General features: G+C 42.3%; 7 protein-coding genes and 2 long non-coding RNA genes across 22 annotated transcripts; 5 read left to right on the forward strand and 4 right to left on the reverse strand.

Annotated features, from left to right (window-relative positions):
• The first annotated feature begins 28,988 nt into the window (after window positions 1-28,988).
• Window positions 28,989-77,236, forward strand: STUM (stum, mechanosensory transduction mediator homolog). Of its 2 annotated transcripts, none has more exons than XM_021536999.3 (4): window positions 28,989-29,217; window positions 61,989-62,168; window positions 70,588-71,578; window positions 75,181-77,236. In XM_021536999.3, exons 1-3 carry the CDS (start codon window positions 29,028-29,030, stop codon window positions 70,620-70,622), a joined length of 405 nt encoding a protein of 134 aa, XP_021392674.1. In that variant the 5' UTR covers window positions 28,989-29,027; the 3' UTR covers window positions 70,623-71,578; window positions 75,181-77,236. The 2 variants fall into 2 exon arrangements, with proteins under 2 accessions (XP_021392674.1, XP_021392672.1); XM_021536997.3 differs by having other exon boundaries at window positions 70,769-71,578.
• Window positions 77,237-84,003: 6,767 nt separating this feature from the next.
• Window positions 84,004-149,201, reverse strand: ITPKB (inositol-trisphosphate 3-kinase B). Its single transcript, XM_021537000.3, has 7 exons — window positions 148,142-149,201; window positions 99,455-99,554; window positions 98,643-98,856; window positions 95,521-95,725; window positions 90,419-90,520; window positions 88,932-89,003; window positions 84,004-86,374 (listed from the first exon to the last, which is right to left on the reverse strand). Exons 1-7 carry the CDS (start codon window positions 149,048-149,050, stop codon window positions 86,159-86,161), a joined length of 1,818 nt encoding a protein of 605 aa, XP_021392675.2. The 5' UTR covers window positions 149,051-149,201; the 3' UTR covers window positions 84,004-86,158.
• A 3,711-nt stretch (window positions 149,202-152,912) lies between these two features.
• Window positions 152,913-205,918, reverse strand: LOC116183457 (uncharacterized). Of its 3 annotated transcripts, XR_004148091.2 has the most exons (6): window positions 205,862-205,918; window positions 205,266-205,344; window positions 195,633-195,688; window positions 171,299-171,360; window positions 154,094-154,190; window positions 152,913-153,073 (listed from the first exon to the last, which is right to left on the reverse strand). It is a non-coding gene; the product is annotated as an uncharacterized LOC116183457 (long non-coding RNA). The 3 variants fall into 3 exon arrangements; XR_013339653.1 differs by lacking the exons at window positions 152,913-153,073; window positions 154,094-154,190; window positions 171,299-171,360 and adding an exon at window positions 187,264-187,516; XR_013339654.1 differs by lacking the exons at window positions 152,913-153,073; window positions 154,094-154,190; window positions 171,299-171,360 and adding an exon at window positions 188,749-189,039.
• On the forward strand, window positions 175,263-194,251 carry PSEN2 (presenilin 2). 2 transcript variants are annotated; one of them, XM_021537001.3, is made up of 11 exons: window positions 175,263-175,351; window positions 180,373-180,568; window positions 181,291-181,520; window positions 182,372-182,513; window positions 183,374-183,441; window positions 184,188-184,408; window positions 185,213-185,311; window positions 186,985-187,062; window positions 188,635-188,754; window positions 189,238-189,356; window positions 191,825-194,251. In XM_021537001.3, exons 2-11 carry the CDS (start codon window positions 180,425-180,427, stop codon window positions 191,978-191,980), a joined length of 1,377 nt encoding a protein of 458 aa, XP_021392676.2. In that variant the 5' UTR covers window positions 175,263-175,351; window positions 180,373-180,424; the 3' UTR covers window positions 191,981-194,251. The 2 variants fall into 2 exon arrangements, with proteins under 2 accessions (XP_021392676.2, XP_021392677.2); XM_021537002.2 differs by having other exon boundaries at window positions 189,238-189,360; window positions 191,825-191,975.
• A 124-nt stretch (window positions 205,919-206,042) lies between the features above and the next one.
• On the forward strand, window positions 206,043-248,803 carry COQ8A (coenzyme Q8A). 2 transcript variants are annotated; one of them, XM_077781917.1, is made up of 16 exons: window positions 206,075-206,150; window positions 207,119-207,189; window positions 217,395-217,589; window positions 219,799-220,206; window positions 221,148-221,214; window positions 229,051-229,125; window positions 235,297-235,419; window positions 239,014-239,099; window positions 240,158-240,298; window positions 241,389-241,470; window positions 242,806-242,899; window positions 243,681-243,822; window positions 245,253-245,360; window positions 246,075-246,140; window positions 246,869-246,955; window positions 247,451-248,803. In XM_077781917.1, the coding sequence occupies exons 3-16, from the start codon at window positions 217,413-217,415 to the stop codon at window positions 247,742-247,744; spliced, it is 1,950 nt and encodes a 649-aa protein (XP_077638043.1). In that variant the 5' UTR covers window positions 206,075-206,150; window positions 207,119-207,189; window positions 217,395-217,412; the 3' UTR covers window positions 247,745-248,803. The 2 variants fall into 2 exon arrangements, with proteins under 2 accessions (XP_021392679.1, XP_077638043.1); XM_021537004.3 differs by lacking the exon at window positions 207,119-207,189 and having other exon boundaries at window positions 206,043-206,150.
• Window positions 248,804-251,662: 2,859 nt separating this feature from the next.
• Window positions 251,663-433,470, reverse strand: CDC42BPA (CDC42 binding protein kinase alpha). 8 transcript variants are annotated; one of them, XM_031504271.2, is made up of 41 exons: window positions 432,961-433,470; window positions 432,019-432,243; window positions 375,223-375,314; window positions 368,998-369,081; window positions 364,551-364,646; window positions 359,972-360,120; window positions 330,257-330,350; window positions 329,305-329,505; window positions 328,474-328,722; window positions 324,712-324,791; window positions 323,514-323,680; window positions 322,941-323,063; window positions 318,561-318,694; window positions 316,704-316,946; window positions 316,347-316,457; window positions 312,260-312,507; window positions 307,341-307,446; window positions 305,464-305,588; window positions 298,448-298,553; window positions 297,714-297,862; window positions 296,481-296,572; window positions 293,864-293,940; window positions 292,664-292,711; window positions 288,743-288,781; window positions 285,470-285,589; window positions 284,685-284,765; window positions 282,559-282,664; window positions 281,665-281,801; window positions 280,895-281,034; window positions 279,934-280,015; window positions 278,550-278,766; window positions 277,624-277,686; window positions 276,156-276,749; window positions 274,153-274,250; window positions 272,675-272,759; window positions 271,101-271,224; window positions 269,666-269,783; window positions 263,440-263,625; window positions 258,620-258,737; window positions 257,748-257,905; window positions 251,663-256,529 (listed from the first exon to the last, which is right to left on the reverse strand). In XM_031504271.2, exons 2-41 carry the CDS (start codon window positions 432,212-432,214, stop codon window positions 256,398-256,400), a joined length of 5,568 nt encoding a protein of 1,855 aa, XP_031360131.1. In that variant the 5' UTR covers window positions 432,215-432,243; window positions 432,961-433,470; the 3' UTR covers window positions 251,663-256,397. The 8 variants fall into 8 exon arrangements, with proteins under 8 accessions (XP_031360131.1, XP_021392681.1, XP_021392682.1 ...); XM_021537006.3 differs by lacking the exons at window positions 263,440-263,625; window positions 288,743-288,781 and having other exon boundaries at window positions 432,961-433,467; XM_021537007.3 differs by lacking the exons at window positions 263,440-263,625; window positions 292,664-292,711 and having other exon boundaries at window positions 432,961-433,466.
• Window positions 433,214-454,428, forward strand: LOC110473975 (uncharacterized). The gene is made up of 3 exons (XR_002466012.3): window positions 433,214-433,319; window positions 434,255-435,758; window positions 454,385-454,428. It is a non-coding gene; the product is annotated as an uncharacterized LOC110473975 (long non-coding RNA).
• Window positions 454,429-484,182: 29,754 nt separating this feature from the next.
• XDH (xanthine dehydrogenase) lies at window positions 484,183-541,534 on the forward strand. Of its 2 annotated transcripts, none has more exons than XM_021537016.2 (37): window positions 484,183-484,245; window positions 500,091-500,148; window positions 502,413-502,509; window positions 503,636-503,744; window positions 504,801-504,927; window positions 505,715-505,776; window positions 507,560-507,628; window positions 508,442-508,510; window positions 508,965-509,051; window positions 511,747-511,888; window positions 512,443-512,535; window positions 513,485-513,636; window positions 514,466-514,559; window positions 515,334-515,443; window positions 518,185-518,369; window positions 519,137-519,305; window positions 519,758-519,847; window positions 520,536-520,705; window positions 523,099-523,222; window positions 523,610-523,729; window positions 525,328-525,424; window positions 526,426-526,550; window positions 527,232-527,365; window positions 528,772-528,859; window positions 529,492-529,578; window positions 530,842-531,033; window positions 531,516-531,661; window positions 532,246-532,327; window positions 532,906-533,001; window positions 533,722-533,850; window positions 534,829-534,903; window positions 535,729-535,781; window positions 536,879-536,993; window positions 537,604-537,669; window positions 539,218-539,406; window positions 539,844-540,011; window positions 540,760-541,534. In XM_021537016.2, the coding sequence occupies exons 1-37, from the start codon at window positions 484,198-484,200 to the stop codon at window positions 540,808-540,810; spliced, it is 4,068 nt and encodes a 1,355-aa protein (XP_021392691.2). In that variant the 5' UTR covers window positions 484,183-484,197; the 3' UTR covers window positions 540,811-541,534. The 2 variants fall into 2 exon arrangements, with proteins under 2 accessions (XP_021392691.2, XP_021392690.2); XM_021537015.2 differs by lacking the exon at window positions 484,183-484,245 and adding an exon at window positions 492,827-493,212.
• Window positions 541,535-545,018: 3,484 nt separating this feature from the next.
• LOC110473961 (carbohydrate sulfotransferase 8-like) lies at window positions 545,019-547,671 on the reverse strand. Its single transcript, XM_021536988.2, has 2 exons — window positions 547,463-547,671; window positions 545,019-546,026 (listed from the first exon to the last, which is right to left on the reverse strand). Exons 1-2 carry the CDS (start codon window positions 547,560-547,562, stop codon window positions 545,212-545,214), a joined length of 915 nt encoding a protein of 304 aa, XP_021392663.2. The 5' UTR covers window positions 547,563-547,671; the 3' UTR covers window positions 545,019-545,211.
• Between the last annotated feature and the right edge of the window lie 7,825 nt (window positions 547,672-555,496).

Genomic DNA, 555,496 nt, shown 5'->3' on the forward strand with positions numbered 1-555,496 from the left:
AGGCTATCAAGGGTCTCATACCTTCTGCCTCAGAACTCAACCACATAGAGCTGGCTAACCTGAGGAGGCCTGACTATGCCACCAGCTGTAGGTGGTGGGAAACCCATATTCAGGGTTTAATCGAGCCCAGTGAATTCCTGTAACCTTGTTTAACAAATAAGGGGGAGTTGTTACAGTGAGCTCATGGGCACTCTATTTCCCCTGTCCCCGGGACCCTGTGACTCTGATCAGATAACCCTGGACCCTCCTTCCTGCCCCAGCGGGGTTGGGGGAGAGCCAGGGAAGCCCACCCTGTCCAAAGTCCATATAGACCCCTGACATTTCCTGTTTGTCCTCTTTTGCCCCGCTCTCCACATGGACACCACAGAATAAAGAGAGACGGACCAACATATCTGGGGTAAGAGCCTCTTTTGGAAATCTTTGCCATCTCCTGATATTCCTCCCCTCACAGCCTTGGACCTCTGGGCTAGCCTGATATTCAGGGGGCTGTGCGAGGGGGGGAACGTCACCCTGTACCTGAAAAAACCTGCCCTTGTCGTCTATTTTCCACCACTTGTCAATAGATAAATGACAGATCTTCCTTCCCCCTCAGGGTTCTCTCACAGCTGCTAGCTGCTCTTTTTCCTGGATGAATCCTGAATTTACCCACTGCTGCTCACAGGTGTGACAGGAGTTTATCAAGTCCCATCAGGGCTGAAGCAACCTCAGAGAATTCAGCTCCTGTTTCTCACCTCTTCCCTCTCTCCCATCCTTGTTAAGAAAAGCTTTCTTTGACAGTGGCATGGAGAACATAACACTAAATCTGAGCCCAAGGGGATGAGCAAGAGGAAAATGGGGGCCAGAACTGTCATTGCTGGAGCCTGAGGCTCAAAGGTGGCACCACTGGAAAAATTGGAGAACTGCTAATTAAAGGATTTCTGGACACAGGGATTTTAGACTAATGCTGTAATCAAGGTTAGCATTTAATAATTTATCACAAGGGAAAGAAAAAGCCCTTTGAGGGTTCAGTTTCTGTCCCCTCCACCTTTATGTTTCCCTTGAGAATCAGTATTTATGGTTTTTTGTAGCTCATTGCACTGGCCCTGTCTAATTTTGCAGTGAGCTGGGAAGGTTTTCTTAGCTCCTTGCACATGGGGATGGTCATTTGTGGAGGGTGAAAAGACATTTACTGTCTGTGATGGATAACCCCCCCATGGAGACAGCAGTAACAGCACTCTCCTAATTGTTAAAGCAGCCATCTGATACCAGCTGGCTTTCCCAGGCACAAACCAGCCACCTCTGCAAATGACTGAGCAAATAAAACAGTTTCATATGGTTGGTCCCCAGAGAGTGACAAATCTGCCCCTCTGTGCCATCACACAGCAGGAGGAGTTGGAAGTTCCAAACATGTAGGTGGTTTCCACCCATGCCAAGAGAGAAGGGGAAATGCCAGTCTGTCCCTGGAGTGATTAATCCTGCAAATGAACCAGCATTTGCTTCTAACAGGGATGAGTTTCCTTTAATTACCATTGATTTCCATTAAAGCTGATGGCTCAGATTAAACCTGAGAGCTCATTCACCAACTCCCCTGTCTCTGTGGAAGGGACTAGGTGGAACATTTGTGCCACTCCGCAGGACTTAAGAGGCCTCAAAGATCTGCAAAGGGCTGGCACATGGAATAAGGGCTGCATAAATTGTTTCTGCACAGAATTTTAGGTGCTTGCCTGACTAAAGTCTTCCTGTGAACTTCACAGCAGCTACTAAAGTCTTCCCAGGCAGCTGAGCTTTGAGAATCACAAAGCTGTCAAGCCTTTCAGTCTGGATCCAGCTCAGTGTTTTTATAGTGCCCTATCACGTCACTGATGCAGGTGTGACCAAACACATCTGCCTCAAGGGAAGTGCTTTCATCCAGCCTCCTTTGGTCCCAAATCCTGTAACTGCTCTTGGACCCCAGGGGCTACCCCAGGACTAGCCATAAAACACAGAAACAAATCAGAAGTGACTGGAGAGGAATTGAGGAGATGGAAGGAGGTGTGTATGCATAGGGAAAAAAAAAAGCAGTGGGAGTTGCAATAGGTAAAGAAAGACCTACATTTGATTAGCAGGCACAGTCCCAGTGAAGTGATTGGGAATTAATCTGGGCCATTGCACATCCTCACCCTTGATTTTGCAAAAGAGAAGGAGAATGAAGTTTGAATTGAAAGAAAAAAAAGCCACCACAAAAAAACCCTGCACCAGCATTTGAACACACTTTGGACGCTTGATGAAAACATTTCCTTCTGAATTGTCAAAACAAGAGCACAGAGCAGCAACAAATAATCACAAAATGGAATGAGACTGAAGATTTGAGTGGTGTCTCTGGGAGGCAACGTTGTCATCTGGCCAAGCCACTGTACCCCAGCTCAGTGACAGAGTTTAACCAAATGCTGCAAGAGAACGCCTTGTCAGGGCAGAACACCTTGTTTTAGTAGAAAATGTGGTCTTTACGAAGTATGAGGAAAAGAAAGCACAGGATTTGAGGTGGAGTTTTAGATGTCTCATCTTACAGAATACTGGGCATGCAGAAGCCTCTGCTGCACAGTGACAGGCTCCATCTTTGCTCCATCATGTGTTCATGGGGACAAATATCTTTAGGGCAGTAAATGACCCTGATATCTTTCTGGGTGTCTGTTTACTGGAGCTTGTCTAACAAACCAATATCTGAGTGAGAAAGCACTAGATTCAACATAGAGGAAAACCAACAGGAATTAATATGAAAAAGTCTTTGTCTTTCTTGCTAAATAACATATACATAAAAAAAAAAGCATCAAACTTTACTTCAGCAGCCTGTTGCTGTGGTAGCATTTCTGTCACTTTCTACTGACAAATTATATTCCAGTGTAATACACAGAATAGTAAAGTTCTTTCAAATGATTCATGTAGCTAGGAGTGATGAGAAAAAAGGAAGCTATATTTTGATATCTGTCTCAGGCAACTGCCACCAATTAACTTAGTCCCTTCATGACTTAATTCCCTTAATCTCACAACTTCTCAGTGAGGGCAGACTGTACTGCTCTGCATCCCAAGAGTCCCCGAGGAGCCATGGCACAGAGAAACAAGGGGCTCATTGCATTTCCCATTATGATTCTCACCCAGTTAAAGTCATGGCAAAGTAGTATTCAGAACTGAAAAAAAAAAAACCACCAAGCCAAAACAAACAAAAACAAGCAACAAAAACAAAGCAAACAAACAACTCTCATCCCTGTAAGGAAAGAAAACAGCAGGGTCCAGTCTGCATTCTACTGTGATAGCTCAGTGTTGAACTCCCCTGCTCTCCAAGTCAGTGGCTTTGTGCTGCCTTGTTTAACCAAGCCAGGTCCAAGGTCGGGGTCACATGTGAATCCAAATACAGAATTTCAGGCCTGCTTTGGTTTATTTGAACTGGCTGATCTATTTCAGTGTTTCAGAAAGAGCTGGCCCTCTCAGTTCTGGTAGGAAAGGAAAGAGCTCCCAAATGTTTCCTCTCTTTATGTAAATAAGCTGCAGCTGCTGATGGAAGCAGCATGATTGCAACTCTGTGTAATTTCAGTACATGTAATATGTGTTCTTGTTGGTTTTTCAGAGCATATATAGTGCTCTATGCACCTGTCAGAGTAAGAACAGAATCTATGATTTTTAGTCCCCAGATATGTGCTCAGTTCAGTCATTTGCCCAACTATATTACCTGGGTATTTTCTTGAATGAGGAAGTGAATGGCTTTGGCTTTGTTCTTTCATTCTTCATTCACTTCTCGGTGTTCAAGCAAATTAAATCCTTGGTATATGCTTGCATAGGCACAATAGGTTTTAAATTAACTCATCTAAGAGAATCAGACCCAGGCCAAATATGCAGATTCCATTATCAACAAAAATGGAATAAAATTATCCCTGTATTCAGCACTGGTGAGGCCACACCTAGAATATTTGGCTCATTTTTGGACCCCTCACTACAAGAAAGACATTGAGACATTGGAGCATGTCCAGAGAAGGGCAACAAAGCTGATGAAAGAGAACAAGTCTTAAGAGGAGTGTCTGAGGGAGCTGAGGTTGTTTAGCCTGGAGAAAAGGAGGCTCAGGGAAGACCTTATCACTCTTCACAGCTGCCTGAAAGGAGACTGTAACCAGGTGGTGTCAGGCTTTTCTCTCAAGAAACAAGTGACAGGATGAGTGGACATGGCCTCAAATTGTGCCAGGGAACTATTAGGAAAATTTTTTTTCAGAAATCATTGAAAGAGGCTACCCAGAGAAGCAGTGGAGTTCACCATCTTTGGAAGTGTTCAAAAAAATGTGTGGCTGTGGCACTTGAGAAAATGATTTGGTGGTAAACATGATGGTGGTGCTGGGTAAATAGCTGGGACTTGATGATCCTAGAGGTCTTGTCCAACATTTACAATTCTATGATTCTGCCCTTGGACCACCATGTCCTATCTGCTCTGGCCCTCTGAAATTCAGAGCTGACAAATCACCTGGTGTCTAAGAATCATACTAGGAGACTATCCACACACATAATATATACCAATAATAAATTAATAAACTCCATCAATCAATCATAGGCAGGAAGAAAAAGCTAGTCTTATGTAGAAGGTGAGATTTGCCTTAAGAAACCAATTGTATAATTACACCAAACTACATAATGAAGTCTTTCCTGATTTGTACAGCTTTTACCTATACTTCTTAGAAGTTAATAACTCTTTCCAGAAATGTGTGTTACCATTGCATTGAAGTGCAGTTTGTATTATTTATTTTAATTATATATCCAATTTTTAAAAAAGTAAATGAATGTCTCATTTCACTTGCCCACAGAGCATCTATGAAGAGGGTGAACTTTACCATATTTATGTCTCCATTTTCTTTTCCCAGCTTGTCCTTAGCTGATTCAGGAGGCTTAGACTCACTTTGCCAAAGCCACCCTGAGGTCTCAGAAGATGAAGGGTTACAGTGGCTGCTGTCCAAGCTGCCAGTCAGTCAGCAAGAGAACTTGGGTTCAATTCCCAGTCACATATAACAGTTGCTTTAATTAGGTTCTCCCCTTTCCCTAAGAATTGTCCTGCTCATCCAGAAAAGGCCATTTTGCTTGTGATAACCTCTTGCAAATAATCTCAGCTTCCACAGCATCATTTCTCCCTCCCTCCTGGGAAAGGGTCAGGGTAGGAAATACAACAGGAAAACTGTTCCCAGCACATTCCCACTGCTGGGTCTCTGAGTTTCATAGTCCATGCTAACTGACTTCTCCTGTGCTGAGTAATTGTTTGGAGATGTCACTGCAACAATGATCTACACCTTAAGGCATGGCTTGCTGCAGACATGATTTATTCTTTCAGAATCACCTTGTTATTATTGCAATTAAATTGTTCCTTCCCTACAAACACAGTGGTAGTTGAAGATTTTCTGCAAGCATTTCTGTAGGCAATCTTAGCATAACAAAAGGACATTCATTCAAGAGCTGCATGTTTCCATCAGGCTTTAATCTCCTGAAAACAAAATTTCAAAGCATATTTCCAGCACAGTTCTCTTTAACTAGGGAGTTGCTAGGAGAAGTAAAAGGCCTTCACAGGTAAGTCAGAAGTTATTCACAGGACCTGACATTCACTTCTGTTACAGGAAAGTGACTCTTTGAGTCACATAAAGTATTTTGGATTAGAAAAAGAAATTAAGAAAAAAAAAAACCTCCAAAAGCAAAATAAAGTAAAATCCAAAGAAAACCTATGGGGAACTGAAATCACAGCCTCTCTCATCACAGCTGGTCTCTGCTCAGAGCCAGCCATGCTCCATTCCTTTTCCCAGCCTGTTGCCACTGCGAATCAGTGAAAATCTCTTCCTCCTTTTCCATGGTGCTGTTCTCTGCCAGCTCTGCTACCTGAACTTAATTTCTCTGTGGCCAAATAAATGCCACAGCTAGTAAAAGGAAAGCCAGAGGACCATGCAGGGGCTGAGGGAAGAACATTCCCTACCTGGCAGCTGTTAGATCATTCATGGGAAGCTGCACTCCGAGGTGCTCTCCACATGTTCCCACCCTTCTCTCTCTCTCTCCAGGGCTGTACTCAACTGCCTTAGCCAGGAACTGGGCTCAGCTGGCTCCAAGCAGCTCGCCAGCTGAAAGAATCAGTTACCTGTACAGGTCTTTAGTGATGCTCTTCCAAGTCCATCTCCCTGTGTTCCTTATGTTCTCAGCCCTAATCGTGAATTTATACCCTTGTGCCTCATGACCTTTTTGGGTTTTTTTGTTAATATTAAAAGGCCACTTGTTTGTGGATATTTCCTAACATGACATTGGCCATATTCTAGTGTCTGACAGAAATAATGCAGTGTTTCCACAGCAAGTTCTTCTGCAGGAGCAGCCAATAGCCTGACTTACCTGCCAGGCTCCTCATCCAGAGGCCAGGCACCCATTCCTTGTTTCAGGGCCACCTTCACAGGCAGGGAACAGCCAGAGCCTACCAGGGCTGCCCTGCACAGTGACACTGCCATAGGTGCGTGTGGCAGGCACATTCTTCTCTCTTTCAGGATTTTTCATAGAAGAGCACAGAGAAAGAGAAAACAATTTCTATTTTTGCTCTTTGTTTTTCCCATGTGGAATGTGTTTAGAGAATTATTTACCTGAAGTAATTGCTTAATTGGATGCTGGTGAGGATTGTTTGAGCCTGATGGCCAATCCAATCCACCTGTGTCTGGACTCTGGTGAGAGGATCATGAATTGTGGGTTAGATATAGGAGTTAGAAAAAGTAAGTATGTAGTTTTAGGTTTTAGCATCTCCTTTAAATAGTATATTAATGTATTACAGTATAGTTATAATAAAGAAATCATTCAGCCTTCTGAACTAGAGTCAGACATCATCATTCCTTCCCACCGGGTTCACCTGCATTTACAATAGGCGCAAGGCTGGGGTCTGCAGCAACCCACAAACAGGAGCCCAGAACTGCCTGGCTCCTCCTTTTCTTGGGAAGGGGAATTTCCAAGCAATGGCTCTTTGTTCTCTGTGGTGGTTATGGGATGTAGGTGGAGTAAGAACCACACTTGTTGCAGAGCTGCTCTTATAGGGACCTTTCTATCCATTTTCCCTACTTGAGTAATCGAGTTACAAAGGAGTCCTAACCTTTGCCAGATGGACAAATGTCACCAAGGCTCCAGGGCCACAGGCAGTTCTTTGCTGCTTTCTGAATATATGATCTCTTCCTTGGAAGTCTGATGCAGCTCTATAAAACAGAGGAATTGGTGCTATATTTCGACAGCACAAGAGGTTAATTAATGTTTACGAGGTGCTTTGAGACTAAACGTGATGTATGTGTAAATTTGATAATTTTAATAGACCTTCCCACAGTACTTCACATTGCTATTTACTAGCATTCTTTTTCCAAGGCTGTTTTGAGCAGCATTTTCCATATGTAACTTGAATTTATTCTCCCTTTGCCTATTTAAATTATTTCTACAGAAAAGGCTGAGGGCTTAATAAGAGATTTCAATGGTTCCCGTGTATTTTATCTCAGGTGGCAGATCTGACACCTCTAAATTAGTGCAGTGCTTTTTATTACAGTCTGCTAGTGAGGGCTGTGAGGTCTTGTCAGATCTCATAAAACCAAACAAGGTGGATCCTTGAATGGAAACCTTAGAAGAACACCCACATACCACATGAAATAATATTTCACCTTCTGAATCATCAGTTTTGCCCCTGAGTCATTTCTAGAGCAGGAGTTCAGCTAGGTGGCTGAGGTGCTTTGCTGAGAATTATAGTTATTACCATTCAAAATACATTCAGAGAGAGTCCTCACCATCCGTGGTCATTAAAGAGCTCAGAATTATTACCCCACAAAGAACAAAACTATGTATATAGGTATTTTTCACAGGTAGCAGGCAGTACTTTATCTTAGAAAATCCTGCCAGCAATTTCACTTGGATTCAGTAATTTTGTCCTTTTGTTTGCCTGTAACAATACCAAACTTACAAGGTTTGATTTTTCCTAGGCACTTGGGAATAAACACTATTACAAGAGATCTAAATGCTGACCCATGCAGCAGCCTCCTGGAATTTCTAGAGAACGTGGAAGGGAGCTGCAGGTGCTTGATACACCTCTGAATCTGGCCCCAAAGGAGTGTGAGTTCTGGAAGCAGCTGAGCACTGCAGAACACTCGGAGCTCCTCCTCCCACTCTGAGAGCAATTAAGAGCAGGAGAATGTGGCTGCAGAAAGAAATCCACACTTGCACACCTAAAGGGGTTCTGATGCATCCAGTGCTCAGTCTCTCTGCACACACTCCTGGTATTGATGCATTCTGAAAATGGGCTGAGTCCTTGGGGCCCCTGCTCTTAGCACAGAAGTGTGCTTGAGCTGCCAAATTACAACACGTACAATTTCAAATCTGCATCTCAAAAACACCCACACGACACCCTTTTGCACCTGGAACCTGGGTTTAAGCATAATTTTTATTTTCCCATAGTATTAGCTCAAATCCTACTTGCCTTTGTTGCTTTGCAAAAGTAATGCAAAATTCAGCAACAAATATTAATTTTTATTGCTTTAGAACAACAAATGGTAGCCTTCTCCAAGTGTTTCTATAAGTCGTAAGAAACATGTTCTCCCCAGTCCATTCAATACTTTGATGGGAAGAATTACATTCCCCTGTACAGAGCCATTTATAATTTATTTTTCATTTGTATGTATGGTGCAGTTTTGTCTGGAGATCTTGCTACTGCAGCTCATGTAATTTAATATTTCAGGAGCATTAGGATAAAAATGGCTTGTAGAAACTCTATGACAGCGTCATTACTTAGTTCTCTTTCTAACCATGACAGTTAACCCAGGCTTCTTGTTTCCCTCCCATAGGTACAATGGTTTTTTTGGTTTGTTTTTGATTCCATAAGGGATCTTCCCTCATTGATTTGTTACTTCCCTCAGTGACACCTATGTGACCCTTTTCAGGTGTGAGAGTGTATCAGCGTAGATGTAAAACATAAAATATTTCTTCAGGAAAAATTGGTGATCAAAGCCACGCTGGGAACAGTGACTGCTTATTTATCATATTTTCCCTGAAGAGCCTCAAAGTGTTATCAGTGAAAAGCCTGAGAAAGCTGTGTTGTCAAAAAACTTGTGAGACTGAGAAATCATAATTGCTTCGTTATGTAAGAGTGGTTTGTTGTAGCTTCTGTTGCCTTGCTGTCTAACAGAGACAATGCTTGTGGTTTTAGGTTCTCAGCTCAGCCTTGGCACTAGGAATTGTTCACCAAAATATTTTTATTTACTTTTGTACCCATCTGACTTGAATGGTGTTGTCAGATGAATGCTTGATATCACTCTAAGGGGTTTAAAAGTAACCGAGCCCAAGCCAGAGATCCCCACAGCATTGCAACAAAGGGTAACCAGCTGCAGGCACACACTTACTCGGTCCCAACATGACAGAAAATGAGAACATGCAAAGCACTTCCAGCAGGTCACTACAAAAATCAGGAGTCTGTCATGAGCAGTTATTGCCAGAAAAAGCTGGGAGCAGGGATAGTAACTTTTCATCCACGTGGTCCCACCCGAATGACTCCCCTTTCAGCCAAACATGGGATTGGCACAAAGGAAATTTAGATATATATTGCAGGTTTATGCAAAAATTAGTTCCATGCTGACCTAAACTGTTTGGGAACTATTACTATCCTCTATCCTGTCTATGTACTTAGAATGAGGCACCCAAATCTCAACGGTTCCCTAGAAATTAATAGGATAATAATAATGTTTTGACTTCTAAAGATCTGTTGGTCCCAAGCTGAGAAAAAGAAGTTGCCAGCTCACATCTCTCCATGAGTCTGGAACGGAAAATAACAAGGGATGATGGCTCACCATCTGTTCAGCAGCTGATATGGAGAGGTTGGAGGATCTCAGGCCAGTTCTTAGCAGATGTCTATCGGCAGCATCCCTGCCCACTGAGGATGTGCTCACTGTGTGCTCTCAGCTGTGAGGAGCAGCAAGGCTCAACACCAGCCCTGCCTACACATTGCTGTTGCACATGCACATCCAAGTCCCTCCTTGGAGGGGCAAATTCAGCTTCAAACTGCCTGAACTCCCATGTCCTGCTGACACAAGGAAGAGCATGACAGTAGTTTGGATCAAACTCGAGCCACACAGCAGATTGCTCCAGGCTCCCACTGATGTGTGTCACACCCCTTTAATTATGCCCATGACAAAGCACTAACAGGGAAAACTCTCTAATACATTATTCCCATTATAACAACCTATTAACACCACAGCTGAGAATTTTTCTGCTGGCTGCATTCTCTCACTCCACTTATATGTTCCTTTGCTGCAATCTGTAAACTGTATCAACTTCTGAAACATTTCAATTTCACTTTAGAAAGACAGTGCACCTGCAAATCTTAGATCATACAGGGGTCTGCATTCAGAGCTTCACCAGTCTGCTGTCTACAGCAAATTGAAAAAAAGGCTGTTAATTTAACACTACAGGATATGCCTTCCTGATGAGTTACTTCATATTTGAATGAGTTCTTGCTTTCCTCACCTACAAGGTTTTGATTGCCACTAATCTTGCTGGATGTAGTGTCCTGGATCAAACTTCAGCACAGACTTTATGGAGTTGAAGGCTTGACAGGGAAATTCTGTGCTGGGAGGTGTGCTCACAAACACTGGTACTTTTCCCTGGACTAATTTAATGGGCAGATGAAGCTCCCAGCTTCAGTCTTCCAGCCTTGGGGAGATCAGCAGGCCTGTGCAGAGGTCCCTGGGGAACCTGCTCCTGTTCTTGCTGGAAATACTGTGATGAGAGCTGGCTTTATCCTCCCTTGTCACATATTACAGCCAGCCTAGAGGTGTGTGCAGTGGGGAAATGGCTCATTTTTGCCTGGTGATTGAACAGGGGAGAGCCAAGGGAAGGTGAGGGGAAAATAGAAAAAATTGCCAATATATCCTGTTTCTGAACAGAGAGACAGCTCATATATGACCAGAAAACCGTGGGAAGAGATAAGCTGGAGAAGGAATGGGAACCACTGCTGTCCCTGAGTCACACAGACTGGCTGGGCAACACAAGCAGCTCCTCTTCTTTGAGCACTAACAACAGACATGTCTCAGGATCTCCAAAATCCACTCTTTCCTTTCCCCTCAGATGCAAAATTGGATTCTGTTAGTCTTGAAATATGCACTGAGAAAAACTGGAAGTTCACGAGTCACTGGCAGCTCATGGCTGGAGACACATCCTGAAGAATCACTATTGATTTTCTGTGTTCTCATACTCACCCCTAGGCATAATTTCTTGGCCAGTACCCAGGGACATGATGCTGAGCCAGATGGACCTTTACTCTGAGCAAATGTGGCCTTTCTGATGTTCCCGTGTAAAGCATGACAAGCTGGTACTTACAAAAAGCAGTAAAATTTTTAATTTACTGCTGACAAAAACATCAGTTTAATATCTATTATCTCCACACTTAAAAGTCCTGGTACATGCTTCTTGTTTTGTAATGAAAACTATACTCAATAAAGCCAAAAATACTCAGAGACAGGCTATTTGCTATCTCCTTCATCAGCTGTTGCTTCTAAATTTTTGGATTCTCTTCTAGTTTTGACACTAAAGCCACAAGGAAAGGTAAACTGATATAGCAATGAAGAGCCACCAGAAGAACAATCCCTGGACACCTCTGTGAAAACTTTGGAGAGCAGTCTGGTCAGCTGCTTTCCTTGCACACTGTACAATCATTGTACAGATTTGGGAACACAAATATTTTGTCTTCCTCTGAGAACTCCATGAGGATATCAAACCACAGAGAAGTATGTCTGCAATGGTTGAACAATATTGGTAAACACTTTTTTCCTAGAACAGCCCTGTGCAATTAAAAACTGCCCCTTGAACACTGGTAGTTTCAATATTGATGACATATTTAGCAATATTTTTTGTGGTTTTAAGTTCTTTTTTTTTTTTGAGGAAAAACATCCAAAGTTACATTCTCATTAGTGCTTTGAAAGGAAATAAATAATGAATGATAGGAACCTCACAAGGACAACTACTCAAGTTTAGAACAGACTAAGAATCTCCTGCTTGGGCATGTGATGGCTCACAGCACAGGAAAATACAGAGCAGACAGAAGGCTGCCCACTTCAAGGAACAGTAAAATTATGTGCTCCCTCTCATCCCTGGGTTCATAGATTTCATAAGCAGGTGGGACAACATTTACTTACAGCTCCAGTATTGGCACTTGCTAAAGTGAACACAAAGGCTGTGGGGCACTGAGCTCCCACTCAGTGACACCAAATGGATCTTCTGTGGTGACACTGAGAACAAGCACAGAAGGAAGCTTGCTTTGAAAGCCACAGCAGTGATTGGGTGGCAAAACTTTGGTGCTGGCACTCAGCTGCATGCAATGCACCACTGCTCTGCCCTTGCAGCTGAAAATGCATCACATTTCTTGCAGTGAATTATTCAATAGCTGCTGGTCCCTTGGGCTTAGATCAGGCTGGAGCTCACTGAGTGAGCTGCTGGAGCTGTGTGCTGAGATTGCTCAAAGAACACCTTATCTCAGGGATAAATGACAAATTTGTGTTTGTGTGTCCTTTAAGGAGAACTGGTTGCATGACCTTTGATTGAAATGCCTCCTTACATTTGATGCCTTACAACTTGGACACTTTTCAGTGACATGGACCCATCCTTCCTATGTTGGCCAAGTTTGGATTAGTTTTGAAGGCTTGTCCAAAATGGAAGGCTATTAAATAAATAAATAAACAAATATTTAGTCCAAATTACTGGATCTTTCTTTTGCCTCTGAAAAGTTCTTGCACATGCCTGTACCTCTTAAAAAGAATACTGGATTCACTGCAGCAAGAACAAACCCATCATTAGCTCCAAAGAGAGTAACATTTCATTGTCCAAGTAACATGTATTGTTTTATAATACTGCAGTTTTGTTTTCCTTAACAAAGATGCAGGTACTAAATTATTTTATTCAGCTCTGCTTTTTTCACCTAAACACAGATACTCCTCAAGATTTCCTCAGGACTGTGCAGTAGAGTTCATGAATGAAAAACAAAATTTAAAGCTTCTTACAGCATTGTAACTTGGAGGAGGCTTTTGTAAAGATACTTTTAGGAAAATCATTTGATTTTATAACTCCAAAATATAAGCTAATAATGATAATTTTTAAAATGAAACCCAGTTGATAGTGTTAAAAATGAGCCATTGCCACACTTTTCCAAAGCAATTCTTGATAACATGAAAATGGCACAAAGGCAGTTTTCATTTTGAAGCTGTTCAATTTCTTCTTTGCTTTAAAACTGACTAATTTTTAAGTCAGAAGCATATTTTTATGTAATAATTTTATTATGCTTCTGTGTAAGATCCTCCCCACAGAAAGCCACATCATTTCCCAAGTTTACCCAGAGGAAGTTTTGAGCAGAGCTTTTTTTCCTTCCATTAAGGGGAGCAAACCTGATCCTGCAAAATCAAGCATAATCCTCTCTGCATTACTACTAACTGCACTTTAGAGTACTTGTAAAAACACATTCTCCTAGCCAGGCAGTCACATTAGAAACAGCTGTGGGTCATGCCAAGTACTGCTAGAGGGATAAATTAATCTTCTCTTGTGAAATTTCTCAAAAGACAACCACAAGCCCCAATTAAAAAAAAAATTAGCACTTTTGGCTTTGGGGACTGAGCCAATTAATATTTAAAAAACAGATGGGTCTCAGCTTGGTCCTTTTAATGTAACTTGGATGTACTCTGCTGAGCAATTGCCTACAAAATTTGTGGGTGTTTGCTTAGAAATGGCATTTAGTTTAAACACTGGTTCAGTATCTGTACTTTAAAGGGTCAAGTGCAGCTGCTGAATTTGAAAGAGAAGGAAATTCAAATGCTTCAGTTGGTCATTTATAAAAGGTGGAACTTTGAGTAGTAAATAAAACTCAGGAGCATGGCAGAGACAGCATAACTTGTGCACTGATGCAAAGGAAGAGGCACTTGATGTGCAAAGGATTGCTCACACTTCTGAGTCATGCTAGAATGAGACCTGCTGGCTCCTGAGTTGTCTGTAAGGACAAGGTGGAGAGCATTTCACAGAATCAGTTGGGTTAGAAAATCCTCCGAGGTTGAGTCCAGCCTATGACCAGACATCACCTGGTCACCTAGACCATTGCCCTGAGTCCTTTCCTTACAGGCCTCAGGGACAGTGGTTGCAGCACCTGTGCTGCTGAAGAAATCCTCTCCTGAACTGGTACCTGTGAAGTTCACCTTGTGCCATTAAATAATTCCTCTGCCCTAGAGGAGGTTCCTGGATGGAGAGGTCAAATTCAGCCTTTAGGTGCACATATCCACGATCCAGAGTTCCAGCTCATCCCCAGACCTAGTTTAGATCACAGTGGGCAAAACCCTTCAATTGTTTCAGAGCATCCAAGTGAGAAAACCAAAGCCCTGACAGTGATGCAGCCTTGCTCAGTCAGAAGTGGGTCAATGCACAGAGGCCTTGCACAGAGACCCTGGTGCTCCTTACAGTGAACTTCCTTTACACTGCCCAGGGATTTCTGGCTGAGTACAGATTTCAGAAGGCCACTTTATCTCGAAAGAAAGGAGAGGATAATTTCCACCTTGGTACAAATACCATCTGCAAGTCAGAGCTCCCTCCCTTAGATCAGCCCCACTGAGAGATTCAGTGATGATGCTGCAGCTCCCCTTTGCTCATGACAACGCAGTGGAAATCACTGGCCTCACCTCCACATTGCCTGAGCAATAAACACAAACACAGAATGTTTTGACAGCATCTCCTCTGGAACTCTGGAAGCAGAGTTTGCTGGAAACACCTTAAAAAGCAAGTTGGAATTCTGAGTTTACAGAAGGGATTCTTACTCAGTTTATCTGTTCTACGTGCTTTTGTAAATCTTATCTTTCACTAATGAAGCAGCAAGCACAGGGGAATGGGCTGGGTTTTGTCCTGTCTCTGGCACTACCAGCAGAACTGTCAGCTCAGCACTATTTGTAGATTTTCTCTTGCTTGGCTGATGTGAGAGACAGAACACGTTTCTCGGGCAGAGGATGAGTCTGTGGGTCAGATTCTCTGCTGCAACACAGACTCAGACTTTCAAAGCCAATGTTATGGCACAGTTATGCCACTTCAGAAGCAATGGTGAACTTCTACACTCTTTCAAGTCAATGTTTTTCAGAGCAAGTCCTCAATTTTTCAATCTTAAAAGACAAATGCCACGGCTATGGAGCCAAATTTCTCACTAATGTATGTTGAAGCAGCATCAATTTATAGATACTACAGGAGATCAATCTCTTTAAAAAGAGTCCTGCTGATTTTTATATATTATTTTCTTTTAGGCTTCTTACAGAATTATTTTTAGCTAGCATTTAAACAGAATGTCCTGCTGTCTGGAGGAAACTCCAGCCTGACAAAAGGCTGTCAGGATCCCACCTAGCACCTTTCAGCATGGGAATAAAGCTGGCTGCCTTTTGGAAGTGGTTACTGATTTTATTAAAGAAACTTGTGGAGCCCTAGCAGGTCTGCCTGTTGACTACATGCTTTCAGATGTTTTTGACAAATAGTTTGATTTTTAGTTCCTTTACCAGATTTTCCCATTATCTCCCTTGACAATCAACTTCTTACCACCCACAGATCACAGATTAGGAGCTTTTCTTTTGGAGGTTCATACACATACATCTCTTCACTCCCTTCCAGTACATTCAATTTTGTTCATTTCTCCTTTTAACCCTGATGGGAAAATGGCACCAGCTCTGCTTTTTCACTCTCTCACTGCCTGATTCACAGCACAGTCAGACAGCAACATAACACAGGAGAATTTACATCCAGTATTGGAACAGATACTACAGTAACTTGCAGCATAAGGAGAACTGTAAAAGACCTCTCACCTGTAGCTATTACACAGATCAACTTACACAGGAACACACCCTGAAGCCAAGCATAGGACAGTCTAAATTAGAGATGCCAAGGGTCAGGCCTCTTCACAATTCAGTGCACCCTCAGTGACATCTGGAATCAGTGGTAGCTGCAGATGTGCTGTAGATGCATAAGTCTCCCTCAAGAGAAATCAGATATGGAAGACAGTCTCTCAAGCTGCCAGCAATGAAGAATTTCCCCTTACAAAATAGTACCAATCATCTTAAAAACTTACATTTTGGGGATATTTTGGAAGGAGAGTGGAGGCAGATACACCTTCTGCAGTCATCGGTAAATGTCAGCATGTTGAACAGGAGATCTGAGGTTTGTCACAGTGCTCAGAGCTGATTCTGGATCAGTTTTGGAGAGAATTCAGGGTCTGTGTTTGCAGAGAAGCTGAGGTTGAACTATAAGAGCCAGTGCCAGGATAAACAGCTGAGTCTACAACTCTGACTTTCAGTTCTGATTTTGCCTTATGGAATACTTAGCATGTCATCATTCCCACTGCCATTAACAGCCACAAAGAGAGGGTTTACAGCAAAAGAGAGAATCCTTTTTCCTTTTCTGTTTTATGTGCTAATGTGGCATTAAAAAAGAAAAAACAAGAAAGATGTAAAGGTAAGAAAGAAATAATACTGCCATTCTGAAGACACTTTAATTCAGCATCAACCTGTCAGCTATGAAAAAGAGAGTCTTTGGAAGCTGCCATTATGCTGCCACCACCACCTATAATGTTTCATAGTGGATTTAACACAATGCTTCTCCAGGTATAAAGAAGCAAATTGCACCATTCCCGAGGAAAAAACACATTGCTATTTTTTCAGAAGGAGAAAGAAGGTTAAGCAGAACATTGGTATTCATATCCCATTCTCCTTTCTTCATCTCTCCCTTCCCATGATGACTTAGGGTATTTTATATACAAAAAGCCCACTGTTTACATTAAGGGAAAAAAACACAGCCTACCTGCTAGATAGCAAACATACCCCATATTCCAGAAGAGCAATGACTGATCATGTGTGATTCAGTCTTGTGTTCCAATATGCAGATTGGCATCACCACAATCATCGCTTCAGGGAACACAGCAGAGAGGAGCACAGATTTAGCTGCAGAACACAACTTTTAGGCACAGCGCTGCACTCTGAACTGCCCAGGCCCAAGAAGCACACTGGGACAGACCCTCAGAAACCAGCTCTGCAGGAGTTTATAGAGCAAAGGGGGAATCCGAGTGGCAGAGGCGGCGAAGCTCAGCGCTGGCCTGTGCTGCTGCTCTGTGTGCTGCAGAGCAGGATGGCTGAGGAGGGGACCTGGGGCCACCCTGCTGTGCTGCAGAGCAGGATGGCTGAGGAGGGGACCTGGGGCCACCCTCCTGTGCTGCAGGCAGGCTCAGGGAAGGCAGGCATGAGCTGGGGGCAGGCAAAGGCAGCAGGGGAGCTGCACAGCTCAGACATTCCCTAATGACTCCTACCCGTGCCAAAAGCCCCTGTGGGGAGCACTGAGGGGAAGGGAATGAAATAAATGATGGCCAAGGCTGCACACACCTCGCTTTGTGAGAGCCTAGGGCACTTTATTCCCACTGCCATCCCATTGCTGCAAAAAGAATGAGCTGCTCACTGATGGCTGTTGTCAGGTGAGCTGCCTTTCATTGTTTCTCCCCCAGGGTTCATGCTCTTACTTCCTCCCCTCCTTTCCCCATCTCCTGTGTGCTGAAGTTCTGCTCTTCTCTGACAAGGGGACTGCACACCCCAGCAAGCAGTGCCAGACCCTGCTGGGCCTGCTGTTGCTAAGAGACTAAGGGAGAGAGAGAGATCCCACCCACTCAAATTCCCCTACAAATCCCAGTGTTCCTCCTCTTGCTACTCCCCAGCCCTGCTGAGATGCCATTGATGCAACCTTGGTGTCCAACAGATCCGTATGGGTTTTATGGGACGTTCTCTCCCACTGACCAGCACTACTGAGGAAGTCCCAAAATGTGATACTACAGTAGAATTAGCACAGATACAGATGCAATCTACTCTTGTGGGAAGCCACCAAGGCCACAGGAGGTCAGAGATCTTGCCTAGATCTAAAAGATCAAGGTCTTGTCTAGATCTTGTAGGTCAAGACAGGTTAGCAAAAATATCCTTGGCAAGCCAAGCTAAAAGTGGGCCATTAGAGGTGACAGCAACTGGCACAGCATAGGACTGGACTGCTCTACTGCATAAAGCCCCTCAAACTTACTAATTATGATTTCATTTCAGTGTTCAGATTGGTTTTCCCCCTCCCCCCTAGAATGCAGGGGAGTTTACTCTGGAAACACTTCTGGCAGGAGTCTCTCTCAAGCTTACAGGAAGGCTAGCAAGCAGCAAATAATAGCAAATATTATTGACAAGGGAAAAATATGGAGTAAGTTTTTAAAGCTCTCCTGAAGTATTGTCATGTTGCTAGGCTGATAGAGTTATCAAATCACTTCAGTCCCTGACAGTAGTGACAGACTTTTGCAGACTTAGAATAGTTCACAATTTCAAGGCCTGTTTGCTGCCTTTGTCTTTGCACACCACCTGCAACTTGCTGGATTTTTAATTCTCCATTTAATTGCAGACACCCATGAGTATGCCTGGAGAGAGTTCAACCATCACACCAAAGCCATGGAAATATGCCAGTGGGTGATGTCATGATACCTTTGTATGTGCACAGAAATCACTTGGGTTGGAAAACTCTCCCAGCTGAGCAGGAGGCATAAGGACAACAGATTATGGAAGCAGAGAGAAGACTATCTCTATATCTCAAAAGAAAGAAAGAAAAAAATGATTCAAGGTTATGAACTGGCCAAAGAGCTCCAGATCAATTTTACAGAGAGAGTAGAGCTTGGGGTACAGCAGCAAACAATTTCAAAAATACCCATGGAAATGCTGCTAATTAATGAAGGGACCAGTCTGTAGGAAACTGGGGCTTCTGTTCCACCTCTGCAAGTTTAACTTTCCATTCATAAGCAAGACAGACAGAGAGACATCAAAGAGGTCACCCTAAGAAATGTCCAGATGGCAAACTAGCCATCTGCTTGTGCCTCTGTCAGCAGGGCAGAAAACCTTACCCACTCTCAGATCACCTCTCTTATATAGATATTTATGCAAAGTGATCAAGTCGTCTGTTGATCTTCCCATGGAGGCATGTTTTCTACACTTAGATAACTTGAAAGCTCTTTGAAGGATTTCTAGTATTAAATAAATCTGGTTTGGAAATAAAGAACAACTCAAAGTTTACAATAACAAATATTCCTTTTCTGAGTGCTGCAAGGCAGTTTGGGATGAAAATCCCATGCAGAGTACCTGAGGTGAACAGAAACCTCTGAAGAGAGACAAAAATCAGAAGTGTACAGGAAGCTGATGGGCAAAGCAGCAGCTGGAGGCTGACAGAACTACTGCTCCCTCTGACTAAGAAGAATTACAGATAGCTGAGAACGTGGCATGTTTGAGAGGACAGCTCTTCTGCAGAGTAGAAAGGCAAATTATACACAGAAGACATAGATAAAGCAAGTTTTCTGTGCAACATTTATAAGGAATGGTGAATGTGGAGAAGATGCCAAGAACAGCCATACATTTTTGGGAAGAAAGCAGAAATAGTCAGAAATTGAGATAATGCCAGAAATAGTCATAAAATTTTTTAGAATGTCACAAGGCTGACAAAACATCAGGGCCAGATGGGATCTGTCCCAGAAAAATCAAGCCATTAACCAAAAAAAAAAAAAAAGGGGGGAAATACAAAAAAACACAGCAGCATATGAATCAAAGGAGTGAGGTCCATCATGTTTCACCCCTGCCACTTTCACATGGAAAACTGAGTGAAATAAGCCCTGCCTGAGCTCAGTAAAAGCCATGTTGAATGTGCCACAGGAAGGTTGAACTCCTAAGGATACAGCTTCTTACAGGGAAAAAATTCACAGAGTTGCAGCCCTTTGCAGCCACTTGCAAAGTGTCCATCTCCAAAGACAGCCAACACCTTTGGGGAAAGTTGTTGTCCACAGCACTTTGTGTTATTGCTGAATAACAGGGATGTGGAGACTTTCTGGGATGAGAGTGTTGAAAAAACAACCAGAGAGACCAGAAGTGATCAGGACCTGGTGGGCTGGGGAGGTGTTGGTGCATATTAAGGTATGTGAGGGATCCAAAAACCAGGAAAAACCCCACAGCTTCACTTGTACAACAAGGGGGTGGACACAGAACAGAGGTGTTAATTAAGGACACACAGGAACGACTCAGGAAATTGACTTCACCAACAAAAATGACTAAATGGAGAATCATACTTAAATCTGTTGAACATGGATTTTCCAGTTTAATTGGACATTAGAAATGGTCTTTTTGAAATCTAACAGAGAAGTCTGTTCAATGCAGAAGCAGACTGGGGCAAAGTTTCCCAAGCAACCAGAGTAAGGGTTTCACAAGAGGAACATGCACTGGCCTTGCAGATAAGGCACTAGAATGCTTAGGGTGAGATCATGGAATTGAAGCTCAGCCTCTGGTAGAGCTCCCTACAGCCATATCAATAATAAGTATTCCAGCTGCCTCAGCCTATAGAGCCCAGGAGAATCAGACAGTGAAATTTTTGCCAGCTGTTTGTGACACAGAGCCCAGTGCAGATTTCCTCAATGACGAGCCCTAAGTCTCCTCTAGCACAGAAAATCATCATTTTTGGGATGGAAAGCACCACTGAAAACTCCAATTTCCCTGAAATAAAGTGGTTCAGAATGAATTAGGCACTTTTATTCAAGGGTAGAAAAGTGCAGGCTGTCCTCTGTCCCTCAGCCTTCAAAAACCAAAAGCAGTTATGATAATCCTTCCCTGAGCTCACCATCGTCCTCTACCCAGCATCTATCTAGTTGTTACCTCTTTTTGCCTAAGAAATCCATAAATGGAACAATTTCCACCATAAACACCCCTTTCAGGGTTTTGGGAATACTTCCTGGCCAGTCCCCATTGCACTTGACTTATCTCTTTAATACCGTACCAGGTATAGGCTTCCTGTGGGCAAGAATAACTCAGTATCAGCAAATGCAACATTAATCCCATTGTAGATTAAAAGGAATTTAAGCAGGTGTTCTTCTATGCCAAAAAGCAATTTAAAGTAATCTTCCAGCTTTGGCAGGAGAAATAAAAAATTAGATGGATATCAGGAAGAAAAGAAATATAGCTTAGCAGGCAGTGGTTTAGACTGATAGTGCATTGATAGCACCAGGAGTCTTTTGCAGCTGGATGAATTGCTAAAACAAATGACCCAGCCTTCCTTCCCACGTGTCCTTGCTTGAGTCCACTTACAACAGGACTCTCAGTCCCCAGGCACACTGCTAATGTCAGCTCCCAGAGCCTGAGCAGCAGCTTCTGTCATTACTGCCTTCCTGACTATGGCAACCTTCACTTCTACATTCATAACTCTTGCCAACATTAGTTGGGTGCATTAAGCTTCGAGTGAAGATTTGCAATTTATTCTTTTGCTGAACAAGCTTAAAAATATCATTTTTCTCCTATTTTAATTCCTAATAGCTACAGAACATTGCTACAATCTGTTGTATGTCAGTGCAGCATTTGCAAAACGAGCGAGTACAGTCTCAGAAAATTAAGTCTCCTACTTGCTCATAAGGGAGAGAAAGAATTGGCAGCAGAGAAAGTTCACATTGCAGTGAATACTTGACAGTGCATATCTAAAACTTCTCCCTCTTGAACATAACAAGAGGCTTCCCCTTTGGATCACAGGATGCCCTGTCTCCGAGTCCCATCCCCACTGGAAAGCTTGAAGTCCAGTGAGTGATATCATAAAACCCCCTGAAATTCTTACACATCATTGACCACCAATGACCTCACGAAAGCATTCCTCAGGCAAAACCCTTCATCTGTTCTCAGCAAGTCTGCTTGAAACTATTAAACTCCTGCTGAGGATATCTACACCTTGAAACAGGCCAGAGACCTACTGCTGTCCCACAAGGGGCTGGGCAAAACCTTCAGCGTGGACCAGAGCCCCGGCAGCCGTGCTTAAGAGAACATAAAACATCTTCTATTCCATGCATAACATTCCCCATCCTGCTGGAAACCCCTGAGCTATCCAGCAGTGCTTATGGCTTACACCTCATCTGATGTGACCTGTGTCACAAGAGCTGCTGATTTCCATCCAGCTGAGAATACAGAGTAATGGGCAGCTGCAGCAGAGACAAAGACTGAATGACTCACTCTTTGGATCTTTAACTAATTTTTATTATTGGTCCCTCCAGATAAGAGTTAGAACAGTACAAGGCAGAGAACTCTTTTCCAGTATTCCTGTGTTGGTAAATTTGATTCCTCACAGCTGTCAAATAGATGGGTACCTTTCTCCAGGATCAAAATTTACTTGTGTTGGTAAACCAGCCTCTATCACCACCACGATTCAAGCAAATCCCAAGAAAGGGGAGCTGCATATGCTTTTCTGTTTCTCAGCTTTCTGAAAGGGCTGTCTTGCAATACATAACATTTATGAACCTGTCTGAACCAGCTTTTATTGAGAAGTGAAAAGTACCATGTAAGAGGCAAAAGATTTGATCTAAGGAGCAATTTCATTTAAGGCAGAGCATGACAGCTTTGCAGTAGTTTACCTGATAGACTGCTGTGCTTCTCAAGCTACAGGAGATCATTTGCCTCCCTCAGACTCAATCTGAGAGAAACGGACTGTGTGCAAAAAGCTCCTATCTCATCTCACTCCTACTAGAAAACACGTCCAAGAATGACCTTAATGGGGCCAATCCAAGTGTAAAATGAAGGGAATCTCATCTGTCCAAACACTGACTTAAGTTGTAACTCAGACATGCTAAAGCCACTAAATCCTTTCAGTAATCCATTCCCACTTACCTTTCAGGATTGTTTAATCTTTCAGGTGCCTGAATTTAAAGGTGCTCCATTACACAGACAAATTATTTCCCTGTCACATAATTTCAGGTGCCTCCTGCTGCTCATTAGTGCTCCTCTATGAACAGTGGTATTTCTCTATCACCTGCAGTTCTGCTGTAATTTACTTTAGGCTTTTGAATCCTTCCTATGTCCTTCAGAGTAGCCCTGACCAGAGCACGATGGTAACAGCACTCAGCTTTTAAATTATAGTCTCTGGCAAAATATACTCACTCAGAAACCAAGCACACAGATGCTTGGTTCTACTTTGCACAAAGTGTTCTAAACCATTAGATGCTTGTCCTCCAAAGAGAGAAAAGCAGAAAGGATGCCAAGTGGATGAAGATACCTAATTTTCCCTACAGGTTTCACCTAAACTTAACCATAGAAACAAATGCTCAACTTAAGCAGATTTGATCATTCCTGGAAGATTGAAGAATCTGCCTCTCTACCAGCTGCAGGACAGAACTTACAAAGCTGTGTAAGGAAACTGGATTTTTTGGGCAAGGCTAAAACTTCTTGAAGGAACAGGGTCTCCTTTTGGCCTTCAGCAGCAATTTGGCTGTGTTGGAATAAGACTGGTACTGGGAGCTACAGGACAAGGCTGAAAGAGAAAAATGGATCATCATGTGGAGACGCTGGGTTTGGCAAGATTTTCCTCCACAGAAAAGAAGTTGGGGGGGGGGGGGGGGGGGGAAGGACACTGTATTTTGTGAGGTGTAGGAATAAACCTGCAAAACACAAGCATTTTAAGCCAGAAAGCCTTGGGCATTTCCAGGCATGGTAACTGATCTACTGAAACACGGTATGAGAGGACTGAATAATCTAAAGTTCTAAACGAGCTAACACCTAGAAACTTTGTACCGCCCACACTTACAAAAGTGAATGCCCAGGAGCATCCCATATTGCCTGTGATCAATAATGGATCATGTTGGGGAGGATTACTCTAATCAAAGAGCACGATGGAAGTGCACAGAATGCTAAATCAGTAACAAATTGTTATGCCATGTTGCAAGGTAGAAAGTTTCACAGAGAAAGGTGCTGTACAAGGGGGTAATGAGGTTACAGCAAGAAAAAGAAGAAAAGGGAACTTGTAAATAGCATAAGAGAGTCTCCGTAAGCTCAAATGGGGAGAGAGATATTCAAGACTCTTAAAAAATAATCTGCAGCAAAATAAATAGCCAGTGCCACAAGTGACACTGGCAGCTGGTGTTTTTAGTGTTCTTGCTGTGTTTATAGCCTTCCTGATGTTCTCCATAAGTATCTTTGTTCCAATGGCAGAAGGGAAATAAGAGGGAAAATACAGGTAGCATAGAATTAATAGAGCAAGGGCCTCCTTTCCTTTCTTATAGATTTTAGTGAGTGTTTGAAAATAAATTAAGATCTGCCTCTAAGTTTTGTAATTTTTGTCCATTCCCGCCCAAAAGACTTAATGACAGGGAAGAACAAACAAAAGATTAAGACAAAGAATATTATTTCAGTGGCATAAAATTATCAACAGGATACAATTCAGAGCAAAGACTTCCATTGGACAAACACTTGATGTCAGTGGACAAGCAGGGTAGAAATTGATTCTAGTCAGGTTGCTTTCTTTATCTTACATGATGCAGCTGTCTGACACTATTGATGGTTTTAGTAAGGGTTAACATCTTTGTTAACCCATAAGAGTCAGAGGTAAATTCCAGAATAAATCTCTGAATCTCTAGAGATCATTCTAGAGGTGTTGCCAAATCATCTGCACAAATGAAGACTGACATTAAGCCTAAGTCATATGAGTTAAAACAGCAACCACAACTGAACTGCAGAAAAATCCAAAGCTGTGGTGCAATAATCAATAGATTGAGCTCCAGATTTTTGTCCATATCTCACATTTCCTGGGAAACTCTGAATGCAGGAAGACAGACCAGGGGCTAGGGTATCTGCTCTATTTTCAGGACAAGCATGAATGACTCAGAAAGGGGCAAAGGAATGTTTGTGCTTGCAGAATAGCTTTGGGCCTGTCCAGAATGTTTCTCTAGTGCCTGTCCTCTTTTCTCACCTACCTTGTCACTGGTATAATAATTACACATTTTTCTGACTATTTTCCCTGTTTCTCTGTTGGGAGAATTTACTTACTATGGATTTTCCCTCTCTGAGCAACACAGCTCACACAGGGTGAATTTAGGAGATGTTACAGAGCCTGGCACAGACACAAGGGGCAACATGGAACAGTCCAAAGCTGTTTGGAGGAAGAACAACAGCATGAAAACTGAACTGAGAAGAAAGAATAGTGGCTACAGGCATTAAAACATGAAGACTCTTGTGATGAGATCCTCACATTGCCCAGAAATTACTGCAATTAATTTTGCACAGACTGTAAGGATGAAGGAATGCTTTAACTGAAGCCTGGAGAAGAAGGCAAGAGCCTGGGGAACAGATTTGTTCCAGGATCCTAAGCATTTCTTGGTGACCTTGGTACCATATCATGTTTTCAAGACATAGCAGGACACAGCCATAAATGCCAGTATTAAAAGTCTTAAGCTAATAGAAATTTATGGAAACTAGAATTTCCTGTTGTTTTGATGCTCATGGAACAGAAGAATAATTAATAAATATGAAGCTACTATTTTTCCCAGTGTAATCAATGCAGAATTTCCACCAGATTGGACAAAAAGAATCCTTTTTTTTTTTTTTTTTTTTTTAAAACTAGTGAGAAGTCTTGTGTGTGCAGGATATACCCATGTACTATGTCAGCAATGGGTGTAGCTCTCATTTGCACCAGGAAAAGCTCACTGAGTCACAAACCCAGCCCCATGTGACTGTCTGACATTTGTCCATGGACCACAAGTGGCACTTAAATAAATCATTCCTCTGCACAGAGCTGCATTTGTCTCTGTGAGGACACAGGGCTGTGCCAGCCCAAATTTCAGCTGGTACAAGGGATTTTCTAGTGGCGGACACAACTCAAACCTCCTGCACATGAATGAAGTTAATTGATCCTTTCTGTTAGGAGAGTGCTGTACTCCTTGAGCCAAACTCTGCTTGCAGTGACAGCGTGTGGAGCCACGCTGGGTTTACTCTGGTGCTCTGGAGTGCAGACTGCAGGGCTCCTCCTGTCCCTCAGGGATTGTTAGTGAGCAGCAGCTCTGCTTGGCTCCTTATTGTCTTTGTTAATAACACTTCTAATGATTTGTGTTTGCATCTATTTTTGTATCTCCTAACATACTTGTAAGATACTCAAGGCTGCCTTGGAAAGAGCCCAAGTTCAGGAGTGGGGTGTATTTAAAACAGATGAGCCCCTGGTTGCTGTAGATATGTCATTGGTATTCATTCAGTTTGCAGGAGGTTTGTTTCCCTTTCCAAAGTCAGAGGCAGCCTGTGGTGTGCCCAGTCCTCAAAGCACTGTAACAGAGAGGCACCATCCCTTCGTTTTGCAGAGTCTCCAATTCTCCACTGAACAACTTGCTCTCCACAAGAATATCACATATACTACGGCAAGCAGGGAAAGAAGAAAAGGTCATTCCACAGCTGCAGGGTAAACTAAAACAACTACCTGATCTTATGTTCCCTTTGGCCTCACAACACTTCCCTCATCATTTAGTGTACAACTCAAAATGTCCATACCTGCAAAATGTTTGAGATGCAGCTTATTTAGACTCTGTGGAAAACAAAGGGGAAAAACTCCCATCATAAAATCTCCTGTGACAACTCCTTGAAAGTCAGCTAGTGACCATAACAATTCCTTTCTCCCGCTCTCTGCTAGGATATTTTTCTCCTCTGACTGGGTGTTTGGTCACCATGAGCCCCACACCGGAGTCCCTCAGGCCTGGTGGATTTGGAATTCTCAGGATACTGTGTGTCAACATCATGTCACATCAAGAGCCCTGTGTGTCAACATACTGGTGCTATACTGGTGTGCCAGGGGAGTTCCATGGTCTGAAACACCACTTTGAATTCAGGTTGGGTTTGTATGTAGGTTTTTTTAAAATAATTTTTTGTCTTAACTGCAGAAAAATAATGTCTTATCTATCTATCTACATAGCAATGAATATTTTAAAAGATCAGATCTGAGGAAATCTGAGTACTCTTAGTACACACAAATATCACCGCTTTTTATGAACCATAACCTTATTTTAATAAAAAAAAAAAAATAAATTCAGCCCTGGGCTGCATTTCCTTGCTGAGGTGCCAGCACACCTTTCCATGGATGCCTGCCTTTCCAGGCTGGAGCTCTCCCTGTCTCCTGCAGCTCGCGGGTGCTCAGCACTCGGGGAGCAAGAGCAGCCTCAGCAGAGTAATGCTGCCACCAATCCCCTTGTTTAGAAAAGCCTGGGAATGTCACAACTTGTTACACCATGGCATCTTTAAAACCCTCGGGAGGCAGTCATAACTTCTGCCTGAGGCGCCCGAGAGCTTCCACGAGCACAAAATTAACGATGCAGCTCAGTCGGGGAGTGGTGGCATTTTAATCGTGGGTAGAGGAAGCCTTGCACACTGCCAGCTAATCTTGGAGGAGTAAATGAACTAACTCACATTTGTCACAGGCTTTGAGATATTCCAAGGAAATGTTCCATAAAAGACAACTTGTTATTAAGTATTTCTGACAAAATATTGTTTTAATTAATCTCTGTCTTTGATTTTCTATTTGGGCTACTCTCACAAAGGCCTTTTCCCTTTGCCTTTTTACTGTAGGTAATGTGGGCTCACCCACACACAATTCCCAGAACCTGTGGAAAATTATATCACTGCAAGTTATTGATTGTGTTCCAACTTGGATTCTGCTTTGTACAGACTCTAATTAATCCATATTCATACCATAAGGATTTCTCATCTGGCTGTGGTCTGATCAACCAGCAGAGAAACAGAGAGTCCATTTCACTTACATCGGATCTTTCCAAGAGAAAGTGCAGCTCTCCAATAGCTTTGTGTCTAGGCAATACAGAGTCTAGGCTGTCATGAACTATTTAGGTGGAAATAAATGTCACCATTTAAAAAAACAACCAAACAAACAAAATAAAAACCCAAACCAAAAAACCCAAACCAAACAAAAAAACTCCAACAAAACCCCAAAAACCCTCCCCACAAAGCCAGATAATATATTTCTGAAACATGTTTACATTTTGTGCTTAATCAAAAGAAAAAGTCAGAAGATTTTTTGGATGAAATGCATTCAGAAGACAAGCCAAAAGATAAGCAAAGAAAATAAAGAGATAAGAAGATAAGCCAAGAAAACCTGTTAAAAATGAGAGAATTTACATGTGTTGTCTATTTTTTGTGGTTTCAAGCCCAGTTAGTAGAAAAATAAAATTATGTAACCTAGGAAGAGGATTTTGCATTTCCCTCATTTAGTTTACCCAACATTTTTTTTTGTGCTGATTTGTACTTTAATAAATAAAAGTGTTGAATAACGCATTTGTCAGGTGGTATTCAAGTGGCATAAATAAAGTAGTTCAAGGTTTTTCTTAGAATCTAAATTCCTGCAAGGAATGTTTTGGGCAAAACCACAGCTTCAAAACACACAGTAAGACACAGACTATCCCCTATCTCTTGGAAAGATCCTGTACACATGTCACACTTATATTTTGTATCAGGATTAATGCCTTTAATATTTTCCCCGTTTGCTGAATCCCATCTACAGGGACAATTATTGTGAGTTTTGTTTGGTTGGTTTTTGGTTTTTTTTCTACCTAGACACGCTCAAGTTTTGTTGCCATTTCACCCACTGAATTCTGTGCTGAACAGTAATTACCAGCCCTACAAAGCCATGTTTCGTCTCTTGGCACCGAGGAATGAAGACGTATTTCCACACCAAGCCGCGATTAGCTCTCCAGGGACAGAGTTTTTTTTGCCTTCCAATTCTTGCGGCTCTCTCCCTTTTCCTCCTTACCGCAGCGATTTTCAAACAATAAACGCGTGTGGGTTTAATTTACACCTTTCCTTACACCTTCTGTTTTTAAGGGCGCACGGGGCACGCTCTTCCACCTCTTCTGCGCTCCCTCCTATGGAGTTCTGTCCCCCATTCCTGCGGGGAACGGGACTGCGCCTCGCCCAGGCGGGACCACGCGGGGGGCGCGGGGCTCGGGGCTCCGGCTGCCGAGGGATACGGCGGGATACGGCGGGATGCGGGCTGGGTACGGCGGGATACGGCGGGATGCGGGCTGGGTACGGCGGGATGCGGGCGGGATGCGGCGCCGCGAGGGGCGGGCGGAGGGCGGGGAGGGGTCGGCGCGGGGGGCGCGCAGGCGGGGCCGCGCCCGGCGGCGGGAGCGCGCTCGGCGGCGGGAGCTGCGGTCCCGCCGGGGCACGGCCATGGAGCCCTCGCCCAAAGACGGCGAGAGCGCGGCGGCCGCCGAGCCCGGCCGGGGCGGCACGGCCCCGTCCAGCGGGGTGGTGGTGCAGGTCCGGGAGAAGAAGGGCCCCCTGCGCGCCGCCATCCCCTACATGCCCTTCCCCGTGGCCGTCATCTGCCTCTTCCTCAACACCTTCGTGCCGGGGCTGGGTAAGGATGCTGCGGGAGGGAGCGAGGGAAGGCGGCCGGGGCTCGGGGTCCCTCTCCCACCTGCGGCTGCTTCGCCCCGGCGGGGCCGCCCGGGCTGTCGGACCCCGCCGCGGCGGCAACTTTCCCCGACGGCACCGCGGGGAGGGATGGAGGAACGGAGGGAGGGATGGAGTGCGGCAGGAGCCCCTGCGCCAAGTTTCGGTCGGGGGCCGGGGCAGCGCCCTGCGGGGTGCCCGGGGATCCCACCGAGCGGAGCGGGCGAGGTCGCGTTTCCCTCGGCGGGCAGCGGGGCTGGGGCAGCCGCCTGACCCCGCTCCGCCGCTCCGCGGGGCACGGACGGTCCCGGCCCCGGGACGGACCCGGCACATCCCCCGCGACCCCTCCGTCTTCGCCGGGCGGGTAGAAGGGATTCAGCTGTTCGGGCTCTCGCGGACTGTGACTGCAGGCAGAGGACCAAAGCTCACGGTAGACACATCACTCGCTAGCTAGAGAAGAGCTTTCAGAGCCCACCGTGCCGCGTTTTCTAAGGAGACCCCTGGAAAATGTTAGAACCGTTGTTCAGAAAAAGTGGAGATTCACAGCGTAAAGTCTCTAGTGTGCTCAGGTCCCTAAGATGTGGCTGCATCCTTTCTCTATTTCCTTTTCCTCCACTTGAATTAGGAATTGCTTACTGCAAGAGGAGCTTAGAGTTTGAACACTACAAAAACCCCTGGAATACAAGGCTAAATACAGACATTGGAGATGAAAGCAAAACAACCACATTAATAAAAAACCAAAAACAAACCAAACCCAAACAAAATAATCAATGACTCATTAAACCATACCTCAAGTCTCTAATAGTCCATTTCTTGTTGCTGTTTCTGCTACAGTAGCCACCACAGGAACCTTACTTGTGATATGGGAGTATCCTCTACCTAGCTCTGCTTTAAAGTGCTACTGACTGCCTTTAATTGCTTCATGTGCTTCAGGTGGCTTAATTCTTTAACAAATCTGAAATTCTTAAGTTCTGGTTAAAGTACTACCCATGTGTGGGTGGGATAGTGTGTGAAACACATAGAAGCCATTGCTACTCCAGCGTGCTTGCTCTGTGGATGTATTCCAGAGGAAAACTTGCACCTTTTGCAATACCTCTGAGTTTTCCTGTGGCAGGACTGGTGTGTGTGTGTGCCTCCAGATGCAATCCACTGTGCACTGTGTTGTTTACATAGCCCTTGTGTGCAGCCACCTGAAGAACCTTGACTGATGAATCAAAGACAAATTCTGGAGTTGAGTTCTCTCATAGGGCTTTAGGTTTCCTGGGGCTTTTTTTTCCCACTCCGGAGAGAGAAGTTCAAAACCAGAGTTTTCAAAGCAAGTGTTGCTTTCTGTTGGCATTGAAGACACCACATCTTCGCTGTAGACATACAGGAAAAAAGCCTGACTTACCACTCCTCTGTCCTTATCCAAATGGTCTGACACTTCCAAAGCACACTAGAAAACCCTCAGTGCTCTCCCTTCATCTCAGAAGGTCAGGTCCTCATGAGCCATCCTTATGCTGAAATTGGCTTGAAGTGTGGTTCTCTGCCTGGAGTTCTTCTCTGGGTGCTGCTGGGGGTCTGCTGGGTTATGCCTTGCCTCATAAGAAGGTGCCTAAACAAGAACAGCAGACAGCCCTCCCTTCCTGAAGGTGAGTGTTCAGGGCTCCCAGTCAGTGCTGCTTGAAAGCCTGGGAGTTTAATCTGGACTATGTAACTGTGTTGGCTGTGTAACCACTGACAGGCTGGACCAGCACAAAATGGTTTTTAATTTTATTTTTAATTCCATTTGGGTTTTTTTTTAACAGGTGGAGGGTTTTTTGTTGTTGTTTTTTGGTGGTTTTTTTTTTTTTTTTTTTTTTAATTTGTTTGCCCTTTAATGCGGTGATTTCAGCCGTATGGTCTGGCTGGCTGTGCCACTCTTTCTCCTGGTGCCCTGTTGCAAAAGTAGCAAACCAAACAAACTACAGATGAAAAGGAATCCTTCCCTGTAACATCTCCACAGCCTGGCAAAATGCAGTGTTTTGGAGATGCATCCCAAGCTCAGTATGCAAAGCATGGCATTTAGTTTGTACATAAATGAACCGTTCTGTTAATGAAGCTGCTAATATCACATGCATTTTGAGAGAAATCTTAGTCTGAGATATCACACCTGACTAGAACACAGCTATTTACAATCTCAGCCATATCCTGTCATGTATCACATAGCCCACACAGGAGGGGAAACAGGAGGATCATGAATCTACTGGCAGGCATGTTCAAGGTAAAAAGAGATTTTCTGTCATTGTTGCACTTCAGCCATCTCAATGAGCTGAGCAACGCTTGTAAAATAGGTAAGATTTGCAGTGGTGTGAAGTATTCACATCAAGGATGTGAGCCTGTTCCCTGTGAAGTAAATGGCAAAATTCCCATAAGTTCTTGTAGTACAGATTTGTAACATGTTAAAATGATGTTTCACAGGCTCGCCATGTATTTCTGCCTGCTTAGCTGGAGTGTGTGACTGTGTTTAGGTGTTAATGGAAGTCCTCTGTTTCTCAGTCCCTAAATTCACCCATCATCTGTTTTGCACATAGTTGTCATTTGTGTGTAGACTCTGCAGTGCAATTGCAAAGAAGGGTCAGAGACCACCAGAGTAAACAAGAAAATGGGCAACATTGAATAAATCAAGTTTTCCAATGCTTGGAGATTGGTGCATTTGAGGTTTTCATTAGTGCCCCATGCCTCAGAACAGTGATATCCAAATAGTAATTGCACTCTGATGCAGACTTCCAAATCCTTGGGCATTCTCTCACCATATGAAAGTCTCTTTTTTTTCAGTTAAATTATCTTTCCTCTCTTACAGAAGTCACCTTTAAGGGTGACATCTGAAAATTTTAAATATCTGGTTTATTTTTCCTTTGGGCTATTTATGTTTTGAAGTAGTACTCTATTTGGACAGGAGAAGTAACACTTCCTCTTTGTTTACAGTCAGTTTATTATCTTCAGTTGGTTAATTTTCAGAGTTTAACGTAAAAACCCAGAACTGCAGGTTTTAAGGTGCATTGTAAACTGGGTTTTAACTACTCATTCCATACATGCTACACAAGATGTAGTTCACAGGAATTTTTTCATACATAGAGGATGTGTTAACTTTTCCCTTGCCAAAACTTAAAATTCAGACCAAATGCAGCGTAAAAAAAATGTTGATTAGCTCATCTACTTGTAACCCATTTTGCCAAATAGCCTTGAAATCACACATTCCTTCCAGCTGCTGTGATGGGCCACTTGGAAATGTTCTGGATCAGTTTTCCATGGCCCAGTGCAGTGTTTCTCACCTGTGTCTAACAGGGCTATGGGGCTGAGCTGCACTGAAGGTGTCCCAAGCTGAGGTTCACAACAAGAGTGGGTAGGCAGAAGAGGGGGGAGCCCGCGGGCGCTGTGGCAAAAGCCATCGTGCCTTGGCTACCAGCGCTGCAGCTCTGCCACGGGCATTGCAACCTCTGGTCTGGCTTTGTGTTTCTGGAGAGGCTCTGAGGCATCAGGGCCAGATGATGCAGTGACGAGCTCTGGAGAATGGGAGGTGCAGCTGCCAGCAGAGCTGGAGGGCACCCAGTGCTGCCATTCCCGCAGGATTGGGCGCTGAGCGGATGGCAAACGGGAGCAGGCTGGCCGTGCCCTTCGGCTGGCAGACTGTGTTCCCGTGTGCCAGTCAGCGTGGGAGGAGATCTGGCTCCTTGTCATTCCTGGAGCTGAGACATGGCAATCTTGCCCTCCTTCCTCTCTGCTCTTCCTTCTCTCGACATCACGTGTGTGGGAGGGGGTAAACCAAGGAGGGGAACTTGAGGGAAATGTGAGAAGTGAGTGAAATTATCTGAAAGTCGGAGGTATTCTCCAGGATTAATCCCTCCTGTCAGGAAGGGGGTGGACTTTTGGATCACAGCCTGTGTTGTATGTGTACACTATTTTTATGCAGAGAGTAATTGAAATACGTGGCATAAAACTATGCTAGCGCGGGATAGGAGAGCAGCCACCCATGTGCCATGAAATAGTCCGTGCAGGAACTCAGGAGTGCCAGCCTCTCACAGCAGCTACAGAAGGAAGGGCTGATCCCCAGCCCACTCAACTTTTTGCTTCCAGGGTTCCACAGTGCAGATCTCCCGTTCCCAGGTGTGGCAGCTCCATATCACGAGTCTTCTGCCATCTGTTTATTCACTCTTGAGAGAGTTCATGCACTGCACCTTCATCTGTGGGAATGTGGCTTTGCCATTGGATTCATAGAAGCCAAACACCTTCTCGTTAGAAACCAAGTCTCTCCTGAGCAGAATGAGCTCTCCAAAGAGCTGAATAGAAAGCTGATGGGAAAAGATCTGCATAAAATTACCAGTACCCAATTTATTTTTGTGGTTGGAATGGTAAATATATGCCTCAAGCAAACATCCATTGCCTTCATTATTGAAGGAAAGAATTTCAAGGAAAAAACACATTTTCTTGTCTATGGTAGAGCAAACAGTGCAATAATGAAATTTGGGCTTTCAGACATACGTACATAAAAATCTCAGATTCCCTTTGGTATTTAAGATCCTTTAATTTTTTTTTCTTTCAAACATACAAACCAATGAATCTGTGTAATTTACAAGCTCATTTTTGGAAAACAAAGTATTTCTCGAGTGTCTATATGAATTTGTGTTTGTGAACTTTACCGCTGCAGTTTTTTAGCTAACGTGGGAGCATAATTAAACAAAGCAAACCTATTGCCAGTAGATTTCACTCTGTCAGGTTTTGTATTTTCCACTGAAAAGGTCAAGAAGTTATTTATGGTGATTTGTGCAAGGTGGGAAATGAGACCTGTAATAAAATGTGTGCATTCAGGTTTTACTACTCCATTACTGGTACAGTGGTATCAACTGTAGATTATCCTCACAGTGAGGTAAAGTTGGACTCAAGAATAACCGAATCTGAGTTTGCTGCACTGTAGGTCTTTGTTCTTTTCAGCTGTAGAAGGCCATTAAATTCCTATTTTATTTTATTTTATTTTATTTTATTTTATTTTATTTTATTTTATTTTATTTTATTTTATTTTATTTTATTTTATTTTATTTTGTCTTATTTTGTCTTATTTTGTCTCATTTTATTTTTTTTAACAGAGATTTAAGGGAGAAATCTAAATGTATCATATAACTTACCTGGCAGATGGTATTGAACAGCCATTCCACAATCACCACTGGGTAGTCTGGAATATTTTTGTTCTGGACCACCTAGAATGACAATCAATCCTGGGAAACTCAAAGGGGTTCACTGGTAATTAGTTATCTGAATAAATGCCAACGTGTTTCAACTTTGTAGCTCTTGATTGAGACAGCTCCACCTAGTGTAACTGACCAGAAAAAAAAAAGAAAAAAAGCTATTTTATCTGCTGAGGGACCTGATGTGGCCCCTCAGTTTAATGCAGTGTTGGACAGCACACTTTGCTGTATTTTAGGCAGAAAGCTGCTTTCTGCTTTGCCCATACTCGCCTAAATATTTAATATATTCCTCTTCATCCCCTTCCTGTGTGTAACACCGGGTTCCTTCTCTGAGCTTGCATCCCAGCCACGAAGGTCACACGTGTACGTGCTGTCATACCCCCCGTGCCCTCCTGTGCATGTGCAGTTATGGGCACACACTGCAGAACTCTCCCGTGCCTGGTTCATGACCACAGCCTCAAGCCACAGTCCAAATATTTACAACTGTTTCTGTCTTTTGGTTAGTTTTTGCTCTTCCCTTGCTGCAGCTGGTAGCAGTCAGCTGTTAAGCTACATTTAAAATGACTTTTTGGTTGATTTTGCTGTCAAGCTGTGCACTAACCCGGTGCTGCAGCCTTTGAATTGCTGTCCATGCCAGAGGAGCTAAAATGCAAACAGGTTTCTCTGCCTCCCTCATGCCTTCTGCTTCCACCAAAACAGAAGACAAAAGAAATGGCCAGGGACGTTTTTGTTCAGTGGTTTCTGTTCACTGCTGTTGTTGAAGCAGCTCTGTGGAGATATTAATTTCTTAATGAACACATAAGGAGACAAGGCTTGCTCAGCATCTTGTAATCTTGTTTGTCATTTAATGCAGTTTGGACAGATGTACTTGAAGATTAAAACTGAAGGTGGGAGCAGACAGCAGAGAAGAGCTGTTAAATGGCCAAGTAAAGCAGCTGAATTTTAAGGTGGATTCAAGGCTGTTCCAGACAAAGGGTGTGACGTGGAGAGAAACAGAGAATCAAGTCCAGAAGGAGAAAAGTACATTTGCAGAGATTCAGTGAGAAGGCAAAAGAACTGAAACTTCTTGCAGCAAGGGAGAAAATGAAAGGATTTGAAGATAAAAGTACCTTGGATGAGGAGAGTGCTTTTGATAGGTGAATTTTTCCTAGTCTGGAGAGCAGGAAGGAAGTGTATTTTCTCCTGACTGAAACAGTGGGTGTTGGAGAGATTTACAAAGCCGGATAAAGCACCATTACCTGCAGCAGCTCACTGCCATTTAATCTCTCCACCATGAAAAGAACTTTGAGAGTTTCTGAATTGTTCAGGATCATAAAGAGAGGAGCAGGAAGCAGAAACCAGGCTCCTCAGGCTCTTCCTTACCATGAAACTGCGTGGAGAAGCCTGAACACAAATATACCCACAGCTGGCAGTGTCTGGCACAAAGGTGAATTTTAGAACCTGTGCCCAGTTTTGAATTGTGTGGAGAAACAAGTGATTGGATGGTAAAGGGATTCTAAAATAGTCCTAAGGTTTGTAATAAGATCAAGTCAGTCTGGCACATGACATCCTTTCTCCTGTCTTAGGACTTGTTTTGGTTGCAGAGCTTCACAAATGTAAAGCGCCACAGTGGAGGAGCACAGACTTGGTGGTAGCACTGAGCAGAGGTGCTGGTCAAAGACAAAACAGAACAGATTCTTTCATTTGGAAGGGACCTACAATTGTCACCTTGTCCAGCTGCCCACCCAGGTCAGGCCTGACCCATATTAATGTTATTTAAGGCCATTGTCCAAATGGCTTTTAAACACTGACAGGCTTAGGGCCCAGCCTCACCTGAGAAAGAGAAGTTTGTGTCATTGGCCTTGCTTTAGAGATTGCAGGAAGGAGAAACCTGAGTCTTCCTGCTTCTGCTGAAGATAAGGAGTTTTTTCATTAAGGGAAGAAGTTAATCCCTCTTCCCCTTCCCAGGGTTTTTGAACATTTATGTTATCTAGGTAAGGCCAAAGTGAAAATAGTGTAAGAACTTAAGAAAATAATCACATATCATTCTGTCTAGTTATATTTCATTTGTTGATTTCTGATATTATAAACTTAGGTTTCATTCTGTGTAGAGTCAAGGGGAAAAATTAAAATTTAATATTTTATTTAAAAACCTAATTTCCACAATTTGTTCTTTCTCCATCTTACCACTTAGAAGCTGCTCTCGACCCTCTTTCCTTCAGCAATGCAGACCTTGTAATAAAGGCAGTTCAAACTCAGTGTTTCCATTCCAAAGGAGTTACAGACCAAACAATTTCTCTCTAACTACTTGACAGCTCCTCAAAAGGCCTATCAAAGCAACCCCAACTCACACAATATTTCCCCTGAGGCTCTTGATTAGATGAGAGTCTTTGCTTTCAGGAAAAGAAAAAAATGTAACTCTTATGGCTGTGGAGCAGGATTTGAAGATAATGATCCTGTCTCAAATGAAAAAAAAAAAAAAGGAGGCCGTGGGAAGAAAGAATGAATTGCCTTTTTTTCTTTTTCAATTCTCAGTTTTGGAGAATCTGAGTCATGATTTTTCAGCACTGGAAATGGCAATATTATACTGAGCTTTTAAATTTTAAAAAGAGGATACATTACTAACTAATTTACAGTTCTGCCATAGTAGACAAATCATGGACATCCATGTCTTTGAGCACAGCATCATGAAATAGAGTAAATATAAATTAGGTGGTCGATGAAAACTGATGGGCAATACACTAACTTAAATTAAAAATCCCAGTATAAACATACCCAAAGGATATGCCTGGAGTAGATCATGGTCAAATCTTGTTAGAGGAAATGGTGAATACAATCAGTAGAGGAACTCTTGGGAACATAATCATATTTTCTGCAGGGGTTCATCCTGTACAACATTTCCAACTTCAGAAATAATTCTTATACAAGGAATTGTGCAGGGGGACCAAGGGCATCTTTGGGAATGTGAATTTAAATGTGACAGATCCTTATCCAGCCTCTCACCAGGTTGTTGTTTATCTGGGTTGAACTCTCAGCTGGCCTCAAGCATTGCTGAATATCCACACAAAATTTAAAAAATGCTTTGAGATTGTGGATAATAATTTTGTTTTAGTTAAAACACAAACATGTTTGTAAAGAATGCAAAAGGGCTAAATGGTCAAATTAATCTTGTGATTGTGTTGGGTAAAAAAATTCAATTGGACCAAATAAGAATGCTGTTTTAAAAAAGTGTTTGTATATTTTTACTAAGTGTTAGTATTAATAAGCCTTTGAAGAACTGAGATTTATTGTAGACTAAAAAATAGATTATAATGACCCACAAGTTCACTATGTTAAAAAGTTCAGTAATTTCATGATTCATGATGGTTTTGTGAAAATATTTTACCTGAAATAAGCTAAATGATCACATTAGTATGGCACTGTCCATTGGAAATAGTTTTGCTGGTTTAAGTTTAAAATATGTATTTTTTTGCATGCATCTCTATTACATATGCCATTATGGTGAAATGAGATCATGGCATTAAAGGAAAGTCTCCTGTAGGCAGAAAACCATTTGTTGTATCTGTTTAAGAGCATTCATAACAAAATGGATTTTAGACTTCATAAATTGGTTTTGTTAATCTGCTATTTTTAAAATACTTGCAAGACCTCTTCTGTTGCCATGACAATTTGATTTCCATAAACATGATATTTTGGATATGACTGTCCAAAAGTGTGTTTGCTGTGCTGTGTGGGGAAAGGAGATGGCAACTTGGCACCACAGAAATTACAATGTAGAGAGCTCCTCAGAGTCAGACCTCTCACTGAGAGTGGTCAGAACAAGTTCATTATAGTAAGAAAAAATATCAAGTTATTGAAAAATATCAAGTATATATTTATCAAGTTAAAATATCAAGGATCAAGTTATATGTATTTATATTCCCTGTAAATTACTTTTTTTTTCCTTCATATCTTCTTGTGAACACTGTTTTGGAGTGAGGAAACTTCAAGTTTCCAATGAGAATTGGTTCCAAGAATGTGAAGACTAAATTCTGGCTAAAAGTACAGCTGGACCTTTTTGGATCTACACACACAAAACAGCTGTAAGGACACAAAACTCTCATTGCCCTGCAACACACTCTGGATTTGCTGTCTTAGTGGAAGGGGTTCACAAAGGATTTAGGATGATGAAAAGTAATGGTCAAGAAATTAGGTATTTGTGAGGTTAGCCAGAGGAAAATCCTACCCTGGCTGAGGGATCAGCATGATTTCCCCATACTCTCCTTCTGTGGTTTTGAAATTATTGCAGCAAATCAGACCCCTTTCAAAACTCATTTGCACCAGATTAGTTATTGGGTAATCCACTGAAAGACTTGGAACATTTTTTACAATGTAGTTAGGCAATTTTATGAGTGTGGATTCTCTGGATTTGGCCATTAAATTACCTCTCTTGATCCGTTTAATTGTTGAAAGCATTGCCAAATCTTCCTGTCTGTAGTGCAAATCTGACAATGCTTTTTTTTGCTGCATGTCTTTCTGCTTTGGCTCTGCATCCGACAAATTGATCAATGCCAGGGAAGGTTTAGCAAGTTTTTTACAAAACAAAACCTAAGCTTGTTAAAAACAATATTTTAGACTCAGCATCATGGGATTTTTTTTCCTCCTACTGAAATTTCATTGTGGCTGCAGAGAGCTGGTGGGATGGTTTCTTGTCTTGTGTAAAAGAGCAAAAAGAGCACAGGGACTACAATCATGGTCAGTTGAGAGCCTCTTGTTTTCTCTTTTACAAGTCAGAATGTAATTTTAAACACTGACTTGCATCTGAGTACTTATTTCACTCAGTCCCCCACACATCCCACAAAAACAATGTGGAAGTGGAATCCCTGACCGCCCTTTGGAGCTGACTCCCTGGGGTGACCTGACTTGGTTCCTGTTTGCTTGGTCAGCTGGAGGTGGGGAGCTGATTTTTGTGCCCGGAGAGCCAACCCCTTCCACGGGCATTGCTGCAGGGCATCGTGTGGCTTTACACCCCCGCTGCAGAGGTGTGGACAGCTGCACAGGGCAGAGCTTGTACCAAGCCAAGGGTGGGCAGAGCACAATGGGGGCACTCTGGGCTCAGCCAGTCCTTGGCACCAGCCCATCCCACCCAAATAAATGCCCAGCCCATCCCACCCAAATAACACCTTGCACGCAGCGGCGCCAATGAGCGAACGCTCATTCCTGCCACAGCTAAGCCTCAGCATTTCCACTTTGGATGGCAGATTCAAGGCAGTGCAGTTAAAAGTAGGATCTGTCTCCTTGTGCTGGGTGCAGCTGACACTTAGAAGAAACCTGTGGTGGAGCTGGGAATGAATTTTAAACCAAGCATGTGTTCCTGGGAACCACTCCTGCTCAGCAATTACAGAGGGAACCCTTCTTTTACTGAGGCTGTGATGATTAAATGGCAACAGTTCACCCTTAGTTGCACTGATACAAAGAATAAAATATTTTTGTTCTGTGTATTAACAAAAATATGGTAATTTTGCTACAATACACGTGTGTCTGTGTTCTGGTCTCACATCAGTGCTTTCAATCCTCCAGATGTTCTTTCAGTGCTCATTCTGCCAAGGCAGAACTGCACAGAGGTGGTGTCCCCTTCCCAGTTGCTCAGTAAATTCCAGGTCACACTGCTTGGAGCACCAGCCCATCATATGAACCAGTGCAGAACAGATACAAAATGTTCCCACTGCAAGCTCAACTGCTTTGTCAGAACTGAGAACCCACAACTTACAGAGCAATGTGGTGTTAAGCCCCTGGAACTATTTTGTCTCACCCTTGCTTGCCTTTTGGCTCTACTAACATTGAGCTGGCCCCTTGAGGTTGCTCCTGTGAATAGGTATTATTTACTGTAAAGAAAAATTGCAGAGCTGAGCTCTTTGTCCTTTCAACCAGGGAAAACTCTTCCCAAGTTGCAGTACCAAGCTGGACACTCACTGAGAATTGTATTTCCCAAATTAGCCAGCAGCCAAAGCTAAAAATCTGGTTTATGCTGCATCATAAAACTTAATCTGCTTTCTCCCTTACAAATGTGGGTTTGTTTTAAATATTTATGACACTTCATCACACACTAGTAAATGTTCTTCAGTACATTTTGTAAAAGGAATTATACCTAAATGACATGATAGCTTACTCCAGGGACTGTGATTTAAGTCTTTCCTGAGAAGTTTACTATTTACTGGTGTGAGAAGTGCCAAGCAGGCAGTCAAGCAGTGTTTTCATAGAATCATAGCATCATTTAGGCTGAAAAAGACCTTTAAGATCATTGAGTCCAATCATTAACCCATCACAGTCAGCCATAAACAACATCCCCAAGTGCCACATACACACGGCATCATTATGTCAGTACACTGTGAGGTGCAGACTACACTCAAGCCCTGTAATGATCCAGAATAGAATGTTTTATGAAGGAGGAGTACATTTCATACACTTAAGACTATCTGTAATCTGAGTGGAGAATTCAGGGGAAATATCCAGATTGTCCAGGAAGTTAGTGGCAAAACTGCTGAGAGAATTTACATGGACTTCTTGCAATTTGGCACCCCAAATAATGCAGCCACACTTTAGTTCCACTAATCTCTTGCAGGAAAGCTGTTATAAATTAATTACTTCCATCACTCTTGGACTGTGTGTTCATTGAGAAGAGAGTTGTTGTCTGTGCCATGCATTAATGAAAACACAGTAAATAGGTAGGGTGGGCAAAGCAAATTTTAGTTTGGATGTGCTGGTTACTTCCTCACATGTTTCCATGATCTGCTTTATGCCTGTGAGAGACAAACTCTCTTGCACACACATGAGGGGCTTCAGCATGTTTTAGTTAGTATATGGCAAAAAAGAAAACCCACACCAAACCCAAAGCCAGGCAAGCACAGATGCAGCCCAGGTTCGTCATTTGCCAAGACACTGATTTATATTGTGCTTTGTGGTTTAGTATTAACCAATATTTGCAGTAAGTAGGCTCTGTATTCCTTCTTATTTGGACCATAGTTGTGCACAAAATGGGGCCTTACTGTAACCTTTAAATAATACAATAATTTTAAAATATATTATTTATGCAACTATGTAGGTGACCATGGCACTGTACAGAAAATGGAAAAAGAAAAGGTCCTCTCCCAGAAGACTGTGATAGAAATGCAACCTCAAGAGTCAGATCCAAGTTAAAAGAAGTCCTAGTAAAAACACACAATACAGTGTAATGAAAAGAAAAACATTTCCTTGAGTTGTATGTTTAAAGACAGAGTTTTAAAGGCACAGTTGGGACTTGTTTCTTAGCAACAGGGCTCATCTGAGCACTGCAAACACTGTCATGTTGGAAAAAGATACCCTCCAGAAGATAAGCAATATGAAAAGAGCTAGAAACATCAAATTGAGATGTCTTCCTGCTGTTGCAGGAGCATTTCATTAGCATTGTAAAGCCTTCAGGCAACAACAAGGTCATTTTGATAAACTGTAATGATCAGAACAAAGAACTCCTTTTTGCTTCTCTTTATCAACAGGGACAAGCAGTAAAAATATTATTCAAAAATAGGCACATTGGTATTACCATAAAGCACAGTTTAGGTTCTGCCATCCTCCTGTATCCATAGAAACAGGGCTGTTTTCTGCACTGAGGGCACAGGAGTCCTGCAGAACAAAGTCCTGGCTCTGTTGTGCCTCACTCTGTCAGTACCAGAAGTTTCAGAGGAAGATCTGTAACGCACAGAGTAAAATCCTACTGGCCTGTAGGAAGAGCTCCTCCTAAAGGAGTTGATTAGCTGGCTGATACACCAAAGCAAGGGGAGTTTTATAAGTATCATTTAATCAAAATAGATTAATGGCAAACGTATTTATTGGGCAGATTAGATGGGGTTCATGTAACCTGTGCACCTGAGTTGGTTGCCTTTATAATGTGAGAGGAGGAATTAAGTGCTACCAGCATGTGACTCATCGCTTTAAACTGGGTTAAGTGAATCACACCCTCTGGGGGCTTCCATCTCTTTTTTTTTTTTTTTTTTTTTTTTTTTTTTTTTTTTTTTTGCCTCCAAAGGGTAAGTGGCTCAGATCAAGACACCTCCCTTGCAGATATCAGAAGTTAGGTCAGATGAAAGCTACCCATTATCTGGTTTGCAAAATAAGGCATTTGCTTCAATAGTTTCAAAACATTTCAGGCATTGCAAATCTTTCTGGATTTCATCTTGTCCTTAGAAGAACTGAAATAGTTCTGACCTCCGTGCTGTCTCCTAATGCATTCACATCTGCTGTGTCTTTTGGAATTTGTGCATTTTTGAAACTCAGACCTCCTCTCTTTCTTATGAGTGCTCAACATAAAACCCTATAATTTCTGTAATTTCCATCATTACAGAGTGCAGCTCTTTGGCAGCCCTTTCCCAAAGCATGTGGTATAGAGAGGGAGGGAGAGAGGGAGGGAAGGGGTCACATCTGTGAGAATATCCCAGAGAGACGTGCATGGAGAGGGGAACTTCCAAGAACTGACCACAAATCCTCTGTCACTCCCCATCCATCCTGCACTGTTCAGAGTGGGGCAGAGGAAGAGAAATCAGGAATGAAAGAGTGAAGTGAAAGGTGAAGAAGAACTCCACCTGGGAGTGGAGGGGAAAATAAAGGGGCAAGGGTCATGTTTTGTTTCTCACTATCCAAACCTATTTTAATCGGCAATAAATTGGTTTTCCCCAAGTCCAGTCTGTTTCACCTTTGATGATAATTGGCACATGATCCTGCTGTTCTTTACCTTGACCCACAAACCTTTTTAGTCTTCTTTTTTCCCTCTGCTCTTTGGAAAAGAAGGGGAGTGAGAGGGTGACTGGGTGGGTGTGTGGCAGCCAGCCATGGGCAGCTGACCACAGCACATCACCAATTTCTGTCCTGCTCTTCCATAGCCTCCCTCCTTAGCCCAGTCCCGAGGGCTTTGCTGACCCTGGGACACCTTGAGCATGTGTTCTCTCAGCACTGCTCACGGTGATATTTAGATCCCTTCCTTGAGGGGTGTGCTAGGTGTTCACAATGTTTCTTTCCTTCAGGCATTATCTAAGGGATAGAAAACATGAGAGAGGTCCTTGCATGCTCTGTATCAGTAGCATTGAGAGCTGCTCAGGTTACCAGTGGGGCTGAGAGATGATCCTTGCCTAGTGCCCCTCCTCACTTCACCCCAGCCAGCCAGGATGGTGCCTGGCTGTAATTCCTGTGTGTGATGACTGGTGAAGAAAGGTTTCCCTTCTCACTCTTCTGACTTCTGGGTCACTGACATATCCATCAGAGACTTGATTGTGGCAATTCTACAAACACTGTCTGTCCCTTGATCTTGGCTGGACATGACAGCACCTCATTGTGGCAGCAGTTCTCTGGCCACAGAGAGAAACAACTTTCCCAGGCATTGTCCTGGGGAAAAGTCTGTGAGAATATCAGAGAAAAGAATGAGAAATAATTCTTAGCTTGCTGTACCTGTTATTGTAAACATGTGGAATCTGTTATGGAGATTTGTTTACCAAAGGGTGGTTTCTTAATTGGCCAATGGTGATGGTGTTTGGATTGGGGGACCAGTTAGGTCCACCTGTATTGTACCTGTCTATAAAAGCAATGGGTTTCTTAATGATGATAATATAATAAAGAGATTGATCAGTCTTCTGTGAATCATGGAGTCAATGCTAGTTATTACCCAGCCAGGGACTTGCAACAGCACCTCACATCAATAAAAAGCACAGAAAACCATCTACCAAAAACTCAGTGCAAAGCCACAGTTAAAGCCAAGTTTAAGTTTAGGACACCTCTGGAAAGACTTTGCACTGAACCTGCTGTGACACAGATAAGTGTTCCCTTCTATGGACTCTGATACAGGTTTATTACCTATACTAAGAAGAGATTAATTGGGTGTCCACTGCTCCTCTTCAGCCTATGAAGTTCTAATACAGCTGCACAGCATAAATGCTTGATAGGAATCTATTGGATCAGTTCTGCTCTCCTCAAGTCATCAAAATCCTCATAAGATGTCATTAGCATTGCTAAAGCAGGAAGAAATATGACAGCATGGGAAAGACATTTCAGATGAACATTCCTTAATATCCTGTAATGCTTCTTTTCTGGTCCATACTTGTAATCTTAATCTATATATTACATTGTAGCCAAAACCCATGGAGGGCAGCAAGGCTTAACTAGGAAATTCAGAATTTGAGCAACCTGATGGTTCTTTCACTATGGCCTGAGGCATGATTTAGTCTGGAATTCCTTGATTTCAGTAGGAATTTGGTGCCAAAGTGTTTTCAAATGCCCATGCTCTAGTTTCTCTGCCTTCCTTCTATCATTCTTCAACAGTAGGAAGAGAACATTGCCATGTGTAATTACACAGACATAAACTGGGGTATCATTAGTACTTATGAGATGCTAAAATAAAGGGAGCTAGATGAAGTGTTGCTCTTGGTCAGTATGGACATTCTGAGAGAAGAGACAGTAAGTTTAAAACAAAATAAGTGGAAAAATAGGTGCAGTTACTTGTGTATGTAATTTTTTTTTTTTTTTTTAAGGATTATAAATAGTTTAGGGCCAGACATTTGAGAAGGGTAAGAATGATGTTTGTGTTCTCCCCCTGCTGAACAGTTTGGCTCAGCTGTTAATTTTCACTAACAGGAAAATAAAAAGCACTTTTCAGATAGACTTGTATTGCCTTAAAGCCAGATCTAGAAATGGGATGATTCACATGGGTTCCATGGATTGTGCACACTGTGCCTGCCTTGTACAATTTGTCCCTTATCTGGGAATGATGAGGCTGAACTTGCCCACAGCACCACACAGCTTCTGCTTTGTGCAGCCAGCCAACATGCCAGCAAATGCACCTGCACCTCCTCCAGGTACTCCTTTCTTCCTCAAGGTATTCTAAGATTCAGGGATTTTCCTACCCTGTGAGTGGCACTTGCACCCATGTATTGTTCTTCTCTCTGATCTTTCTTCTGCATGTATTTTGATCAGTATTAGTTCAAAGAGTACTAAGGGGAATTAATCACCATTTTCACTCCATCCAGTCCTCTTCCCACCCTGAATCTGGTCGTGCTTTCTGTCAGATGTGATGGTTGAGAAGAACACAGAGCAAATTGCAAAGGTGAATGCCAGGATTTCTAAAAGTCCTGGGGCTGCCTCTAGTTTCTTTCAGGGGAGCACAGGAGGAACTTGCAGGGGAGCACTGCAGCCTTGAGCTCCCTGTGGTTTCATGAATGACACATTTAGGCTGGTTTGTTCCACCTGCACTCCAGGCCCACCCATGACCACAGTTCTGCCCAGTCACAAGCACCCAGTGCTTTTGCTATGTGCTGAAGTTCCTCTTGTAAGTGAGGAGCATTTGCTGGGTGAGAGCTAATGGGATCTGCACAACCCTTTGCGACTTCTCATTCAGGAGTTTGATCTGTGCATTTTGAACTTCTGCTTCCCTTCTCCCCTGCTTCTCTGTGAACCAGATTGTTACAGATCTCCTGACAAGGAGCTGCCATAGAACAGTGGTTCCATTTGCAGTGCAGTGTAAGGATCATTAAGGATGTGAGATCCTACAGTAAACCCTTCTTGCTTAGGGTATTGCACTGTCTTAATTCCTTCCCTGTGTCTGAGATGGAGAGGTGTGGTTTGCTGTGGATGGCTGATGTCCCAGACCAGTGGTGCTGCTGTTCCAAAGGTGGAGCTGCTCTATGATGTGGTCTTAGTGGATCAGTGTCTTCGGATTTGTCATGGAACAGACACTTTTCTCTCAAAAATTGTAAAATTTAAGATAATTTTTCATGAGTGCATCTAGTTAAACAAATGGTTCTTTAAATGACAATAACAGGCCTCTGCTATCAGATTGTTCTGTGCAGCACAGCTAAAAATACATGCTTATTTTTTTTTTTTTCATTTCAGACAAGGCACAATAAAAGATGGCAGAATAGTTCTGATGTGTCGGATTGCTGCTTTTGTACAGTGCTGTACTAGAAATCTTGTTTTGTAAAATGTGAGAGAAGAAAAAGTGCTATGCTTTTAATTACTAAAATTAAAAGAAAAAGGAATTATTTTAGCTAGAAACGCAGGGTAATTTAATGCTTAAGTGTAGGAAGTTATAATGACTGTAGAAGTATGCTTCAGACACCTGCAGGGATTAGCAGAAAAGAGTAAGGAATCCCTAAGTAGGAGGAGAACATTAAGGTGTACAGCAGCACATCAGTGGTCTGTGCTTTCAGAGCACACAGGAGCCCATCCTTTGGGGAGGGGTGTGGGAAGGAGCTCTATTATTGAATTTTGGGCAGGAGAAAGCATTACTGCCTGTCTTTTTGGTAGTCAGAACTGCAGGTGCCTACATGTGCAAGAAAAGCATCTGACCTATAAATAAAAATACAATGACACAACAGTGGTTTAACTGATGCAGCCTTTCTAGATTCCTAATACACACCGGGACATCCATTATCTAGGGAAATATGTTGTTACAGCAAGTTACCTTGTGTCACACAGGATCTAGAACAAATCCCTACTTCAAGGTTGGGCATTTGTGTTGCAGGATGTCTGTAAACAGAAACAGTAACAGGATTTCACCAGCTCTGAAAGCCAAGTCTTAGAGGGAAAAGCATTCGATGTGGCATGTGAAAGGGAACTCTGGCTGGAGAGTAGGTGAATATAAGGAAGGGGAAAATGTTTCATTTTATGAGAGAGAGGAAAAAGAAATAGAAGTTGGAGCAACCCGACTGCATGGGGAAAGGAGAGGGAGGAATAAAATACATAATTATCCTCCTTTTCTATTTCCTTGAAAGCCAGATTGTTGGAAAGGTGGTTGGTGGTGTCATCAGTAAGAAACATTCACTGTGCAAAGAAATGGAGTTTGACTTTGCTATCTTCATTAAGAGGAGAGGATGTCCAAGCAGAAAGACCACAAGGAGTGGGCAGGATATGGGAGAGGTGTCCTAAAGAGATGCAGGAGTTGAGTCACTGACAAAGAAATGGAGATGGCACACCAAGGCTTGTGTGCAGGTGAAGTTTAAAGAGGGCATAGTATGGAGAGAGCGGAGAATGGGGAAGGGAATTGCAGAGGCTGAGTCAGTGCCTCTGTGAAACAGGAAGGGAAGGATGGCAACAAGGAGTGAGAGATGCTGAGGGCAGGGTCAGAGACAGAAGGGAGGCAGAAGGCAAGATGTCAGAGAGCCCTGGTGCAGGCCAGAGCTAGGAACCAGAAACCTAGAGCACAGGTCCTGACACTCATCCTGTCTCTTTGCAGACCTTGGTGAGAACTGTTTCAGCAGAGGGGACAGAAACCTCATTTGTGAAAGAAGGCAAATTTAGGTAATGTTGCAACATTTCCAAGAAAAAGCAAGGGAGGAAAGAAGTTGGTTAGGGGACCTGGAGAGACAAGTGAAGCTGCATGACCGACACAATTCTGCTGAGGTAGAATATCCAAGAGACCTTCTTCTGCAGTGGGGTAAAGTGTAGACCTCCCCTTAATTTCAGCTGTGCAGTCCCATATACTGAATTCATGTTGTAGTGTGAATGCAGATACAGTGAATCCAGGTGGGATAAGGAGCTTAAGCCACAGCTGCCATTAGAAGCTGGAGAGTCACAGGAGCTGGATAATGAGTCTCACAGCTGTACAGCTGCTGGGCTCAAGGCAGGCCCAAAGAACCAGCCATGATCCCCAGGTGCCTGCTGGGCCTGCTCAGCTGAGGAGCAAGGAGAGCAACACCATCTGCTGAGCAGAGCCTGCTCCTCACACAGCTTAACAGACTTGCTAGAAAGTTAGGAAAGTACATGTATGCAGATAAAATCAGTTTTCTACAATTTCAATTCTGCTTAAGGATGTATCCATGCTATCCATGTTTGAATTTATCAACCTCATGCCAAGCAGCAGGTGTATGCTGCTTGCCATGGCCTGTGACTATTATTTAAAAGTACTGTCTTTCTGCAGTTTGCACTGCAGAATTGCTGCCAAGATCAGGTTAGCCCTGGCGAGCCAAATTAATCCCTGGTGTGACTCTGGCAGTCAGTGGATTTATGTCAGGGATGAATCTGGGTCCAATATAGATGTATTTTTTGGCAGAAGGAAAAGTAAAACAATGGAGGAATGAATAAAGGTTAGAGGAATGGTCCCTCAGCTGTGCCTGGCCTTCTTGAAAGAAGTGTTTTCCTCCTATGCCCACTCCTTATTTCCAAGGAAATGCATTCCTCTGGTTCAGAGTCCTGAACTGAGGGAGCCATGCAAGGTGCAAAAGTCCTCGGTGAGTGGGAGGTGATGAAGATTTTTGAGCTACTCCAGGGAGCCACAGGCTCTTGAGAGACACAGGACCCAGTTCCCAAGAAAATATGGGAGGAGCAGCTTTGGAAACAGTCAAGAACTGCAGAAAGAGCTCTTTGGCCCAGGGAGTCTTGTGTGATGCAAACACTTCTTACCACTTGAAGCCTGGCCCTGGCTGGCACACAAGTGGCAAATGTGAATTCCCTTTCCTCTGCAGGACTGGCACTCCTCAAAAATCAGCCTTGCTTAGAAGACACGATGGAAAATTGACCCTAGTGAATTCCAGTTAGCCAAACTGGAGGATGTACAGAAGCAGAGAATCAACATCTTTATTTAGCAGAGAATTGCATTGCATTGCAATGTCAGTGTCAGGTGTTATGGTTGCTCTGCTGCCCCCAGTGTGACTTCTGGAAAGGACATTTAAAAGGCTGAATCTCAGCTGCACCGCTTGACAGTGAGATGAGTGCTTCCAGCAGTCCTGCATAGGAGTGTTGAACCACGTCACCATTGTGCCCAACCTCATTGTAACCTGTTGCAGATCAGAATTTAAAAAAACAAAGAGGTGGAATGAAACCATGATAATTTCAAGTTTCTCTGCATAACCCTTTTTCCTGGGACACCTCATTCCATATAAATCTCCTCTAGCCTCCAAAAAATGAGGTCCTTGAGTCATTGTACATATGTACATAGAGGTATGTGAAAGTATTTTATACCAAAATACTCTTGGTGTTTTACTCAGAATCATTATGTGCTCTATTGCGATGTTGTGAGCTCAGTTCTTTGTGACATCTACCAAAAAAAAAAAAAAAAAAAAAAAAAAAGCATTAATTTTTGTCTAGTTGGCAGATATTGAGATATTGGAAAGTATTTGGTAAAGGGAAAAATCAGTCCTTGGACAGAAATACATGTAAATCAAGTGCTTTTTGCTGCAAACTGGAACACAAGAAATCCAAGTGGTGGAAGGAAGAGGGAATTCAGATGAAAAGACCACATATAAAATCTCACAAGCACATCTACACGGCTGTGGCTCTGCAGGCCTTGCTGGACACATCCAGATGGCCAAGAAGAATTAACTGTGGATAACCTGGCATTTGAACACAAACACTCATCTATGCTTGTGACCTGCTTAACTAAGCTGTGGTATTTCCTTTGGCTTTGCTCTCAGAAGAGGACTAGCCCCAGCAGAAATGACGATTTTATCCAAGTAAATATTTCTCCTAAAGAAGGCCCATACTTGTGCACAAAGCAGTTTCCCTTCAGTACAAAGGCATCTCCCCTCAGAGCCTGCCCGAGCTTTTTGACAGGGCCCTGCACAGCTCAGGGGAGGCACTTGAGGTTCATCTGTTTTGGTGTGATCAGCAGCTCACAAGCAAATTTTCTGATTGCTGTGAGAGTAATTGCACTTGACATTTTAGAGCTAGAGCAGCTTTTCAAAAATAAATGGAGAAATCATGAAGAGGCCTGCATTCAAGGGCTGTGGTGGCAGAAGGACACAGCCCTGGGAAACAAAACCAGGGAGATCAGCTAAGCTTTGTATGGAGTCATTAAAGTTACTGAAATACCATAGAATAGCTGGGACTGGAAGAGGCTTCTGGGGGTCACTTAGTCCTTCCAGCGACTGGGTTAAAGTAGAGCAATTTGCTCAGGTCCTTCTCCACAGCATCACAGGATCCCTGCTGGTACTGACACATGCACTAGCCTCCATAATATCCATATTTTCTCCATCCTCATCAGAAATCCTCCTTTTAGAAAACTGTTCTGTTGGGGCTGGATTCATTTGTCTTGGCTGGTGCTCATAACCACAGAATCTGTAAAGTCAGGGGTCACTCCAGCCTGCACTATTTATGGAGCCTGGGCTGGGGTGATGTCAGGCACGAGGTACCACAGCTCATTTCTCTGCTGCCAGAAGAGATTTGCTTTTGTTGGCCTGCATGGGGCCTTTCCAAGGGGAGCCAAAATGGCTGTGGAAGACTCCAGAGCTTGTCCACAGGAGCAAGACAGGTTACGTGTAGAGGCTCACTCTGGCTTGGTGCTCCACCTCTAGAATTACAGCACCCTCACCAAGGAGGCCGTGGGGTGCTGCAGCTCAGCCTGAGTGGATCCTTGTCCTCCTCATCCCACACTGCTCTTCTGCAGAGCCCTTCATGTTTGAATCTGCTGGCCAGGAATGCTGAGGTGGGAAGTTCCAGTTAAAAGGGATACAAAAGCTGCATGTACTGTTGAAAATGCTCCATAATGGTTTTGCTGAATAGGATAAAACATCTTGATATCCTCAGTCAAGTAAACAACCATGAAATGAGATTTTTGTTTGTAAAGTGCCTGAATGACCTGAAGGTACCAAAGCCAAACTTAGAGTGCAAAGCACCATCTCCTAAATATATTGGATGCTATGTACATCAGCAAAACAGCAATGGCTTTAGTAGATAAAGTGCTTTACCTTTCATCTAGGAGTAGAGGTTTTATGAAAAGTGTCCTTTAAAATCAAGACCTGGTCACTATTTGACTAATGGTAGCACTGAACAGAACAACAAGGATATAGCTCCGTCAGGCTAGACAGTAAATTTCCTGACAGACTTTCTAAATTAACACCTTAATAAAGTTACTTCAGCATTATAAGAATCAAGTTATAGCATCAGAAATACTTAGCAAGCAGCTGTAAATCCAGGATGGAGTTCTGGTCTCACAAATCATATTCCAGACTCCTGGGTACAGCACCACATCACTTAGCTACAGAGTGCAATTCTCTTATGTCCTGTTTGTCCCTGCTTGAGACACTTTGGCTCATAAAATGTGCGCACTGAGTTTTCTGGATTAAGAGAAAAAGATGAAATGCTGTTTTTGTTAGCCTCCTGCATGCTTATCACTGCAGATCTCTGAACATTTATGTCAATTTTGTTTTACATTCCTTTAGTCCTTAAAAGATAACTTGTACTTTGAGGTGATTTTGGAGGCTGATGCAATTTATTACACTGCCATTTCAGCTGCCTTGTTCAGTAGAATAACCTCTAATTGCTCTGCATCCCCATCTAACTTTCTAATAAGATTAATTCTGTCTTGTGCCCTGGTAGTCTCTAATTAACATGATTTGTCTTCACAGTTAAGGGTTCCAGGGTATCACAGCAAGCTCAGAGTCACTGCTCAGTGAAACTTAGACGTAGTTAATCCATCCCTCCATGAGCAGAGCAGACCCTCCTAGGGAGCTTCAAAGGGCTAAATTCATCTCAAGGCATTGATGAGAGAGACATGATGAGAGCAGCTGCAGACCTCACCTGGAGCTGTGGCTGCCGGGCTGGGGGGAGAGAGCCTGCACTGCCCCTGGCCTGCTGCTTTCCTCTGCCCTGGCAGAGCTCCCCAGGATGGGCTGGTGGCACTGGAACCCATGCGAGGGCAGAGGAGGAGTGAGCATTTGATGTGGCCTCACCCAGCAGCCCTTAAACTCACGTGGCAGCTGGAGAACCCTGTGTGCCCTCCTCCGGCTCTGTGCCTGATGAGAAAGAGCTTTCTGTGGCACAGACAATTAAGAATAAACTTCAGTTCATCACTGTATAATTGACAAGAGCCTGTGTGAAAGCTCATAAAAGTCCACAGGCTTTTCCTCATTATGCTTCTGCTGTTACACAGCTTTTACTTCCAGCATCCTTTAGAAACTGGAGGGACCAGAAAGCTTTTCTTGCAGGAGGTTTCATGGCCTCTCTGAAATGAGGAGAGGCTCTCCCCAGACATTCTACTGTTGAAGCTTCCAGGTTGGTCAAGTTTGGGTGAAAAGCCAGATTCAAATTATTTCTGTATCACCAGCACAAAACAGAATGGCTTGAGGTTTGTTTCTGGATGTACATCAAAGAAACAGAAAAATAATTTCTGTGAATAGGATCAGAGTCTTAAAGAGAGTCTTAAACATAAGAGATGGTTTAGTGGATGATTATTTTTGGCTCCTTGGTTCCTCTCTCATGCAAGTCCCAGGCTCCTGCAGTAGGTGGGTGCAGAGCAGCCCAGGACTAAGAGAGCCATGGCAGAGCATCCACACCACTGCTCCTGGCAGGAGGAGAAGGGAACACAAGGTGGGGTAAGTACCTGGTTGCATAGTAGACAATATAATACAGAAAGTTCTGCATGGCAGGAGACAGTAGAGAGAAGCCAGCAGCAGAGCTGATTCCACAAAAAAGAGCTTTTAAATTGCTGATAGTTACAGAGCAGCAGGAATGAGTCCACCTGGGTCAGATGAGCTCTCAGCAAAGTGCCCTGTGCTGTAAACAGCAGTCATGCCTTTTGTTCTCCCTTATGTTTGTTATAATTGGAAGCCAATTGCATTATTACTCTGAATGCTGGCATACTTAATAAGGATGCAAATTAATTAAAAATCTTCCCTCCATTCCATTAGTAAAGAAGAAAAGCAAGCACTGAGCAGGAGCGAGGCTGCAGTGCCTCAGTTGTTTTCACAGCGGTGCAGCAGAAGCAGAGGCAGGTCACTCAGCCTCCCTGGCTCCCATCCACTCCTGATGTACTTCCACGAGCTTATCTCCAGCAATTCCTATTCCTTGACTGTAGGTGTTACTTGTTGCAGCTTGCCCATTTCCTATGTCTATTTCCTGTCCATGTAGCAATTTTCCCCCATCACTTCTGGGACATTACATGTTCTCTACAGTGGCTCATACTGCTGTAAAGCATGATGCAAAATGTCCTTGGTGGTTCTGGGACCACATCATTTATCCAAAAGGAGAGAAAAAAAAACCATCTGGGAATCAAGCAGGTGCAATTTACAAAGATAATTCAGCAAATCTCGGCAGAATTCTGAGGTCTGTTCCACTGCCATGGATTATCTGGGGCCTTGCATTTGCTGTTCAGCAGAAATTCTCCAGTCTCAAATACTTCAAGCACACCCTTAATTTTATGCATCAAGTCAACAGAATTAAACCATAGAACTGGACTGGAAAACTTCACCCAAGGATTGTGGAATGTCTGGCAGTGGAACAAGCTGTACTTCAATCTCACTATTTATGGGTGGCTGCTTTTAAGTGTTCAAAACATTGCAGTGCTGCAGAGTAAAAATAATTTTGATGGGTCCGTGTATAATTAAAGCTTTAGTAAGTCACCTCCATGAAGCTCCCCCCCACCCCCCAATGTAATTTAAGATTTTGCTGTGTATTTTTAGCCTTGGAAGTCTGTGAAAGTTTGTTGCAGTCAAAGTTTTGAAGTTTTACTTTAAAAAACTCCGCATTTCTAGAAGAGTTAACTTTTTCTAGAGCATAAAATATGAGAAAAATCTCATTTTTGATGCAAAGGCACTGCTGTCTTATTTGCACGTGGGCTGTCTTCTGTAGAAGCTACACAAACACTGTCAAGTGTGCTCTGACCACATGACACAAAGTTCCTGATAACAAACAGATGCAGAGCTCAGTGCTGGAGCCACAGCCAGGTGCTGGGAAAGCTGGGGTCAGCTACGGGCACACAGAGCTTTGGGATGTGCAGGTCATTTTCCACATGTGTAGGGAAAGCAGAGAGTTAATCCCATACACAGCCTGCCTTCTGCAGGCTCAGGACTTGGAACAAACCCTGTGCAGACAAGGATTGCAGGTGCCAGCTCTCTCTTGTCAAGTGACTGTATATTTTTGTCCACGGCAAGGCCAAAGGGAATGGAGAGAGCCAAAATTCCCCCTAAATGTCCTTTGGATATGGAAGGGGGAAATAAAAACAATGTGCTGGCAGAAGATAAACAAAACATTTTTAATAGCAGGCCACAGAAGAAAAATTCATGAGCTACTCTCCATGGCAACATCTAGGTTCTGTCACGTTTGCTGCCTCCACTCTCTCCTCCTTCCCTTTCTCCTCTCCTGCTCCTACCCTTGGGCTCCTGCTGTTCCTGCCCCAGCCCTGCCCACGCAGCTGTCCACAGGAGCTGGCATCTGCACCAAGGTGTCATCCATGTCCCCTCCTGGCAGATCTGAATCTGAGGGATTCAGGTTGTTAATTCTAAGAGGGACCAAGGAATCCTCCTGTCTCCTAAGCTGTCCACTGCTCCTGCTCTTCTTACCCCTCAAATCGTTAGAGCCACCTACCCCCTCTGGCCCCCTTGCACTGTATTTGCAGGGGTAGACTTCAGTCTGTATGGATACTGGATGGGGGGAAAAGCTTGCCCATGGCTGTTTGATTAAGCTTTAACCTAAAACCTGAGCTTTTAAATGTTAGTCTAAAACTTGCTTATTTCTAGGAAAAAAGACCCCAAACCAGGTAATTGCAGTCAGTGCTGACTTACTTCTGTGACTGAAATGAACTGCAAGGGGAAGGATGCAGGAGATGCCCCTGACAGGTTGCATGTGGGGGACACTTGAGCCTCGCTGGTGCTGCAGACTCTGTTGCAGTCTTGCCACCTCTACTTTCTTCATATCTCATAATATCACAGAATCATCAAGGCTGGAAAAGACCTTTAAGGTCATTGAGTCCAACCAAGAGAAACAAGTCCAGCAGCCAGTGAGGAATTGCAGCCTCCATCCCTGCACTAGGCTCTGGCCCAGCCCTCAGGAGCAGCCCCACGAGTTCCTCAGTGCTCCCAGACTGCTCACTGGGAGAAGGCATAGACTGTGCAGCTGGATGCTGTGCTCCAGGAGTGTAGCTGTAACCCTGTGGACAGATTTTCATCTATTTCTATGAATGGCAAGTGGTTTGGTGTTCCTCTGAGGAAACTGGGTAGGAATTTGCCCCCTGGCAAAGGAGCACAGGTGGCCACAGAGCCAGGTACTCAATAAAGGTCAGTTCCTCAACAGGCCACCCTGCAGCCTCCATAACTCTACTTTTCCTCTGCAACAACCACAGAGGATGACACAGAGGTACCTCAGATATTTTCCTGAATCAGCCTTTTCTGTTCAGAGATCTGCAATAAGCTTGGAAAGAAAGCACTCTGATCTCAGGGTGACACACCTGCACTAGCAGCCCAAGCCCAGGGAGATCCAGCCAGGTGGAGACTGGGGACACTGGTGAGGATTCACACTGGCCAGAATGCTTCCAGGGCTTTTGACTTTGCAGCTGTTTCCTCAGGCAATGACACAAACTATTGTCTGCTTTAGGAAATTTCATCATCCTGGGTATTAATGTTTTGCAACTCCATTTTATCACCTTGTTAATAGTGTCCTTTCCACAGCCCAGCTCTACCCAGCTAAGCAGAGGAGGGAATGGTGCTGAGCATCAGTACATCATGCCTTACTCCTTCCTTAAGCAAGGGTTAGTGGTTTCCCTCATCATAACCCAAAAGGCTACAGCTGGCACTGGGTTGATGCCAAGGAATGAGAGGCCTCCACTCCTGAAATGACTCTTTACAGCTCTAACTAGAGTATAAAAACAAGTTCATGGCACTGGGGAGCCAAGGATGTCTTGACTAATAGATACCATATCCACTTTTATACCGAGGCAAGGAGTGCAGTCCTTATAACCATCCTTGAACAGCTTTTTCTGACTCGCACAAGCAAGAGCCTGCGCATCTCATGAATCTTCAGCACATCCACAACATCTGCCTCACATACCTGCCAGCACTGTTTAATGACAGCTAATCATCATTTTACTTAAGAAGATTCAAAGGCACGCAGCAGACGTGTCCCCACACAGAGCGCTCCCCTGACACAATACACGGTACAGCTCATCCCCACAAAGCACACACTGTTAATTACATCTCCCTGTGATGATCCAACAGCCCTGCTTCCCACAGACACCTCCAGTTTTGTTCCCATCTTTGCCTGTACTTGCCTCCAGCTGTGTGCTTCCTGCAGCTTTACTCCAGCTCCTGAGTCATGATGTGGCCCTGGTTTTCCTCTCTGGGAACAGGAAAGGAAGCACCATAACACTGCCTTATTTACTCCCAGCACTACAGGAGAATGTCTTAAATGAGCCCCAGCCTTTCAGGAAGAGGAAGAAACACTCCCCCTCCCCTCCCTGGCTCCCAGGCTTTTGTAGGGTAGAAAATCATCATCATCATCATAGAATCACCATCATCAGCTCCACATGTGGCCCCTGATTGCAGTAATTTAGTTTCTGCTGTTCCTCCACCTGTACCAGCTCATCAGATGTGATTTCCTTGCAGCAGGGATGCTTCTGGGAAGTCTCAGGTACCTGGCAGTGACTGGGAAGCCCACTAAACTGTCTGTATGCTCAAGTTATTGCACTTCCACTGTGGTCATCGGTGTCCCACCTCCCTGTGGCTCCAACCAGGCTCCCACTTCTGATGTTCCTGGGAAGGTGCCATCACAGCTGGTCCTCCACATGAAATATGCCAAGCTCTGTGTCTGACTAAGCTCTTGCAGGAGTGCCCAGGATAGGCTTTCTTGTAAAAACAGGAGAGGAAAAACTTCTCTCCTGCAGCTTAAGGTATTCCATAACACTTCTGCACTCAGATAACACAGAGGAGACTGTTCAGGACAGGCCATGGTCTTGACCTCATGCCTTTCTCCACCCTGGATGAGTGACTCAAACAATAGGAAACCAGGGAATCCCTTTCCAAGGTGTGAGGTTTTGCTCTAAAACAAAAACCCCCTGAACTATCACTCTCATACAAGTTTGTATACTGTATTCTGTGAGGCCAGGAACCAGCAGGTGATGCTCTTGGGAAGGCCGTGGCTGCCAAGGTAGCAGCAGACACCAGAGAGGGGACTTTATCCTGCATGACAGGAGAGAAAGGGCAAAACCCCCTCCTTTGCCCCTTCATTTAATTGTGTTGCTCTGAGATAACACATCCCCTTCGTGTTCAATGGGTCAAACTGCTGGAAACAAGCATCTTTCTGTATTTACTTTTGTAATCTAAAAATACCCTAATTGTGCTGGCAGCCAAAGCAAGCAGAGGCTCCCAGGGACTCTTTTTCTATCCCAGTACCATGTGGATGCCCCAGCTGGCTGACACTGCCCCAAGTGAGTGGGATCTGTGTGACACCCCCGACAGCCTCGCTGCCTTCACCCTCTGCCTCCCAGCTGCTCCAGAAGAGCAATCCTCAGCTCCCATCCCTCCCTGTGCCCAGCCCCTGGTACTTGCTGGCTTAGGGTGCAGCAGGGGCTGTACAGTTCAGCCAGGTGATTGCAAGGGGCCAAACAGACTCATTAAAAACAGGACAGGACATCTTCATCACCTCCCCTGTGTCCTCAAAGAGCCTGTATTAATTAATGATTTAGAATAATCCCAGATTTTGTTGCAGTTTGGGTGTTTTCCATTGGGAAGCTAGAAGAAATGCTTACTATAATTTATGCTTATGTTATACTGGCATAACAGCATGGGTGTTCAGTTTATATCTGCTTGTGGAGCCACTGGTTTGTGTTTGTTGTTTGTACTCACAACCTGAGACCTTTTTGGACTGATGATTTATTTGGCCATATGCAACTGGCATTCCAGGTTTAGGATTTCCAGGCTGTAGGGATTCAAGTGTCTGAATGCCTGGTCAGGAAGGAAAATGGTTTAGTGCCTCAGCTCTGAGGAAGCCAGATAGAGCTTGCTTGCCTTCCTTCTCCTCCTCCTCCTTCTCCTCTCCACCATTTGCATTTCCAGATGCAAATAATTCCAGATCTGGCAGTGTGTAACCATGATGGCTTCTAAGGGGGAAACATCTACTTTGGCAAAAGCATTTAAGACTCTTATTCCTGCTTCGCATTCTCAACCATGTGTGGGGTAGAGGAAAAATGCTTCCATCCTATGCCTGCTGGTACAGCTAAAATCCTGTATTCAAGAATGCCAGGAAGCTCCCAAAGATTGGCTCATCATAAGTAATAAAAAAAATGCACTGACATTGGAAGAATGAATTGGCTCCCTTGAGTAGGAAAGTGGCCTGAAGAGGAATCAGAAGTCAAGGTTCATGAGATTTTAATCCCAGTTTCTGTATCTATTCCCAGTCCAGAGGAGGACACTTAATTGCTTTGTTAGCTTTATTCCTTTCTGAATGGGACTAGACTTTAGCTTAGTCACTTAGACTTTAGCTTGGGGTATTTAGGACATTGACTGACTAATTCAGCACCTTGCTCTAATGATGTAAATATCTTAAAAGCTTCACTGGAAGGATTTGAAGCTGTAGTTTAAGAATTATTGCTGATTTTTGACCTTTCTTTGTAACACATCTTGGAAGAGTTAAAGGTTAGGCAAGAGGGAAAGATTTTCATTTTAAAAAGAGACAGGCATTTTCATTTGGCAAGATTTAGCATCCTGATGGTAAAACATAAACACCCAGTCTCTGATCTTGTCTCAATCCATATTTAATCTCAGAGAGTGCTGTGGTGTAGTTTTGAAAACAACACTTTCAGGAAGCATGAGGGAAATATTCCAGGCTTCCTTCTGCTTTGATAAACTATAAAGGAAAAAAAGAGTGGGTGAAGCAGGGCAGAGATGTCACATAATCCCACACGGGGGACACAAGAGACGTGGAAGACAAAGCCAGAGAGCAAAAGACAGCTATGGGGAGACTTCCACAACATCCTTTGGGATTATAATGACTTCCCCTTTCCTCTCTGCAGACCCTTTTGGTTTTGTGGATAAGGGGATAAAACCCCGCCTGTGAAAGCCCAAGGAGGAAGCCCAGGGATGTTTCTCATGCAGAAGATGCTGCCCTTGTGATGCTGTGCTGTAGGGCTGTGTTCCTCTGCCCCAGCAGTACTCACTCATTCCCCTCCATGCCTGTTCCATGCCCAGCTCTGGCAGGTGCCACAGGGAGGGGGTGGGAATAAGACATTGGATCCAGCCAGCAGCGGGAAAACAAGCAGGGTTTTAGGACTGGTGGAGTGTTAGGAAGTTGCTGGAACTGAAGCTTGCAGAGGGTGGCAGGATCAAAAATAGGCTGTAGATGGCCTTCCCCAGCATTTTGGCATCTCAGCTGCCTGTTATCCTTGTGACCCACTGAGGAAGAGGCAGCAAAGAAAGAGATTCTTTCTTCCACCTCCCTAGCAGTGCAGGACAAAGTGGTATTTTGCTTCTAACCAGATGGTTCTGCTCTCTTGGTCTGATGAGATTTACTACAAGAGTGTAAACTGAGTGTTTTGTCCCTGTCTTCAGTCCAATCAAGGGACTCCCACCTTCCCCTGAGTTCAACAAGATACATGCACTGAAGATGTGCTCATTCATTCACATCTTACAGGCTGTTTGCAGGCTTCCATCTTTAAGAAGAAAAAAGGCAGTTTTTGTAGAAACCAACATTTTAATTCAAGATGAAAGAAGGCATTTCACAGGACTGTGTTATCCAATGCAATCAACATTGCACTTTGGTACTTACCTTAGCAATGCTGTATTTGTTTTAGAAAAACACAAAGACAATTCATAATGCTAAGAGGTGTTGAAATCCATACTTAGAAAAGGTGCCTGAACCTCCTGGCCACCAGCTCATATTTTAGAGGAGCCAGGAACTGCTTCTTCTGCTCCTTAGATATAGTGTGTGTTTCTTCATGTTGGTTGTGGGACAGATAAGTCTTCCCTGAGCGGTGAGCTTCAGCCAGCCATGAGCACAACATATCAGCTAAAAGTAAAAAATCTGCCTTGTCCAAGAGTGTAAATTTAGGAGAAATCTTTGTGAAAGGCTGCTGAGGTGTAGGTTTTTGGGTTTTTCCCCAGCTTTAATTCTCATACATCAATAAGGTCCTTCATATGAAACGTTTTAGGAAGTTTGAAGTGTGGTTGCAAGATTTGTAAGTTGGTCTCAAGCAGAGCCAAGGACTGCCACACCAGGTCCCCTGGCTCCAGCACTTTAAGAAGTTCAGCTACTTCTGAGGGGTTAAAACATGCCATCAGGTAGCAGCTTGTGACTGGGGAGAGCATTGTGCAAAAATGCAGTGCCACTCCTTTTTTGGTTTTTTTGTGTCTGCTCCTTTTAGAGGAGTATTTGTGCATATTAATAGACTGCCAGCCCATTAGGGATTCCTAGAGCCAGTCCTCCCCTAGCTCTGGGTTCAGTTTTCCTTTATAGATCTGCTGTGTAGTAAGTGTTTCTCCCCAGGAGAAGTCACCAGGCAGAACAAAGGTATTTCCACAGATACACAGCACTCCCTTGCAGTGCAGAAGTGGTTTCTGTTGGGTGTGAGACAGAGTGAAAGTTTAACAGGGTAGAAATCCATTTGGATTTAGGTGAAATGTGCTGCTTTGAGTTTGCTAACATAGGTAAAATATGCTGTTTGGTCTGGTAACTGCAACACTAGTAAAAGTGCCCCAGCTAAGGAGAAAGAATGCAAATTTCCAAGCTAAAAATATAAGAGATAAGAAAGACTCCTCGAACCTTGAAACAGACAGGGCAGAGTGACCCAGGAGTTCTTACTGTACTTTCTGACAAAAAACTGAGTACAAGTGTAACTAGCTGTAAGTGTAACAAGAAATCAGCAGAATGAATATGCATGAACCTATTGTGAAATGCTATGTATATGGAAATTATTAAGGAGTAATAAAAAAGGATTGGGAGTCCTCAGGGGCACGCATGTCCTTTGAAGGGGAAAGATCCCTCACACACGTCCAGCGCTGTGATAAACATACCGTCCCTACAAATCTTTATTGGAATTATGGGGTTTTGAATTTTTGTCCACGTTCAGGTGGGGTGGGGTGGAAGGAGCCAAAACCCAAGGAGTGATTTTTCCACCCTGGTCTTCAAGTACAGGAAGCGAGGCTTAGTCCAAGAGTGTAAATTTTGGAGGTCACGAGGGGAGCAGGCCTGAGGGCAGTGGTATAAATGAAAAATTTTCCCGCCAAATTAAAATGAAAAAATAAAATATTTATTTTGCAATCAAATTCCATCTAGCCAGCCACGAGGAAAGAACAGAGCTGAGCCCGGGGTCAGCCCTGGGTGTGCAACAAAGAAGTCAGCCTCAGCAGAGGTTTTTCCCTATGCCCACACACCTCCATCCTGGCACAAGTGGTTTTTATAGGGAAAATTCCGCCTGAGGCCAAGATTTCGGCAGTCAGTCTTTTCTTTCATTCAGAGTCCATAGTTAATAAGATTTTCTTTTGAACAATTCAGTTCCGGATTTGTTGAATCCCTCGATGAAGTTTATGGGAACGCTGCATTCACATGTATCTTCCTGAGGATTTCCATTATATCCATCTTGGGTCGTTCATGATCAGCGCCTGGGGTCCCCGTATCTCTCCAGACATGGCCCATCCCCATCTCCTGGCTGAACCACTTGTAAATCGGGTTCTAATATACACTAGGTCTCGCCTTTGAGGGTGGGGGGGACTCCTAATACAAACATATATACTCCAGCAAATATTCAATATCACATACATCATACTAGAAATGGTGTGAATTGTATCTACTACACATAACAGCAGCGAGTGTCAGGAGGTGCTGCTGTGGCTCTCACAGGCGTGTGCTGCTCCTGTGTCCCCAGGAACGTTCGTGTCGGCGTTCACCGTGCTCTGCGGGGCCCGCACCGACCTCCCGGACCGGCACATGTGCTGCGTCTTCTGGCTGAACATCGCCGCCGCCCTCATCCAGATCCTGACGGCCATCGTCATGGTGGGCTGGATCATGAGCATCTTCTGGGGCATGGACATGGTCATTCTTGCAAGTAAGTACAGTGCACTCACCCTGCTGACTTCTCCTCCCCTGGCAAAGGCGCTGGGTCCCAGATAATGTCCCTGCAGGCTGCTGAGCTGCACTCTAGGGAGAAAGAGACACAGGATGGGCTCTGCAAGTCCATGAGAAACACGGTAGGCAGAGATATTGCTAGGGGGCAGTGGGAATGGGCCTTGTGACATATCTGTGACAGTCTCCCATCCCACCACGTGGGTCAGGAGCTTCCCTGGATGAAATGAAATGCACAGGAAGGGAGAGCATTGTGAACTCTGCTGTCTGGAGCCCCTTCTGCCCTGGTCACATCCATTTGAACAAGAAAACCCTTTGTCCCTTGCGAGTCTGGCTGCAAATCTGTAGTTAGTGAGACCTTCTTGCTAGGCCACTTCTGCTCCCAGGGCCAGCTGTCCCCAGAAAAGCCCTGGGGACTCTCCTGGACCCTCCCCTTCCTCCCCAGGATATATTTACCCATTGTTTTGGAGTATTTTTTCATGTTTCATACCAAGTTCTTAGGCTGAGCCAGAAATGTTTTGCTGCTCCTAGAACAACATCCCATAGACCCTTTGAGTTGACTAAAACATTAGTTTAAGGAAAGAAGAATCCTTTTTTAAATGTACATAATTTAAGTCACCAGTTAGTAGATATTACCATACCAGAACACAGGCTCTGTAACTTTCATCTGGTAGAGGCTTTTACTGGGGTGAAAGTTGTGTCATATCTCCTGTATCCTGGTGTATAGGATGGAGGTGACATCTCACTTTGAAAGCCAGAAGAAACACAGCTCAGGGTGCTGGTGGCATCTGCAAGACCCTACTCCCTTCCAGAGGCCGATGAGCAAGCCCTCAAACCAAACAGGTCTGAGACCTGTCAGGCTGATAGGATGGGCAGTTCCCAAAGCAAGCCCTTCTCCCAGAGACCATTTGCCAGCAGCTTTTGCCTTTTGGTTTGAAGAGGCTCCACTTTGTCATCTCTGCTGACAACATCTGTGGCTGCACGACAGAGGGGGAGAGAGGATCTCAGGAAGCTGCCAGGAATCCCCCTAAAGACAAAATGCATGAAATTGGGAAAAAAAGGCAGGAAACCAGTGCACATTTTCAGCTGCTAAACCCAGGGGTTAAAGCCTCTCACCAAACCACATTGATAATTTCTGAGCCAGCTTCAGTTAAGGCAGTCCCCATGCAGAACAAATGATGGGTATTAAAAACCTGAATATATGCAAAGCAAAAACTTTCCTCAGGACAAAGGCAATACTGCTCTTTGCTTTACCCTGCAAACCACCTACCACATTTCCTTCCAGATGTACCTCCAGAGCAGGTTATTTCTGAGGCTAAATTGTGAATTGCTGTCCACATGTGATGTGTCTTCAAGAATCTGCCAGATTTGTGTGCAATGCCATAAGTGAATGTTCATAACCATAAACTCTTCTGCTCTTCCTCTGTGGGGCAGTCTCCGTGTGCGGGTCGCTGTCTGGCAGGACCCCACTCTGCAGGTGTGGGGAGAGTCAGGAAAGCATCTGTCCTGACAAAGAACCACCACTGAAACGGACTTGCTTTGCTCCAAAGCCCTGCTCTCCACCTGAGAGGGGTTGGTGCTTAGGAGGGTCTCACTGGGAGGGTCTTCTCCAGTTTCACTGTTGGGGAAAATCATACAGCTTAGAAGTATCCCCAGAACACTCTTCCCCACATCTGGCTGGATTCCAGCAGTTTGGGAGGCAGAGAATGGATGAGCAGCATGTGGTGGGAATGTTCAGGTCAAGTGGTCCCCAAGCACAGCAGCAGTATTTCATCCCTCTGGTGGTAGTAGAAAATGGCAAGAGGAGTCAATGTGTCTTATGTTTCACCAGCAGCATCTGACAAGCTGCAGCCCTTGGCAATTTCTTGCCATCTCATTAAATAGCTGCTTTTAAGTTTACTTGCCATGCAGAGAAAGTAGTGGCTAAATGCAGCAGCTCTTGGTTGATGGAGAAGAAAAGAAAATAAAAAACTTAATCGACACAAAGAATGAAGTGATTGCTTGCTCTTACCTCAATCAAACAGCCCTGTCAAACCCAAACTGGTTGGTTTTTGTTATCATATTTTAAAAAATAATAATAACTTAAGAAGGAAACCAGTTTTCTAATGTAAGAAATAGGACATTTCATTTAAGAACACTGCCCATTTGCTTTGGCTGGGTTTTGTTTGTGTGCAAACCATTAGATGCACTGGACAGGAACTGTACACCACTGCAACTTGAATCTGGGTGCACATGGGAAATAGTTTAAAAAGTGTGAAACCACTGCCCACCTCTAGTCCCCTTGCCTTGAAATGGTCAATCCCATGTGTCCCTGTGAGGGTGCCAGGCTATTTGAATGGGCTAGAGGCAGGACACAGCAGGTCCTGTCTGAGCTAGTGAGGGCTAGCAGTGAAGGGGAGGGTGGGAAGCAGCTGAGGGTCAGGAACTCTGCTCAGGCTTTCCCTAAGGGATAATCACCTCACTCCCTGTACCTGGGCCTGCCTCTGTTAGCTGGTAGAGAGTTGGGAGGGAGTTAGAACCACAGAATCATAAAATCACTGAGGTTGGAAAATACCTCCAAAATCACTGAGTCCAAGCCATCACCATCTTGTCCACCACTGAACTGTGTTCCCCAAGTGCCACCTCCATATGCCTTTTGAACAGGAGACTCCTTCCAGCTTTTCATCTTCTAGTGCTATTTCCCAGGCATGGAAAGGGGGAATCTGGTCTGAGGATAATGGCAAACTGTCCTTAATGAGGGAAAAGGGAGAAGAATTACAGGCCAATCAGGTATGCTTCAGTTCCTGGAAGAAGTAATCAAGTAAGTGACTCGCATGCATTTAGAAAATAAAAAACGCCCCCACAAAGTCACCGTGGCTCTGTCCAGAGTGAGCTGTGTCAGACTGGCTTGATTCCCTTTGATGGCAGAGGAATTAATTTCATGAGAGGTGGCAGCAGTCAGCCATCCCTGCTAACCTTCAGATGCTGACCCCGTCTCACACAGCGTTCCTGCCAGCAAGCCAGGGGGACGTGGCCTGCGTGAAAATGCACTTGAAAACTTTCTTCTAAATGGATTTTCCTAACCTGCAAAGAAATAAAGAGAGGTGTGTGGAAAGGTCCCTCCTGAGCAACTCTGCTCAGTATTTTCATTTGTGGTTTGAGGACGGGCTGGAGGAGAGGCTCCCCAGCCACACACCAGCGCTGGCTGCGAGCGCGGCAGGCACAGCAAGGGCAGTGCCTGGATCCATGCAGCCAGAGAAATGGTCTGGAAACAGAAAGTGCTACTCTGTAGGGACAAGCCCAGGACTCTACAGAAAGACTAATCAACTGCATAAATACACACTAGGGAACAACTTGTTTTTCAGGGAAGGATGTGATGGCTGCAGTGAGTCACAAGTGGCACAGGGGGAACGTTGCTACAGAGGGAATGAACACCACACAGGCAGGTGGGAGCAGAGCTTGTAGGGCTTTCGCTGATCCCATCACCTTTCTTTGCATGCATAAAGCTGTGGTGAGGCTTTTGGCCAGCTTTGGAGGCAGTACTTCAAGTGGAAAACCTGGAGAGAGTCCAGAGAACCACAAGACAGTAGCATGCTGATGATGAAAGTGTTCAGAGGGCTAGTAAATGTGAGAGGGCAGCAGTTCAGCCTAAGACAGACTTGAGTAACACCAGGAAGGACCTGTGTGGAAATTAGATGATGTTTTTCCTCCAATAAGGTCAAAATGCTGCAGAGGTAGTATGGCAGGATTTGCTCTCTCTGTCCCTGGAAGACTCCAAGAGTGGGTAGATCCATGTCTGTCAGGGACAAGGTGGGACTTGAGACTGACTGACCTGAGGGTCCTGTCCACCCCTCATCTCCTCTGGGTGTCCTTTATCAGGATAATATCCCAGAAGGAAGATAAATTGAATGCAGTTTTGCTGTCACACTTAATTACTTTTGGCAGCACCACAGCACAGGGTATTTTCTCTGCTAATTTAAACAAACTGCCAGCTGGCCCCACTGGACACCAGAGATATCTTCTTTAAGCAGCTAGATGGCTTTGGGAACTGTCCTCTGCTGTACCTGCTGTCTGAAGGCAAAGGTAGAATTAGGGAGCACTTAATTCTCCTGCCAAAATATGGCTGGGCAGTGCTGCTGCAGTGTGCTCTCCTGGAGCCCCTTGCCAGCTCTGCAGGGATGATGCACAGAGCTGAGGCAAACCACAGCTAATTAGCTGGCCAAAACCAACTGGAAAACAAGCCTCCTAAGGCTTTCCAGGCAAAGCTCCCTCAGCTACAGGCACACCTTGTCCCCAGCCCACATCTTCATCCGCCCACTGTGCGGAATGAACTTTCCAGGAAGTCCCTGCCTGCTCAGAGCCTGGTATAAAAGACTGTGTGCCATTTCTTGACAAAAATGCCAGAGAAATAACATAGTAAGGTCACACTGATGTGGCACAGGGGACACAAATGAGGGACTGTTTGTCCAGGCATTGTTTTGCCTCTGCTGAATGCAGCCAAGAAATCAAGTTTGGTTTCTGAAGGAAGCCCTCCCTCATTTTTGGCCTCTGAATGAACGATGTGCTTGGCTGCACCATCGCTTCAGGTTCACTGGATGGAGACTTCGGCCAACTCTCAGAGCTCATTGCCAGCCAGTAGTGAGAACTCACCTGCAATCATGCCAGCCTCGTCACTCCTTTGCTAATTACTCTGTTCAGACCCTGCCAAAAGCAGCAGCAGATGATTGCACAGTTGCTGTATGCTCAGGCTCCGAGGGAAAGCATCACTGAGCCTCTCTGCTCTGCAGGGCCCCTGCTGAGGCAGGTAACACTGCTGTCCTGGAAAGGAAAGGGGAGCAGGAGGCCCAAACCAACCAGTAACCCTTCATGAGATGAAGAAAATTCCAAAGACAAATTGCCTGCCTGGACTTACTACATTTTAAAAAAGATCTAAAAAGAGCTGTTCCACAAACTAGGCCTGAGGAAAGTAGTTAAAATACCTTTTTTTGCAGTTTCCCACCAATTGCAGCGGTGGGGCAAGTTCTTAAAACGTTGTAGGAATGTTAAATAGCACCAGTGTTTGCAGCACCACAGGCATGCTGTGGTTGTGAGTTACCTGTGGGCATAAGCAGACTGAGCAGGGAAGCTGCCAAAAACTCTTCAGGTGTAATTGTCCCAGCTCTGGGACTGTGAATGGTATGCCATGAGCCCTTTGGTACACTGTGATGTCTTGTTTGATGCCTTCCTTCAGTGGCTCCCCTTCAGTCAAACCCACAAAATGCCAATGGCACAGAGGAGAGAGTTTCTGGGAGCATTGCTCAGAGGTGTTAGCCTATCCAGACTGTCCTGCCTGGGGCTGGAAAAGCAGATAAGGATTCCCCTGTCATCTTTAAACAAGAGTCTCAAATGAAATGATCCACTTCAAGTACAAAAATTTTAAGAAATGTTTAGCCCTGGTGTGAATGTCTGATGGTAGAGCAGCTGTTCTCTGTTTACTCTGCAGCCTCAGTTTGTTCATTCTCTTCTGGTTCTCCATGTGTTTCAGATATATCATCTACAGTTACATTTCTCCCTCTCTCTTTCTTTCATGTTCCTTTGCCTCCTTTTGTTCACCATCAAAGTCTCACAAGGTAAGTTTGTTTCTGTTCTTCCTCCTCTTCCTCTTCATGCTCTGAGGCAGTTTCCCATGGAGAGCAGCAAGCATCGGTCGGGGCAGGACATCTGGAATTCACTTTGGCCAGCACTGCCTACTCCCAGCCCAAGTCCAGCCACGTGCCTTTACATGTGTGTGTCTGACTGTCTCTGTGTCTGTCCTGTGGCTGCACAGCCCCAGGGGTGCTGAAAACCTTCACACAGCATTGAAATGCCCCTGAGGATACCCCAAGGGCACCCTTGGAACAGAGCAGGAACCCATTTCAGCACTGAGGGCATCCTGAAGCCAACCTCAGCATGAACAGTCCCAGAAGGACAGCCTGTGCACAACCTGTGTTCTCTTCTTCTCAATCTTACATGCAGTGGTTTACAGGAGAAGTGCAATTTCAAGTAAACTCGATTAAATCAATGACTTTGTGCACAGGCCCATTTAATCCTGAACCCAGAGCTCTCTGTTCTACAGAATTGCACCTCACTTTTATTGCAGACATATTAACATAAAGCTGCTTCATACAGAGCAGCTATTCCTATGCAAGAAATGCAATACTCTTTTCACGTATAAACTACTTGATAAATTAAGTCTGAAGTATTGTACTAAAAAAGTTCAGCATAGGACAGGTCATTTTTTGGCTTATGGTCATGTAAAGAGACAGACTTGGCCACTGTAACTTCTTTCCATCCAGTTTCAACAGCAACAGCCAGACTCAAAGAATTTCCCAATCTTAATTTTCTTATATCTCAATAAATCATGGCTGTACAAGTAAGGTACTCTTACTTTAACTAAGGATTGAAGGCAGGTCCCACCTTTCTGGTCCATAAGGTTCTTTGTTTGTTTTTTTAACTCTGTTCCCTAAACAAATTAAACCAATGCCATAGACAAGTCCAAATTACAAGTTTCCAGCCAGCTCACCTTGCCTAGAGAGCTGACTCACACTTAAAACATAAATGCATGTGAAATCATCATTTTGCCCTCTAGAAAAAGCTGTGTGAAAGAGATGAGAGTCTTTCTGTACAGCTGCACACAATAGGCAGAAATTCAGTTAAGTGTCATTATTCTGTCCCTTGTGCTTGTTTAACAGTGGGGGTCCAGGATGCCAAACCTGGGCGAATGTGTGGATTTTTTCCAAAGTACAGCAAAGTTCACTCACTGGAGTCAATTCGTAGTTGAACAAAATGCCCTTAGAGATAGGGGTTCTGGCACCTGCTGGTATTTTGTGTTCAGTTTCTGTAAGGGACTTAGAGAAGCCTAACACAAAGGTTAGAAAAAAACATTACAAAGCATAAATGGAAATTGTTTGAAAAGTTAAGCATTCTTCTGAGATATGAAATTTCAGACTTCTTTGAAATTCAAAATATAAAAATGACAGGTTACTTATGTTACTTAAGCTAAGAAAAAAAGCCATTCCAGATTTTAAAAAGTTTTTTTTAGTTGAAAGATCTTCACTGTGGCGGGCACTGCAAGTAAGGGTAGTTTGCTTCTTTAATAAAGAGATTTTTTTGCATTGATACAGTCAGAATAACAAGCTTCTCTTGAAAGGAAAGTGGGGAAAGCTTCTGGAGCAGTCATTGCAGCCACTTAGGAAAGCGTTAAGAAATCCATTATTTTTCTCATCATCCTGTACTAGCACAGGAGCTGTAGGTGCTCTCCTATTGCCCTTCCCTGCCCTAGCCCCATCAGGGGATGAAGCTATCCCCTGTGGGATTTGCAGCCTGCCCTCCACCACAGTGTGCAGGACAGTAAATAATCTGGGACCTCAAGGAGCTGTGACAAGCAGCAGGACAGGCTGCTTGAGCCCTTGCAACATCCATGTGGCTGCCACACAGTGGGACCCCAAGGGCTTCACTTTCTTGCCTGGGAAGTGCATCAAACCTCATGGCCACAAGAAGAGGAAAGGGTATGAAGAAACAGGGATCCTGGCAGTTTCCTTGGTTTTGCTGCTGAAAAAATCGGTTTCCTCCTGCTGAAAAAATCTGTTTCCTCCAGGCCCACTGGATGGCTGCTGTGCCCTGAGAAAAGCTGTAATTCTGCTGGGCTGGAGCAAAGCAAGTGCAGAACCAGGCAGTGAGAATATCATTAGAGCATCCCAAGATCTGTGTTTGACACTTCAACCTGTGATTCAAGGCATTCCCCTTCTCCTCCCAGAGGTGCTTGCTCAGCTGTGCAAACCGCAGCGCAAATTGGTTGCTGCTGGGGAGCACCATCAGCAAAACCCAGCATGGGAACAAAAAGATGGAGAGAGAAAACCAAACTCCTCCTACCTGGCAGTGCTCTGGGAGGACAAGGTGCAAACACAAGTAGATCCCAAGGAGAGATGTATCTCAAGATCAGATGCCCGACCCACCAGGGCAGTGCTTGGGAGCAGCCACGTCTCTGGAACAGGATACAAGGGCATCCATTTCCCCTGCACTGCAGGAAAACACACTCCATAAAAACTTCAGGTTACTGGGCTGAAATTGGTGACCACTGGTATCTGCTCTGCTCTTACAATCTCTTCAAGCAGAGGTGCCCGTGCCAGCCTGGTGGCAGGTGGGTGCCAGAGCAGCAGGGCTGGCTGCCAGCATCCACATGGCTGTGCCCAGGAAGGAGGCAGCACCAGGCAGCTGTTGGCTAAAGCAGGGCAGGGGGCTGCCCTGGGCAGCCTGGCCACGAGGGAGAATGTGGCAGCCCTCCTGTTTTCCCACGTGGTTTTTGCCACTCCTGGTAAACCAGGTTCGTGGCTTGCTTGAGCCTCATCGAGGGTCCTCATTTGGAATTAACTCTAATCATGTTCCCTTCCCCTCCCTCCTCACAGGCTACAAGGAACAGGGGATCCCACAGCAGCTGTAGTGGCTGGGACAAATATGGTCAGAGAAACACGGCGAGAGATTTCCTTTGGCAGCCGTGGGCCACGGACCTTTTCATTACCCTTTGTCTCTCTTCTTGTCCCCTTTGTTTTGTCTCCTTGTGTCTGCCCGGTTCACCTGCCCGTCCAGCGGAGCGGAGATGCAGAGCAGCCGGCGCAGACTTGCACTGATGCCCCTGAGCAGCGGAGATGAGGCAAGCGCGGCTTGGCTTGGACTGGTCCCGGCCAGCACGCAGGGGAAGGCCAATGAGGAGGATGAGGGTGCCAGGACAAGGAAACACCCTTGGCAAAGGTGGCACCTAGGCAGGCAGCTGAACCAAGGGAGAGGGAGATCCTGCCTTCCTTCTGCTCCCAGGAGGAGGTCGCTGAAGATGTTTTGCCTCCTTTTTATGCTTGCTGTTAAAGGACGCTGGCTGTGAACATCAAATGCCAAGGAGCTATTCGTAGATGTATGTACAGGATGTAAAAGCAAACCAGTGGTACTTTTTTCCCCACCCTGAGATTCCATCCGTGACTGCTTTGCAGTAGTGGAGGGTCCAACCCAGCCTCCTCTACTGTCTGTGTATATATGATGTTCACTGAAGCTCTGTTCCCACAGATGTCTTGAGAAACGTGCTTGCTGTAAATCATATTGTACCGCTGATGTGACCGGGGCCATCCCCTGCTTCCATCCGCTGCCACCATGCAAAGACCAGAGCTCCCACCAGCCCAGGGAACACTTTTCCTAGCACAGGACTGATGTCCTGCAGCACCTCGCCTATAGAGCAGCAAATACTGCCAAAAGCCTCTCATCTAAAACAATACTGGGGAGCCAAAGAATGAGACTTTTCCTGCCCCTGAAAGGGACTTGTTAGCAGTGTCTCCATGCTTTGAAAATGGATCCCCTTAGAGCACAATGAGTGCTCCTGGCTGAAGCAGCATCCCAGCTCTGCTTCCCCAGGTAAGTATCCAAAATTCCAGGATCACTACCTGGTACTAGACAGGTGCTTGGGAGTTGTTGTGGTTGCAAGGCCCGTGGCCAAATGGGATGGGGCTGTGATTTAATGGTTTGAACATGATGTGCAGAGTTGCAGTGGCTACAGGTGGAGTGATCCCTCTGATTGCAGTAGGTTAAGAGGATCTCAGCTTGGTGTCAGCACCTGGATGCTTTTTCTCTCCAAAAAGATAGCAGGGGGAGCCCTGATGAAAGAGGGTAAAGCCAGGCTGCTGACATGCAAGGACAGCCCTTCCAGACAGAGGAGTTTCACACAAACCCTCTGCCAAAACCAGGAGCCACCCAAGCACAGCAGCTGAGACCTACTCCCAGCCCACTGCTCCTGCCAGGAGTCAGATGGTGAGAAAGCAATGGCAGCAAACACCACTGCCCTGCAAGTGTCCAGCCTCTCCTGGTAAGATGGTCTGCTTTTAACAAGGTTTTTATTTTTCATGCAGAACAGGTCCGGTCAGCTATCACACCCCCTGTTGTAAAGAGACTTGGGGTGTCAAAAAGTAGCAAGTGCCCTGAGCTGCCCACCAAGGGTGGAGGAGAGCCCTGTGCTGGGCAGGGCACCTGTCAAGTGATCCCACTGAGACCTGCTGGGAAGTTCATTTAGTGTTTTGGTTTAGCAAACCTCTGGCTTAGCCTTCCCACAACCCCTGCTGTTCTCCTGATGCAGGGACACTGTCTGTATTTAATGCAACACCTCTCTTCCCAGCAAGTTTCCTCCCTGCTCAATGCCCGCACCGCGCTGTGAGCCCACAGCCTGTGGGAAGCAGACATCAATACCTCTTTGCCCTCCCAGCTCAGGAGGTCCTTCTTCGGGGCTGAGGACAAAGCAGCATTCACAGTCCCAACTAACTTGTGATGGGACAGGACCCCTCTAAACTATGCCCATTTATCCAATGTAGGCATCAGAAGGAATGACAGACTTTTTCCACTTGACCCTTTTGTGGCTGGGCACTATAAAAAGCTTTGGGCTGCCTGAACAGGAGAAAAGAGGCAGAGAGTTAGGAGCCTTGGGAGCACCAGCTTTCATTGTGAAGATGCTGGCTCAAGTATTTCCTCTGATCTCAGCAGTATTAATTGGAAAAAAAAAATATATATATATATATATATAGTCAAGGAGGCAAATTTGTAACACAAACAATTAATTGTACATTTTACCAAGCCAGACTTGAGGCAGGGCAGTGTATTTGTACAGTTCACAGTATACAGTAAGGAAAAAGGACAGGTCTCCTAAGCAAACCTATGGTATAATTCAGGCTGCATTTCTCTTGCCTCACACCCTAAACTGCTGTTTGTTCTGCCATGCTGGACAGGCAGAAACAGGTATTTAGTCACTGCCCTGTATCCAAACAGGGATGATGAGCTCCACTTTTTGGGCTACTGCATAAAAAGTGAAGATCATGACATGGTGCAGACAGGAAGACTTTGCATTTGTCATTTTAGAGGAAAAGAGATTGAAAACCCATCAGTTTTTAGAGCGACACAAGCCACACAACACAGGCAGCAGAGGAGCAAAGGTTTCCTTGGAAAGCAAGTACCAGTTGGTGCTTTTTGTTAGGCCAGGGCTGGAAGTGCTTCAGAGGAAAAGCAGCACAGTTAAACTGCCAGAATGCCAGGCTGCAGTGAGCCACAGTTACATTGCTTGGCCAGGCAGAGGCTTGGAGGAGAGCAGCAGCTGGAGAAAACCAATCAAGCAGGTCAGTGGTGGAAAACCCAAGAGTCATCTGGGATCTGCACTAAAGCCAAGGGATGAGCTCCTCAAGAGTACCACTGCCACAGCGATGACCAGAAGGATTTCTGCTCACAACATTCACTATTTCAAGTGTCTTTGTCCATTTTTACCAAAGGGACTGGTTCAGGGAGTGGCCTGTGCTGTGGCATCTGCAGCTCTGTGGCTTGCTGGGCTGTACACGTATTACAGAACTGAGCTTCAGCGTGTTCTATGAGACAGACCATCTCTGCTCCTCCATTTCCCACCTGGGAAAATAAGGGGTAAATAGGATCCTAACCAATAGCAAACAGGGAATCTGTAGCACGTCTGGAAAACACCTTCACAAGCTGCTGCTGTCATCAGTGACAATTCTTTTTCTGAGGTCTATAACTGGCTCTGAAGTCACCCAAACCACTTGCCCACTCAGCTGTAGCATGTACAATGACAAAGAGCAATGGTCACCCCTCACCTTTACCAAACCAGAATGGCTGGGTCGAGTGCAAACACCAAACACTGCCTGAGCATCAAATCAGTTGTGCTGTGGTGTCAGCACAGGTGTGCAGGAGCAGACATGGATAACAGGCCATAGATAAAAGGAACCAGGCAACACCTTTGAAATAGGAGCAGCAAGTGTGGCTTAAGAACAACTTCTTCTGTGTTCTTCTGCCTGTGAAGTTGGGTTCACTTTTAGAAGGTGGATTTAAATGTGTAGTGGACAGGCAGCACATAAAGCTTCAGGCTGGGGAGGAATAAACAAGCTGATATTTTCACTGGGCCTAAACTGCCAAAAGTCATATCTCCTGTGGCATCAGATGCCACACCTGCAGCAGATGCCCCATCCCAGAGGCCTAGCACCTGCACAGAAGGTCCCCTGGGAACAAAAAGGGACAGAATAAGCACCTCATCAGCACCACCAGGGTTTTGCTGACCTTTTGGACCACATTTGGTGCTGTCCGTCTCTGTGCTCTAGTTAGGATGGAAGAATTTGTTTGGCTGGGAAAGGATCGAATGGAAATGCTGCCCTCCCTGGGATGGCTGCAGGTCTCTGAGAGCATCACTTTGGTTAGGTCTGGGTGCTGTCTGCATTTATTGCATGAGGGAGTCAGAGCACTGTACAGATGAAGTGTGGGATTTATAATTTACTTTCAGGTTTTGCTCTGTAAAATTTTCTCTTATCTTTCACCTTCTTATTGAATTGGTGAAGCCAAGAAAACACTCAATGCACCACTTCAGAGGCTCTGAAATCTGTCAAATGACACCCAGGACAAAAAGCCTTATTTTTGCCTACTGTGGTGATTTGCTTAATTGATTTTAATTAGCAGCAGACAGTTTCCCACTCTCAGCTTTAGGACAGGAGCCACTTTATAGATTGGCCTTGCTACCAGGCAGCAAGCATCAAATTGCATTTTCTCCAAGGCTGTCCTGTGGTAGTAATAAAAATTATAAATCCCTTTGCTTTTTCCAATAGCCCTGAATAAAACCGACACTGCCAAGCTCCCCCCAGCCCACATGTGAGCAGCAGCCTGCTCTCAGGCCGTGGTGAGCCCCTCACCCTGGCTTCAGGTCTCCCCGTGGCAAGCAGTGGGGAGCTCAGAGACTGAGCCCAGGGCAGGGCTGTGGTCACCAGCAGGTTCTGCTCTTCCCCTCTTTAGTACAACACCCTGCACTACGACTTGGCTTTCCTACTCTCACAAGAGGTCAGAGTTCTGTGGGCAGCTGGCAGCATCTGGAGGGGTGTGTCTGGTGCTCACAATCCAGGCACTGACAAGAGCCACGCTGTGAAGACACAGGTAGGAGTGAAAATCTGGAGCTTTCCCCTATCAACAATTACTTTCTTTCTCTTTAGGGTAAAATTAACGACCCAGTGCTTTCACACCTCCTTCCGAAGCATTGCAGAGGGGACAACACCTCCACCGGGGCTGGATAACTCCGTTCCCTCCTGTGGGAGCTGTGCCTGTGACCAGCTGCAAACCAGCACAGCCAGAGGGCACAGCCCGAGCCCTTCCTGTGGTCCCAAGTGCATGGCCCCCAGCTATCCCAGCACCATCACCTGCTTTGTAAATGTAGATGTTTGACATGCGAGTTTTACAGCTAAAGAGTGATGTGGGTAATGAAGAATAAATGCAGTTGCTTCACCCCCATCTGCCAGCAACACAGAATTTTCTGCTGCTCCTTTCTAATTGTGAAAACCAGGTTTCTCAAAACCAAACCAAACCAAAACAACAACCAAAACAAAAAAAGGGCTTTAATGAAATAGCTTCTTGGTACTTGAACACAGCTGGGCTGAACAACTACTCATTGGAAAGCAATTCTAGGTAGGAACCAACTCAGTGAAAAACCAGCTTTATCCTGGGTCAGCCCCCATTGCAACACAGGGCACAGGACCATTTTCCCAAGTTCATTGGTGTTGCCAAATCCATATTTACCATGGAGAAGATGCTTTGGCGGGTGACTCCCACCCTCCCAGCCTTTTGCCTGGTCGGCCATACTGCTCCTCTCAGCTGCGCCAGTCACAGCAGGGAAGGTCACTGGGGCTTTGTGCTGGGAGCAGCTCTGGCACACAGAGCCATGGGGTCAGGAGAGTTAGATGTGAGAGGGGACTCCACCTTCCCAAGACACAAAGCTGCATGTCCCTCCCCCTGTGCACTGACTTTCAGACATTTTATTAAAGACCTTCCAGTTGTGCTGGAAATTGCCCATTAAGTCTTGCTGTGAGTGCTGTGCTGAGCTCTGTGGACAGGAAGCTGAAGCTCACAGACCCAGTATTCTTCAGAGGGCTGTTTTATTCCTTGCCTCCTGCTTGTTCTAGGCTGACTTTGCAGTTCACAGACATGCATACACTCCAGCCAGGGTGCATTTTATTGCTGCTCAGCCCAAACTGCATCCACTGCAAGACACCACCAAGAATTCCTTGACATCTAAACCCCAGGTACAAGGAGACCCTGGCTAGATCTGGCACTCCTCCCAGGTAAAAGCAATGTCTTCTCCCACACACTTGTTAACCATGGTGTGGCAACACAGCCCTGTATTTTCCAGCTGACTTTGCTTCACGCTCACACACACTATGCACTTTGAAGCAGTGCTGCAATTTATTTCCCAAACTGGCCCTCAGCATTCCCATCCCCCTGTGGGAGCAGCATGGTGCAAAACCCCAGGTCACAGTGGCACCATCTGAACCAGGGCTAATTACAGTGAATCCCACCAGAGTTCATGCTACCCACAACCCATCCTTCCTCCTCTTGTCATCTGTACGAATACCTAAGCCAGGCTAAAAGTCAAGTCCTGCTTCTCTTGCACCCACCCAACTGACCAGAGGGAAGCAACAACATCCTGTCCCCACTGGTGGAATGGTGCAGTGGGAAGTGAAGGTTTTGTTCAGGCCCTAAGAATGGCAAAGGCCAGAGTAGCTCAATCCATCTTCCAGCTCTGAGAATGCTTTCAACAGGCAGGTGAAAGGGAATGGCACATTTTGGCTTGGGATCAAAATGGGCTCACCTCTACCAGCACTGCTGGAGGTGATGGCAGTGCTCCCCCAGACACCCAGCAAGAGATCCCACCTGGCCCATACCCCTCCTTCAGCCACTACACACCGGCACAGGTTGTTCCCAAGGCTGGGAGGGGGATTTCTGGCTCAAGTCTGTGTTCTCCTTGGCTTTGGCCATGCATGGGTACCTCAGATTTTCCACTTTAGGAAGGAGGGAGCTGGCGCCTGCCCACCTGTGTTGTTTGCACCTTGCTGGTAAGCCCACCTTTCATTTTCATACTGGAGGCCAAACTGAGGGGTTGCAGAGGACCATTTGTATGCCTATTTACATCACTGAGTATTGGATTGTGACTTCTTGTGTTTTGATACTGTGGATATATTTTTTTTTAAGTTAAATATATTCTATTGCTGAACAGCTGGAACGAAATGTAGAGTCTCTTTATGTCACCTGAAGAAACCACGTCATCCCTGATTCCAAACGGGTTCTTGTTCTCCTCCCACCAGCGAGGTGATGGAGAGCATCCAGCAGACACCAGCCCACATCCACATCCGCTGAGGAGAGGAGGCAGGGGCCAGGGCATGACTTCCTTAAGGAATTTGCAACCAGAACCTTCCAGAGGAGCAGGAGGCTGGTGAGGAGTCTCACCTGAACCTCTGGAATGGAGACAAGGGAGGGGGAAAAGACACCCTGTGTTCCCTTGTGCACATGCCTGCAAGCAATCCTTCTTGACTGAGTTTCGTTTGCAATTTTAACACTTTAATATGACTCCAGGTGCATTATCCCTGCTCCCTGTGAAAGAACAGCCTACGTGCTGTCAGGAGCATGGCCACAGACATCTGAGCAGAGCTGAGCAGGTGGCAGAGCCTTCCCATGAAAGCCAGCTCTGCTGCAAGGACCAGCAACTTGTTAAAGCAGCTGCACATTTCAGCCATCCATACTCCATGCTCCTCCTGTGATGTACAATGCCACAAAACACCACTGCTCTGCTCCCTCCCCAGAGCCACTGTGGGCAGAGAAACACATGGGAGATCCCAACTGGATCAGGGGGCCAAACTCAGAGTTGGTGCAAGACCAGCAAGAAGGGTCTTCTCACACCCCATGGCTTTGAGGTGTCTGGGAGGGGAGGCAGAAGTTCCTTTCACTTGCTGTATGTTGCTGTTCAGGCTTCAGCCCTCAGCAGGGGAAGCACCTTGGGCTGAGCACTGGTATGTAGCAGTATGATACCATTAATACAGCCATGCAGACACACCAGCATGTGGCAAAGCCTCTAGAGAGATCTGGGATAATTATCTCAGAGAGATTTCTTTAGCACCCTGCTAATGGAACCATTTCAGAAGGGGAGGAGGAAAATTAGCAATAAACCACACGAAAGCAAAGTCAAAAACTGGAGCTTAGTGATGACAGATGAGACACAGGGAAAACCTCCATGCCACCTTTCTGACACCCCCCTGCCCAGCCACCCACACCGTGGCCCAAGGAAGGCCCACAGCCACCACACACCTCACCCTGGCTTCAGGGGTGAACTGGCTCACCCCCCAGCACAAGAGCAGAGCCAGCCCAGGTGCCCTCAGAGCACAGCCCAACCCTGTCGCTCCTCTCTGCAGCTGCTCCGTGCAGCACACAGTGGTGGGTCCAAGGAAACTCCCTTTCCAGCAACCACCAGCAACAGGGACAATTCCCTCCCTCTCCATCTGCAGCCTCCCCACACCAACTCACCTCCTTACAGCTGCCATACACCTCTGGGATGCATCCAGTCCTGCAGCAGCTCTTGCTGGGAGCCCCACAGGGCCACAGCCACAGCACCAACACCACTCCCAGGGTGGTGGGGAGCAGCTGTGACCTCCTGCATGATCCAGAGCAATCAGTGTAACCAGGTGTGCTTTGCATGAGGCCATCTGGGAGAGTTTGGGCTGTTGGCTGCTGTTACACTGGTGGGGCAAAAGCAACTTGTGCAGGAGGGCTGGAGTCAGTCCTGGCTTGCAGCTCACCCCAAAAGGGAGCCAGGGTCTGCCCGCCAGCAGCTCTCATTGCTGGCCATGCAGAGACACAGAAATGCACCACCTGGATATTGGATCATTTGGAGATACACATTTAGAAAAGCATCTCAACTGTATTCTGTTCAAAGTCACCTGAGCAACCATTTACAAAAGTAGTGTCCATGCAGAGGAGGGTTATTACAAGGTATGCATGTACTATCTCTAAATCTCAAAGTCATGCAGTCCAAATACACATTCAGATCCACATGCAGCTATGAGAAGGTAGCACCTGATCCTAGGAGGTAATATTAGAATTACAGGCTATTCCAGAGCTTGTTTCTACAGGAAAACTGCAGCCCTATGGAAAAGGATGTGAGCTGTGAGACTGGCAGGAGTGTATGCTTATGTCTAGGGCACACTAAGCATTGAACAGCCAGAGATGTGAAAGGAGGTTGTGGGTTTTTAAGGGACAGGCCTTGGTTTCAAGCCAGCCAGATAAATGCCAAATTCCAGGCTTCAATTCTGTTTATTCAGAGGCCCACATGCTGCTGAACAGCCTGGGCAGCACAGGCATTAGGAGCCTCTGTTCCTGCAGAGACAGTGTGTGAGTGCCCTGGCACGCTCAGAATGCTGCAACCTGCCCCACTGGAACCTCTGCCCACCAAAGCAGCCACTGTCACTGCCTGCCCCACCAAAGCAGCCACTGTCACTGCCTGCCCCACCCATGGCCAAAGGATACAACGGGTTCAAAGGATAGGATGGCACCAACCTGCCCTGGGGATGCTCCCTGGGCAGCAGCACTGTGGGCTGCACCATGCTGGCACACAAGTGCTCAAGAGACCTCCTCTGATCCTTAATGATCCCCCTGGGAACCACAGGGTCTGTGAGCCTTCCTGCAAAGCCATTTCCTATGGGAAAAGCAGCTGCAGGGCACGTGCAGAACGTGGCAGTCTCATCAGGGCACGCTTGAAGCGCCTGCTTGGGGCTGATGAATGGTGGGAGGAAGCACGTGGCACCCCGCAGAGCCCACCCACGGGTCCTGCCATCTCCCCTCACTGTTCTGGAGGCATAAAAAGAAATGAAACATGAATCTAGCACTAGAAAAAGATACCACGCTGCTAGTGGGAAATGCTTTTTTAGCCACAGATCTTTTGCAAGGGGAGAAACATATCTGTAGCATCTCTATCTTGCTACTACAGACTCCTGCTGCTTTTTCTTTTCACATTCCCTTCTCTGAGCCAACCCCCCTGCTACAAGAGAAGCAGATCTCTGTGTGTGTGTTCCTGCAGAAGTCCTGGGGTTCCTGCCATGGAAAGCAGCATGTAAACCATCCTGGAGCAAAATCCCCTTCTGACACAGAGGTCAGTCACTAGAAATTAAAAGTATTTGGTTTTGCTTCCCGGCTCTGGTCAGGTGTTTGAGTAAATAATTTTGTGCCTCTATTTTTGTGTTCCTTTTGTCCTGGTGGTTTCAAGTCTTAGGTTTCTACACTAGGGAAAGTGTGTTTGAACACCCTGGCACCAGGCAATGTGGAGAGGGGGGAGTTGGCCCCAGGTCTTGCAGGTTAATACACACCAAATGAATGGTAGGCACACAGGCACAAACTCCCAACAAGCCATCCCCAAGCAGGCAGTGCAGCAGTGCCAGAAGTGGGATGAGCTGCTGGGACCCCAAAATTTCTCAATTTCCTCCACAGCTATCCCAGATGGGATTCACTCAGCAGCCTCCTCCTTGGGCTTTCTCTTCTAAGTGGCACTAGCAGCTCTCCTGTGCTCTCTGGCTGTTCCAAGGTGGAAGCACTGGAGAGCATCCTGGAGAGCATCCTGGAGAGCAGCAGGAACTGCTAAGACAGGTCCCTAAGCAGGACAGAGAACACCTGACTGTATAAAAGCAACAACAGCCCCCGGGACACCCCCCAGAGTAATAAATCCCCATATAAAGCATTCCTTGCAGGATATGGCAGAGCTGTGTCCACAGCCCCACTCTGGGGTGAAATGTGGGCATAGGCATGGCAGGACATCCCTGGGACCCTCAGGACTGCAGGAGCAGAGTAGGGCCACTTCATGGACTTTAAACCACGTGGCAAAAGAGAAACCAAACCAGCTGACACCACAGCAGGGCTCTGCCCACTTCTCCCATTTCTCAGGGGTTTCTAATTTATTTTTTTTTTTCCACACCGAACAAATTTGTGCTTTTTTAAGGGCAGGGAGGTGAACAAAACGCAAACGAGAGTGTGAGTGGGAAAACTGTCCCACAGGGGCTGGGGCTGCCGGGGGGCTCCAACCCTGCAATGGCACAGGGAGGACAGACGTGCTGCCGCCAGCCTTTCACTCCCAGAACCACCCAGAAAGGAGATGTGGGCAGCACGGATCCTTCATCCCCTGCCCTGCTCAGGCTGGCTCCGGGATGGAGCCGGAGAAAGGGCAAGGTGCATTAATTTTAACCACCTCCCCACTCGCAGTGGGAAAGCCACACCCCAGGAGTGCCGGGGTGGAGAAAAGGCCCGAGAGCAGCGGCGGCCGGGGCGCTGTGCCCCGGGGCGGCGCGGGGCCTGCCCGCGGGAGGCGCGGCCGGCCCGCCGCCGGCGGCACAGCGCCCTCTCCCGCCCGGCCCCGGGAGCCCGCCCGAGCCCGGCTCCACCCCGCGCGGCGCGGCGCAGCGGCGCTCGGCCGGGGTCGGGTCTGGTGCTTAAGGTACGGCAGAAAGGCGAGCATAGCCCTTGTGGGGTGAGACCATACTCGCCCCACTGAAGCCCGAAGGGTGCCCCGGCAGCATCCCCGCCCAAAACACGGCCAAGCCAGCGGGACTCCGGAGGGGTCGGGATCAGCTCCACCACAAAGCGGCATCCCCAAAGCACCTTCCACACCCAGATGCTGCTGGGCCATCCTGTCACTGCCGTGGTGTCCCCATGCTGCCCCGGCCGTGCATCCCCTGCAGCAGCACAGGGCAGGAGCGTTTCCACTCCAGCAACCTCCTCATTGCTGCCCGCCCCTGCCACACTGGGCAGGAGGAGAGGGAGCCTGGGGCTGTTGCCAAGCTTCGGGCTGGGGGTTGCTCTGCATCATCCATGGCAGGGGTAAAATCCTTCCTAGGTGTTTCCCAGAGACCACCAAAACCCCACCAGCTTGTGCTGGGAACAAAGCTGTGCACACCGTGTGACCCCTGTTAACCACCACACCCAAGTCCTGCATCTTCACAGGCTGGAATGCCCAGCTGGCCCCAGCACCCCCTGATTCATGGGGGGCTCATTCTGTCAAGTAGTACCCGATAAGACAATGCTGAAGGAAAGGATCTGCCCCTCCCTCCCTACAGCCTGAGCAGACCACCTTACAGCCCCTAGCACTGCCGGGGGTGTTGTGAGGCTCGGTTCTGTAAGAGTGGAGACCTCAGCAAGGTGTAAAGCTCTCTTTGTTGCATTAATGTAAGTCCTGGCCCCTCGTCTCTATATTGAGTTTATGAATCAATTAGTTTATTAATGCATAAGGTGGCAGGGAGCTCTGGGCTTTGCTCTGGGGTTGCAGTAAAGCCAAGCAGCGGGGCCAAGGCAGGCTCTTGCTGTGGCATGTGCCAATGGGGGCCTGCCCTATCCCAACCCTCTGCATAAGCCCTGGGGTCAGCAGATGCCAGCACTCAGCCACAAGGGGTTGCTTTTCCTGACTTACTCCCTTTTCCTCTTGAAAAGAATAGGATGCATGTCTTTACAGACCATGTAAATCTGCTTGTAGATAGAACAAGGGACTTCAAGATAGGGAAGTAATGGGAGAAACTATCAGTTCTAGAAAATGTTACCAATTGCTGCTGAGCCAAGGCTGTGTTAAATTCCTGAACTTACAGAAGAACAAAGACTGAATGGAGTTATGAATATTGTTTTGTTATATATAAAAAAAAAGGAGGGATGAGCATATTAGAGGCAGACATTCAGTAGGCCTATTGGGAAGTCTGTACCTTCCAAGTACCTCAGCCAGTGGGGAAAGGCAGAGGGTGTTGTGGCCAGGAAATCAGGATAAGAAGGAGGCTGTATCCTCCAGTAATTTGATAGACCCCAGGGGAAATGCCCCATGGCCTTTCCCTTTACTCAAATAAAGTTACAAGACTCCTCTGTCTTCTTTCTGGATATAAGCCTCTGGGCATTGTGAATTTCTCTGCACACTCTCCACCACAATGTCATGGCGTTTCCTCAATTCTCAAGAGAGGTTTTCACAGAACAGGGTTCTTCACCCTCTGGTTTTGCATTTGGATGGGTGGGTAAGTTTTGGAGGCTTTTGCTTTCCTCTGAAGGTAAGGAGTCACAGACCAGAGAGACTCCAAAAACTGGACCTATAAGTAAATCAGGGGCTGTCAGTGCTGCTGAAGTGAGCTCAGCAGCCAGACAGGAAACATGTTTGCTTTCCCACAGCCCAGGAGAGACCGCTAATGCACAGGCATCAGCCTCACATCCAGTGTCCTGCCAGCTCTGCCTCCAACCAAGAGGCTTCTAGTCTTCAAATTCCACACTGCAGGGTTTCTCCTGCAGTTTGTTTTAGAGGACCCGTGGTGAGCCAGGTCTGGTTCCCAGGCGAGGCTGCTCCTGAGGGTCTGGGCACTAAATCTGGCTTTGGTCACATCTGTGCCAGAACAGCTCCTGCTGTCCTGTGCTTGCACAACCAGCCAGGAGGGAATGGAGCTGCCTTCAGGCTCTATAGCCTGATTCCTCCTTCACTGCAGAAACAATCTGGGGGTTTTTGTGGCCTTTGGTCCAAAGTGCTCCCTCCGGCCCTGCCCACAGCGCAGCGGAGAGGGAGAGGAGCCAGGGGAGTGTTTGGCTGTGCCAAGCAGCTCTGATTCTCCTGGGTGCTTTGGTATTCTCCAGTGCAGAAATCACAGGGTGGCACTCAGAAACCACCAGTGGGAGCCAAAAACATAAAAAAAAAATTGGATCAGCCTTCAGTGGCCTTCCCTGCAGAAGGGGGATGGAGAAATTCAGGCCTCTCTGGGTAGCTGCCACTGATCCTGGGCCTCCCACAGCCTCAGTTCTGCTCTCCCCCTGCCTTGCTCCCTGCAGAGCCAGTTCCTGTTTGTCGAGATCTGTTCCCAGTGAAGGGTCCTCCCCTACTCTTGGTTTTATGCAACACTGCTGGAGCCTGATTCACCCCCTATCCATGGACATGAAAGGCTGTTCCAAGGCTGCCACAACTGCACAGGGCAGACACTGACTGCACACCAGGGGAATACTTCCCATACGCCTTTATTTGCAATGTTACTGGACTTTTTTACAGGCACTGTGCGTTGGTGTTCCAGACCGGTTTGGATTTTTTTTTCTGTATTACCCAATGACCGAGAAGTGTGGTGGGAGCAGGGAAAATCCCTCACAGCAACCATTCCAGCCTCCAGGAAAGCATAAGACATCTGAGAGAAATAATCTGCTTCTTCTGAAGCCACAAAGCGAGGGATCTGGTTTATAAACAGGCTTAAAAAATAGCATACATATATGAGAGCAGCTCGAAGCTAAAGTACAGCAGTAAGTGGTACATAGCTACGCGGTATCTGTTCACACCCTTTCTCCAAAGCTGGAAAAGGCATGGCTTAAAAACTAAAAACACAGTTAAAAAAAAAAAAAAAAGATTCCATGCATTAAATTTTAGTGTTTTGTGCAATTAAAATGGGATGAAAATAAATATAACTTAAAAAACCCCAACCTTTTTTCCATGACACTAATGGAACAGAGGCAAAGTCTATAAGGCACTTCTACATGGGCTAGTCTAGAAAGCTTGGCAAGGAGCTAAAACAGTGCAACCATTTACAATGGCATCTGATGAGCAAAAGACACCTGTCTGATGAGCTATGAACTGAGAAAAACCTTAGGAAACTTCAGTCCTTGGGAAAGACGCTTGGCAGCAGTGGCCAACTCCTCCTCCTTATTGCTGCAAGGGAGGTCTCCCCTCAAGGGTGCTGGACCCACCAAACTATGGCAGAGGGGCTCTGGAGCCCTGCTTCTGGGGACTGAGACAGGACAGTGGGTTTAGGATGGATGGAGCAGGTGAGGGACTCGTGGCTGCCAGGCTCCTGCACCACCTCCTGAGCTGCACGTTCCTTGACGCGAGGCTCCTGCAGCCTCCCCTCCCTGCCAGCCTCTCCAGGAATGACCTTTAGCGCACCAGCCCTGCTGCTGCTCGCTTCAAATGTTCCAGGAAGTTAAAAAATAGCCTCCACCCTAAACAGGGAACTGGGTGTTTTCACAGGAGCGGGAGCACAGGGGCCATCACACAGCCACAGCCCGCTGGGGAGCGGTGCAGCCACAGGCAGCTCTGGGAAAAGGGGAAGGCATGGGGATGCCTGATCCCAGCTCTGCTTTGCCAAAGGTGTCTAACCCGGGTGATGCCTTGCTGCTGTGACCCTTCACCTGATGCAGATGGAAATTACAGACATGCTCCAGGCAGGATGGTGGCCTGGGCTAGGTGTGAGCATTGGTGGCACTACAAATGTGCTCAGCTGCTGACAAAAAAGACTGATCGACCTGGATGGCTACTTTAGGTCTCATAGTAGTCCTTTATGAGCTATTTTGCCCAGCTAGGGAGGATTGGAGACCCCAGATAAGTTAGGCTGGAAGCAGTTCCTAATGGGGGAGCTGGCACTCTAGAGAGGAGCCCAAAGTTTTGCTCACCAGGGCACCCAGCATGGGGGATGTGGGTGGGAAGCACCTGGCCATGGCAAATACCTGTGCCTGACTACGTAGCTCTGCAGCAGGAGGGAAACCTTCATCCTCCAGTGCCACTCAAAAATAACTGAGCAACTTCTACAAGATGTCTTGAACACAAATTAAACCCCAAATCTGCCCTTCTAGCAGCTCTGAAGGACTTCGCACAGCCAGCTCCCTGGGCTGAAAGGTGCTGGCAGAGACAACTAAAGGGTTCCCACTACAGTGTCCTTCACCATCTCCACACCTCGCTCACACTCTCTGACTGCCAGAGGGTCCTGGGCACGGTCACTGTGTGTTTTCAGGATGATCCTGGTGCAGGAAGAGGCTCCTTCCTCCACCAGCCCTCTTAACACCAGGCTGAGCAAGAGACAAAAGCAGGATAGGCAAAGCATGCACTTGCCTAAGCAACCCCACCGGGGGGCTGCCCCGGGCCACCTACTCCCATTGACTCTGCAAAGCCAAGGTTTCAAGTTCAGCTTTTGTTGTGGCAGGTTAGCTCTCTATTTACAAGGAGGGGTGGGGGGAAACAACCAAGACAACCTAAAAAAACCACAACAAAAACACATTAAATAGGGAGAGAATAGCTTTCAAATGGGGAGGGCAACGGCTGGAAAGTGTCTTGTAGTGCAGTTCAGAAGAGTCAGTCGGGGGCAGGTTGGGAGTAGTGGCAGAGTCGGATGTGTGGCTTTAATGCAAGTCTTCGCTCTGGGACAACTCTGTCAGGATCTGAATGAGGTTGTCCAGCCCCCAGAGGTAGCCATCCTCTCTGTTCCCTTCCACCCAGGGCACGTTGTGCTGGAGAACTTGTCCCTCTGGCAGTGGGGTGGTTTTCCCAAAGTCAATCATCCAGACTTTGGCTTGTTCCTGCTTGTCGTGAATGAAGAGGAGAGAGCTCCCAATTACCTGTGGAGAGGTGAGACCAATTAGTGGTGCTGCTGTTGCTCATTTTCAGCCCTCTTTGGGGCTTTCAGACACCTTATCTTAGGCTTCATTTCCAAGAGATGCTGCTGAAATTTTGCATGAGGTAAAGCAATCTCTGGGTGTTGCTGGTTGTGTTTGCACAGGCAAATGGGGCATTTGGACAAGCTGATTTACTCATACAAATCCCAGGTCTTGGCAGAAGGAGAGGATCAGAAAAACATGGGCATGAAAGATAAAGATGTCATTTTGGAAAATGAGTTAAGGTCCCTTAGCAAGGAGTGAGAGGAATTGTCTCAGACTTCAGATGGGGGATTTTTTTCAAGGCTGGTTCTTTGTGATCAGCCTGTGCTCTTTGCACTCACCAGTCCTGCAGACACCACTGCAGGGATGGGGACACTCCAAGTACAAGTAACTTGCAACCTGTTGCCTCCTGCCTCAAACACCATCCAATTACATCCAGACTGCCCCTAGAATATCCTCCTGGCACTCACAGCACTCTGGGGGTGCAAGGTATAGAGCTGCATGCTCATGAATTTCCTTTTCCCTGAGTTTACTCAGCTGCATCTGCTTTGAAGGGCTTTTTCATATCCTGAACAGCCTTTGGGGAAATCCTGCAGCAAGAAGTGGCCTGGGCAAGACCAGCGAAGCCAACAGGTGGATTTGAGCTCTGACAACAAGAGTCTTAAGGCCTGTTGCAGTGGGATGAGACCCCCCAAGCCCAATAGTCACCACACACAAAGCAGAGAGATGCTCAGCAGCTCTGCTGTGGCTTCCCAGAGCTTAGGAAACATGTATCAGTATCAAGCCAGTCACCATTGTGCTCTTCTGCTTAATCTCTTCCTCCAGTCAGAAGATTTTAGCGGGGGCTTCTACAGAAAAGCACCAATGGGTGCATTTCAGAGCTGTCCCAAATGAAAACTGCTTTCCAAATACTCTCTGATATGAGTGAATTGGTGAATTATGAACTCACTTGCCCCTGTGTCACCAATAGGGACCTTGGTGACTGGAGTGCAAGGGCTGTAGCAGAGGTGATGCAGAGCACTGAGAGTCATGAGTGGCCCATATGATGTGTAGGTACATGGAAGAGAATCCAGCTGGTGTCAGCCCTCCAGAACAGCAGCACTACATGTTACTGGGGACTCCCACATCCGTGCTATCAGCAGGGCTTAGCCTGAGGTTTGCCTTTAGACAAGGGTTTTGAACAGGATGCATGTACTGTTTGCAAAAGCTGTTATGAATTTACATTTTTCAGGAGACTTTTTCCTCCAGTGTTTTGGGAAACCATCCAAGGTCCAGAGATGTGTATTATTTCCAAGACATGCTTATCTTTAGCTCTCCTTCTGCTAACCTCTTACAGTCCTCTCTTGTCCAGGACATTCTAATTTTAAGGAAAAGCCTTTTGCTGACATTCTTCATTTGTGTGTCCTGGATTGCCCAATTCCCCTGCAGCTCCTTGGAGGAGCCCTGCTCAGCAAGGGCCCCACAGAGGGACACAGAGCTTGGCAGACCTTCTGCTGTGCTTCATCTCAAAGCAGGATGGAAAGTCAAAGCTCCTGCTTTTTAATTTTTAAGGAGTGGAAACTCCTTTCAAACCCTATTTGAAAGGCTGCTTTGTTTCTGTGTTTTCAAATGAAACCCTGGCACTCGGTTTCAGGGAGAATTTTGTTTCCTGTGTTGAACTACCCTGAAACCTTCAGTTTTGACATTTCCCTTCCAACTGCCTTCCAAGCACTGCCACCAGGAGGCACAGCCCCATCTGCCTTTGGCTCCTGGCAGGACCTTCTGTGTCTGGCTGGTGCTGAGGTGGCTCATGTGCCTCTGGATGAGGGACAGTGGGCTGTGGCTCTGAGCCCCGGGAGGCAGAGGTTCCTATGAGGCTCTTTATTTCCCACACATCACATGAGAAGGACATGCACTCTCATGTTTTGTTAAGTAGACGTAATAGCAAAATTATTGTATTAAATTGTGGAGCATTTCAGTTCCTGAAATGGCCAAAAAAGATAGTGTTCCCTCCTTGTTTTCCCATCAGCACTGAGTCTTCACTATAGAAAATGTTGGTATCATGGACACTCGTTTCTGTATGAAATTTCTTCAAAAGACAGAGTTTGTACTCTGGTGCCCCAACCAGCTCAGGAAAGGCACATTTGGGGTATCTGCAATTTATGGCTGTGTTGAAGCCTTGCTTGATCATGTGGAGCAACTGTCAGCCAAATGATACCTGACATGCATTCAAACAGACATTTCTCCTGAGAAAACCCCTGTGCTTTCACACTAGGGAATTGTCCCTGTCATAAACAGCCTGAGTTTCTCCTAGATCTCCTAGTTCACTGTTTGAACATTGGCTTTCAGGAGATTTGAGCCCGTGTCAGATGCACAAACATTCTATGCTATCATCTATATTTGCACATAAGTATCACATACGCATATGAAAATACAGATATAAGAATAAACCAGGCCCTGACTTTGACTTCTCTCCTTGGACAAGCTGGGATTAAACAGTTTGCCTCTCCAGGCAGATCTATCTAAACAGCAGTATTACCTCATGGCACTTGAAGAACGGGGATGTCTCCAGGGTAGCACGGATACCCTTCAACCGGTTAAGGTAACTGTTCTGGAATTACAAAAAAAAAAAAAACAAAACAAAACCCCAAATCCAAGCCATTAGTTTTGCAGGAAACCTACATAAAACCCACAGCATTGGGGCAGACAGGAAAGTCACCCCCACACCCGGCTTCCTCCCACAGACCTTTCCCTTTGGAGAGTGTTCCCTCTTTTTTATGACCCACTTTTCCTTTTGGCTTCTAGAGCACCCTGTGAGCTCCTGTGGCTTTCAAAACTTAGTGAAAGCATCTTCTTTTGCTGAACTGGTGCTTTCTGCAGAGTACCCCTGCTGCATCCATGCTGGGAACACCTAATTCAGCAGCTGCTACTTTTTCTTCTCCCTTGCACTCTCTTAACAGATCAACTCTTCACTTCATCTGTCTTTTTAGCACTCAGTCAGTCACAGATCATGAGACACTCCTGCAACTCCATTATCAGCACTTTTGCACAGCTGGTCTCATAGGCAGAAGGGTTTTCACAGTGACCAGCACATAGGTCAAGACCCACAAGCCTGTTAGAGCATCCCTGCAAATTGCTGGAAGGCACTAAACATTCTCAGGGGGCTCCACTGATTTCGGGGTTTATATAGAAAAATCAAGCACAGGAACACACACACAGCAAGTATCTGGGCACTATAACACACTTGCAAGGGGAGATGGGGATCGCTGTATAAAAATGAAGTGTCCAAGGAGCCCCATCCAGAGCCACAGCATGATGTGTGCTCCAAGTTCTTTGGGGATAAAATGCAGCCAGGCAACTTCATCTTCAGATCTAGGAAAACCCCTGGGTAACTCTTGTGAAAGCAAGCATGCCAGTTTGAAGGACACAGTACCAAGGGCCACTCCAACTGGAGCCTTGCATTTGGAGTCTTTATACAGTGCAGCTTAAAATGGAAGTGCTTTGTCAAATAGGTTATTTGACACAGTTGGTGTAAATTGTTTACAGCCAGATCTCTTATTCTCCTGGCAACTTAGGGAAGCTTGGAAAATGCTGCCTGTGGCTTGCCCCTGTGAAGTGTGCCTGGCACAGGATCACTCTTCTGCAAGACTGGGTACAGGCAACCCCCCCGGCAGGATGGGAGCCCCCACCACTCATACTGGGGCACAGAAAGGGCTCGGGGTGACCAGCCCAGGGATGAGGGACAGAGCATGGCTGTGACTACACAGTGGGTTTTGGGGGCCAATCCTGGAGATCCTCAGCAGATTCAGACTCGGGTCAAGCAGTGCTGCTACAGCCAAGTCCCCTCCCAGCTCTCCACTGCTTTCCCCTCACCCTGCACCAAGATGGTGTTTCTCTTTGACATTTCTCATGCTTTTTAACAGACATTGCTCAGGCTTCAGCCTTCAGGCCAGGGACCTGATGAGCTGAGGTCAGGCTCCACAGAAATGCCCTCTCCAAGCAGTGCCCCCAACATCCCCCACTCACCAAAACATTCCTGTTTCCTCTGGTGAACTCACGGAAAGCCTCCATGACTTGTTCCTTTGTCCGTGTCTTCTTGAAGTCCCGGTTCACAGTGCCGTCCTCTTTCTTGAAAAGAAGGGACAGGGGTGAGTTGGATGGGGAGGAAGGAAGCTCGGGCAGGAGTAGCGTTTCTGCAGCCATGCATGTTGCCAAGTAGGATGTAGACCAGCGTTTTTGGCAGCTGAAGGATGTGTCTGTGGAGCAGGGGTGAGCAGAGGCAGCAGGTCTCTGCTTGCACATCCCAAGTTATCCCACAGCCCCCCATGCATTGATGTCTACTGCAAATGGAACTCTCCATCGTCAAATACTTGCCAAGGTCACTGGCAATGTGGACTAATTCTCTTCACAGACCTGGTGCTTGCTGTTAACAGAGGCTGGAGACTACCTGTTTCTGGTGTTTCTGTACCCAAATGGTTTCCCATGGCTGCTGTGGCTGAGAATGGCACTGACACCAGCCCTGGAGCCTGGCTCCCTGGGCTGTCTCTCTGGCTTGTGGAGGACAGCAGAGCATGATCATGATGGGACAGAACCAAGTGTGGATGGAAACAACATCTCAGAAGCAGGAACAAAACGGGTCCATAAGAAATCCTCCATGGACCATTGCAGCAAGGAGCAAGCCCATGGCTGTCTGGTCTCACAGGTCCTTTGATAGTCCATGAATCACAAACCCTTCAAGGCAGCAGCCTGGCACCGAGATGCAGCAAGCAGCCTTGTGCTCTCCTCTGCCTTTTCCCCAGTGGCACATCCATCATTGGCCTGCCATGGCATGGCTTGTCCATTGCAGAGACCATACTCAGCCCTGGCTCAGAGGCTCCCATCTGACCCTCTGGGCAGCTTTGTAGGTCTCTCCCCATTTCCCTGGTCCTTCTGGGGCTCTGATTTTTACATCAACTCCTTTCATTGTCCAGAGGGGCCATGGGACAGGCAGGCAGATCTCACTTCCTGGATACAGGGGCTATTTTAAACCACATTTGCTTGTGCTCACAGCTCCATTACAGGGCTCCATCCCACTGCCCTAGACAGCTCGTTTGCACACAATACAGCAATGGGACAGGGGCCAAAAGACATCCTGTGGGCTGGGGAAGATGAAGGATGAAGAAGCAGAGCAGAGGCTGGGGAGGAAGAAGGCACAATGAAATCACCTGCCCTGGAGATTAGAGACCCGTCCAGGGAAGTGCCCCAGCACAGGGCAATGTGCATCCCCCTCAAGAGGGGGCTTTCTGTGGGCATGGTAGCCCACCCTGGGGGAATACTGAGTGCCCAAAGTGAGCCTGCCACCAAATCAGCACCTGAAGTGCAGTTTGGGATGAATCACACAGCACACTTCAGCTTCCAGCTTGTGTAAGCATTAACAAAGGCTGTAACAAAAGAAATGTACAAAAGAAAAACTCCAGGAAAAATTTTGTGCCAATTGCAACGACTGGACCCAGCTTCAAATCACCCTGACTGTTGTGCTGCCACAGGGTTCAAAAGCAATGCTCAGGGCTGGCAGAGTGTGTATTGGTAGGGGTCAGGGACAACCTTTTCACTGGAGCCTCTGTGCTGCTGATGACCCATGCAGAGCTGGGATCTCTGCTCTCAGCTGTGACCTTGCTGAGGATGCTCTAGTGGCACGTGTGTGATGTACAGGGGAAGGGCACTTTGCAGCTACATGTCCCTCATGTAAGCCCTGACGTGGCAGCTCAGAAATGAACCCACCCGCTCCCAGGAGGATGATCAAGATCAACCTGGAGAAGGGCCACAGCACTAATTTCATGTGTAAAGAGCACAACTTTCCACAAAGCATCCAAGAAACGAGATGGACTTCTGAGTGCTCCTAAAAATAAATGAAAATCACAGATGGCCTTTCCGATAAGGCAGTCTCAGCTTCAGGAAAGCCAAGCAGCCTATCCCTAGTGCTGCTCCCAGCATTACCCGCCTCCTGCAGTTTCCTTGCCCAGCCAGAGGTTGCTGCTGAGGCTGACAACTGCCATGACATTCACAGGTGTCTGAGCCCCGAGGGGGCTGCCTTCCACGCAGAAGAAATGTGAGGGGGGCTGATAAGGACTATCACAACCTCCACCCCAGCAGCGATTCCAGCTCATGCTGGCCTCACTGGCGCACGGCTCAGCTCAGCCAGATCTCCTTCCAGCACTGCCTCCAGCCTCAGATGGGGCTTGGAGCTGCCTGGCTTGGCAAAGTTAGGTGGAGGCTTTCCAGGCTGGCTTTGGGACCCTGCAAACATTCCAGCCCTGGGGAATGCCATCACACTGTGGCCTTGCTGCAGGCAATGGTGAGTAACACTCAGACCAGAGCAGCAGCTCAGGAGTGTCATTTCTTACAGTGAGCCCAGCAAGTTTCAACTGGGCCACCAGGGATCATTTGTGTTACTTTCAGCATGGAAATTTTATTAATAGCTACTGTTTCCAACAGGTTCTAGCTATTCCAGAAAATCAGATGAATATCATTATCTCCTTTTGCAAAGGAAAATTTCCATTTTAAAGAGGAAGAACTGGATCCTCAAGGCCACCTGGGAAAGGGAGAGCTCAGTCAGGAAAGGGTTGCTATCCTCATGCCCAACCCTGAACTGCCTGTTTACCTTACCTGACTGTGCTATCTAAAAGGCTTCCACTGCTCCTCTCCTTCCTATGACCCCTTCCCACACGTCCAGGGTCAAATCCTGTCCTTCCCTTGCACTTCTCAGAACTCTCCTCTAGCAGCCCCCATCCATGAGCGAGGGGCAGGGCAGATTCATTGCTGCTCTTCACAGGGAAGCATCTACAGCAAGAAATAAAACCTGGGAAGCCAGCCAGGGTACCAAAGGCACTTTCCCTAACACAGAAACTCAATCCCAGAATAGAGAACAGGGATACAGCACAGCATGACCAGCCCTGTTGGAAAAACAGCCAGCCATGAAACAGCATGAACTGCTAATGCTTTAGCTTAGGGGAAAATAACCCAGAAGCTGAGGGATTTAAGGAGAATTACAGTAATTAGAGCCTTGATCAAATTAGTCAGCCCCCTAGCAGCAGCAGGAATACTGCTGGAGGCCAGAACTTCTCAACATTTTTCAATTAAAGGGCTGCTTCACCTCTTTGAAAAAAATCCACTGCTCAGATCAGGCAGCAACTCATTTATGGTTGGCTAAACAAAGGTGCAAATCTCATAACGGCTTCATGGCCTTTATTTCCCTCCACAATGTTTTTGGCCTCCCTGGGAATATTATTTGTTTGGATTTTTTTTTTTTTTTTCATTTTTTAATTTCAAGTCCTTCATATATAATCTGCCCCCTAAACATGCCCAGACTGAGAAGAACCACTGGAGGCTAAGGATCTATCATGCTGGACTATAAATAGACAGATATTTCTGATTACACCAAGAAAGCAGGAAGAAGAAGCAGTTCATGAGAGCTTTAGTCCCAGCTTGTCCCCCTTTTTTATATAGCCTCAGTTTTATAAAAAGCAAAACAGCAGCAATGGGAACTAGGCATGGGGTTGTCCCAAGCTGGAGGAGCTCACAGTGTGCTTATGGGCATCCACAGCAGGAAAGGGTCTTTGGGAGACCTGGAGAGATCAGGGAAGAGCTGCATGAGCAAGAAGGTGCCCTGACCCAATGTAGGCACTGCAGGAAGCTGCTGTGGGGAGCATGGATCATCAGCATCCTAGGCAGAGACAGGGAATGGGCAGGGGTGCCTTGCATTGTCTGCCAGGAAACCTTTGAAGGTGCTCAGCCCAAGAGCTGCTCCTGGGGCTTCTGAGAGTGTTTGAGTTAGAGGTAAATGCATTATATCCTGCTGGCCATGAAACAGCTGAAGGAAGAAGGTGCAACATGCACAGAGCAAGAGACAACTCCCTTCTGTGAGTGGTTAGAAGCAGCAGCTCAGAGTGACCCACTCCTGCTGACCTTTTAAACCCATGGTCTGACACCTGCATTTCTTTGTTGGTGAGGTGAAGGGAAATGCTACCAGGGCAGTCTAACAAAATCTGGTGTGAGGGCTTTATCAGAGAACAGCCTAATTTGTTTTTAATTCTATCATTTTAATACCACTATCTTCAGGCAGGAGGTTAGGCTACAGAGACCCAGATAGGCACGCTGGGGGAATTCTGTCCAACTCAGAGAGCAGAAAAATAATCTGTGATCAAGAGAAAGAAACTCCTCCAATCAAGACACATGCACATATTGAGCCATCGTTTCCACAAAGAACAAGTTGCTGCTCTGAGCTATTGCCTGGGCCCTCAGCAGCTACCCAAGCCTGAATTACTGCAAACACAACTTGACAGAGCTCCCCATGGCTGCCAAGCCAACATCATGCTCAGACATGCAATGAAACCCTTGGCTCAAGTGTGATATTACATTTAAATCACACTGGCTGGCTATCAAAAGGCATAGGCCATTGCTAGTGCTCATGCAAGCAGTATCACTAATACTCTGTGGTTACAGACCTACTGTTCAAGTGCCAGACATCTTTCTTGCCCCCTTGGAGAAAAATCTCCTGGACTGGCTCATCTACTGGGGACACAGAAGCATCCCAGCTGGTGTCTCCAGAAATGTGAGTGCTGCTCTGAGCAAGAGCAGTCAGCAGGTTACATGTGCATGAAGGTGCTGAAAGTAAGTGTAGCTGTGTGTGTTGTCCCATTTCATAGGGCTCAGCTGCTGAATCTTCCTGGACAGGCTTGTAAACACCTCCTCTTTACTGACTGTGGCTAAGCTCACAGCTCCAACCACAGATGGGCACACGTTCAAGCTGGGATTTGGATTAATGGCTCAGCCCAGTGGCAGAGCAGAATTGAAAGCAAACAACTAATTTGGATCTTCAAGTTGGAGGATGGCACTTTGTATTTTGCAGGGAATGAGAAATCAACCAAATAGCTGATGTAATGAGATTATGTCTAAAACCATCCTCAGGATGCCCTGAGCTCAGCTGCATTCTCAGAAGAGCAGCAGTGCCCTGGGTGAGATGCCTGTGTGCTGGTTTGGCTGCAGGGGCCTGCTGTCACCACCAGCCTGCTGCATGTGTACCTCTGTGAGTTTGGCTAGTGAGCACTCCCAGCAGCTGATCCCCTGCTAACACAGCTGGCCAGACTCACCTTTATCCCCTCGATCCTGAAGCCCAGTGTGGCGGTGGAGCTGATGGTCTCCCTCCACTGCATGTAGCGGGGCTTGGTCACTGCCCGCAGCACGTTCTCCTCCTCAGTGGGGGCGTCGGGGTCCACCTCAATCATCTTCTGGTACATGTCCTTCCTCAGGCTCGGCTTCTTCCGGGCCTTTATCAGCTCCTCCTCCAGGTATGTTCTGCAGGGAGTGTGGGGGTGTATGAACAGGGCCACCACACAAGGTGCCATATACCCACAGACAGCCCTCGCCCCAGAAATCAGGCTGATGAAGGACAGCTGATCCCCAAGGAGTAGTGCAGCATAGGAAATAATGGAGCAAGCCTCATTGATCCTGATTTAATTATCAATCCATCATCAACACCCGATATCTTTTCAGTTCATCAAGGAACCACAACCACTCTGGCAATAAAAAGGAATGTTATTTCTCACAGGTGCTCATGGCTGTGCTGCTGCCACTCCAGCAGCCTCTTCATGCCATCCCTTATCCTGGAGGGCCCATACTCCAAAGTTCAGGAAACCTGAGCTCTCACTTGAGCTAAACATGGCTTTCAAGATATGCCCAGGAAACTGTGCACATGCTCTGGGAGCCAGCTGAATTGAAGGCAAGAGGGATGTTCCAGTGTCCCATCCTTCAGCATCAGCTGCTGCTCCCTTTCAGGATCAGCCAAAGCTGCTCCCATGCCTCTCTTGTGCTCTTCCATCCCCCCACTCTGCGCACCATGAGGGCTCTGCCTCACCAGATGCTAAACAGGGTGTTTTCACACAGAGCTGTTCCATTGATGATGATGATTTTGCCCAGTATAGGTCTGCTTCAAGTGGACTTCTTAGCAACAGCTTTCTCTACAAGATGAAGCACAGAAAGGGATGCAACCTTGGCCAGATGCTTACCAGCACCCCAGGTCCACAGAGTGTAGCCAGGATGGGGGAATGGGGGAAGGAGGATGGAAGGTGCAGAGGAGTGTGCAAAGACCTTGATTTTATCCATACTTCAGAGAAACACCCCTCTGTGTCAGAGCACAGTAGTGGAAAAGTTCTGCATTCTGGCATGCATAAAACCATCATCCACAAAGTAATACTTCCTACAGCAATAATAAACCACCATGGAATTCCTCTCACAGTTCCCAAATCAACCCTGGCTCAGGCTGGAAGATGTCCAGGCTCTCCTCAAACAACCCACCAAGTTGGGTGAAATGTCCCAGCAAAACAACCCAGGAATGACCCTATCTGTCACTGTTCTACACCTCCCACTAGTCATGCCCAGCTCTGCAGAGAGACAGTGCCCTCTGCCCATGTCCCTTGTGCCAAAATCCCAGCACTGAGTATGTGCTTCACCTCCAGAATAAAGCAAAACAAACTGAGAGGGTGCTGAGAAGACTCTGTGGGACAATTTTCCTGTGTCCCACAAGGCAAACTGGTGCCTTTGCTTAGGGCAGACACCCCCAGGCCACCAGCCCCTTTGAAAAATACTGCAGGTAAGAGCAATGAAAGTCTTTGGCTGAGATCACCAAACCCATTCTTTTGGTGCAGATGGAATAAAACAGCAGAATAAAGCAGCAGCATGCTAGAAGTGCTGCTCACACTGCTCAGAGAGCTAGAATTTCTTATAAGAATGACAGATCATCAGTGTCTGTGGCTTGGTCCTCTCCATCGCCTCAGGCTTGTGCCATCACCAAGGCTTAAGAAAGACAAAGCCTTGTTTAGGAACGACTGGAGTAGGCTGCCACATCCCAAAGCCAGGTTGGCATGAAAAAAACCAACCTGTATCTGCCTGGCAGCAAGCTGCTGGCTCAGAGGACAGGTTTAATACTCCTGAGGTTTAGATTATTTGCTCAGCCATGGGGATACCCCATTCCACAGCATTAACTCCATTCATCCTCTCTCACCGGCTCCTCCCACAGCACCATCTTATTTCAGGATGATGATGCCCTTTGCCTGAGCTCCAAAACCCCAGGTGCATAAATCACCTGACATGTGATCTGTGCATGAGAAGCTTTCTTCTTCCCAGAGACAGCCACAGGAGCATCTGGGCAGCACGTCCAGCAGCTCTTCTTCTGGTGGCTGCTGTCTGGGTCCAGAGCGAGTCCTGTTTCCTTCCCACAGCAGCATGTGTGTGCCAGCTGGGGCCACATGGCTGTGCCGGGCCCTCTGCCCTTCCCTCCACCCCTCCGGTGGAAAGTATTTCCCGCCTCTTCCCTGCCGACAGCCGGGCACGCCAGTTCAGTTTCACATCGGGATTCAGAAGGGGAAAAAAGAATTCCTCCCTCCCACAGAAACCATCAGCTTTTCCAGCAGCGCGTCTCCACCATGTCTGGCTGCACCTTTGCCAGCGAGGGGGGTCTCAACTCTTCCTGCCACCAGCCTGCAGCACACCCAGGGCTGAGGGGTGGCCTGAGACTGCTCCAGAACTGGCAGCCACCTGGGGTCACCAGCCCTGCTCACATCTGCTCTGGGACACCCTTGTCAGCTGTGGCACAGCTCACTCAAAAACTGCTGCTGTCCAAGTGGCTGTAGCCTGGGATCCTGGTGGATCTGGACAGATGGTCCTCAAGGAGGACATGGGTAATGTTGCTCATCTGTTAGGAAATATTTCAAGAGCTTTGCATGAAAGGCACTGAACTACTTAGCACACGTATTTTATCCCACCAGTGCGCATCGGAGCAAAGGCTGAGCAGAGGGAAATTTCTCGCTCACTGAAATTGTGCGTTTCAAGTGTCTTTATTGCATCCATCTGGCACCCTGGGCAGGATCTCCTACACCCCATCCCTTGGCTGTGTCCTCATGTGGCAGAGAGGACATCTGAACAGCTACTGTGCCATTGCTGTGTACCCAAACCCAAGCAGAGTTTTGTCCCCTCCACCACACCAAACCTTTCCCAGCATGCAGGACAGTCAGTAAGCAGAGAAGGAAGGAGCCTGGTGTATCCTTTCTATACCCAGATTTCACCATGGCTCTCTCATGGTATTGGCTGAGCTTTATCTAAAGACAGGTGAGCCTGGTATTCTTAATTGTGTGCTTCAGGCAATTTTACCTAGGTGATGCATTTACTTTTGAGTATCCCATCTTAAAACTCAGAAAACATCCCCAATGCCACTCACCTGACCCCCATTTTGCAGTCCATAACACAAGGGGAGTCAAACTCAGCCAGCAGATCTTCCATCTGGTTGTATCGCTCGCCATCCTTGACCACATCTCCGTGGTAGGCAGGGACATAGGGCTTCAGGACATCATTCATGAGGCGGTCGAGGCACCGCTGCTCCGATTCACAGTGCTTCTTCAGTATCCTGCCATTGGCTGCCGCCTTGAAACTACCTGGTGGAGGGTGACAAGGGACAATGTGGCACTTGCTTTGGATGCCGCGGGGACAGGAAGGGCAGCCCAACACCTTGGAAGCACCTCCATTTACACCTGCACCCAAGGAGTCACTACAGGCAGGGACTGAAAAAGCTCAGGTTGCCAGAGGTTTCTGACCAGCACTGTCACACCCCAAAGAGGGCAGAGAGCTGTCCTGCAGCATGCAACACAGTTGCTGCACATCCTCTGTGCACTTCTCTGTAGGTTCACATCTTTGTGTCTATGCTCATGTGTGGGGCACCTTTGTGCTGGGCAGCACCACCTGCTTTGCAGTGGGTCAGGAGGTGGGCCTGGCTCTCACCCAAAGCACCCAGCTTTCTGCTGCCTGAGGAAAAAGCAGCAGTAATTCCTGCTGGCCCTGGGAGACTGAAAGCCCAGAGCACCTTCAAACCAACCTCCACTAGCATTTAGATAAGTCACTCTCTTTTGCTAGAGGCTGGGAGCTGCAAGCTGGGACACTCATGCAGCAGCCTAAAGCAATTCAAGCCAACAAAGCTCATTAATCTGCGATAATGAAGGGCCCTGCCACCATTCTGTCCCTCCCCATGCTCTGTACCTGCGTGTCCTGCTAGCTGAATCCAAGGGTACTTCTTCTTGAAAGACATCACAAACGGGGACCAGTGCACCATATTCTTGATCTTCCTCCATGACTTGCTCTAAGGGGAAAAAAAATAATGAAGGTGAATGCAATGTTTTAAGCTTTTACTGTCTGTAAAGTCACTTCAGGCAGCATGCAGCTGTTTTGGACAGGGAAAGAGGAACCACAGCCAGCGCAGAATGGAAGCAAACAGAAAATCTGCTCTTTTCCCACTGTGCTGTGCCAAGCCACTGGGCCTCAACTCTACATTCAAAAATCACGAGTAACTTCACTAAATTGGATGGCGTTACAGTGTTGTTCCAGTTGGCTGCTGCTGCTGCAGAGCGCCCAGCCATCCGCACTGCCTCGTCCAGCTCCCTGCATCCCTCTGCGGGAGCAGCAGGGACATTAACCCATCCCTGAGCACTGCATTAGGTTGCAGCAGATGGAGCGGAAAGGCAACTCAGGACTGCCATCCAGCCACAAAAGTGAGCTGTAGGTCCTGAGGGGAGCAAGAGCACAGGCACACAGAGGCTCCCTGCCTGGCTTTTGTTCCCCCTGAAAGGCAGCTGCTGTGTCCATTAAGCTGGCAACCCACGTGTGCTGATCTGCCTGCTCTGGCCCATCTGTAACTACAGTTCAGAGAACAATTCCCTCCTGACATGTTGTGTTTCTCACCAGATAGATTGCTCAAAACTATTTACATGACTCTAACGAAGGCTGCACTGGACGTACGAAAGCCTCCCTCAATGGCTCCTTCCTGCGAGTTTTTCCCTGGATTGTTCTAGGGAACACACCACCAGTAAAAGGCAGGGGATGACCTCTTATCTTGGCCCCAGAAGGTGACGGCACAAACAAATTATGTGAACGATATACAACGGCAACAATGGAAAAATGCCTTCTTGCAGGAGCTGGGACAAACAGTGTAGTCCTTGGCTGCTCCAAGCTTCTGGGTTCAGCTGGAAGCCAGCAGATAAATTATCCTCATTTGCTCCGCTGTGAAGGCATGGGAGGGAGCCTTCCAGAAAGCCCAAGTAATCTCTTCCTCGTGTTTGGAGAACTGGCCCCTGTTCCAGTAATGCTTCACAGACAGGCAGGGAAGAGCCAGCAGCCCCAACTTGCAGTTTGGATGCTTGCTGGGGGTGAACTCACAGCACAGGAATCTGTGCTGGGAACTGCTGACATGTTTAAATGGCAAGCAAGAAGCCAGACAAAGATGTTAGTGTCTAAAGTGTGGAAATTACACCGGGTTATCCCTGCGCCGTGCACCAGCCCGCTGGGGAGCAGGGAGATGCAGGGGCTGCCCAAGTGGTGGGCAGGACAGGAGTGGGCAAGGGGAAGAATAAAGGTCTTTCCCCACCTCGCAGCCTGGGAGGAGCAGGGCAGCCCTTCCCTGGAAGGCTGCCCGCAGTCAGGAGCGTCCCAGCGCAGCCTGGCACTGGTACAGCCTTGCAGGAGTTTGGCAGGAGCTGCCCAAGCACAGGGTGACACCAGGCATCCCCTTCTCCCGAGCTCCTCCGCGCTGTGGGCTCACTCTGCCTGGCTTGCTTGCTTTGGCAGGGGGGTCAGGCAGTTCCCTACCTGACATGAGGATGAATGTTTTTATTTCCACACAGAGTGCCAGAAGTTGTGTGTTTTAGCTGTTCTTTGTTCTCCTTTTGGCAGAGGGCAAAGGGGAAGCGGGGGGGTGTCCCCTCCTTTTGTTTTTAAAATAGTAACATCAAGTCCTGGTTGATGTCATGAAAAAAGGGGAAAGAAAAGTCTCTAGGGGAGTTTGGACTCTAAATGAGTGTGACCCACCTCCTCTAAAAGAAGGAGTCCTCCCTTCATTTGCAGCACAGCATCATAAGTCACTCAGTCCCAGGAAACATGCCAAGGCAATGTGCCTTCCCAAGCCAAGATTTTGGTTCATGGTGGTTAGAGCTTTATAATTAAAATCTTTAGGTACTTCAAGGTACAGGCAGAATTGAGGCAAACAGTCCCTAAAGCAGGGCAAGCCACACTGGCTTCCCCCTGCCAGGGCTTTCCCAGGAGTGATGCTCTCCATTCCAGCACTGCTGCCAGGGCAGGGTAATGACCCTGAGTCCCCTGGAGACACAAAACACAACAACAACCTTTCTGCTGATCTGAACGGGTCAGAGAGCCAATCACTCAACACAGCCACCCATGGAACACGTAGCACATCCTCACCCTCTTTACGCCAGAGGGAAACATTTTCATCCAGGCCTCACCCGGTTTCAGGCACACCTTTAGTCAGGTATTTCCAACCCAAGTTTTAAGGACACGTGTAACAACTTCTTTTATGGCAAAGCTTGAGGCAGCTTCATCCATTTCAAGCCGCTCCCAACCAGCTGGATATCAACTGCAGAGTCAGTTGTCACTGCTGCAGGGATGACCCACAATTCTGATCCACAGAGCCCCTTTCTCCCAACTTCTCACAGAGGCAACCACTAGACACTAATAGGGGAAAAGAGGGACTGTTGTCTTTCCGATTCCTTCAAGAGCCACTGGATTTTTGTTTTACACCTGAGCTCCCTCCCAGTGTAATAATGAAAAGTTTGCTTCATCAAAAGAATGTTGCTCTGCTGTGGGAGTGCTCAAAAGGCTGAGTTTTGCAAGGCACAGCTCCCCTACTAAATCAGCAGCTGTATGGCTACATCTGATCTCTGGGACAGGCTGCAGAGGGGGATCATGGAGGAGCAACACAGGGATCCTGCCACTCCCTTTGTAGATAGCAAAATTCTCCCTAGGTAGAGTGTTGCTCCAGAAAGTCAGACTTTGTACTTTCCCTTGAGCCCCAAGAGAGATGGGAGGTGGCTTTTGACCATCTGCAGGGTCCTTCACCCTGGCAAGAGGTCGCTGTTTATTCAGACACTGATGAGTATTCAGAGATCTCAAAGCCCATGGTTTGGGACCCTGGCCATGCCAACCCTCATGTCAGGCTCTACAGCCAGCCACAGAAAACCAGAGCCACGAGGGTCACACCACTCCAGTCTCATTCAACAACCACATGCAGGAAACAGCCCCTCTGCTGCCTCCTGCCCTGCCTAGTGCTATTAATAGACAAAGGGAGTATTAAGGCTATTTACAGTAAAGAAATCTTCTTTAACACGACCTGTTGGGAACCACAAAGTCATCACCTCCGGGCTTGTCCGTAACTTTTGGTTTACATTTCTAGGAGTTATTTGCTCACACATCCAGGAGCACAGGCACAGCTGTAGGTGCATGGAGGTGTTAGCTGTGGCAACTCCCTGGACTCAAAGGATGTTTTACCATACTGGAAGAAATAGCTCTGCAGGTGACATTACCAAGTGATGCAGGTGAAAGGCAGATGCGTGCTCTTCTCATTTGCCTGCAAGGAGATGAACTTGCAGGTGGTCATTTCAAAAGGTGAGCACATTTCCAAGCCTTTTGCATGATCAAAGCTTGCACCTGATGTGGCACCCTGGCTCCCAGCTCTCCCCCAAACCCAGCCCTTTGCCTCCCAGAAAACTCAGGAAGCTGTGTGGACTGACTGCACTCTTACACAGGCAGTGAGAGCATGGAGCCTGCATAAGCAGGGAATATGCACGAGGTGTCTGATGCAATTTGACACTTTTTATTTAAAACCTGGTTCAGCATCAGCAAATGCCAACTGATTAGCTGTTAAGTAAATTATTTAGTGACTCTGGAAATATATTTAGCAAAGAGCGGCACCGTTTTCCCTAATAGTCTGCCACATGGAAAAGAGGCTCAGCAACTGCAGAACCAACTCTAAAAAAGAACTTGTCAGGATTTCTGCAGCACTCTGCTTCTGCCTCTGCCCTCTTACAGCTTTTGCTTACTTCACAGAGCAGTATCCCAAGCCAGGAGTGGGATACAGGCCAGAGGAGTTAATCCCTCCCAGTGAGGACCCACAATTGGTCAGGGGGAGAGGAGTGCTGGCAAAACAATTTTATCTGCTGTATGTTTAACTTTACTTATCTGAAGCTTAAAGCAAACTCTAGGCTTTCCCCATCTGTCAATAGAGCTTCGTATGGAAAGAACAACACAGGAGAATTTAGTGCCAGCGCAGAAGGTCAGAGGATATATTGTGTTTAATTAGATTAAACAAAAAGTGACTGATGAGCTCAGTGCTCGCTGTACATTTTCTCTGTTGCATATTTATTCCTTTAATGTCTGCTCAAAGGAGACGTGCCTTTCTCGGACTGCCTGTTGCCTCCCTTTCCCAGCATGGACACTGGTGGAATTTGACTTTGACACCATGCATGGTGTTATTCCCCATGCATGGAGCCAGCAGGGTGCTCTTCCCTTTCCACGCATTCAGCCAGAGAGATAGGCAGTAACTGATTTAATTTGCTGAAATTATGCTTTCCTATGGTTTTATGGAACCAAACGTTCCTGGAAATAGCAGGAGCTGGACCTGTATTTCAGTGCTTTTTATTAACTAGAGCATGCATGGTTAGAGGCAAGATTACACAGCTGGGCCAGGGGATGGAAAAGAGTGGGAGCAGCATTAAATTAATGATTTTCCCAATTGTGAAAAGAATTTCCTTTCTCCCAGGAAAATAATGAAATATCCTAGGATCAGAAGAGGTAGAGGAGAACTATGAGGAGACAGTAGTGTCACCAATGCTCACTGCTTCCCCACGCTTCACTGGAGTTGTTGCAGCCCAGGGATTTGCATAAGTGACACCCTGGCTTTCCCTTCCCTTTGGAGAAAGCCCTATTCCTGGGGACTTCACTTGCAGCTCTTCTAGGAAGTGACATGAAGCTGTGCTGTTGCAGGCTCCAAGATGTTTCACTCACAAGTAGGAGGGTTGGATGGCCAGAGCCTTTCTGGTTTAAAAAACCAAGGCAGAAAGGGCTGAGAAGGGCAGACTTTGCTTCACAGAGCCCTCCTCTTCAATAACTAAATGAGTGGGGGAACTTTTGCCTGCAGAGTTCTCTCCGTGCCAACCCGCTCCATGGCCATGCACATACAGCCAAGGAAAAAGAGGCCATTTAGTTTTCCATGTTTAAAAGAATGAATGTGTTTTCTTTTGCTCTTCAAAAAGTTGTTAAGGTTTCCCTAGTGATGATTGTTTCCCTTGACTGGGAAAAACCTTGTCACTGCAGCCTCGGCAGGGAGGCCAGCTTTGTTCATTGTGCTGGACGCTGGGTGCGCAGGGCGGCGGGGAGAGCTGGCAGGTACCACGGAATGCCTCCTCCTGCTGTGTCCTGGCCTGGGGGTGACCAAAGTGCAGGATACCTGGTGAAAAACCTGTGATGTGATGTGATGTGGTGTGATGGTGCAGGGCTGGGGCTATGCTCTGCTTGGCTTTGCCATCTCACAGCCCCTGGCTGCCTCTGTCCTGGCAACAAGAAGAAAGAGCCCAGTGACCACTTCAGCATGCACCAGGCTGTGACCACAGACCCTGATGCTGGCAGCAAGTGACAGCCCATATTCTGAATTGTCGTCCTCCTACACAAACCCCATTCACCCTTGCCGATGCTTCTGTACTGCACGGCAGATAAATAGCCTTGTTTTGGCCAGAGTAGCAGCTGGCAATGGAGGAGGGGGGCTTTGGATCAGTGGGCATTTCCTGATTTAGTCACAAAAGGCATAATACAAGAGTTTCAGCAGCTGCCCAAAACCTGGCAGAAGCAATGCCAGTTCCATGTCTTACAGATACCACTGAGCAAAGATAAAGTGAGGTCCAACATCAGGCTTCACTTAAGTTAATACAAGGAAATACAGTGTGATGACTGACAGGCATTTCTGGGTGCCTAGAAATTTTAGAGCAAAGCCCCAAGCCTCATTAGATAAATTATTTTGATGACTGTGGTATAGATGCTCCTGTTGGGGTGTAGTTACTTCTTCTGCGGTGTAGCAGCTTCTGCTACTCTCCAAGGTCTCCATCTCATTTAGAGTGAGAAAAAATCCTAAGACATGCACTCTTTTACTTCAAACACTTTGTTTTTCAGAATAGCCAGGAAGGATTTTGCCATTCACAAGAGAGAAACCACTCCCCTCTGGTTTTGTGAGGAATGCCCTTTTCTCCAGTGGGATCAGGGAGCTCTCCCACCAAGACCAAAGATCTGGGGCAGAGGGTCCTAGAGATAAAGCTACTGTTTCTCTGCTGTCTGCAGAGATCAGCATGCGTGGTAGGGGAGCCTCAGTAAAAATGCATGAAAGCCAGGAACATCTGCTCAGATCATGGAAAAAATATTCCAGTGTATTGGAAAAAACCAGGAGCTTGTTGCAGGCTCCCTCTTCCTGCTTGTGATGAAGGCAAAGAGAATTAGAAAGAGCAGAGGCAGATGAGCGAGCAGCAGTCCTTCAGCTTGACCTCCCTGATGACAATGGAAGGAAACAGAGCGGCTGGGAGCCGGGAGCACAGCAGTCACCCATCGCCTGGAAGGACATTTGGAACCTCCTCACCCACAAAGCATGAGCAGAGCAGAGCAGCAGAGGAGGAGCCATGTCAACACTACACTCAGGGGAAATGGCTACAGAGAGGACAGGTGGTGTTACACCTCTCTGGCCAGTTCAGCAAAGAAGGAAAGATTACAAAAAAGCCTAAGTGAGAGCGAAGGAAAAGACTGCATTGGAGCTCAGAGTAGCTGAGCCTCAGAACTACTGTTGTCTCCATGAGGCATTTCTTCTGTGGAGAGACTTCACTGAAGCAAAGCTGAACACCTCCTAATGCAGATCAGCCACAAATGACCCTCCCATAAAGCCAGCAGAATTATTAATTGCCAGCATCAGATACATTCAGCCTACTTTCCTGAGTGGGAACTGATCCAGATCTCTGCAAATGTATTTGTTACTCATTATGTACACACCAATAAGATTTGTTAAGCAATTTTCAGCTTGGAAAAGGTGAGTGATTCAGAAACAGCAAATCACTTTTGGTGGACTGCTACTTAAGCTGTACAGTGCTTCTTCCCCAGAAAGCAGCTAGCCTTTAAAAGTCAGCAGACTATAAAAATCCTTGCTGGTAGCCAAAAGTGGGCCTTGGTGAACTGATTTGTGAGAAGAGTCCCAGAGCACTGCAGCTCATTGGTGCAACACACTGGTGCAGCCAGACCAGGCATCCAGCTAAGAAACGGGATGTGCTGCCCAAAGATCTGACCCTGCATCCCTTTATCAAGGAACTTGTCATCAGCTTTGATGGAAACTGCTCTGTTTCCATCTGGAGACTTGTGTTTGATCCCTTTCCCAGTTCCAGGGTATTCACCACCATCTTTCTGGTTCCAAGCACCGTTTCAGCTCATCAGCTCCACAGCAGCACAGCACACGCTGGGGACATGGGCTCCTGTACCAGTGCTGTCTCTAGCACTTCTCACTCTCATGCTGCCGGCAGGGAAGAATCCCTGCAGCCTTCCCAACCCTACCACTGTGAATCCCAAACTGCTTCTAGTTCCCACATGCTGAGACCAGGAGCTGTGCCCTTCTTGACAGTAAGTAACTGCATCAGTCTCTGGTTACTTGATTGAAGTCCAGCTCAGGTCCCTACAGGCCAGAGCTGCAACTAAGGATACAGAAGAGACTCAGGTCTAAAAGTCACAACAGAGTGTCTCGGAGGGCAGTGATTTGGTAAGGCACAGCCTTCCTGCAAGAAACAACCTGAATACAAAACCCGTGCTTGTACATGTCAGGGATCTGGGATATATAGCTTTGCCATATCCTCCCAAGGGATGAGCCAAACCCTGCAGTCCTTTGGGAAAAAGGAGTGTCAGCACAGGGCATGTTGGGAACACGGGTAACCAAACCAGCAGGAGATTAAATAAAGTGCCAGTTATTTCCAATCTGGCTGATTTAGACTGGCAGATAGAATTAATCATACGACAGGGGCTGCCAAATGCTCTGTTCTACAATTTGAAGGTAAGTTTTCAGAGATTTAAATGAGGATTACACATTTACAGCCTGCCTGGAGGTACTTGGGTCAGAGACACAAATGCAGGAGCAACCCCAATAACTGGAACAAAGCAATACTTTGTTCTTAATATCTGCGGTTTTTGAGTCTGATTTCTTTCTGTCAGCTTCAGGAGGTGACCCAGAAATCTTGGTGCTGGACTAGTGTGCTCTCTGACAAGGGCCATGACATGACCTGAAATTTCCAGAGCTCATGTCTCCAGAGAAGAGGGGTGGACAGGGATCTCCTCCCTGCACAAGGCTCAGAGCAGGCACATGCTATGGTGTGATAATATCACATCACTTATCCTTTCATTCTGGCATTACCTAGCAGGGTGGACACGGGCCAGACAGGGCTGCCACTGACTTCCAGTGCTGCTGTAGCCATGTGAAGTATCTCCTCTGGCATAGCACAGAGGGCATTGATACAGATGCTGAACATACAACATGCTGGGAGCATAATGCCCATAAGAACTGATGATACACAAGCAAGGTTAGGCAGGCCAAGTCATGCCATGTCAATGAAGCAATCTGCAGGAGAAAGACCTGGCTTGTAGACTTGAGTTTTACTGTTGCTGAAACCCCCAGACCTTCACACTGGTTTTGGACACAGAAAACATTTCCATTGCTGCTCCCTGGCTCTGTCCATTCATGGAGTTAGATCCCTGCTCTTCTGCTGTTTAACCACAAATTCACTTTGTGGAGTGTGTGCATGAGAAATGCATCTCTACCATGAACACTTCCAAGGGAAATGTTCAGATGCTTTTAAAGTGCCTTCTGTGAAGTGGGAAGGCAGAGCTGGAAATGGAAAGGAAGAAAAGGACCAAGCTCTGGCTACAGAAATTTGTTTAGAACAGAATTTTTTTTTAATTAATCATTAGTGCTGAACATCCTCACATTTACTGGGTATAGGAGTGTAAAAAAGTGATTTAGAAGAGCAGTTATAAGTTTCATAAACATGACTAAACTCTAAAGCTAAATGTTCAACATGCGTGACCTTTTAATTCCCCTTTAAATCAGTTTAGCACTTTAATTTGTGTTTGGAGTCCCTCATGTTTGGATAGCACTTTGGTGATTTAAAGTACTATTTAGGAGTTTTATTGTCTCTCCTGCTTTGGAGCTGGGACCACAAATCCTCTGCTAAGTGGCTGGAGGAGTTTCTGCTTGCACAGGAGCTGCTGGGAGCACCAGCCTTGGCCATGGCTCCCCAGCACTCTCAACACATCACCATGGTATGGCTCCCTTTTTCTAGGCAGCTCCTAAATGTAATCAGCAATCAGCAGAAGCTCCTCCAGGAATGGAAGTGCACTTTGAGCCTCCTTGGTCTCAGATCCTTACAGGAGGAGCACAGTAGAAAGATGATAGCTTTGGGAAATGTCTTTGCCCAAAAAGGCATTGCAAGCAGCCAGGAAGCCACAGGCACATGCCACACAGTGCCTCCCTCACAGCTGCAGACCTGCTGTATATGAACCACACAGGGCTCAAAGTATCTTCCCATGAGACAGCACAGCATCTCAGAGCATTTGGTCTTTGAAGAGCACTAAGAGCTATTTGGAAAGTGGCCTAAGTCTGAAGGCAAAGAGAGATTTGTTACAGGCATAAGCACCCACAGAGCAGTCTCCCCGTGTGCTGCAGGTAAGGGCAGTGCAGCTCAGCCTTTCAGCTCTGCATTACTCCTGGAACCAGCGTTTGTGGGCATACATGAAACTTCTCTCCCTCAGAATGAGACAGACACAAGCTTGTTCACCATAGTCTGCTTCCAAGCTCATCTTGTGGGTGCCCTGAGACTTCCTCCACCAGCTTTCCAGCCACACTGCCCTGAAGGGATATGGGAAGCACAAACCATGTACTTTAGAAGCAGCTGTATGTGAGAACTCCTTTCTCACTGGACACATCAACCACAGGCTGTGCTGGAGCCAGAGGCTCCCAGGAGCATGGCAAGACCAAGCTAATTACAGGGCTTCAAACATTGACCATCTCACATGCTCAGCTCTCATTCCAAATTCTCCACACAGTAGAGTCAGGCTGAGAACAGGGACTCTATCCACATTTACTTCAGTTAGATTACCCCATTCACTATCCATGCAGATGCAGACCCAGCTGCACTCATGCTCTGCCAGGCAGGGTGCTGCTCACTGCCACACCCAGGAGCTGGCTCACCCAGCCTGGCAAGGACAGAGGGTGGCACCAGCTCGGCAGAGCCAGAGCACCGGCTGTGAACAGCCTGTAAGCCATGTGGGACCCTGGAGAGCAGGATGGAGGGAGGAATTCATATAAACAGCATACCTCAGCTGCCCCCCAGCCCACTGCAGCAGAAGGGCTGGCAGTGAGCAGACCTCACACAGAACCAGCAGTAATTTTATCCTCGGCTTCATTTTTGGAGTCAGAACCCTACACGCACCCCTTCACCATTTTAGTTATGAGTCATGGAAAGATGTCAGCTGCAGGTACACAGCTCGACTCCTGCAGGGCCAGGTACATACCTCTGCTCCCAAAGCCAATGTCCTGCCACGCCTGCCTGCTGGGAGGGCATCCGAGGCTCTGGCTGGGCAGCGCTGTGCCAGGGGAAGGCCAGCAGCGCTGGGGGAAGAAGCTGTCACAGGAGCAGGCAAGGAGGGTTCTTCCCACACCGCTTCTTCCACGCTGCCTCTGACGCTTGTGCGCAGAGCTGGCAAGCCCTGCTGCACCCCGGCACTCCCCTGAGCCCTTAGGGAAAGGAACGGGATCCTCAGAGACACAGAGAGGGTTACCCAACCCTACATCCTGGTGCGGCACGCAGGCTTGGATTTTCCAACCTAACCATGCGCTGACACGCAGGGGTGGGGCGGGGGAAGAAAATGAGGATTTCAGCTGTTAACTTCTAAGAAATTGAGGAAAAACTTATCACTCCTGTGTAACTGGCCCCAATCTCCTGAGAGCTGGTACATGTCATGCTGCAGGGGTGCCAGCTGCGGGAACACCAGGGTTTTGGTAGAAATAGGAATGCATAGGCCAGCAAAGAAATTTGCTGCTTTGGTACAGCCTTACACAGGGTGCTGGGGAGGAAAATGTTTCTCTAACTCAAAAGGGAAATGCTCATCTGAAACAGGAAAGTGGAACTTTCTTTTGAGTGTTAATAGCAGAAAATCTCCTCTGCAATGGCTGTGTGATAAACCCCTGGGTGTGCAGCAGGGAGAGGATGCCTGGGGAAAAACACCCTGTCCCTGCTAAGGGGGCTCACTCAGGACCCCAGGAAAGCCCTGGGGACTGCTGCTGGCACAGGCACAAACGTGCTGAGGTTTTGGGGGGAAACACTGCTCAGACAGGCCAATAGCAGAGTTGGCAAGTGCCCTACGTGGGAGTCCCGGATGTGGGAACAGGGTCTAAGTTCTACAGCAATGCTGACAACACACTGACCACAAACAGCATCACCCAAGGCAATGCAGGTTCGTAAAGACAGATCCAGAGATCTGATCGCTTTTTTGGGGGAAAAAAAGTGAAATTCCTTCTAAACTAAATATTTTTATTGAAAGAGACTATTTTAAAGTGGGTGGAATGACACAGTGTGACATCCTTTAAAGAGGTAGAGATCATGGGTTTCATATTAAAACTCAGATAGTTTTTCTTGGAACAGCATGCTATGGTTTAAGAGAATTCCCGTGAATTTTCTGGTCCAAAAAAGGAGACAAAGATGAAGGGTAGTTATCTCTAGCCCTAAAATAGTGAGGGCACTTGCAATACAATGAACAGAAGCAATACAATGAACACATTATAAACATGGGTGTAGCACAGGCAGAGTTTAGCTCATCGTGTCCTAGAGTTTCTAAATATATTTTGGCTTGAGGGAAGAGCAAGGGAGAAGAGAAATGAATATAGGGAGGATGCCCAGTCTTCTGAATGACTGAGTTTTCCATCAAGGCACAAGCCCACGATCTCTGAGGCTGCATCTGTGGGTAGCAGCCGGCTGCTGAAGTCCTCCTGCTGCAGGCAACTATGTTTAGCTTCTCTTACAAGGTAAAGGAAGCAGAAGAGGAGGAAAAAAACTTAGTCATCTTCTCCCCTCAGATATTTTGCTGTTCATTTACTTCAGCAGCACATGAAGCACTTAGTCACTCTGTCTCCAACAGGCTTTTTCTATTTTTATTTTTCCAAATCAAAATAAAAAGAGAAAAGGAGGTTCCTTCCCAAATAAGCAGCTAGTGGAGGAGGCTGGGGGTGTGAACAGCAAGTGACCAGAACTTCACCCTGCAGCTCAGTGGCTGCTGCAGACACCCAAAGAGTGTTTGCAGCGTGCAGGAGGAGAGAGGGCAGGCACTGCCACTTCCTCTCGCTCAGTGACAGCTCGATGAGCTGCTTCAGCAAGCCAAAGTGCCAAGCATCCTCTGGAGCTGAGATCTGCTTCGTGCCCCTACAGGCAGTTGGTACCTGCCCTCACAGTAAAATCAGTGTTCTAACACACCACTCATGCTCCAGGTGTTTTCCAGTAGCAAGGACTATCTTGCAACCTAAGCTCCACATTCAGCTTGGATGTCTTCCATTCTCCAACTCAGAAATACAGTGTCAGAGCAGCACTTCCTTTGGGGTTGATTTTATTAAACCAGCCACCACAGCTCCTGCGTTAGAGTCCTTAGGGATAGAAGCTTTTGTCAAAACTGACTTTGTCCAGCGGTGTTGTAGAACACCAGAAAACTGCTGCCCTTCCTGACTCCTCTCATCCTCAGGAGGGCACAGGGGGTGCTTGACACTGTCCCTTCCATCAGTGAGCCTTTTGACTATGAAATGCAGGCACCATCACCAAGGTGCACGCTGGTGCTGAGATGCAGCCTCAAAAGGAAGAGCTTGAACAGCAGCAAGAAACAAAGCATCTCTGAATGCAAGTGCAATGTAGAGCTGGGCATTTGGTTTCTCTCCTGTGCACAGTACCCTCAGGGGTCCGAGGACAGGGAGGCAATCCCACAAACTGCCATCATTTCTCCCCCATCAGAAGCAAACCCACTGGCATGGCAGTGACCCAGTGCTTTACAACTGACTCAGGATGGGGTTTTTGGAGGGCTCAGAAGGCACCCAGATGGCTCACAGCTTCCTGTTGCTTCAGCTTTACAATAAAGCAACATAAATAGATCTTCCTTCTTTGTTGACATTTGATGCTGTAAAGCAAAACAGGCATTGTTAACCTAAAAATAGGAAACGCTGTGGCAGCTTTGAAGAAATTCAGTGTTTTTCCTGTACTGATGCAAACCCGGTGGCCGAGTGCCAGATGCCTCTGTCCTGCTTTGAAGAACGATGAAATTCTTTGCAGCGCTCATAAATCACTGCTTTGTTAGCACCCGGCAAGCTCCAGTGACACAAGTAAACCCTGGTATTTCCTTCTTCTCCCTCATAAGGGAGGGGGAGATGCTTAATGCTACATTTCTTCCCTGGCGGAGATGGACAGCCCCGCGCGCCTATTGCCGAGCAGAGCGCAGGCGGAGGTTGCCACGGCAGCCGCTGACGCACAGCCGGGCCCCACTTCTACATTTTTCCATTACACGGTGTTGAAGCTTGCAGAGCAGGAGGTAGCTTTCCTGAGTGAGCAACTGAGAGATCAGCGAGATGGCAGGGCTCTGCAGGGCTCTGCAGGGCACGCTACTTACACCACGTTTAAAAGAAGGAGTGCGCTGTGCGGCCAGAAAGCTGCCTTGCTCGGAACAAATGAGTGCACTTTTTCAGAACTGGCTTGAAAAAAGGGCACACCTACCACTACACCTCTCAGAGTGTGGGTATAGAAAAGTCAAGGCTCCAAGCAGAGCGTGGTGTGGGTGGAGAACCAAAAATTCCTGGTGGCTTTCCCTGTGGAGCAGAGGGGTGACTCCTAGGGGAGGATGGGCTGACAGAGTCCTCACTCCAGTGTGTTACACAGGTACCTGGGCGTGCTGGGACCAGGGCAGTGTGGCTGTACTAGCACAGGCACTGCTGCCAGTCCCTTCACTGGGTCTCACCCACAGGGATGCCCATTTCACTGTTGTGCCATCATCTGCAGAGGGATTTAAGGGGGCTGAGCCAGCCCTGCTCACTCTTGAGAAGGGCCTCTGCCTTGCAGCATGGATGGAGAGCAGCAGCACAGCCTAACCAGCCACAAGAGCAGCTCTTGCCATACACACGGTCTCTCTCAGCTCCACGCTTTGGTGGCTCTCAGGGCCAGGTCTCTCCAGATGTTCATCTTACTTCATGGACTGATTTCAACCCTCCCTCCCACTGCTGGGTGCCAACAACCACAGGGATGGTCCTTCAATCAGCAACTCAGGGCAGCAGCCTGCCCAGCTTCTGCACAAAGCCTGAGCTATGTAACATCTCTGGTCACGGCTTATCTACCTCCCACGCAGCTGGAAGTTGCAGGCCAGGCTTGTGAGGTATCAAATACCACCAAACACAACAACCTGTGCAGTTTTTAACCACCTCAGAGCCTCAGAGATGGGCAATTGGGGAACATCAAGCCATTTTTGGGCACAACTCAAACATTTTGGGGGATGGAGTGTGTTTGCTGGAAGTTCAGTAACTGTTATGGTGTAATTTCATCATGACAAATCAGGATCAACATTTTAGGGTCACCGTTTCCTCTTTGGTTCAATTATTTTCCCATATTCACAAATCTGTTTGTCCTTCCCTGGTGTGGGCAGAAGTAGCAATCTCTGCATTCCTTGCAGGGATCTCCTGCCCTTCAGGGTTAATTCCCCCAACCACTCTGGGGCACTCTGCAAGTACTGGGAGGCTGCAGCTGCCTCACAAATCCACCTCTCTTAGCAGTGTGCTGGCTCATAGTGTGGTAATCCCACTAGTGGAGTCAGGGACCTACAGAAAGGTGTAAAACTAAAGTGTTAGTTCAGTGGTACTGTATCATGGCATGAGAAATGTTCCCTGTTAGAAGGAAGAAAAAAAAAAAAAAAAAAAAAAAAAAAGGAGAAAAACCCTGTGTGTTTCCAAGCTCTTGAATTGCTCCTGTTTTTGATTAGGGATTGAAGGAAGCTACAGACAGGCAGTCTCACCTACAGGGTGATCACTAGAAGTTCCCCATATTCCCCTTGGAGATTTTCTATATGAAAAACAAGTCCAGCTCTCTACAGAGAAGCACTGAGATCTTCACAGACTCGGAGCAAAGGGTACCATGATCAACTCAAAATCAGAAGTTACCTTTTGGAGCTTGTTGCTTTTTGGTAACTTTGCTGAGCTGCACTGCTTGGCTCCACTGTTTGGACTGTGAGGAACAAAACCTTATTTTTCACTGCTAAGTTACAACTCTGTGCAATAGCTGCCAGGGATGTAACTGGCCTCACAGGATCCCTGGCCTTACATGGAATGAGGAGGAGAGATTTGGAGAAAATGAGCTATACTGCTTTGCAAATGTACTATCCCTGGCACATGACAATCTACTAATAAAAGCAGTATTTGCATTTTTTGCATAAAACCAATTTGGATTCACTGTTCCTTCACCTGTGCAAGCACCAAGACTCTGCATGAAAAACAAGTTAGGAAGCTACTGATGAAAAAGTGGCATTTGTAATGCTACCACTTCAGGATCTACTGAAAATGTTTCATGTGCTCCGTCTCAGAGCAGACAAAATGCTTCAAACCATGGCCACCACGAGACATTTGAGTCCCAGTGACAGCCTCATCACTGAGGAAGGCTCACACCTCCTCACCAGTGTACACTGGTACTACATGCCTAGAATGACACAGCTAGCTAGGGACATCACCAGGGAGAAGGATCCATTTCTCCTGAGCTGCCATCTGTGAAATGTCCAGGAAAACTGCTGCCAGCACTCTTCCTGCACGTGGGCTCTGGGCCAAGGGCATGATTGCAACCCTGGGGTTCAGTATTGACCATATGCCAGCACTTGCACAGCCCTGCACAGGAGCTATGCAAATGTTGTGGCTAAATTTTCTCCATTCCTAATCACAAATGCAATTGTCTATGCAAAGCTGGTGCACCCAGGTAGTGACTGCCTGGGTCCCCTGCCTCAGCCCACTCACCCCTGCATAAGGGCAAGGCAGGGACCCCCAACACCCCTGCTCCAGCTCATGAGGGTAGATGTAAAAAACTCACAAGACCTAAATCTGTTACTGGTGTTGTCCAGGCAGCAGAGCACCTCTGTGGGTGCAGAGAAAGAATAAAAAAATCCATAAATAAAAGTATTTTGTCTTGGCTAATGCATGCCTATGGCAACAGCAGCACAGGTCTGTCCCTCTTACGTAGTCACTGACACAATTAGACATGGCACAAGCAGAGGGAAGGTGTCCTATTTTACTTAGGTTATAAACAACTGTAAGCTTTTAGGGCATTACAGTTAGTGGTTCTGTAATGGAAAAGTTTATATGCTGGAAATAGTGTCTTGTTAATGAGCTAGGGTATTTTTAGTATTTTTAATAGCCAGAGGGTGTTTGAGATATTAACAAAAAACGTGTTGATGAGGTGACTATTTGTGACACCTACTGATGTGCCAGACAAGAACAAAGTATTCTCAAGTCAATGACTGGCACATCTCAGAGAGTGGCTGGATGAGGGGAGGGTAGAAGAGGAGATTTTTGTTTTCTGTATAGAGAGGTAGTTAAAAAAATGATCATTGAAATAATTTGGAAAGTTTTAGCTGTGGCAAGCAACTAACAGAGACTCTTTTGGAAGATGCAGGTCCCATTAAGGGGTTGTTAATTTGAGTTTAAGCAGCTCCAAAGGAAAGGAACAGAAACACTCACAGAACAGAAGGTTCCGGACAAAATCAGGAGGGGAGCTGCAGCTGTGTTTCAGCTGCACAGCAACTAGTGCTGGGATTTGGGACTGGCAGCAGAACTCACTGTGAGGGCTCTTAGTTTCAAGTAGAAAGCTTCAGATGTAGGTGGATGGGTAATGTTCATGTGGGGCACCATCTTTCGCCCCACACCACCACTGCTTCCTTGGATGAGAAAGAAGACAATATAAAAAATTATATACTCCAAGAGTCTGGTCTCAAGAGGTGGATTTTGTGAGTCAGGCTCAGTCTTGTTGAGCCTCCCAGTCCCACTGGAAATTATGAAATAAAACCCACCCTTCTCTTCAGACAAGCCTGCCCTTTGAGAGCTGGAGATCCTGTTCCAGTGGCGTGGGGCCTTTTGCCACTCCTGTGCTGCTTTGGGCATGACGGGAAGGCTCTGATTTGGGGGAACCACCCTGTCCCAGCTGGGCACAGGAGAGCAGCTCCTGGATTGAAGGCATGTGATAAATTCACCCTGGATGAGTTTCCCTTTACAGAGCCCTGTTTGAGCAACTTTCTGGAGCCAACTTTTAAAGCACCCATGAGCATTGCCTGGCTGTAATTTAACCTTGTGATAATTTCAACCCATGTAAATGAAAGCCATGGGGGCAACTTGAGCCTTTCAGCCCTGTGAGAGAGCAGCCAGCCAGCCAAGCATCCCATGTCAGCTGAGCATCCCATGCTCGGGAGTCATTAACACCTGAGTCAGGGGAAGGAGGACAGAAAGAAATGGAATACAAAGCCTGAACTCAGGGCTGGAGCTTTGCCCCTTGAGTAGCTGCATGCCTTGAGAAAGCTGAGAGCAGTACACAGTGATTGAGAGTTGATACCAGAGCTGTGATTACTCAAATTAAGATAGCACTTCAAACATGAGGATTGGTCCCATCATGCACGATGCTACCTCATCTGGGCATATGTGGCCAAAGATATTTTCCTTCCTGACCCATTCCTGTGCCACATAGACACTTCTTGCTTCTCCCCCTCCTCAGTTCTGCTGGACAGACAAAAGAAACTCGACCAGCACCTCACTGTGGCCATCTCTTGCAATGGAGAGAGCCAAGGAAGGGCCAGATGCTCACTGTATCCTGGAGCCCCATGCCCCAGGGCAGCCCTACACAGCCAGGGTGTGATGCTGATGGAGTGCCTGGCAGCCAGCTCCATCCCTGCTCCACCAGCAGCCAGAATTCACTGTACTATCACTTTGGCACACTCCTTCCTTCCTCGGCAAGACAGACCAGGACTAAACTTTTCCATTGAGACGGGCAAACAAAGACTTTGCTTTTTCCCCCCATAACAAAGTTTAGCCCAGGAAGTTACATGAGTGCAGCTGCATCCAGCAATGTATATCCAAAATGGCTCGAGCTGCTGGCAGAGTATGGATGTACAAAACCTGATACAGGACAAAGCTCTGCCCTGGAAATGCCCTTCCACCAACGCATGGAATTGCAGCAGAAATATCCTGTCCTTCCACACTAAGGCCAAATCTGACCCTTGGCTGGAGTGGATTCCTCTGCCACACACCATGTGTCAGGGAGGACACATTGTCACTGAGACTGTCAGAGCCAGCTCTGTTTCCTGGCTCTCCCCCTAACTCCCCACAGCCCCCAGAACCTCCCCCTGAATTGTTGTCATGTGTTGTCCCAGTGCTCAAAAGGCACCCTTGGCAGGACACTGAAATGCAAGTACAGGAATTTTGTTGGAGGAGCGTGGCTGCCCCAACCAGCCTGGGGACAGAGGCTGGAAAACTACCCTGCAAAATATCTGTGCTCTGGAGTATGGAGAAACTATGAACAGTTTGCCTTAGTGGCAGCAAAAACACAGGGATTTGCTGATGGTCATTTTCTGCTATTAGAGCAATAAATCCATTCAACTGTCAGCCAAAATGCCAGAGAAAAAGAATGTGAGCTTAGGGAAAACAGGAAAATAAAAAAAGTGTTATTAGTTGAAAATATTTTCCTGCAACTTTTAGAGGCAGTTCTGAGCCCGGCACCAATCAGTCAGAAAACCTGCTACCTCTGAACCCATGCCAGGCCACCCCTGTGGCTACTGTGCTTCTCCTGGCCTTCCTCACCCTGCACAGAGGTTCACAAACACCAAAACACTGGGAATTTCATCTGAAGCCCTTGCAGAATATAGCAAATACAGGCTGTGCCCTTTCCCCTTCCCAGGGAGGAAGGCAGGCTAGGAGGTTCAAGGGCAGCACGAGGTGTTGATAGTCTGCAAAACTGGAGTTGTCCCAAGCCTGCTTTTTTTTTGCTGAAAAATCATTTCAATTGATGCCATTTTACTGCATCCCCCCCTTGTGCCCCTGCTCTTACCTCTTTTCCCTCTTTGGTGAGATTTTTTGTATGTTTTCTGAAAGAGGACATTGTCCTAGTAACCTCGAACTGACTGGTGGGGAAAATGCAAGGCAAATGGGCCAGGTGAGTAGATATGTGGTGGCTCAGCTTCTCTTAAAGCTGAATCCCTCCTGCCACCTCCAAAGGTGCCTTCAGCATGGGCAACTGACAACAGACAGGATCCAACATCTTGTGATCCTTTTGCTGCTCAGCAGGACATTTCCAACTTCTATACTGGGGCTGCCCATCTGCAGACAAGAAGCTCTGCCTCTGTATTGTTCCCAGTAAAAGCATAGACATGGAGGTGCTTGGCTGGAAACTGTTAGTAATCCCATTTCCCAGGAATGTGGGGGCTGTTGCCTCAGCTGGAGTCCCCTACCTCGTGTTGCAATATGCCATGGCTGCCTGGTGGCAGCCAGTGACAGCCAATTGCAGCATTCCCACTCAATGCCTTGCCCCCTGTGGAAATGAGCTGTCAGGCCTGCACAACTGGGATGACAGCTTCCAGTTGCGCTGTGCTGTCAGCTTGCAGCTCATTCCCAGTGGATGGGCAGGATCCTCAGCCCAGGTACTTTGCCCTGTTCTGTTCTGATCCCTCCAGCTGATCTTGGCAGCTGTGGACAGAGCAGGTCGCTCAGTGGGTCAGTGCTTGCTCTCAGTGGCCAGGAAAGATGGATTAGCACAGAGCAGGGCTATCAAACTGCTCCTTCATGCCAAGCACTCCCAGCTCGTGCTCAGAGACATGGAGGTCCCACACTGAAGTGCTGCCAGACCAGCAGAGTATCACTAGAAGGGCAGTGGCCCGTCTCCCTGTGGAGGAGAGCGACTTTCCAGGACCAGCAGGATGTCCCTGACTGGGGCTGAGCAGAAACTCAGGTGCAACAGTGAGACTGAGAGGCAGGAGGAGGGCAAGAGCCAGGGCCCTGGCAATGGTGCCCAGAACATGAGGTTGCTGTGGGACAGACAGTCCCACAGCAACTGGGCAGTTGCTGGAGCACAGGGCTTACCCCAGGGCTCACCTTCAAGAAGATGATGTAGAGCCAAATGTTTTGCAGGACAGACCAAAGATGAGTTTCTTGACATGGGACTGGGTTGGACTACCATGATCCATCGCTGCTTTCTGAATTCAAGGCCAGGCTGTGCTATCTGACCACATTCATACTGGGGTAGGGTGGAAACTGAAATCCATGGTGATGACCCAGCTGAGGGGAAAGGAGGAATCAGCTCAGCGTGTGTGATTTCCGCTCAGCCCTGTTGATTCCTGCACTTACTGAAGTAGCACTGTTTGTTGATGTAACAGGGACTGACTCAGTGGGAATAAACCCCGAGGGAAAGGTCCTTCTGAAATATTTGTTCCTATTATTTATTCTGTGGCTTAATCAGACATCTCTACAGAAAAATCAGCAATAACCTTGCCTTTTAATTTACTGAAAATGAGGTCACTGGCCCTGATTCACTTAAAAGGGGCTTTGTAAGAACAAAAATGCTACAACAGAAGAAAGTGAGCCCACATATTCCACATCCCAGGACTGCCACAACCTAAAGCACGTGTTTTGAGCCCCTGAGTCTGAAAACACGTTTGTTTTCTTGTCCTGGGACACACCTTTCCCAGTTGCATATGGCAAATAGGGAGATATGAGAACGTGCATTTTTGCTACAACTGCATTAAAAGCCAGGTGGTGATGAATTGCATATCCATGGTCTATCAAAAATGAAGCTCTGACAAGGAAATGACAAGATTTGGCTTCATCCTTCCACTTTGATGCAAAGCTTCATTTGAACTTTAAGCTTATCTTTGCAATGTTGAGCATGAACATCTGCAATTTCTATGGGATCTAGAGGAAAAACCTCACAAGAGAAATCTAGCAGACAGCCATTTAGCATAACCACATTTCTAAACTACAGGGCGACCATATTAAATTAGGTTCCTTTCAATGCACACAGAGAAGAAGAACAGGAAAGGCAGAGGCCCCAACAGCTCTAGTCTGAGACTCGTGTTTCACGCAAGTGACATTTTTCCAAAACATAAGCAGGAGGTAAAAAGCCTACCCCTAGACTGATTCAACTCTACCATTACTTTAAAAAAGCAGTACAAAATAACCCACCCTCAAATTGGTCATGAGCAAGTAGAAGGTCACTGGGTTGCTTGGAAAATCCTTGTCTGGCACTCCCAGTGCCTCAGTGCCACCCACCCAATTACTGAATGCAGACTTGCCAGGGTCTGGCAATAAAGCATGTTTTCATGGAAAGTGGTTGGGTTGACAGCTGAGATACTAGCAGATAAATGCACAGAAAAGAAAGTTACAGCTTTCCAGAGGAGCAGCTCTTTAACGCCATTCCCACCTGATGAGTTTCCCCTATTATGAAGCTTCCTTGAGGTTTGTCTTAGATTTATTGATAAGATAATGGGAGTTTACATACTAAGGAATTGTCATCCCTGAGAAGAGTAACACACGAGCATTAAAGACTTTGAATCAGGTTTTTCAGATGCACACAAGTACTTCTCTACACAGTTCATTACACAAAGTGAGTAACTTCACAAGTTTAGGTGCCTACACCTGAGTGCCTTCATGCTGCTACAATGGCACTGTGTACATACCTAAACTCATTGAGTGTCCACTGATCCTCTCTGGCCTGTGGGACACAAATCACAGCTGCAGGGACCTATAGGAACCCAAACCTCCACCCCTGGCCCCTAGGTGTAGGGGAGGGCACATGGATAAAACTGTGAGCCAGCCAGAAGTGCTGCAGCCCATGTGGAAGGAGACAATCCTGATTTGCCAGGTGCCTGCTGATCCCTGCTGCCTCCCTCTGCCCCATTTTTCTCTGGCAGAGCAGCCCACACACAGAATTCCTTCACAGCTGAGACAGCTGCTACAGCTGGCACAGAGACCCCAGGCCTAAGGGGTGGAGATGTGCAGGGCCACTCATCCAACGAAACCCAGAGGTGGATTTTTAATCTGTGTTTCTGGGTGGTGCCCCACAAGAAACAGGGAAGGTGTTGCAAAGTCATTTTAATCTGGTAAACCTTGCCCCTACCTGATCTCATTAATCAATTCCTCTCAGAGAGAGGCAGTAATTTCAATGGTATGCAGCCAAACTCCCTCCTCCTCCACTCCTAGAGTGATCCAAAGGTGCTTTACATACCACAGCACCTGTGCCTGGATCAACAGGCAGAGCATCTGCCTTCTGTTCTCCACTCTCCTCCACCAGTAAATCCGGTATTTCACACTCTACACTCACATTTGTAGGTCCAAGCAGCAAACTTTTCCATTTTAGCTTGATTCATTCTTTCTGCATCACTTCTCCCCAGACATGCCCATTAAAGCTGAGGCCCCTTGTGCAACAGGGCACAGAGCTGCATCTCCAGCAACAGCCCCTCCATTTCACAGGCTATGGCAGCCATGCCTCCCAGCAAGTTACTCTGTTTTCCTAAGAAATGTGGTAAGCGCTAATCCCTTTGTTTCCCTATTACTTCTGAAGATTGCACCCAGCATTTGTCACCACCAGATCTCCCTGATGACGTGGGACATTAATTTCTTCATCCCCATGGGACGCAGAGTCCCATGGACTCTGGAGGGGTGGGCAGGGAGAACAACCACCACCCAGAGAACACAGTTCTCTGCCCTTCCCAGCGAGCAGTGGCATCAGCTTGTGAAACGTGCCAGGGTGTTTCTGATGGGCTGCCCTGCACAGCAGACACCGACCTCTTGGGAGTTGAGTGGTGAGATGAGGCAAACTTCCCTCCTCACTGCCAGCACTTGTGGAGGTGGCCATGACATGCCAGACAGGCAGCGCCAGGTACCAGGAAAGCACAAGCAACAAAGGGCCTGTGTGCTCCAGCACAGAGTGGTGAGGGATGAGGGAAAGAGGTGGGATGTGAGGAAGAGGAAAAGGGAAGGCAGAGTAGCCCTTGCCTGCTGGGCTGCAAAGCTGAGCGCTGCCCTGCTTCTTCCCCACCACTTGACCCCAAAAATCCTTCTACTGCCAAAACAGCTTCTTACAACATTGCTTCAGTAAATCTCAGCTGTCCTTGAGAACAAAAAAATTGCTGCAGCTCAAGCCAGTAAAATCTAAGTTGTGGAGTGGTGGGGCTGTGGGACACCACTCTGAAGATGCAAGTGGGTTAGGCAAAAAGAACCCCAAATTGAAAGTCTAATAGCATTTCACAGAGACACCACAGCTCACATTCAGAGACTGCTCAAATATTCCCTGTTATGATGGAAAAGGAAAACTTTTTACGATAAATCAAATCAAGTAAATTACTTATCCTCCTTATTCATTAAAACATTTTCTGCACCACCTATAGCCAGGGGCCCATAATTTGCCTGACACAAAACACTGCACTGCCACAGGAATAAGCATCCTCAAGTCCCTCATTACCAGAGACTGCAGGCACCTGACAGCCCTGAAACCAGACCTCTGTCCTCCCCCTTTACCCTGCTATGCAGCCACTTCATCCACACCAACCTCCCCCATTTCCATATCTCTGCCACCGAAAATCAGCTGCGCCTCAAACTTTCCAAGCAGCTGTCACTCCTCCCTGTCTGCCCCCACAGCCCCACCTGGGACAGGAATTCCCACAGCAGTCCATCATCGCTGGCTGGCCGCGGGCACCCCTGCATGGCAATCCCACAGGAAAGGCTCTTCCGCGCACACGGCGCAGCCCGAGACTCGGAGAGCTCCGGGAGAGGCAGTGCCCCAAGCACTACGTGTGCTCCTGCCTCATGTTTCTCTCCTCAGGCTCTGACGACAGGTCTCTGCTGCACCCAGGAGCCTTTATAATTCACACATGGTGATTCCCTGAGCTAGAGGCAGTTTTCCCAGAGGTTTCCCGGATCTCCTGTGCAAGGCTATTGCTATAAATCAGTTGGATTGCTTAGTCACCTCTGTTTGTCCAGTCAGTGCCAAGGCAGACCTGCTATTTCACAGCATGTACTGTACTGTAAGGAGCCAGTTCCTGTAAATTAGATGCACCACTGCAAACTGAATCACATATTGTTTTCTACATTGACTTGTTTTCTGCTGGCCTGGAAGAAACATACTTTACAGCCATAAATATGGCAGAGAACAAAAATAGAGTTACAGAGTCATGTTAAAGGTTGCCTGACAGAGGGCCATGTGTGCCTGGGAGACTGCAGTGTGACTCTGAGGGCTGAGGAGTGAGGAAAAGGGAGGTCTGAGAAGTGCTCTGCGCTCTAGCAGGCACTGGATGTGCTCACTCAAGCCAGAGTTTTTCCCTGAGGGCCACTGAAGTGTGGAGGGCCAAGACCCTTTATGCAGTGTTTACGAGCACGAAGCACTGTCTGAACCAAAAGCTGCGCTTCAGCCTCGCCAGCCTCAAAATGGGCTCTAAACCAGAGGTATCCAAGTAAGTGGGTGCTTAAGGTAAGGCTGACCTCTCTGCCAGGCCTTCTTCATTTCTAAAATGGAGCACTCAAGGATGCCTGTGACATCATTATTCCCACACAGATGTGAGCCCTGGAAGCAAGACAGCATTTGCTGTCCTCAGCCAGGGGGATGCACCCCACAAATCCTAACAAAGAGCTCCCATGCCTGCCTCTGGCACAGCCACAAATGTGCTCACAAAACCAAAGGTGGAAAGCCTGGTGGGTGACATTTCAACAAAAGTACAGAGAGGCCCAATTCAGCTGGCAGAAGTTGCTGGAAAGCTCTGCTTTCATCGGCCCTCACTCTGTTCCTCCACAAGGGCTCCCAAAAAGGAGGGGAGCTTCTCCAGTGCTTGCAGTCACCATGGGGCCATACCCACCTCTTCACTTACCTGGACAAAAAAATTGTGTCCAGCTCTTTTCTGTTGGAAATGTTTGTAATTCTGTTCTCCTTATCATATTGATTATAAAATCCAACTTGTGTGATGTATTAAATACAAAATATTTAAAAATCTGGAAAGACTATTGCAGAGGAGAAGAAATAATCAGGAAAGCCTGTGTACTAATGCTGAGATAATGCTTAAAGTAAACAGGAATCGGGGTCTATTTGTGGTACATCCTGTGCAATAAAAAGAGATGAAAAGATGATGCATATTACTACCAAGACCTTATAGTATAATGTGCAACTTCTAATAAAACTTTCTGCATTTCAGAGGCAGATTGTCTAAATCCTGAGAGAGGCAAGTCACTGATGATGGCTGCAGGCAGAAGTGACTGACAAAAGCAGCCAAATTGCTTCCACCAAAGGAGTTTCATAAGAAGGTTGTAGAGTCCTCAGGAGCCTGCCCAGAAAGTCAATGCTGCCAGTTTTCTTCTGGATTTGGTGCCTGGATTTAATGGCATTCACTTGCCAGGAAAAGAGGGCAATGAGAGTAATTAAGGAAAAACAGAGAAGGGAAAAACATAACAAGAATTAGTGCATTGCTCAGGGAAAAAAATCCAGATCCAGAGAAGAAATGCTAGGTCCCTGGTAGTAGCAACCATACTCAGCAGCCAAGACCCAACACATCCATCCCTGGGACAATTTCTTTTTCTTTGACATTATGATGAAGTAGGGGCACTGGGAGGCTGGCATGCCCATCCCTTCTGGTGACAGTGCAGCAGCTGTAGCCAGACCAGATCAGATTCATGCAGTGGCTCTGCTTAGCAGAGCCCCAGTTCCACCACAAATGCTGCCTGCCTGCTGCTGTCCCCAGCTGCCAACACAGGGTTGTGTCCCAGCCATGTCCCTTGCACACCCAGCAGGGCCCAAAGGTGACAGCCAGGCTGCCACAACTGCTGCTGAAGCTGCCACAGGAACAGGGACAACAGCACAGAGGCTATGGAAATTGAGATCTGACACATCCTCCAAAGGATGAAGCTGCTCCCACCCCAGGCTGCCTTCAATGCACAGCTTCTGGCTTCTCCTACCCAGATGCTTGACGAAAACTTGATGAAAATCTCATCAGGTTGTAATGCTACCTTTCGGAACAAAGTGTCCAGAAAACCTAGGCAGAGACTTCTTGCTGGTAACAGAGAAACCTGAGGGGTTGATGCTCATGGTGCAGGATGTCCCTTGCTAAGGGAGGTACTGTAGGTCCAACCTAGCAGCCTGAACTTCCCCAGATACGTGCCTGCAACAGAGCACCCGTGTGAGCCCAGCATGCCATCCCTCCCCAGGCTGTGGTGAGACATGAAGCAGAAGTGGGCACTGGCCTGACATGAAGTGACAGGCAGGACACACTGCCTCGCTCCGGGGTTTGTAACAAATGCCTCTGCTCGTGACCACCCCTCTCAATGAGCAGGCTCTTTGGGACAGATTTTACTGGTGAGAGTCACAGAGGGGCCATGGTTTTAAAGATTCACCAGCTCTTTCTCATTCCCCACGCCACATAAATAGCATGTTTCTATTTGGACTTCAACCGTTATTACAGCAACTAAGGATGTTTGTGATTTCTGTGAAACTTAAAGTAAAGCCTACTTTCATATTGGACAAACTTGTGAAGGACTTCTCTTTAAATGTCCTTTTTATTGAAAAAACTCTACTTAAATATCAGTGAGAGCATTGCTTTCCAGTAAGAATGAAGGCAAAATTGAAAGAAGTTTTGAAGTTGGGTCCACAGGGTGTAAATACGACTGAGGCACTTGTCAGTGCATGGGTGGAAGCACTCACACCCCAGAGCAGGAGCAGAGAGGGGAGGATGTCACTTCTGGTCGCTCAGATCCAAGAGCTCCTGTTCCCATCCATACCCTTCACCACAGCACAAAGGACATGTAAACCCCTCCTCAAATCATGTTCTTCTCCCCAGACAAAAAGTTCACATCTTTAGCTCTGAAGATCCAAGTGCTGGCAGTGACAGTGGCCATTGCACATGCAGATGTGCTGCCTGTGTGTGCATGTATGCTGTGCCATATGTGTTGGCAAGTTATTCCTGCCACCCCTGTGGCCAAAGCACACTGAACAAGGGCATGGCAAAAGCAACACCATGCTAAGAAATACCATAACAGAATGTGAGGTCTTCTGAGTTCTGGGTGTATATCCCTGGGTGTGCACACTCATGCCCCTTCTCCTCCTCAAGCCACTCACAAGTAACCTCCCAAGATCTCTTCCACCTGCATATTACTGCACCTCAGGCCAGCTGAAAGGGGTTGCAAGAGAAGTGCAAATCTGAAGAGGAAACCCAAAGGCCCTCGTTTGAGGGCAGAAAAGAGAGATGTTTTTATCGGTGCTAACCTGCTCATCTTGGCAACCTGCCATCAGAAGAAGGAAACATACTCTTCTTTTAGGAGAGGTTAAGGACTCCCCTCAGCATGAGGCCATGTACATCTCTGTGGTCATGCACCCCTGTAGCATCTGCTTTTATGTCTGACCTCACATGTCTGCCCCTTCAGCAGTTACTTTGGGAGGTGGCCCATGAAAAAGACACAGCACTAACCAAATTGTGGATTATTAACATTCAGAGGGCTAATCATTGAAAGGAGTTGCACATACCTCTGACTGAAAGGGATGAAACTCCCACAGATTAGATATGCTGCTGCTTTGCAAAGCAGAGCCTGGGAGTGCCTAACCCAGCAGCATACAGCCAGGCATTGGAGACAATCTCTGCTGTCCTGTGCTGGCTGTGTGGGATGGTGAAAAGAGCCAGTCCCACCACTTGGAGGAGAAAAACCAGTGCAGGAGGAATGGGAAATTTCTGTGGAAATTCTGCCACAGACTGAAACTGCAAGGCTGTCAATTGGCAGAGTCAGAGGGTCCACCTGTAGGAACATGTTTTGCTGGACCAAGGAAGAAAAAGACAACCACTTGCCTGAACAGAGGAGAGGCAGAGAAGAGCATCCCTTCCCAGGGGGCCATACAGCCTAATGGGACACCTGCCTGGATTACCCAAATCTACAAAACATGGTAATGAGCAACAGTGAACACAAAGGTCTCAGGAGGCAGGTGGTGCAGTCCCAGTAAAGCCTTCCCCTGGTAAATAATGAATCATGTTGGTCCCCAAGATGCCTTGGGACTGCAAGCTGGCTGCTGTCTCCAGCTCATCAGCTCCTTGTTGTGGTGCTGGTGCATCAATTTCTCCATTCAAAGTGTCTCAAGCACCAACACGTGCCAATCACCCAGCTGTACCTGCAAATCCTGCTTTTTCCAGGCCCAACACATGAACCACACAGGCTGTGAATGAGAAGTGGGGAAACAGCTCCAGCATTTCAACTGCACAGCTCCTGTATGAGGGAATATGATGGACCAGCTACTGCCTGAAAGCCCTGCTGATGTGCCTCAAATCCCAAACAACATCCTCTTCTCAGTCCTGAGACCTTCCTGGCAGTCAGGTCCAACTGAATTTCATAAAAACACACAGCAATCCCTGTGTCTGCTGGTGATGCTCCAGCACAGTTTCCCTCCGGACACAGAGCAGGACTGAAGTCTCTGTGCTGAAAGGGCAAACGCAGCCCTACACAAACCACTTGTGGGCCAGAGCTGCCCACTCTCTAAGCAATGCTCATGTAGTATGCAGAAACCTGGGGGAGCCCCATGGTCCTCAACACTTCACTCCTTGCTTAAACAAATATAATCTAAAACTATCTACTGAAGAACATGTACCTTTTCCCCCTTCCTAGATAAAAAAATCGGCAGCATACCTTAAACCAAGTATCCTACTGCTGCATTTTTCCACATTTCTCTTCATTTTCTGTTACAATAAGTCATCCTAAGCAGCATTACCCCTCAGACTAAAACTGCAGGAAAAGGGTGGGGCTTTGTAACAGAGCTCAAACTGTTCGTAACCCTTTGAGGTGGCAGCCAGATCCTCAGCTGGTGTAAAAGTGAGAGCTGGGCTAAAGCTAAGACAGCTTGGAGACTTCGCAGCAGGGGAAGATGCTGCCTACCAAGTCCATCAGTGCAAGATGCTCAGAGACACCCTGCTGATATCATCCTCCAAGGAATACTTGGGATCACTGCAAGCTTTGCATGGTGTATGCTGGGAGTTCACACCAACTTTGCGCCCTTTTGGGTCTGGCTCCTGAAGTGCCTGAGACTGACACTGGGCTAGAACAATTCTGTGTGATGGACCTGGGGCTCATCATTTGTCATGTGAGGTCTAAGGAGCCACAAAACTTAAGACTTTCACTGTCTCAATAATAAGAAACTGGGCAAATGCTGTTACTTGGAGTTCCAGCTATGAGGGCAGCAGAGCCTCCCTGGCCCAGACCACAGCAAGTGCATTCTGGGTGTCTGCTCTTAGCTGTGCCCCTGTTCCATAGGAAGATGAATCCAGGAAGAATGAGGAGTTGCCCTCTCGTTCAGAGCACAGCCTTTCACCACTTCAGAAAGCTGTGGGCCTTTGCCAGGGGCCAGGCAGTGCCTCTGCAGCCCCCTCTCCATTGCAGATAGCCCCACCCATGGAGCCATGGAGGCTGCAGTGCAAAAATCCCATCCTGTTCCTTCCAGTGTTCAACTTATGGTCACTGCTGGTCCCACATGTGGCTGCCTATCCCAGCCTGCAAAGCTGCAAGCAGATGGCTGGGGTGCTCCCCAGCCCTTTGTCTCCTTGGCACAGGTGGGCTCAGAGCATCCCATAGCAGGGAGTTCCCCAGGGTGGCTCTACATGGCACCCACTAATTTCTTCTCCAAGTCTGTGTGCACACCCTCACAATTTCATCTCACAAAGTGTATGATGATTTACCAGACAGGATAGAGTAGAAAGCAATGAATGAAAGAGTTTTCATAATGGTCTTAAATATTTCACTCAAAACCCATTAGTTTGCAGGCTAAATAATTCCATATATAAACTTTGTTGATCTCGTTACTCAGATTTCTTCACCAAGACCTTTTCATTTTCAGCCTGAGGGGTGACAGAGGAAGGCAAGAAGTAATGTTTCACACAGGCTTCTTAAAAAAATAATCTGGAAACTATTACAGTAATGTGAAACAGGCTTATTGTGTTTCTATGGATCCCCTCTGAACAGGTTTAAAGAATTACTGGGGTGAGACAACATGTTTCAACAGCTAACATGAATGTGGAAATAGAAATGTGCTGCTCCTCTGGGCATTAGCAGCAGGTGATCTCAAGGCACATACCTGCCCTTAGAAACCTTTGTGTTCGGACACCCCATGACATAGAAGAAAATTAAAGGAAGGAGCTTTTACAAAATTAATTGCACAAAAATAAGACTTTCTAACCCACCTGCTGCCTAAGAATGAACTCTGCATCTTGCTAGAATTGGTTCTAACAAAAACGTGTCTTTTCTTGACTTGTAAGATTAAGAGCTTCCCTGGAAAACTGCTCAGGGGGCATAAATATTGAGAATATGTGACTTGGGGATCCAAGCTGCTCTAAGTGCTTTTGCAGGCAGAGGAAATGCGCAACACAAGAATGAGCAGCGTTCAGTAAAGGACTAAGTGAAAGAGGAGTTCAATTACAACTAATCAGACCCAAGCACTACAAGTGTTTGCCCAATATCACTGTCATTAAATTAAAACTCTGTTCTTCTCCACAGTGGAGACTGTTAAATGAGCTCAGGTCATACCAGAGACTCATGACCTCCATGAGCATGCTGCCACTTTTTGGTGCAGAGAGAGACATTTCCAGCTTTTCCTACAAACAACCTTGAGCTACTAAGTCAAACTGTGCCATCCTCTTGTTGCCCATTCTTTGGGGACATTTTCTGCCAAGGATGTGCCTGTGCATGTTAATTGCACAGAGAGTTTTAAAGATGAGGCAGGGGACCTGCAGACCTAATTTTGGAGATGAGGGCATGCACAGGGACTGGAACAAGGAAGGAGAGTAGGGCTGCAGGGAGCTGGCTGGGGCAGCCAGAGGATGCCTCCAATAGAGATGGGTTCCAGACCCGTCCCTGAGGGATCCCATTAAACAACTGCATCTGCCTGTGCTTCTCTTGGCACATCCCATGAGCATCCCCACAGAGATGTGGTTATTCTTTTCCAACCAGTCCTCTCACCAGGGGAAAAAAATTGTCCCTCCTTCAGAACAGTTGGCAAGGTGGCCTGGGGCAAATGGCACCACTTGGGGACTGGGACTTTTCTTCCCCGTCACACTGGTGCCTCCCGGTATGAGTTAAAGCAAAGTAACCCCCACACCTCTGGTAGAGGCAGCCAGGAGAGCTGGGACAAAACCAGGCAGTCCCAGAGTGAAGGAGAGAGTGATGAGATCAGCAGCATCACTCCCTGAAAATGCAGCACATCTCCCTGCTCTTCCTTGAGGCTCTTAGGAATGATTTACAATAAAAACTGCAGACACCTGAGGAACTACAGCCTGCTCCAGCATCACAGCTCCATTTTTCAGCTTTTGAGGTGCAATGGACTTTTGCACAGAAGATGTGAGACATGAACATTGCAGCCAGGTTTGTGCTGGTGTCCACACGTGCACCTGATGTGCACAAGCCCTGAAACTGGGCACACACCTCCTGCGTGCACATGCATGGAGGAGACATGAACAAATCCAACTAGATACCATGAGATTGTTTGTATTCATTTACTGTAACATTTTGTCCTCTGGACTGAAATTCATCTTACCTATTTTTAGACATGTTCAATGTAGATGACTGCATCTATCTTAGTTAACTCCTTTTACAGTCACAGGGCTGCTCAGCCTCAGCTCCTCTCATGCTGTGCAGGCAGGTCACATACACTGCGTTCTGCAGGGGCCCGTTTCTCCCCACAAAAAGGAAGGCTGGCTCAGATCTAGCTATTTGCCACAGATCCCACCCCAGCCATCCATTACTGAGTACTTTTAAAGTCTTATTACTCAAGCTCACCTCTCTTCCCCCTGCCTTTCCATGTCAGCCTTGCATGATGCTTTCTTCCACTACTTTTTCACAATGCAACTTTTCACTTTATTTTCCCCTCCACTCCTTTTTCATCTTAGCAGACTTTGCACTCAGTTTCTCCCAAACTTCCCATTCTACCTCCACCCCATAGCACCCACCTCTCCTCCCGCTCTTCGGCCATCACCCAGAACCCGACACAGGTGGACACAACTCCAAGTAAAAGCAGCTCCATGGGGCCCTCATCCTCATGGGACACTGCTCCACCACAGCTCCGCCGCCCCTGCACCCCACCTTGGATACCCACACACTTCCCCTCACCCCACGCCCACCAGCACTGTGCCCCGGGGCTGTCCCCACGTGCCCCCACTCACCCCGCAGGCTCACCCCACACAGCTCCACGCCGCCATCCCGGCTGTGCCCGGCCTCCCCGGGCGCTGCTTCGCTCTGCGCGCAGTGCGACGCCCCAGGGACGCGTACGATTTACACGTGGCTAGAGCAGATTCCCAGATGGCTTCATAGCTTCCCTTGTATTCTCTTTAGTCTTCCTGGCCCCCAAGGTCATTTCCCTTTTCCACCTGCCTGTCCCCTTCCTGCCCGCCTTATCTCTCTCTCCTGGCCCTGCTCTCCCACGCCGCGCCGCTCCTGCCCCACAGCCGCCCCATCCCGCTGGCCACAGCCCCCGGCACCCCTTGCTCCTGCACTCACGGCATGGTCTCCACTCTGCAGCTCGCCCCGGCCTTTGCCTGCCTGCAACGTGAGTGTCGCAAGAGGAGGACAGCTGAAAAGGCAATCAGCGAAAAACCAGGGAGAGTCTGTAGCTCAGCCTGACAGAATCCTGGAGAAAATAGTGTCAGAAAGGAATCGTGCTCTAGTTCCAGCTGGAGCATGTGATGGGACCATAAACCCTTTGTATGCCTCTGTGAGATCAACAAAAGGCATAAAAAAGTGATGTGAGGAGAGGAGAGAGGTGAAATGTAGGACTAAGGGGAGCAAAGAGAAAAAAAGAAAAAAGTAAACAGGAAAAAACAGGTAGATTCTTAGAGCCATTTCATATGTTTTTTTGAAAGTTGCACTTCCTTTGAATTATCTGTGTTGGAGATATTTTCAACGCAGCTCCACTTCCCTTGAAAGATTCATTTGGCATGCATACAGTTCTCAGATGAACTTGTAAAACATGAAAGAAGCTGCAAGTGTCACAAAAATGTAGGATCAGCCTCCATTCTGAGACTGACAACTATACATCTTCCTCCTTGATAGCAAAATGCTCTCTCTTATCCTCTCCTTCACTCCTCATCTACTCTGACCTCTTCATGCCCAACTCCCCATAAAAGCAAGTTTACTTTTCCTCCAAGTAGCATGGTAGACATCTCAAAATTACGTAGGATCTTTATCAAATTATCTCTTAACTCCTCTGGAATCTGATCCAAGGACACTGAGGGAAAGCTTTCTGCTTCACCCCTGGGTGCACATTATGTACATCATCAAAAAGAAATGTTCTGTTTGCTTACAAAAAGAGCAGTAGTAACTTAAGTCTCCTTGGCATGAACAACAGCCCTGACCTAGGAAGAGAAGCTGCAGTAATTTCAAAATTGTTGACTGCACTTTCACAGAGTGTACTCAAACCGCTTTTTCCATTGATCTGACGACCCTGGTTACTCAAACAGCTCCTCAGCCTACTTCCTGTTCTGCTGGAGAGCTCAGCAGCCCTGCTAAGAAACAGAAGGAAAAAAACCCAAAATCTAACTTTATTCTTAGATCATCAGAAATAGTTGTGGTAGATGGTTCCTATTTTTGTTCCAAAAATGTATTTATAACTTTACTGCCATCAGAGGGCACAGCAACGTGACCTGTCCTGCTCCCTGAGAGGCCAGTTCAGCACAGTGGGTGAGCTGAGCCCATGTACCACTGCCAACAGGTCCACATCTCTGAGCACAGGGGCACTTGGTCTTTGTGCCACATTTTGTTGCTGATCTCCCCTTGCTGTGATTTCAGATGCCTTGAAGAAGCCAGATGGGAGGGGGATTTTGCAATGCAGGCAGCTTTCCATGGTCCAGCCATGAATACAAACAATGCACTTAACCCAGCTATCTGTGGTTCCTGTTATTCTTACTCTGGCTCACATTTATCCATTGTGCAAGCCCACCAGACTCAATAGAGATACAGAGTGGATTTGGCCCAACCTGGTTCCATGCTAAAATGAAGCAACATTCTAGAGTGCTGAATCTTCTCCATAAAGGTGACAGGGAAATGCAGTTCAACTTTGCTGGCCCTGGTTCCTGCAGTAGCAAAAGAAGACAGCAAGGGACCAGCAGACAGCAGCAAATCAACTCGTTCCAGTGAGATCAGCTGGAGCTGCCACTGCAAAATCCACCACTGAACCTGCACCTGGAGTCTCCCATGCTTTTCCAAAAACCACAGGATATTTTTTAGATGAGTGGTGAAATCTGTAGCTTATCATCACCCAGTACAAACATTAAATTGTCTTAGGGGTTTAAAGGGATTAGTATGTATTTTCCAAAGTATTCTGTCTTTGGAGAATTTATTCCCCAAAATTCTTACACTTTCTGAGACATTAAGTGCCATCACATTGTTAGTGTTTCCCATGCCAGAGCTTGTTTCTCAAATCCCCACTAGCTTCAATAAACACTGACACCAAGTAATAACATTCAGCATGTGTGTTGCAATGTGTGCTATGTTACAGCTGGCCATGCTGTCTAAAACTACTTGCAATTTAATTCCCAAGCAAGGAACTTCATTGCACAGTATACGGAAAATGTTGCTGTAATGCAAACCTCTGTTTTCTGACAATAGCCAGTAAAGCCACTTTCCTCCCTCAATTTTGTATCCTGGAAATATTCTAATTCTGTTTGTTACGCCATCAGTAGTTCTAGCTAGTTTTCCAAAGGCAACTGCTCTCCACAAGACCATCAGCATGTTGTACGCAACCTTCAGAACTGCCCTCCTGATGTGATTTCACTGAAGTGTTTCCTGCAGATGGAGCGCCTGGGAACAGCCCACCAGCTGGAATGCAACTCACACAACATCCTGGCCTTTGCTCTGAGGATTAATTCCCTTTAAACATATAATATCTCTAAGGGTATGCTAAAAAGAAGAATATACTTGCTTTCCTCCTCGTGGGGGAGCAAGGACACATACCCATCAGCTGGAAAGGGGAAAAATGAACACTGCAGAATCTTAATTCAAGAGGCAAACTGGGGAATATGTCAGCATATCAGATGAGAGTAAATTGAAATCCAAATACCATTAGAGCTGCTAGAGAATGCTTGGCATCACTTCACACAGCGCCTCCGCACCATTCAATGCCAAGGTGGTTTGGGATGGCTCAACAACCCTGCCTGGTATTTTCTGGGACCTATCACAGCCTAAGATTCCTTGCTGAAAGATGTATACAACCTTCCACAGGTCGTCCAAATGCAGTCGCTCACTTCAAAAGTTGCTGCCTTCTCACTTTAATATAATCAAAGCTGTACTCCCATCTCCTGGCAGCTGCTTGAGTCAAAGACCTGTGAATCACTTCTATAAGTAGAAAAAGTAATTAGTTTTAAAGTGTGTTTTGTATGAACTATTGACAGGGAAGGAGTGTGGGCCCTCTTGTGCAGTTTGTACGGTCCTTGCTCTTCCGTGACTGCCTGTATCTCTTCCTGCACCCCTGCCTCTGGATTCAGCTGGGAGAGAGGGGACTTCGAGTTTTGGTGGGGACACAAGAGTCAAGCACCACCTGCTCCCCCAGGCCTCATGACACGCATACAAACAGGAAGGCAGATTTTGCTTTAGTTGTGTATGGGCTTTTTGTTTCAGCTGGGGCAGGGAGGGAGCACTGGTGTTCTCCGATTGTTCCAGGCAAGCTGAATCGGCTTACACACTCTGCCCTCCTGGCCTTTCTTTCCATTCAGCCCCATTCTCGAGCCAGAGAAGCAGCTCTTTCAACAGGCCCTTTGCCCTCTCCTGCAGTTTTCACGTGAGCTCTGCCTTGTTCTCACAGCCCCCAGCTCTTGCAGTCTTCAGGTGGCTGAGACTCTGAGTTTTCATTTTTTTAAAAAAGTTCATTTCTAGGCTTCTGCCTTGCAGAGAACAGATTGAAAATTTGTCCCGAGTGTGACTTATAGTCATAGAAACCAGGAAAATAATCAAATAAGCCCAGCATTTCCAAAAACCCTGAAACTTTTGGTAGTTTTTAAGGCAATCCTCGTTGTTTTCTGGGAGAGTTTGAGTTGGCAACATTTGAACAGTAAATGCATGATCGAGGGAATTGCATCGCTGATGTACTCACTGGCCTTGACTCCTCATCCTGCTACAGGTCTTGATCCCTGCCCTCTCTACTGCTGGGGGACCCTGAGCCACCACAGAAAGTATCAGAGTGATCCCATCAGGGAGCACAGCCTGCTCTGATGTTCAGCCACTGCCAACCCCTCTCCTCTATCATAAAAACATCCATATCCTGTCCACACTATGAGATCCATCTTTCAGTAACACTCAGATTACAGCAGGTCACAGAAATGCTTACAGATCTATCTGTTTCAGGTGAAACCCAGGATTCTCCCATGAATGGAAAAGATCTTTCCTATGGCCCCTGCCCCAAAGGGGCTGATGTTAAGAAGTTTGCCATCCCACACTGTAGCATCTATTCTCTTCCTCTTTTGTGCCCAAACCCTCCCAAGGCACGGAGAAGAGGGGCTCAGGAGACAATGAAGGTAAATCTCAGCAAAGGAGGTTCCACTCAGTCACCAAGGGATGAGGAAATGGCACAAGGTGTCTCAGCCAGCCAGAAAACACAGCAGGGAACAGTTAACTCGACTATGGCTCATCGTACAGCAAACACGTGTGTTCCTTCCCCTCTGCCTGGGGAAACTCTGTGGCACGTTCTGGCTACAGCAAAGTGATTACCAGCTATTTGCTCATTTTCCTTTAATGAATCAGTTGAATGAGACTAGTGTGAGTGTCAGGGGAGTGAAAGTCTGTCATTCAGCTGTCTGCAAACTCCGGCTTCTCTGAAGATTTCTAGATCAGATTTCAGGGCCTCAGGAGTTTGAGTTATTTTTCTAAATGAGGTTCAACACTGCATTTCCGAGGAAGATGCCAGTTATCTACAAAACCTACAGCTCTTATTAATTTGATACCACAGGTTTCAGTCTGAATCACAGCAATGTGTGGTTGACCTCAGAATAAACTAAAGTACTTGCTCCATGGCATTCAACTTAAAGGTTGGCCAGCATGGGAGCTGGATTTATTTTTTAACATCAGAGCTCAATCAAAAAACATGGGGAGAGGAGATGTTCAGGTTAGGCTGGACACAGCTATGATCATGGGGCTGTGAAAGGAAAACTCCACAATGTCTCATCTGGAGCCAAAGCAAAAGGAGTTGTTTCATTTTGGGTTATGAAATCCTAAAAAACCTTTTCTCTTCTCTTCTTTCAATGTGTTTTAGTGGTGAGGTCAACTTTTAAGTGAAAAGTGCCATTTTGAATCAAATCTGCATTTCAAATACTTGCAAAACATAAACAAACCATCCCCAGAATGAAACAGTTCATTCTGAAAGTGTCAGAATGACATGCACTTCTATTTTTAACATCTCTCCTTCTTCCCCCACCTCTGTATTTTTTTCTAGGCCAGAACTATTCAGAAAATGTGTTTGAATTTGTGAACCATTTTGACTCCCCCTCTCCCCTGACATTTGCTGGAAAATCTATTCTTTGCCAAAAAACTGTTCTTACAGATCCAGCCAGCTCCTACAATCTCCTGTCCTGCCAGAGTTTGTCTGGATGCATCTGAGGCTCTGACTGCCCTTGGGACACAGCATGGATGGTTCAGAGGAAGAGCAGGCCAGGAGGGCAAACCTCAGCCTCTGTCCAGGCAGTGATGGGCTCTGAAAGAGCTCTGAGCCTCCCTCTCTTGAGGCTGAACACAGAGTAGGGCTCCAACAGAGGCCACCACACAGAAGGAGTTCCTCATCAGGCTATGGCTTCTGGGTATGAGGGGAGAGCTTGGAGTTTTGGCTCTGTTGGAAAAATCCTGCATTCAAAAACCAGGTCCCTGAAGGTTAAGTGGATGTGTCATAAAGGATTGGAGCTGTCTCCTACCAAGGTTACAGAAAATTTAGCTTTGGATTCAGTCAAGACACTAAAGCTCTGAGCCTTGCAATGTCATGTAGAAGTTTGATTCTTCATAGCCTGGCCATTCACAGAACAATTTATGTCTTTACAGTGTAAGTGTAAATGCTACTGCTCCTATTTGTGAATGTTTTGCTGCTACCCTGAAACTTTTAGTGAGTGGAAAACTTGGATCTCTTTCAGTCTTCACATCCAACCTATCTGTAAGTCTTGCAGATTTTTTCAGGAATAGCATCCCTAAAAGAGTCTTTCCAGCCTATCCACCCAAATAAAGTCCACTTTCTGGGCTTACCACATCATATCACCATTTCAAAAGCCTTTGCTCTGCAAAGATCCATCAAACTCATTGCTGAAAGATCGCTTTTTGAATCTGTCATTTGGCCCTTCTCCCTATCTTGATTTCTTCTCCTGAGGTGCATCTCTAAGCTCCTTGGCTTTTCTTTCAAGACTGTGATTTATTCTATTCCCATCACTTCTTATTTCAGCACTGAAAGGTCAACTCCTGCATATGCTCAAGCATGAGATCAGCCTATATTAAAGAGGCTCCTCTGAGCTTTCTCCCTTCTGGGAAGGGTTCCCATCCAAAGGAACAAACCTGGAATCTGGAACTGCCTCCTGAGCCGCCCAAATGCTCAAAAACCAAATACCAGAGTTGTCTGGGATGTATGATATGGGGTAGATGATAAAAGACGAGGTGGCATCATGCTACCTCTGCATTTCCCTCTCATTGCCAGCCCAGCATCTGGTCAATGTTTTGGTCACTTGTGACCACCTGGACTTCTCTGTTGCTTTCCTTGGCTCAGAAAAGCCATTCCAGCAACACAGGGTAACATGAAAAAACAGACACCTGAGGAGAGAGGCCAAGTCTTTTCTCCTCAAGATGAGACATAGATGAGGGGCTGCTAATAGAGGAGCTGAGCTACAGTCCAGGCTTCAGACCATTTGTTTTAACCTGCTGAGCAAGGTGGCTCCCATGAGAGCCAGACAACATCAGTTGCTCCCTCCTCTGAGAGAGTCTGGCTCAGTTTGGAGATGCTTTTCTAAAAGCTCATCTTGAATATGAGTTTTACACAATTTTTTTTGTCAGCAATTGTACATCTTGCTCAAAAGCTGTGACACGCACTGTTTGTGTGTGAAGGTGGGAATGTGACATCCAGCTTCTGTTTGCTTTGCAAAAAGATCAAGGTTAGTTCCCACTCCACTAAAAGCACGGAAGGGAAACACAGGATTTGTCAAGCAGAGATAAACTGAATTGAGAACGTTTTATACACAAATTCCTAGGAGAAGGTTAAAACAATGGAGCTGGGAGAGTACACTTGTCAAGGCTTTTTCAAACAATCCTTTTTCCCATATTCTTTTAAAATACAACAGTAATTCAGGTGGATAGAGATAAGCCACAGTTCTAAAATCTCTTTCCTTTGTTTCCTTTCTGGCAGCCTTGGTCCCCACCCCAGCAAGACATTCCTCCCAGGAACCCCAGGGTGGAGGGCTGTCAGCTCTAAGTAAATATGGCTCCAAGGAGAGATAATAATTAACTCCCTCTTTCTGAAGCTGCTTTGGCAATTACAGTTCCAAGTGCCTCCTACTCCTGTGACCACATGCCTTGCTTCCAAGGTGTATCTATTAATGGCAGCCCAAGACTATTTAGAATTGCTGCCCAGGGGTGCAGGCCCGGAAAGGGCACAATGAGATGCTGGGACTGAAAGGCCAATGCAGTGATGCTCATGTCTTCCCCTCCCACTTGGAGGAACTGCCCATCCCTTCTTCTGCTGCCATAACAAACACCTACCTGGGCTGTGCACACTGGCTGTTATCCCACACTCCATCTGCAACAGCACCCAGAAGTAGGAATACCACCCTGGGGCTGTTCATGGTCATTTTGTGTGGGTACCCAGGGCAGTAAGAGGTACGAGGTGATGCTGAACTGGCCTCAGTGCAGCTAAGATGATGCTGAACAGGCATGGATAAAAAAAAAATATATATATTTTGGCTCCATTTCAGAGTTCAAAGAAATATTTGAGCCTATGGGCACTGATTCAGGCTCATCTCTAATTATGTCCCTAGTTCAGCCTTTAAAACCAGTTCTTTAGTCCTCAGTAAGGGTCACTTCACAGTTGTTATTACAGTTTCTTGCCAATCTGTTGCTGGATTTTCCACTTGACATTATTAAGGGATTAAATTGTTTGTCTCATCATCTTTTATCTGTCCTGTTCAGTTTCCTAAAAACAGACTTTAGCCAGACCAGAAAAGATAGGAGGGAAAAAAAAGCCCAGCATTTTCAAGATATAATCATGGTCTTGGATTTGCCATTATTATTGTTTAAATTTATTACTTTGGATTTGTAAACTTTGCTGACTCCTTTAATCTGAAATGTATTAAAGAAAGCACTAAACATTACAACAAGTCATTGGATTACACTGCACCGATTCAGCTACAGCTGTGGAAGAAATATATAACAGGAGATCCCGTGGAGTTATACATTTCTGACTGAGTTCATCAATTGCCATAGAGAAGACAAAAACAAATGTAGCTGAGCCTGGAAAGAATGTTGCTAAAATTGGAGAAACATTTAATGTGAGTAGCCTAGGGGTGCAATAACTTTGCCTGTAATTTAACAAAACCCACCCACATAAAACATACCAAGAGAGATTACAGATTGGACTCTTTGATCTGCAGTCTGCCAAGAAAGCAAACCTGACTTTTTTCCCCTTCCTGCAGATGCAGGTTTAAACGGTCCCTGCAGAGTGTTAAATATATATTACCCATAATAGCAACCATATTACATTTGGACACGTTGCTAACTCCCCAACTGGCTGCTCTATACCTTGCCTGCAGTGGGAGGACACCCCTGGATAACTAATGGAGTTTGTAGCTGCCAGCAAAGCAATTCCTATGGTCCACATGCTGAGAAGGAGCCTGCTCACCTCCTCCTCACTCCCACCCCTTCTTGGAGCCCTGGTCTCTTCTCTTTTGAGAGGTACACCTGGGCTTGTACTTAAGTACCCCTTTAATGAAAATGTTTTGAATGTGTTTAGCTCAATGGGATAAAACTATTCCTACGCCTTCCCAAAATGCAGGTCTGCAACCAGCTCAGTGGTGAGCTGAAGGCCAGCCTTGGCTCCTGCCCTTCTCCCAAGTGGTAGGGATCAGATTGTTTAGCAAGAAATGAGAGAAAAACACCCAACCCTAAAATGCAGTTCCCAAAAAGCCTCCCTGCAGAACTTTCCATTTATAAACCTCCTGTCTCCAAAGGCTCTGAGGTACCGTACCTGTGAACGAGCAAACCCCCCTAGAGGGACTGCATCTCTGTTTCATTAATTCAGCCTAAGGTTGGATTTACCACAAGATGTAACTGGATACATGCAGGACTGAGCACTTCGAAAAACAATCAAGGACCAAACCTGCAGCATGCTCCCGCTGGCTTCAGCGGAGCTACAACAGCTTTTATCAGCGTTTTATCTGACCCTAACAAAAGGAGCCAATTGTTTAGCAAAGGAAGAGGGCTCTTTGATTCTATCTTGCTGCAGATGAATTGCCCAAGCAAGGGCAAAGGGACAGGAAGCAAAGGGGGAGGAGAAGGAGCTGATGCTGAAGGTAGGTGCTGCCATTGCTTAGCCCTTGCTAAACAGCCCCTTCTGCAAATGCTGATGGGGCGGGAGGAAAGAGATGCATCATCTCCTTGCCATTGCCATTCGACCAAAATGTTGTGCTGATTATTCCTGGTGTAGATATACTGGTTCTAATTCTGGCTGCAGGGAGTTTTGTGACAGCAAAGACTGCAGGCCCCGTGAGACCTCCCTCTGCTTTGCAAAGTACAGGAACCCTATTGTCCAAAATCCCAAGTACAAGACTTAAAAGTCAAGGATACAACCCTGGGAAAAACTCACATCGATTAAGTGAGGTCCATGCCACAGCAACCTCAGGTGCTGACATCTCTGCAAATCAAGTGTGTGAAGCTAACAGTGAAGAGACAACCTGATTCTGTTCTTTGAATTTAACTCATTAAAATGTCTGCAGGCATGTCCCTCCTGAGAACATCTATGTCTTTCACAGAGACGAGGGATGCTTTACTATTACTTAAAACCACAACAGTGCAGAATGCTAATGAAGTTCCTGTTGTGTAGCACTGATCAGATACTACACTGTACTGCTTACAAGAAGTAGTTGTAAGTGCTAAGCACTTGTTGTTTTACCCCCTACTTCTCCCCCCAAAAGCAATCCTTGTGTTTTGACCAGCAATAAATCTTATATCTAAAAGAAGAATTGAATTCCTTCTACTGGCTTGTCCCTTTTCCCATGTCATTAATGAAAAGAACTTTCTTTACTATAAAAAAAAGAAAAATCACTTCTTTCTTTTCACGGCTGAAATGTATGAAAAGACTGAAATAAATATCAAGAGAGGGAAGAGTCTAACATGGGTCTCAGCAGCCTACAGCAGCTCCTAATTCCAATATTACCGTCTCCGGGAAATTAAGGTCACAAACCACTCTGAAAATGCAACCCATGGCTGACAGCAGCGATGAGGATCTCTACAGGCACACAGCTGTGACAGCAGCTCTGGGCTGAACTCCCACCGTGCCTGGGAAAGAAGGAACTACAGCCTGCATTTTCCAAAGGCTTCCACCAATTCCCAGTGCGTTCACAGTGCACACACCCAGACTGAAACTTGCAGCTGGAGACCCTGAACTTCTGAATGTACCTGCACCAATTCATGTTGAAAAGCACTGCTGGATGATCATCCTGCTACAGAGCAAGCTGAATTTTGCTGCCTAAACACTGACTTAAAAGCCAATCATGGGCACTTGCTTTTGAGGCTGGTAGACCTCAGACTGAATCAGCGTTCTGAACTACTTGGAGCCATTGTGCAGGCTATGCATGACCTGGGTTTTTTTAGGAATAAAAGTGAAATTCCAATAAATTTTCTAGAAGAGATTCAGAAACAGATTCCTCTGTCTTAAAGCAAACTCTTTGGCTAGTTTTCAAGATCCCATTAGAGTAAGAGACAAGAAATCTACTTTAGGAGAACCTTAGGATGCCTGAGGAGACACCCAGCAAGGCTAAGCAAGATGAATGCCATAAAAGGGCCATTTCAAGTGACACAGCAAGTGTGGAAGCCAGCATTTCCCAAAAAGTCACATTTAAGAAAAGGGATTAGGCTGCAAAATTACTCAGTGATTTGAAAATGTTAACATTTAGTTTTCACTGTCTGTTAAATATTAACATATCTTTCTTAGAAAGCTTGGCTGGGCTTCACTGGAAGAAAGCAGGTCAAATTTACTGCACAGATTTACCTACCGGTATAAACAAAATAATCTCTAACCATTACAGAAGACTAATCGTAGCTGAAGCAACATTTAATGTCATACATAGATGCCATCATTTCTGTAGTGAGCTAGAACAGAATTACATGTAAAGAAAACATTAGCTCAGCAGTGGCTTTCAGCCATCACATGGCACATGAGAACTCAGTGCTGCACTAATATTTTCTTCACATGCAAATCTGTCCTAACACATTATAGAGATAATATGGAAAACATGAGACAGGTGCTGACTACAGTTTGAGTTTTGTCATTGCAAGTCTCTAAAAAGGTGGAGACAAAACTCTGAAGTTTCCACTGATCCATGAAATTCACTCTGCGGACATTCAGTTTTCCATCCAAAGGATTCAAACAGGCAAGCTCCTGACATCCTGCAATTCCCACCAGAAGAGGTGGAAGTCTGGCTCTTTCCAGAGCTGGAGACCCTAAGGATGATGGGCCTAAATGTTTGTTCTTCCTGCACCTCAGAAATATGGGGGGTGATTTATTTCACCACTTTAATGGATGCTTTCAGCATGAAATTTTTTGAGAAACAAAATATGCAAGACAGCAGCTGTGCTAGCAAGTAAGTCCCTCTATGAAAAGGATCTGCTTTGTGCCATGTAATTCCTGCCCTGTCAATCACAGAGAATGTGCACAGAGAAGAAACCCTTCCCAACGACCTTAAAAGTGCTGATGAAAACAGACTTGAAGTAGCACCATATGTCTCTCATTGGGTTATGGCAGCATCTTCACTTAGCCTCTGTGGGTGGAAGCCCATAAAAAAGCTGTTTATTCCCTGAGCAGGTCACGTGAGTAGGTAGAGGACTAGCTATGGAATAGGGAGTGATGCTTTGTGAAGTCCCTGGAGTCCACAGCCTCCATCCATAAAGAGCCTGAAGCTCTGCCCAGCCCGCAGATGAGGGTGTCCTCATCTCATCCCAGCAGGTAGAACACGCCGTGCTGCCAGGTATGCAGAGCATGGTGTTCTGAAAGGGGAAACACAGAGATGCCCACCTCATTCCCCTCTCTCCCCTAGTCTTCCTGCAGCAGGGAGACGCCATCCTTTGGCAGCTTACCAGGTGTGCCAAGCATCTTCCCTTTCAAGGACGTGGATTACTAAAAGAACAGTTGCTCTTCTGAGTAAGCCACCAGGGCCCTAATGCACCAGACATTATATTGATACTAAATCAGAGATACCACTCATAAGCTTAGGAGCTTTTAAGACAAACACAGTGGGAGTAAAGAGTGAAACATAAAAACACAGTTGGCATAAAGATATATATTCACAGGGCTTGCATGTATCACCATAGCCATGTGGTCATGGTTTCTGTTACACGGAGACTTCCTGATCACAGCGACAGCTTGGAAAGAGAATGAAAGCATATTTAATTTGATTGATTTTTATAGGAACAAATCAGGACTCCTGTTGTCAGCTTATGCCTTGGAACATCCCAAAGAGAAATAAGCAAAGGTCCCAGAGGCCCTTGGCTGACACTAGCCCTATCTAAACTTGGCTCCTTTCAAGACTGCATTAACAGCCATTGTGAGTCAAACAAATAAATCAATTAAAAGAATGCCTGTCATCAGCACTGCCATTAGCTTTTTCCAAAAGTTCTTGCCATTTCGCACAGGTTAATGGAAGTCTCTTATTCTGAGAAGTCTACTCGGCCTGCTGAAAGAAGCAGAAGTTTCACAGAGTACCAAGTCCCTTGATTACTATTCTGCTGTACATCCTTGCATTTCCACAGCGGCTGTGGGAAAGCCAGGAAGAGGAACACTGCAGTGTCTTGCACTGTTTTTCCAGGAAGGGGTTGCTTTCCCCCCCGACATGTCATTTTTCTATAGTACGTGCTTGCTTGCACAGTTTCTGCCTTTCCTCCCACTTGTCTGTTGCTTTGTCTCCAGCTGCAGAGAAGCTGACAAACTAGGGAGTCTTTAGGTCAATGACAAGGACTCGCTAATGACCAGCTTTGGAATATCTTTTGCTTACGGGGAGCAGCCAGTTTCCAAGAGTGGGACAAGTCTCCTGTTGCAGAGTACATCCTGGTTATCAGCCGTCCTTTGGGAAAAGCCAACAGAGCCTCCAGAATGGACAAACTCATACACTGCTCTTTTTCCAGTCAAGAAGTCAGTGGGAGCCACAACTAGAACATATCTTATTTTAGGTGTGAAATCTCCTCAAGAGACTGGGCTGCCATTTCAGGCTACCTGTGCCACTCAGAACCTGGGACAAAGGAGCACCTTCTCACTTCCCTACACACCCAACCTGCGTGATCAGCCAGGAGGGGAGAAGTTCTCCCCCCCAGCATAAGACAGCGGTGGAGGCAGGTGCCTCCCAACAGTCCTCCAACATCCTCCTGCCTCAGATGGTTGGTGAGCACAGGCCTCAGACCAGTCCTTCCCCAAAGTGCCCGTGTTGGTGACAGGGGGTGTGCACAGAGTGCTCCCCTGCGGCATTTCCAAACCACAGTGTCCCCATCCCAGCATGCTGCCTGGACAGCCCGTCCCTCCCACACAACCTGAAAAGTGCAATCGCTCTGAGAGTCTCTAAAACCTCGGGAGCATCAATAAACAAGTGTGGGGTTTCTCCGGCAACAGCCCACAGCCCGGGGAAAGCCACAGCTGCAAAAGCCCTTACGTGGAAGTTTACTCAGACCTTAAGTGGGTTTGCAATTAAACAGCAAAACACATTGCTCTTACTGTCACTGCACTTCACAAGTCTGCAACCACCATGGCAGGGTCACTGTTCCCCGCTTCTGTGCAGCCACTGAGCACCAGAGTGCTCCAGGGACAGGGAAAGCACTGAGCAAACTGTTCCAACAGACATAGAGCCCGTTTCACTCACAGAGCTGCTCCAGGTCACAGTGTCCAAAAATGTGGCCACAATACCTCCTTCCCTTTCACTTGGCAACATAATTTTCTTACTGGCCAATTTTCAGGCCTGAACACAAACAAAGTTTCCTACCTGAAGTACAAATGGAGGACGAGTCCATGCCAGCCGGAGGGATCTGCCTGTTTCCCCGGGATGTCAGGAGGAACTACAATAGACCGCCGGACATCCCTAACAGATTTGCTAAACCAGACAGCCTCCAAAAAGGAAGGGCAGGAGCAGGCTAGCTGTTTATCAAATCTGTAAACATGCTATGTGAGATGTGCAGCACAGACTGTATCTGCAGCAGGAGCTGCTTTCCTGCCACTCCTCATTACCTCTCCTCTAGGTAGAACAGCCTCCCCTGCGCCAGCAGTGCCCAGTGCACACAGGCAGGGCTCTCTGCCTGCCCTGCATTTATCTACTCAACCCACAGGCACCCAGAGGCACCTTGCTGGTTTCTCTCAGCCAAGGTCTCCCAGGATTTGACTAAAAGCACAAGTTGTGGAGAGAGCTTCTCACACATTCCCTCTCATTACACAACTCATTTCCAGACCATGTGCGTTGTTGAAAGGAAATAATGAGTTCATGAAAACAAATGAGTGTGCAACCTGACACTGCTTCAGTAGCTGCCTTCTGCTGTCCTTACGGATTTACAAGATACTGCCAACCAGTACACAAAGCTGGGTGTTATTTATAAGAAATCAATTTTGAATTACTGGGCATTTGCACATGATCCTGCTGAGAAGTTCACTATAACCTGCCAAAGTCAGTGATCAGCCCTGCATGGGACCTGTGGAGCCCAGTGGAAAGTATCATTGTAAATTAGCCTCGCTGCTCCTGCTGAGTCTCCAGCGCTGAAACACAAAATCAAGTGCACTTCCTTAGGCTGCCTGACACATTTTGGACCAGATCTTCATCTCGTTTAGCCTGAGTAGTCCCGTGGAGCCCAGCAGTTACTCTTATCTTAGACCTGATCTGAGCTCACTCTCATCCAGACCTTTTAGCAATACAAATGAGCCTTGCCTGTTCACTGCTGAGCCACCGGCCTGGCTGAGCTCACTGGAGGCCATAGGAGGTTGTGCAGTGTCAGCTTGAGGCTCCAGGAAGCTTTCCACAGGAACATCAGGCATGCTTTTGCCCATCAATGAACTGTTTTCAGCAGCAAATCAGTGGGATCTGGCACTAGGAACAGTCATTAGCACAGAGAATGGAGCAGAGATTACTACAGCTCATGCACATAGAACCAGCAGAATTTAATCAGCAGAGGGATTGTAGCAGCTCCCAAAGGGAACAAGCTGATTCATCAGTTCAGAGCCCCAAAATACAAAACTGTCTGCAAACATGATGAACTACAGACTCATAACTTCTTTAACTGCTTTTACTCAGCTGCTGCTCCATCCTGAGCAGAACTGAACCTAGATTATTGGAATAGGACAAAAGGAATACGAAAGAAAAGACACTTATTTCAGCCTGCTGAGTGTTTTACAAACCACAGTCTCAGTTCTTCCAAGTTTGATGCCTTCACTTAGATGTTTCTCTGCACTAGTTTTCCTTGAGTCATTGAGCTCAACAGGAGTTTCACTACCATGTGTCTACAGGAAACTAAACATAGTGAAATACATCATTGAAAGTTCATGAGCCCTTATTAAACTCTTTAAACTAAGGAGCCACTGGGTTGTCCTGCATGTTCCAACGTTTGCCATTGGGAAGCTCCGGTGCTGGGCTCAAATCATTGTAATGTCTCAGATCTGGATGATAACAGAGACCATGTGCTGGTTGGAGAACCTTGTGATGGGTGCCCTGCACTGGGTTAAAGTGGTTCAAAGCCCTCTGGACAACTGGTGTGAGAGCTCAGAGCAAAGCACGCTCTGTGTGATGCACTCACACATGCAATGAACTACCCTAGCAACACAAAAAATCCCATGACTGTCTCATGCCTTTGGAGAATGCCACAGAGCTCTCCTCTCTGAGGATAACTTTTTTCTCTAAGGGTAACACAACACTGATGATTTCTCTTGCCTTAAGCCTCACAACCAGCTCCACAACAAAGATCCCAAAACAAATGAACTTAATATAAATACCTAATAAAAATATGCTTACCTAAAATATAAAAATGTGCTTTTTACCACAAGCCAAAAGTTTTATTCAAAAGGGGAATTACCAGAAATTCTAGAGCATTTTGCTTCTGTGTGAAAGACACAGAGACATTGTGGTGATGGGCATCACTATAAACCTGAACAGACAGTTGGCCCACACAGTTTCAACTCCAGGGAGGGAATAAATTCTCCCTCAGGCTCATGTAAACCATGGGAAACCTCCAGCACCCAGGAAAGCTGTGCTGAAGAAAAACTGAAGCTCACAACCACATGTCAGCTGAAGGCTGCAGTCCATGGATGTATTTTAAGCATGCTGGCAGGCAGCTTTGCAGCACCAGGGAAGCTCTGCAAGGACTGTGCACAATGAAACAGGTACCACTACTCTCTCATGAGAGTATTTTCCAGCTAGGAACCTCTTACCCCTCTTCCAAGTCTGAAAGCTTTTCATGTGAGGGAAAGCAAGCACCAATGAGCAAGAGTAAAGTTTCTCTGCAGAACTCTGCTGCAAGAGACCTCTGCCCACCTGCTGCAGCTGTGCCTCAGAGCAGGGATGCTGCCACCCTTCATCCCACCTCCCGAGGGCTGGTGCAAGACTCACCACTCGGGGCTTCTGCTGGTCCAGGGTCTGCAGGAAGGCCGGGGTCTGGTCCAGGGTGCGCTCAGGGTCACTGGAGATGTCCTCCTCAGACTCCTCCCAGGACGAGGAGAAGCCAGTGGAAGATGCTGAGGATGATGAGAGCTTCCGGACGGGCAGGCTGCCAGGGGGCACGGCACCCACCTCCTCCTCTGGGCCCCCCAGGTCTGTGACAATGACGGCAGGGATGCTGCCACCGATGGCTGGGTGCTGGCCCTTAAGTCCTGTGGGGACCACCACCACCTCCTCTTGCCGTGGTGCAGGCCCTGACTGCTCCAGGGGGCTGCTGCTCTCTGCCAGCTCCACCATCATCACTGGCCTCCTGCAGGGCTCTGCAGTGCCCAGACAAACTTGCACCCCACCAGCATCAGGGGCCTCGCTCTCTCCAAGGGCTCGTGGCCGGGGTCCAGTTCCAAGTCCCACCACTGGTGCCGTGGGGCTGGCCGGACGGGACCGGGCCAGCCGGGGGCTCCGGGGTGGCTGGGAGGCAGAGCTGTGTGCCTGGATGTGTGCCTCGAAGAGCCCCACTTTCTGGTTCACCTGCACATTGTGCAGCTCCCGTTGAAGCTGCCGTGCCATGGGGGGTTCTGGCTGTCCCTCTTCACCTCGGCTGCCCCGCCGCCCCCCGGGGCTGCCTGGCTGCCGCAGGGGCTCCTCAGGTGGTGGGAAGAGGAAAGCGGGGCCACAGCGTGGGGAGCGGGGCGGCACCGGGGCCGGGCTGAAGACAGGGAGCGAGCCGCAGCTGCCGGGCGTCTCCGGACCCCTGGGCAGCACTTGTCCGGGAGGAGGCGGCGTCTTGCTCCGGCCGCTTGTCACCTCGCTGTTGCTATTCATCATCACCAAGCTATTGAGCGCATAGCAGTACACGGCCATAGTAGTCAGCCGGGGAGCACAGGGGGGCCGTCGCCACTGCCACCTCGGCACTCAGGCTCTGCGGGGCTGCCCTGGGTCTCTCCACGACGGGACCAGCAGCATCGCCAGCAGGAAAAGGGGGAGCTGGGCTGGCCCCGGCCCGCAGCTTCATAAAACGGGACAGCTGAGGAGAGAGAAGCAGTTAGAGTAGTTCTGTGCCCTCCCTCAGCTCACCATCCAGCTGGGCACAGAGCGTGCCAGACTCTTCCCCTCCTGTGTGCCCCTCCCACCTGTATGCATCCCCAGTGTGTCACCCGTGGGGACACGAGCCAGTCTGGTCATCAGAAGGATCTGAGTGAAGGGGAAGTCAGGTTTGGGGCTGTTTTCCGTCTTCCCTGCCTTCCCTGCCCCCTCTCCAGGTTGCCTGTCGACACAGCTGCAGCAGCAGTGTCTGACAGGACACACAGCCAGCAACCATTCCCAAAACAGAATAAGAGAATTATGGTTAACTGGTGTGAACCAAAAGTTGGCAGCTTTTAAGTGTTCGCCCCAAAACCTGACATTTTCTAAAGATAAAAACTCCAAACAACTTAAATTTGTCACCCTCCAGTCTGTTACCTGAGACAAGTCTCAGGAATGGATTTATGTTGTACGATGCATAGTACAACTTCCTGCTTGCACTGTTTTGTATGGTACAGGGTCACATCTCAAGTTACTCCCCTAACTTACCATGTGCAACAACACGGCTTGGCACACCTTCGAGTGCCCTGGCTAAATGTGCTTTGCCTGTGCACATCTGCTGTCCGGGACATCCCAGGCTGCAACTGCCTCCAAGTCACAGCCTGGACCCTACATGCAGAGATGTGCAGTAGTGTTTGTTCTGGCGAGTGTGTGACTGTGTACATGTGTAAGAGAGGCTCTGCTTTCGGAGGTGGCTCTCTGTGCCCCTGTGCAGTCAGTGTGCTTTCCGTCATCTTCTGTTTGCTCCATGTACCCTGGACTTGCAGTCCCCATGCCGGGGCACGGGAACTCCTGAGAATTGCACAAACACACTGCCCACATCAGAGTACAAACTTGTTTACACACAGCGCGTTAACTCTGGCTATGGGTGTACATGCCTCGTGTGCGATGCTATCAGCGGTATTCCTGTGCGTCCCCCTGTGAGGCTCCTCGCAGCTAAATGCCCACAAGTCCAAGCGCAGTCCAACCTGACGGTGTGGCCAAAAGGCTTCCCATCCCTCCAGGCACTGCTTGGAGGCAGTGCGAGGCTCAACAGAGCCCAGGCAGCGCGGACAGCCACTCTTTACAGGGATCCCCGGCACAGCAACTCTCCCAGCGCTCCGGCTCGGCTACGAAAGCGAGCATCGGCACAAGGTGCTCGGCGAGACTTCGAATGCGGGACAGCCCGCTCGGCCCCGGGGCAGCACCCTGCCCCTCCGCCCGCCCCCAGCTCGCCCCTTCCTCCCCGCGGGGCCCGGCTGCCCCCCGCACCGCTCCCGACACGGCTGCCGGGGATCCCCCGGCGCAGGGGCGACCGCGACACTCCCCCCGCGCCGCTGCTTACCTGGGGTCGGGATCCGCGCCCGCCCTCAGTGCGCGCCGCCCGGCAGCGCCCGCCGGCGGCCGCGGGGCGCTGCCGAAACCATCGCCGCGGGGCTGCCGGGACTCCCGCTCCCTCCGCGGCTCCGAGCGCCTCTCCTCGCCCCGGGGCGGGCCGGCCGCGCCGGGTCTGCCCGTCCGCGCCTGGGCGAACAAGGCTGCGCGGGCGGCTCCGCGCTCCGGGCAGCTCCGAGCTCCGGGCAGCTCCGCGCCGCGGCCCCGGCGCCCGCTCCCGGTGCGGCTGGAAAGGCGGAGAGCAAGAGCAGGAGCAGGAGCAGGAGCAGGAGGAGGAGGAGGAGGAGAGGGAGAGGAGCAGCGAGGAGGAGGAGAGCGGAGGGAGGGGGTAGGAGAGCAGGAAGGAAGTTGTGAGCCTGTCTGGGGTTGAACTCAGCGGAACAAGTTTTTTTTTTTTTTCTTCTCGCTCGGCTCAGGCTGGAGGGAAATACGGAAAAAAAAAAGTTTCCATTGTTAACTAAGAAAAAAAAAACCAACACTGTCGCCGTGCTTTGGTGGCTGGGCTGTGGGTTCAAGATACACGAGGCATTTTCCACCCGCGGCCGCAGCGTGCCGTGCGGGCCCGGCAGAGCCCCCGGTCATCCCCGGCACCGCCCGCTCGGGGGGGCATCCCCCGCCTCGCCTCCGCATCCCGGCCTCCCAGCGCTGCCGGCCGCTCGAGTCCTCTCCGGGGCGCAGCGGTCAAGGCAAAGGGTGGTACCGGCAGCGCCAGCAACGCGCAGCCTAAGGCCACCCACCTCCCCAGGCAGCCGGCTCGAAGGCACGGGCTAACACAGCCATTTCCCCCGAAATCCCCTTCCCCAGGCAGCACGGCTCAGTCCTGCTGCTTCTCAGCGTGTTGGTCATTCACACGAGCCCAAGGTTGGCGCAAAGCCCTCCCTGCCAGGTTGCGTGGCTTTGGGTGAGCACATCCCAAGGGAGGTAAGATGACCCCCATATCTCTCTAGAGGGTCGATGGCACTTTGACTTGCTATGATGTTGCCTGCCCCACGTTTAGGCAGGGCTGCAGTGTCCTCCTTCGGGACACTGTCCATCCTTTTTCATCCATGGAAGGACACAGCACTTTCTCAGCTCCTGCAGCCCCCAGGCTTGGGTCCTGCTTGGCAGGAGAAGCAGGCTCTTGGCTGTGATACAGCCTGAGTTCTGTATCAAGATAACTCATTGGAAATAGTTGTCTGTACGTCAGCACTTTAGGAGAGCAGGCTCTCCGACTCACTCTCAAAGCAGTAGTCAAGGTCAAACCGAGATGGCAATTTTGGGGTTGATCTGGACTGGCCAAAGGAAAAAATTAAAAAAAAAAAAAAAAAAAAAAAAGAAAAAGAAAAAAGAACAGCAATTTGGCTCTGCTAGGATTTCACAGCTAGGAATTTCCCCTAGAGAGGGAAATTGATGTCACAGCAGACCAGCTTTTTTGTAATTAAGACGTAACCTATAGAGCATAAACGGGGGCAGAGAGGTCTCCGAATTGGCAGAAGGTGTGGACTACCAATCCATCCCACGGGCAGGCAGACAGAGACACCCAAAATGACCTTGTTTGTTTTTCCAGTAAGAGAAACGCTATTTTGAATTCAGCGCAGGAAAAGAAATTTATAGACTCTTTCCACTCCACTTTGTTTCCTCGCAGTCTGGGCTTAGTCAGGAACTAGTCTTCATGAAATGAAGTATGAGATCAATCTTTCTGAGAAAAGGGATCTTGCTCAGTATAATGGCACTATTCATGGCATAAACTTACCCCCGTGTGCAAATACCTGCAGATTCTGGTCATCTGTTGCTCACATTCCCTTATGTCTGCATATACATGTCAGAAAGTAGGAACATTTGAAAGAAAGAATAAATCCAGGAATTCAGGCAGATAAACAGGTAAGTTCTTTTTTTAAACAGCTGCACTATGCTATTCTGATAACATCTGCAAATACTTGGAGGCATTACTGCACATCTCTGTGTGGATGTTTTGACCATTCTTTGGGGTTGTTGAAGAATATTTACACCACTGTAACCATAATGTGTGCTTAAAGTCCCACCCTTTCTTAACGTCTCACAAATTCAAACACCATCAAAAATTCATCCTATCCAAACAGACAAAGGTGTGGTGAATTTGCTATAGCACATTTACAGATACAAAACTCCCTCAAGCAACCCAGCCTTAAAATGTGGCAGCAATTTTGTCAAGTAACAGAGCTGGAGCTGTTCTGTGGGCATTACATATAATGACAGGTTGTATTTATAAAGGAAAGGGCTAATAAAAGTGCAAAAATGAAAAGAAAGTCTAGGGATAAGTCTTTGACTGTTCAGAACCAGGAGGTACATGAGGGAAATAATTGTTTCCAGACAGGAGCCAGGCAGCAGTCCACATTGTGTAGTGAAGAACGAGCAGACAGCCTTCAGCACACTTGTTTCCAATCAAGGGGAAACCAAATGTTTGAGGTTAGCCTAAATGGAAAACACAAATGATACAGGTTGCTAGTCCAATCCAGGCACAAGGATGGAAGCAAGAAAAGAGAAAAGTTTCTTTCACAGACACAGACTCCGGGCACTAGTTGCTGAGGAGCCTTCTCTGTGACTTTGGCAGTGTTGCCTTAGGTGCTGTACAAAGAGAACAAAAAGATCGTTCCACTCTGACTCTCTCAGTGCACATTCTTCAAGTAAAACTCCAGTGCTGGGTGTTAAAAGATCTTGCTTCTCCTTAAGCTATGTTCTTAATTTAAATTTATACTTCCTGCTTCCAAAGAAAATCATTACAGCGCTTAAGGATACTGAAACAGGCTGCGTTAGGGCAAACAGTTGATCCAGCCAACTTTTGTCTTGTCCTTATTCAAGGGAGTGGAGCCATTAAAATGAACAGGATCTTCCACTTAGGAAGGGCACATATCCACTGCAGAATGTATTTAGTCTGAAATAAAGTGAGGACAGACACTTAGAGAAGGGCATGGAGCTGTCCTAACTGGGACATCTCCAACTGACACACTGGCTAAGAGGCATTTAGAGAAAGAAATACCATAGTTGTCAAAGTTAATGGCCTCCCAGCACCTCTGTGTACTTGGATGGAAACATGTTAATTACCATGTTTCTTGGAAAATTAGTTGTCCTGAATGTGCTCACTGTGCCCCATGAGCGGCATGGGTGGCTCAGCTGTGCTACAGCTGCTGCACCCCCAGGCCTGGGGCTGCTGATCACTGTGGGATGGTGGCTTTTTGTAGGAATGATGGGGCGGCCCTGCCCAGTGGCATCCAGTGGGAGAAACAGGAGACCAATATGGTGCTGGTGACCCTCTCAAGGACAGATAGAGCTGTCATTTGCTATTTTATACACCCTCTTCCTGTGGAGTTGAGGTCCTGGTCTGCATGTACTGAATTGAAGAAGAACCTCTTCCTCAATCTAAACCAAAGTAACAGGCAAAAAAACCCAAATCCAAAACACCTACTGAAACAAGATCCTGTACTGCAGAAATACCTTCTTCTGTGGAGAGGGGAGAACACTTGCATGGTCATTGTAATTACTTGAATCCTTGAAGACACAGAATTGAGATGGTGTAGGCTGCATTATAAAGCTAGAACAGGAGAGGATAGACCTCAATCTGCTTAGCATCAATCCAGTTGTAAAAACAAAACAGAAAAAATAATAACAATTTAATCAAAAAACAACTACAATCCTCAAGTACCCTCCTCAATACATTCTTTCTTTTTTAGAAGATTAATTTTTTGTATTATTACTCCCCATCATGTTTTGGACTGGTTGGGCAAGACAGACTTCCCTATGTTTCAAAGATGAGTTGTCTAAACTGTCACTATTCATCCCATCCAGCATCAGGACCGTCAGCACCCTTGCAGTGAAAGTCAGTATCTGACAGCATTTCCTCACCAGTGAGCTGAATCTTAGGCTTATGTAAAATATAGAAATTAATGGAAAAATGCAGATTAATTAATTCTACAGTCAACAGATTGACTTTGTGTGCATGACAGCATGACAGACAGAGAATAAATCTGGCTAATATTTTACAAGAAAAATACTCACAGAGGACACAAGTGAAAACACAACACTGAATTATGTGCTGAGAATTGTCTCTGTTCAGGCAGGTGGCTGTCACAGGCATGACAGTCATCTGCCCTGTTTGGGCTGGCAGAGGAAACAGTAGCCTGAGAAAAGGCCTCTGGATGCTTATCTTGCACCAGCCCTTTTGCCTCCCTTCAGTGGTAAAAGAGGTCAGAAAGAAGCTGATTTTCTCAGCTCTCAGTGACCTCTGAACTGGCTATCCAGTCATTTTCTCCCTTCCCTCTATCCCACAAGAACACACATAATGGTAGAATTAAGCAGTGACTGGTTAATATTCCCTGTGCCGCTCCTGTTCAGGGAGCAAGAACACAGGGCTCTGCAAAGACACCTGTAGCAAGTCACTGTGATTTAGGGCAGTTCTTGTACTGCACCTACATCTGCCTGAGCTTGTACGTCCTCCCAGAGCACAAAGGAACCAGTTTTGTTCCCTGGGAGCCTCCTCCATGCATTCCTGGCTGAACCTCGCCCTGTGCTGCAGCAAGACCTAGTGCTCGGCACAGCCAGGAAAGGCAGCCAAAGATCTCGGTGATCTGTTCCGGGCTCTGCCCCTGCTGTGCTGTGGGGCCTGAGCAATGAGGTGACTGCCCACCTGCAGAACAGGCAGGATGGACAGAGACATCCTGTGTCTCATTTCTGCAGACTTTGTGTCTGTGACCTGTCTGAAGGCTAGTACACATCTGGGGGCCTTGAGGGAAGGGATATGTACATACCATGTATCCATGCCCAGCACACATATACACAGCTTTAGTGCTGAGCTAGGAACATCAAGTTGCCTCACAGGCTTCAGGATTTGCAGCTGGACTTTGGAGAACTGTTACAGAGCTCAAAAAAATGGAGATGCATGTATGAAGAATATTATGCATAGTGCATTACTCTAACAAGGAATTATGTATGTACAGTATAGGCAAGAATGTTTAGGAACTCTTGAACAAGCACAGGATATGACATTTCCTCTTGATGCAATGCATATATGGCTGTGGTACCTTTCCCTCAGCTGGTAAAGTCCCCAGGGTAAGGATGTAAAGGTCTGATGTGAAAGCTTGGTTTTATGTCTGGGTATGGCCAACAGTTTCAGTGCCACCCTTCCTGTTTTTTTCTGGATTCCAGGGAAGAGCCCAGCTTTGCAGCTTTGCAGTTGGTGTGTGCCACAGCTGTGGTCCTCTGTGCTGCAGCAGGATTTTACATAGGCACTTTGGCTCACAGTTGCTATTTTCAGATAATAGGAATATAAATATATGCATGTTTGGGGACTAACTCATGATTCGGCATAAATGTTTACATTTTTTGTACAGACCAAACTACAGACAGTAGCAGCACATCAAGTAAGTATTGTCAAGTTTTACTGACATTCAGTAAAACTAAAACCATAAAGAGGAATCCTTCCCCATTGGGGTTTGAGGCTACTAAAAGTTGTACCCAGGTCTATAGCTGAGGGAATAAAACAATTAGAACTCAAATACTGCTTTGTTATCTGAAGAAGTTTTTCCTATTCATGGGCCACAGTTATTCCACTAGACTGTAACCACACAGCCATAATTGAGCAGTTTTGCATTTATTTGAGATAGCTATGATCACAGCAGGAAAAAGACAAGCTGTTTTCCAAGTGAACAGTGTGTGTCACATAGACTTTTTTGGAATCAGTAGTATATGAAAGGGCTGTGAGATTCAACTGCACCTTTTAGGGATGAGATGAACATGGAGTCACAAGAAATGCTGTCCAAGTTTCCACTCTGTAATGAGTGATAGCTGTGTTTTGAAGAACTGGGAGAGAGAAGGCACTGAAGAAGACATGATTAATAATTTTAACATTCATACTGAGCTGTAGCCATTTAATTTTAAATAAAGCAATTTTATTTTCTCCAGGAATCTATTTTTGCTTGCAGTATAATTATTTTAAAGATTTGCCATAATATTGCTATGATGGACAGATGTTTATCTTTGTTCCTATGCCTTTGAAAGGAGAAAAAGCTGAACTTTGAATGAGTGCAGCACAGTTAAATAAACTAGCAGGTCTAGGTCAATTCTTCATAACTTTAAATATCTAAAGCAATAGAGTTATGAAAATATTCCTAAATGATGTTGCCAGACAGAAGAGTATTATCTGTGCTGTTTTCAGTATGCAGCACTGTTCATTGCTATGCAACAAATTGCAGAGGTCAGCAGACCCTGACCCTGCAAAGCAGCTGTGTTATAGCAGTCACTGGAAAACACCAGTCCTTGCACATAAAATTGCTTCAAGCAAGAACATCTTTCCCAGAAAGACTGAGATCTGCATGCTGGGTCATGCTTTTCCTCTGAACAGATAGAGGTAAGTAAAGCTCTTATGGAAAGAACAGCATACATGTCCACCTAGGATATTTTCAGAACTGTCACAAGTTTCTATACATACGTCCATACACACAAATATGCCCAGGCATAATAAGGGGGCATTTTAATAGCACCAAGAGCAGCTTCTTCAGCTGCAGCTAGCACTAGTCAGAGCCTTATCTCCCTGCTGCTCCTTGCCCCAGCTCTGGAGATAGCCAGTCTTGGAGCACTCTGGAGACATCCAATCCTGGAGCTGTGAACTGCTCTCTGAGCTGCCTCCCAGCTCTGGATTTGAGCAACAAATTGAGCAATGAAGCAAACTGAGCCACCTCCTCTGGCTGGTCTGCCCAGGACAAGCCTCCCTCTTGTGCTGTTCTTCCTCTTCCCTCAGGTATTTCCAGGTTGCTCCTGGATCAGCAGAGTTATTTATCACTGAGAGGGCACTTGTCTAAGAGTTTTAAGCCACCACTGTGGAGTTTCAGGTCACTGGCATTTCCCACTCCACTGCCATGAGCTCTCTAATAACAGGCAACACTACAGCTTGAGTTTTCACCTCTGTGTAATCAAATTGAAGAATTTAAACTCTCAGGCATGCTTAAATGCCTGAGTTTGAAGACAAACATCAAGAGCTGGGATGTTTCTTCACATCACCATGAAGTTTGCCACTCTTCACAACTCTCTGTGCTCCAAGGGAGGGGTTCCAAATCTTTCTTATCCTTTGCAAAACGTGAAAGATATTTCATGGTCTGGCTGCTTGAAATTAGGACACAAAAGACACAGCTGGGGAAGATGAAGGACTGGCCCAGAGGGGAGATATTAACCACCCATTTCCTATCTTGCTGAATGGGGGCTGATGAGCTAGACCGCAGCATTAATGGTTCCTAAATGTTACTTATTTTCTCCCCACTTCCTGCTGGATGGGGACTGATACCACAGAGTTCCAGCTGGCTGATCTTTTCTTCCCAGGAGAATTCACGTATTTGCTTAAGTAACTTAATGAGATGCAAAAGCAAGTAGAGAAAAGGAGAGATGTAGGGCTTGCAGGTCCTCAGCAGAAATGTTGTGTTTATTTCCCACTTGTTCTTCACTCCTTTTCAATTCTTTGCTCTCCTCCTTTCTGGGCACACCTATAGGGACTGTAGCCCTTGATGTCTGAACCAGATTCTCCCATAGTGCTTGACAGCAGCATTCCAGACTGGATTAGGTAGGACTTCAGGCTGGCCTGAGCCAGGCAGAGCTGACAGAAGATGGAGCTGCAGAGGAGCATGGCAGAAGGCTCAACTCCTCCCTGGTGGGGAGCTCCCATGGCTCCCTCCAGCTGGGCCTGCACACTCTGGCCACTCTGCCCACAGGCTTCTGCTGTTGGAGAAAAGCAGAACTTGTCTGGTGAGTGGGACAGAGAGACACCCTGCCTGGACAGAAAGAGCATGGAAATGGGAGCACCAGGAGAGCTGGGGAGGCTGTGCTGGCTCCAGTGCCAACTTTGCCCTCAGAGATGGTGGCTTCTTTGATGCCTCTTCACCCTCTATGGACACAGCCTGCACCCCAAGCTGGAGGCACTGGAAAAGCTGGCAGCTGTTGTGATCTTCTCTCCACTGGGAACAGACTGAAACTGGTTTTCTTCATGGCTGTTTTATGAGGAACAGGAAGAGAGCACCCGGACAGAGCACTAGGATTAACTTTACAAATATGTCTCCCTTTGACAAAATGTTTGAGCTTTGCCAGTTCCTTTACATTCTCTCCCACTGGCTGAGGACAGCCTTGTCCTGAATAGGAAAACGGGAACAGTGCAAGAGCACAGATGTCTGACATCTTCCTGTCTTCTGGCTCAGAGAGAGGGAGATTAATAAAAGCTGCCAGAAAAATGCCTTGAAATAACCCTTTCTGGTTGGAGACACAGTATCCTGGAAACACCCATCATTTGGCAGAGACACTCACTTCATTCCGTAGCTACACAAGCAAATTTCTTTAACTCTTCTCAGTATCATTTCTGGACTGGATTGAAAGTGTTTTCTGTTAAAACAAAAACAAACAAACAAACAAAAATGCAACAAAAAAAACCAATGACTTTGTTTCTTTCTGTTTTACATATGTGGCATTTCCTAAAAGGAGAAAAATGTTGAAACAATGAAATATTTTTCTTTTTTACAGCCCTATCTTTCATTAAGAGACAGTTTGCCTAACATCTCTTCTTCCCTGTTAAAATGATAGATGGGGCTGAACAAGACTTACAGGATCCAGAGGGGTGCCATTTGCGTCACCAGCAACAGCGGTCATCAGGGAATGATCTACCATTTCAATTGCTTCAAAGAGAGATGAAGAGGAAAATGGAGCAGGCTAAGATTTATTACAGTGAATGGAACAGACTTTGAAGTTAGACAAATGGAAATTTGGATTATTTGCAGGAATACATCCTATGTGAGGCTGTTGAGTTAGGCAAGGCTCCGGTTTTGGAGGAAACATCACATGAATGTACTCAGACTTGAAAGCTCCAAGAACAACAGCTGGAGGCTGCCTTAGCAATCCAGAAAGTGGTGCATCAGTGATGAACCAGAGAATGGAGCTCATCATCACTACCCTGCTCAACAAGTTGGGCCCATCTCTCTCTTGGATGTCATTCCATTATAGCTGCTGGAGGGACACGGGAAGGGACTTCAGAATAACAGGTGAAACTCCAGTCTTCTACAATCAGCTTCCATTTTGCTGCAGAAGGCTTTTCTTTGCACGCTTGAGACCACCAGAGAGGAGGAGATGAACTCTAACAACTGAGAAAAGGCCAGCCATCACATTTAGTGCCTAAACAGTGATCTCACCTGCAGATATTTTTACATGGCCTCTTACACTTTCCCACTCCTAACCTGCAAGCCCTGAAGTACCTGCACTGTCACATTCCCATCCTCTCCCAAGGAAATCAACCTGGATGGAAAGTGACAAGTATACACAAGTTCTGTGAACTCTTAGGAACACTTCTGAAAGCTGAGCTAAGGAGAATGAGAGACAAAATGCCCATGTTACTGGATGTGGTAAGTGCCCTAGGTAAGTGCCCTCCCTAAAATTCTTGAGACACACATTGCCAACTCTTCCTCTGCTCATCCTCACTGAAACTTCTAAATTGTCCATATTTTGATGTCCCTCCATGCCATTTTCTCACCTCCAGTCCATCAAGCTCATGGACAGTTCTGCTCATGGAGAAACCTGTAGTAATTCCATGGAACAAAAAGACTGAATCTGATAGGAGTACAATCAGACTGTGAGGATTTAGTAGCAAATTTTACAGGGAAAGAGAATTGGGGATTGGAGCTATTCTAAAATAAATTGTTTGACCAAACACTTGGTAAGTTCTTTCCTCCTCATTCCTTTCTGAACACAGTTATTTGTCCCAGATTCACACTCTTTCATGTCCAAACTAATTTCTTTCACAAGATTAATCAGCAGCTGGAGGCAGGTGATATCATAGACTTTGACATTAGATTGTCAACAAATATTACATTTCTCTCTCTCTCTTTTTTTTTTTTTTTAACTAAACAGCTGCAGTGATGGCTTTCTGGATGCTGGCCAGCTGAGTCTCTTCACACAAATGTAACACTCATTGCCTCAGTTTTCCCATATTCCCAGCTTGTTTGGTCTCTGATGGAAAACTTGACTTCCATGGCAAGATACTTAGCACCTACAGTTGCAATGCATGCAAGAAAAATATTCTCCAAGGACCAGGAGAGTCCTGACAGCCCTGACAAAACAAGGGTTCATCCCTTTTCCTTTGGAGGGAAAATAGGGCATCTTCTGTGTCCTAAGGTAATTGAACAAATAGATTTTTATTTCAAATGGAAGATGGATGGAAGGAGCCGTCAATATGAACACACATTTTCAATTGCATTTACAAGGAAATAAAATCAGCTTTTGGACATCCAGAAAAAGAATGATGATCCTTGCAGAAAGAGTGCAGGATAATGTTCTGTTGATTAAATTTTCCAGGCAGTTGTTAAAAGATGTCATTTACCAGGTTTACCAGAGATAGATAATGTCTGGAGTCAGTACTGCACTTCATTCTCTGTTAAAAATCTGATTGATGACACTCATCTTTTTCTCCCTCAAAACTATACTCTCCCACTCTTAATGCTTAAATGATTCTCAGAGGGGTCTTTTTTTTCCCTCAAGCTTGAGGTGAATGGTACCATTTGCCTGGTACAATAAGTTGTAAAAAGGGAAGGTTGGGCCTTGAGTTATCTAAAAGCTTCACGGGCTTTGTCAAGATCTGTCTCAAACAAAGTACTGATCCACACCTGGTCTAACCTGCCCTCAATGATAAATTCTGTCTTTGGGAAGGTAGTCTTGAGAGGTTGGTTTTGAATTAATTTTCATTTTAATTTTCAAAGTGTGCATAACACTAGTGAGCATAAATGTTGATGAGTTTTGGTTGATTTAGTTTAATTGAGACATTAACTGTATTGCAGGTAAATGGATCTGGAATAGCTGCAGGAGCACTCAGTTTTCCAAATCATTACAGAAGGATGAGATTACAGTCAAATATTTTATGTTAATATGCTTAAGCACTTAAAATTATGGAAGCTTTTTCATCAATAAGTGCAAAATTATTGCAGCAATTCTGAGTATCAGCAGGGTTTGAAAGCCTTTAATTAATTTTATTTACATTTGAAATAATCAGAATAATTTCAGAATAATAAACTAGATCAATCCCTGGGAAGACTCACACAAAGTGGATTACATCCCACCTGAAATAAGTTTTGGCTGTGTCACTTAGATAATCCATTAAAAATCCCCAAAAGGCTAACAGCTGTAGCTGGAAACACAAATTATAGTCTGCATATGTTAATCTGTTGTGTCCAAAGAAAAATACGCACTGATTTGAATAGGCTATAGATTAGGTCTTATACTGTGCACCTAAATTGGAAATTCATCTGTCTCTGGGACAGAAACTTATCAAGTTCTCTCTTCCATAATTCAGTTCAGAATCCCTTCTGTTTCTGAGGAAGTAACATTTTCCACATTTCCTATTTTCACTTGTACTATTCAAAGATTGAAAGCAAGGATTAACATACAAGGTGCTAAATAATCTGCTGAATTCAAATCAGTTTCCACTGGGTAGGTATAATTTTTTCCATTCACATTTAAGTTAAGCACACTGGACCAGCCTTTCTTTCAACAAGCTGATGCAATGTAAACAGGATGAATGAATAGGTAACTCCCTGCAGATGGAAGAGCTCTGAGCATTTGGCAGTGAGGATCCAGTCCTGCCCATGGCACAAGTCAGAAAACAGAGGGCAAGAGCAGTGAGAGTGATGTCCAACACAGTGCAGGGAAGCAGCAGTAGAGAAAGCAATAAGGCCAAGCCAGGATCACCCTGGGATCCCGGGACTGCATTGATGGCCTTGGCCCTTGTATTTAGAGAGAAGGACAGAGGTAAATAGCTAAAAATAGCTAAAGCCTTTTTCCTCATTCCTATTTTCTCATGGCTACTTTTGCATTATGAACTTCAGTGAAGTAAACACACTGGGTGGGTTACTTGTACTTGTCCTGTGAGTGGCTGTTCTTTGACACAGATTCTGTCTGAGCTCTTGTAATAATTTATCTGAAGCTGCCTCAGCTCAGCTCGACCCTGCCACAGTTTTTCATCCTGTATGGAGAGCCTTTGTTTTCCATCATATCCTCTCCCTGCAGTTGAACAGCAAAGTGCAGACAATTTGCTCTGTGTGTCTGTCTGGGCCAGGCTTCCCATGGTGCTCAGGCAGCTCAAGGAGCTTCTTGCTCTGCCCAGGCTACCAGCTTCTTTTAGCTCTGTCCATAATATTCCAGTACTTCTTGGGCTCACATTCATTGTCCTCACACTGCAGTTAGTGTTTCATAAAACTCATGGAGTCAGACCCAAATGCTGAAGGGAAGAGAATCACTGACTCCTACAGGCATTGAATCAAATTTTTCCTTTACTGAAAGACATGCAGTCTTGTAGAGAGGGAGAATCTAAAAGCTCAGTGGACCATAATTGGTTTTGATGTTTGGGTTCCTGAAGAGTAAATATCAAATAAAAGCATATGAAGCCAACCCAAGAAAGGGCTGAAATGAGTAGGTTCTCTCTATTTCATTTTGAAAATGTACTTAGGCAACCTTTTATTTACAGTTAATCCTGTGGAGCAGCCACTGAGACACTGCTGAAATTTAAGAGCATCACCTCTGTACCTGAAGCAGTGCTAATAAAACCACAGAGCTGAGTTACTCTACAGAAGAAACGGAGAGACACAGAAAACAGATTTCCATTTTATTTTAGCTGGAGAACCCACAGGTAAATAGAGGAGCCAGGAGGTGCCAGTCAGGGTGCCACATGGAGAAGGGGAAGCTATGCCTAGAGGAAAAACAGCCCCACCAAGCACAGCAGTGGAACAGTGGCTGTAGCCCCAGCCCTGCTGCTCAAAGCTCTGCCCAGGCAGTGAAGCAGGAGCTTCAACTCAAGAACAAGTGTACAAACATTTATGCATGGGTGAAAGGTGCCCAGCTGAAAAGGCTCAAGTTTGGCGCACTGCTACTTCTAACACTTTCCCTCTTCCCCCTGGGACACCAAATCCCAAAGGCAATTGGATGCAGCACTGACCTTTCAGGACTTACGAAATGCAAACACAGCTTTATTTACTTCCTGACCCTTGGCTCAAAAACATCTGCAGCTTTATAAATGAAAAGCAATCGCTGTGATTTAGCAACTTCTTTGCCTCTGCTTCATTTTGCCAAAAGACAGAGGCCACGCTGTGATACGGTCACCGGTGTTGTGGTGACACTTGAGAACTATCAGCTGGGCTCCCCAGGTAGCTGGCACCACTGCTTTTCATTTTGCATCTTGTCTAGTAGGACAAGGCCTGGCTGGTCAGGTAAAGGGCCACAGCTGGAGATTTCAGTCAAATTGAGAAAATACATTGAAAATGAAGCCTTCTTCCTCAGAAATATCTCGAATTTCTGCTCCAGACACAACAGTTGAGTTGGCAGTCTGAACTTTTCTTGTCTTTCCAGTATGGGACAGAAAAGCTGCTGCTGCTGCTGCTTCTGCTCCTTTTGCACCTGCTGATCAAGTTTTGACAGATCAACCCTGGGCCATGAGCATAGGTACTAATTTTTTTGAGGAGAACTCTTGGTAAAGCTTTTCATCCCTTTTCTTCCTGAAAAAACTCTGGAAATTTGTTGGAAGCAATTGGTTTCAGTCGGTTTTGTGAGCTGATGCTTGAAACTGCATAGTGGTTGCTGCAGGATTCTTCAAAAATAAAGGACTTCTGCAAATATTTGAAACTGAGTCCATGCAAATGTTCATTTGTCAACTTAATCTTCATGGTTTCAGCAAAATGGAAAGGGATTCTCCAGTATCTGCCTCATCTGACAAGCCTCAAGCACTAGCAGCAGCAGGTTGTTCTTTTGGCAAGGTAAATCAGTTCCTTTGCACATGAAAGAACTCTGAGGATGTCTGGTAGAACAGATGTAGGTACATATACAGTAAGCCTTTACAAGGTAGCAGATGAGGATGGTAGAGAATGTCTTGATTTTGTTTCTCAGGTTCGTCTCAGCAAATCTTGATGCAGTATTTCTTAGCAGCAGAAATACTGATAAAACAGGTTTTGGTTATTTCTGATTACTTTAAGACCAGGAAGTGGAAAGATAATGTCATCATATTGTGCTTTTTTTGTACTTGATCCATATCTTGCTGTACCAAAAATTTATATTTTCTTGTGGCATCTGCTGAATGCTGACAAGATAGATATTAGCACCATGTTAGTACCTACAAATCCATCCCACACTGAAGTGGCTGAAAACAACTAATATTTGTGTTTCTACATCAATTTTGATGCTTTGGAAAATTCTACACTTCTCTGCTCCTAAGTGGCAAAAGCACAAGGAGGGTTATGACTTAACAGAACTCTATTGTAACATTTTATTCAGCCTCAACTTTGGGATTAAAATGCTCCTATGAGGCCTTTTTGATTTCCACCTTTGTCTTTTTTGGAATAAAATTGTTAGTTATCCTAGCTTTGTCTTTCTTGGTTTGGAAATGATGACAACTAACTTGTGTCCTTTGCATTTTTTTGGCACTCTTCTATTATGACCCTTATTTCAAGAGAGATGACATCACTTGCCACAAACCTGTAAGTTTTGTAAAAAACAGCTCTTGATGCACTCTCACCAGACCCAAGTTTGAAGGTAGACTGCCTGCGGAGAAGTCCAGACATGCAGCCTGTGATAAGAGCAGCTTCTGCAGAGGAGAATGATCCCTTATCAACATGACTCCACAGACACACTCTGGTTGGTCTCAAACTCCATCTGATACTTCACCACACAATAATAACTCTTTTCTAGTTGGCTTGTCCTGTCTCTCCAGTCTCTACACCCTGAAGGGCTGCTTTCAGGGAGATGAGCTGGTTTGTCCCAGCCAAGGAAGCCAAAAGCCCCAGGCACTAGCAGTGTGCTCAGCAAAACCCAGAAAAAGGGCAGCCAGTGGCTAACGCAGGAGCTGCACCAGCAGCAAAGGCCATTCCCATAAAATGCATCACTCATATTTCCTGGTGAGCCAACCCTCCTTCCTCCCCTCAGGTCAGACTAAGGGAGAGTGCAAGGCACAGGTTTGGGGTTTTCCTGTCCATCCTACATTACGTGGGGATGTAATGACAGCATTGCAGCTGGCAAAGCTGCACAGCTGTCCTACAGGAGTCACACACCTTCCTTCCTGTCTCTGTGGTGAGTGGATGCTTTTATGGCACACTGGAAATGACACAGTCCAGTGCTCAGTGACTGCTGAATGCTCAACAATGACATCAATCAGGGACTCTGGAATTTGCCAGAACAAGTGATGTTCAGGAAGCAATTCCCTTTCCACTCCATCCCTCCCTTTGCTCCCCTTAACCCTTCTTCTTGCCTTTCTCCCCATATTTCCTTCTCTCCTTTCTTCTTTCCTTATCTCCCTCCTCTTTCTCTCCCTCCTTCTGGAGAACAGCTCATACTATTGTTTATCACCATATAGTATTGCTGGCCACGAGGAAACTTTGGAAACCAAGGAAAACAGAGACCTTGTGACAAAACTCAAGTGAACAATGGCTTCAAGGGCACTCAGCTCTTGGCAGCATGAGCACAATGGTGAGCTCAGCATCTGGCAGGATGGACCCTGAATTAGGATGACAAGAGGACAAGGAAGCACAAAAGAACGTCAAGAAAAGATGAAGAAAGATGCATTGGTTTCTGGAATGAGATGGGCAATGCAATCCTGGAGGTATTTGTTTAGAATTCTATGTTGCACCCTGATCCATATGAAAAAGTTTAATGTGCTTTCTCAGAAAACATAAAAACTCTGGCATAAATTGGACTGCAGAGTTCCAATAAGTATTAGTTTAGAAGGCAGCAGAGTTAAAAGTTTCTGTATTGTTGATTCTTTGTCCCATCTGCCGTTCTTTCTTTCTTTCTCTTTTTAGCTCTTCTTTGTCCAGTGGTGAGGATTGGTCAGCTCATACAGTGGTTAGAGTCAATTTGATAATTTGCAGACACTAATGGAGTGTTTGGGTTTATTGCTGTGTATGTTTGAGTAGCTGCTCTTTATGATTCAATTTTTCTTCCATGAGTCAATTTATGCTTGTTTCAGACTTCACAAGAACTATTTTTCAGCAAAAAGCCTCTTATCACTGTATATCCTTCTGTAAAGGTACACAGGAAGCTGATATCATTTGTATGCTGTTTCCACTCCTTATAGATTTCAATGGGACAGTATATCCCATCTGTAGAAATCAATTGAATAGTTCTAATAAACCACATACTAAGAGATGCTGACAACTAAGGCACATGTTTAGAGTGATTAGCTGTCCATCAACTTTGCAATATAGCTTGGCTGAACCAAAAATTATGTTACTAACATAGAAAGGAACTATTTCAGCATGTCAGAAATGTATTGACTTTACAACAAGCTCAAAATAGATCACAATATCAGACAGAGTTCCTCCCTTTGACTAAATCTGGTGGATGTAAAATAACTTTGAGAAGATGCTTCTGTGAGAAATGAGAGATGTGGGTCACATCCTTTCAGATGTGGGTTTTACACTGCCTACACAATGGCTTGTGTTTGCAGAAAAGGTGGCCACTACCATCAGCTATTTTATAATGTTAATCTACTATTTAACTTCCCTTTTTTTCACGGTAAGAAGGAAGGATTTCATTTTGGGTTGAGTAAAGTATGTTCCACAAACCAGAGCAACATTTTACAGTTTTTCTTTTAAATGCAAATACAACCCATATATCTCTACTATGGATCAGTTCAAACTGATTTCAGTTTGAAATTTCAGCCCAATTCTGATTTACTTGGCTCAGCTACCCAGTTCAAAATTTATTCAAATTACCCTTTGAGTCAGAACCTCATAAACATAAGGGAAAGGCACGTGTATATAACATGCAGGAATCTGTATGCCAAAGAGTTTACTCTCCAAGTCAGGCGTCAGGTTCTCATCTCTATGAATATTTAGTAAGTCTGTGCAGGAATTGGGAAGCCAGCTTGGAACCATGAGTATTCTAAATCAGTGGCCAAGCCAGAAGCTCTTGTTTCCTTCCTGCCCAAATTTCCAACTTCCACTCCCTTTCTACAGCAAAGGTACTCTGGTTATAGTGGTTCAAAGCTCTTAGAAGGGCCTTAGTGAGCACAAGATAGCTGCTCAGAAATCATCAGACATATTAGCTCAGCACTGGGATTAGAGTCAAACAGAGGCTCTGTGTTCAGACAGAACCTCTATAGCAGGAACAAGTTCATCTTTTCAAGGTCTAGGAACACTCCTCTGCCATACCTACCAAGTGTCTCTGCTGTGGCACTGGCTGTTTTAACTTGGGATCTGAGGGCTAGACTTGATTCAGCACTCACAAGGAATCTTCCCTGAATAAGCAGAGTAGGTGTTGAGTTTATAAGAAGTGTCACAGTGGCTGTCTGAGACAAGAAATTACTTTAAGAGGTGAAATATTTTAACAGGTTTCTAATATAGCTGCGCTGGGTGGAAAAAGTAAATGAATCTCAAGTTGTTATGGAACCTCCTGTATACATGTTGCAATAAACAGAGGTGTGAAAAGCTCTGAGAAAGACACAGAAGACAGAAATGCAAATTAGGGAGGAAAGCAGAGGTGGGTGAGAAATGATCTAAGCGCTGGCATTGTGTGCAGTACAGTGGGCATTGCTCATCTCCATGAACAGCATAGCACTTTGCTGCCCTTCCCTCCCTGGTGGGGCTGCCTCGAGACATTTCTCACTTGTGGGATTATCATCTTTCCCATGCAGATGGGAAAAACAAGGCAGGGAAAGGTAATTTTAAAAACTGATTTTCGGTGGCTTGATTTCTGCATGTCTAAAAGGAAACCAGTCTTGTTTCATTAATGAAGCCATGACTTTCATGAACCTCATGACCTTCATGAACCTCATGACATGCACAAGCGTGGACTATTCTCTGCTCAGCACATACAAAAACAAGGTCCAAGGAGTCTCAGATTCAGCATTTGAGATGAGTACATGGAATTGTTGGTCTCTTAAATGCTACTGTAGCTCATACAGAAAGTTACCAATATTAGTTTCCTTTTCTAATATAGTGAAGGAATCTTCTTTTTAAATCATATATCTTATTTGGATGTTACTTATCACAGCTTTTGTATTCTCATTGTAATACAAGCTGTCCACAAATAACATCAATGGTATCTATGGAGTTGCATTTGCTTTTTTCTGACATTTGTATGAGTAAACTCATCTGACTTCATGGGGTAGATGAGGAAACTGCATCTTCCCTATGTGCCATGAAGAACTGTAATTTTTTTTTTTCTTTTGGATAGGGGTATTGCAGCTCCCTTGACAGCACTACACCCACCCTCTGCCTTACTAAGTTTTACACTGCCTTCAGTGACAGCACAGATGCTGGTGACTGTCAGGCAACATGGCCACAGAATGGTGGCATTCTTTTAGCAAGGATTTCAAGCATGGAAAAGCTCCTGACTGAACTTAGAGGAAGCCAAGCTGACTGCCTGACACAGGTCTAGATTTTCTCAGGGCAACTTTGCAGTGGGGAATGTCAGGGAATTCAGACTGCATCAGTGAGCACCAATCCAAATTCTGGTGTCACACCTCTCTTTGCTCAGGTGCTCATTTTGGCTCTACCACAGTGCATTCTCTTTTCTGCTATTTTCCCAGCTTCCGTATATTAGGCCCACACTGTTTCTATTTGTGCAATATCCAATTCCTCATATGGCTTTAGGAAAAATCCAGCACATCTCCACAAATACCATAGACATTTTGGAAAACCTGTAGCTTGCATTCACATTAAGCATTGTTGTTTTTATTTATTTGTAATGTCCTCTCCTCTGTAACTATCTATTGAATACTGACTTTTGGACAGGCTAACTTCACCTTGACAATGTCAGATCTCTGTGTTGTTCTTTCATTTCTCTCTCCTCGACTATTCTATGTCATTTTGTGAGCTGTTAAATAGCATCTATACATATATATACATATAATGATCTCCAGGCTCTACACAGGTTTAGGAGACAAACACAGGCAGGAGCAGATAAAAGTGTTTATCCTGCCCCAACAATCAACTGTGGCTGTTTGTGAAAGCTGCAGCATGACTGTGTTTCATGAAGACAGTTTTTGACCAAGGATGAGTGTCTCCCATAGTGCCTGCAAAGTTTTGTTGCCCTGGAAACATGTATTATTGTTATATGGAAACATCTGTGAGATGTATGGAAATACCAAGGTGATTTGGATGAAATATGACAATAGAATAGCAATAAAGGTGTGCTTAACTGTGCTTACAAAAAGTTACAGATGAGAAGTATTATTCATCAGCAAAGTACAATACTGTGCAAAATTTTAAAATAATACCCTTCTGAAGTTTTTCTTTAAGCAAATTGATGCTTGTCAGATGTAGAAAAGAGGAGGGAAGTTATAAAGAAGATGAGAAGGTACTAGTTACAGCTATTTCCTTAATTTGAGATCTATGCTTGAATGCCTTTGATATATAAAATAAATACATTGCTTTTTCTTCAATTTACAGTTTCATTGTACAAGAGGGAAAAAAAAGTCTCAAGGTTTTGAAAAGCCACAGTTTAACTGTGGTTTAACTATGGATTTTCCTTTAACCTGCTTTATTTCATCAGTAGAAAACCCCTGTATAAACTCTTTAATTTAATTTATCTTAGTATGTTATAAACTCTTCAGTTACTGAATAATTGAGAATCAAACTAGCTTGATCCAGTTTAACTAGGTCCATTCGAAACCTAATTTAGGGCTTGATTAAATGGTACTAATGTGAAGTTAAATAAACTAAGTGCCAGTAAAAGCTATTTTAGGAATTGCCACTCCTGCTGAAGAGTAAGGAGTTTAAAACAAACTCATTTTATTTACTTTAAAAGTTACTAAGATAAACTATTCTAAGTGCTTCTGTGCAGAAAAACTTGCAGAGCTATGACAATGGACTTGGCTGGAAAACTGCTGCTTAAAATGAGCTCATGAGTGAAGCACAGAAACAGAAAGTAACTAAACCTTGCACCTTTTATAAACAAAAATCAAAATACAGCACTTTCCCCCTTTCCCCTTAGGGGAGGGAAAAATACAATTTTGCCAACATTTTCTCAGTTTCCTTGCCATTGCTGCCACAGTTGTGGCTCTAGCAGTGGGAGCACTGGTCATGATACAACTGTGCCAGCAGAAACAAGCTGGGCTCAGTCTGAGTCCGACGAGCGAGGCGGAATCCAGCAAATAACGTGGCTTTAAATCAATCATTTTTGTAGCGTCAGGAGTTTCGCAGCACGAGCCATTTCACGGATACATTCTCCGTAAAGGGTTATATGAGCAGAGAATGTATTTTGCAGGGATCTGATTACACTAAAAATTCCCTGAAAGGCTTGTCCCAGAGAGTCCCCGGGCTGGAGCTGCAGATGTCGGAGCCCATCCCAGTCCCGAGGAGAGGGATGTACGCGGCAGAGCTCTGTCCCCTAGTGGGCGAGCGAGACGCTCCTTCACAGCTCGTATGGGGAATCCCCTTCCAGTGGAACAGGGAAGGATTTATTTGAATATGAATGTATAATTCACATTCCCCACTCATGCCCCCCTCACTAACAATTTTACAGTTCATTTGAGTAGGTATGGGGAATTTAATGAGTAATTTTTATTCCCTTTTTAGTTTTTTTTTTTTCTTTTCCACATGCATTTTGAAAAGATGTTAGACATTTGCTTTCCTTTTTCCCAGGACAGACCTCATTTCAGTTAAAGTCATTGTATTCAAAGAGAGCAGAGTAGTGTGAACTCACAGATTTCCAAGTCACGTGAAGAGGTCTGCTGATTGCTCGGAGCCTGGGACTGTCTGAAGGATCTGAAAAGCCAAAGAGATACCGACAACCTTAAAGGCATAGTGCTGCTTGTCAGACTGGTGCATTTGTCTCCTTTAGCAAAACTGTACAGAACTTGTACATGAGGAGGCAGGAGAAGCTGTCTGAGAAAGACAGTGGTCCAGAGGATACCATGGCAGCAGGAGCTCTGCTCCTAGGCAGGCACAGGGCACTTCCACTGGACTCCTGCTTGATGGGCCTCCCAAGGACCTGTGCCTAAAAGCATGATTTTGATGGCATTCCATTGACTTGGATACATCACTGACTGCTTTGTGACTGCACACTACTAGATTTAATTCCTGTTCCCTTCCCACCACTTTGGCCTTGTCTCTTTTGAGAGAATCTCATATTTAGCACAGTTCTATATCCTTTAGAAAGAAGCCATCTACACAGCTCCTGGGATGCTGTAGACCTGGAAGGAATGGACCACGAGGTGATCTCAGGTCTGTGCAACACCATGGGGGATTTGTGTTGAGTGAACATTCATGACACATCTTATGAGTATCCCCTTGCACAAAGTTGAGCTTCCAAGGGTCAGGCCCACAGCCTACAGTCTAGGGGACTTTGGATCTTTACTTAGCTCTGTTTTAGATACAAGAATACACCACTCTTCAGTATTGGGGTTAAAATCTGATCTGGCTGGTTACACGGAGGCATCAGGGATACACCAGTGTGGGAACACTCTTCAAAAATCCACACAGGAGTGTGACACCAATACATGATTCCTGTCCACAGGTGGCACTCAGTCATGAGCCCTGGCTGCTTGCTAAACCCTCTCATGAATGAGATCTCATTCAGTTAGGAGAAAAATGTCAGCTTTGGTACTCAGTAATGACCTTTCCTTGAGGGACTGCAGATCTATGGAGTGGAATAAACTGAGCAAGACTCCTGGAAAGCACTGTCTATTCCAGAACAAATCTCCAGTGTGCTGGCCTGAACTTATTCATATCTTCTGTGCAAGCACAAGAGGTTTTAATGTTATTTTGACAGGTGGTGTCATGTCTGTTTCCATTCAAAAGCCAAGGGAGCATCTCTGTTTGGATTTGTGTCAGTAGTCCTATTTCCGGGTATTATTTACATCTCCTGAAATAAAACAGTCACAATGCCTTGGATATATTTGAAGGACTGCAACAGTTTATGACCAAAACCTCCCTGAGATTTCCTGCCATAAATATCTCAGGACCAAAATGGAACACATGAGGGCAATCCCAGAGAATGTCCCTGTGTACTTCAGAACAACCACCAGCCTGGTGAGAGACACTGACCTCCCAAGTCATAAAGCTGTGATGCAGCTGGGCATCTGATTTTCCTGGCAATAAGCACACTCTGCATTATCTGTGAGAGATCTTTTAAGGAAATGACTGTGCAGATCTGTTAAAAAAAAAAAAAAAAAAAGAGAAAAAACCAGAAATACATTGACATCCATAACATGCAGTGAAAGGCTTTACTCAAAGAGCCTGTTAACTTGCTCTCAGGTCAGATGCTTCTCATGTGATGCAGCTAGGAAAAAACATGTGAAAAAGTCATTCTGACTGAATGCTGCAAGGAAGGAACACTCATGGATGGAGAGACCAAAACAACTCTTTGTCTTCCTATTACCCACTTTAGGCTACATAAAGGAACACTGAGCTAAGATAGATTTTTGCCTCATGCTACAAAGGAGGCAGGCAGGATATGCACTATGAGAAAGACAGTTGGGTTTTACATATCCATGTTATTGTGCTTCCATGAAGGAAGTACATGAATTTTTTTCCTAAAACCCTTTGCCAGGTTGCACAAGACCTACACCTCTTTGCATTTGTCCATCAGGGTGAGAGCAAAAAGGGAGGATCTAGTGAGAATGTGTAAAGAAGCAAGGAATTTGTCTCTAAATTTTAGTCCAAAGTAGGCACCTGTGAACCCTTCATACAGCAGAGCAGCACTTTTGAGAGAGACAAAAAGCTGCAAGTTTAGCTTTTAAAGTTGCTGATAAAGGGCAACTGGGCTTGTAAAACTAGTTCCCATCCCTTCAGCCCCTAGAAAAAGGAGCCTAAGAACAATTTCCCTATCTCCTGCACAGATCTATGGCAGGCTCACTGGACTGACAGCTGCCAGTGAGGTGAAGAGCAGCACAGTTCAGACTGTCAATGCTTTGGCTTTGAAGCTGCAAAATGTTTTAAAACAGATGATTAATATTTTTACTATTATCCCAAATTTGTGTCAGATACTTATGCTCCATGTAAAAGTAAAGGGGAATAAAATTATTGTCAGTTGTGGAAAATCTGAGTGGAACCAAAATTATTCCTTCCCCTAATGTTAACAAAGCAGCTGAGCATAAAATGTGTGAACGATTCAATACATCAGAAAAGTTGCCATATAAAAAACATCTCCAGCTGGATCAAGTGTCCAGTGAAAAGAAACTCAAGACTCAGCCAGAGACACAGCCTTTGAGGGAAACCTGTTAGAAAGAGCTCTGATAGTGAAGAGCTTTTGGACAGTGAAGAACACAGCCAAGCACAGAGTTTATCAGTTCTTCCAGACTGAGTTTACCTTAGCAAAGCCCAGCTGGCCATGCTGGGATAGGCAGCTCTCTGGGCCTCTGAAGAATTTTCCATGTAGCTTAGTTCTATGTGCAGTGTTCAAAATAAGAATTACAGGTACAAAGAAGGTGTATCACTTATCACTGATGTTGTGCAAGGAATATGGGAAAAAGAATGTGATATGGAATCTGCAGAAGATTCCATTTTGTCCAATGATTTATAGAGGGAGTTCATGTATTTGTACCTCGTGTCTCCTTCATTACCGTCTTACTCTTCATTCCTTCCGTATACAGAATCATCATGGGTGCCACGGAGCAAAGAGGAGTGTGAATGTCCCTGTGTCTGTGCCTGAGGTTTTTCCTGAAATGACAACAGCAGCAGAGGGAAATTGCCATGACTCCCGCTCATGTCTCTGCCCCCACAGATGATGAGCAAGTGCTACAGAGCTGCCAGATTCTTAACTTCCCTTGGCTGCTGCTTCATGAAGCAATGGGAACAGAGACACAAGTGGTTTTCTTCCGACTGATGAGCAATTTCAACTATCAACTGGATTATCTTGCTTACAATCATGCCTTTTTTTCTTCTTTTAATTTTTAAACAAAACCACTTACAGTCTGAAAACACAGACTCCCCACAGCCATTGCAAACAGGGCAAAATTGTAATTTTCCTTATTCACCCCTCTGATCTCTAAACTGAGCAGGGGTCAGACAATGCCAGCAGAACTATTATTTGGCCATTTCCTCTGGTTTCTCTGTTTACTCCTCCACACGTCTCTCTTATTAGTCCTTTTATTTCCATCAGGATCTGCATGTTTGCATATAATTTTATTTACTGAAGGGATAAATTGATACACATTAAGCCTTCCAATACTTGAAAGGGTTCTACAAGGACAGAAATGGACTTTTTACAAGGGGATTTAGTGACAAGGGGGAATGGATTCAGACTGCCAGAGAGCAGGTTTCGATTATGTATTATATATCGGGGGACGTTCCGTACTGTGAGGGTGGTGAGGCGCTGGCACAGGTTGCCCAGAGCAGCTGTGGATGTGCCATCCCTGGAAGGTGCTCAGGAACATGTTGGACAGGCCTTCAGCAACGTGGTTTGGTGGAAGGCTCCAAGCCATGCCAAGGGTTGGCCCTGGATGACCTTCACGGCCACTTCCAACTCCCGCCATCCCGAGACTCCGCCCCATCCAGGGCCGGGGCACGGCCCGCACCCGCCCCGCCATGGCGGCGCCGCCGCCTCACAGGCGGCCCCGGGCGGGCGGGGACAGCCGCCTTCCTATTGGCCGAGCCTCTCCCATTCCTCTCTTCTATTGGAGAAGAGCGGCCCGTAGGCGGGGACAGCCGCTGAACGACGGCTGGGGCGGCGAATGGGCGGGCGCGGCCGTCCTCGCGGCCGGCGCCGGGGCGGGAGCCAATGGGAGCGGCGGGGGGCGCGCGGCGCCGGGAGCAGGTAAACAGCGGGGCCGGCGGGGCGCGGGCCGGCGTGGGGTGCGGGGCCGGGATCGAATGGGGATCTTCGGCCGGGGGGATGCTGCGGGCTGCGGGCGGGGCGGGGCAGGCCTGGCCCCCCCCGTCTGGGGGTCGCCGCGCTGCCAGAGCTTCCTGTATCTCTGTGTGAATATACGTACATATGTATGTTCTCATATAGGTGCGTGTTATATAAAAAAAAATGTACATATTTCCATGTCTGTTGGTGTATGTACGTGTGTTAAAATGTCTGTATACCTATTTCTCCTGGGCGCTGGCGGCGTATCCCGGCTTTCATTTGGAAGCGCCTCCGGCGCGCCTTCAGAGGCAGCCAGATTTTTTAATCTGCGTTCAAAAGGGCACCTGGGAAACAAGAGCATCTGAGCATCTGCATGGGAGCTCCTCTGGCCTCCTGCAAAATCTCTGCCTGGCGGGGTGGGGCTTGTCTTGGGGTTTTTCTCCGCTTTTCTTTAATTGTTGTCGGTGTCTCGGCCCAGGGGAGCAGCCCAGCCCCGCGGTGCCCCGTGTCCCACTGGCCAGGACACGAACTCAGCCCCGGCGCAGGTGTCCCTGGGTGTCCCCCAAGTGTCACCTCCAGCCCGTGCTGGCTCTGACGCCCTCAGCAGTATTGGGACCAATGTGAGCTGCTGCTCCCGCATGAGGAGCGGGAGCCGGGCTTTGCGGTGTTACTTGTGTGAGCAGTTCTGCAGGGCTGTGACAAGCAGCTGGCTGATGGAGTATTTGGGCTCCGTGCTGGCAGAATAATCCTTCTGACCCTCTCCGATTTCAGCTCTGCCAACAGAACCGCCTTTTGGGGCTACATCTTATGCCTTTCTCTTGTGGGACAAGAGAAAGTAGTGCTAGTTCAGCCACAATGTATAAAAAAAGATACAAATCTTTACAACTTCCCATAGCATCTTTTTTTCTTATTTTTGTGTCTGGGGGCTGAAAGGGAGTGGTACTTGCACTCCTGATATGCTGTGTTCCAAGTCCCCTGTCATTTTAGCAACATGCCCATTCTGACTTTATTTATCAGCAAGAGCATGGAAATCTTTCCTCCTAATTTTGGCCCCACCACTTCTGATTTCTAAAAAGTTTATTTTCTTCTCTTCATATTTATCAATAGCAGTAGTTGCTGCAGCCAAAACTTAAGAGAACATCAGGCTGTCAGTATCATCCCAAAGCTTTTCTCTTGATCTAAATATAGCAAAGAAAATACATTTTTCTTAATCTAATTGCCATCTAAAAGATCAATATGGATAAGAAGGAATTTTAACTCTCAAGTGGATAATTAAATATTCTGCCAGGCTATAGCAGCTATTCTGTGCTGTATATTGTAGTGGTATTATTTGTGATGGATGAAATACAAAGCAAAGGATTTAGATTGTTTGCAGCATGAAAATAAAAGGCAAACTGAGGCTAGATCTTAATGTTAGTGAACTGGCCTAGTTTAATCAAAATCCATAAACCTGCTTTTTCACAGCTGAGGAAGGAGGTCTCCTGCATGAAGGACATCTGGAAAGAGAATCGGTGATTCCCTTCAGGATTCGCAAGACTGCTGTAAAGCAGGAGCAATCACATTTCCACCTCAGCTCCTCTAAGAAGCACTTACTACTGGCCTAGTTTTTGTCCCCTTTCATTTTTGCCATATAGTTTTGAGACCTGGGTCATTTTGCTCTTAAGCGTTGTATGATTTTTTTGAGTGGGACCTGATGGTCTGAGAGGCAGAGAGGAGAACCTTGCCTGATACAACTTAGTGCTTCAGTTTGATAATGGACTGGCATGTTGTTTAAAGTATTTGGTAGATCATGCTCTAAAGCTTTCTGTGAATACACATACAGCTTACATTTATCTCAGTGTTCCATGTTTTCCATTCCTGAGCTGTCCTTCCTCCTTTTTCAGCTCAGCCTAGAAAAACAGTCAATATGCACAGACGTGTTTGCTGTCATGACCACGAGTGGAAGAGAAGGCTCCCTTGCTTTCCATTGTGGTGTATGCAGCATCCTTTGGCAGGCAGAAATCATTTCCGTGAGGCCCTTTTGCTTAGTTTAAGTAGTGAAATGAGATCAGGGCTTTGTAACACCCGTGTCTTAGCTGCCTAGTGCTGTGTGGCTCCCTCCTTGTTTGTCAAGCAAGTCCCTGGCTTTCAGTTCTTTCCCTCTGCTCATCCCAAAGGGTGCTGTGGTGCTGGGCATGTGTGTGAGAGTGACCAGGCTGGTCCTTCCTCCCCTGGAGGACAGATTGCTCAAATCACAGCTCTCTCAGGCAGCCAGCACAGTCTTGGTGCTATTTCAAAGTGCACCTCTGATGAATAAATAGTGGCATTAGACAAAATCCCTGCTGTCTGTGGTGAGGCAGAGGGGCAGAGCCAGTGTTCCTGCCCCTATAAACCATACATTCAAGGCCTCTGCCTAGGTAAAAGCCACAAAGCCACATTGCCAAGGGTTCTGCAGACCTGAGGTGAGGGTGGGCTGTTTGTCTGGCAGCGAGCAGAGGGCTTGTCACCTTAAAGCTCAATCCTGCTGGAAGGGGAATGCACAGTGCTCTGTATTCCTGGTGTGGGCAGTGCCACTGGGGCTGTTCTCATATCCACTCCCAAGGCCAGCCTTGCTGGGACCTGGCTTTGTGACAGCAAAGGGAAACTGGTACCTCACTGTGTTTTCAAAAGCAGGACAGAGCTGATGAGCACCTGGTGTTGACACCAGAGAGTTGGAGGGTGGTGAGCCAGCCCCTTTGGCAAGACAGTTTAGATCCATCTAAGGCAGCTGGGACTTCTGTGTCTGCCTGTAAACACACCTTGGGGTGTGTTTGTGTCAACCCTCATTGGAACCATGGCTGTATAAACAAGGGACAGTGAAGCTGTGTTCAAGTCTGAATCTGCTTGCTGACCAGAAGTATCATGACACCTTTGCATGTCCATATCCTTGTTGGGGCAGCATAAGAGAAAATGTGCTTAAAATTGGCTGTATTTCAACATGAGCTTATTTCTTCCCATGTAACTGTGAAGGTTAGTAATTGGCACAGTGGTTTTGCTATTGGTTTAACTCCTCCAGTGGGCATAACTAGGGTATTGAAAGTAGGCTAACTGGCTGTCCCTTCAAAGTCCTCTGCAGAATTGCTCTCTTTATGTAGCAAAAAAGATTTCTTAAATAATGTGAGAAAAAGGTCTTCAGTATTTTGATTGGGTTGTTGAAACCTAAATATTTTTTCCAAACTATCAGTGAATAAAGCTTTATTTATTTTCTTCCTGGTCTCTGGCATGAGCAGAAGGTTTTGAGAGTTATTTAAATCCTATAGGTCACAGATCCTGTGGCATGCATAATTTATCCTGTTCCTCATCCAGAATATGTCATGATTGAATGATTGTGGGTCTGACTTCTTTAAATACCTAAATCCTAGAACTGGAGCAGATTCTAGTGTCCTGGGTGTAAATTGTGAGCCTTCAGGTGCTTAGTCAAAAGAGTGTGTTAAGCATCCAGAGAGATCTTGGTCTCTGAGAAGTGAGCACCCAAGTGTTAAGCAGCTCACTCGGTAAGAGCATGGGATTACTATGAAGCTGACAGGCCTGGTGTGAGGGTTAGCCCTGCTTCTGTTTCCAATAACTGTACCACTTTTATCACCAAAGGAGGAACAAAAGGATATGAAAAAGCAAGAGAAGCCAGGGGAGGAGCAGATGTCTGAAAAATGTTTCACTTGGGTGGATTGAGGTGACATTCTAAAATTTCTTGAAGGTCCAGATGTGTTGAGGAGGCTGTGAAAGAAGTGGGGGTAGTTCTTCTTCTCCCTCTTTCCTTCCTCTAAAGTGAATTTCAGTTTCTTTAGTGAGAAGAAAGAATATCTCACAGATCTTCAAAGTGTATACTCTGATGTCAGGATGTTCTGGTTGGGCTGTGAATGTATGATTCAGATTTAAGTGACTGTGTCCAAATCACGTGGCTTCTTCAGCTTCCTCTTCTATTTCTTGAGACACAGGAGCTTGGGTAAGGTTCTGTTGAGGAGAGTTGTTGTGATAGATATAACTGCTGATGATGCATTAGATGTATGGTTTTGCTTGTGGACAAATGGCTGAGTATCAGAAAGTAATTAATTACTTGCTTTGTTAAAGTGACTTTATAAATGTTAAAAGGAATTTTCCTATTAGTTGCATTTATAACTTCCTGAAATCCCAATTTTAAGGCTGTTCTGCAGTATTCAGGGCAGTGCACCTTCTCTCTCTGGTGTCTAGAAAGAAGAGCTGTTCCTTTCCTTTCTGCACTCTGTCACTGCTATGCTTATTTCTGATTAGCAGTAGGTGAAAAGAGGCCAAGCATTTCTAGCCCCCATATTTATTCTGTGTTTTTGCCCATCCAAGTAGTTTTGCTTTTAATCACAAGACAACATAAGGAAAAACCCACAAGTGGCTCTCCTGAGGATATAGGTGTTTCCCTTGCTATGCAAACCTCTTAATCAGCAAAGAGAAGCACTGCTAATAAAATTCATCTGGTTAATAAACAGTCATAAGACAGCATGTAGCTCCTGATTAGTGCCTCGTGTAAAGCTGAGGCTCCAGGTTACTGAGAAACTCCTGCTCCTTGCTGATGCTCACAGGAGCGTTGTGTAAGAGGTGAGCTCTCTGACAGGCAGCCAGTGTGTGAGGTGAAGCTGTGTCTGGCCCCTGCCAAACAAACACTGAGCAGTGAGAAACCTCCTTTGTGGAAGGTAAGGTGTGCTGATGGGAGAGGGGAAATACGAGGCAGAAAGTGTGAAAGCTGTGGTAAAGACAAAGTAAGTTTCTTTAGTGCTGCATTTTGCTGATACCCATGCCTGCAGCAGTCCCAGTGACTTTAACTGAACAGATTGTCATGCCTGGGTGAGGGCAGGATAAATCTGCTGTTCAGAGGAGATGGAGCTGCATGGTGTGCTGGAGCCTCCCTGCTGAAATCTGCTGAATCCTCTTCAGACTTCCAGTTATTTGCAGTGTGGTGTTCACTGTTTTCTTCTCCTCTGCTCTGCTTGTCCCCACAGTCTTGAGTAGTGCTTGTCTGTGCCCTCCTGAGTGCTCCCTTGGGAAGCGGCGATGATCACGTTCATGAACAATTCAGACAGTGAGGAGGAGCCCTGCAATGAGAGAACATCCCTGATGTCTGCAGAGAGCCCTCCAGTACCCTCCTACCAGGATGGCCTGCAAGCCTCGGAAGCAGGGGAAGCACAGGCACACAGGGTAGGTGTGTGTCCCTCATGGGGAGGGAGGACATGGGGTGTGGTGGCAGAAGTAGTCCTGCTGCCCCTCAATCCCTCCTACCAGACTGTATTCTAGGATTGGCTTTGGTGTTGTTTTCCTGGTGTCAAGCTCAGCCAGGAGCAGCACTGCCTGTTGCCACTTCGTCTGCTCAGAATTTTTCCCCGTTTTTATCTCCATATATACTCCTCCCTTTTCCTTCTTTTGGTAACGAAACTGGCTTTTAATCAGGACCTGATGCACATATGACTGTTGCAGGATATCCTTTTTAGCCTTCTTGTTTTGCCAAATACCCTTTGTCTGCTCTGGTCAGATGCAGCTAATGTTAGAACACAATCTAGTCCAGCTGCCAGCAGGATAAAGCAAGCACAGCATTGCTGAGAGAGGAGGAACATGTCAAGCTTTTGTTACCTCAGATGACATTTTTTCCTAGTCTAGTTCTGGGCATCTTGCCCTTCATGTTCACGTGTCTGTCTATATATGTGCATTTGAAGAGGTCCTTAGATACTCATGGAATTGGTTTAAAAACTCTATTGTAATCTGTTTGCAATAGAATTTAATGGAATTTTTAATTGTATTGTTCAGTTGGTACCTTTCTATTAGGACTCAGCTGCTATGCTGTGGTGGCCTACAGCAGCCTTGTGAGACATGATTGAACACAAAGAAAAGAAGCATCTTGCACATTTGCAAATATGTCTTTTTAGAAGAGGCGAGCAGGCAGCAGCCGTGGCCCGAACAATATCGCTGGTGGAGAAATGTCTGGCTCGGGTGTTCCAGTGAGAGAAAGAGCCCTGGAAAATGAAGAGGAGGAGCTGACTCTGAAATATGGAGCAAAGCATGTAATCATGCTCTTTGTGCCTGTCACCCTTTGTATGATTGTTGTCGTCGCCACCATAAAGTCAGTGCGCTTCTATACGGAGAAAAACGGGCAGCTGTAAGTGGGGTCTGCAAACAGCCTGAGCATGTGGGACCCCCTGCTCCACACACACACTCTGTGCATGCAGAGTGCTCCCTTGGCAGGCTGGGAGAACCTTTACACAGGTAAAGGTGGCTGTAGAAACATACAGAGAGCTTACTGAAGCATGCTATGTTCACCTGTGTAAGTTTTTCCCATACCTGCATTACACTAATCTGTTAGCACTGTCATTTTGGGTGCCCTGAGTGAGGCCTGTGAGCAGCATAATAATGAAGCTGCTTCATTCTGCAGCAGAAAAGGCCCAGGCTGAACTCCTAGACTGTTCACTCACTAGCTGGCAGCAATCAGGGAATAGCATGTTCATTTGAATGAGTGTCTCATTTCCTGGTGATATTTCTGGTTCCTAAAGACTCATGGTGTGGGTACGTAATTCCATCCAGCTCCTGCTGACAGTGCCTGGCTCCTGGGGCTTGTGTTCTGGGGCTGTAACTGTACTTCACATATGGGGTGGAGAAAGAGGAACTGTGGTCCCTTGAACTGAATCAAAGGAACCAAATGGGGAAGGGTGTAGTAGGGTGGTGAGTAGGGATAAAAGTGTCCAAGACTCTCCTACCAAGTGTGGAAAGAAAGGGTGTCCCCATTTCAGAACAGCACTTGGGAATCCAGCTGCTCTGTAAGAACGTGCTTTTGATAGAGACCACTAATCTTTAGTTGATAATTAACTTAAGCCCAACCTACATCTCATGTTTGCTGTCCTTGGGAGTCCTACCTCCCTTTCTTTCCCACACACAAAGAGGTCTGGTTTTATCTGGGACAGATAGTTGGAAGAGAATATCTATACTTTATATGACTTTTGCTTTATCCTGCAGGATCTACACCCCTTTTAGTGAAGACACCCCATCTGTGGGCCAGCGTCTCTTGAACTCGGTGTTGAACACCATCGTAATGATCAGTGTCATCATTGTAATGACTGTGTTCCTAGTGCTGCTCTATAAATATCGCTGCTACAAGGTAAAGTACTCATGGCACAGCCTTTTCCACTTCTGTGCTGTGAGCCTGGGCTCAAATGGGCCTTGCATGGCAGTGAGAAACACAGGCACTGCACTGGCTCATCCTCATCTTGGGCACAGCAGGAATCATACTGTGCAGAAGTCTTTGTCAGTAGTGATGGAACTGTGGCTCTGAATAGGCTTTGCTATTATTTTGTTACTAATGGCAGGACCTTAAAAACAAGATCTGCTACTTCGTGTTAGTCAGGTCTGAGTCTTCTGCATCTGATCCAAATATTTTGCCATTTGTACTTTTGGACAAAGTTGTACTATTTACTGTGAATACATTCTATTAAGACATTTCACACAAGCTTTGTGGGAACTGGTGTTATTTCTGCCTGTGGAAGCTCTGGTAGAAGAGCACAAGGCTTGAAGGGAAAGGCACATTCAAGATCTCTGTTCTCTGGTGCTCAGGGAGTTCTCATGTGTGGTGCCAGCCCAGCATTTGAGCTCTGTCCATTCCTTGTTTTTAAACTTATCCCTAAGACAGAGTTTATTTTACAGCCTTGGGCAAACCCTTCCTCTTTCCTAGCAAACAAAAAGAATGTGTTCACTTGTATGAGCTAGCAACCAGTCTGAATACCCATGAAAATGCTTAGGCCAGAGACTGAAATAAACCCAAACCAGCTAAAATTCTAAGAGACAGAATACAAAATGAGAGTGGGAGAACTGAGAGGAACGGTTGTCCCTCCTCCTTCACTGACCATGGGGAATGCAGAGTCTTTGGACACTGGAAGAGGAGTGCAGAAGGAGACTATTCAGTTGCAGTTCTGTGCAAGGGTAACAGCCCCTACAATCACTGTCTCTTCTTGCCCTTGATAGTTCATCCATGGCTGGCTGATCCTGTCCTCCTTGATGCTGCTCTTCCTCTTTACCTATATATACCTCGGGTAAGTGGGAATGGTGCAGGTAACCTGGCAGTTCAGGGCTCCTTCATCTCAGCCAGGTCTTTCACCCACTTTGAACAAGAAAAGGAATCTCTCCTCTTCTCCAAATGGACATTTAAATGCTGTTAGAAGAAGATTGCTTTCTTTTTTAAAAAGTGGAAAAGAAGATCCTTAATAGTCAATGGTCACTGGGAAGTGATACCATGAGCATGAAATGAACAGGCTGAATCTTGTGGTACAGAGGCCCTGGATTGAGAAGCATGAGGAAAGGTGCTCTGATTTGTCTTTTTTCTTAGACAACATTGTTTCAAGCTCATTCCCTTAGCTCCCTGCTTAGGTGAAAGGAAACTTTTAACTTGTGAGTGACATTTTCATTTTTAACTGTGAGCAAATTGCACCTGGTGGGATGACACTGACAGGATTTCTGTAGACAGTAGATATGTCATGTAGCCACAGGCCTATGCTTATTTAAGACTTGAAATCCTGCTTGCTCAAGCCCTTGGAATTGCTGTTGAACTGAGGACTAAGCCAGTGTGGTGCTGGTCTGTAACACAGCACATCCATCTCATGCAGGAGGAACAGAGCTCAGAGCAGCAAGTAGCCAAAGGGCGGGTTCCCCTTTCATGATGAGAGCTGCTTCCTCCTGGTGTATCAGGGAGCTTTTTTGTTTAACTAAAGCCCTACTTTTTGTTTAACTTTGCATGTCACTTGCTTTCACTGCTTAGCTAAATTTTCTTGTGGTATTTCAGTGAAGTATTGAAGACGTACAACGTGGCCATGGATTATCCCACTCTATTCATAGTCATCTGGAATTTTGGAGCTGTTGGAATGATTTGCATCCACTGGAAAGGTCCCTTGCAGCTCCAGCAAGCTTATCTCATTATGATCAGTGCTCTAATGGCATTGGTGTTCATTAAATATCTACCTGAGTGGTCAGCATGGGTGATTCTAGGTGCAATCTCCATCTATGGTAAGTCTGGGACTCTCAAGGTGTGGCTCCTGGAGAGGATACTCTGTGGCAATCTCAGGACTCTATGTCCTTCAAAAAAACAACTTTATGGTGCTAAAAGCTTTAGAAAGTGCCAGATGAGCATTTAATTTGACTCCCTGCCTTGTCTCTTGCTAATTGTCCATGTAGGTAGTGTACCTCAGGTAGGTCTGTCAAAGTGGATCACCAAGTCAGGGAAGGACTGAACCTCACCTAACTGCATGGTAGGGGTGGCTGGATTTTTATCAGTAGCAGACCTGAGAGTCTTTCGGGTTTTGTTTATTGCTATCAAGAGACCATGGATTTTGGTATAAGTTTCAAGAGAACTGGCAGAGCAAGAGGGAGGAGATCCGATGGAGGAGGGAGGGTAGGCAGAGAGGTACTGGAGTGAAGGCCTTCCTTCATGTGAAACAGAGCCAGTGTACGTAGCGATGGATTGTGGAATGTGAACAAAACACCCCCACTCCTCTTCTAATTAAATTTAACATCTCAGTGAAATGCTGCCATCAGCTTTCAAAGAACTCATGTGGTATTCTCAAGGGGCTTTTTATAGGATTAGCACAGTGAAAACTCTTATTATTACATCAAGGCTTGAAGATGGTATTTTAAGTGAACAACACTTTTGGGGACTAGAACAGCTAGAGTTATGCAAAGTGGTGGAAAGAGCCATTCAGGAAATCATCTGGTTTATATGGATAGATGTAAATTTGAGGGGAAGATATCTTCTTAAAGAACATAAAATATGCATGACAGTTCAAGATGAGATTGGTCCTTTTCTTTCTGCAGATCTGATGGCTGTTCTCTGTCCCAAGGGGCCACTGAGAATGCTGGTAGAAACTGCACAGGAGAGAAATGAGCCCATTTTCCCTGCATTAATATATTCCTGTGAGTAAGATTACAATGTTAATGTTTTTAGCCAGATGAAACTCTATAAAACTATGTCTGTGTCAAAGCAAAGAGCACTTAGCTACTTTCTTGCCTTTAGAATGGTGCCAAATTAAGTTCTGGAATTTGTAGCAGGCCTTGTTTATCAGTTACAATGTTGGTAACTGTAATTAGCCAAGGGAGCCTACCTTTACCTTGCAAAGCTGGATATTCAGAAACAGATTTATCCTTTCATTAATATAGCTCTTTTTTTTCTACACACAAAACCCTGTGTGAGTTTTTGCCAAGTTCTGTGATGAGGTGATGCTCACTCAATACATCTATTCATGCCCTCTATACTGTACAGATGGCAGTGCTTACAATCTATTTCCTTTATCGTTCACTATTTGGCTCCTCACTTTGCAAAGGGCTCCTGGAAAGTACTGCTCTGCAAACAGCATCAGTCATCTCTCCCCTGGCTTTCTTGGGCTGTTTAACTACCATGGTGTCTGGTGCCCTAGTCCAGAAGTATCCACGTGCCTAAGATAAGATTGTTGGAAGGCAGAAGACTCAACACTCATGGGACCTGAACTCAAGTGGACCTTCATGGATGGACCTCAGTGACTTTTTCATTGCATCACTTGGAAGATGAAGGGTTATTCCCAAATGTTTGGTACTAAGCTGAGGATGCCTACAGCCTGACTGATTCTTTTTTTTCTTCAAGCATTTAATGTTATGTAAATGCTTTTATGTGTTCCAGGTAGAGTCTCTGTTCACCTCAGGTGCCTTCCCTTTTACAGGCGATTCTGTTACACTGACCTGAGACAATCTAGGTGAAGTCTCTCACATGCTTTTGTTAACAAACAAGAGCTTCCTTAAAGGATAATGCAGTTCAGTAAGTAATAAATACTGAACAAAAAGTTGTTGTGCAGAATATCAGTGTCTCCATTGCAAGACTACATTCTGTGGCTCCCTCTAAATGCAAAAACATCATCTAGGCTGAGCTCATCATGGAAAAGCAGGCACTGTGTTTGGCTTGGCTTCTTTTGTTTAGGTTAGCTTATATAAAATCAGAGAGACTAATGCACACTTAAATAAAAAGCTGATTTTAGTTCCCTTCTGCTGATTTCGGAATGGTTTGTATTCCTTTTCAGTTAAGGGATCCCAAGAATAAACCTCCAAACATCAGTTACTATTGGAACCAAAACAGAAATGTGCAATATTTTGACAGGGTGAAGCCACAACAGGCAGAGAGAAAACTTGCATTCTGACAACTCCTGTAATCCCTCACTTGTGTGCTGTACCTTTAGCAGAACATGAGTAAACTGTGTTAGTTAACCTCTGGTTACCTTTTGTATTACCATCATTCCCTGGGAAATTGTTTTCTTTCAAGAGAAGAGCCAGAAATCAGGAAGAAACCAAAGGAGTTGAGGGCCCTGGTTCTGGAATTACTTTCCTTAATCCACAGAGAAGATTATATTGACTCTTAGCTCCTTGTGCTCTGGGACTTTTTAAAAACTGAATGGATGCAATGCCTTGGCTTTCTCCCACCTTGCCGTCTTAGTGTCTAGGGAAACCAACTGAGTGTTTTAGAAGCGTTTACAGGGGCAATGGTTTGTATTTTTCTAAATACTTATTTCCTCTGAGCTATAGTGGCCAATGTTTTATGCAGCTGATTACTTTCTTTCTTCCAGCTGCTATGATGTGGACAGTTGGAATGGCAAAACCAGACACAGCAGCTAGAGGACCAAGTCAGCAGACATGGGATGCAGGTTTGTTTGCACGTCTCTCTCATGCAGAGCACTGTCCTACAGAAATAATGAATATGTTTGAGACTGAGTGTAAACATAAACCCCCAAATCCTGATGGATGAATTTTTTTCAGTGTTGTTTCTAGCAGAACTCAGTAATGTTCATAAACCTGTTGGTAGGACTGGCAACAAAAATGAGCAGACAGTGTAGGAAGCTCCAGTATTCAAGCCACTTTTATTTAAAAAAAACCCAAACAGACAACAAATCAAACAGAAGTGTTGTTCAACTCACAACTTCAGTGTACTGAAATCAAAGCTGAAAGTGTACTAGTGGGTGGTTATAGTTTTCCATACTGGGGATGAAAAAGTACAACATAGGCTCCTAAATATAATACTGATGAGCTGGTGAACTTCAGTGTTGCATTCAGACCAGTGCCATGGAGCACCTTTCTGTAAGTGCAATATGGCTCACCCTGCTAAAGAAAATATATGTTTTTACCCTTGGGTAAAGCCTTGTGTTAAGACAGTTACCCACCAGTAGCTTTTGTGATTCAAGTTTACATTGTAGCTGGTTTGCAGTAATTTGTGTGCCATTGCTTTTATCTTCTTGAGATGCAAATTAAACTGCAGTTTTAAGGTGATTGAATAAAGTCTTACATGTGGTTTTGGGAGGATTTCCCATCTAGCCCTTTTGCACTTCAGAGATGACAGCACTTTTGAATGTTAATGCAATAAATGTATGCAAAGGCTGGATAACTAAACATGCTGCTTATTTCAAGATGAAGCAGCTGACATAGCAAAGAATGGCAGGGACACAATCCTGCTGGGCAGGAAACAGGGCACAGAGCAGGCACAGACTACATGCTGAGGGGTACAGAATGCTCTGTGGAAGCTCTTGTGTCCCAGATCAGTCTGCTTGCACCTGCAGTAGCAGCAACCTGTCAAACTGACATGGACTGAAGAGTTTGTAGGAGCTTCTGAAAAATAGGAATTGTCAGATAAAGTCATATATCACAGACTGTCTGCTTCCAAAAGTACTGCCAAAGGCTCTGTCAGATGTGCTTTAACAGAGGGGGGAAAAAAGTTAAATTTGTGGACAATGAAATGTGTCTGCTTTCTACATGTGCACAGTCTCCAAGAATGTCAGTGTGATTCAGGACTTCTCTCACAAATGGCAGTCCTCTTAGTCATCCATTTTGGTTATATGACTGGTTAGGGAATACCTGAGCACCTCAATCCCAAATGTATAACACTGTGGGAATGCACATTAGCTTCAGTGGGTTTGCCTTGTCATTCTGGCCTGTGCAGAGCAATGTTAGGTCTGTGTACGTGCTCACTTGTTAAAGCCATTGAGCTTCTGGGTGGCTGCCAGAGAAGCTGTTCCAAACGGTAACACACAGGTTTCCCTCAAAGCCCTAAATGTCTCTGCCTAGCTGCTCTTGATGTGGAGGAGACAAAGGGCAGACTCACAGGAGTATGGAATTCATGAGCTAAAACATGTTATAAATGTAGCTGTCTCTTGTGTTCTTTTTTTTTTTTTTTTTTTTTTTTTTTTTTTTGTAATCCATTCTTGGCCTGTTTTTGTGGAACCAAGCTGAGGATGGGAGAGAACACCTCAGGAGCCCTTCACAGGCAGAGTCTCAGATATCAGAGATGAGGAGTCCTGTTCCAACCCGCCCCGCCACTTCTTTAGAGGAGCTTGAGGAGGAAGAAAGTAAGAGAAGCTTTATACCTTGTTTTCAGTGTAGTCAGAGCCTGACATTTTTACTCTTTGTGGCTAATGCTGTTTCCTAGTTTGGTCTAATCACAGTTAATTTGAATAGTTGCTTGCTGAGCAATGAAGGTCTCGATTCTGACTTGCTGCTGCAGAATCTGTTCTGGGATTGTGATTCCAGTGACATGTACAATTTAAACAGTTCCTTCTTCCCCTTGACTCCTGTCCTTCTCTGTCCTTGTGCTTCCTCAGTTGATTCATTTGTAAAGCAGCCCAGGGAAGCACCTCAGAGAATGAGGGAGAACAAAGCAATTAGTGGGAAGAGGGGCTGGAAGTCTCAACCTCCTCAGGAATGTGTGGGTCCAAGTTGGTAGCCAGGACTAGGAACATTTACCTGCTCCCCACGGGACAAGAATTTGTTCAGGAGGAAGCAAAACAGGAGGCTGAGAATTAACACTTGTTTTCTTTTTCCACTTCTTTCAGGGGGTGTGAAGCTGGGCCTTGGAGACTTCATATTTTACAGCGTGCTTGTTGGGAAAGCAGCTGCCACAGCTAGTGGAGACTGGAATACCACACTGGCCTGCTTTGTAGCCATTCTCATAGTAAGTGAGCAGCTTTGAAAGCTCTGTCACACCCTGCTCAGCACAGAATTGTTGCCAGAAGTACTGCTGAATAAGTCCAGGTAATCTGCTAGGTATTTAGGAATACTCTGTCTCTAGGCTTTAGACAGCCACTGCAGCAGAATGATCCAGGCTAATCAGAGCAGAGCCAAGCATGGATATGATGGGGGTGAAACAGCCCCAGAGAACTGCTGGTGTGTTTGCTTCAGCCACAGGAGTCAATATTAGGACCTCAACACTGATTAGCAAGTGTAGTTGAAAAGGTTAACTCTGTTATGCTAAGGGGTGCTGATAGATAAGAGGGTGAGAACCTATCTTATTCTACTATTTGAACTGGAAAAAAATGAGAAGGAAGACTTAGATCCATGGAAATTATCAGTAAGGGCAGAAGACTAACATACTGTAGCTGCTAAAGAGCTGGTCCTGCCAGGTCTAATGAAGATACACTGTTAAGCTTCTACCTGATATCGGAATCTGAGGTATTGATGATTCCAAGATTATAGAAAGTCTCTTGTCTTTTTGCCCCATTGCCAAAAAAAAAGCCATAATTTGTCTGTGCTTGTTTCAAGGTTGTTTATTCTGTTTATCTCTAACATGTTCTGCTGCCCTGCCGCAGGTCTGTCCTGCAGGGCAGCGTGTGGGGCTCTGCCCTCAGTGGGATGTTACAAACATTAAATACCAGAAACTCCCTGGGCTGGATTTACAATAACGTGCCAATATTTGTCACCTACGTTGAACAGTGTGTCCCCAGCCTAAACCAACAGAAAAATGCCAACACCACAGTGAAACGGAGGGAATGAAGAAGGAGAAAAAGGACAAGACACACCCAATTTCCTCCATCTTGTCCCCTTTAAACCCCTAATCTAAAATTCTAAAATTTTACTTTTGCACCTGTGCCACACTTGATTATTACTTATATCAAACACTCAGAGTTTGTAATTCATCCTGTAAGATTGAAAACTCTTTTCCATGGACAGAGATCAGAGACAGTGTCTCTCGGGGCTCTGTACAGGGGGATTCCTGACCCCTTGCCAGGGTCCCAGGCCTTCCAAGGCAGCCACAGGGAAGCCCTGGATTCCCACAACCTGAGTGGAAAATAAGTACTATGCACTTGTTGTTTACCTCAAGGTCCTCATGGAAATTAGCCAGAAAGACAACAGCAGGATTTTTAGAATGTAAAAGAAAATCGATTACTGTGTCCTTCTTGGGCCTCTATTTTCCTACTTATTTCCCAAGGACAGTGCAAGTGACTGTCACTTGTGAAGATTGCACATCAAAAAGCATGAGAACTAGAAATTAGCTGCCTTCACTGGAGTCTGTTCAGTGTAGCTTTCTGAACCCACAGGTCAGAGAAACCCACAGGATCACCAAACTCCATATGCTGCAGTCCAGCATGGGGGGGATCCCTTTCCTGGGGGAAATGTTCTTGGTCATCTGTCTTGTGAGGCCAAATGCCCCATCCTGTGTCCTTTTTGGTGCTGTTAAAGCTTGTTCCATCTCCTGCAGTTTCATAATCTTGCTGGTTCTCAAAAATGTCCCCCCAGTTTCCCAGCAGTAAGCACATCTTAAAAGGGAGATGAGATTTAAAAAGCAGGTGCAGGCCAGATATGGTCCCCGTGAGAATAAGAACAGAACTACAGGCTCAGGTAGATTGTGAACAAGTTTGCAATCTAGAAACACTGATTTAAAAAAAAAAAAAAAAAGAATTTAAAAATTCCTGTCTGCTGATCTTTAGCTAGTGGATATTTTTGGAGCCCAGTGTCTTTGACGTTTTGTCATCATGGAAGAATTAAAAAGGGCTCTAATGAGAGAAGGAATCTAGAGGTACTTAGCCACAGTATCTATCCAGAATATAAAATATCTTCCTCACATGCTCCAAAAAGCAGATCTGAGCCTACAATGCAGGTAAAACCAGAACTCATCCACTGTAATAAGCAATCCAGCCAAAAGAACAGCAGTGGATATTTGATTTGGTTTTGGGTTGGGGTTTTTTTGTTTTTCTTTCTTTTTTTACCTAAGGGACCTTGTAAACTGGGAATGTGCTGTAAGTATTAGAGACCTTCGGTGAAACTTCTATATTTGCAGGTCACCAGGATTTAAGTGCTTTTGTCTGCTGGATCAGTACTTCATTAATAATGACACAGAACAAGGAGTAAAATAATGTGTAAAGAAGTTAAACTCTCAGGGTCAGCTATACCTCTGCATTTGCTGTTTATACCACTTTCTCAGCAGAGAGCTGTGCTCAAAATTGCTGAGGAAAAACGTGGCCAACTTGTGTGAAAGATGAAGCTGTGGGCACCTACATATTCTGCTGCTGGTAGCTCAGGCAGTCTGCAGTGCTCTACAGTGCATTTAGATAATTATCTGTATGTTGGCTTGTTGGTGACAGATGTATTTCTGGTTGTTTTACTAATATCTCCTTGTGTTTTTTATTCTGTTATCTCTGACAGGGTTTATGCCTAACACTTTTACTCCTGGCTGTTTTTAAGAAAGCACTGCCTGCTCTTCCAATCTCCATCACCTTTGGCTTGATCTTCTACTTCTCGACAGACAACCTTGTGCGACCATTCATGGACACCCTGGCCTCCCACCAGCTGTATATTTAGAAGAAGTGGGAGTTAGAGGATTCTTTTTCAAGCTTTGCTGTGAAGTATGGTACAATGTTTGGAATAGGTCATAAAGTTTTTACACTTAGTGCCATATATTTGTAAGGAAAACACTAATTCCTTGATCTGCCGTGTACTAAAAATCTAATAGTTACGTGTTGAACTGAGATTTTTCACAGGACTCTTGGTGAAAGCCTGGCTCCTTGCTGATGTCAGAGTGTTACTTTTATTTTATTTGGTGTGCACAGTGGCTGTTGTGAGCACAGAAACCTGTATGTGGCATGGAACACTGGAGAGGTGAGGGGTCTGATCTTTCAGGAGCTAAGTGTAAGGTGTTTTAGCCCTGGAACTGCAGTCATCTTCTACCATACTCTAGAATTTCTAAGTCTTCACATGTTTGAAGTGTGCAAACGTGAGGTGCAAGTGATTGGAACAGCACAGCTGGCAGCATGCACAGACCAGTGTGTGAGCCATTAGAGAAGTGAGGCTGAACTTCCTATGCTGGCTGCTGTGCACACAGCATCTGTTGCAATTGCCCCAAAGGCCCATTTATTCTGACCCTAGTTAGACATGGTGAGCCATGAAGGATCCAGACAGAATGTCATGGTTGGAACATCAGGCTCCTGGCTCTAAGCACATCCACCAAGGCAGCAAGCAGCTGATGGAGACAGGGCTGCCCCTTCCAGCACACCAGATTCTCAGCGTGTGGAAAAGGATACTGCTGTCTCCTCCCAACATTTTATTGTTTAGGAAATATTCTTCTGGGTCATTTCTACAATCCTGAAGTGACCCTAAGGTGGAAATGACTGAACAACTCCAGTAAATTAGACCTGTAACTTACTACGTGTGTTTCTGGTCTCATTTCTGTGCATTGTTGTAACTACTCCAAAGGAGGATTTACCTTCCCTTTATTAAGAGGTCCTCTCTTACACTGACTGAGACTTGGTTTACCTAGGTTTTTGTACCGTTTAAAGATTATTTTTTTAATTACAAATATTAAAATAGCTATTTAGTGTCAAAGGGACTGTTTTGGAAATATCCAGTCATAGTTTGTATCAAAATATTGGGGTGCAAACTTCAGTGTGTTGTTACATTACTTGTAGGAATAGCTATACACCCTCAAGTGAGTTCATGAAGAAAATCACAGTGCTTGACATCAGTAAAAAATACATAGGGCAGACTGAACCTTTATATTTTGTCCACCATTGAAAATAATTGTGTTTCTACTCTTTGAGTTAGCTTTTCAATAGTTGCCGAAGTTCTGTGATTTTATTTTTTATTTTCTTTTTACTCGTGTCTGTTACTCAAACAAGCTCAGTTTTCTTTTGACAGTTGATCAGTGTCAGTAAATGTAACATTGTGTGAGAATTTGTGAATAATGCAATGTTATTGAGAGACATAGACCTTAATTTCTGGTAATACTTTTTAGCTAAGGCTTTGAATTACACATTTTTTATGTAGTGCTTTTTCCAGTAGACCTGTTCAAGCTCATCTGCTTTGATATTTAACAAGAACATCACAGATGATTCAGACTAATTTTTAAAAAGTGCATAAGGGTTTTTACAAGGGGTGTGGGTGTGTGTGTATGTGTCTCTCAATCTGGACAAGTCAGTAACTCTTGCTCTTTATTAGTTTTCTGTGCTCATTTCTCACATCTGCAATATTTGGACTTAATAACTGTAGTCAGAGTTAACTATTACTAAAAGGTATTTCCTTTGGAAATGTAAATCAGTAGAGCTTTGTTTGCTGATTTTTAAGGTTTATGTGAGAGTTGCTTTTTCTATTTCTTTGTGTTTGTTCTTTTTAACAAAAGCAGTTATGGGGCCAAATTGGATTAAAATCACTGGGAGACATGGTTTTACTTTTTGCATTGCATGGTGTAGAGAGGATATGAATTATCTGTATATACTGAAAGAAAAATCCTGCTTGGCTTATCAGGGTTGTATTTCTATGAAAGCAGAGTTGATACCTGAAGGAAACTGGGAGGGGATCCTTCACATACTGAAGGATCCCCACTGGTTTTCTGCAGATGCTTGCCAAAGACTGGTCTTCCACTGACCAATTCTGCAGAACTTACAAGAATTTTAATTTAAAAGGTAACTGAGCAAGAGATTCTGGCAGTGCAACAGAATATATTGTCCTGGTGAGTGAAAGGAGTATACCGTGGATATATTGGAGTGGTTATAATTGTATAAAAGTTCATATGTATTTACCACAAATATATATTTGTGTTTGTGTGTGCATATACACACAGACATGCAAATTTTAAAATTACATGGAGTGATTTCTCATCTCTCTGGATGTTTTCACCTGTGCATAAAATGAAGTTCTGTTTGTGATGCTAACATTGTGCAGCATGGCTTAAGATGTGAAATGCAGAGGGCAGGATGCACCCTACTCATAGCTGGCTGCAACGACATACTGACTCAGTGACCTGGCAACTTGAATTAGCAAAGCATTTGTCTGCTAATGTGTTCATGCACCAGTGTCAACTTGCTGCATGCTCTGAAACAGCACAGCTGCCAGGTACACTGAGGTGACACCGTTCTTGATGCTGGTGTCACTCAACATCTGAAGTCTTGTAGGAGGTGCCATGTGTTGGCATTTTCCTGTGTGATCCTGCTCACACTCACCCTTCCGCTCCAGTCTGAAATGTGTGTTTCATTGCATCTAGTCTCAAATGTAGCTTAGGCATACATCAGTCTTAAAGGTCTAAGACTGAAGCCAAGTCCATGAACAAAAATGTAGTGGTTAGCCTGCCTAATGCAACCCCCCCCACAGTGAAACTTCTGGTGGGAGGTCTGGGGTTGTTTTGTTCAAGTGTCTGCTGTGTGTCAAAGACTGGAGATGAGCCCTGTCCTCAGAGGATGCACAAGAAGCATCAGAGTCATAATGAAAAAAACAGAAATAGGATAGTTCTTGCAGAAGCACACAGCTTTAATTTGATACTCATGGTCTCATTCATCAAACCTGACTTCAGGCTCTTTGTTCTTGCCTTCATAGGTACTTCTAGTTAACCCCACTGTGTTTACTTTCCTCTTCCTTGTAACACAAACTGGGTTTTGGTTTAAATTGAATATAGAGTTATTTTTCTTTATTGTTTCCCTCACTCCCTGATTTCAGTTTCTGCTTTAGAGATGCTCTTTGGCAGCCACGGGAGGGCAGTAGGTCTATGTGGAGAAGTACCAGCCATTTTAAAGTACTCTGCTGTGTGCCATGTGCCCCTTGTGTTTCAGAGAGGCTGAAGGCCCTGGAATCTCCTTCGTGGCAGGAAAAAAAAAAAAAAAAAAAAAAAAAAAAAAAAAAAAAAAGGTAGGCACCCCACACCCCAGCACAGCTGTAATTTTGGCCCAGCATGGGAGAGACTGTCAGTGAGAACAAGCTCATACTGAACCAGAATTCATTAAAACCAGCTGTTTTCAGTGTGATGCCACGTTCAGCACTGCAGTCCTGGGTGAGATGCTGCTGTTACACTCCCATTTTGTTTGTATTGTCTCCCCCTTTTTTTAATAAATCATCTAGTCCTACTTTCATTCCTCAAAGCCCCAAGCATAAGCCAGGGGCTCCTCCAGGCATTGCTAAATTCAATTTATTACATAAACAAAGGTTTCTTTTGAGCATCTTCAAGAAGGAAAGGAACAATTATACTTACTGATTTGTCATTCTTCCTCTCACTTCCAGTCTCCTATCCCAGTAGGTCTTGTTAATCTGGAAGGAAAAAGGAGCACACAGCTGTCCTTCCAGCTCTTGGCACTGAGAAATCTAGGGACAGGCTAGATAATGTTGGATGGGGTTTTGGAAGGTGTCCCTGCCCATAGCCTGGGGGTTGATACTAAATGGTTTTTAAGGTCCTTCCAACCCAAACTGTTCTATGATTGTCTGTTGTCTGTGTCCTCAGAGGACCAGGGGGTATCTTATTTTCTTGAACTTGGTTGTTTTGTAAGAAAGCAGTCTGGAGAGATGTAGTATCTTTGTCAGAAGTTCTCATACAAATAGTTCGCTATTTGTATGCCCCTAAAACACATTGTATTTCTCATTGAATTTGTCCTTTCTTCCTCTGCCCTCAGTCAGATAAAATTAGCTGTTCTCATTCTACAAGTGGGAAACAAAGCAAGAGAGTAAATAATGGAATCATAGAACAGTTTGGGTGGGAGGGGACCTTAAAATCATCTAGTTCCAACCCCCTCATATGGTTAGGGACACCTTCTACTAGAACAGGTTGCTTTATCCATCCTGGCCTGGAACACTTCCAGGGATGGGCATCCACAACCTGTCTGGGCAGCCTGTGCCAGCATCTCACCACTATCACAGTAAATAATTTCTTCCTAATACTTAACTTAGTGTCTTTCAGTTTGAGGCAATTCCCCCTTGTCCTATCACTACGTGCCCTTGTAAAAAGTACCTCTTCCTCTTTCTTTTGGGCTCCCCTCAGGTATTGGCAAGCCACATGACAATGCTGGGTTTGAGCGTGGATACATAAAGAAGATCTGTCCACATCAGATCATGGCATCAAACACCATCACACAAGTTATTGTTACTTCTTCTTTACATATTGCTTTGCTGCAGGTTTGCCATTACCACCTTTTACTGCTCTAAATGAAAGATGTTTGCCCTGAGCACTGAAGGAGTTAAACAAGTATGAACTGCTATCTTCTTTGTGCAATACATTTGACAGGTGCCCAAGAGCACAATTTGGGAGGTGTAAGTGCTCAGCACTATTTGTGCCTCACTATTAAAAAGAGAAATAAACAGAGACTTTGAATTGGAACTAGCTAAACTCCTGGATATAGAACCCTGAGACAGGTACAGGGCCAAGTAGGTGGAGTGGAAGTTCCCCGTTTGAACCCTATCAAATGCAGCCTGAGGTAAGTGACAGCTCCCACAGCCAACTCGGGATTAGACCTGTGCTGAAATAAATGCCAGGAAGCCTGGCACTCCTGAACCTGCCTTGCAGAAAGGGGTGGAATAGGAAAAGCATTAGGCCTATTTTCTCCTACATCACTAGTTTCTATGATTTGCTCACCCTGGTATAAAATATGAGTGTCTCCACAGCTAACTTGAATTTAAGCAGATCAGGAACAATGCATAAAGTGAAAGTGTGGAAAACTGATTCAGGCTATTTAACTTATGTCATGCCATCTTCAACCTTTACAAAGCTTAAGCTACAAGCATTTAAAATTCTCCCTGACTTCACTGAGCTGTATCTGTGTATGAAAGAATATGAGCCTTCTTTCAAAACTGGTGTAAGACAAGCAAGATCCCTAGAGCTGAAGGTAGGATTATTTTAAAAGCTACCTATCCTATGTACCAACACTTAGTAGCAATAAAATGCCAGTAGCATTAACAGAATTGTTCTAAACAGGAATATCATTCCTTCATCAAGCCAGAAAAGAAATGCCCTTTCCTTAAGGCCCTACTGAATACAGTCTTTGTGATATTCTGGGAAGTTCAGATTTGAGCTATTTTTGTTCTCAGCTATTGTGCTAATAGTCTTCCTGAGTATTGTGTGAGTTTCAAGGGGAAGAAAACTGTTTAACTTTCTTCTTTAATATGGAAAAGAATTGACCTGATTTCTGCCCCTGTGCAATTTGGGTGGGCAAGCAAGAATGAAATGGCAAATGCACCAAACCAGGACTTAAATACGATGGGGAAATGAGGGCATTTAGCATGTAAAGGATTAAGGTACCTTCTCTGCTAATCTTGTATGCACATGCTGTGTACCACTGTCATGAAATAGGAGTGCTGCTGCAGAACAGTGAGAACATCTGTATTACAGGAGATGAATAACATTTCCTATGCTGGGAATGCAGACCACCAGCTAAACTGAAGCCAAAGTTGCTACAGTGCATTGAGTGGATGGTGCAGAGTGTAGTCACTGTCCAGGCTGCATCCTTAGATACTGTGTCTGGTGGGACTGCTGAAGGGTCATCTTTGTGCTCACACCTTGGGCTCCTCTGGGCTAGAAATCTCACAAATGTCTGGGAGTTGATGGGAGAGTGAACCTGCAGTGCTGGCTCGCAGCACTGCTATGCCTGAAAGCAAACCCTTTTCCCTGCAGACTGGCCCAGAGTAGGTTGAAATTACTCTGCTGTGCTTCCACTGATGCTTTCCAAACACTTCTTTAGGCATCAGGAGCATGACAGAGCAGAAGAATGCCTTTAACCTTATTTTACAGATAGGAGTTGAATCATTTGCTCAGGGTCAAATGAAGGGCTTAACCTGGATGTCTGTAGCATCTCTCAATCAGTCACTCCTACCAGAGGCTTGTTAATTGCTGGTGTCTCTTAGTTGCACTCTGGTACGTGTCAGTCAGGATGTTCTGCCACCAGTTGGTCTCTCTCTGTCCAGGTATGCAGACATAGATGTAGATAGCAGAGATTAGATTATGCACTCCTGCTCAATTGGCCTCTGGAATTGGATGGATGGCCACAGCAAAGCAGGAAAAGGGTCAATCAGCATCCAAAGCAACAATCCTGCTTTCCCATACTGGTTTTGGCTTTTGCTTTTTGAAGCCACAGCATCCCTGCACACTGACTGCTAGAAGTAAACTGTCAGGACTATTTGTGAATCATTGTCTGGCAAGTAGATGGAGGTTGTGAGTTTGTCCATTTGCCATACAGGCACTCAGGAACACCCTGCAGCTTTCCATGCCTCTGTCCCACACCTTGCTGTGTTTGGAACAGTGAGGCAGGAAGCCAGGAAGCCAGAACAAGCACTGGCTTTCAGGGCAGTGAAAGAAAACATGGTGTCTTGGGGATGATTTCAGGCTAGGGCAAGTAGGGCAAGGTGGCTCATTGCTCTCCAGCTCTGTGAGACGTGGCAATGCTGTGCCAAAAGCTGGGGCAGTGGCTGAGTTTGGCAGCACACTTTGCCATTAACCAGCAGAACTATGATGACTAGTGTTAATTCTTAGTTCCAGTAAAGTGTTCAGAAATAAGTGTTTCTCCCATGTTCTCTGGCTCCAACCTGCCTTCCCATCTAGAACTCTGCCCAAACTGTTCAGATAATGCTTCTGTCCTTGGCAAAAGGCTTTTCAGAGTGGCTAAATGCAGGCAAACAACTTGTTTCTGTTTACCTAGCTTCAAAATTAATTTGCCATGTTTGCCCAGGGGGTGAATGGCTTTGCCATTTATCATCTGTAAAGTGAATCCTGGCTGGAAGCTACAAACTGAGCATTTCCACCTTGTCCGTGCAGGATCGATTGAGGTAGATGTAAACAATCAGGTGCCAAGGGGAGAGAGCAAAACACCAAACTATGCAAGCAAATGCTATTTACAATGAGCAGAAACAACTGATCTGCCTAGTCCAGACAAAGAATTAGAGACTGAATAATGTTTAACTGAGTCCACCAGAGAAACAGAAATGCCATGCTCTTGAGGCACACAGCTGCAAATCAGGCTACTGCACTCTTCATCTCATTCAAAATGGCTTTGCTCAACACACATGAAAAAGCACTGTTGTGCAACACAATTTGAACTGGCAAGAATAATATTGTGAATGTTTTACTATATAAATTCCTAAGGTGGCAGGGACAATGGTGCCTGTCCTTGTCCTGCACTGTCCCACACACTAACCCAAAGACCAAGGACTGGTATCCCTTTCTTCCATTTAGTGCTTGTATCTGCACCTCTTCACCTGGCACTGTCCTTCTCTTAACATACTCCACTCCCACGGGCTTGTCTCCAATTTCTAAAGCACCCAGGACCCACTTGGCACCCACATGGTGAAATTTGGAGGAGAGCTGGGTGGTGTGAGGCACAGCCACGCCTGGCATGATGGTGTTTCCAGTGTGCTGCACAGCCCTTTCTGGCAGCCTCCTGTCACTGAGGAACACAGCATAGCTTGGGCTTGTTGTGGCTTGTTAGCACCTCACCCTGCCAGTAGCACCTAGTTTTGTTTTCTTTCCTCACCCTTCCTTCCCAAAGCAGCTCCTTTCTGGGTGGTATGGAAAGGAGGGAGGGCAAGGCAAAACACAGGGGGCAAAGGGAAGGTTTTTGTGTCTTCTTCACCCTCCCTTTTTTCAATTATGGGACAAGACAACCCTTCAGCAATCCCCTCCTCCACAGAACCTGACAGCCACCTCTGCTCACCTCCTCCCAGCCAGGGGTCCTGGAGCCACCTCCAGTGGCCCCACTGGCATTCCCTGCCCACTCCAGCTGTGCAGAGCAAGGCTGCTCATGTCAGGGGAGGTTTAGGTTAGATGTTAGGAAAAAGTTCTTCAGCCAGAGGGTGGTTGGGCACTGGAACAGGCTCCCCAGGGAAGTGGTCACAGCACCAAGCCTGACAGAATCCAAGAGGTGTTTGTCAATGCAGTCAGGCACATGGTGTGAATCTTGTGGTGTCCTCTGCAGGCCCAGAAGTTTGACTTAATGATTCTTGTGGGTCCCTTCCAACTCGGCATATTCTGTGATTCTAGGAAATACCTGTCCTGCTCCCTGCACTATGTCTTCCTCTTGGATAGAAAATATTCATCTTGAGAACTGCCACATCACCCCCTTCAGTCAGCACTAAATCATCTTAAAATTTAAGTGCTAACTGAAATGGCATCTTGTCACTCTCCCTTTGCAATGAGTGGAGAGAGAAAAAGGAAGGACAAGTGCAATGAATGCCAGAACGCTTTGGGATGAAAATACACAGTTCAGAAACCAGAGCAGTACTAAGCTTAACAAAAATAGCTCATCATTTGGATCCTATGATGATACTGGATGTGCATCTAGCATTGACTGAGTCAGTGTAATGCCATTTCTCTGAGAGCTCTTGCTCTCATTCTTGACTATAAAGCCATATAAATAACATATGGTACAAACACCATCACTGACACCTGCCAAAGTTTTGAAATACCCACAAACTAACTACTAAAACCAAGCCACCTGTCCAGTGACTTCCACTTGAGTTGTTCCACTTCATCATCCCTATATTATTATGTTGATGGGACGCCATAAATCTACATAGTCAGAGAAGACATTCCATCTGCCCTGAATAAATTACCCTCTAGAGAAAATGAGTGAACTCAAGGCAAAACCCCTCAAGAGGTAGCTCATCTAAGCCTCAGAAGTTACTTGAAGAAAGAGGACTGAGGGAAACACTTCCAGAGCAGCTTTTGCTCTGTGGTTAGTTGTATGAACATGAGAGAAGGATGGTGATGTGTATAAGAGATTCCTAGAATCATTAAGGTTGGAAAAGACCTCCAAGTTCTTTGAGTTCAACCCTACATATTGTGGCTGGAGGAACAGCTTGGGCCTGTCCTATGCAAGAGAATTTCTGAGTGTTCTCTGAACAGCCTGGATACTTGTCAACCTAATTACATGACCAACTGCTGTTTAATTGAAGTCCCATTAACTTTTTTTTCTGCAGGTTAGTAGTCTGCCTGGTAATTTTCTGTTGCAATTGAGGCCTTCTTACTGCAGGGCCCAAAGATCCTTCCAGGCTCTGGTTCTCTAACATTTTCTGTTTGTAGAAGTTTAGCCCTTCTGGCTCATTCCTTTCTGGGAACATGTCCCAGTTTGTACAAGGCTTTGAGGAAGTCAGCTTTCACCAGGTGCTCCAGTCAGCATCAGCACTGACAGAGGTTTACTTGGATGTTCCTTGGGACCCAGTAAATGGTGAACTGATCTCTGGTGAGCAGACTCCTCTCAGAACTAACAGTGAACAGAAGCAGGAAGAAGATCCCACCCAAGGGACCCTGACGGAAGACACAGCCAGGGAGCCTTGGGCTGGCCCTTCCCAGTGCCCCTCTTGCTGCTCCTACCCCAGGCCAGCAGCAGAGCTCTTTATGCACCCCATGAAATTGCACCACTGAGCCCTTCATTACACAAAGATCAACAAGCAACATGGGATGGGGATAAGATGGCACAGCTCAAGCATCTGCTGTGGAGTCAGGACTTCCAGCTGCTACACGAGGCTTTCCCACTGACCTGCAAAATTAGGATATTTTGAGAATTAAATGATCCTGAATGCACCATTTTAACATTAGTAGGGAGAAGCCTCTGGAGGAGTATGACTACAACACTAGTTAAATTTCAACTATTAGTTATAATTTAAATTTAGAATAATTTTGCTTATATTTATATATATTATGAGGATAGATCATTGTAGTATTTATAGCTTTATAATAACTAATATTACTATAATAAAATCATAATGATTTTATTATACTTTAATAAAAGACTGATTTATATACTCCTCATAGTTGTAAGTTTCCTCCTAGAAATGCTCACAGAAATGTTTCTAGATAAGGCAGTATGTTGAAATTTGACTGAATAGAACACTACCAAGCAAGCTACAAGGAGGAAATGACAGATGTATTGCCAAAAATGTGTTTTAGCTGATTTATTAATAATGTTCACTCCTTTTTCTTATAGCTAATCAAGAGACTCCTCAAAGTCTAGGAATTTGCTTTTACACAGGACTGCTTTGGCTTGCTCTGAAAATTCATCTCTGCACTGCACACACCTCCAAAGGAGTGCAGGTATATAGCACAAAAATTACATGAGATTTAGACACTGATGCAAAACCTTTTAACCCGCAACAACCTCATTCTGCTGTCACAGCCCACTGGAGCCACTAAAGCATGAATGGATATCAATGTTTAGGTATTTACAAAGAAGTTTCATAGAATCATGGAATAGTTTGAGTTGGAAGGGACCTTAAAAGTCTGACTAGTTCCAGCTCTCTGGTATAGGCAGGGACACCTTCCACCAGACCAGGTTGTTCAGAGCCCCATCCAACCTGGCCTTGAACACTTCCAGGGATGGGGCATCCACAATTTCTCTGGGCAACCTGTGCCAGTGCCTCATCACCCTCACAATAAGGACTTCCTTTTTAATATCTATCCTAAGTCTGCTCTCTTTTAGTCTGAATCCATTTTTCCTTGTCCTGTCCCTACAGGCCCTCGTAAAAAGGACGTCTCTATAGGGACTGGATTTCTTCCCTCTACCCTACTTGGAAGGAGTTTATGTGTTAATGTTTGCATAGCACATACAGCAGGTCAGTTTCTACACAAAGCCTGGCCAGATCCAGTGCCTGGATGAAGCTGCTGTTTCACCTACACTGCTTTGGTGGAGGGCACAAAGCCAGAATGGGGCAGCCTGGGCTTATCCCCACAGGACTCCTGTCCGTGTCTCCTGCCGCTGGACAAGTCACAGTTTGCAAAAGGTTTGACTGCATATTGGTCTGGGATTTGGATGGGATTGGAGGAGTGCTCCATTCTCATTTCCTCTTGCTGAACTTTCCCATTAAATAATATGATGAAGGCTGAAGAGAGAAGACAAGAGTATGCATAATGATTAGGGTCTCAGTGTGTGGGTGGGGTGCTGTTAAGTCTTCACAAGCAGAGAAGGGAACCTGAATTTGAACACCCCAAAGCCCAGAGGAACAGCCAACAAGGCTGTTACATAAACCCCTTATCTCTTCCTGAAGAAAACTATGACACCCTGGTCTATTTTCCAAGTATAACACTTTGCCCTTCCTTTTTTCAGGATCAAAGGCCATCAATCTCATAATTGGTAGCACTAAACCAATCCAAATTACCGACAATATTTTTTATCTATTACCATTTTTCTCAGTTTACAGGGAGATTTGCCATGGAACAGCTCTCCCAGCACTTCACATGCATCATGTTCAACCTTTTAGTCAGGCTTGTGGACAAAGTAGGCAACTGTCTTCATAAAAATTAGCCTCTGGATTCTGGATTGAGCCCTGGGTGTCCTGTCGTTATTCCCCCTAAGAACTAAAAAGTAACTAAGAGGGACATACACTACTTTTTCCCAGCAGCTTCAGTCCTACTTCTTTGCACTCCAGCTTAGGTGGGAATACAGACACTTCTCTCTTCTTTATGTACAGAAAGAGCTCAAGTTCAATGAGTCTTTTAAGGCAGCAGAAAGTCTGGCAGGAGAAGGTGTGATGCAAATTGAACAGCAGTGGCAGAAATATCCAATGGTTTACCACGTGTGAATAAAGGGAGCCAGCCAGGCCTGTCTTTAAGAGACGGGGAGAGCTTCAGCCTGTGCTTGTTCTGCCTCCATCTCAAATTATGGCAGCCTGCTCATGCAGAAACCTTCCAGTTCTCCATGCTCAGCACCGTGAGTAAGATGTTTCTCAATTAATGCCGAGCTGATGCAAGCAAAATGATGTTACACAGAAATTGAGCACTGACATCCAAATTCAGCACAGGAATAGATAAAGGGGTGTCGTTAGAAAAGACACCTAAAACTTATCTCTTTCCAGATGAGGGCATATATGATCCTTCCTTTATTAGAAATAGTATGAACCTAACCACAAATAGAACTATTAATTTGTGTGAATTTCCACAGGTGTGAGTACTGAAATGAAGAAAACTAAGCATTTCTTTGACAAAACTTTTCAAGGCTGGTATCTTATTACAGTCATGTTTTTGCTTCACTTGCATATTGAGTCTCCATCCCCTTATCAAACATCAAAGTATTGTGTTTGCCCTTTCCATTTCAGATATATTTTGTTTACACACAGCCTATGAGCATTTAATTCAATAATGTGCCTTTCCCAGGGAACTATTTCTTTTTTCACCTTTCAAATTCAAATCCAGCCTTTCTAGTCCTGACTGGGGCTGGCTTCTAATTCAATAATGTTTGGGTGATAAATTTTGCTAAATTTATTTGTAGCTGTCTGTTCAGTGCCTTATAGAGACCTTCTCAGGGTTTACATGGGAAGCTGAGAGGGGCTTGGGGAAGATGCAAATATATTTTGTTTTTTTTTTTTTTTATTATGAAGGAATATGTGTAATACTTGAACAAAATTTGGTAAATACCAGCCAAACAATCTTTGGTCTGAGCAGCTGGAGATAATAATTGTCTCCCTCTAGAGAGGAGGGCAACTTTGGCAATAGCAGATTGGCAGTAATATTCACGGGTTTTGTACAGTTAAACCCCTCTACACACTTAGAGCAGACCATTTATCCATTTTCCTTCTTCACAATCCACAGCATGCACAACTCCTACTGGCTTAGATACAGGTCCTCTGGTGTGGATTTAAGTGCTCAATTCAAGCTACTAGTTAGCTGAAAAGGTTGGCCAAAGCAAGCAATTGATAATGGTGAAATTAAAGCTTGGGGCTGTTTGTTGGTCACTTCTGCTAGTTATCCTAGAGAAGGATCATGATTCCTGTTTGGTTTAGGAAGGAATGAACGATTTAATCTCCAAACGTCATCCAAATTTACTCCTGCACTGATGCGGCCATGTGGTAAATGCACCAGAACGACTGTATTGTTATTTTTCAGACGGGAAAGTTGCTGACGGAGGCAGGCGCTCACCAGAGCATCCAGACAAGCACGGAGCTGTTGCTGTGAGCCCCTCGCAGCCTCTGTGAGACGCCTCATCACAGGGATCGACCTGCGGGGAACAAGGCACTGCATTTGTTTCCAACGTGCATACGAGCATTTCCCGACAACGTGAATAGTTCCCAGTGCTTGCACGAGGCGATGCTTTGAAAAACCACAGGCAGCCACAAACAAAGGTTTTCCGGACACGGAGTGCCACGGACTGGGAGTTGGTCCCTTCGCCTGGCATCTCCCTGGAGCTCCCGTCCATCTCCTCATGCACATTTATGGGGAATGTGGGACACCCCGGCCTCCCGAGCCCACCTCAGCCGTGGGGTGCGAGCACTGCCCACCCCATCCTTTCCCACCGCGGGACCACCCTCCCCCGCCCCGCCAGCCGGGACCGCGGCCAGACGCCGCCACCTCCGACCGACACCGCGAGCGGGCGGTCCCCGCTCGCTACAGAAGCCCAGCCCGGGGGCAGCCAGCCCAGCGCCGACAGACGGCGGCTGTCGCCGCCCCGCTCGCAGCACACGCTCCTCACGCCTCACCCGGCTCCCCGCGCCCCCCCCGCCCGCCGCCGCACGGACCTCACGGGCCTCACGTCCCGCTGCAGCCGCCGCGCGCGCCGCGCCGGGCCCGCCCCGCGCCGGCGGGAGCCCCGCCCGAGCCCGCCGCCCATTGGCGGAGGCGCGGGGCGCACCGGCTGCGCCAATGGGAGCGCGGCGGGGGCGGGGCGCGCGGCCCGGCCGCGGCCGGGGGCGGCGGTAAACTGGCGCGCGGGCCCGGGCCGCGGCCGCCGAGCCCAGCGGAGCGGAGCCGAGCCGAGCCGAGCCGGTGGCCGCTGGGCTGTGCCGTGCCGTGCCGTGCCGTGCCAGGGTATGGGAAGCGACCGCGGCAGTGGAGAGGCCGGGCCAGGCCGGGCTGGCCTGTGCCGGGCTGTGCTGGCGGGGGTGGGGGCAGCGGAGCACCGGGCAGTGGCGGTGCCCCCGGCAGTGGCGGTGCCCCCGGCAGTGGCGGTGCCCCGCTGTGGGAGTGGGTCCGTTGCGCTGCGGGGAGCGGTGCGGGACGGGATGCGGCTGATGGCGGCGCTGCCGCGGCGAGGACGCCCGTGCCCGGCACGGCGCTTCGGGCCGGGGGTCACTGCCCCGGGGCGCGTTCCCGGCGGGGGGACGTGTGCGGGGTCCAGCGGCCGATGGCGGCCCCGGGGCAGCGCCCGGGCAGGGGCTGCCGAGGCTGCGGCCTTGCCGTGCCCTTGGCCGCGTCCCGTCGGGGTGAGAGCGGGGCCGGCCCGGTCCCGCCTCCCGCCGCGCTCGGCAGCGCCGGGCCGGGAGCGGCGCAGCCGGGCAGACACGTGGGCTGAGCGCGGAGTGCGGCCCAAGCGGGATCAGGAAAAGGGTGGAATCCGCTGTTCCGCACCTTAGGGAATGCGCCTTGCCCAAGGGAAGCACGCGAGCCTGGTGCCGTGCTGCTTTCCGGGCTGCTCCGGCTCGGAGCCTCGCTCCTCTCTGTCGCTGGGACCGATCCGCGCGTCTGCTTGGAGATGGATGTAAAATAAAGCTGTTGGCTGTTTTTTAAAGCTTTGGTGGTGGCTGAAATGGGGGTAAAAATACCCCTGTGAGCCCCCTGCCTCTGGTAAAGTGCTTGAGGAAATAATATTTCTTTCTATAGGCAAACAGGCTTGTAAAGTCTTTGTAACAATGTGAACAAGAACTGATGGGGCAATACTTAGTTTTAAACAGAAGCCGACCAAGCTACCTATAAATAACCACAAGTATGAAAGTCTGGTTTCAAACAACATTCTATAATGTTGTTTTCATGGTTACTGACCATTTTGATTTCTGCAGGACTGTATCATAAGAAGTACCACTATTTCTCATAGCTCAACAAGGTTATGTGCCACCCGGCAGGAATGTAGGTAGGTTCTTTGTATTCCCCTCCATGCAATAAAAATCCAAATTTTGTGGTCAATGTTAGGAAAGGAAATTAAAGCTTTTTTTTCAATAACTGAAAGTATCATTTTCCTAAAAGGAATTGACCTAACAATTTATGGGTTTTTTTCTGAGTTGCTTGTCTTTAAATTATATTGTTTTACTACACTCATCTGTATTAATTGAGAATATGCAAAATAAGTCTTAGCACTGGGTGTAGGAGGATAGTGGCCAAAGTCAATAGTAGCTCAATAAAAGACAATAAAAGAAGGTATTAAGAAATTGTTCTTTATACAGACTGAATGCAGATTGGTGTGTAAGGGTATATCGGTAGTTGTGCAGTTCTCTGTCATGTATGTAAGAACATACATCTATTATCAGAAGGAGTTTAGTTCCCAGGAGCTGCAGCTAGCAAGAGCAAGCAGGAACCTTCTTGCTCTTAGACCAGAAGAGTTCTTTTTGTATTTTGTAAATGTTTATTTCATTGCTGTTAATTAGCAATGGTTTTGGTAACCTTGAATAAAGTATGCTTAGAATAAACAATTTTATATTGTCCAGTCTTACTGGAGACAAAAAGGCAAGTGGTGATCTGTTGTTTCACACCCTGTTTGTCAGGTTGTATTATTTTTTCTGGAAACGGAGGGGGAACAAGGGACAGCAACTGAATTCCTGCTTAATTTTTTATGTTAAAATTAATTGATTGCTTATGGACATGGGATTTTTTAGGTAGAAGTGGCTTTTTTCTGTCTGCATGTGTTTTTTCTTCATTGTTTTAACCAAGGTGCAAGGGATGACGTGTGTCTCATGGTCTGTCATCTTGTGTGTCAGTGTGTGTGGGATAAATTGTTTGATCCAGATGCCTTGCCAAATGCATCTCAGGACTTAGCTCGGTGCATGAATAAGCATTTCTCATTTTCCTTAAATCTGTCCTGCTGGGTGAGCAGTCCAGCCTAGGATGGAGGCAGTGAGTCTGAAGCGGTGTTTAGGAATCACATCTCCGGTGTGATGTAGGTCTTCTTGTCTTCTCCCTCTAAAACTGCAAAAGAAAGAAGTCTGGAAGAGGAGGCTTTTTGCCTTAAGGAGCTGTATATTCTGGAACAGAGCAGCTTTAGGAGAAGGTAGCTTCTCTTTCAGCTTGTTTTATAAAAGTGCTGCCTTGTGGTACGAGTGCCTGCTTTCCTTCAGAATCTGAAGAGGAATATCGGTTATTTGCATGTGGAGTTAAAATGCAAGCTGGCAGTGAAAAAGAGTAGTTTGAGGGCAAGGGTTCAATCAATGTCTGCTTTCTCACCCACCAGTGAAAGCTTGTTTTATAGGCACATTCCTATCTTCTCATTCAATTTTTTTTCTTTAGCTTCTAAGTTTTTTAGATGCCACTTGTTTTGTTCCTCTCACCTCCCCTTCCCCCGTATAGTAATGGCAAAATTAAATCAATCTGAGCTGGTGACAAAGACCCAAGAAATAACTGCATACACGAGTTTTGCCCTTTCTTTGCACAGTTGTGTTTCTGCAAAGTGTAACCTTTTATAAATACTGCTTTATTTTAATGGAATTTTAATGGCTTTTGTGTTTTGTCAGTCAGTAGAGGTGTGGAGCTAAATAAAGCATTCAGCTCCCAGCTATCGAGTCTCTGAAATGTTCTGTGTGTTTCTCACAGAATAGAAAATGACATTACTTGCTCTGAAAAGCTTGGCTGTCAGTCTGTGGAGCTGGCTTTTAGAAGCTTTACTAGACTTTATATGTCTACTTAAACAAGTCTGCATGTGTATCCACAGTTTAAAAACAGGTGGTTTTTTTCTGGAAGCTGCATAAGACTTTGTCTTTTTCTTAAAGACTGTAGATTCTGTATGTGGAGACACCGGGAATGGTGATCTGCTTGTTCTCTGTATGGTCCTGGAGCTGTTTTGTGATGTGCAGGTGACAACTTCCACTTATAAAGTTCTCCTACTGTGTTTTGTCTCTGTAGTTTGTCCTGGTTTTTGGTGTAGATTAGATCTTTTCTGTGGCCCCTTTCATTGCCATCCATGCCTCCTTTTTATCCAGTTGCATGCCTTAGGTTATTTTCTGGGTCTACTGAACAAATGAACTGTAAAAGGGCTTGAGGCATTTTACTGAAATGTCACAGCTCTCCTGCTATCTGGATTGTGCCCTTTGGAAGGATTAAATCCTCATCGTAATTCGATATGGTCAAAGTGCTCCTCAAGAGAGTGCTTGGGATTAGGGAAGAGATGGAAGGGAGAATGACTGGGAAATAAACTGCAAGTGGATTGAGTGTTTCCTTTAGAGAACCCTTCTGAAATCAGTAAGCCTGTTGCAATTTTACATTGCACAGCAAAGTTTTGTGGAGCATGGCCTTTCAGAATTCACTTTGGGAGTTTGGGGATTTTTATTTTTTTAAACTGTATAAACTGCAAAAAGCTTTGGTTTTTCTACTTTTGAAAGACAATATATTTATATTATGCAAATGTCATTTCATAAAGTCTACACATAGAGAGCATAAACAATTGTGGATTACAGATTCTGTATCAGGTGTGAGAGCTTGCAGGTTAGGCTTAGCTATAAGAGAAATACAGAGCTCATTTTTCTCATTTACCCTAGTGTCACAAGTACCTATGTGTGGGGAGCAGGAGCAAACAGAAATAACTTGTCTGGCAGAGCTGCCATGCAGGAGCTGTAGATTCTGATAGAACATGTTTCCCTGCAACACAGAGATCATCTTGTGTTATCTTGAGGTAGTCTTTTTTTTGCCTATGGTCCTTTTCTTGCCGGGAGGATTTGGCATAGCCAGAAAAATGGGAGCTCCCAAGCCAGGGCACTGGTATGTCAGGGGGCTATGAATAGACTAGGATGTGTTGCTAAACTGGAACTTAACCCCAGTTTCCAGGGCAAGGTTGGAAGCCACGAGATCTATACAGACATGAATGCCTGCAGGATCAATAGTGGGATCAGTGGCTGTGGTGTTTGCCTGCTGCTTGCAGTGGTGGCAGAGGGACGGCTCTCAGCACAGGGGGTGTGTTTGCCACCCAGAGAGACCTGTGGGGATGCCACTTACAGACTTGGCAACAGCGACTCGAAGTGTGCAAGGGTGTGTCCTGGTGTACACAAAGGATGATAAGCAAAGCTTATTCCTGAGGAAGAGCAGGTGTACAGCTCAGTTACCAGCTGTGTCTAGTTCTTAGAAAGGTTCTGACTAGGAGCCATTGCTTCTAGTGTGGTATTGAATGGTGGCTGTTGGCAAATAAATATAAATATATTGTTTAGGTGGTCAGCAAACCAGCTCTAAATCCTTGCTTGTCTTTGATGCATAGAGGTGGGTGTTTAGAGGTCTCTTTGGGATAGGCTGTGATCAGTGTACTATAGCGAACTTTGAGATTCTGTTCTGACCCCATGCCTGACAAGCAGTGTAAGTGTGGGTAGATCACCTGTTCTTCCCCCTCTAAAGTAATAACTGTGGTATCAGTCCCCTTTCCTGAGCTTTTTGAGAGTTATAAGTGAAGAGGGGTGTGTGTTTAAATGCAAGAGGAAGAGCTGCTATTTTTCTCAAGGCTTTTGCTTTAAGTAGTGGTGTATTTGACTGTAAAGGAATCTGCACTTTGTGAGATTTGTGTTTGTGAGGCATAGCACTTTATTGGTTTCTAGTTCCTAAATTAACATTGGTGTGCTTTTGGAAAGTCAAAACTTCCAATAAAAACAATTGTAGCATAACAATGTATATAAAAAAAAATGAGCTGCAAGTTGTTAACCTCCTTCATTTATTCTTTATATTCTAAGTCAGATTACAAGACCAGTGGGGAGCTCTGTTGATTACTGTGCAGAACTGTGCATCAGAGGGAGCTGAGCTTTGGTGGTCTCTGAGTGCTGAAGTGACTGAGAGAACAGAGCTGCTCTGCAGACTTGAGGAAGATGTTGGTAGTGTTCAGATTTTGTTTGAAGCTCGGTGTTTGGGTTTGATCAGTGAAGAGCTTTAGTGTAACCTTTTATAAATACTGCTAGATAGAGTTATTCCATATGGATGTGAAGGATTTATCTTTTCAAGTAATGCTGTATGTTACCATTGATGGGGTGACTTGGAGCTAGTGAACTGTGCCTTCCTGTAAACTTGCCATAAACCTAAATAAAGGTTTCATCTTGTAGTTATGTTTCTTAAGTACATGCTTCAAGTATTGTATCTGCCAGAATCTCATATTAATCTGTGTGCTTGGAGGTCATGCTCCATTTAGATTTTAATATACTGTTGTCCTTGTTGCTGAGCGAATGATCTATGTGCACGGGAAGTAACACTAATCCAGAGTTCATCAGAATTATTCATGTCATTAAAGTTACACTTAAGGCTTTTGAGCTTTGCAGAGATGCAATGCAATGCACTTATAAGCACAGCCCACTGCATAAACAGAAGAGAAACCCCTTTTTTTCCCTTGTCCTCTTATTTCTCCTTTTCCTCTTGGTAGCAAAGGTAATACAAAGATTGTGTGTTGGGTGTAAATACAACTCCAGATTGAAATAAGTCCACATGGTGCAAAACTTTTGACTTGCAAATAAGATAAATGGATTTTTTAAAATTATTCTTTTGGGCCCCCAATTGCAAAGACTTAATTCTCAGGAGCAGATAGAGATCACATTCTTGGGGAAAAGTGAACCTTAAAATCACAGCAACTGTGTTGGATCTACCTCAGTGTAACAGCAAACAGCATGTGCCCACGACAGGATTTATTAGTGTACTGTGTTAAGGCATATCAGAAATGACCTGTAATGAGTCCTTTGCTCTCTTAATTGTGGTGAATCTTAATCGTGGCTAAATTATTTCTAGATCTGTGTAGATTATTTCCATCTGTGGGTAGAAGGATACTGTGTTAATTCCAGGCATGTGGGCTGTAATTATGCTATTGCATTCCCCAGACATTGTCCTGAAAGAAGTAAACAGGACTGTTGGTCCAGAGCATTCAGGGGTGTATCTGTGCCTGAAATAAAGCAGGCTGTGCTAAAGTGTCCAAGCATTCTTTTCACTCTTATGTGTGTCAAGCCATTTATGGGGGAAATAGGGTTTTGAACTAACTGTCATTTGCCAAAAATGAGTGCTAAGCCTTCTGAATTTTTTTGGAAAGAGGCATTTGTCTGCCAAGCGGCCCATTTTTATCAGTGTGTGTACTGCTATTGCAGTGATTAGGGAGCAAACCAGTTCTGCTTGCCCTTCAAAGGTGTTTGTTTTAAATGCCATTGGCAAAGTGCTTTGTGGAAGGGTGGTTGTAAAGCAGCTTTTAGAGACTTGATGAATTCAGCTTAAGGGGGCTTGAGTGCAAGCCATGGGGCAGGATCAAATATAGGGGTCCTTACTTTTGTTACAGGTCATATCTTTAAAGACACTTCTTTTGGAGCTGCAATGTGTAGGAGTTATGGGGAAGGGAAGAATGAAGGATAAGTAAGGTGGATTTTCAGTTTGATTTGAAGGATGATGGCAACTTCTTCCTTTTACAGTGCTGGTTTTGTGCCCTGCATGGTTAAAATTTGGGTCAGCTGCAACCCAAGGAATCCAGCTAATGAAAATACATCTAGGCAGGGACCTGGCAATCTAGTATCAAAGGAGCTGGTGGGGAGGTGTGTGATGGAACTGAAAAAGGCCATGAATGAAAGGATCACATAAAAGGGTTGGTATGGCAACAAACATAAAAAGAATTGGAAAAAATCTGTAAAAGAACAGTTACAGAGCAGCTTAATGAATAATAGTTATATTGAACTTAGTCTACTGTTGTTTCATGGCCATGGAACAATGTCCTGAGTATCTGGCCTTCTGCATCTTGTTTGTGTGTTTATTATTTTTATTTCATTATACTCCTGCCACACTTGCTGTGATGATATGGGTGGTTATAATACTGAAGCCAGGATTTTAGTCCTTGTTTAGATGCACCTAAGATAACAGGGATTGTAATAAAGGATAATGGAGAGAGGGCTGTTTTCCTGATATGTGATATCTAATGATCTGCCTTACTACCTGTCCAAGCGAATATTATTTTATTATTTATTTTCATTTATTTAGAGTAAAAGTTGAAGATAAAGAAGGCAGCTAAAACTTCAGACCTGATGGGGGAATATTGGCGGCTGTAAAACTGCTCTGGTTTTGTTTGGGAGATTTTTCGATGTTTTTTCTTTGGCCAGTTACTTTGTGTTATGTTGTTTTGTTATTCAAAACAACACTGTTTTGAATACATTATTCAACATTATCCAACAGTGCTTGGGTGTTTAGGAAAGTGTTGATAGCAGAAGTAGTTCCCATAAACTGGAAAAGGTTGTGTCGCCATGCACAGAAAACTTTCAGATATATTTCTGTTATTTGTATAATTAGAAATCTTGTGTTTAAATCTTGTCTTGGTCCATCCTATATATATATATATATATATATATATATATATATATATATATATATATATGTGTGTGTGTGTATATATATATGTATGTATATATATATGTATGTATATGTATACACACATACACACGTGTGTTTGTATGCAGGTGCATATGTATATCTGAGTAAGTCTTCACTGTACAAGTGAAGAAAGCTGATGGAGTCTCAAGCAGATCTGTGTGTATGTAGGAACAGATATTAGCACATGGAAAATAAAGGGAATGAATGGAAGAATGTGTTTTTAAAGTGGGACAGATACATGATTCCTTGTGTTGCTTGTAGCGAGGCTCTTGGTTTCTGTTATTAGCCTCTGATAAGCTGAGTGATAAGCAAACTGCACTTGCTTATACCTTCAGTCCAATAGTCTGGAATGTTGGAGAGGGAACGCTTGGCAGTCATTGACTCTAGAGAATGGTGGGTTGTGAGGCTGAAGATTCCTGCACACAGGAGGATCCCAGGCATTGGTTGAGTTTTGCTGTTACAACAGGGCTCTGAATCAGGTGGCATCTAATCTGTAGGAGCCCCTCTGCCCACTGTGTGGACCTTGCCTGGTGTCCAAGGATGGCTTGGCTTGAGCTTCCCCATGCTGGAAGGCATGGGCGTTTTCCAGGAGTTCATTTAACTGTGAGAAGCTTACTAAACCAAATCTGTGACCCTGCCTATTTTTGGAAGAGGGCTCACAATCAAGACTTGGCAGTCTTCTTCAGGCCAGGTTAGAGGCACTCTGACAGCTTTTGCAGACACCACTGACTTGTCCATGCTCTGTGCTACCAGTGCCCCACTTTGCTAGTGCTAGATAAAGAATCCTCAGGGAGCAGGTCAAGTGTGATACAGACTTGGTACACTTAGACCAATTCCATTTGGAACCACTGCCTAAATCTTCTTCTGACAGAGCTTGCTTATACTGTATTTATTGATTTAGTAGGGTATGAATAGAACTCATCTTATGAGGAAAAAATGCTTTGCCTGTTGTCTGTGTGGGGTATTAACACAAGTAGTTGTTTAGTACAGTACCAGCCTTCTCAAAAGTATGTGTCAGTTTTTGTGTCTCTTGTCCTTGATTGTGCTTACTGCATTGAAAAAAAAAAAAGGTAATTTTCCTAATGCTTGAATATTTTTTTGTGTGTAGTGTTTTACCTTCTTGATTATGCAGAATATATTTTATTTAGAATAGCCTGTCTTTTGGCAGCACTGCATAGAAGCATGTTGCTGATGCTTCTGAGCTAACAAACCACTTACCTGGTACCTAGGTGGTTACAGCTGCTGTGCAGAGCAAGTGGGGCTGGTAAAATGGAAGTTAGGGAGAGATTGGTAAGAATTTGCCCTGTGCAGTGTCTTGTAGCCAAGTCTGTATAGGGCAATAGGTCCTCTTTGCATGTTGATATATTTAGCAGTGGAGGGTTGAATGAGTGTTGCACAATTCATATTTTCTACTTCTGGCTGCATTAACTTCCCTGAAATTTTGTTTGGAGATTTATTTATATTAAAAACCACACATTTAGCATATCATAACTGTCGCTTTATGACAAAGTCTTTGGCTGGTTTTGGGTGAAAGAAGTGTATCATTTTACTACTGTTGATTAGTAGGAATACAAGTTAAAAGTGGATTTTTTTTGTGTGTGTTGTCCAAGTCTGTATTGGCTTACTTTTTGTTGTCCTTCTTGGGATTCTTGGGATTTTGTTGCCCTTCACTGGGAGGAAATGAACTTTTTTTGCACTCAAGCTTTCCTTGTGGCTAATACTTGTCATCACAAAAGCACTTATTTCTTAATAGTGGCAATCTTTGAATGGTCTCATTTCAGCTGGGACAGTATTGGGTTGTTGGCTGATTTCTTTGCCTGGCTCTGAATTGCAGGGACAGCCTGCAAATAAATGCTTTGGGTGAGATCCATGTGGAAATTTCCAGTGTGAAGATGTAGGGGTAGAAAAACACTTCCTGTTGACAGAGTAGCTTTCCTTACCTGACAGGCAACTTTTGAGTTTAAAAGTGCATTATACAAAGTTAAAACAAATCACAGTGCTTAAACTCAGAGAGATGCAGGAGTAACACTTTAGAAGTCTGGACATATAGATAGGTCTTATAATGAGAACCACATTAAAATTACCTAGGTGGGCTTGATTTTTATTTTTGCAGCTAACCTGTTATGCCCAGATTCATTGTAAACACTTGACTGTCCTTTTAAGAGTGAACGTACAACATGTCAGTGTAATACTTCCTGTCTCCAGTGCTTGTTCCCAATTTTGATCACTGATAAAGCAGTGGTTGAATGAATATCCCAGTAACTGGGCTTTATCCTGAATTTGCATAATAATGCCTCTCTGAAGTTCAGCTGTAGTAATCTGTGTAGTTCCTGTGTGATTGCAGCAAAATTGTGTATTTAGACAGAAATTTAGCTTTAGCAGTCCATTCTTCTCCTTCCTGACAGGTGCAGCAGATATGCTTGAGACAGGGCTTGTGTTTCCTGAAAAGATAACTGGATCCAGTTGCTTGTGGTCTGCAGCTGGATGTAATGCCTTGTGTGCTGTTGACTCAGGACCACTTGTACCACATCAGTATATTAACATTTATGGTTGAATACGTGTGCATGTTGACAGGTTATCATCTCAAAATTAAATGATACCTGTATACCTACCTAGAAAATAACTTAAATATGTGGCCTTAGACTAGTGCTCTGTGCCTACTGCAGTCAGAACATTTTTTTCTCTCCAAATCATTACAGAAACTGCTGTATGGGCAAGGTTGGACCTTAGTCAGCATCTTGTTCCAACTGCATGCCTCTGTTGTCTATGTCAATAAAGATGGTAACATGTGCAACTGAGCCAGTCTGGAGCCTGACCCTGTCTGTGCTTTAAAGGTGTAGCAGATGAGTGAAATAGGCAGGTGAAAATCTCCCCTGCAAAATGGTTTTGCACCCCAGCCACTGGACTTCTTTTATGTGAGACACAGTGGTGTAGGAGAGCCAGTGTCCTGAGCCTGAGCTTGGTTCTAGACTGAGCCAAAGGAGTTGATGGAAATTATATTTGTCAGACACACTCTGTCCTGCATCCTGCAGTGCCCAGTTTGTATTTGAAGACACTGAAGTGGCACAGGCTGTTACAAATCTGAGATGGATCCCCTTAAAAAGGAAAGGGGGCTGAGTCAAAAATCCACTGTAGTGCACCACTTTGTGAATGCTGTGGTAGGTATGTGAGCATGCTTAAACTTTCATTTAAAAGTAGCAGAATAAGCTGCAAGTTGAGGACAGAAGAGCCTATGGAGCAGACTACCTTTGGAGAATGGACAAAGCTTCATCACTTGTGTAGGAGTTAAGAAATTTGACTATGTCAAATGAGCAGGCACAACTCCAGGGCAGGAATGGAATGCAACAGTGAACTTCATCAGTGCTATCAAGACCTGAGAACATGTTCCAAGGCCCCATAATAATGAAATGTCAAATGTTAATATTTTTAATCCACTTCTAACATCTGGAAGGAATCAAGATGGTCTTTGCAGTTTTTACTTGTCTTTGCTTGCCCTGGTCAATGGTAACTTGGATATTTGTGTAGAGTCCTGGAAAGTTATCCTAACTCTTGAGAACAAGGAGAGTTCTCTTTTCCTGGTAAGATCAGCTAACTAGGCCCTCAGGCTGGCCTGAGTGCTATCTGGGCTGCAGACAAATTCCCATGGTGCCTGCTTGCCAAGGCAGGAAGAGATTTGCCAGGGATCTGCTACCAGCTCTTATGGGACATGAAACCTGCTGCAAACTTGTTCTTGACATCTTGTCTCCCTGCTCCCTCTCCTTTTTTATCTTTCAGCACAGAAAGACATCAGTCATGGCAGGTGATGCCATCATGGTCATGAGGGGCTTGACCAAGCTCAGTAAAGCGATCCTGGAAACCCAAGCAGGACAGCTTCGGCAGGTGCTCCTCGGGGGAGATGCAGTCACCATTGCAAAGACTCTCCAGGCCACTGCTGAGGAACAGTTCAGTTCTGCCTTAGAGAAGGTGCAGGTAAGCAAAGCTCTTTGTGCACAGTCTAGTCTGATGTTTTGCTTTTTCTCTAGGTACTTTTTTGGTTTTGTTGTGTGAGTGTCAGGGAACTCACATCTTGAATGACAGCCTAGTTCTGAAGTGTGGGATTGATAATAGTAATGTTGCAGTGCTCTGAGAATTCATTGGAACCTGTAGTGTGTGGAAGGTGCCTGGACTAATGGGAGGGCAATGTTAGTGTTTCCATTAGTGTTTAAGACATGCTGAATTGGAGAAGTGCTCTGTTTGTCTCATCTTGTAAAAGATCGAGCTCTTGGTAAGACTGGTCAGCAGCTTTGTTACTTAGAGTCTCCTTTAAACTTTGGGCATTGATTTACCTCTCTTTTAGAGTCCATTGGATGAAGGAGCTCTTCTAGAGTGCGTTGGATTTATCTCAGTGCTGCTTCCTTTCTTGGCAGAATTGATGCACATGCTATTTTTCAGAGTGGCTCAGGGTCAGGTGTTTTCACGTTCACCATTTACAGCCCAGGCTGGATTTTTGGAACTGGCTTTCAAATGAGGAACATAAGGAAAGCCAGACAGCAGCTTCTCTCATTGGAGATTGGGATAGATTTATAAGAGCTTCACATTTGCTGTGCTGCCATCTTTTGAAAGCAAGGGGCTTCTCTGTGGTACTTCTCTCTCAATCATCCTTTAGAAGCAGTGTGTAGCTCAGATGATCATTTTTGAAGCAGAAACTAACAAATGAGATTTGGATGGTTTTTATGCAATGAGCAACCTATAGCTTCAGTCCTAGAATCTGGGACAGTGTTTTCTTGGGTTCTGCTTAAGCTTGAAGTAGAACTAGTGTTTGTTTATGGGGATGGTGCTGTATCTTGTCATTGTCCTCCTCTTGCACCTAAGAGGCGAGAGAGAGAGATGTTCTGTTTCTGTGCATGTTTCTCTGCACAAGAGAAGCCCAATGAGCACAAGTGCAGAATACTTGCCCTGCTTTCTGTAAATGGGTTGCAAGAAAATCTGTTGCCTAAGCAGGGTTCAGTAAGAAATATAAACATACAGCATTTTCTGTTTTGTAGAGAGGAAGATCTTTTACATTAATTGACAGGGTTTTAGCTGTCTGGCATGTTTCTAAAAGTTTAAGTATGGAGGTAAAAAAGCTTTCTTGCTTGTAATTGCTGTCAGTACTGTGGGTTACAGTCCCCATCTGTAAACATTTCTCCTCTCTTCCCCCACTGTGATGTTGAGCTTCAGAATAGTATGAGACCTGCTGAATAACAGGAAAGACCATGTTCTGTTTTTTTCTCTAAGGAGGGAAATGTAATTAGTGTTTAGGAAAGAGCCTGAAATATGCTGCCTGCTTGCCTGACCACAGCGGGATCTAAAATCCTGTTGATAGTCTGTAATAGTCACCAGTTATTTTATGGTATTGCCACTGCTGAGATAGGTAACTAGACTATGTCAAGGAATAAGTGAACTAGAGAAAATGTTCTGCTGTCAATTTTTATTTATGTATTTATTTTTGACTGAAAAGTGTTAAGAAATATCTGGACTTTGTGGGGCAGGTTTTGCAAGGTTAGGACAGAAAAGAGTGTCAGGAGAATCTTGCCTGCAGTGTTGCTGTGCCTGATGCTGTTATCCTTGCTCCAGGCACAGAATTTTATTTATTTTGGGATGACAACACATAGTTTGGTGGTTGAATAATGGAATGTGTTTTGCAGTTGGTAGTGTTATGACTGTGACAGGCTGAGCTTACTCTGCCTGTAAGTAGGTATCTGGTATTGCTTCAGGTGGCTTTGGGCTTGGAAGTGCTCATGCTGTGTGACTGAAAACAGGATGGGATGAGGGGAAACAGTGTTACTCTTATGTAGTATTGCAGCTCCAATCACCTGTTTTTTCTGAGCAGTGCATTGCTTCTAGTGAACTCCATATTTAGTGACCTTTTCTGGCAGTGTGTGTAAAAACAAAGTATCTCCGGTTATGGATATTTGAGAAACTGTTAAAGAATGTGTCCCATCAGTGGAGTTAAAAGGTTGTTAGGGATTCCAGGCATCTTCAGTGTGTCTTCCTTTCTTTCTTGTCTCTTACTGTGAATGTCTGCAGAATCTCTGTTTCTACAATTCTTTACTGTGGAGACATGACACCCAGCTGCATGCTCTTCTCTGAGGACTATGGGTGGGTAGGGAGCAACGTTTAAGATATTTGCTTAAAGTATTTCAATTACTGTTTGCAGGAACTAGGCAAGCAGCAGAACTTTACTGTCTTGGGTGAGGATTTTGGGAAAGACTATGACTTCTCAGCCCGAGAGCCATCAGATGTTCCAACGGACTTCTCCACTGCCCCTGGCAAACCTCAGGAACACAGCGCTGAAGGCCCTGCTTATTCCTACACAACAAATGGACCTTTTAGAAATATTGATGAGACTGGAGATTCTGGCATGGGTCAGAAGCCTTTCCCTCCCAAAATGGATGCAAGGTTATTTGGAGGCTTTAGGGACTCTGGAAATCCTTTTGCTACTGCCTTTGGACAAAATAGAGCTTTTCACCAAGACCATTCCTCTGTTGGTGGATTAACAGCTGAAGATATTGATAAAGCCAGACAGGCCAAAACAGGTTCAGGGCAGAAACCCTACAAACAGATGGTATGTTGTTTTAATTAAGGATTCTCTGTACTGTGGTGTCTGCACTAGATTGCCCTTACTCACCTTCTCCTATGTTTCTCTCATTTCTTCCTCTTCCTCTATTCCCATTTTTGGAGGCAAAAGAGGGAAGTGTCGTGCTCATTAGCTCTGTGATATTTGTTCCCTCAATAGCTTTTCAGTTTCTCTTTTCACACTTGCTCCCTCTATGTCACATAATCTGATGTGAGAGGATGTTTAAAAAGTGTACATAGGCTTAGAATTGGACCTAAGCTAATCACAGTGGAGAATGTGGCTTCCTGTGTGGCATCTTGCAGTTGTAGAGGTGGAGGTAATGCTGCTCTGAACATAAGTAGATTGGAGACTAGCATAGCTCATAATTGTCACTTTAGTGCTTGTGTGAGTGCAAACCCACAGTGCAGATACTTGTCACCTTGTGCTCCTTCCCCACATCCAGTATCAGATGCCACCATGGGCTCACACACTCAGGATATTGGATGAAACTGTATACTTAGCTGCTCTTGCTGATGTGCCTGGAGGAACTGTCTACAGTCCTGTGAATCTGATGACCCTCTATGAGTTCTAATTCCATGTGTGGAAGGGAGTTTGAGTTAGCATTGTGTGGCTTCTCCAAGTTCAAAATACAAGGGCTGCTGAGTTGAAAGTGAAAATGGGGTTTCCAAACATGGTTATCAGATCTTCTGTCTTTCCCACCCTCTTGCCCTCTCCTCTGCTCAGTGAATATTTCAGTTCATGATGTGCCCATTCCGCTCTGTATTCCCTTGAAAATCTCCCACTAGATACAAGGCTTGGGTTCAAGGAAAGCTTTCTGCAGCATGGAGTTGTTCAAGTGCTCTGGCTTGTGCTTTCCAGGTATCTGACCATGTGCCCAGTTAATTTGTGGATTTCTTGTTTTGTTTTTTCCCTCTCTCTCTCCACTGCAGCTCAGTGAGCGGGCCCGGGAGAGGAAGGTTCCAGTCACCAGGATCGGCCGACTCGCCAACTTCGGAGGTCAGTTTGCACTCCCAGTTTGCCATGGCACTTGCACCTGCTGGTAATGGCTGGCTGTGACAGGGATCCTGCTCTGCACCACTGCCTGGTTCCATCTGCCAGTTCAGCTTGCTAATAGGGAAGTGCTTTCCCACAAACAGCTTGGTTAGCTCAGAGCTCGATTTGGGCTTTTTCATTGCTCTTAACAGTTTGGCGCAGACGATTTGGGGGTGCACAGTAGAGCTGCACATTGTCATGGTGACAGATACCATGTGGGCTGTGCTGTTTTCATGAGAGACTGAGGTGCAGGTTGTTCCCCAGCCTGTACAAATACCCCAGTCTTGCACATGTGATTGCACTTTGAGGAAACTCTCCCAGTCCTTACAGTTTGCAGTTACTGTCAAGCAGAGACAGCTGGAGCAGCTGTTATTTTAAGTAATCTTTCCTCAGCTTTATCCTTGCTACTTCTCTGAACAATGTTTACATATATTTCCTCCTGGTATTCTTTTTTGAGCATGGGGAGATGATAATAGTCAAGGTTTGATTTACTTTGCCATTGTTTGTAGACCATTTTCTCCCAGGAAGGATGTAAATTCTGAGTTTGTAAGATCAAGCTAGCTGAAATACAAATGAATTTTACATACAGAATGGGACTTACTACATCAAAAAGCAGCTTGTTGTCTTAAGTAATATTGACAGATGATGCTTATTTAATGTCTTGCATCCAAAATCATCAAAGGGCTTAACATGTTCCTAAGGAATAAGGTATCATATATTGCAGGTGGAGAGATGAACACAGCCAGTGCTACTTAGGTAATTCTCCTCCTTGGATGAGGAGTCTGTCTGTTCCTGTGGGTGTTTTTTTTTTGTGACTGTACTGTTTTGGGATGATAGTGGCCTATATAGGTTGTGAACAGTCTCTTGTGGCTCTTGTGATTCTCTTCCGCAAAATTTGATAGAGAAGCACATGTACAAAGTGGTCATCCTTGTGTTACAGATCCCTGAAGAAAAAAAAGCAACCTGTCAAGTGTAATTCAAAATAACTGTTTTATAGAAAAACAATTATTCTTTCTCTGTGTGTCCTTTTGTCAGATTAATAGGCACACTAGGAGGAGCTGGGGTAGGGGCTGATCCTGTGCAGTGCAGGAATAAACAGCAGGTGAATTTTGTGATAAGTTTTTCATGTTTGTCAGATCTCTTTAACCCTGTAGTCTGTTGCAGGCACTCTGGCTTCACAGCATGCTTATTATTCCTTAAGGGGAAGCAGGGTTCATGATCTGCTTTTTGGAGTAACAAGACATTACTCTAAACCTCACTTGACTATGTTCTTAAGCTCTAGCAGCACACAGGTCTCCATTCTAACCTAGCCTTGAATGTTATGGGAAGTATCACAGCACTTTTAGCTGTCATCTTCTGAGTTCATCTGTTGCTGCTTGCTGACAACTGGTAGATGTGAAGTGGCAGATGACCAAATTTTCTGTGAACTTTGGGTTCCAGTGCTGTTGCTTTATGTTCCAGTTTTTGGCACCCAAGGCTGTTGTGTGAGGGAAGGCTAACTCATGCTTCTAGGGGAAGTATAACCTGTCTTCTTCTAACCTCAAGGTAAAAACCAAAACAAATATCCCCATCAGACCAAAACCACTAAGGGAGAGTAGGAAAGAGAGATTGTTTATAAGCAGCATCTCCAGACATAATTTGTGTGTCATTTATTTTTTTTGGTCTTGCTACTCTCCTCCAGTTGTCTGCTTTATATGATTAAAATGGCTGCCAAGAGAGAGTGCTTGCTTTTAGAGGGCTTCTGGGGGAAAATTCTTTTGCAGAAATTGTTCATATTCTCTGGTTTCTGCAATCTCATGTTAGCATTCATTGCTTATCTTTCTCTCTGAATTTTAATGTGCAACAGCAAAGAGAAACAGTACTGTCAGTACAATGGTTTAGCAAACAACAGATGTGATTTATAGGTAGTTTATTTCAGTTTAAGATATCCCTTGGTAATATTTTGGGACTTTTTACAAGGACAAGTAAGGCATAATGGCTTTGAACTGACAGAGGGCAGGCTTAAATTAGTTGTTAGGAATAAATCCTTTATTCAGAGGGTGGTGAGGCACTGGCACAGCCTGCCCAGAGAAATTGGGAGTGTCCCATTTCTGGAAGTATTGAAGGCTAGGTTGGATTGGGGGGGATAAAGAAATATTGCAGGAAATATCACTGTTAACCTGTGGAATATTAGTGAACCAGCTATGTCCTTGCTTCCTAGGACATTCAAATTATTAGACTCAAACAAGGAATGGCAGAGGTGGGGGATGATTATTTCCTGCTCTACTGCCTGGATGTTTACATTGCCTTAAAAATAACTAAGGGCAGGAAGCTGTTCCATATCTGCAAGAGAATGCAGCTTAAAACAAGTAAATTTTTGTGAAAGAATTTTCTTGTGTGCTTTGGGATGCCATCTTCATTTGAGGACCCCAAGAAATCATTCTGGGAAATAAAGTGGTTGAGGTGGATTCTTCTCCTATATTCTCCACACCAATCAAACGATCATTTGATTTATTTAACACTTTTTTTTTTTAAATAAAACCCACTTCCCCTCTTTATTTCCATGTTACAACAGTATTATTTTAATGTTGGATAAGGTGGAGTGATGTTGAGTAGGTCAAAAACAGAGTTAATTTAACTATTCAGATAGCTGAATTCCCATGCTACTGGCATAATCCCATTCCTCCTCCTGTCTTTGCATGTTTTCTCTCAAAAAAAGAAAAACATGTTACAGGGACTGTTCAGCTGTGTCTCAGCCAGTATTTCAGGACACTCTGGTGGGTGATGGACAAATTAGCAACAGGAGGCAAAAATACTTGGACTGCTGAGTTTGCCTGGCTTCTCAGCTCTTCTGTGGACAAAGAAAATTTTACTGGAAAGACTTAAGATCGTGTTGTCCAACACTTGTGTGTAATACTGAGCTAATATTGCTCTGTGATCAGCACAAGATCCTCTCCTGAACTTCTCAGTCCTTTACATGTATTTTTGTATGCTGCTTGCAGTGCCTGGAGTGACTGCTGGTAGGTGTATTTATAGTACTAAATAGCATCCTTGATTTTTATTTATTTTTTCTTCCCAGGATTCTAATTGATGAAACAGACTTTCTGCAGTGTTTTTTTTTTGTTTGGTTTATTTTGGTTTTTTTTTTTTTTTTTTGTTCCATGCTTGTTTTGTAGCCTGATGGGTCATCAGTTCCACCTACTCAGTTCTTGTTTTTTTTATTTCCATTCTGCCTTCCTTGCCTTATTTGACTTTTCTAAGCTGCTCCAGTCTCCCTTAATCATATTCCTGGTTTCTAAGTTTATTATTTTAATTATATAATAAGATTCTTTTGCACTAAAGACATTTCAGGAAGCTTGTGAATTCTAGATTTAATGTGATTTTAACAATTTTGAAAACAAAAAGCAAAAACCTACTCTGAGGTATGTTAGTAAAGTATATCCAGGCCTGAGAGCTGCTGGATTCAGATATGCATGTGAGTGGGAGTGGGTGTATTGGGTTTGCTTGTCAAGGGTTTGGCTGCAGGGTGGCTTCAGTGAGAAGCTGCCAGAAGCTTCCCCCCTGTCCGACTCCAAGATTGCTTCAAGCCAAGGCCATCAGCAATGGTGGCAGCACCTCTGGGAAAAGAGTTAAGAAGGGGGAAAAAATCGAGAATAAATTGCAGCTGGAGAGAGGAGTGAGAGAAACAGCCCTGGAGACACCAAGGTCAGGGAAGAAGGAGGTGGGGAAGGTGCTGGAGCTGAGATTCTCTGGCAGCCTGTGGTGAAGGCCCTGGTGAGGCAGCTGTGCCCCTGCAGCCCATGGAGGGCCACAATGGAGCAGTCCCACCTGCAGCCCATGGAGGAGCCCCCAGTGGAAGAGATGGATGCTTGAAGAAAACTGTGTGAAGCGCCCACTGGAACAAGGTTGCTGGCAGGACCTGTGACCCTGCTGGAGCAGCCTGTTCCTGAAGGATTGCACCCTGTGGAAGGGGCTTGTGCTGGGGCAGTCTGGGAAGAACTGCAGCCCATGGAAAGGACTCACACTGGAGAAGTTTGTGGAGAACAGTCTCCTGTGGGAGCAACTCTACACTTGAGCAGGGGCAGAGTGTGAGGAGTCCTCTCCCTGAGGAGGAAGGAGCAGCAGAAACAATGTGTGGTGGAATGACTGTAACCAGCATCCCCTTCCCACTGTATTGCTGGGGAAAGGAAGGAGGTAGAGAATTCAGGAATAAAATTAAACTCGGGGAGAAAGGAGGAATAGGAGAAATGTATTTTATGATTTAGTATTAATTTCTCACTATCCTACTCTGATTTGATTGGTAATAAGTTGAGCTAATTTCCCCAGGTCAAGTCTATTTTGCCTGTGATGGTGATTGCTGAGTGATCTCCCTGTCCTTATCTTGTCCCACGAGCCTTTCATTTATTTTTCAATGCTCTGTCCAGCTGTGGAGCTTTCAGTGTGTGCTGTGTGGTGATTGTGGTATTTTATGTGACCAAAACCAGGACACAGGCTGCTCCAGGGGAAGGTCTTGCTGCCACCACAGGGGTGGGAGCTTGGCAGGCTGAGCAGAGTGGTAACAGCCCATTCAGCTCCTGTTTGTTTTGTTGTCTCAGTTGCTGAGCAAGAGGTTTTGCCCTGAACAAAACTGGTTCCAGATCATCCTTTGATAGGCATGGTTTGAAGTGTACCAGATGCTGCAGATGCCTGGAAAACATTCTAAGAGCCACTCTGCTGGTATAGAACCAAGTGGCATTTTCCAGGCCTGAAATAATCTGCATGGAGTGCAAAATGCAGGACAATGACTTTATAGAGGTACTTAAGGATATTTTTTCAAGGTGCTGAACAATGGCTGTTGAGCAATGCTGAGAACTGTCCCATCACAATTAATACTGGAGGAAATACACATCTTGCAAACAAGGGAAGGACATCAGGAGTGTCCTGTGCAAGTACATTAGTAGCTCAGAGGAGGAGAGTGCTTTTGTAGTACTGCAGGTTCTTTGGAGGGGTGACTTGTTGCTGGTGACAGGTGAACAGCAGCAGCTAAGCCCCATATAGCTGCTTCTCCCACTGCAAGAAGGAATAGGAAAGAGCAAAAACTTGGAGAAAACTTGGGAGCTGAGATAAAGACATTTTAAGAGGGGGGTAAAGAAAGCTTCACATTCAAACAAAGCAGCAAGAGGAGTTCATTCATGACTCCCTACTGGCAGGCAGATGTCCAGGTACTTCCTGGGAAGCAGGACCTCAGCATCTGTAGTGATTACTTGGAAAGGCAAGCACTTTGACCCCAAACATCCACCCTTACATCCTCATTTTCTGCAACCTTGATTGCTGAGCAGCAGCAAACTCTGTGATTATAGTTTAAAGATGCTTGAAGCCTTTGTTTAAACTTCAGATCTTTAAAGCTTAGCAGCTGTTTAACCATGCACTTGGTTTTGCCCAACTTTATATAAAACTGTTGTTTGATTGGTGATTTGGGTTCATTTTTTTGGAAATTGGACAGAGTGAACAGTGAGGAAATTTTAAGAGTGCCTATTGAAAAAGCAGCTCTTTTTCTAGAGCAGTATTATTACTGATGCTTAGCTGTGTACATCCATGAAAGGGAAGGTGCAAGACACGTTCATTTGTAGTCTGATCTTGCCCGCACTGATGTAAACCCAAGCTGCTTTTAAACAAGCTGTAACCTCTCCAGCTTTATTCTGCAAGACAGAGTAGAATCTGGTTCCTAGACTTTCATTTACCTTTGAAGTGGTTTGTGTCTTAATGATGAAGAGATTAGAAACTTCTGATATGTTTTATTTTATGTTCAGGCAGTAAATCCAGTAATTCTTAATTTTAGACATTGATCATAGAACTTTTAGAAGAAGATGTGTTGTTTTTAATTTGAAACCAACTGCTGCCAGTCAGTTCAGTCTAGCTCTGATAATGACCAAGCTGATTTATGGTGGGGGGAGCAATGTTTTGGAGGTGGTAAAAGTGGGATCAATGCCAACAGAAATGTTCTGTGAGTGGTATTTAGTCTAGAAAATCACATCTTATTGATGAGATAGAAGTACCAAGAGTCAAACAGGAAGCCAATAAATACCTAAGTTACTGTCTTGAATGTGAGATCTGACTGGAAATCATCATGTATCAGCATTTTGGTAGGTGTTTATGCTGTGTTTGAAAAGCCTTTTTGCTTTTTCTTCTGTGAAGCCCAGGGGTATCTTTCTCGCTTTGTTTAGCTAATAAAATCTCTGGATTTCTAGTGCAAAGCACTTGCTCATTGGTGATGCATGGTTTGGCACAATTGAAAAGTCCACACAAGTTAGTTACTAACATCAGACTTCCTTCAGTGCTGCAACTCCACAGAAAAACTTGCAGAAAATATTGAAAAATTAAAAATACCCAAACCTCAAACAAAAACCATCCCACAAAAACCCCCACACCAAACTAACAAACCCAAACCCCAACGTCCTTGTAATGTCACTTATGCCTCTTGTGCTTCACCTTATGCAGGATTCTCTGGTACCAGTGCATGTAGTCCATAAGATTAAAAGTAGAGATGTTTGTGAAGCAGACAAATTATACAAGCCTGAAATTGTACTGGGAGAGAGGGGGGTTGAAACTGTACTGAGGGAGAGATGGGAGAGAGGAAAAACTCCAGTTCCAGGATGAGGGTCACCTTGTTTGTGGCCAGGCTTTCTCACTTGAGTCCATTAAACTTGTGCGTGTGGTTCTTCCTATGCCATGTGCTGGAGAGCTCTTCTTCCTTCATTATGCTGACTTTGCTCCCTGGTTGTTTTACCTGGGAAGTTTTCCAGTAGTGCTGTGAAGAGGGCTTGGGGTGCTTGGAAAGCAGGTGCCCCCAGTACTGTCAGCACTGTGGGAGTTGAGCACAGCGGGATGCACCACTGCTGAGGAGACATGGAGCAGCACCAGCGGTTTGGATTGCCCATGCCATTTATTGTCCAGAAAAAGAAATATTTTGCTATTGGGAAGACAGTGGGACCTTTGATTGTATGGACTGCTGCATGATTAGATCTGTGCCTCATTTAATCTTCATTGCCTTTGCTCTGGTTAGTGGAGGCAGATAATGCTGCTTTTGTAGTCCTGGCTTAACCTGTGGCTGTGAAACCAGCCTGGAATTCCCTGCTTGCCAGGGTCATAGGGCATGTGGAGTGCTGGTGTTTTGTCTCCTGGTCTTACTGCTGTAAGGGACTACTCCCCAGCCCAGCTCCTTGGACTGCAGGTTGCAACACTGCTGGTCTAAGGTGAGCCTCGGGGAAAAATATGTTTCTGTTCATCACAGTAAATGAGCTCATGGAAGGAAGAGGCAGCTAATGAGCACAATTAAACCTAATGCTTAGACAGCAGGGTTGCACAAGTTTACACTCCATTGGCAGTGGCTTCATGCTAAGTAGGGTTTTTCCTCCTGCTAATGTGGCATGGTGGGGAGTGAGAGGGATTCTGTTCCTTCTTGAGAACTGTACTTTGAGAACCATGTTTGTGAGTTTTGGCTTCTTTTTCTTTCCTTTTTTTAAACTCCATGATTTGAGTCTACAGCAGAACATCAGCCAGAGCACAAAGCTCTGAGTAACACTTGTGACATGCTTTATAAAAGCCAGATGTCCCAGACTGGCCTAGCCTATGATTTCTGGCTGGCATACTGGGCTGAAGAAGTACAGGAGAAAACTCTTCAGTGTCTGGTGAAGATGACTCCATCACAAAAGCCGGGATGTTCTAATAGAGCTGTTGTGTGTTTGAATGTGTGGCATAAAGTTAATTACTAAAAATGCCTCTGTATGTGGCTTGGAAAGTTTTTTTCATCCTGACTTGAGTCTTTTTCTTCTTATTTTAAAGGACTAGCTGTTGGTCTTGGCATTGGGGCGCTGGCAGAAGTGGCAAAGAAGAGCCTTAGATCTGAGGAACGCGATGGTAAGCCATTTCAATGTCCTTCTATTTCCTTTTTTTCCTCCTCTTTATCCCTAGACACAGTTTACCTGCATTTGCAAAATTTGTATTCTTTTGAAGGCTGGGTAGTGAGACAGAATAATGGGGGATATGGGTAGTTCTTTTATTTTCAATATTATTCTTTATCTCTTAGCTCTTCTCCTATCTCAGTACACCACAGCCTCACTACATAGACAGAGGTCAGAGGAATATTCCAGAGAATGTGTTTGTGCCAGCACAATTTGTACAGCTTTACTTTTCCATAGCCAACCCTGAGGTTGAATACTATCCCTGTGCCCATTCTTGGATTGTCTTGATTTAACAATTCTTTTTAAACAGTGAAACAATGCATTTCTATCAGTACAGAAACTTTAGATGAGCCTGTGTGTCTGAAAATTTTGTTAGTGGTTGTAGTCTGTTTGAAATTAAAGGATGCTCTCCCTAGGAGGAACTTGGAGGATGGCTGCTCTCTTGTAAGAGAGACAAAGCACTTTATGCTCCTTTATTTTGCTTCTAAAGGATTCTCATAACATGCAAAAGGCTGTGCTGTGCAAATTGACCTGATCCTCTGTCTTTTCCAGCTTATTTGAAGTTGGAGGTAAAATGTTCTGAAGTTGTACCTGATGATATTGTGGTGGCTTTCTTCTAAGCATTGTGTTGGTAAAATGTTGTGGGGGGTGTGTGGTGAATGGTTTAGGGCATAGAAAATCCAGGTGTTCTTCTCCAGAACATGAGATTACTCTAAAGTTTGTGGTTCCATTCACTTGTTTTTTATCCAGAAAAAGCTTTGGTGGGATACTGCAAAATGTCAAAGTCTGTTACAGTTGCTGCAGGCTGTTTGGCCTTCAGCTGGTTCTCTGGTTTGGTTGTGTATTTAGGTTGGTTCCAGTGACTGGAGGGAGCTGATGAAAGGTTGAAATACTTGTAGCTAGAAGTAAAAATGAAGTCAAATTGTTCCTGGTTCAGAAGCATTACTTTTAAATAATGACAATTGCTTGTAATTCTACTCTAATTCAGTTTCTGTCTTCACCCTGGTCATCTTTGGGAGGGAAGAAGGATGGAAACTCAACCTCTGTTTCATGAGGTACTGGAGTGACTGAAAAATGAAGACATTTGGAGGGGGGAACAACACTGAAAAAATAAAGCAACTGAACAAAAAAATCCCAACCAAAATAAAACAACACTCCAGGATATGAAATACATTCCCATTAGTGGGAGGCAGAGGTGGATGACCCAGCACTCTGCTTGCATTTGGAAAACCAAAATGCAGATATTAACAGCAAGGCAATACAGAGCAGCCCAGCAGAGAAAAAGGCTCTTTGGCAAAGAGTTCTTGTTTCCCTTTAAGACCTGAGGTGTTTGAGGATGGCTAGATTTCTTTGCTCTGATTTAAAAACATGCAGTCAAGCAAACACAGTTCATTCTGTAGAGAATCCTTGAAGGCTTTTTTCTTTCAGCACTTGGGATGTTTGACAGGTTGTTGATACCTGTTGGAAGCTGATGATTTGTGTTGCTTTTAACAGAGGCAGAATTGCACAACTGTTGGTATTTCTCTGCTTGCCAGAGTATTTTCTAATTGGGCACATCCCAAGTGAAAACATGAGCTTGCAGAGCTATGAAGTTTGAGGGAATAACATGAGCTTTGTTCCTCTCTCTTACAGCATGAGAAGGATTACCTTTTTTTTTTTAATTTAGAGGGCAGAAGACACTTTCTCCTTGCAATAAAGCAATTGCACCTCTAAACTTTTATCTTCTTGATGGGGGAAACATCTTGAATCTTGCTTCAGGAAGAGTGAACAAACTTGGTTAAGAAATAATGCAATAAGAACTGCCAACTTCAGTGCTAGGCAAGGAATTAGAAAATGACCTGGCTTTTATTTTTAGGTGTTTGTTTGGCTTTTCCTGTTGCTTCCTCTCTTGCTGTCAAGTCTGCTTAGATAAGATCTTGGAGCAGTGGTTGTGCTGTAAAGGAGAGTAATATCAATAGTGGAACTGAGAATGGGCCAAGAGCAGCAAGTGTGGAGGTGAGGCAAAAGCAAATGACTTCCAGCCTTTGTACTCTTCTGGGGCTTCTCAGGCTAAAGACACAGGAAGGTTTCCAGGTGACTCAGCTCCAGCCTCTAGCTGTTGTCCTTGGATGTGTGTTTTCCACAGTATTTTAGAGTGGTGGGTAAGGCTCCATGAATGAGAGCTCTCCCCATGGGCTCTGCTCCTGCAGCAATGCACAGCAGAGGATAGGTACACAGTGGGAGTACAAGATTCCATTTTCTTACTGTTTTCTCTGACAGTACCAATCTGAGCTGTTCTTAGGGGAAATCTCGTCACATAAGTACCTTTACATTTCCTTAAAAAGACCTCTGCACCCCTTTCCTGATTTCAGCTTGAAGCATTTGTTCCCAAGTTTTGTGGCTGCGAGCACCATGAGTTTGGGCTGAGACCTCTCTTTTGAGAATGACATATTGTCCTGTTCCTGGGAAGCTGCTGGAGGATGTAATTTCTCTCCCCACTGCTGCAACATTAATAGTAACTTCTTGGCACTCCAGACTTAAACAAGTGGGATGTGAGTGTATGCCCAAAGGCATGCCTAAGAATTTCACACTCTCACTGGCATCCAGGAGTAATGAGGAAGAGCTTTCTCTTGGTTGCCTTCCTCTTGCCTAGTTAGTACAAACTAAAGTGTCTTTACACCCTTAAAATGGAGTTAGAAACACTGGTCCTTTAGTCCCAACCCCTTAGCCAGGCACTCCTGAGCTACACATGATCCTGATAGCACAGCTTGTACTTCTTCTTTCCATTGCTGTTATCAGAGGGACTGCAAATTCCTACTCTCCTGCACATTCTGTAGCAATTATGCTAGTGCTGATCTGTTTTTTCCTCTCAGCTTCCCCATTTTTGGTTAGTAGCCACAGGACCCTTCTCTCCCTATTTTGAATTGTCTCTTTTTTCATAAACAATTCATTTCTTAGGGACCTAGCCTAGAACAAATATGTCTGGTGCAAGAGTTGGTGAATTTCTTCCTTTTCTATCCAATCCTGATGTCCTGGACGTAAATTCATTCTGCTGCCATCTTTGAGTGGTTTGGCTCATCTTATCTTGTTAAAAAGAGGATGACTGACTTGATTTCCAGTTTGAATTTTTCTGCTAGGCTGATAACCTTCTTTGTCACTGGTAACCTTGATGGCAGCCTCAGTATTTAAAATGTGTATGTAAATACACACTTGTATGTCAATACAGTATAAGGCCCACACAGGGTGGGAATGGGAAAGTAGAATAAATTCCCAGGAATTAAAATGAGAGTGCCCAAATAAACATCTGCTGTTACAAGTATAGAGACTGGGTTCAAGGACAACTTTGTCACTTATTAATGATGTGTCCTGGGCAGTTCTTCAGGCAGTGCACAAATGCAGGCTGGACGGAGCCCTGACAGGCTGGCACTTGGCCTGGATTTGAACACAGTGGGATTTTCTTATGAAAGGCAACAATGCAATATTCTTGGGTTGTCAGTCTCAAGTGCTTAGGCCATGTTCTTGATATTCCTTTGCCCCAAAGTTTCTATGGCAGATGGTTGTAAAACAAATACAAAGACTAGTCACTAGTTCTCCATTTGACAGTGGCAAAGAAAAGGAGTGATGCAGCAGTGAGTTCCTCCCAGGTTTTGAAAGGATCGTGCTGCTTCTGAATTTGGAAGGGAAAAAAAAATAAAAGCAGGTCAAGCACTAGTGAGGGTGTCAACCTACTGCCTGTTCTGTGGAAGAACTCTCAAGCCCAGGCACTGTGGCTGCAGGAGCCTTAATTTCTGAGGTGTCCATGTTGCCACAGCTGGTATGTGACTTCTATTTGCCTTTTTTCCTTTCCCTGATGAAATAAGTGAAACTAGCTTTGTGATCTGAAGATGGGGAGGAAATAATGTGAGGCAACAAAAAGTGATGGCCATCTTTGGGTAAAATGTTAACTCAGTGAAAATTGTGCATTTTTTTCATGAACTTGTGGTGGGTTTTATCCCCACTCCCTTTCCACCCAGCCTTGGAAGCCTGTGGCTGTTTTCTCTCTGTTTGCCATTGACATAGTACTTCTTTTCACTCTTGCTTCCAGGTCACCTTCTTGTTCATGCATACTTGTAGCAAAGTACATAAGGAAGAGCTGCTCACCGCTGTTGGGCTGCCTGGTGATCAGGTATTGCCCCTAGAGTCTTCAATGAGGAGCCTACCAGGAAAAGAGGATTTGGGACTGCCTGTCTTTGGCTCTTTCTCTGATAAGAGTTAAAATTGTCAGGGTTCACTGGCTTCTGGATGTGGCTTTAATCATTAACTAACCCCTTTATTCTGCTGCTGACTCAAAGGAGGATGTTTTTGTGTGCAGTGCTGTGAGGGAAGATACAGCTTTGATTCAATACTTTCCCTTGGTCCTGTGTGTCTTCTCATACAGGGGTATGCTTCATCATTGCTAAGGACACAGTTTTCCTGACTGGACACTTGAGAGACAGCTTTTCAAGTGTGTAAAGCCAGATCCTTCTGCCCTGGGTAGCTTTACCTGTTCAGTCTCTTAAGTCTCCTTACATCCATTATCCAGAGAAAAACGTGCTCTGAGGCTTGTAATGTGATGGAAATGGTGAATTCTGGACCTGTCCTGCTTTTCCATATCTTGCTCTTAAGAGCAGGATGGCTGTCCTGTGTATTTCTGGTGTTTTCATTCCTCTTTTTCCTGTACATCCTTGACTTAGGACAGGAATTTGTAGAGAGAGATGTCCCACAGACCGTGCCATCTTGCTGCTATCCCACAAAACAGTTGAAAGAAAGAAGGGGGATGAAGGGCAGGAGAGCAGCCTGTACCTAACACATCTGTGCTCTGCCAGTGGAGAGTTCTGTGGAATCACTTCTGCAGGGAAGGTCTGTAGGCAATCCAGCTCCTTGCAGGGACTGAAGGGTGTCTGTCAGATCAGTAACATGCTTAGCACCTCAGCAAAATGGTACCAAGCTGTGGGAGCTACCAGAGTTTAGACAGCAGCTACCTCAGTCTGTCTCTGTTATTTCTCCTGTCCCCTGGCCAGTCTAAGTCCCTCTGTGTACCTTCCTGAGAATTACCAGGAGATGGAGAGGATCTCTGGCTGCTCTAGTCAGCACATGACACACCAGTAATTTCCATCTGCTGCCTGGGATCTCCATGGCTGTTTTCATCTGCTGTGCCTTTTCGGGTGCTGCTTATTGTTTATGGGGGCTTCAGCTGTTCTGTCCTCTGTTCATGTAAAGTATTCTGAAAACAATGTAGCTGCAAGATCAGCATGTGAGCTGTGAGCTCTGCAGCCTGGCTGCAAAACCTGACTTCCTCCTGCTTGGCTGGCTGTCAGCAGGAGCTGATCTGCAGCTCCAGCAGAAGAGGTGAGTGGGTGTCTGCCTACCCCCTCTGCCCTTGCTCTACTGGGCATTGCCCTGGAAGATAGTTCTGGCTTGCTTCTCCCAAAGGGACCACAAACTAGAATCAGAGTCTTCCTAAATTAAAAAACAAATTTAAGTGAAGTGCTTCTTATGCCACACACCCCCTGCTGCATACTTGGAACTGTGGCACTGGTGTGTACATGGCTGTGTGACCTCTCTGAGCCTGTCAGACATCAGGCTTTACACATGCTTGGGGACAGGAAAGTGTGTGTTTGAGTGTGTAGATTTTCGCCTTGTTCTGTGTAAGCTTTCACATTAAGAGGTTGGAAGAGGTCTGTTGGTCTGTGCCAGTGTGCTTCTGAGGCTTTTGAGGATTCCCCCTTGCTGTGGCTCACTCCTGCTGCCCTTCTGAGGCTATGGCTATGCTGCAGCCTGTGGTGTGAGACTCAAGGCACCTTTGCACAGTGTTTTAGGCTGTGCTGGCTGGCACAGTGAGTTCAAGCACCAATATCTATCTACCCAGGATCCCAGACAGTTTACAGAGCAGCACATTCTTGGAGGCTGTGGCTTGCTGCTCCTGGCCCTCAAGCCAACGATATCAAAGTTGTCTCAAGGCACATGTACAATTCAGCCTGTGCCCCTGGGCTGCAGTGAAGGCACTTGGTGTAGTCTTGGTTTGATTTCCCTAGGGAAGGGCAAATCTACTGAATGTAGTCTAACACAGTGGAGTGGGCTTGCCGAGATAAGGGTGTTCTTCATTCATACTCTCTCTCCTTGCCCTCAGGGAAAAAAGCAGTGATGGATTCTAGCCCGTTCCTGTCAGAAGCCAATGCGGAAAGGATCGTGAGGACCTTGTGCAAGGTCCGGGGAGCGGCACTGAAGCTGGGACAGATGCTAAGCATTCAAGGTAAGTGGCAGCACAGGTCCTCAGCTGTCCTTAGTGCTGCCAGGTGTGACACAGGGTCAACTGTCTGCAATCAGGCAGTGTCAAGTGAATGGGGAGACCAAACAAATGGCTTTCTCCTGTGAGAGCAGTGATGCAAACGTTTGAGTTCCATCTAATCTCAGTATGAAATAAATAGATGCATGTACTTAGACACCACCACTCTCTCAATGTCCTTATTATGTGTAACTGAAATTGGTTGACAGTAGGGTGACACTGTGAATTTTAATGTCTGTGTTACAAACAATTGTTAAGAAGCAGAGCTGTATTACACTCTAATCGCAGGTGTCCTGCTAGAAAGGAGGGTGGCAACAAGAATGTGATCCTGTTCTTTGTTCACCAAAAGTGGTCAAGGTTACATCCACAATACTCTCCCATTACAGCAACCTATTTGTGGTTTATGTGCTCTGTGGGCACTGAAGCTTTACTGGAAAGGCCAGTATAGCTGATAATCTTATCAGGTACAAAACACTTGTTTCCATCCTCAAAAGACTTCAAGCTGCTACTTAAGCCATTGAGCTCTGAGGCCAGTGACCACAGGTGAAGGCATGAGTGACATCAGTGCCTGCTCTAAACTGTTAGGTTACTCCTGGGAGATGGCAAGTGTGCTCAGTTCAAACCTGATCTGGACCTTTGCAATTTGCCTTCCTGCCCAGCCTGATAGGGAATGAAAGAACCAGCCAAAAATAGTTGTAAGACTTGTCTGGAAATAGCTTTCAATATGTTTCTGAAATTGAGTAAGTGTCTGAGTGTTTGAAGTAGTCACTTTGTTTGGCTTGTGCTTCTACTTGAATTTTTGTAGGTATTAGCTGATGAGACTGGATCTAGTAGAGTGTTAGATACTTTGGGCTTGCCGACAAAACAAGATCAGTTCACTGTCCCAGAGAGCCCTGATTGGCACTTCATTTGCTAATCAATTGGTTTAGGTGGTTGCCAGGCTGATGGCCACCTGGCAGAGCCTAGTGGGGAGGCATCAGCTGCTGTGTCAAAGGTTGCCACCCACATGCAGTTTTCTCACCCTCCAGAAACTGCCAGGTGCCACTGATGGCTCACAGTGCAGATCTAGGAGGAGTGCCTGTGCTCTTTGCTTTCCAGTGCCTCTGGTATGTGGGCTGAGCAAGCCATGCCTGGAAATGAGCTCTGCAGTTAAACTCATCTACCATAGGTGGGATTAATTTCAGATTCTTGGGACACCACTGAGTTGTGCCTGCTGTGTCCCCAAGGTTGGTCACAGCTGCGCTGGGCCTGGATGTGAGTGCAGAGGAGGGAGCTATGAAAGGCTGTCTCTGAGCAGCAAAAATGTTCTGGATTTTTACAACTTGTCTGCTGTCTCCTAATGTTACGGTGCTCTGGCTGGAGTGTCAAATATTTAGTGATTGACTTCACCCTGGTGTCAGGAACAGGCCTTCAGCAACGTGGGATCTCCATGTGGTTGTACCCAGCCTTCATTTGGACTCTTGCTGTAAGCGTGTGGACTCTGCTGTGCCTGACAAGAACACAGGTCCATAGTGAGCTTGATGGGGGACAGCTGTGGTGAAATAAATCAGACACCATCAGCAATGCAGAGTCTCTGTTTCTTGGGGTGGCTGTTTGGACAGGAGGGTTTCATGAAGGTCTTGCCATGGGCTTCTCTGGGGCCTGGTGAGTTTGAATAACTGCTTCTGTCAGCAGGTCTGGGTGCTAACTGGGGGCAGGAGCTCCCTGTAGCTGAGCACAAGTCACAAAGCAGTGTCCTTAAAACCCCTGATGTCTGTTGTGTCTCCCTGATGTGGGAGTCAGTGGATTTGTTAGGGACCCATGTTGCTAAAGGTCATGCACAGAAAAGATGCCAAAGGCCCCCAGTCATCCTGTGTTTTGGGAGATGTTGGAAATGCAGCTGCATTTGCCAGCTGAGAGTGCCCTAACTTGGCTCCTGCTTCGTGTTTTGTTCCAGTAAGGCCTCACCAGTTGACCACAAAGACGTAAAACCTTATTCATCAGCATGTTGTAAGCCTGGCAGAGTTGCATCCAAGGCAAGACGGATTTTTGACATTGCTGCTGAGTTTCTGTACAGTCAGCCTGGACTTGCAGGTTTCTTGGCTAGTTGATGTTGTGCTCATGAACAAAGGGTGGGGGTGGTCAAACACACCAGCTAAGGATGGATGCCTTCCCAGATTAGGGGTTGAAACCCCCTGAGAGGTTTATGGATGTCAGCAGTGAGCAGAATGAAGGTAGTTGATCCTGAATGCCTGTGGCAGATGCTGATGCTTTGACACAAACAGCTTCTGGGAGCAGGAGTCGCTCTTAGAGCTATTCTCCTTTTGCCCAGTCACCCTTAGCAGTGCAGGTGACATGTTGCAGCATGATGGTTAATACCTTCACATAGCCCTGAGAATATTTTTCAGCATGTTCAGAGGCTGGGCAGTGATACACCATCAGTGACAGAGCAGGTGTTTCTTTCAGTGTTCGCAGTGCACACGCAAATGCAATGTCTCACCTTCTTGCGGGTTTGTAACGTCACAGCAGGAGCTCTACTCACTGTTCCTACAAAGCCTGCTCCTCTTAAAAACTCCTGTTGGTTCCACAGTGGGGTTGTGTTAGTACTTTTAAATGCTGCTATGGCTTCAGTGGGAATTTGTAAACAATGCTGAGTGTTAATGTCACATCTCTGCATTATTTATCTTCTTTTCTCCATTCCTTTCCACCCTTCTTCCCAGGACAGTCCTCTTAAGGTCACTGTTTGTTTCTTGTTTCGTGGGACAGACATAAGGTGGTTCGTACATGTGTATTTAAAGAGGAACAATAATTTTGTGTTTGAATGTCACAATCGCATGTGCAGGTTCAGTTCTCAGGATCAAGGCTTGTAGCCTGGATTTTTCCAGTGTTGGGAGAGGAGCAGAAAAATCTGATTTCCTCTATAATCATTTATGAAATGAAATATTTGCCAGCAATGGTAGTTTTTCTGAGTTGTAGAAGCCTTTGCTCAAGCAGAGGACTAATCTTTCAAGATGCCCCAGCCCCTTCTCTTATAAGTGTAAATATTTGCTTGCTAAATACTTCTAGCTTAAAAGTTTGGGGTCAGCTGTGTTCTCTTCTGCTCACTTGTAGTTGCTCTGCATTTGGGCAGTTGTTTACAGTAGCAGATGCTGAATCCTGGTTTCTCCAAGAGTTCATTACTTGTGTAAGTGATGTTTTACCATTGCATAGCATTCTAGAGAAGCTGCTGCCCCTTAAAATGAACTGGATTAAATCACATTGGGAACCTCAGAGTGCTGAGATGGCTGTCCAGGGCTCCCTTCTGTGATCTGTGTTTCCACGAGGCAGTGGCCTCTCCTAGACGTGGATGTTTTACTGCTGCCAGCCAGAAGATGGGCAGGTGTGTGACAGAGGCAGAGTTCTCTGCTCTTGGGTCTGTGCAGCCTGTCACCACACCAAAAAAACTAAAGGATTACTTCTAAAACCTTCACTGGGGTGTGCCTGGGGCAGGACAGCCTGACTTGTCTGAATGCAGGAGCACATTTCTTTCTGTGTTGAAGACTGCAATGCCTGCACTGACTGCTGTGTGCTTTCCTTTGGCAGATGATGCCTTCATCAACCCCCATCTCCAGAGGATTTTTGAGCGTGTGCGTCAGAGTGCCGACTTCATGCCAATAAAGCAGATGATGGTGAGGAATATTCCTGAGTGCTTATCGCGGAAAGGGACAATGGACAGAAAAATGCCACCTCCCTCAGTAAGGGAGGTGGATGGGGATTTTATAGAATATTTCAGTAATGTTACATATTTTCAGTTGGGGGTAGCATGTGATTCCTTTTCTCAATTATGTGCTGTCTTTCTCTCAAAAAAATTGAAATTTGGTTCTAGACCGAGGGGGAAAAAATTTGGGAGTTTTTCATGTCCTGCGGTTAATGTTGACATGGAGTGGGATGCTGCCACAAATATGGCTATAGGGTCTTGTTGAGTGTAGCTTCTTCTTCTGTTTCCTCTTCTCTTTCTTGTGGGTCTTAAGGCGGTGTCTAGATATGTCTACATCCCATTTTAAAAACAGACTTACAAGCCTCAGTCTGCTGGAAAATTAACAGCAGCTTTGTCCCTACCATTTTAGTTAACTTTCCATCAAGAAAATCCAGATTGAAGCGAATGAAGTGTGCTTTCCCTAGTGTGTATGTTCTCTGTAAATTAACGTGTAAAGGGCGATGCCAAAGGAACTGCCAGCACTACCTACCTTCTGAAAGACACTAAGCAGAGCTAGAACTTAAATATGACAGTCTGGCAGGGTAGCAAAAAAGATGTTAAAGCAGGCTGTGATGTTTAATTGTCAATATTGCCTTAAAGAGAGTTGTGCCTGGATTGCTTCTCTTCAGCTTAGCAGCATGATGAAAGAGGAGAAATAGCTCACTCATTTTCCGTGCTCATTTTCTGGAAGACAACGAGTGGCACCTAAAAGGGGATGTTTGTATGCCAAGGCAGCGGTGTTTGTGTTCAAGATTTCTGTCTTTTAGGGCAGAGCCCCACAGAGATCTGATAAGCACCTGTTCAGTGCTGGGGCAGCATTGCTGGCTGCACCACTCCTTGCCTAGATGCGCAATGACAAGGCACAGAGGATGATCTAGAAAGCAGGTTATAGGTACTTGGAACTCAGTCACCTTAGAGGAGCGTGATTTCCAAGACTGACAATCTTAAATCTTTGCTTCCCATACCCTGATCCCTTCTATTTATTTGTAGAAAACTCTGAACAATGATCTTGGCCCCAACTGGAGGGATAAACTGGAGTCCTTTGAAGAACGTCCCTTTGCTGCTGCCTCAATTGGTCAGGTTCATCTGGCACGCTTGAAAAATGGGAAAGAAGTTGCCATGAAAATCCAGGTGGGCTTTACAGAGCAGCCATGTGTTGTTTGTGCTCACAGCAGGGCAGGGGAGCTACATCCGTACTGCTAGACAAATAAGAAACATTTTAATGGAAGTGAAGATGTGATGTCTTACCTAGTGCAAGCTGAGTAGAAAAGACAGGAAAGGCTTTGCAGCTTGAGCCAGTCTGAGTCCAGATGAGCAGGAGACATCCTATAGATATTTCAGTGTAGTATGGGATAATTGTGCTGAGGGACTGCTTGCACTTTTAGGGCTGTATGGGAGGGTCCCACCTGCTCCATCCTTTCTGGGATGTGCATATGCCCCAGCCCCCTTTCTGGGTGTCAGCAACCTCAGGTGGCCATTTCCAACAAAACTACATTCTAGAGCTAGAGCCCTTGTACATCATGGTTTATAATCCCAAGGAGTGAGGTCCCTTGCTGACTGAGCAGTATTCCAGGTAAAGCTGGTCAGCTCATTGCTGGGTTTTTGTAGTATGGGGAGACTTTAGAAATAGTACCAATGGGTGCTAATGTATTCTCAAGCCATTTGTGTCCCAAGTGCTCTCTGAAGTCAGGCCAAGGTAACAGCAGTAGAAACTCATCCCTCTGGCATCAGCACATATTTTCTTCAGCCTTGCAGGCTCCTTCCCTTCTTGACAGACAGTGAGAACAGGATGAAGTGCCTTTGCCAGGACTGGGCTGGGACCTCACCACTTGCCCTACTGCTGGGAATGACACACTGGGGCTTTCAGGGGTGTGTGCTTTCAGCTGTGGGATGGAAATGACTGACTGCCGTGGCTGTTGTGAGATTTGTGTGTCTGAGAACCTGTCACGTGTTGGAAGAATTCCCATCAGAGGATGTGAACAAAGCCATTCTGATTGCAAGGAGCTGCATGTTAGCCTGTCTGTCCCCTGGTTTAGATGCTGGGCTTTGAGTAAGCTTTTAGAGGAGGAGGGATGTATGGCTCAGGAATATCCTGACTCACTGCCAGGCTGTAGGTGGCTGTGATGTGGGGGCAGTGGATGCTTAGCCAGGTGTTTTTATCATGCCCTGTACAACCAGGCCATCTAATCTTAACACTGCTCTCTGCCATTCTGTCCCACAGTACCCCGGAGTCGCCCAGAGCATCAACAGTGATGTCAACAACCTGATGGCTGTCCTGAGCATGAGCAATATTCTCCCTGAAGGTAAGAACACTGAGACCCTGGCAGGGCTTGTGTTCTCACTGGTGCAGGTCGAGTTCTGCCAACCCTTTTCAAGCAGCACATTCCATGTGTCCCTCTGAAGTTTGGTCTGCCCAGGAGCAGATTTCCTGCAGAAAGCAGGAGGGAGCAGATGTGGGCAGAGGGTGCAGGGCCAGCTTGGGGTCCATGCTCTGTTCCCCTGTTTGGCTGCAGAACTGCTGCTGCCTTTGCTGGGGCACATGCCTGCTCCAGTGGCCACTTGGTGGGGTGGGAAGTGCACCTGTGTGTTTCCTGGCCATGTGTATGCACACACCTGCCAGAGTAACCTGCACTTGTCTTTTGTGTGTTCTCTATAGAGACAGACCCATAGGGATTCTTGGCATAAAGTGCCTGGGAATACTCACTTTTGATAGCTTTCTAGGCTTGGAGTATGGATAGTGTTCAGGTGAGGTAGTCTTGCTTTGTCCTGTTACTTTCTGGTACATTTGGCAGAACTCATTCTTCTTCCATGTTCCCTTGCAGCTCTCCATGCCTGCCATTCTGTGCTCTTCGTAGACATTCTCTGTTCTTTCCAATCAGAGCTGTGGAGAACTGTCTTAGAACTTGCCCAGTGTCCCAGCACATGGATAAGTCCCTTCTCCCACAGGGAATGCAGGATTTACTACTCCTTTTTCCAAATACCTGCCTGCAGCAGCTGTAAATATTAGTGGGACTGTACAAATGCTGCTCAAAAAACAGGCTGGGTGCTGACAGAATCTGTAACTGTTCTCTCAGGTGGCTGGGCAGGGCCCTGCAGAGGTTGCTGCAGCCCCAGCTGTGTCTGGCCCAAGAAGTAGATTGGTTTCCCAACTTTAAGACTAAGAAGACTGGGCTTGGCATCTCAGGCCCTGGCTACGTGCTGCTGCTGCAGTGCACTGTATTAGTCATGCTGACTGTTTCTACCTGGCAGTGCCTGCTGCCACTTGGAGGCAGATATAGAGCTGTTTTTGGCCAGTGTTTTGGTGCTTGTCTTTGGTGCTTGTGTCCCTGCACAGCCATGCCAATAGCAGGAATGGACATCTTGGGCTGTGGGGTGGGAGCTGGGAGAGGACTGAGCTCTGTTGCACAGAGCAGTAGTGTGGATGTACCTTGACTTAGGAGCAGCTGTGTAGCCTGGGCCTAGGATTACTGCACAACCTACTTCTAGTTGGAACTACACCGTGGCTCTCTGGGGCATCCTGTACTCCTCAGCTCAGCTGACTGGATAGCAGGCTGCTCCTCAGCTGCAGCCCTGGAAAGCTTAGCCTAAGGAGATCCTTTTTTCTAAGCCTGCTCTCTCCTGTGCTGTTTGACTTTCAGGTTTGTTCCCAGAACACTTGATTGAAGTTGTGAGCAGAGAGCTGGCCCTGGAATGTGACTACCTGAGAGAAGCTGCCTGTGCAAGGAAATTCCAGTATGTTCCCACTATTGCCTTCAGCCCCTTCTGTGTGTGTGTGAGAGGCAGGAGAGGTTGCTTACCTTCAGGGATGGTGGGGAGCTGACTGCTGTGCCCTGCCATGTGGCACAGGGGAAGGGTGCATTGTTGTGGGCTGAGCTGTCCCCCAAATCACCTCGTCTCAGCTGGGCATGGCTTAAAATGTGGTCACCTCCTCCTGTGCAAGGTTGTCTGTTCTGCCCATGTGAAGGTGCTGCAGTAACTCGTGAAGCTGGGTTGCAGTGCTCTTCTGTGTGCTCTTGTCTCAGCCTGTTGTCAGCCTCTCCCATCCTTCAGCCTAGGAGGTTTTCAGTTCATCTCTCTTAAAGCACTTACCCCAGTGCTGCCTGCTCCCTTGGCTTGCCATAGCATACAGATGGTGGCTGGATGCTCTTCCTGTCCTGCTACAGAACTGCCCCTGTGGCACTGCTCCCCTTGGCAAAGTAATTCTTCCATGCATGCAGTCTGGCCCTAAAGCCAAGTGGGGTGAGCAACAGAGCCCAGTGGCCCTTGATGCACCGGCCTGGAGCCTTCTTAATATCACTGCTCTGGCAGGAGATGTGACCTCAGGAGCTGGCAGCAGCTGTAAGTCACTGGCAGGGTTTCTGCTGACTTAATCCCTGCTGAAATTGCTGAGGAAAACATTCTGGCAGCCCCAACCAGGGTCTGGGGACAGGCTGTGAAGGGCTGTGTGAAGTGTTGTTGATGGGTCTGTCTCTTCTCAGGGCTCCTAAACCTTCTCTCCTTTTTCCATCCCTAGGGAGCTGCTGAAAGACCACCCCTTCTTTTATGTACCCAGAGTAATAGATGAGCTGTGCAGCAAGCATGTGCTGACCACAGAGCTGGTGTCTGGCTTTCCCTTGGATCAAGCTGAAGGGCTGAGCCAGGAGATTCGAAATGAGGTAAATTGGGGAGGTTGTGTTTCTGCCCTTTCTCAGAGCCCTGTGCTCAGCCTGCCTGTGACTGCCAGACTGGGGGATGCCTTGTGGCACAGCAGGGCTGGAGTCAGGGACTGTCTGGAGCCTCTAGGAAGACTTGTTGAGGGAAGGTGCAGTGACACTGGAGTCTCTCTACACTTGCTTGGGCCTTGCAGGCACCAGCATTCAGCAGGGAGGGGTTGGAGGGCTTGAGTGGCAAGGGCAGCTGAAGGGGAGGTAGCCTCACTGTGTGATGCCATTTCTGATGGCCTTAGGTTTGGGGGGACTGTCAGCAAGGGAAAAGGGGTCTTGTGCAGCTGCTCTTCTGGACAGGATTGCAGAATCATCCCAGTGCAAGCAGTTGGGTGTCATTCCTGCAGGACTGACCTGTGCTGCACAGGGCTGCTGGTAAACAAAAAGCAGGGATGTGGGGATAGGTGGGTGTTGGTGCTGAATATAGCCAGGGTTTGGAGTGCTGTGGTGGGACAAGCAGCTGTTCTAGTGGCAGAAATAACTGTCCTGGTATTTGGATGTGTGTGTGTTTCTTCGTGTGAGCTGTCACTGTTAGCAGGTCACTGGGGAAGAGGACAGATTTGGTTCCTCTAGTTAAACAGATTCCAGTGTCACATTAGATTTGAAGCTGTGCCAGAGCTGGCTGGCTATTCTTAGGGACTGTCCCCAGCAATGAGCTGCTCTATTAGCTGCTCTAGGACTCATTTTAAAAGGCTGTGAGCTGGGCTGTTGCTGCAGGAACAATCCTTCTTTCTGGTAAGCCAGTGGCCTGGCTGACCCTCTGCCTTCTGACCCAAATGGGAGTGTCCTGTAGCAAGGTTGGGCTTGCATTGGGTGCTCTCTTCCTTTCACCTTGGATACGATGTTTACTCAGCTTTGCAGACGCTGGAGAGGGGCAGAGTGAGGCTGGAAATTCTGCTGAACAGGCTCCAGCTTAGCAATTGTCACAGAAAAGCTCTGCTGGAGTGTGTATTTCAGCGGGGGGGGGGTCTTCAGAGACTGCTACCCTTGCTTCTGTTGATCCTGAGGTGTGGCTCTGCTGCTCCTCCCTCAAGCTGGGTCAGTGCTGAACCCACAAGAGTGCATGCTGGGTCTATGTACCATGCAAGATTCCCATTCTTGCAGCCACCTAGTGTGTAGTCAATGCTAGAAAGTTAAAAGGCAGGACCAGAATGCAGTTGGATGAGCAGTGGACCATCTGTGTCATCTGCTAAGGATGTCCCATGGCAGGTGTGGGCTGAGAGATACTCCTTCAGCTCTGCAGGAGTTGGGCAGCTTAGAGAAGATGGGTCCTGCTGATGTGGTGATGTGTTCCCTGTTTGCTGATGCCTGCTCTAAGTTACAGGTGTGAGTAGGGCTCACTGTTCTCCTGACTTGTTTCTTGTCTCTCCTTGTTTTTCAAGATCTGTCACAACATCCTGGTGCTGTGCCTGCGGGAAGTGTTTGAGTTCCGGTACATGCAGACTGACCCCAACTGGTCAAACTTCTTCTATGACCCACAGCTGCACAAGGTAAGCCTGAGCAGCCACTGTCCTGCCTATACAAGCTTTTGATTATTCCTCACTCCCACTCCCCACTTAATGAGCCCTGACTGAAATTCTCTCAGATTCCTGTCCTTGAGGCATGGGCAGGTAGCACAGGGAAACCTCCCTTTGGCACTTGCCCTCACTAGGGCTTGGTAGGAAAGCAGGGCTGCTGTAACCCTGGCCCTTGAGCAGTCACAGCTACTTCCTTAATCCCAGGATGTTTTGAAAAGGGTCAGTGGGAAGCTGCAGCAGGCAGTGCTCTACCAGGACACACCTGAGCCCAGGACTCTTCAGTTAAATGCTCTTGTACTGTGCTGAAGATAAGGGCAGCAATTCCTGCTCATTGGTTTGGCTGTTTGTCTATGCTCCATAAGGCAGATGGAATTGCTTTTTATTCCTGAGGTCTGTGCTGAAAAGTGCTGGGAGAAGGTTCAGTGCTGCTCTGTCCCTAAACATGGAGCCTGAGTGGAGCTGCCAGCAGAGCAGGTGTGGCAGTGTGGGACTGGGCATTGGCCATTCCTCCTCAGCCCTGTACTGGTGCAGCTGTTGGGGCTGCAGACTGGGAATAAAGGACTTGGGGGCAATTGGGATGCAGCTGGGAAAGCCAGCTGAGCTTCCTGAAGAAAACAGGAGCATTCTTAACATCAGGTTCTACCAGAATGGGTGACTGTAAATATAAACCCTTTTCTCCATTTCCAGGTGGCCCTGCTGGACTTTGGAGCAACCCGAGGGTTTGATGAGAAGTTCACAGATGTCTACATAGAGGTGAGATCTTGCACTGTGTCCTAGAGAGCTGCACTTGATTTTGCAAATACTCTTATCTGTTATCCCTTTGTACTGGAATACACTTCGGGTGTGGAGGGAAGCAGGGCTGGAGGCAAGAGAGCTGTCTCTGTTCATGTTTCATCCCTTGCCATGGCTGTCTGCATATGTGCTGCAAGCTGCTGGCTCTCTGAGGTGGGATGTTCACAAAAGTGAACTGCAGTGATACTTGCTGGGGGCCTTGGGCAGCAGGGTGTATCAGATCACTCACACTTCTGTGATTTTTATATGAGGATATGCGGGAATTGCTTGTTCCCCATCTCTTCTTGAGATTTCCAGCTTTTCCACAGACAGATAAATTGATGTGAAGCTGAACGTGCTTCCTTTGTGATCACCATGTTCTGCACGTGGTAACTGAGCTGCCAGGGCCAGCAGCTGCCACCCAAAGCTGCTTACAGCTGGCTCTGCTATTTCTTTGGGGGAGGGGCTGACTATTTGTGAAGCTTTTTTGGCTGTCCCTTATGTTCTCTGGGCCATGTGTAGCCCTGTTGGGAAGAGGTGGATCTTTCAGCCAGTAGCCCTTAATGTGCCCAGAATGCAGGCCCCTGAAGAGAGGGCAGAGGCAAGGAAGTGAGCAGGTGGGTGGTGTTGATGTGTGTTCCTGTGGCCTGTGCAGCAGTCCTGTTGTTCAGTCCTCTCTTTGCTCTCCTGAAAGTATTCTTCCTTCTCAGGTAATCAAGGCAGCTGCTGACATGGACAGAGAGAAAGTACTGAAGAAATCCATTGAGATGAAATTCCTCACTGGCTATGAAATCAAGGTATGGAGCAGAAGTGTCTGATTTTGCTGTTGGCCACAGATAAGGTGATTGCAGATCTGTGAAATTCCCCAAATTTCTTGATGTGGTAAAAGTGTCTGTCCAAAAGCCCTTTTGATAAGCATGAGGGAGGAGGATAAAAAAGGTTGTGGCTTTTGTTGGCTTTTGTTCTCATTTCCTTTTGGGAGCAGGAAAAGTAATGAGGATACAGCTAGCCCCAAAACCACTGTCCTTCTTTCTCTCCCTGAGGAAGACCCTGCAGCTTATGACAATTCCTGAAGTTTCATGATTGGGAAGATGGTCTTCTGGAAGGTTTAGTTGCTCAAAACTGTATGAACTAAATGTTCCTCAGTCTTGCTGGGGGCTAGAGGTTCCCTTTGTCATGGACAGGGCTATTTCTTCTGAGCTGTTGCTGTTAGCACTAGCATTTCTTTTTGTCCTTGGTAGTTGTCATGGTTAATGGTGTTACTTATCCCTCTTCTCTTTCCTTTTGGACAGGAAATGGAAGATGCCCACTTAAATGCTGTCCTCATCCTGGGAGAGGCTTTTGCATCTGAGGAGCCTTTTGATTTTGGCAACCAAAGCACCACTGTAAAGATCCATGGTTTAATCCCAATCATGCTGAAGCATCGGCTCATCCCCCCGCCAGAGGAGACCTACTCTCTTCATCGGAAGATGAGTGGCTCTTTCCTGATCTGCACCAAACTGAAGGCCAAAATTCCCTGCAAAAACATGTTCCAAGAGGTATATAGCAAATACTGGAGCAGGAGGGGCAAGAAGCCAGAGGAGTAGTAAGAACGAACTTGTTGTGAGGGCCTGGTTCGGCTGAGTCTTGCAGAGAGCGTTCTAAGCCTCCCCTGCGTTGCTCCCCAGCTCTCCATCCTCTTGAGATGCAGCAGCCCCATGTCCTGGAAGCCAAGTGTGCATTCCACGAGGACAAAGCTGCTCTTTCCTGCTCTGTCTGTCCTGCCTGGACTGCCAGCACAGCCCACAGCTTGCAGGAAACTCTGAGTGCTTCTGTGCTGCTTCAAGGCACCAGCTGACTACCTTGAATGCATTTGTAACATTGTGATGATGGCTGCATATTGAGACGGTTTTGTAACAAGCAGGGGAAGGAGGATGAGAGCAGAATTTAATATTGAAACCTATTTGTAATTGTCCACAAATTGTTTTTTAAAAACCTTCCCTCTTTCAAGCTGAGGTGGAATTCAAGTAGTTTTCATACTGTGAATTTAGAGATTGAAATACCAAGGTGTTCCCTACCACAGACACATCCAGCACCTCCCCCATGTGTTTGTAAGTCAAGTGGTGGCAGTCTGAGAACCCTTCTGGATTCTACTGATACTGGTTTTATGCAAGGGGCGTGTAAGTAGAAGTTTTATGCTTTCTGCCTATTTTTGGCTTGCAAGCTAAACATAGGAAATATTTTAAAAGTCCAAGAATTGAATGCCAGTCTCTTAAACACACACACGTGCACACTCTCACAACCCATCTCAGTTCTGGGAGTCAAACATGTAATCAGCAGAGCTATATCTGAGCACAAATAGTGGGATTCAGCACTGTCTGGTAGGTATCAGCTTTCCTGAGGGCAAGTTAGATAAGCTACAACTCTGACACCCACTGCTTGCTGGACTCCTGATTAAGACCCTCTGTGTGTAAGGCAGAACTTGCAGCAAGGCAAACAATGTCCTGCTTCTGAGCAGCTCCAGCTGAAATGTCACACAGTTCAAATCAGACGCACAGTTTTAAACTCTTGGAGTCAAGCTAGGAAATTGACTTTTGTAGGTTTTTGTACAAAGCCTGTACCTGTATGACTTCCTGATGTCAATAAACAAGTGCTTGTGTGGTGGGCCTGCTGCCTGTGGCTGTGTCATCTTCTGGTGTGTCATCTCAAGTGAGCAGTGTCCTGTTCTGGGGGATAAACAGCAGCTCAGCAGACGCTGAAGCCTGTTCATGAAAATTCTTGGTAATTTACTTTGTTTTTAATCTTCCTTGGTTTAATCATTGTTAGCAGTCTCCTGAACACAAGTCTCTTTGCCTTTCCTGCACTTGTGAAGGAGAGGCTGTTGGAGTTGAGGCTTACCTGGTGCTCATAAGGCTGGTGCTCTTATCTGGTAAGTGCCAGGCATTTATTTACCATCAGGCTCAGCTGGTTCTACTCAGTAACAGAGGCCGGGAATGCTCAGGTTGCCTAATCTTACACTTCAGCATGTGTGAAATCCTGACAGCTGACACTTCAGAGGGAGCAAACAGGTAAGTGAATAAATGGTCTCTGTCCGGAGGGACCTCTGAGAAATAGGAAAACGGGTTATGGTATTATCTTTATTCCAAAGCCATCAACTTATAAGCCACTTCATTTAAGACTTTGTTGAACAAGATGCAGCAGTGCAGTTCAGTTCAAAATACCAGTCAGATTATTGTTAACCTTTTGAGAAGAGTTACCTCTGCTGTTCAGTGAAGTAATAGTTTTGCATCAAACAGTTTATCAGTACATGAAGTTACAGTAACTTTCCTTGTTTTGAGTTCTGGTAGACATTGTTTAGTTTTTCTCCTTTGGATCTAGACCTTGTAGCTGTAAAAACAGCAGAGTTGTTTGAGCTGTTAAATGCTTATATTAAAGTTTAAAAAACAAACTATAAAAAGCTGACAAGGGAATTAGATGAGTTTCAGAGCACATTTTCTGAAACTGAAGATTCAAGGCCAGCACGTTCAGAGAACTTGCAAAAGCAGCAGAGTAAGCTGGAGCATTGCAGTTCACTTTTCCACTTGTCCATGTGAGCCCAGATCTTGTGTATATCATGCTGGGGCAAGTGTGTTCAACTCCTGACAAATATTCCCCTTCCCAAGAGTGTTTAGGAATGACATCCAGCTGAACAGTGGAGTTGTTTTGCATTTGCAAAAGGGCAGCAACTCGCAGAAGCTGAGAAGTTACTTTATTAGGAGAGATAATTAGAGCTCTCAGTCACTAATTCTCCCAACCTTTTGGTATGCTCTGAAAGCATTAATAATGGCTGTAGCTTTGTCCAGAGAGATTGGTGACAGGAGGAATTGCATGTCAGAGGAACAGCCGCGAAGAAAACTGAGCTAGAAACTCTGGCTTGAAGTCAGAGAAGTTGTGACATTGTACAGTGGGCAGGAACACTTGATCTGTGCCAGCCACTGCATTTGCTTCAACTGTGCTGCAGGGTTGAGGATGTGGCTGTTTCTATGCTGCAGGAAGCTTCTATGGTCTAGAAAAATCTCTTCTGAAAACATTTCTTCTTTGCGCAGGGCAAGCTGCAGATTAAAGCTGCCTCTCTAATGACAGTGATTTTCCATTCTAAAGCATCGAGACTGAGGCTACCTCTGGTAGCAGTGATTTTCCTACCTTCTTTCGTTAGTCAACCTGGCTGCTGCATCAAAACAGAAAGTGAATGCTGAGGAGCAGAACAGGAGGTGAACATGCAGTTCAGTTTCTGCTTTTCTAATACCCAAATCCCTGACACTACAAGGTCTTTTCCCAAGACATTCACAGCTGTGATGTGCAACTGGACCCCTGGGAAATCAGAAATAAAGCACTGATTGAAAAGTCAGAGCACAGGAACCAGGGTCTGTCCCAGAGCTACAGCAGCTGCCTCAACGGGATGAGCCATGGGCTTAAATCCACGTGAACGGGAGTGAAGGGCTGAGAAAGTAAACATTTTGACCAAAACAGAGGGGCAGGAGTAAGGCAGCCTAAGGCCTTAGAAGAAGTGGGAATCACAGTGCCTGGTCCTGGCAGGATTTTGAAATGGAAGAATGCCCAGGCTGGCACTGCTGGCAGTGAGGGATGAGTGACAGCCCAGTCCTATATTTCTGCTGCAGGGGGGTCACTGAAGCAGGTGCCAAAGCCAGGACTTACTCAAAATCACTGAGGTTGGAAAAGACCTCAAAGATCATCAAAACCAACCCTGAATCCAGCATTGCCTTGTTCACCATTAAAACATGACCTTAAGTGCCATATCCACACATCCTTTGAACACTTCCAGGGATGGTGACTCCACCACTTCCCTGAGCAACCTGTTCCCGTATTTCACATGCTTTCCTGTGAAGAAATTTCTCCAAGTATCTAATCTAAACTTCCCCAGGCCCAATGAGGCCATTTCCAACATTGCACCAACAGGGGAATGAATGGAGAGGAAGATGTACCAACACTCTGTGGTACGGGAGAAATTCCAGGCTTGTGAGGAATGGGTGGATGACAGGAAAGGGTCAGGGCACATGCAAAACTGCACAGGTATTCTGAGATGTACTTAAAGGTGCACCAAGGCCAGTGTGATGGTGGTAGCTCAGAACTAACTAACAATCCAGCTTCTAACACTAAGAGAGCTGAAATATTTGATATATAACTACAAATGAAGGAGGAACACAAAAAACACTGACTACAACTGTAACTACTTATTTCTTAGCTTATCACAGCTGACCCAAGAAAAAGGTCAGGAAAACTTTAGTTCAATATAACAAAGTATTCAGGGACTTTGATTTTGTATTTTTAAAAGGATCTGGTTATTTTTTCTGAAAGCTGTTAAAGGGAAATAGATTTTCTCACATACTCCTTTTCTTCCCACTGTGCACTTGTGCAAATGTGTTAAAACCAGCATGTTGTATCTTCAAGAGCACCATCATTCCCCTTTCCATTTCTTCCTCAAAGCTTAATGGGGGAAGGTGGGAAAAGAAGACAGAACATCTACATTTCTAACAGTTCCCTGTTTTATTGCAATACATCAAAGTCGGTTAATATTAAGTGTGTTACCAACATAAAATATTGGTGGTAAGTCATTTTTACATTTTTGACTGTTCCACCTTAAATATTTCTGTGCAAAAGAATCTACATCATTGTTCTGTAGCAGAGAATCTCTTACAATGTCCCCTACAACACTGAGGGCATTAAACAAAAGAGTGAGAAGAGGCAAAAAGCAGAATCTTTCCCCCACACGCACACTTGTCAGCTTTTATACTCTAAAACAAAAAAGTGATTACATCTATGCCATGCAAAACTGTACAATAATATTACAATGAAAAACCTAAAAAACATATTTTAAAAATAAATGATATGAAACTGTCATACATAAAAAGGCAGGTATAGCAACACTGGTTTGTTTGTGGATTTCTTCCCTGTAGATGACTGTCTCAAATGGAGAATGAAAATAGGTTGCACTGAGCTGCGGCTGGAATGAGAGGAGTTGGAATTCAGACTGGAAAGCCTGCAGCAGAGCGGCCTCTGGGGGTGCTTATCAAATAAACTGTGAACACAAAGTGCACAGAAGGGTGCTAACACTTCGTGTTAGTGCAGAAATTGTCCCATTTCCTCCATGGAACTTGTTTAACAAAAGAACCCACAGCAGGAATTGCTATGTGCCACTTTGATTCTCAGACTAAGGCTCAGGAGCTGTGGGTACTTGCACTTCAGTAAGTTTTACCCTTAACGCATTCATTTAAAATTAAACAGCATTCATAAAATGGAAAACTTTTTTCCACCCAAGAGTATGTTTGTCCTGTCATTCAGGGTCTGGCCATGCAGTACAACACGGGGCCAGAATCTGTTTCAGTGTTGATGATCCAACTGTTCTGTTTGGAAGGGCTGACACACTGTGAACCAGTTGGGCGCACATAAACTACATTTCTATAAATAAAACTATGCTTTTTGGACTTTTTTGGTATGGCAAGACCCTTAACTTCCCTCTGCCATATACCTGAGAATAACACACCTGGGTTGTAACTTGTCAGAATCAAATCAAAGAGAGAACATTCCTGACTCAATTTTGGAACTCATTTAAATGGGCAAAATGCATATTCATAAAAAGCCACAGCAATTAATGGAGGGGGAAAAGAAGCAACTACTTCACCACAGTCTCAGGAATGTTTTTTTGAAAATACCAGCTGTCTTCTACAGGCCAAAGGCAAGAGAGAAGAGAGTACTGTAACCCTGCTTTTGGGTTTATGAAATGTGGGAGGAAGCCACATACCTGTGTGTGCACACGTGCAGGGGAAAACTATTTACCAAACCTATTCCATCCTGTAACCTGGAATCCTTAGTAGCTGCCTGAATCTGTTCAGATCCTTGTTGCCATGTTGCCAAAAAAGAGAAAAAAAAGGCAAAACCCCAACAACTCATCTGTTCAAGCACTGTCAAAAATGCAAACAAACACCTTCAGTCTCAGCCAAAAGGAAATAAAACCAGCTAGCTACACATCCTATGTACAGAGAACGTGTGCCACGGTCAGGAATTTAGGGGGAGATTTTAAGCTCCCAGAACAAAATGCAGCCCTCGACCTGTGAAGTTGAAGCAGTGCTACAGTGCAAAGGAGCAAACATTAAACCTCAGGAGACAACTGCCTTGGAGATACCAGTCAAGAGTCTTACAGTTCAAATGACCAAGTTACTTTTCCTAGCCCAATGAGTCTTTAGAAAGCTCAGCTGCAGTATGCATACCAACAAAAAGAGATGAGTGTGGTTTCAAACTGAGTCTGTAACCAAATGGTCCCCAAATATATAAAACTATTTAAGTCCTAGGACAATTTTTCTCTTTTCAAATAAGTGATGTGGTCATTTGCTTTTCAACTGAGAGAACAGTTGCTGTTTCTCTTCTGAAGAGACATGTATAAAAATGCACAGGACCAAACTAATGATTAAATAAATCCTAGAGAAGACTGCTGAGGCTTGGACATTGTAGTGCACAAACAGCGTGGGCCTGTGGAGCTCTCATCCTCTGAGCTTAGTGTTGGAACACAGCTGACCTGTGCTCTGCCTGAAAATGCCAGGGGTTGGTATCAATAGACTGCAGGCACTGGAACAGAGCAAACACAGGGGTTTACTCAATTTGATTGTTTGCTGTGTGGTGGCTCTTCAGGTTCCTTTTTCAGATAGAGCTTTAGCACAGCTGTGAAAAAATAAAGTCCATGGAAAATGATCCTGTGACCCTCTCTCAGGGGACTGCCATGCAGGCTGCTCTGTCTTTAATGACTACTGTTTAAATGCTTTCTCTCAACATCAAAGTAAGATTATTATTTAAATACAACATACAGTAAATACAAAACTAGTCTGCAAAGGCTTTGAAAAGTGTGTGGACATGCTTCACCAAAACAAGGGAATTGTGGGGAAAAAGCAGTGGCTATACTTGAAGCAATATGCAGCCTTTAAAAATAAGCTGATGTGGAATTTCAATAATGCCAGTAACGCCCTGCCTATCTGTCCCTCAGAAATACACAAACTTTTCTGGGAGGAATTACTTTCAGATGCTTTGCTCTTTGCTAAAGCTTTTAATTTCAAATGCCAGACTTGCAAAAATAGTAGGTTTGAAGTGAAAACTAACAACACAACCAGCTTGCTACTCTGAAATACCCAAACAGGAGAGAGACAGGCTTTTGATATGATGGCTTCTAAAATAATTGCTTGAATTCCTGTCCCAAAATAACACTGAATGAGTTTAAACTTGGATAAGCCTCTTGATTCAGAGTGAAAGAGAAATCTTACCTAGGAGACCCAGCATGATTAAATGGATTAGATGATCTGTGTCTTATTCCCTATGTCACATTTAGATCATACCTGGAAATTACTGTACATGGTTTGAACTTACCTACAACTTCTATTAGGGAAGGCAGAAACTGCAAAACTCCAAACACCTCTGTGTGGGTGAAACTCTACATAACTGCTGACTGCAAGAATACAGAATGGTTTAATGAGAGCCATAACAAGTTTCCGAAACCCACAAACCCCAATATTCTAAATACAAAAAGCCCTTATGTGTTTGAGTATGGTCATAGTATGAAGACAGCAACAACACTACTGGGAAGAGAGGCTCATCCCGAATGAAAAGCACAATCTGCCTTGCTAACTAAAGAGAAGAGACATCTTCCTCTTACCATACATCTGTGTATCAGTTTTTCATTTATTCTGTCGACTGGGTGACCACTTCAGCTTTTTATTTATTTTTCCAGCTTCAGCGGGCTCTGCCTTCCACTGCAATACTTTCTGCCCTCCAACCTGCCCTGCTTTTGGAACCAAACAGCAGGTGAGCACATAGAAACAACTGCACATTGCACAAACTCACAGCACAGGTAGGGGGCAGAGGAAAACCAACCTTGCCAGTGCAGCAGTTGTGGGTCACCAGGCATTCTCTGACTACCACAGTGTGAACAGTGTGAGGTCAGTCTTCAAGGTTCTTTGTTGCTACAGTGACAGCAAAGCCAGCCAAGGCCAGCTTTGGGCTAAGGGCACTCGTTTGGCTGATGTGTATTAGCAACCAGTATTTGGTAATGACAGTAAGAGTTTGCTGTTTAGGGATAGTCAAAGAGATGTGGAAGACTGTTCCCTTCTGAGCTAAACCTGCTCAAAGGCTGACCCAGGGAAACAGTTTTCCTGCTGAATCCAGCTGCATTGAACTCCCTTGCTGCCTGAAGGACCTCTCCTGTAGCTGCTGCAAGGCTCCAGCTCACAGGTGGCACACACAGAACCAGGGCAGCCGCCGGGCTGACCAGCACCCATGGCTGCTGGGGCAGGGCCTTGCTGAAAACTGCTGTGGTTTCTGAAGAGGATGGGGACTATGAGGAAAACAGGAATTACAGCTTCAGTTCTGCTACGGCCAGAAGGAGAGAAGTGTTGTGAGAGCACTGCAGGGGCTGTCCCGGCAGTGAGCAATGAGCGCTGCGCACACGGAATCTCTGTCCTGCGGGAGGTTTTAGCCAGGCCTCCGAGTCTGTAAATCACCGAGCATGAAAACAGGGACAACACAAATCTTAAATTAAAGGCTTTCTTAAATAAGCATCCATCTTCTGCTGCATACACAATGCTTTTTTTTCTTTGAATATATACATACGTATTTTACTCTAACATCTGCGTTATTTATTTAAACTCTGTACTGTAGTAAAATATGCATCATTTTAATCAATAAGGATTTGCTGGCAACAATCAGATTGACATTCAAACGTGGTGGCTGAAAGCTTTTATGTGCCTCTGACATACTGATCATTCCCCATGGAGGGGAAAGGGTCTCTGTGCTACTTTTGTACAGTACAATGAGCTATTGTATGAAAACAAAATCCCTCTGAATTTTCTCTTGTTGATACTGGTCTGGTCTACTTATGCTACCTTTTGGGAAGTGGAAGGGGAGTGGGATAAATACGTCTTTAAAAATGAAGCAGCTGTAACCACAAAAATGAAACCAATACTAATACAAATCTACAGCATCTGATATTTACCAACACCCTAGCTTTGCTCATTTGCTGCTGTCAGATCTGGGGAGGTGAGGCAATGCCGAACGGTGCTGAAGGCGACCAGCTTTCACCTTCCTCTGTACCCCACTCCCAGATCCTTTTCCGAAGGGGAATGGGGAGGGTTAGGAGGATGACGGTGAGAACTGGAGCAAGTGAAGGGGACAGCCATGGGGACAGCAAGCTGATGTGATGCCAAATCTGAATGCTGAAGCAGTTCATGAGTCCCAACTCACGTGGTCAGAGCTCTCCAGGGAGAGGCTCTTGGTCTTGTGAGGAGAAACTGGGCTGGGAGGGCTGCTGAGGTTGGAGCTGTTCGATGCTGTTGAGTGTCTTGGAGAGTCAGAGTCCTGCAGCCCAGAGACACACAAGAACACTAGTAAGTAACATGATAGCAAGTTTGAAAGTGGCTCAGCAACAGTGGCTGGATTCAAAGGCCTCTGCAGATCTTGCTTGCGTCCAAAAATACTGAGGGATCTTTTTTGCTCACAATTTCCAAGGAGACCTGAGATTAAGTGGTCAGGTCACTCTGCTTTCTGCAGGCATAAGTGATACCGACATAAGGACACAGCACCAGTGGGATTCTGGAAGTCCATGTGTTGTCAAGGGCTGCTTGGCCAGCAGAGTGTGCAGCTTCAGGCTGCCTGTGAAACTACAAAAGCTCCTGCCTTTTCACAGATTATGCTCTTGCACTAAAATGAGAAATCTTTGTGGCTTCATCACAGCTCCCTCTTGTATGTCAGCCCCAGGATATCAGTTCAAACATCCTATTGAGTTACTTGGATCTTCCAAAGTACAGCAGACTGCAACTCTAAGCCTGAATTTGGGCTGACAGCTGCCTTTCAGCTTCAGCTGGCAGGACATATCCAGTACCATAAGAAGCCTATGTGACCTCTCATTTTCATACTCCTCCGTAAGGAAATGGGTTGGGGAAGTTTTGCAGGCCAGCTTCAGGTTGAAACCTCCCATGTAAAACATTCTTAGCTGGAGGGACTGAGTTTAGCACTAGACAGGATTTCAGTCCTATCATAATGACAGTCCTGACTGTACAGAATAGAAATTATTAAATCCAGTTCCTGCTCTAAATGAAATTATAATTCTTAAATTACCTTGTTAACTTCTGAGTACAAAACACCTCCTGTGAAATAGTTGCCAAGATAGCTTATGAATTTTTCTGAACCCCCAACCTTACCAGAGCTGAGTATCTGGGCAGCAAGTCACCAAAAATTTCAAAATAATAATCTCTTTTGCACATAAAGGCCAAAAGGAGTATCAGCACTTCAAGCTGTGATATGCCACTATCAAGCTGTTACTCTGCTGGGCCTGTATTTGGGGGAGCCTTGCTACCCACACATCTCCAGGTCAGGAATGCAGAGAGCTTTTTCTGCATCTTAAATACCAGGACCAGCGTTGACACTTTGATCAAAGTCTGTTCTAGCTTGAAGTACAGGAAATCCATCTCTCCACTGACATCGACTCCCAGAGTTGTAGCCAACCCCATGACAGAATTGAACTGCCTCACCTTTTTCCACACCCCTAAGGCTTCTCCTCCTCCTGCAGCCACTCACCTCTCTCTCATAGTCCCTTGTGGGTGCATCGCTGCCTTGGTCCAGGCCCCCTGAGGACAGGGACCCGTCTGAGGGCGAGGCCATGGGCTGGCGCTTGGCTCCGTAGCTCCCTCCCGAGAACTCCCTGCGCAAAGCGCTGCCGTTCTGTGCAGACGATCCTGCAACAGGGGAACCAAACTGTGCTACAGACCCCACTCAACACACCAGGAACTTGTTCAACTGTTTCTCTGGCTTATTCTGCTTTTCTGCAGCATGTCCCAAGCTCATGGTTCACAGACTGTGCGGGCTTTTATTTTGGCTGCTGCAGTTCTTGTGGATTGTGCAGATTGTCCCTTGGCCATCTTACACCTGTCAGTGTAAGAACACTTTACCCAGTCACCATGTTCCCGACAAAGGTGGCAGCTGTAGAAACAGCTGTGGTGGCTGCCTAATTCCAGTGGCCTCTTTCAATGCAACGCCACTCTTCCATTCCAGCAGCCAGTTCTCTACTGCTTAATCTTTGCAATAGTGGCAAGAGCTGCACACAATTCAGCAACAAAATTAATAACCATGGAGCTTGCGAACAACTTGGCACTGATTTAAAACACTTGAGCAGGAGCAAAGCAGCCGCAAGGCTAAGAGTGCAATTTGAATTCTAACATCAATTTAAAAAACCTGACAATTACAAATGTAGGACTCTCAAAAGCACTACCTGCTTATTCACGTACTCCTTTGAAAGCAAGACTAAAATGCTCTCCTGGCCCTCGGCAGCAGCACAGTCAGCCATCACTTTGGAAAATCCTCATCCAGCATGGGCAGAAGCAACTGCAGTTAGCCCTTTCCCTGAAACACTTGTGCCCAGCCCCCAAAGCAGAAGAGCTCTGTTTGCTTACGTGCTGCTAACCCGCTGCTCGCGCTCATGGATCGTCCCGGCTCCGTGCGGGATTTGGTGATTGACGGGATGCTGACGGAGCCGCTGAACACCGTCCGGCTCTCCTGGGGCCGAAGGTTCTGAAATGCACACACACACACGACACGTTCACTTATCCACTGCTGGCTCAACCTTGCAATTCTGTGTTTTAAGGCCCCAAAACACATGAAACCCCCAACCTTACCAGAGCTGAGTATCTGGGCAGCAAGTCAGCAAAAATTGCAAAATAATATTCTGCAGTTTAGTGCAGAGACTGGCAGCACACGCAACGCGGCAGTGAAGTGCTGAATTACATGGACATATGCAGGCAACTGAAAGAATACATGGAATAATTCTGGAATTTCCCTCAAAGGATGGCTTGCAAGCCTAATAAAGCTGCTGTAGATATATTCAAGTTACACTGCATAACACCTTCTTTCTGAAGCTTCTACGGATCTCATTACAATTTCTCTTTGATGCCATTGCTTGTGCTGTGATTGTATAAGTTGATACAATATCCAGGTTAATCCCTAATGTTTGCAGAGTTATGAATAGATAGTGAATCAATCTGTATAGCAATTACTTATGGAATTCCAAAGGTGTTAACAGCATCTCTCCAAACCTACCCTAGTTGAGCCAAAGTGAGAAGCAGCTTCCTGTTCCCAGCCTGTACAAAAAGGAGGACCAGAGCACATGCCAGTGTTTTTCTACATATTTTGATTATTGCTCCTGTTTTGAATCTTGAGAGTTACAGTGTGATTTTCTAAATTGATCAGTTACTGGACTGAAGTGGTCCTTTACTGAGGAGATAAACCACAACTTCCCTACTTGATATGGCAGTTCCTCAAACACAAGTTGTCTTTAAAAGAAGGTGAAAAGCACTCACTTTGAAGTGAGTTCTGGGAGATTTTATTTCTGCATCTGTTAACCTAGAATGGACCTTAGGGGAGAAGATTTCTCAGATTATTCAGCCCCTCTCTCTGTGTATGAACTGGCTTTCTAGCCCAGAGGGACTTGCCTATGTGTGTCATTTCAGCTCTGGCTAAATATGAGACATCATCCTGCTCATCAACAGAGTGTGATTTGCACTATTAAGCCAATACCATTAACTGGCATTAGGTTCAGGGAACCTTCATAGATGCACAATGTGAAAGAAATGCAGGTAGCTTGAAGAATTACTTCCTTTAACCTCTACAGCTGCCCCTCTCAGCAATAACTGTTTGTTTCATCCTATTTATGTTTAATTATTTCCCCATCCTCACAGTGAGAAGAAGTAGCCATATATAAAACAATAGCTGCAATTGCAGTGCTTCTTTAAATTAGGGTGTTAATGAAAATTTCAGACCAGAACAAAAATTCTACCCCCACAAGGATATTCTAAGAGAACCTTTGTACCACCCATGTCTCTATCTGTATTTTGAAATAGGTAATTAAATTGAGGTTTTGTAAGAAACAGATTTTATACAGGTCAGACTTCATCAGATATATTTTACCAACCTGCTGCCAAATCCAGTCTTACAATGATCCTTGGAATAATCATTGCTCTGACAGGCCCCTTTGATCTTACAGGCAACCCTTGGCTTTTCATTCTCCCAGGGTGCCAGAAATGGCTGATTTTTAATGTGCAGCAAATAAGAATTAAAATCTCTCATCTGTTTTCAGATCTCTCACAAACACCAGCAAAAGAGAATCAGAGACCTTACCAATGAAAAAGCCCTTTTTACTTCTCCCTTCTTCCACTGCTACACCATGAGGATTTATAACTAAAGGCTTGAAACAGTCTCTTAAATTATTTGTGGGATTATATTGCTGTCTCTTGCTTATCTTCCCCTCTTCTTTTTTCTTTTTTATATGTGAATAACCAACCTACTTTGTAGTACAAAATACTGAGCTCCTGCTTTCCCCCCATGCAATAAAATGAGCTGCAGAGTTTGAGCATCCTAGCTGTACCTAGACCATGGAGGCTCACTCTGCTGACAATACACAAAGCAGCTGACGGGCTGAGGGATGAGTTACTGCTGTGTTTTGAGAAGGAAAGGAAAGCCAAGTGCAGCACTGGCTTTAGCACGTGTGCACTGGGGTTAGTACACTGGGGCTGCAAGGCTGCTATAAACCTATAGAGGTTCCTTTTGTAAAGAGAACAATTATGTTTAATGATAAGGTGATTAACCTCATTCACAGTGACTGAGCAGACAACATACAGGCATCCAGGGGAAGGAGGGAATGGGTGGGTGCACAAAGAAGACTCATTTGTTTTAACAGTGTGCTCTAAAAATTATTATTTTTCGTGATCTCAGTTCGCAATGTCCATGTAATTCCTTGTAGAAAGTCTCTCCACAAAGCAAATCTTTCATTGTTCTTTGTTCTAAAAATAAAATAAGCACATGCCAGGGATGCTGGCATTTTAGACCAAACCTCCTGGAAGTGCTGTGCACATGATGCAGGAAGGGGATTGAAAGGAAAATAAATGGCGGTTATTAGCGGTAGTTACAAAGCAGCACAACGCAGCAGGTTAAAAACACAGAAAACAAAAGGAAACCTGAGCTTGCTTTAGAGAGACAAAAACCCCTCATTTTGAGCAACAATTCAAATCCTGGTAGGAAAATTCATCCCCACTGCTGGACCAAATGGAGGAAGATGAAAGAAGTGGGGGCAGAAGCAGCAGCAGAGAAGCTGCTGCTGAGCAAAGTGAATCACTGGGAAACAGGGTGAGAGGCCCAGGTTAGTTCACTGCATCCCATTCTAGCTGGAGAATGGAGCTCTGGGTGCAATCACTGCCAGTGTTACAGAGCCTCTGCTCCTGCTCCAGCTCCCTGGGCATCTCCAGCACTGGGATGAGGGACAGGGTCTGACTGGACAGGTACAGCACCCACAGGAACTACTCTGCTTCTGTTTCTCTGTCCATCGCACTGCTTGGTCTTGTTTTGGGGTTTTTGCTTTAAAGTACTGGCCTGTTCACCACACTATAAAACTCAGCTTTCAACTCCTCCATGAAATAATATGACAGACTCTAAAAGCCTATTTTAACAAGTCAATTTTCAACTCCCCTATGGATTCCACACTGTCCCGGTTCCAATATCCAAATCCTGCCTGGGACCATGGCACCCTTCTTACACTAAAATCTCCAAACACAAGGGAGGAGGGACAGACATGAAACCAAACTCACAGCCTGGCTTTCCATACAGCTTCCAGCACCTCTACCCTCAAGCCACAAAGCAGTTCCTCACACAAGACTAAACCTCTAGTGCTCTAAGCAGCTAACGGGCAGGATCTCGACACTCCAGGTTGCCCATTTCACTTTTTTCCCCTCCAGTTTATGCTAGAAGGCTGCAACATTAGGATGAAGGATGCTCCTAAAGAAAAATTGTGAGTTATTGTCTGAAGCACCAGGGGTCATCCCTTACTGATCCCAGGGAGACTACTCACATGAGAAAGGGAAGGTAGAGGGAGGGTCACAGTTTGGTGATACATCGCTGCATATTAAACACAGACAATTTTATAGTACAGTTGGATTAAAATAACCCTGTTACAACTAGAACTGAAATACAGCTTCAGTGACCCTATAATGACCCTCTAGGAGATAAACAACTTTCAATTCAACTTAACAGCTTTTTTTTTTTTTTTTCCATTTAATTGCATTTCAACAGAGCATTCCTCTCGTGTATGGATGGCTGTGACATCTGGGACCTCACAGCAGTGACACACAACCATGCATGTAACCAGTCAAAGCTCAGCTGTGCAGATTGGTTTTGGAGCCATAAGGAGATTTGTTTTTCTCCTGCATTTTTAAATTCTGTCTAGTGCTGGATGCAGGTATGTTTCCAAAACCCTCCCAGTGACAGGGCTCCAGCTCAGCAGCCCAGAGGCACTCGAAGCAGCCTGGCAGTGAAGTTTTGCCAAAAACCAAGAGTAATGTTCCCATGACAGCAATGGGCATGGCCTGGACCCACACAAATCCTGAGCAAACAGCATCACACACATCTTCCTAAAGGTTATTCCTGATTTATCTGTCCCAGGCAGAGCTGCAGGTCCCAGCATGGCACACAGCTGTGATGCACTGCAGGCACCTGTGTGCCTACTTCACAGCAAACGCCGGGTAGGCAGACCTGGATGCACAATGCAAGAAAAAAAGGGAAGACCACTTCCATCCTTCCAATACACATTGCAACTGGGAGGATGCCTACAGGACAGCATCCTACCTCAGCCTCTGCCTGAAAGTGCCAGGGTTAAGAGGATCTACATCAGCAAGTTGTCGTCATCTTAAATTTTTATCCTGCTTCTACGTGTTCTAATTTCACTTATTTACTTTAACCTAGAAACTGCTTGAGGCACTAGCTGTGTCTGTCTCCTTCCATCTGTGTACAGTACTGTGCACAAATTCTCACATTCCACATGAATTCATCATAAACAAACAGCTTGAAGTCTTGGTCCAACATAGATCCAGAACCTCTTCCTAATTCAACCTGGTACACAGCACCCTGACTGCTGGAGGATGAACACTGTAGAACAGAGAACTTATAATTCAAAATTCCCACATCCTTCCTGGTGATTAAAAATCTTATTCTCATAGCAAAAGGTTCAGCCTAAACTCTTCTTTTTTTCTAATGCCACAAAGAGTCTGTTTCTTGGCATGTCAGAGCTGTGGGGAGACCCCATCTGGTAGCAAAAAGTAAATTTTCTGTGACAAAAGAAAGTGGAAGGGTGAAGGAACAGCTTACAAGGGGTTTTCTCCCATGTTAATAGCCAGGCAAAAGGAAAACCACACAGTGTTAGTAGAGTGAGCACCTGATCAGCCGTTCATACCCTCAGAGTGACAAAGTCTGGAGTACCGAGGACAGAGCGTGGAGGCGGGGAAAATGCAGGGTTTATGGAATCGTAAGAGAGGAATTTTTCAGCTGAATTAACAGTCATGTGGTAGATGTGCTCAAAGTTGCTCGGAGAGGAGATCAGACGGGAGTGATGATGAGGGAATTGATAAGGGGAACGCTGCTATCAAAGACAACAGAGAGAGAAAGCAATGAAGGATGGTTGTACAGGTTACACCGGCACCAGCAGTTCCACAAGAGCAGTGAAACACGGAGCAGGGACAGCAGACAGGAAACCCTGCTGGCTATCAGCACACAGGGGCTGACACTGCCACCCCCAGTCCTCTGAGCACCTTCCTGACACAGAGTCTGATGGGCCTGCTGCCCTTGCTGTTGGCTAAAACATTAGAAACAAATAAAACTTTTAACTCATTGGGAATAGATTCTAATATTTATTATTTTTTGATATTTCAAAGAGCACCACAGTTGTAAAAGGTGCTTTACAGACAGTTGAGAAGCATCAGTTCCCTGCCTTGAGGAGCTTACAATCTAAAATAGACATAACACAAACAAAGGAAGGTGAACACAGGTGAGGTGGTGTGGGGAGAAGAAAAGATGAGCATACACAGCAGTTAGAGATTGGCAAGAGATTTCCTTCTGTTATTCATGCATTTTAGCGATTCCATTAAAATCATCACCCGTACAACAAACACAGAGTAATTCCAGCAGGAGGGAACAGTGTTTTGACAGGGTGGGGACACAGGCTGTATGGGAAGGTGACGGGGTTAGTGTCAGACCACTGGGACAAGTCTTTCTCTGCTGACAGGTGACTTAGGCCCCTGTCCTGCTCCACCCTGGCTCAATCCCGACAGTGCCGAGGGGAGCTGGTGCTGCCATCCCTGCAGAGGATTAGACCCTTCCTCAGCACACAAGGTGTGAAAGCACTGGGAAATTCAAATGCTTGTAACAGGTCAGCTGAGCAGGATGCTGCCAAAGCCTGATGTGAAGGAGGAGAGGGGAGGAATAACCCTGCAAATTAAACAGGAATGGCTTCTAATTCATCTCTATGGAATGTGCTGACATGAGTGCTCATATAATTTAAAGTCATCTAAATCCAGATTTAATGGAAGATATTTTCAAGGCTCGGTTTCCCTCCCTGTGCCATCTGTACATGCTCAGTCAGCCTGCAGTGGGCTGGTTTCCTTTGGACACCAGCAAACCAGAACACCTTTTCTCTTTTCTAACTTCTTAGTTCCTCTTCCCCTCGTCCAACTGATTTAATCTCCTTAAAACAGATATTTCTGAATTACATTAGAAATGTTAGGACTTAAAATATAAAATATGGTAAAAATATAGCTTACCCCTCCACTAAACCTAAGGCACTACTTTTTGTATGTGGAACGTATTAAAGTCTGGAAGAACATTAAGTCACATCCCAATACATATTATATCAAACATTATTGTTACTGTTCTTTTCATTTCAGCTGGTAAAATCCAACTTTTTTTTTTTTAAAACACATGGTTATTATGAGGCTTTGCCTGTTAACCAAAACATCAATTACCACATTATGGCATATAAGACATAATATACATTAAATTGATCTTAGTAACTTTAGCAGCATCTAAATATCAGTACAAGAAGCCACCATTCCAAAATGGTCCAGGACAGCCGACTTTGCTGACTTCTCTGCAGAGAACTGACAGCAAAGTCAGCTACATTCCTAAAAGCCAATAAGGGAGATATGGCAGTGTCTAAAACCACAAGCTAAAAAGCAGAGGGTAGGCCAGCTGCAGATCATGAAAATATTTAGCCAGCATTCATGAATATGAGAAAGCCACGATATGGCAACATTTTAAAAATGATACTCCATGGAACTTTCTCCATAGACTCCACCTTTAGATGCATGCATGGGGTTCCCATTTTCTTTAAAGAATACCAAATATAGATAAGTATTCATTTACTCTAGAAGTTTCTCAATTGAAACAAGCAAAGCTTCACACATCATCTAGAATGGAAGTAGAATGGCTCATGTATAATGAGGTCAAACTGAAGCATAATGTTCAAATATAATGGCAGTCAAGACCAGCTTTTGTATATAAAAATACTTAGGCATGCAGAATATGAAAGCAAAATCAATCCTGTACATCTGATGTACACAGAGAGGTGGTCTGTGCTGCAGTAAGTGCAGTTCCAGATTTCAGATCTTCACTACAAAGGAGGATCCACGATAAAGTGGCTTCAAGGGACAAGAGGACAGAAGGGAGGCCAGACTGTACGGCCAGGTTAATTGGTGACAGGCTGCTAGGGAAGAAAAACATGTAAACAAATAAGTTTGGGGATACACTAACAGGAATGATTCCAAATTGTACAAAACAAGACAATGACCCAGATCCACAGCAATAAAACACAAATATGTACTGATTACTGCTCTGCTAATATGAAACAACAGCTTCTGGTTTCTGGTGTGTTGCAGCCCACAAACCTGTGTGCCAAAGGCAGACTGAGTGCTCACCATGAAGAAAAGAAGGATGCAAATTTACACTTGCCAGAAACCCCTTAAATCTGATTTTTCTCTGAGCCTTGAGCATGGTTCTGCCCAAACACCACTACTGAAGTCAAGGGTGTCTGATCATGGAGAGAACAATGTGGGACTGGGCCAATAGACTGCGACTTCCCAAAAACACATCAGAGTGTCTGGTGTATACCAAGAAAACTGGAAAACACTGGAAAACAACACACAGAAAAAGCATCTCTCCCCCTCATGTGGCTGCACCAGCAAAGACAAACAAACAGGTAGAAATGCTGTACACAAACTGGCACCTGATTCAACACATCAAATAATGCAAAAGGTGTTAAACACTCCCTTTATTCCAGTTACAACACAAATTAAACTCTCTACAGCTGGTCTTTTAAAAGACATCACTGAAACAGTGGTGGGCAGAGAGCAAGCAGGCTCTGCACCCACCAGGCCAGGTTTAGGGCAGCACAAGAGCAGGTCCCCTGCTGCCCACAGACACAGCCCAGCCACCCATCAAGGGCTATCACTACTAATTCTAATTCTGCTTCTCTCAGTTCTTGGCATTTCCCCCAAAAAAAGGCAGTGGAGCTGAAGAGGTTAGTTTTTTTCTGATTCACATTGCATCTATTAAGTGAATATGTGTATATTAATGAATACATATAAATACATACATATACCTAAAATTGTCATTTGCTTTATAAACTTCACCCATGTGTGCTAGATAAAAGCTGGGCTGAGCTGGCTATTGAGCTTGTGACAATCTCATTCAACACAGAGATTAAAATATCTATTCTCTATTAAAAGCTTTTTATACCTAAGGACCCTTTTGCCCATACAACACTGTACTGACTTCTGTGGAAGCTCAATGCTGGGTGAAACATTTCTATTGGTAGATCCAGCCAAATTTGAAGGTGCTCAAATAAACCAGAAGAAACTGCAAATGAAAAGTCCCACTCCACTCTTTTCTGCATTGCAGTACTCCATAAAAAAAGAAGCTGTACCACCTAAAATAGTTGGAGGAAGAGAATTTGAGAAGACTATTAGCCTTGCACTGCTTGCTACCCCCAGCCTCAGCCCCAAAAATGCATTTCACCATTCACATCTACAAACAAGAACAGGCATTCCCAAAGTAACGTGCTGCAATCTTTCCCGAAGTTTGTCAAAAATAAATACTTACTCTTCTGAACCACACTAATCTATTAAAAAAATACAAAGAAGATGTTCCAGCTGCAAAATCAGGACACAATCTTAGCAGCACAGAAACTCCCCATTTTTCACCTTTTGGGAATAAGGTATGAAACTGGTGAAATAATTCCATGTCCTGGAAAAGGAACCACCATACAGACGAACTGTACACAGGGTTGGATGATTATTCTTTACCTTGTGTACTGATTCTCCAGGAAACACTGTTTCCATGCCCTCTTCTGATTCTGAATTTCTTTCAAATAAAATATTAGACTCTATACATAACCTCAAATGCCCACACAACTCCTTTTCTTCTATTTTTGTGCCTGAGAAACAAAGTTCTTAGTCTGGAATGGATTAAATGGTAACTCAGTCCAGGCAAATACTTTACAGGAAGCTGTTGGAAAAGAAAAAGCTGCCTGGACTGAAGTTGCTCTTGACAGAACATTTATTTCCTAATTTCAAGTTACATTTTCAAATTCACACACTTTCAAGTACCGTGCTTGATGCAGTTCTGCACCAATTAAGTTAAGAATACAAACACAACACAACATTGCAAGGAACCGATGGAAAAATACACAACGAATTTGCTTTGTTTTGCAGTGACATCTCTCAGCATTAAGACTGATACTTACTTGCAAAAAGGAGGTTTTAATAATAACTTTTTAAAAAGAAGCTGCAGCACTGGAACAAGTGCAGGAATCAATTGTATATTGTACACATTTTCGAATTCTTCTCACCACTTTTAAGCATGGAAACTGACTCATTAATTCTTTTCAAAGCATCATACTGATTGGTAATAGCACAGTACTAGTCCTAACTTGAAACAGGACCTGTGAGCAAGTGCAAGTGCAATTAGAATGGGTTCAAAGCTGAAAGCCATTGAGAGATGACATTGTTGAAGAAATGATAAAAAATCCCCTTCTATAGACAGAATCATTCTTTGGTTTACACTTGCCAGATGTAGGGCTTGATTAAGAGTCCTTGCTGCTTTTGAGTGCCATGAACTTTCAATTACTGACGGTGTGACACAGGTGTTATGGTGTGACTTCTGCTCTGCCTACAGAGGTAGTAGATTACTTTCTCTGCTTGAGAAGAGCCACAAATATTTTAAAGAACTCACCAGAAATGGAGAAATGAAGAAAAACTCTGATCTACATCTTGTCCTGAAGCAAATGATCATTCTCTGTCTAACATTAGACACACGCAATCTTGTATCCAGGTAAGGGAAGCATATCTGACAACATCTCTTGGATTTGTCATGTGTTTTCTAGAAACAGCTCCTTCATTATGTGTTAATTTATAAAAAGGATTATAATTTATAAAAATACACACATACTGTACTGATTTTTTCTCATTACAACAAATATATTTGTTATTGAGAGGCTTCTCAGAGTGGTCTAATACGAGCTTTAAAATAAATCAAAGTGCAGACTTTACAGTCAAGTGCAACCATTTGCTTCAAAAGTGAGGTAAAATGAGTATCCAAAGACCAGATATTAGACTCCTAAACTCCTGCAACTGCATGTTGAGCTTTATTTTCCAGTCTTATTTTTATTTCCTTGGCACTTTTCAGCATCAGAAAATCCCAATTTCATCATCTACTTCCTTTCTGCACAAACTCCAAGTAGTAACAATGATCATTTTAGACAGCAGATCTGTGCTAATGCCTGAGCATTATGCTGGAACAAATTTCATCTGCTTTTATCATAACAACTCATCTTTCTTACAGTGCTAATTATCTTCTTCTGAGTCACATCTGTGTCACCGTGGATGTGCTTAGAAAACAATACAGAACACATAAACACGCAAAAGGTGCTCAAGGTAGCTTGAAGCAAGCAGTATGGTACTTCTTTATAAGCAAAGTATCAATTAGTCTTTAGCTCATCACAGATTTCAGTACTTCCAAGTGTACTTCTTACATGAGGTTTTATGGAAATGAACATGTGCTATTACACATTCTCTTTTTCCATTTTTCAACTTAAAAGGTTAGTTTTTATGCAAGAAGTTTTGTTTCACTGAGACTACTTAACTTGGAGAGAACAGGAAAGGTTGGCATGCATGTTTGGCATGGAAAGAAACTTGAGCAGTAAACATTATTGAGTTGCTACAGGAAAATAGGCTGTAAAGAAATAGGCTAAGCTGGTGCTAAAGATGGAAGGAGAAAAAAGGAATTGAACTACAGTTCACTGAGAAAGGAATTTCTCTTTCCATACCCACAAAGCACACAGGCTCAAATCATGTCAATTTTGCCCCTTCATATGGGTCATAAAAATTGTCATCAGTACTGTAACCTGTCTTAAAAATCTAGGGGTATCAGGCACTCCTCCTCCTCTACTCAATGCCTCTCATGCTCCTTGCTTAAATACAGCAGAGCATTTTTAGCTCCATTTCCCTTGTTACACTGTTCCTGATAGGAAATACATCACTGATTATACATTAAAATTGCAATTGTTTTTATCTCACTTATTTGCAGCCTCTGCAGCAGTCAGTCACTCTCACATGGCCTTTTGTACTTACCATTGGGAGATCTTTGAGAATCTGTATGCCATCTCCTGGACCCATATGTGCTATGTGGTTAAAATTAGTTGGGTTAGAAATTAACTTATTTCTCATTTCTGGATCACGTAGCATCTCCCTGGAAGAGAAGATACTTTGTTTAGGTATTTCCTTCGAGGTGAGGATGGGCATTTGTAAAACACAGCTTTGATTATCAGCTATTTTCAAATGGAAGTTAACCAGTCTTTCCCAACCTAAACAATTCTGTGAGTCTATGACTCTATTTAACCATGCTAACAGTGATAAATTCCTGCTGTCAGTACTGGTGTGGAGAAGGTTCCAGCTTGAAGAGAGGGCAAGGGGCCAGGATAAAAGAATGCTGTTTGCAGCTTAACAGTCCCATACCCAGTAGTTACTAACATTCACAGAATGAACTGATAATAAGCTCTGTAAGATGAGTAAAAGCCAAAGTCACTTGTGATATATTACAAAGTGGAGATGAAAATGAAGTATAAAATATGAAAACAGAATTAAAATAATACTGCAGTACCTTTCTCAGTCTGTGGTCAGAATTAAAAGCTCTTCAAAATGGCAAGGATGCATCTCAGAGCAAATAAAATTTTAAAGAGACTAAATGTCAATCAACTCAGAAAAGGCAAGAACAAGAAATGGAATTTTATCTCCACGGCATACAGTTGTTACTTTCTTTAGAGCCAAAAAGAAAGACAAACTGGGAGCCAACCAATGGTACAAAATGCTGGAAATTACAAAAATGAAATCCTCAGTTATTGGAGTGTGGCTTAGCACAGTAGCAGGTCACTTCTAGTAAGTGACAGCAAATGGTCAATAACATCCTCTCCGAACACTGCCAGTAGCACAGACCTGTTTTTGTTGCCATTTAGGAAAGTATTTGTAACCTGCTAAACACTCCCATTAGAAATACACCCTGAAGTCCTATGTCCCCTGAAGAGGCGAGTTTTGTGAGCTTTATAGAAACTCTATGTAGTTAAATCTGTAAGTCAAAGAAACAGATGTCCTGGAATACTACAGAGAGGAAAATCTTCAGAAAGAAAAGTAGAACCAGAGTCTGAGAATAATTAATCCAAATTCATAGTTAGCAAAGTAATCTCCTTTTGCAAAGTGTTTATTGGAGAACTTTATATATACACAGTGTATGTGCACACCTAGGCACCTGCATACATTATGTGGAGGCATGCATTCCAAATTACAGCTGTTTCACACAATTCATCTGAACTAATTGTGCATCCAGCGCATATCCACGTCCAAACCGGTATTGACATAAGTTAAACACTGAGGATTAACAGGGTAGAGAAGAGACAGGAACCCCTGAATGGCCATTCCAGAAAGCCACACATGAAGCACGGCCCTGGCATCAGTCAGTGTCCTTCAGGGCCTACAGGCATGGACAGAGGACAAGTACAGGTGGAATACCGACCTCCTCTGCTGCATCCTCTCCTCCTCGGGCACACGGAAGGAGTAGCGCCGCTTGTTGTTGATGTTCCGCACCATCTGCTTCCGGCTGTTGTCTGACGTCTCAGGCACCACCAGCTCATCCCCCTCTGAAACCAGCACAAAGATGGGGATGCAGTGGAGCAGCTCCTTAGCTATTCATGGAATTAGTTTCAACACTCTACCTCTGTTCTGCTAGTGCAGGACACCACCTCTTTCCCATCAAACTTGAACAAACGTTATTTGGATTATGGGTTTCCTTGGCCGCTATCTACTACTCTGTTATGTAGTAACAGACTCAAACCTTCTTCACACGTGAGCTGCCACACCTGTGTTCTCAAAACACCACTGATGCATTCTTTGAAATAAACATTTTGTGGGCAGGAAGGGAATCTGAGTCTTGCCTCAAAATTCCCACTGAAAATCACTAGAACAGTCTTGTTCTGCCAACTGTCTAGAAATGGAATGCAAGATTCTCTTTTATTCATTCCCTGCTCCAAAGAGAACACTGTTTTAGAAGTGTTTGAACATGGATGTATTTTCATGCAACTGTGGGAAAAGGGAAGATTTTTTTCCATGTGTGAACATCTGGCCAAGGGATCTTCATTAAAGACATGAAAACAGTGATCATCACATGACTTTGAATTAACATTGCAACTGCTCGGTCTTGTTTTCTATATATGGAGACTAAAGTGACATGTAATAAGCTCACTGCTCACTGACAAAACAGTGTGGAACTTGAATATCTTCTTTCCTTAAGATCAACTCTAATGTTCAGTCTTTATTAAGACTTGAGAATTCTCTATACATTCTTCCAGCATATTTCTCCTCTCTACCACTGCCATTCCTTTCATGCTAATTTGCTGGCAATTTAAATAAGCCCTGAAAGAGTGCCAGCAGCAGTACATTTTTCTAGAGTGTTTATTCCCACTGTTTTCAGAAAGTTGTTAACAATAATTTATAGGTTTTGGTTGTTGAAACAGAGCATGTCCCCTCTCCACCTAAGAGGCTAAATGAAAGTTTAAGGAAATTCTTCAGGAGTATGCTTATGAAATGGGCTCTAAAAAGTTAAAAAAAAAGTCAGAAAGATTTGTAAGAAAAATAGATTTTTGAAGCTAAAATTGTGGCACACAGTCATAGCTGGCCCTAATAATAAGATATAAATACATAGTATTACTTTAAAATGCTTAGGAAACATTTAGGTTAACATATTAGGTTAAATATAATATTAATCTAGTGCTGACAAAATGACTATTTAAGTCTTCAATTGTGCAGGCTTTTTTAGGCAGTGCTCTGGCAATTGATCCCACACTTGGAGGGAGTGTCCAGTCACTCTAGTTTCTAGTTTCAGTCTTCACTGAATATTCGTAAGGGGAAAAAAAAGTTCAGAGAAGAGACAGCATTACAAGAACTGTGGAACCCGTAAGCTTTGGCTTTTTCCCAAGTTAACAAGCACACAGACATTTAAGAGATTCCTTTATGCAATGCACAGATGCAGATAAAGAAAAACACTTTCTAAACAAAAATATGCATGATGAAAATTTCCTTCTCTTTACTTACCTGCCATTTTGTTTTTGAAATATATTAATCTGACTGTCTCCAGGCCTAAAAGGTTTAGTGATCCTTCTGTATTCAAGGGTCGTACCTGAAACAAGGAAAAACAGTCCTTGTAACACTCTCAAGAGTAACAATTCGAAGTCATTAAAGCCACAAAGAAGAGTTCAGAAGAATTTTAAACTCTTTTTTTTGAGAATAAGTACAGAGGGGGGTGCCTAAAATTCCACTTCAAGACACAGGCTTCACACCATTTCTCCCAGCATTTAAATGAATAGTTGTTTTAGAAGTCCACTTCATATATCAACTCAATTTTTTCTATTAGATGTAAAAAACAATAAGCTGAGCTTTTACTTTGTCTTAGTACCATGTCACAATAATGCTCTGTAGCTTGATAAGAGCACACACAGACTTCTAAAACATACTGGTATTTGTGATTTCCAACATAAAAATGAAAGAAGCATTCCACACTCTGTAAACTCTGTTAGAAACAGACTCTTCATAATAAATGGCCATTTTTGAGACTCCTAAGTGTAGTAATTTTGTTTGCTGAAAGTAGCTTCATCCATTAAAAGGGAAATCTTGAGCCAAATATTATTCAAAGTACTAAATCACATCTACTGTGTAGGGAAAGAAAATGCTCCAACTGCTTAATAACTCGAAGTTTGGACACCAGAAAGAACTTCCCCATAAAAGTCCAGATTGGTCTCTCTTCAAGATAGCTATTAGCTGAGCACCTTGATCTTTGTATTATGTATCCTCAAAGCACTGCCAGAATATCCTGGTCTGCATCTGGCACATGGGAAATTGATATGCAGAGACTGAATGACCAGCAACAAGACCACAGGGGCAATGTCCTGCAGCTCTGTGTCATTGGAATGCCAGAAAAGGAATTGTGTTGACCCTGATACAAAGCTGGAGTCAGTCTAAACCACAGGGAAAAAAATTGACTTTTCTCTTTTCTTTCTAAATACAGCTGAGCAAACACCTTTTAAATACCCAAAGAAGTGTCAGTTTTCAGAAACCTCTTCCTTTTGATAAGAGATCCAAACTGACATCATCCTGTTTTTGGTGTTCCTACTGGTTGAAACAAAATGTTCTAACCCTGTCTGTCTACACTACGCAGCAGGAGATGGAGATAGATTTTTGAAGGCCTGTGTAATTATCTTAACATCCACATGCTCTGGTAATAATCACAATCAGTCCCAATGAAGCCATATGCAATTAATGCAAATTAATTCCTCTCATTATTGCAACAGTATCAGTAAATCTAACATAGCCATATGCTTCAGATTGACCATTCATCTAAAACAGCGCAACCACATGAAAAACACATTTTCTATTTCAATAAAAATGCATGAGGTTTCTTTGCAGTAGCTCTTCTTTTAATTTAATTATGTTTCCACAAGCAGTTTTAATGATGGCTTCTAATGCAGTATTGGGCCTGGACATATTCCTTGGCCTATACTGAAATGGGAAGTTACCTTTTTGAGAGGAATAGTTTGAATCCACTCCATGGAGTTCACGTCGAAGACATCAATTGCATTTTCACTGTACACAGAGAGGTATGGTGCATTGTAACCTGGGAGGGAATGATGAGGCATTGTGTCATGTGCTTTTGGACATGGCCCAAAACAGACAATTTCTTACAGATTAACCATATTTATTTAAGAAAACAAAACCAGTGCTCCACAATCCAACAACAAGCTTTGAAAAATGTGCTTTAACTCAAAAATGCCCAAGAAATTTATTCTGAAGGCAAACTAGCACCACCCGAAAACTTACAACTCTGCATGACTTTTCTGTTAACTTTGCTGAAAACCTAACTACTCTCTGAGTTGTAAGATATTAAGGTTTACTCTGCCAAATATTGATGTATTTAAAAGGTTTTTTCCTCCTAAAAGCCCAATTTTTAATAAGAGCTCACATATTGTAAATGATGTGGTAGGAAAATACTCTGCTCTATTTAATAATTGTCACTTGAATGAACTGAGCTCTAAGTCTTTGGACTATGCACTAAATGAGCATCACTTGGAACTGAGCACCATGACACAGTCATAAAATTCATGTTTCCTTAACTTTAATTCTCTCTTCTCATTTTCTGGATTGTAAAGAGAAATTTTCTGCTACTTATCTGGCAGATTTTCCCAGGATGAAATTTGTTTCACTGGGACCACTTCTAAAGGAGAATTCAGTATTTCCATGTCAGCAACAAGACTGCCACAGTCTGCCAAGACTAACAACAGCATCCAAGTTGTGTTTAAATGTAACAGCTTTTGCTATAAAATATACCTCCATTCTGAGTTGGAGTCACATCAAATCACTTTATTTCAAGCAATCAAAAAACTGTCACAAATAACAATGGCAAGTATAGATAAACTGTGTGTGAAAAATACACATTTTTCAATCTATCATATAACCTTCTGTTTTGATTCATTCATTGTCCGAGTCCACTGCAATAATCAATTGTGTAAAATTGCTTGAAATCCAGAAATGGCAAACACCCTGCACATGCTGCTCCCTCCATACTCAGAAGGGCCTTCACTCAAGCAAGGTGAAACACTCCTCCCCTTTCCAGTGTGACTGGACTGCTACCAGAGTGAGGTAAGAAGGCAGACATTCTAAGAATCAACACAGAATTGGGCTTATTCACTATTCTGAGTGCAGATTAGGCTAATACTTATCTGCATTCAAAAAGACTTTAAAAAGAAGATAAGACATTCAGGTTTGTTTTCTTTTTCCCTTGAGACTGCCACAGAGATAAAGCCCCAGCTTTGAAATAAGGTGCAATAAATATTTAACAGACCTTGGTGGAAATGAAAATCTTGAAAAATTACAGTATTTTTCCTTAAGGTATTTTTTACATTGCTTCCTATGCATTGTATTTTTGAAGGGGAGAGAGGGACAAGAGGGAAACTTAGTCACTTTTTGAAAAAAGAGAGGAGATGAAAAAGAAGATTGTAGACAAAACCTGCTGAGGAAGAAAGCATGAACAAATAAAGAACAAAAAAGACAAAACAGACTAGTAAGTAGGAACAAATACCATTAGAGAAAAGGAAGTCAGACTACCAGATCCTAATGACTCTCAGCATGAGGAAAGCTGGAACCACAATGCAGAGTCGAAGTACAATCACATTCCAAGACTTTAAATAATAACAGTCCAGTATTGGTGGTAGCAAATACCTAAAGTTAGCCTCTGTTGAACCTGAAGCTTTTGGCTGTTTCAGAGTTAGAAATCCTGACGCATGATTCCTCTTTGTGTTCCAGCAAGTACAGGTCAGTGCCAGAGTTGTTGAAACTAATATGAATGAGGACTAAAGCCTTTGGCTAGATTAAAAATGGTGACAGGGGCTGAGAGCATTCATTAACCTGTCAGGTAATTAGCCCTGAACTCCACCTTCTGAGGTTATCAACACAAGCAGAGATCACTTCAGTGGACAGCACCAAAGACACACACACACACACAGACAGAGACAGCCCAACTCACAGCAAGAAGATGGAGTTGCGGGCCACATCAACTCTTGCTGCCTGGATCTTCGGCCCTGGCAGTCAACGTAAACCCCAACGCTGCTAAAACACAGCAGGTATTCTTTATTTGAGATCTCGACTGCGCAGATGGCATCGGTTGGCTGCTGTGAGATAAACGAGAGCGTGTGGTCGTCCGGATGGAGCAGGCTGTACGGGCTGCCCTCTCCATGGAGGGGATATTTTAGGAAACCTGACTGGTAGCCCACACAGAGACGGTCACTGAAGATGGACATCCACTGGACGTTCCCCTGCACCTGGATCTCCTTGATCTTTTTGTGGCGCGTCTTGCTCTGATTTAGTTCGTAACAGAGCACCTGCCTTTTCATGGCTACACACAGGCAGGTGAGGGCTCCGTGGCGCACGTGTCCCGAAACGATTGCCTGGCAGCCTTTGGTCTCTGCCAGCTTATAGAAGTCAGTCTCCCTTCCATCCAGGGCGGCCATGGGGAAGAGCCGCACGTGGCGGTTCCGTCCTGAGATTACAGCAATGAGCTGCTCGCTCGGGATAAGCTCGATCTGATGAACCTTCTTATTGTCACCAACACGGATAATCTCTGCAACAAAAATCAAAACAGCCCCCCCCACCACACAAATTCAAGTGAGTAATGGTGAAGTGTGAATTGATTATAATGTGTATTTGTAAAGATGAACTAGGAAAGAAACCCAAGAAATCACCTTAATTGTTTCCCTGCAATATTAAAAAGTACAGAATCAAAACTAGTATTTTAATAACACCAAATGTGACAATTCTGGATAAACCTTTGGCTTTTCCTCCTCAGAAATGGGAGGAGCAGATCTGATGCAGTAACAAAAACTGTATTATTTCAGTATTAATTTCAAAACCAGTTTATAGCAAAAAACTATTGAATAAAGGCAAAGCCTCAGAGCTGAAATACACAATTAAACATGTCATTTGTTGAATTAACTTGGGCAATCTGTTAGTACATCTTTCAGAACTGCACAGACGTTTTCATTTCCAGTACCAAAGAGGAGGTTACACAAAGTATTAAGCCATGATTCTTGTTGAGGTGCACAGCAGGAAATTCAGATGAGGGAGGTTCCTGCTGAATATATAAAGGAAGTGTTTCACTGTGAGATTAAATTGCAATATGCAGTTCAGAAAGATCATGGAACCTGTGTCCTTGGAGATTTTCAACACCCAACTGGGTAAAGCCCTGAGCAACCTGGTCTGAAATCAGTATTGAACCAGTTTGGGGCAAAAAACTTCAACTGCATTCCAAAAGCTGTATTTTTGTTATTGGAAAGTATACCCAAACCAGAAAACACACAGAACACCTTCTGGTCTTTTATGGAGCTGTCCAGCTAATAATGTAGTTAATAATGAAAAAATCATGAAACCAGAAGATACTGAATAAGAAAAAGATGACTTGGTACTAGGGAAATTATTAGCAGTTCCTAGTTTCTTACCATCTTTGGTGACATGCACAACAAACAACCCTTCTTCATTCCCCAGAGCTATTCTTTCATGGTCTACAACATTAAAGAAAAAAAATAGTTATTTTTCTTTGGAAGTACTTTATGAATCATGTAAACAATAGCAGTAATTCTCATTAACAGAGACAGTTTTTATAATATATTGAAATAACTGTATATAAAGGCAAACCTAATATATCAATGTATTTTAAAAAATTGGCAATCTCCCAGTCTTTCCGATTTCTGAAAAAAGAAGTCTTTTCCCATTTCTTCTTAGTTAAAGTAACAGCTTTTTAGCAATTTCTTGTTAGTTAAAGTAACAGCTAAAATCAATTTTTAACGAACTGTTCATACAACTTAGTACCAACTTTGAACTAACTATATTATTATATTGAAAAAATTTACAAAATCAGACTTTAACATATTTTGTGCAGTAGTATTTCAAATTACTAAATTCAGCCTCTGATCTTAGATTTTCTCTCTGGTCCTACCAGCAGATTTGAAAGTGAGTGATTTAATACACCTACTCTCTAGTGCTAATTGTGCCCAGTTAGGGAATTATGTTTACAGAGTATCGAAAGATGAATGCCCAATTCTTAGTCAAAATTATTCATAATTATTCAAAATGATTCAAAATTAGTAATAATTATGAATCTTGGTGAATAATTATTAATAGGGGTGAATTATTTGTGATTATGAATATGGGTGAATAGAGGGAATACCCTTAAAAGACCTGACAAAAATGCTGGGTACTAACTTGCACTTTTCTCTTAGGCCCATACACATTTTCATATGGGATAAAACCACTACCTATTATTCTCTGTTCAATAGATAACCATCTAATACTTTTTTCCCCCTAAGAAAATAATCCTTTTAGCATACCCATTTTTCTTAGAGCTATCTTCTTAATAACTTCATACCTATGATTGCTGCTGACTGTGTTGTTTTGATGAGGGGCAAAGTGCTGTCATAAGCTTCTTTGGGAACATAGACCGAGCGGTCTTTGAGTTTGTTCTTCTTCAGGATCCTATGCAACTCGTTCAGCACGCCCACCCACTTGCTTTTTTCATTCTCACCGTCTGCTAGAATCAGGATTGAACACTTGTTACTGGATGCAGAGAGCTGGGAGGCTGTAACCTGCAAAAAAATCCAAACATAGTTTTAAGTCATAAGTGATAAATAATTTCCTCATGAGTGCTTTTACAAGGGAATCAGGTGCCTCCAAGTGCCCTTTCAATTTGCTGTCTGAATTAAAGAAGTAGAATTAAAGAAGTAAAAATTTCTCTTCAGTTAATAGAAAACACTCTTATCTTAATCAAGAACCCACAGCAGAAAAACAGGTGTGAATACTTTAAAAAACAGAGAAAATGTTGGCTTTATTTTAAATGCATTTGTATATATTTTATAATTCAGGAATGTCTGCTCTGAACAAGGTAGTCAATTGTTTCTCACAGCAATTTTATAACAAAAAGCATTTTTTATAAAGCTTTGTGCATTTTTAAGAGCTATAGATTTCATTAATAATTTAATGCAATAGGAATGGTTTTTATTGAAGGAATGCTCTGTGATCCTTTTCTTGCATTTGACAGAGCTATTATAGATAAAATGGAAAGCCCCTTTTGTAGGTTTTATCTCCTCTCATCCCACTGAGTGATGAATAGTCTAAAAACTGGAAAAACAAGGACTGAAATACAAAGGCACCGTAAAGAAATTATAGAGGAATTGATAAGACATCAAGGAGATTTCACTGAGGTCAAAGCTTTAACAGAATATCTAACAAAAATAAGAATATTAGAATAAGCCAATGATGGCAGAATCCTGATACTAGATACTAGATATAAACTTTGATGAGCATTTTGCACTAAATTTCTATACTGGCTATCTGATGAATGGGAATTTTCAGATATCCAATGAATACGTAAAGAAAGAAAAAAAAATAAAGACTTCATCAACAACCCAATCAGTTAAACTGAGAACCAGAGTGGCAACTTGAGGAAATGAAAATGTACGAGGTCATGATGAAGAATTTCAAATGACTAAGAGGAAGTAGAGGAAAATACATCTTATTGTGAAGATTAAAAAATACAACCCACATGGAGATGAATGCTTGTCTAGATGTACCAGTGCTATTTTTACCACAGCAATGATATATGTACAGATACCTATGCACTGCTGCTAGTGCTGCTGTGGATTCCCAGGGGCAGAATTTGCCAAGGAAATAAAATACTGGCAAGCTGTCACACCACAGATCACCCTGTGAAACTCTGCACGTCTGGGTTAGTAGTGTCAGGATGTAATACTCACCCTAAAGATACAGGGGATATCTTTCCGATTTGCATGGATGACATCTGAGGCCAAGACAGAACTCACTGAGAATTCTTCATCCCTTATGGAGACCATAAACATAATTGGAAAAGAGTTAATGAGCAAAATCTGTATGTTTGGATTTTATTTTTCCAATAGCCTTGCTTACTGAAGGACACAACAAGTCAGCACTGAAATCTGGTTTTTAAAATTATCCTTCCATCTGTATCTGAAGATAAAACTCACAAATGCAATGTTGCATAACTAATTCCTCGTAAATGCTGATGGAGATGAATTTATTCAGATATTCTGTAACTGCTTTTAATGTGTATAAATTAAAACCTTTAAAGAAAAAAGTCCAAGTTAAAAAATAAGTGGAACAAAGAACACCTCTCCAACTCTCATAAAAATCCAAACTCACCTAGAAGCTATAACCTACAGCAGTTTGGGGCTTCCTGGATGAACTAACTTAGATCAGAGATGAGCTTTACTTAGTTGCTATATTAAATATTCTCAGCCTTCAGTGAGGCTTCACTACTTCAATAGTACTGAAGACACCGGGAACAAACTATTCAGCCCTTCTGAAGCAAAAACTGTAATACATTTACCCTATAACAAAGTTTTATGTCCTTCAAAACTCTACTCAACCCCAAAATGGTGTTATTTTTAATTCTTTATTCATTCCAGATCTTCTGCACAGCTGAACAGATGCTCTTTGCACATGATGTAGTAATGGAAGTTTAAATATCCATATAGAAACAAACAAGTGCAGTTCAGGCTAACTCCAAATAACTGCTGACTGCTGTTTTATTTTTTTATCCCAGAAAATTAGTGCCTTTCAACATGGATTACAGGGTTTCATAAAAGTTCTGGAGCTTGCTTAGTGATTTGACAAAAAGGAAAAGCAGAACAAAACCTCCCAGTGCCTCTTCAAAACTCCCACCAGCAGCAAACAACTTACCTCATGTCTATGACCTGACTCACTACCACGCTGGGCTGAGATGCTTTTCCTTCTGCTACATCATACAGGAAGAGTTTAAAATCACAGATCACTGCCAGCGCTCTCTGCCAGCCTTTCTTTACTCCAGCTGGCTTTGGGACCTTTAGAAAAATAAATTCTGATCAACTCTCTGTAAGTTTAGATGCAATCAAACAGCACAAAAATCAGTTTACTCATCTGGGCTGGAAAGTTTTAATTCAGTGATGATGTTAAGCAACATAAGCAAGAACCCAGGAGCTGTAAGACCAACAATCACAGACAGACAGACAAATAATATACTACTTAATAAATTAATAGCATCACAGGTTCTCTTTTCTCATATCACAAACTCATTCAGAGCTGTATTAACAAACATGGAGGGAAAAAACCTCATCTCTAGTTGGCCACAGAATTATGGCCAAAACTATGTTATGTAAATCTTTTAATATTTCTGTGCAAATATCCACACCAGTGACCATAGACAGTACTAGCAGAAAGACTCAAAAAACTCACAGGGTCTGGAAGATGATCTGATCTCCAGAGATGGAACTAACTACTCAACACCAACAGAGATGGAGACAGGACCACTGCTGACAATGCTAAGAGTTGCTGTGTGAAAATGTAGATCTTAGTTTCCAAACTGCTACCCTAAGACGTAATTCAATCTATCCCTCCTGTATTCAAAGTAATACCAGCTCTGGAAAACAATGAATTTAATGTAAGTGCCCCAAATGCAGCTACCTCCTACTTACTCGGACATGTCCTTCATAAGCTGTTCCTATGCCTTTCTGTGGATCTATTCCCAAAGGTCCCTTAGTCTGCTCAGGAGGGATTGGACAAACTGCTGGAGCCTTGTCTGCACAGGTCACGTGGCAAGAGAATCCACATACTTGTGAGGAGGGGAAGAAACAAAAATATTTGATGGTTATTTCTTGTGCAATGAAAAAGTTGTGATAATGATGAGATTTACAAAGAAATCCCCTTTCCTTTTTTGACCAGCATCTGAATAATCTCACTGAACTTTGCTACAGACAGAAATATAAGTCTGCACACAGCAGAAGTTCATGTTTTTATCTGCTCTAAATCCTGCATTTCTCTTTTTCAGATAGTTTATGGATATACCTGCTTTCATCCAGATAAGAAAGAGCCTAAGATAATCTCTATGATGTCTTCTAGGCCCAACTCTACTAGTAAACAAAAAACTGGAACATCCTTTAAACAATTAGCATCATTCTGCATGCATACAAACAAGAATAATTGCCACTCAGTACCAATTCTAGTACTGAAGTATTCTTTCTGGAATAAGCCAGAATAGATGTCTTAAATTTTGCCATGCAGCATAAAGCAAAGCTGGTGTCAGTATACCTGACCACTCAGGGTCACCTGTGGCCCCTTATTGCTATTTTGAGTACATTGAACTGAGCTCTTCTACCACCAACTGGAATAAGAGTGTCCCCAGATAACTGGGCAATCTCTTACATATGTTCGAAGTGCTTGGCTTTCACTGTTAAAGACTGAAGCATGACAATATACTGTTATTCAAAACATAAGCAGAAGACTCCTGCATCACCACACTACATCTCCTGTGCCATTTGCATCTGTAAGAACTTCAGTTCACACTTGTTTGTGCTCTCCCAAGTGCTTACCTTCACAAGTACAGCCTTGTCGTATCAGACCAACCATCAGGGATGTGCACTGATTGCATTTGGTTGGTGTGTTAAAGGATTTCACTACAAACTGGTGAGCTTTAGGCTGTGAAATGAGCAGAGGAGGATGTTACCACCTTTAAGACTTCTCAAGTACAGTTATTTCTTTCACAGACCAGAGTGCATAGGTGCATGTCATAAGGCAGCTTGTTTGTGTTTGCTGAAATGAGATCTGGGCCCAAAAAAATTCCTTGTAACTGTGCCCACTGTTGATAATTTAAAGCATCCTCTGTAAACAAGGCCATGGAAACTGGACCCTGTGTCAGAACATGAGTTTGCTTCCATTGCAGACAGAAAAGCAGCCCAAGTGATTCTGTTACACTTTAGAAATTGAATATGTATAATCATGTGCTCAGTAGGCACCTGACTGTCACCAGGTCAACCCATAACAGTATTTCCTAACCTGCAAATTCAGTGCTCCTCTGTCAGGAGTACTGCCTTAGTTAAAAGAAAAAGAGCAGACTTCTTCAAAATTTTAAATTTTATGCAGAAAGCCCTGACAGAGCCTCCTTTTATGGTGTTTAGCAAGGGCAATTTAGAGCACCCAATCTAAAGGCAAGAGCTGAAGTTGATAGATGAGGTTGATTTTGAAAAGGTTTCTCTTTTTTTATTATTCCTGGGGAACACAGAGTAAGTGGTTTCATTCTCTCCTTCTCCTCAAGGATGGCCGTGCTGATGCCACTATATAAAGGCTAAATGCCTATGTAATCTGGCAGGACTCACAGATGGCCTCATATAAAATCCAGGAAGCTGCTTTGCTGTCCTATAAAAACTCCCCATGAATAACTACTGGGGAGAAAGGCCAGATCATAAAGTCAATGCAAAGACTGTTCAAAAAAACCTCACCATGTACATGATCTCAAACAAGACAACTTTGCAGACTACTTTGGAGAGTAGGTATGTTAAAATTTTACTCATTTTCCTGTTTTTCAGAGCATAAGATATCACAGCTAAGGGTTCAAACTTATCCATATTTAATTACAGCTTTACTGTTACAATAGCAGCATTCTGTTTTGAGACTTCCAGGGAAACAACACCCAGCTTTAAATACTGATGCAATCAAAAAGTAACAAGGTTCTTTAGGGGACGTAATAAATTATAAAGCAAGTCAGTACTTACTGAGCAAAATGCTTGCAAAAATTAAATTATGCAGACAGTAAAGTCAGTTTTACATAATTCCAAGTGCACTTCAAGTATTTTTTTAATTGATCTACTAAGATGCTGCCAAAAGAACACTGTTCAAAATTTCTAGCTCACCTTTATACAAGTGAATCTTCTGCTACTTTGCAATTTATCAAAGTAGAGAAACAGATCTATTAAAAAGGCTTACTTACTTCATTATTAGTTGCAGGAAAAACTGTCATTTTTAAATATACAGAAGATCCCTAAATCTTGAGTCACTTTCCAAACTTTCACAAGAAACTTTTTCCTTTAAAGCTTGCATTTATTCTTCATTTGCTTGAATACGCATAATCCACTGAGAATTAGCATACACTGGCTCATTCGGCAACAAAATGATTTAAACAACTGATGGAAAATCAGTATTTATGCAGGTAAAAGCCAAAAGACAGGAAAATTGGACATCTCTTTCTGTAGTGTTCACTCTGCACTGCTTTAAAACAGGCAAATCTGTGGTTTCATTTTTAGGGATACTCTTTGCCTTTTCTCAAGAATAAGAATCTAGTTACTACACAGACATACTAATGTGAGATTTTTTTGTACACCAAGAGTAGAAAGGTATGTTGGTCAGACATATGTCAGCAAACACTCTCTTCATAGGATGGCACTTTCCTTTCTTCACATTCTAGCCCATTTACCTCTTTCTGATGTCCAAACTACTGTTCTTCCTACAATCAAATGCCTGTGGAATTCCTAGTGCAGCTTGGCACACCACATAATGTAAGAACCAAGGCTTTTAAATTTTAGAGGGCAACTAGCTTGTACATAAACACCCCTTCTAGGTAGCTCTGGTAAGATCAGTGTGATAACCAGTTCCCCTGAAGCTGTAGCCCAGGAGAGACACGTTGTCCTTAATTCACAGGAAGTGTGAATGCTTGGCAGGGTACCTTTGGTGCAGAGAGTCCCGAGCCAATATATGCTGTCCTCATGGTTGGTGTGTGCATTGAACGGGGAGGATGATCTGCAACCTGAACAGAGCCCCCAAAGGATCAATCAGACATCAAGAACACACTACCAAAGAAAGCCTGGATAAAGGAAGAAGAGTATGTTGTCCCACCCACCCCATCCCCCAGCATCCAAGCCATGAAACCAAATTGATTAATGCAGGACTCAGAAAAACAAATCTTATTTCTCAGCGAGATTCATCTCCTAAATGTCAAAATCAACTTCACATTATCTGATACATTTGACTGGATATTTCCTAATATAAAATAACCCCAACATTATCTTTTTTAACAGGGAAAGGGGATAAATTATTATATGAATGTATTATTATAGTTGCAGTGTCTGGCTAACATTTTATAATAACAACATTTCCAGTAGGGCTTTAAAGTGTATTTTCACAAACTACATTATCACATAATCTTTGTGCCAACATTTCTTAAATTTTCATAACTGAAGATATGTTATGAAGAGAGACCATAATTAATAATTGATTCATAGTTCCCATCCCTCTTCAAATAACCATATGTGAAAGGAAATAAAACATTCCCCAAAACCCAGTTCACCACTAGTGCAGAAGGCTATTACAAAGTCCTAAACAGTCTTGCTGCAGAAGAAAAAGCTTCACCCTAAACAAAAGATTTGCAGTAGTAATTTTTATACAAGTGAAACTGTTACTCCTAAAAAAAAAAAAAAAAAAACCAACAAATATCTTTCAACACTGAAGTACCTCAATTGGTTCGATCTCACTAGCTGTAGAAGGAGACCTTGATCTTGAATGGAGGTGAGACTTGCTATCTTCATCCCGTGATGGAGTATTAGACAGAGTAAAATTCTCAACTGAATCAATCTAGGAGAACAAGTCAAGAGACAAAAAAAAAAAAAAAAAAACAAAAACAACCAAAGAAATAAATCTAAGCCATCATTAAAAAAGAATTCTCAACTCTTACCAAAATAAGATATGGGAGCAGTAGAATTCCTAAGAGAGAACTGAGAGGATAAAAATTCAGTTTTAAGCAACTTCCTAATTAAAAGCAACAAAATGGAATGAAAATTGTTGCATGTAAACACGCCAAGGCTTCTGCTGAGAGGTGAGCACATGCATAAGAGCTGCTGGTTCAGGGCCCTGATAACCACTTGAAGACATTTGGAATTCAGCATTTTTCAAGGGTGAATATTTTCTAAATGCTACTGAGTTTTGTCCACTGGTAGCAGGGATTTCTTAGAAGTGAATTTCCACATAGCCCATGTAAATTCCTGCAAACATATTCAGGAGAAAACAAGGACAAAAGGCAGAGCAGTGTATATCCTGATAACTATATTCACAGAGAACTGAGGGGGTTTTGCACCCCATGTGAGCTAAAGAAACATCCTTACCAGGAACACAGATTTTCTGGGAAATGTTTTCTTAGTCCTTGATATATAGAATGAAACTAAACCCAACACAGAGCTACACTGAACAAGGCACTTAAGTACAAAAAGGCATCTTTGGTAACGAGTCATCTTTTGTTAGTAAAACTGAAAAAATCAGAGAAGGCAGGATTCTTCCATGAAAACAAGACATCTCTGCAAAGTTTCCTATGTAAAATTATGTTAGGGAAAAAAAAAAAAAAAAAGTGAAAATGCTTTTTTCCACTAATAATAAAAGCAAAAGCTGCAGGCCTCCAGAAGGCTGCATGGCATGCCTTGTTTTTCTGGAGCAATGCTATCATCAGTTCTCCATTGCCAAGGATTTGCCTAGCTTGCAGACAAACTAAAATATGCAGCCATGCTTACAGAAAGCATTTGAACATTTCAGTGTTTCTCATCTCATTTGCCACTGACAATACCAAGAATTCCATAAGCTTTACTGCTTTTTGGGAATCAATTATATTGCCAAGCCAATTTTATACATGCACATACAGTCTTGTTCTTCAGGAGCTCAGTCATGGTAGCAAACAGGTGCAGTTGCTAGTTATATTTTTTTTTTAAATTTAAATAGTGAGTTAAGTTTGATGGCTTCTAATTTTACCATACTCTTCCAAAAAAATTATCTGGTGGAGAATGCTCATCAGCTTAATCAACTTAAGCATATTAACATGCCTGCAAGCATTTCTGAAATGAAAATGGGAAATTCACACGCTGGGATACACCTGTTAACTACACACAGATCATGTGTTTCAAGCATTGAGGCAAAAAAGTAGCAGTAAAGCAAACATTTTGTGCTCAGATTTATCAGAAGCAAATAGTAATTGAAAGCTTTACCCAGTATTAGAAACACCGATGCCTTAAGTAGTAAATCCTCAAATCCAACCTGTTTCAATTATTTTGAACTTCTTTTTAATCCAGTCTAAACATGTGAAAACTTGGAGTCCACACAAAGACTGTTTAACCTTCAACAATTCTACCTCTTCCTTAAAAATGTCACTAAAAAATAAGCCAAATGAGTAACTACGGGCAATTTTTTTCATAGCAAGAAACAGACACTCCCTTTTTTCTACAAGTTAAACTCAGAGATCTCATCTATCATTTCATAAATATTTCCAGACACTTCAAGGGCTTTCCCTTTCAAAGCAGCATCTGAATACCAAAGAATATTCATGGTGTCTATGAAAAAATGTAGTACAAGCCTGATATCAGTGATTGAACCTTCCTGGATGTGCTACAAAGCCTTTGTGGTTGAAGACAACTGCTGAAACAGTAACAAATGCATTTTCACTCTACTTACAAACATAAAAAGCCCACAAAATACACAGAACCTGATCCACCACTGCAGAACAGAATTTAATCACCACCTTCAATGCAGAAACAAGGGCCTTAAGCTGTACTGCTGCAGTGATCTTGGGGTCCCAGCTTTAATGAGAAGAACCAAGTACAAAAGCAACCTGACTCAACTATGGTCAACAGTTTAGCAAGACCACTTTTCAAACTGCTTTTAAAATAATCCACTGGATTACCCAAAGCACTACGAAACTGCAAGAGCTTTGCTGTCTTCCACAGGACTCTGCATGTCTGAGCCAAAGCTGGCCAGTGTATAACACATCTGGAGGAGAGAGAACTTCTGACCTGGAGGCACCACCAACAAAAACAACCAGTTACTGTAAGCTTGCCTGAGAGACTCAGCAGTGTGCTTTGAACTGCATGGGTAAGGAGATTATTAGAGCTCTTGGGTAATTAGAGCATTAGAACTCTTACTGCTTCTTTACTGAGCATTCAACAGAAATGCTGTGTATGCTTACTTATTCCTTCCATCATATCTGTATAAAAGAAACAGAAGTGGCAGTATGAGATTAAAATGGACATAGCATAACTGGTAGAAATTCATCCTCACTGAGTCTGTTTTGATAACACATGTAAACAAGTGCTTAAAAACCCACCTTGATTTTTGAAACACCATAGAACTTCCAGCTTAACCAGCTACAACACAACCATCTCTGTTTAATTTGTATTAATTTTTCCTATCCTCCTTGATGCTCCATTTGCTCAATTCCCCACTTCATGTTTATTTATCTTGGTACTGTGATATTTTCTATCATTTGCTGTGATGTTCCTCCCAAATGCCAAACTGCCTTTCTATGGGCAATTCCCATGACTTAACACATGCCCTCTGCTAAGGGCAAGGAAACAAACAGACCCTCATTTGATGTTTGCTCATCTTCCCAACCTGCATCTGCCTGATCAGCGTCCACATAGAACTTTCACATTAAAAACAGAAAGTACCCAAAGCACCTTCTCCAGTTTCAGAGATATTCTGCTCATGGGGTTCACTGAAAGGAGAAAGCACCCAAAACATCTTCTCCAGTTACTGTGAAATTCTGCTCATAGGATTGCCAAATGAAATAATCCAAAAAGCTTTGAGCCCACGGCTGTAAAACAACAAAAAGCACAGCAGCAGCAGCAGCAAAGAGCAGCAGCAGCAGCACAAGACATGCAGTAAGGTAAATACACAATCCACACATTAAACATAGGCATGGACACAACAGGCAAAAAATAAAGGGCCACATAGAGTAAGACAGCCTCTTACACGTCTGCCTTTGTTAGCTGGAATACAGGAAGGAGAGCGCTTTAACAAAGAAAGGAGGAGAATATGTTACAAAACCAAACAGTGACACATACAGCACCTCAGAATTGCTCACTCTATCTCCAGAAGTAGTGCTTAGACACACACAGGCGTGTTCACTGTTACAACTATTTTAAAAACAAGCTATTCTGGGCCAACAAGAAGGAAGAAACATCAAAAAAAAAAAAAAAAGGAACAGCTATTCCAAGTCAACAGTCTTACACTGGACTATAGCAGTAGAACTGCAGACTACACTGCACCATTAATTTGCAGTTGGCATCTCTGTGCCTGAACAAGATGAATAAAGTCATCTATTGGAGGCACAATATGTTCAATTTAAAGTATCATCATTAACCAGATTTGTTCAACTTAATTATGAATGTGCAGGTAAGGTCAAGGCTCTCATGACACACCACTATGACTTATTCAGTTCAATAGTAAGAATTCAAAACATCATTTATTATTCTGTGGATACTTGCAGAGTTCAGATTTGTTTAGTCTAGCCAAAGCCCATGGGAACTGCATGTGAGGACAGACTGCAGAAGGACTTAAGAAATGTATTTCTAATTCCTAATGTGTTAGCAACAGGGCAAAAAATAGTATTGTTCAGCATGTGGGAAAAATAATTTTGTCAAGGGAAAATGGGATTCCATTTTATTGCTGTGAAATAATCACAAATTCACTCTTAAAGGAAACAAGTTGACTGCTTCTCACAGCTACTGAGATACATAAAGATCCACCTGGCAAAGAAACAAAACCCAACATTTCCATTGTCAGACACTTCTGGTGAACACAGGAGACTTAACACCTAGACAGCATTACTGAGACAGCCTGCAACACACAGGAGAAACAGCAGCAGGGTTTAGTCTTCTTGAAGTCACTGGGGGTCATCTCCCTCTGCACCAAGATTGGAATTCAGAGACTGCAAACACACTCCTACTGCCCTGTGTGCAGAGGACATCCCAGGATTGTTTCTGAATGTGTGGGCTGACACAGCTATGAGGATTTAGGCATTAGTTCTGCCAACCTGACCCGGCATCTTTTTAAGGCAGGAACCAACAGTGAGTGCTGCTCATCTGAATAGTGAGCTATCACTTTCTCCTCAGCATCTGCAGGCTACAGAAGCAGCAAGACATCTATTTTTATTTCTCACCAGCAGAAATTGCAAAACTACTGTTTTCCTCATTGGAAAAATTAGAATTAACTCCAGTCATTCAGAGAGTGCTATAAATAGTTATGTTATTTGGATGGCAGACACACAAGACATACCCACCCTAGGAAACCCAGTGCAGTGTGCACATCTGTGTGCTGAACAGACTTCAGAGATCCTGCAAGGAATGCCTTGCCACTGCATCTGCACGTTCTTTTACACACACTCTGTCCTTCCTTAATGAGGCACAGAATCTGAAGAAACAATCCAGGCCAACAGAAATATTTACTTGGGGATCTTGGTTACAAGAGAGGCTTTCCTGAACCCCATGCAATATTTCAGCACTGCATGAGCCCGACCTGAGGACTTCTAATCCTTCCTTGGTCTTAACACAAAGACCCCAATGAACCCTCACATCTCTCAGGTTTAAGTGAGAAGTTAATTCTTCTGGAGATGCTGCAAGAAACACTGCCTTCAAGGTAACCACTGCCAATAAGAGTCATTGGGAAGGGAATGGAGGTCACATCCAGTGGGCAGGGAGATTTAATAGCCTTATTTTAATTTAAGTCCATCTAATGTATTGATACTAAACCAACTCAATGAGCTAAATCATAAATAACCATGCATTTAGATAATTCAGACTATGAATTATGCTATGAATGAATCAAGTGATTGTCCAATAAATCAAAGATGCAGAACTGGCTTTCACAGCACAACTGAATGACATTACTTTTCATCTACTAACACAGATAACAGCTTTCTCTCTTTCAAACAAAGACAGAATGTCTTGTATTTCTCTGCAAGGTGCTCTTCCCATTTTTGAGCAGCCAACTCTTCTTTTTCTGCAGTTTTGTCAGATGAGACAGAATTCTGCCTTGGTGTTAGAGACATGAGCCCCTGGCCCGTACAGCCCAGAGATGATCTTTGCCCAGTGCAACTGAGAAAAAACCACTCCTGTTGGACTCTAATTGAAGATGGAACAGAGGAAGTTTGACTCCATGTGCAGGAAGCTAAACACAGCATAGGCAAACAATATAAATATTAGTACCTGAACCTTTACCCAAGACTACAAGGTCTACAAAGATCTGATCTGGGTGGACCAATCAAGAAGAATTGCTATGAAAGGATGTATGCCAGCAGTTGAAAATTACTCACTTGCATAAAGAAAAAAAACCAGTGAAAATGCTTGTGGAAAAAAAATGCTGCCTTCTCAAAAAACAAACAAACAAACAAACAAAAAAAAACCCCAAAACAAAACAAAAAAACCCCACAATAACCAGCAATAAATACGGAATAAAGTACTGAAGTCCTTCATAAGTAATAGAGAGCAACAAGGAAAATATCCATGTCCTAAGCCTCTCCTTGCAAAATAGAACATTATCAGCAACTGCCACATATGTCCTTTATTTCTCTTTTAATAGGTTTCAGGGGAGTGTTTTAGATACTTTTGAAGATAAATTTCTTTCAAGAACCTGCTGATACAAATGAAGTGTTCCTAATACTCAGGTAACACAGAACATGTTTTCTTTAATCCACATAAAGAATATAAATATTATTTATTTTTTGTGGATTTACATGACAGGAAACTGTACCTTATTTTGCTCTTTGTGTGTTTGTGTGTAAGAAAATTCCAACACTATCAGGAAGCCAGAAGCTTTCTGTATGCTATATAAAAAAGCATGGAAGTGCTTTCTACTATGACATCACAGATGAACCTTCACATTTTGTCTGGGGTATAAACCTGATTTACAAAGAAAAAGCATCCAGAAGAAAAGCATTTTTTTCAGAGTATGTAAAAGGAGATGAAAGCAGCAGAAAAGGCTCATATACCTCATCCTCTTTGCTACACCCTTCACAGCAGACATTTCTCAAGCAATATTAACTTTATCTAATTTCAATGCCAATAGGATTACACTGTGTTAAACACATGTATAAATATGTGTGAATGTATGAATGTATAATATGTATAAACACATCTACGAGCACAGACACACACACATACACAATTATTCCTACAGAGCTGTAATGGAATGGGGCTCTATACACCTGGATTTCAAAAATTTTATTAATAATTACTTTTATGGGCCTACTACTTCAGTTTGGAAGAAATAGAATGCAGTCAATTTTCAGCTTTTAACTCAATTCCCTAAGTATGCAATTATTAAGTGGGAATATTTAAATAGTTTAAATATTTAAATATTTAAAAGTCCTAATAGAAAACCTGCATTTCAAATGGCAGTAAAATGTAGTAAGTTCACTTCAGTCATAATGAAAATGACTTCGCACAATGCAGGCTAAAAAAGAGAAAATATTTTATTTGAGCACACAGAAATTAACTGTATGCAAGGGAAACTTTTTAAGAGATGTGATTAGAAAACTTATGGAAACAACTCATTATAAAGGAATAATATGAAGGAATTAAATACATAAATATGCTGATGATTTTGGAACTGTTTTTCACAGGCCATATTAATAGACAAGGCCTAAAAGCAGCTTTTCCCCATCAGAAAAACTGTTTCCAATTAGGAATTCTTCATCTGCACCTAAAGAAAAGCATTTATTTCATAACAAAACACCTATCTATATAAATAGGTGTAAGAGTGCTATTACAGAAATACTTTGTTCTCCACTGCACTTGCAGATTTTTTTAAGTTGACTGCATTAATGTTTGAATATTCCAAATCAATCAACTGATCTGTTATTGAGGGATTTACTGGGTCGAAAGTCAGACTTACGTCATCCATAAAATCAATCAATGAGGATGAAGAGGAGGAAAAGGAATCCTATTTTAATGAACACAGCAGTAAAAAAAAAGAGAGAGAGAGAAAGAAAAGGATGAAGAAAACCGTTCAATATAAATAAAAGTGCAAAAATAAAGAACTGTAAATAACCAGTGGCAGTAATAGTTACCTCAGTAAGTTTTCATTAATTGCCTTTCATAGACAATTAATTAATGTATTATCTGTAAAGAAACCAGTACTTTTTCAGTGTTTACTCAATAAAGTATTATTGCTATACTCTCAACAAGATTCTTATACTGAAATTATTTATATGATAAATTATTAAAAAGGAAATTTAAAAACTATGTTAATTGTGAGGACTTCAAGAGAGAACAATTAATTAGTGAATACATAATGAAAAGAAAGAGAATTTTGGGACATCAGTAACAGCACGGATTATGCTCTTTCATAGCTAAATGTGATGACACTGTATTTGCATCAGGAAAAAACAGGCAAACTTTAGGTTAATGTCTAGCTGTAAAGGTGGTGCCTTGTATCCTCTGAATTCAGTTTGACCAATATTTCACCTCAGCTGTTCTTTTAAAAGAAAGACAATGCTTTGCTTACTGTTGATTAGAAAAGAAGACAATAAATCTATAGTATTGTTTCAATTTTTTCCTGCCAGGCTTTCTACCTATTCTGGTCTTTTGTCTAGAAGTGACAAAGGTATTAAACAGATTCATTTTTTTAAAAAAAGGATCTGTGGAGAGGAAATGAATAGTAATATCTGAATTCTACAGATCTGTGTAAAATGAACAGATGATGAAAACAACCTAATAAACAGCACTAATGACTTAATGGGATACAATCAAGGATGATTTTGTATTTTCTTGTTTTTACCAAACCACTGCCTTCATTACTTACATTACTACATTGTATTTTTCTGAATACAAAGAAAAGCTATTGAACAACTATGCTTTTCACGTTCATTGAAAAATCAGGCAAATTTCTGAATTCAAGGTTTGAGACAGAATTCACTGTGATTACAAGCATACAAGAGAAGATAGCCAGCACTGTAAACGATAAATAATTATTATACACAAATTATTGGTGCAATACAATTAAAATGCAGGAGCAAACACTCAGCAAATATGCACAGAATCTGCACACAACAGCAGTTCCACTGACTAACAGTTAGAATAGCTGTGCACTTACTTCAAATTGATCCAGAGCAGAGGTAGGCGCATTCAAAAATGCCAAGAAAGAATTCTGTGAGTCTTGGTGCTTTACACCTAGAAAACAGCAGCAGGTTTATAAGCTACAGAAAATATGACCTTCTCATGGAGGACCTTTGCCTTGCTGAATCAGAATTTTGAGTGTTCACCTGAAACACCTACACATTTTGAAATAAGCTGCACATATGGTTTATTTTCCAGAGTAAATGATTGTCTAATGGACAAGCACATGTTTAATCAACCTTTCCCAAGCTAGGATGTGTCTGGTGTGAGCTCCATGTGGAAACACGCTCTGTGTCCATGCCTGTTATGCAGAGGGCACTGGTTTCTAAGGTGCTTGTGTCCATTTGCACCACACACTAATGCATCAGGTGCCACCCCTGCTGTGGTGACATGTGGGATGTCCCAGTGTGGCAGGACAGTTGGAGCCAACAAAACCACAGCATTTCCAAATAAGATGTGTTCCTTGAGCCATGCTCTGTGCCTGCCTGCCACCTCTCCCTGTTGAGTGCCCAGCAGTTGCACATTCCTGGGTGCAGCTTCAGATATTTCTGTCACACCACACATCAAAGCAATGCTCGGCCAGCGAGTGGGAACACTGTGTCCCCTGGAGCTGCAGGGACTGCCACACTTCAGCTCCTACTTTAACTTGCTCCAACTGGCATTTTTTTATTTCTTCTTCTTTTCTAATTTAAGTTGCTGTGTGGGTGCTTATACTTCACACGTGTACAAACTCTATTCTTCTCAATGCTAGAAACACATTGCATGCACATACGTGTATTGTATTTATTATGACCAGAGCCTGCAGGACTGTGTGCATCTCAAGACAATGATGCTATCAAAAGTTACCTATTTCTTTTTAAAAATATCAGTGTCTTGCTCTAATTAGCCATATCACCCTAAATGTTTTAAATATAACCCACAGTGAATAAAGTTACAAAGAACACTTTCCACTTTAAAATATAAATACACTGAAATCACAGTAAAATCCTAAAACCAATTTTCAAACTACCACCACCTTTATGGAATACTCTCAGCAATCTTTTCCCCACCTGTCTAAATTTCTGGAATATATTTATAAACAGGAAAGGATTAGGCACTAATCCAAATAATCCCTTCCTAGAAATCAATTTCCACACACTGCAAGTTACTCTACCACTGTACCTTGACTACATTTGAATCTTCTATACAGTTCATAATTCAAACAGCAATATATTTCTTCTTTTAAGGGAAAACCTAATCAAAGGTGGCAACGATTTAGATTAAGGTATATTTCTATCAGACTATTTGAATAATTGCAGTAGAATATTACCAATATAATTCTGTCACGAAACATGACTAATGTTTCCCTGAACAGTACTTTTTTTGCTTGCTTGTTTTCAGCAAGGAGTAAGTGTTTATTTCACCAGAACAATAAAGTTTTAAACACTGGAAAAAATATGAATTATAAATTCATAATAATATTTAACACAAAGGAGTATTTCAGAAGTCAAGAAACCATGCATAATATTTAAGGAAGTTCAAGAACATATAAATGAAACCTAAACACGACTAAGTATTTTTGTCTCCAGGGAGATGCTATCAAGAGCTTCTCTCAAAGCACTTGGAGGAAGCATAATCCTGGTATCAGTGCTAAGCATCAAGATGAGGGAGTATTAATTCCCTAAGTCTTATTTGCTAATTGCACCATTTTTTTTAATGTTCTGTATAGGTTTGAATTATTTTTACCAGTCAGTCAGCACTGGGAAGCCTATATGTAAGAGATGAATGTAAACTCTAATACTTTATTGACCAACCAGCCATTAAGTTGGAAAAGCTGAACAATATTTGACATCCCAATACAGCAATTGTTGCCAGGGTATTTAAATTCTGGAATTCACAGAACTACAGAAAATGAGGTAATTCCTTTTGGCCTGAAAAATACTTCTTCCCATGTGGCTCATAAGACACAAATATTAGAGCTACTACATAAACTGCAAAGAATCAGCCAAATCATTATTCAACTCTGAATGATTTTTTTTTTTTTTCAATGCAGAATTACCAAAAAAGTCTCTTCTCCCAGGAACAATGCAAAATAGTGCTGGACAGATACAACAGTAACCCCAGAACATCCTCTTAATACCACAGCAAAGCACTCATGATGCGGCTGCAAAGCCTATCAATGGAGCTATCCCAGAAACAAAGAAATTCTATGAATTCCTCTGCAGTTGTTTACTCTCTGTGTAGACAGGCCCAAAACACTCAGAGATGAATAACACTATGATCAGTATTGATGTCTAAATACCTTCACCCATCATAAAAGAGAAAAGGTTAGAAATGTATCTATATTCTAAGTTTTCTGGCAGTCAATTACCATACACAGGCCAAATAAAAACAATGCAGTCTCAACTCAAATAATGCCTTACTGATTCAAAGGTACCAACAAAACTGAGGCATATTACAAGTCTCAGAAGTGCAAATGCAACTCCTGTGGGTACATCTTGACACACAAGTGTGCTCACATGTTGGTATCAGATTTTAGTTTCAAGGTGACACTTGATTGATAAGATGCATCCACCAATGTGATACACTATTTACTTGGATATCAGTTGCCATACCCTTTTCTGATCTAAGCTCTTCTGTCTCCTTTTTCAGCCTTTCGATGTCTGCCAAAAGCTCCATGTTCTTCTTCTCAGATTCTTGCAATTTACTTCAAAAGAGCACAAAAAATGTATGTAAGTATTGAGAACCCAAGATACAAGTCACTCTTGTTCCCGATGTTCTCAAATACCAGAATAAATCTACTGGGACCTGTTTAGTTTACAGAAAAAAAGCCATTTATCTATTAAATAGGTTCTAATTTCTAAGTAATTGTGTGACCTTGTATCCTGTGAATGAGAAAAAAGACTGTATGTATTTTTATGTTTGAAAAAGCCCTGGTTTTCATTAAAATTTATTTGCTAATTAAGTACCTGTGATAGTAATAGATTCAGTTGAACTATTTTTTTTCTCAGTTCCTTTACAGTTAGTTGTTCCAGTGCTTTCTGACTCACAGCTGAGAGGTAACTCTACTCTGCAATTTCAGCACATTTCTCATTCTTGCCTGTCAAAGCAAACACTGGTTCTCCTGTTCTTATACAATTTCCAATGCTGCCTGTCATTACATTACCTGGCCTGAAAAACATTCAAGATAGGTGAGCCAGATGTTCCCATTTTACAGGTAACACACTTGAATCTCAGCTCTGTCCTACTGCTTTCCTAAAGCTGCAAAACACAGCAGTGCTCTGAGCTGAAGCTGGACACCTAGAAATAGAATGACTTCCTAACAACCCCTTTTGTTTCAGGCATTACACAACTCTGTTGTGGGGGTGGTGAGGTACTAGTGAGAGGTCTGAGGATGGAATAAAAGAATTCATAATAGTCCATTAACCACTGTTACTTCTTACTGTGCAAAGAGATATGCAACAATTAAATAATAATAATGCAATAATTAAATTAATAATAATTAAAGTCAGCTAACCCAGTGCAGCTGTCAGCAGAATGGAAAAGAATATATTCTAAGACACAAACCCAAACAATGGATTTGGATATGTTATCACAACTAAGAGAGATCATGTTATTAAAGAGAACATGTTCCCTCTGAAAGTCTTCAAGATCTCAACTTTTCCCAGTAAAGTGCTCAGCTGTTCAAATAATGAAGAGAGATGTTGGGTTTTTTTCTCATCTGGGTGTAGGAAATTGACATATTGTTAATGATCAAATTTCCACAGACAAGACAGATAAAATAATGATTTGATGACATTTCCTGGGAGGTATCAAAGTAAATTTGCATGAGAACAATTCAGTCTTACCACTCTGTAGAGATACAGGAAGCTTTGACTTTGTTCAGCTCATCTTGAATAGCCTGTTTGGCCCGGATTTCAGCATCAAGAGCAGACTGAAGCTCCAGCCTTGCAGACATATCCAGCTTTGCAAAGCGCCGCATCTTCCAGGGCATGTCCTAGGAAAGAATCAACAAATTAGATTAGAAAGAGTAAGAGGAAAGGAAGTTGAACATGAGGAATGTAACTACATTCAACAATTACATTTCCCAGTCTATTATGTCCTTAATGTATGAGTTCATTAATTCCAATATAATCTAAAATTAAGAACAGTATTAGCAGTAGTAGTTCTCTTGAACTCAAGTAACAAATTTTATGTTTTATGCTGATCTCAAAAGCAAAGAGATTTTGTGAAACCTGGTTTTGACGTGTCTCAATTCAGATGACAGTCACGAAGGACAGCCACACTTCAAAAGTGAAAGACTTGAAGGTTTTCATGAACAAAAGCATTATTTCCTTCAATGAATTAATATCTGATTACAAAGTAGCTGCTTCAACTATAGCATAGATAAAATCACCTTATAAAGATATTGGTGTTTAATGAATTGATAAGCAGTATGTGGTTATTCAGAAGCTCTAGGAAAGCTTAAGCTTAAATGAAAATTAACATGGACTCTACAGATAGATTATTGCTGCAGCTGAAACTGTCAAATCAGTGGTTTTTCAAACAAAAAACCTTCTGAGATATGGAAGTAAAGTCTTACTGTAGCTCTTGCACCCAAACTGGAGTTCCTCAGGGCTTCCAGCTCTTCTGTCATTTTGGAGGCCAAAGCTTGAAGATAACCTCGAGCATCTTTTTCATCACTTACCCTAAACAATTACATAAGAAAAGATAAGGTGTTTTAACCAAAGAAAAAACAGAAGTCCCTTCAACAAACCAACAACCAGAAACAGATAAATACAGAATACAAAAAAAAAGTCATAAAACATAAGGATAAAAACAACAACAACAAAAGTCCAAACAGAAAACCACACAGAACTAATTCTTTGCTGCTTTGTGAAGTTCCATTAAACAATATGCATCACTAAGACAAAGACTGAAAATTGAAGTACTACCTATCAGCTACCAGAAATTGAGACTGTGACAAAGAAATATTTCAACCTATTTTTAGGGAGTAAATTAAGACAAAATTCATAACCAGTAATTAACAATTCAATTGTCCAGATAATATTAGAACTCGTGGCTAACTTTACTGTAGCAAGTGACTAAGAGAACTAGTAGTTAAAACAGTGATGTAACTTCAAGAAGTGCTAATTAAACAGGGAGAGTCTACTTTTAATGTTATTAAACAGCATAAGCCAGAAGAGGCTGTCTCATCCACAGAGCTTGTTTTCTATCCAGACATGTTTTCTGAGTGTAAAGACAACACGGAGGAGACATGCCTGTTTTTCAGATTCTTTGATCATCAGTTACAAAGAAAGAACAACAACTTTCTGTGATTAATCACAACAGAAGGTTCTTTCTTCATTTTGCCTCAGGTGTTAACATAGAAAAGAAAGTTGCTAAAAAAATTAACTCACTGAGACTAAGTAACTTATGAAAAACCTAAAACAAACAAACAGAAAAAAACCCAACACCATTCCTCCCACCTCATTTCCTTACATGCCTGGCTCTAAAAATGTTCATTTTGCACACAGAAGAGCAATCCCAGTTCTTCAACACCAGGTCTTATGCAAGTCCCTGAGCTGCCTCAGAGACCAGGAGGGCAACACCACAGCTTGATCACAGTTCAGTCTTATCAACACCAAACACTGAAAAATTTAGGATCTGCAAAAAGTACTGAGACTCAATCAGCTTTAAATAAAATGTAGGAAAGTAGGAACATATTTTTTTCTATTTCATTAGAATTAACTTATCATTGCTTCCTGATCTTTAAAAGTAACTCTAATCTTAAATCTGTTGGACTGGAGATGAGAGTTCCCCAGACGGTCAATTTTGTCTTGCAGTGATCTTCCACCAGGAAGTGATTCCGCCTTCGTGCCTACGAGGCAATGTAAGTTTTTCTGGTTAATACTACAGGATTCATACACACACAGAACATGGAAATGGTGCTGCTTCCATGTTTACCATCAATTATTAAAGTTTCAACACAGTTTTTTAGATAGCTGCCAGGAGGCAAGGAAGACAGGGAGCACATACTCCGAACTGTCATGGGCAAGGGAGGAACTGAAGAGCTTTCCCACAGCAGCTGTAGGGCAAGACCACATCATGAAAGCCATGGGCTAAATATCTGCAGGTTGTGGTGACTTTTGGGTGTGCAGTTTAAGGTTTATTTAAGGAAGACAGACTACTGTAATATAGAGGAGCCAACAGCAAAATTAGCAACCATTTCCCACAAATCTTTTCTCACACCTGACATGAAAACACAAGTATTTATTGGGCTTTCTCTTTGTCTCTTGCTTATAATTTAGTTCAAGAGGTGGGGAGAAATCTAGGAAAACCCTACATGTCCTGACTATTAGTCAGTGAGAGCTTTTATATTAATAAATCACTGTTTTTCCCAAGTACATCAGAATTCAATGGAAGCAGCATACCAACTTCTTTTCCCATGACATTCTGGATGACACATTTTGACAACCAGATAAAGATAATCTGAGCCTACACAAACTACTTAGGCTGTAACAGTGGGCAAAGGATGTGAGAAGTAGCTAAAGATGCTTTTTGGAGGTAGTGGGTAAGTACATAATTAAATACACTGTAAAGAGAAAAAAGCTTAAACAGGAATAAAAACAATGTGAGGCTCTCAAGGTAAGAGTAAGTTTTCCTAATGTATGAGGAGAGAAAGAGATTTAGGAATCAGTATTTAGTTTTCTCTATTTTTAGAGACACATAAAATCTTTGCAGAAAATAAAGGGTCCAATTTCTACATCCAATTTAATGATGTCACAGAAATTCTTCCTGATGGAAGGTGAGGAGACACTTCAGTTATTTGGTTTATGGTGCACAGAGCCCACAGGCTCCAAATGCTGAAAAGCTGCACATGCAAGCAAAAACCTCAAAAAGATGTTCCACAGACAAGCTGAAATCTAGAAAATGAAAACATAAAGAAATTTTTTACATATATTTGTACTGAGTTCAAGGGAATTCCTCAAGCTCTGGATGAAGCAAATTAAAGCAGTACAATTTGGAACTCGGGTGGTTTTGTTGTCCACTAGATGGCAAAATCCTTTCAATAATGACATATGTTATTAAACATTATGTGGACCCAAGAGCTCTTGGAGCTTTTTATTTGTTACTGTTTTGCTGGTGTTGTTCCATTTGGTAGGCTTTAAAAGACTAAAATAAAAAAAAGAGCAAAAACAGCAAATTAACTCTTACTAACCCTGCTCTCCTTGTTCTCATTTTGACAGAGGTGTGACAAGCACAGCAAGAGAGCTAAGAAGAGAAGTTCTACAGGTTCCACTCAGTCACTTCTTTCTTCACTGAAAATTTGGATTAACTGTTCTGTTTTCAATATAATTGCCCTTGAAAGTTTAGTTCCTTAATGCAAAGAAGAGCAATATGATACAAATTCCTGTAAAGTTAAGTTTAACTTTTTGGCTGGAGCCAACATCATGACAACCTTCACTGGTTGCTCCCTGTATGGTGTTTATCAGGATGTTCAAGAATTCAAACTCCTTGGGTCTCCTGCTGGAATACTTGGACCCAGAGGACTAAAGACTTTTGCTCAACAGAAGTGGTCTTAAAACCCTGGTGTCTTACACCAAGCTCTGTTTAACCTGATTTTAAAACACCAAGGAACTCTGAGAGTCATGACTCCTGTATTCTTAATGCTTTTAAATTTCTGTTGTCATATCAGTATGCTCAAGGCTCCAACTTGATTTTTAATTTTTCCCCTGGTGTCTCCAATAAAATCTGTTTTTAAAAAATACTTCTCTAAAAATTTTTAACACTTCCCTCTGCTCCCAAGCCCTGAAATTTCATCCTGCCCTCCAGAATTTCTATTTTGGAGATAATGAAATTCTGACTATTCTTACCTCAAACATAGCACATTTCAGAATTTTTCATTCTTTGAGCTTTTTAACAGGTGAAGATGCATAGAGTATTTTCTATATTTTGTTCACAATTTGTGTGTGAGTTTTTTTTTCTGAGGGCGAACAGATTTTAAAACAACCAAAAAAACCCCAACCCAAATTTCAGGGCATTTTTAGGTTTGATTTAGTTTAGAAGTGTTGGGAGGGGGTAGTTGGTACTTTTTAGTTTTTTCCTTTCAGTGGTGGTTCTGTGTTGGGGATTTTTCAACGAGATCAACTAAGATAAAACTAACAATAGTACAAAAAAATCTGGCTGATAAGGAAAATATTAATTAAATATTGTTGTAAACAATTGTGAGTGCTTTTGGGCAGCTGAATCTAAGCCTAACATCCATTCTATAGGTAAAACTGGAAGAATTCAGATCATCTACATAAACATACACAAAACCACAATTAATTATCCATCTGATATGAGTTTTGTAGGTTTGCTTTTCAACCTGTGGTAAGAAAACCAGACTTCTAGAGTACTAGTCACAGGATTTATTGAGTTGTCTAGCTTAGGATTTTTACAACTAGGTTAGATTAATCCCTCCCAAGTCAAGATTCCTGCCAACTACATTGGGAATTACTACTGAGGTTCCCAGCGACCTCCTTTCTGCACAGTACAGAAATACGGTACCACGGCTATTTAAAATATTCCTTTTTCGAGTGACTGCATTAACCTCCAGTGCAATTAATCTCCTTCCCATCTCCCACAGGAAAATTTATAGCCCACTATAAAAGCCTCAATATTTCTTACTCTTGTCAAGGAATGATGAGTGATTTGGCTAATATAAACTCGTCAATATAATAGCTCCATTAAGGCTGAATGATCCGTGAGGGTCTGTTGAGTCCACAATAGAATTTGCAGTCAAAGTCTGATACAAGTGTTTATATTAAAATATTGCCTTGTTTATGGTATCTTGAGATAGCAACAGCAAGATTAAAAGGTTTTCATACATTAATCCTAAAGATACAATAAAGCACAGTAAGAAAGCAAAGAAAGGCTAAAGGGAATGTGATAAGCAATTAAAATTACTCACAAGTTATAAAATCTGAGAGAAACAGCAATTTAGAAGGGCCACAGGAATCATGAAGAAAATCACAAATCTTAACCATCTGAACTGTGAATTCAATGTAGTTTCTTTAGAAGTATCCTTTAGATGGCAAAGTATTTAAAAGAATTTAGGAACTTCTTGGGCTTGTGTTACTCCAAACTAAAACAAGTTCAAGGGCTAAAACAAGTCCCTTGCACTACTACAGGCTCTGAGCAAACTGTTTACAAACCCAGTAAGTAATTCTATTACTGCCTCCTGTCATTCCTGGATCATGGTACAAAAAGAACATGGCAAATTTTAGGAGGTAGAAATAATGCACCCAAAATATATATTTTAATATGCATTTTGAGATCTGTTAAGTTTTGAAAAAAGAGAGAAATATGTTAAGTTTTGAAGAGAGAGCCCACAAATTCTCCCTTACTTTGCTAGCTCCAAGGCATTCCATTGTCACACTGAAGATGTGGACAGGTACAGACTTGAATTGTATATTCTTCTGAGGGAAACACAGGCTTGTGACTGATTAAATAAGATTAGTTTTCTCCAAAATTAGGTGTGGGTTTTTTCTTTTAAAATATTTATCATTATAATAGATGCTTAAATACTTCATATAGCAGCCATGTTCCCCAGAGAAGGGCCTAGTGCTGAATTCTAAGAACAGCAGATGGACATGACCAGATTATCTGGGTAACACATGGAAAAATCTAAACATAACATGGAAAAAATGCGACCTAAGATAAGGCCTCACATAGCTGAAAAAAATTTAACATAAGCAGAGAAAAGTATGGAGGGAAAATTGAGATGTGTTTAGTGATGAAAAACTGGAACCAATCCAGACTTAAAATTCCCTTAATGTTTGCCCTCAGTATTTCTATTTCTTCCTTTTCATATAATTCTTTAATTTTTAGTTCTGTACCATTTAGAAGACATTATGTTATCATAAGGGATCAGTAAAATTATGCTTGTCATTCAGAAAGTTGTCTTGCATGTTCCTGTTCTTTTTCACCAAGTATCTTCAGAGCTAATAAAAAACTGAAGCCCAAAATATTTTATCCTTTACAGTGACATCCCTAACATGAAAAATGCTTTATCATTTGCCTGAACCACATCAGTAATACATCTTAAAATATTAAACACTCTCATAAAGTAAAGGAGAAGGTACATTCTTAATGGCTGTTGGTATATTTTTACATTGTATTAAGTGGAACAATCCATAATTAATTCTGATTTGTCGTTTCCTATAACTGCCAAGTTATATGAGTGTTTTCACATGTAAATCTGAAAAATTGTATTTGATTACCTAGGTGCAATATGACAGATAAGCACTATCATAAAGCAATAAGGAATGTGAAATTATAGACTTGTCTCACTTGTTACCTTGATTTTTTTTCTGAATAAACATTTCCAGTTGGCCAGAAATTAAAAATTGTTTAAAAAACCAATTATATTTTTACATTTAAAAAAAAATAAAAATTTGTGACTCAGGTTGTCCACTACTATCAGTGTTATGAGTAACAAAATTTAAAAGCAACACACACAAAGTAGGCCCTTTACATTTTTAAACTTCTGCTACAAATACAATACCTTGGGACAAACTGGACTTCATAGCACAGATCAGCATTACATACTTTTAATGCAACAAACATTGTTTAAAACACAGTGGAAACCCAGAGGATGGCCCTTATGCCTTATTATATAGTCACATGGAACTACTGAAAAGCCAAACTTCTCTATATCTGGACAACAAAATTGAACTAACTGGACAACAATACCAAACTAGGTTTCTCTAAAGCAATGTTTCCCATTTTTGACTGGACACAACAAATTAGATTTTTTTCACTAACACGAGACAGGAAAAACAGGGAGGGAATAATCAATCAGTAACAGAAAACACTAGTACATCATGAAGTGTATCTTCCCAGAAGTGGATGATCTGTAAAATAAAATGTCTGAATGCAAACTGGTTTTGTAGATGTGAAACACTGCAATGGACCATTAAAGGTGAGGGAAGATAAACAGTCATGAAGAGGAAAAATAAAGATAGATGAAAAACTCAGAATACACAATCTTTTTCTCCTAATAATTTCAATCTTTTTTTTCTTCTCTTTAATTCAATAGAATTGGACAGAAGATTCTAAAAAGAGAACATCATTAATTAGCAAAAGTACGATTACAAACATCACTTGACTGGATTAGGGGTATAGTCTCAAATACTCTCCTTGTGAAAAAATCACATAAAAGTGGCACTGTATTTGTTTCATTCTGCCACATGCCAAGCAGAGGAAGGAAATTAATGCCAAGACACAAACACTCAGCCACTACTTTTCCCAGGCTTGCTCCCTCTCCGAGGTGTGAGCTCAGCACATGATTCCTTTCAGCATTCTTCCACAGCCACAAGCCACACCCAATCACCATGATTCTTCTGCTCTTTGAAAAGCTCTATTTGGTGAGACACTTTCACTCTTAAGGAGGAATACAATTTTCTGGATTTGTATATTATTAGAATCTCAGCCAAAACCCCAGCAGAATCCCAGACGGGTATGAGGTTTTACCTCAGCACTTCTAAGTGCCATGTGCAAAGACAAAAACTCAGCACCAGCCCCACCACACCCTGAGGGGTTTCTGTCATGCCATGAGAGCAGAGCACTCACCACTGGATGATCTCAGTGATTTGGGCCTCCCAGTGAGCCACGGACTCCTTCTTATCAGCCAGGTCTCTCATCTCTTCCTCCAGCTGCCGATTATTCATACTCAGCCTCTCAAACATGGTGGTGAGCTGAAGGAGAATTTAAACAACACGTTAAAGCATAAACTACTGTGACTACATCTCTGTGCAGACTCAAAACCACATGTTTCCCTCTCCCACACCTTGCATCTGCTTTAGAAATTGGTACTGGTCATAACAATAAACACCATATAATGATAAAAACCAGAATCTCCTCTAATATAACCTCATATAAGAATCTCTCCTTGTATAACCTTAGCTGTACTGAAAAGCCACTTTTAAGGACTTGAACAACATTTTTACTCTATCAATTTAATGAGTTTTCTGAGAATTAAGTCTCCAAATACCTCTAAAACTCTTAGGTTTCTGCTTTGCACCATATAGATGTGAAATGTTCTGTATAGAAAAATCTACACTAGAAGAGCAAAGCAAAGGCATAAAAATAGTTATGGCTCAGATAAGGTTGTTGAACCTCTCCCTTGTTTAGTAACCATGGAGAGAGAGACTGAACAGACACAGGCATGAGACAGTCCTGAGATTCTCCAGGTGTCTCACATTCTCTTATTTTTTATTTGACTTACTTGCAGACAGGGAAATTGAAATTAAATGCACATCTCTACATACAATATGTTATACCTAGCAATTAACCTCTCTCATTCAAATTGCTGCCATTCATACAGACACATTCTGCAAGACAAAAGTCACAGCTAACCCAAGCTCCTATTGGGAGCTAAACCCTCATTATGTTAAGTAATTATTCAGAAAGTCAAATTGGAATCAGAAACCAGAAAGACTTTATAGGGAGGCCTGCTTAGGAGAATGAAATCTCAGGTGAAAGCTTTAGTGCTGACATATATTAACAATTCAGAATTATAAAATAATGGCCAATTTAAAATCTATTTTGCTTTTTACTCCAAATATGAGTAAGTCCACACCCTTTTTATCATTTAAATGGGTGTATAATTTAAATATGCCTACTTATTATATGTCATTTGACAGAAAAAATACAAAGGTAATGGGGAAAGAGAGAGAGCAGAAAAACTATCAAAGTGACTAGGCTCTTTCTTAGTTTTCTTGGCCTAAACCTACCTATAGGCATATATAATGTCTGTCTTATACTGGTATGAAAATATACTGTAATTTAAGCACAGACATGCAAACATGCTTACTTTGAAGAATATTGTACTTTCATAATATTTTTAGAAAAACTAATGCATTACAAAAGGAATAGACAAGTTTAGCAAGACTTGAATAATGCACAATGAACTTGAATAACCTGTCAAAATGAACAATAAAGAGACAATCCAAATGCACGAATCATAATTATTTCTTGCTCAATACACTTCAGTTAATATCATTTGTACTTTTTAAGTATCTCAAAGTAACACTTAATCTCAAAGGGTAGGAGGGGTCCTGGTATTTCAAACGATTGACATGCAAATATATTCTAAGTAATCACATAATTAACTATGTATTTTTATATTTAGGTCATACAATGAAATAATCTTTTTTTGTTGGCTTACAGTGCTGTCTTGAATTAATCCTACCAAAATGTAAAACCATCTAATTCCATTCCCACATATTACTCATATATGCATATATATATATATATGCACATGCCTTCTCAAGTTCAGATGCATATAGATATGCCATTCAAATCTAATATTAATGACCAATTTTTTGTGTAAAATCAATTTCTACTTTCAGTTAAGAGTTAGTAATAACCAATGCAGCTCCATATTGTCCAATCTGCACATAGCATACAATAGTTGTATATTCAGGGCTCAACTTATCAGCACTTACCTTATCAAGTTCATTTGTAAGTTTTTTGTTTTCTTCTGTCAGCAGAATCTTTTCTCGTTCATACTTTTGTTTGAACTCTGTTTCAAATTCCTCTCTTTCACTTTGGCTAAGAAATAAAGTGAAACAGAATTAGAGAGTTTTCTATTCTAACTCACCCCATTATTCATTTAAACACAAAGAGATCAATGCACACACATGTCGAAGGGAAGTACTACATTGATAATAGCACAGGCTATTAAAATTAAGCAGTTTAATATACCACCATTTTAGGATTGCAAGCCAGCCTGTTAAATTTTAGATTTAGTACAGAATCCCTCAGTACAGAATTAACAGAGCTCCACCAAGCCAATGTTTATCAATCCACTTACACAGATTTTATTCTACAGATGTGTCCTTCACACAATGAGCAGACCAAAGTATGTGTCGGACATTGTAAAATGCTCAGGGCACATTCTCAGCTCACATGATAATTATTGTAACACGTACATTTCCATAATTCCAAGTTTCACACAGAATGACAGGCAAAAATGACCACACATGAAACCAGAGCACATAGAAGCTAAATGAGAGCACTTGGGCCTGGGTCTCTGATGAGAAAAGCATATATGGGCTAGTCTTGGGGCAATTTAGTACAGCTCAGAAGTCATATGTTAACTGTTAATTCAGGTATCATATACTCATTATGAGCAAAAAATGGATGGATACCTTACACATTCCTAATATCACCATATTCTACAGCAAGTTTGGACCATTCTTTATGAGAAGGTCTCACGGTAGCTGTTTCACCCCAGACCTTCCCTTCTCCCATGGATGTCATCCAGTGGAGAACCCCTGGCTGATTCTGCTTAATATAACTTTGATCTTGCACAATGGATGTGAGAACCTGAAAACAAACAAAGCTGCAGGCACTCTGCTAAAAAACCCATGGAATTTCCTTTAAGTGGTGCACAGCAATGTTTTAGACGTGTAACTCCCACCTTGCATCTCCTGTTTTCAGATTCACTAGCCTTGCATCTTGTATCACCTTTTTATCAACTATTCACTGACAGAAAGTTCCTCAGTAGGTTGATATAACTATACTATAAATGCCACAGATACAGGAAATATCCACTCAGCAAATACGACTGTCCAGTCTGAAAAGACTTGGAAAAGTGCTCAGTATTAAAGGTTAACTCTGTAAAATTAAAATCCAGGGGAAACCTTGTCTTGAGCACTGCAACTTTTTTTTCTAGATAATGATCAGAATTTTACACAATGCAAACATAAATAACATTCTTGGTTCTTTCCTGAGATGCAAAACTACTACAGCTTTGCCTAATTGAGAGAACACTCTCCAAAGATGAGAAATATCAGTGGTTATAATGAATTCAGCTAAGAGCAATGCTGCTTTGAATTTCCTACTCTTAATTTGAAATTCATTTAGTGCTTCAACCACTCTTTGAAATCTAGTACAACATGTCAGACTTATGGTGAAATTCTACATTGCCAGGCATCCTTTGAAACATAACACTTCATCCTAGTAAAGTTACATACTATCTCACTGTTTAAATGCCAAGTTTGAAATTCACCACCACTCCTTTTCTATATCAACAGATTCCATGCATATGATGAGCAGTGTAGGGAAAAGACAGGAAGAGATTAAAGCATTGGCTGTCACAGGAATTAATAACAGCTCCTGCTCCTGTTTTCAAGGCATAGATTCAAATCTGATTTTGGAGACAGAAGACCAAACTAACTTTTAATGAATTTCTTTTATACAGCTTTCATGGGTTTGTTTAGGAATTTTTTTCAGTATTGTGTCTTAAATTTATTCCTTTAAGGCTTTAGGGCTCAAAGCAGCCATAAATGGCAGTGGATTAAGGATGCTATGCATTAGTGAAAGAGCCCAACATGTTTGTAATTTTCTATATTTTACATTCTTAATTCAGCTGGTGATTGCGATTACCCCAGTAAGTCAGATTGCTACAGTATAATACAGAAATGAAGATAAATTTGAAATAGAAGAATGTGGGTATAATCCATCACACCCAAACAGCAACTCGGCAAACAACAGAACTGTGACAGACTCCATAGGTGTACCTCGGACAGGCAGCAAGATGAAAATAATGCTTTTGCTTTGAAGCTTGGCATGCTCCTCTCCCTTCAAACTTCTCACATCTAACATTTAGCTATGTGCCTCCTCTACAAGTTAAGAAAATATACACAACCTAGCTTTCCTTTTATCAGTAAAACTGCAGCAAACCACATGCAAGCAATGTGAAATACTGTTTTGTGGTATCATTTTGTCACTCCAGCTCCTTATTGCATCTGAACAAAGAGGCCAAATATTTTATCTTACTGCTTTGAAAACAAGAAGAATAGACCTGAAACAAACACCAGCCCCCAGGCTTCTTTATATCACACAACTTAAAACTAGCAAATGGTGTTCTATAAAGCTCTCTGCTTTATAAATCCATCATTAAATGACAGGCCTAAAAGAAGTTTCTACAAATGTGATTTATTTTACACAGTTTCTTGCATCTTCTTCTGAAATACTTCCTAATGACAATTCTAAGAAATGGAATTTAGTGCTACACAGATCACTGTCCTGATACTGTGCTCCTCTGCTTCCAACTTTAATAGCATGCAGTTTATGAGACTTCAGAAAACACAATCATTTTGTACAGGAAGGTAATCTCCCTTGAAGACTTCTGCTTTGGAAACAGCAGAAGTTAGAAAGCTTAAAATTGACGGAAACAAAGAAAAATATCTATTTAAAAAATGCAAACCAGAAACCACCAACGTGCAAGTTACACAAAAATCGATATACAGATTTTGTCAAAGCTCTTACTGATCCTTGCTTAGAATAACCTATGTAATTCACTCATCTTACACAGTAATACAACCACATCCTCTTACCAAGAGCTTTTTTAATATGCACTGGAAATTATTTTTAGACGACTAAAATATTTTTGCCAAACTGTATAAGCACACTTCAACTCCACGCCCACCCCAAGCCTATTGTTGAAATAATTCCACTTATTTCAGCACAAAGCCTCCAGGTGCTTCCTTTTCAGTGCTTACATTCAACACTTCTCTACTGGAAGACTCACAAAAAGCTTTTCATGCCAGACTACAAAAGCTAAAACCAATATGGATAACCAGAAACAGAAAATCTATGTTCTTTTAAGGAAAACTACCAAATATTGATTAGCAACAGCAATTCCTAAATTCCTAATGCTTAAGCTTCCCTTCTAAATTGCAGAACTCAAAAAAATAGCATAACTTGAACAGTGGACTTCTGCCTTTCTGTGGAGTCCTAATGCTTGCATGAGATTTTGCAGATTTGTTTAACAAAAGACAGATAAGATCAGGCCATCCCCAAGCACTGAACATGTGCTTGGACACCTGACTGAACATGGTGCTGCAGCCCTTGCTACGAGGAGCCAAGAATTGGATATTGGTTATGTGACACATTTCTGCTCACACTTTAAAACCTCCTCTTACACAAACACTTGAAACACACACAGAAACACATGGCTATGACAGCACCCACTGTAGATCTGTACCCAGTTCTTTTTTTATTTATAGAGAGAGACCAGACTGAAAGAGAGTTCATGAACTAGCTAGAATGGACATCTCATTAGAATGCCTGCAGCTGTACAACATCAGAATTGGGAAAGGAGGAGTTTTTCATTTGGTCACTGCTTGGAGGTATGATCCTTACAAACAGTTTAACCTGCAGAAAGCAATTCATGATTCTTTATTTAATAGTCCTCCTTCTGAGACACTGCTGCACTTAAAAGAGTGCCATACAATCACTTTTATATGTTACAAGACAGAATAGCCTTTTGTGCATTTGTAACTCATTGGTCAGCGAGACCATTAAGTTATGTCACAATGAAAACATGCTGTTGAGGCAAGTTTCATCTCTCCACCCAGAACACAGCAGCAAACTCCTGAGCTGTTAGTAGGTCCAGCCCATTGAATAGCTGCATGCTAGGAAGAAACAGCTTGTGCACTGCATTCTAAGCCGTATGATCTGTGATCCCTGCTGAATACAATTTACCAGACATGCAGTGTTTCCACCTCTATTTGCATAAACTTTTTGGAAAAAAACTGTATTTAATTTACCACTTATATTTAGAAGTCTTGCTATGGTGTGGCTAAGCTCTTAGCAGGGACTTCTCCATGGTTTCACTCATCTGCCATCTTGCTACAGCAGCAAAAAAACTCATCTATATTAGTGTCTATGAAGCATTCCAAATTTTTTATGAATGAACATGAGCATGTTCAATCTATAACTTATTCCCACTACTACACTATCCAACAGAAAAACTTGCTTTTATTGATGAATGCCTCAAGGAACAATCTCAAGGCCGGTTATAAGCTCCACCATGTCAAAGAAATAAAAGCAGGTCTGACAAATTACCATGTCAGGAGAGATAAAGCAGCTTACGCCCACAGTAGTCTGCTGACTGATGTTAACACTGGTTGGAACCCAGCATGGATTAGCCTCAGCTCACATTAAGTGACTGTTCCTCTGCTGGCAGAAATGTAAACAATACTTGATCTCTAACACATTGGTTTTGCATCAAAAGATGAAAATACCAAATACAAGAAAAATGTCGAAAAACTGTTTTAAAGTGCGACATAAGCTTCAGGGGTCACCTCACCCCGAGCAGCAAGTCTGTAACTCAAGTTACATACCCTGGAATGGTCAGCCAATAAAACAGGCCTGGGTCAAAATTAACTGTTTCAGTACAAGGATGTGGAGTTTTTGTTCTGTTCTGTTTTTAAAGGTGACTGGTTTTAACCCTGGTATCAACTCAGCCAAAATGCAACAGCCTGCATTACACTTAAGGAAGTGACAGTGTGTTTTGAACAATACTAGAAGACTTCAAAGGGTTAAGAAAAGGTAAATTTCATAGAATACTCACTTTTCTCTTCTGGTTTTCTCTAACTTGTCTTTCAAAACCATGATCTCCTTCTTGAGGGCAAGCTGCTGGCTCTCTGCATCCCGCAGTTCTTTCTTCAGACTTTTTATTTCATTAGCATGCATCATTTCACGTTTAGATAGTTCCTCTTCATAGAAAACACTCTTCTTTTCTAGGTCAGCCTTTAATTTAGTGATCTCTTGCTGATGTTCTATACTGCTTACCCCAGGTGAGCGACCAACCTGTTTTTGCTAAAATAAACAGCCCCAAATTAACACTCAAGAATGCTGAAGACGATACTTAATAACAACTCAATATTCCAAAGTCTTTGTTTAGAAATATCCCATTAGAGCCTTGAGTTAAACACATCTACCTCAATTTATTTCAAAATTTTTTAAGAGCATAAATTGGAATGACACTCTATTACTTTGTTATTTAAGTGCAGTAGTAGTTTTCAAGCCACTGAAAATATCACCATTAAATGCCTCTGGTCACGTTCTGACTCCCCTTAAATGCAGGCAGAAAGTGACCACAGAATTAAAGACCTTCATGCTTCCTCTGACATAGCTGACAGCAACAAGTTGACATGTGACTTTCAGAAATACAGAATATGGACAAGGATATACACTTAATATATTCTGAAGGAAAATAATTTCCGGAAAAGCCGTACTAAGACAAGCAGAGGCTTAACTGAAGGCTAAAGTCTAGCTACAGAAACGCTATATGAATTGTATCAGTCAGGAGGGAAACCTGATCTATTTTACTTAAACTGACCACTTCTATCATAGTGGATTAATAGGAAAAACAAGCTTTAAACAAAAAGAGTAATGACTTCACTTTTCACAGCTCTCTTAGTGAAGTCTTTTGGCATTTCAATAGTCTTCACATACTGCTTCAGGATACATACGCATTTGCACCAAACTCACTAAACTCAATGTCCTGCCATAACACAGAAAAGGAGCAAGATCAGGTTCAAAATGAGATAGTGGCATAACATGCACTGAAATCCAAGTATGGAAATAACTTCTTCATGTCAACATATGGACAATTTGGTTTGGAGTTTCTTCTGGTTTTTAAAATATGTAATTAAAGAAAATGAAATTAATAAAAACACTGTTTTGAGAAAGTGCAGGTGACTGGAGAACCTATTTCCTCACAGTGACTGTGTCATACCTTTCAGAGGATTGATGATATTTTGTTAATTGTACCTCCATTCTTAGCATGAGATGTTAAAAACTTCTCAGTCACCCTTCATTTGGCATGGCTTTGGGTAATTTTCTTTTCTTGCTGTATGAACAGGCTTTAAGAGCTAAATGTCATTGTAGAACATTCTGATGAGCTGAATTTGTACCATGACAAATTCTGTGAGAAAGCTGGGCCTTGCTGTTTGTGTCAGCAAAAAACTGCAAAATCTCCTACATGTATGAGCCAGAGATGTGCTGCTACTGCACTGTTTTCTCCAACTCATCAAAACAACCATCTGGTTTGATCTAAGAGTAAAATCCTGCCCTCAGGATGCAGAACAATAAACTGGAGAAGGAAGATGCCATCCTAATAGGAGATGCTTTGGAGAAAGAAAGATTTTTTTCTTTTTTAAAAAGCAGCATAGGAATTTTCTTTCATGCACAGGCAGTATGGAACTTGTTTGTTACTGCCCAACATCCTAAATTGTTCACACATACAGGGCAATGGAGAGCACAAAAAATTTAGGCTTTGCAACATCCTCTAGCAGGTACATAAAATGTTTTAGTGGAATTGCACATTTTTTACTACAATGAAAAATGAAAAGATACTATTGCAACCATAAGAGATGGAGCAGTAGAAGAGAAAGCCCAATGGTATTGAACAATGGCTTAGAAAACTAGAGAGATATATTAAACAGAAAATACATTTTTAATGGATGTTTTTAATAGATGTTTTCATACATGCCTATTTGAAATGGACAAATGGTGCAACTGAGACATAATGCACCTCCTGGCACATTGACAGCTGCTGTTTAATGCACCCCTCTTGGCTAACCAGGCACACTGCTGACTAATATTGAGTCTGATTTTACTGAAAATCTGAATACATGACATCCACAGGATCCCCTCTGTCCACACACTTGACTGACAAGTTTGCAGAGCCCCAGCAGGTCTGTGCTGCAGCACTTGGCTGGACAGAAGGCACACTGCCTTCTTCCCAACAGGCTCTGTCTGCTTCTTCCATGAACTCTGGCATTATCCTTTACCACAGACTCTGCTCCCTTCCTGAGGAAGCTGCACCCAGCCCTCTGCACCTCCCCAGATGATCTGAATGAGAGTTACAGTGGCACAGTGGGCTGCCTGTAATAAGCAGGGGTAATAAGGGGGTTCACATCAGCCAACAGCTTTCTTGTCATTTAAGTTCTTCAGAATCCCCTCAGCTGACTGCATGTCTGACTCACCTGCCAGCTCTCCTGCTCCCTGCAATCATCCCAGACACATCCAGCTCATCTGTCCAGCCTGCTGCAAAGAACCCACTGCGGGGCAATCTCCCCTCCTTCAGCAGTGAAGTCTGACACACAGAGGACTTGTGGAGCATTTTATGTCACAGCTCTATTAGCTCAGAGATTGCCTTTCCCATCCCTAAGCAGCCCCATGTGTTTCCTGAGGCTTTCTGCTTTGGATTTAGAGAACTCTCCACAATCACTCTGAGCATCCTCTGCAAAATACTTCCTAAATTCTCTTTATTTAGCTTTCAACGTCCTCTTTACACTTAACCTTCCATAATTTACTGTCTCTTCTATTCTCCTCATCTGGGGAAACCTTCCCTTCTTCTTTAAATACTTTTGTGTAAGAGAGCTCCCTAAATTTAACTAAGGAGTCATGCAGAGCTTTTACTGAATGGACAGTGCAGTATCACAACAACCACTCATGATCCAAAGTGTGCTTACTGAATTGCAAAATATTACCAAGAAGGCTAAAATTCCCTTTTCCCCATCTGACAAACTTGCCCTGCTGTTATAAATCAGTGTATCATTTATTCTCAACAGATCTCCCATAAATTCTTCTTGCCTCTTAAATTGTCATACAAACTCTTTGCTGATGGTGAAGATTCATGGGAGCTGAAGAAAACACATGTTAATTTGGATTAATGAAGTTTTTACTGCTGTGAATTCAGATTGTTGTCTGAATTCACAGCAGTAAAAACTTCATTAATCCAAACATCATATTGAATGAATTTCCTTATTTTCTTTTAGCAAAGGAAGGCCAAATAGAAGAATGTTTGCAAAAAAACATCAAATTTTCTATGCCATAACTTAATGTTGATGAATGTCCCAGAAAATTCTAATGAAAAAAGATTTGGTTGCTCATTTCAATTAAAATCAGACTAGGACTAATCTCACATTTTGCCCAAAAAGTTTGGAATTACCCTACTGCATGAAACATTTGGAACAGGATTTTGCTGTGAATGAACAGAAATCCACATAAGTAAATTAAAAACTTTCTATTCAATTTTTGAGAAAGCCTAACTTCTCTAGAGCACTGCATGAAAAGCTAAATCACAGAATAAAATAACAGTTAACATTCTTGGCTGCCTTAAATTTCTTCTTTTAAAATCACATGCACATGTGAGCAATCTCATCAATATAAACAAAGACTTCATCCTCAATGTTGCTCTTGGGCAAAAATGCCTCATCCTCTGGCTGAGAGGCAGAATGTACTAAAACTGTTCCTGTATGGTTACATCAGTTGACAACTATTGTGCAGGAAACATGAGGAACAACACAGCAGACAGAACACCTACACAGAAACCTGCCTAGATTGCAGTTTTATCTTCAAATATTCAACCATCCTATGCTAAAATAAAAAGGCTTTTAACAGGTAAAGTTAAGCAAAGTATTAATGGAAGCAATGTGGTAATACAAAATTGATTATTAAGAAATAGCACATCAGGCAAATGTTAATTTTTCTGGGCAATAATGCAATGCATGCCTGCATTCACATTCAGCACCAACTGAAATGACAGACTGACAAAACCCTTTTGTCCTACATCTGAAAGCAATCAAACAGATCCAAGTCCTACTTGACTAGTAAGTTTGCAGGTGTTAATATCAAAACAGACTAACCTTTAGCCCTTCTACTTCACTTTCCAACTGTTTAGAGTACTGTTCACTCCTCTCTCGCAATTTCCTGTCTTTGGATGCCTCAGCAGCTGCAGCTTCAGCTTGGACTTCCAGCTACAAAAGTACATACGTTTTTAATAGATAGGATTCTGCATTTTCTTTTTTTCAAAATCTATTGATGGTTTTCAATAAGAGAGAAATCTTCAGCACCAAACTGAATACTTCAAAGTCTTAGAAAACAAAACTGGTACTGTTTGAAACAACAGACAAAATGTTAAAGATTTACAAATTTAAAAAAATACTCAGAAATCCTTACATATAACTTATTTCATAAGTCTAAACAGTCTTTTCACCACTTACTTCTTTTTTAAGTCTCTCTGTTTTGCGTAACTCTTGCTTTAAACTTTCTACTTTTTGCATCATCACTTCTATTTCTTCCTCCTTATCTCGGAGCTGGCGGGCAAGCTTTTGTTTTTGAGAGTGCAAGTCTGTCAGCCGCTCGTTCATCTCTGAGAATTCCTGCATTGCCAATTTCCGCTGGCTGTGTGCATCTTTCAGCTCTTTGGCTTGGGATTTTAATCTGTCACTAGACTCTGCCAGTTCCTACAGTTTAAAAAAAGAATTAAGTAATAAACCTAGAAAGCTACAAGGCCAATTATGTCTTTGGATGAACATCTAACACTTTCTCCAGAGTGAATAGAAACTGCCTATTCATTTTGATTTCATGAATGCATCTACAATATAGATTGCATGCCTCTATAAATAAGGAAAGAGGCATGTTTTACACTACTAGAGTTAGCAAAACTCCATAAATGTAAACCAAGTAGGAATTGATTCCATTATTACAGGTAAACACAATGGATTTCAAGCATTTGCATTACCATATAAAAATACCTCGCCTTCTTAATGCAAATGCCATTAGCATTGGTTTTTAATAATTACTTAAATAAATTACAAGAATCTCAAGTGCTAAATGGTTAAAATTGAAGGGGAAACTCTGCTCTATGAAAATTGTTACTCAAAAAGCTTTAGAAAACTGGCCTGCAATGGCAAATATGATTTCCATACATTGTACCTTAAAATCAAATATCAGAGAAAGTTTCAGGCAATAAAACACTGCAATGAATAAAAGCAATATATGATAACTATTCTTTTCAAAGAATCAGCATGAAATAACACTGCTAGAGCAGTGATAACTCCCCATCACAATACCTCACAAAGCTTACTGTGCCCTAGATTTGTGTCAACACACTACCAACGAGGAATCACAACAGTTTAAATAGTTCCATAATGTTCAGTTAAACCAGAGCAGAAAAAAGAGGCGAGGAAAAGCAAATTTCAGGATTAAAAAAAACCACCAACTGGAAGAATTAATATTTGGCACTGATGACAGCCCCATAAATCTAAACATGATTCTAAGGATGTTAAAAAGAGGTCCTAATCACTAAGAGTTGGTTTAGAAGAGAGATGGTCTTTCTGGGACAAACTGGGAGCTTTTAAAATTTTAAGAGCCTTAAGGGTCAGAAAAAACAGTGTTAAACACAGCTGGCACATCAACTTTAGTGTGGACTCTAAAATACTGGGCCAATATGATCACAATGAAAAACAGGCTTTATGTATTTCACACCTGATTACAGGTTGATTTAATAAAGAATACAAAAAAGAGCCATGAAAAATAGTATGATATACATTAAGAAAATGAAGGATCAGAGAAGAAGAAACAAAACCCAGTATTCTTTAGCTGTAGTTATTTCAAATTACTTTTCAATTTTCATACTTGGCAATTTTTCACATCTCTCTCTGGAAACACTTTGGTGACACAGCCTTAATACCATATTCTTCACATTAATTTCACTGTTAATGTCTCACCCATACTTCAGATTAAATTGTCGGGAATAGTTCTTCTCTAATCTGTCTTCTAACCCCCATCATTATCAATTAAATGTGAAGCTGTAAAACGTTTTTTGCAGCCACCATGCAATTTGGATTATGGAGCTGTTCACTCTATGGAAGCAATCACTTAGGGAGCACCCAGCAGTCATACAGATGTGTTAAATAATGTCCTTTTCATCAACAAAAAAAAAGGCAGAAAGCTAAGTAGGTCATGCTACACACTTGTTACCTGCTCATTAGTTTTACTCTTGAAAGTTATTACAAGCAAAATGAAGAAAAAACAGTCTTAAGGGTTTAGAACAGTTGCTGACAAAATGATTTTACCTTATTAAGATCTTCTCTCTCTTGCTTCAGCGTTCTGACTTGCTTCTCAAAAGCCTTTATTTGTCTGGAAGCATCATCCAATTCCCGCCTTGCAGTGCTGGCCTCCTCAAGCTGCTGTTCTAGCTGACCAGATTCTAGAAAAAGCAGCAGAACTCTTAATACTCTAAGGGAAAAATCATATTTCTAGAACAGCATGGCCTAGCTGCTTGAAGCCCCTTTGACATTTTTTCTGGTTTCCATTTGATCACAAAATAAGGTTTCTTATCAGGTTTAGAAAAGGGAATAGGTTGTTTCAGCTGCCATTATCTGCTTTTAAGAGAACACAATGAAAGATCCCAGCTCGCTGGAATACAACACAAAAATGATAATAACTTGTCTTCTCATATTATAATGACCATGCTCTATATATAATTCTGTAATGTATGCTTTAACACGACTTATACATTTGACTTTTATGTGCTGTGATGTAATATATAATACAGCTTTTATTACACTGTAATTATAAACAGTCTCCCTCCTCCTCCCAGTTTCCCCCAAAAAGAAACAGTAAAAATAATGGGTCACTCAAGAGCTGGCAAGTGTTCTTCTGTCAGTACTCTTAAAATTAACTTCAGCTGATTTTACTTATTTCTAGTGTGAAAACCACTTGTTTTTATGTGATCTGCTTTATTACTACTATAAATAAGAGAGAACTATTGCAGCCAGTTTCTTACCAACAGTCAGTTATACAGTGACAGTATATTTCTATGGCACAGTTAAATAATGTAATATAAATACCCTCAAATTCTACAAGAAATCCTGAAACTCATAAAATATGGCAACTGAAATTTTCTAGCTAGTGAGTGGGTTTTTTTTTTCCCCTCATAGCCTTTATTTAAAAAACAAAACTGTAAAGCAAGATATATAGGAAGGTAAGTTAATTCCAAGTTCTATGAAATCACTGGACATGTTTTCTTTTATTTCAGTTGTGGGCAGGTCTTCAGACCACTTGTATTTACCCAAAGAACAGGAACCCATCTATATTCTTAATAACAGCCTTTAACTACATTTTTATAAATGTAACCCTAAGAGACTGGTTCTTGGAGAAATCAAATATAAAAACACATACATTTTTAAGAGGGCTAATTTCTGAAACACAAGAATTTTATAAGCAAATTAATACTATTAGCTTATACCCAGAAAAATATTCACTATTGTTTTAATTCACTGACTCTAGTTTAAAAAATTAAAAGAATGCACTTAAATAAGAGATGCAGCTCAAAGCCAGAAATTATTAACTGCCTTCCTTATGTAGTCTACTCTGAAGTCACCAGTGAAAAGAAAGTTTATATATGGCTCTGCTTAGCCAAGATAAATCTCTCTTCTGTGCATGAACTACTTTGTTCCACAGCTCTGTTTTCTTCTTGCATTGCTGCCCTTTACATATTTGGCAATATTAAAGATTCCTCAAAGTTTTCTCCTATGTAACTTAGCGAACAAAAATTATAACTTTGACCTCAAAAATTGAAAGCATATGCTAGCTTGTCATTTCCTGGAAAACCAGATAGACAAGAAAAATGTATTTTTCTAAGCCCTCCCAGTGACACTCCTGAATTTGACACAATTTTGAGTTCATTCTTTATTACCTTTTTAAGCAGGTGTTTACTCTTACAGCTTCAGAACAGGCAGCAAAACAGGTTAAAAAATGTAACAAAAAGCTAGGTGTGACATATGTGCTGTAAGCGGTAATTTTCCATTTAATCACCCTAGTTGTAACTAACATTTCAGATAATATATGCAAACACTCACTGTAATATATTATTACATTACATTTAGTAACTCAAGAGATGAGTCCAAAGCATAAAAAAAGTTCATCTCTGCACCTGAACCTTCTTAGAGTTCATGAGATCTAATAGAAAAATTAGATCTTTAAAAGGCTATCCAGAAAACCTGGAACTAGCTCCCTTATATTTGGAAGCATTCAGCCAGGGCCATCACTTGGTTTGTTTCCCTGTTCTGTCATTAATATAGTTCTAAAATCTATCTCAAAACCCCCACAAAAATAAAGTAAAATAGAAATTTCCCTTTTTATTTTAACAGATTTTCTTGTATTAGTTACAGCTTAAGGCACAAATGAGTCTTTCCTAACAAATAGCTGGATCAGACAAAGCACTCAAGTATACACTGGCAAAGTTTTGTGGTGGTTAGGAAGCTTTACACCTTCCTCGTTTGATCCTGCAAAAGTACACATCCCTGTCTAGGAAAAAATACACAAATATGTATGTAGTGTGAAGCAGAAAATTACTTTGGGAAAAAAACTTCTCAGTATTGACCAACTTCACCAAACTTTTGACTTCTTTTCAATTTCAAAAGGGATAGCAGATGTGTTGGGGAATGTTTCCACACCTTTACATTTTTTTTCATTACCAAAGGAAGTGATATTTTCAGCAGTGAACTAAGTTGAAGTGCAATAATAAAGAATAAAATACAATTTAAAGCTGCTTCTGATGTCTTTCTGTGAATAGCTGGTCTCATTCACAAACTATTCTTGTAAAAGTTGCTTTTCAGTGGTCTCAAAAACTCAAAACCTGATCTAAGGATTGTTGCAGAGAAGGGGATTCTGATCATGTTGCCTTTATCCTCATTACAGTGGCAAGAGGAGGGACATTTTGCTGGAGCAAAATTTCACAAAACCCTTTGTCCTGATACAGTGCCAACATGGCATCACTCAAACCAGAGTGATCCTCCCTGAGCTAGTTAAGCCACGTTCCTATCCAAAAATAATGCCTATGGTACAATACAAAACTGCTGCATCACGCCAGAGCAGCTGTCCAACTGTGTATCTGTAACAGGCTTTTTTCAGACTACACAATTTTAACAGGCTGTAATCTATGTTCTGCACTCTGCAGTTCACACATGGCTCCTCCTGCCCCACAAGGCAGCTGCAGAGTCCGAACACATCCACTCCAGGGTCTGCAAGTTAAGTTCAAGTTACTCTTTCTGTGGGTGTCGCTGCTGGCATTCCTGACACTTTCAGGAATCAAATGAAGTCTTGTCACAAATACAAACCAGAACAAATGTTTTTTGTAGCTTCCTCCAAACCTTCTGGCTGTTTGTTTTTCTCTTGCCACATAATAGAGATGTATCTACCATTACTTGTGCTTATTTTTCACAAAAAACGCAGACATTTTCCTATTTCTATAAGATTAATTGGGTTTTTTTCCCAGTTTCTTTGGTTCCAGACCTGATACCTAACAGTGTATTGTTAATTTTCCTAAGAAAAAAAAGAAAAAAAAATTCTTGCTGTGCTTTCTTTCTTTTTTTTTTTTTTGAGACGTCTCTGCTCTCAAGATCCTATTTTAAAGACAGCATTATGGAGACAGATAGCAGGAGTCCTGTGCTATGAATCACTGTGAGAGAAAATTCCCTTCATCTCAATTCAGAATATCAAATCAAGAATACTTAATACCAGCCTTTAAAGCAGGGTAACAATGTATTAGCTAAACAGCAAATTAACTAGACAGCAAATTGGTTCACTCATAGGTATATTCAATATAGTGGTACAATGTAAGCCCTCCCTCTCAAAGTTCTGAAAACATGAACTGTCCAGAATCTGAGAAAGTAAGGCTGGAAAAACATGGATCTTTCTCTGAACAACTCCAGTTGCCTCTGTAAAACACACATACTGGGCTAAGCAGATCTTTGCTATTTGACTGGTATGAGAGTCCTGATGAAAGGCAGCCAAACATTAATTTTAAAAATTAATCTTTTTAGCTGAACAGCTTTCAAAAACACTTTTCCAGCTTAAAGTGCTCAGGTATCTGACAGCCAAATTTTAAGCTTTCATAAAATATTCAAGAACTTTCAGAAGCAAAGAAATAACTGTTCAGTTTTGACAGGAATGACAGCTCATTGACAGCAGAGCTGAATGGTGGTTCTCCCTCTCATCTCCCTTTCCTCATGTGCTTCTATTGCCCACCTTGTACTGATTTATCTGATTAGAAGTTGATTAAATTCTATCTAACAACATTTTCCTTGTTTAATTGAGTTAATTAAAACCATGAGAGAGTGCAGGGAATGCACAGATTGAGAAGGGGCCATGCAGCTGTAGGCAGGACTTTTGGTGGCAGTTTTCTTTGGTCAGTTCTGCTGCTGGAAGTGCAGCCCCATGGCCCATTGTATCCTCTCTCGTGCGCTACTCCTTGCCACTTGGAAAACTCAAATTGAATTTGTAGAAAATGCTGAGGTACACTGGGAGAGTAAGGGGTAAAATGAGAAGTATAAATAGACTGGAAAACTTTCATAAAGCCAAGGAAAACTAACATTACGACTGGAGAGAAAAAAACAAACTTGACAAAGTAGTTTCTTGTTACAGCTTTTACATTAGTATTTATAACATACCTGTTACCTGTTTCTTCAACTTTTCAATTTCTTCTTTCAAACTTTTAATTTCTAAATCTTTGCTTGCTGTTATTGGACCATCCACTGTTGAATACTGCAGAGCCTGCACTGTCTGGGTGGACTCTAGAAAAAGATAGAAGAGAGAGGGATGAATAACATGCCTAACATTAGAGGAGATCAAAGAGATACTACTGATGAATTAAGGCATGCCAAGATATCCTGCACTGGGCATTCTACAGTTTGTAATTTCCAGCTATTAAGTGCCAATCTTTCAGTAGTTGTCAGCTGGACCAACTAAGTTCTTAGAAGTTTAAAGAATGGAATGTTTATGCCATAGTGACCAAGGTACAGTGAGAACAAAGGTGGCATAAGAAGTTGCATACATGGTGTATTTCAGGTATAAAGAGTAACAGAAATTTAATTTATCAACAGAAATAATACAGAGGATTATCTTCTACTAGAAAGCATCCCAGGAGGTATATTTAATTTTTTTCCACAGTATAAGCAGTGCCTTACAAAACTGCAGGTTTAAAGTTTAAAAAGTGATGGAATGATTTTTTTAAATGACTATACCTTGCAGTTTTCTGCTAAGTTCAAGCTTTTCCTGTTCTAGACGTCTTATTCTCCTCTCATAAGCTTCTGTTGCTAAACTATCCTCCAAAGTTCTTTGAATGCTGGCATCAAGATCCATGGAGGGTGGTCCAGCTGTCAGTCTTAGACAGCTGCGGTCTGAAAGCACACTGAGGGAAAAAAATAAATAGTATTGGATTTTACAACAGCCTGGTTAAAAATACTGCTATAAAAACATCAACCAATAAACAGTTTGTTTAAGTTGTTAATTACTATGCCATCTATTATAACATCAAAGAATATCTTGTTTGTATGTGCTCACTGGAAATTGAAATAATTTTTACCTAGCATGCCCGATTTCCTCAGTGCATTTTTTGTTACACAGAAGTAGATGAACTCCTGATTAAAAATCGTTATGAACACTCTATGTTAGCCAGATAGCAAAAAGCAAAAGCCTAGACAGTAAAATTACAATAATAGTTCATTTGAGAATAGTTAATCAAGTATCATAAATGCTTTAAAGACAACGCTCACTAAAAATGGTGTGAAATTATCCCATAACAACTAGGGCATAGACGTGTCAGAAATTCTAAGGCTACTCATGTACACATGCTACTACTTATGCCAATAATCCTTTTGAAGTCTAGGACATTCTAGGACATAGTCACATTCACAGCAGAAACATAGGCCTGTTTTTTCAATGGTTGTGAATATTCTTTCTTTATTTATTTCCATAAACAAAGAGCATACAAGGGACTTCTCTGTTTAGTTTAGCAATGGAAATGAGTGAAATAAATTCTACATTAATAGCAGATGTCAAATAAGGTAATTTTTACAAAATTTCTCTTCAGACTTACAGAAGTGTCAAAGGGCTAGAAATAAAACTGGTTTTAATTTCTAACAAACTAAATTCTGCCATGGTCCACACATCTAGTCTTAATGTTCTATGTACAGTCAATTTTATATATTCTCTAATAACAACCTTTCTCATCAAAACTGCCCCCCGAGCACAGGTGCTGACCTTTACATGGATGTGAATTTTACCTGCAGATAGCTCATTCTTTTGAACAGACAGCATTTTAGTTTATGGTAATTTCCTCAATAAACCACATTCTTTGATATCTGTTCAATATATTTCTAAGACAGAAAGTTAGAATACTGTGTAACTAGCCTACAGACAATTTTGGAACTCTTAACTTACCAGCTACTTGTATATGTGAAACCCACAAATGGTAAATGATGGCCAGAAAATGCAGTGTGGGATGGTGGAGGCATTGTTTCCTAGAAAAATAATAGGACAGTTGAGTAAACAGTATCCTACTGGACTTAAAAGAAACAGATTTTCCAGTTTAACCATATGAGACGCGTTAGTGATAGTATCATATGAACTATATTCACTGTCATCCTTGTCTACAGCCCAAATATAAACCAGCATCAACTAAATCTATTTATAATAGCATCTAACACATACAAAAACAGAGCATGCTGACTAAAAATGCTTTTCTAATTAAATAGGCTATTATTGGAGGAAAGCAGAATATTACACATATGAGATGCCAATTTATTCCTTCTTTTTTCCAAGAAGCACTTAGCACAAAGAGCAACACCTTTTATTCCCTGCTATGCTCCTCTGTGCTATTCAGTCAACAGGGCTTCCTGCCTGTAGAATTACCAGCCCACTTCTGAGTGGGCCATCTCTATTTGGAGAGAACAATCAGCAGGCATTTACTAGAAAGAAATAATACCACAGAGTGTTCTAATCCCATTAGTGCTTTGACCATTCCTTCATTCTTTGCTCCTCTTTCTTTCCAGACAAAGAACTACAAACCAAGACAAATCTTTGAGTTTCTCTTCAGGCTAAAATAACCCTGTTGTAATTTTACTTGGACTATTTGAAGTTCTAATATTCTTAAATGTTCTGTTAAAAGCTTCCTGTTTAACCCCAAGATGCAAGGTTAATGTTGCTTTACTAGAGATGGCCATAACGGTCACCAAAAGAAAACCACCAAAAAGATATTATTTCACTGGAAGTGGCAAAAGATTCCAAATTGTCAAAAAAGGTATATAACAATTCCTTTCTAAACCCAAAAAAAAATGAAGCAAGTTGTAAATTTCTCTTATATAAAACCCAGCAGTAAAGGACAAGGAGTAAGACTGCATTCAAAAGAAATCTGAAATTACCTTTCCAGTAGTGGTGTCAGCTATATTACATCACAGCCTTGTCCTCTTAGCTGACAAAAACCCTCCTGTTATAAAACAGTTCCTCAACAACAGTAATGATATTGCTAGATTGTCTATAGTCATGATAAAAATATCAATTATTACAGATTACTATGGTAAGAAAAAGTAAAATTATTATTCTTCTTTACATTTTGTTTTCACCTTTCATAAATTCAAATTTCAAAACTATCTTCAGAGGTAACTTTAAAAATATCAGATGCTTTATTGCATGATTTTAACAGCCCACATGACAATTCTCAGGTACCACACAGATTACTGTTCTAAAATATCATATCTATGATCATAAGGTCAGATTCTGCAAAAAAAATTTGTTTTGCAGAGATCAAGATATATATCTCTTGCTGCTTGTGCGAATTTAGCTGTACAATCATGCTGAGAAAATTATGACTGAATCTCTCAAAGCAAATGAGAGATGCCTAAACCAAACAGTTAAAAGCTAAAACCCAGCACAGCTTAGGCTGCCTGAACAGCACAGTTTTGCCCTTTATGCTTGTGTGTAAGCTCAACATACTTTTTAGATGTCATTATTATGTATATAATTTTTCCATGGGACTATAGTCTCATTCAAAGTTCAGGAAGAATAACAGTCATGCCTTTTCAACATTGTCTTTTATCTTCAGTACTGGGTTTTCCTCATTTGCTCTATGCAATTCAAATCTTGCCAAGAATTTTTGGAAAAAAAAAAAATAAGGCCTCATGGGCTTATCTGTGGTGCTGACTTCTATAACAGCAGTGTGAGTATGTGGAACTTCCTCAAAAGATATGTATGAAATATGGAGGAGAAAATACCTCCAAGTTATATATAAGGAATTTGAGGCAAAGCAATATGAAATGCAATGTCCATTGGTCAAAGCAAAAATGTAAAATATTCTCAGTCATGCAGTGCCTTTAGGCTAGGTTTTTTCAGCAGTTCTGAGATACTAGGTGTGAAAAGAAATGGTAAGAAAATAACATCCTTATATTAAAACAGAACAAAACCTTCAGATGTTTCAAATTAGGAAACTGAAAAAGAAGCTCTAGAAACTAGTATTTTCTCTACTAGTTCAGAGGCATTGCTTTCCACCCCCAAAGGTCTAAGGCAAATTAAGAATTGGACTCAGTTTTCTCAGTTCAGAGTCCAGTAACTCATCAGAGGAGCATTCTTTCTTCACCTGCAGGTTCTTGTTTCTTCACAATGGTAAAGCATTCACACTGCACAGGCAGAGTTTGAAAACCTCAGGTGGGAGACTGGGGTCTAAAAAGGAGGAGTGGAACAGACAACACTAAAATGTGTGAATGACCTCCAAAAGATATTGCAGCTTCACAAACAATGACCTGCTACATACAGCATCCACTCCAGCCACTCCATCGTCATAGCTGCTGCTAGACAAAATAATGTGCCAACAGGTATCTCAAGACTGTATCAACAAGTTTTAAGATAAAAATACAGAAGTTGTGAAGGGAGGTGGACATATCAGATAAAAGTGAGGAAACAAAATGAAAAAAATGCAAGTCATCCTATGCAGCTACAGTGATTTGCTTAATTTGCCCCTAAGGAAAAGGAAAAGGGGTCTGAGATTTAACCAGAGATCACAGAATCACTTAAATTAGAAAAGATCATTAAGTCCAGCCATTAACTATTAAGTCCATCACTAAATGACTTTCCTAAGGACCACGTGTTTTAAAAACCTCCAGTGGTAGTTGACTCCACCACTTTCCTGGGTAGCCCTTCTGGTAATGAAATTTTTCCTAATATCCAAACTAAACCTCCCCTGGCTCAACTTGAGGCCATTTCCTCTTGTCCTGTGGTTTATTACTTGGGAAAAGACACTAACACCCACAAAGTGTTTCAGTCAAAGTGTTTTCCACTTTTTAATGTGCAGCTGGAGAAAAGGGAATGCAAATAATGATCATCTTGTCTGCATCAATTCATGTTGCCACTTATCTGCAGGCCCAGAAAACTGAGTGAAACTGAGATGCAAATACAGGTCAGAAAACAAAAGCAAAAGTGCTGAAAATGCTTTACCTCACATATAAACAGCAGGTTTCTTCATCTTTCAACAGACACACACACACAAACACACCCAAAAATATTTCCAAGCAGAGAGCACAAATCATTTCTCCAATGCTAAGACATCAATCATCTGTCAAAGCTCCTTTTCAAAAGCATAGAAACTAAAAGTCTGGTAAAATCAATAGCTGCAGAGCATTTTAAGCAAAGGTAAAAATCTTTTCTTGTTCCTTAAGAAATGGCTGTAATATTTCTCCTACATTTCCCAAAAATCAAGTTGGAGAAAAGGCTGGAAAAAGTTTAGTGGAAATGAACTGAATGGAATCCAACACTGATATGAGCAATTAGAGTAGAGCAATAAAATACAATAAAATGCAATATGCAAACGTAATACTAAGTCTTAGCAATGCTCTGCTAGAAATAGTTTTGCAAACTATCTGTATGTTAATGTATTTTTCTTTATAAGACATGGACACTAAACTTGTTACTAAAACACATGTATATTATCTAAAGACATATAAAGTTACAATGAATTTATACAAGTTATCGTTACACAAGTATGATTTTTAGGACCAGGCTACCCACTATGAAAGTATTCCCCTCTCAGTTCCTCAAAGCAGCACATAACTGTTACTTATGCAGAACACAGTGAAAAAAGCTGCCTTTTCCATACCTTTTATTACAAAGTATACTACAAAGGCTGATTCATCAAAATGTTAATTGTGTACTTACAGAGTTTTTTAAGCAATCATCATCCACATCAAAGTTTGATGTATCAGTAGGGCTGCTGACTTCTGGGATGTAAGGTGCCTCACAGTTCCTAATGTTGTCCCAATCAATTCCAGCAAAAAATGGATGGTTTTTAAAGTCTTCTATTCCATTTTGTCCAAGTCGATGCTCTCTGCTACAAATGAGCCTTCGGATGAGGTCCTTTGCACTTTCAGAGACATCTGTCACTTGAGCAGGAAACTGAAACCTCTCCTTAAAAATTAAAATAAGAGGAAACAGTTTATTACCAAGAAAAAGCTGGGAAAATTACCTTCTTAGTGAAAATCATTATCTAGAAAAAGAAATGTTTAAATACTCCAGCTCTGAAATATATGCAGTAAGGTTTCAAAGAAAAGACTTTTGCTAAGGATAGAAACTATTAAGATTTTTTTGTCTTCTAATTTTTCCTCTGTTTTTAAATTCCTCTTACACTACAGCTGTTGAATTCTACAGCTAGCTTCATGTGGAAGAACATTTCAGAATCTTCTGCATAAGCCAAGGAATGGGTTTACCAGAAGAAAGAAACACAACAGGATTAATGCCATGTAGCCAAGACAGACTCCACAGAATGAATTAACATCCATGTTTCCAAACCCAGATTTCAAGTTTTATCCTTATCCCAAAGCAAAGTCATCTGCAATCCATAACCATTAACTTGTTACATAGAAACATATTTTTTGTTGTACATTTATGAACACTTAACATAATTAGTACATAAAAACTTATTTTTAAATGTGTGTTCAAGTTACTCCATTATTAAAAATTAGCTTAGAGACAGACAGAAAATGCACTAACTTTGTGGTTCATTATTTTCCCATAGGTCTCCACCAAGGACTCAGCATAAAAGGGCGTTTCTCCATAAAGCATTTCATACATGCAAACGCCCAGGGACCACCAGTCACACTCGGGCCCATACTTCCCTTTTCCATCTTCCATGGCCTGCAAGATTTCTGGAGAGATGTAGTCTGGTGTTCCAACTGCCACTGAAGATTGGACCTGCAGAAATTGCATTTTCAGGATTAAAATCAACTTTCATCATTACAGACAGTGTGGTACTGTGCCCATGTATATATAAATTTAGCCCAGCATTCTTGTCATAACAAAAACAACTAAATACAAGCAAAAGCTTCTAAATTCATAAAAAAATATTTAAGCATCCAAGCCACTGCATTAATAGGCATCCCAATAATATACTTTTGCTAAACTATTATCAATATTTAAAAATAGATAAAGGACAAAACTGTCAATTGTCACAACTACAGCCAGTAAGCAATTATAGATTTGGTAATCACATATATTTGGTCAAATACTTTGTAATCCCCTGGTACATAATTAAACATACTGGAATTACATTCTAGTCACACTTAATGTGCAAATGTAAATGTACTAGAAGTACATAATCACATTTCAGTATCTCATCCTGCTCATACTGCAGCTCACATATTCAATAGAGATTAGAGCTCAGAGCTTGAAACTGAGAGATTCATAGTTCATAAACACCTACTTGGCATTGACAGCACAGCCTCCCTTTATTTATTTATGAGCTGACTTTATGCTAAAAAATGTTTAATATACTGCAAATCCAAGCAGTCTGCAGTTGAATTTTCAAGTCAGTTATATACCAATACCATTTACAGTTCCATTTAATTTGCTATAAGCCACCTTTTCCCTGTATTAGCACACACTTTGCGGCTATCAATGGACTGAAGAAAAAATATTTAGAAATGTATCACTCTTTCTAATTTACCGTTCCATCTTCCATCAGTTTCAGACAAGAACCAAAATCTGCTAATCGAATATGTCCATTCATATCCATCAAGATGTTATCTGGTTTTATGTCCCTGCAATTAAAAAAAATCCAGGATTAGTACAAAATGTATTGCATAAGATGTATTCCAAACATTAATTCTACAAGTCTTTTCATTCAAAACCTGCAACCTGTCAGTACACAGAAGACAGTCACTCATGACATGGTGAAATTTGCACTAGAGACATTTCATTACAGGGGCTGTAGATGAGTCAAATCTTACAATGCTTCTTAATTTCAATAAGAATTGTGTATTTAAATTCCTCTCATGTCTCAAGGGTAGACAGGATAGTCTTACTTGCTCTGAGCTTTTGTATAGAAAATTTTTAAATCATCTGAAGAATTTTAGTGAAATGCTCTCAAGTAGAAGATGCATGCTTATACTGGAGCTGGAAAACAACCCCTAGATTTTACAAAAGAGCAAAGGCCAATGAAATCCTGAAATAGTTAACAAGCTTTTAGATTTACTGTCTTTCATTGACATTCTTCTCTCACATGCATCTCAGTTGACCGTGTACATCTGTCATGCTTCTGCTGACATGACCACTGTACACACCACTGCAGCTCTGCCTGGCCACACTCTGCCTGCCTCATTCAGGTCATGATGCAGATGGAACTACCCTTCTAAGCAGGCAGCATAATAAACACTCTTCATATTGTAAACTTGACCTTTTTTATGTCTCAGGCTTTTCCTAAGTGTACTGAAACACAGGTAGAGTGCATGTTCCCAGTGTGCGGCTGTGTAGGACAAAAGCCCTCAGTTACCAGAGGAACAATTGTTGTACAACTAGTAAACTAGGTTCAAATGAAATTTCTTTTCAGTTAAGTACAGATATTAGAAACACACATAAAGCTACATTTTAAAAATATCTGACATTATTAGATTCTTGTACCATCCTTTTCTATTATATTCAAAACATAAGTTATGACTGTATGAAAACAGGTCTACAAATATTTTCTCAGGGAATGTTTTTAAGATGTAAGAACAAACCCCCGCAAAAAAATTAAGTCTTCACTTTGCTCATTCCCGAAACAACTTATAAAATGAATGGCCTTGATTGCTTTGCAGACAAATCTCAACATATTCACAAGTTTAAATATTTGCACCTGAGAGCAAATTTTGTTGTTTGGATTTGATAGTTTGTTTTTTGTTGTTGTTTTTCTTTCCCCCAACTAAAAGTTGAATTACAGAGAAAGTTTACTGATAATTTACAATAGGAAGAAACAAATTAGAACTACACCGTGAACAACATTATAGAAGCTATGACATAGAGGTGTCACAGTGTCACACATTCGGTGACAAATAATACAGTAACAATTTTCTGTTTGGAAGAAAATAACTTCCTGAATCTGTGTTACTCAAAGACAAGCAGGCAGCAGCGCATGCTGAAAACAAACTTTAGACACCTTTCAAATGCTCAGAAATATTTACAAAGTCGAAAGAAAATACTGCAAGAAATCACACTTTCACAACTTTCAACTGAGCATAAAGATTCTTTACAAAGTAAATGAGAAAAAATAAGCAAGTTGATTCTCATAAGATGATTCTCCCACTTGGTTTTTGCTGACATTGAATATGCCAAAGAATTGCAGCATCCAGATAGTTGTGTTTGTTTTGCATTCACCCACCACAAACATTCCTTAAGCACGCTTCTAAATAAAAACAAACACATGCCATTGAGACTGCTGGAATTATAACTTCAGTTTAAAACACTTTGCAAAAACATGCACCTAAAATCCAGTTCCTCCTAGAAGCTGGACCTAGTTCAAACTAAACAAAAACATGAGTCACCCTTGAGGCTCCATTTATCCATGTTCTATCATTTAATATATTCCCAAGAGGAATAATAATAACATTAATAACCATCATCATCACCTGAACCGCTCCCATTCAATCTCACATAAAAGCAAGAAAACATGAAAAAATCTCATTGTGTTGTCAACACTGTGCAAAACCAAACCTTCAAACAACATTGAATACACTTGAAGGAACAGTGATTTCTTGCAGAGTGGCATTTGTAATGCTCAGTAATAACTTCATAATAACAATTTTTACAGTTAAGGAAAAAAGAAAAGAGCCACTTAATAAATACAAATTCTTTTCAGCTCTTGTAACAGAAGCTATTGACTATGAACAACTGTTCTGAATTCTGAGCTACATTAATAGAAGACAGTTTGAAAGACAAGAATTGCTGGTACCTGCAGAGCAGAGTAGGCTATAAGCAAAGGGAAAGAAAATTATGAGCCCCAGAGGGGAACAAGGAACGGGAGTAATTATTGCCAGTGTAACTGAAGAGTGTGAAGGTGGTGATTATGAGAAAAAATAATGTCTTAAACCCTGCATCCCCACCGAGCCTGCAGCAGTTAGATTGCATTAAAATGATTAGTTTTATTCCAGGTTTTGTTTTGAATGACATTTGTTTACTCTCTTTAGTGATCAGAATTGATCTATCTCCTGTTCTAAAGAGAATATGGTATTCTCCCTTCACATTCGCTCCACCTTGCCCAGCTTATCCCAGTTTCTTCACTGTATGGATTGATTCTTTCTACTTCCATCTCAACTGCATTTTTATCCCTATCTCTCCTTAACTCACTTTTAAAGCTGAGATGTCCAATCTTCCACAGCCTACGAACTCCAAATTTCCTCCCCTTCTATTTCCTTCTTTCTTTCTCACCTTCTTCACTCCAAGTCCTCATCTCCCTGCTTGTTCAAAATTAACTAATTGGTTTTTTTATCCTGGTTCAGTTCTCAGCAGTCACTATTTACTCACAATCCTGTTCCCACTGGCTTCCTATTCCTGGGATACAGGACAACTATCCTTGTTCCTTATGTCCAGTTCCTGTCCAATTTGCATAGCAATCTTCTTTGGTACCAAAAGGAAGAGAATTATCAGTAATAGAGACACTCCACACTGTATCTAGTGTCTATTTATCAGCATCTCCCCAAATTCCTTCAATATTACAGCTCTGAAGCAGAGCAAAGCTACAGCAAAAGAAGACTGCAAAGTATTTAGGGATCAAACTCCGCACACAGTTGTTTGGAACTCGTAACAACTGGAATATTGAGGGAGAAATTATAACCAGAAAACATCTAGGTGGAGGGCAGAGGAATAAAAATATATCCATGACTCATGGAGGATTCTCTGCTGAATTTCAAGTCTCCACATCCTACAGCAGATTTTCTCACTGGTTTTGTAATAATTATTTTATTAATTGAATATCTATATAAAAAAACCAGTCCATGATTCTTGATCTTGTTTCTGGAAAGAGGAGCACTTATTGCTTTAGGCAAATACTATGGAAGGAAAATTCCAGACAAAGTAGCTAAAATTTGGCAAAATTAATGAGTAAATAATGAAAAGTTATATGGCTCAGTGAATAGACCACTGGGCTGAATCTCTGCAGATAAGAGTCACCAGGTAGTTGTGGGCAGACCATTTAAACATCATTCAACAAGAACCATGTTGCTCAGTCAAGCAATTACTATCATCTAGCTAGAAGGCCGTGGAGTCCAAATACTCCACTAACTCTGTAATTAGTTCACTGCAACAAAAGAAAAAGGTCAGCTCACTTGAAATATGAAATACTAATTCACTTTCAAGAAATACAAGCATTTGAAAGGTATTTTATGAGCCAGATTTAAAGTGGGAACAAGTATTGAATCAGGACAATTGCCTGACACCACTGTGCTCTCTGGAGAGCCTGAGCCTGACCAAGTCCCAGACAGTTCAGCCCTACTCTGACAGCAGCTTCTGGGGGAAGGAAGCTCAATCTGCAAAAGGGTGCAGGTTGTCAGAGCTGGACCTGGCATGAGCCAAGCAACTACAAATTCTTCAAATATGCTCCACGCTGAATTAAGGGAACACAGGAACTCAACATACCCGAAGAAACTTTTTTAATATGAGTGATTTAACAGCACCAAAGGAACTAGAAATCTGGAGCAAATAAACTTCTCTAGAAACACATACGTCCATTTAAACTTTGACTTCAACAGAGTGTCCAGGAGCAACTTCTGCTTTTCTGAGCTTTGATGGCCTTGACTGTAGGAGAAAATCAGCACTGCACAGCTGTTTTCTGGAGAATGCAGTAGGAATAAACAGTGTATAATACTGAACACTTCACTTGCACTGAAAATGTGTGTGAAGGCTAATGAAAAAAAGAAATCTCTAATGAATCCTTCCTTATAATGCTTCTTAGTTTAATTTGGGGAGCTGTTCTTCAGATTGGCATGTTTACCCAGATGACTTCACTCACCTCTCTTTAAAACCGTTTACTTTCTTAAGCTGTAATTAAAACCCAAATATTTTACATACTAACTGTGGTAATATAAACAACATTCTGAAATAGGACTACAGCAGATACCTGGATTATTGCCATTTATTTTGATTTCTCTGTTAATGACCCAGAGTAGAATTTCATTTGTTCAGTAAGACTCAAGAAAAAGTATTCCCTCTGAGACATGCTAAATCCATAGCACATTCCAGCTGTAAAATAAACTAAAAAAGAATTTTTAATAGATGTGAACATATTTTTTCCCCTGGATTCATTTCTAATACTAAAGAAACCTTAAGGAATCATGAGGTCTTGCACATTGAAATTTGGACCAGAAAACTCCCTGAAGTTCCGTACAACTTGAATTATCAGATCACCTTATGGTTTCTAAGCATACAGGTTCCTGAGGTTCATCTATATCATTCTTTGAATCACTGGATCAATGCAAGTCTGTCATTTCCAAGACCACATGAAGTTACTCTGGTCTACAGAACAAGAAGCAGCAGATTTAGAAGAATCTTAATTTTGTTTCAAGGGCAGCTTCATGGAGGAGGGGACCAGACAAACAGAATGGAAGATGCATCAAAAATAGAGAGACAATTATTCCAGAACTGTATCAGAATGACTGAGCAGCAGTCGTGTCATACACTACCAAAGACTATGCCAGTGGGTCAACCCACAGGCTTATATCTTCTAAGTTTATGTGATAAAATCCCTAGTGGCATTAAAGATTTTGTGACCAGCAGGGATCCCTCTTCTTTGTAGCTGTATAGTTATGATGGAGAACTTACTTGGTTTAGTTCTCATCTGTATTATCATTTTTTCTTTCAGAACATAAATGATTAGACAGAAATGAAGGAAAAAGCAAATCCTTCTCAAGATCAACAAAACTGGCTACGTAGTGCAAGTGGAAACTGATGGATTGTCCTTGCATGCACAGCTGAGCTCTTAAAAAACCAGAACTGAAATGAGAATAAAGGGACTCACACTGTTCTAAATGTACGATGTGAGCCGAGCCTGAATAAAGAAATGGACCTGTTTGAAATCAAAGGAGCAATCTGATAGCTGAGCTACTAGTTTATTTGAGCTCAGTAGATAAAAATAGAGATAATCTGGAAAACAAATTTTTATTTCTAATGCTAACATTAGAAAACCATGAAAATCAATTTGCCTAAACAGGTCATATGCCTCAAGATGTGCTATTCTTGAATAGCAAGGAACAAAGTGAATAGCTTACATTAAATTACTTTTCTGTGAAAAAATTCACATTAGCAGTATTTTTTATGCTACCAATGCAAATTAAAACACCAGCATTTGAGAAAAATAAATTAGTTTCAGGTGCAACTGCTGGCACAGAGAAGCTGATGCAGAAAGCTTATTACCAGTTAAAGATTTCACAGCACATTATTTGCTCATTGTACATGCAAGAGCATTCCCCAAAAGTATAAATCAAAAGGTTAAAAGCAGACATCAGTGATTATAATTATTCACTCTTACAACAAGAAATGCCATCCTTTGCCAAGTTACCTACTTTAAGAAAAAACACAACCAAGACTTCACTGCCAGAATGCCTGGAGTTTTTATCCAAAATTCCTTCAGAACACAGGATTATCCTTAGTCAGGACAGAAGTTTGGCAAACTGCTTACTTCACTCCCTTCTGCTGTTTCAGGCAGACTTTCCCTCCATATACCTCTCTCACAAAGAAATGCTACATCCACGATTAAAAATGAAGACATTTGGTTTTGGCAACACGCCAATGAAATGAGGCATTTTGGTGCCTGTGAAGTTTTTATTAAGGTATTCAGTGATGCTCTACTGACAGCTTGCTTTAGATACACAGAGTGAAACAACTGGTGAACTTCCATCAGGACTGCTGGTCAAATAATGCCTTTTTTCACAGTCAAATGCATGGACATTGATGTCCAGCAGGTTATTTCTATTTTCCATTACAGTGGACTGGGTTATATCAAAGTCAGCATTGCCATATTCTGCCAACTCCGGTTTATCTGAATTCTGATGAGCAGAAGTAGAAATAGGCTCCATCTGGCAGAAAGACCAATGTGCACTGAGCCAAATTAGATTTGGACAGTCGGCAGTTATTCTTTAGCAATCCCAACAAGATAGGCTGCACAAGATAGCAGCATGAGAAAACTGGAATGTGTTGTACCTCATTAACCGTGCCTCTTATCAAGACTCTACTGTGCCTTCTCCTAAACAGACACTCCTTCATTTTTGGGTGAAATCCAAAAAGCCCGTATTTCGATCAAAACCAAAATAATTTAAATAACTTTGATCTTAGCCTTATTATTTATATAGCACCCAAACCATTGCAACATGTTTGTATACTAAACAAAACCTGTTTCATATAAAGCTGACAAACTAAAGCTTACTAGCAAATAAGATACAGTAGCCCTGCATACAGTCCCAAAGTCAATAGGAAGAGCCAAAGACTGAACACTTCAGAATTTAAACCTTAATAAGAAGAGCAACTACAGGGAAGAAATAAATGCTATCATCAACCTTATTTTATCTTTTTTTTTTTTTCTTAAACAGTCTCTTAACAGTGTAAAACTCCCTTGTTTTCTCTTTAACTCTTGATAATAAATTATATTCTATGTGCTGTTCTAGGAACACCCAGTAATTCACCTCTGCTAAAAGCATCTCTCTACTCTAAGCAGCAGGAGATTCCTCTAAATCTCGTTACATTCAATGGACAGACTCTCATCAACTAGTTGGAAACAGCAACCCAACCATGACAATAAAGGCTCTAGATCTGTTATACAGTCATTATTTATTGACCAGTGTGGACAATTTTATATTCATACAGACATCCTAACCAAGTTTTATTCTCAGTAATATCACAAAACTAAATGAAAACCACTACAAAATTCAAGGTTCCATGTACAGTGTGCAGTACATTTAGTGCAGCACCAACAGAGTCAGATACTTCCAAACTTAGTTCCAGACCACACTTTCTGCCAAAGTGTATTTTCTTTAATCCCTAATCCAGACCGAGCAAGATAATTTCAGTTTTCACTAAAAATAAGATAATTACATTACATTCTTCTTTTATGAAGAATCTGCACCACAGACTTGAAGTATATAATGCAAAACAGATTAAATCAAATACTCAGCCACACTGATTTTTTTTGTGTGGTAACACAAAAAGTAATGAATTTAAGTACCAGTGAAAGATACTCAGATGAAACATTAGGAAACACTTCCATAATAATGACAATAGAACACTAGAACAAATTTGTTCAGGAAATGTCACCATCTCCATCACTTTTCTTTTAAAACCAGTTAGACGAATGTCTGTCAAGACTTGTTTAGCTACAGTTCCATCCTGCCTTGAAGCCCAAGGAAAGTACTAGCTGACCTCTCCAAGTCCTCTCCTAGTCCTTTGCTCTACAGTCTTTAATTTCTGCCACTCAGACAAGTATTCTGGACACAACACAGTGTTTACCTTATGGTATCCAATGTTCCTTATGAATTTCAAATGCTAATAAATGAAATAATAACAAGCAACAGGGAATGAGTACATCAGCCAACACATATATATCTTGAGTTTGTTCAGGCACTCACATTCATTCCTGAACACTTGAACAGAGTGTAGTTACTGGCTTATAAATATATGCTCCACCACATCATATTATAATATCCTAGAACTAATTTACCTCAGAAAAATGTCTCCCTTGGGCTTTGTGCATATGTGTTTGTTTCCAAGTAATGGATATCTCAAACACAATAACAGTTGCAAACCAAGAATAATTATTTTTAAAAGCTGCTTATATCCATTTTCTTCCTTCTTTAAAAAAAAATAAGTAAAAGGGGTGATTTGAAAAATTCTTTTGGATAAATGCTTGGCATCTACATACTCCCCATAGCTACTCTGTCTTCATCTAAAATGCTGATCAACTGACAGAACCAGGTATCTACGGAAAAAACCCTCACATGTAGGTTAAGTCCCTCATACAGCATTTTAAAGAGATGTCAGGGAAAAGTCACTTGTGATTGCCTAGGGATTATTTCTATTGTCTTGTCAGCTTTACAGACTAAAACCAGGAACACACTGTGTTATTTGAAAAGCATTGTAAATTTTGTACCTTACAAGGCTAATTCACAGATTGATTTTAAATGCCAGTGAAATAAAAGAGTGGTAGGCATTATCAGAAAGACAAGTCCTTATGTCAAACAATCAAGCATGTAAGAGAAAGTCCAATGTCTTCTGAAACCTGTGAAAGTTCAAATTAAAAAATGGAAGTTAATTGAAAGAGAATGACACAGGAACTGTCAAAACAAATTGAAAAACCCAGACCCAGGCCTCTCAAAGTGGGTCAAGAATACAGAAGTTTCTAACTTTTCTCAGGGTTGACTTGTAGCAGATTTACTGATATTAGACAAAAAACTTGCAGGGACTCAAATATAAAATTGAGCACAGAAAGTATTGAACATTTGAATGTTTAATAATGCACTGTTCTTGAACAGAATAGTATTATTGAGTAAAATTTAATGCATGAAAATATGAAAGCCTTGTACCTAATTTCTTTTTGGGTAATTTTAGTAGCTTTTAATAGCTATTCATAATGGCCTCTCCTGCTGCAAAAGATTGAGGTACAAGCAGAGAAGTTTTGAAAGAGGAGGAAACATAAGATGGGAGAAACAAAACAGTAATGTTTTTAACTATTTATTTTTCAGAAACAAAAACTGATTTGGAAAACAAATACTTGGTTTGAGAAGTACAAAATTCAACACAGGAAATAAGTAAAAATTGCTGCTAACTGAATGTAATTTGTAAAAATGAAGGAAAAAACACTTGAGAAATGAGGTAAATATTCTTACATTAAACAGGTTGTAAGATAACCACAGCACGATACTGTATAGCTCTGGGGTTCTGTGCCATTCAGTAACAAAATCAAATCCAGAATTGGTTAATTTGAAAGGCCTACTCAAAAAATTCAAAGGGAAATAGGTCTTGGGAACCTGCTCTGAGTGACCTTGTTCTAAGCAGGAGGGTTAGATCAGCTGAACTAAGGAGGTCAACCTCACCCATCCTGTGATTCTGAAATTATGACTAAAGCTGCCTATTAAATTTTATTACACTAATAACTTTCTGGTTATGTTGTACCAAAGCTCCTCAAACCTAATTCTGAAATGCAGTAACACCAAAGTACTACAGGTTTTAGCAGGCTGTATATAGGTTGTAGCAGCCTATATACTTCTGACTTCTTGTGACTCAAGACAGAAAGTATCTTTAGCCTTTTAGCATTAAGAATATGTCTGGTTTTGTACTGGAAACTGCAGTTCATAAAACAAAGATTGACAAAGTCCCTCACTCTCTCTGCAGGGATATGACAGGTAAAACCACAAAATTGTCTTGATTGTACCTTGAAATTTAATAACAGGCTTACAAAATTTGTTAAAATTAAAAGTTTCCTTTCCTTGATCTGAAGTCTAACAGAAAGCCCCTATTTATCCTAAAATGCTCAGCAATCAAGGTTAGTCTCTGACATTGCTTACACCATTAAGATAATCAGTGCTGACAAGATTGGCCTGAAACCATCAGACACTACTCCATGAGCAGCCCTCCATACCACTGCTCTGTCACACAAGTTTTCTCTGTGTAAAAAGTCTTGGCTATCAGAGAAGACTCATCTCCTCATAAAAATGGCTACAGTAGATACATATGTGTGCACATATATATTTAAAACAGCCAGGAGCAAAGCAAGGTTTATAGGAAGACTTTTGGGTGGCGAAATATATAAGAAATTTACTGGAGATGCAAACCAGGCACTATCCTGCCTGGACTACTTATTTCAGTGCATGGATTACTTTTCTCACCATGCTTTCATGAGCTAAATTGTTTTATAAATTTGCAGTAAATATAGGTATGCATTTTTATTATTATTAAAGACTATTCTCAGGAATACACATTCCCTAGAACCAAACACTTCAACACAGGCAGAAGAAAATTATTTATATTAGGGCTACTTGCTTACAGAGAATTCTTCAGAATCCAACTACTTGAAGGCAGAAAGATTCAAAACAGCCTTATGTGACTAGCTAACTGTGCCTACACTGAAAATACTAAAGCAACCTGAAATGAAGGAGCCCCTGGGAAAAACAGGATGGCAGGGACTAGATTGCTCACAGAGCAAGGGGGGGCCCTAAAGTAAAAGAACACAATTAAAAATAGGCCATGAACCAGAAGCTGTGCCACGGCAGGCTATGCACTATTCCTGAAGGAAGAGTTGGGTACCTTGAATTTACACAGCACTTAGAAACATTTTGTTTTGTTTTCTATCTCCATCTGGTGTTCTTCTACTTTTCTAATAGGCTACAAATACACGCAGCAGAGGACCTGTCTGAGGGCACTCACTATTTTCGCCTCTCTAACCTGCCCAGCTGTCACAATGCTTTTTTTGGACCTGATCACTCTGCTTATAGTTTCACATTCCTCAACAGAAACTCCACACCAACAACATTCATCAGGGAAAACTGCCATTTGAGTCAACATTGGAAAGAATAATGGCCTTCAAGCCCGAAGTTGCATGAATATTGAGAAACAAGTACATGACAAACAAGTAAATATCACAGACGTGCATTCAAATGTCTTGAGCAGAGTTCGCTCTTTTTCTGAGGCACCCTATTAGATGATACTCTGAAATACTAAAAACCAAACTAGTTTTAGCTGATGATGGTAGAAGCATGCCCCATTGAGCAGTATTAGGTTTATTTACTTCATATTTCAATGTAGTTACAATGGAATGCCAGGCAAATTGCTTGAACTCTGCGAACTTCAGTTGACAGAGCTGTTTCTGGGTTGTCAAACTGTATTCTCTTGTATCATTCTGTTTTTTCCCTCCAGAAGATAAGAATAAAAAATATTATCATGACAATTCAAAAAGCAATAAAATAACAGTATATTTGCCATATTTTGCCATGTCAACTTTATTGGAATTCCATTTTGACTTCTAAGAACTTAAGTAAACAGATTAAGAACTCCACAAGCACTACTACCCTGTAGCATATTCTAAAGATTAAAAAATTAAAGTCTGCTAAGTAAGGCTAATTCATGTCAAAGCTTTTAGATTTCTAATAGTATCATGAGTTACTGGTGGGTAAGGGAGTAGAAAGAATAAGCTCCTTAAGAATGTTATGCCCATCTGTGAGTGCCATCTGTCAAAGAAATCCTGAAAGAAGAGGCTAACAAGGAATCCAGAATATGCCCAGCTGTTGCACTGTAAATTACTACCTATGCTAAAAAACCTTAGCATGTATTTCTAGGCAGATAAATGTTTTCTTTCCTTTTGATTCTCATTTTAGATATGCAGTCTCTGCTCTTTGCTTTTCAGTACAACCACATACAGTCCCTGAAACAGCTCAAGGCATTGAAAAACTCTGAGAGTAAACCAGACAACATAAACTGAGGACTTGCACTGGTTTTGACAAGAACAGTCAAAAATATTTTACATATTCATTTTTATTTTTTTAATCCACTGCTGATACAAAGAAGGCAATTCACAGAAAAGTGTTCACTCGGAAGCTGTCTGGACAATCTAAAAAAAACTGAATACATATTCTTATATATGTCTTTTTATGTATAACTGTATAAGGCACACCTACATGTATTTTAATCATCAGGGATAGCTGTAAGTGCCCTGAGCTTAAAAAAGCTATTAGTTGCAAACCGAAAATTTCTGGGACTGATCAAGAAACAAACTAACCTGCTGGGTCCATACTGCACCCCACAGCAACTCTTCCTTAGTCTCTTTCTGTCTTCCTCCAGGAATAAATACACAGATATAAATACACTGAGAATTATGGGAGGTGAGGGAAAAGGAGGTCTGTGCAGAAATGAGTTCTGAGATCACTTAATGCTTTTCATTTTTCCAAAAGAAGGATATACAGTCTTAATATGAGGTTGATCTTATCTCTTGCCCATACATTCATTTGATCAGCAATAAAAAACTATTAAAAATGTATTAAAGGGAGGGGGAGAAACACAGAAAAAAGTAGAACATATTTTAAGGACACATAAAATATTCAGGAATAGGGAGCACATTACAAAAATTTAAATGAATTGTTTGTTGTTCCTGAGTTATATGGCAAACAGAACAAAGATAAGATGCAAAGCTGTAAGTAAACCCTGGAGACTAAAAAAAATTAGTTTACAAGGAGAAGAAAACCAATGCCACTCCAAGTGAACAAATATCTACATGAAATACTTGCCATAGCTCTTGCAATATGCGAGGAAACACTGCTATATCTTGTACGTTTTACAAGTTTTACTACTCTTCTCCCAACCTAGTAGGGCTTTAGATTTCACATATTTTTTGAAAGACTGCCCAGCAGAAGAAGAATGTTTCTGAAAACAACACTACTACACAGTCATTTTAATGTGCTGCATGGAACCTTTGCTTTCTTTGTCCTTCTCCCGGTAAAGGTTTATTCAGCAGTTACACAGATACTTGGGATTCCTCTTTTTTTTCTAATGGAAGTCAATGTTGTCAGACTATCTACCCCTCTCCAAGAAAAAAATGGGAGGTGGGAGAAAAGAACAAAAACAGAAAAAAGTATAGCCTTTCCATATGGGTTTTCTACTTAACTGTGCCCTAAATTAACAGTATAGAGGTAAAGTGCCAATAGGAAAGAAGATTCCTTCCTAGTGAGTAAGTAAAAAGTAGAACAGTGAGAAGCAAAGAACCTACTATTCCTGAAATAATAAAACTAAATTTAGGATAATCTTCCCTTCAGCTTCAACATGTTCTTTACTACATTGCAACTACACCATCATATTTATTACCTCTTGGTTATAAAACAAAACAAAACAAAACAAAAAAAAAAAAGACAAAAAACCCCAAAAAACAAAACTGTGCTGAAGGAATTCTATTCACAAGTTGTTAAATACAGCAGAAGATACTGCTATTGAGCACAAGGAATATAAAGTGACTTTTTAGGGAGAGAGGAAAGGAGAGTAAAAGCTCCAATATTTGCATTGTGGAAGGAAGAAAATTTGTATTTCAATGGAAATTTAAATTATTTCACGTTATTATTCATTCCATGTCAACCACCAACCTGTCCAATTTAGTATAGGCTGAATGAAGGCCTTGCTGAGGTGGCAAGAAAGAGTGAGCTCCTTACAGGAGTGTACACAGGCAAAGCTGTATACTGACAAGAAACCAGCAACAGGACTGCACCATTTATTCCCTGTGTGCTATTCCACAGCCAGGTCAGAAATCACATCACAACCCTCTCATGAAATCCTCAGCCAAGTCCTCCAGAGGGAGGACAACCCACATGGTGGAAGAACCCAGCAGTGGAAGGAGCTTAAGAGGGACATAAATGGCTTTGAATCTACGACAAAAGCAGAAATTAGGAAATATAAAAATCCTCTCACCTCCGTCATGATGTGATTTTTAAAATTTGCTGAATCACTCAGGACTCCAAAATACTTTTTTAAAGAGTGAAAACACTGTGCCATGTTGCCTGGTTCAGAGTTGTGGTGAGAAGGCAGCTCCAAAGCACTGCACCACAGTGGCCACAGTGGGCACATCCAAACACAACTGGCCTTCCCAAAACCCCAGAGTCACTTCTGTCAGAAACCCTACCCTGACTGCTAAAAGAAGGTACACTGTACACTATTATTTGGCATTAGCTTTTTGTTTGTGTTAAGCTAATTCCATGTGAAATTGCAGAGGTTTGTTTCTGACCATGCCCAGGGCGAAGACTCTCCAGAAGACTCCTGTGCCCAATACTTCTTAAAAGAGGTTTTTTCTTTTATTTTTCTGTTTTGGGACAGGAAAGCGTGTTTTCCTTTTTGACACTAAAATTACATTCAAAATAACAGATTTCTGGCCTATATAACGAGGACTTGGATTTTCATTTTATCAACCTTTTGTCAGAGATTCTTTTACCCTGTCTGTTTTTCAGAGTGAGAGAATTTGAGTAAGAATTCTGTATGAGTCTGAGGCTCTGATCCTCCATCTGACCATGAGATGCCAAGCATGATGTTACACAGTCTGGGAATCTTTTCTCCTCACCAAGACCAGCTCCTTGACCCTTCTTTGCTGTACAGTATAAAGAAGAACAGAAGTAGAATGGAAAGGACAGAAAACAGTGAACAGCAAGATGTGAAGATGTGCTTCAAATTCCTAGCCTGCTTGTTGATTATTTAATAACAAGCAATTTATTTTTTTTCTGTTTTGCTATTTTTAAATTTGATGTTCATACAAAAGCCATTAACTGCAGAAAGGAGGAGTTTGTCAGAGAGAGAAGTTTTGAGTCTTGAAAGTGCTGGAAAGCAGCACCTTGTGCAGCCAGCACAAGGGGACGGTGGCAAGAGTCAGCTGGTGCTCAGGCAAGAGTCAAGCTTGCTGAAGCACCCAGGTGAAGCACAAGCCTGCATCTCAGAGAAAACTATGGAAAATGATTCCAGCTTTTGCATTTTAAGTCCTATCACTGAATGCAACAACAGAATTCATATCAAGAAGTTACAATGAGAGAACATGTAGCAGGAAACTACACATTTCAGAGTACTGCTGATTTTTTTTATTAGAGTTTAAGGATATTACTGATGTGCCTCAATTACATGCGTTGTATTAAAAACAAATTCAAATGGAGAACTGCAGCTACTGAGTGAAAGCTGTGGCTGAATTCACAATTTTAAAAGAAAGTCAGACAATATTACCCTAGAACAAACAATTATTTAGGAATATTCAAAAGTACAACACACACACCATCCCTCAAGCTCTCAGAAGTCACTCCTATCTTCCTCTTCTTTGTTTCCCTCACCCCCATGCTTATTTTCTGTCTGGTCTCCTCACCATTTAAACTGCTGGTCACTGGGAGGATGAAAGCTGCTATTTTGAGTCACTTAACCTACAGTTAATCTCATTGTTACTTGTCTGTTTAAGTGGAATTAGTTTGCCCTGGTGCACCTAATAGTTAACAAGGACTCTGACAGTCTTTGGCTGTATGTAATGTTACAGAAAGTGCACTTCAGAACTTGCATAATGTGCAGCTTTAGCTTGTTTTGCCATTAATTCTGAGAGAATTGAGGGATATGGGACTTCATGAATGATGAACTAATCATCCTTGTCTAGCTGAGACTCAAGCATTGTTTTTCTTTCTGGAAGCCAAATGGAAAGCAAAATTTTTAAAGCAAGGAACATCAATTTCTGACTTAAACTAGCAAGTAGACCTGTTGCATCTATAACTGATTTATTAACATGATACATAGGCAAAGTTAATAAAAAACTTCCTTTGGACACATGTTATAGTTGATCTGCATCAGGAGAAGTCTGAATAAAAAAACTTTTGTTTGAAATTTATTCAGAAGTGTGAAATCAAAGATCTTGGTGCCTGTGCCTCATCTCCAACCAAGAGACCCTTTTCTGAACTCACCACCAGCCAAATGGCTTTAAGCAGTGTTTAGTTTTAAAAATGAAGACTTTTTTTCTCCACCATTCTTGACATTATCGACACCATTACCAAAGCATTATGAGAAAACAATGCTTCCTAAGTAAGCAAAGTTACCCACGTGCCTAACACTATTCTTTTTCACATATTCAAGGACAGGCTCCTATTCTGTGTTGAAACATCAGAAAGCAATGGCCCCTACTTAAATATCAAATTTTTAGTGCTCTGTAGAGTTGTGTTTACACTGTATACCCCCTCATAATGGTTTGTCCCTCCATATCCCCTCTTTGTACCTGTTTGGTCCATCCCAGCTTTCCCATCAGTACCTGTATGTCCATCAAACCCCAACCCATTCCCCTGTCTCCTCCCAGGGGATGTGTCCATCACCTGGTGACCCTTCCCCTTTGTCCAGATCCTTCTCCCACGGTCACCACGTAACTGGACCCTGGCTGGGACCCCTCCCCGACCCTCTCCTCAGTGGTCACTCTGAGGCCTTGCCCCCCAAGAGCCACTCCCATGTCCTTCCCCCAGTGGCTGCTCGGTTTTCCCCACCCTCCCTATATCATGCAGCTCTGGGCCAGGAGACCCTCTCTTGCTCTAGAGGTCCTTTGAAGCCAGATGTGGCCTGGTATCTCTCCAGGCCCTCATTAAACTTTGGAACTAATCCTGAGGGAGAGCGCCTCTTTCCTTTGCTTGTGGGACCAGCTCGTTTTTGGACTCACATGGGAGCTTCTCCAAGCCCCCCCGGGATCCAAGGAGAAGTTCCTTCCCTCTGCCCGCCTTGCCCCACTGCCCAGCTGGCCGGGCTCCACAGGGGTTCTATCCCCATGGATTCGAGGGGGAGACGCAGCAGTGCTCAATTTGAGATTACCTGTTTTAAAAAGATCATAGAATACCAGGTTGGAAAGGACCACAAGGATCACCTGCTCTAACCCTCCTTAACAAAAGCACAGTGATAATTAAAGAGCACAAAAATGATAGCCAATTCAATGCTGGCTCTTTTAGTAAACATGACACTGCTCAAAATGTCTACAAAAATTATCTTCTTTCTTATCATGGATCTGGAACCAAGAAGCATATAAAATTATGTAACAGTGGTTAAGTACTGCCTGTCCAGAATTGAGATTTGAATGTCACAAATGTTCACTGAAATAAAATTGTGGTTCAAAAAGATCTATTAGAATTGAAATGTACCAAAAGTTAACACACAAAAGATAGGGCATTCAGAGTTCTACTTAATATATTATGCTAATGTAGTTACCAATTTCAGTAAGATTACTACTGGTGCTATTTCAATGTTGTACAAACTAGTATCAGCTACTACTGACCATCAGCTACTTTCAGGCAAGAATTTTCATTACCATAAAACACAAATTAAGTCAAAGCCTGTAGTATGAATTCCACTCTAGCATGTGTATCTCAACCATTTCACATATGAGCTGCATTTTTACCTTAACTGTACATTTGCTTTTCAGTAACTGCTGCAATGTGTTCAAACAGACCAGTTACAGAGAATTTCAACTATAACAGAACTCAAGAACTACATCAGAATTGTGTCAAAATTTCAACAGGATACCAGAAACTGCTTCAGTCCAGTTTAAGATGCTCTGTTTTCCTGTGGGAACAGGAATTTCCTGATATTCTCAGAACAATTCTATTATTTCATCACTCTAGAACAGCAGGATTAGAAGATCCTTTTGATGTTGCCAATAATATTCCATAGACATGTTACTCTGCACTGATCTGGTACTAGGAAATTGAGAGGCAATAATAAAAGACAAAACAAGTTTCTGAAATGCTTATTGATCTGAATCATACAAGCACAGCCAAAACATTACACAACATTTCCTAACCCAACTGCAATGTGAAGATACACACTTGATCTAAAGTGAAAATCTAGATTTTTTGTTTCCTGAATGATATCCCCAAAAAAGCTCCAGTGTGTTAGAGGCTTCATGTAGTTTTGTCAAGACACTTTAAGATATATACTTTCAGGTTAATTGTGGAAGGAAGACAAAAACATGGAGACAGGGAGAGTTTTGGCAGGTACATAGAAAGGTTCTAGCAACACCTTCATAAGGTAAGCAGGGAAATCAGCAATCTGTTTTGCATTCATGTAGTGTAGTTACTGGAAGAGTACAGAAGTTACTAAACCATTTTTCAAATATGGGACAGAAATTTTTAGATTTTGATATATTCACAGGAAAAGCAGGAAAATTATGGAACAAGCAGAATGGGAAAACAGCATCTTGCCAGGGAAACTGCACTGAGCAGCTTCTGTATTTGTGTTTCTAACTAAACTGGTATAATTCTCAATTGCAGACTCTTTATTTTTTTTTTAAATTTATTATAGACTGTTACGGTCAAACACCATAATTTATTACAAATCACAATTAAATCTGTGAGAAGGCATGCAAAGGCCTGGTTTTGAATCAGACATCACAACACAAAAAATACTGCATTACTTTCCATGACATCCTCAGAACTCAGAATATGATCTTCTTGGCAAGAGACAAGTTAATCCCTCTTAGAACATCATGATGGCAATCATGATGTTTTACATTTCAGCATTCACAATTCTCCTAGGCATTTGACTGTCAAAAGCAACCATAACATTAGTACTACAGACTCACACACAAATATTTTCCAGAAACTATGGTTTTAAAGAAACAAGGTAAGCAAAGGCTCACTCAATATTTAAGTAGGAGTAGGCTTTTTGAGTCCATTGACTAGTGCTGGCATTGTAAATCACACTTTCCCTACTTAAATTTTCTACCATTTTTTGTATTTTACATTCTTAAATACCAGCTTTGTGACACAGATGAGTAGGAAGATAATGTTATTTGGAGCTGTTGCAATTAATCAGGCAGAAAACATGTGGACTATAATGACACAAAACAATTTTCACTTCCTTAAACATAATGTGTAATACAAAGAATGATTATAAGAAATACCACATTATGCCATGCAAATGCTGAGAGCAAAATCTGAATTCCTTTGTGTACACAGCTCACCATATTAAAATATTTTTAATTTTTCTCACATGAGAGAAAGTGTCACTGAAATAAAAAAATGACAGTACTAGGAAAGGTATTGATAATAAACTGGCCAAAGGAGAGATGACTGCATAGTGCTGAAAGAGGTAATAAAATCAGAGGGAGATTATTACTGCTGATCCTTTGAGATCAATTTTGAAACTGATTTAACATTTTAGCTTTAAAACCTAGCATAAAAATAAATGCACACTCATAAAATGTGTAGATACCACAAAGCTGAAAAGCAGCAGTAACAGCCAGGAAGACTTGAATATCACACGTACAGAAATTACTAAACTGAAGACTATAATAACATAAATCAGACTACATTTAACAGTGTAAAATGCAAATACATTCTCGGTGAGTATAACAGCAGAAACTTCTCTTATATACCAAGACTTATCAACTGTAAGTGATATTGAAGGAACTGAGTACCTCAAATCATTATTTTACATCTGTACCTTTACAGTGTGATGGAACCATGGCTCTTGGTTATGCTGGAAGAAATAATCTAGCAGAGTGAGAAAGACTGCAGCTAGAACAAAATTTCTTTCCAAATGTCATCTCATATAATATTTACAATCCTTGACATTAAAATTTTAACAAGTTGTCTGACAACTTTAAGGTTAAAACAAATTGAAGAATGACTGTAATCAACATTGTCATGAAACACTATTTCAAAAGTTCTTATCTGTAAAAGAAATCCCTAAAATTTTGACTTACATGTAAAGAAATTTCAATCAGGCTACCAAATATGCCAAAATGTAACTCTTGTTCTGATAGTATGAAACAAATCAAAATCAAGTAGTCATGATGGTACAGAAATTTAGCTCTTTTTCATCACTACTAAACTCTTTAAAGTAAGATGCACACACAAAGAAACATTATACTCTCCAGTTCTTCTTTCTATTTCGCAACAAAGTCCCCTCATCAAAAGTCTTTGAAATACAGAACATGTGGATTTCTTATTTTACCATATGTATTGTAGTTCCCAAACCTACTTGCCTTTTTAGAAGTATTCATAATCTTTGAGTTCCACTTACTCTCAGCTGCAGCTTGGTTGTTACTACACCTACAGTGTCAGAGTCAAAATTAACCTGAGCTCAAACTCCACAGCTCTACTGCTCTGTCATCAAATTGAAAATATGCCCACCACATGAAATTACAAGCTGCCTTTATTTTTCACTCTGCCTGTACTCCAGTTTCTTCATATATTAAATGAGGACATGATAAGCTACCTTCTAATTCCCAGAGTGTGTAAAACTCCAATATACCTAAATGGGATGCCCAGTTGAACCTATTCACTGCCTCACTGTCCAAGAATTACTGTGAGACAACTTTCAGCTCTTGCTTGTTTAGTTTTGCAAAGCTTTGTAAAGCTCTCATGGCTTCTGCTTACCACAGTGTCCATGTGGCCCCCTGTAAAGTCACCTCTTTTCAGTCACTGAGCCAGCCCTGCAAATGCAGCTGTACAAAGATTTTGGTGCACCAGTTAATCAGTAGGAATTAGTTACCAGGAATTAGTCCTGGTAACAATTTATCTTTGTTTAATTAAAAATACTGCAGCATATAGACAAGGAAGCATATTAAAATTGAAGCATGCTTGTATGAATCTAACATAACAAGATATTTATATGCAAAATTAGCTTTAAATCAGCTTATGATATCTCTGGTATCTGAGGAGGACTGTGAGCATATGCTTTTTTCAAAACATCACTCCCCTAGAGATCAAAACTACACTTTCATCCTTCAACACAGGAATATTTTCATTTTTTTAAAGCAAATCCTACAAAAAAACAATACCTCAATTAATATATAATTAATACCTCAATTATATAACAATACCTCAATTAATATATATAATTATATATATATATATAATTTAAATATATCATGTTTCAATCACAACAAAAAGATCGTAATTTGAGGGAAATAATATAAAAACAATACATTAATTCTTACTAAATAGAAATCAAGGAAAATAATACAAATATATCCTAAAATCTCTTATCCTGTAATACATTCAGAATTTGTTTGGGCAGATTCAACCTGTAATATAATTTTCATTCCAACCAAAAGGCAAGGAAAAATGAGGGAATAAGCCAGATCAGGCTTGAAGCATGTGTCTACAGTTTCTCTACCATGTCATACAGCAACAGACATATAAGTAGTTCAGTATGAGTTTTCTGCTTTTGGTGCTGCTAGAAAACAAACAAACCATATTGACAGGCATGATCCAAATACAATAAGCCCTCTGACACTGGCACAAAACTCCCGACAGCAACAGACTAAGGAAGGAAATGTAGCCAGAGGCTACAATGGAAGAAATGCTTTTAGTCTAAATGTATCCCAGTATATCCAGTACTTGCTCTAGCTTGGCAGGAAAACATCTCAGAAAATTAAAAATAATTACTGTATAACTGTTTGCTCAAACACATTAAAATTACACTTATTCAGAATAAAGTGTTATTGGAAAAGCCTTTGTGTTCAGACTGCATCTGTAAGAAATAATTTCCTCTTGACATAAAGCACAAGGCACAATGCTTGCTTAATAAAAAAAGCAAATATATCTTTTGAAAAGTATCTTGGAAAGGAACTTAAGGCCTGAATTTTCAGCTCTTAAACTTAAGCAGAACGCTAAAGGAGTTGCATTTACATAAAAGTACATTCCTCTCTGTGCTACTTGGATTTCCTAAATGAAGACATACCTTTGCTACTATTGTATCAGATCTGATTTTAACCCCTCCTCCCTTTTCTTCCTTCTCCTCTAAGCCACTGTTTTCTCTTTGTACCTTTCTAATGCCCTTTTCCAGGACTTCACACACTGTATCTGATTAAGAATTCCTGAGTTACAGTGGCAGCAATATCACTGCTTCCTGCTGCATGAGGAAATGCTAAAGGCTGCCCCCCAATAGCTAATACAGAAAAACTGAACAGCACAAACATTGCAGCACCTGAGTCAATAAAGATTTTAATACAACTTTTCAGATAAAGCTCCAGAAGGTCTTGCTGCCCTGACCCCAACCAAGGAACCTTCCACAACTGAACCAAGCCTGACCTCATACAAGCATCTGCTTGGTAAGCAGTATTCTAATTTGCAGGATGTTAAGTGACCTATTTTTTTCTCATTTAAGAAGTTAAAAGCCAGCAGTATTTTGCTGTTATTAAAAAGGAATACAAGGTAGGCTCCTCTATCAATGTAACAACAGCTCTTCTGGAAATGCAAGAGGGAAACACTTACTGAAGAACAGCTTCAATGCAGACAGGGTTATTTGGACTAATATTTCCTTAACTGTCCTTCCAGGAATCTGATTCTTGCCCTGATATCTGATTATAATAAGATATCTTGCAAGATTATCTTAATTTGCTATGAAAAAAAGGAAATACTACATTTAGTGGCTGAGGCAACAGCTATTCAACTCAGAAATTCAAACATCAAATTTCTACTTGTCAGATCTGAAAGTTAAGCTACTTAAAATATTTTCACTCCAAATCTACCAAATATTCCCTGGAAAGAATGCTCTAGCAAGAAACCAGGTTTTAAAACACTTCTTATAATACATTTGAGCATCTCGAATTATTAATTCAAAACAGTGTTACAGTTTTATATGAACACTGCAGGAATATCTGATTCTAAAGCCAAGTTATTATTGCTTATTTATGTAATGACAAAACTACATGACATTTGAAGTCAGTTAATGATAATTAATTTGTTCAGTGAAGCTTTTAATCTTATGTAATCAAATAATATAAACTCAATTGTATTTCAAATACTAAAAAGGAAGCAAAAGGCACATAAAATAAAAGCATTTCAAGAAGGAACCTGAAGAACACACAAGGTATTAATAAATAAAACCTGGAGACCATATGAAATGAGGCAGTTATGAAATAAATACTGTGGTCACAAAGAGATAATGAAAGGGAAGCTCTGCAGAAGACAAAACATGAGACAGTTTCTTTTCCATGCAACAAAAAACTTGAGAATAATGAAGACCATCACACAGCTACTTCATTTCTGCCTGCATCATTCTGAATTTAATAAACAACAACAAAAATCACTGAAAGTTAATTACCACCTCTATCTCGGTCACCAAACAAACAGCTAATTACACCCCCAGAACCACAGTCATTGAGACAAAAAAATCCAGAAATAAGGAAGAGGTTTTTGTCCTACTTCCCTGATGCTGATTTTGGATATCAAAGAAAGCAGTAGGAAAAAGTATTTCCAGGTCTGAAATGATGAGAAGAGAATGAGTGTAAAATTATAGCTTAACTTATATAAAAACAGGTTTCAAATGGGAATATTTTGTCCTCAAAAGAAGTTATTAAATTCTGTGAACACCTCCGACTTCATTAAACATTGACACAGATCTCCTATCAGAGCTATGACTGTTCTAATGTGGACGTTTCTTCTGAGAACACCGAAGAAGTCAAATCAATCTTTATGCCAGAGGCAGCAGGAGCTCTTGGAAGGTTCCATCACATTTTGCATCCTCTGAGCGTTTCTTTAAATTTTTTTACTTGGAAGAAGACCACAGGTTTTTCTACAGATAACTTCAGGCATTAATAACTTTCCCCTTAAGAGTTAAAAAGGACCCTTTCCAATCAAACTCTATTTCTTGTCTCTTTCATTTTCACTTTTAGGAGAGTTCAAACACTTCTGTTTTATGACAACCACAACCTAAAAGGGTTTACATACCATCTGGCAGAGTGCTCACATTCACCTGCCTTTTCAAGCAATTCCACCCGTAAGGTGCAAAAATCAACATAAAAAAGTAAAAACTCTTCATCTATGCACTCCTCCTTTTCTTGTCTTCTTTCAGTAAAGAAGAACTGGTACCAGAACTGGTACCTTCTGAAAGGCATAACTGGTACCAGTACCAGAATTGGCACCAGCTAAAGGACAGGTAGGGACTCAGAAGGAAGGGAGGAGTAGAGTCCTTGTGTTGGCCTTCCTCAGCTGACAATAACCAACAACCTCCTTTGTTAGGAGGTCAAACATTAAAGGGGAAAGTTTAACTGTAAGCTGAGGATATCATACATTTATGATACTCCAACTTTTGCTCATGCCCCTTCTTCTTTAAAATCACATCTCCAGATATCCCAAGTAGCACTCAAAGCATGTAGGGGAGAAACAGGCACAATGTAATGAATAATGTTTTTATTGGAAAGACCGCTTAAAGCAACTTCCTACTATTCTCTGTAAGATTGAAGAATTGACCCAGGTTAGTTAAAATGTAAAGTTACTTCTCACTTGGCCTGGTGTCCCTGTTCAGTACCACAAGCCTTTGTTTCAGCAAAGAAGGAATGCCTGGAGCTTGGGGAGAGAGAACAATGGGAGAAAAAAGGTCCAAGGATACATTTGTAAAGGCACCTCTGCTGAAAGGACTACTCAAGGCTACTGTTGCTTAAGGGGCTGGATTTAGGGTTTTTTAACTCCTTCTGCTTGAATAACACAGAATATACATATAGGTCTATACCAGTTCTACACAGCTTTCACTCAACACTCCCATGAGACACTCTAAGAAACCATTTGCCTTCTCTGTCATGTACAGCCTGTGTGATCCACTAGCTCTTGGCACTCCAAGCATCTATGGGCCTTTTATTTCAAAATGCTTCTAGGTCATGACAGGCTCCTTTGGAAATCCTACCAATGAATTGTAGTCAAACAGCATTAACCTCATCCAGCCCTCAGTGCAGGGCAGGTGCCACCCCGAGGGCACACTTTGAGAGCAGCTGCCAGCGTTTGAACCATCCAAGGTCACAGGGCAGAAGGAATGCCCAGATAACCTTTGTATCCAGCCCCTCCTCAGTGGAAAAAATGGAGCAGAAACAGCTCACAGAGCTCTCCTACCTTTCTCACAGAATACCTTGTAAGGAAGCACTGGCTTACCAAACACTCATTAAAATAACTTTCTGTCCTACAGTTTCCCATGTAAAACTAAACCATGCCACATTTCAAAGCAATACATTTTCAGTAACTATCAAAATAATCTGATGTTATTTTTTCCTTATTTTTCTAGCCCTGTTTCCTTCACTCTCAGCACTTTGTAAGGACATCTTCATGTGTGTATTCCACATCATGTCTGTTGCAAAGTTTGGTAAACACTTAAAATACGACGTTGCTTTCTTTCAAACCCACAATGAGGGCTCACTTTACCAAAGGCCAGAGCGCTTGGCTCATCTTTGTGCCAATTCAACTCAGACACACCGCGCAATGCAGCTGACTCCCAAGATGAGTCTTCCACCCCTAAATTTTCCACTTAAGCAAATTAATGATCAGTAAAGATGGGATACACCCAGAAGACAGAAAACCACTTATTCAGCAAGTCAAAAATGGATACACTGGCACTGAAACTTATAGTTGAAAGTGAAATGCATCCTACAAAGGATACCAGATTTCAGCTGCCTGCTGACAGTAAATATTTTAGGGATGTCCCTAAGATGATTTCTACTGAGGACAAATCGTACCTTGTTAAAAGCAAAGAGTCTGGCTTGGTAGGGAATAGACAGTTCTTTTATGCCTCTAATGGATTTATTCCCTTATGTGCAGTATTTCTCAGAAAGGATGTCACTTCCTCAGAGAATTCTGCTGCTCTACATTTTAAGAACTCAAATGTTCCAGTGAAGCTCAACTGAAATTTTAGAAGCTGATAGAGAAAATCAAAAGAGAAGAATAAGAAAAGGTATCTGGTGGTTTAGAATGCTAAAATCCTTCCAACTAAAAGACAGCAGCAACCAGAAATGCAGAAACACCCTGATGGAGCTAACTGTAATTTCACATACTTTCTGGGAGTGGGTATGTTTACACTTTGCATGTCTGTCTTTTCACATGCAAAAGACAACACCTGACATGTATGTAACTTAAAGAGTGTGCCCCGTAGTCTCAAATATCCTCTTACAAACTAAACCAACAAAAATAGTAATTAACACAGGTGTTTCATGATCTTCCCAAAATATTTTTTTAGTAAGAAGGCAACTAAGGATTGTTTTACCATTCAATAGAAAAAGATGACTGCTTAATGTGGGTGTGTGCCAATATATGAAAACTATTTTAAATGAGTATTTTTGTAGTGGTCTGGAGGATCGTGAACCTAAATGTTGAACACTCCCTAGCTGCAAATTGGCTCTGCCCTGAATCACTGTGCAGCCCTGCACAGAATAAATAGGTGGAGGAAAGGAAGTAAAGATGAAAATTATTTAAGCACATAAACACTTATAATTCCGTACTCTTCAAGAATCTGTAATGCCCCAAATTAAATTTAAGACAGAGACAGACTTAGATGCACCCTTATTAAGGGGCTAACTCAGAAGACGGCACAAAAGCAGCGGCACAGCAGGGGTGTGCAAAGCCACCAGTGGCACACTGAGTGTGCCCAGGACAAGCTCCTGTCCAGAGGACATCATCTGCAGTTCTCAGGAAAAATTTCCTCCCGTGGCAGCCAGGCGTACTCTAGTCTTTTTTTACTCCAAAGAATTTAGACAAAACCAAGAATTTCTACTATACATAAAACTGAGTTAAAACCTAGTTCACCAATAAAATCATAAAGGTGTTGTAGGAAAAATGATTTTTATGTGTTTGAGATAACACAACATGCATAAAGAAAGTGTAGCTACCTAGCTTAAGCTGAGAAGAGTTTTACCGCAGTCCGCACCTGGATATTTGATAATGCATGCAAATATAAGCTTTTAACTTATGCCATGAGGAATTAAGTAACAACACAGCCTTGAAACTAAAATTAATATTAATGCATGTAGAGACCTTTTTCAGAGGGAAAAAAAAAAGAAAAACAAAAGAAAGGTGCTAAAAGTATATAAAAATAAAAGACAAGTTGATGTAGATTCCTAATATATGGGAACTCTTACCCTGTACGATACTACAAATTGCAGAAAACTGACACAAGACAATATTTAATCTTGGCCTAAAAGCAAGCATTGGTACAAACTGTAATGAAGGTATCAGGGTTAGGTATAAGCTTCCCAATGAAGCCGTGCATTTGTGAGAGCTACAAATATGTACTTTCTCATTTTGAACAGCTGCACATATATTTAACTTAGATGAAGTTTCCTTTCTAAAGCTAGCCTTGGAGCTGTTAACATTACTTGGTAGTGCCAGTGAATTCATACCAATGGCAAAAGCTAAGACACTAAAGAAAAGGCCATTTTGTTTACATTCTGAGCCATCATTTAGCTACCAGGTAAAATACCACAAGATTTGTTCACAGAAATTAACTGGTCAGAAATCAAAAATTATCCAAGATTTCTGTTCTGACTGATGTCATCCCAAAAATATTGGATCACATATTTGTTGAAACTAAAAAGAGGATACAACCTGAGAAAACATTAAGAATACCCTAAAAATGGTAGTATTGATATTATTTTTAGCTAGCAACTTTTCTTTTTCTTAATTTCATTAGGTATCAGGAGGGAGCTTCAAAAACACCATGCAATTTATCTGCACAATTTTATTATTTGATCTCCTTCCCACTATAAATTCATTCTGCAATCCCACAACACTAGTGCAGAAACAGCATTCAAATTCAGAACTGAAAACCTCAAATACAGTAATTTAAGTAATGCTGAGGTTGTTTGTATTTGACATTTCAGAATCTTAGCCAGTGTACTTTAGGAAAGTGTCTTGCATTTGACATCAGAGTGGTTGACACACAAATAGCCACTGCAATCAGCATCACTCCCAAACAAAACTAGTTGACAACTAAAAAGTGATAGATGCTAGAAAGGCACAAGAAGAGTGACACACTTAGAAGAAAAACAGAAATTCCATTTTTAAAAAATACAAAAACATTCATAGAAAACCTGAAAATTATCATTGAAGTATACCACTATGAATGGCTAATGTGAAAATCTATCCTGAAAGAACTGGGGCACTAAAAGGAAACAAAACAAAGCAATCTGCTATCTTACTGTGTGAACAGAACCTTGACCAAACACGCCTAAAGCACAGTTTCTAGTTCAATAGCAACAACCCAGATCAAATCCTGATGCACACCGACTATTCATCTGAAAAACCACTACTGCAGCTGCTACATTAATCCAGCTTTTAGCACTATTTCCTCCTTCTCCTACATCCTTTGCTGTGTGCAAGGCACTCCCAAAAAAGGATGTGGCCACCATGGTTAAGCCTTCAGGAAAAGAGCATTAGTGGCATTTAGATGATGTGTTTTCTTTTCCTTTCTTTTGCTTTACCAATTGCAAACATCTTAATAAAACTAACAGTGAAACAGGTCTCATTTCAAAGACTGATCATTTAACATATACTCAAGTGCTCTTTACATTTTTAATCTTGGCAAACATGCCTTTATAAACAGGCATTGTATTACAGCAGTACTAATGATAAAATGCCAAAGTGGCATTTAGAACTTTATGAATATGAAGCTCACTGGCAATGCCACAAATCAAACAACAAAGGACTAAGAATGAGTAAGGGGCCTTTTTTAAAATGTTACACCAGCACCTATTTAATCTTGGGGATACTACTGTTTGAGGATGGAAATATCACATCTGTTGCACATTACAAACTAACAGTACTCTATTACAAAGATTTTGATCTGTTTGGAGGAAAAGGTAGGAAGAATCTGTTCTTCTGGAAAGAGTTACCACTCAATTTGCAGATTTACTAGGTAAAAGATATCACAAGAGTAAATAGTGTATCACCAATTTACCCACGTTTTAAGAATTAGATCAAAATTAAATTGAATGCAAAAACCTTCCACATCAGTCCTAAGCAAAAAACAAAACAAAGGCAGAAATTACACATTTCAAATCCTCAGTACTCAAGGAAAGTACTCCGCATTTTTCCATGAGACATTATCACAAAAAGCTGTCTTTAGCAGGTATACACAGTTCTTCAGCAAAATTAGCAGACTTCAAACTACTCCAGAAGAATTTGCAGTTTAGCACCACCTCACCTACAGCTCTTTCATCAGAGGCCAGAATTCCAAAGGAAATAAAACGCAACCCGGTAACACACCAAAACCAAGCACACTACACCTTTTGGACACAAAAACTCACCCTAAAACCACCCCCACTTTCACCCCAAACACCTTTTTTGCAGTGAAGCAGCTAAGTGGGAACACTAAAAGAAGGCATGGTTAGTACAGACTCTAATTAAGGACGATAGATGGAAATATCAAACGAGCTCATTCTGCCAACTGCAGCTTAAAGAACTGGGAGTTTTCCTCCTGACTTCCGTCAGAGTCAAGTACATCTGTTGAGTGCATTTGAAGATTCTGCCTCTTGTAAAATAACCTTTTCCTCAGCACACAAGAATTACCATTGAGTTCAGCAGAGAATGATACATCAAAGAAAAGATGATGCCAGTTCTGTGGAAAAATCAGTCATGGTCTCCAAAAAAGCTAGACACAAATGACTTCATATTTTCCTGTGAATACAGTATATATATGCATATACACACACACACACACACATACACACACCAAGGTAAAAGAAGTACCACAATTTAAGTACTTCATTCATTATTTATCTGACCTCATTTTATTTTAAAGATAATACCCTTACACCACACTGCGTTTTCTGCTTCAGTAAAAATCAAACAGATTAATGAAGAAACAGAATTTGACCTTTCAATAAACATGTCCAAAGTTGATCACGTTTCACAAACAAGTTTCCAGTTTTGCTTTTATAAATTACAGATCATTAAGTGTCACACACACCAATGTGCAAGGCTCGTGAGATACATTTGGAGGGTCATTCAGGCCTCTGACCATATGCACAAGTTTATCAACAGCTCCAGTAACCACAACGTACTGAGAGATTGGTTCCATTGTGCTCACTAACACAGCAATAACTTGTTACCATCTTAAAATCTTCTAACAGGAACTAGTTTCACTCCATCAAGTAACTCTCCACAACTCCAACAGGAAATTTGGAGCCCTAATTACTTACCTGTGAACATAATGCAACTGATGAACTGAATCAATGGCTATCACCATTTCAGCCAAATAAAAACGAGCCATATCTTCAGGGAGTCTGTCCTCAAACTTGCTGAGCAATGTAAGCAGGTCACCTCCAACATAGTAATCCATAACCAGGTACTATGGAGCAGGAATGATAAGAGAATAGAGTGAGGGGGAAATAAAAAATCACAATTTATTGAGTGAAAAAAACCCTAAATATTCATTGAAGCATAAAAATTAATTCAATGTAAAAATTATTATGGACATCAAAAAAACCAACCAAGATTCTCAGGTGCTCTGAAAACAGCAGTCAGTTCAGCAGCATTTTAGCCCTTTAGCATACTTGAATATTTTTCATATTTATACCTCCCCAAATATAGGAAGCCTCATGACAAAATATTATCAACTTCATCCATAGTCCCATCACCAAACATGAAATATTTAAATCCTCTGGATTCCCTTATGAAAACAATGCCTTTTGTTAGAAAGTTAAAGGAAAAAAGGTTTAAAGTACAGACCTATAAAAATTAAGCAGATGTGTAATCTCATTTACAGTGCCCTAATATCCAAGGTTTTCCCTTCCCTTTCTTCCTACCACCTTCTTTTCCCTTTAAATTAATTACTTTGGAAATTAAAGTTTTTAGACTATTCATATTAAGGCAAAGCCTGGGAGACTTCCAGTGACCCACAGCATAATTCCAGAAACTGTTGACATTACACATGATACAGGACCTGGCAACATAAAATACAACATGTCACCTTCTCTAATTGAAAGGATGGAGAAAAATATTGATTTCTTATATATTAATGAAACATAAAACTTACCAACCATAGAAGTGGATGCAAAGGCGTTAAAGAAATTAGAGCCTTTCTGCCTTTTACTGTATTTACAGAATAAAAATCTTTTAGCAGCATAGTTAAAATTACTGGAAAAAGTGAAACTTAAGTGTGAAATTCAGGATTAATATATTTTAGCTTAGTTTAGTTTGTTTTTAATCATGAAACAGTGCCTGAAAGGCCAAAGTGTGGGGGGGAATCCAACTAATTATAGCTAACAAACTAATTATTAACATTGTAACTTAACATGCACTGCTAAGACATTACTTTCAAACATAATTATGGACAGGTTAATTAGAATCACAGAATATCCTGAGCTGGAAGGGACCCACAAGGATCACCAAAGCCCAGCTCCTGGCCCTTCACAGGACAGCCCCAAGAATCTAATCATGCCCCTGAGAACAAATTTCCACTAGACTATCTGAAAGTGTTTGCTTAGAGCTCCAGTCTGTTTCCAGGAAGCCAGTCTATCTGCATTTGAAGCAGTGACTTTTAAGAAGATCATAAATAATAAAAAATATTGAAAATGCAATAATGTATACTCCAATTTGTTTTTTTTTAAATTCTGAAAACGCAACCCAAAGGGACTATTTATATTAGTTGCCCTAACATGTTTGGCTTTCCCATTTTCAGAAAAAGTCACTAAAATATGAAGAAAAAAAGCTGCAAAATTATGCCAGCTCTAGGAAAGATGAGGGCCAGGCAGAAATCTTATACCTGCTTCTTTTCCCTCATATTTTGCATAACAATAAAGGTGATGAACAAGGATTTTAACAGCTTGATACAGAATAACTGAGCATCCTCATTGGTTCCATGTGCATAAGAAAGAACGAAAGACATTTCCACAAGATTTTAAATGTGTTGATAGTCAAATTTTCATCTGTTGCTTTGTGACAGGAATAATAAACTTCTTAAATTATGCTCATAATCCTTATAGAAGATAAGTAACTTCTATTCACTGGTGCTCCTACACTCATTCTGGAACAGGACTGATTGTCTAAGTTTCTTGTGTTTTACAGTTTTAGAAAATGCATTAAGCCTTTGGAACTTCAGATATTAAGTGATTAATTTTACAGATTTCTCCAAGAGCTGAACTTATTGCTTTGAATGTACATTGAAATAAAAACTCCTCAGATTCTCCTAACTGATGTGGGATCTCTGCACTCATTCTTCAGCACTTTGAAAACCTCTGCAACTCAGCTATTGGATATAGCAAGATAATGGAATTCTGGCTCTTAAATACAGGATTCCGCACCTCCTCCTAAATTTGCAAGAGCAACATAGTAGCCTAACAACACAGAAACCTTCAACTCCTTGAATAAGCCAACACTTAAACAGGGTATTAAAACTGTGCAAATGAAGTTAAATAAATACATGTTCAGAATTACAGTTAAATCTAAAAGCGAAATTTTACATTAAAAAACTCCATCAAATATCCAATGTCAAATATCCATGTTCTTATTAAAAACAGGGTTTTTTTTAAAGCTTTAAAAATACTTCCTAAATGTACACAATCACCCAGGTTATCCAAGTCTCAAATACTTCTCAAAACACTAGAGTACGACAGCACCATCTTTCCAAGAGTAAAAGCATAGATTTAAGGGCTCTAAATTCTAATAGCTAGTGGAAGCTTCACACAGGAATTTAATCCCAAATCACAGATTCATTTCACAGAAGGGCCCTCTTCAGACCTCATCTGCTCAAGTAGGGTCAGCTAGAAAAAGCTGATGATGACTGTCTCTAGCTGGGGTTTGAGTATCTCCCAATAAAGAAGCGTTTTCCTGTGTTCTGATGAAATTCCATGGATTTCAGGTTGTGTCCCCTGGCTCCTGCCCTCCCACCGGGCACCACTGGGAGGAATCTGGCTCCCATGTCTTGATTCTCTCCATGGGGTGTTTACACACATTGATGATAACTCCCTGATCCATCCTACATTTATTTGGGCTTAAGAATCCCAGCTCTCCTCACAGGAAGGATGCCCCAGTATCTCAATCATCTTTCTGGCCTCATGATAGATTTGTTCCAGTAGTTCCATCTCTCTTTTGCCCTGGGGAGCTCAGACCTGGACACAGCACTTCAAGTGCAGGCCAGGCAGGGCTGAGCAGAGAGGAAGGACCTCCACTGACCTGCTGGCAACACTCCTCCTTGAGCTCAGAATACCCCTGGCCTATTTTACTGCATTGTGCATTGCTGGCTCATGGCTAAGCTTGTTATCCACCAGGACCTCAAGTAAACCTGCTGCTTTCCAATCACCTAGCCCCCACCATGTACTTGGTTTCTCTAGATGCAGGGCATTGCCTTTCACTTTGTTGAAATTCCTGAGATGCCACTCTCTCCAGTTTGATGAGGTCCATCTCAAGGCAGGCAACAGTCACTGCACAACCACATCTACTGCTCAATTTACAGAGGTTTTTTTTTAAAGGCCACTTGTGTTACACGTGATTTTAATAAAAAGCATATGGAGAACTAGTAATGATACAAACTCCTAGTGTCACTAATATTTTGCCCAGCAGCCTGTAGAACTAGCTCCTGTCAGCAGACTATCAAAGATGAAGAACAAAACCTGCTCTGTGTTTAGTGAAAACAAGGAAACTGGCAAGAATAAAACAAATTCTAGCAGGCTGTTCTGGAATATATAATATTTTCCTTGAAATGCTCTTAACGATAAGAATGGAATTACACAATACATGAGATTATTTTTACTGTCCACATTAACAAAGCAGGAAGCTGGCTGGAAGATATTTACACCAACAGTTAGACTTACAAATGCAAAGCCCCATTTCTATACAAATCTACCAAAACCCATGGATCTCCAGGCATCTGAACTGACAGAAGAAAGTGCAATATAATGGCAAAAAACACTGCAAGTCTGCAAGAGTTCCCTGTATAGCACTTTTTGTAATGGACAGAGACAAAGGAAAAAATTACTGTGGATGTATAGTGGATTTTTAAAAAATTATTAGAATTGCTAATGATAGAGAATCCAAAGCACAGGACAATAAAACCCACCAATGCAAAATTGTTTAGTTTTTCAGGCATAAATATTACCGAAACTGTATCACAATCAAAACATTTTTAAGTTGGAAAGATTTTATAGAAAATTGGCCAGTTTTCCTCATATTAGTCTCTTTTTGTGAGTCGTTCAAAATACTAAAAAATTAAATAACATAAAAGAGACATTTTAATCTACAACTACAGTTTCCAACTCTTATTTATGAGCATTTAGTGGCATTCTTCCATGCTGCAAAAACATTTTATTGTTTTGTGACAGCTTACTGAGTTTAGTCCTCAAAATATTAAGTTGTTTCAAAACAGGGCTACTCCCAGTTTCTCTCTGTAAAACAGTAATCAGCATGGTTAATCATAAAAAAATTAAAGTAAACTAGAAAATCTGTGTTAGTAAGTGCACTTTTAATTTTATTAATCTAATTAACTGGAATGATAAATTATAAGAAAGATTATGCAGATAGACCAAGTTTTATCAACAAATGCAAAGTGGTTTAGAAGATAAACCTGTCTTCCTGAGGTATTTATAGCAAAACTTTCAAAGCTTCTGACTAATCTCCACCCTTCAGAATTTTACGGAAAAATCACAGATCATCACATGGTCTGCATGGTCCAGAACACAAAATTAACAAACAAATTACTTTTCAGTCTCAAACCACAACCAAGACTCTGCATTTCCACACAGATATATACACATATATATATATATAAAAGAAAACACTCACTAAATAGTTTTCATCCTGGAATGCATAATGTAATGTTGTGATCCACTGGTTATCTCCATTCACTAACACATCTCTCTCTTCTCGAAAACAGGCTGTCTGAAGGGGACAAAAATAATTATAGGCTTTAGGTAAAATATATAAAGAAAAACATTTAGCAAGTTGACTGTGTTTCAACATTATATTTGGGGGAAAAAAAATCAAAACTGCCTCTCAGTTAAAAAGTCATTTATTACACTGTCCAAACATGACAAAATCTAAAAAGATATTGAGAAGAGCCCACCTTCTTCAAATTTAAGCAGTTGTACTTCTCTGTACTGTTAAGTGAGGCAAAGGGATAAATAAGCTGCTACTTCCCATCATCTAAAATGTCAAAATCTTGATGTATCAATTATGACAGCATACCAATGTATGATTAAGAAAAACAATCAATAATGGCATTAGATAATTGTAACTGCACTAGGAGTCAGAGAGCTGGAATCTGGAGTCTTGTATTATTGTTTTATCTCATCATGGTGTTAGCCTAGTTTCACACTTGAGTTTTCACACACGGTTCTTTACATTTGAAAATAGCTGCCAATAACTCCATGTAGTCATCACTTGATAATCGTTAACCACTTTCTCCACACCCCTTGCTCAGGAGAAGCAGGGAGAAGTGAATATTGCCCTTGCCAGGTATAAGCTGCTGATCAGACATCCCAAGTTTCCCCTCAATACATTGGAAAGAAAACAGGAGGCAGGAGGTGCCTTCATACCAAGTGGAACAGAGAAGGAACAAGAACTGCCAAAAAATGTTTTAATTGTTGAACACAGGTTTGTACAAAACAAAAGAAGATAAAATGGGAAGAAAATAATGAAGTGCAAAGCAGCAAGGCATTTAATCCAATGGAGGTCTTGCAACTTGCCCTGAGTAGTGAAAAAAACACCTCAGCAAAAAACCTTTGCCGAGTAACAGACAAAAATGACCAAACAGATGAAAAGAAAAAAAAAAGAAAAAAAAAAAAACCAAACCAAAAAAACCAAAAAACAAACAACAAAAAAACACTATAACAAAGAAATCCCACAAAAATTTTGAAGGGAGTGAGTTCTGAAGTGAATATCACAAGAAAATAAAAGTACCATATATCAAAGCCAGCACACAATTTTGTTCAGAAAAAAAAAACATCTAAACGATAGTGCAAAGGAAAGAATAATACTGTACGGGCTCTATTTAGAAGGCAGATGGAGAGTTTGAGAAAAACACAGACCATATTTTATTCCAGCACACTCTGCTCTTCAGAAAGATGTTTCATCATTTTGAACCCTGCTCTGTCTCTTCCATCTTTGAAACAGCTAAGTTTAAAGGAAATTCAAGCCTTTGGTTTTTATTTTTTCAGTTTGATTTCCAAATCCAATAGGAAAATAGCAGACCTCTGGAATGGCTTTTGCTGGCTGTGAGATTTGGAAAGTGAAGAATGAAAAGTGAAATATGATTTGAGATTGAGATATGTGCAAGAATACATGCAGCAAAAACAGAGCAGCAAGTAACTCCCTCCTCCAAGGAAATAAACCATCACAAGTCCTTTTTTTTTTTTTTGTGAATACAGTAACTAAGAACTATGCAGAGCAGGAAAAATTAAGATGACATACTTTAATCATTGCACAGTGCAGAAGATAAATTAGTGAAATTTGAGGAAATAGCAAGACATACTTAAAACAAATACCTTCAGAGGTTATTGAATGCAAAATAGACTTGGGATAGGAGAATGAGTATGGATTATCTTCAGAAAGAAGAAAAGATGTTCAATGCTTCAGCTTGATTTTTTTCCTTCCTTGTTTTTAAACTCTTGACATATCTCAGAGAGAAATAACTATGAACTCTTGTTTTCACAAGGATAAATAACAGGTAGTTTCTCTACTTGTTATGACACAATTCATAGGATTAGTTATTAGAGAATTTATATAATTCCACTTGTTTTTGCCATGATTTGACAAAAGACCATGCATTCCTTGAGCACTCCAGACACCCACCTCTGGGCAGCATGCCTAGAGCTGAAGCAACAGCTACTACCACAGTAGATCACAGCTGAGACAGCAACAGCTAGAGCTGAAGTGGTAAAAAACAAAACTAACAACAACAAAAAGAGACAGTAGCAGTGGTTCTTTTAATTACTGTAGCATGGCTCAATGAGGCTTTTTTAAAACAAAGTCTTTTTTTGTGCCTTCCATAATTCCAGCATTACTTTTCACCTTCCTTAGGCAGTCTCCTCGAACTGTTGCTGGCAAGACCTCCAGAGGTCATCTGATCCAACTCTGTCACAGCAAAGCCAACTCAGTGCCATGGTTGTATCTCTCCTGTTATCATGGCCTTCAAGCAGCAAAGAATTTGACCTGCTCTGCTGTTGGGTGCTCGTGTCCTCACAGCTCAGAGTCAGCACCTCCTGGGGATACTGACTGCTTTCATGCTGCCCAATATTTGTCCTGGTCTCTCCCAAGCCTCATCTGGCACCAACACAGCACACGTGTAACTTTAAGTGACTGTCAACACTCAGGCTAACAGGTCTGGGAGTGTAACACCAAGATGTCACACACTTCCAGGTACTCCTTGTATCAGTAACATTCCCAGTTCTATATCCCATCTCAACAGTGGCAAGTATTTGGAAAATTTATCCTGTTATTATACAAAAAAGAACACTGACTTTGCAACCTCTGTAATTCTCTCGTAACAAAAGTTTTTGCACTCAGAGCTTGCAGTCCTCAGCCTTCATCTGGCATTCTCAAGCCTCTTTTGAGTACGTACTCCCTTTCTGCTTTTATAAATGACTCCCACTTTCCACACTGTTGACACAGACATATATGAACATATAGATCTATCTATATGCTTGTGGTTTTGGACTGCATGATTTTCCTGTGTATCTCAGTGTTAGTGCAGCACACTAACTAAGCTAACAGAGCCAAAATGCCTCATTTTCTCCATCAGTAGTTAGAGGAGCATCCATGAATGTTTAAACATGACAGGTTACAGTTGCTAAAGGTCATGCTTTATAATTCATTTTCTCTCCAGATGGTTCTCTTTCCACTATATACCCATGGGTTACAAATATATGGAAAAACATAGCTGTAATTCTTTTTAGGCTAACAGTTCAGACTTTCAAAAATTCAGCTGGACCCATGGGAAGAGTATTTTTAATACCTTGCATAAATAAAATTTTTGAAAACTATTTATAACTGTATGCTAATGAAAAGAAACAGTTTTCAAACTCACTTTAAAAGGGTACATTTAAAAATAGAGTGGAGCTTTATTCCTGGTCTTTTCTTTTTCAGTGAAATAATAAAACTTACAGAAATACCCCTTTGTATCAAGACTACTGCCAGATTGCTCAGTATCTGAGTAAATTCTGGATAAAAAGGAAACACATTGTGCACATCTAAACATCTAACAACAATCTGCAAGCCATTTATACTTCCTAATGTGATAACATTTTCATTAAAAGAGACAGGATGTGCACACATCAGAAATTGGCTTTAATTTGTTTGAATATATTTTTTTAGGAGTGTGATGGTTTCCCATTGATCTCACTTCCTACCAAGATGTAATTAAAACATAAATGTGGAAATCAGAATAAACTCGGAAGCAGTTGAACAGCAAAGCAGCCTGACAGCAGCACAGTTGAGGTCTCAAATAAAAACTATATGACTGTATTTTTAGTATGCATAGATGAAGAATTTCAAAGCAAATCAAAGAGTTAGATACATGTTCCATCTAAAATTAATATACAAGTATTCAGGCTGTATTTCATAAGCTTCTTTTCAAAGGAATCCAAGGGAAATAGATTAAGGACTTTGTGAAGAGCAGAGTTGCATAAAGAAAGTGGCAGCTAAGGCAAAAGCAAGGCTATTGAAGGAGCTGTTCCACCTCTTTCAGACACAAAATGGACTCCAGCTATAATGAGGAACTTTTTATCATATATTTTTGCAGATGAAAATTTTTAGGAAACATGCACTTGAATTAATTTAAAACCTTTATCTTTCTGATTTTTAAGTCTACTCATTGGTCCTTTACTAAGTTTTAACTACCGTGAAACTAATAGGCTTGATGAGCTATAGCTCAGCAATTACCTTCTTATAGCTCAGTAACTACCTTCCACCATGGAAAACAATTGCTAAAGACTACATTCCCAATTGGAACAAATGCATTAAAAGATCATTTGTGCAGTTGGTAATTTTTGGACAATTACAGAAAAGGCCTAATGTCAAAAACATTCAGCCCCACAGAAGTCATGATTCCAGGACATTTAAATCCTTCTGATGAGTTGCTTTAAGCTTATTTAATATTAATTTTTATACTGCCAGTAAATAGTGAAGCACTTCCTCCATCCCTCTAATAAACGTGGAGACTTGTAGACAGAGAAATGACAATTCAGCAAAGTAAGAGGGGACAGAATAATGGAAAACATTACTGCAATCTTACTTCAGCTCTCTTCAGCATCTCCCACTTATTAAGTATTTTCATGGCAAAAACTTTATCTGCATTTTTCAGTTTTACTACTGCAACCTGGAAAAGAGAAATCAAAGACAAATAAGTTACAACAAGAAAATACATATTGTTTTCATTTTTATGTAACCTTACAGTTTTGGTGTTTTTTTCAAGTGTTCTGGACACATTTTTACAATGCACACAATACCACATCATCAATATAGAAACACCTCAATAGTACAGGAAAATTCCGAGTTTATTGTATGCTTTTGTTATGTTTCACACTTTCCCTACGTATAATCTTTTTCTAGGTGACTGTCAATGAAAACTGCCATTTCTTAGCATCACACTTCTTGCTCTATCATAACTGACATGAAGATCTCTGGCTCTATGCTTTAGATGCTTGGACTTCAGTCCTACACACTAATTTAAACTTTAGAGCCCTCAACAAAAAGGTAACAGCACAGCAGCTTCTAAATCAAGACAAACAATGTGGTTTTGGTTTTAAAAACAAATAAAACTCTACATTTGCCATAAAGCAACTTCCATCTCATTTCAAATAATGCACTAGATTTTCTTCAAAGATAGCATGACTTCACATTTTTTCACCTGAAGTTCACTGAGCTCTTTATCATGACTATTGTAAGCAGCAGGGAAACAGTGAAATGCACAATCTCTAGAGAAGTAAAATTTAACAAAACAAGCCTTCCCGGCTGCCCCTCCTCTCCTCATAGCTTCTGAAACATTAGATGCCATAGGCCTCTGTAATAATAAATTAACAAAGTTCACTGACACCATCCTTTTCTGAGAATATTAGGGTTTTTTAGCTATAATATAAGCTAACATAGAATATTTTTAGGAAAGAGGGAGGGAAAAAGTTTACACAAACTTGTTTTCATAGTTCAGGCTTCCCTGTGTATGGAAAGTTCAGTGTCTTAACCAAAATGGGTATGAAAGTGCCACAAACTCAAAGCTGCTGATCAGAACTATACCAGCATTATCATCCCAACTACAGAAAAGTTCAACAAACACTACATTTTAACAACCATTCTCCAACTATCCTGTTCTGCCTCTTCCCTTCCAAAGGAATCCTAAAACTAAAGCAGATAAAAGTTTACATCTGTGTACATCTGGTTACAAACCAACGTGCTGTCGTACAGATTATCATCATCTTCATCCCTCAGGCCAGTGACAGAAAAAAAAATGAAGGTTGAATCCTACATTCCTTTCACCTCTTTCATAATCAGTAAACCAGCAATGTGTGAAGACAGTGATAACAGAAAAGAAAATACAGGATCAGACAGTTTGAAGGAAGTGTCATGCAAACCTCTCTGAACCATCTTCAAATGTGTCATCAGCTACAACAGCTTCAGCAACAAGGCAAGAGCACAAGTTGAAGGATTGCAATACTCGGATGTCTAAACCAGTGTGTATCTCACAGTGTAGCTCTTGCCTAGCTATAGATTCACAGACCAAGCAGCTGTCACTTCCCATATGTACATTATCAGCCCTGCTCTTGACACTGTTGCCTTCTGGGGTTGCAGAGGGAAGCAGTGGCAGGGAGATAAAAAGAGGATATAAGACAGAAAGATATTACATTTATTTGTTTAAACTAGTTTTATGGGCTGAAATTTTTAAAGGTTGCCTCACATGAGGTTCAAGTTCAGATTTAGAGTCCATCAAGGAACTTTGAAAAACAAAAATGGATTACTACTTTAGCCTATAATACAATAATTTCAATTAATAAAGAATGTTTCCTGTGCTGTTCATGACAACCCAAGACTGGGAATCACTTTTTTTTTGAGGGAAAGATGAATCCTCTGCAGAAATACATAGCCCAGAGTGTGGATTTGATCTTGATTTTCCTTTTGCATTACTAGCTAAATCTTAGTTAAAAGCCCTGGTAAGCCAATATCTGTATCAATTTCTAATGAGATATGGGAGGAGGAGAAATCCTTAACACTGCACCTAGTCAGTATTCAAACAGAATCCTCCATAACTTGGATGACAGAAACACCCCTGGTGATGCAGCCTGTCATATGAAGCTACAATGCAGTTGTGCCCCAAAAACCTTTAAGTGTTTTGGGAGTCCTGCAAGGAAAAATTAAAAGGCTGCTGCTACTAAAGCTGAGCAGCTCCTGCTGCCCAGCATGGAAAATAAGTTTTTCCCCACCATTAACCACTGAAGTAGAGGCAGCCACAGGCATAAGACCATACAAGTATTTCAAGGCCAGTTTCAGGATTTCATTTCTTGCCTGTAGCATACTCGGTGCAAGGCTGTGTTATTCTGCAAAAGGCTTGGTTATTGAAAGACACACAGTACGACTACACAGCTGCCTAAATTTCCAGTCTCCTATTCAGCAATCACTTGGACACAACTGCAGGAGCTACAGCGCTGCCTGTGGTGAAGATTTGGAACACAGGCCTTCTGTGGCATGAACAAGGGCTTGGTACCTTCTGCAAATGTAACAGCATTGAAGAGTGACTAAAGAACAAAAATAGACTCGTGTTTACCAGCTGTGTTTACAATCAGTCTGAAGCTTTTAGTCTGTGAAAGCCATTGATGTTATTCCATATCAATAACCACCACACACAAAAGATCACAGACATCATCATCATCTTTCTGCAATCACAGTATGTTTTTGGGGGTGTCTCAATGCTTTATGAAAGTAAATTCTAAAATGCTTATTCCGAGATTGTGAAAGTAAAACCTGACACTTCAGCAATGAGCAGACTGATGTAGTTTCTACTTGTAACAAAAAAAAATCTGAATCATGATTACAAAACCCGGCAGTGTTTATGTATACACAGAGTATTTACTACCTACACAAAGGCACAAATACAGACAGTTTTGTTTTGATCTTTTCCCTTCTTTAGTGAAGCTGTCAAGACCGAAGAAAGAGTAATTATTCCTGTACTAGTGATCCTGAAGTGTCCTGATACTGGAACTTGTAAAATTAGACTTTTTAAAGGTTGGGGGGTTTTTAAAATTTTATTTTCCTGTGAACAGCCCAAAAAAAGATTAGTATATGCTGATGTAAACATCTCGGGCTTAGCCAGATACGAAGTTTTTTTTTCCTTGTCTTCCAACCATTTTCCATATTTCCCACAGAAAGCAGTCTAGTTTGGCATGGTGTCAGACACCTTCTGCCCCAAGCTTGGCTATTTGTCTCTATGGTATTTGTCTGCACCTTCCCTTTGCTTAGAAAGCAATAGCCTTATACAGGAAAAAAAAATAGAATAGACGCTATTAAAGTTGAAATAAAAATAAGAACAGTAAAAGTAGAAATGAAGATTCAGCATTGGTTTCCTTGTCCAGCAAGAGCAAGCAGGTGAGAAAGAATGTTACTGCTCGTAACTGTATGACAAAAATTAGGAGTAAATACTTTATTCTTAAGCTACAAATTCATCACCTTCAAAATATCAACAATGTAAGAACCTAGTATTTTCTAGCATAAGCACGTACTGATTTTTTTTTCAAAGTTATAATCGATTCAACTGAAAATTTTAGTATTAGATAGAACTTTCACTAAGCTGCACTTTTATACTGCTGAGGGATACCACTAAGAGCTGTTGCCCAGTTGAAGCACCTTTCCTAGCAGCATTTTTCAGCTCCCAAGTTTAAAGTCTTTTTGTTTTGAGTTAGGTTTTTCAAACCCTGCTGCTCAAAGCCAGCACAGTGAATTGCTTGAAGCCCACATTATTAATTTTACCATGATAATCCTGCTCCTCCCCCAAGCAAAACATCTGTGTTTTCTAAAGACACTAAGCACTCTTACATATAATTGTAAATAAGAAAATGCATGCATGCAGAGGGAAGGGGAATGTGAATAATTTGACAAAAAGGAAGCCTTTTCAGAAGCCAGAAAAAAGAGTAAGGGGAAAAACAAAAACTAGGAACAATGAATTCTTAGCGTTATAAGCAGTAACTAGTTTAAACTCCTTTTTGTGTGCATTAAACTTGTAAAAACAAAAAGGGAAATATTTCTTGACTATGCAAATTGAAGAAATTGAGCAGCGTAAAATCAAAATAGGAACAAGTCCGAGACTGTGCCAAGGAAAACTCTCACTAACTTTGTAGTCTACAGAATTTCAGAATTATGTTGATTCAGGAGACAAAAATTACCCCTCCCAGTAACCTAGAGCAACCTTGGTCTCATTTATAGTTTGCTGGAAAGAAAATACATTCTTTCAGATTTCCTAATCTGTCTCAGTAAATACAAGTATTTTGCAATTTAATATTAATATAGTTTTTTTGTGGTTTAAGTAGCAGTAAAATTTGGTGGTCCTTTTTTCAATTTTGCTCAGATATTTACTTGTCATTTTACAGAAAAATTAGCAATTTCATACAGAACTTTTCTTATACAAATGTCTGTGTAGAACTTGTCTTTGCTAAGATAGCAAGACAAATCCTTACAAATATTTATTAAGTCCTACTTCAAGAACACAAAAACCCAAACATCTTCACTGAAAGAGCTTCACTTTACTCTTTACTGAAGATTTTGACAATTAATAGAGTCATGCTATCTTCCTCAGATAAAAATTTAGAAAGAAACACTGTTCCTAGAAGAGAAGAACTAGCCAATCACACAGACTGCCCCCAGAAGAGGAAGGGGAAAGTTACATTCTCACTGCTCATGGGATGATTCACCACAAAGAACTTCCTGAGAAAGAACTACGGTTTCTTTGCGGTTTAGCTGCTGAGGAGTTGGATGCTGATTTAGCAGACAAAAATGACTTCTCCTAAAAACACAATATAAGGCAGGTTTCATGTGTGATCCTTCTGACAAGAAGGCACCAACATCAGCGATTTTTCTTATACTTAACACAATCTGTATATTAACTCAGCTGCAAATGCTATGGTAGCACTGACCAAGGCTAATCTTTTAAGCAGAAGTGTTTACATCAAAATGGAGATTGCAACATTCTTTGTGGTAAAGGTTTAGTCTAAAGATAAATTACCCATTAATAACTTCAGCCATCAGTCTCCTTTACAAAGAAGCTTTATTCCAGATGGAGCAAAACCAAGAGTGATAAAGCAGCTAACTAAATACTACCTTTTTTGTTATCTTTATAGCTGCCCAATGATTATATTTGCACATAGGGATCAGAGTATGTAGTGGCATACACTACAGTAAAAACTCCTCTTCCTGACATAGTACCTACAGGAGTCTGCTCTTCCACAGTCACAGACTAGCAAGGACTGATTTTCACTCAAGATGCAAACATGCAAGTGAACCTAAGAAAACTCTTCTCTGTAACATGCCAGAGCCTCCAGAAATCCTCTCCTATCAAAGAGAACTTCCATTTCCAAAGGCAATCAACACTTTGATGAGAAAATATTTTTTATTATTCTTTGAGTTTAAGTTCACACGTATTTTCAGGCAGGATGGATCACCTCCTGCAGAAGCTTTACACACTCCCACATCTGTAGTATATCTGGCTATGGAAAACTCAAGGTACTGTTGTACATTAAATTGCTCTTCCCACAGTGTACTGCATGAAAAAGAAAGCTCATACACCCAAAAGAATTAAGAAAAATGGGGCAGAAATCTAATATGTTTGTTTCCTCGACCTAGTGATCAACAGACTTCTCTGGCAACTTCAAATAAGAGATAGCTGAATCAGAAGCAATGAAAAATTGTATGGTTTGACAGCAGTAAGTGACTACTGAAAAGGAAAATAACATCTGGTGAAGTCCTTAAAAGAAATGCAGGAAAACTATTCAAAAGTTCATTAAAATAGAAAACTAAATGACAGAAAAAAGAGATTTCTCTATGGTGTTGGAATGTCAGTGTCAATATTTGGCTATTTAAGCTGCTGAAAACTACTTTCAGACTATATGGTTATCAGGAAAATTAGCAATTATTAGACTTCTATATCATCAGTTCTACACTGATCTATACCTCCTGACTGGAAAGAATTAGTCAAGCAAATGATTTATTCTCAGACTGTTGAAACATGGTCCAAGTGAGCCTGCCTACTCTCAAAATTCACAAGACTTAAAAAGAGCTGTAAAAGAATGTATAAAAAAAATGTATAAAAGATGTAATTGCATCAAACATTAGTTGGGCCTATAATATCCATTATGGCTAAATAATGTAAAAACCTGTATATCAGTGTATTGTTATGAACTGTCTCTTCTCAGTGCTGCAGGTTTGCAAGAGAATTATCTGCAAGAGAATTATCCCAGCCCTTCCATCTCCTTCCCACACGTACCTCCCCAAAGGCTCCTCGACCAATCACCTTCAGAATCTCAAAATCTTCTTTATGTAGTCGCATCTGTTTCACTTTAGATGTGAAAGGTTTAGCTGAAACAAAGGGGGAAAAAATCATTTAAAAAAACGCAAAAAAATAACCCAAGCAAAAATCAAAGAACAAGGTAACAGTAACACAAAATAGATGCAATCAGAGGCCTAAAAACAAGGTATCATTTTGCTTATATACCTGTATATCCTAAAGGAATAAAATGAAGTTACAGTTAGAAATAATGAAGTAAGAACTAAGTCAAAACTGCTGTGAGAAAAAGGTTTACCAAGAAAGCTTACTTTTGCCTTCTTTTAATTTTAAAAAATGGAGTCAAGCTGACTGCATTTTTCTACAGACTTTTGAGTTCAGACATCCACTGCATCTGTGCTATATAACTGTTGTTGCAAAAGCAAAGTCTAATATAATGAGTTCACTTTGGACAGTATTAATTTATTTGCCAATCAGCCGCACAATACTGTATTCAATAAGAAATTTAAATGGTGGTAAATGGTAAGTGGAAGGGCAATATTGGCCTACACAATGTATTATGCAATGGTTTTTGTAAAATACTTCTTCAAGGGAACACTTAAAAAACAGTTCTTGGCTTTTGAAAGGAAGAACAGTTGCACTCAAGACAATATTAACACATTCAGTGAAAAAAATGAATGCATTTTCATCAAGTTAAGCTTCATTTCCTTCTTCTTTCCCTCCCTTTCATAATATATTTGAAAGTAGTAAGCAAAATAATGTCTTGTATTCCAGACAGGTAAAAGCCCAGCACTGTTTGAAATAAAACAGCCTCAAGAGCACTATTCCTCTCTTTTAGCCCCATTTAGCACTACAATTAACTGGTTCATTTATACATGCTCTCTGCATGCAAAACATCCAAGTACTGATAACTCTAAACCAAAACATACATAGCACAACCCTTGGTAAAAAAAATATTAAAAATTAAAACTTGAAGTAATTTATCAGGAAAATGAGTTCTTTATAAAATTATTGTTCTAAAGGCACATTCAATATTTTACACCAATAAAATCCTATACTAAACCAGATACTTTGGTAAATATGGTTCATACAAGAAGGTTGTAAAATCAGGAAACACAAATTCAATTTCTGGCTCAAAGGCAGTCTAGCTCAATGATCCCAAACAAGCAACTTGAGATACTTCACCCAGTTTCACATCTGTGAAAAGGGGACAGTATTTTTGTAACAGCCAAGGCACTGACAATCACATTGCTGAATCACAAAACCCCAAAAAGGCACATTGTAAAGTCACCATTTTACAAGGCCCATAAAAACCTTATTAGCTTATGCTTTCAGATTACAGGGGCCCATCTATGTCCATTTCTCTCTCTACAGAGACTGATGGAATCAATGCAGTTTTATTTGCAGGGAAGAGTTGTGACAGGCATTGTATTGCATAACAATTTGTTCAGAATAACATTTCTAAATGGAAATGAGGAACTGTTTTCAAAAGCTCCAAAAGCAAATGACCCTAAGTAATAACTAAGTTAAATAGACCTAGACACAGGTAAGAAACTAAATTTTGGTTCTCCCAGAATTTCAGAATTTTCTTTCTAATGTCATGAAATAATCCTGCTAAAGCATCCTTGTCGAAAAGCCAACCGTGTTCTGTTCAGCAAAGCAACTTTATAAACTGAGTCAAGACACAAGCTACCTGTAGTTTTGCTACCTAAAACCCCCATGAAATGTTTTCCTCCTAGTCCTTAAAGTAGCTTTCTAAACCACATCTGAACAACTACACAAAAATGCAGGGATTTATGTTTACAGTACAGCTCTACTAACATTAGTGCTATAACAGATGAAACCTTTTAAAAATCTCAGTGGTTCTGAAGTCTGAACATGGTGTCTTTTTTTCTGAAATTTCTCAGATAACAGGAATCAATTCTCTCCCAGGAATTACACTGCTCCAACTAGATGACCATCAGCTTATGATTAAAAAAACCCAGCGTTAGGACCAAATAGTACAGATGCAGCCATATAACACTGACATTTTCACTGCGGTGCTACTTTTGCTTTACATTTATAAAAAATTCATTTGACATATTGAATTACAAAATTAAAATACAGGTTTAATATTACATTTTAAGTACTGCTAAAATGCAATTTAAACAGAAGTACACCACTCAAGTTCACAGAGATCCCCCAAACTTTCAAGAATCTTTTGTTCCTTAAAAGAAAGAAGAAAGGTCTTGCAGTAGAAAAAGTAGTAAGAAAATGTACTGCCTTACTTGGACAGTCTGAGCTGTGCTACACTAAGTGACTGAATACAAATATTAATACTACTAACTAATACTACTGAAGAAATTAAAACAAGCCATTAGAGCCTTTTAACTTGAAAAACAACTGATTGAAAACAAACATGTAGTTCTCAACTACAACATTTTTTGACCATTATAGTCCTGGCTAGAGTACAAGGCAAAATTTCTTGCTAACAAGCAACAGCATAGCTGTTTAAACCACAAAGCTCTTCCTCACTTTATATTGCAAGGAAAGGCCTGTCATTCTTTAATTATTACGTTCTGAAATCTTCCAGGGTTCCCATAGGGATTCTGGAAAAATAAACATCACTATAACTACTTCAGTAAAATAAAGATGACAAAAAATAGGTTTGGAGTACGTTAAATGATTTGTAGTATCAGCATTAGTGGAAAAGTTTGTAAAACCTCCCTCCTCTCTAACTTTTTTATCACCTCTAGCAGAGATGTCAGTGTAGAGCCAAGCAGCTTTTGGAAGAAAGTTAGAGCCCCAGGAAAGGGGAAAAAATAAAATAAAAGGAAAAAAAAATAAAAAGGAAAAAAAAAAGTCGGGGGGAGAATTGCCATAGGAATGTGCTCCAAATAGCTTGTTCCAAAAAAGGTCAATTTGCTTTATCATCAATGTTGTTTGTCTACTGTGCAAACATCTGCTGCTCTTGTGGCAACAGCAATGTTAAGTATAGAAAACTTGGCCTGGCCTGGGGTCTTGGAAGGCCTCTCTCCAGACAACATTTCATCCACACAGCTTTCCAGACTAGGAGGTTAACAGGCAGACCTTTGGCAAGCAGTTTGCAGTGTCCTACAATCCTTATAGAGAGACCATACAGTCAGGCCCAGGAATGTTTTACAAAATAGTGTGCTCCAAGGGGTCCCTGAAAAGCAGATTTGCAGGAACACAGCCCTCATTTACACCCCCATCTCCCTAAAAAGAATCAGCACAAAGTTAACACAAAACAACACCCTCCTTTTCCACAGGAGCTGTGGTTTCTTTCATGGTTGATATGAGAGTGACACACTTTCTTTGCAGATTTTTGAGAGGCAAAATAGGCATTTCCTTTGGTGCTTCATTCAGCCTACAGAAATACACAAGGGCATAGATGATTTTTTCCACACACACATCCATTTTCAAAGTTGCCTGCCATGTGCAATACCAATTAGGGAGCAGCAGTTTGCTGTGCCAAAGAGACCTCTTCCTCCTCCAAATGAGAGGTAAGTGCGGGCAGCCTGGCCACTGCCTCCTCCTGCTGGTTTTCAACTCAGCAAGAACTGGAAGTTCATTATAGAAAACTTTTCAACATGTTCTCTATGGCCACATGTTGACAAATCATACACAATGTTCATGGAGAAGGCTGCTGTGAAAAATACTCTTTGTTATCAATCTCCATGGAGGAGATGGAGAGATAAGACCTGACCTAAAAAAAAATCTGTTCTGTGAAAACACTTGGCCACTCCACCTGGCCAGTACTTCCTATCTCACCCTGCCTGGGAAAACTGTGCCACCACCCTCTTGGCAAGATTCCTTGTATTATTCAATCAATTACACATGGCAAGGCAAAACAATCTCCCAATTTGCCCTCAGGGCAACCAATGTAGTGACGCAGTAAGCTAAGCTGTATTTGCAAACAAAGTGAACCTGCCATGATTGTTCTTTCAATTTAAGTTTCTATGGGTCTTTGCCCACATTTCATGAATGGCTCTAGCCATTCATTTTATTTATGCCTACAATGCATACAAACAAAATTCAGTAAAAGGAGAATACAAGTGTTAGAAATTGAGATTTTTTTACGGTTGAAATTTAACCAGAACTACATCAGGAGTAACATGTTAAACACATAGAAGAACACTCAGGAGGAGTCTAGTTGCCAAGCCATGCATGCAGAGGAACATATGTTCTACCCCCTGGCCTTGGAAAGGCAGGATTTTATTACAATTACAACAACCATCCAGCAGAAGAGAGGCAAAACAATGGGCTCTGCAGTAGTGACATTGAGCTTCAACAGTCTATCATATTTACAGTGGGGAAGCAGTTATTAGCATTACTTACAGTCTATTTAATAATAATCTTTTAAGCTCTTGGAGATAAAAGTCCACACCTTCCAAAAAGCTGACACAGGGATGGCAGTGACACAGTTGATAGCCCAATGCAGTTTAGTATTAGGATTATATAAAGTGACATCAAAATAGTAAAACAGCTGTTTTGGATGCTTTATTAGCAAAGTTAGTCTCATGCTCCTGCCTTGCTCACTCTCCTTCCAGCTCCAAGTTTCTGTCTGCAGAGCTTGGGCAGGGCTAGCCCCAGAATTCAGATTTTCCCAGGCTAATCTGCTGTCAGGTTTCTGCTTCTCCCTCACCTGTCAGTGCCCTTTCCCCTCTCCAGTACAGCACTGAAGGGAACCGGGGGTGCTGCAGGCATGGGTTGAAATTGAACCTAAGTGAGATGAAGATCATGTTGACTGCTAAAGAAAGAGCAACAGACCTGGAGCAGCAATTGGGAATGTGTCTCCACAACTGATTTAAATAGAAAACAAAACATAACAAGACAGTGTTCAGGAACTCTTCTTGATGTCTCACTGATGCTGCATTCACTTTTGGATAAATAAGCTGTCTAACTCTGCTAAGACTGAAGACTGTACCCTTGACTATAGGTTGCAGTTAGATACCCATATCTTACTTCCCAAATTACAAAACACACTTCCTTAGTGATCCAGGCATCCCACAGCAAATCCAGCCTTCTGCCCACTGCACTGTTCAATGTAAAATGCTATGTCAAGCCAAAGGAATAGAAATTAAAAACTCTATCCACCAGAATTGTCAACAACAACGGTGAAAGTTCATTCTGAAGGAAAAAGATTGGGAAAGAAAACAACCACCAGGGGAAACTAGTTGCTTGCCATTTGAAGACAGAAACCCCTTTGCTTTACTAGCGAAAAGTATTTATTAATACATACAGAGTTTCCCCATGCAAAAGACAAAAAACACATAATCTAAGAGACTATCATTTAACTGAATAACATAAGGCTCTCTAATTCTTCTTAGTGCTGTCTTTGGGAGAAAAAAAACCCTAAACTCAACCACCCCAACAAAAAACCCAACCACAAACCTAGAGCAGAATAATATACTGACAGCTCTGTTTTTCAAAAGTGCTCTGCAGTTTTAGATTTTTGGCTAAATTCCTGAAAGGAACTTCATAAGTGTTTCTACTTTACAGGCTTGACCCAAACCTAAAGTATTTCTTTTCCACTGGCTTCTATCAGCTGAGATTATGAAATGTGTAAATAGCATTTTTGAGTTAAGACAGACCATAACTGAAGCTTTCAAAAAACTCCAGAAAAGAGGTGTGAGAGAAAACCACTCCCAAAAAAAAACCAGTCTTTCTCGAAACAAAGGCAAAGTAATTGACAATCAGCAAGGCAGAACTGCTTAAAGCATAATTTGAGAGGAGATGGAAAAGAAATCTTTCCTCTCCACCCACCTAAGGTTGGCAGAATAGCCAAGAAGGCTTTGTTGCAGTTTCTGCCAACTCTCTGGAGGAAACTGGGGTGAAACACTGTAGTCAACAGCGATAGCAGCTGAACCACAGAACATTAGTTAAGACAATGTAAAAAATAAAAGCCACAAATACCCTTCTCCGTTTTAACAGTTAAGATTCAGTTTTCACTCCCTCAGAACATTTTTGACATGTTTTCCCTGATGAACAGTTAAGTGCCAACATCTCTAAGTACAAGTTAAGAATCTGGCATTTTCCAGGAATGAGAAGCATGTCCACAAATTCCTGTACTATGGTATAGACAGACACAATATTCTGGATCCTATTGTGTTTGCATCAAGTTCAAGTAGAGACCATCCAGACAACTTTGGCTACAGCCACCACAAAATATTCTTCAAGGGGAACTTTAAAATCAGGGAGAAAAATAAAATACATTTCCCAAACATACTAGAGTAGTTCTGTTTTTTCCTTCCCCAGACTGAGACGAAAAATAATCCCTGTGTTCACAAAACACCCACTGCAGATCTGGACAACACTTCCATACCACATCAAGATATAGCCATTATTTTTTTTATATTACCATTCTTTCTCATCCCAAGAATTTCCGTAAACCACCCTATGTTTAAATATTATTATACTAGCAGCAAAGTGAAACATTGAACTTTATTTCATCCTACTGTGGATTGGAATTCTAGAGCAAGACTTAACTGGTTGTGCTACGAGACTCCTGTTCCACCTATTAAAGAGGGTGGAAATGCTCTGCGAGCAAATCAAGAGCAGACAGGAAGAAAGTTTTGTGACATTTAAAAACCCTGAAAGGGTAAAACAAAGGAGAAGGAAGAAGGTGGCCTTACACTTTATAAAGCAGAACACTGCTTTGACTCCATCCCTTAAGCTGTCCCAGAGCTGGAAACAAGTCAATTAAAATCACACTTCCGACAGTCAAGTTTAAACTTCACATTCCCCAGTGTCTGACAAATAACTCAATACACTGCTATCTAATTGCCAAAAAACGCTGGACGTTTCAGCTGTAAGTAAAATCAATCTGATCTGTGTTTAGAATTACTAAATGATCTGAAAAATGAAAATAAATCAGGCATCAAAAATGAATACTTTAAGAAGAATTTTCAGTTCTTCAAAGCATTACTTTTTCTTATATAAAGCAGATATAACACCTTCTAGTCTGACTAGACTGGAAAAAGAGCTGTTTGTGGAACACTGTGTTTTGATGAATATCAGAGAAAAAATCAAACATTGCACAATAAACAGAGTATGCAACCACTCTTCAGTGAGGGAGGGGGAAAAAAAGAACAGAAAAGGGGAGGAAGAATGTATCAAGTAACACCACTTAACAGCACTCTACTCTGAAGACCAGCTACTGTTATAACCACAACTAAGGCCAGAAATATGTACTCTCTCAAAGCAGTTGTGAAGGTATCAATAATTTCATTGTTTCCTTTGTTCTGCATTTATGTTTTCGCACCCCTCATTAAAGAATTGTTCAACATGCATTTGATTTATAATTTAAATAATCCTCTCAATTAAAATACAGAAATGAACCCTCTCTAGAAATTCTGGTGCATGCTGTACTAAGATAGAAATGTTTTACCAGAAGAAAGCCAGCAACTTTAATCCACTGAGTTCCCTGTTCAGCTTCCCAGGTATTTCACAGCACTGCAGAAGTCTCCATTTCTGAAGCTACAGAAAGAAGGATCTTAAGGGATACTGCCTTACACTCCCTTCTCTTGCCTCCGTTTCACCTCAGAATTTTAATTAAAAGAAAATATCTATATAAAGCATATATACTGAGGTCAGGCATTTGATATTCCTTTGCTGATACTGAGAGTCTTATTAAATCTTACATGAGCAACTAACATAATAAATTTTTGCTTTTTAGGAGAAAAAAAAAAAGCTGTAAAAGCTCTATAAAACTTAAAGCACTTTTCCTCTCTCTCAATTAGTCAAATGATATGCTCTAATCCTTGTGAGAAGGAGAGTGAGCAGACTCTCCACAAACTTTCCTCCTCTAAAATGACTTATTTGTGTGGCCATATATTCTTAGCCAACACTTACACTTAGAACTTGTCAAATGCACAACTACCAAGTCTCACACAGCCTACAAATTATTTGAGTCCTGTCTCTCACTCCTCCACAATGGTACTTTCCCCCCCATATTCTCTGCACATCCCTGCAGACACTTCCCACAAAGCTGCAAGGGCCTCAGAAGGACAGTAATACAGCCACACCCAAAAGAGCAGGCAAATTCCTCTTCAGGATGCCACTGGCAGGTGCCCACAGTATGAACATGTACCAACATACCTTGTTTCTTCTTTAAGAGCATGGCACAAACCTACTCATAAAGCACTTCACTGACTGAAGGTTTCACTGACACTTGTTTGTATTTGCATTGCAACACAGCTCAAAAGCCCTAAAGCAGAGCTAGAGAACTGGTACAGATGCACACAATTACACTCCTATTTTGGTCCTTATAGATAATATTTGAAATTAAAATGTTATATGAAGTGCTTCATTCATGACACTAAACTAAATTTCAAATATTAAAATAAAGTTAAAATTCAGAAAAGCAAAACCAACTTCAATATAATGTATGTTAAATGGAAACATTAAAAACTATAATGAACAGCAACTTGGTGTTGTGAGAAGGAATTTTGCCTAGATTAAAATAAGATTCATCTCCACAACTGCTTTTTATCAAAATTTCAAGTTCCCAGTCACAAAAAAAGAAGAAACCTTCCCTATGTTCATAGAAACTGTTCCACCTGGACAGCTTAAACTCCTCTTCCAGCCATATCTCACACCATTTTAAATGCCATCACCCTGTACTATTTGTACTGTAAGGACTGCAAACTACTCATTTGCTTGCTCCTTGTATTTCAAGCTGGGTAGTGCAATTGAACAGGTACATCATTGTCTGGTTCTTTTGCACTGACACATGGACAAAACAACTGTAATTTAAAATTAAGTCATGTTTCAAGACCTGTTCTTAGTTTTGTGACATTTCAGGGAGTTATGACATCAAGAGCAACCCTTTATTAAAGAAACCACATTCCTTAAATGTCACCAAAGATCCTAGAACTTCAGCACTCTTCCAGAGTTACCTTGAAACTAATGTAATTTTAAAAAATTAATAATTTGAAAGTTCAGTACCATTAGGATGTAAATTGCCTATAATAAACTTGATTTGGCCCACTTGAGAATAAAAACCATATCATAAGGCTCAAGCACCTAACTGTGCACCAGATTCGGCACTCTATTTCCCAGCTAAAATCATCTTCGCTTTCTTCCTGATTAAGTGATCACTGTAAAATAATGCTGATTAAGATATTTTTATTTTGACCGCACTTCACCTCATGGCAATTTTAATAATTTTATCCTCAGTGCTGCTGAATCATTAACACCTGTTGCTAATTCAAACCATCCCCATTAACATAAATCAAACTTTCAAGATAATCTTCATTTTGAAGAAGACAAATACATTTCCCAACACCTGTAACCAACCTATAATAAACATTTGCTGTAAGCAGGAAGCTCCTACATAAACCACATTTGTCTGGAAGCACACATGCAGGTGTCAAAAGACTGCTTTGATCCACACCTTCTTTGTATCACCAAGGTTGCAGGAAGAATAATTCTGGAACCCAGAGGATGGATTTAATTATTTATGAAACCAAAGAGAAACCTGCGCTTATTTTCAAGTATCTTGGTTCTGGTTTTAGGCACCCTTAATGCTTATATTACCTACACATGAAAGGTTTTCAAACCACCTTTTCAGGGCATACTGTTTCTAACTGTCCCTTTAGAATTCCTAATGAATCAAGTGAAGGGATTCACTAATGGTACACCTAAACTGACTTCTGTGTTACAGAGCACATCGCTTAATTTAGTATCCCTGTCAATGTCAAGTCACAAATAAGAGAGACCTCTAATCCATTAACTCTTACATGCACATATTTGCAGGGCTGATCCTGAATGAAGAGTCATCTTTAAGTAATTTTGTAAGAAGATACAATTATTTGGTTTTATTTATCAACATAAGATCAAAAGGGGAGGCCACAAGTGAAATTAACAATCTTTCTGTAAATGACCAATCAGTTCAGTTTAAAACTATAAACTAACCAGAAAGAACAATTAAGTTCAGTACAAACTGTTCCTTATCTTCAAATTCTAGACATATTTTCAAAATTTTGTAAGCTATTTTCCTAAATACAGACAGGAAACATGGTCTTATATGAAACTGATATAATGGAGAATAAATGTTTTGCAAGTTGTGATTCTCTGAAAATTCTTTGAATGCTTTTACCCAAATTTTATCTCAAAAGTCATGTTTACTAGAAATTTAAAAGGAAAATCATGGCAAGACATAGCACACACAAACAAGTTTGAGAGAAATAATAGGATAATACAAAAGCTGGATATATTTTCAGGAGAGTGCAAAACACAAATTTTTAATTTCTAAAAGCAGCAGCAGTTTTAAGGAAAGAGTAATTTAGTTACCTCAATAAATCAAGCCCACTTCAGAAGAAGGTAACATTCAAAAATTTTATTTAGCACTTATAATTTTTAAAAATTCTCAATCTGGATACTTTATAAAAATACTCAAATGGAAACTGCACTCTAATAAAAATAGATTCCTGGGAATAAGACATTTTGCAAATATAAATAATAATTAAGTCATAAGAAAAATTAATGCTAGAAATTCATTACTCTTCACTCTGAAATTAGTTTATTAAAGGTTTGATCTATGAAAAAAGTACTTGCAGGGACATGAATTCATAGCTCACATTTTTAAAAATGTCTTGTTCCACAGACCATAAGGGAGCAAGTTAAGAAGTAGTTCACAGTAAAATGTAAGCAAAGAAATGTTTATTTTTGGTATGGATAATTTATGCTCCACACGATATGACAAAACTCATTTCACAAATTATTTCATCATCTTTCCCTTTTCAGCAGAGTCCTTAGTTCTAACACCTGCTCCTGACACTTGTTCCTCTAGACTTGAGCAACATATTAAACTAGTGAAAGCTTAACAACGTGAAAGATACTCAAAACTTTCTCCAAATTCTGTCAATTGTTAATACTTTTCCATGCGAACACAGTGCTTTTAAACCCTTTTTGGCAACCGAGTTTAGTTCAAGGTCAAAACTAGATTACCTGCATTATAAACCAGTGCACTCCCTACATATTACAAAGGCCATGAGAAGTGTAACACTTCCCACAGTCTAAACTGGGGTTTTCTTCTGATCTCCAATCCTTAGTAAAGTGGCAACTCCTGCCCTCATTAACACCTATTTTTAGACTGTTAGTCTGTATTTACTCAGCACTTACTACAAAACATTCCTATTAGTTTTAGCTTGGTTACACAACATTGCTCATAAAAAAAAAAAAAAAAGTTAAATTGCTTTTTTTGAAATTCTCTTCCTATATTTGAGTAAATAAAACTGATTTCTGAAACTGATGTCAAACATAAGTGGAAAATGATCATTCAATGCACCATATGCAAGAATTCCAAATGCATTTGCCCCCAACAGCTCTGACTGAACTAATCTAAAATTGATGCTTTTTCATTCCTACCTATGCAGTACCAACTTTCCACTCTCTATTAATATTTCTCTATTTATCATAAAAATGTAATATGCAACTGATTGTTTGAATATTCTCAGTTTATCTCGAGGTGCATTCAAAAACCATCTGTTTTTGAAACCTTCTGTACAGTAAAAACCACACACCTAGAAAACCCAAATTCAGTCCAGATATAGTAACTACTGTAAACTACTTTAGCAATATTCATTCGGAGAAAATGGGCTGCTTATCTAGCTGCTGAAATGGAAAGGACTCTTTCACACAATAAGGCATTTTGGGATTATTTTCTTGTTATTTTTCAAATAATGATGGCATATAAATTAAATATTTTATAACCAGCAGCAAATGGAAGGCTGGTGTTTACAATAGCCATTGTGTATGCAGTCTATAAAATGCAAACAAACAGATGGGCAGAATGCAGTCCTTACAAAGACCTATAACAGAGGTGGCATTCAGAAACATTTGTGTTTCATCCTTCAGATTTACAGCTGCTCTCAGACAGATGTGGGTTTATAATTAAATTAATGATTTTGACTAAGCATCATCACCACCAACAAAATCCGTACACATGAATGCACATGACTTGCTGTCAGGAAGGTGACACAAATTGGAAAGAAGCATCACTCCTGCAGTCACAGCATGTGTGCCTGCATGCGTCCTCAGAGCTTCTACCCTTCACCTGACTTGAATAACATCTGACTCTGTGGAAGGCATTTCAAAGATAATTCACCTTTTTGCATATTCTGCAAAGGGAGGTGGGTGGCAGGAGAGACTCCTAAACCTACACAACCTAAAACAGCACTCCCTCCCTTGCCCCCCTAATCCCTAATCCCAAGGGAACACCCTGGGAACAGCCACAGACATCTGCCCACACAGGTGCTGTAATTGTGACAAAACCTTCAAGCACAAAGCACCACTAACAGAAAAATCAAGTTTTATTACTCACTTCTGCTCATAGAATTACTTCTGAGGGTTTGCTCTTTTCCTGTTTTCTAGGTTTTTTAAAATCAAGAGTATGTGCCCAGACTCTTAGTGGAACCAGCAGATACAACTGCATGAATACTGAGTATTCCCTCCACATCTTTTAGCAAACAGATAAATACACAAATATTTTGCATAAAGTTTGGGCAACTCCAAGAGTCACAACTTCTCTGATTTACTGTTTCCACTGACATACATATATAGAAATGATGATTCATAGGAAAGTGAGATACCACTCTATAAAGCTGAGAAATCTTTTTCTAGAAACCTGACATCCACAGAGTATTTCTGGAAATACAAAAATGATTTAATACATATTAATTTTAAAAATTACTGGAATGGGTTTTCAACATATCTTGGGCCCAAATCCTCAGAAAAATGCAAACACTTAACTTCTATTGAAATCAACCAGACACCTGTGACTGCATAACTGTGAACTCCCATGCAAACTGCCAACTTCAGACACAAGAGAATTACAGAGTTGTGACATTTACTTGTGTAAACAAGGGCTCATTACAAAAGACAGGAAAAGAAAGGACACTTCAGAGAGTGAGAATCAAGTATTCTCTTGTATACTAGAAAGATGTCCAAGTCCATAAAAAGGGAGTAATGAATATACACAATACCTCAACTTCCTCACTTCGTTTTGTTAGTACTTCATTTCAATTTTTACTTAATTTACACAGAGGGATAGACAACACTATCTTAACAGGGAGCATATTAACATGATATATCATAAGAAATGTTCAATACATTATTTTTCTTCCTTTTAATTGTGATTGTTCCCTGATTTAACAAAACATGTATTTATACACATTTAGTTACAAAGGCCTCACCTTCCAATGATAACCTAATTTGAACTTTATATATAAAAAGTTCATATATTAGAGTGAGTTTAGTTGTGTATGTTAACAATTACTACTGCTTAATTTCTTGTTTCTGTAAAGTTACCTGGAGCTAAATTTAAAATGAAATTACTTTCCTATAGTTTCTGAGTACTTCCAAGTACATCTTTCATACCTTTTCATCAAACATCAACTTCACCCACCTAACTTACAATGAAGTTGTTGGAATCTTCAATATCAAAACTCATCCAAAATGAAGCTTTCTCACATGACTTCTAAAAGCTTTGCAAAAGTACTTTCTACTGGAATCAGGTACTGCATGTTCTAGTCATTATGAGTTTTCCCCAGCTGGGATTTCTTGTCCCCTCCCTCTGTTTTCTGCATCAGCTATGGTACAGTGCTTCCCCTCAATGTGTTAATCCACAAAGGACCAATATTCACCACACAGATAAATCTTACTGCTTGCTCCCTTATAAATTTAAAATAATGAACCTCTCAGTACTATTTCAAATGTAAACAGAATCTCTGGCTCAACACAACAGCTAATTTAAATCAACTACTTCTGTGTGAAAAAAAATGGAAAATGCATTTGTTTTAATCCACTACTAGCACTTGATTTAATTCATACTCAAAGATGGCAGCACCAATATAGTCACACTAAGAATAAAATCTGCAGAGATGAATTTTTCATCCATACTGTATTAAAGTAGTTCTTTACTAACCTCAGGATAAATGGGTACCTTTTCCTTAAAATTCTTCTGGATCTCAAGAAGGATATGGCTTGAGATGGAGAAACTGTGCCTGTCAGTAAATTGGGCTGCTAGTCATTGAAACAGACAACATTTGCTTTAGCTTCTTCTCACTCTCACCATTTGGCAGTACAACTTGCCCAGGCTCCATCTGTTAAGAGCTGCTCCTGCTGCAGTATTTTCCCCCATTACAATTATTTAAGTACATTTTAGAACAAATGTGAATTCAATATTTGAGAAAGCTACTGGCCTGACAAGTACTTACTATCTGAAATTAGGGCAGAACAGGTGGGAACACAATGCACTAACCAACTTGCCTGATCTGAGTGACATTCCTACAGATAAAGGCATTTCAGTTTTTTGGGTTCAACCAAATCACACATATCTCTGCTGATGCTAATAAAAAGATTAAATAAACAAGCAAATGCATTAGATACACTTCAGTCAGCAAGGCCTAATGAGATTTACTCCCATGGGCTTAAGAAAGTAAGGAAAGCAATTTCTGACTCATTAGATATGCTATCAAGAATGTACAGAGAATGAACACAGCTCCAGAAGATCTGAAGTGAACCAAAAAAAAAAAAAACCTTTCCGTTTTTGTAAAGTCTAAATTCCACATCCAAATCCTCCTCCTGAAGGTATCTGTCATGCTGCCTGAGAGCCCAGTGGCAGAATTCAAGCCTGACAGATGACTGTCACTGCAGGATGTCAACAGGTTACTGCAATTAGCAGTCTAATCATCAGGGGACTAAAAATGTACACCCTCCAGCTGAAAGTCAACCTACTAACTTCCAACCATGTACAGTGAAGAATAGTGGGTGGGCTGAAATTTGCTTACAGTGAGCTAAATCCCAGTAAGCAAACAGGCTCCTGCACTCAAAAGAATGAACAGTGACAAGGAAATTATGATATAGGTAGGTGAAGTTACAGCCAAGCCTGCTCCTCCATCTATCCCCTTCCCATGACTGTCCATAGATAAGAGCTAAGAGTCTGTGTTAACTGAGCTATCAAAAAGCTTATTTTTATACAGATATATATACATACATATATATATATATATATATATACACACATATGTGAGTGTGTGTACCCACATGCACATATAAACACATTCCATACAGATATGAATATTCCACTAAAGGGAAATTTCCACAGGAAGGCCATGCATGTAGTCCCTTAGACCAATTCCTTACCTCCAAACAAATCTCAACAAAAAGGATCACAAAGGGAGTAAAAAACTATGCTAATTTAGATGCCTTCTTGAGTGGCACCATCTGTTTTTTATGGGAGATGATGGGGATAGCTTGAAACCACCCTGTTATCTGTTGGAGGAACAACAGAGCAAAGCATAAGCAACCCAGAAGGATGCTGGAATGAGCTGGTAATAACTTCCTTCTCCAAGTGATAGAGGAGCCAAGAAGTGCTATTAATGGTGTTATGGCTTAACCCCAGCCAGCAACCAAGACCTTTTTCTCATCAAGATGGAAGGGCTGGTGAATGTGAAATTCAAGGGCACCCTTGGCTGCAGGGACCATGAAATGGTGATGTTTGAGATCCTTTCAACAGTGTATGGATTTTTTTTTTTTAAATAAGAAAAAACTCTAAAGCCTTCTTTCAAAAAGTTCCTTTCTCTCATAGAAGCACCTAAATTCCTATGAAGTTATACAATTACATAGCCAGATGAAGATATTTATACATGTTACAGAATCCTCTTCTAGAAAAAGAATAAGGAAATTAAAAAAAAAAAACAAAACAACACAAAAACAAACCCATGTCAGATGTCTCAGCAGACCTAAGGATGGGGGCAGCATTCGAGGAGGTCCTCTGCTTTATAGGACCCCAGCTGAGCCCAAGCACAGTGAAGGCAGTTTTGAAGCACTGTAAACAGACTTCAGCCCCTCAGCCTGTGCTGTGGTATGCAGAGTGAAGGAAGTGTACGTTTATCCCAGACACAACCAAATTCTTGTGGCCCAGCCTCTGCAGATATGAGAGCACCATCAGAAGAAATCAAAGAAAACCAACACCCAACCAATGTATTTCAACACCTGGCCCCAAACCCAGTAGACAACAGCAGCCCTGATGTGCTGACAAAACAAGAAAAAATTATTCTACGCCCAGTGTTACAACTGCTTGTTCTCTTCAGCAAACTCCATCCCTGTGTTTCCATACCAGGCGGGAAATTTGCCTCACCAGCTGCAGAGTTACAGCAGAGATGAACTGAAATAAATATACCAGATTTTAGGATTTGGCAGGGTTTCTTTAGGTACAGGTTTAGCTGGAAATTGGAAATGTAAGCAGCAGGTAACAAAGACAACAGGATCACAACTAACAACCAAGATCCCAAGTTTTCAACCAAATTCTGAAGGAAGGAGGAAATAGAGGTACAACAAGGCATCTTTTCTTGTAATGAAACATGCTGTATTTTTTCTGGACACCACAACTACAGTTCAATGTCACCACTAGTGACTTGTATCTGTTCTTAGAGCACCTGAAATGCTGCAAGAGCATGTGGTGGTCTGGAGACGCAGCATCAATGGAGAACCTAAGAAGATATGTTAAAGGGGACACAAAAGAGCATTATAACACCACTATGCTGACCAGCATCAAACAAAACTCTGTATTAGCTGTATAACAATGTTTATCAGGAAATCCAAAGTGAGGCCCTTATGCTATGTCCAATGTTTAGAATAATATAAGACAAATAACTCAGACTACATCCTTTGGGCTGTAAAACAACAATGGACATTGCCAAGTTTGAATGTCTGTACAACTGCAAACAAGCTTACTGTATCTGAAAGAAATAATGTTAGTATCTACTTAGTATCATCTTTTTTTTTTTGTTTAAAATAAGTCTAAGTCAGATATCTTCTTGAAAGATTATGAACTATTTCTAAAAATATGACTAATTTAAATACAAAAGATTATAGATTTAAAGAAAATGTAAATATAGTTGCCCAGACATAACATACAAGAATTTCCTAATTACTAGCAGTAAGTTTTATTTTATTCCAAAAACTGACCAGTACATTAGAGAATACTAACTAGTACATTAACCTAAACCAACTTAGTGTACAAAAAGAAAACATCCCTCTATGTGAGGGCTAGAATCTATGAAGCTGTGTACATAAAAGCCAAAGGAAAAAGCACCACCTTCCTCATACCTGAAATCTCATAGATTGTATCGACTATCCGCACTTAAAGAAAAAGTACATCATAGAAGGAACACTGTGAATATATCCTTATGTACAGTTTGTTCTCAAAGAACATAAAATGTCTTTTGGGTTTATTTTGGTTTGGGTGTTTTGTTGGGGTTTTATTTAATTTATTTTAAGGAACTCCCAACTTCCTTCTTTGAAACTGTGGTCATTGGAGCTTTGATAAAGTGCAAAAGAGATTCAAAGAAGCACTCATGACTGATGCCACCAGGATGCCTTTGAGGGCATTTCCACATATAATCTGCATGATCTTCCATTTTTCCCACTACCTAAAGTTGGGGAGAGAGAAGGGAGCATCACCATGATTTACTGGAGTTATGCAGGTTAATATGGTGATTTGTTTCCCCAGTTCTTTCCTTATCTAATATAGGCAGTAGATAAAAATCTCCCCTGAATCCTGCTTCTGTGCCTCCAGGAAAAGGAAGTCTTGCTTTGCTCCCCATCCCACAAGTCCTGAAGTACAGGTGACAGAGAAAACAATTTTTTGCCCCATGAATAGTAATTCCTCTCATTGATCCAAGAAACAAACATTTTGTGCTTAGTCAAAACTGCAAACAGACATTTATCAAGTTTTGCACATGGGGAAAAGAATTATTTCTTGGCCAATTTTATGTGAGAAATACTTCAAATGACATATACACAAGCACTGGCACATAAATTTGTTGTCAAGATAACAAGCCTGAATTTTTCAGAAGCTCAGAGAAGGGTGGCAGCCAACATTCAGTTCTCACCTGATATTCTCAACAGAACACCATGCACGTAGTTAGGCACAGCCTGTACACAAATTTTGAACTGTCATTTCAAGATCACATTTTGACTTATGAAAATAACACACTGAAATACATGGATCGTCAAAAACATTTAAGTAAATAGATAACGGAGTCATTTTAATAGAAAAAATCTGGATGTTTTGCATTTTAAAATGACCTCATGACACCAAACAACAAACCTGTGTTGTAAGGAATATCTTACATATTTCTGCTTCATTTGGGGAGAGAGATTTTAACATATATATGTGTGTTGAGTAACAATGTATTAGTATTATTTTCCTGAAATCAAGAGTATGTTCACCCATCTGAAGCATTCATTGGCACAAAATCATAAGATAAAACAAAGACACAATAACTGCTGCAAGAAATGATCCATCCCTGACAAGATGCACAAGAACTTGTTCAGTTCATTATGTAAAAAACAGGATTTCTTCTTAAATTGTCCTATAAACATGTCCTTTCATCCATGAGACAAGAACGTTTCACTCTATTTTTGAAAGCTAAATAGCTAAAGACTCCATAGAAACAAACCAGCTATTATTTAATCAATAATAATAGGGGACTGTTATTGACATGACTGACCACATTTCCTTCCAGAGGAAATAGGAAAGTCACCTGAAAGAAGATTCAATTTCTTCATTTGCTTGCCACCTTCATCCCTCTTAGGCAGTGGCTTCTGCTACTCTCACCTTTTCAAAGTCACCTTATTTTCTATTTAGAAGTGCAAAAGGGCCTGACAGCAAACATAATTAGGCTGGATAGCAACCAAGGTGGCATATCTGTGACTGCCCTGCTCTCCTGCCCTCCAGCCCCACACCAGGCTGCTGCTGCTGTTTATATCATTGTGTGCACACACAGTAAACATAGTCTTAGAATTGTTATGTTTAAAAAGGTGACAACCATTTCCTTGCTGCCAGCTCAACTTCGAACATAGCAGTAATCTTCTTCACAACACAAATAATTAGAAATATCTACTTGTCACATCACCATTTATTCCAATGATACACATTTAAAAAGCCACTAGTCTAAAATCAGTCTCAAATGAAACATATACTATGTTTTATGGCTCTCTAAGCATATTACCAACCATTCAGGATAGTCAATCAATTAGGATTTTATTTACTTCAATCTTGACTGATTTTTTAATGTTTTAATCCATAAGTGATTTTGATTCAAGACAGAATCAAGAGACATAATTAAGTACCAATTTAACCATTAAAAATATAAAAGAGGATTACATATCCACCTATTTTTATTATATGTTGTAATGAAGAGATATAATATGAAAAGTTATGTACAAATATAACTAAAGTGCCAGCACTCCTGTTAGTACATTAGAGCAATATAAATGCTTTCAGTACTGGTTATAAACAAAAGTTAGCAAAAAATGGAGATGAAACAGTGCATTTTCAATTGCCTTTTTTAATTAACCTCCTCTAATCCCAAACAAATATATAGCTAAAATAACCAAATTCACATGCTCTAGACCTTTTTACCACAAAGAAATTTCCCCCAGGGTGCTCTTCCCAGCTACAACCTTGACACTACAGAACTCCTCTGCTGCAAAGGATGAAATAAAGCAAGTGTCACCTCCAATGTAAAATACTCTGAAAAAAATTGTTTTCACAGCTGTAGCTTCCCCTTTCTCTTTCAAAATTTCAAACCAAACTTGACAACAATGAGATTGCACCTAAAAGAATCTTATCCCGGTAACCTGCAAACAACACCCCAAAACTTGGGTCCAGAAAAAAAAATAAAGAAGCTTCCACTAAGGAGTTAACCATTCTTGTATGGGAATGTGAGAAACTGTAGCTTTTTTTGTCCATTAAATTCTGCTATTCTGTCCCAGGAAAAACTTTAATACAAATAATATACTTGATCTGGAGGCAGCAAAAAGACCGTCAGATTTTATGCCCAGTGTTACTCTTAAATAAAGATGGCATAATTTCATATCCATTCAGAAGAAGTTAATACCCCCTTTTTTTAAATTTCTTTTATAAAATTAGCTGCCATCAAGTGAAATTTTATTTGAAAGAAGTGTTACATACTCTACACTTGTCTAGAATAACCTCTTTTCACCTAAAGGAAGTTAATGACAACAAATCCACACTTCATGACAGTGCAATACCCACATAAAATAATAATTTGTGAGATTATTAAGTACAGCACAAGAGAACAACTGAAAAACACTCTTTAGCTAAGAAGCTATTTTGTGACTGAGATAGCTGACAGCTCATACTTGCAGGAATACAACTACTTATGGGAGAGTTGTTCATAACTCTACACATTCAAATAACCAAAAGAGAACATATCACTGATACACATGAAGACATTATCAGGTTTGGTAAATAAATAAAATTACTATTTAATGAAAAGCATCAAAATCAGCTGGCTACTAAGATTGTGCTATACTGATGAGCCAGAACATCTATTTTTGCCCCATGCCAATTTGGAGGATACCTGCCATGAAATCACTACAGCAGTGTACAAACCAGAGCCCTCTGTATTTGGATTTCTGACCTACAGCATCAGACCAGCCCTAGTCATGAAGGCACACAACCATGTAAGAAAAGCCAAGAGCTGTTAAAAATTCAACATGATAGTCTACATTCAGCTGTCTGCACCAGGTATTCAAGTCAGCATGTAAATAAAACAGAATTCAGCTTTCTAGGTCTGTGTGTCTGAACTCAGGGTCTGAGTACACTGCACAAAATGATGCAGTAATACACACATAAATTTTCTCTTTTCAATGTTTTCTCCTGACACTCAGGTTGGATGGGGCACTGAACAACCTGGTCTAGTCAAAGGCAGTTTCCAGGCCGGGGCTTTGGAATAAGGTGATCTTTAAGGTCTCTTACAAGCCAAATTATTCTAAGATTCTATGGTCTGTTTCATCTTTGTAGCCGTTTTCAAAACTAGGCAGGCCATCCATACATCTCTGTATACTTCTCACTCAATATACACAATTGATCACTGTGCAAATATAGCTTCATTTTGTCCCACTTCTGCCCTCACACTATTTTCATTTGACAATTAAATTAGCTAGATTTGAACAAACTAATTTAAACACCCATTTTTTAAAACAAATATTATTTTATCCTGATTCAGTCAGGAGAAAGAGCTATTTATTTACTGTTGTCCACAAAAGGTCAACCTGAGGCAAATAAAAAGTTTAACTAAACAGTTGTTTGAAATGTAAACTGCGAAAATTTGATTTAATGTTCTCCTTGAAAAAAGCAACATGACCTTCTTATACTGATCAGAAGTACATGTTCAAAACTGAGCAACATTTAAAAGAAGTATGGGATAGCTCCTACACTTCAAGACCACAGAAAACACATTTTAAAAACAGATACATCAAGGACTTAAACTACTCAAAAAGTTGCTTTAACTACTTATTTCCTGGGGTTTCTTAATTATAATATGAATGACCCAATGAAAGAACACTTCCAATAGGATGTTATTCCTTGGTTATTGTGAGGACTTCTCAGCTTCCTTCCTGCACTCTACAAGATCTCATGATTAAAGTTGGGTGGTTGACCTGGAAAACTCTGCCTCATGTGATAAGACATTAAATTTCAAAAAAGACACAATAGCTAAGCACACAAGCCTTCTTTCAAAAAAACACAAAGAACACAGAACTCTTTTTGAATAGGCTTTATTGCTGTATTAATAGTTGAAATGCAGAGCAGTCGAGGGAGCAAAGCTCTCTTTTCCTCATTTGAACTCACTCAACTGGCACAGGATTTCTTTCCCACTCTCCCAATCCCTTGGGTCCGTACAAATCAAGACCAAAACAGGACCCAGCTGTCTCAGCTTGTTGTTCAAGCCCATTCAATTACAGCTGGAAGGCGGAATATTTCCTGGCACAGCTTTCCTCTGGGATACTTACTCATGTGAACAAAACCTACAGAGTGATCAGGTACATTCATCCACTGCTGGGTACTGGGCTTGTTAAATGTACTTCCTACCCTCCCAAGGAAGTGCTTAAGTAGTTACCACCTTAATTAAGCACTAGCAAGTGAATTAACATAAAAAAAACCATGAACAGCAAAGAACCCACAATGCTGTAGTTGTCCTGACCACCCAATGAGCATGAGAGGATCTTTCTGCCACTCAAAGTCCTGCAATCAGATTCTACCATCAAGAGACAGGTATTCCATTTGACTGTGCCAAGCTGGTGCTAAGCATGCAGAAGATGAGCTGCTATCAGAGAAGATACACACAAAGCAGTTGTTTTAAATATGTGGATTCAGTGGGGAATATTTATTTAAACTTCAAAAATGTTGCAACTTCTATGTTTGTTAGCCTTCTGTCAGAGGATTTAAAAATACACAAATAAAAAATTTCCAGTCACACATGCTCCAGAGTAGCCATAAGAATGTCACCCCTGTCTGTGAAAATACAAGAGAATACAGCCAAGACCTCAAGCTAAGCAACAGCAATACATGAAAAATATTTCCAAATACAGAGTAATTCCAGTTATTTGAGTCAAAATAGAGGACAAAAGTTCAATCCTTAGCACTTTGCTTCTATTTAGACTGCTCTGAGTATTCACAAGCAGAGATGGGGATCACTCTTACAAACACTCTTTGATTTAGTTTCTAGTCATAAACAAAAATTATTGAAGGAGAAAAAAGACAAATTATCTTTCCATCTTGGTCCCATCAGCTGGTCAGACAAGTAGGCACTACTCTGTGGCCCCTGGATTGTGGGCACTGGAAAAGTTCACAACTAACTGAAAGAAACTCATGAATATCACAAACTTAAGTGTTCTGTACTAAAGCCCACAGTCCCAGTAGAAGTTCTTTTTAAGTCCAAAAGGTAGAAAGTTACTACTAAAGGATACCAAATACTGTTTATATTATCCCTATAAATAAGTCTTTTTGGAAACTCTAATGAGACATTCAAATCACAGTCATTACTTTAATATTCATTAAATGCAATGCCCTGTTCAAATGCATGGCTTTGCAAACCACCACAGCTTTCCCCCACATGCATTCAATACTCTAACCTCACAATGCTTTGTTAATGCATACTGATAACAACTGCAGCACAGCAGAAAAGCAATGCTACTCCTGACACTCCTAAGTATTTCGTGCAGTGTCTCCAGAGGTGATTCTCCTATGGAAGATGATAACAGACATTCCCCAACTATCTCTCTAAAGTGCTCAGATCAAAACAAAATAAAACCGAACAAAAACCAAACAGGTCAGGAAACCAAAATAATGAAGCCACAACATTGTTTAAACTGTCTACACCCTATCCACAATAACTGATTCCAGACAAATACTATAATTTTGTAGTTTTTGTAAGTATGGTAATAAGTTTTGTAAGTATTGTAATAAACTACTACATACAACATTTTTGTCCTAAAAATTAAAACAATTAACATTTGAAGTAGGTGTGTTCAGAAATATGTCCATTCCACATACATGCTGACATTAATGCTCACAGTTTAAAAATCAACTGTATTAACCAAAATATCCCATGCTTTGTGTCAAGTATCCACTCTCCTTTACAATTTCCTCTTTGAATACTGATTAGCTTCGCTAGCGTCTATGCTAATGAGGATACGTGAACAAATAAAAGCTGCACAACACTGGGAATCCAGCTCAGGAGATTCAGCTTTGCACGCATCTGTCAGTATCACTTTTACAGAACTAGTAAAGCTCTACCTAAGAACTACTCCAGCTACCTTAGATGATCACTGATACAGAATCCCATTAACTCAGGATATAATTGATTCCCAAGCTGAAACTCTCCTCCTGCAATTTGCTTTGTAACACAACTCTCAATGTTGTGATTAGGATGCCTAAATGACCTTCAAGCAATACGAGTTGTGCAGGGTGGCCATACCATTTGCTTGGTTTACAAATCTGATTTTAACAAACCGGGACAAAATATGATTATTACTAAGGAAATCAGCATTAAGCACATTACCAAATGTAATGCGAATGAGATACCAAATGTATCTCATTTCAATTATACTTAGTACCTCAACATATATCCCTTTAAAAGGTCTCAAGTAATGTAACATTTGAAATTATAATTTATGTACATAGAGCACCCAGTAAGAAGCAAAAATGATTCATTAGCTCTGCAGCAGACAAAAACAAATCAAATTAGCTACACAGCTCTGAGTAAATAACAGCTGCAGTCTTTTAGGAAATGGTCAGCTGGTGTTAAAATCAGAGATGAATGCTGCTCTTGCAGACCATAATGGGCATCACTCATCAAAGGCTCCAAACACCAGCCATTGGATCAACAGTGCTAAAGATCCTCAGTTCTTCAACAAGGACACCTAATGGTCACCAAAACTGTTCACCTTAGAAACTTGACTATCAGTATTGTATGGTCTCAAGAAGAAACAAAGGAAGTTCAGAAACTTGATCATTTTTTCAGTATTGTGCAATCATTCTTGAGCCAGTGTAAGGTACATATCCATGCTCCAAACATTTACCTGATTATGAAATCCAGTTATCACTGAACTGGCTACAAAAGTTCACATAGCGCTGAAGATTTTATAGCTATAGCAGAAGTCTGGAGGTTTTACTTTTTTAAAAAATCCTGTATGTTCTTAGTTATATATCAAAGAAGGCCTCACAACTTCAAACATTAGAGATAAGCCGCAGAAAGTCATGTTTTACCTGAACAGTGCTCTCTTGCAATTATGATGTATTACATAACTAAATAGCCCCAGTATCCACAAAAAACTGAATTTCTCGTAAACAACAAATTAAGTAACACTAATATAGTACAAAACAATATTAATGTCAAATAAAGAGCCAAAGTGCAAGAATGACGAGTTAATAGCTTCCCAAAATGCAGGACCTTTCCCACAAAGCAGAGAAACAAGGTGGGGGAGGAAAATAACTAATAAAAAATGGCACAATGCTAATAAACACAAAGGAACAATTCCCTGGCTCAGCCACTGCGAGAGTGGCAGCACTGTGCAAGACCCAAAAGAGAAATGTTTGCCTGCTTCTTGCCACTCTTCCCAAGGCTGTTCTCCTGACCTCTAGAGTTTGTACCTCAGCAATGCCAGTGGGACAAAAGACCCCTCAGCTGAGCCAGCAAGATGACTTACCTGGTAGCTACCACAGTACTTTAATAGGAACCCACACATAAATGTAGTTGCACTGGCAAAATCAAGGACTGAAACAGCACAACATCATATTTTCAGAAGTGCTGGGCAGCCATCACATTACTACTAAGTGCTACAATCTACAGCTTCTTCCAGGAAACAAAAAATTTACAACCTCCAACCACCTTCACCTTGTATTTTAAACTCTGAGTCAACTGATGGCTGCAAACAACAAAAGGCAATCCTTCCCTTCCTTTGCAAACATCAAACTCATCTCTTCTTAGACTGGGACATCTGTAAGGAGAGCTGACAAGTTGCATTAGAGCAAAACCAAGCATAAAGTCTGTTATAGCACATTTACTTGCATAATAGACTGACACAAGCAAACAAAACCAAATATTTCTGGAGGAAGGAGGTTTGGTTTCCTGAGTATCTCCCTATACAATAACTTGGAAGTGAATTATTTTTATGGAACAAAAAATGTTCAAACATTTAACAGTTGTTAAGCCTCAAACAGTGTTATTTCAAACAGCCTTAATACCTGAGACAAAAGAAGGGATCATTAGGTAGATTTGCCAACAGTTCATGAATACTGCTCTTTTAACCTTCAAAGTAATTAATATCTATGATAACTTGGTAAAGAAAAATGTCATGCAGAAACCTATACCTTAAACGTTTTAAATGGCAAAAAATTCAGTTTAAAATATTCTAAAATAACACATTCTGAGCAGTGTAGATATTCATATCAATATATTCTTTCAGGCAGTGACATTTCTTTTAAATTAAAACTTTCTCAGCAGTTCTCAGTAAGAAAAACTTAGGTGTACACTACACACATTTCTCTCAAATACCTTCCCCTTCCCTCTGACAGCTTGTTCATCTTACTTCATGCACAGTGTTGAACAATAAAATACAAATTCCATTTTATACTGGTATTAAAATTAGTATCATTTTTGTCAAGCATGTGCATCTGTGTAAGACCTTCTTTAATATTCATCTGTTTTTCTACTATATATCTATTTTATGTTTTCATTTCTAGAATTCAGGCATTAAAGCATGTATATATTACAATATCAATGTTGTATACCAGAAAGAAACTGACTTCACAGTTAAAGTCCTTGATCGATTATTTTTATACATATGCAAAAAGGCCAAAAAAAAATATCATAAGCATCTGGAATATTACAGTTTGATCTGATAGTAACATATTTTTCCACAAAATATTACTCTGAGTTTAGTAACAGCCTGATCTTAAAAGCTTTCTGAAGCTTTTCCAATGGCCTTTATATCAGACATCAAAAACACAACAATAAAATTTAAAAAATGTAATATGCACAACATATCCAGGAATAAATCACAGAGAGAAATACTGGATTTTTCCATGTAGTGAGCAGAGAAAAATCTTAATTCTTGCTGGGAATTAAGAGTTTCAAACATTTTTGGATGGCACCAGAAATTTGTGGAACTGTGTCTTAGAATATTAACCAAGATCAAGTACTAAAGCATGTAGATAGCTTTTTTAATATATAAATACACACATATATATATTTATCTGTGTGTATATATATTTCTATATACACACCCACACACATACATATATGTATGAATAGAGTATACCTATATTTACATAGAATTAAATGAATAATTGAATTCAATGAATTAAAATAAGTACAACCTACAGATTCTGCCGGGGCTTAGTCATGTGATTTCATTAAGAGCTGTGTGTTGCATAATTAGGTACTACTTTCCTGCACAAGTCCTGGCACTACCTACAGATTTACACCAGTTAGAAAGAATGTTTCCAACATGAACACATCCTTCACCTCTATGATTTTCAGTATTTACTTTCCAAGACACTTAGTTTGGAAAAACTAAAAAAAAAAAAAAAAGTTTAAAAAAATATCAAAACATTAACACCACTAAACATTGCTTAATATTGGAAACATGCTTGATTCCACGTAATCTCACACACTCTACTCCATAAGGTAATATAAACAGAACATGTTTCCTTCTGGAAATTAAAAGCCCGAAGCCTTACTTGATGCTGGTAAATCAGCTGAAGCCATGCTTTCAACAGAACAGATTCCATTTCTCTGAAGAAAGCAAGTTGCTTTCTCATTAACAAGAAATATAATAAATTCCTTACTAACATACAGTTTACTATGCATCCCATATACTAGTGATTTACTAATTATTTGCACTGCTGCATCCCATACCACCAACAGGCTTACACTCAATGGTAAGCCTAGAAGGAAAATCAGCTGCTTCCTTAAAAAAACGCCTTTTTTGCTGAATGTTTTAAAGCAAACTATCTCTACAAATTACTGAGTATTTTTGATCACCTTCTTATTTTTAGACTAACCACACAAAAATAAAAAAAAAAATCAGCCTATTTGGACAGAATGCTAAGGGACATATAGTATTTCCTGCAGCTTGGAATAAATTTTTAATAAAAATCTTACACTTTTAGAAATTGCCACTGTGCAAATTTGTTGTGAGGAATACTGTTCACACTGCCATAGTTTCCTATTTTCTATAGCTTCACTTTTTCTATATGTAAGCACTGTGTAGAGGTACTTTTAAAACAGCATTATTTTCACACTGAGGTGCTTCTACTACTTCAACTTGATTGGGTGAATTAAGGTTCTACAGTATGTACATCAAAGCCAAAGGCTATTTTTCAAATTGCGTTGGTAAAAAATTTTCTTTCATCTTTCACTACTGCACAAATTCCACACTCACTTCATTTGAGTTTAGGCTAAAATTTAGCTTAAAAACAAAGATAAAAAGCCTGCTTTAAAGCTACAGTGGTATTGCAAGTCTTCAGCCCACTTAGGAAGAACACACTATGAACCGAAAAGCAAAAAGGTACATTTAACAACTTTATTAATATATGAAGTCAACATGACCTCTGCCTCTTGATCCAAAATATTCTGCTGTACTAAATACTCTCAAAATATTTTATCCTTAAGAGTGCTGAATAAAGTTTCTCATGATTTTAGGTACCTACTGGTTATACTCTTTTCCTCCCAATTTGTAGCATATATGTGAATAAACTTATTTTCAGATTGTTTGGATACAATCTGCAAAACACTCACTCATGTAGTATATTGAAGGAGATTAGTAAATCCGGTTTAGGAATTTAGCTCAAGTCTCATCCCATGTATAGGCAAGAACTGCTCACTGTTTGCTCTGCCTGCTCTTCACGCCCACATCTATGGTTTACGAACATCTTCCGCAGAATTGCTACAGACAGACACTCTGTCCTGCCAAGGAATGATTTCTCTTCCTTCCACCAGAGCTTTACTTCTACTCCTTTCATCCACTTCCACCCAACCTCCAACTGCTATGAGAAAAAAGGCGTTCCCTCTTTGAATACAAAGTAAGTGTTTAGACCTAATCCAGTTTTAGTAATATCTTTGTTTCTATGTGAGTAAAAGAATTGCACAACTTTATATTTTCTCATGCTGCAATGGGTTTTTAATGCTGTAAAATTTTGGGGTGGGTCACAGCAATTAAAAGGCATGAGAAATACAGCGTAGATAATAATAATTCTTGTTGTTCTAGGTGACAAAACAGCTAATGAGACCATTTCAAAAGGATGGTATAGATTAGAAGAAAGTGGTTATATTCAACATTTGTTTCTCACTAACTAGTAAATCCTTAAATAAACTTGAAGGAGACAGAAAGGAAAGTGGGAGAAGAGGTACTGTTCTGCAGTTCAGATGTTTCCAGCCTCCCACACTTGTACTATGTTATTGCTTCTCTGTGCACTAGAAGAAATAGAACAATAAAATGTTTCAGATTACATACTGAGCCATCTCTCCAACTGACTAAACCAGCCCAGTTTCATCCATTTCCAAATCTCACAAGGTTCATGCTCAGTGATCTCTTTTAAAGGTCACCATGGTCAAGGTGGGCTTTTGTTTGGGTTTTTTTGTTTATTTTTTTTTCTGGGTTACATTTAACTTCTCGTATGACCACACCATCTATTTTATAATTAAATTAGGACAGTCTTAAAACTTCTCTGAAGTACTTTACACAGAAGAGTGGATAATTCTCCAAAGCTTTAAGCTATGCTGTATGACAGGAATTAATTTCTCTATTTTGTCACCTAGAACTGCATAGAATCAAACATAAATTTTTGCACTTTTTCCCCTTCCAGCCTTTTGATTTTCCACAGAAGACTGCATAAAAACATAGATGAACTACTAAGTCAAAATATATCCCTACTTGTTGCTCTGAATCAAGTTCAAAGAATAAATTTTCCTCAAATCTAGACTACTCCTCTAGATAAATTTTATGGACTCTCTTTGATGATCCAAGCAGGTTAGCACAGCCACCCACATTTTCACCTCTGGCCCAGACTCCTGAACCAGATAATTGGTCATCATAAATCCCTTTGCAAACAGCAGGCTTCTTCCCCAAATTTATTACTAATGACAACAAAAATTATTACATCTCAGAATGTTCTTGATGCTTCAAGCAGGGAAGGAAATGAAGTGAATTCAGTCCAGATTCTGCAAAGTCATTTTCAATCATCTTTCAACTACTACTTTTTTCAATCCTACTGCTACTCATTCCGAGAGACACTGTATGTACTGGCCTCTAAGAGAGAGAGAAAGATTACCGGAACAGAATTCAAATAAAAAGGAAACTGAAACTCTTATTAAATCAACTTCCCACAAAGTTCCATGCTTGTATTGCTATTCCCTTGTCCCTAGAGGACAGGTTGGAATAGACTCCCTGAAGGAGGCTGGTGCTGCCTCCTTCCCATCTTTGTTCAAGTCTTCACACAACTTCCCAGGAGACGCAGGTCCTGAGGGGGCTTTGGAGGTGTATTCCAACAATCAGTACTGAGGAGCACTGCTGAAGCCATCCACATCTCACACAACAGCGAGGGACCAACACCTGCACCAGGTCCACGCCCAGGACGGTGACAAAAGCACAGGTTCCCAGGCAGGCTGGGTAAGCCCAGCTCTAAGGCTGTACACATCCAGTGAGCACACAAACACAAGCTGTACTGGATGGATAGTCACTGCCCAGAGTACAGGAGTTAAGGACTTCAAGGACATCAGTACATTGGGGGGTGCTCACCTCAGGATTTCCTGTCCCTTCTTCCTCATCCTGGCTGGCTTTCCAGCCACCCTTCCCTTCTGCCAGTCATGCCTCAGCCTGGAAACACTAACAGCTTGCCTGGCATTTGCCACAGTAATCCACTTTCATGGAGCCTGTCAGGTAAGGATAACACCATGCACACTCTCCACTAGGAGAGAAGAGATGGTTTTGAAATACTTTATCCTTCCTTTTATCTCAGGGATACATTTATTTCCCATATTTATAAATTAACCAAGGCCTAACAGTAACTGCCCGTGCAAGCAAGAAAGCAAATGTATTCTGATGAAATCTGCCTTTCCCTAGTTTTATTTAACATGCTAATAAAGTCCTCTGAAGTACTTTCAAATGAAGAGGGATGAAGGGAGAAATAATCTGTATTGTACCTGAAGACCCACCTTCCCACTACTTCTAATTTTTTTTTTAAGAGACTGACATCCAACAATGGTATTATTGTGCCTAAATGTCATAGAAGAGCACATCCCAAGCAAAAGTTAATGAGCAACTTGGATATTGCTACATCTTGGAAATAAGTGCTTGAAAACAAGGTATAAACTACTCTTGACCAAGAATGAAAGTGCAGACTTGTTTAAATCAACTTGAATGTGTTATATTGTCAGGATGATTACACTTTCCTGACACAGTCTTACTTCATACAAGCATGAGGGCTTGTGCAGCTGAACCAGCTCGCTGCTCCAGCTCATGGAACACCAAGCAAGAAGTCCTACATGCCTTCATGCACCTCTTACCTTTTAACAGTAACATACACTTCTTGTATTTCTTTTTCCTTTGGGTGTGTTTGTGTTTGACACTTAACTTTCATTTTGTTGGAAGTGACCTACACTGGCCAAATTTTCACCCACAAATTCTCATCAGCAATATTATTTACCCTTCATTTTTTTAAAAAGATGCCTCAGCTCAATAAAAGGTTAGCCAGTTTTTCATTGCAAAGAGCATCACCTATTTAAAGTTGAAGTCCAATGCAGTCCTAAGTCAAAGACAGTATTCTGCAAATACAAAGGTATTACGAAAAGCAAGCAGAGAACAAGACTGGTTTCAACCACAGGATTTCCTGTGGTTGTATTGTTACTCTTCAGCCACATAATCAATTTAATGTGACTTCCTACGACAAAGAAGGAGGAAACCAAGAGGAACTTACTAATCTGCCAACCAATACTAAAAAAATTCAGCAAGTTTTGGTGATATCATAGGCCACAAATAATCCACGAGTTTCTACAAAGAACGCTTAGGTTTAGTGAAAGCGGAAAACCGCAGAGATTAGAAGAACAATTGCAGATGAGCAATGACTATGTGTTCACAGCAGCTGTGCTTTATTTCTGCCAGAAGTGACTTTTGCAGGCCATGAGGTGCAACATCAGGTGCCTTTCAATTTACGTGATTTGATGAATACACTTAGAATAAATAGAAATTATGTCATCTGTATGCTTGCAACCTGAAGATCTGATTTGATCTATACAAAGAGTAGAGTAATACTAGCTGGTATCAAATTAGCAGTGAAAATAAATCAGCCATAAAAATATGCCCTTTACAGATTCATTCAATAATTATGAAAACTGAGATTTCAAACTAAAGACAAATCAAGACCGATACATTACAGACATCTTTACCCTGTTCTCAATTACCACATAAGGTATAATGCAAAAATAAAAGAGGCAGGAGGGAGGAGAAAACAGATGGAAATATTTTCCAGTAACCCCATGTATTAGTATGCAACCTACACAGGGCTGCAAATATCTGAAAAGACCAAGTTGAAGACATTTTGAGTAGCTAGAAGTATCTAAAACACAGCATAAGAGTAGCATTTACATACTGGAACAAAAAAACTGTTGTGTTACCAAAAACTAATTTTAACAAAAATAAATAAGCTTCTAGTAGAAATGTCTTTGGATTGACTCCTTCCACCTCTCCATAAAACACACACTACTAGTCACTTAAATAAACATCAGCACCATAATTTTGCAACAATATTCCTACTATTGAACTCATGCTATTTATTGCCTTTCAGAAACAAGACCCCAGAAATAAACAGCAAATAAGCAATTTTGTTTACAGTAAACGAAGAGTTAAAAATAGTTCTGCCTCTGTTCTCACCCACTAAATCAGCCTAAACAGTCCCATTCAATTTCACAGCTCATTACCTGGAATAGACAGCTAAAGCCCATACCAGATGCATTCTGTACAAGACAGCACTTCCAAGTTTACTTAAAAATTCCCACTCAATTTCAACCTGACATATGTGGTGTCTATGTACTTTCTTTTTTTTCTTCTTAGTATGGAAACCACCTTTAGATTTGTTTACATGTTGTTGCATTAGTTATCACCCAGAGAAAACCCATTAGTACAAATAGGTGGGGTTTTCAAAAGACAGGTACTGACTACAGGTAAAGGGTTAAGCAAAAATTGCAATGAAAACATCATTTCTGATCAGAAATTTATTTATGTTAACTATGTAAAGACAATACCTGCATCTAATCTGTATCACTGCCTTCAACAACATTCTTTTGAAAGAAAATGAAATGTCAAATGTATTTGTGTAAAATACAAAATGTATTTTATCTAAACTCAGACTAGATGATATTGATCTGATATGATGTTACAGTGCTCTGATTCACTAATATTCCTTACCAGGCTCCAAAAGAAGTCCTTATCCAGCTTCCCTTTGGCAAGAACCTTAATTAGGTTAGGATACAATAAGGAACTTCAGAAAACAAAAGGCAGAAAAAATACCCACTGAAAGTCCCCTCACTGGCAAAGAAATGCACTGGATGACCTAATCCTAATCCATTTTTGCCATTTTTAATTTCTACAATTCAAGGAAAATTAAAAGGATGAGCGAAATCCCCACAAAAACCAGAATTAAATATAATTTACCTACTGGTAAAGATTCTCTTGCATTGTTTCAGTAAGGAATGCATGGAAGACTTCACATCCTCTACTGGAGTATTCTGTAACTATCCTGCTAAACTCAACTAAGTCTTGAGCGCAGCCCATATACATATCTCAACCACTGTGTTCTTCTCTTATCAGCTCAAGTCTCAGCAGGGTGTCATCTAGATACCACGAAAAATCAATTCTGTACATTAAATTCTGCTAAATGGGATACAGATTTCAGCTGGGATAAGACTGCATGTATGTAGAGAAAGAAATGACAGTACCCTGAAACAACTTCCCTTCCTGGTCCCCTTGAAACGCCCCCTGAATTCTCTGCTACAGTTGTTTTCCTGTTTCGATCAAACCTCAAATTGACCACTGTTTACCTTGTCCTTTTGGATCATTAAAAAGAGAAAGCACCTAAATTTCTTTATTTTTCAATATACTTTCTTGGTAATAGCTGTAAACTTTGCCATGATCCCAGCTGTAGAGCTTATCTTAGCCCAAATTTAAAGAGCAGTAGGAGCCTTGTCCCAGATTCAGGAAAGCATGTGGTTAAGTACATCCTTACACTCAGACAGCACTTCATGACGTGAATAAAGGCAGCCAATGATTGATGCTCATTTACACCTTTCTTGAACCAATTTCTTTTAACTTATAACTTGGGACCTTTTCTTCCTCTTCCCTCTGACCACAAATTCAACCAACGCAGAAGAAAACAATCTCTTCATTTTCTATGTTAACAGGGTACAAGAATATCTGAAGATGGCTCTGTGCCAGAAACTACACTTGACAGCTGTTTCAGACCAGGGCATAACTCTCACATTTTCAATGTCTAGTGTTGACAGGGATTACTTAAAAACAACTGTACCAGAAGAAATTGTTCTGCAGGCTGTCCCTCAGCAGGATTTTTGTGAACACAGTAGTTGTCAGAGCAAGTGCTAATTTGTATTTCAAAACAATGATTCCAGTAATTACAGGAAACTCTTTTTATAATTAACAAATCCAGAATACTTCTTTATCTCTTAAGACCAATGGCAGAAAGGTAAATTTGTCTTTCTGAGCATATAAATTTTGCATCCATCATAAAGTGAGGATCACTAACTAGTGTACAAGCCAAGAAGCTTTTCACATCCATTTTCACCATTTCCTCATTTAAAACAGATAAAGTTTAAAAGTCAATTATTGAGCAGAAGGAGGGAAGGAGGATTTTGCGGTTGTTGCTGTTTTATAGTCTATGTACTTTACTCCCAATGAAAGAAGACTTAACTTCTACCACAACCACTGCAAGCTAATTTTGACTAATTTGAGGGCAAACCAGTAACAGAGTTCACATGCCAAAAATTGTCCCTGAAGGGATTTAAATACAGCTGACACACTTCACAGAAAAAACAGGAAATGGTCGGGTAGTTACTTAACACCTATCAGAAATATTCTCTGGTCTCAAATTAGTCACATGAAAAACTCCCTCATAGGCCTGAAAAATAGAAAGCTAATGAAAATACCATGCTAAATTTTAAGTTACTTCTGTACCATAAACACCAGGTTAGAACACCTATTTATGTCCGGGTAAGAGTCAGGAAAAACGTCTAACAAACATGCAAATGGTCCTAGAGGTTGTATGGCTGGCTTAATATCTCCTCTGCTGTTGCTGTTTATCAGCAGGACACCCATAAAGGGACGCAGAGGATGGAAAGGGCTCTGTGCTTAATGCCTGCTCCAATTCCCAATAATCAGATGCTGCTTGGGCCAGGCAGAAGGCAGACTCTGAGGACTGCCAGTTGAACTCCTTGACACAAACTCAGTGCATAGCAAAGCAGCCCTGCCAGCTCTGCCAGCAGCAGGGACCAGACAGGTACATTTGAGAGCGTAACTGGATACAAGGAACCGATCCAAGCATCAGGAGCTGGGGAAGCCTCGTCTCCAGGACTGCCCTGCACCTGCAGGAATGGAGGTGACAGTGGCAGATCGTTTGAACGTGCAGGTGGAGAAGGGACAGTGTTTGGGGACTACCAGCACTGGGTGAATCCTCCCTGCAGAAAGGCTGTTTACCTCCTCCGAGGAAAGGACAGCAAAGTGAACAGAAGGGCACCAGGCACTCAATACCAAACCTTTGTACTGGACAGATTTCAGCTCACTATGGCAAAGTGAAGCCCATTCATAGTCCTAAAAATTAACTTCCAAACTCTCACTCTTTCAGACTGAAAGGAACAATGATAAACTTTAATCTTAATATGTAATGACCTAAGACCTAAAGTTTCAAGTTGATTCCACAACAGATAAACAATTTTCAATTAGAATTGCAAGGCATCATAAGGGTGGGGGGAATAGTTCAGCTTGAATTAGTAAGATAAATTTTTGCTACAATTCTACATCCAATAACAATTCTGGTGTTGCTGCGCTGTGGGCCAAGAAACAGAGCTGTGGGGGAATGCAGATAATTTAACACCAGGTAATTTCAGTGCTATTTGTCTTGACCTACACTCTTCTACTTGCCTAATTATAAATTTACGAAGGGATCATAATCCAATGTAACAAAACCATCTTTAACCCAGATTCTTGACTACTCCTTCCCATTTTCACCAATTAAGGAGCATTGGGTGCCTGTGTGGAGGGGTTGGGAGTGGGGACACTGCCCAGCCCCTCAGCCACTATGGTGGTGGCACCTGAGGGGAAGTGGGCAATGGAAGGGCAAAAGACAAATTTTGAGAGAAGTGAGGGGGAAAAGAGAATAGAAGAGAATTGAAATAAAGGCTTTGCCATACTGCAGTGTAAAAACATGCACCCATCACAATATGCAAACAGGATTTGTGAAAGAAAGCCCAGCTATTTGGTGTCTTTATTGACCTTACATTAGCATTAGCTTTGATTTAGAAAATAAGGTCAGTGGGCAGGCACTTTAGTTTCCTTTACATTAGGCTCATCAAACATCACACCACCACCAAAAAAACCCACTCTTTTCTCTCTTTGGAAATATCCATTCATTCAATATTATCTATTGCTGCTGTGGGCCAGGCTTCCAAAACCAAAGACATCCATTAAAATGAACCCAAGTGAGTGAAACCTAAAACATTTAATTACTTCCTATCTGGACCCCCACCATCAAATTCCACTAGGCTGCAGTCTGTTTATGGAAAGCTGTGCCTCCATCATCCCATTCACAATGCAAGAATAACTCCAGAAACCAAATTAAGCATGGCCATGCCTTCCTGAAAAAGAAACTGATCAGGAACATGAAGCATTTGGAGTTAAATTTCACCACTATGAAATAGCTTTTCTGAACTAAAAATAATAAATATTTTTAGCATTCCCACACCTTCATCCAGTTTTTTATCCACAATTCAATTTCCATTACCAAAATATATTCATAAATGATCTAGATTTTAATTCACAAAAATTCTTTACAGAATTTTTGATTGCAATCCTTCAGAAATAGTGAAACAAGAAAGCATACAAGAAAACCCAGCTGATAGCCTGTCTTAAATGTAGATCTGTATCTTAAAAGAGTGAAAATCCCATTTTAACTGAATGAACAGCAAACCAGCAGCCATTACTACATAGAGTCTTATTTAATAAAATCTATTTTTCACATTTAATCACTTTATTTTTATATTGGACCATGCTTTGTTCTCACACAACTATGCACATATCTGTATACCCCCAAAAGATTTCTAAATAAAAACTATTAAAAAATCAGTTTCTTCAACTATTTCATTAGAAAGTGGATACACATAACAGAAAAGCCATCTGTCTTCTGTTAGAGCAGCTAGAAAAGTAATTTATCTCAGAAACAATTAAAAAATGTTCCATTATTTAACAAACTTTGCATGATACTGCAATCATATCTGAGCATGCAGAGTGACTTGTAAATATTAGGAATTAGGCAATGATTTGTTAAACCCAGAAGTTCTATGTAAGTCTAGTGAAGTAACTGCCCTTTGCATGTAGACAAGAGGTAGAAGAAATTCCATCCAAAAAACCACACATCACCTCTTCTCTACCACACAGCAATTGACATTCCCATTATTCTTCAAAAACTTGGTATCTTTAGCATTTGAAATGATCAAATTTCATAGCTTGTCCTTAAAACAATATTTTGTTTATAAAATATCAACATGGACAGAATTACTGCATCACATTGTTACAGGTGCACGAGATCAACAGTGAAGGCAGCAGAGAAGAAAGGTTGCAATTTGCCCTTACTTCAGGAGAAAAATGAGGGGGACACCTCAGACAGCTCTTTGATAACAGCAAAGTATGATCAGGAAGATTTTACTTTTGTTCTAAGAACAGAAATTTTCAACTTGAAGGATTCTTTTCAGTACAAGCTTTACTGTTTCCCCACAAATAAAAATCAGTTTGGAAGTTCAAAACAGTTACATACATTGATTTCATCTGCAGACATCAGAACATGACCAGCCTCTAAAAGATATACCAAGACATTTGAACCGTTTCAGATTCCTTTTGGATTTTGTCCCTATTCCACTTCTCATATATTCACCAGAGATGGGCTCATAGGCAGAAAAAACCCCAAATCACATAACCAAAATATAGATAGATTAAATACCTTCACTCAGGGTGGTAAGCATGGGTGTATTTGTAGGCAAGATCCTTCTCACAGAACTAAGGAGGCAGCAACAATGCACATTTCTTATAAACCTCTGATTAAAAGGTGACTTTGATGCAGGTTAAAATAAATTAATCAGCTCTGATGCACAATACAGGCCTAGCCCTTCCATATGCATCTCATTTAATTCCCCCATGGACATGGGGTACAGAGGCCATGACCTGGACTCCCACTGTTTTCTCTGAGCAGCACTCACTGGTAACTCCACAAATTCACTGTTTCTAAAGATCCTTTGTGCCTCCAAGGATATCAGCGGAGAAAGGTTGATCTGGCCAGAGATCCAGGTTAAATTCTTAAGTTTTTTGGTTTTTTTTCTTTCAATATTACACATTATATTTTACATAAATTCTCCAAAGCCCATCACATGCTACAGTTCTGAGACTAAGGAAGTCTCAGAACTCCTGAGAAGCACTTAACTACTACCCACATTCTGCAGCTAAAGAACAGAGATAGAAACTATCAGGAATATGATTAGAATCAAACATGGGCACTGATACTGCCACAAAACACTGCAGAAATAAAATATAAAGCTTGGTAATTTCTTTCTATATCAGATAACCCTGATATGGAAAAAACTAGCTTCTCAAAATTAAAAGACCACCATTAACAAGGTTCTGTAGACAATTTCCCTATTACCTTGCAAATCTACAGTTTAACTGAATGGAAGTACTACTTTTCCAGGTTCCAGACTACTTTAAGAAATTAGTCAGAAAATAGGATCAGAAAAATCATATTCATTTGCCCATAAAGCCTGTCTTGAGTTTTCCTACCTACATCTGCTACATGATTTGCATCATTCTGCACAAATGAGCCATGTTCAGTCACCTTTTTGCCACCTCTATAATGACACCATAACCACCTGTATCTACCCAGGGATAGCACCACCTCCACACTGAATACAAACAGACTGCCAGAAACTTAATGGACAGAGTATCCAACACCAGCATTAAGGCTCTGTCTTTTTTTAATGTGCTTAAAAGAAATATTTTAGCCAAAGAGATCTCAAATCTAATGTAAGGTGTGGCATGTACAAGCTTCCAAGCTTAGGTTCTGAAAAAGACAACAGTAATGACTCATCAGGGGCAAAGAAAGCTTCAAATAAGACAGTGCAGATGAAGAGTGACATGGGAACTCTATTTAAAGCATAACCTGTATCCTGTTTGTTTCCTTTCTTCAAAGAGCAGGGAGGTAGGGATTAAGGATTTGGACATTATTGAAGGTATTCTCTCTGTTACCTCTGTTGAAGGCTTTCTTTCTCTATTCTGCCTTCTTTGAATCTGAGCAAGTGTACCAGGGTTAGAAGTGCATCCACCAAGACAGAGAAAAGCGGCTTAAGATGCCCACATCTCTGTCTAAAGGATAGAATTTCCTATACCAGATACGAAGCACAATGACAGTGGTACACCTTTAAATTTATGATTAACTGAAAAGCAGCTTGCTTTGTTTTTGTTCTGTAGCAGTTAGATTTTAAAAGAGGAGAGAACAAAAAGCAAAACTTTGGATTTTAGGAAGACAATTGGTGTTATGCTGCTTCTTAATTTAACATTTGGAAAAGAATGTTCCTACTACAAAGCCAACCACAGGAGAAAGAAAACATAGTGCTTTTTTCCCAAAAATGGTGAAGAAGCAATACATAATGTCCTTTATCTCGGAGCCTGGATGCTGTGGTCTAGCCACAAGTGACTGGAACTGGAACTGAAACACTGCTTTCCTTCCCTACTGGCAGAGGTACATCTAAACACTGGAACATGGTGCAGCGCAGCTGTAGCTTCCCTGCAATAACCCAAATGAACAAGAAAAAAAATACTTTGAACTATGGCTTTAGAGTCATCTTTGGGTGTTCAAGCTCCAACAGCATTAACCCCAAACCTTAGATGAGGCAAACTGACAGGTGCACCATTCAAAAGCTGAACTGTGCTCCCCTAAAGGCTGAGAAAGCACATTCCAGAAAGCCTCTAATACAGGCAGACAGGATCCCTCTCTGGATGCCTTTAAATACATTTACACACTCTCATTGAATCTACAGGAATCCTGAACATGTGCTCTAAAGCACTCTCACTTCTTTAACACACAGACGATCTTATTTTAAGCCCAGCACACCCCCTCCTTAGCTTTCTACAAACCATAGTGACACTGAGACTAAGCCAAATGCAACTTGTCACCACTTCTTTTATATAGATTTTTCCCTTTCCACATCTACCAGTAGCTCCATCACACCTCATTTTAATTCAGAAAAATTCTACTCATCTCTTCCAAAACACAAGCTGCCTTCCAAAACAGCATCGGCTCTGTTCAGATCAACTACAGCTGCAATAATAAATGAAGTAAATATACATGCTGTGTAATATGCAGTTAACAGAACATTCTGTTAAAAAAGGAACTAAAAGACAATTCATTGGAATGAAACTAGCACTGGACAAATATGTGTCAAAGAAAAAAATACGAAACAACAAGAATTGGCTAAGACACCAATGATGATGGAGACTTAAGTTTGGGCTGGTGACAAACTGGAGGGCACAGACAGACAAATGATGAGTCTGCACCTCTTCCAATATCCAGATAAGATATATTCAGGTGGTTCCTGAAAACAATACATCTAATTCGTTGTGCAACAAGACTTCTGACTTCTCACAAAAACTCTTAAATGTATTCAATGGCAAGATCCTAAATACACTGCCTTTCAAAACAACCCTTGAAAAGCAGTGATCTTATGGCCTTTATGAGAACAGGAACTGGCACATGATAATTTAAGGTAAAAGTAAGTAATCTAATATTAGCTGATAATTTTAGAAATCCATATGTGAACTTAATAGAGCACATATCATTATATAGAGTTTTAGAGTCTGAAACAGAGCTCCAACTGATTTCAGTGACAGCTGAGAGTTCTCAGTATCTCTTCATATCAAACCATAGGAAGTCAACTAACTGATCCATATGGTGATGAATGCATAATACTGGTTGCATACAAAATATGTGGTTAATATCCAGCATTAGATGAAAAAAATAAACCCTCTATAGCAGCCAGCAAGAGAATACAATTCTACATAGCATTATTCAATTCCCTTGTAAAAAAAACCCAAACATTTTCCTTTCCAGCAAACCACAAATTCATCCACTAAGTAACTGCTTACTTTGACAGCTTGGTCCCAAACAAAATATGAATTAGTTTCCAGAGCCCTACTGTCCTATGGGATATGCAAAACAGGTCACAGGGGGGAACAATCAGGAACAGGCAGGGAAAACATCACCAGCATACGACTACAGCTATTTTGGCTAAAACTATAAATGATACTCACATATCCTTTGTTTCAGACTAGGAGAAGGTATCTGAGTTTCCAAACAAACTCAGAATTAGCTCAAGCATTATGCAGACAAATTACTTTATAGATACACAAAGAACATAACCTAAATTTCTTCATAACACCAACACTACCATTCCTTGCTCTGTTCTTACACCATGAAAATCTGGTGCTGGATTTCTGGCAAAGAGATAAATAAAAATCTCCAGTCCACACAACAAGGTACAGTTACACAATACATCTTCTTCACCTCTTAAGTCAGTTTTGCTGCAACTGCAGACATACTTCACCCAACAATCAGTTCACTCCCTGCAGGCGTGCAGATGTCAAACTGTGGAGCTGCACCATAAAGATTTATCACTGAAATAGCACAAAAAAGGCTCAACATCCAGTGAGCGTGGAAGGATTGGAAACCTCAGCAGACACAAAATGAAAAAGCAGAATGTAATCATTACTTAGGCCTTGCATTTCCAAGTGACCAGCAGGACTGACTTCTGATATAAAAGAGAAGATGAGATTAAGACATTTGCTGGGCAGTGGGGATGCTTGCATGTATGGCACAAACTCCTCAGATTCAGGAGAAACAGTATCCCAGGCTAACCAGCTCAAAGATAATCCCTGTACACTGCTCAACTCATCCTGAATGTACAACAGACCTGTAGATAAGCAAGATTTGGTCCCACCTGTCCTATCATCCGATCAAGTTGAAACCACTCAAAAGCAAGATACATATCTCAAGGGAGCAGGGGCTTTAGGGTTCATGGTTAGTTCAGGACAAAATGCTAAGTTTTAAGGATGAGTCAGAACTCTCAGAAAATGTGGGAAGGCAGCTCTGAACCACCATCTATTTGTTTTGTGATTGTGCAGGGACTAAGCAGAGGCCAGTGACCTCAACATGACCAGAAGGCCAGTGCTCCACATCCACATCTCTTTTCATGGTAAAGCTTCCTTCATGAAGCTACCAGCTTTAAAGAAAATGGAAAGAAAAATATTCACGGTGAATTTTCTTGTGTTTGTCTTTCTCCCAGCACTATAAAAGCAGTATTAAAAAAAAAATAATGTATTACTTCAAGTTTCAAATCCTAACTACTCTTCTCAGCTAGTAAGTTCCAAAATTATACACCCTATGCAGTTAATGAAATCACAAGAAAGAAACATCCTCTTCTTCTCCAATGTAATCATCTGCAGTAACCTTTCTTAGGAATTAAACCAACTAACAGGAAAATTATTATCGTGTTTGGTGCAGAAAAGTACCTTAAAACAAAGATGTTGACTGTGCTAAGAAAGTCTTGGAGATTTTTGTGTGTGGCCATTCAGTCACAGTCACCAGTTAAAGCCACAAGCAAGAGGGGAAAAGCATTCAAAGGGATGAGTAAAGGAATTGCTCTCCATTTAATCTGCAGCTCACCTACTGCAGTACTGAGCTCACAAAATGGAAGTGACTTACTATGCTAACCTCCATGAAATAAGCTTCCTCTGTTACATGGAATTGAGAAGAGAAGGGGAAAAATATTCAAGAACCTCCAGGAGAACATTAAATTCTTCTTTGCAGTTCAGGATTTAACTCAAGAAATCACTAAGTAACTTGCTCTACATTCTTCCTTGATATAGTTCAGAGAAGCAGAGACATTCATCAGCAGAATCATATAATGAATAAAAACATTCAGCAGGAGGTGGGCTAACTACATTATTTACAAGCAGGAAAACCACAAATGAGCTATTGCAGCTTTCCAGAACAAATACTCATGTAGGATCTGGTTCTGCACTGGCTTGCACTTTATTCAGATGTCACTGCTCCATACAAATAAACAAAACAAAAATTTGAAAATACACTACTGTTCTGTCTCTGATTTTACACAGGTGTGAATGACTGCCCATTATTTCAGATGTCATGTGTTCCGGCTGAAGTCTAACGTTTTGTTAATAATTTTTTTCAAGACAGATCCCTTTAAACAAACAAAGAATTCATTAAAAGTTACTCTTTTCTACTAATTTTGTTTCTTTATAAGCTACTCTTTTGCTAATGAAGCCAAAACTGGACTAAAACCCCAAATTCCACTGCCCACAGACTAGTAAGAAAACAAACTCATTTTAGTAATCCTACCACGTCAGAACACCAATCCATTGGGGACCTTCCACACCTGTAAAATAAAGGAGGCAAGTTTCTAAAGTCCTGCTGTCCCACACCAAGAATAAGAACACTAAATCACTGTCATTTTAGGAATATTAAATGTGCAGCAGGAGAGCAGAGGAATAGTTATTCCTTCCCCTTGTCCAAAAGTATGCACAAGAGCTGGCTATGGCAGAAGGCCATGGAAGGCAATTCCAACCCTTGCCATACTTTCTCTGAAGAACTCTGACAGACTCGATGCCAACTCCAATTCCACTATTCCTGGTATATCATAAATAGCTACCTCGGGACACTTCAAGAACTTTTGCCCTTTGAACCTGGCAGAGCAAAAATACAGATTACAGCAATCTGTACAAAATGTTTCTGCTCAAATGAAACACAAAGTAAATGCAAATTATAACAAGGCAGCAAAATCACTCAGAAATTCTTATTAAACAAACTGCCCCATAAATAACTTCTGATGCAAAGCATTAAGTACTACATAAATTACACTGTGCCTTGGAAAGAGTTGCTATCTGCAAAGTAATAGCTCATTAATAGTTGCTGAATTTTTCTTTTGCAGTACTATATTTAAAAAAATTCACTTTTCTCCTCTGGCATATCATGACTAAGTTGCTGTAAAAACAGACTGACCACCAACCAACCTCTGGCCACCCTACAGAATGTTCTCAGAAGCTCTTAAGCAGTAAACACCAAAATAAAGTTACCTAAAAATGCAGAGTATCCATTCTTGATGGAAAGCTGACTTTTACTTAGCACACTTGCTTTAAAATCAGCTCCTCACAGGGCAATTCAGAGAGCCACTGGAAACAGGCAGGAAGCAGATACTCAAAAGCACCAGGCAGAAAAAAAGGAGGAGTAGGAAGGGGGAATTTCCTGATCCAAAGAAGTGACAGTATTATGAAACTGCCTACCTATACTGTATTTTTCACCTTAATTGATGATTAAGTACAAGGTTTTAAGAGAACCTGCCTCAACCTACAATTAAAACTTTTTGAGCAATACCTATGCAGATACAGCCTTCCAGGAGGTAATTCTCAGCATTAGTTGGAGATATAAATCAAAGAGTTTCTGGTTATCTCTCTTGACATCATATTTGACTTCCTGAAAGCATGCAAAGTTTTATGGGTTAAGTTTCTAGTGTAGCAATGATCTGAATTTTGCAGCCTAACAGTTACTTGCTCCAACACCACAACCATCAGTATTCCTCAAAGTCCACTCAAACTAAACCCTAACACACCGCAGGAGACATTGCAAACCTATTCCATAAACAGGAAAATAGGAGACAAGATTTCAATGTATGCATTTCAACTTCTGTAAGACATTAAGGCACTCAGGAAAACTTCTCTGAAATGCCAGCGGCATGCATATCACGGGCATATCACATGCACGTCATAATCCACAGGAAAGATTTTGCAAAGGTGAGGTACAAACAAATCACCATATGAGTTACAAGATTAATTTTTATGGAGGTCCAAGTTCAGCACACATAAACAGTTGCTCAAAACACAATTCTGGCAAGCATCCACCCAACCACTGCAGTAAAGAGCACTTCCCTTCTGAGAAATAAAACAATTGCCACTGCTTTGAGTTGTACAATGCTGAAGGTACAGAAGAGGGAGGAAAGAGGACATCACAGCAACAAGATCACAGAAATAAGATTAGAAAGGGCACCCAAACAGTATGCCAGAAATTTAAGCAAATAAATAAAGCTCTTAAACACACAGAAGTTACAAGCCACCCACACCTTCAGGAATTTCCACAACAAACGTTTCAAAAAACTTTGAAGAAAAACAAATTAAATTGGAAGGAACACAAACATAAACCTGGATCCTAGAAACTGCTTTTCCACTGAATTTTTAAATCACCTTCACAAATCACAGCTGTGCCTCCATTTCTTTGCAGAGATATTTCATATGCTAATAACTACATACTTTTCCCATACAGGTTTTCAAGGCAATATATCGAAGTACCCAATATTACTGTAAATTATTTTCTCAGCAGGAAAATAATTGAAAGGAGAAAACGTATATTTACAACCCTCACAAGCAGGAAACATTTCAGAAGTGTACTATAAAAAAGTGAAGCAAAATAATGAATAATGAAAATATTCTCTCTTGACATCTAGAAAAAGCTACAGTAATTGAAGCATAATTTTAAATACTTAACCAGTTAATGCCCTCAAATAGTTTGGCTCTCTTTAGAAGCTCAGCAGCAAATACAAACTGCTTTAGTATCATGAGGGCATCAGTGATTTAACATCATGCTTATCTCCATTAACTGAGAGCAGAATTAAAATGCCTTCTTCTTCCTATCAGACAGACATGACAATTTTGGCTCATAGCTATTAAAGTCAATGCCTCCCACGTGATGAATTCATCCCCATTCAGATGTCTAAACTTTCTCAAATCTTGACACACCACCTGGGAAAGGGCCTTTCAGTGGAGAGGCTGTTTTTCTCTCAAAGAGAAAAAAGTAGCAGGGAAAATAGCACCTAGGTCTTTAAGTGCCTGGCACAGAAAAATATGGTATGAGACAGACACTAAGGAAAAGAGAGAGAAGAGAACCTGGGCTTATTTGTCAAGGCTTATGTTTAAATTGTGAGTCTGAAAATGTCAAGTAGCACATTTATAGATTTCATATATTCCTGTCTGATGGGAATACTCTGAGAAGGGACATCAGGAAGCAGCAGTGCAGCTCTTCTGCACTGTGTTTTACAAACACACACACAAAAGACCCCAAGCCCCTGTGCTAAGTTATTATGCTTAATTCAAACATGTGGTTTGACCCTGCTTCTCTTGAAGGTAATGAAAATTCTGCCACAAGCTTTGAGAAGGGTAGTGGGGTGGGGGGGGGGGGTGGGGGGGGGTATTATTAAAAACAATGATCAGCATACCAAGAAGAAATCCTTGTAGCTGTGCAAAAATTACTTAATTTACCATCTTCCATCTCCTACAAATTTCCTCTGATGCTTCCCATTGGAAATGGATCTGTACCCCTGATGCTGGAACCATGCTAGGAATGACCTTTGCACCCTGTCACTGTAAGAGCGTGTGACTTCACATGGCAGGGACAGGGAACACACAAAAAGCTGGAGAAGGTGTGTCTGAGAGAAACTGAAAATCTAAACTAAGAGCAGTAACTAATGATAGCCTAACATTAGCAAAAGTGCCATGCAAATCTAGCAGTCATAAAGTTTACTGCTATAAGAAGCAGTGGGATAATATCAAAACTACTAAAGAAAATACTTGCCCCAAACACATGAACTAATCTGATCCAACTTCATCTGACAGTGACATATTAGAGAAGATTGTTTCCTTAAACTGAAAAAGAAAAAAAAAAAAAAAAAGAAACCCCCAAAAGATGGAAACCCTCTCTGAAGCAAAAGGAGCAAGACAAGAAACTTCCTTTTAAAGACAGATTTATATATTCTTAACACCTAGGTTTTAAAGTATAAAATTTCATTTTGCTGATCATGACCTGTCATCAGTAAGAATTATCAATAAATGTTCTACTTCCTAATTAAGGTATATGGAGGAAAAAAAGTCACAAGGTCACATGGAATAAAATTATTCAAGTCTTGAATAATCGTATGATACTTTGATGTGAACAAAAAATTTTAGTGCCACAAATTCAATCTGGTTAAGAGCTGAATGCATTGAGGCTTTAGAACAAATCAATTGCCAGCAACATATGAGGTAGAAACTTTTGCAATTATAACTATGATCATACACATGGTTAAATACATTAACTGACAACATGAACCACATGACCAACAGAAAGCAAAAACTCTTTAGAGTGGTTTGTTTCCTTATCAAGAAAACTTAATGGTGAAATTAAAACAAATTTGTAAGTACTAATATCAAGACTTTATTGGATAGGATTCCATTCTATTGGTAGTGCCAAGGATCACAAAGTGAATGTAGTATTGTCAGTAAGTAATACAATTTCCATTAAAGGATCTTAGCTTTGGAGAAGAAGAATGTAAAAAATTCAAGAAGAATATAGCTAGACAACAAATCATTAGCTCCTTGACCCAGCTGTACACTTTTTTCTCCCCCAGAAAATTTAAGCACTAGGCTACTACTGATAAAATCAGATGACATCTCTGCTAAATCAGCCAGGAAGAGACTCTTGAGGCATTACCATGAGCTCCTGCAGCATACACTCAGCAGTATAACTGCACAAATACTCACTGAAGTACCTAAGAAGCTACAACACCAAAAGCAACTGGTTCCCAGATCACCTTCTCTGAAGTCCATGTTACTTAAGGATAAAGTTAACCAAAAAATAGCAAGCAAATGAAATAATACACACCAGCTGTGGTAATACACACACTGTATACCATTTTCTCTTGGTAACCTTAATTCTAAATAGTGTTTTCATTTTCAGAGTGTGAATTATCATCAATGGAGATATTATGTCATCCCGTATTTTCAGATAAACCAGTAACACATAAGACCATAGACAGTACATTTTTATAGCCAGCCTACTTATAGCCAGAAAAACCCACTTGACTAATTTAATTTCAAAAATTAAATTATTACTTTCATAAAGATGCAGAAATTTAGAAGTACATATTTTGTTACCCAAAAGTGGCTGCTAGCTGTAAAGGTGAAAACAGTCAATACTGGAGGTAGAATGACAGAACAGCAAAATTATAATGGTCTTCTCCGCAAATTTCTGTTTGCATAGGAAGCAGCTTCTATAATTTCCTCTAACATATCAGTTCAGCAAGAAAACAAGTCTCTTTTGTCTCAATCCCTATCAAAATTATAAAAGGATCTTTTTAAATAATCACAAAATAGTACATCATGTGTTTTCTAAAAGTTGGGGGAAATATAAGGAAGCTATTCCAAGTGGGTTAACATAAGAATCCTTGTCTTTCAGTTACAAAGTATACAATGAAAACAGTGTAAAGACACTAAGTGATACTATGCCAAATACCACACCAGACCAACACTTTCTTTTTGCAAGGAATTACCATCATCAAAATCAGACAGTTATTTTGAAGATCCCTCTTGATTATTAGAAACTTTCTTATTGCAAAAAGAAAAGTTTTAGAAACTGTTACAGAAAAAAATGAAGCTCACTGAATTTCTACACCAAACACCTACCAGAAGAAGCTGGTAGCCTAAAAATTTGTTTCAAAGTTGTAGCTCCCTTTTATGCTAGAGGGAATCTGAGAGACAAACAGCCTGGAGCACAGGAGTTGTACTAGCTGGAGCCACAGAAGTCTGGGCTGTCACAATCCTAGCCTCTTTCTTTTGTACAAACACCACTACAGTATCTCCACAGAACCATACTGACAGATTTCAATGCGCTTCTGCAGCTTGGCTGTTAACTGGATTGTGTCCCTCTGCCCACACAAGCCCCAGTAAAACAAAGTTCAGTGGACTTAGCCAGCCTTAAGACACCATCAGGTCAGCCCCCACCCAAGATAAAACCAGTGAGTTGCAATCAAAATGTGACTTCTATTTCCTCCTCCTCCTCTTGTTACTATGTGTCCTGCAAAACAGTCAGACAACACAGTGCTTTATTTACAAAAGACAGCATGCTAAAGGTGAAAGAACTTTAATGAGCACCAACAGGAAATACCTTGGGAATGTGGTGTCCCCACAGCACAAATGACATTTTCTTTGAAAAGTACTGGGCAGACAAAAGTAATTGCCACCCTTCCTATCACTTCTTTATTTTAGTTTCAGGTATTAAAATGATAAAGCTATACTCCCACTTAAGTTTCATCCTTTTTAGACTACAGGACTAAAACAGATCACAACTTCTTACTCATAAGCAGAAAAAACAGCCCAAGGCTCCAGTTCTGCAAAATCTAACAAGGCAAAATGATTAATGATAGTAAATCAATTGTTCTAATAAGAAAAGTACAGGAAAACACTGTATAGATGCACCTGTGGGTAAGGTCTGTGTGCTATTTTTCACTCAGGTGACAACTTTTTGCTACCATTCTCCGCACACAATCTCTATATTATTAATCTGGCCAAGAAAATAATGAAATCTTGGGAATGACTAGGGAAAAACAAAGAAAAAATACCAATCCAAATCCAGAAACCAAGATTCTGGTCATGGGAAGATCAGACTGACACATGGACATCCACACTATATTAGAAATACTGAGATGGGATGAAAAGCAACAGAATGGAAGCAAGGAAAAAATGCACAAGGCCTCAGCTGAGAAGGTAAATTGCTCCATGAAAAACCTTGGATAAAGGAAAGGAAGAAGGACTCAGACATTGAGACTTGCAGGCCCTCCACCACATCCTACTCCAAGCCTCAAACTCTGAGACTGAAAGGAAACTAAAGACCAACAAGGCATTGCTGCTCTAATCCCACAACGTCTGAAGGAAATGCAATTATTTTTATTAACATCTACAAATTCTTTTTCCTCTCCCACTTGGAATGGCATGCTAAACTCACTTTATTTCTACAAAAAAAAATTACTGCACATATCCACTAAATTGCTGAACAAAATATATCTTTTCCCCTCAAAATGGCACACAAAACTACCACAGTTCATAACATCTACAAGGTCCCTATGACAAGCTTTTCAAAAAGTTGCCAAGAGAAGGTGCACTAAGAAGGTGATCCCTAAGAATAAAAGAAATCTGCAATATTGTGTAAGAAAACTAATTTAAATCAAACTGGAAGTCTGGATACGGATAAGGAAGAATAATGAAACACAAAGTCAGAGAAGTCTGGATATACCTCATGTGGCTTTTATCCATGGTGACCACCAGTAAACCTAATTAGGCTGTATTACTAGAAATAAAGCAAACTGACCTGCCTGAATAGAAGATTTTTGCAGTTATTATTAAGCCTAATGTCATGTTTAAACTATTTGAAATAAAAATCTTGTCGTTAACAAAAGATTGCACATGACTGACCTAAATCACTTGCGTTTTTTAAAGATTTTGGTCCACATTAGAAGCACTCCCAAGCTTAATGCGGATTTTAGAAAAATAACGTGTTGAGGTAAGTTAGACCAGAGTAGAACAAAATATTCCAGTTGTTCAGCCAGAAAAAGAAAATAAAATTAAACAAGTACAAATGCTTGTGGAAGGAATGCCTGCTTTGCCAAAAGATAAAACTTCAAAAGTCTATAAACTGGCCTTTTCTTTCAATCCTGTCTCACCAGTCCACTGTAGCTTTTTTAGTCGGGTTTTAGAGCTTGGCAGCAGGATTTAATTGCTTCTGGAAGTTTTCTGCATAAATGGGTACTGTAAATTTTTTACAGGATAAAAGCAATCAGAGATGCTAAGAATACATTAATATTTTTCAAAGACACATCCCGGGCAATTTATTACAGATCACTTTCAGAAAATAATATGGGGAGAATGATTTCCAGGATAGCAGCCTACACCCATTTTGTATCTCAAAATCCTGTATTTGCAATTTATTCATAAGAAAATTTCAAAACAACACTGGTGTCTCCAGCCACAGGTATGACTCAGTAGTGAAATGACTGTTATTTGCTGCTGCTATTCAGGATTCAAACACTGATCTATGGATGTAAGGTAGAGCTTCAAAAAGAAAGGTTCCTTCTACCTGTCTTTGTAAAAAAAATACTATATATAATTTTTTTTCTCATAATTTAACTATATTGAGCAATAAAGCTCATTGCTTTTGGAGCACAATATTAGTCAGCTGTGATATAATATGCTGCAGGTTATACAAAAATATGTCAGTGAAGTCCAAGAGAGAAGGGCCAAAATACAAGGAGTTTAATCAGGTACATGCACAGCCTCATATCCTACACAGAGGTTAAAAATTCAAACACACCTTGAGTAGTACATTTTGCAGTTATGATCATACCGTAAAAAAACTCTACTGGATTAACCCTTAAACATGAGATGTCCCAATAACAGGGAATTTATTGTGTTGTCATGAGGTTTATAATGCCCACTGAGCAGACTAACTCATATAATTGTATTTCTCCATTTGTCCCCATTAGACCAAAGCATGCAAGGAATTTCTGTACAGAATAAAGGCATTTCTAAAATTCCTGGAAACTAAATATTAGTTAGCTTTCTATCTAAGCAAGCTGTGCTCCTTTGCAACAAACCGGACATCACTGACAGAAGTCAGTCAACCTGAAGACACACACCCCAAATATGCCCCAAAATAGGCAGCCCTGGAGTACTTCCAAACTTCCCCTGCCCAACAGAACAAAAAGAGAGAAAAAGAACACCCTTTAAACTAATTTCTACTTAAAATTAAGAGTTTTAATTAAAAAAACACTTTGTGTAATGAAAATGTGCAATGAAACAAACATGTTACAATGGATTAATGCCTCACTCTACTGGAAACTAATAAAAATCAAGTAGAATTAACTGGATGGTCTCACAGCTCATTTGAACACATCAGAACTGTTGATAAAAACACAGCAATTCGTTTACTGTGTTGAAGGCAAGAATCAAAAGTGAAATAAATGTGGGAAAAAAATCACAATTTATTAGGTATAGACCTTAAACACAGAGCTACTTAACACTAAAGCTGCATGGGCAACCATTCTTCTACATATTTTCCGGCAAATACTGTTTCCTTCTTTTTCAAGCAATTTGGTGTAGAACTGCATCTATATAAAAGATCTTTACACAATATTCTGAAACATAGAGATTTAAAGATTGTTTCTATTTGAGAGCATTAAAGAACCTTCTTCTTTCACCCTAATCAATAAAAAAGCATTTAATTGTTGGTTGCAGCTGTGTAACAGAAACAATAGATCACACAAAATAAGCAGTAAAGTGTTATTGTAAACAATGTCAGAAATTTACGTGTCAAGAATGCCACGATGTCTTCTGCACTGATGGAGCCCCATCAGTTCACATGGCTCAGCTGCAAGCAATGAAACAACTCACATTTAAAATTAGGAATGTGCCTAAACATTAAGTGGCCTTGACAAGCAAGATGCTTGTCATTTTCCAGACAGAACTGAATAACTGTTTTTGCTGATGTCAGGCCAGGAGGTATTCCCATTTTTATGACTAGAATAAAAGGAAGTCTATACTTTTTAGAATGTAATTAGGGGGAAAAATTATTTCTAATGGTTAGATAGTACTAAGGTTAGAAAGTACTGAGCACCAAAGTCTACTTAAAAAAAAACCAAAACAACAAAACTTGAAAAAGTTGATTGCTAAGTCTTTTACTGTCTGCTAAGAATAGGACCTAAATGAAGGATTGTTTTTAACAGCTGTTTTAAAAACAAAACATAAGCAACTCATAGCTGAAAACGACTGTGATTTTGTTCAGGACTTATACAGAGATAAATAACAAAGAAGATGTGCAGAAGCCTAGAAACAAGATTTTGTTTTCTTTTGTAACTAATATGCAAAAACAAATCCAGCTCAAAAAGGGGCTTATTATTTTTTCTTAAGAAAAACCATGAGAGAGAGTGCCAGAAAGGTAACATAGACAACCTGTCTGCAATTCTGTCTTGAAAAATTGGTTGTATAGTCATAGAGCCATTTTCAATATCCAGAACAGATGCTGCACAACTGAGTAACAGAAGTATGAGACCAATGATGATAGTCTAGGGTATGACCGTATCAGCACTGCAGAAACAGCATGCATTTCAGTTCTACTAGAGATGAAATGAGAACAATTTAATCCATCTTCCAAAGCTTTCTTCAGTAGAAAAAAGCAAAAAACCAAACAAGAACAACAAACTGAACAAAACCAATCAAACAAAAATTTTACTAAAGGACAGTTTATATTTTTCCAACAAGAGCACAGATTTAATCAAGTCACTGACCTCATCATGGTACTGGTGGTGCCCTCCATCTTCCCTCACTTTCATCATCACACATTTTGAGGTTTATTCTATTATTCCTTCAATGAATCCTAAATAACATTGTTCTCATTTCTTTTTAAAAGCAATTCAAACTGGGGCCATTGGAAAGAAAGTTTTCCCAGAACCAAAGCATCTCCAAAAGCTTCTTTTTATCACTATAGTTCTCCTTCAAGTTCACCTTATCAGCCTTCGTTGCCTCCCTTATACTCTTGCATCAGCATGGCAACTCACACACAAGTAGACAAGAAAAAGCAAAGTGCTTGGAATTCTCAACAGCTTTTTCTGGTAAGCTCCAGTTGCTATAATTAGACAAGCCCTTTTCTAAATCACAAATACAACTATCAATAGAGATAAAAATGAAAACTAGCATCAAATACATAGAACAAGCCAAATCTAAATGTTCCAGTTTCTTCCTGATATCTCAAAATGTGCCCTGATTTAACCCTCAGAACTCAAATACATTGGCTCTTTCCATGGCTGTGTTGGCATATAAGATACCTATGGAATATAAACAACAAAATTAAATCATCTTACAAACAAGTCACAAAATCAATACTGTATAAAAATAGGGAATGCAATTATATTTTCACTTAAAGCCAATGATAGGATTTTAGAAGCAAAGCAGCTTCTGAATCACAAAATAATTAACCTGACACTTCTAACCATCTGTGACACTTCTAATGTCATTTCAAGCAGCAAAAAAGACTGAAATTCTACAAAAATTTAAAGCTCAACTTCACATTGTAGAGACCTTACTTTCTCCACATCCTGAGTTAAACTTGCAGTATCAAGCCAAAACATGAACAATTAGTCCAGATCTCTATTCTTTTACCCCGATTGATTTTTTAGTAAGTTATAGTTCTAGATTACAAGTTCATAAAGTAGTCCTAAAAGATCTAAGTACTAGAACATGAAGCTTCTTAGTTCCCCTAAATATAGCAGCAGTCACATGGCTGTCATTAAGACATTAGCTTCTCCATGGTAGAGTATCTCCTAAACCTTTCCCCCAAAAAGTCAGACTGTGGTTCAGTCTTACATGAAATACAGCAGACAACATCTCAGACCCAGAACACTCTGTATAAAAATACACATACCCAAATGCAATCCCCGCTCAAACCCTCCACAAAACCAAACAGTAACACCTCAAAACTACACTGCTGAAAAGAAAAAAATTATTTGCTGCTCAACAGGAGTCTGTGTGACCACTGAACAGATGTTTATTAACCTTTTCTTAAACTTAACAGACTAAAAATAAACCTTATTTACTTCTAGAAGGAACAATTTATTTTAACAAAGACAGTTTAAGATGACAATCAGTTCTCAGGAGTGAATTTGTACTCTGCATTTTGTATACATACACACACATCCCAGTTCATACCAGTCCCCTGACCAGTTCCAATACATTCAGATTGCACTCTTCATAATATTTGAGCCAATCTGTGGATGTTTGGCAGAAACCCACAAAATGCCAGCATCCAACTGACATCCACGAATAGATATACCAGCCCCCAAGTTTTATTCCACTGATGGGAAAAATAAATTAACACACACTATTTTATACGGTACATTCAAAACCAAGAGCGCTCCACATGCAGCAGCTTTCTGAACTCCCTGGTGTAAAATTTGTGCTACTTTTCCTGCTGTTCAAATAGGAAGCTAAAAAAAACTGAGCTGAAAGCACTTCAACACTGAGTCCTTTAGAGGTGTGGGCAGAGTCCATGATTTCTGGCTGCCAGCCTTCCACTTCTGCCACTACTCAGCACATCTCTGACTTGAAAACCACATATAAGCTCTTTCTAATCAACCACTTGCATTGTTTCTCCTTCTGGGAAGAGAGATACGAGGGGTCATGATTATATCAAAGCACAGGGTACCCTCAGTAACTCCACTGCACCACAGCACTGAAGGGTACCCAACCTCTCTAAGGGCCTGATTTTGCCAACTCCCTGATCCCAAGAGGAATGCCAGAGACCGCCAGTTTCACTAGGAGGGCTGGCCCTCAGAGGAGACACTCCTAGGAGCGTTTGCAGGATACAGACATCATTCACACAGACACTTCCACCAACAGGTACCAGCCACCGCTGGCTCTTCCCTGTCACCTCACAAGCCCTCCTGGGAAAGCTCCCAGGGCAGAAGGCTGGACAGCAGAGCTGGGAGCAGACAGAAGACCACAGTAACTCAGCCCTGGAAATGGAAGCAATTGGTCTTCTCTGAAGCCTCAGAGTCCTGCTAAGGCACAGCTGGAGCATGAGAGTGGAAAAATAGCAGGAAAAATAGGCCAGCAAGAAACCTTATTCCAGTCCAGCCTTTCCAAAACAGTGTATTATTTCCATCAGCAGATGGGAAAGCTTATTACAGAAATTTTGAGCTACTGTCAGAGCCTTGCAATGATACATGTACCTATTAAACAACCACCACTCAATGCACCAGTACCCAACACAATGGGTCCTAAACACACTGTTGTTCTGATCATCTAGATATGGTTAACTTGGTTGTTATTATTATTATTATTTACAGGGTATCATCACCTGGCTAGATGCACTGCAGACTACACTAAGTTCCTGCACAGAAAATACCCTTGGAGCCATCATATTTCCCCAGTCTTTCACAGCTTCTGTATGCCAGTGGCAGTTTTAGAGGGAAGATTATTCAGAAGAACTTTTAATTACTATTTCCTCCTTTGCTAGAATGCATTAATTATAGCCTGTTCTTCCAGATAATAAGAAAACAAAAAACACTGCAATATGAACACTACAAGAAACTTAATTACTGAGTCAGATGTCCTTTAGATGTCAGTATGACTACAGAGAGGAGCAGGAAAATAAAACACACACATATCAGCCTCAAGTTGTTAGATCAGTTATCAAAACAATGTCTTTCCTCTGCAACTTCATTTTGAAGAGCTCAACCACCTAGTTAATCAAATGCCTGTTAACATGTTTCAAAAATATGCTTTTTTTAATGAAGGAGGCATGGTCATGTATTTATTACAAAGCAAATATGGTAAATGGTTCTGTATGCAAATACAGAAGTGCAGCATGACTTTGAAGTTTGAAGGTCAGATACAGTAACTGTTCTCATCAAGGTTCTTATGTCAGACTGCATCTTCTGGTTTACAACTGAGTTTAGGAGGAGGAAGAAAGAGAATTAAAAAGAAAAAAATAGAGTCAACCAGTTCTGTGACAACATAAGAAGAACTGGCACAATATCATTCACCTGCTTTCCTTTAAAAATCTACTAATACCCTATCTCCCACAAAATTAAAAGTCTGTCGGGGACACACAGATTTTCATTCTGCTTTTCAACTCTGATTTTCCTGATGAAAAAAGCAATCTACTTAAGTCAGCAACAATTTTATATTAAAGAAGAGAATGTCATCTTCTCCATCTTCACAGATGTTTCAAATCCTTATCATTTCAGAAAGCTGAAGGATTTTCTTGTTGATCAACATGTTTTATTTTAAAGCAGTACAGATTCAACTGCAGAAGCAAATCAGAGGACTGTGCATTGATATTTTTGCAGGCATCAGAGAATTTATCCCTCACCATTCCATATTCCCAGCAATTTTAAGATACAGAACTCAACAGCTGGGCCTGAAGGCAAACAAATATGCTAGGAACACAAAAGCCCGATCCATGTCAAAAAAGAAAAATAAAAAATATGAACTATGTTTTACATGCATACCTCAAAGACAAAAAAACAATACAGATTTCTTTTTAGCACCACTACCAAGTTTAAATACAGTGGAACTGACAACACTTCCCAGTAAAACACTGAGTTATAAACAATCCCCTCGCACACATAAATAACAGAGACATTATACAAAGCAGACAGGAACATGGACGGATGTACACAAAATAAACACATTCAAACTTACCCCACTCCAGATACTCAAGGATGTTCTTCTCTCTTCTCAGAGGGGAATTATTACATTCATCATAAAGGCAGATGAGTATATCCAGCAAGGTTTCCACACTGAAGCATTGCCCATTAGTCTGTGTTGGCCCATCCAAAATAAACTGCTCCAACTGCTTCAAACGCACTTCTCCAGACATGGTTGTTTCAGTTTGCATTGGGGTTTCTTTTTTAATGATTATTATTACTTTGTCAGAAAAACAACAACAACAACAAAAAAAAACTTTTGAGGGTTTTGTTGTTTAAATAGAAGTCAACAGTATTTTTTAACAAGTGCCAAACTGTGATGGTCCTTAATTGCCAGCCCACCTCGGTGTTCCCAGCCTAAACTAAACCCTTGCAGTTTCAGACACACACATACAGTGTGGATATCTGTGTATTCATGACATTTAAGAGAAGAAAATAGTTATCCTAAAAAAAATTAACAGGCTTAGTAAGAAGTGGGGCAAAAACATATATGGGCATTCCTGATGCTTTAACAATAATAATTGCACTCAAATTCAACCGAGACTGCCTGACACCGATTTCACCGTGAGTGCATAGGCACACGCAGTTAAGTATTTAAGAAGGTCTTCTCCTTCATTCCCAATGCAGATCATGCAGCGCGATCCTGCGAGGAGCCCCGCCGCAGCACCACGGGCTAACAGCCCCTTTGGTTCCGCTTCCCAGGACGGATGGGAAGGGGAAAACAGATGTATTTACGTATTTATATAAGCGAAAGGCAGCAGAATCGAGGGCGCACACCGGCGGGGAGGGAGGGATGAGGGGCCGCGCAGCCCCGCCGCCCCCCCCGGCCCCGGCAGCGCCTCCGCGGCCACCGCGGGGTGGGGCGCAGCCCCCCCTCCTCAGGGCGCAGCCACGTCCTGCCCCGGGCAGCCTTTCCCGTCCTCCTCCTCCTTCTTACCGAGTCTCCTTTTAAGGCTTTTCAGTGATTCAAAAAAACTAAAGTCTTCATTGTCGCCCCCTTCTCCTCCGCTGCGCTAAGGGGCGGCGGGCGGGACGCGCGCCCCGACACACCGGCAAAAGCGCTCCGAGCCCTGTCAAATCCTTCCCATGGCTGCGGCGGCGGCGGCTGCTGCGGAGACGGCGCCCTCCTCCTCCTCCACCCGGTGCGCGTCCTGAGGCGGAGGGAAAGCGCCGGCGTCTCCGCTCCGGCCGCACGCTGCGGGCCGGGAGGCCCCGACGACGGCGGCGGTGGCTTCACTCCCGGCGGCGCGATGGTGTCCCGGCTTCGCCCCCCCGGGCAAAGGGCATCCTCGGGCGGTGCGTGTGCGGGTGTGTGTGTCTCTCTGTGTGTGTGTGCGTGCGCGGGGCGGCGGGGAGGGGTAGCGGCGGCGCCCTCCCTCCCCGGCTCGCTCCCTCCCTCCCTCCGCTTCCGCGCCCTCCTCTCCCCCGCCGCTCCCTCCTTCCTTCCCTCCTCCCTCCTTCCTTCCCTCCCTCCTTCCCTCCCGCGGTCACACGCGGCAGCCGCCGCCGCCGAACCCGCTGCAGCCCAACATGGCGGCCGCGGCGGGGGGGAGCCGCCGCCGAGCGCCGCCGCAGCGCGGGGAGCCGAGCCCGGGGCCGCCGCTACTGCTGGGATTGAGGGGAGGAGGGGATGCTGCAGCAGGGAATGCAGGGATACGGGCGGACCCAGGGATGCGGGAGGGAGAGAGGGCGGGCGCGGCGAGGCCGCAGCGCAGCTCCCCGCGGGCTGCGGCCGACCCGGCTGGGCTATCCCGGGCGGACCCGCCCGTCCGGCCGGGGATCCCTCAGGGCCTTGCCCCGAGCCGAGGGGAGCAGCCGACGCCGCTGCCCGCCGCGGTTCCGCTCGCCGCCCCCTCAGCAATAAGGCTTTTGATTAAAAATCGCGGCCTGGTTATGGAGGGCTGGCAGGGGGAGCAGCGCCTGCCTGCTCTTCCAAGGGGATCTGCCGAGCTCCAGGGGCGAGCCGGGACTCCGGCTGCCTCACACTTCGCTGTTAAAACGTGACAGAAAATGCGTCGGCTCTTGGCGGTTCTGTCCCCGCTAGCGAAGTGCCTCCCCTCATCGAGGAGCCACCAGAGTACACGCCGGGGAAACAAGCTCCTTTTGCGGGCATTTCAAACCCATATCGTTTAAGAGAGCTGGAGGATATCCTTGTTGATCAACGTGTTTTAAGGCGGTATAGACTCAACTGCAGAAGCGCATCCGAGGATTTTGTGCTGATGTCTTTGCAGGGCCGCCTGTGGGGTGGAAAATGGCAGCTGCCCACCAGCACAGCGCGGCAGTTCTGGCCGGAGGTGTGAGGGATGCGCTGGGATGCTCGGGGGATTGAATGTCATCTCTAAGACAACGTGTCACTTCAATTGTCTTTCCTCAGAAGCCAGGTGAAAGGGAGGAAGGCCATACCACCCTCAAAGGTCACTGGCTGTAGGTGAACTTCAAGCATTCTCCTGAAGCCCACCAAGGTCTGCATCTTCTGGAGCTCAAGGGAAGGAAGAAACTCAGGCATCTGCTTCCTCAGTTCAGTAACCAACAGATGACCCTCAACTGGGTTTTGCCATACCAAGCATCTATATAACACTTTTTTTTTTAAACTGGCCTTTTTACCAGCTAATATAAGACATCTACAGTCTTACATACACAGTAAAATGTACTACACAATATGATTAAAGTCCCATATGTTTGTTCAGAATCACTCAGCTGTATGTAAAGTCACTGGTGCAAAGCTAGAGAGGACAGTGGCTCCCACCCTATGTGTGCAGAATGACAGAGGAGACTTTTGGCAAATGAAGAAATGTGCAGAGAACTTAATTCTAAAAGCTTTTTGTGCAAAAACCCTCCAAGAAATGTTAGAAACCACTACAACTGTAAGTGATGGGTAGAAGATAGGATTAAACTGAGGATTAAACTAATAAGGAAAGGGTTTCCTTCCTGTACTGAGGGACACCCTTGGTATGACGAGAGCCCTGTGCCAGTGTTTGGGGTACTGCTGGTCCTTGGCTGCTAGTCACAGCAGTGCTTGTGTGGAAGGAGCCTGCTCCACAGCCGTGGCACACAGGCAGTTTTACAGTGAGAGTAAGGCATTTCCTGCTGGCTCTCTGCTGAACTTGTGGAAATTGGGATTGAAGCTGGGGGTGGGGGATGCCTGATGACAGCAATAAAAATAAATCGCTACTGCAGGGGTAGGTGGCTCAGATCAGATAGCACTTCCTATAGGGGTTGGAGACACATCATCCAAGTTCATCCCTAGCATAGATTAACCATTAATAGGGTTGCAGAGGAAAAATGGAGAGGATTAAGAGTTAAAGGGATGTCAACTCCTTGGACTTTGGAACTGAAGAACCAATGCCAGAGGTATGATGGGTGTGGATATTTCACTTATTTACTCAGGTTACTGTGTTTCCCTTAGTCAATTATAAATTCCTTCCTTGTTTTAATTGCAAAACAAGTGTTTGCAAACAAGGGATGAATACCCAGCAAAGGCAATCACTTTCCCTATATTTCTGGTTTTAAAACTGAATCCTTGTTAATTTCCACATCAAGTTAGTTTCTTTAATGTTCTTTTCAGCCTGAGTGAGGCTTCTAGTAAAACCATGTTGAACACAAAACCCAGGAAATTTTTGTTCTCTCCTTGTTTAATAGCCTATCCAGAAATAAAAAAAGTCATCTGCGTAACAACTGGTGATACACCCACTGGGCTGTAGTCAGGTGTCATGCCACAGAAGCTGTGAGGAACAGGTAATACCAATAATGACTGGTGACACATTTATTTGCTGGGAACTACCTATGTACCAGATGAGTAATTCCCACACTACACCTGTGGGATGGAAAAATATTTTCTCTGCCGTATAAGAAAGACTTTAGTCCAGAATATTTAGAAAGCCAACAAAATAATGTGATGTAACAGGCAGAAATTCCTCATCTCTCATACATTTGGTCACTAAGACACCCTGTCCTAAAAATATACCCAAGTTGTGCAAACATACCCCAGTATCTTTCATCATTATCATGTGTTTGTTTCACTCTGTTCTTGTTTTAATAATATCACAATAATATTTTTATTTTATTGCTTAGCTTTATAAATGTTTACAGTACTTAAAACAAAACTAACAATAACCAGGAATTTACATCTTACAGTAAGTAAAGCAAGCTGATAGCAGCAGAGGGAATAGCATGGAATGAGTAGGATACGGTTGAAACAATATAGTTTTATATATTAACAACATATATTTGAGTCTTTCAATAGTTACTGTTGGTACAATAGAGAAAACAGCCTTTTCAGGGAAAAAGGTTTTGTTTTGGTGAAGTATTGTAGATACCTGGTTTTGGTGTGCAAATAATTTCTAAAGTCAAGAGACATCCCCATGCTTCATTCAGCAGGTGAATAATGCAGGTGAATACTACAAAATTTTGCATCCAGGCTTTTCTGTTCTCCAAAACTTCACTTTGTAGACATGTGTTGTTTGTACTGATACAGCATTTCATCTCCTGAGCAAAATTTTGTACTATTCTGCAAAAACAATGCTGGCACCCAATTTAGAGGGTGTGTTTATAGACATGGGATGGTACTATTTGAAAAGGGATCCTACAGCTGTTGCCTGAACTGTAGTAATAATTTAGGTTATTGGCAGAGATTGCAGGTAGCTGCAGATGGAGCACACAGTAGTTGCACTCTAGGAGGACGCTGAAGACCAGCATGTGTGAATCGAACAACGCTTGTTCTGTAATCTGTTTCACTGTAGTTTCACATAAATCTTGCTGCTGGAGCAAACTTAATCCTAGTGAACAGAGAGATCTCTTCACAGAAACTGATGGCTGTTGCAGAACTTTAATTAGTCTCAATACCTATAATAATGCATTTAGTAACAAGTTTTTAAAGACTTGTAAATCTACTTTCCCTAATTTGTTCTCTCTCTAACTGCCTTGCTAAGACCTATTTCTCCTGTGAGGTCTACAGAAAAGTCCAACTACAAGCATTAAATGGTACCTCACAGAATTGATGCTTAATATTTACCTAATCCAAAACAATGATCATAAATGTGTATGTATATGTAGGCATTGTAAATATGGAATTATCTTTCTCTTCCCTCATGCTTCTTTTATTGGTCTTTGGAGTCTTATTTATAGTCTTAACGATTTTCTGTGAGTGGCTAAACAGAATAATTTTACCTCAGAGAGAAATTGCATCATGCTGATCTCACTACACTGGATCTGTACTGGCTTCATCCCCCTGGTTTTAGTCTTCATTTAAAACCAATGAGAATGTGGCCACCACTAGCATACAATTTTCTGTGAAGCAGGTTTGACCCTGCTGAAGTGTCCAGGGGTGCTCTGCTCTGAACAGAAACAAGATAGCCTCTGTGATTAAAGAAGAGGAGAGGAAGTAATGGAATTACATTTATAACTGTGTGAAATTGCTATAATTTGAATCCTGCTTTTATGATGCAGACTAGGAACTGACCAAAGTCAAGTCTCATTCTGACCTCCAAATAGGACCCTGTGTTTGCACTCTGACAATGCTGTTTCACCTCTTAATATGTTGTTTTCTTCCTAGGAAAGTGGGGCCAAGGCTGCCAAAGCTCTTAGGCTGCTGTAAACCTTAATTAATGTCAGTGTAGCAGGCTGAGATTCTTTTCTTATTTTTCTTTCTTCAGTTACATAAATCTAAGACTGTTATTTTATTTTTTTCTCTTGTTTTTGTAGTCTGCAGTTGTCTGCAACCTTTCAAGTCTTCAGTCCCTCCAAAATCTGGTTATTTCCTGTGGATTTCTCTATCTCTGTTGATGTTTTATTCTTCTGTGTCCAGAATCTGTTACCTGTGTTATGCCATCTTCAAAAGTTAAACTCTCCTCAAGATAATTCACTCCCTTAAATGAAGATACTTAATGACATAGAAAGGTCATTAAATAACTTTGTCAGGTTAAGTGGCTTCTTAAACAGAAGAGTTCTGACAAAGACCACATATTTGTTTGTGAAATTGGATGGATGCAAATTTCTGCCACTGCCACACAAAGTACAGATAATCCATTGATTCAAAAGGAAGGTGGATGCATTTAAATTGTCTCACTGATACCTATACAAAGCTAGTGTTGCTCAACTTAAAACAACAATAACTTGGCATGAGAGCTGCTTCTAAACCTACTCTCTTTGCAGTGGTACATAGTTTCTATTGATTATAATCAAAGCTTTCAATGTCTGTTGCTCTTGAACGAGTACCTCTTCTGCTGGTGAACATTCAGTGCTGTATTATGGACTTTGTTTTGTTAAAAGGGTGTGCTTAGAGATTAATTCATGAGGATCTCACTGTGAAAGTGATCTTTAAAAAAGAGCTGCTACTGTCATGTAAGTAACATTGATGGAAGGGATGAGGAGTGAAGAAACGTGACTAAGAGAACTTAAGAGATCACTTAAGAGATTGGGTGAGGAAACAGGATGAAGTGAGGAAGAATGGGATAAATGAAAGAGGGAGGGAACATGATGACTAATTTGGAAATCATATGGAAGGAAGAGTGGTTTAGAAAGGGGAAGTCAAGGGCCAGGAGTTTGGCAAGAAAGAGGGAGGGGGGAAAATACTTACTTGTAAAACTCAGCAAATTCTGTACTTAAAAGAAAACAAGGCCAGAAAGAGCCTAATTTGGAATGTGAACACAGGGTGGATGAAGCTGGATTAACTTTATGTCAGAGAAAGGCTTAGAGTGTCTAACTTATTACAAAGAGAGTGCAAGAGATCACACAGTGATCTCAATTTCCCCAAGGTTGTAGAATTTTCAGATTAGAGGTCTGACCAATTCAGTTGTTGTTTTAATGTGCTGTTTTGGTCTATTTGAATTTTAATGAAAGAATACAGATTTTTTTATATTGCTTTTTTTTAACTTAAGAATTGCAGAAATAGCATCAAAGGTCTAAAATACATATTTTATTGGGAGAATAGATACAGACAATGACAGCAGATGCAATTCAGATAGAAGTCTGTTTTAATTAAAGAGACACTTTCATCATGGTCTGCAGATTGAAATCACAATATTGTGGCTTATCAACAGTTGACATTTTGAGTTTGTTTGCTAAATTTTATTTGGAAGCAGAGGCAGTAAGCCCCACCTTTGCCTTCACAGGTTAAATTTGCAATCAATCATCACATTTTAAGTAGGTGATGGCACTAGCACAGGTCACAATTACTAGAAACCAGCACTTCTATTGTTCGCACATTTTGCAGATTGATTCTTTCTGCAATGAAAACTAACAGAAAAAAATGAGGTGCTCTGTAAAATTTGAGACGTTTGTGTAAAACACTTGTTGTAAGTAAATACCTCTTGTCACTAAGCACGTAACTTCAGGTCATCTCCCAAAGAAAATCTTGAAATCATGGAACCATGGAATGGTTGGGGTGGAAGGACCTGAAATATCATCAAGTTCCAACCCCTCTGCCATGGGCACCTTCCACCACATTGCTCAAAGTCCCATCCAGTCTGATCTTGAACACTTCAGGGATCCACAGCTCTGTGCAACCTGTGCCAGTGCCTCACCACTTTCATAGTGAAGAATTTCTTTCTAACATCTAATCTAACCAGTTTAAAATGTTATGTAGTGTTCAGTAATGATCCCACTCAAGCCACTGCCAAAAAAAGCCTCCTTGATCTCAGCAAGAGTGTAAGTGAACTCATAATTCCTTCTGAAACAAACAAAACTGTTTGGGCTTAGCTTTATGAAAACTAAGAGTGGTTTATATCTTTGCACGATGTCAACCATTTTTCTTTGTAAAATGTCACTGCACAAATTAAGATATTTAATTATATGGAAAGGTTAGAAGTGTGATTACAAGTGGTTTTTGAGGTAGAGAAAGGCAAATATTTGTACTAGTTTAATCAAAAAGTGTGAACATAACACTGGCTCAGATTCTCGTATGTGGATAGCACTGGGAGTAATTGTCCTTGTGGGAGGAGGTGCTGGCCAGTGGTACAGCTTTGTTTTGCTGATAGTGCTCCGTCGGTGAATGGAACCTCCCTGAGAGAGGTGAGAGCAGATCTGCTGGCAGGAGTGCTCCCTACCTGCATCCATGCAGGAGGGTGAGCTTAATCATGCATCACTTTGTCACTGTTTCAAGTAACCCAGCTCACCTCGGCTGAAATAAGCTGGGCTTTGCTTAGGCCTCCCTTAGGCATCAAAAGGAGGGGCAACCTTCAGCATGTGGGCAAAGACAAGCACCAGAGGTTGGTCATGGACAATAACATCTCCCACTGGAGCAAACACAGGAAAAGGACATTGCTCTAGAGCCACAGCCATTCAGGGGACAAGTTTATGTGACAGTGAGTTTTTCTTAAGGCAGGAATGTTTAATGTTTAATTTTTCTTAAAGCAGGAATGGTTTGATTCAACTCAATCAATTAATCAAAGTGAAGACAAGGACTAAAAGTACTCATTAAAAGCAAATATTTTCAATCAGAGTAAGTTTTAGCAACTCGTAACTTGAAAGTAATTTGGCTGGTTTCCTCAGTTTTTGCAAAAGTGACTAAAATAGACCTGGCAAGCTTCAGACTCCAGCAGCTTTCCAAGCCAAAGTTATGATGAAGGTATGGAAAGAGGGTGCTATAACAGAAGCTAGCTTCAGCCTTAACCACGGAGATGTCACTGCCTCCCCTTAACATCCCAAACTATGCCAAAACACACTGTAGGTGAATTAAAATCATTAAATGAAATGGAATGTTTCTAAAACTTCAGTCAAGTAATGTCATAAAAAACATTAATCATAATACAGCTTTTCTTCCCCAGTTAGCTCAGAACACAAACAAGTTCCATGGGTGGTGCATCAGAAGGAAACAAGGTCCAGATCATCACCTGTAGACCAGCATTTGCTGCCATCACTTTCTTGGCTTCCTCCTGAAGGGCAGGATTTCATTTTGGAGGCCATGAAAATTGGGTTTCCAATTTTCCAATGGAAATTGGTAATGAAAAAATATTTTTGAAGATAGTTATGCAATCTTAAAAAATTACGCTGGCAGTTACCAGCTGTTCTTTTGGCTTTCCCAACAAAGTGAAGATTTTCTTCCTTGACTGAATAATGAGGGAAGTGGCAAGTGGATGTATAATTAACTTCCAGCTATGGCTAGCACAGCTCTACACAGCATCAATCCTACAGTCACTAATCTCACTGCTGTCTCCTACAGGAGGAGAAAATGAGCTGGGCAGAGGTCTCTGAACCTCATCCTCCCTCTGGTCAGGGACACTGACAGATCCAGAGTTCAGAGCCACAGGATACTCAATTTATTGCTCCAGTTTGATTCAAGGCCTTTCCTAAGACTTAATTCCCTCACCCTGCAGTAAAAGTGATAATAATGAAAAGGTCTATGATTCACAGTTGAAGCACTGTATCTTGCTTAAGTTAAACAAGTACCTAAGTGCTCTGCTGAACTGTGGCCAAGGGTGGATTACTGAGAGAGCTGGGCAGCCTTCCCATCTCCAGCCAGTTCACCAAGTAGTCTCAGGCTAATCATGGAGTATTCAGGGGCTTAGTTTCCTGCACATGTTTATCATAGGGTATCTATTCTGACTGGTAAAGATAAGGAGATAATGAGTGAACATGAAAAAACTTCAGAACATGGAAGAGGGAAAGTGCTGTGGAGAAAAGAGCTTTCTGCGTACTGGATATACATTGCATGTTACATTCTCCCTATGACTTTTCTTTAGTTTCTGGACTCTCTTCAGGGTTCATGAAAAAATATCAGGCAGCTTATTAACAGGGAGCCCACTTCCACTTGAAATGGCAAGAAAGTAGTTTGAATCCCACCAGAACCAGTGGAAGAAGATCCAGCACTGCATGCAACCAGCATTCCAGAGCAGCTCAAGCTGTGTTGCCTTCCAGCAGCCTCACCATCCTGGCAGCACTGGCCTGCTGTAGGATGTGAATCTTTGTTCAGGCTGTTGCCTTCATGCCATACAGCAACCTGAAAAGTCAATGTAGCCCTCTTTGGAATGGCTTATTAAAAGGGAAATGGAACAACATCTTTGTCAGTCGGTGCCTGACCTGCACTGGGAGAGTTTCTTCTGATCAGATATGGAGCTTTTAAGGCTGTTTTGCATTTCTCTGATTCCTACCTGGCAGAAAATGGCTAGAGAAAGGGCAGAATTGTTACTGTGGAGAGCTTTTTATTGATATGGGAGAGGCCTGGTTACCACATAATAGTTTGCAAGAACAGACTTTCCTTTTAACACTTTTTTCTACTTGGAAATTTATATTTAGTTTTGCAAAGTTAGAGCAAAATAGCTTAGCATATTGAATTGCAAGAGACCTATCCTGAGTACATATGTTTACTGTATCTTTTGATACAGAGGAAATCAGTATTAAAAAAATCTTTACTAAGAATGGATTGTGCCAGAATACTAGTTTTGTAGCATAACAAACAGCCAGGAAAATACAAGCATGCTAATCCATCCTGTGCAAGCTAAGAACTGAGGTAGGGTACTCTCCATTAACAACTGCTACCTGATGTTATAAACACAATTGTGGAGATTTTAGTGCCATGTTACAGCATAAAGTGTGAAACAAGAAAACATTGATGCTACTTTTGGGGATTTTGACCTACGGTTCTGAAAGAGATTAAGCTCTTTTTTCTTCATAATAAGTGGCCATCTTTTGTTTATCCATAGATAAAGCAGCACTGTAGCATACTTCTGCTTCTGTGACCAACTCAAAACCTTTTTGCAGGCATTTTCTGATTTCCAAGCTCTACAGATTTAGAACCAAAAAAGACAAGAGCAGTGAGTATCAGCAATATTTTCTTTTCCTGTTATACACACATGGGTCAGTCCAGAAGGAATTAGCACAAACCAAAAGAACTGTTTTTGCTCAGGTCCCCTTTCTGTAATGATAGAATTTCCAAATTCTAATCTCATCCCCAATTTTGATTCAATTGGGCAAATACTATGACAGAAAGAGCAATCCCAAAAGATAAGTATGATATTTAAGACATAACTCAGTTGCAGGAAAAATCCACAACACTACAAATGCAGGCAGTGCCCACTAAAGGCATTGTTCAGCTAGGATGGAGGTTGATCCTGGAGCTAATGAAAAAGGGTATGATTCATCCCTTACAGAAACAACACTAAAATTTTTTGTCAAATGATAAAAAACTTTTATGCGTGAATTACATCAAAGTGGACACTCCATCAAAAGCATAAGGTCTGTTGCTTAGAGAGAGAGAATACATAGTGTGTAATTACAATATCACTGAAGACTACAGCTTATGTGTTTAGGTATGTCAGCTGTCCAGCTGCACTTAAGTATCTTTCAGTATATCCATTACATTTACATAGGATATATGTCAATTAATATGTCCTTAACTCATACCTATTTCTGTATGCAGAGATGCAGAATGCATGTATATGCATGTATACATCCATAGGTATGATATAAGCACATATTCATTCAGAGCATTTTAATATAGTTAAAAAACACTGTGCCAAAAATGTACACCATCTGTTTTCAATCAAAATAGCCTGTTTCAGAGGAAGGGAGTGTTGTCTGGTGATCAGAGCGGGGGAACTAAAGAGTCAGGACTCATGGATTCCATTCCTGAATCTGCCAGGACTTGGCTGCACGGTTTTGACAAGATCTGTGACTCCTGTATACCCTGGTTTCCTCATTTGCAAAACGGAGCAGTATCTACTCCTAGAATGTTGCAGTGGAAAACCTAATTAGTATACACTTGGAAAAATACAGAAGTTCTTGTTATGTCATCATGGTATGTTTGAAGAGTGAAACTTAGTTGAAAAATACAATACAGGATTTGTTTTAGAGACATACATGGCAGCTGAGTGTATAATTACAGCTATTTGTACACACTTAGCTTGCCTAATTTTTGAATGATAGTACCTGTAATAAAATTAATGGGGGGAAAATGGTGCTCAACACTTTATGAACCCTGCCAGTCCAGTAAAAGTTTTCACACTCTATTGAACAGGGTTTCCATAGTGACAGCTGTACACCAGTGAGTGAAATATGTGCTGTACCTAATTTTCATCCTGAAATAGGAAAATACAAGTGGGTATTGGGATTTTCTGGTAAGTTCCATGCAGAGAAAGCCTAGCTCCACTGAAAACAATTGCAATACTCCTATTAACATAATTAGGACAAGATTTCACCGCATCCACTTCCTTAGCTTGAGTACATCCCTTTCAGGAATACAGCAGGGACTGAAATGCCCATCCCACAGTGTTTCCTCTTGGGCATGCTGGCACTGTGGCACAGGACATTGTCCTTCCTGTGCTCGGTGGGCGCCGCAGGGTTGGCCCTAGGTGGGTTTGGTAGGAGTGTGCCAAGTGTCACAGCAGGCAGAACACTGAGGGTACTCTGTGCTCCTGTTCTCCCACCATCCTCACCTGGCAACCCTCACACTCCTTTGCTTCCCCCATAATGTGCACATCTGTGGGGTCTTAAGGCTGTGCCTTGCCTCTGGAGAGAGAGATCAGAGGCATTTTCCATTGGGATGAGAAATGCCATAGAGCAAATTCAACAAATGCAGCAGCTGCATAGTGTTGGAGAGGAAAAGGAGCAGTGTGTGTATGTCAGGGTTTGCCTGGCTGCCAGTACCAAAAGTGGCAGTGAGAGAAATAAATCATGTGTGCTGAATGCTGCTTATGAATGCTGCAAACTGAGGCATTCAAGTATGTGCTAAGTATTGGATGTAAATATTAAATTCTTTCAACATCTGCATCTTTGTCACAGAGAAAAATGGGCTGAGCTTGTTTAGTTTGGATGTTTTTGACAGCTGCTGTTCCCCAGGTTGCACCTTGTATCTCAAGAGTGCTGTTGCTTAAGGGCAGCTTCAGAAGGACATTTAGGATCTTACCATACACATACCTAAAATGAGCCAGTTGTTCATCCAAGTGAGCTGGTACAGCGATGACGTGATAAAGCAAGAAAAAGACAAGGCAATACGAATCTCACAGCTATTAAGTGGATTTACAGGTTTGTTACTCAAAGAAATACTTCTACCCAAATGAATGAGGACAATGTGTAACATAAGGTTACATTGGAGACATGAAGCAGTTAATTCAAGCACCAGTTTTGGAGAATTGTATCTCTATGTCTGAGATCTTAAAAGCTATCATTGTTCTGTCTGTATCTGTAAACATATCTGATCTTTGGTTCCCACCTGCTACATTTTAAAGAAAGGGTGTATTCATGTAATGCCCAGGAAATGCTTTGTAAATCCAGCTTTCAAGCCTCTTTCAAGCCTATGGAGAGTTTCCATCATATATATGTGCCACCCTCATTTTCAGCTGCCTTTAGTCAGAACATTGAAGATAACAAACTTGCTAACCAGGATAAACTCTTCAGTTGTTGAACTTTTGTAAAATGAGATTCCTCTCTAAAGGAGGTACGATTACCAGCCAAATGGGACAGCAGCTTCTAATTTCAGCTACCAGTGACACAAAGAAGCAACCAGAATGGAGTAGGGAAGTAGGGTAGGGCCTGGTGGGAGAGGACCAAGGATCTAAGTTCTGCCTTTTCTTTATGATAGCCTGTACCTGGAGGGGAGAGGGGGAGATAAATCTCTCATGTACAATAAATAAGAGCAGTTAATTCCATCAATTCATGCAGTAGGTTCATACAAATGCTCCAGAGGCTGCTCTTTTGCACAGACTTATATTTTGGGAAGAGAGAGGTTTTGCTTTTATGGCCCATTTGTTTTTCTGTATCTCCACTGTGACTTCTAGCAGGGAGGCATGAAATAAGGGGGTACTGCCAAATGAGTATCAGCCAGTTCTGGGGCCAGGGCCAAGAGGCAGTGATAGGGAGCTCATGAAGAGTGCTGCCTCTTGGCATGCCCCACATGGAGGGCAATGGATTCCTGGGTCTGACCTTGAACAGTCAGGGAGAGAATGAGGAGGCTGAGCCAGGCAGCCCAGCTCCCTGCAGAGGCCACAGCCCTGGTGCAGAGCAAGGCCTGCTGTAGGTTAGCAGTCACTTCCACTGAACCAGGGCAAACAGAGTCTGGCTTGGCTTGGAAGGCCTGCTGGGTTGCCTTGTTTTTGAGGACACTTGTCTGACCCAAATAACAAGGGTTTTGCACATTGCCAAATGCACTGGACATGTCAACAAATGCATAAAAGTGTTTGGTTTACCACCAGACTGAAAAAATATTTAGAATCTAAAAGACAATAAACTGCATCATTTTTTCCCTTGTCGTGCCAAAGAGTATGACTTTTAAATTATGTATCACTTCCTAAACACAAAAATTGTTCTGCAGTCTGTTGGCAATGCTGTTCTCAGGAATTTATAAGTGAAAAAAACCCACTTTATTTTGTTTTGTAATATCTTTTCACTATATTCAGGGTTTATTCCTGATAGTGCCAAAAAGAGCCTCATGACTTCAGTTCATGCAGACTTCTCCTCAGAGGAGGAAAAGTGACAAGAATAACTTACTTAAATTCTTTATTCATATAAGATAGATGCAGTTTGTCAATGACTTTTCGACTGTGGAATTCTGCAGGTGTTCAAAGCTGTAAGGCAACATTACCAGCATATGAGTTGAGATGGATGACAGAATAGGAGATGCTCTTTAATGTTTTACATATAAATACTCCACACTGCCATTGCCATTCTTAGGTGGATGCTACACAGTGCAATGGTCTGACATAGCTAACAGTTGTTGTGTCATTGTTTGGAACACGAGGTCATCACAATGCACCACAATAATTTCTTCTCAGGGATTTAATTGAGCTAGTATACATTGATCTTTTTTTTTCCCAGTTTCTGCTGCTTTCTGTGTCAAGCTCTTCTTCACACATACAGTGCAAAACCAGGCCTTGAAGTGAGCAATGTCTGGTGCTACAGCAAAAAGTAGTATATGTGGTTTGAGTCTCATGTGGGAATCAATATCCAGCTCCTGCTTTTGTTTTCCATCCATTCCTCATTTTTGGGGCTGTGGCAAAATACAGCTCAGGTGAGACAGAGGAGGATGGGGGCTTCTCTATGTCAGACATGAAACTTCTGCTGTTATTACAAAGAAAATGGAACAATCTGCAATGAGAGTGCCGGCGCACTCCAAACCACAGCCCTCCTAGGCTTCTTCCAAGTCTGATGGGGATCCAGATGCAAAGGAACTTTTCCAAAAAAACAGACCTTGGCTCTCAATGTTGCATGCTGCATAGAATTATGGACTTTCTGAAATTTTTTCTTTGAGAACATTTGTTTTCCCGATGGTGTTACTTCATGGACTGTATTTACTTTTTCCATTTTGTTCATAGTTACCAGTGTGTCTATTTTCATAGTCATGCTCTAGAAACAGAAGTTCCTTTCCCTCGCTCCACTAATCCTTGTAACCCTCACCAAAGGTAGGGGCAGAAGCCAAAGCTTAACACCTAATTTGGATAATGATTCCTGCCCACCACATCCCTCCTCCCACATGACTCTCCTCGTTATTACATTACTTATACAGAGTGAAGTGCTAACGGGTTCTTTCTAAATGCTTTGAAAAACACCGTCATGAAAGAAGCCAAGTAAGAAAACAGAAAGTTTGGCGCCAGTAACGGAACACAAAACCTTTTACCTTCGCCCATGGGTTTGAATATAACCCAGCTCAGTAACAGCCCAAGTTGCTAACATGTCAGGGTCATGTGGTAGCCTGAAATAGTCCAAGTTCTTAGTCCATGTTATCAGCTTTGGGACACAGAACCCTGGACTCCATGCATGGTCTTGAACATAATCCAGCTCTGTTCTTACTTCAGGGTAATGTGGTTGGCTGTCTAGAAAGAGTCTGTGCTTGTAGCCCATTTTCCAGCAGAATAGCTTCCCCATCAAAGAAACAGTCAGGACAAGTAGCTGCCCTGTCACATTGGCCATCCAGGTGGCAGGGAATGGTGAAGGGTCGGAGTACTTTAAGAAAACAGTTCCATCTTTTCGAGGCACAGGAATTAAGCTGCATGCAGCACCAAGAAGTACAGCAGCACCCCTGGAGTTAGTAAGAAGATTGGGACACATGAACAGCACTTCCAGGAGATCCTGGCATTTGAAAAACTATGTTCCTTAAATGCTTTTTCTGTGGAAAATAATAGGAGGAATTTTTCAATATCCTCATCTTCTCTAAAGAAGCTGACTTCCAGAATCTGTATTAGAGTTGTTACCCAACAAGCTGCTGTCTCCATCTATGACTAATGCTGCTGCACAGCACAAGTGTACCCATTAGACAAGGCTGCTCTGGAGTGTCTTTGCATCTGTATTGCTGGGAACTCCTGCAGAAATGTAGATTCAGATGTGTGTCTAAACACAGAGGAATCCCAGGGCAGAGCAGAGAGGCAACCCCAGTTCTCCACAGTGCATCATAGTAGTCTGGGAGCCCCCTGGCCCAAACAATACCAGTGCTGAGGATGCTCAAGGTCTCACAAAAAGGGCTTCAAACCAATGTGAAACACATCTCAAGCTTGGTTTTCAGAGTATTAGATTCACTTTATTTTGTGCTTCCATCAAGAGCTATCTGTCAATAACAGATCTTTCTAGTCTAAGAATGTTGCAGTTGTTTGTCAGCTTTACACAGCTTTTCTTTTTCATAACCATTTTATTTGGCAATGTAGCACAGGCCTTTCCCAAAGAGTTTTATTGGAGAAAGAGTTCATACCAGCATATTTGCCCCATTTGCAGCTGTTTTACCTTTGCCTAGAGCCAGAACCAAAGCAGTGCAAGGGAAGGAAATGTTACTATGAGTTGCATTTTAGCAGCCTTGGATGATGTCTTTCTCTTTCAAGGAGCAGATACATAAAGATGTATCTGAATGTCCTGCCTCCTGCATTTAGAGACCGTGTCCCTTACAAACCAATTCTCAGTCTCCTGTAGATTCTGTGGTATTCCTATGAAGTGTCTCTTTTGGTCATGGGAGAGCCCTAGTAAAGTCTTTATTTTGACCAGCTTTGCCACGGCTTGCTGTCTGTGAATGCGCAGCCCAGTTTGGTTGAAATTGTCTGCTGGATTAAAAGTGGATGTCCAAGCAAGGCACTTAGTCTTATTTCCCTTGTTCCCTTTACTGTAGACACTAAACCCAGGATGAGGCTGTAGTATTTTTCTTCAAAAGGACAGAACTTGGTTTCATCTTCGTGCCCCATATAATGTATGTAGAGCAGCTCAGGAGCAACTCCAATTAAACTAAATGTTTCCTCTACAGAATGATCCATTTGTGACAGTAATTTATCAGTATTAACATTTAGAATTTATTTCCAGAACCCATGGTTTAAAGTATGATTAATCTTCAACATGATTAGAATAATTGCTTGTAACATTTTAACTGACTTTGCCAGGTGACAAGAAATTTGTGATTACCATCAGAGTTTCAAAATGCACTCACTTACTGTTTCTACAAGTCCAAAACAAATAATAAATGGAAAATGTCAGCACTAACATCTATCAGCACAGAAATTATCTTTAACAATGTCATTAGTTATGCCTTTAAACTTTTTCAGGAGATCTGGAAGCAGGGCTATTTATCACACGTGGAGTCCACATTTGCAAGATCTCTCAATATTAGAACCCTAGAAAGTAGTTGCTCTGCTGCATTTGAGGTTATGGCTCTGAGAGTTCAATCTTTTTTTATTTTGCAAAGTCTTTGGACTTTATATGTTCCTTTCCACCTCTCCTTATGCACTGCATCCCTGAGCAAGTTATTATTAAAGTCTCCTAAAGCAGGATGTTCACATGGGACTGATTTGGAAACCATATTTAGAGCATATTATCTTAATTCTTTATCAGCTTTCATGGGCAAGAGCTTGAGACATTTTTCTGTACTAGTTCTTTGAAAGCACAAATCTTGCTAGTCCTGAATTCTTACTGTCTTTGGTGTAATTGTAGCCTTCAACTCTTATGCTATCAGTGAAGTGAGATTTTTCTTCCACCCTCTTGAGCTTCACAGAAGATAAAATCCCAGTCCTTTTTCATGTTAAGCCCTTGTACTGTTGTATTCTGCAGAACTGGGGGCAGAGGACCTTGGATTGTGGATCCTCTGTGGTCCCCTTTGACTTCACTGAGTTGACATAATCCACAGCGTCTGCTGCTCTGTCTTGGGCAGTACTTTGATCAGCACATTTGCAGAGATAGGTGAATTTTGGTTTGACATCTTGCTGGTCTCTGCTGGACTTTCAAAACAGTGTATGAGTCATAAACTATTCCCTCTAAGGTAAGACTCACAGGTCTGGGAGCTATAAAAGAATCCTGTTGGTTTTAAAGGACAGAATTTTTCTTTCATTCTCTCTTCCCTTCCAAACACTCTCTCTGTTTATTTTTCATTCTGTCCTAAACCTTCTTTGTTTATATCCTACATTTTGTAAATTTCTTTCTTCTCCTTCATCTAACTGCTCTTTTACTCCACACCATTTCTCTGGACAAGGCGAGCAAGATCTGGAAAGAATCAGACATTTACACTGATAATGTTCCAGCCGGATTAGCAAATGTTTGGAAAAGACCTCATGCTTTGGGCACCAACTTCTGTCTGATTGGGGTAAAACACTTAAATGACTGGGGTTATTGCTGGATAGAGGCTTTTTTCCTTTATGGTATCTGGTGCTAGTTATTATCAAAGACAGATTGTTGGACTATGTGGACTGACACTAGGTTAGTCCAATCTGGCAGTTCTCATCCCCTGTGCAAATGTGAATCCAGACACATTTCAGTCTAGGATGGGTGTTCTTTTTGATGCATACAGGATAAATAATGAGGTATACTCAGCAAAATTAACAGGCTGCAAGCATGAACTGGTGATCTCTATTCACTGCCCTTGTTACTTGCTGAACTGAATCCCCAGTTCCACTGAAAAAGAATGAGCCACAGAGCTTTCCACATGTTTTAAAATATGTGTATTCATAAGCAACAAAGACTTAGCAGAATGCTTCAGTCATCTGGGTTGAGACACAAGGCAGGGTTAAATTTAAAGCCCAGACAATACACTTGCAGCTAACTTTTTGACCTCATTCTATACATGGGTTTTCTCCATTGCAGAATCTGTGTCATCAGGCTGAGAATGCCAATACACTTTTTAGATGGGGAGTTGATCCCTTAGGCACTTATCTAGCTGAACTGGAATAATTGCTTCCTTTCCTCTTGTATTGCTTCAAGGCATTTTTATATGTTGTATCTTAGTATTTCTGTTGACCAGAGCAGGAAGCCATACAGCAAGTTGCAGCCAGATTTCAGGGACTAAGCTGATTAACTCTGGTGAAGCTCTAATGCAAATCCCATCCCATTTAATTCCTCAGCTCGCCTCCACACTGCATGGTATTCCATCCACAGACACAGTCCCACATTACCAAGTGACACAACACCACCAGCAGCCTCACATAAATCTTGCAGAGCTTGGGGCTGCCAGTCACACTGCACGGTTTTGAGGTGAAATTTCCATCTTAGCACAAGGGCCAAACAAATGACACGTGGTGTTCAAGTCACTCAGAGCTTTGCAGAGCAAAAAAGGTTCATGTTTTGCAAAAGGGAACTTTAGTGTGGGTGGTTTCTTGGTCTGCTGAAGTGTGCTTATTGTATTGACTGGATAATGAATTAATAAGTGTTGTAATATCAAATGTGTACATGTTTATTTACATTTATAGGTACACATGTGTAGCTACAGAAGTGTGCTCCAGTGTAAAACCTGGTCTGATGATACTGGTCAGAATAAAATCAAACTGCTAGAGAGATAGAAATAATGGGGATTTCTACTGTTTCCAGGGATGATAATCCTTTTCCTGCAAAGACCTAAGATGGCAGTTAGCTGCTAACACAGTAAGGAGTAAAACATGACAGAAAAAAACCCTTCTGCTGACATCTCTACATCCACATCAATATAAATTAAATGAGAGTTTAGCTTCAAACTGTTAAAAGGTTGTTAGACCCATGTTTAACAAAAATGCTGATGTTATAGTCTGATTTTGACAAGGTTCAGGTTAATACCAGCCGGCTGAATTCCACAGCCATTGACACACCTCTGGGAGCTGCATATTCACAGACAGAGGCGGTTTGACCTCATCCAATTTATACATTTGATCTAACGCACTGGAGACCATCTAAAAATAGAGTTCTGGAGGGGAGGATGGATAATGCTTCTGAGCCACAGACCAACAAACGCAGCTCTCCTTCTTCGAGTCTCTTTTCTCTCTGTATGAAGCTTTAGCACGAACTCTCTTACAGTAAAAAAAATTGCTTTTATCACAGATCCTCTCAGAATAGATAAGTTCACTCTTAATAAGTCCAAAAGAAAATTTGTCAGCCCTTCATGAATGACCAGATGTTGGGAAAATGATGGTGTGTCATTTCCCTGAACAAACATTCTTGGCATTTATGCATTTCCTCCCATATCTCTTTAAAAAATGATTCTGTGTAAATTTAGTGCTGACAAAACTGAAGGCCTGGGAGAAAATGGATTACTCACTCATTTGGTAATTTTACTTGGTCAAGGCATGGAATTTTTGTTTTCTGGAAAATTTGACACTGAAATATTACTCTTCCTTCCGATTCAGAATATTAAAGCATAAGAATTTCCATTAAGCAGAAAATCCAAAATGGCATTTAGAAATCCTTTTATTTGAAAATTTCAAGGTATAGTCTTTCTTTCACAATATTTTTAGTTTTTATTACACGATGTGACCACTGATGGAAATTTGCTTTTAGACCAAGTGCCACTCCCATGTACTGGGTTAGGAAAGTTCAGATTGTTCATTCAGTGCAAAAGAGGATGCAGCACTTTAGTATTGAAAATGCGTTTTTTTAAGAAATGTGTTGAAATAGCACACTTCACTTATTCACAATCATATGAAATCCTTTGGTTATATGCTAAACTGCCAGTGATAATGAGTCATTTACACTAGCATAACTATTGAAATTAAATAATTTTAAACCCCCTTATTTTTAATATAAAATTTTAAAAATGTCAAAACAGACTTCCTTTTACTGCATTTCCCTAAAAATCCAGGTGCAATCAATTGCACTTCCCATGTAACAATATAGTGGCTCAGAAAGTACTTTTACAATTAGAAACAGTTACTTGGAATGTCTGTTTCAACAAATAGGTCAGGTAGTTGTTATCCCTGTATTTCTAGAATTCTGTCAGTGTCCAAACAGATGGTTGGTGATTATGAAGGTTTATGTGTATTTAGTGTTTTCATTAATATAATTCCCATACAATTATCTGCAAGATTTCTTCTCTCAGTATTGGTATTTTATCGATAATTTCCACAGTGATATAAACCAATTAATTTACATGGATGATTGACTTCAGTAAATGAAATCCCAGTTGTCTCATTCCATTCTTCATGTATACAACAGAGATACTGAAACATTGTCTATGAAATGAAAAATATTAAGTGATTCACCTATATTGCACAATGATTGAACAAAATAACTCCCTGGGAATCAATGTATCATTACCCTCTTTTGGAATGTCAGTAATTTTCCTCTCTGGGTTGTGAGCCTGATTTGAAGAGGAGACAGAGCAGCAAAACCTGTGCGGCTCTGCTGATTCAGTAATTTACTGGCAGAACCATCAGTTGTAAAGAGAATTACTCTGTCTTCACTGAAGGAGCCATAACACAGTGGCAAAAAGGAAGCAGAGCCAAGAGGGCAACTGATCAGCATGGCTGTTTTTCATGTGTGGGGGAATTTCTCTGCCATGTGATTTTGCACACTGTGTAACTTTACAAAGTCTTATGTCAGAGAGAGCCCCAGCTCATGAATCCACAACTGCCTCTAGTAAGTACTGTCATAAAAGAAAAGTGATAGTTAATAGACTACATTTTGTCCTCTGTTAAAAGTCACTAACTACACTGGGGTTTCCACTGATAAAACCAAGGCTCCTGCATCTTTGCCAGGATTTAAAATATTCTCATGTATTTATGGTATCGATCTGGATTTATTTTCATTTATGAAATTGATTTGAAAGAATACATTGGAGTAGAGCGTTCATCCTTCATCTGAAGCTGAATCAGAAATAGTTGTGTGCTGACTACATCTCAGAAATCCTTCATGCCATTGTACCAGTACCCTGCACTCATGCAAGGCACGTGCTTGATGTGGGTCAATGGCTGGCAGGGGAGCGTGGCCATCCAGGTGCCATCCCGATGCCATGTGGCGCGTTTGGGCAAGGAACTTACCACCTTTGGTGTACCATTTGTGCATCTTTGAAATAGGATTTCTTTTCTTGTATAAGGGTATACTGATGTGTGGATGAGAGAGAATGTAACCAAACAAACTTCCAGAAGTCTCTGTACTGGAACGCTGTACTTTTCATCCTGAGCTCAGCAGTTGAACTGAGTCCAGACAAAAGCACTGCTGAAATACCACATTCGCATCGCTTTCTACTCTGCGCTTAAAACATTGTTTTTTTCCATCCTCTTTCCATGCAGGCATTTCTTCCAGTGTGGTACCTGCCGGCAAACTCCCATCATCGGTGTATTTCCTGGCCATCTGCGATGATCCGTTTGCCCACTGCAGCTTCCCAGGCACTTGCACAGCGGCCCTTACCGTAAGTCTAAAGCGATGCTGCCCTCTCCTGTTCACACTTGACCCGAATGATCTGCTTCCAGGCAAAGGGTGCACGGTGTCTTTGTGACCACCTCGAGCTAAAGAGTAGCCAGGGAAAAAGGTCCACAGTTTAACTGTGCTTTTATCGGTCTTTTACAATCTGTATGGATAGCACACTATGGAAATGTTCTTGGAAATTCTATTCCTTGCAATTCTTTTCCTTGGAAATTTTCCCTTCCTAACATTCCTTTTCTCTCTCTTTTCTCATCCCTCCCTTATATTCTTTGTTTACAATTTATTTTACTTTTTTTCAATCCACCTGCTCCTTAATATCTTCTTCCCCCTGGACACTTTCTAAACACACTATTCCTCTAGACCCAGTTAAAATAATGCAGGTTCTAATTGCAACAAGCAGTTCTTTAAAAATCAGAGGAGACAGTCAAAGCCCGGTTCCATTATTTGGTCCCTGAGATAAGAGTTTGACACAATAATTGTGCTAGCTCAGCAGCTCCCCAGAATATCCCATCAGGGAGCTAAACTCCTCTTCAGGGGAAAGGGCAAACATGACAGCAGTGAGGTCTGAAGCGACAAAATAATAATAATAATTTAGTTTTTCTATTGTTCTTGTTACCACCCCTCCTGCTCAATGAGTTAAAATATTCACACAGCTCCTTTTAGGAGCAATGCCTTTAACACTCATCCAAGCCATTATTAAATGCATATATAGTTCCCTCATCCTGAAACCAGATTTTCCAAACCATGGGCTGTGGGGGAAATTCAAAAGGACCACTGGAGGGCTAGAGAAAAAAAAAACAAAAAAAAAAACCAACCAAACAAACAAAAAAAAAAAACCAACAAAAAAAAACCACCCCCAAAAAAACCTTATTGTTAATGTAATTGTTTAATTTATTATTGATTTAATATCAAAAGAAAACATAATTTTATTTCTATTGTTCTTTTCTGTAAGTTTCATGCTGACAGTATTTAATTTTTCCCAGAGGAAAGGCAATTGAGAGGAAAGGCAATTGAGAAGTGGCTATACATACTGACTTCAAGCAGTTATACTAATCAGCCTTTAAATGCTGGCTGCAACTCAGTCCCTCCACTACCAGGGAGAGTTCTGTGCGCTCCTCCTCTAATTACGGCCAATTCTCTCTCCTCTGCCCTGGAGGACGCTGAACTGCTCCTGCCATGGAAAGGTAATTAGCTATTTCCTGCCTGGGGACAGTCGAATGGAGACGGATGAGCTCAAAACCCTTAAGTGTGCTTAGCACCGAGCACTGCTGTTCTACTCCTTGAACATGCCCAGCTCTTAGTGCCGCTGGATTAATCGCTCTCGGGGTCTGCTTGTCGCCGCCCCTCTGGCACCGAGTGTGCCCAGGGACAGGCTCTGCAGGCAGGCTCCTCGTGTCCTCAGGTGGGGAGCTCGGTGCTGCCAAGTGTTCAACATCTCCGCACAAGAGCTGAGGGGTGTCAGTTCACTGGGCTGAGAGTGTCAGCGCCTTGCAAACGCTGGATTTATGTGTCCTGACGTCTGTGCTCCCGCCGCACCCTGGGAGCACAGACCTATTTAAATGAGGGGGTTTGCTCTTGTCTCTCATCCAGCTCTTTGGAGGAACACAGTCTTCCATGTATTGTTCCACACCAATAGCTGCTGGATTCTGTTCCTTTAAAACTAGCGTGTATTTTGATAAAATTCCTTCAGAATATCCCTGTTTCCTTTTCCTCTGTATTCACAAGTACCCCCAAAATCTCACACTCTTCTGCCTGCTTAACAAAGAACTCAGATTTGCTTCCTGAGCTATGCACAGACATATCTTAAAGTGTCTTGCCAACTCATCTTTCATTCACCTGGAAGCCATATAACAAGGTAGGCTGCCTTGAAGTACTCACTGTCATCTGTCAGCTCTCAAGGTGTTCATCAGGCTCACAGCACCCACATCATTTGCAATCTTCATTTGAGGCACGCCTGCAAGGTCCTGTGATGTTCTGTGATGGAAAACTTTTTGCTTACATCTGGAATCATTGTTCTTCAGTCTCAGATGGGGGTGAGGGGAAACCTTTATAAGGGAAAAAGGACAATGAAGAAAGATGTTAAGGCAGCTAGTTGGTCAATGAGTCACAGCTACTAAAAATTTGGCAGCAGCTGCAAAGCAGCCAAATGTAACCAGCTCTAAAAGTCCCACAGTATGTCTCTTGCTCATTCACTCACATATGCAAACACACAGAGTTTAGACAAGCAATTCCCTGCTCCTCATGCTCTTGAGATGAACTTGTAAGCAACTTGGGCATGGGGTTTAATTTCTACAGGAAGTATTTATTTTGCTTTCCTTTGCCGATTTTCTAACCTCCATCACTCTGATGGAGGTTTCTGATGGTGTCTCAGGATCTGACTTGCAGCCTGCTGAACTCAGTGTGAGTCTCTCCTTGATGCTCAGTGGAGAGACCACAGATCAAGCCCTTAGCAATCAGTTTGGGCCACATGTCCTGATGACTAAGAAGGTAGATGCTGACAGTGTAGAACAATAGCAGAGGAGGCATAAAAGGGGACTGATTGACTGTCTGATGCTGTATTTTGGCTGCTAATGTTGATTGTGGCCTCTGGTTGGTTTATCATACAATTACTGCTGACATGGCAACGACTTTGAAAAGAAGCTAAGAACTTGAACTCCCTTGGGAAAGAAGGCCAGAGAGACAGTGTGTTGAAAAAGAAGGGTCAGGAAGACCAAAGCTGAGCAGTTGTGAAGGGAAGTGAAAAGGGATGTGAGGAAACTGCAAAGAAAAAAATTACGTGAAACAGAAAGCAGGTTTTCACACCCACTCCCCTGGGTAAAATGCCAATAATAGCAACTAACAACAACAACAAAAAAGCATACAACACAACCCATAAGTTAAAAAAAAGACTTCTAAAAATTCTTGCAATGTAATAATGATATAGCATTGGTAGACAATTGCAACCAGAGGAAAAAAATGTTTTTATGAGCCCCAGATTACCTACTCAAATTGCAAGGTGCCCACTTGTGCCAGCTGTGAATTTGGTCTCTGATTTTTGTAATATTTCAGATCTTTTGAAGGCTGTTTTAGAGAGGAAGTTCTTCAGTCCCCTTTCTGCAAAATAAGAAGGTATAATCAAGGAATTATTTATTTCAAAACTGGATGAATAATACACTATCAAATTCAAGTGTTCTTTATTGTGAGCCTGAAAACCTTTTGTTCAAAATGTGTTACGGGTTGGAGAACAGGTTTTAAAAGCCTAAAACTATTCCAAAATCACTGTGAATGGTTTTCTGGGAAGGAAAGATTATATATTACACTTGGTTCCTCTCCAAGATTTGTATGTCTTACATGAATGCTCCTCTGTCTCCTTCAGTAGTGACCTATCTGAGATCAATTATGCCAACAGTAAAGTCTGGAATTTTTATAGTCCAGCTCTTTACGAGCGTTTTCATAGAAAAAACTTATGAAGACTGAGGCATAGGAAAAGTCCAATAATCCTGGCCTGCGATCTTCATCATCTCCAGCCCTCTGTCTTTTCCTCTTTACCCTCTCCAAGTGAAAACACCAGCTCCCATAATACACATACTGCATTGAGGTGATTTAAATGGCCATCTGTATGTTTATCTGAGGCCTCTGTGAATGGGCAGCCTCATTAGTGCTTGTGTCATGGACGGATGGGAAAACACAAATTCTGTTTGTGCAAGATAAATTCTCCTCTCCTGGCTTTATCTCTTTTGTTCATTCCTTTTCAACTCATTTTTCTTTTCTTTCCTCTCTGGGAGTTTATTCCTGCTAGAACTCAATTTCTTTTTTCTGAGGTTGGATCCTGATGCCTTTACTTTCCCTTTTTTCTCTGCACATGCTTAGGAGAAATCTCTCTGAAAAGAAATAAATTTAAACCTGATTATGGATTTTCCTATAGGGGTGATATTACTGTCATTAGTGGGACTAATTGGAAAAAATAATGTTATTCAGGACAAGGGGGCACCAGGAGCAGTTCCTTAGTAATAACTTTTTAAGCCATGACTAGGGACCTGGAAATTTTGAAGGCTGCCCTTAGGTTTATTTCCTTTTTTGCAATGATAAGAAGTAGTGAATCTGTATTATTTGTCAGTAATTAATATCTACTTTGTGTCATCTCCCAAAACAATGAAGGAAGGCTTAAGATTCTAAGCAAAATGTGTTCATTGGATTCATGTGCTTACCTTTGGCTTTAGATTTTGAGAAACATGTTTATGGGGAGGATGCTGAATCTGTCATGCTTAGATGCACTGAGTAGCACTTGACTGCTCAAATGCTCCTGCTGGGTGAACTAAGTATTTAATAAATTCCAAGGAGCAGTGTTGTGCTTCACTGGCTGGGAAATTGGGAAGTGGAGAGGCAATTGTATTAGTCAATATGAAGGGAGGTCACTGTCAGGGTTTTAAATCAAGGCTTAAAGAAAGCAAATATTAATTCAGACAAGCTGTGGCTCAACCACAGGTGGGGTTTTGTCCCTGTAAGGAAATCACAAGAATGATATGTTTGGTATCCAATATAATGTTGAATTTTCCATTTATTTTCTGCTGCATTTAGTTCGCTGCCTATCCCCAATGCTGTCTGCAACCTGACTGCCCTGCTGGATCCTTTCTGGTTTGTTCCTCAATATTAGTATCAGCTTCACTGGGAATTCTGAATGTGGGTGAGGGCATTAAAGAGATACATGAGTGATGGCTGAAAATCACCAAGAGTCAAACTATTAGTCACTCCTAAGTACTTTTGGAAGCCATCTGCAGAAATTGAGATAACAGAATCCAGTTTTCTCTTTTATCAAAGACCATGTTCAGGAAGGGTAAGGGCTAAGGAAGGATACATTTGCTTTCAACAATAAGTTATTATCTCTGACTGAAATACATATGCAGCACACATGTGGAAGGAGGAGCAAGTGTAACAGTCTTTTACTTGGTAAAAAATGCATCTGTAAAACTTAAAAAGGATTCCCCAGGCTCACAGAAGGCATTGTACCCTACTGATAGCTTTTTACAACTGAACTTCAGTTCCAGTGTTCAGATTGCTTCAGCACAGCTATGGGAAAATATAACCCCGGTCCTAGGAATAGGAAGGAATGTCGATTTTTCATCCTCACATAATTGAAAACGGACTGAAAACAATTGGCAGGAATCTAAATATTCACATTTGGGCAGACACCAAACATGGGAAATTTCAGGCCAAGGGAATTTTTTGGGGAAGATTATGAGGAAGTGCATAAGAATAGTTTTTTTTCTTCTTATTCTTTTGTTGTTGTTGTTTTCTTCTTTTTAATGGTAATGGTAAGTGTTCCATTAGAGGTGACTCAACGTATAAACTGTCCAACCATTTTTTCCTAGTGCTTGTTCTTAAAATCCTGCATTTATTACTTAGTATAAAAGTAACAGACAGAGTATCTTTAAATAGAAATTACATTCCTGTCAGCTTACCCAAAGCCCAAATATGGGACAGAGTGTCAGAGAAAAACAGTAACATGAGGGATTCAGGGACTTGACAAGGTTACAGACTCTGCTTCTGCCTGATAAACAACTTTAGACTGAGTTGTGCTTCCTGAACTTGAGTCTCAGGACATAAAAGTAAGGGGGAAGTAACCCCTTTCTTGGACAACAGCAGAGAGAGAGAGATCTAATGTAGGGTGAAGTGTGGGGTATCTGGAAAGCACAGGGTAACAAGGTCTTAATATCCCATTTATTTTGGTTTACTGCCACCTTGGGCTGAGGTTGATAAAGAGGCACATGGCTTCACTGGCAGAAAGATTTGGCAGTGTACTGTAAACTATTATAAATATTACATGATGTAGCTGAGAAGCCTACACTCCAAATGTAATCTAGTATGGCTCAAACACTGAAGAACCACTCCATAAAAATGGCACTTCTCTGTTCTGCACATCTGTTTCTTGCATGTGTTTTAAGAGTCAGAGCTGCTTAAATAACATTTAAATTAAGGTTTTACTGTGGGGTTTTTTTAAGAAAAAAACATCTGCAGAGCTCTGCATAGCCCTGTAGAGCCAAGTCTACTTGGAAAGAAAGCTTGCTCTTCTTCAGCATGACTTTTAACTGCAAGATCATTGCTGCTCTCCTTTATTTCTGTGTGTATGCAGTGAAGATGTGAGGTCGGGAGGAAATGTCTTGCACTGGTGCAGAACTGGAGAGAAGGACAAAAGTTGCATTTGGGATCCTGCAAGCTGATGTGAGCTGGTTTGGGCACAGTTTATTTCAGAGTATTCCCAAGAGCTTCCTTCCCTACTAAAACCCTGTCATCCTCTGCTATCAGCTGAGCTGGAGACCAGAGGCCAGCCATGCCCTACACAGAACTGTCCCTCTGAGCACGTGCTGCTGGCTGGGAGAGCTGGTACTACTCCAGTGCCACCCTTATGTTAACAATACCCTCAGGAAAGCAGCAGCAGCCCAGCTTGTGCAATGCTGGGGTCCCTCTGCAGTGATAAAGGTTAAACTAAAAGCCCCCAAGGAAGTATATACATGCACCAATGGAGTACCATCAGGACTCTGTGCTGACCTTCTCCTTGTTAGCAATCCCAGCTGGGCCCACATCTCTTCTCCTGCACTCCTGAGGAATTCCTTCCTCATCTTCTTCATTCTTTGCTTCTCAGCCTCTGGGACTGGGATGCTTCCTGCCTAGCTCCATCCTTGTTGAGGTCAATCTTGGCTTCTCCCACTGGTGGGAGATAGTCCTTCCCTTCAGAGTCTGTAGGAAGAGAGCAGCTATTCCTTTGACTCTCAGTGACCTTCCTTTCCCTTCCCTCCCTGTGGCCTGGCTGTTTTTACCATGAGGTTCACACCACGAGCAGCTCCCCATGTGCTGCTGCGATCTGAGCTCCGGCAGCAGGAAACAACTGACCATCCTGTGCCTGGTGAGCCACCACATCAGCTGGAGTCTAGCTCCTTATTACATCCAGATGCACAAACAGCTGGCCTGCCAAGAGCATGCTTGGTGCTTTGTGAAACCCTATCGCTGAGGAGGATTAGTGGCGGGACTGCCAGGAGCGGCTTTCGGGAAAGGCATCAGGAGGGAGGGAAGGCTCAGTACGTGTGGTGCATCCACCTCCTGAGATGGGCTTGCTTCTGGAAACTGCCTTTCTACTCAGAGGTAATTATAAGCACAGAAGGAGGAAAACAAAGGAGGAGGAAGGTTTGCTAAGTGTATAAATCAAAGCTCCATAAATCTGTTTCCTCTCCATAGCTTCACATCCAGTGCCCTTCATTTCTGTTCTGCTATGCAACTCATTTCACTCTGGCTCCACAACTTTGGGCAGTTCCTTATCTTCTAGAGCAGCACGGGTCCTCTCTCATAGGTCCTGTTTTCAAGTCCACTGTGCCTCCCACCTGTGCATCTTTCTGTGCTTCTCACTTTGCTGAGGAGGGACTCATCTTCCCCAAACCTTCACACTTATTCTGTGTGTTACTATAGTGGCAGTTCAACTTAGAATTTAGAAAATGTTAATTGAATTTACACCGATAACTACCTGAAGGAAAGACTCAATTGCACTTGTCTGAGAAAAACTGGTCAGCATTTTGGCATGAGGCTTAAAAGACTTTGGGAAGGAATCAAAAGTTGTTTTCTCTTCTCTGCATGAAAGGGTAGTGGCTGTCATTTGTGCAAAGCTTTGCACACATGTAGCCCACATTGTGTGGGTTTCACTGTGAATGAGAATCTGTGAAACAGAATCATTATTTCTGAATTTGCTCATGCATCTCTAAGTGATTCAATCACCAAAGCTGCTGGAGGCTCAGGCCTGGATCCCCATTTTGCTTGCAAGTGGACAATAGCAGAACCCACAGTTCAGGTATGAATGCGACCAGTTTTCAGAATATTCAAAATGAAAATCTGAGTTCAGCAAACTAAAAATTACTTCCATGACAGTTAAATCTTAGGCTGTCTAGGGACCATTATCTATGCAAGAACTTCCTTCTTCAGTAAAATAAGCTATTCTTTCTTACTCAAGGCAAATGATCTGTTAAATCTGTAGGCTGGGTTTTCTGTCTGGTTTCTGGCCACAAGGGGACAGACAGTAACTGTCACATAAAGACAACACAGTGTCCTTGGTGCATTAAGTACATCAAAGACAGCCAGTGCCTCAGCATTAACTGTTTCTGAAAAGTCAGAAAAGAATATATCCTAGGCAGTACAAATCAGATCCAAAAATATATCTGCTGAGTTAGCACAGCAGAGATCAGAGAAATAAAATACATCTATATTTCATAAATTACATATATATTTCAGATGCAGTATAGGGAGAATGCTATAAATGTCTTAAGTGTTTATAGTTTAAAAGTATATAGTTGATGTTAGGAGATTGAAGCAACATGTGAACTGGCATACAATGCCTGCCAGACACTTTAGCCCCATAAAACTACTTGCAGGAGAAGGCATGAAGACTTGGACAGCTCAGGGACAAAAAATGTCATTTTCGGACCTCTTGCCTCATGTTCATAGATTCAGGTCCATAGTGCACTTAATGGCAGCCAGGTACTGCCCTCTCAACATAAACATTTTCTTTTTGACACCTTGTAGCACCATTGCTTGCAGCTCTGAGTCATGAGAGATGATGGACTTCTCTCTCAGCACTGCAGGACCTGTCCCCATCACGCTGCCAGTCTGTGTACTCTGCAGGAAAAGAGCTTCATCCACCCTCAAACACATCAGCCTAGGGCTCCATCCCCTTCATCACTCGCACTGGCCTGTTTTGACCTATGAAGGGTTACCCTGTGCAGTCGCAAGAAAACTCTCATTTATTGAGATGGCTGGATTCAGAGTGGTTGGATTAATTTGGGTATTTCCTCATTCTTCCTTCTGAAGCTGATCAAGCAAAGATTTATCTTCAGTGCTTCCTGCATCAGAAATACCACTATAGGCACTTTATTTCATTTTAGTGACCTTTTGTTTATATTTGTTTCATAAAGTACCAGATTAATTCACAGGGCTATTAATTAGCACTGAATTTAGTAATTTCAGATAATTTTTGATGATTATCATCTTAAAAGTGGAATATGATCTGGTGCAGGAACTTGCTTTTATTTAGTCCTTGGGGAGAAAATAGTGCTTAACCAGGAGAAGTCAGCAGTAAACTGAAGGGAATAAAAATTGACCTTTCTTGACAAACTGCTGAGTTTTCATGGCTTTCTCATGTCTTCATGCTGTGAGTAATGTAAGGAATGCTGGAGGCAGCGTCTGTAAGCTCTGATATTAAAAATAAAAACTTTATGTAAGCCAGTTGCATTTTCCTCTGTCCACTTGTAGTTTGCTCATTCCCTCTCTCTCTCTCTTTCTCTCTTTTTCTTTTTTACTCATTACAAGAAAGCAAATTCTGGAGATTATTCCCACATGAAACACTTCCCCACATGGGTCTGTCAGTACTGCCAAATCACTGATATAATATCCCACTGCTCCTAAAAGATCCATGAACACTAACTGATACGAGTTTCTCAAGCTTCTCCAGTCTTATTAAAAAACAAGTTTTCATTTAACTTCTCACAGAACTTCTTAGACGGCTACAAAAGTCAGAAAAGCCCTTCCAGCTGACCGAGGGGAGATTTTTGAGCATCTCCTGCCATCTTGTGGGGCTGAGGAGAACATTCACTTTGCTTATTAATGATCTGAGATGTCAAAGCTGTCCTTTTGGCCCTCACTGACTAACAAGCAAATGAGACACAGCCCATGCCCGTGCACTTTTCTCTGCAGGAGCAGGTTTGGGGGAACTGTTGACCTTCATGGGACAGCCCTAAGCCTGTCCCAGTATGTTTGTGGCCAGGATGTCCAGTTAGAGATTTGTTATCTAGTCACTGTTAGAGGAAAGGATCAAAGGATGTGGGGGCTACTCTTGCTGTCAGCTCATCTTGAGGGATGTCCACGGTGCCACCTGGGGAAAACCTGCACCAGTTTCACCTCTGTATCCAGCAGAGATGCCAGAGAATTTGAGAAACTGAATGTGGGGCTGGAAATCAAAGTTTCCTGCCTGTAACCCTAGCTCACCCCAGCTATGGCTGTGTGGGTGGCCTTGGGCACGTCTCTGAGCATAGAGAAAGAAACCAATAATTTCTGAGTGATAATCCTCTGTTTGTCCTTTCTTAAAACTTCCCACTGCGATGAGCAGCAGAGCTGCTCTGTGTAAATAAAGCGACTGGCAGTACGTGAGCCACACAGTCCTACAGATCTGGTTGGCTGTGCAACAGCTAGAGCATAGTAAGGTTTGGACACCAGAGGCTGACCCAAGTAAATGCTCCTATGTTTTAACACTGGAAGGCTGCAAAAACACCACTTTGACTTGCTGTGACTCCAGAGTGAGTGCAACAATATCTTCAGTGTGAGCAGTTTGTTCTCACACCTATGCACACCATCAGCCTTTTGGTCTCGCCAGCTAAAGACAGCTGAAATAGAGTGTGCCTTTGTTTGCTTCAGGCTGCTTTGGCTGAGCTCCTCTGCAGGTTTTGGAATGCTTTGGGGTGATTGATTATGCCATGTGAAAAATGTTCCTTTCATATTTTTGGATTGTTTTTAAATTTGATGTCTGAAGCCACAGTCAGGGTGAATAGAGAGAGTGAGTCCCCACCACAAGAGGCTATAATGGGTTTGACAGATCAGGGGTCAGGATTCATTTCAAGTAGGTTTCATTGGTAGTCTCTGATAGTGGGGAAGCCATGAGGTCTTGCTTGCTATCCCAGGCTTTGGAGTGGAATATTCTTGTGGATGTAGACTTATCCATTAATTTTCCTGTTTATTACCTTTCATCTCTGTGGGTCCCAGACATAATATCCATAATATCAGTTAGTTCTCCTCTCTCTTTCTCTCTTTAACCTACCTTCCTTCCTACCCTTTGTCCTTTGCTACTTCTCCAATTCCCATTATTCTCCATGGATTTCAAAGAGTCTTTGCCACCACCAGATTATGTTGCCCAGGCTCCTTTTCCCAGTTTACATCCCATACTTTATTTCCCATGTTCTCAATTCAGGTCCTGCTGTAGAATAAGAGACATTCCTTCTCCATACTGACTATCAGCTGGAGGGACAGACAAACTGCCACCTTGCTTTCCCTTACCATTGCACCAATCAGGCTTGGAGGTGCTGCAAACAGGGAGGCAGCACATGGAAAACACAGAAATCACCTACTTCTGCTACATGGAAGCCTGGGCTGTGAGTTTGTGAGGATGGTATGTAAACACAGAGGGCAGTAACACAAAGGATCTGTGAGATTTAGGCATGAGCAGTTGCTCTGTAGGGTGGCACAACCTCAGCAGGCAGAGGAATTGTGTGAATGCGCGGTGAGGAGAAAATCCCAGCCATTAGATGAAGTTATTAAACAACTGTACAGAAGATGAACAGATTGCTGTCCTTCAAAGGCTTTATATTTTGTGTAAACATGGGCAGATTTTTCTGGAGAACACCATGTCCAGGTCAAATTTAGACTCTCCTCTTCATAGAAAATGCTTCTTTAGCTTCCTCTAGTAAAAGTCAAAACCAGCTGTCCCCCACCTCCCTGAAGAGAACAACTATCAACACTGTCATTTTTTAACATTAAAGCCAACCCTTATACTTATTTTAGAAATGGATGGATAGTTTTGATGGAACATTTCAAAATATTGGGGTACTAAGGCTAATTGCTTTTAACCTAGTATGGATATTTGCAGCCCAGCAGGTTTGGTTGACAAATGTACAAGCAACTGAGATAGGTGCTCTGCACAGGTTTAAAAATAAGGAGGTCTGTTAACTTTGCTTATTAAAAAAAAAGTCTAGCTCTCTCAGAGCATGCATTCATTACCCTAGTGAAGTAAGTGTGTAAATCCTTGCTACCTAACCTAAGGAAATCTTTTCCTGTCACCGAGAATTGTCAAATAGGAAGGCCTGCCTGTAGATTGCATTAGTTACAAGTAGTCTGTATTAGATGGTGATACTATTATGAAGTTTAAGAAAAATGCACTGAGGAATTAGTGTCACAATTCCTGCAGCAGCCAGAAATGCTTGTCTATTATTTGAGTATCTCTTGCTACAGAGAGCCTGTGGTATACGTTGCCATGTTTTCACTCATGGAACCTGACAGGAACTGCAAATAATTATGAGGATGAGTGGTGTATGTGCAGTTTCTTTCTCTGAGCCTGATGTAATTTTAATCCTCCCTTTTGTCACATTGCATGTTGCCTGATTATGCCATCAGTTTGTGTATTGGGACAGCACAAGTCTCTGGAATCTTCTTGGTGGCATCTGTCATTCTAACTACTTACCTGTCCCCTGCACATATATTGGGGAAGACATTAAAGACACAAGTAATACTGGAAATAGTCCTAAAAGTTACCATTTTTTTGAATGTAGCATAGAAGATAATTGAAGTAAAAGAGACTCTAATCCCAGGGCTGCATGAATTCTGTGAATTCAATTAGACTTTCATGACACAGCTTGTTATACGTTGAGAGATTAAAGGGCATCCCAGGAAAAAAAAATCACAGTATTTTAACTGTGATCAAGATGGATGATAATGGATAATGGATCTAGATATATGCAGAATTCTTTCCTGTCACCTCATGATAAGCAGAGTTTCATTTTTTTTCTTCCTTTAGGAGAAGCTGCCAATATGACATATTAAACTATTGCAGATTTGCAGAAGCATGAGCAGAGGAAATTTGAGCCTGAAATATTTGCCTAAAATAATGAAGATTTATGACTCTGTTGATAGTCTTGAATCTTTCCCATATAGATGCTATAAAGGGTCAGTTGTTTTTCTGGCAAGTCTTGAGAAAGAATGTGTTATAAACCTAATGACTTAATTTTGCTTTATATGCCAGTTAATGTAGGTGCTTTGTGCACAATTTGATATCAAATGTATAGTTTAGAGACAAAGAGGCTTTGAACCAAAATGTACATTCTTAGAGAGAGTCCTGATTTTAACTGTTATTTATTAAAAATATATGTTGTCTCCCTTCCTTGGTTAGTTAGAAATTACCAAGTCTGTCTTTGATATTAGTAAGAAATATACAAGTCTTGTTGAGAAAGAGAGATAAGAGATGGAAGGGAATGAATTCTGTCAAGGTCCCTCACATATTAACTAATATTCTGTATGTGCATAAGGAAAAGATTCAAAATAGTTCAGATGTGTTGAGGAAATTGAAATGTGTTTTGAGAATTTAACCTTGGTGCAAATACATTACCATCTTTTGTATTTGTTGGGGTTTTTGGGTTTTTTGGGTGATTTTTTTTTTACATTAACCTGATTTGAATCTCGAGGTGACTGCCTACTGGCAAAACATTTCCTTGTGCCAAGTATGGTAAAGCTATAAAATAGGTTACTGAGGCCACAGTGTTAACAAACATTGTCTGTCCTCATAGAGGCTGTGTGGGTGCCTTGTGGGCTGGTGTCCTCAGCTCACTCAGGGATCAGAGAGAATCCTTGAATCTGAGTTCCTCTGGAATTTTCATGAGGTGAATGTGTAGAAACTGCCCTCTTACTCAGAAGGGCCCATCCAATGATGATTGATAGCTAGGAAAAAAATAAAAATATTATGGTTTTCTATATTGGAATGTTTTTAATGCAGGAGCTTTGTAATAGCTACACTGAAGAAAATAAAAGGTATTTATTTGGACACATTCATATACATAGATTGCTTAACTTCTTAGTAGCATTTTAGCAGTGGAGTACAGCAACTAATAAAAACTGCACTGTCATAAAGAGTGTTTAAAGGTTACCCCAAAGCTGGACAAGATACAGTAATTTTTCTTTCCCATTATACAGCTCATTCTGCTATTACTGCCTAGTAAAGGAACTCCTGCAGTTTCACAAGCACTAGGTCTGGGAAATGCTGACATCATTTACATTACAGGCTTTTTGAGGAGATTTTTTAATGTGGTGGCAGATGAGATCACATCTATGATGCAGCACTGTTGTTCTTACTTCATCCAAATCACAGTAAATCATGCCCTGGGTTTGAACAGGGTTGCAGCCTGTAAAAACTATTCAAAAATACCAGGTGGAGAACATGACAAAGTGGAACAGGGAAGACAGAGACAGAAATTCTTATTGAAATGGACAACTATAATAACATAACAACTCCTAGGGCTGTGATGTGCGGGCAGCATCTGCCGAATGTGATGTGGGCCAGGAATTAAAACTCAGAAAAGAAGGAGCACTAAGGTGGAAGAGGGCAGGAGGAAAAATGCATCTCAGATGTACTGACTGGAGATGAGGGAATGAGGCCACTGTGTTTACCAACTAGATGCAGACTCAGGTTTTGTTCTTCAGCTTGCCACAGGCCTCTTGAATGACCTTGGGAAAATAATTTAATTTCTTATAACTCATTTTCACACTCTTTTTCTGTCTTGCCTACTTAAATTTCAGGTATTTAGGACTGGGTCTATGTACTTAGAGAATAGAGAAGCTTATGATGAATTTATTGGAACATATTGATGTGATATGAATAATGCATTGGAATGATGCACCATCCTAATGACAGTTTACACAGGTTCCCTTCTTCCTGCAGGGAATGTTAAATAACCACTGTGGCTCTTTGAATTGCTGTGCTTTGCCTAAAGCTGCTTGCCCAGTTTATGACAGGAATGCAGTGTCTACCCAGCTTGTAGGGTCAGGCCAGTGCTTCCCAATTAACTGAGCTGTCAGGTTTGAAAGAGTAAATAATTCCCTGGAAGCATGTGTGTTTAAATGCAAGGCATAGCTGTGTGACCCTTCATATGGGGAAACAGAGGAATGATAAATTTCTGCCACAGGAAAAGCTTTTTCTTCGGCTGAGACACCCATTAAGATCCAGTGCCTCTTGCGGGCTTATGGGGCAGTTCAGGTTTAATGTCTGCCCCTTCCCTGCCTCCCAACATACACCATGGCTGTCTTCACAAGTCTTAGCATAAACACTTATTTCCTCTGACCCTGGGAGAAGGGGAAAAATGATCAGACACATTTTTGCTGATGCTTTGATGTGGGGCTGTGGAGCAGTGACAGGAAGCAGGCAAAGTGAACACTATAGTGTGCTCCTGACTGACAAAGTGCTGGAATCAGAGCTGAGACAAAGCATTCATATTAAAATTTAAAAAATAGTAGAGAATGATAGAGAGAGAGGAGGCTAAATAAGGCTTTTTATCTTCAGTGGTACTCTGAGGGCCTTGCCACAGATGGGCTGCATTAGCAATAAACTGAGAAGTTAATAAATGCAAAGGAAAGACATGAGGAGGGCTGCCTGGTGGCTTCATCTGTAGCTGTTCTGGTATCTACAGGTACAGATGTTTTGGTGGGAAGAGCTGTGGCATCTCTGGATGGGGGAGAGCTGAGATGGCTCTGCTGGTAATGGGAGCAGCCCAGCAGCCCCTGAAGCTCTTTGGCCAGTCCTGAGTGCTTGCCCACAGCCTCCTGCTGGCGGTAGGCAGAGCAGCTGTGTGCTGCCAGCAGGCTGGAGTCCTCTGCCTCCTCTGGGGAGGCTTTTGGTATCTGTGTGTGCCCTCGTCTTCCCCCATATAAAAGCAAGCAAAAATCTCTGGTACATTTTGAGTGGTGCATCAGTAGATGGGTGCTCACTCCAGCCCTGGGCTGGGCCCTGCTGTTTCAGGTACAGGCTTTGCTGCAGCTCTTTGGGCAGTGTGGCCCCCTGCATTGGGGCCAGGGTCTCTGGCTGTCCCTGTTGGGAGCAGGGTGAGGGTCACAGAGCTGCTGTCAAGGGTGTGTGTCACCTGGAGCTCTGCAGCCCTCTGTCACCTCTGCACTGGAATGTCCCAGAATGGCCCCAGAGGGGCTGCTGGAGGCAGTGCTTGCTTGAAGAGCCAGCCCAGTAGTTTCCACCAGCTTCTTCCCAGTGTGGGTGCCTCCATGCTGCAGGGATGAGGTGTGCCCATGGGCTCCTTCTTGGGAATCCTGCCAAGTTGGGAATCCTGCTCCTGTAGTAACACAGTTTGTGGTCATTGGCAGTGGGGCTGCAGCCAAGCCTCATCCCCAGTGGGCACAGCTGTGAGAAGCAGGTGAACAGCACTGACAGCAATGAGCCACGGAGAGCCGAGGTGCACTGACCAACCACCAAAGGGAACAGAGGGCACACAGGTGCAGAGGATGAACCGTGAGGGCATAAAAGGCTGGGCTAAAGAACACAAAGGGCAGATGCTTACAGCCTGCTGATGTGATGTTACTCTGTTTGGGCAGACACTTGCAGCCCTCTGAAGAGGTAAGGTGTTACTCTGTATGGGTTGAAGCTTTCTAATATTGTATGGTGATGCTCTGTGTATTTTGGCTGTCTCAAGTGTGATATATGCTGTGACAGGCTCCTGCTAGTGGTGAGGAGCTGGCCCTGTCAGAGGGATTTGTGTGCTCCCCTGATGGAATAGCCCCATTGTAAAGAAGCAGGTGTATCACGTCCTGACTGTATCCTTGCCTTTGTCTGTGCCTTCAGAGGGATGGGGCAGAGCAGTTTGAGGTGGTACATTCCCCTCCCTGTGTGCTGCGTGCAGGTTGTGGGGACTCTGTCTTGCTGCCAGCCTGCTTGGTCTGACCTTACCATAAATGAAGCTCAAGTGCTTGAGTTTACACAAAGGGATCTTAAGACAGATGAGGGGAGACTGATGTGCTCTGTAACTCCTCTGGCTTGGCCTCAGCAAACAGTCCTGGGCTACTGCACCTGTGCCTTAACCCCCTGTAAGCAGGAGCAAAGCCTCTTCCTCTGTGGCTGGTCTCCCCTGGCCCTGGATGCTTGGAGCATCTGCCTGAGCACTGCCAGAAGTTTGGCAGCCCTGGCTTTGGTCAGAACTGCTCGTTGGGGAACTCTGGCAGCTACTGGTGAGTACAGGAAATTTGAAAGAGCAGACCACATAGATACTGAAGTAGGACAAGTTTGCTAATGGTTAATATTTGCTGCCTTTAAAAGGCACTCCTGGTTTCATTGAATTAAGGTGTCTATGATGTAACTTTCTCATGTAGCAACTAGGAGTCTCCTTTAGGAGCTAGAGTAAGAACGTCTATTAGTTTTCCTTTGAGAATGAGAACAACTGCAGTTCTATTGTTTGAATCACAAAGCTTCCAAGAAAAGTGAAACCCCCAGCCTGCAACCTCCAAAGATAATTAATGACATTTTTCTTTATTTTTGTGGGAATAGAAGAGTGTCTGGGGCAATTAACAGTATTGTAATGCAGTAGGTTGCTCAGTGACTACAGAGGAGCCCTGATAACTGTGCTCCCTTTGTAGTAGATGGACTTTTTTAACCTTTGCTTGCCAAGTTTACCTGAGGAAAAGCTGCCTGATATATTGCCCAGATATAACTTGTGTGGATACTTTGCAAAGCTCATTAAAATGAGTTAGTGACTTGAATATTAATGTCATGCTCCATCTGCAGATAGAGAAATGCAGTTATAGGATATGCCTTTATGATAGGCTGGTGTAAGTAACAGTGCAAATTCATCCCCAAGGTTCCATATGTGTTTAGGAAATGCAACTGTGAAGTTATAAAAATCTCTTACATATAATTGCTTCAAACTACATCCCACTGATAGACTAGTCCTGGAGGAAGTTACTTAGAAAGTCTTTTGGCAGTCTGCTCAGTTAATTCTAGTTCTGCATCCTGCTAGGTCAAAGTGTCTGGCTGCTATTACTAATTGTCTTCTAAAAATGTTGGCATGCCTGAGGAGCTGCATGTCATGAATACCTGTTCCTTCACTGCAGGAGTTTTTGCATGTTATCTGGTCAGATTTCACAGTTAGAGATGCAGCTGCACTTACCTTTCTGGAGAAGTAGCGAGTGGGATGAACTAATGTTGGGAAATAGGAAGAATGTTCTTTCTTGGTTGGTTTAATTAAAAAACAGAACAAGCAAAACTACAGGTTCCCCCCCTGCAAAATAAAAGGTCTTAAGCTCACAACTTTGTTAGCAATTCTGTGGTCTGTCTTGCCTGAGCTTCTTAAACTGAAGGGGGAAAGAGGCACCTGAAACAGCAGAGTATCCAAGAACTACAGGACATTCCTTAGCTCTTAGATACAAGGGGCAAAAGTGCTGCATCAAGAATTTGGAAAGCAAACCTTTAAAGGTGGGTGGGTAGTATAGTCTGTACATTTCACATATGCATTCTTTAGGCTATCTAGCAAGAGAATCTGAAAGAGATGTGATCAGTGTAGAATAAATCCAAGATATGATCTTGTTTTCCGGTGTAGTCTGAAACTGGGCACACTATCCTTTGGCTCTACTAATGCAGCAACATGTGTGGTGAAAACCAGGCCTCTTGTACTACTGCACAAAGCAATTTTTGTCAGGAAAGTTTTTCATGGACGTGATCTGCTGATCTCCGCTGGCTGAAAAGCATTAGCTCTGCCTCTGCAGTCAATAATATGAGCCAGATATTCACTGCATCCCATAGATGAGCATCAGAGAGGCAAAGCCCTTGCCTTGGGTTTAGCTGAATTTCCTGGGACAAGTAGATTGGAATTTAGGAGAACTTGTGTTTGGGAAGGAAATCCCAGGGTACTGCAAATAGGTGCCTTTGCAGAGAGCACAACCTGCATCATCAGCACAGATGGGTGGCAGACTGCAGGGATGTGCTTCCCTGACACTTCCAGAAAGGCTGCAGGAGCTAAGTACCTTAATGAAGAAAATCTGTAATGTGGCAATTACAAAGATGCGCTTGCACATGTTTTGGTGTTGCAAAGTTAATGAAACTGGAAGCAAAGAGTAGAACAAAAAATGGTATAAATAGCTTTTGAAAGGTAGTCAAATTGTCTTTTTGAGGCAGGAGATTAAATGGCCCAAGACAGAATTCAGCCAGGGTAAATACCCACACTTGCTACTTCTCACAGCTTCATTGGATGACAGATGCTCACTTTGGAAGTATACGAGAGCCAATTTTTCAGGGAGTGCCTGTTTCAAAAATAGATCAGGGTGTCCAGGAAATTGTAGGTGTGACACTTGAACTTGCAAGAAGGTGTAACTAGAAGGTTTGAAAAACTGCGTGGTGGAATATACTTCTGTCATGAAACAATCCAAGACTATGTGTGAAGTAGGAAGATTAGTCAATATCAGTTTCATTTTCTTTTGAAGGGCATTGTGTGCTTTATGCCTTTCCTTTATCATTGATGTGAGAAACACATATAATGCTTTCCAGAAAAGGAGAGCATATGCATATGTCCCCAGACATGTTTAAATTAAGGGTTGTAAGGAATGCTAAACTAGGTGATAACGCTTTTCCTAGCAAGCTCTGCCCTGATTGCTTAAGGTGAGGCAACTGAGATGCTGCTCTTTCATCAGAATGTGCTTTGTAGGCTCTCACTGCATTTAGACAAAATCTTGGCCTCTGTGAGCACTCTCAAAAAGCTCTAATTTCAACATTTTCTATTTCTGCCATTTGTGAAGAGGATTAGTGACACGGGTGTGCCTGTCATGAATAATCCCTAAACCGGTTGTGTGCTGTGGGAACACAGAAATCCTTGGTGAATGTTCCAAAGTGCATGGGCTCTGCACAGGTTGTGCCATTTGCCCAAAGTGGGGAAGAGGCTGGAAAGGTGTTGCAAGCTGCAGCTGATAGATCATCTAGCTGTTTGCTACACAAGGCTGGAACAAGGTCGTGGTAATTCTTCACATACTTGTCTCAAGACAACAGGTTACTTAAATCAGACTGTCCACTGCTCTGTGATTGTGGAGGGAGAGCATACACACATCTGTAAAAATGTCCTCCTCACAGAGGTTTGGGCTTTGAGATGTCACTCAGCTGGAGGCCACAGGAGTAATTTGCTGCTGTTGTGGTGAACAAGAAGAAGTTGGTCAGGTAGTAATGAGTGGTTCTGTGTGACTTTTTAAAGTGTAGCATTGATTATTTATTGCAAATGATGGATTTGTAATCTAAAAAGGTCTCCTGATAATGGACATCTCATGACATTATTAATGGAAGTGGTGAAAAAAGCAGAACTAGTTTAAATTGCTTCTGTTTACTGTGGTCTCACCAAGCGAGTAAATGTACCTTTGTAGGATATTTCATTATCTGAGGTGGATATAGAATTGACACCATTACTTGTAAAATTATTGTTATTGGCTTGATGCCACTAGTAATTATCTTCTTTATAACTAGGGAATTGTCTTCTATAGGCTGCACTTCAGGCACAAATTGTCATGGTACTCAGTCCAGAATGAACACAAGTGTGTTATCAATTGCATCATTACCTGGATAAGCCAACTTAAGGGTATCAAACCTGTTATCACCAGGGGGGGAATAAAATCTGAGCCAAACCACAAAGACCAAGGTTTTATTATTTGTCTAACCTAGAACCACAAAGCTTTTTGTAGAACTTCTGAGTGTTAAGATGCTATTCAAAATCTTAGCAAGTATCTTGTTAATTGCATAATCTTGCTGGTTTTTATCAGCACTCTAAACTGAATAAAGAGAAGTCCATCACTGGTATAAATCTAGAAGGAGTAGTAAGAATAGGCACACATCTCTTTCCTGCAGCAGCAGTAAATCTTTTCAGATTCTTGAATTGGTGTAAATCAATGAAGATCACTTTGGGTTGGACATGTTCCCTGTCCAAAAGAAATTTTAAGGGGTAAAATTACCAAAGACTAGAAAAATGAAAGTTAATTTTTAACTGCAGTAGAGCAGGTTTGACTTTAGGTAAGGGCTCTAGTTATCTTAGACAAATTAGTAAAATACCAAAATTTAAAGTGAAACTTTAGCAGCTTAATTAAGTACAATATACTGATTTTTACAAATGCTTTAGTTTTCACTTTATTCTATCTTTTGTCTTTGAACCAGAGGCAAGTTAGCACTAGCCCATCAAACTGTAGGAGAAATTGAATCAGCATCACTATTATGCAAATAATTTGGCAAGATAAAATGACAAATATTACCCTACGAAGCTTGTGCAATTGTTAGTCCCTGGAGCAATCTGCATAACTGCTCCCTCCTTTGTAAAGGTCAACAAGCTCTTGCAGTTTTTGATTGAATGGACTTTTAATAGCCCAAAATTAAACTTTCAAAAGGAGTGTAAGCACGTGTGATAGGAGTGTTTGAACTGATACCTGGGCTGGATATGTTTTTGCAGAGCAATTCTTCCTGCATGGCAGTGTTTATTTTGGGAGGGGTGTCTCAAGCATGTATGGGGCAGGATGAGACTGGGGACTCACTTTTCCCTGAGTTTGTGCATGCCAGGTGCTCCTCTGAGGAGGGTTCTAAAGGAAACAGCTGTGTTCTGCTCCAAAGATGCCAGAGCAAGTGGACATACTGATGTGTGGGGAGGTAGAGCTATACCCAAGATCTAGTATTTTTGGTTAACACCTAGATATGGTAATTATTGAGAAAGAGGAGGAATTTGCAGGGAAAAGGAGAGTAAAAAGCTCTAGATATAATCAGCAATTTCTCCCGTGGTCTGTTGCTGGATCAGCTGAGTTTTCTGGAGGAAAACTCTTCTTCCCTGTCCACCATTCCCCAAAAGCAGGTGGGAACATTGTTAATTTTGCATCTGAAGTATTGCATTTGCTGTTTTCTAATAATTTAAGAAGGTATCTGGATTTTTTTGGTAAGAATCCAGAGTAAATTAAAATCAAGATCAAAATCATCATTACTGGGTAAAAAAGCTGTAATATCAAATCCTGCAAATTATTTTGAAGAAATATTTTGAAGCAATAGAATTAGTTGGATGGTTTAGTCACTTAAAAGGGGTTTGGCCAAGACATTGTAGGAATGGGTTTGTGGATTTATTGTATTTTTTCCTGTGCTACTTCTGATTCACTACATGATCTAAGTATGTCTTTTAGTGTCTCAGCTGCTTCTGTGTGTAAAACTCCATGTAGACATAAGGGTGTTGTGCCAATGCTTCTTACTGTTCATAGATTAATTTAGCTCTTTGTAACATAGAAACATGAAGTTACTACACACAAAAATACGTGGCCCAGCACTAGTGACGTACAAATGAATTAATGTATTCATTAATGTTCACAAAGCACAGATCCAATCAAATCAGCCTTTAACTTTGGGTAAAGTAGACTTAAAGGAATTCTGCTATTTCCTCTCAAATCATTAATATGCACACTGAATTGTAAAAATTTAAATTTCTGATTTGATTTATAACTTTAATAGTCGACTTTGGAAGCCTAATTGGAAAGATACAGGATACATAAGGCTAACTTCATTATTGTCTTTTTCCCTTGGGGATGTATACCCTACAAAGACCCAACTGAAAACAGCAATTGGTGGTTTGAAGGAAAGAGTTTCTGTAGATGTACTTCTAGGATTTTTTTCAGGAAGCGGTTCAGTTGACCAAAACTACCCTTGGTAGAGCTCTGATGGTTCCTCTGTGATGATCCTGTTCTAGCAGCTGTGTACAGATACCACTTTGAAGTCTCTGCTGTAGTTGGCTTAGGTGTGTCAGCTACATCTAGGGTGTGACAGTATGAATAAATGCACAGAAGCCTTTTCATTCTTGGTAATTCTGCAATTCTTTTTGACAAAGAACTTTTCCTTGCAATGTTTTCTTTGGCAGAATGTCAGTATTCTTGTATGCACTCTTTCATCTGTAAAGTATAACTTTTGGCCTGTACCTGATACATAAATTGGGTTCCAGTAAGGTGGCTTGAAGTTTACTGTTCATATCCTATTAATTTCAAATCCAGACTAGGAGGATACAAAAGGATTATGTTGTGAATGGGATGTCTCTTTTGGTTTGCCAATTTATAAACAGTTCCTGGGTAATTATGAGTACTTGTACAAACTTTCCAGAATGACACAGTTGACAGTATACCACTGAGTCATTTGAGGCATCCTATTATATGAGCGAGTCAGAGCAGAAATCTTATTTGCTTTGTTTCTGGTATATACTTTGAAGGATTGGTCTGTGACGTGCAGCATCCCACATCTGACTTCACAGTTCCTCTGCCCCATCTATTTCCCAGATAGCTTTTGTCATTGTGGGATTGCATAATTTATTTTGAAAGAGGAATGTGCCGTTTCCAAATTCTCCTTGCATCTCCAGTTAATTTTGTGGCATCTTTGCCTCTGTTCCAGTGGATGTTGAGGTGACATTCCAGCCTTCAGCTTTCCAGGAGTCAGGAGCCAGCGTGGTTCATTGAGACTCTATCTCCCCATCAGTACTGGACTTGGGCCATGCTGTCAATCCACGGACCTCACACACATTCCTTTCAGTGGTGGTTGGAGAGGGCTGGAGGTGCTGCCTTGCATCTCAACAGCATGAGGCCCCTGTTTGGAGGAGAGGGAAATAGGTGTGGCAAAAAAACCTTATGGCCAACCAGAGACACACAGAAGGGACGTGACCAAGCGTTCTGTCAAGAAGAGATCCCTGTGCCTGTTGGATTCCTGCTGCAGTGGTTGAACTGAAGCATTTCGTGGTGTCAGAAGGGGAAGCTTTAACTGGTAAAGGTGTGTTCTATTAGAAGAAATTGTCTGGGGCTAGGGAAATCACAGCTAGCTCTGAATTTCTCCTCTAATTGTATGCATATTGGAAAAATTATGGAGGCTGGGCAAATCAAGTATGGATGCTCCATTTTGGGCTTATCTGTCTAGCAGAGCAGTGATCTCAGGCATAGAGTTCATGAAATTAAATCTGTATAAAAAGCAAGAAGCTCATTTAGGGTTTTAGGCCTGAAAAGCTTACTGTCATCAGACTGCTTGCTCTAACAAATAGAACAATAGTAAACTATTTTGGACTGTAGACTTTTTTCCTTTGGGCTACTAAGAGGATCTAAGGTGCCAAGTTAACCATTGTTTGGCAGAGACCATCTCTTCCTCAGGTGAGAGAGGACAGCAGGAGCCTCTCTGTTTCCTACCTCCCCAGGGGGAAACAAGACACTCTGTCTCCACTGCTATTTCTGCTTCTGTCTGTGTATCTGGAGTTCTCCACCTTGGTTTTGGTCCTGACTTGTTAGGCATGTAGTTCTGGTACTTTTGTTAAAAGATGTCACACAAGGTGAAACATGCCAGTTGCTACAGCTGCTGTAGATGGTGACTGAATTGCGAAAGTGGCCATACGTGGTTGCCACCTGCAGGACACTCAGGCTGGAGGAAGCCAGCTGGCTTGGTCCAGGAATGCAGGAACACAGCTGCAAGGAGAACCCATTTGTCCATGCCAAGGAGCCACTGACTATCCCACTAGGCAGATGATGCTCTTTTCTGCAAGCAAGTCTCCTCTTCACTGAGGTCAGAAATAGGAAGTGCAGAGGAGCACTATACAGCCAAGGATGGAGTTCTGCTGCCTTCATTCTGAAGGAAGTCAAGAAGGGTAGTGAATCCAGTCTTTGATTCAGTGGACCAAGTCTAATTGGGGCCTGGGGACATGCTGTGGATTCTTCATACTCATGTTCTTGGCCAGTTTCCTGGGTTCCTAAGCTGTGTAGAGAATTCTACAGGGCTCAGATATTAAGGTTGGAGTTGGTCAAGTGAATCCTTTAAGCTGAGCACAGAAGCCTAGGTAAGGAACATTTAGTTGAGTCAGAAGAGCTGACCTGGGGGCTGTAACTTGTTATGGGAAAAAGTACTGGCAACAAAAAGACTTTAACTGGTGTTAAAAGCACAGATATGAGGGATGGCTTAACATTTTTTATCGGATGCTTAAGACTCAAATCCACAAGAGGAAAACCATGGACTAATCAGAGTACAGGCAATGGAGAAATGCTGAAAAGAGAACATGGTACAGGTTCATTTTGCACCAAATGAAAGAAGGTAATTATACTTGGAATGAGGAAACTAAAGTTAACAGCTGAGGGGGAAAAAATGCACAGAATCTGCCAAAAACTTGTGTGTGTTAGGAACACTTCTTATTTCCAAAAATGTTTGATTTCCTTCATGGAAGAGGAACCTTCCACGAAGGAAAATAAAAAAAATAGAAGCATATGAAGGATAATAAAAGAATTGAAGTAAATTCTAGTGAATGCAGTCATGAAACATTTCTTGAGGAGAGTTAAGTGTCATAGGAGCAGGGGGGAAAACAGCAGAATCAGATGTCTGAATATTAAATGTAATTATCTGGTTTCTCAGGTACTTAGGTGTCTAAATTCTTGCTGTTTAAACATGCTGATCATAGAGCTGCTTCTGCACTCAGACTTTCTTTTTGGCTGCTGTTACACTGCCTTAAGAATGCCCAGAAATAATCAAAAGGGAAAGGAAATTTTTGTTGATAAAATGTGAAGGATGAGATGCACCAGCAAAAAAAAAAGCCACAGCACCTTATTGAACACAAGTTTGAAAAATTCAAATAAAAGTCATTGCTCTCTTTAACATGGTCCTTGGGAGGCACAGCCCAGGAGAAAGAAATTAAATGAGGGAAAGGCATTCAAGCAATGTCAGGAAGACTGAAGGGAGCAGTAAGCCAGCCTTAGTCATTAAGTGCAGAGCAGGAGTAGGCAACTGAATTATAAGGGCAAATATAAGGAAGGGAAATATGTCACAACCTTTCCAGACAAACAACCTGTATCAGAGAGGCAATCACCCTTCTGTTGGCAGCATGGTCAGAAGTTGAGGCAGCAGTGATCCACTGTGGAGTATGATTCTGCAGTCTAGCATTGCTTCTGCACTCAGACATGGGCTGAAGAGTCTGAAACTCATGGCAGGAGTCCTGAATCAATTTGAGTTTTCAGTGGAGATATGCAAGATTTTGGTGTAGATCTTGTAGTCAGATCAATTCAAGAAGTTCCTTCAGGGGAGTCACTGCCAAAACCTATATATTATTCTGTTTACATGCTTCAAAGGAACTTTTGAAGTCACAGTTCTGTATGAATCAAAGACGAAGTGGATTATGAGTAAAAGCTCAACTGAAGGCAGTCATGGTCTTAAGATAATTATTATGGAGGAGATAGACTAAAAGCTGAAGGAATGAAAAAAATATTTAGATTCATTTATCCCAGCCCTTCCTTTCTTGCACCTGGAATTTCTGTGGTGCTAAATGGGAAACTCAAAATAATCATAGATGAGATGTCTGACTGTGTGAACACTAACTCTGTTTGGCTTAGTCTGTGGACATAGTTACACAGAAAGTCTCCTGTTGAACTTGGGTGCATTCAACACAGTGCAGCACCACCTCCAAGAGTGCTATAAAATCAGTTTGCCTCATGTGGAACTGCTTGGACCAGGCTGAAAGCCATGCTACCTAAGAGAAGGCTTAAAACACAGAATATGGCAGCAAATAAATGTCCTCTGACATCTCTGGAAAAAGAGCTCTAGATTTCTTTTAACTTCATAAGTCACTTGGTACCTCTTCATCAGAGCCTTGTCACCTTTTCAGAGAATGTTGTCTGCCTGTGTTTTTCCAAGTATGGGGTTTGTCCTCTTAAAGTAGTGTCATCTGGAGTGAGTTCCCCTTTTCCTTGAGGAAGGGGAGTTTCAATGCATTGCTATAACCTGGCAACCAGATCATTCTAACTCTCATTCTAACCAGTCACCATTCTAACTCTCACTTCTGTACCTCAAAGGTGATTATTTAAAATACTGTGAGAGATGTGGGATAAACAGGTCAACAGTTTAATAGCTCTGATGTGTGCAGTGATCTTCAAACATACTTAACATGGAAAGGCTAAAAAAAGAGACATGTTTGTTGCTGTCGAGGCAGGACAGGAATGAGAAGACTGACTCAGAAGGCTGCTGAGAGTAAAACTCCAGTTTATTCAAATGCACTGCTCTTTTATACAGAGCTTTGTGAGGGCCAATTCCATTGGTCCTGAAGTGGAAACAACCTACACCATTGGTGCAGAGTGCTTGACACACAGTGATAGAACTTAACTAGAAACAATGAGAACAACAAGAGAGAGAAAGAATTATTTACATTCTCCTCCAACTCTTTCCCAGGCTTCTGTCTGGATAGAAACTCTCCATTTCTCTGACTGAATCTGAGACTCGGATGTGTTAAATTTGTTCTTGAGTTTTTCATTGGGAATCAGTGAAGGGGATTATAAAGTCTCACCAAGCAAGAGTGACAAGAGCTTGCTTTCTTCAGTCAAGGGAATGAATACTCTCAATTATATGATGATATTCAAATGATTCAATAGCATACACAGTCTATGAGTTGTCTCTCTTCCTGGTGGATGAGAGAAAGGCTGTGGATGGGTAAAAACCTGTCAGGATGGCTGGGCCCAGAGTGTGGTGATGAAAGGAGTTAAATCCAGCTGGTGCCCAGTCACAAGTGGTGTTCCCCAGGGCTCAGCACTGGGGCCCGCCTTGTTTCATACCTTTATCAATGATTTGGAAGAGGGGATTGAGTGCACCCTCACCCAGTTTGCAGGTGACACCAAGCAGGGTGGGACTGTTGATCTGCTGGGGGTAGGAAGTCTCTACAAAGGGATCTGGACAGCTTGGATTGCTGGGCTGAGGCTGGCTGTATAGATTCAATAAGGTGAAGTGCCATTCCTGCATTTGGGTCACAACCACCCCTGGCATCACTATGGGCTGGGGGCAGAGTGGCTGGAAAGCTGCCTGGTGAAAAAGGATCTGGGAATGCTGGTTGATAGTGGCTGCATGTGAGCTGGCAGTGTGCCCAGGTGGCCAAGAAAGCCGAGGACATCTTGGCCTTTATCAGGAAGAGTGTGGCCAGCAGGACCAGGGTTGTGACTGTCCCTCTGTACTTGGCACTGGTGAGGCCACACTCCAAGTCCTGTGTTCAGTTCTGAGCCTGTCTCTATTTGAAGCACACTGAGGTGCTGGAGAGACTCCAGAGAAGGGCAAGTGGAGCTGGAGAAGAGTTTGGAGCACAAGTCTGATGAGGAGCAGCTGAGGGAGCTGGGGGTGTTTAGCCTGGAGAAAAGAAGGCTCAGGGGGGAACCCTTACTGTTCTTTGTGATTACCTGAAAAAGATGCTGTAGCCAGGCAGGGGTCAGTCTCTTTTCCTGACACAGGACAGGAGAAAATGGCCTCAAATGGCACCCAGAAGGTGTAGATTGGACAAATTTCTTTCATGGAAAGGTTTGTCAAGCCCTGGACAGATTACCAGGGAGGTGATTGAGTTACCACCCCTGGAGGTATTTAAAACATCTGTGGATGTGGCACTCAGAGCCATGGTTTAGTGATGGACTTGGCAGTGCTGGGTTAACAGTTGGACTTGATGATCTTAGAGCTATTTTCCAACCTAAACAATTCCATGATTTTGTAGTTTTAATTAGTTAGTCATAATTATTTGGAAACTTTTTGTGTTGGGGGAGCACTTGTAGGAGTTTGCATTATCAATGCATCAGGAACAATTTGCTGAAATAATTTGTGAAGAATTTTTTAAAACAGGAAGCTTACAGGAAAACTGTTGTCTTCTTACCAGAACATAAACTGAAGGTAAAAAAAAGTTATGACATTCATTTATCCTAGTTTATCTAGATTGTCAGATTTTGTATCCTTTATAGTTTTTACAATGGAGTAAATAAAGTAAACAACTATTGTTGTAATTTTTGTTGAAGTTCAATATTAGTAATGCTGTGTGGCAGAATGTCAGTGACTAATTTACAAAATGTTTTTTTTTCCAATGTAGGAGTTCCACATTTTAAATCAAATTTACCTTATGCTGTGTCTGTTTCTCCATGTTTTCCATTTCATGTATAAAAAATAGAAGAGGCCCATCAGCTTGCTGAGGTGTATTTTGAGTGTCCCAATGTAACATGTCTCAATTGCATAAATGGATTTTGTAACCTTTTGCTCTATAGCTTGCACAATGTGGATTAAGTTAATTATTTATATCTTGTCATGGCAGCTTTTGAAGTGTCCTGTGTGGTGCAGGAGAAGTTGTATTGCACAGGAAACCATCCTACTCTGCCTTGTCAGTCTGGGCAGGGCCAGAAGACTTTTTACTTGATATCTGAAATAATTTCACAATAATTTTCTTTTCTCTGAAGAATCTATTGTATTTGTCCCATCAAATAATTTTTATTTGCTCACTTTTGATTCTGAAATTTAATTTTTGGGTCCATTTTCCCTTTTAAAGTGTCTCTGCTCTTCCTTAGCCATTTCTCTCCCTAGCCCCTGGCTGTTCCAGCTTTTGTTGGTTGTTACCTACATGTCCCTCTTGGCCCTTCTCAGAAAAGCAGGTGCTCCCAGGCTGAACAGTTGAGCCCATGTCAAGCTGGAAAGAGCAGCCACTAGACTGAGGTAGGGACAGGGGTCACTGAGGCTCCATAGAGTGTTGGTCCTTGCTCACCAATATCCTTTATACAAGCAGTGGATGTCTGGGTTTTTTGCAAATCCTCTCTTCTTTTCAAATCTGCTTGTTAGAAAGTTCACTCCATTTAAACTGGTCTGCACCAAATCTTAGCCTGGAGCAGCACTGGTAATCCCTATGCCAGCATTGGTGTTCTGCTGAAGGCTCTGGGGTGACCAGAGCAGTGTGGGCAAAAGAAATTCCCTGCTGGTGGCCCATTAGCCATCCCTGCCTGCCCTCACTGGGAGCAGAGCCCGGGCACTGCCTGCCAGGCCCTTGACCTCCCTTCCAGTCCTGCTGCTGACCTCTCCAGCTGAGCAGCCCTGGGATCCTCTCCCTCTCCTCGCCCAATAGGGACCTGTTTTTTGTTAAATCACTGCTGGTTCTGGCTTTTCACAAATAAACAGACCATGACCATGAAAGCTCTAAAATTGTTTTTCCTTTTCATTGATCCTGAACACCATGTCACCATTCTGCATCCAAACCTCCACTGATGTCAATGTAGGGTAGTGATCAGGGATAATTATGTTCTTTCCTTACAAGGAATGCAGACATGAAACTGGTCAGGTTGGGAGACCTGAGAAACTCAAAGCATGAGAAAATATAAAAACAAAGAGGTCATCAACAGTCTGCCAAAACTGGTGGGTGCTTACTTTTATCTATGTGTAATTTTTTATGAGTTGCTTTATTGGTTTTTATTGAACCATTCCATTTATATCTTAGAAGACTGAAGTATTACTTGATGGTCTGTACTCACTAGAACTCTTTAACCAAATAAGATGTTACAGACTTCTTGGAGTTGTGATAAGAGAATATGCTTTGAACTCTCTAAATTCTCCTGCCCTTGGAAATTCACTGGTTTTATGCATTGTGGAATAAGCTGCTTTATAGTTATTTCTTCTTTCAGAAAACAAAAAACTCTTCCAGGAAAATTAGTAGTACTTTTGTTATTCTTCAAGCTTATGTTGTTTTCGTGCCTCTCAGGTCAGTGTGGAAAAACAGCCTAATATGTTTACTTTTGCTTAATTGATCTTACTTTGGCTTTGCATCATTTTTTGCTGGGGCATCAATCCTGAGAACTGTAAACAGAGTGAAGACATGTACATGTTATGTTTCAGTCAACAGGGTACAGGTTCTGGATCCAGATTCTAGTCTCAGTGAAAACTGTGGGTGGTTTCTCACTAGGTGGAATTATTCAAAAACCATTTGATGTTTATTTAACTCCTCTCTCACCGAGTGTAGTGAGACAAGAGCTCAGCACTGAGTACTCTCAAACATTTCACCCGTGGTGTCATCGCTCTTTGTCCTGCTATCTGGGCAGGTTGTCCAGCTTTTGTAATTAAATGATTTCTTAGGTGACACTAGCTGTTTTATCCACATAGAATTGAGAAGTGTAATGTGTATAACAGGGTGATTTTTCTAAAAGCCTTTCTTTTATAAGGATGTCTTTGTACTCTTCTAAAAATGTAGAAGGTAGATATAAAATTACAATGTCTCTTTTTTTTTTTTGTCCAAGTGTTTGTTCTAGTCATAGAAAAGTCAAGACTACTTAATATATGACTCCAGTAGATGGATCAAAGGGGGAGATTGAAGACCAGCTTGGTTAAGGCCTTCATTTTGTAAAGGAAAAGGCAAATATAAGAAATGGCACCAGGCTTTGACAAATAAAATACAGGTTCTGGAGCAGTGTCTAGTGAAAGCCTGTCTACCATTACATTTAGCTGTTAATTATCACATCTTTCACTGGCTGCCAGTCCTGGGTCTTCTGCTAGTTTGTGGCTGTTCCCCTATTCTGCAGCTCCTCTGTCTAAAGGGGAAGTGGCAGAGCAGGGAATAACAGACTGGGGCCTTGTACCTCCTCTTTGTTCACCATCACTGTAAATGTGGCTGACAGCAATAACCTTCTGAATTAAGGAGATTAAATCAGAACAAGTAAATACTAGGAACGAATATTTGCTGACCAGTGCAACAGATCAATTCACTAAAATAAGAATCTGACTTTTCTGCTGTGCACTGCTGTGATATGGGATGATGTGATGATGGGGAAAAAAGAGGGTATTTCAGATGACCATTGAAGGTCCTTAGGATGTGGGTATTAGGTGTCAATGATGCTGGAATCCTGTCAGTTTTACTTGTGGTATTTCAGCTCTTAGTGCTGGTTACTGTTTGCATCTTTGTGCTTAACATTCTGTAAGACATAGCATTCAACCTCTTGCATATTCTACAGGCTCTACACTAGTCCCTTCTAAAAACTATTATCTGCTGCAGTAATTACCACCACAAAAGTAGTAGAGAAGATAACTAGGTCTTTCCTCTGGACTATCTTAGCTCTTTTTTATTTTGTTTTTCCTTTTTTTTCTGAAGCTTTTGTTGTAGATCACAAGCTTTATGACACAGAAATTAAATTATCTTCTTGTATCTCAAGTATTCTATTGTGGTGATAAAATTATATTTTAGGACCACTGTGCAGCTTCTCTGGGACAGAAATGCTTTTATGTATGTAATCCAATTAGGATTGGAACCATTATGGTCTTCAAGGGGAGATGGATTTGAAGTTCTGAATTTCACTCCACTGTGTTTTTGTTTATATGGAATAGCTTATACTTTGTTCAAGGGAATAAAACTGTTGTTGTTGTGTTTTCTTTAACAAAGTGAATAGTGTTGGCTCCTTTAACCACTTAACTTGAGTTGTTCTTCTAGAGCTGATTTATCTCCTGAGAGGATCACTGAGAAACCATTGCAAAGAAATCACAGGTTTATTGAGCAGAAACCTGACAGGTGTGATTGGACATTCCTGTATTGCTATCAATAGAGATACCAGAGCAGGAAACAACTAGCAGCCCATTATCAATTTCTGCAGTCCCAACCTTGTTAACCCTTGGGACACAACTTCCTTTGTCCTGGGAAAAGAAAAATTGAGAATTTCTGCATACACACATATTTATCTTGCTCTTTCACCATTTTTCTCAAGTATTTTTCTAAGCTGTTTGGTTAAAGCCCATCTTGTCATCTTAATTTAACAAGGTTATTAATCATGTTTACATCAAGATACACCATCAGCATTCTTCTGAAAGTACAGGCATATCTGTACTCTAGTGAGGTGTCTTCATTAGTCATGCTAGGTATTTTATTGCAACAGCCTGTAATTACTTTGTCAGTAAATATCAAAACCTCATAGTGCCTACTTGAGTGATGGAAAGTAGCCTCCTACCAACCCATAGAAATTATCAGCTCTACCTTTTGTTCTCATATATAATAATACTAGATATAAAATGACAGTTGGGGGAAGCCTTTTTTTATTAGAAAAGGAAATCACTCCAATTCAGAAGGTAGATTAAAACTTTGTGGTATCTGCCATCAGGTGGTATAAAGGGCAATCATGGTAAAGGATCAGAAATATTTGAGATCTGCAAGTTTATAATGCAAGTATTTGAAGAAGCACAATGGAGATGATATAGTAATGTCTCTTTTAACCGTTTTCCAATGGAATTCTTGAAAAGTGGAAGTAACTTGTTCTTCATGAATTAGAAAGCTTCAGGAATGATGGTATAGGAGTTCTGTTCAGTGCCCTTAAATATTCATACTTAAGGTACTTCTGTTTGAAAATAATCTGGGCCATTAAAAATATATCTTCTGAGTAGTCAGGGATTCAAACACACATTTTAGATGTACATCATTACATGCTTTCTACATACAGTCAGCTTGCTTCTCTGTCTGCTCTTAATAAACTAAATTTGACACTATAAAGGCTCTTCTACTTCAAGTTGAGACTGTAGAATACCAGGAACATGAGGAAAATCTGTCTTGTGGATACTAGGCAGGACTGGAGGGGAAACACAGGACTTAAAGTAATGTAAGTTTCAACTTCAGCAATATGTGCTTAAGATATTATCCATTTTGTAGGCTCTTCAATTTTCAGTTTTTAAGCAGTTCATCTTTTTCATGCACTGCTTCTCTTGGAAGGGCATTCCTCAATGTTACTCCTATAATGTGTATGGCTTTTCTAATTTTCACCTTAAATGATGCATGCTGGGTTTATAGCAACTGCTCCTGAGCCTGAACTTTTTCTTTCCTGTCTGATGTTTATGGTCTGTTACTATTGCTTAGTGGAAAATTATTTAGAATTAATTTGTTTTGAAGAGAAATCCAGAGAGTCAGGGGGATACGAGCTGACCATGGTGGCTGCAGTTTGAGACAACTGGCCTGTTTCAGGGATGGTGATGGCATCTGCTCTCCTGCACTATGGTATTAACAAAACTCTTCTGCAAGTCTCTGTGGGATTGCCTTGTCACACTTGCCCAGTCAAGGCAGGCCATCTTAATGGTGGGAATTAGAAGGAAATCTCAGTTCAAGGTACTAAGATGTGCAGGTCTCTGTTTAGGCAGGGTCTGTGGAGAGAGGCAGCCTTTTCTTAGGCTTACATAGTTGGGGGATGCTCACAAGCTTTTGGCATACAAATCCCTCCTAGATCAGTCAAACGTTTGGTTGATTCAGGAAAACCTTTTTGGTTCTTTGTTAGCAGAAGCAGCTGTGGAGGATTTCTTGGTTTTTCAAATGAACTGTCCATCAAAATACTGCATTCTGAAATTAGAAAAAAATTACCAGTGAGACACAGAGCAAGTCAGAGGATTTGTGCAGATGCCCAGGCAGGATCAGGACAGTATATGAAATAGAAATTTACTTCAAATAGCTAGTATCAGAGTTTTGACAAGGAGCCACATGCTAGACTGCATCCAGTGTATAGGCAAGAGAAAACTAGGTATTACCATCTTCCAAACAAAATTAATTCATACCTTCACAGGGCAGAACAAAAGCAAGGCAGACTTTTGTGTAGAGACTCTCTCCTGTGAAGAGGAGCAGTGGAAAGTTAGCCATGCATGGGTATGGTATGAGCACTACATTTTGCTTAGTTCATCTGGCCCAGAAGCTCCTATTTACCTGTGCAGGGATCTTGGAATATGATAGGATTGTTAGAAGCCAGAGAGGCAGTGATTTAGCAGCTGTTCAGAAGAATGGAGAACCTTGTGTGGTTCTTGCTGCTGCTTCTCCGCCCTTTCTTCCCTGGAAGACTCTTTGGAGACAATGCTTCCTCCTATACCAGGAGCAACAGCACGGCACTGTCTGCAAGTGATCTCTGCCCCCTTCTGGGACAGAGATATAATGTTTAAATATAAAAGATGCTCCTAAAATGTCAACAGATGAAAGATAAGAAGGAGGTATGATTTTTATTGAGTTAGATTATCAGGACGGATATAGGAAGTCTCTCACATGGTACCTGGAAGCAGGTAAAAGACAACTGATAGGTGTCAAGTTTGGTGCTGCTGAAGACAAGGCATTAACAAGCCTGCTTGAAAAGAAGATGCTTTATGGGTCAGATATCTGAAACATCCTTTGTTTGGCCCACTGGAAGAAACACTGAATGCATTGAAATAAGTCATGCTTTGCTAATTGTTGTGATGAATATTGACAAGCAGGACTCCTCAACAGAAGGCTGCATTGGCTAACCTTGCTCATTTCTTGCTCTCATAGGAAGACAGGTGGTAGGACAAAGAAAAGAGGTATAATTAAACTCCACCCATCTTCAAAAGCAGGTGAAGAGATCATAATTTATGCAATAAATCTGGATAATTAGACAATATTTGTACAATTAGAAGCTGAACACTGAATGATTAGTGATTCATTAATAATGAGCTAGTATCCACTCACAAACCTCAATGGGGAAATTAAATTTATATTTGCTTTGTGATGACGATCTTTCTCAAATATCTGTCTGTAACCAGAAAGGAATTTAGACCTCTCATAGGAAAGTGCATGAACATAATTTCTTTTTTTAATTTGAGAAATGCCTCTGAAAAAATGTGCAGTACTTTACTTTCATAATCATATGTCAATTTGATGTGGAGATTTCTTTGGGGGGTTTTGCGTTTGGTTGGGGTTTTTTGGAGTGTTTTATTATTGCAGAGTATTACGTTTACTTTCTGTATTGGGATCCTCAATGGTTTTGTTTCTTTAAACTCTTTTTGGGGACTTTGGCAATAAAGAATGAATGTCCCTATCCAGTGAGATAAAAGACCAACTTCTTTCAGGAACATGTCTTCACCAGTGGCTGATAGGTGATGCCAAAGAGAAGAACAAACATCCTCAGGTACCACACTCTGTCTTTACATTCAATTTTTAATCATTACTCTATGATGTTTTGGGTTTTTTTAGAACTTGTACAGGGAACACTCAGAACAAAAGCCACAACAACCAATAACTGAAGCTCTAAAAAGGGATTTTTAAGAAGTTAGAGATGGTGTGCACAGCTCTAATTAACCTTGTATGCCCTCATGGCTAACCCTGGTAACAGCAGGTGGAGATCTCTTGAAATCCCACCCAGGATACACAAGCCAACAGAGGAGGGATCACCAGAACTAAAGCACACAGGTTGTTTCCACTCAGGGGAAAGGTGCTGTCACAGTGGTTTAGCAGCAGTGGCTCCAGAGGAGCAGCGGGCACACAGAGCGAGTGTGCAGACACTGGAAGCTTGATATGGAGTTACTGCATTAAAGCACTGACTTGGGACACTGTTCTCTTTTGTATTTGCTTTAAAAATTGCTCCTTGTAAATCCCTTCATAGAATTCTCTTCAGAGTCACTTGTACTTTCTTCTTTCCTGTTTCCTGGAAGAGGAGCATGAGAACAGAGCAACAAATCTTCTCACTTCTGTTTGTTTTAAATCTCCTTTATTACCCCTGGCATTGTGTCCTTGTTGTAGTTTCATCCATTTACCTAATTCTGGCAGTAAGCTCCTGGCAGGAATGGTGTTTCCATAAATTTCACTGTATTTACAGAGCAACACATATGATCATCTGCAGAACAGATGATTAATATTATTATGATTGCAAGAGCCAGGTCTGCAGGATTAACCAGTCAGAATGAGGAAAGTCAGCTGCTTTTTAAGAAAATATATATTCTTGACTAATATCAACTGCTTTAGTGAGTGAATGAAACTGCAGGGAATTTTAAATTTCTTAAACATTCCCATCTCAGAGTTATGAATGGGCAAAGGGATGATTTCTAAAATGGGAAGCCTGATAGACTTTATCTGACTGGCAAGTCAAAATACTTTGTCTCATCATAATTTTTGTTTGAGGAAAGTTTTCTGTTTTAGCTTACTTAAGGGTGTTCTAGGTTGAGGGTTGAGGATTTTGTAAGTTTGCTTTCTTTTGCTTTCACTTTCTTTTCTCTGATTTCTTGTAATCCTCTGTTCTGTTTCCGAGCAGATGGGATTTCAAAAAATGGACAAGAGATTGCAATAGCACGTGCTCTCGTGCTCCAGAGTTATTAAGGCACTAGGAAAATTTCTGTTCTGTATGTCTTGGTTCTCTGCATTGCAATGGGTATAGTAATAGACTATCCCATCAGGGTGGTGAGAGAATGAGTGAACTTGGTGCTCTGTGATCAGTCACTGAGATCTGAAGTTTTAAATTACTATGTAATCTACATATGGAGATCATTATCATGATTGTATTTATCTTTAGTTTTGTCTTAGGTTGATGGATTAAATTCCTGTGATGGACTATCATAAGGTGCTGCTTACTGATTTAGCAGAAAGTTTACCTATAATATCACCAAGACTAGGCAGAAATTTGAGTATGGGCTTCCTTAAAAAGGTGATTATATGATTGGAAGTGTTCTTTTAACCTAAGAACTGCATCATGCGTTATGGAAAACACAGATTAGGAAACTAAACAAGTTTGATTTTGGTGTTAATGCTGTAATGGCTAGTTGCTTTGAGATTGCTGTAATAGCATGCTAGTTGTGGTTATGAGTAACAATTGTTATTTGAAATATTACAAAACTATTAATGAGTAGTAACCTTGTGTACGCTAATTTTGAGATTGAAACTTGCTACATGAGGGTAGTGCTTGTGTCAATTTTGCACAGAAATGTCAAACAACAGAGTTTAAGATTACTTGGAGAAAAGTGTTTTTTTTCTAGTACTCTGATATGGCAAAGCAGGAGGTGCCAGACAATAGGTGTCAGCACTGGTTCAGCTATGCACAACTTCACTGAAAACATAGATTAAGGCAGCTAGTTTTAAGAACAAATTTGCTGTGACCTCTACTTTCAGTAAACTGAAATGCCTGTAAAGAAGGCTGGAACCATGTTTAACATTTGTTATAAAATAGGTTTTCTAGGGTACAGACTGGAAACAGAATAAATGAGACAGAAGATAAAAGCTGGTAAAAATAATGTATGTATTGTATTCACTGTGAAATGCTTCTGTAATACTGAAGGAAAGACTGTTTCTGAAAATTGTAATTTAGGCTTTATTATCTCATGAATTATTCAGAGAGGTTCCTGAGAAGACTTTGATATAGTGCTTTCCTAGGGATTTAAAAGAAATCATTAAACTTAATCAAAACTAATTGAAACTGAAGAAGGAAAGCAAAATCACAAAAATCAGAATGGAGCAGACAAGGTACAATGCTAGGAAACTTCAATGCGACTTTGGAACTGTGCTGTTTTGTGGTGGAATTTTAAACTGGAAGCTGCTGTTTAGATATCTTGTTCATTAAACCAATGCAAGTCCTATGAATTCTGCCTTCACATGGATGATTCTGCCAACAGCTTTGGAAGAAATAAACAGGAAAGCTTCACACAAAATGTGTAGTTGTGTAATGGAGAAGCCAGAAGAAACCACCACCAGGGAAATGGAAGACAAAAAAAAAAATCCTTGGTTTTCCTCAGTGCTTCACTGGTAAACATGCACCTAGAAACCAGGATGTGAGGATTAAGCCAAAACAGGTAAGACTAAATACCTTGAGCTCTTAAAGTATGACATGGTCTTAGCCCAGCACCTCAAAAGAGGTGCTGGATTAGTGTGCCAGTTTTCTAGAATTGCTTTTATGTGGACAAACACATACCTGTTTGTATGGCCTCCGAGGCAGAGGATACTGCAGCTTTAAAACTGCAAGGAAAAACAGTGAAATAGTCTCGCAGTCGGTCTAGTAGCAGATGTGCACATATCAAGGAGTTTTTAAAATAAGCAGGTGTTGTCATTAGAGACTTCTGTGTGGTGAATGCCAGGTGGATGGCTGTGCACAGAACAAGGGAAACAGCTTTTTCTTGTCAATATTTGGTGAAGGACAGCTGGGAGAATGCCCCCTCCCTCCCCTGAAGTTTGCATTGCATTGCAAAACCCTGTGAATTCCTTGCTAGCAGCAGTGTCAGTGGCACACAGCAGTGCCCCAAGCCTGGCAGGATAATCTAAAGGAAATGCAGCTGAATTGTGATCCTCTGCTATATAAAAGGGGGCGGGTCACTGTGCTCGTTCCAGATCCTTTTCTGTCATTAGGGCTGCAGGAGCACCAACCACACGCCGCTGGCACGCCTCTTCATTGCCTCTTATATAATATGGGGTTTCACAGGGCACTGATGTACAAATAAAGTCAAACATTGTTGAGGCAGACTCCTTGTGTTACTTGTGCTGGGCTGGTGCTCACTTTGGACTGCTCTCACAAGGCTGATCTGTGTCCCTGTTTAAGTGAAGTTTGGAAGGTGTGCAGGATGGCTCCCAGCGAGGCAGGGGATGAACTTGTTTTCTTTGTGAATGGTAAAAAGGTAAGGAAGATTGCAGCTTTCTGTCCAGCTTGCTCCTGGATTGATTACTTACTTTTCTGGTCATCTTTTTCCTCCTCTTAAGTTTTCTGATAAGAATATGTGTTCCGTGGCTTTTAAATATTAAATTGTGAAGACTACATATTGCTTTGCTAAATGGCTTTTTCTCCTCTTTGACTTTACCTTGTGAGTTATTCAAAGAACAACACAATTACATAATATTCCTTTTACATTTGAGATTTATGGGCAATAATTTACTACAATTCTGATGTAACTACTTTTAAATAAGTATGCACTGCTTAATACAGACATTTCTACTAAAAATTCCAGTATTTACAACAGATTTGGAAAATTTAACTCAAATGGAAGCATCCATATGTAATTCATGTAAGTAATTCTAACATCTGGTTTTTGAAAGCAATTTAGGAAAATGTTTATTCCATTCCCATTTAGAAAACTTTTCAGAATTGAAAGCCCATTAACTGATACTGATTCCTGGCCATAACCTGAGAAGTGGCTGTGTCTCACAGGAGGCTGGGGTGCTCATTGCACATGATGGACACATTTGAACAGCTTGTCCCAGAGCCCCCTTTCCTCAGTTTGCACCCTGCCTGGCTAGCAAGGCAGCCTTGCCTCTTCAAAGGCTTGTTACGACAGTCCAAGCTGACTCTTTGACCAACTACCAAGTTAATTCTGAGCTCAGCTCAGTGCTGCCTTCCCCACCTTCCCCTTGCCTAGACACTTGGGCAGGGGGACTTGTGCCAAAGCAGCTTCCTGCTGGGAAGGGGAGGGGACAGGTTTGTGTATCCATTGGTGTGGAGCCAAGAGTTTGCAAACCTTCCCTGAGCACTGCTCAGGGGTAAATCGGGTGGTGTACTAAGTTTGGGCTAGACAATTTTTTAGTCCCTTGAGGGAGCACACAATACTCTCAGCTGGTTAAAAAGCTCTGTGCCCTGCCTTATAGACTGGCACAGAGTTACTATCCATTTTGCTTTCTTTTGGTTTTTCATGGTAGTTTAATGTAGATGAGAGTGTAGCTACCATGAGGAGTTTTAGTTATGAATTTTTATCCCAAACTGGATTGGAATTAGAACTTTCCAAGGTACTAGTGGATTTGATATTCATGTTTTGTTTTATTGATATATGAACAGTTTACTGAAGAACTAAGTTTATCAAGTCTGCAGTAAAAGTTAGTCATAGAGTTGTTAAATATAATCTGATGTAGAGCCCAGGCTTGGTTCTGAGGTTTTATAGAGAAGGATGACAACTAAAGCTTTGCTTACACAGATTAGTAGTGGTTTATATGTGGTAATTGACATATCAGCTGTTCATTGTTTGTAGAAAGAGTTGAAAACTTGAAGCTCCAAGTTAATTGTAGCTAGCTAATTCAGTCTGGTGATTGAAATTGTGACACAGGATGGTCTGAATTTTATCTGGTGAATTTTCTGCTATGGTGGGTGCAGGTGGCACACCATTAACTTGTTGTCTTCTTGCTCTTTGAAGTTTTTATGAGATGCCTCCTTTGTGAACCTCAGTGTGTAGAGGGTGAGCTTGGAGCTCTTTAGATCTTGCATTAGGAGGTTGCCACAAATGTGTTAGGCAATCCAGATCCTGATACAAGCTAAGTGTCCTGTCTTGTTTGAGTTTTCTTTTTTTTCCCCCTGGTATGCCCTAATGAGAGAGAATTGTAGTTCTAGTGCCAGATCAGCTGAGGTTCGAAATTGATAGGCCTCTCATGGTAGGTATGAAGTGTTTATAAACAAATTCCTACACGCAGTCAGAAGTGGTGCTTCAGCACTGGCTGGTGCTCAGTTATTACAAGAGCACTGCACTGTGTTAAACTGTTGGAAAAATCCTTTTTCCTGGAGAAGATATTTTGCTAACATGTGAAAATGTCTCTTAGTCAAAGCCCAGAGCTGGCCTTGTGGGTCTCTCTTTTATGCACATGGGGTGAGGTGGGGAGGGGGAGTAATGGCAGCCTAGGCCCTGAAGGCCTTTTTATTGAACAACCTTTTTATTTTGGATCTTCTGCCTGTCCTTGCTATGTCCTGAAGGTAATAAACCTGCTGTGAGTGACACTGGCCTTGTTGCATTTCAGCAATTTTTATTGAACTGCTGTTCATGTTTACAAAAGCCTGACTGTGTGCATGCGTAAAGGGGTTTCTCACAGTGTGATCTTTGGCTTGGCTAAACAAAAACCACCAAGGGATGATTAATATTCCCAATGTTACCAACTCATTTGAATGTCAAGTCTTTGTCAGCATCCTTTCCCACTGCCTCATGGAGCAGGCAGTTCTAGTAAAGGAGCAGGTCTCACTTGGTCTACTCAGAGCCTTCAGTGGCTTTTTTTTTTTCCTTATTACTTTGTGTGTTGCTAAAGTGTCTCAAGTTACAACCCGACCAAATGCAGGTTTAAGAGAGAGAGAATTGGACTCATGGGGCACCCTGATCTTTGGCAGTGTATGTGGAGTTTATTGTGACATTGCTGCACATGAAAGGTGATGTGATGGAAGGAGTGGCAGGAAGTGCCTGGAAGTGCAATTCTGCTGAAACAGCAGGTAGCAAGAGGAAAAGGGGAGAGGCAGGCATTAATATCTTCTCTCTGGTGACCAGTGGCAGAACCTAAGGAAACAGCATCCATCAGGGGAGATTATGTAAAGGTTTTTCACTCAGAGGGTGTTTGGCCACTGGAACAGGCTCCCCAAGGCAGTGGTCACAGCACCAAGTCTGACAGATTTCGGGAAGTATTTGGACAATGCTCACACACCTGGTGTGATCCTTGGGGTGTCCTGTGCAGCCGCAGTAGTTGAGCTTTGGTTTTAGTGGGTCCCTTCCAAGTCAGTATATTTTATGATTCTGAGGTAGGATATATCACTATCCATCTGGGATCCTGACTAAATATTCTGATTTATTCACTGCAAACACTGTGGTAATGACAATGGCCAGTGGGAAAGGTTACTGGTTTGTGAATTCATGACAGCTTGACATCACAAATGGGCTGCTGACATTGTCACTGCACAAAATCATGTGATCAGAGGTGGTTTGTAAGACAGGGCCATGGATTGCAGCAAATTCTTCTCCCTCACATTAGCCCAGTCTGTACTGTTGTCAAGGAAAAGTCTCCTTGGAGCAGCTGAGCATACTTTACATTCAGGACTGTTTATTTTCAGCACCTGTCTACTTCACTGGGCACACTACTAACTTAAAGTTATCTTAATAGTCTGCCTAGACTAGAATACAAATCAGCATGCTCCATTTAAAGCTAATAGTGGCCATGTTTTTTCCCTGGCTGAAAAGTCTGTCTCATGCATATGTAGCATGTAATTTTAGTTTAAACACATGGAGTCAATATTTCTATTTCTATTCTGAATGCTAAAGGAGGATCTATGCTGGAAGCCATATTAGAGCTCTTACCACTTCCAAAGTCCTTGGGTATTTGATTGCTGATGGGACCAGCTAAAATCCTGGATTTTTTTCTGAGCTTTGTGAACCTCTGGGTTCTACATAAACAGTGACTTACAAGCTTTCAGTGTGCTGGTTTAAAGCAGAACAAAATGTTCTCATGACTAGTAGCAAATTTACATTGTGTGGTAATATTCAGTTTTTTAGTCTGTGTTCTAATCATTTTTCCTAATAAATGAATTTGAAATCTCTCATTGACTTCAGGAATAACACACTGACAGGTTTTAGGGCCCTTGGGGACCTTTACATGTGACTGGTCTGACTTGCTGTGTGGCAGTCTGGTTAAAACCTTTCACTTTCTCTTCTTGCAACTTAATGAGTGGTCAGGGATTAGTGAATGTATGGGAGCTTGTCCTTCAGGAAAGCACCTGCTTCTCATTTATAGACCCCAAATGATGGAAAGCAAGTTGTTTGGCAAACTGGGAAAGTTAGTTTCCACTTTCTTTCTGTTCTTCTATTTAACTTGTTCAATTACTGTTCCCTTAATCTGAAAAATCTCTAACTTTCTGGGAATAATAATTTAAATATACTTTGTGTTGTAAAGACAAAGATATCTAAATTAGTGAGAGGCAGGTAGAGAAGCTGGAAAATTTTTGTATTTTTGTACATAAAATTATGGGGACATGAGCTCAGCATTTTTCTAGACTTGTCCATGCACTCTAAAGGTATAAAGAACTGCTTCAGAACCTGCTCTGTGTGGTACTAAAAACCACAAAGAACTTCAGGGCCAGGCTAGGCTCCCTGCTGAGGTGAATCTGAGTATTTAAAATTCCTAGAATCAGTAGGCAAACAGACATTTAGTACAAACACAGCAGTACAGAGTAAATCTGTTGAGAGTCATTTGACTGTCTGTGCCATCCCAACATTTTCAACAATGTTTCTTTCTGCATTTGATGAATAATTAAGCTGCCAAATTTAGGAAAATCAGTTTTAAATTGTTGAAATATGGCTGTCAATCTGATACACCTGCAATATTACATTTGATTAAAAAAACCAAAACAAATTACCAAACACTAAAAACTTACCAAAAGGGAACTATTTCTTTAACTACGTTATCTAAGTTGTCTATCCTACAACCACAGAAGGAAATGGATGAGATTCAGTTTCTTTCTGTACAAGGACACTGGGGGAGGTGAGCTGGAACTGTGATATTGAGCTGTGAATTATATTGTACTGGGCATCAGACAAGACATGTTATCCCCACCCGCAGTGTTGCAAAATACTTTAAGAACAAATCACAGCAGGAGATTGCAACAAACCACTGGAGGAATGATATGTTGGAGGACAAACCAGCATCAACAACAATGAGCAAGAGGCAAGAACAGCAAAAAATTCTTAGCCTGTGCCCAGCAAGAGAGACTCATCAGCAGGCATCCTCCCAGGAGGAATCTGAAGTGAAGAGAAAGGACTCCTTGATCTCTGTGTGCGATTTGTGTTAATCCAGAATGTTCTCCAAACTCTTACCCATATCTCCTTCAGATGCCTAGTCTCTGCCAGGATTGCAGATATTCAGCTCCACTGGAGTAGTTTGAAATGACTGAAGTAGCAATCCAGGGCTGTTGGCTGGAACAGAGTAAGGATGTGGATTGTCTGGGATGTGGTGGGACCTACTTTCTGATACAGTTGAGCAAAGCTTTGGCTTTGGGACTTCACACATTCTTACGTCACTAAAAGTACATGGAGATGAGTGGTTCAGTGAAAAATGAAGGACTAGGCCTGTCTTTTATTTCCTGCTTCCTGAAGAGAAGCCAGTGGGCCAAACTTCTAATTGCTTGGTTTGAGAACATAACTGAGCACTTCTTGGACTCTTTCAAGAAAATATCTTGAAAGGGGTTTTTTTATATATAAGCATAGAATAGTCTTTAACCATTCTGAAATTTCTTCTCTGTGTCTGGCTATCTTGGAAGCTGCTTTGGAAGAGTTTGCAATGGCCATTGGCACAGACCTGAGGAAGAAACTCAGTGTGACAGTGGGAGCTGCTGGGGCTGGCTCATCACCTGTGGAATGGCTCTGAAAGGCCATTTGTCCACTCAGAGTCACAGGGATGTTTGGAATTTCCTTCTCATATCTGTCTGTTTGCTAAGGTGCTGCAGAGGGATATATGGGCTTACTCTGAACCAGAGTAATGGAAGAGCCACTGTGTGCTTTTCCATGTGTCCAGGAGGTGAGGGAACAGGAGCACTCTGCTCTAAATAGCAGCAATGAGTGCTGCATGATCTACAATACAACAGTCCCAAACTAGAATGAACTCTTTTTCCTGTGGATCATCTGATCATCCCCGGTGAAAGAATGAGATGTGCAAAAACCAGTTGTGTTTTGTAGCAGCAATTTTACCAGTTAACTCTAAAACGGTGAACTCAAACAGGAAGTATGAACCATGTCTCTTTAGGATAACCCTGTCACATGTCAAAGGCATAAAACTGAAGCAGGACAGAGGTTGTGAAGGTTTTTTATCAGTGAAAAAAGAAAGTAAAAAAATTACTTGAACAAATGACCCCTGCTTCAATTTGCCCTTCAAACTGGGAGTGATTAAGTCAAATAAACTGTAACTATTGTACTTAGGACATGCATAAAATAAGAGCCAAGAACATGATTATATTTTGGCACACAGTCAATTTGGAAGAGTTTCTTGACATTTTGTTATTAACAGAAAAAGGGGAAGACAAGCCCTGTGGTAAGGGCAGAACTTTGGTTTCTGACCACTGGGCAGAAGTTAAGTGTTTTATGTCTAATGGATAACTTCTAATAGTATGGTTTATTAATAGGATGGAGGTGGCACAATATGTGCAGCAAAAATTTCTCCTTTCTTGGAATTTTGTATTCCCACATTTGGGATAGCTACTATTGTAATGCTGATTGATTTTAATGCTACAAGGGAAGGAGAAACTTCAGAGGCTTGGTACTTGCTGCCGATCCTGCTTCACCTGGGTTGACACATTACAGTTTCCACTCTTGGGTTTTTTTTCTCTGCAAAACCTATTACAGATGCTCTTTCTGTCATTCTGTTCATCTGCTCAGTTTCTCTGTCTCTTCCAATAAAAGAGAGGACAGAATTCAGTTATTCAGGGTCAGTAAAGAGGAGGCACCATTTGGGATGTGTCGGGAACCCAAGATTTGAGTACAAAACACAGTTCTTTCTCTTCTCACTACTGAATCTGCTATTTTTGATAAAGGGTTTTTTTGCCTCAGTGTGCCATGACTGAAAAACTCAGATGTATGTAATGCATATACTTCCCTCTGACACAATAAATTCAAGGAAACATTGTGTCTGGATCCATGACCAACATTGCTGAAATAATCAGTGATTTTTGTTCCCTGCTTTGGAAAAGAAGTTGCAGAAAGACCAGCTTTCCCCTTGAAACTTACTTATCTCTGTTGTAAAACATTTTGTGTTTATCAATATCTTTCCCTTCTTGCAGGTGGTGGAAAAAGATGTGGACCCAGAAACAACCCTGTTAACTTATCTACGAAGAAAATGTATCCAGTGCCAGAAAAAACTGCAAAAGGCTTTAAATGCCTACAGCGTTTCATAATTGTTTATTGTTCTGTCACTTCTGTACTGGGCAGAGCTTTTGCACAGAGTGTAAAGAGAGTGCTTTGCATTGTCTGGTTTTTCTTGCTAGCAAAGATTACAGCTGCTATTCCAGGCTTAAACAATGACAAATCTTAAATTTATATGCTTTAGATGATTTATTAATACTTTAAGGAAAAACTTGTAATTTCACAGAATGATGGAAAGGAAGCAATAATGAGATGGCAATAAAATTGAAGGAAATTTAAGTTTGTCCCACACAAATGACAAAGAATTTTCTGGCCAAAACACCATATTGGCTAGCTAATGTCCCATAACTTGATAATTCTGTGCTGTTTATCAGATGGCTCAAGAGGCAGGGGCTCCCCCCACGTATTGTGGGCATGTTCACAGGAGGAGATGCAAGCGGTCGCATTTCAGCCCTGTTTGAAACTGGTCAACACATGAGTCAGAACAGCTGCAAGAGCGGAGTGGCTTATCACTGTGATGACCAGGCTGGCTGTACCAGGTCTGGTTCTGTAGGTAGTGTCATTCCATGTTTTCTTGAGTTTTTGTCTGGCTGGCTGGGTGTGTACATCTGCCAAACTGTTCACAGCTCTGTTGCTGTACCCATACCATGCTGCTGTGTTCCATTTGTCTGGGAGCTGAAAGAAGTACAGGGCTTGAATCGCACTCCTCTTGGAGGTTTCCAACAGTTATCAGCAGCTCTATTTATCTAAGTATACCATAGATGGATAAAGGTCAAGTGGAAATGTAAGTGGCATGATTCTTGTGCCTAGGTGTGCCTGTCTTACTGCTAGAACTTTTATATCTAAGCCTGTAGATAAGTAATGCAACTAGCTTTGTAAAGAGATAATCTGAGATCTTCAAAACATGCTGATCTTCTACATGAGCTTTCTGTTTAGGATCAGACAAATACTTTGAGAAACATGTTTTATTGAGGCAGGTTAGCGCTGTTGTCAAGAGAAACATCAGATGGTGTGGGAAAGCTGTATTTCTGCTCAATGATTGTATGAAAAGCAGTGGTGGCTTTAAGGGAAAGTTTTAATTGTGGACTTGGCAGCGTTATGTTTATGGTTGGACTTGGTGATCTTAGTGATCCTTTCCAACCTAAATGATTCTATGATCTTCTAGAAACCGTCAGTGCCCCACTATTCGTAGTGCAGTCAAGATGAACTGAGTTCCCTCTATCACAATGTTTGTTGCTTTTCTAAAGGCTGTGTGATATAGGGAAAGGCACTGATTATCTCAACTCGATGTGTCCATTGCCAATGAAATCAGCTGAGTTTTACCCCATCAAAAGTCTCTCAACTTTGGCCAGTTCTCATTGCAATAAATAATAGTGCCTAATTACCTTCTAATGAGTGAAGGAACCTAAGCAGAAGTGACTCAAGGAATTATCTCCTGAGCTCCTTTGCAGAACATGTTATGTAATTCCTGATTTTAAAGCATGGCCATGAACTCAGCAGTCTGTAGAGGAATCTGCATAGGCCAGTCCATACACTCTGTGAGCTCCCAGGTGTCTATGCAGGGATTCTGTGCATCTCCATGATTTCTAGCTCTCAGTGTCTCCCTCTTATGATTTTGTGGGACCCAGGCTCCTGGGGAGTGTGCTTGGCTGGTTTTGTTCCTCTCAATTGGCAAGACATCAGAAATGGAGTGGCCAGACCATGACTTTTGAGATGCAGGTAGTTTGTGAGCAGTTCAAATGCAGCCCCCAGCCAGTGCTCAACTGTGTAACTTGTAGCCCTGAGTGACTGCCCTGCCTGGGAGCCTTCTGGGTTGTAGGAGTCACCAGGTGTAGGACGAAGTCAAGCCCCATCACTGAGAGGTGCTGAAGGAGGCTGTCACTATGTGGCTCAGGGCTGTGCCTGCATGCCTGAACAGCTCCTGCTCAGCCATTGCCAGTGCTTGATCTCCCTTGTGTCATTTCCACTTCTGAGTCATGGAAAGTCCATGGGAACTGTTGCAGTTGAGGATTTTTTTTATTTCTGAGAGTGTGTTGGGGTGGGGCTGAGTCCTTATGAGGGGTTTGGGTGTTGATCTCAATAGTTACATGCAAGGTTTTGAAACTTTGCTTATGTTAAATTATTAAGCAGAAGAAATTAGCGATTTGCTTCCAGCACAACTTGTTGCTCAGCCTTGATTGATAACTTGAGCAAGTGCCTGCCAACACTTTTGGTGTTTTCCTTAATTCCTGTTCTCTCAGTGGGCCTGTGTGGAACCAAACTAGGCTGTGGAGAAGGTGGATGTGGTGCTTGCACTGTTATGATATCCAAATATGATCCCTTTCGGAAGAAAATCCTGTATCCTTTGCAATCTGAACTCTGCAACAGAGAAATAAAATGGGGACAGATCCAGGTTGTTGACATACCAGACATGGTACTATTTTTAAAAAAAAGTTATATAATGAATGCTTCTGCCAAAACATAATTTTTCACTTTCAGAACATAAGCTCGGAAGGCTAAGATAAGAAAGTATTTTTCTTAAAGTATTTCACAATGTTTATAAGGAACTGTTTCTTTGTGCCTTGCAATATCTGCACTGATTCTAAGGTAGCTTTTTCCTGTAACAAACCATATAATGGTTATTTTGATAAAATCTTTATTGTATTATGACAATAATCTCATTTCTGTAGGCCAGCAGATATTAACTTTTTTCTATACTTGTATTGTAATCTTCAGAATTATTTTGTGAGACAAAATTTCCTCCTGTTCTCACTTTAATTAAATGAAAAGGAGAAATAATGGAATCAAAACAAAGGGGAACACAGAGAGGGAATGAGACAGAGACAGGCTTTAGTTTAGTTTTACTGTGGGGAACAGAAAGCACTGAAATCTTTAATATATTTGGAAAAATGCTTGGTTATACTATAACTTGGATCCTCGTGGTTCTGCTTAATAGCATGGCCATGAACAAGATATCTGTAGGGTCATTATTCTGTCTTGATAGAAATGAGATAAAATAGCTAGTTCTTATATGGGTTTTGGCAACATTATTCTCTATTACCTTCAGTCTAGATTTTTTGCTGATGTTTACCATCTAGAAACAGCTTTCTAGCTAAAAGACTGAGAACTCCAGGCTTTTATGTAACTTTGCAAGCATCCAGCTGCACAACATTTTGGTGTTTGTAGTCTGCCCCTACAAATCACTTGTATGGGTCCTGTATCTTAACATGCAACAGGAATGTTTAAAATTGCTATATCTAGGTGAAATCCTGTGCCCAGATCAAACTGCAAGGGAAATGGTTTAGAACTTTGGATGGCTGGGTACTGTAGGATTTGGCTTGAATTTAATTCTTGTATCACATCTACTTAAGTGCTCCTATTGTGTCCACTGCTGTAGCTTCTGAGTACTTTTCACTGCTCCTGTTCCCTTTTTCCTTTGCTGAGCAGCACTGTCAAATGAAATGACCTTAATGTACTGTTTTAGCCACCATACTGCCAATGCTTGTCTCTTCCCTATCTGTGCCCTGCATCACGTAGCTGTAACTACTGTTGAAGGCATAGGAAACACAAAATCCAGGCTGCACCCAGTCCAGGTAAGCTGTTAATATTGGTAAATTTAAAACCCTCTATGCATGTTTTCTTATGCTAATTAAACCTGTTCCAGGACACTGGGACCTACACCATAACGCTAAAGCCATGAGGCTGACTCTTCACACGAACAATCCATACTTGCAGGAATGGCAAGTGGCAGAATCAAACTCCTGAGACAATGCTACAGCTCTGTTCTGCCCCTAACAGGTTAACTCATGCTATCCTAGCTGAATTGCCAGTGCTTTTGTCCTTGGGCTGCATGGCTGTATTTGGTCCACATCCTGGCCTGGGAAGGCTGATGTTGTGAGAAAAGCCAATCTAATGACCTGGAGCTAGGAAATCTGGGACAGGTTTGGGCTCTCCTGTGGCCTTCTATGAATGACTTTGGTTTCTGATCTTGCATAATTAGGAACCTTCCCTGGCGTAGTGAAGTAAATTTTGGTTCAGTGACGTTTCTGGAGTCTCAGAATATTCTTGGTGAGAAGGAGCAACAGGAATGTGCATCCTTGCTCTTCTAGCAAGGTGTTACAATGCAGCCTTGCCTCTCTTTGTCAGACACCTGCTCCCTTACAGTAAACTGTGATTCATCTCAGTTTGCACAGTGGGTAGGACTTGTGCCAGTATCTGAGGGAGTAAACAACAAAGTGAAAAATAAGTTTGATGTGCATGATTGGATGACAGCCAATCTGGCCCTTGTTCATCTTCTTTTCTCTCCCCCCACCTGAAGATTCTGACAGCTAAGTTTTGAAATTCAAACTCTGGTCTCGGCAGATAGCCCAAACCTTCCTAGCATGGTAAATCTGAAAAATTCCTGATCTCCTTGGAATCTTCTAGTGGCCCTCATTCATATTTTGACTGTTTGCATAGGTGGAAACTTTTCAAGCTGCTTTCCTCTTGGAAGGCTGTCTCACAGATTAATTGACCAGAGAACATCTGATGATAATCTTAACTCCTCTGTGATACTGGGTTTTGCTTTTAACAGCAGTGTAATAGAAACAAACACAACAACAAATGAACCTTGATATTATGGGCTAATTGTGGTTTTTACTTTCTCTCAGGAGAGAATAGCAAAAAGTCATGGGTCCCAATGTGGCTTTTGCACTCCAGGCATTGTCATGTCCATGTACACATTGCTTCGGAACAACCCCGAGCCCCACATGGAGGATATCGAAGATGCTTTCCAAGGTAATATGCATAGCCCTGCAGGGATGCAACCTGTTCTGCTTTTATTGCATGTTCTTCACCCAGTGGGATGGAGGTGCACCATTATTTTAATGTATTTTGTTAAAAATAGGTGATGGTGGTGAGGTTAAGAAGTAGCTTTTTCACTCAGAGGCTGGCCAGGTGCTAAGAAATGAACATCACAGTTCATAAGCAGGGGCAAGTGGCCCAAGTCTGGGATGAGGAACCCACTAATTTTAACAAAAGACCAAAAGGTGGCCTGTCATTGAGGGGCATGGAAGTGTTTTTGTTTATTCATTGCTGTCACAAGAGTCTGCAGAGGTGACAGAGAACATGTCCTCGAGTCAAGGACCAAGACAGCAACATGCAATGATGGAGTGGGGCAGAACCCAACTGTGTAAATCTTGTGAGAGGCTGCTCTTGCTGCTGATGTTTGAGTCATTACTGTGCTTCCAGCAGTGATCTGAGAGTAATGATGACACATGAGAGAGCAACCTCTGTGTAATTGAGGAGACAGACTAGTTGGTATACTGATAAGACTCACACAATTGAGATAAAATGAATACTGAATAAGACGTATTGAATTTGTTCTAAATGAATTTCAGTTTAAATTTCAACACAAAGGAATGGTAGGGTTGTTACAAGGTTCCTAATGAAATTTTGTTCCTCCCATTTTTTTCATTAGCTGTATCAAGATTTTATATGCTTTTGTGAGAAACAATAGAGTGTTTTAAAATAAGTTTTTAGCCAAATGACACAAAATCCTTATCCTTTTGCTCTGGCAATGCAGGGAACTTGTGTCGGTGTACAGGCTACAGACCCATTCTGGAAGGATACAGGACATTTGCTAAAGTAAGTGGCTTCAGATGATATTTAAAAAAAAACCTGGAAAGTTGGCTGTCTTTCTCTCTGTCATGAAACGTGTCATGAATGTAAATGGGGAGGAAAGAAATAAATATGCTCCAACAACACAGCTCCAGCTCTTGGCCTCTGTGTATGTGATTCATGTGTTAATAATTCAGATAGAGTAAACCCTTTACTCTCTCCACTTGCTGAGGACACTTAAATAAGATCCATCTGATGGTCCCTTTTTGGATTACAGATAATCAGACTCTGTAACTCTTTTCTGTAAGTCTCAGAAAAACTCACCCTCACTGCATAGTGCAGTTTGTAGCTGATTCTGGTGTGGACAAAGTATGAAGGTATGGTGCACTGGTATGGACAGACTGTAGAGGAATCTGGTGAGGAATTTGATTTTGAAAGGTCAGCTGCAGAGCAGGAATAGCTCTGGAAAGAAGTTGAAGTCACTATTTTATAGCTCTTGCCCAGAATTCTTCTGCTGGCTTGGGTGCAGTATAAGCTTTGCCATAAATTTTCTCTAGTTCCTTTGTACCTGAAAGAGTGCTGGAGGCTGTGAAGAGAAGATCATGATGTACTACAGTGATTACCAGTCACTCATGGGTCTACACTGGCATTAAATATCAAAAGGAAAGAATTTACAGTGATGCCCATTCATTTTATTTTAATATCCAGAATTGCAATCAACAAAAGAGAATACAAGCAGGAGTGAGATCCATTACAAATGGTTGATATGCCCAGCTGATAAAAGCCTACTTGGATTTCCAACAGGCTTTCCACAGTGTCTCACCAAAGGCTTTTAAAGACAATAGGGGTTAAAAGGGAAGAACTCTGTATATATGAAAGAGTGGTTAAAAGGCAGTAGAAGAAAAATGGCATATTTTTGCAGTGGAGGGGGAGGTCACTGTTGTGGAGTTGTGTTGGGACTTGTGGTGGGAAGTAAGGCTGTTGCACCTACCCTAAATGTGGTTAAGAGAGTGAGCAAGAATATAAGAAAATAAGCTAAGAGATATAAAGTTTGGGTAGTGAAGGCAGGAACTGGCTTTGAGGAATTTTTGAAGGATTTTATGAACTTCAGAGACTGGAGAATAGAATGGGATACAGAACAGAAAACACTGCCATGGCTCTTCCTACAATTGAGTACTCTGTAGTTCTGCTCCTCTCATCTCTAACAGGGTATTACAGAGCAGAAGAGGATTCAGAGAACTGTAACAAGGATCACACCTGGGGCAATCTGACTTCCATCTGACTGGGAAGCACTGAGTGCACTTCAGTGTGAAAAGGAGATGCCAGGGAGAGGAAGGGACTCTACATAGCACTGACATAGCAACGTGGTTTTTGTTGACCTCAAATAGAGATCAACAGAATTGTGATTAGAGGTGGAATGTGATCAGGCATCTGCTATTTCCTGCCTCACCCAGTAAAGTATCATTTCAAGAACTGAAACTAACAGGAGTCAGATCAAAAACAAAGGCAGATGGTCTCTGTGGTAGAGCATTGGTACTGTATTGTATGTGCTTTCAGCCTTCTCTGGGTGCCTCCTCACAGCTCCAAAGCTAATTGTTGAATGGTCAGAATAGTTTCAAACCAGAACAAGAGGTTTTTCAGTACAAGTGGGCATAACAGTGTAGGATATTGCCTTCCAATGGCAAGAGAAACACCTATGTGATTGGCACCTTCCTTCTGCTTTGGATATTTCTCTCAAAAAGGGATCAAACCTACTTCATTTCCTTGGAATCTGCACATTTTTTTCTCAGAACAGTTTGTGTTCCCACAGGACATGAATGGCTGTGGCAGAGCTGCCAATGGTACTGGATGCTGTCGTAGTGGGAAGGAAAATGCCATGGTAAGCTGAATGTTAAAGCCCATAACCATAATTTTCAATATAGCATTGGAGCTTTAGTGTGTTAACACACTGGAGTGTGTTAGTCACCTCTCTGGCTCTGCTGTGGTGCAGATACTGGGAGCTCTCTGAGCTGTTTTTGTTGCCTATCTTTTGGAAAATGCCAGGACTGTGCATGTCCTGATGAGCATGAATGGCCATTGTGATGTGGGTTTTAAAACATTGGTGTTTCTTCTGAGTCTGCAAGGAGCAACCCTTCTGTCAAATAGCATGATGACAACTGTATGAATGTGTTACCAGCTTCTGGTGCATTGAAGTTATACATCTTTCTGTGAAAACAGGTCTAAATCCCCCACTGTGATATTTCCCAAACTTTGCCATCCAGTGATGAATGAAGTAATTTCCTCTCTGTTCCAAAACTGTAAAATTGGGATCTTCTGGAGTATCTGGAGGGGGAAAAAAGTTAATCACATTGTATGTATCAATCTAGGTACAAAACAAATGAAGGAATGGAAAGAAGAAATTGGTGCTTAAGGTAGTGTGAGTATAAAATAAATTTAGGAAGCAGAGAATATAATGAAATTCATTACCAGAAATTTCCAGAGAATTTCTGTGGATTATTTTTTAGGACAGTGTTGCATGGAATACAGCAACAATTGAGACTACTAGGAGTCCTTTCTTTCAAGCAGTTTATTAATGAAGAATGTTACTGCAAATTTCTGACATCTAAGGATTGATAAAAGAGGACTATATTCTGTAAAAATTGCAATGTTCTGACTATGTTTAGAATAGCTGAAGTGTGCTTTTTTCCTTCAGAATGGGGGCTGCTGTGGAGGAAAAGCCAATGGTCCAGGCTGCTGCATGAATGGAAAAGAAGACAGTGTGGTAAGGTGCCTCTCAACTAGAACTTTTTCCTATATTTCTGATGCTTTAATATCTTCTATCTGGCTTGTTGTATGCCCAAGCCCAATGCTTTTATTTTAGCAAGATTTATGCAGAGCAATTTAGACTAATTTATATTTTATGGTCAGAAGAGCATACCTCAGAAAGGGTATATTTTGACATGATTTAACATGCCAATGTGAAAGGGATGTCACTTTTGATTGACTAAAACATTAGTGTGTTCAGGGTTGAGGTTTCTGACAAGACATGCAGGGGAATCACAGAAAATAACTGCAGAACCTTAAATGTTGAATCAGGTGGCATAATTTTGCTGTGTTTGCCATATTTTGCTTTATGAAATAGCAACAGGGATTTGAGTTGAAAGAGGAATGAGTTATGGTTATATGTGGAGAGCTTTCTCCTCAGTTATTAGCCATTTGCATTTTCTCTGCCACAGACAATGACATCCTCCAGCCTGTTCAATTCTTCTGAGTTCCAGCCACTGGATCCCACACAGGAGCCAATCTTCCCACCAGAATTAATGGTAAGTTGGTTCAGAAAGAAATAGCAGTGATATGTTGGTTTAGTTGTTCTGCACAAGGTTTGAGTGACTCTGTCCTGAGGAAATGGCAGGGAAAAAATGGCTGCTAATGAATGAAAATGCATGGGCATGAATCCTTCCCTGTTTTATAAAACAGAAGGTGTTTGAGCCAGGGTGGTTGAAAAGAAATATGCAGGCCAGGTGCCTGCTCCAGCTGTCTGGCTTTGTTTCTGGTTCTCACCATATGTCTCTCTGCTCTTGGGTTGCCTTTGTTCCCAGTCATTGCCTGTCTGGGGGTGGAACAGAAGCTAAAATCCAAATGTCAATTTACTAGGTCAGATGTGAACTTCTGCATCAAATACAGACATAGCTGAACACATCTTCCTGTGTCCCCCTTATAGTGTAGGACAAGAAGTAGGAGCTTGTGGTGGTTTTGTGTGGGAAGTGTTCACAGAAGTGATGTAAAGTTTTTAGCTACTGGAAAGTTGTATGTGTTTTTGTGAAAAACTCGTATTAAAGTTGAAAGAAACTTGGGAATTTTTTCTTTCTTTTCTGGTTGGTAAAGAGGTAGCAAGGGCTTAGACCATGGTTGGGTGATGTTTGCTGCAGGCCCAGACCCTTTTCCTGGGGTTTCTGCCCCCATTTGGTTTTTGGGTAAGGGAGGGGAGGCCACAGAGCTGATGTTGGGCTGTGGCTGCCATTTCTGACACCTTGACACAGCTGAGCAGGGCTGAGCTGGAACCCCTGGCCCCTAAGAGCAGCCTCAGGCCAGGCTGGCTTGGCCAAGAATTTCACCACCATTAAAATTCACCCACAACATCTGGGCAGGGCAGAGGAGAGGCCATCAAGCCCCCTGGCCACAGCTCCCACCATAAACCAACCCCAGCTGGGTCAGGTAACCTTCTACAAGCCCTGAACAAAACATTAACTTCTTCAATCCTCCCTCAAGGGAGAGAAGGAACAAAAATTCAGACAAGGTAAAGGAATTCACAGAATGACCAGGTTGGAAGAGACCTTAAGGATCATCAAGTCCAACCAACAACATGAAGACACCAAAGTCAATGAAGAAACAATCCCAGATAGGAGAAATGAGGAGATACTTATAGTTTTAGGCTGAAATTCTCCTGTAAAGATATCAGAAATGACTCTTTTTCCTTATAGCACATAAAGGTATAGAGAGATGAAAGTATTCAAATTGTAGACATTCAGCAAAGGCCTTCATACTAAAGTAAGTAAATGTTGAAGTAATTGTAATTTTATGAAACATTTAAACAGAGAAAGAGAAAAAATTAATAAAGATCTTGTGCTCTTAAGAAAACAATTTTAGAAATAAATAATGAGAACTTTTGCCTTTAAACAACTCATCTTTAAAACAGAACTCCATAAGCTGACATGGCCCATAAACACAACTGTGAGAAAAACTTGTAGAAAATGAGAGGAATTTAATGATTGCAGATTTCTCCAGGCAGCTGCTATTTGTAGAGAGAACCACGAGAAAATTGTTTTCTTGTATAGAAGTCTTCATAACATTAACAAAAAATACTTCTGTCCCTAAGTAAACCAAAGAAAGACTATTTTAGAAGTAGTAAACTGACTGCAATTTTAGGTTTTGTTTCTTTACATTGTTATTGGGAAAGAAGAGATTGTGGGGGGAAGAGAAATGTCTTAAAGCTTTTATTCTAATTCTTATTACTTAGTTACTATTAATCAACTTTATACCTTTTTAATGTTTTAGACCTACTTTGCCTTTCTCCTAATCCTACTTCACAACAAAAAATGAGTACACTAATAATTAACCAGCACTAAACCCCCCTCTTTAATACATTAACCATAAAATCTCAAATTAACAAACCAAAACCACTACAGGGTGTAGCTGAATATGTATCTCAAAGAGTTTTCTTTTCAAAAAACTCTCCTCACTGTAGCAGGATTAAAAGTTGGTTGGCTCACAATGACATTAAAAGTTAGGTGAGATTAGTTTCTCTCCATGTTTCATTCCTGTCTTTTTCAGGGATCCTCCCCCCTTAAGCAATGTGTCCCAGCCAGGAATCTAATCCAGCACATGACACATCTACAGCTTCCTTCACATTTAACAACTGAAATTCAATCGTTAATTCTGCTGCTACACCCAGATTAAATGTGTCATGAGCTACAGCATGAGTAGGTTCTCTTAGACCATAACATAAATTCACCTTGAGATAGGCTCCTCTGTTTGTTCTCCTAGATGTTCTCCTGCCCCAGGGTTGATTTCATGTTTTCTTCAGTTGCTGGGTGAAGTTGTTAAAAAGGGAATCAGAACCTGACCTGACAGGTTAATTGCAATTCATCAGTGCAAAAGACTAACATTTTTGGATTGAGATGGGAATGGAAAACACTTTGAAGCAACTGGAGCTATGGGCATGTGCCAGAACCTTGGTCAGATGGAGCTTGCTGGCACAGATCTTGCTAGGGAGATGTGGAAGCAGGATGCACCTGGCAGTACCAGGAAGGGAGAACTTTTGTCAGCATGAGAGACTTTCATGACTGCTAGCAGAAGGATGGGGAATGGCAAACTGCCACCAAACGGTGTGGATGTCCCAGCCCCCTGAGAGTAACTCTTTTGAGATGGAGCCCAGTGTGGCACAGGCATGGGCAGCATGTGAGCAGGGGTTCTTGGCTCGATGTAGGGGCTGAGCTCTATCTGAATTCCCTTCTGCAGACTCAGAGTAACAAACAGCAGAAGCAGATGTGTTTCAAAGGCGAGCGTGTGATGTGGATCCAGCCCACAACTCTCAATGAACTGGTGGCTCTCAAATCCCAGTACCCCAATGCCAAACTCGTTGTGGGGAACACAGAAGTGGGTAAGAGAAAGAGCTGATGCTTATTATGAACAGTTGAAAAACCTTCAATTAAGTATTTTGTGAGAACAATGCAAATGGAAACCTCTGTCATGTCATAACTTTTAGAAAGCTATTTGTTTTCAGGTTGTATGTAGGAACAAATTTTCTTCTCAGATAGATTAATCTCACAGTGAATGTTTTTCTCTATTCTTTGTCATGCCAGGTGAAAAAAATGCTAATCCAGATCTCTGAGCCTTTGCGCTGTTTTGTGTAATTTTGAGAAGAGGGGAGTGACAGCATAAATATCCCCATAATCAAATGAATTCCATTGTGAAAGCTGCATTTGAAGGACTCTCAAGACTTGAAATCTTGCTGCCTTCTTACACCAAATAGACACCTTTGCAAACATAAGTGCTGACAAGGAGAGTTCAGACATATTCTGTTGTCTTGAGCAACTGGTTCATGAAATACTTACTAAATGTTGTAGGGTTTATGGTATTAATTTTCCTTTCTTGAAGGATTGTGTACAGCAGTAGCCACGTCACACAAGTGCCAAACTGTATATTTTCCTTAAGGTATCGAGATGAGGTTAAAGAACCTGCTGTATCCAGTGATAATAGCACCAGCATGGATCCCTGAAATGAATGCTGTTCAGCACACTGAAACAGGTGAGCAAAAAAGAGGCAGAACATCTGTGAGGTGAGTGGGGACTCCATGGAATAATAAAGAGGGTGTGAAGAAAAATCCCCAGATTAAAGATTACTTTCTGTATGCATTATACCTTTCCCATGCAGGAAATCAAGTGACTGATATGTAAAAAAGTGAGCTAGGGAATGTTTAGCCCAGAGAAGAGGAGGTTCAGGGGTGACCTTATCACTTTCTACAACTCCTTGAAAGGAGGGTGTAGACAGGTGGGTGTCAGTCTCTTCTCCCAGGTAACAGGATAAGAGGAAACTGCCTCAAGCTGTGCCAGGAGATGTTCAGATTGACATCAGGAAGAATTTCTTCACTTGACAGTATGGTCTAGTACTGGTCTGGGCTGCTTATGGAGATAGTGGAGTCACCACCCCTGGAAGTGTTCAAGAAATGACTGGACATGACTTTTAATGCTGTGGTTTAACTGATGTGGTGGTCTTCAGTCAGAGGCTGGACTCAGTGATCTTTGGAGGTCTTTTCCAGCCTTAACAATTCTAGAATTCCATTGCCTTTAGCATTGTGATGGAAATAGGTCAGCCTTACAAATAGAAGTACCTAGGGTAATTTAATGTATGTGGCCCAATGCTGGTAGGATATTTAAAGTGTAGAAACTGGAAAGGAGATGGAATTCACTTCTTAAAGGACAAACTAATACCTAAAGGAGGCAAATATTGTTAATAATACACTGATGCAAAAGGGTTGTGTGTTACTGTCATGTGGGAGACAGCACCAGCATTAGCTGTGGTTTAAAGGTGAATTTTGTTCTGAGGATGTGATGTTTACATGCAGTGCATTCTAAATAGTCTGGTGTAACTGAAGGTCTATTTGAGCTCAGTGGCATCTAAACTTTGCAGACACAGTAACTGTCCTTCTCTACCTCAAAATTTTGGAGAATGATTCTTTTCCTTTGTTTGTTTACAGGGGTCACCATTGGCGCTGCCTGTACCCTGAAGTCAGTAGAGGAGGTGATGAAAAAAGCAGTGGCAGACCTTCCTCCATACAAAACAGAGATCTTCCAGGCTGTCCTGGAGCAGCTGCGCTGGTTTGCAGGGCCACAGATCAGGAATGTGGCTGTAAGTGACTTGGGAGCACCAGGGGCTGTAGTTGAAAGCTCAGTTTGAGGAGCTGCCCTACCTCAAGCAGTGTTGGTGTGCTCTGTGCCTCTCACAGGAGAACGTTTGCAAACCCTAGGAAAGAAACCAGCACACAAAAATCAATCCCAGAAGTGGTGGGGTCTCAGCTGGTGTCTGTGCTGCACTGATGTCACACATCTAGCAAGCAAGGGAAACATGGCAGTTTGTCCAGGTCTTCCATTGCTGTTATTACCAAGTGGGGGGAACTGTAGTGAGATTTGTAATTTGTAATTTAACAAAAAAAGTATTTAGAGTGCTGGATAAACTTCAGAGAAACAGGTGTGTATATATTGCCATGACAACTAGGGCAGTCATAGTGTTAATGTATCAGATCTGGCAGATTTTCCTCTAGTTTTAAAGGGGAAGGTGTGTTCAAACTCTGTGTGTGCTAAGAAAAAAATATCAAGGAAGCAGTTAAACCAACCTACCAGACAAGAACTTTTATTCCATGAGACACTGTGCTATGCATTTGTTTTGAAGCCAAAACCTTTGCTTCCTGATTATTACTGAAAATACCCTTTTTAGTTTCATGGATCCTCCCTTAATAGCAGGTACAGTGATTGAATTTTGTCATGGTTGTGCATATGAAGTTTGAGCATAAGCTAGTCTTGATGCATTAACAAAACACTGTCCTAAATCTGTTTCAGGCAAATGTTAATATTGTCTGAGACAGCATCTGATTTTCTGGGGCTTAGGTTTTCCCAATTAATTAAAGGACAAAAATGGCTTAGATTTTTAATAATTAGCTGATGCATTATTTTCACTCTAGGCTATTGGTGGGAACATAATGACAGCAAGCCCAATTTCTGACTTAAATCCTGTGTTAATGGCAAGTGGAAGCAAACTGACTTTGGTATCAAAAGGTAAGTTACCTACATTTCCCTGAGGGGAGTGGTATAGTCAACAGCCCTCTGCCATGGGTTGTTAGGTCAGGCCAGAACTTAAAAGTGGAAATTAACATTATAAGTCTGTGTCTTCTGTGTTTTCACACTTTTTGAGGCTGAAGTACTAAAACTAGACCTAAGGTTGACTTCCTAAAGGATTTAGGAACCTCTGGTACTGTATATAATTACAGGCACGTCCTTGTGAAGAGCTGGTTGAAGATGTGTACTAATGAAAAATAATAGGTATTAAATAGTTTCTGTCACTGTCATACTTTAATCCTTCTGGTATATTCAGATAAAGACTGAAATGTGGGGGTTTTTTCTAAGAAGAAAGCCAAGCATGTCAGTTTTTATTTGTTCTTAGAAAATTTTTTTTAAAATAGGATCCTTGAAGTAAGTGGACTGTCAGTGGACTGACTGCTGATTTGTGTGCAGGCTATGGAAAGGAGAAAGAGGGGAATTTCATTAGAGTGTTGGAAACTGGCTCACCTGGAAAGTAAGCTTTAATTAGATAAGGAAAGAAGGAGGTCTCTTTGATCAGTTCATGTGCAAAGAAAATTTAATATGGAGGCGGAAGCTGTTATAGATTCCATAAATACCAAAATAAATCTAAGAAAGATTTTCTTATTTAGTGAGAGTGGAAAAATGAAATCAGATATCATATCAAGAGTGATTTGTGTGGTTTGAAGGCTTTTCCACACATACTATTGCCATTCTTCATTTATTCACCATTGATGTCCCTTTGATCTACAGAGGGCAAAAGGACACTCACGATGGATGAGAAGTTTTTCACTGGCTACAGAAAGACAATAGTTAAGCCTGAAGAAATACTTCTCTCTGTTGAAATACCCTACAGCAAAAAGGTAAGTTTGTAAGAAAAAACTTTACTGTCTGTGGAGCTAAAGAGCCGTTATTTAAGTGTTGTTTTCAAAGTTAGGCACCTTTTTCCTGATTGACTCCCAAATGCTTATGTAGTCCCAAGTGGACCAGGAAGCAAGTGAATTATTTGGCGAAAATTCAGCAGCACACTATTCTTTGCAAACAAGGGGAGCAGGGTTCTATGATAAAGTATGGAAAGTCCAAGAATTTTTCTACTGCAAGGAAGAGAAATTTCACTTTATTATCTGAATCTTTTTGAGAGCATTTGGTAATGATGAAAAGTGTCAAAATTATGTTCCCAGAGGTAGAAGTTCTGCTTGAAAAGCAGAACAGAAAAGGTTTTAGCAATTTCAGATGGAGAGTGAACTTAATATGCCAAAGATTCCTGCTTAATTCCTGTGAGCTGATACAGGAAATGAAATGGGGAAGAGTCTGTATGGATAAAAGTTCAGTTCAGTTTATATATTCTTGTCTTGCAAGATGTAAACCACAAGGACTGACTGTTAGGTCATTTTGGCTTTGTGCACTTGCAACTTCCAATGAGGCTGCACAACTTGCTTCAAATGGAACGATGAGAACTTCTCAGCTGTAGCAGCATAAACCACAACTGATTCAGTGTGTAAGAAGTAAAACTCTGCTTCTTCCTTTAGGGCTGAGAACATCAGACTGTAATTTTATGCTTGTGAAGGTGCTTACCTTCTTAGAGGTTGTGGCTCCAAGTCATACGATGCACGGATTTGCAATATGGTGATGCATTTTCTTTATAAATGGAAAACACTGATTTACTTGAATACATGCCATTGTATTATGGGAGAGAACTAATAAATCCCTTGTCTATCCTCTCAAATTTTACTACTAAAGGAACAAAATTATTTTATTTATGGTGGGTTTTCCATCTATTTCTGGGCAATCCTTCTTTGGACTTGTCATAAAAGCATCACTTTTTGCCATCATGAGAAACACGGTTGAGGTTGCCGATGGGAAATACTGTATTCCTCCATCCATATGACAGTCTCGTGGCAATTACATAAAACAAACAAATGTTTAGAAGCAGCCCTAGGTTATATGCAGATTATTGCTCTGAAAAACTGAAACAACTTTTGAACTCTGAACTTCATGGTTTCTCGGCTGATCTTTGCTCACAAATAAAGAGGCTGAAGTTCTTCAGGGCATGTCTGAAGGTGCTGGCATGTCACAGGCAAAGTTTTCTCCAAGTGTGATTTCCTCATGAATGAAAGCAGGGCTGTTTCAGCACACAGCTAGATAGAATTTTTTTTGTTTATCTTTGTTTGAAACTGATGCTATGCCTTGCATTAATGGAACTTGTCACACCAAGGGTAAGACTGGCCAAACAACAGAAAGAATTAACATGCTCTGTTTGCCAAGAGACCCAGGCAGGCATGTGATGTGATGGTTCACTTACCTACACTCCAAGCGAGGAAAGATCATGAGTGCCTTTCCTCCTACAGGATGCTGAATGAAGAAAATTAAGGTGTCCTGTGAAGAGTGAAGGCAGTAATGCCCTCTTGTTCCAGTCATGTTATTGGAAATCTCTTGATCACACAGTAAGAGAGGAGGCTGCTTTTTCTCCTCCTTGAAAGCTAATTGTTTTAACAAGCAGAGTGGTAGAATGTCCTCACTGGAAGGATGCTATTGATGCTTCTCTGCTATTATCTACTGACTGCTGAGTAATTATTTGAATTCAGGAAATGAAGCACATCCTTCAGTTATATCTGCAGTAACAAGTCCTTGATGCACAAAAGGGGCCTCTTGTGAAACTATTGCCATTGTCAAGAGGAGAGAAATTGTTCTATCCAACAATGAAAGGATTGCTGTCCACTTCAGATTAGAAATACTGAAGCAGACTGCTGTGCTGTGTGGAGTCACTTGGCTGAGCTATTGGAGAAGAAACTTGTCAGAAAACTCTCCAGAAGGGCAGTGCAAAGACATCAGATCTGATCCCTCTCGTAGTCTGCAGGGTGCCTGAACAGCAGTTTGTCCTCACCTGCAGAACATGCAAGAGGACTGACCATGCTGTGACTCCAGGGTGTCACTATTACATGGTGCATCCTGGTAGAGTGTTAATCTCATATTTACAGCCACTCTTTATAATGAGCTGCTGAGTTTTGTGCACTACAGTTGCTGGTGCATTTACAAGAATTTCCTCGCTCTGTGGAGACCAGGATAGTAACTGAGAATTCTATTTCCTGTAACAGCTTAAATTTTCTTTTATTAATAGTTTACTCTAGAACTCAGAGGCATTTGTGATTACTGATTTCAGCTCTTGCAGGTTTCAAAGACTTCTCAAGTGAAGGAGTTTAGGATATGGGTTTTACTGATTAGACTTCTAGCTTAGCAGCCTGAGAGGAAGAAAAACTTGCTGAGAAACTGTAATTTTGTTTATGCACAAACAATCTGTCTTGTTTCTTCCTCTTGAAATATGGAAAAATGTGTCAGGCACAAGCAGATCTCTTTCAAAGCTTGTTTCCCCCACAGTCCTAGGTTTGGTAACAACCACTGAACTAATACATTAATAATTGAATTATGTGAAAATAAACAGTGCTGCCTGAACAAACATGTCCTGCTTGGCCCTGCACAATGAATCAACCAGATACCGTTCCCTGAAATAGTTCATACATATAGAGATAGGTTAAACAGCTTGTCCACATTTACACTCCAAAGCATGCCAAGGTAGAGGATACAGAAATACTTTCCTGTTTTTCAGGGTGAATACTTCTCAGCTTTCAAGCAGGCTTCTCGTCGTGAGGATGACATTGCTATTGTGACCTGTGGGTTGAGAGTCCTGTTCCAAGATGGCACAAGCAGAGTGAAGGAGATAAAACTGAGCTATGGAGGAATGGCTCCTACCACTGTTCTGGCACTAAAAACTTGCAAGGAACTCACTGGCAGGTAGGAATTTTTCTGTGATAAAAAGACTGTCTAATGGAACTGTGCTGATTTTTTTACAGGAGCAGTTTAAATATCTAAAGCATCCTAAATCCTCTCTAAAAGTGCATCAGAGGAGAAAGGGGAAGTAGTATAGTTATGCTTCTGCAGCAGTGTGGTTTGTGTAATGCCTTGCTTCCTCCAGTATGCCTTACCCTTAAAGATCCACGTAATTCTGTCATTCAGAGAGCCATTTTCTTGCCAAATTCACTCATCAGTTGAAGTGGACAGAAGCTAGATGTGTTCATGACCTGCTAAACCAGGTTCATTTCAAATTGGATGGAAAAATCAGACCTTATATCATGCAATAGCTTTGCCATACCTTTAGGGAAGGTAGCATGAGCCCAAGATGAGAGCAAAGCATACACATGTGCTATGAACAGATAGAATTGATGGCTGTTGCTTGACAGCATGTGGGAATAGCATGAAGCTGTGTCAGGAGGTTTAGGATGGATATCAGGGGAAAAGTTTCTTCACCCAGAGGGTTGTTGGGCACTGCAACAGACTCCCCAGGGTAGCACCAAGTCTGACAGAGTTGAAGAAGCATTTGGACAATCTCAGGCACTTGGTGTGACCCTTGGGCTGTTCTGTGCAAGGCCAGGAGCTGGACTCGATGGTCCTGATGGGCCCCTTCCACTTCATCATATTCTGTGGTCCTGTGTCAGAAGAATTAGTCTGCCCTGGTGATTTGAGGTCTGAGCAAGGTGTTTGTCACCTCTGTTTCCTTGCAGAGACTGGAATGAGAAGCTGCTGCAGGATGCCTGCCGCTTACTGGCGGGTGAGATGGATCTGTCTCCTTCAGCTCCTGGGGGCATGGTGGATTTCCGACGCACACTCACCCTCAGCTTCTTCTTCAAGTTCTACCTGACAGTCCTTCAGAAACTGAGCAAGAGTGGCACTGTGAGTGCTCCTTGGTTAGGCAGATTTGGGGAAGGAGAACCTCTTTGTACTGCCTTGTTGGGGAAGGCACGGGGAGGGTTCAGATTTGAGCAGTCCTGCCTGATGACAAAATCCATGCTGCAATAGCTGCCAGAACTGTTCTGCTGCTTGCGTAACAGTGACTTGTGTATCTTCCCACTTGCTTCCTCGTGGCACTCTCCCATTGTGGTGGAAGGGTGTAGCTCTGTGGTTCACAGGATGATTCCTGGACTTCTCCCTTTTGCTGCATTACAAGAGGTCTTGTGGCTCTGTGGTTGTTCTTGGCACAGAGCCTGAACCTCGTTCACCTTTAACTCAGTAGATTATGGATTACTTTAAGTGGGAGATGGAGAATGGAAAATATCCTGAGCTACTAAGGAATGTGAGAAAGGAGTTGGAAGGGAAGGTGATTTTCTTTAATATGTCTCTGGCAGAAAACTATGTGTGAGCCTGTCCCTTCAAACTACATCAGTGCTACAGAGCTATTTCACAAAGATCCCATTGCAAATGCCCAGCTCTTCCAAGTAAGTAGCAGCTTTCCCAAGTAAGTAGCAGTGTCAGCATGACATAGATGCAGGCTTTTCTGTAGCTCAAGCTGTGCTTCTTATCTTCTTGTCTCCCTGAGTATGGTCATCACATAAACTTTGATAATGCCATGCATGAAGCTTGTATTTGGGTCTCAATCCTTTCCTCACTTTAGGGTACTATTCTTTCCTATTATTGCCCAAGAGAGCCCAAGCTTTCTCAGAAGGCTGAGGGCTTTCTAAAAATTGCTTTTCCTCCTGTACCCAGCTATATCCAAACTGGAAATCCCCTTCTGTTTTCCCCAGTTATAGCCTGCCTTTCTTAGCATTTCTCAGGCTTCACACTTGGGATGAATCTTCTTTCTTATTTCTCTGTTAGTGACCCATTCTCTTATGCTTTGAGAGTAGAATAATTTTAGAACTTGAACTTTCTTATGCAAGATGTGAAAGCAAACCCTTTCCTTCCATAGAAATTTCAAAACCCAAACTACTTTCACTTAATTCCCTACAGCTCCTCTCTGTGTAGACATGTCTTGTGGCATCTTGTTTACCTTTTTTTCACACAGGACTGAGCCCCCATCCTATTCCCCATTCACCAGAATGTCTCACAGTGCCTTTTGCTCTCCCATCAATGCTTCCATCCCCTTCCACCCAAGCCAGCGATAGTCAGCCATGTGTTTTACTGCAGGAGGTGCCCAAGGGGCAGGCTGTGGAAGATATGGTGGGCAGGCCTCTGGTGCATGTTTCAGCAGCCAAACAAGCCAGTGGAGAAGCTGTGTACTGCGATGACATCCCTCACTATGAGAACGAGCTGTACCTAACACTGGTGACCAGCACTAAGGCCCACGCTAAGATCCTGTAAGTGTCGCTTCTCCATTCCAAACATTGGAAGCATCTGGTGCCTGGTGGCTTAGAAAACATCAATCTGCCAGGGTGTGGGTGAGGAAAAAGTTTTGCTTAGGTGGGAACTCCAGTTCTTTGCACATTGTTACACGGAGGCGAGCGAGCTCTGTGTGTGACAGCTGCCTTGCAAGTCTGCGTCACTGGGACTGCGAGGGAACCAACACCAAACTTTGATTTGGGCTTTGCTGAAGCACAAAAGCCCTCAGCCTAGGCCAAACTTTTTGCATTTCCCATCTCTTATACTCGGGCACACAGGATTAAAAAGGAGCAGGGTAGGAGAGCACCACAGAAGTTGGGATGTCATTTTAATCACTAACTAGAGCATGTAGCTTGAAGATTCTCCTCCTGTCTGCCTGAAAAATTAGGTTGTAAGATGCAATTCTACCAGCTCTCCTGCTGGTGAGTCAGCTACGGGCACTGGGTTTTGCCTTGCACGGTGCTTGCCTGCACTGGCTCTGATCAAGCCCTCTGCACAAAAGTCATTTGTGAAATGGCTTCAGCTGTGAGGTGTAGCCCCGTTTGTGCTTGGCTGTAGCAAGGTGGACAGGTCAGTATTTGGAAGTGCAGCTGTCTCAGGAAACATCTTGTCTATCCAGGGCATGACTGGTACCTAATTTATAACAATAGTGAATAACCAACTCCTAAAGGCCCATCCTGGCAGGTAATGCTCATATGAATTTTAATGTTGTAATTTTGCAGGACTGGCTGCCCCCACAAACCCTGATTTTGTTTATATGGTGGTGGCTCTGCAGGTTCTCATCTGCCCTCAGCTGTTCTGATGTGGGACACTCTGCGTTACACTGGCTCATGTCATCCTTGCAATGTGCTGTTCATTCCTTAGGCAATACTTCCTGCCTAGTTAGGCTTCCTGTCCAGAGCTTTCCCATTGTGGTGTGGGCAGCATGGTGGTCATGGATGCACAGATGTAGTAATTGACTCCCAGGTTATGAAAGAAACTGCTCTGTTATTCATAGTTAATTTTTAGGTGTTGCAATGTGCAATACAGACACTTAAGTGGTGTTACTACCACCAGGGCAGATGGGGAGATAGAGAAGGCATCACATCCATGCTTGTGACCCCAACATGCAGTGTTTTCTGGAAGTTGCTGTACCCGTTCTCTTGCATTTACATTGTGTACACATACTTCAGGCTGCAAGCCTGTAACATTCTGTAGAGGAAGTAGTAGAATATTTAATCAGGGGACAAAGTATCTCAACCTATGATTTTGGCAGTCAAAATATTGACAATGAAAACTTCCGCTTCATCCAAGCCAGATTTTGAACACCAAGTGTAAAACAGACACCAGCTGCCTCTGCATTTGTAACTAAGGGGGTTGTTTCTGAGCTACTGCTGCAGAAACACAGGAAAGAGAACATTCCAAAGAAAAATAGCATTTTGTGTTCCTGCTGTCTAGGGATTCATGTGGGAAAGTTCATTCATACATTTAATGTCTTTTTTTTAAAGTCTGTGGCTCACTGGGATGTATTGGCAGCTGCTTTCAGGCTCAGTTAATATCAAAGTTTTAGGAATCTAAACAAGTTGCTGAAAAAATTGCAGCAATTTACGGAAGGCAATAAATCATTCAGTCAGCAAAGTCAAAGTCTCAGCTCTTCTATTCACAACTGTTTCTCTGTAAAGTTAATGTACATAATATTGCAAAAGGATCCTGAAAGTCTTTTGTAATATAGTTTTACTAAGTTCTCCATATAAAAATTAAATTATATTGCCCTTTTTTAGTTATTTTGTCACTGAATTTTACGTTGATGTATGATTGAAGCAGAAAAGCATTTTGGTTAGGTGCTTCTTTTGCTCATTACCAAGGAAAACCTTTCATGAAGGTTTTTGTCTTTTTGAGCATCACTTCTTTTGCATCCCCTTAAAAATGCTGAAGCTTCTTTATGATTGATCCTCAGCAGTTTCTCACTGACTCACCCATGGCAGATGATACATGTCTGCACTAAAATTTCATATTTATCCAAATTCTTGCCTTCATGGCAAGAATCGTGGCAGCTAAGAAGACAGTGGAGGCACAACATCACTAACACTAACTCATCATCAAAGAATCTTTAGTACATGTGACAACTGGATCATGTTCAGGTATGTCTTAGGGAAAAGATGTATGGCATAGTCCAAAGAAGCAAGATGGTGATCAGTCTCACAGTCAGGATTAGCATTTTCATATAGATCCCAAATTATTATAGTCTCATGTTATGCTGCCACAGTCTCACATGATATTCACATGGCATAGCCAAACTTGAGGAAATCTGGTCTGAATTTGTATTGGAATTCCATAATTGCTTATACAAAGGAAAAAATAAAAATAACACTGTCTCTCCTTCTTTCCTTAGTTCTGTAGATACATCTGAAGCTCAGAGTGTTCCTGGGTTTGTGTGTTTTGTCTCAGCCAAGGATGTTCCTGGCAGTAATATCACTGGCATCGCTAATGATGAGACTGTCTTTGCTGAGGATGTGGTATGTAGCTAAAAATAGCCTTTTTCAATCATGCTGCTCAGGATATAACATTTCTCATACTGTCCAGTCAAGTCCTCTACCTTATACAGAGATAGTTCTAACTGCACTGGGGTCAACAGAAATCTTGGTGCCAAATTCAATAAGGCCCAAGTCCCTTTGCCCTATACCTTCTCCTCTTATCTCCACAATTCTTCTCTAAGCTGCAGCCCCCTGGGACAGGCTCACTCACTCAGTTGCTGTCCAAATTTGCTTGGGATTATTTTCCCTGGGCTGTTTTTTAATAGACTGGTCTGAACAAGCTGCATAAAATGAATAAGAATTATCATGAATCTCTCATCACTGCAAACACACACTCCAAATGATGGTGGGTCCCAATCTTGCCTGTAGGTCACCTGCGTGGGTCATATCATTGGTGCAGTCCTTGCAGACACACAGGAACATTCCAGGAGAGCAGCTAAAGCTGTGAAGATTAAGTATGAGGAACTTCAACCTATTGTCACAATTCAGGTAAGATGGCTCAGTTCTGCATCTGCAGCTGGCTTGGGACCCCCTGCGGTCTAGTTCTGTTCTCACACATATTGTTACTTAACCCCACGTTTTGTTTGTGTTTGTGGGTGCAACAGGATACTGATGGAAGGAATAATTTGTGTATTTAAATATAAAGAAGGTACATCTTTGGTGCTCTACTGATTTAGAGTACATTAACGTTTTCTGTGCTATTTAAAGCTGAAACAAATAAACCAAGCTTGGGGAGATAATATTGTGCTCAACTGAAAATTGTTTAAATAAACAAGGTTACTGTGACTTACATTCTTACCCACAGAGGTTTGCTTTTAATATTCTCGGGTGTGACCCTGCTGGCTTCATTGAAAACCATTCCCTCTTCATTCTCTTATTTATAACAAGCAATAATAAGGTGTGAAAATGGCTTTTGTAGCTCTGTCACTGCACTGCTTTCCTGAGATTTCTGCAGACCATTTCTCTAGCTTCTAAACTGATGAAATTAATTTTTGGGAGTTCATTCCCTGCTGTGAACTGTATGGACACAATCCTTAAGTGGCTTTTCTCAAAGCTGAAGAAATTAATATTAACAATGTATGATCATTTCATGCTTTTTTAACTAGAGAAATTATTGACAAGATCTGCTTGAGATAGTAAAAGCAAATGATAATATCTACACAGCATTCATTTCTAGAAATGGGAAAGAAAAATGTATGAAGCCATTTTTAGTGGAGAAATTAGAAACCTAGGATTCTAATGAAATGTTTTTAATAGTCAGTATTTTGTACCATGTATTTTGTAATGTGAGTTGTATTCATGCAAGTAGAGCCTGTGCACTGTCTCATGCAGACACTGGTACTGTCATCTGAGGACACAAATCTTGGGTTGTGTGACTTGTGGATTAACCAACAACATGTGGGACCTTTGTCTTTTCTGAGGCTTCTAGTTGTTCATTCAACCAGGGAACATGATAGTTCTAAAAATGTGCTGGCTTTTTAATTTTTTTTGTTTTGTTTTGTTGCTTGATATTTGGTAGGGGATTGTTTTCATTATGGAAAGCTTCAGTTTTGGCAAAAGGAAAATGCCTTTGTTGAATTTCCCTTATATACTTCCTTGTATATTAGTTCAGAAGGTAACTACTTCTGCATTTCTTATCTGAGAGGTTTCATTTTCTCTTTCTCTCTCTTTTTTTTTCTCCTTGGTTTTTGTTTTGGTGTTTTTGTTTGTTTGTGGTTTTTTTTTTGGTTGGTTGGTTTGGTTTTTTTGTTTGTTGCTTTTCCCCTTTCTCCCACCTTTGGGCTACAGAGAAGAATTAATTTAAGTTGTAAGTTATAGCTCTGGTGGTTACAGGCCTTAAGGTTCTGGGTCCACAATGTAAAACAAATCACAAGGAGTACCTTAAGATTGTCCAGTTATGGTGTCAGTTGTGAAATTGCTTTGTTGCCAGAAGTTATTTTGTATTGCTTTTAGTCAAGTCTCTTGGCTACTACCTTAGAAAGTGTATGTTCTTGTGCTTTTTATCTTGGATATTTCTTCTTCAGTTAGAGAAAGGTTTGATTTCATTCCACTTAGACAAAATGTCATTGTGTGATTCTGTCTCCTAGGAAGCAATTGAGAAACAATCTTTCTTTAAGGATATAAAGAGGATTAATAAGGGAGATGTGAAGAAAGGATTTGAAGAATCTGACCACATTTTGGAAGGTGAGAATAAGCATTAAAAATTCTTTTAAAATAGTGTAGTTTGTGACAAAAGAAGTCAAGCTGTCAGCCTCCTTTTTTTGCATATGATACTGAGAGTAAGGCTTGCAGGACTAAATTAATTTCATATAGAGTTCCAGACTGATATACAAATTTTATTGTTTCAAAGCGACCTGGATGTTGCCAGCTGTGCCCCCCAGAAAACACTCTTTTTTCAATGAAAGGACACATTTTTCTTGAGCAATTATTCTAGAAAGTGTTTTTTCCTTTCCTGAATTTTTTTTCCCTGTCCAGACATAGTCTGGTAAGTCTTATAGACAGCAAATTTCCTTTAATCTGGTGTATGGATGTATCTTAGCCAAATGGGCCACAATGAACAGATCAGGGCCATGACTGATAAAGGAGGTTGCTTCTGACATTTAATTGTGTGTAGCATGACTGGAAATTGTACCCTCAGCACTGCCAGGTAAGATGGCCTGGAAAGAGCCTCATGCAGTGATTGAGTGGATTCCCAGTTAGATCATCTTGAGGCATTTTGAGTTTCTATTTTTGTTCTCCTGTTTCAAAGTCTGTAACCTGGCATTTTATCTACTCAGCTAGACTATGTTTGATTTATTTTTATTCTTATCTCAGTGGTGTTTTTGAGGCAGTCTTGAAAGGCACCAAATACTACATCTTCAGAGATGCTGGGTCAATGGCATGGTGCGCAGACTTATTTTTGAAATGCCAGCCACTTGTGTTTTATAATTAAGACTTACAGAAAGTGGAAAGGAATCGTGTCTGGAATTTTTTTGGTTTGTTGTTGATTTTATTTTTTGTTGTTTTTTAAACATTGAACCAAAAGTGTCAATTTTAGAGCTAGTGATATCCAGTGCTGGGCAAAGCAAAGAGTTGTCACTTAACACATGTACAGAAGGCAGTAGATTGAAGACAACATGTGATGGGTGGCACCTTGTAACACCAGGGACGCCCCTTTCTATGGGGCATTTATTTCAATTTTCTAGGAGAGATGTATGTTGGTGGCCAGGAGCATTTCTACCTGGAAACTCACTGTACTTTGGCTGTGCCAAAGGGAGAAGATGGTGAGATGGAACTCTTTGTGTCAACCCAAAACCCAATGAAGACACAGGTACTTCTCACTAACCTAGTGCCTAAAAGGCTTTTGTTTCTCAGTTTCAGACTAGATGAATGGTTGTTTTATAGTTGCTCTTATTTTATTCTTCAATTAAAAACCACACGGACTTAGAGTTGGGTATGGGATCTAAAGTCCCTATCCATCCCACTGGAGTTGAGACTCTCCTTCCAGGTGACAGAGATATTTCTGTTGCCAACACATCTTTGTTAAGAGGGATTACATGCTTGGCCCTTTCTGGAGAGGGTCCCAGCTGCTCAGGAGACCTGATGCTTGAATGACACATCAGAAAGAGAGGTGGTGAAACCACTGTCTGTGCACCAACTCTTCCATTCCATGAGATTCACTACTGGCACCATGGAGTGTCCTTGGCCTGTTTACTGGCTCACCAAGACTGTCCAAAGGTCTCTCAATGCAGTGAGGGTGGTATGGATGTCAAACCCTTTGCTAAATGAGACCTGTGTCTTGGTAACATCATCTTGTGTCAGTCTTTTCCTGAATCTGGCCCTGTGTGCAGCAGCACTGTGCCTTTCCCCTCAGAGATCAAATGCTGGGCGTATTGGCTCCAATTGCAAATACAATATTTGCATTGTTGAAATGGTTTCAGGAAGGCAGTGTTGGCATTTAGTTAACACCAGCTGAGCTCCCTACATGTCCTGCTGTTTTGTTTTTCATTAGGAGTTTGCTGCTAATGCACTTGGAGTGCCTTCAAATCGGATTGTGGTTCGAGTGAAAAGAATGGGAGGAGGATTTGGAGGAAAAGAAACTAGGAGTACTATTTTGACATCTGTAGTGGTTGTTGCAGCCTTCAAGTAAGTTTGTGTGTGGAGGAAGAGGGATTTTTTTCCTTCAGACTGTCCCAGGCTGCGTCTTTCTTGGGCACCATTTGGGCAGGAGCACTTTCAATACTCTGTCTTCTTACTGTACAACTTATAGCAAGCTTGGGATTTCCCAAAGGAGGTGTCTGATGGGTTCTTGGCTAGGAGGTAGGAGGGATTGAACCTGCCCAGAGGGGCTAAGTTTATGTGGGAATGTCAGCTTTTAATAGGAAAAACCTCCTTATTCTTTACTCCTTTGGTGCTCTCTGAAAATTCTTGGATCTCAAATTATTTGCCTTTCCCCCTCACCTCACCCCAAATAATTTCAAAATCCAGTACCAGCTATGTGGGTTTTTTTTGTTTGTTTGTTTTTGTTTTTTAATAGAGGTATGAGAATCTCTTTGTTCAAAACTCTACTACACCGGTCTTGCATCATTATATGTCTCCTCTTCTGCAAACTCCATTTTTGGATTTTTCCCTAGGAATGGTGGCAGGTCTTTGAACCCACGCTTTTAAAACACCTAAAAGCTCAGGGAATTAACCTGGGCTGCAACCATTTGTAAAGAGTAGATTGGAAATGTGCTCCTGGTTTCTGGAGTTTTGTTGGGAGCTCATGTTTAACTGTGCAGGTTTTGGGTGGACATGGCCCCAGAGGTGACATTTCTGCCCTGCCTGTACCCTGCCCTTGCTGGCAGAGCTGGAGGGATCTTGCAACACAGCAGCAGTTTGACACAGTATCTTTGGACGAGGACAGGCAAAATGAAACTCTGTTTTTAAATTTACTTTATTTTTTTCTGTTCTGAGCAAACAATCTGCTTTGTCTAATTAATCAGTGATACATTTGCATTCTTCTCTTTATCTCTGCCAGCCAAACCACTGTTTGACATCCTACAGGCTACAAAAATAACATGACATTTGCTAGGTACTGGTACAACCTGAAGGCAGGCACTTGGAAGGCAAAATTGTTCGAAAATTAAGAACCACTCCTACTCTCCCCCCTGTTTTCCTCCTTGATAATAAATAAGCAAATAAAAAACAAGATCAAATTAAAGGCTAGTTAGTACTTTGCTTTATTATATAATTCCTATGGCATTGTCTTTTTCAAAGCCCAAAGAGTACCTTGAGAAATAGTCTGGAAAACAGTGATTGCTCAGTTATCTCTAAAAGAAATTATCCTTTTTTAAATATAAGAGCCTTTGCAAGAGTTTTCACAAACTGGTCCCACCTTTGGAGATGTTTATTTTTTTTTACTCATCCTTGCTAATTTCTTAAGAGTAAGATATATGAACCAAAGAGTTTACTAAGTGTCCGTTGCCACCCTAGAAAGACAAAGAACCTTGTTCTGCAAGAACTGTATTGTGCATTTCAGGCTTTCCCTAAAAACCTGTGTTCTTTCACAGAACTGGCCGTGCAGTGCGGTGCATGCTGGATCGAGATGAGGACATGCTGATAAGTGGTGGGAGGCACCCCTTCCTGGGGAGGTACAAGGTATGCACACACCTGAGGGGAGTCCATGTGGTCTCAGTGCTGTCCCCTGAGACATCAGAGAGCAGTAAGATGTTGTGAAAAAACACTGCTATGGTCGCTTTACTGCTGATCTCCCACACTACAAATGGGCCAGGTCAGATGGGCTGTAGCATTTTTCCTGTTAAAGTGCTGCAGAAGTTGTTTTGGCTTGGATGGTTCCCTTCCTGTGACCTCAGTGTAAATAACTCTGCCTTTCTTGCAACCAGGACTTTGACCCTGCTGAGAATCACATTTCTTTTAGAGGCTCGCCCATTCCTGTAAAGCATCATTTACGAAATAATGTGCTTGGTTAACTTGCTTTCTGTTTCAATCCTCCTCCAACTGCTGCTGCTTTTGAAAGCAAAAACCTGTTAAGGAAATTGTGGCTGTGGTAAGTGGCCAGCACTTAATTTAGAAGAGTTCTCTGGAGCAAGATTGACACATGCATGAACCCTTTACTGGGGAGCTCCCTCAGCTGCTGGCTGTGCCTGCCCTGTGCTGCACTGGGGACAATCAGCCCTCTGTCTGTGTGAGATCCATTCAGTATTTGGAGGCAAGCACAAACCAGAACATTTTGTAGAAAACTGATTACTGAGGAGGCACTCTCTTGACAGGTTGGCTTCATGAAGAATGGGAAAGTCAAGAGTCTGGAAGTGTCATACTACAGCAATGGAGGCAACTCTGTAGACCTCTCTCATGGCGTAAGTAAAATTTTCTGATGGCTGATTAAGCAGAAGGTGTGTTTCTGTGCAACCTTCTGCTCTGCCTTCAGAGAGCTGTTGCCTACAGCATTGCTGGCACATGCCATAACTAAACTTTGAGATAACTAAAAACAGATTTTGAAGGGCTTTTGGAGATTCTATGAATGCTCTGTGAGCCAACTGACCTGCCTTGGCATGTGCCGCATGATTCTTATGGATGCTGTAATAACTTAGATTGAGCAAAGGGGTCGGGAATGTTTCCTTTGCATTATAGAGGGCTGTGATGGAAAAGCTGTTGCACAATGCAAGATGGCTGATAGATCTCCAGCTCTGGGGAAAGATAGTTCCTTGGGAAAAGAAGCATCCCAGTCAATAGGTTGATCAGGGCAGAGTGCCTAAATCAATAAGCTTGGTAAAGGTCTGGCTAAAGCCAGCACTGTGTTCACAAGCAGTAAGGACAAAATATGGGCCCAAGTTCTGAGTTTGTCTCCAAGAAGTTTTCCACTGATGAGTAAAAAACTCTCCTTTTCTGTCATGTGAGTGACCAACTCAATAGCCTAGTGTCACTCAGGTTTATTCTAGCTCACTTTCTCCAGTCCACCTGGTTGAGAGCACATCTGTGTAATTGTCTTTTTGACTTGTGTCTGAATCAGGGGACTGGAAAGTGCTGCATGTAGAAATAAGGTTTGGTTGCATGTAATGTCCTCTCTGTGCTGCTGCTGGAAGAGAAGTCTGGAAACAAAAGCCAGAAAGAAGTTCTGGCCCCTTCCCAATGTGGACAATAAGTGGACAAATCTCAAATCTTGCAGTTCAGCAGTTACTGAAAATGTTTATTTCATACGTTTGCCCTTCCTACCATCACCCAGTGCAGAGTCACTTTTCCAGTAACAGATTACTCACTATAGTAAAAAGAAAACGGTGTTTCTTCCTGATAGATAATGGCATTTACATACTGTTTGACTCAGCATGAGCCCAGGGCCAAAAAAGGACTTTGAAGCTCCATCTGTCCCAGAGCCATAAGAGTCAACAGAGAAGTGTGGTTATTGTCCTATTCAGAGGACACCACTTGACATTCCATTGCACCTGAGAGGCAGTTCTGGCTGCACTTCAGTGCTTATCATCTTTGTTGACTACAGCACTGCAGGGTGCTAGAGAAAGTGCTGATTGTTGTAAATTAGTTTCCAGTCTGGTTTTGGCATTGGTGAGAAGTCTGACGTCCAGTTAATGTAAAGTGTGTCCACCTCCATTCCTTTTCTTCACCAGGTAATGGACAGAGCCCTGTTACACTTGGACAACTCCTACAACATCCCCAATGTCAGCAGCACGGGCATTGTTTGCAAGACCAACTTGCCTTCCAACACAGCCTTCCGTGGCTTTGGAGGGCCCCAGGGAATGATGGTTGCTGAGTGCTGGATGAGTGACCTTGCTCAGAAGTGTGGCCTGCCACCTGAGGAGGTACAGACCTGCTGACATCTTCCAGGGTGACACTGCCTTGGAACAAGCTCTGAGAACTGTGCCAGCCATTCAAGATTTTTAAGCATAAGAACTTTAGCTTCATTTTTGCTGAGCTCCCAGCAGGATCTCAAACTTGTGTGACAGATACATTCTAGCATAGATTATCTTCTGTTTAATTAACTTCCTTGGTAGCCTCAATTTTGTAACATCTGCTTTAAGGATAGATATTAAAAAGAAGAAAGTCCAAAGGCACCAGGTACCTTAATCTTACTGACAATGTTTTAAGTCCCAATATCTTAAAATTTCCAGGCTTAACATCTTCATGCTGTTCCATAAACAGATGTATGTTTGTTAATTGTTTTGCTTCTTGACTCTGTAGAAAGAGCGAAGGAGTAAAATCAGGAAACAACACACTTTAGATCTCATTCCTCCTTATCCAAAGCATTAAACTTGGCCTGTCCTTTCTGTGTCTCTTTGGGAAGGTGAGGAAGCTCAATCTCTACCATGAAGGAGACACAACTCATTTTAACCAGAAGCTTGAGGGATTTACTCTACAAAGATGCTGGGATGAATGTTTGTCCAGCTCCAGCTATCACAGCAGGAAGAAACTGATTGAAGAATTCAACAAGTAGGTGCCCTGGAGCTGTCTTGTCACTGGGTGCACCTGTTGCCTACTAACTTCTATAGTTCTCTTAGCAACTTGAGTGATGTGAAGTCACACCTTATATTTGCAGACTGTCTTCTAAATATTTCTCCTTTTGTAATCCCTTTATGCTCACTGTCAGAGGAAAAGTCTATCAGAGAGCTGGTAGCATAAATAAGGCCAGAATCAGACCTAGCATGATGTGATTTTGTAAATGAACTGTAGCAAAGAAGAGGGAGTCTGTTAAGTCCAGCTGGGATCTTCATATGACTGTCAAGGCAATCTGTTTATGCTTCCCTCTGCCTGATAGACTTCTTTAGTTGGCTTTATATATATGACTGAACAGCTAATAGTATGGACAACTGCTTCTATAATGCTTGCAGAAAGCATCTTCAGTTGCAGTTCTTGTTGGAGCACACAAAAAAAGCCTTTCTTTAATACAAATTAGTGATTAACTCAGTCTGTATCACAGGCATTTAATTTCCATTTGATGCACAGTCAGAGGGAAGCACAGTATTGATTTATGATAAAATGCTCATGGGTATATGAGTAATGTTCTTTCCTTGCAGGCAGAACCGCTGGAAAAAGAGAGGGATAAGCATCATTCCTACCAAATTTGGCATCAGTTTCACTGTCCCATTTCTGAACCAGGTCTGTAAATGTCATTTGCCCTTTCACTAGAGAAGTTGGATTTATGCTGCCTCCCCCAGGCCCTCCTCCATTTGTACCAAGCTGGAGCTTCTTGAAGAACTAGTCAATTAGTTAAGAAAGAGCACACATTTTCGAGCCAAAATGAGCACCATAACAATTTCCAGTTTATACTGTCCCAAAGACACTGCAATCACACTGCAATACAGCTTCATTTCCAGGGTACTGTGTTAGGTTGATTTGCCTGCCATTCTCAATAGTAGAAACACTGCTCCTGTGTTTGAGCTGATTTGATGGACTGTCAGTGGTGCTTCAAATTTGAGGTTAAGGGTGCATCTGTGTTTCACAGGGGCAGGATTGAATTGCTCCACCTCCTTTCTGAGCTGAAAATACTGATTGGGGTTTGTTATGTCATTGGAACTTCTAGTGAGTTGGTAAGACTAAACCCAAACTCATCTCAAGTGTAAACAAGTGGCTTCAGTTGCACCAAACAACCTCAGTCTAGTTCTAAATGAATTCTGTTAGTAGCCTGCTAAATACTCCACTAGTTAATTTATGATGATAAATGTTCCCTGTTGTAGGCTGGAGCTCTGGTCCATGTGTATACAGATGGCTCTGTGTTACTTACACATGGGGGGACTGAGATGGGTCAAGGACTTCACACCAAAATGATCCAGGTAATACTGAGTTTGGACTTACCTGAATAAGACATCTTTTCAGGATAATTACACTCTCCCTACAGTATTGCCTCAGGCACCTTGGCACTTCCTCTGTGTGTATGCAGAGAGTAACAAACCAGACTGATTCCTCTTCATTGTTTGAGTAGCAGTGCTAGATTTCCAGACTGTTATCACAACTGAGTATTAGAATTAGATTCTTCAGCTTAAATCTCATTATGTAAATACTGCATGTTATGCTTTAACAGTTTAACTATTCTGGCAATTTCAGTTCACCCCATAAAGGTACATTTTCCATCCATTTTATATAAAAATTAGTTGTATTGAAAACATATATTTCTGCATATGCTAATGCTTTTGTAGTTAAAAAGGCTCAAGGGCGTAACATTCCTTTGGCAGGAAAATGAAAGGAAAATCTTGTAGGGCTTTTGAACTGATTCTTTTAACTGTTGAGAGAAGAATTTAGTCTCATAATAGGGAAGTGAATGTCTGTCATTGTGGCAAAAGTGTATGTGCTCACACATATTCAGTCTATGAAATTCAAATATAACAATGTTCTGGCAAGTTCTCAGTCACTGGAACTGTTCAGTCTGCAGGGAAAATGAAGTTTATGGTGGGAGAGGGGGTAGAGGCTGCAGTGTGGGTCCTGGCAGTGTGAGCAATGACTGGCAATGCTCATGGATAAGTGCTGCTTACCGATTGTTTACCTTTGCTTCACAGGTTGCTAGCAGGGCCCTGGGAGTCCCCACATCCAAAATTTACATCAGTGAGACCAGCACAAACACTGTCCCAAATACCTCCCCAACAGCCGCTTCAGTCAGCGCAGACATCAATGGAATGGCCGTCTATGTATGGAAGCTGAGTTATTTAAAGGAGTGGGTTACAAGGGAGGGCTCTAGGGCACAAAATGTTGGCCTGTACTTATCGTTGTTTAAGGAAAACAACCATCAAAAGGTAGTTCCAGTGTAAGGATGTCTCATAACGTTACCTGGCATAGCTAGCAGTAGCATTAGATTGTGAATTCCTATATTTTTCAAGTCATTCAAAACTTTCCTTCAGTCCTTTGGCAGCTCTAAAATTAGAGTATTTGGGATTACTCAAAATGAGCAGAACAAAGCATCCATTTAAAGAGCCAACTTCAAAGTAATTAATACAGCCTTATCTACAACAAATATATTTTGCTGCATGTATTAATAGCAATTGGTTTGAGAGCTGTACTCCACAAGCTCTAACTGTTGATCAGCCCAGAGCAAATGTTCTGCTGTAGCAATGGCATGGTCATGGCTGTCTGCCATGGTGGAGTTACCAATGCATATATTTCCTGGGTATGTGATTTTTCCATTTTAAAGAATTTAGTACTGGTCATTCTCAGTTTAAGAAACAAGGGGAAATTAAACCTGCAAAGTAAAATAATCAGGATATTTTTATTCTCTGCACAGATTATCTGAGTAGGTTGAATTTTGGGAAGAAATTTTTTGTTCTTTCAGTGTTAAAGGATCATCTTGTAAGCTATGTTGAGCGGTCCTGTACAGATGGGGTACAGATAAAGTTAATGTATAAATGAGCAGACTTCTTATATTTTTTGTCATGGTTCAGAAAGTTCTGTGCTGAATTTGGGATTCCTTTCTGCTATCAGCACAGCCAATCTCCTTTAAAATCCTTTTCAGGCAACATTAGCAAGCTTTGTTCCTTTTTATAATTTGCTGAAGTCCTAAAAGGCCATATTGATCTAAATAGAAGTCTCTTTGAAACTCTTAGAGGGCTCTTAATACTATAAACTGGCTGTTCAAATCTTAAAATATTTTTTCTCATTCTCACTCTTTCTAGAACGCATGTCAAACTATCCTAAAAAGACTCGAGCCAATCAAACAGTCTAATCCCAAAGGATCCTGGGAAGACTGGGTAAGCTGTTTGTATCTGTCATGAGACAAGTGGACGTTGTCAGAGATTGCTTTAATTGGCAAACCACATGTGCAGTTGTGTCCTCCAGGCCTTCTGCACCTTGCTAGCATAGATTTGAGCAGTGACAGTGAAACAGAAATTTGGAACAGATTTCCAAGTAATTAAAACTTACAAGAGGTCATCCCCAAGACATCTGTTGTTTTAATCCTGAGATTTCTCCAAATTTTGGAGCCTGCCTACAACAAACTTCATCAGAGAAAAGTCTTGAGTGGTTATGTGTATATTTGTAGTCAGGCTACAGTCTTGGACAGAAAGAAACCTGATTTTTAATGAAGGGATTCTGTAGCATAGACAGCTCTTATTGAGCTGCTGTTCAGCCCCTGTCATGCTCCTTGTCTGCAATATCTCTGTCCCCTCGATGAGAAGAGGTGGAGGGGCTGTAAGGCTCTGTCCAGATCCAAGCTCTGCTCTTCATCTGTGGAGTTTTGACTTTGGGATTTAAAAGTCAGGATAGAATTTCTCTCACTAAAGTCAAGATGACCTGTCAATTTAACCTTTGTCCCTGAGGCTAAAAGTCTAACCTGTAGCTGAGAGACAAACAAACAAAAGCAGGTCTCATCCTCTGCCAGTGATTCAAGTTCTGCCCTTGGTAGCTGCTGACAGGGCTGTTTGGGGAAGCAGCTGCAATCATGATGTTGGGTAGTGTGACAGCTGTCTGTCACTGGACGTTTTCTACTTGAGGCCTCCTGGAAATGTTTTGTGCAGTTATTTTGAAGGGCCTAATTGTATGTTTTACTGTTTTCAAACTCTTGTTCACGTTACCAGATCAAAACTGCCTATGAGAGTTGTGTCAGCCTGTCAGCCACGGGGTTTTATAGGTGAGTGAAAATTCACACTGCAGAAGCACTGACTCAGGTGCATGGATTGCATCCAGGGAAATTCTGGGAAGATTTACAGCCTCCAGCCCCCTGTAACTGCTCTACATTAAAGCTGCATTCCCCTTCCTACCTACAAGTGGTAAGCTGAGGTTAAGTCTCCTGGGTGGGGAAAATCAATTCCTGATTGAGCACAGCTCTGAGGGCAACTAAGTCTAGAGTAGATCTGACTTCATTCCAGCTGACCTTGGCCTGAAGAGGCATAAATGAAATCAGAGCTTTGCCTGGGGCTCTGCTCTGTGTCAGCCTTGTGGCCTAGGTTTGCACTAGGACCACCACAGAGGATAAGAGGGGACAAGGATTGTCCTTGAGGAAAATCCTGTCTCTTGCAGCATGAGCAGATGCCAGTGTTTCTAGCATTGTTCTCCCACTTCAGACTCTTGCTGGACCCTGTGTAGTTGTGAAATGAGGCACTTCTCTTAGTCAGCTTTACTGCTGGAGGACAGCAGAGATCCATCATCTTTAAGGCAGAGGGGTTGACATTAATAAATAGTCATAGTGTTTAGAAAAACCTATTTAGGGCTAAAATACACTATGTGTTAGTTTCTTTTGCATCCCTGAAATGTATTTTTTCTAACCAAGTGACTTGTCAGCATTTTAATAAACCAGTTTTCAGATAAAGTATAAGCAGTCAGACACAAAATTTGCCATGAACTGTGCTTAAAATCAGTTCTAAGCTTAATAGAGTTTCTGCTTCAGCTTGACTATGTTCTGAAGTTTAATGGCCTTAAAGAAATGTTCAGTTCCACTCTAAAGCCAAAGGATTTTCTGCTGAATTGGTAGATAATAGTCACCACGAGCCCTGTAATTTATGAGCCAATAATGATGGCTTAAACATTTTGATAGATTCAATCAGGTTTTGAAATACAAGGTAGATTTAGCAGATTTCTCTTTATAGTTGTTTACACTTTTAATTTCTGCATGAGCTTGACAGAAGGAATGAAACAAAAGTGAATAAGAGTTTTGATAAGTAGCAATGTAGTTGTATTTGGGTTTTTTTTCATGGAGTTTAATGTGGTTTTGTTTCTCTTTGTATCAAGAATTCCTGAAGTTGGCTACAACTTTGAAAAGAATGAAGGGAAACCATTCTCTTACTTCAGTTATGGAGTTGCCTGCTCTGAGGTTGAGATAGATTGCCTGACAGGTGACCACAAGGTGAGGGGTCAGCAGTGAAACAGAACAAATACTGGGTGTTAGCCCATTCCTGGCTCTATCATTGGTCTGGTGGGACCTTCAGCAAATTTCTTAACCCCTCTGTTCCACAGTGCAGCGATCCGTAAACTGTAAAAAAACAATAATTATCTACCCCGCAGGGATTTGGAGCTTAATGAATGATTGCAGAAGTTATTGGATTTGCTTGAGTAAGAGATAGCAGCACTGTGTTGGCACAAAAGTACAGAAACATCCTCGGATTGAGTTAATCATTAAAAATAATACTGAGGACTTTTGGAAAGAAAGAAAGAAGGAAAATAAAAAGAAGAAAAAATTAAATCAGCATCTGTCCTAGTTGGTTATTCTGAGCTACAGACCACTGATACCAGCAACTTAGAACTAATATTAACTGGGTCCACTGGACCTCTGGGGAAAAATGCAGTGAGTTCCTTTGAATTACTTTTGGAGTGAACTCAGATTAAAAGTCAGTATGAGAAGTTCAGCTGAGTTATAAGATTATGTGGGATAGTGTTTGGATACTCTTCCTCATTCTTCCAATCATGGACCAGTTCCAGAGATCTGTGCTGATTTACCCTTTATTCCTGTTTTTTAGAACATTCGCACAGACATTGTTATGGATGTGGGTACCAGTCTAAACCCAGCCATAGATATAGGGCAGGTAAGTGAAAAGTGTTGCTACTTCCATCATGTTAAGGCAATCACACTGCTCTCAGGCTTTTCAATTTATTATCCCTCTCCAGGCTGTGCCTTTGTAAACACATGCTTTTAATTTGACACAGACTTACATGGGGAAATATTCTGTTAGGGTTTGGGGAATTTTGACTTGGATAATAAGACTGCAGGATATTGTTCAGTTACCATCCCATTGAGGTTTTTCAGGCTAAATCCCACGCCTGATATTTATATTCCTATCTGCCAATATTAAGTTTATTTAATTTAGTGAAAATTCTCCTGATTAAAGAGTTAGGGTGCCAGATTCTGTCTTCCAGCTCCTGCTCTGTAGAATTCTCAATAGGAAGCTGGACCAGTCACTTATCTTGCAAAGTCCTTGGGCAGGCACAAGATTACTTCAAAATTTTGTGCAGTAATAATAACAATATCTCTTAGCAGATAAGGGTAATAAACCAGGGTTTTTTGACAGACCCAAGAGATGAATTGTTAGCTGTATGCTTATCTAGCCATCTTAGAATTAGCTCGCTGGCTAACTCTAGATGTCGACATGGTGTAACTCCAGTGGAACTGCTGCAGAATTTGGGATGACAGGAGAGAATGAGTTGCAAAGCTCTGCTGTAGCTAAAATGAAATTTCCTTGAAAGTGATGTTTTTTCTGAAAGAGATTTTTTAAGTGTCCAAGGGGAGAAAAGGATTTTCTGTCTTTGAGGTGTGTCACTTTAGGTTTGAGAGTTGAGAGATGGGCTAAATGGAGCATGTCAAAGGGGCCTTCAGTTCCTGTGTCCTTCCATGAATTGCTGCAGAGGATGTGGGGGCACAGTAGAGAAAGGATGTGGCATGACTGCAGGAATACAAGTACACAGATATGGGGCAATGAATGCTTGTGACTGCTCTGGCTGTCAGATACCTCAGGGGCACAGAGAGCAGAGCTGCTTTGTGCAGGGTTGTTCAAGCACATTCTCCTCTCATAATCTTTTTTTCTCCTAAAATTTACAGTAGAAAAAATATGTAAAGTTTTTTAGTACTTAAATGGATATGGGAGTGTTTTTGCAGGTGCCTGTGCTGCTGACCTGATAATGCACAGCACTTAGGAAAGCATTTATACTGAAATAGAAAGTATAAAATAGTTTGTCTTCAGATGTTTCATTTTCAGTCCTTTTAGTCTACTAGTCCTTTGATATATCAGCAAGTTCAACTCAATCAATGTTCACCTGCCTGGGAAGAAATCAATATTTTATCATTGATTTTTTGTTTCTGTTGCTTCATCAGAAAACTCCTGTTCTGTGTTTACAGAAAATCTGTTTGCATGTATTTGTAAATTGCTTCAGCTGCCAGGAAATGCAGCCACATTTATGTGAGAACACAGGAATTGTGCAAAGATTGTACCCAGCAGAAAGGACAAGGGTTTAGAGATAACAAGCAGGATCTGAGTCAGGTGGAGAGGGTTGAAAACCCTGGTGGATGTTGTCACTGTTTGACCTTGTGCAGGGAAGAACAACAGAGAGACTGTAACCTTGTTTGGATGTGTTTGTAGATAGAAGGAGCCTTTGTCCAGGGCATTGGGCTCTTCACCATGGAGGAGCTGCGTTACTCTCCTGAAGGGAACTTGTACACTCGAGGGCCTGGCATGTACAAAATCCCAGCATTTGGAGACATCCCTGCAGAATTCAACGTGTCCCTTCTCCGTGACTGCCCCAATAGCAAGGCAGTTTACTCATCCAAGGTACGCCTGTGGGGTCTGTGGGCCTCTTTACTGCCTCGTGACACTGTGAATCTGAGTGGGATAAAGTTATGATCCTGTGTGTCTGAACAGTTCACCTCATCATGCTGTGGTTGCTCTGAGGTCAGGATGTTTTTCTGTTTCTTATCAGAAATGCGTATATTATCCTTTCTAGTTAGGAAGAACTGAAGTACCTGCACATTGCTGCCATGATTGTCCATTAGACAGAACTGAAGTGGCTTTGCTGTGTGACAAAGCTTGTGTTTTCTTCCTGTTTCTTCTTTAAATGGACTGAAGGTTGATTTAGCGCAGTCTTTCCTCTGATCACACCTGGCACACTGGAGGCTGTTTTAGCATCATGTTTCCTCACTGAGCACATCTGGTTGAATGAGGTTCCCATCTGGAAGGCAAAGCCTCACTCTTGCTTGTGCTCTGTCTAGGCTGTGGGAGAGCCACCTCTGTTCCTGTCTGCCTCAGTGTTTTATGCCATTAAAGATGCCATCTACTCAGCGAGGAAGGACTCTGGCCTGACAGAGGCGTTCAGGCTGGACAGCCCTGCCACCCCAGAGAGGATCCGCAATGCTTGTGTGGACATCTTCACCAAAATGGTAAGAGTCTCTGGTCTCAGTCTGCTCCCTGGCCAGCCTACCCATAGGGGAGTGGGCCTGGAAGTCATGGGGGCCTGGGGCTGGGATTAGGGCAGGATAGGGAGGCTGTGTCCCTGCTCCAATAGATGGGTTTTGTTTTGGGTGTTATCCTTCATTTGACATGCCATCCAGCTGACATGCCAGCTGAGAGCCAAATCCACAGCCCAGCACTGCTAGGGCTCCCACTGCAGGAAGGGCTGCTGTAACAGCATCTCTGAAGTTCAGTCCATTCCATTCTCCAGGTGTTGGGTGTGGAACAAAGGCACTGACTGCTTGTCCTGATGCTCCTGACTATCATCTCTCAGAATCATCCCATATGATGAGGGCCATGGTGTGGTTTAGTGGTATCCCTCAGCAGGGGAGAGAGAGAAAATTGTTCCTTCAAATACTCCCTTCTTCTGAATGTTACGGCCACAGGAGTCTCCCTAGAGCTGTGGACTTGATCTGAAGGAGTGCAGGAGTTATCCCTGTCACTGCTTCTCTTGGGCTGCTGTCATAGTGTTGTCACAGGGCTCTGTAGTAGTCAGCCATCAGGTCTCTAACAGAAGTGCCATGAGACAGACATCTCTGTCTTTGGAAAAACTGGGACAGGAGCTCCTATCTTCACACGTACCAAGTCCCCCACCTGAAAGGCAGCGTGGTGGGACATGCTGAACACTGGACAGGACCCTCATTTGTTGCTAATTCAAATATTTTTTTCTCTTTATAGTGCCCTTCTGCTGAGCCAGGCACCTTTAAGCCATGGTGTGTGCGTGTGTAGGAGGAAAGTTTGAGGAGCAAACTCTGCTGGAACTGATCTTACACCAGAGGAACCACAAGGCAGTAGGACCATAATGGAGAAAAAAACCAGCCTGTGTTCATGTGGCTCACCCACTGATTCATGGAGCTTTCACATTTAATTGTCCAATCACTGTTTTCTCTATGAGAGACAATTGCTGCCAGATTATAGCTGTGATGTAAATTCAAATGAAGAGTAAATTGAAGGTGATGCTATCCAAGTGTAATTGAAAAATCTTACAGATTTAATATAAAATTGCTGCAAGGATGCTTCTTACCAGCTAATGTGAAATAGCAAGGTGTTTGTTTCTTCTTTTTCCTGCTATGGGGAAAAGATATATCACCTTGTGATGCTGTGCCAAGAAGGACTCGAGTGTGTTAATCCCAGACATAGAGTCCTCTAGCTGAGATGGAGGAAAGTGTAAGGTGCTGAGGACCCTGCTGTGTCCCCTTTGCACACAAAGCCAGCTATATTCTAGGGGGAAATGAGCAGGACTTTTGGTGTTGGCTAATGAAGATGGTCTTACCTGTGTAACAAAAGTGTTTCAGAGGCAAGGGCTAAAATGTGACCAATAACTGATTTACCTGAAAGTTCAGTGACTGTTGCTTTGTCTGCACCTGGGCTTTAATGAGATTTTAGTTCAAGTGCTACCTTGTCTTCTCTGATTAAAGATAAAAACTAAATATACCAAGAGTACTTCAAGCAAGATGCTACTTTGTTTGACACAGACTTTTCCCATCCCACACCCCCACATCTCTCCCCATCCTTTAAATAGGAAAGGACATCAGAGACCTTGGAGTAACAGAAATTTGCTCATCAATGTTCCCGAGGTAATTTATACCAGCCTAAGCAAGGGGTATGAGAAGGTTGGGCACAGCTGGGGATTAGCTGGCTCTGGGTGCCCTCTAGGGTCAATCCCTTTCTGTCATGCCCTTGTCTTCTTTTCAAGAGAATTCTTAGTTTTGCTGAATGTGATACATTTTGCTACAGGGAGCGCTTGTCGGAAAAATGTGCTGGCTATGTGATGACCTGGTATCATCTGGATTGAATATGTTTTTCATATTGGATTTAGTGCAGGGCATCCCTCCTGACAGATTGGGATCAGTCACTGTCAGATTCAACACTGGTGCACCATGTTATCTCTAGATGGTTTCAGCTACATACTGTGCCTGCTTATCATCTGCAAAGTTTTATCTGTTTTTCTGGCCTACTGCTTTACAAAAATGTCCCTTTTCTCTTTTTGCACTCCCAGGGCCATCAAAAAAGTATGGTGCAAGAGGATGTAACTCTTAATATAAAATTTTGCTTACGTACAAACCTCTTAAAATTTGCCTTCATCTTAGGACTGGACAATGTATGCTCAGTGTGAAATATTTTTTTAAGCACTCCAGGGTATATTGCTTGGAAAAGTGTAGATTTATTTCTCACCTCGAAATATTATGGATCTACCATCTAGAAGAAGGGAATTTGTATATGTGAGTTGCTGGAAGTATTTTGTGCCTGTTGGGCTTGCTGTGTAATTGTTATTAATTGAAATATAATAACTGGTACTTCTTAAACTCTGAGGTACTGAGCAAGAACACATTTTTGTTTTCTCCTGAAAGTTGGCAATATGTAAAAATCCTCTTAGAGAAGAAAACATGATAATTCATGTGCAAGAACATGAATTATGCAGCTATTGGAGCCTGTGTGTCCACATTCTTGGGTGTCCAGGGAGAGATGCAAAACACTAAGTCTGTAAGGTAGATTGGTATCAGCTGTTTCTGTGAATTCCACCTTGTGGGATTGCTGGACATGCTCGTTCAGACCAGGATGAGAAGAAATGCAAAGGTAATGTGTGTTAAAGCAGAGCATGGACACACAAGCAGGGTGGGATACCCAGGAGCTCCCAGTGTCATCCCAGGGGAAAGTTGCCAATGTTCATGATAGACCTGCTGCTAACTGATGGTCCTGGGAGATGTTGGGATGTCACCAGCAGGATGAATAAGTGCTCTTTCTCTCCCAGGTTTTGGAGTTTTCATCATTTCAGGATGGGTTTGCGAGTGTCTCACACAATCACAGTGACTACCTGGTCAGATTAAATTTTTTAAAATTAGATGTATCAAGTCTGTTTTGCTATTTGCTTTGTGAGTCAATTGGAAGTGCATTTGCCAAGTTCTTTGTGCATGCAATGGTCAGAGCAAACCTGTGGAGCCACTTTTGCTGCAGTATCAGTGAGCCACTCTTTCCCAGGCAGCAGCCCTGGCCCTCATGCCCAGCCCAGCCTGAGGCCCTCCCGATACCCTTACACAGCTGATGCAGAAAGCAAACACTTTCCTTTTGGCGTGCCCTGGAATTGAATGTAAATTAAATCAAACACCTGGGGACAGCAGTGCTATAAAATCAGGGTTGCTAAATAATGACAGCAACTGATTGTGAGGGTGTAGGGAAAAGGGAAGCTTGGAGGCTAATAGGAATTTAAAGAAAGATCACTGTGCTACCTGTCTGTGCTGTGGGACTCTAAGAACATGAAGCTGAGGTTTTCGTCACCTCTCAATGTTTGAACATTTCATACGTTGCTTTCCTGTGGAACTAAGTGCCCAGCACCTTAGGAAAGGACTGAGGGACCCACTGCGGAGGGCTGGCAGGAGGAGACGATCCCTGGCCTGAGGTGTGCTCTCCACTACAAAGCTGTGGGGGAGGGAACAGCTCTCCTGCCCGGAGTGCACAACACTGTGCCCTGCCAGGTGCTGTGTCCCATTTCTTCACACTACATCTCACTTTGTGGGGTCTCAGCTTGCTGTCACTGGAGGGAAAGCTACTCATGAAGAGAAAAATGTTCCTTTTCTAGTACTTTCCAGTGAAATAGAGCATGGATGCAAGATTCTTAATTTGATGGCATATAATGGGAAATTTGCTGCTTTTCTCCTTCCAGAAGTCTCTCCTCAGAAGAGGAACTATGCCATCTTGCTAGACTGTCAAGTACTGCGCACAGTAATGGCATTTAAATAGTAATTACTGCAGCTGGAGAGTGTGTGGGAGTATGAAAGGAGCCTAGCTGATCTGATGTTTTAATGCTATTAATTGCATGGCCTTCTGTGAGAGAGGGAGGCCAAGATTTTAGTAATTGCTTTAGGTCAGGTCTAATCAACAATTTTCACTAACATTCTTTAATGAGAGCTGTCAAAACGGTACCATGAATGTAAGTGGAATTCTCTGTGAATGTCACAACATTGCAAAATAAAGCTGCTAAATACTCTGGAAACAAGTATGCTACGGTCAGAGTCTGGCAGGATTTGAAATCTAGACAACTCATCCTTGGTGTTTGTTTGACAAAGATGGACCCTTCCCATGGGCTGTGAGTCAGATCAGCTCAGTGACCAAGGCAGGGAAAGGGCGGGTGATTGCTCTGGGCTGCCCAGCTGGATGAAGCTGTGAGCCAGCTGGAGAGATTGGGCCTCTGTCTGGCCATGCTGGCAGCCAAGTCCAAAAGAAAGCGGAGTCAGTCCTCATGCTTCTCTGCCAGCAGGAGCCTGTAGTAGCCACATCCTGTTTTCCATAGCAGCACAGTGATGCATTCTGACACTTCTAGCCACCAGTTGCGGACACAAGGTGGGAGGCAGTCTGTTTGGTGCTGTGGCTGGTACCTGGTTCACACTGACACTTCCTTGTCTCAGGGCTGGTGCACCAAGCTGAATGCTGGCCTTGGCCCACTGGAGTCAGCCCTGGAAGGAGGGGAGCCAAACCCAAAACCTGTGAATGGAGCAAGCATTGGGTCCCAACCCCAAGGCCGACTTCAGCCCACACACAGAGGAGATGAGGCTGTAAAACAGGAACAGTTCACACAGAACAGAAAAGACCAAATGATGGGTTGGGCTTGACCCCTCCCTGAGCATGAAAAGTTTGAGAACCCTGCCAGTGGCTCCCCAGCAGGGTGTGCCACCCTGTGTCACATCTCAGCCTCCAGGTGACATGCTCCTCTGGGAGCACTTCTTGTATCTGAGTGGGAAGATTTGTCAGGAAGAAGCCATTGCCAAGCCTCTTGGCCCAACATGGAACCCAGAAAAGGAAATGTCAGCGTGGGCATGTGTGATGCTACAGAGGTTTGCAGCAGGTCCAACCCACCGTACCCCAAACTGCTGGGCTTATCCCATCACAGTTCAGCTTGTGCAGTTTTCCAAGTCCAGTGCCACGAGCTTTCCTAGTGCCTGCTCTTGTGTTTAAGCACGATTCAACCACGTTGATGCCGTGTCCCTGGAAGTGGTGTGTCTCAGCTCTCTGATGGGTCTTTTGGACTGTGTCATGGAAAACCTCACTGCAAGCAGCTGGGAAACAAAGGCCTGTCAGTATCTTGAAGCACTTGCCTATGGATTAATGCTCCCTGAAACACTTCCTCTGTACGGGTTATTTCTGCCAGGTCTCCACGGTGCTGGGATGGTCTGACAGGAAACTGTTAGAAAATGGGAAAGCAGCAAGGTCCCAGCGGTAGAAATGAGACAGCTGCTTCTTCTGCTGGGCAGACAGCTCGCTGAACATCTGCTCTGACAACCACCTGTAGGTCCACTGCACCTGGCTGTCGGTGAGCTCAGGGAGGAGGCTGCCCACAGGCAGCCCAGCCCGGCGCAGCAGGTGGCCCAGCTCCTGCCTGAGGAAGCCAAACATCACCACGTAGTCATACTGGATGAGGCAGGGCCGGCACAGGCTGACCAGTGGTTTCCAAGCCACGCTGCTGTTGTGCATCCCACTGTCTAGCACTTCCTGGATGAAGCTGCTGAAGGACGGGCTGATGCCCATGCCTTGCAGGAATGTGGCGATCAGCCTGTGGAAGGGGTCCCTGACAAACAGCACCTTGGTGTAAGACCCCAGCATGGCCTTTATCTCCGTCTGGTTGAACTCGCTCAGCCGTGTCTCCTTAGTGTGCAGCCGGTGGTAGGGGAGCAGCACTGGCAGTGTCACATTTTCCTCCTCTAGCTTCTCCAAAAGCTGATGCCATTCCTCCACCCCTGCTGATGGCACTTGGCAGTAGAGGAGGTCCAGCTTGGTGTTCACCCTGAGACTCGGGAGCAGGGAGGCTCTCATTTCCCGGTTGCTTGGCAGTGTGCTGACTTTGCCTGCTTGGCTGCAGAAAGCTCTCAGTCTCCTCTTCCTGAGCTGCTGGACGTGAAGAAAGGTGTCCAGTGTCAAAGTGAAGCCATCCTCTGCCTTGGGGGCCAGGTCACCTGGGAAACAGCATTTGGAGATGGGGGTAAGGAAAGAACACAGTGCCCCGAGTCAGACCACAGGCACACAGTGCTGTTGCAGGCTCGTCTGCAGTTATTCACTGTGGAAGGGATTCAGCGTGGACAAAATGGATGGGAGAGAGGAGGCCAGCCCTATCTAGCAAAGAACTTGGCTTTGCTGGGAAATGGGTTTCTGTCCCCATGAACATGTGAGATTATGGACACCCAGACACCCCTTTCTCCAAATCACCATGCCTGAGAACTGATCTAAACGAGATTTATTCCACAGGTCCAGTTCTCTGCTAAATCATAATTTTTGCTTTTAACTCCTTGCTTGCAGCTGAACATCACAGAGGTGAGTTTACCAAAGAATCAAAAATATTTTGAGAGACCAGACAGTAGTAATTTGGTTTGTAGCTACAAATACATGATGTTCTGCAAACCCTTTTGCATCTGTTAATAGGTTAACATCAGCTACCAAGTATATGTTTGTAAGGGATTATTCTTAATGGCTCAGGTGATTTAGGGACCCAAATGACATCATTTCTTGCATCACTCCCATATGTAAATTTTTTCTCTTGCAGATAAAAAGGCAAAAGCAAATAAAAAGCAAAGATAAGTGAGATGACAACAAAGCAAATATAAAAGGCAAAAGCAAATACAAAGACTCTATGAGAGTGAGTTTAATTTCTCAAATTTCAGCTTTGCTTTTTTTTTGTCTTCTTATTTTTGATGTGAAAAGGCCAGAGTGGGTTTGAATGTAGAAGATTAATGCCTGCCTTGTTGGTTTATTTTCTTTAGCAGCAGCACATCTGCCTCATCTGGTCAGTGCAGGCATCTGGCAGCCCTGGGGAGACTGATGGTTTGTTCTATGTCCTCAGGAAGTTAAATATTTGGGGAGGCTCTTGTACAGAGCAGCACAGTGAAAAGCAGAGAAGCACAGTTAAAATTAGGCAAAGGACATCAGGAACACAGGAAGAAACACAGTGGTGCCTGAAGCTATCCCGAGCTGCTCTTAGACTCACTCAGTCCCAGAATGACAATGTCTGTAACATATAGTGACGACTTTGCCCTGGAGCGATGAGAACTGGAAGGAAGGATGCATTTTTTAGGCAAGAAAAGCAATAATCACCAATGCCCCTGCTCCCTCTTGCGTTCCCGACAGCATTTCACAACAAAACAACAAAAGTTTCCCTCACAAAAGTTTTGGTAGCTCCCTCCAGCAGCTTGACACCCGTTTTCCCCACCACACCTGAAATCAATGACCCCACTAAGAACACAAAGCTGCTGGCCCCCACAGCAAGGGCTTTCTCCACAAGCACCAAGGGCGTTGTCCGTGCCGTCGGCACTTGCCCAGCCGGGCGCTCTGTCAGAAGCCGCAGGGCAGCTCCCGGCCCGCGGCCGCCCTGCCGCAGCGCCGCGGGGCCGGGCCTTACCTGCGCGGCCGCGGGCCGGGCCCGGCAGCAGCAGCCGCCAGCTGAGGAGGGCGGCGGCGGCCAGGGCGGCCGAGAGGCCGAGGCGGGGAAGGAAGCGCATTTCTGGGGTGTGCTGGGTGCCGGGCGCTGCTGAGGGACGGGAGCTGGGGAGCTCCTGTTTGTTCAAACACACCCAGCCGGAGCTGGGTTAAAGTACTGTTTGGGCAGCAGGGAAGCGGCCTGAGGCACAGCAGGTGCCGCCCGCCCGCCTCCACCGCGTGGGATTTGGGGGCAGAATCTGCCTTTTTATTCGGTCTGTGCCATGCCAGCTGACAGCGCTGTGAGGGACAGGCCCTGCGTCCCCGCTTCCCTGCAGGCAAAGATGTCCCGGGCCCCTGACGCTCCCTACTCTGCCGCTTTCGACCCCGAGGGAGGGAGGAATACTCGGGAGCCGTGGAGCAGCCGGGATTAGGACTGGGAATGGCGCTGAGGAGGCAAGGGCTGGGCCACGGCTCCTGCCTCGGTGGTGCTGGGGCGTCTTTTTAGCTACCAGCGGTGGCAGGGGAGGTGGCAGGCCACAGCCAGCGTCGTGGCAGGTCTGGAAGTGCTGAACTGCTTTTTGTGTCCTTCTGCTGTTTACACCGAGCAATGCAGTGGCCTCATGACACAAAAAAAGGGGTGAGCTGCCATGCAGGCAGACAGACGCGCTGCTGCTTCCTTCCTCCAAGCAACCCCGTGGGATGGAAAGCCCCCGTCAGGCGTCCTTGAGGGCTGTGCCACGGGCGGATTTACTCGCCTCCGGACCAGCGTGGCTTCCCAGCAGAGGGTGCTCTGAGCCCGAGGAAGCCCAGCCCAGCCCGGCCCCGCCCGGCCCGGCCCGGCCCGCCCGCCGCTGGGGGAGGCGCGGGGCGCGGGCTGTGCCCGCCCTGCCCCACTGCGGCTGAGCGGATCGACTTCGCAGGTTTGTGCCTTTTAAAAGCCTTTCTACAGCGAGGAGGAGATGTTTCCTCTAGGTCTTGTGGGCAGACACTGCTGCAGGTGTCCCTGCAACCTGTCCCCCAAATCTGGGAGAATCCCGGTACAGCCAGAGCTGGGAATGTTCGGTGATGGTGTGAATGGCCATAATTTGCTTATACGATTAAGCAGGGACTGTCCCAGCCACAACCCCAGCGAGCCGAAACGCAGCTGTAACGGGCAGGGAGAAATGCAGCTGATTTTTATTTTACAATCATGAAGTGAAAGCAAAGGGACATTCTCTAAGGGGCAGAAGGAAATAGTGGAAAACCCCCTTTGCTTTGCATTGCAAGGAAATTGAACTTCACAAGTTACATCAGGGTTTAATTTCTCCTTGTAACTTGTATCTGCCATTTAAATGGCTATTTAATTTTTTTTTATTGTTCCTTGGGATTTTTTTTTTTTTTTTTTAATGCTGAGAAGTTTTATTGAGTGTCTGTAGACACTTACAGAAACTCACTGCTGAGCTTCTCCTATTTGCCTTCCATTCACCACTTAGCAACAGCCAGCAAGGTTGAGACTGCAGTTCTTGAACTGAAAAGCTTCCTGCTATATGCTTGTAGGGAGCCAGCAGCCTTTTTTGGGCACAGATGCTGAGTCAGGTGTGGAAATGCATTCATATCCTACTATTTAATGCAATTGCACAAGGGAATTAGTTGGGGAGTTCACATGAAGCTTCCCGTAATTTAGGAAAACCCTCAATGCCATGAATGTGAGAAAAAGCAATTTCTTTTTCTTTACACCAGTAGTAGGATTGCCTGAATAAGGATTTCCAGATTTTTTCCCACCAGTATCTTGAATAACATTGGGCTCCCTTTTTCTCCTCAGAGGACGCAAACCCTTTGGAGATATAGGTTAACAAACATCCTCCTCTTCAGCCTTCCCGCATTCCTCCCACTTCCAAATTTTGCAAAGTATTGTGTTGTGTGACCATGACCCATGGGCACTGATGTGAGGGTCCCCCCCTTGTTCCTCCTCACGCCTGCCTTGTGGGAATGTGAACTTTGCGAAATGATGGCAAACACTGCCTCGTTTGGCAAGGGATGTTTTTACATTGTGAGGAAAGGAAGAGCACAGAGGAAACCTTCTTATCCCTCTTCTTGTTTGGAAACTTGCATATGACATCTGTGTTTTGCAAGCAAATTTAGGCCCAAATTTGCTCAGCAGAAATGTGGGAGCAGTTGGAGGAAGAACAGAGTTCCCTTCTCCCAAAGCATCATGTAATGTGGAAAGTCTCTGGTCTTTGGGAAGGATGGTCCTGAGAGCAGGGCTGCCAGGCTTCTGGCTGGGAATACATTGCACTGAGTGGATGAGGATTCCTTGAAATCAACCCAAAAAGTCAGGGGTGGGAGTGGGTATTTGTGAATAAACTGGGAGTTCAGTGGCAAGTGGCCTCTTTTCCATCATATCTCTGGGTTCCCAGAGCTCCTCTCTGTGCCTGTGGAGAACCTTGGCTGCCCAGCTTGCTTTGAGGGTGGGGCACACACTCCATCACCCACCCACAGGGCTATCTTACTCTCAGAGATGAGGTTTAGCACTTCAGTTCATGAGCTGGAGCCTGTGTGTAAGCAGCAGCTCCTTCAGTCTTACGGTCATTTCCAAATTGGGCCAGCTCAGCTGCTTCCTGGTGGGATTTGGGATTTTCTTCACTGTAGCTCCTGCCAGATGCGGGTGAGCCAATCTGCCCAGCACACTGAGTCCATCTCTGTCTCCTCCAGTGCTTGCATTCAGCTCTGCCGCTGTTAGCAGTGGATTTGGAAAGGGGACATTTGTCCTTGTGCATTGGACAGGGAGACCAGGCTGGCTTTGGGCATTGGACAGGGAGAAGCCAATGGCCCCAGGGACTGTCCCACACAGCAGCATCCTGGGACTGAGCAGCACTGGACCAGAAATAGTTATGCAATGCGGAAAGGAAGGGAAAGCAAGTTCCCATTGCACCCAAGGAGTGGAGCAGGTAGGACAATGTTTGGAGTGGTTGTACAACTCTGGCACTTCCTGTTTTCCTGCAGGCAGGAGCTGTGATTGTCACTTCTTATTCAGCTTCTCATCCTGGGAGGAAGACAGCATCAGGCTGTCCAGGGGCAGCAGGATGTTTATGTGGCAGGCTGAGTCAAGGTGCTGCTTTTAATACACCCCAGAGCAGAGTCATTGGGGGAAATGTACATTTTAGATTTCTTTTTTGTTTTAAGGCTCATGAACATCCGAAGTGCTTTGCAATTGCCATCGAGCTGTGTGGCCGAATGCCAGCTGAGTGTCATTGTTTTCTAAGGCTATTACACAAGGATTTTACAGAGTGCCATGAACTACTGGTAATTTAGGTAGGATTTGTCTAATTAGTGATGCTACATTGAGAGGCTTTGCTTAATTACTCCATAAGCTGTCAAACTTTGCATTGTCTCAGCCAGGCCCACATCAACCAGAGCACCTAACAGTGGTGGGGAGAGGATGAGGCAGCCATGCAGCCTCTGCCATGTACCCATCCAGAGGAGCCTTCTCTCCCTGCTTTATTAAGGATAATGGCATTTCCCTGAAAGGGAGAACCAAGGGACTCAATGAGACTCAACATTTAAAAAAATATGGGTTTTTCAGCCATTATCTCTCTGCAGTAGCAGATAGGAATCCCATGGGAAAAAATAGCCTGTGTCTGGATCTATGTATGCAGGGGAAGAATGTTCATGGGACTAGTGGCCATGACATCCATCCCATCACCTGCCATGAGACTAGCAGCCATCCATCCCATTGCTTCCATCCCATCACCTGACATGAGACCAGCAGCCATCCATCCCATTGCTTCCATCCCATCACCTGACATGAGACCAGTAGCCATCCATCCCATTGCCTCCATCCCATCACCTGACATGGGACTAGCAGCCATTGCCTCCATCCCAGCATCTCCTCATGGAGCTTTGTGGTGCCACCTGAACAGCACAGTTTCTTTTACCACTACCATCTGTTTCTCCAGGCAGATCTCAGCCTTATTTTGTGTCCCAAGCTCCTCCTGGCCTTCCTCTCTCTGCAGCACTGCATGGGAAAACCCCAAAGTGCTCCCAGACAAACCAGACAGTGCCCATGCATGTGTGGTAATTTGGAAAATCTAGTCCTTTAGCTTTTCTTTCTCATTTGTTTTTTAATGTGAATTTTATTTCATGCAAAGAGCTCTGCTCTTTGGACTGTTCTTCCCTTTGGGACCTGAGTAAGAGAGGGATCCTGAAAAAGCCCTCAGGAGCCACTTGTCCACCCCGCCAACATGGGGACAAAGCCTTTGCTTGGCCCCCAGCTTCACAGAGGTGGGAGAGTTTTTACTTGGGTGGCCACAGCAGCATTGCTGGGGGCAGCACAGAGGAGACTGGGGTCTGAAACATCTCAAAATCTCCTGAAAAAGAGCTGCTGATGGTGAAAAACATGATGGTGGGAAGAAAACCTCTGTTGTCATCACTCACTGGAACCAGACTTTGATCTCCTGCTGCAGTCCCTGATGGGAAGGGCAGGCGTGGGCTGGGAGGAGATGGGCAAAGGAAGAGGGGATCTCTTGGGATTTGGAGTTGTGTCTCCCATGGGTCCTCTTTTCCTGAGCCACAACTCTCTCACTGCAAAATGGTTTCCCCAGGCTTCACACCCCATGCCTGCCCTGGTTTTTTGAAGAGAGAAGCACTTTTGCTTGGTTTACAGTAGTATTTTCCCCTTTTTGTGTCTCATTTTTTTGTGCTGCTGCCTGATCAGGTGAGGAAAGCTTTCACCCATGGGGGAATGGGTTCTCAGGCAGCTTTTGACCTGGGGACTGGCTCTTGCTGATGCTGCTGAAAGCTGAACTTGTCTGAGAGTGCACCCAGACATCTGCCCACTGTTCCTGGCCCCTCCCAAGGGAGTGCTGCCCCATGACACTGCAGGCTATCACGTTTTCTTGGTTGCTGGTTGTTTCCATTATTCATACAGCAACTCTTTAAATATTCAGAGATCTCTTGACTGGTTTTTCAGTGGCTTGTGGAGGAGGAGGTGGTGGCATGGCTCTCTGGGGCCACCTCCACACCTGGTTTAGTAGGATGCTATTTCTGATGAGCGATGTTTTCGGGAACTCTGGAGCCTACAGCCCTGACTCCAGACCAGAAGTGGCAGGGGGAAAAGGATTTAAGGTCTGTTTGTTTTACTTTTTTCTACAGACAATAAGCCAGCAAATACACCCAGATTGTTTATATTTGGATAAGGCTGCTCGTGTCCTGTGAAAGGAAAATGACACATCTACTACTTCTCCTGGGGAGAGATGGTGTGGGACAAATGTACTCCTGGTGTGGCTGCCAGAAGCCTCTTTATGCCACTGCTGGGATGTGTGGGATGGCATTGGCACTGTGGTCCAGATGGGGAGAGCATGGCAAGGGCACAAATGCCTGGTTTTTCTCTGTTGGTGGCATTAGTTTGGGGCCAGATGCACAGGATGGGCAGAGCTTGGTCCCCAGTGCTAGCCCCACATTGCTGCCTCCTTCTCTCCCACTGGGATGTGGGGCTGTGGACACTGGCAGGTAGCCTCATCAGACTTCCCATCCAACAAGTTGTTTTTGGAGTCTGTGGCATGTGAACCACAAACTGAAATTCTGCTTTCCTGTGTTTTTCCCAGAAGCTCAGCCCCTGCTAGCATGACACTGCATGGGGGAAAGACACAAGGCATGGAGGTCTGGCTGCAGGGCTTTGGGCTGGCTCTGCTCAGCTTCCACCACCCCTAACCAGGACATCAGGTGCCTGACCCCCCCAGGGACACCCAACTGGTCGTGCCTGTGTCCCCCTGCCTGTTCTGGCTCTCTCACACCTTCCTGCAGTGAATGGCATTTAGCTGCAAACAGGATTGACAGCAACTCCTGGACAGAGCCAGTGAGGATCAGTGTGCAGCCCCATCCTGGGACTGGCAGAGCCCCCTGCCTCAACACGAGCCTTGTCTGAGCACAAATGAGCACAGGATTCATTTGGGGTACACCACACACAGCGTCCCCCTTGTCCTGAGGTCAGGTCTTATGGATTTTGGGGCTTTTTGCCATTGTCCAGCTGCATGGAGCTGAGGGATGCTCTGCCCTTATCTCCTCTATTACAACCCTCTCCTGCAAACCTCAGGCATGCCTGAGGTGTTTTCACAGGAGCTAAGCAGTCCATCATGGCAAGTCACAACATGAAGGTTCCAAAAACTACCCCAAAGGAGTTTTCTCTTTTTTTTTTCCTAATTTGTTAAATCACTCACTTGCAGAAAGCACCACCTGCTTGTCCCATAGGGAGAGGTCAGGCAGTGGGAAGAACAAGTGAACTCGAGGCACTACGGTCATGCAACAGGCCAGGCCAAGTCAGGGAAGAGGAATTTTCTTGGCTCACAGAGGCTTGGCAGCTCCTGGGATGGCTCTGCTGGCCTCACCCTGTGCAGGTGCTGTGAGAAAGTGCCAGGAACTCACAGCTTCACTGCAGTCTGTAACTCCAGCTGGGTCCAACGCCCCCTTTCTTGATGTCAAAATTGGTTAGATATTTTTTTTTTCATTTCCTCAGGGCTATTCTTTACCTAAAAGTGAAGAAAAGAGAAACTTCTCTTCCTATTGTTTTTTTCCCCCAGAGCTTTTGGAAGAAGAGGGGAAGTTGCTTTCCTCCTTCATTCGAAGTTGGTAAATGCAGCCAAAACTTGCCTCCTTTTCCTCCAGTAAATCTTGCCTGTCTGTAAATTGGGCATTTCTGCATTTATTTTCATTCTGAGGAAGTAACCAGTCCCCAGCCTCTCCTCTCTGATGATTGTTCTCCCCATGTATGCTGAGGTTCATTTGATTTAAATATTTCCAAACAGGCTGGAGACAAAAGAAGCAGCTTCTTGTCACCTGCAGCACCGCATTTCTGCAGAATAAAAACATGATGTAAATGAATGAAAAGGCCTGGTAACACTGAAAAACCACTCAAGAAGAAAAAAATTGCAAATGAGGAAATCGCCATCATTTCACACATGGCCACAATTAAAGAAGCAGCAGATCTGGGAGTCGAGGCAGTTCTGGTCTGAAAAAGCCCAAAGGATTTCAGCTCTGCTTCCTTGTCCAGGGCTTAAAATGCAGCAGCTGTTAAAAGTCATGCTCTGGTGCTCCACCTGCCCCGAGTGCTGAATTCAAAAGCAGGCAATGAAACCCTGGGCTGACAGGCCAGGAAAGCCATGAAATGGAGAACCAGAGACCTCTGTGCCTGAAGGAAAGAGCCAGGAGGGGTGAACACCTCTTTCACCCCAGCAGTCTTCTGACTCTATGAGCCTTCATCTTCACCTACACCTATTTCCTGTGAATGCAATGTGTGGGAACAAATTACATTTTGGGAGGTCTTTGGAAACAGATTTCAGATGCACTGTTGCTAACTCTTACCTAAGACCTGCCAGCAGGTTTTACCTTTGGGAGCTTCTAACCCCAGCTAGTTGCTGCACCCAGGTTGAGCATCCTCAGCTCATTCTCCTGATGGAGATGAAGAAGGAGATAAAGATGAATGATGGAGGGGTGTCTCCCTTGGGTAAAACACCCCTCAGGCAGGCACCCACTGCTTGCTTCAGCCTCTGAGGGAGGGCAAGCCGGCAGGGAAGAGGTGATAAGGTTCTGTACAATCTATGCCATGTGGATGGGACCCTTAGGGACATGGCTTAGTGGTGGCCTTGGCAGGGGCAAATTAATTGTTGGACTTGATGATCTTAGAGGTCTTTTTCAACATAGATGATTCAACAATACTTCCACCAGCTGCTGAGTGCTGGGATCAGTGTGGGAGTGATGCCCCAGCCCATGGGGTTTAACTGGAGCAGAGCACTGAAATGCCCCTGAGACCTGGCTCTGAGGCTTTTTTTGGAGTCTTGGCTGGTGGTTTGGTGTTGCTCCAGCACATTCCCACTCTCTTACTGCATCTCCAGCAGCCCCTTTGCAGAAGACCATGCTGGTGTCCCCAGAGAGCTGCCAGTGCCAGCTGCCTCTATAAATACCCCTGGTATAAATTCAGAGAGCTCCATCCCTGGCAGACTCAGTGCTACCTCTGATCACGGTGTTGTGGGGTGCCAGGCTG

Source organism: Lonchura striata, chromosome 3, assembly GCF_046129695.1.
Source record: "Lonchura striata isolate bLonStr1 chromosome 3, bLonStr1.mat, whole genome shotgun sequence".
NCBI classification, from domain to species: Eukaryota; Metazoa; Chordata; class Aves; order Passeriformes; family Estrildidae; genus Lonchura; species Lonchura striata.

What these genes read in the sequence shown, in the direction of transcription:
- CDC42BPA (XM_031504271.2), bottom strand. Translation starts at nt 432,214, where the DNA reads ATGCAAACTGAAACAACCATGTCTGGAGAAGTGCGTTTGAAGCAGTTG. An exon ending in ACTTAGCAGAAAACTGCAAG is followed by an intron (nt 323,064 to 323,513) that starts GTATAGTCATTT and finishes ATCTTTTTCTAG; the next exon opens with AGTCCACCCAGACAGTGCAG. An exon ending in AGTCAGGTCATAGACATGAG is followed by an intron (nt 280,016 to 280,894) that starts GTAAGTTGTTTG and finishes GGTCTCCATAAG; the next exon opens with GGATGAAGAATTCTCAGTGA.
- LOC110473961 (XM_021536988.2), bottom strand. Translation starts at nt 547,562, where the DNA reads ATGCGCTTCCTTCCCCGCCTCGGCCTCTCGGCCGCCCTGGCCGCCGCC. An exon ending in CCCGGCCCGCGGCCGCGCAG is followed by an intron (nt 546,027 to 547,462) that starts GTAAGGCCCGGC and finishes GCTGTTTCCCAG; the next exon opens with GTGACCTGGCCCCCAAGGCA.
- XDH (XM_021537015.2), top strand. Translation starts at nt 493,159, where the DNA reads ATGGCTCCCAGCGAGGCAGGGGATGAACTTGTTTTCTTTGTGAATGGT. An exon ending in TCTTTGTGAATGGTAAAAAG is followed by an intron (nt 493,213 to 500,090) that starts GTAAGGAAGATT and finishes CCCTTCTTGCAG; the next exon opens with GTGGTGGAAAAAGATGTGGA. An exon ending in ATCTGACCACATTTTGGAAG is followed by an intron (nt 525,425 to 526,425) that starts GTGAGAATAAGC and finishes TCAATTTTCTAG; the next exon opens with GAGAGATGTATGTTGGTGGC.
- ITPKB (XM_021537000.3), bottom strand. Translation starts at nt 149,050, where the DNA reads ATGGCCGTGTACTGCTATGCGCTCAATAGCTTGGTGATGATGAATAGC. An exon ending in TCAGCTAGCAGGACACGCAG is followed by an intron (nt 98,857 to 99,454) that starts GTACAGAGCATG and finishes ACCCTCCACCAG; the next exon opens with GTAGTTTCAAGGCGGCAGCC. An exon ending in GACTGCAAAATGGGGGTCAG is followed by an intron (nt 95,726 to 98,642) that starts GTGAGTGGCATT and finishes CACTCCCTGCAG; the next exon opens with AACATACCTGGAGGAGGAGC.
- COQ8A (XM_021537004.3), top strand. Translation starts at nt 217,413, where the DNA reads ATGGCAGGTGATGCCATCATGGTCATGAGGGGCTTGACCAAGCTCAGT. An exon ending in TAGATCTGAGGAACGCGATG is followed by an intron (nt 229,126 to 235,296) that starts GTAAGCCATTTC and finishes CCTTGCCCTCAG; the next exon opens with GGAAAAAAGCAGTGATGGAT. An exon ending in GAGCAATATTCTCCCTGAAG is followed by an intron (nt 241,471 to 242,805) that starts GTAAGAACACTG and finishes TTTGACTTTCAG; the next exon opens with GTTTGTTCCCAGAACACTTG.
- PSEN2 (XM_021537001.3), top strand. Translation starts at nt 180,425, where the DNA reads ATGATCACGTTCATGAACAATTCAGACAGTGAGGAGGAGCCCTGCAAT. An exon ending in GGGAAGCACAGGCACACAGG is followed by an intron (nt 180,569 to 181,290) that starts GTAGGTGTGTGT and finishes ATGTCTTTTTAG; the next exon opens with AAGAGGCGAGCAGGCAGCAG. An exon ending in TCAGCAGACATGGGATGCAG is followed by an intron (nt 187,063 to 188,634) that starts GTTTGTTTGCAC and finishes TGTGGAACCAAG; the next exon opens with CTGAGGATGGGAGAGAACAC.
- STUM (XM_021536997.3), top strand. Translation starts at nt 29,028, where the DNA reads ATGGAGCCCTCGCCCAAAGACGGCGAGAGCGCGGCGGCCGCCGAGCCC. An exon ending in CACCTTCGTGCCGGGGCTGG is followed by an intron (nt 29,218 to 61,988) that starts GTAAGGATGCTG and finishes CTGTGTCCCCAG; the next exon opens with GAACGTTCGTGTCGGCGTTC. An exon ending in GGACATGGTCATTCTTGCAA is followed by an intron (nt 62,169 to 70,768) that starts GTAAGTACAGTG and finishes CTGCCCGTCCAG; the next exon opens with CGGAGCGGAGATGCAGAGCA.